At 50.4% G+C, this 532,151-nt stretch overlaps 5 protein-coding genes, 1 long non-coding RNA gene, 3 other non-coding genes and 1 pseudogene across 25 annotated transcripts; 3 read left to right on the top strand and 7 right to left on the bottom strand.

The window, feature by feature from the left end:
• Nucleotides 1-20,326: 20,326 nt before the first annotated feature.
• Nucleotides 20,327-20,710, bottom strand: LOC614244 (V-type proton ATPase subunit F; annotated as a pseudogene).
• Nucleotides 20,711-24,726: 4,016 nt separating this feature from the next.
• Nucleotides 24,727-43,529, top strand: DEGS2 (delta 4-desaturase, sphingolipid 2). Its single transcript, NM_001076251.2, is given in 3 exon segments — nt 24,727-24,872; nt 40,528-41,270; nt 43,085-43,529. Coding segments are annotated over 3 exon segments (972 nt in total). The 5' UTR covers nt 24,727-24,790; the 3' UTR covers nt 43,232-43,529.
• Nucleotides 43,530-45,116: 1,587 nt separating this feature from the next.
• On the bottom strand, nt 45,117-193,154 carry EVL (Enah/Vasp-like). Of its 10 annotated transcripts, none has more exons than NM_001192084.1 (14): nt 107,831-108,010; nt 95,746-95,914; nt 84,002-84,179; nt 62,583-62,646; nt 59,901-59,965; nt 58,567-58,796; nt 57,805-57,926; nt 55,461-55,521; nt 52,768-52,834; nt 51,182-51,248; nt 51,024-51,086; nt 47,063-47,129; nt 46,671-46,728; nt 45,117-45,583 (listed from the first exon to the last, which is right to left on the bottom strand). In NM_001192084.1, exons 1-14 carry the CDS (start codon nt 107,839-107,841, stop codon nt 45,546-45,548), a joined length of 1,260 nt encoding a protein of 419 aa, NP_001179013.1. In that variant the 5' UTR covers nt 107,842-108,010; the 3' UTR covers nt 45,117-45,545. The 10 variants fall into 10 exon arrangements, with proteins under 10 accessions (NP_001179013.1, XP_005222214.1, XP_024837419.1 ...); XM_005222157.1 differs by lacking the exon at nt 107,831-108,010 and adding an exon at nt 153,221-153,440 and having other exon boundaries at nt 45,121-45,583; XM_024981651.2 differs by lacking the exon at nt 107,831-108,010 and adding an exon at nt 118,455-118,506 and having other exon boundaries at nt 45,121-45,583.
• MIR342 (microRNA mir-342) lies at nt 77,043-77,136 on the bottom strand. The gene has a single exon (NR_030973.1). It is a non-coding gene; the product is annotated as a microRNA mir-342 (primary transcript).
• Nucleotides 131,031-131,192, bottom strand: LOC112443341 (U1 spliceosomal RNA). Its single transcript, XR_003031679.2, has one exon. It is a non-coding gene; the product is annotated as a U1 spliceosomal RNA (small nuclear RNA).
• Nucleotides 167,181-167,253, top strand: TRNAG-CCC (transfer RNA glycine (anticodon CCC)). The gene has a single exon. It is a non-coding gene; the product is annotated as a tRNA-Gly (tRNA).
• A 33,132-nt stretch (nt 193,155-226,286) lies between the features above and the next one.
• Nucleotides 226,287-431,025, bottom strand: EML1 (EMAP like 1). 7 transcript variants are annotated; one of them, XM_024982155.2, is made up of 23 exons: nt 427,694-427,844; nt 313,592-313,774; nt 294,887-295,022; nt 280,680-280,814; nt 263,951-263,979; nt 262,980-263,036; nt 260,461-260,590; nt 255,085-255,234; nt 254,051-254,120; nt 250,524-250,637; nt 249,607-249,702; nt 248,009-248,143; nt 247,237-247,336; nt 245,364-245,518; nt 243,040-243,165; nt 242,438-242,569; nt 238,949-239,016; nt 236,319-236,407; nt 231,768-231,865; nt 231,569-231,656; nt 229,929-230,024; nt 228,379-228,509; nt 226,287-227,873 (listed from the first exon to the last, which is right to left on the bottom strand). In XM_024982155.2, exons 1-23 carry the CDS (start codon nt 427,719-427,721, stop codon nt 227,748-227,750), a joined length of 2,472 nt encoding a protein of 823 aa, XP_024837923.1. In that variant the 5' UTR covers nt 427,722-427,844; the 3' UTR covers nt 226,287-227,747. The 7 variants fall into 7 exon arrangements, with proteins under 7 accessions (XP_024837923.1, XP_024837921.1, XP_024837922.1 ...); XM_024982153.2 differs by lacking the exon at nt 427,694-427,844 and adding an exon at nt 366,428-366,561; XM_024982154.2 differs by lacking the exon at nt 427,694-427,844 and adding an exon at nt 366,428-366,561 and having other exon boundaries at nt 250,524-250,634.
• LOC112443168 (uncharacterized) lies at nt 366,764-368,131 on the top strand. Its single transcript, XR_003031472.2, has 2 exons — nt 366,764-367,510; nt 367,731-368,131. It is a non-coding gene; the product is annotated as an uncharacterized lncRNA (long non-coding RNA).
• Nucleotides 431,026-437,300: 6,275 nt separating the features above from the next.
• On the bottom strand, nt 437,301-466,111 carry CYP46A1 (cytochrome P450 family 46 subfamily A member 1). 2 transcript variants are annotated; one of them, NM_001076810.1, is made up of 15 exons: nt 465,619-465,838; nt 458,796-458,876; nt 457,992-458,073; nt 455,004-455,077; nt 454,467-454,553; nt 450,349-450,487; nt 449,498-449,608; nt 447,269-447,419; nt 447,081-447,143; nt 445,832-445,904; nt 442,006-442,090; nt 441,238-441,348; nt 438,981-439,069; nt 438,242-438,308; nt 437,305-438,061 (listed from the first exon to the last, which is right to left on the bottom strand). In NM_001076810.1, exons 1-15 carry the CDS (start codon nt 465,738-465,740, stop codon nt 437,891-437,893), a joined length of 1,506 nt encoding a protein of 501 aa, NP_001070278.1. In that variant the 5' UTR covers nt 465,741-465,838; the 3' UTR covers nt 437,305-437,890. The 2 variants fall into 2 exon arrangements, with proteins under 2 accessions (XP_059734963.1, NP_001070278.1); XM_059878980.1 differs by lacking the exon at nt 447,081-447,143 and having other exon boundaries at nt 437,301-438,061; nt 465,619-466,111.
• Nucleotides 466,112-472,079: 5,968 nt separating this feature from the next.
• Nucleotides 472,080-502,608, bottom strand: HHIPL1 (HHIP like 1). Its single transcript, XM_002696835.4, has 9 exons — nt 502,284-502,608; nt 494,972-495,618; nt 491,563-491,706; nt 485,507-485,835; nt 484,935-485,061; nt 481,880-482,025; nt 478,649-478,730; nt 475,027-475,109; nt 472,080-473,487 (listed from the first exon to the last, which is right to left on the bottom strand). Exons 1-9 carry the CDS (start codon nt 502,563-502,565, stop codon nt 472,967-472,969), a joined length of 2,361 nt encoding a protein of 786 aa, XP_002696881.1. The 5' UTR covers nt 502,566-502,608; the 3' UTR covers nt 472,080-472,966.
• Between the last annotated feature and the right edge of the window lie 29,543 nt (nt 502,609-532,151).

The raw sequence follows: 532,151 nt of genomic DNA, 5'->3' as shown, positions 1-532,151 counted from the left end.
TTTCACTCAACATTATTATGTTATCCATATGTTATTATGGGGCTTCCCTGGTAAAGAATTTGCCTGCAATACAGGAGGCCCAGGTTCAATCCCTGGGTCAGGAAGATCCCCTGGAGAAGGGAATGGCAACCCACTTCAGTATTCTTGCCTGAAGAATCCCATGGACAGAGGAGCCTGGCGGGCTACAGTCCATGAGGTTCCAAAGAGTTGGACACGACTGAGCGACTCACACTTTCACACTTGTGTTATTGTACTAATAACAATAACAACAACAGGTGGACTTCCCTGGTGGTGCAGCGGCTAGAGGACTCTAGAGCTCCCAATTCAGGGGGCCCAGGTCCGCTCCCTGGTCGGGGACCTAGAGCTCACAGGCCACAACTAAGACTCAGAGCAGCCAAAAAATATATTTTTTTAAACAACAACAACAATAAGGATTGTACCCCCGTCCCTGGGGCCTGGCACATGGTATGTGATTAGTTAATAGTGAGTCTTGGTTGAGGGAACTTGACCCATTCTGGTTGTTTTTTTTTTGTAGGAGAATGTGACCTGACTCAACTCCATTGTTGGCAGCTGCTCTGAAAGTGGAAATCAGGACAGCAGAGAACGTCAGGGAGTTCATTTCACTGGTCGCTGGTGTCTGCAGTTCGGCTTGGCTGTTTATAAATGCCCCTGGCAGCATCCTTGGCTCACCCCAGAAGGGTGCCTTCTGTTGCCTCTTGGAGTCCCGGGGTCCTGCCCCACCACACCCACTCCCAGGTCACCGACGTGTCTGCTCCTTGCCTGGGCTGGGTGTCCAGGACTCCGCTCTCCTCCCCTGCAGTCTGGGGTAGATACTCAGGAGGTAAGACATGCCAAGATGCCCCTGTGCTTGGCCTTTTTTTTTTTAATAATAATAATTTTATTCATTTATTTATGGCCATGCCGGGTCTCCATGCTGCGTGGGCTCTTCTCTGGTTGCGGCGAGCGGGAGCTCCTTTCTCGTTGTAGTGTGTGGGCTTCTCGTTGCGGTGGCCTCTTTTTGTTGTGGAGTGCTGGCTCTAGGCTGTGCGGGCTTCAGTAACTGAGGCGTGTGGGCTTGGTCATTGTGACTCACAGGCTCAGTTGCCCCTCAGCATGTGGGATCTTCCCAGACCAGGGATCGAACCCGTGTCTCCTGCATTGGCAAGTGGATTCTTTACCACTGAGCCACTAGGGCAGCCCTGAGCTTCGTTTTGATGTGGGGAAACATTCCCCCGTTGTACTCCAGAGCCCCCATGTGGAAATCTCTGGCTGGTGTCTCAGTCCCTGGGCTCCTAGGGGGTGGGTTCTCGGTGGTCCTGAAGTCCCTCCTGAAGTCCCTCTTTTTCCCAAGATCCCTTCCACAGATGGGAGACTGAGGCTCCAAGTGCAGGCCGAGTCTTCATACAGGGAGTGGATGAGAAATGCACTCAGCCAGCACCTATTAGGCAACTGCTGTATACCCCATGTAGGCACTGAGGACCCAGAGATAAGCTGACCTGTCCAGGCCAAGGAGATCCCAGCTCCAGGGAGGGGTCTAGGGAAGCTTCACCAAAGGATTAGCCTTAGACAGGTCAAGGGGACTTTGACCAGGTCTAAGTGAGGGTATTCCAGGCAGAGGGAACCGCCAGAGCAAAGGCTTTGCATTGGAGCATCCAGGGCCTGCCGTGGGCGGCGGCTGGATGGGAGAGGCAGTCTGCTAGCGAGCCCTGGAGACACCTTTCGGAGCAGGTGCAGGACGTGGGCTCTGGGCCTTCAGTCCACCCTCGACGAGACCCTGTGCTGACCCCTGAGTAAATCTCTCCCTGTGGCGGAGAGATGAACAGAGCGAGGGTCAGCGAATCTGTGAATGGGGATTGAAACCCGCAGTCCATGCCAGGGAGGCAGGGAGGGCTGAGTGAGCCAGGGCCCTAGGCCCAGGGGTGAGGAACTCAGCACGAGGATTAGTCTTGGTTCTATTGGTCATGCTTGCGGCTTTCACCTCCTCAAGCAGGCCGTTCCTGCACTCCACTGGTGACGGGGCAAGCTCAGCTTCCCTGGCAGGGCCAACTGGAGGCTTGACCACCTCCCCTGATCCAGTCATCGACGGGCTTGCCAGGTGCGCTTGTCTCCTTCAAGGTCTCAGGTGCCGCCCCCTTTGCTCTTTGCTGAAGTACAGGTGTCCCTGTTTCAGCCCCTATGGAGTTAGCCCCAGAAGCAGGGGCCCAAGAAGAAATGCTGATGGGAAATTCACTCTTAAATGGATTCCTGTTGTGATTCAGTCGCTAAATTGGACCCGACTCTTTGGGACCTCATGGACTGCAGCACGCCAGGGTTCCCTGTCCTTCACTGTCTCCTGGAGTTTGCTCAAACTCATGGCCATTCTTTTCCCCTTCTCTGCCTGCCCATCTGTCCTCATCTGGGAGAGGGGGACCAGAGGCCCCTCCCTGGGCCATGCTCAGGGCTCTCAGCTCTCCAGGCCCCAGTCAAGGAGATGGGGAGAGGGGCCCCCAAAGCAAATTTTCTCTCTTCCTGCAGTACCCTCCTCCCCCCACCCCTTCCCCCTACCCCTCTATCCCTTCCCCTACTCCCCAGCTATGCACAGGACCAGGGATTCTGCCCTCTGGAGCCTTCTTACCTCTGGCTGCTTGCTTGTGGGAAGGTAGGATGGGGGGCCCTCCCCTCAGGGAAGCCTCCAGGTGAGGACCCGGCGAGGAAAGGGCAAAGGTTCAAGGCAGAGGCTGGGCTGGGTTGCCTCTGTCCAGGGGCAAAAGGCCAGGGTCCATGATGACCCAGCAAGAGCAGGGGAGGCTGGCTGCCTTTCCGACCAGCAGGGGGCGCAGGCGGGCCTTGGGGGTGAAGAAGGGTGAGCCTCAGCCCGGGCTTTAAAACATTCAAATAGATGACAATGGGAAAAAATGCAAAACCTCAAGGTTGAGGATTATGTTATATAGCATGGGAGATAACTCAGTGCCTCTCAATTATATTATATAATTATATATAATATATTATATATAATAAATGTATTATGTATATAATGAATATAAATAATATATATAATTATGCATTATAGCCTCAGATAGCCCCAAGGAACTGTTCCAAAGGGGTAAGGGAGAAGCCAGGCTATATAGGAGTTTTTAAAATAAAATAAATAAAAATGAAATTTTTAAAATGTGAAATTTTTATTTTCAGATTTTATTTGTGAAAATAAAAATGTAGTCGAACATCAAAAGATTACTGCTAGTAACAAAAACCAGGCCTCTCAAGTTAATGATTTTAGTGCCTTTCTGTGTATAGGAAGGTGCAGCAGTCTGGGCTCAATGAAATTATTCCTTCGATATGCATCTTAACTATCTCAGGCCAGTATCCAGTTTTTCTCTATCTTGAATCCCCTCAAGGCGCATTGTATGGGCGGCTGCTGGGGCTGATCGCTAAACGGTGGGCAACATCCCTTGTCAGGGGCTTCTCAGTTAGCACTAGTTGGAAAGAATCTACCTGAAAATGGAGGAGACTTAAGAGACATGGATTCAATCCCTGGGTCGGGAAGATCCCCTGGAAGAGGATATGGCCATCCACTCCAGGAGAATCCCATGAATAGAAAGAGCCAGACATGACTGAGCACAGAGATTGTTTGCTGAAAAGGCCGGCAACATTTTGCCCATATAGATTTTTTCTGATGTATTTTTATTTCAGTTGTATTGAGATATAACTGACATACAGTATTGTATAATGATTTGACTTACATCATGAAATAAACATCTATCCTCTCATAAAGATACAAAATTAAGGAGATAGAAAAAAATCTTTCCCTTGTGATGAGAATTCTTAGGATTTATTCTTCACAACTTTCATATATAACACGTTATTGTTTAGTCACTAAGCTGTGTCCAATTCTGCGATCCCATGGATTGTAGCCCACCAGGCTCCTCTGTCCATGGGATTTTCCAGGCAAGAATACTGGGATGGGTTGCCATTTCCTTCTCCAAGGCATATAGACATTTTTTATTGTTTCACTTGATCTGTGTTTGTAAAACTCGGGGCATAAGCATTAAAATAACAATCCTGGAACCACAGCCCCTCCTCCTGGAAGTGATCCCGGCCCTCCCCTCTTGGAAAACATTCTTCCAGCCCTTCTCCAGAGCATTCGCTTATGCAAGGACACACACACACACACACACACACACACACACACACACACACACACACACACACACACACACACACACACACCCCCAGCAAGATACCAGGCTCCCAGATGCACTCAGAGACACATATTCACCCGGACACGCAGGGACACGCCGACACGGGAACTCTTGCAGCACATAGGGAAGTTGATCAGAATACTCTCCAGTGTGGGTGTATTTAGGCAGACACATTTCTAGAGAGGAATCTAAATACGTTTTATTTTTACAGGTTTTGCATAAGAAACCTCGCCTCCTTTTCCGATCCTCTTCCTGCCACGCCAACAACAGGCATTTCACGTTTCCAGCCCATCTTCCACGCTGCGGGTGAGGCCAGCTGCTAGGTGCAAGTGGGCCACGTCTAAAGTCTTCACAGCTGATGACACACTGCCGGGGCTGTTTGGGTGGTGGTGATGGGGTGCCCTGGGTGTGGGCATGGGGTTCGGATTCAGGAGGATGCCCTGAAAGTGAGGGCAATGTCGGAGGTCAATGGCTGGCCTGTAGCCCTTGACCTTCTTTAGGGACATGTCTGAGGCCTTGGGGACTCTTTGGATTTGTGTGGGCCACAAACATTGATTGGCCTCTGAAAATCCAACCACGTTGAGCTGCAGATAGACCCTGGAGAAACCCCTAAGGAACAGTGCTCTCCCACACTCGGGGTTTTGGGTCTACCTGTACGCATGAGGGCCCAGCCACTTGCCTCCAATTTCACCGTTACCCCCACTCTATTGAATGCTAGAGAGTTCTCTTCAAAGCCACTCTACCCCAATGGGGGTGGTTCTAGCCTCAGCAGAGCCCGAGGGGGCCTGACTGGTTGACACTGATTTCTGCAGTCTGTGGATGGGTGTGTTGTCATGGGGAAGCATCGTGACACCCAGCTCCAGGCCCAGCTCGGAGGGTGTTCCTGTTGGGTGGTGCTGGCAGTGGAGGTGAAACCGCATGACTCAGATGGAGTTTGCACCCAGCCAAAACCCAGATAGGGACTTGAGCCCACTGTCCTTTAATTAAAATTGCATACCTGGTCTCAGGACTTAATGAAGCCCAGGTTCTTTATGTTTCGTCGCGGAAAGATTTCAGTGCGAGACAAAGTGATGAGTGGATTTAGAGAGAGACACATTCCGTAGACAGAATGCGATCTGTCTCAAAAGCAAGGTGGGCCTTGGGAGAAACACAAGCCACAGAGTGTGGGCCATCTCAGAAGGCAAGAGGCCCCAGAAAATGGGGTGGTTAGTTTTTTATAAGCTGGATAATTAGTGGGAGGCTTCCCAGGTGGCTCAGTGGTAAAGAATCCACCTATCAATGCAGGAGACCCGGGTTCAATCCCTGGATCGGGAAGACCCCCTGGAGAGGGAAATGGCAACCCACTCCAGTATCCCTGTCTAGAAAATCTCATGGACAGAGGAGCCTGGTGGGCTGCAGTCCATGGGGTCTCAAGAGTCGGACACGACTTAGTGACTCAACAACAGCAACGAGTGGGAGGTTTATTCCACCTCTCTTGGTAAAGGGGCAGAGGTTTTTAGGAATTGGGCCACTGCTCAGTTTTTGGCCTTTTATGGCCGGCCTCTGGACCGTCATGGCGCCCCTGGCCATGCCGTGTAGATAAGAGTCACAATAAGCATATAAAGAGGCTCAAGGTCCTCTGGAAGTTGAATCTTCCACCATCTTGGACCCAGTTGGTTCTAACCAGTTTATGTCGGGTCATCAAGGGCTCTGTCTTTGTTTCAGAGGCTGTGCCCTGCCCTCTTCTCTCCTGTTTCAAAGGCATTCACAGGCCTCAGGCCCTGAACAAGATCTGAGCTTCAGAAGGCATCTCTGCAGGCTGCCAGCTCCGAGAGCAGGTGAGCCCCGCAGAGAAACCCGAACAGGACGTACAGACAGGTGTGGATGGAGATGGGAGAGGACTGAGTCTGCAGTGTGTCTGCCCTGGGCTGCCCCTGCGCCTGGCTGCCAACCTGTCACACCCGGGCCTGGGCTGGGGATCCGGCCCTGGAGACCAAGAACCTTCCAGAGCTTCGATTAGAAGCCTCAGCCCCGTGGAGCATGCACAAGCCGTACAGGCGTGGGTCAGAGCTCGTGTCTCTGCTGCACCGAGCCTCTGTTTCCTCAGCTGTCCCGTGGTGGCGAGGTGTTTATTATCAGCTCGGGGGACGCATCGCCGTGGTCTGGGGCAGAGTCTGACTTCTGGTTCGGAGTTGACTCAGGCCCAAGGGGCTGGCACTCCCTCCCAAGTCCCAAGCATCCATCCACCCTGATAGGGCTCCTCTGTCTGTGGTTGAAACCCTCCCCCTGTTGAATCAGGGCAGACGTCTCCAATGGGTTTTATTTTTATCCTTCAGCCGCATGTGTCTGAAACCACCGAATCAGAAAGGTGTCATAAATGAAATCTCTACAGGAGTCCTTGGAGCCTGGCTCCCTGCCCAGAATGCCAAGGGCCCCAGGAGGAGGCTTCTGCCAGTCACATGAGCAGCTTGGCTCTCCCAGCTGACGGGTGCTTCTCCCGGAGGGTCTAAGATGTGCCAGGTGAAGTCTTGGGTGCTTCCCACACAGGCTCCCACCTATAGCCAAGTGGAGTAGCTATCCCCACTTTACAGATGGGGAAACTGAGGCTGGGAGGTGAGGCTTGTCCCAGGTCACCCGGCAGGTGAGAGGCAGAGCTGCCACCCCAGCTGGGTCTGCCTGTGTCCAGAGGCTGTGCTGCCCCTTGTGCAGAGCGGGAAAGACAGAGGTCCCAGAGGTCACTGTTGCTGAGTCTTACTGCTTGCAGCAGGACAGGCCAATAAATGGGGAGACGAACTGTTGGGGCAGAGAACAGCAATTTTTTTGGACAGCCAGCACACCGAGAAGGTGGTGGATTAGTGTCCCAGAGAACCATCTTCCCTGAGCTAGAGTTCAGGCTTCTTTTCCTTTTTTATTTTCTGGCTGTGTTGGGTCTTAGGTGAGGCATATGGGATCCTCGTTGAGTCCTGCAGATCTTTCATTGAGACGCAGGAACTCTGTAGTTCAGGCACAAGGGCTCATTTGTTCCGCGTCACATGCAATCTTAGTTCTCTGACCAGGGATCGAACCCATGTCCCCTGCATTGCAAGGTGGATTCTTAACCACTGGACCACCAGGAAGGTCCCTTCAGGCTTCTCTCATACTGAAACGGGAGGGGTAAAGTCCTGGTTTCCGCCAGACGCTGGAGGGGATACGTTAACTTTCTTCCTTCCCGCAGCCATTCACTGGTGGGCCTGGTCAGGACGTTTCCTGTGAGCTGAGCAAAAGTTTTTTAGCTTAACTCACATTACCTGGGAAGCAGGGTTCCCAGAGATGGGCCGTGGTGTATCATTTAAGCTGATAGGCATCATCCCTTTTGTGGTTAACTTGTGCATGCGTGCGTGCTAAGTCAGTTTAATCGTGCCCGACTCTTTGTGACCCCATGGACTGTAACCCACCAGGCTCCTCTGTCCATGGGATTTTCCCGGCAAGAATATTGGGGTGGGTTGCTAATTCCTCCTCCAGGGGATCTTCCTGACCCAGGGATAGAAACTGCATCTCTTATATTTCCTGCCTTGGCAGGCGGGTTCTTGACCTCTAGCACCACCTGAGAAGCCCCAATTAACTTGTAATCGAATACAAAGGTCTTTTCTACTCTATCGTGACCACTGCTGCGGGGGGTGGGTGCAAGAGAGGTGAGCCTCCAGCTCAGGCTCACAGATCTAGCAGCTTCTGGAGGAGGTGACGCTTGGACTTGGCGTGAGGGGTTTGGAGAGAGATGGGGAAGGCACGTGAGGTGAGAGACGGGGGACACGGGGTGGGGGGTGGCATTGGGGGGTGGCCGGAGGAGGGGCTCAGACTTAGCTGTGTGGGCAGAGCTGGCCTGGTCTGAGCCCGCTGGTTGGGCGGGGGGGTGCCCCGAGGTGGGAGAGGCCCGAAAGGGTGGGCACGGCAGCCGTTCCAGGACTTCCTCTGCACAGCGTTGCTGAGCAGTGTGTGGCCAGGCTGACTCGTGTTCTTTTGCAGTATCTCTTCTATCTCTTCTTGGATGCTTTTGGCATTTTTCTCTTCGTCGTGAGTGTTCAGAAATTTCTTGATGGTGATGTCTGGCTTTTCTGTTGTAACTATTTCCTCTTTTGTTCACTTTTTAATTCAAATGTGACATATATTAAATGCAAACGTTTTCGGAGTACGGCTCCAGGAATTTTCACATTCGTCTACACCTGTGTAACCCCCACCTGGTCCAAATGCTGACCACGATTTCCGGCCTCCATTGGGCTCCCTGGCACCCCCAAAGGAAGCCGCTATTCTGACCACCAACCCCACTGATTGGTTCTGCCTATTCTCTTTTTTAAATTTATGATTTTATTCATTCATTTTTGGCTGTGCTGGGTCTTTGCTGGGCGCACAGGCTTTTCTCTAGTTGCGGCGAATGGGGGCTGCTCGTCATTGTGGAGTGTGAGCTCCTCGTTTCGGGGGCTCCTCTTGTTGGGGAGCACGGGCTCGAGGGCCCTCAGGCTCAATGGTTCTGGCGCATGGGCCTATGCCCTACAGCATACGGCATCTTCCCAGATCAGGGATCACACCCGTGTCTGCTTCATTCGCAGGTGGATTCTTAACCACTGAGCCACCTGGGAAGCTTGGTTTTGCCTACTGAACGTCACGTCAGTGGAAACATACAGTCTGTATGCTTTTGTGTATTTTGTTCTAAATAAACTTTAAAAATTGTAGAACAATTTTAGATTTACAGTTACTGGGAGGAGAGCCCAGATCTCCTGTAGTCATGCTCGTTAATGTGGTAGATTCGTTACGATTAGTGATCACACAGCGAAACTTAATTACTAACTGGAATGCGTACCTTATGCAGATTTCCTCTGTTTTTCCCTGATGTCATTTTTTTTTTTTTTTTTTTTAATTTATTTGGCTGCACTGGGTCTGAGTTACAACAGGTAAACTCTCAGTTGCTGCATCTGGGATCTAGTTCCCTGACCAGGGATGGAAACGGACCCCCTGCATTGGGAGCCTGGAGTCTTAGCCACTGGGCCACCAGGGAAGTCCCCCGATGTCATTTTTTCTGTTCCAGAATTCCTTCCAGGACACCACATTATGTTCAGCTGTCGTGTGTCTTCAGGATCCTCTTGGCCATGACAGTTTCTTAGACTTTGCTTGTTTCTGATGGTCTCGGCAATTTTTTTAAAAAATGTGGACCATGTTTAAAGTCTTTATGGAAATTGTCACAATATTGTTTCAGTTTTATGTTTGATTTTTGGCTGTGGGGATGTGAGATCTTACCTCTCCAACCAGAGATTGAACCTGCCCCTCTGCATCGGAAGGCGAAGCCTTAACTACTGGATCACACGGGCCAGTCCCCTCGGCACTTTTAAGTAAAGTCAGGCATTTTGTATTAATATCACATTTCTCAGCTGGGGTTTATCCGACATTTTTCTCATGATTAGACTCGAGTTATAGGTTTGGGAGCAAGACCGCAGAGGTGAAATGTCATTTCCTCACATCAAGGGCACATGCAAGCAGCGAGGTCCATCGCTGCTGATTTGACCTCGATCGCCTGGCCGGGGTGTGTCTGTCGGGCATCTCCTCCTGAAGTGACTCTTCCCCTCCCCTCCCTCGCTGTCCTCTTTGGAAGGAAGTCATGGTACAGCCCACACTTGAGGAGTGCAGGGTTGTCCCTGAGGGTGGGGCATCCTCAAGGAATTCTAAACTCCTTGGAATTCTTCCGCATGGGAGATTTGTCTCTTCTCCATTTAGTTACTTCCTTAATCATTTATTCATAGCAATATGGATGCATGGGTATTTATTTAATGCCGTGGGCTACAATCCAATGCCGTTTTGTTTTTCTTTCTTCTTCTGAAATATAGTTGATTTACAGCATTTGTTAGTGTCTGGTGTATAGCACAGTGAAAAAGAACATATATATATTCTTTTTAAGATTCTCTTCCATAATAGTTTATTACAGGATATTGGATATAGTGCCCGGTGCTATACAGTAGGACTTGTTCTTTGTTTTATGTATAGTAGTTTGTATCCGCTAATCCCAAACTTCTAACTTCTCTCTCCCTCACTCCCTTCCTGCTTTGGTAGCCGTAAGTTTATTTTCTCTGGGTCTGTTTGTAAACAAGTCCGTTTATATCGTATTTCAGACCCTACGTATAAGCGGTATCATACGTAATTTGTCTTTCTCTGCTTCACTTAGTAGATAATCTCTGGGTCCATCCACGTTGCTGCAAATGGCATGATTCTTTTTCTATTTTGTGACAGAGTAATGTTCCGTTGTACATATTAATGTATACCACATCTTTATGCATTCATCTGTCAATGGACAGTTAGGGTGCCCCCATGTCCTGGCAACTGTAAACAGTGATGCTGTGAATACTGGAGTGCAATTAGAATTTTCATCTTTTCTGGATCTATGCCCCAGAGTGGGATTGCTGGGTCATATAGTAACTCCAAGTTGTTTTTTTTTTTAACTCCAAGTTTAATTATTTAAGGAGCTTCCATACCGTTTTCCACAGCGGCTGCACCAATTTACATTCCCACTAACAATGTGGGGGGCTTCCCTTTCCTCCGCACCCTCTCCGGCATTTGTTATTTGTGGGCTTTCTGATGATGGCTGTTCTGAACAGTGTGAGGTGATACCTCATTGTAGTTTTGATTTGCATTTCTCTAATGGTCAATGCTACTTTATTTTATTACTCAAATTCTCTACACTTGGCCATTGGGAACTCCTGCAAGTGGCTCCTGGGTCTCTGTCATGCCCCGTCACTGTGCTGTGTGTGTATGGGTGTGTGTGTTGAGCCCTTCCTTACTTTCTGTAACTTCAGGGTGATCTTGGTTCATTTTGTATAGTTCTTACCCTAGTCTTGCTGCTGCTGCTGCTGCTAAGTCACTTCAGTCATGTCTGACTCTGTGTGACCCCAGAGACAGCAGGCCACCAGGCTCCCCCATCCCTGGGATTCTCCAGGCAAGAACACTGGAGTGGGTTGCCATTTCCTTCTCCAGTGCATGAAAGTGAGAAGTGAAAGTGAAGCCGCTCAGTCGTGTCCAACTCTTAGTGACCCCATGGACTGCAGCCTACCAGGCTCCTCCGTCCATGGGACTTTCCAGGCAAGAGCACTGGAGTGGGGTGCCATTGCCTTCTCTGCACCCTAATCTTACCATCTGCCTTTTCTCCAAAGAGCACCAATTCTTTTACTGGAGAAGGATATTAGAAATCAAAATCAACTGTGATCATAGTTACTGCTGTGTTCTTGTTAATACTAGGTGTTCTCAGCTAACAAAGCAAGGCGATCTATTTGTGTCTATGTTAAGCTAAACGTAAGTTTAGACTGATTGAAATCAGTTACTGCATGGAATGTTACAGCCTCTTGCCCTTGTTTATCTCAACCTCCCACTCCAACAGCAAGAAACCTGGCTCTCACCCTCGGCCACCTATTTTCTTAATTGTTCAATTCCAGGATACCTCTAGAGTGGTTCTAGAATTGTTAACACCTGTCCCCATGGGAAACTATCAACTGGACCACAGTGCCTTTTGTTTAATCTTATTTTTGGCTGCACTGGGTCTCATTACGGCATTCGGGGTCTTCGTTGTGGTTTGCAAGGTCTTTCCTTGTGGTCTGGGGGCTTCTCTGTAGTTGTGGTGCAGGCTCAGTCACTGTGGTTTGTGGGCTGAGTGGTCCCGAGAAGTGTGGGGTCCTGGTATCCGACCTGGGATCGAACCCTCCTCCTCCACAGCCTTGTCTACCCAATGAAACTAGGCCATGCCGTGTGGGGCCACCCAGGATGGACGGGTCATGGTGGAGAGGTCTGACAGAATGGGGTCCACTGAAGAAGGGAATGGCAAACCACTTCAGTATTCTTGCCTTGAGAACCCCATCAACAGTATGAAAAGGCAAAAAGATAGGACACTCAAAGATGACATGAGTCTGGGTAGGCTCTGGGAGTTGGTGATGGACAGGGAAGCCTGGCGGGCTGCAGTCCATGGGGTCGCAGAGTCGGACACGACTGAGCGACTGAACTAAACTGTATGAACGTACCAGCTTCTGTTGCCCCACATCCTTGCCCAGTTTATTATCTCCAGGAACGGGCTTCCCAGGTGGCGCTAGTGGTAAAGCACTCATCTGCTAATGAGGAGATGCGAGAGATGCTGGTTCAATCCCTAGGTCAGGAAGATCCCCTGGAGGAGGGCGTGACAACCCACTCCAGTATTCATGCCTGGAGAATTCCATGGACAGAGGAGCCTGGCGGGCTACAGTCCATGGGGTTGCAAAGAGTCGGACACGACTGAAGCAACTCAGCACAGGAACTGGCTATCATGGCAGGGGTAGTCTCTTCAATGTCAACAGGGCCCCAAGATGTCAGAGCATCAGAAGTATGGAAAACAAATAGCTGTGAATAATACAACCTGCCCTGTGATGTTGTGATGCCATTTTAAGGTCTCCTTGGGGGTGATGATAGAGGAGGCTTTTAGAGTAGGGCATACATTTCCCTAAACAGCATGGAAAATATTTTATTGTGAGAATAGGAAGGAAAGGACACAGGTAGCAAGTATTAGGTGTCCTGAAACCGTGTAATCCTGACTGGGACTTGAACATGGTCTTTTAACTGAGGTCATACCCCTGGCCTTAGTACTTAATGAAGTTCAGCTTCTTGATGTCTCATCGCAGAAAGAATCCAGTGAAAGACAAAGTGATAGGTGAGAAGTGGATTTATGCAGAGAGAAACACACTCCACAGACAGAGTGTGGGCCATCTCAGAAGGTGAGAACAGTCCTGGGGGATGGGGTTAGTTTTTAATAGGGGTGGGTAATTCCCTGGGCTAATGAGTGGAGGGAATATTCCGGCTACTTTGGGGAACGGGAGGGGATAGCATGGGCTTCCCAGGTGGCGCCAGCGGGAAAGAACCCGCCTGCCAATGCAGGAGACATAAGAGACTTGGGTTCCATCCCTGGGTCGGGAACATCTCCTGGAGGGGGGCCTGGCAACCTACTCCAGTATTCTTGCCTGGAGATTCCCATGGACAGAGGAGCCTGGTGGGCTGCAGTCCGTGGGGTCACAAAGAGTCGGACACGACTTGGCAACTGAACAACAATAACACCCAATAAAACAGATCTGAAATTCCCAGCATCTCTAACGATATCTCCGTGGAATTCTAGAGTGTGTTAAAAATACGAGAGGTGCGTATGTTTTGCCGCTGTTGTCTGTTTTTTAACAATACAATCTCAGTGTTTGGGGGGCAGTCACGTTACTAGGGGCATGAGCTGACGGGAGATAAAGTCTCTGTGAAGGAGGTGAGCGGGACTGGTGTGTGTGATCAAGAGGAAGAGGCAGTTGTCATGGTCCTGCTCGGCAGCTGGAGGGCTTCTCTCTTGCAGGGAGAAGCCCGTTCTGACTCTATGCTGGAACTCTTTCTTTCTTTCTTTTTTAATATTTATGTATTTATTTGGCTGGATCTCTTTGCAGTCCAAGGGACTCTCAAGAGTCTTCTCCAACACCATAGTTCAGAAGCATCAATTCTTCGGCACTCAGCTTTCTTTATGGTCCAACTCTCATATTCTCGTACAAGACTACTGGAAAAACCATAACTTTCACTAGACAGACCTTTGTTGGCCAAGTAATGTCTCTGCTTTTTAATATGCTGTCTAGGTTGGTCATAGCTTTTCTTCCAAGGAGCAAGTGTCTTTTGATTTCATGGCTGCAGTCACCATCTGCAGTGATTTTGGAGCTGCCTCTTGAGAAACCTGTATGCAGTTCAGGAAGCAACAGTTAGAACTGGACATGGAACAACATACTTGTTCCAAACAGGAAAAGGAGTACATCAAGGCTGTATATTGTCACCCTGCTTATTTAACTTATATGCAGAGTACATCATGAGAAACGCTGGGCTGGAAGAAGCACAAGCTTTAATAATTCTTCTCATTAATTTAAATTTTTGTCAAACAAAGTTCAGTTTAAAAGGCTGTTAGGAATGTTTTATATGCACCATAAATAAAAGGTAATTTAATTTGAGCTCATTTATCATAATAATGAGCTGACACTTGTCCATGACTTGCTTAAGTACATGAGATATCAGATATGCAGATGACACCACCCTTAGGGCAGAAAGTGAGGAAGAACGAAAGAGCTTCTTGATCAAAGTGAAAGAGGAGAGTGAAAAGTTGGCTTAAAGCTCAACATTCAGAAAACTAAGATCATGGCATCCGGTCCCATCACTTCATAGCAAATACATGGGGAAACAGTGGAAACAGTGGCTGACTTTATTTTTCTGGGCTCCAAAAGCACTGCAGATGGTGACTGCAGCTATGAAATTAAAAGACGCTTGCTCCTTGGAAGAAAAGCTATGACCAACCTAGACAGCATATTGAAAAGCAGAGACATTACTTTGTCAACAAAGGTCCGTTTGGTCAAGGTTATGGTTTTTCCAGTGGTCATGTATGGATGTGAGAGTTGGACTCCAAAGAAAGCTGAGCACCGAAGAATTGATGCTTTTGACCTGTGGTGTTGGATAAGACTCTTGAGAGTCCCTTGGACTACAAGGAGATCCAACCAGTCCGTGCTAAAGGAGATCAATCCTGGATGTTCATTGGAAGGACTGAGGTTGAAGCTGAAACTCCAATACTTTGGCCACCTGATGCGAAGAGCTGACTCATTGGAAAAGACCCTGATGCTGGGAAAGATTGAGGGCAGGAGGAGAAGGAGACGACAGAGGATAAGATGGTTGGATGGCATCACCAACTCAATGGACATGAGTTTGGGTGGACTCCGGGAGTTGGTGATGGACAGGGAGGCTTGGCGTGCTGCAGTTCATGGGGTCGCAAAGAGTTGGATACAAGTGAGCGACTGAACTGAACTGAAAAAATAAAGTCTGCTCTAACTTGCATTGGGTCATATTAAGTATTTTAATTGAAGGTCTGTGGGTTCCCATTTTATAAAATCAGTTTGTAGATACAAAAGACTTATTTTAATTTTATTTTATTATTCATAATGTTAGAGCATCTTTGCCCAATATGGGATATTTTAGAGCAAAGAGTACTATGACCATGGGAAGTTTACATAAGGCTAGTGTTAAAGTGAATTATGTCTATCTCCTCTCTATTTTATATTCAGTTTCTTCCCTAAGATTATAGGGGTCACAGTGCTCAAAGTTGGTGGGATCCCCAGGTATGACAATCTTTTGAGCCCCAGTAGTAAGTCCATGAAGTTTTCTCAGGGGGTGATGTTATTAATAGTGAAAGGTTGTTGTTGAATCAAGTGAATACACTGGGATTCTTGGCCCCCGGAGCAGAAGAATTCAATCCGGGGCCAGAGACGAGGCTTGATCACTCAGAGCTTTTGTGAAATAAAGTTTTATTCAAGTATAAAGGAGATAAGAGAAAGCTTCTGACATAGGCATCATAAGGGGGTAGAAAGAGTACCCGCCTGCTAGTGTTAACTATGAGGTTATATAATCCAAATGTCTGGAGGTTGTAAAGACCTCATCAGACCTACTCCCATAATTTACATTTTAAGATAACACTGTCCTCAGGCAAGATACATCCTTGTAAAGACCAGGTCTACTCCCATAATTAACATTTTAAGGTAACAGAAGGTTGAATCCAAAGACTGTCCTTAGGCAAGATACATTATTATTATATAATCCTAAGGAATGTGGAGAAAGAAAAAAAGTTTGTCCTTCCTCCTTGAGAATTCCAGACCCCTCTCTCCTTGGGGACCCCTAGACTCCTTATCAACCTGCCTAGGAAATGACTCTCTCAATAGCAAGTACTAAAGCTAATTCAGAACCTGGGGCTTCTCTGGTAGCTCAGCTGGTAAAGAATCTGCCTGCAATATACAGGAGACCCAGGTTCAATTCCTGGGTCAGGAAGATCTGCTAGAGAAGGGATAGGCTACCCACTCCAGTATTCTTGGGCTTCCATGGTGGCTCAGACAGTAAAGAATCTGCCTGAAATGCGGAACACCTGAGTTCGATCCCTGGGTTGGGAAGATCCCCTGGAGAAGGGAATGGCTACCCACTCCAGTAACTTAGAACATATATAATAGAATCATGCATGCATGCTCAGTCCTTAAGTCATGTCCGACTCTTTGTGACCCTGTGGGCTATAGCCCGCCAGTCTCCTCTGTCCATGGGATTTCCCAGGCAAGAACACTGGATTATAGCAGCACAAAAGCTAACTGGTGTGTTTTAAATCTTTTTGTTAGATAAATTCTGTGGTGTTTTTGTTAGTATAGTTATATATATATTATATAGTGTTATATATATATAGTATATATTATATATATATTATAGTATAGTTATATATATATATAGTTATATATATATATAAATAAATATATAATTTATTGCTTTCTAAATTTTGTACCTCCAGTTGGGTGAAACTATGACTTTTAATTTAAGTATATATGTAAAAATTATTATATATTTTATAAATTATTAAAATATTTAATATATATACTTTATGAAAAATTATTATATATTTTATAGATATGTATAAAATATATAATTTATGTATTCACCTTTTGCTTTCTCCCCCTGTATCTAGGGCTTTGGTTTTTCTTCCTTTTTTTCCCCTCTTCTCTACCACTCCTCCTTTTCTTTTCTTTGAGGCTTTTATTCTGGTTCATTCTGTGATTTTTAGTTTCTGGTTTGGGCTGATAGGAATAAGGAGGGGCAGGAACAAGGGCCCAGTGGTCACCCTCAAGGCTGCAGCCCCTGCTTGGGATGGTTCTTTGGGGATCCCCTCCCCTTCCTCCCATATCTCCACCAGTGTGGTCCCTCCGATTCTGCTGGGTCAGGGGGAAATTGCAGCAAGGCAAACCACACAGCCACGGCCCTTCCCCAAGGCCCTGCAGGGTGTCATGGTCCCTGGGGTGGGTGCGCTGGCAGGGTGATTCTGAAGAGGCCTCCCCTGCTCTGAGGGCCAGGCTGAAAGGCAGGGGACCCTCCAGGGCAGCTTGGTTTGCCCACACGCATCAGGGCTGCCAGGTTGGGGCCCCGGCCACAGCACTTCGAGGGAAGTCACATCTCTGTATTTTAGGCCACAGCACTTGGGGGCCTTTGGAAACTTAGCTGGTTAATCATGAAAAAGGGGGACCCCGGGGAACGTCCTCTGGCCTCTGGGCAAGTAAGGGTTCAGACTCAGAACAGCAGCGACACCGACGCAAGTTTGCCAGCAGGTGGCGCCACGCTCCCGGGCAGCCCCTGCCGTCTGGTGGGACCAGTGAGTCCGCCAAGAGCACCTCCTTCCATCGGAGGCCCAACCACCCCGCTTCAAAATGTAGGTTTTATCGTCATTCAGGTTCGGTGAAGCCAGCAGATCAGGGAGCCACTGCCCTGAATGAGACAGTCCGTCCTGCATAGCTTGCAAGAGCGGGGACGGGCCACCAGGGCAAGTTCGAGAGCAGAGGGTGTGAGCGCGAAGCAGGGCAGGAGCCTTTATTGTGGTTTCCAGGAAGGAACGGGTGAGGCGTGGTCAGCATGCTTAGGGTTAGTTAGTTTGAATAATTTTTAAAAAATATTTTTGTTTCTTTTTGGCTGCGCTGGGTCTTCCTTGCCACACGCCTGCTCTCATAGGAGGGGCTATGCTTCCCTGTGGTGTGAAGGCTTCTCATGGCGGTGACTTCTCTTGTTGCTGAGCACGGGCTCCAGGCGGGCTCGCTTCAGCAGTCGCGGCTTGTGGGCTTTGGAGCACAGGCTCAGCAGCTGTGGCTCCGGGGCTTGGTTGATCCAAGGCATGTGGGATCTTCCCAGACCAGGGCTCGAATCTGTTTCCCCTGCATTGGCAGGATTCTCATTGGCTGTACCACCAGGGAAGTCCACTTTGAAGAACTTCTAAGCTACTTTAAATTTTATTTTTAATATATATTTTGGCTGTGCCATGCAGCATGTGAGATCTTACTTCCCCAACCACGAACTGAATCTGTGCATTGGAAGCCTGGAGTCTAGACCATCGGACCGCCAGGGGAAGTCCTCGTTTGAAGAGTTTCATTCAGGTTGTATGTCGAGTTGTCTGGTATCTGGCCTTGGGGTGATCCGGGCAGGGGAACACTGGCCCTGAGGACAGAGCAGGCAGGCCCCCACATAGGTGAGTTTGCCCTGTAAGAAGGGGGCTTCCCTGGTGGCTCAGATTGTAGTCTGCCTGCAATGCGGGAGACCCGGGTTAGATCCCTGGGTTGGGAAGATCCCCTGGAGGAGGAAATGGCAACCCACCCCAGTATTCTTGCTGGGAGAATCCCATGGACAGAGGAGCCTGGCAGGCCACAGTCCATGGGTCGCAAAGAGTCAACCACGACTGAGCGACCAACACTGGACTGGCCCTATAGGAAAGGCATGCTCCCGGGCTAGGCTTTCACCATCTTTAGGAACTGGCCAGCCCTGGAGGGTGGTCTCTTCAGGGTCAGCAATACCCCAGGATGTCAAGACATCAGAAATACAGAAAATCGGGACTCCCATGGTGGAACAGTGGATAAGGACCCACCTGCTAATGTAGGGGACACAGGCTCGATCCCTGGTCTGGGAAGATTTCACATGCCTCGGAGCAATGAAGCTGCTGCACTGCAGTGAACCCGCCCATGAGCTGAAATTGTTGAATCCACGCTTAGAGCCTGTGCTTTGCAACAAGAACTGCCACTGCCATGAGACGCCTGGACACTGCCATGAAGAGTAGCCCCCGCCCGCTGTGATCGGAGAATAATCCGCGCAGCCACAAAGACCCAGTGCAACCAAAACATAATAAGTAAATCAAATATAAAATAAAATAAAAAGCATTATAAAAAAAGAAATACAAAAAACGCAAAAGCTCAGACGAGACACACATTGCTGTAAGTTTCGGTGCTCTTGTTTGATCTCGTCACACCTTCCAGCAGGTGAATTGGCCCTGAGACCTCTGTCTGTTCTCCTGTGGTTGGAGGCTGGGGTTGCCTGCAGGACTGGGCTCCTGCCACTAAAGCTGCTATGAACATCCCTGCACACATCTTTGGTGAATGTCATTTCCGTTTCTTTGCACGATGTCCCCAGGAGTGAAAGCCCCCCCATCATGATGGAGGTTGAGCTTCGGTAGATTTTGTGGCAGAGTTTGCCAGACAGGCTGAACCAAGCTTTCCTCTTGTCGACGGCCTCTTCAGTCTGAAACTTATGTCTTTCCTTTGTTCTGGGGAAATTTATGACAAGTTTGATGTGACTCATTCCTTCTCTCATTTAACAAATTGTTATTAAGGTCATCCCCTATGCTAGAAACTCTTTAGGGCATTAGGGGTGAAGAGTTGCACCACAGGGAGCAAGACGCTGTGGAGGAGGGAGCAGATAATAAGCAAATTTGCACATGATGTGGATGTCAGGCTGGCAGAATCGCCCATACATACAATTGCATTACCATTTCAGTGGGAGATTATTTCTTCGAAGAAGAAAAGCAGGGGAAGGGTAAATGTCGCCTCTCCGTCATTCTCTCTCTCCTTCTAGAAATCTCATTAGGAGGATGTTGGGTTTCTATTCCTGCTCTTCAGTTCTCTTCTACCTGCCTTCGTTTCAACAGAGGTTTCCCTCCCCACAGGTGGCTGTGCTGTTTGGCATGTGAGATTTCAGTTCCCCAGCCAGGGCTGGGACTCTGCAGTAGACACAGAGATTCTTAACCACTGGCCTGTGGGGGAAGTCCTGAGATTGGTTGCTGCTTGTTTCTTTCTTTTTAAAGAAAAAATGTGCACTTACCCATCTCTTGTGTGTTTATTTATTTTAACAGGTTGGAATAGACCTTTATGTTTCCTGGGAGACATTACTCTCTTTCCTCAATCCAGCTCTCTTCCCCCACCTGGCTCTGTTTTCCCATGTGTGAAGTTCCTCCCATTCTTGGGGTGAAAAGTGCAAGTGTTAGTCGCTCAGTCGTGTTGACTCTTTGTGACCCTATTGTAGCCCAGTCTTTTCTGTCCATGGAATTCTCCAGGCAAGAATACTTGAGTGGGTAGTCATTCCCTTCTCTAGGGGATCTTCCTGCCCCAGGAATCCAGCCTGGGTCTCCCGCACTGCAGGCAGATTCCTTACCATCTGAGCCACCAAGAAAGCCCCTGGTTGCCCTTTTTTCATGGAGTGATTTCCCTCGGGTGTTGGCTGGCTCTGAGTCACGGGCTGATAGACTGCTGGCTTTGGGGAGGGCTGGGAGGTGCAGTGTGGAATGCATTCTGGCCTGTTTTCTTTTCTTTTTTTTTTTAAATATTGCCCCTGGCCCTGCGCAGGATGGAGTCCTTGGCAGCATCATACGGGTGCTCCTTGGACGGGATCTCCAGTACAGCCGGAATGGAGCGCTGGTGGGCGTCAAGGGCGTGCCGCACCATCTCTGCAATGTACTGGTTGATAAGGATGATGCCGATGTCATCCCGGTTTAGAAACTGCCGGAAAGTGTCTTCGATCTCATTGATGGTAGTATCCTTCTCCACCACCAGGAAATTAGGGTGGCGGTTCTTGTTAAGCTCCCCTATGCCGCCCAGCAGGAAGCCAGTCACAGTGTCCTCGTCTCTGATCACCGCAATTAGCTTCCCCCTCCCCGCCATCCTCACAGACCACCCGAGATCCTCAGCGACTGCCGGGTGTCACCCTGGCCTGTTTTCTGCAAACATGGGGCGGCGGAGGACTTCTGCTGGGACAGCAAGCACTGTGTTAAGACTTATGGGCCTAGGTGCTTTCTGCTCCTCACAGGCAGCTGAAGACGCCGAGCACCCTGACCAAGAGCCTCTGGTCAGGGTCCCTCCTGGGGGTCAGTGAGCCCCTCTACTGGGGCTGGCGCCCAGCTTAGAGGAAGTGGGGGCTGAAGGAGGTGCAGGAGTCATGGAAGAGTGGCTGGCCTTGTTGGCTTTCTTTACCACCTGCAAAAGTCTCTGTTTTCCAAAGCTGTTAGGGATTTAATAACAACAATTACATATATATGCATACACATATATATGCATATGTATGTGTGTATCTGTATATGTAGGTATGTATAGGTATATGTGTATATGTATATTTTATACACTTCATTTTTATTTTAATTAATTAATTATTATTATTATTATTTGCCACACTTTGTGGCATGCAGTCTCTTAGTTCCCCGATCAGGGGCTGAACCTGTTTTCCCTGCAGAGGAAGAGAGGAGTCCTAACCACTGGACACCAGCGAGGTCCCTACACTTCATTTTTAAATAAACTTAACATCCGGTTTGCTGCTGCTAAGTCGCTTCAGTCGTGTCCGACTCTGTGCAGCCCACCAGGCTCCCCCGCCCATGGGGTTCTCCAGGCAAGAACACTGGAGTGGGTTGCCATTTCCTTCTCCAATGCATGAAAGTGAACAGTGAAAGTGAAGTCGCTCAGTCATATCCAACTCTTAGCGACCCCATGGACTGCAGCCTACCAGGCTCCTCTGTCCATGGGATTTTCCAGGCAAGAGTACTGGAGTGGGGTGCCATTGCCTTCTCCGAACATCTGGTTTAGATTTACAGAAAACCTGTGAAGATAGTATTGATGGTTCCATAGCCTCTACACCCACTTCTCTTTATAAGATATTAATATAATCTAATGTATAATAAAAATGAACATTTTTAATGTTAGTACATTGTCATCAACTGAAGTCCATACTTTATTCAGATTCCTTTAGTTTTTACCTAATTCCCATCAGGATCCCACGTAGGACACCACATTGCAAGCAGATATGCAGTTTCTTTCATTTCCAGGAACTGAGATGTGGTGAGCAGGCTAGGGTACGTGTTCTGAGTGCATTCACCGTCTTGAAGCTGAGTCTCTGTGGTCCAAGCTGACCTCGGGGAACTGGAGATTACTCAGGAATGGAAAAACCTTGTTTAAAATTCAACATTCAAAAAATAAAGGTCATGTCATTCGGTCCCATCATTTCATCACAAAGAGATGGGGAAAAAGTAGAAAGAGTGGTAGATTTTATATTTTTGGGCTCCAAAATCACTGCAGACTGTGACTGCAGCCAGCCACGAAATTAAAAGATGCTTGCTCCTTGGCAAAAAAGCTATACACACCTAGACAGCGTATTAAAAAGCAGAGACATCCCTTTGCCAACAAAGATCCATATAGTCAAAGCTATGGTTTTTCCAGTAGTCATGTAGGGATGTAAGAGTTGGACCATAAATAAGGCTGAGTGATGAAGAACTGATGCTTTTGTGGTGTTGGAGAAGACTCTAGAGAGTCTCTTGAACAGCAAGGAGATCAAACCAGTCAATCCTAATGGAAATCAACCCTGAATATTCATTGGAAGGACTGATGCTGAAGCTGAAGCTCTAATCCTTTGACCACCTGATGCAGAGAGCTGACTCATTTGAAAAGACCCTGACGCTGGGAAAGACTGAAGCCAGGAGGAGAAGGGGATGACAGAGGATGAGATGGTTGGATGGCATCACTGACTCAACAGACATGAGTTTGAACAAGATGGTGAAGGACAGGCAACCCTGGCGTGCTGCAGCCCATGGGATCACAGAGCTGGACATGACTTAGCAACTGAACAAGAACAAGACTGAAAGTCATGAACTTTTATTACGCTGCCAGGTCTCTCTCCAGTCTGTCCTTTGACTTGTCCCCTTTTCGGCCTCAATTTTCTCATCTGTAAAATGAAGCCTTTGGGCAAGTGGCAACTGGACAGGCGGAGTCCTGGGGTCCATCTGTGAGTGGTTTTCTGATCTCTGTCCTGGGCAGAGGGAGCTGGCAGGCATGGTGGTGCCCAGAGGGCAGAGCTGGGACCCAGATCTCACTGGTTGTAACATGGGGCTGACATTCCGACTTTGGGCTTTTAAAGTCGAAGATCAGGGGCGTGTCCCAGCTTTCCTGCTTATTCTGAAAAGTGAAAGAAAGTAAAAGTGTTCATTGCTCACTGGTGTCCGAGTCTTTGCGATCCCTATGAACTGCAGCCCACCAGGCTACTCTGTCCATGGAATTGTCCACACAAGAACCCTGGAGTGTGTTGCCATTCCCTTCTCCAGGGGATCTTCCCCACCCAGCGGTTGAACCTAGTCTCCTGCATTGCACGAAGATTCTTTACTGTCTGAGTCATCAGGGAAGCTTATTCTAAGGCTCTCCTTATCTCTGAACCTCGGTTTACCCATCGGTAAAGTGGCCGCTGTTGGGATGACTGCTATGGCTCCCTCTGGCTGTGAGCAGAGCAGGTTGCCCTGGGAGATGCTGAGCTCTCCGCTCCCAGAGGCGTGCAAGCCAAGAAGATGACACTGTTGGGTGGCGCAGGGGGTGGTGGTGACCCAGGGCTCTAAGCATGTCCCTTTTGGACAGGGAAGCCAGCTTGCGCACTGGCCCATTTTCCGACCCTGGACTCTGGGGCAGGTGTCCGGCTGCCGCGGTGTGCCCACATAGCTGCTTCCCGTGCCATCTCAGGCTAGGACTGCCTCTGGCCCTAGGCTGAGGGTGGTCTGCCAGATATACTCCACCCCTGGCCTCAGACTCACAGGAGACCGGGGCGATGCTCGCCATCGTTTCCTCCTGCTTGGTGGTGCCTCTGACTTCCAGGTCAGTCTGCTTCCCCAGGCAGCTCCTGCAAGTCGGGCTCCAGTACACAGGGCACACCACGCAAAGTCCCAAAGGAGCAAGAGGAGGACGGGGGGATCCCTGGGAAGGAGGAAAATGAGTCCTGTGCCCCGACTCCCCCCAAACCAGACTCTCCATTCTGACAAGGTTTAGGTTCTTCCAAGTCCCAGCCTTTGCATCTTCCATTGGCTCTACCGCCAATGCCCTTGGCCTTCTTTAGCTGTTGAACTCCTACTCACCCTTTGAGACTTAATACAAAAACCCCTGGACTGTGCCCTGGCTGTACCAGGACCTACCTGTGTCCGGCACGTATCATCTTGAGTTGTAACCGGCCTCGTCGGTGCCCCTGTTCCTGTCCCTGGCTTTCCCTGAAGGTGGGGATGGGGCTGACTCATCTCCCTGAAGCTGCAGACGCCTCATCACCTGCCCTCTTCCTAATTGCGTGAAAGGAGTGGGTAGGGGCAGGGTGGATCGGTGTGACGAACCTTTCCAGAGCTCCTTCTGTGTTTGTTTGCTTTGGCTGCAAGGCGGGGCATGCGGGCTTGCGGGCTTGCCTCCACGTCTTCTGCAGTGGAACCGCGGAGTCAACCCCTGGACCGCCAGGGAAGCCTCCCCTTCTTTTCACTTGCACAACGCAGCCGTCTAATCCCTACCCTCCAACCCCTGCCCTGGGCCGGGGGACGGGGCGGGGGGACGCTCCTCACCGGCGGGTCCGTCGGGACAGGGGCGGCGGGAGCGCAAGTGGCTCTGGGCCGCTGAGAGAACAGGCGCCCAGCCGCGATGGAGCCTCCGGGAAGCCGGGGACACGGGCGTCCCCGTACACCCCGGGGTCCAGGGACTCCCCCGGGGTCACATTGACAGCCCATTTTCCAACCCGAGGCAACTGAGGCGCCCAGAGGCCCCGGGACTCACCTCCGCCCAGCCCGAGACCCCGCCCCCGAGGGCCTGCCCCTCCTGCTGGCCCAGGCGCTCCACGCCCCGCTCGAGGCCCCGCCCCTCCTGCTGGCCCAGGCGCTCCTGGCCCCGCCCCCGCGCCCTGAACTGGTCCTCGCGCGGCGCAGGACGACAGGTGCCTCGGAGCCGAGCCCTGCGCAGCAGCTGGGCGCTCAGAGCCGCGCTCCCAGCCCCACCATGGGCAACAGGGCGGGCCGCAGCGACTTCGAGTGGGTCTACACGGACCAGCCTCACACGCAGCGGCGCAAGGAGATGCTCGGTGAGCGCGGGCCCCAAGTAGGGACAGCCCTGGGGCAGTGTGGTGTCCCAGGTCAGCCCGAGCCCGGGGAGGCGTCGCTCCTGCGCGGCCCGGATGCCCAGCAGGCCTTCTGAATCAGAGGTCGGGGGCTCCACTCCCCGTACGGCAGCCTCCGCGGCCCAGGGTCCCCAGCTCTGGTCTGAGACTCCCTTCGCGTCTCTGCCTCTGTCCCGAGATCGGGGACCCGAGGACCTGAGCCCAGATCCGTGCGTCGGGGGAGCGCGTCTCGGCTACTCCATCCCGGCTGTGGGACGGGAGCCCCTCCCGGGACTCGAGGCGCACAGGTCAGTCCCAGGGACTGTCTTTGTGAGGGATGCGCCGCCCCCGCCCGCGAAGGCAGCTCCGTGGCCACCTGTCGTCCACCGCACCCTGGGCTCCCCTGTGCGCCGAGCGCCAGGTCCCGGCGGCCCCGCCCGAGAGGCCCCAAGCCCAGCCCCCAAACCGGGCTTTAAGGCAGAATGAACTCCTCGAAGGAAGCAAAGCTGAACGAGAGACAACTTATTTAAAAACAGCAAACAAAGGCTTACCAGAGTCTGTCCTTTATTTTGTAGCCCAATGTCCGGTGGCCCCTCTCTGTTATGTAGTGTCCTGGAAAGTCATTTTCACTTACATGGTCACCCATCCTGTGGACTCGCCCACCTGCGGGCTCCATCAGTCTCTCAGAAGGACCCAGAATGTACGGTTCCTTTACCCACGATAAGGGGTTCAGGGACTCGCACCTGCAGAGCAGCTCCTGCCCGGTGCCACCAAGTCGCCTCTGCAGCCGGATCGGCTTCCAGCTGAACACGGTCCCTCTCCCTAAAGTCGGCCACCATTCCACACCCTCACCCACAGCTGCAGTTGGCAAAAGTCTTTAATCTTTGCAAAACAGGTGACAAAACAACAGTATTTCATTATGACTTTAATATTTGATTTGATGACTGCTTTCAATGTCTAATTGGTCATTTAAATTTGTGTTTTGCTTTCTCTTGGGTTGGTGTTTTGCTTGTTGGGCTGTTAGAGCTCTTTGTATCGAGGTTTTTAACCCTTAGTCTTATACAATACATTGCAAATCTTCTTCCCTTTATAATCACAGGAGCTTTTTTTTTTTAAATGCATTTGAATAGATTGGATTGTTTCTTTAGAATTTTCTCTTTTGTGTCTTCCTGCTCCACCCCAAGACTAGGGAAGTATCTTCCTATTCCTTTTAAACCTTTCAGACACCGGATGCACTGAGTGGTTAATGCAGGGCTGTGCCCTGCTGTTGCTGGGGTTCCAGGGCCTGGAGACCCCTGGGTGGGTCTGTGGGTCTGTGGTTTTCTCCTATGAGGTGAGCGATAACCCTGCACTGTGTGTGGCCCCAGCATCGTCTGCTGCACTTGCGAACTTCCTGCAGGTGGCGCAGAGGGTCCTGCAGGGTTGTGTCTCCTTCCCCTCCCTGGGCTGTCCCCGCCGTCCCCCCCTTCCCCTTACAGGACTCACTGCACACCTGGCCCCAGGTGGAGAAGGCTGGGGGATGTAGCCTGGCCCACAGAGGTGCCTGGAGGGATGCAGACACTCTGGACTGTAGCCTTACTTCCCCAGTCTGCATAATGGGCACAGTCATCCTATCTGGCAGAGTGGGTATGAGGATAAAAGGAGATGTTGAGTGAGAAGGTGCTCCAGCATGGTACCCAGCACGCCAGGACGTGGAGAAGGATTCCTCTCCGAAGAGAGAAGCCACGGGCCCTGGAACCAATCCAGGAAGCATCCTGGACAGGATGACTGGGAACCCTGGAAGACCTAGAGAAGAGGGCGGCGACTTGGGCCAGGGCGGGGACAGCACAAGCTCTCAAGGGCTGACTCTCCAGGGCTCTTTGCAAATTCCCACTCTGCACTGGATGCTGCGGGTTCCTCCCCACACAGCCAGTTTTGAGCTAACGAACTTGGAATGTGTCTTCCTCCCTCCCTCCCAGGCATTGCAATTGTTGTTCCTCCACCCCGGAGTCCTTCCTGCCTGCCCTACTCGCTGGAGCTCAGCTCTCCCTCCTGCAGGAACAGCCCCCTCCCGGCCTGGGTTGAGGGAGAGTGCTCCAGTGGGATTCCCCTTCCAGCCCTTCAGGTCTTTTATCTCTTGGAGGCAGGTTTCCAGACCTAGAAGATTTGTTGACCTTGATTGTGAGCCAGGACCACACCCACTCATCAGCTTTGTGACCCTGGGCGAGTCAATAAGCTGTTGAAGAAACTGAGGTCTGATTGAGTTAAACGGGTTAATTGTAGTGCTTTGTTTGTGGAGGGCTTCCCTGGTGGCTCAGAGGGTAAAGTGTCTGCCTGCAATGCGGGAACCCTGGTTCGATCCCTGGGTTGGGAAGATCCCCTGGAGAAGGCAGTGGCAACCCACTCTGGTACTCTTGCCTGGAAAATCTCATGGATGGAGAAGCCTGTAGGCTAGAGTCTATGGTAGGCCCCAGTCTATGGGGTCCCAAAGAGTCGGACACGACTGAGCGACTTCAGCCACTTCAGTCTGTCTGACTCTTTACAACCCCATGGACTGTAGCCCGCCAGGCACCTCGGTCCATGGGATTCTCCAGGCAAGAATACTGGGATGAGTTACCATGCCCTTCTCCAGGGGATCTTCCCAACTCAGACGTCTCTTATATCTACTTGCATTGGCAGGCGGGTTCTTTACCACCAGGGAAGCTCAATCCTGGAGTCAGAACCCAGGAAGTCCTTGCCTATAGAGCCAGCTGCAGTGCTCTTTGTGCAGGACCAAAGTCCACCTCCAGATCCTGCCTGGATGAAGGAGACATGCCTCCCAGGCCAGGGCTGAGGTTCCCTGAGCTGCGAGGGCAGGAGCAGAGAGCCAGTGGGGCTGTGTCCTGTCGGAGATCAGAGCCCAAGCCAGGCACACCCAGAGGAGTAAGAGGCAGCGTTTGAATTTGTCTTTTCCAAAACAAATAGCTTTGTGATTTTTTGTTTGTTTTTGTGTTTTATTTATGAAAGGGCACACAAAAAATAATCCAAGTAAAACAAGGAAGTAAGGCTCTGGCAATTGTTGGCTTATTTGCTTAGGAAAAGCCTTTGCTGGGGCTCTCTCAGTGGCAAGTGGTTAAGCCCAGAACTGAACTGGCTGACAAGCTCAAGGGAATTCATGGAGACCACAAGAGAGGAGGGCAGGCTGGCCACAGGGCCGTTCTCTCTGCCCCTGATCCTGCTTGACCCGCCTTCTCCACGTCCGCCAGGTGGGCTGCAGCCTGCATCCACCCGGCTCTGAGATCCCACAGAGGGAACAGGCGCCTCCTCCCCTTCTGCCCTGAGCAGTGCGTCCTCCCCTTGAGCCAGCTCACCTCTGGCCAGAGCTGTGAGTCCTCTAATTAGCCAGTGGGCAGGGGCTGTGATGATGGGCAAGCCACACAGCATCACATTGTGAGGGCAGAGGGAAGGGATGCTGTGCTCCGGCCAAGTTGGCTGGGGAGGGAGGGGCGCTTGGGTCCACGGCCACACAGACAGTAAGTGATCCCCAGGGCCCTATTTGACCTGACTGTGTCCTTCCTGGCTCGAGTCCTCCAAGGCAGCGGTCCCCAACCTTTTCAGTACCAGGGAACTAGTTTCATGAAAGACAGTTTTTCGCTGGACCTGGGATGGGGTGGGGTTTGGGGATGATTCACGAGCACGACATTTCTTGTGCACTTCACTGCTATTATTATTACATCAGCTCCACCCCAGATCATCAGGCATTAGATCCTAGAGGTTGGGGACCCCTGCTCCAAGGGTTTCCCTTCCTAAAAATCTCATCTCTGCTCTGTGTCGACACCCCAGTACTCTGGTACTCTTTCTCCCTCGCTCCTGCTCTCTGACCACTCAGTGGAATATAGCTAGCCCTCCATCTGCCCATTTCACGGCTTTTGCAAACGCTGTTTGCTCTGCTTGAATTCTTTTTCCTACTCCACCTACTTCTAGGATTCCTTCAAGTCTCAGACTAAATGTCCCTTTCTCAGAAACAGTGCGTGATAGTACATGTGCACATACACATTTTGTTTGGAAATAAACAATCAGTTAGCTCTCTGGGGGAAACAAGAGTCCCTGATTTGCAGATTGGCACTTGTCAGTGTTTGTAACTATTTCCATCGTGGCCAATTTCAAGCTGCCAACAGGCATCGCTGCCCACGTTGCTGGGGAGATAGGAGCATACTTGGGGGGTGACAGCGTCAGGCTGGACTGGTGGTCTACACCACAGTCTACCCAACCCTTGCTCCCCAGCATCTCTAGTTGCTCGTGCCAGGACTATCCGGGGGCTTTATCCTCTTTCCAGCAGTGCCCAGGTGGCGCTGTGGTAAAGAATCCACCTGCCAATGCAGGAGACATAAGACACACGGGTTCGGTCCCTAGGTTGGGAAGATCCCCTGGGGGAGAGCTTGGCAACCCACTCCAGTGTCCTTGCCTGGAGAATCCCATGGACAGAGGAGCCTGGCGGGCTACAGTCCATAGAGTCTCAAAGAGTCAGACACGACTGAAGGGACTTAGCACACAGCAGTGCCAGGGAGCACGGGGCACACAGCTTAATCCTTGCCACTGGGGAGCAGGAAGCCCTGTCTTTTCACTTAGGACATTTTTTTCATTCTTTTCTCTCCTCCTCCCCACTTTTTAAAATTTAATCTTACAGACATTTACATCTTTTTTGCATTTTTTTTAATGCAGGGCGGGACCCTGGGAGGTTAGTCGCCCTGCCCAAGGTCTCCTGGCCAGCCGGGGTTGGGCTTAGGACAAGTCTCTAACCTGGGGACACGGCCCACACCTCTGTCCCACCCTCTTCTCCACCCGGGACCTGAGAAAAGCCTGTCCCCCGTCCAGTCCCTGCACATGACTCGTGGGCAGGCTCTGGCTCACGTGGCCCCTCCCTCTCGTTCTTTCCGACCTCTGTACTGATGTGTGTGCCGCGCCCTCCTGCCTGGCCTGCTTCTAACCCACATTCTTTAATTTGTACCCACTTTTATGAGGCATGACTTACATGCCATAAAATTCGCTCATTATAAAGACACAGTCCAGCGATTTTTAGTGAGGTTACACAACCGAGTTTAGAGCGCTCCCCTCACCCCAGAGGGCCCAGGACCACTTGCAGTCACTATCCTGGACCCACATCCCGATTCTGTCCTGCGAGTTCCCGCCTGAGGGTCACAGGGCCTGGTGTGCGTCATCTCCCGGCACATCCTCGTGGGGACACACCGTGCCCCCTCTCCCGCCTCGGGGTCTGGGGCCTGGCTCGTCCCCGGAGCTTTGGCAAATATTTGTCGATGAATCAGGAGCAGGTTCAGCGGGAGGCAGGTGAGGGGGTGGGGTCGTGACTCCTGGAGGTGCTCTGGGCCCTTTCCCCCTCCCCCCCCCAACCCCCAGTGCCTCCCACACTGACCAGACAGGCCTAGCTTTGCCTTGTGGCTCGGAAACTGAAACCCAGGTGGGAGAGACAGGGCTGGGGGTGGGGGGACAGCTCAGCAGGGCTGTAGAGAAGCCGTGCAGGAGGGAGGGGTGGAGAGGGCTGGGGCGCCTTTGTCGGAGAAGCCGTTGGAAGCAGGGCTGCTTGGCTGTGTGTGTGTGTGGAGGTGGGCAGGGAAGGCACTGCACCCGGAGCAGCGTGTGGGGGTGCAGCAGGGAACTGACAGATGTCAGGGAATGTTGGAGACTAGGGAGTACCTGGTGGGGAAGGGACCCCTCCACCCCGAGCTAGTGGGATCGTCGTGGCACTTGACCTCCCTGGGGGAAGCGGTCAGAGAAGGGACCTCATGGCTGGCCAGTCGGCAGGGCCGAGGTGGGGGCCTGGGGACCACCCTAGGTGCCCACCCCCGGTGCCCGCAGAGGGTAAGGACCCAGCAGCCTTCCCTGCCCGCTGCCACCTGGCACAGCAGAGTTCGTCAGGAAAGCTTCTGGGAACAGCCAGGTGGGCATCCATGGGAGACTGCTCTGTGGGGTTGCAGTGGCCCCGGGCCCAGCCCGGGTCCTCCCTTCCCACAGGCTGCTCCTCTGCTGGGCCCTCAGGGCCTTGTGAACGAGTCCGCCATGTGTGTGAATGTATGTAAGGCATGGAGATTCCCGCCACCGGCTCCTCGACACCTCAGGGCCTGCGGCCTCCTCCCTGTTCCTCAGGGAAGACCCCCACCCCTGGGTGCTTATAGCCCAGGACTGTCAGAGCAGGCGCCTTAGGGACGGAGAGCGAGGAAGCTGGCCCAGAGAGGGACAGGGGCTTGCCCCAGGGCACACAGCAGCTGGACTGAATCAGGCTGCAGTGTGGCTCTCCTGAATGCGGACTCAGGGTTTATCTCTGGGCACTTGGCCCTGATGACTGCAGCCCAGCTTCAGGAAACAGGTCCTCTGGGACTGAAGGATCCTTGGGGACAACGAAGGAGTCAGAGAAAATCAGGTGTGGTGGAACCTCTGTGTGCCCATCTCTAAGATGGGGGCCTGGTGCCCTCCTAGGTGGACTGGTGAGGCCCCAGTGAGTGTGTCAGACGCCGAGCACATTTCACCTGCTGAGGTCCGGTTCCACACCCAGGCCCCGGCTTGCATCCAGCAGGCCCAAAGTCGAGGGTCCTGAGGGCAAGTGTCGCTCTGTCGGCCTTGCCTTGCCTTGCCCGGACCCTTCCCTGGGCCCCCAGCCCTCCTCCTGTGTCGTGCCTGGACAGTGTGACTTCCAGCAGTGACTGCTGTTCATGGCCCGCCGCCTCGGGCCCCACCTGAGTTGCTGCTGGAAAGCCATTGCATGGGTCTGGTTCCAGGTGGCAGTCCTCGCCTGGCTCCAGGCTGCCCAACTGGACCAGAGAACCCTGAGGCACGTGTGTCCTTCGCCAGCTTCTGCGATGCTCTGCGCTGGAGGCCTGGGTGGGCAGCCCTCTCCCCTGCCGTCAGCTGAGATTGCCCGGGGCGGGGGTGTGGGCAAAGCCTGGTCAGGCTGGGCCAGGGCTCTGCTTTGGGGGCTGCCGGGCTCTTGTCCTCCTCCTCGGGCTTCACCCCTCTCCTGGGACCCGGAGAAGATGGAGCCAGTGGCTCTCCCCTCCCCAGCCGCACCCCTGAGCCCTGGAAGAGGCACCCCTCGGTCAGGCCAGCGACCCCACCCCACACCTCCATCCCCTCTTTCTGCTGTCACCCTGCCCCCTTTCCCCCATCTCGACCCCCCAGCCAGCCGTCTCCCCCCTTGCCCTCACTCGGCCTCACCTTCTCACCTGGGGCCCCTGGGGGCCTTGCTAAGTCCAGCAGGCACCTGTCCTGCCTTCCTTTCTCTGACCCTCTTTGACCCCCGCAGTGGGACACCCCAAGCCCACAGCTACAGCTATCCAGAATCTGACTGTGCCCTGTGACCTCGTTAGGCCTGCGTGGCTGGAGGTCCCCGGAACATCTTCTCGGGGAGGACCCCAAGCCTCCCAAGCTCCCCTGGGGCCCGGAAGCCCTGGCATTGAACAGGTTCAGTGTTTGCCATTCCACCTGTCCAGCAGGTGGTAGATGGAGAGTGAACCAGTTTGACCCGCTCACCAGCGCTGCGTGGGTTGGACCAGAGTTGCTGCAGTTCAGTCGCTCAGTCGTGTCCGACTCTGTGACCCCGTGGACTGCACACTCCAGGTTTCCCTGTCCTGACCAGCTCCCGGAGCTTGCTCCAACTCATGTCCATCGAGTCGGTGATGCCATCCAACCATCTCATCCTCTGTCGTCCCCTTTCCTCCTCCCACCTTCAATCTCTCCCAGCATCAGGGTCTTTTCCAATGAGTCAGTTCTTAGCATCAGGTGACCAAAGTATTGGAGCTTCAGCTTCAACATCAGTCCTTCTAGTGAATATTCAGGATTGATTTCCTTTAGGACAGACTTATTGGATGTCCTTGCTGTCCAAGGGATTCTCCAGAGCGGCCCCACTTAGATGGTGCCTTTCTGGGGTCTTTACTGAAGGCTGAGTCTGTTCAGTGAGGCCTCCCAGCTGTGCCACCTCTGGCATCTGCTGCCCACCTGCCCCCAGCTGCTCTGCTGTCTGAACTCTCACAGGGTCTTGCCTGGGCCCCCCTTGGGCTGTAGCACTTGCTCTGCCCATCCCCCCACTGTCCCAGCTTGCTGGGGCGCCTCGCCCGTCTCTCTGGCCTGGACGGGGCTCTGGGCCGTGGGGAGGTGATCTGGAGCTTGGCCCCTTCTCAGATTGCCCTGAGCTGCCCAGCGTCTAGCTTGTGCATCGATCCTCTTCCCGTTGCTCCCAGCAGGTCAGCCAGGCCCAGTGGCATAGTGGTCTGGGAGTCTGGGGCCTGTTCTCACAGGTTAAAGCACGTCTGGGGCCAGATCGGCTTCCACCATCAGCCCATGGCCCCAAGAGTCAGAAACGGGACGTTTTTACTCTCAGGTCAGGAAACTGTGTTTAATAACAACAGTAGTAACAGCTCCTAGGGCTCTGAGCCATCATCCCGGGCTCGCCACAGTTTGGATGCGGGGGAGCGGGGGGAGCAGGCATCACCCCAATTTCCCGGATGCGGAGACCTAGGCCGGGGCAGTGTGCAGCCAGGACTTAGTTGGCCAGGGTCGGGGCCTGGGGACCGGGCACTCCTGCCCGTGTTGGGGCCACGGCCAAGCTGAGGGAAGCTGGGTCCTTGGGGAACTGTAAGGAAAGCAAGAAGTGGGTGCCAGGCCAGGCAGGGGGGACCCCCAGGGCGCTCCCCTTTGTTCCACTCACGCAGGACTTACTGGCCTTGTTCGACAGACGGGGCACTGGGGACTCGCCATTCAAGGTCACAGCCCTGGCCTCTGAGCAGCGCAGGACTGGCCTGTTCCTGGGCCTGGATCCCTGAGCTGGGGTTCTGGTCCCTGCTGGCCCAGAACTTGCCAGGCTGTGGTCACCTGGAACAGGTATGGCCTGCCCTGCGGGCCTGGCCTCCTTCCAAGGGGAACGGGGCAGCGGGGGTGGGGGCAGGCCCTGTAGAGGCTGGTGGCCCCTGGCCACCTGAGTCAGCTCCCAGGTGTGTCCGGGCAGGTAAGGGCCCAGTCCCTGATTGCTCAAGGAGGGAGGCTGGTGCCCAGAGACCCGGCCCTGCTGGTCGGGAGACTGGTGGAGCCCGGCGGGGCCTGTGGCCCCAGTCTGACATCCAGGTACGCAAAGGCTGGGGACCTTGCATTTGATGAAATGCAAGCCCGGGCTGTGGGTGAGAGCTTCCCCACTGCTGCGGTTGCAGGCGCATCCTTCTGGCCCCGGCTGTCATGCAGACACCTCTTCCTCCCCTGTTCCACCCCGCCGTGGCCGCTGGACCCCCTCCCCAGGGGGTCCCTCTCAGCCCCCCACCGGAGGCACCCATCTTCCTGGGGAACACTGAGGCCCACCCTCTGACATGTCCCTGCTCACCCTGACCCCTTCTCAGGGCCGGAACGAGCTGGAACGAGGCCTGCCCCCTGCACCCCCTCCCGAGTGGGTCCCACACGCCAGCCCCCACCCTCCGGCTGGGTCCTTGGTTTTCCTGGCCCTTCCCGGCAGGGTGATGCTGGGTTCACGCCATGCTGGCTGGTCTGCCTTGGCCAAGGCAGGCGGGCCGTGTGGCCCTCGATGGACGGGGCAAGCATGAGTGGCCACTGTGCCCAGCGCCAGGCTGGGCAGAGGTGGAGCCTGAGGCCATGTGGGCTGCTGGAGCCCTGGGCTTTCCTCATCCGCCGTCCCACTGCTGCGAGTCTCCTAGGCCTGCAGACACCACACTTGTGCCCTCACGGTCCTAGAGGTCCGATGCCTGACCCGGGTGTCATGGGGCTGCAGTTTCCTCCGGGGGCGCTGGCGGGGGAATCTGTACCCTGGCCTTTAGAGCTCCTGGAGCCGCCTGCTTCCCTTGGCTCGCGGCCCTTCCTCGTGGCCCTTCCGTCGTCACAGCCAGTGAGGGAGGTGGAGACTTTGTGCATCCTCGAACCTCCTCTCCTGCCGGCTTCCCCGCTGTCCTCAGCCTGGGGTGATGCTACCGCTGGGATAACCCAGAAGCTCCTTGCTGTTGTGAGGTCTGCAGACCAGCACCCTGGGTGCCGTGGAAATAGGGAGTAGGAGGTGGGCATCTTTGGGGGTGCTGTTCTCTGCCCCCCCAACAGTTGCCAGTCTCTCCCTCCACCTTGGGAGCTGGTTTCAGGCGGCAGGGCCTTGCTCTCCTGTCCCTGCCTCTTCTTCTGCCCGCTTGGGGCAGTGGGCATCACATGGGGGCCTCTGGCCTTCCTGGGGAAGCCAAGTGGCCTCCCACAACAGGGGGATGACCCACGTGGCTGCTGCTGGGCCACGTGGGCAGGCCTGGGAGGAAGCACCCACTGGCCTAATCCCACCACCCCCAACCCCAGCATCCCCATCTGCGGGGAGCAGCCTGGTTGCCTGTTAAACCTGCTGGGTCTCCATGTGTTGGCCGCTTGTCACAAAGCACAGATTAATCTGGGTGCCTGCTCCCAGCCAGTCAGCCCGAGGCTCCGTATCTTATCTCTCCATCCTCCCAGTGGCCTGTTGATGGTTCAGAAAGGAACCCTTGGAGCTGAGGTAACCTGCTTGGAGCTGGCATTTTTATTTTTTTACTTTTTTTCTATTATGGGAAGCTCTAACATAGAATCTGTCATTCTAACCATGCGAGCTGTGCTCAGTTGCTCAGTCGCGTCCGACTCTTTGTGACCCCATGGACTGTAGCCCGCCAGGCTCCTCTGTCCGTGGGGGTTCTCCAGGCAAGAACACTGCAGTGGGTAGTCCATCCCTTCTCCAGGGGATCTTCCTGATCCAGGAATGGAACCGGGGCCTCCTGCATCGCAGGCGGATTCTTTACCAGGACACTACATGCCTTCCGGTCACTGCCCCGCCCCCCGCCCCCAGCCCCGGCAGCCTCTGCTTTCTGCTCTGTGAACTTGCCTGTTCTGGGTACTTCACGTAAGGGGAACCATGCAGTCTGTGGCCTTTGGCTGCTCTCACCCTGCGTAATGCCTTCAAGGTTCATCCTATTTTAAGTTGCCTGGGTCAGTCCTTTATTCCTGTTTTTGGAGGAAGAGGTGCTGGTAGTTTATTCGGGAGTCAATTCCCAGGAGCAGGATTAAGGATGCTGACCTTGTGAAGTGGGGAAGTCAGAAAGTCAATATAAGGAATTTTTGTTTTCCCGTAGCCCCCAACTTTACTATTTGAATATTTGCAACTCTGACTCTATACATAAGTTTTAATTTCTTACAAAACTCTACATTCCATATTGCTAGGTCACTTTGCTGTCCATCTCACATCACATTTTCATCAAGAGGTATTTCCCCAAATGACAACCGGCCTGACTGTGTGCTTGCTGTTGTTGTTTTCAGTTGCTAAGTTGTGTCTGACTCTTTCAACCCCATGGACGGTAGACTTCCAGGCTCCTCTGTCCATGGGATCTCCCAGGCAAGAATACTGGAGTGGGTTGCCATTTCCTTCTCCATGTAAGGATTTTTTAAATTGAAGTATAACTGACCTATAACATTATATTTATATTACCTTCAGGTATACAACATAATGATTAAAAAAATTTTTTTAATGGAAATACAGTCGATTTATAATGTTTCACATATACAGTAAAATGGTTCAGTTATATAATATACATGCATATAAATATATATATAATTTTTTTACATTCTCTTCCATTATAGATTATTACAAGATATTGAGGATAGTTCCCTATGCTTCACAGTAGGTCCTTGTTGATTATCTATGTTATATATAGTAATGTGGATATTTTAATCCTAAATACCTAATTTATCCCTCCCCCCAACACAATGATTTCATGTATTTCAAAATGACTCCCATAAGTCTGGTTAACATCTGTCATCTTACAGTGTTACAATTTTTTATCTTGATGAGTTGATGAGTTCTTGGATGACAAATTCCCCTTTTTTTTTTCCAGTTTTGAGATGTAATTCCCAGATAACTTAAGTTTAAAGTGTACAGCATAATGGTTTGATATGTGTATATGCTGCAAAACGATTACCGTAGTAAGTTTAGTTGGCATGGGATGACGAATTCTTGGTGAGAACTTTCAAGACCTGCTTTTGTAGCTGTGATCACCATCCTGGGTATTACGTCCCTATGTCCTGCTTGTTTTCTAACTGGAAGTTTCGTTCCTCCCTGAGGCCGAATAATATTCTATTGTGTGGCTGGACCTCATTTTTGTTTATCTGCTTATCAGTTAATGGACACTTGGGTTGTTCCTACTTTCTGGCTGTTGTGAATAGCTCTCTGAACATGGGTGTGCGTGTTATCTATTGTGTCCCTGAATTTAAATTCTTTAGGAGTGGAACTGCGTGGTCTTATGGTTAATTCCATTTTTAACTTTACGAGGAACCTTCCGATTGCTCTCCGCAGCGGCTGCACCATTCTGCATTCCCACTGGCAACATACAGACAAGGGTTGCTGTTTCTCCGCAGCCGTGTCGGCACCTGTTATTTTCTGGTTTGCTGAGCGGCTCGGAGTCGGGACCGCACTGTGGTGCTGGCGGCACCCTGGTGACTGACGATCGAGCATCTTCTCACGTACTTAGAGGACCAGGTGCGCGTCTTTGGAGAAACATCTATTCAAGTTCCTTTGCCCATTTTTCATTGGGCTGTTTGTCTTTTTGTTTGGGGGTTGAATGAGATCTTTATACATTCTGGTTATTAGACCCTCTTTCCAGAGCTGGAATTTGAACCTGTTATGAACGCTGCTCCCTTCCAACCCCACCTGGGGATGCTGTGGTCCTTGGGGGCCCATTAAGCAGGGCTGAGATTTATCATCCATCCTGGGCTTGCTTGTGCTTTCCCAAGTTCAGGTTTGACACTGTGCTGTGACCACCATTCTCTTGGACCTGATTAGGTGGTGTCCTTTGCAGATTCAGGGAGAGCTCTCTGGATCAAAGGACCCAGGCAGTTGTGCGAGGTTTGGAAGCTTGGCAGTGGCCCCAGCGGTAGAGGGAAGGAGCCGGAATAAGAACAGGGGGTGGGGCAGGAGGGCTTCCCTGGGGTTCAGTGGTAAAAAAGTAAGTGAAGGTCACTCAGTAGTGTCCAACTCTGTGAGTCCATGGACTGTAGCCTTCCAGGCTCCTCTGTCCATGGGATTCTCTGGGCCAGAATACTGGAGTGGGTAGCTGTTCCCTTCTCCAGGGGATCTTCTCAACCCAGGGATCGAACCCAGGTCTCTCACACTGCAGGTGGATTCTCTTAGCATATGAGCCACCAGGGAAGCCCAAGAACACTGGAGTGGGTACCCTATCCCTTCTCCAGGGGATCTTCCTGACCCAGTGATCAAACCAGGATCTCCTGCATTGCAGGCGGATTCTTTACCAGCTGAGCTATCGGGGAAGCCCCAGTGGTAAAGAATCTGCCTGCCAATACAAGAGATATGAGTTCAGTCCCTGGTCCCAGAAGATGGTACATGCCATGGAGCAACTAAGCCCGTGCACGACAACCATTGCACCTGTGCTCTAGAGCGCGCAGACCACAACTACGGAGCCCACACTCCCTAGAGCCCGTGCTCTGCAAAGAGAAGCCGCCACAACGAGAAGCCTGGTACCATGACCAGAGGGTAGCCCCTGCTTGATGCAATTAGAGAAAAGCCCTTGTAGCAACGAAGACCCAGCACAGCCCAAAATAAAGAAGTAAAATTGTATATTAAAAAAATAACAGGGGGCAGGGGTATGATATTCAGAGCCCACCCTGGCCCCCAGCTGGCTGTCTTGAGGCCGAGTGTAGCGCGATGCTCACTTGCTTGGAGCCCAAACCACTGCAGCTGCCAGACGAGGTGACAGCTCGGTGGGAGTGTTGCTGCGTAGGCAGCGGGGCTCTAAGTGCTGCCGGGGGCTTCTGTGGGCTTCCTGGGCAGAGGTTCCAGGACGTGGGGACCCCCACAGCGACAACTGGCATCTCTAGCCGACGCGAGCTGGCCCGCCATCAGGAGCCAGGACCAGTCTGGGGGACACACACCTCGCAAGGCACATCCGGCCCGTGCGTGTCCCTCTGAGACTCAGAGGCCCAGGGAGGGTGGCACCACGGCTACCCAGCGAGATCAGGGCCAACCTTGAGATGGGCTTGTGGTGCCACTGCGGCTTCGGTGGGGGGACTTGGAGCGAGCTTCCCCCCTGACTGGACAGAATTCCTTGGCTCTTGTGTGTTTCGCCTTGCATACCCCCAGGGACAGGCAGCTCACCACCTCTAAAACAGTTGATTCCATTGCTGAGTGGCTCTGACAGGAAGTTCTCTGTGGGGAGGAAGGAGAAGCTGTTACCTGCTTCCCATTCTGAGCGCAAAAGGGAAGCGACTTCCTGGGTCACTCAGAGGGACGAGCAGGCCAAGATCTGACGCTGGCCTGGTCAATTCGAGTCAGGGCCCGGCCTCTGCTGCAGCCCTGGAGAACCTCTTCCCAGGCCAGCCTGAGGCTGCCCAGCTGCTGGCTGGCAGGAGGGGTGGACATGGGCACACTGGAGTCAGGCACTGATGGTCCTGAGGGCGCCTGAACCCTCACTGGCCTCAGTCCCCACCCGTGTGCCCGGGCACTGGCCCCACCTGAGGAACCCAGGGACAGAGCGGACCTGGGGTGGGCACGTGACTGTCCCCTTGAGCGCGCGTCGCCCCTGCCCTGTCCCTCCCGGCCTCTGGACACAGCACCAGCCAGCTCGGCAACCTTGCGCCTGGCCCTGCCTACCCCCTCCAGCCAAGCAGAGGTTTCCAGCAGGTGCTGCCCTCTAGACCAGGGGCCCCGACTCACCCTTTTCTCTCCCAGCTGCTCCTGAAGGCCCTCTTCTGCTTGGGCAACTCCCACTGTCATTGTGTTTTCCCTTTTCTGTTAAACGAAATACAGAAAAGTACAAACGATGTGATAACAAACACCCCACCCCCACCCCAATAAGCATATCCAACGTTTTATCATATTTCCTTCAGATCCTGTTTAAAAGAACTGAAACACAGACAAAGCCAGAGCCCTCCACATTCCCCTCCCCCAGCTCCGCTGCCCCCTCCCAGGGCCCAGACAGTCTGCTGGTGGCCCCCCCCTTGAAGACCCAATCAGGCACAGCACCGCGTGGGTATCGAACAGGCAGCTCCTGGCAGCTGCTTTGATTTCGGGCATCAGAAAATCTGTGATCCAGGCTGACACCTGAGGCTGGTGACCAAGACCCGCCACTCTGGGAAGTCTCCCCAGAGCCCCTCTGGGTGGGGGGGGGGGTGGAGGAGAGTCTGCAGGTGCACAGAGTTTGCAGGACTCTCTGGGTCACTGCCTGGGGGCTTGATGGTGGAGGGGAAAGGCTGGAGGGAGGGAAGAGAGCAGGAAAAATGGGAGGAAGAGAGGAAGGGGAAAAAAAAAAAGAGGAAGGGGGAGGGGGAGAGGAGGGGGAAGGGCGAGGAAGAAGGGGGAAGGGGAGGAGGGAGAGCGGAAGGAAGGGGAGGAGGGAAAGTGGAAGGAGGGGGAGGGGAGGCCAGCAGGGGCGGGGGCGGGGGCGGGGGCGGGGGCGGGGGGGGGAGGGAGGGAAAGCAGGGGGAGGGGGAGGGCCGGTGGGGAGAGGGGAAGGAGTGGGGGAGGGGAGGGTCGGGGGTGGGGGGAGGGTCGGGTCGGGGCGGGAGGGGAAGCAGGGGGAGGGGAAGGGCCGGCGAGGGAGGGGAAGCACGGATTTGGGATCCAGGCGGCCAGTGCCCACCTCACCTTCTCCCCCGCCCTTCCCTGCAGCCAAGTACCCGGCCATCAAGGCCCTGATGCGGCCGGACCCCTACCTCAAGTGGACGGTAACGGCAATGGTGCTGGCGCAGCTGCTGGCCTGCTGGCTGGCGCAGGGGCTGGCGTGGCGCTGGCTCTTCTTCTGGGCCTACGCCTTCGGGGGCTGCGTGAACCACTCCCTGACGCTGGCCATCCACGACATCTCGCACAACACCGCCTTCGGCACGGGCCGCCCTTCCCGCAACCGCTGGTTTGCCATCTTCGCCAACCTGCCCGTGGGCTTGCCCTACGCCGCCAGCTTCAAGAAGTACCACGTGGACCACCACCGCTACCTGGGTGGCGACGGGCTGGACGTGGACGTGCCCACGTACTTCGAGGGCCGGCTCTTCTGCACGCCGGCCCGCAAGCTGCTCTGGCTGGCCCTGCAGCCATTCTTCTACACTCTGCGGCCGCTCTGCGTGCACCCCAAGGCCATGACCCGCATGGAGCTGTGCAACACCCTGGTGCAGCTGGCGGCCGACGCTACCATCTATGCCCTCTGGGGGCTCAAGCCCATGGTCTACCTGCTGGCCAGCTCCCTGCTGGGTCTGGGCCTGCACCCCATCTCGGGCCACTTTGTGGCTGAGCACTACATGTTCCTCAAGGGCCACGAGACCTACTCCTACTACGGGCCCCTCAACTGGATCACCTTCAATGTGGGCTACCACATGGAACATCATGACTTCCCCAGCATCCCCAGCTGCAACCTGCCCCTGGTAGGCGGGGTCAGGCCGCTGCCGGGATGTGTTGGGGGGTGAGGCGTGGGGGGGTGAGGCGGGGAGGCTGGGGAGGGCTTTGGGCTGCACTGTGGCCTCTTTTTCTCTCCTGCTGACCACCGGGTGGCCACGTTCTCCCTTGTGGTCCCCAGGGCAGGAGGAAAGGCCACGAGGCACATGGAGTGCCTGACTGGAGAACAAGGAGGTGAATTCAGGGTGGGCAGGGGCTCGAGGGGCATGTTACAGTTCAGGCCTCTTGGTTTAATGAGAGCCTGTTTGAGCACAGCGGTGACGGTCACGGGCGGGCTGTGTGTCTTGGGCCCACCCGCTGGCCCTCTCTGTGCCTCAGAGGGTGCGGCAGTAGCACTGGTGTGGGTGAAGCAACCGCCTTTTGACCCTGTCCCTCCTTGTTCTTGTCCCTGCCCTGTGACCCTCCAGGGCCCCCTCATGGCACAGAGGACAGAGAGCCTTGCCCTTTGTGACCCAAGGGGTCTGGCCTGAGCTGTCTCAGAGTGAAGCCTCCAGCCTGGGCTGGTGCCTGCGTCCTGGGAGACCTGGGGTTGGAGAATGTCTAAAGGAGCAAGAGGGGGCAGGCGGGGGGGCCTTCCGCTCTGCTGCTGGCTGGTTAGAGCAGAGGTGCGGTGCCCAGGGAGGCTGGAGGTTGCTGTGTTGGGAATAGTGAGTGTGCGGAGTCTGTGTGTGTGTGTGTCCCTGTGTGTTCACGTGGTTAGGTGTGCCTGTATGTACATGCATGTCTGGGTGTGCCTGTTCACCCACCCACGTGTGTCTGAGTGTGTGTGAGCACTGGTCTGGGTGTGCAGGTGTCCGTACCGTGCCCACCCAGTGACTCCTGCACAGCACCGAGGTCCTGCTCTGCTGAGCACTGTCTCATGGGTGCCTCACCACAAGCCCATGTGACATTTCAAGGTCATCATGCCCATTTCATAGATGAGAAGGCAGAGGCTCAGGTTGGGGGGTGGTTCCCTGCTCCCAGGAAGCAGCAGAGCCAGACCCTTGACCCAAGATGCTAACAGGAGCATCTGGTGTCAGCTGTGACCCTTTACTCCTCCCAAGCAAAGTCAAAGGCTCCCAGCTCCCACCTTTCGGGTCCCCTCATCCCCCTCATCCCCCCTCCCGCCCCATCTTTGGCTCTAAAGCAGGTCCTGCGCACCTGGCGAGTCCTCGGCCGCCTCGGGGGCGGGGGCGGGGAAGGGGAGGCCTTTCCCGAGGTCGGCGAGCAGGGGACGTGCTGGTGTGGATGTAGCTGCTGAGGCTGGAGCACTTCCTGGAGGAGGCGGGCTGAGGGTGTCAGGTGCAGAGGGGGGCAGGGAGCTGGAGTGGGAAACAACAGGTACTGAGGCCAGAGCGGAAGGTGATGGGGTGAGGGCGTGGTGGGAGCCGAGGTCAGAGGAGAGTCTGCAGGTTCACGAGGGCATCTTGTGCCGGCACGGAGGCGCGGGGACAGACCGTGGTTCAGCAGGACTCAGAACTCCGGCCCACCCCAGGGCTCCTGGATCGGAGACTTGGGGTGTGGGCCCCCGGGAAGGAGGGGAGTGTGCATTTTAATTCCTCACCCTACTTGGGGCCGGGGGGGAGGGGCAGGGGGGTGGGAGTGTGAGGAGCTCAGCGCCTCCTGCTGCCAATGGCCCCTCCGCCTTCGGGCAGCGCCTGCGGCCTCCTGCTTGGCTCAGCTGGAGGACACGGGAAGCCTCATCGGGCGGACAGGGCGTGCGCGTGCTTATGTAGTCTGCGTGCTCGCACGTTTCTGCGTGCGTGCGCGCGCGGCCTCTGACCCGCTCGTCCCTCCCCTGCAGGTACGGAAGATCGCGCCCGAGTACTACGACCACCTGCCCCAGCATCACTCGTGGGTGAAGGTGCTCTGGGATTTTGTGTTCGACGACTCCCTGGGGCCCTTTGCGCGGGTGAAGCGGGTGTGCAAGCTGGCGGAGAACCGCCTGTGAGCCCCACAGCCGGCCGGTGCCCTGGGGCCCGTGTGCCCCGCTGGATGCAGGGCTGGCTGTCACCGTCCCACGGCCTAGTGTCCAGAACTGGTTCGGCTGTATTTGGTTCCCGCGCCCTGAGCCACTGCTCACTGGTGGCAGCGGGCACGGATGGCGGCTCCGGTTGTACATGGACCGGTGACCTCAGGCCGGCCCTCCCTTTCAGGGCTGGGCCTGACCCTGCCCTGGGCACTCTACGCTTAAGGAGCAGTCCTCCGGCGTCCCCATGGCCTAAATTAAATCCAGCGTTGGTTTTCAAGTCCCCAGAGCCTGCTTCCCCTGATTGGGCCTGGCTCCCTGCAAGCAGGGCCTGCCCTGTGCCCCCTCGTGGGGACCACACTGAGGCAGCATTCTGGCTGGCCCCAGGCATGGGCAGAGGTCCATGCGGCCCTCGGCCCATGGCCCATGCTCTTGCCTTAGCCCGCCCCCTGCCCTGGTCTGCCTCACCCCTGCTCCAGCTTGAGCCCACACCCTCACCAGCTCAGATGTGAAGATGGAGAAGGTACCACGGGCCGGGGAGATGGCGGGTGGACAGGTGGCCGGACCAAGGGGTGACAGCCCAAGTGAAGGGCAGCTCTGATGGTGTCTCCAGGACGTGGGGCACAGCCTGTCCTGGCTAAGCCAAGGGCTGATGGCACAGGTGAGGGGGAGGCCTCAGCAGCCCCTGGCCCAGGGAGGGCTGTGTTGGGATGGGGGTCTGGGTCTCCCAGAGGCAGGCAGGCAGCAGGAGGGTGCTTGGGTGAGAGAAACACAGCACCCCTTGGAGACGTGAGGCTGTAGAAGCCGAGGACCACCCTGGGGGCAGGTGTGGGGCTGGGAGTGGCCGAGTGGTCTGACCACTGGGATGGCCCAGGAGACCCCTGCGCTAGATGCTAGAGGGCAGTGTTGCTGGGCAGGGAGCTCCGAGAGCCCAGCTGAGCCCTCCCGGTTGCCAGGCGCTTATCTGACCCTGCCCAGAGCTGAAGGTGGGCCCAGGGCTGTCAACCGTCCTAGGAGGAGGCAGCCCAGCAACTGGGAACACCCCGTGGACACCTGCCAGCCCTCCTCCCCACGGCCCCAGGATTCCTGGACTGTGGAAGGTGGGAGGAGCTGCACAGAGTACCTCTTGGAACTGTGGGTTGAAGCTGCTCCCCTCCTGACACGCAGAGCAGGCTTCCTCTGTCTCTCAGTTGCTGGGAGCATGCACTGAGATGGACTATGTCTAGCCTGGCCAGCAAGTGGTCCTGTTGTCCTGAGCCAGACTGGGGGGTGATGGTGGGGGCTCCTCCCATGGCCCTCAGAGTATGGCTGGGCCAGGGCCTGGGCACACTGCTGTCCTGGAGGCCGGGGGATGGTCACAGGATTTCAAAGCTTTCCTACTAGCTGGGGCCACTCTGGGCGAAGGGGCAGCAGTGGCCAGCGCTGAGGGCCAGACCCTTTGTGGTTCAGCCCTGCATGGTCTGAGATGTGCCTCTGATGGGCACAGGGGCTGCAGGAGACTGGGGGCAGGGCAGAGGCCACACCTGCTTGCCTTGCCTTCCAGTCTGGCTGAGCCCGAGTCACAGGGCCCCATCTGTGAGGTGGGGGTGGGGGTTTGAGCAGGTGCACCCTCCTGGCCCCTTTGATGCTCCTGCACGGGCCCCATACAGGGCCCACCTCCCTGGAGGAGGCTGGCCAGGGGCAGCCCCAGGACTCCTGCTGGAAGTGCCTGAGCTGGCAGCTCACATACCATCCTTCCTTGCCTCACTCCCAAGGCCCCCGCCTTGACCCCCCTACTCCGGGCACCACTCTGCAGACCCTCCCCCAAGAAGAGGCCTCCTCAGCCAGGCGCGACCAGGAGCTGGCGCTGAGTGAACAAGCCAGAGCCGGGGTGTGGACAGTAAGCGTTTATTACCAAGTGGACACAGACGGCTTGGTGTGTGGACAGACCCTCGCCGCCGGGATGCGGGGCGGAGCCGTGTGGAAGCGGCCGCCGCTCCCGAGGGCACCTAGGAGAAAACTTGAGACCTTCTAACAAGGCGCGTGACTTGGGGTGTCTTCTCTATGAACCCAAAGAAACGTACACTTAAATAGATAGAAAATACAAAAAAGGCGGCAGGCCTGGCGTTGTCAGGTCGGATCTAAAAAATCCAGGAACTGAACCTTTCTCCTCATTTTAATATTTATCACCGGTTAAGACTTAAACGAAGCGTGTCCTGGCTTCGGTGCGGGCTGAGTGCCGGAGGCCTGGGCGCCGGGCTCCGTGGGGTCCCCGCCGTCAGCTGGCCCAGGTCATGGCGGCATCGGGGGTTCTGGCCTACGAGGTGCTGATCCCGCTCAGCTCCTGCCTGATGGCTGAGGGACAGGACGGGAGAGGGCTCAGTCCCTCAGCTGCCCACTCGCGGGGCTGTGCCCACCGCTACAAGCAGGTGGAGACCAAGGTGCCCCCAGCCCGCCCTGACCCCTCTGGCCCATGGCCTCCTGAGGCAGGGGCGCCCAGCAATAAAGTGGGGTTAACAGTTGGCCTCTGTGTCTCTTTTTGTTGGCTCCCGCTGTCTCCCCTCTTCATTCATTAACTCCTTATCTGCCCATCCCAGCCTGGTAGGGGACTGGACGAACAGGAAGTTGAGCGCTCTCTGTTGGATCAAGGACAGGGCGTGGCTGATCACCCAGCCCTGGGCAGGAGTCCCAGTCTGCTGGCTCCCAGACCCCGCCTCCCTGCTCTGTGGGCTTAGCCAGCCTGGCCCACACCTTTCCTTTTCCTCTGGCTCCAGATCTGAGCCGGCTGTTTCAAAGGCTCCGGTGGGGAGTGGACAGATGGATGTGATTCACTGGGACGAGGCCCTGCCCTCTGGAGCTGCACGCCTGCTCCCCAGGTCAGCAGTGCCTAGTGGGCTGTGGACTCGGTCAGGCCCTTAGGCAGTTCTGTGTCTTCTGGGGCCCTCTAGCCTCTGGGAAGGCAACAGTTGCCCCCTGTAGCCCCAAACTCGGGGATCGGAAGCAGCAGAATAAAGAGAGTGATCTAAATCCACAGGATACTAAGATAAATAACGGATGGTTCAAAGCTGCTCTGGACTAGCGAACGCACCCTTCCCACCACTGGCTCATCCAGGAGGGAGCCTGGGGGGTGGGGTCAGACGGAGGTGCAGACCGTGAACACGTGCTCACACTTGGACAAGTTCCTTAATCTGTCTGGGCCGCCTCAGTCTGCCCAACCAGAGAACTGGGAGGCTGGTGTGGGCTGTGGGGAGGAAGAACAAAACCCCTCAACACAAACCCTCAGCCTCTCGGCCCAGGATGGCCTCACTGGCTGGGCCCTCCTGACCCCTGGCTTGCAGCCCTGGGCACAGGCACCCCTGCCCTCCCCAAGGACCCTTGGCGTGAGCCTGGCTGGGTGCTGCCCCGTGGCGGGGGTCAGGGTGGGGGGCGCCCTGCCACTCACCGTCGATGATCTCCTCCTTCACTTTGTGAAGCTCCCGGACCACCTCCTCGAGGATCTCCTGTTGGGAGCAGGGCCTCAGGGTGAAGCTGGCAATGGTCACGGGCAGGGGAGGCCGGGCTCCCTTCAGAGCCATGTCCCTCTGTGTTCTCAGCTGCCCTCCCACTGGGGAAGGGTGTGTGTGAGGGGGGATGGGACATCCTGCGATGCCTCAGAAATACTTGGGCAAAGCCAGGGCGGACCCACCCAGAGGCAGGCTGGGAGGGCCCAGAGCCCCTTCCTGGTGAAGACGGGGCAGGGGCATTGAGGCTGCATGTGGCTCCCCGCCCCCGTCCTCCTCACCCGCTGTCACCCCCGGCCCGGCTCCTTCAGACTCTCCAGACAGACCCGCCCACCTGTTTCATCCGGTCCAAGTCTAAGGCATCCAGGGCCACGTCGTTGACACTCCCTGCCGGCTTCATCCTGGGGAGAGGGCACCGGGGGGCTGAGCTCGAGAGGCACGTGGGCGCCCCAGTGCTTGCCCACTGAGGGCCTGCTCCGCCCTCTTCAAATGCTGCTGCTTTGGTGCTTCAGAAGGACTCTCACGCCCCGTCTCCACCTTGAGAGGGCCTCTTGGGTACCGTGACCATGTTTCCGAACCCAAGCATCAGGACCTGGGGTCTCCCGACTTGACGGTGCTCACACGGAAGCGCCCACGCGTGGACGGCATTCTGAGCCACACGCTCCCTCCCCTGGGAAAAGGATGCTGATAAGCTGGTTCTCAGAGTAAGGGCTCTGATCCTGGCTAGACCACAGCCTGGGGAAACCAGTGATGCTGGCATGAAACAGGAGACAACTGCTCAGCCCAGAGTAACCTACGTCTGACACGAACCAGCGGCCCTGGTGTTGGCAACCGGCTCTGCATCAGGTTTTGCTCTTCTCAGGCAGAGGGTTTGGTTCTGGGGACTGTCCTTCTCTGACATTTCTGAACTAAGCTTAGCTGGCTTGAAATTTAATGTTTCCTGCACACAAATCCTCCCTGGCAAGTCTCAACAGGGGCTTCTCTGGTGGTTCGGTGGTTAGGACTTGGTGTTTTCACTGCCAGGGCCCAGGTTCGATCCCTGGTTGGGGAACTAAGATCCCACAAGCAGCACAGCATGGTTAAAAAAAAAAGAAGAAAATCTTGGCAAATGCTTTCACCTGGCCTTTCAAAGGAGAATCACGGTGCCGAGGGAGCACTTTCTGGATTCAATCTCTCTCCCCATGTGGAGAGAGAGGCAGGGTCAGGGAAATGTGGCCAGAGCCGCCTACAGGGATCATGGACCCGACAGCCGGCAGACACACACTGACTGGGGGGAGTGGACATGTGACAGCGGACACACACGTGACAGCCGGCGGACACACACGTGACAGCCGGCGGACACACACGTGACAGCCGGCAGGCACACACTGACTGGGGAGTGGACACGTGACAGCCGGCAGGCACACACCGGGGGAACTGGCACGACCACCAGGCGTCACTGTACTGATTGGTCAGGCTGGGGTCCTCCGCAGCGGAGGAGAACCAGCAGGACGCTGAAGCGCCGGTGCGCTGTGACGGAGGACAGCGTGGAGTGGCCTCCACGTGGGCCAGCGATCCCCCTTCTGGGGACACAGCCGAAGGGAACGAGCTCGCTGCTCCCAGCAGACAGCCGCACCCCACGTCCGCTGTGGCGCTGTTCACAACTGCCACGACATGGAGACCACCTGAGCGCCCACGGACTGCTGAGTGGATGGAGATGATGTCCTATCTGTATCTACGTGGGTGTGTGTGCACACACGTGTACATGTATAGGTACACGTCACACACATTTATATAATGAAGTATTCCACGACGAGAAAGAAGGAAGTCCTGCCGTTTGTGACAACATGGACATGGCGCTGAGTAAGCAAGCCAGAGAGAGACAAATGCTGCATGATCTCACTTATACGTAAAATCCAGAAAAGCCCGTATTTAAAATGGGTGAACAACAGGGTCCTCCTGTGCAGCACAGGGACCTCTGCTCAGGGCCATGTGGCAGCCTGGATGAGAGGGGAGTCTGAGGGAGAGCGCAGGGAGCTCTGCTCAGGGCACTGGCAGCCTGGGTGAGAGGGGAGTCTGGGGAGAAGGGACACAAGCGTAGGTATGGCTGAGTCCCTTCACTGTGCAGCTGAAACTCTCACAACGTTTCTTGTTCATCGGCTATACTTCAATACAAAATAAAAAAATCTCGAAAAGCCAAACTCATGGAAACAGAGACTGGCCTGGTGGCTGCCAGGGGTGAGGCAGTCGAGGGGCGCACAGCTGCAGTAACGAGGCAGACAGGCCGTGGGGGTGAACGGATGGCACGGTGGCTGCGGCTGGCGGTGCTGTGTTGCGGACTTGGGAGGAGCGCAGCAAGGTCTGCAAGTTCTCACCGCATACACAGAGGTATGACTGTGCGAGGTCACGGACATTTTAACCTGCCTGCCCGCGGTAATCATTTACAGCATCTAACACATGAAGTCATCGTGCTGTGTACCTTGAACTCACACAACGTTAGATGTCAATTATATCTCAGGAAAGCTGGATTAAAAAACCACTGAATGCCATGTAAATAAAATTTTAGTGGTCCAGTGCACATACCTGGATTAAAAAATAAAAAAACAAGGTGCTCCTGCACGTTTCTGGATGAATTCAGTAAAGAGGCCAAATGTGGTCCTGACTGAGTATGTAATTTTGGATCCTGGTAGGGAAAGAGGTCCCCTTCCCTGATGTAGGTTCAAGTCCTTGTTTCAAGAGCAATTTTCCAGGGCACCTGGACAAACCACGTCACCTCTCTGGGCCTTGGTCCTCCCCTCTGAACAGCCCCCCACCACCCCGACAGTGACCCCAACATCTCTGCGGGCCCTACAGCGGCTGCCCCCAGGGCACCATCTGTGAGTCTAGGAAGCGCTCTGGCTTGGAGCTGCAGAACTTGCTATCCCAGTGGGAACGCGTTGGACAGTGTTCTCGCCCTGAAAGGGATGCCTGGCTGCTCGAAACTTGGCAGCCTGTTCTTGCTCCACCAGCAGGAAGCAGCCACCTCCGCCAAGGGCTGCAGGCTGGCCCTGCCCGCCTCACCTCCCGGGCCCTGCTCTGGCTCCCGCCTGATGGGTTCACCTCCTGCCTCCAGCCAGGCGAGCGGGCCAGAGAGGCACTGCATCATGGCGCCCTGGCCCAGGGCGCACAGAACGCAGCCTGTACGTGGACAAACCCAGGCTTTCCCCCTCAGTGTGCCTTCCTCCGCCCTCCCCACGCCCTATGCTTGTCAGCCATGCTGCTCTGCTTTCTGTTCTCTGAACTCGCCAGGCTGGTGGCAGGCTTGGGGCCTTAGCATTCACCGCTCTTTCAGCTTGCAAGTCTGCCCCCATACTCTCTGCAGGGCGGGGTCCCCTCATCTGTGTCTGCTCAAACACCGCCTCTGAGAAGCCCCCTCGCTGAAGCCCCTCTGTGCCTGGCACTGCCGACCACGGGACCCTCAGAGTCTTCCTCCGAGCACCTGTGGGAATGCATGGTTGTCTTGTCTATGGGTCTTTGCACACGGAGACAAGTTCCGTGCAGGCAGGGACCTCAGGCCTGGCCGAGAAGCTGGCTGACTCGGGCCCCACATGAGCCCTGGCCGACACTGGGACGGCCCTCCCTGAGCACCTGTGTCTGTCTTCACCACTCCCGCAGGGCTGGCCAGAGCTGTCTCTTGGCTGACTCGGCCAGACCAGGACCAAGCGCCACCTGCTCTGGGCTGTTCCCTCCTATTTGTGACGGACGTTGGAGACACCCCTTAGTGCGGGCTCTAGAAGCCTGCACATTCAGGCGACACTCGGCCCGTGGTTACGATCTGATTGCCTGAGGTTTTTTTGAGCGACCTCTGTTGCAAACAACCCATCCCGTTATCATGTCAGCTTTTGATTTGGGAAACGTGGCCAGTATCTCCCTGGAAAGATGCAGAGGAAGCAGAGGAGGGCGGTGCGGGGCCAGCCCCGGGACAGCAGGCCGCGGGGCGCAGCGAGGGCTGGTGAGGGGGACTTGCTGCATGCGGCTGCCATCCATGCTTGACCGCCCTGCGGTGGGTGAGCAGACCTCCACAGGGGGTGGAGTGAGCGGAGGAGGCTGCAGACGCCCCCTGGCTAGCTGGGCGTCCCGGCTGGTGAGCCCAGAGCTGGGACTGCACCTCCACAGCCCCCCACCAACGAGGGTGAGGAGGAGCTGGCCTGCCCTGTCCCTCACGACGCACAGCCCGCCCTCTCCCAGAGACAGCTGTTAGACCACAACGAGGCAGGGGCTGGGGTGTTAGTCACGGGAGGGGACAGAGGAGGTCCCAGAGACAGGAGGTTCGGTACCTAGAGTGAGGCTGCGACTGCAGGGGGCTCTTAGCTTCGGGGCTCTTGGCCACAGATGGGGTTCTATGCAGTGGGCAGAATGAAGCAGAGGTGAGTTGGCGCCGAGGCCTGCCTGGGCCTCCACCCCAGGGGCAGTGCGGGCTTCTGGGGCGGCTCACCTGGACAGCGAGGAGGACACGGGCTTCTCCGCTGAGCCGCTCCGCTCCCAGGGCTTCCGGCTGGCCTCTGTCGGTGCACGGCACGGACGAAGCGCCTCAGGGCTGGGAGTGCGCCCATGGCCCCACGCCCCGCAGCATCCTAGGCAGATGGCCCCGCCCCAGCTCCCGTGGCCCAGGTGGCCCTCGCAGGCCTGGCACCTGCGTCTCCCCAACTCAGGATGGGAGCCCCTGCTCCCACGACTCGGTTGACCTGGTTTCAAGTCCTCTCCCCATGGCTAGGGCTTTCCTTGGAATGTGCGCCGGCTGGGCAGGGAAGCTCTGAACCAGGACCTCCAGAAGCAGCCTGCCCCCAGCAGTGGGCCGGGCGGGTACAGGAAGCCCCTTGCCTGCACTCTCAGCGCAGCCCACGCCTGCCTTTGGGAGCCAGTGTCCCCGCTGTCCCTGGGCTCCGTGGCTTTCCCCACACACTGCTGCTAGCTCTTTCCCAACCTGGCCTTGGAAGTTGATTTGTCTTTCCTTTTTCAAGTGCTCTTTAATTGCATTTCACTTTACTACAAGAGGTCCACTGAAGTGAATGAGTTCCCTGACTTGGCAGGATGAGCAGAGAGGCAGAAGGGAAAGCTCCCTGGGGCAGCAGGGGCCAGCCACTCTGAGCTGAGCCTGGAGGCCACGGGCACACCTTCACTGAGCCTGCAGGGTGGACCTGGGAGCAGGACCACACCCGAGCTTCGGCACGTGGCCCTGGGCGCACCGCTTACACGCACTGAGCTTCTAACTGCGAACTCACAGCCCCTCTACTGGGATGTGACACTCACCAAGAATTGTGGCACTGCCTGAGGAGAGGCCACGGAACCCAGCCTCACAGGGAGGCCGATGAGCCAGCAGAGGGGCAGGACGTGAGGCCCAGGTGGCCGCAGAGCCGTGCCCCAGCGAGCTGCCAACAGCGGGCATGAGCCTCTCGCCACTGGCTGGGGTGGGGCGGCCTATTTTCTCTCTGTCCCCCCACCCCCACCACACGCTCGGGAGCACAGGCCTGGCTCAGAGCAGACCCTGAGACGTTTGTTGAATGACTGAGGGGCCAAATGCAGCGGCCTCTCTCCACCACAGAGCCTGAAGGCGTTCTTCTGACCACACCGCTCCAGAGCTTGCACCAGGATAGGTTCGCGGCGTCTGCTTTGCAGGCCTCATCTGGCTGACTGCTCAGTGAGCAAGGCTCCCTGGTGTTTTGCAAGGAGCACGACTGCGGCATTTACATGCTCCTCTTCAGAGCAGGGCCCAAGGCCAGGAAGCTGAGCCTCCGGGCCCATCTCCCCCACCCCTCCTAGGTGTGGGCAGACCCGCTGGGGAAACAGCTGGACAGGGCGCTCTCTCCCCCAGAGTGTCCTGCACGTGCTCAGGATCCGACTACAGGCGGCTGCTGACGGGGGCCGGAGGGGCTTCCGTGCAAGATGGCAGGGCGCCCCGCCAGCACAGCCTCTCTGCTCATCCGCCCATGGGGGAGGCCATGGGGGTCAGATTGTCTTTCTGTGAGAGCCCCTCCCACTCTAAGACCCCACACCTGGTGCAGGCAGGGTGGGGCCCCTTACCTGACGAGTTGGGGAGCTGCTGGCTGGCTGCTCGGGTCCCTGGAGATGGAGAGTTGCTGGGCTCTTCCTGAAACGGAAGAGAAAGGCTCTGCTGTCGATCTGGTTAGGAAGGCCGGCTGGGTGGGGACCTTCAGGCCAGGTCATCTAGGAGACCGCAGTTTTCCAAATTATCCAGTGAACGAGTGTTACTTCTACAGTGAGACAATCATTGTGCTTCACTAGTGAAAACCCCAGGTGGTGCAGGGAGGTGGTCCACCGCACAGCAGTTGGGGAAGAAGGCTGCAGGGAGACACAGCGGACGAGTCAGGACGACTACTCACCCCTGGCCTCCACACTGAGCACTGACCTCGCGACCATCAGGAACCCCCGTATTTGTGGGGTGCATGAAGAGAATTCTCGGAGTCGCTGATTCAGGGGCAAAAGAATGTGCTAGGCTGTGGGTCTCCAGAGGAAGACCCCCAGGAAGACCCTAGGAAGATCTCCCAGGCCTCTCGCTGTGAGAGAGTGGAGTTAATGAAATTATGGAAATCAACACATGTGCCTGGGGACCAGGACCCAAAGGAAACATGCCAGAGTGGGAGACATTATGGGTGAAATTACAGTAACTGGACAATAAATCAGAAAAAAATTTTAACATTATCCTATTATTTCAAAAGTAACTAATAAGACTGCTCCCTATATAAAGCAAAGTTTGGCCTCAGTTGCAAGCCGGGAAGAGGCCCCCCGGCCCCTGCCGCCTCGCAGCCTGTGCTCTTCATGGCTGGGACACATTCTCAGAGCCCCGCAGCCAGCAAGGGGCAGTAGCCCCGCAGCCAGCAAGGGGCAGTAGCCCTGCCCAAGCCACCTGACTCCACATTCGGGGGTGTGGGGTTCTCCCAAACGTGGAGGGCTCCACATTTCCTTCTTGAAACCTTGGACACCTTCAGTGAAGATCTGGAAAACATTGAAAAGTATAGAAACGAAAAAGCCAGGGACTCCCCTGGAGGTCCAGTGGTAAAGACTGACTGCTTTCACTGCTGAGGGCCCAGGTTCGGTCCCTGGTTGGGGAACTAAGATCCATGTGTAGTACAGCCAAAAAAAAAAGAAACAAGAAAAGCCAGCTGCCGGTGTCCCTGGCCACATGGCACTCGCTCTGGGTGTGGGACTGTCCCGGCCCTGGAAGAGGCTGCTCCCATGTGGGCGGGGCCTCCTGACCACACGCGACCAAAGCAGCAGCCTGGAGGCCTACAGAGAAAGGGGAGTCAGAGGAGGAAAACTCTACCCTTGGGGTCAAAGATTTCTCCTGGAACCCTGGGATTTGAAACCTACTCTTTTCCTAGTGGCTCAGACAGTGAAGGATCTACCTACAATGCCAGAGACCTAGGTTCGGTTCCTGGCTTGGGAAGATCTCCTGGAGAAGGGAATGGCAACTCACTCCACTATTCCTGCCTGGAGAATCCCACGGACAGAGGAACCTGGTGGGCTACAGTCCATGGGGTTGCAAAGAGTCGGATACGACTGAGCACTTCCACTCCTTTTCTTCCTAGAGCCCAGGGAGCTGGGGCTGGCGGTGCTGGCTGGAATCCACCAGTCTTTGGAGGCCTGTGACTACCCCTGAGCTCCTGGCCACACAGGCCTCTGCACTTGGAGACATTCAAGCGGAGTCAGCTGGATGGACTCCATACTTGGTGCAAGGCACGCGGACAGTGGAATATGCACGCGTGGTCCTCGCAGGGCTCACAATCTGGCAGCAAGGCGCGAGTAAACGAGATAAATATGTGTGCTGAGAGTGGAGCAGAAGCACAGCGGGGAGAGGCGCCCAGGGACCAAGCTGCAGGGAGCCTTACCTAGTCTGGGGTCTGGGAGACCATTTCTCAGGGAACAATGCTAATGCAAAGATACGCAGACTGGGGAGGAGTCGGCTGTGGGGGCCGAGGGGGCTGCGTGTGCCTAAGTTGGGGGTGAGGAGGTGGGAAGGCCGCTGGCAGGGCTGGAGCCCTGGGCCTCGCCTGGCGAGCCTCGTCCAGTGGCACGGCAGTGAGCATGCCCTGGCACTGGGTGGCCATGTTTCTTTTGTCTCCCCCTGCCACTGAGATGCGACCTGTATGCTGTCTGCGGTCAAGGTCGAAACCTAGTGGTTTCAGCAGGAACCTGCTTGTACAGGGAAAGCTTAGCACACAGGACAAAAGCCTTAGCCGCGCTAGGTGGAGGCAGGCATGTGGAGTTCTGGGTGGACAGATGGGACTCAAGGATCCTGATCCGTCCGGACAAGCGCCTGAGGCTCGGGGTCCTTTGCCAAGCTCATCCGAGGCTTTGCTGGAATCGATGGACTCGAGTGACGTCTTTTAGGAGTAGAAACAAATAGGAACAGCCCTGGTCTTGAAGCAGACACCCCCTACCGTGACTGTACCCAAGTCTGTCGAGGAGGAGACTTGTCCGTGTGTCTGAGCTTCCCAGGCTCCAGGCCCCCTTGTCATGACACTCCTGGCTGGATCCTGCTTCTCTGCCTCCCACCTGCCTCCCCCACGAGGCTGCCAGACGCTCAATGAGTGCCGACCTGCTCCGTGGTGCAGGGGGATGGACAGGAGTCCCCCGCCCTCCTATAATCGCCCAGTAAAGGATCCATGACGTGACTGTCCAACCCTGGGCACCGTGGGGCCTGGTGTGCCCACGTGGCACGGGAAGCTGGGCAGGCCGGGGGTGGGCGCACTTACTGTTTGGCTTTCGTCTTCCTTCTTGTCCGCCGGCTTGTCTGTCTGGGAGGCTGCTTTTCTCCTAACACAGAAGGGAGAAAACACACCATCAGCCCCAGAGGTTTCCACACTGACTGGACACCTCTTCTGTGCGGACACAGCTTGGTCCTCAGAGGCCCCTTGCTGGGGTCTAACCCGTTTCATGTGAAGGAGGTAACTTGTCCAGGCAGCTATCTGGGGTGATGCCTGAGTGAGTGTCCAGGCCTTCTGTGCTGGTCCCAGGACCCTGGATGCCAAACTGGTCTGGCAGGGGGTGTGGGGACACTTGCATCTCTGTCTACAGCACCTGAGGGGCAGAAGGTTGGTCCACACCCCGTCCCGGTCAGAAGAGCTGGGTGACAGCTATGGCCCCAGAACACCCAGGCCTGACCGCGAGAGGTGAGAGAGCCCCCAACTCCACAGGTCACTCTGCAGACATCCCATCTGCGGGCCACCTGTGGGAGGAGGAAGCCTGCCTATCTCTCTGAAGTCCCTTGCCTCGGAGCTCAGCAGCCACACCCTGCCAACCCAGACGCCGCAAAGAGCTGCTCAGGAAGGAAAGGCTCTGACAGACGCCTCTGGTGAGGACAGCACCCCCCAGGGATGAGCCCCTGCTCAGACACCCTGAAAACTACCTGCTCTCTGCTGGCCACACTGGGCACCGACATCTGGCTAATTCTCATTCCACACGCAGCAGCCTCTCCGAAGCTGCCAGAACACAGTGCTCAAGGGCTCACAGTGAGCTGCCCATCAAAGGGGAAACTGGCCTGATGGGTGACGGCCACCAGCGGGCTGTCCCTGTTGAGGGACCAGCCCATGCTGCAGCCTCCGCAGTCACATGGGGGCCCCTTCTTCATCGGCTTATCCCGGGAAGGACGGGTCCTCCCAGAAAGCCAGGAATCGTCCCCGACATCTTCCTCCCTACAGCGTGCCTGCTCAGTCCTGCCTCTGCATTTGTTTCTGGGCTGGCTGTCTGGTCTTTATTTCCAATGCTGGGTGCAAGCACCCCGGCTCCTCCCTGGCCTGCCACTGTGCCCGTGACACTGTGCCTGCTCAGAGCCAGGTTGTCTTCCAAGAAAACACAGCAGACCAGGCCCCTCCAGTCCCGTGGAGATTTCCTGTGCCGACCACCTGTGGGCAAGATGCCCCCGCCTGGGAAAGGGTGTGGGACAGCCCTTGGAGGGAGGAGGCAGCAATTCTGCCAGGACCTTCATTCAAAGAAACAGCCCACAAGGGCATCTCCTCATTGGCTCCACTCGACACCCAGCGCTGAGCGGGGCTGCATGGGGCAGCATGACAGCTCCTTGCCGGTCGTGTGGGGTGTGTGTTCACAGCGGGCCCGGCTCTGCCACCAGCCATCTGGCGTCTCCCTGGCTCCTGGCACACTGGCCTTTTCCTGTTCTCAGAAAGTTCCTCTCTGTTTGGTCTAAACCATCAAGGCCAAGCTGTTACTGTGAATGCACTGGTGTTGCACTTGGGGTGACTGTGCATATATCGTTTTTAAAGAAAAACTATTTTTAACGTGAGGCTCCCCTGGAACGGAATCCAACCTGCCTGCATGACGAGACTTGCTCCCCAGTCCTGCGGTGCCTGGGTGAGCCAGGCACGGGGCCCCGTCAGCGTACGCCTGCTGCTACCCCACGTCCACAAGCACAGCCCGCGCTCTGTGACGCCCCCAGAGGGAGCTGACTATCGTTCCGCCTGCTTGGGATCCAGCTGGGGACCAACCAAGTGCAGACGGGAGTGGAGGCCTGGGCCCCAGAGCCGGCCAGGGGCGGGGGCGCTGCTGCTCCTCCCTGGGCCACCCGGGCACTCCTCCCGGGGTCCCTGTAACCCCCTCACAGGACAGGCCCTGTCATTACCCATTCCCCAGGAGGAATCGTTTTCTTTTTCCCTAAGAATTTATCTCTGAAATTACCTTCAAATTTTTCTCTGCTCAGGACGAGGCTGGGACATGGCAGATACTCTGAGACAAACACTTGTTAGACTGAAATGAGGAAGGCTTTAGACTTGAGTGGACTCCTTTTGGCTCGATGTCTCAGACTGACCCCGGAGAAGGGAAAGCCTGAGTGACAGTCCCCCTGCTCGGCTGAAGCCCGGGGCCAGTGGCTGCTGGTGGGGAGGGTGGTGCTGTCCCCCCCTGCTCGGCTGAAGCCGGGCCAGTGGCTGCTGGTGGGGAGGGTGGTGCTGTCCCCCCTGCTCGGCTGAAGCCGGGCCAGTGGCTGCTGGTGGGCAGGGTGGTGCTGTCCACCTCCCGCAGCCCTGGACCAGGCCCTGGGCGCAGGAGCCCCTGACAAGCGGTGAGCTGGTCAGTCGACACACTCACCTCTTGGCCAGCAGCTTGTTCATCTCTTCCATGAGGCCTCCACCGCCACCCCCACTGCTGGCCCGGTTGGCATCAGACTTCGAGGGCCCGCTGGGACTGGAGCCTCCAGACGCATCTTCTGGCTAAGGGGAGACAGTGCTTCAGGCCGGTGACTTAAGGGAAAAGGGTCTGGGTGTGACGGCAGAGCTGGAAGGGGCCAGGCCAGGCTCTCTGGTCCCATCTCCCCAGTCCCACCCCCTGGAGACAATCCAGGGGGCGCCGTCGACTGGAGGTCACTGTTCGCAGATACGCCCCAGGTCCACTGGCTCCTGGTCAGCGGCCTTGACGAGGCCGGTATGACCTGAGGGGCAAGGGGGCACAACTCTGTATCAGAGGTGCCCTTTAGCCCACAAACACACACACGGCCTTCTTCCAGAAGCTCCTCCTGCCAGGACACTGGGGAAGGCTTGGGAGGACCAGCTGAGCCTGAGGAAGCTGACGAATGTAAACTCAGGAGACCCAGGGCCTGAGTCCAAGCTGCAGCTGGTGACCTGCGTGCTGTGGACAAGTCATTCACAAGCCCGACCCTCGGTTTCCTCATCTAGGAGGGCGGCAGCTCCTGCCTCACCCCGTGCCACCCCAATTCTCTTGGGAACCAGGGAACTGGGACTGAGGTGGCAGGAGGCGCCGTCTGGTTGGGGAAGGCGGTGCTGCTCCCCCTGGCAGGAAGGGCCCCCCAGCCTCGTCCTCCTCCACCCACCCCCTGGGGCCCACGATGCTCACCCGCTGGACCCGTCTCAGCTTGGCTCCAGCCAGGGCGGCAGCCAGGCCAGACACGGAGCTCTCGTCGTGGCTGGTGCCCTGGGCTCCTCCGGCCGGCAGTGGGGGTGGGGGCGGGGGGGTGGCCCCTGTGGGTGGCGGTGGGACAGGGGGTGGGGGTGGGGGTGGAGGGCCGCTACACGAGAGGGGGGCGCTGGCTGCAGAGGAGGGGTGCCCCGGCGGGAGGCTGGGTCCTAAAACACAGCAGTGGGCTCAGTGAGTACCCAGGCCCAGATGGAGCCTCCTGGGGAGCTCTTCTGCGGACGAGGAACAGCTCAGGGTCACCTCTTCCAAGAAGCCCCTCAGGAGGCGCCTGCTGCTGCCCCAGTGCCCCCGACACCTGGGGCCTGGCTCGACCCAGTGTCGCATGAGAAGCCCCTCAGGAGGCGCCTGCTGCTGCCCCAGCCCCCCAACACCTGGGGCCTGGCTGAACCCAATGGCACATGTTGGCTTTGCACCCCCGAGCTCCACCGACTTCCTGCTGCTCAGCGGTGGTCTTCCAGGGGAGGAAGCCCTCTGGTGCCCAAATGGTATCTCTTTTTCCTCCTCTGCTCCTTCTCGGTACTCAGCACCCTCCCAGGCACTGGCAGCTATTAGCCCCCGAGATGCAATGGGGACTGACCCCCTTGGCCTCGGGGGACGGCTGCAGGGCCGACAGGGGCACATGTCCAGGAGCGGCGCCGTGGGCTGTGCAGTCCCGTCCCTGCCCCTCGTCCACCACCTGAGTCTCTGCTGCCTGCCGGGCCCTGCGCAGGGCGCTGGGGACCAGTGGCCGCGGGCTGCATGCTCTCAGAGCTCACGGCCTGGTGGGGAGCAGTGAGCCAATCACACGGACGACTGCACATCTGTCACTGCGGAGGGTGACAGGTGCCACAAGAGCAGGCACACAGTGCTACCCTGACCTGTGGGGAGGGGCTCCAGCTGGCCAAAAGCCACGGAAACCTTCCTTAGGGAAGGACAACCACGCCGGGACAGGAGTGAAGTCTGGTGAAGGGGCACGGGTGCGAGGGAGGCGGCGGCCCCGAGAAAACGAGCTGCAGGAGGGGTGCTCACAGGGTGGTGGGCCTGCAGGGACCGGGCCTGCGTGCCTGGAGGCCGGGCAGGGAGCCGGGTAGGCCAGCGTGAAGGGGAAGAGCTGACACAGCAACAGGGTCAGTTCCGAGTCAGAAACATGGAGTGAGGCTGGCGCCCTCTGGGGCGCCCTCTGGGGCCCGTGCGCTCAGCAGTGGGCCGCCGACTGCCCAGCATGTCCCAGGCGGAGGGAAGGGACGGCCCTGGCAGGGGCAGGATGCTCTCACCTGTGGCCGAGGCTCTTCTCTCGAGAGACTCCTGGCGCTGTTGGTGCTGCTGCTCCATCACTTGTCTGAGAAGCAACCACAGCGGAGAACAAGTCCGTGTCAGAGCCTGGGCTGCAGAGTCAGGCTTCCCGGTGCCCCGGGGCTCGGCAGCGAGCCCACCTCGTCCCACCCTGGGCTCCGGCTGCCAGGCCTGCAGTCCCTGCTTACACAGGCTGAGCTGTGACCGGTCCAGATCCCCACCCAGGGCAGCACCGGCAGCCCGTGGACACTGACACCTTGGCAGGGAGCCCCTCACGAGGCTGAAGTGACCATCTGGCCGAGTGACCAAGCTTCCCCCAGGCTGGATGAGCTTGCCTGGTGTCTGGAGGCCTCAGCAGACACGACCTCAGGGCCACTCACGCCCACTGCATCTGGCTTAGCTCCCTAAGCCCATGGGAGGCTGTGTGGCCGTGCCGAGTGACCTCGGCAGGGACAACCTCCTGGCTCCTCGCAGGAGGGGCCCCGGGCTGCTCTTCAAGGCTGGTTGAGTGAAGACACAGGCCCACGAGCACGTGCACAGAACCTGGGGCTGCAACGCCAGTGCGGGAGGGGCTCAGGAGTCACGGGGACTGTGGGTGGCAGTGAGGCTTCAACTGCCAACGCTGAAGGCCCGTCTTGGGGCGTGGGGCCCAGGGCTGCTCTGAGGGCTACTCTGCTCCTGGGCAGGAGGCGGGAGGGCGCCCGCAGAGAGAGAGGCTGCGGCCGTGCCTCTGCAACACCAGTTCCCAGCGCGCTGGCATGGGGCTGGCTGCTGCGGGTGTGCTTGGTGGGGACTAGGCACACGGGGCTGCCAGGGCGTGCACCTTGGAGGAAGGAGAAGCAACACGCAGGGCTCGCTGTGCGGCCACTGAGCAGCAGAGCGCTTTCTGGTCCCCACTCTGAGAGTCACGGGGGAGCTTTCTCCCTTTCCTGGGCCTAGATGCCTCTCCATAAATAAGAACACATGTCATGGGTTCTTGGAAGGACTGTGCTCGATATCTAAAATATCCCGGAAAAGGCCCTTCTGACACTAAAGATGTTTGAAAAGCTCCCAGCAGCATCTGCGTTAAGCTTCTCCATCCAAACTGCTGAAATATCACCCCCAACTCCAGCCTCTCCAGCAGGACCCACGTGCCCAGAAGCCCTCCACGAGAGGAATTGGTCTTCTGTGGACACAGGCTGCTGGCAGTGAGAAGACAGGATGGCTCTGTGCTGGGCTCACTGCATCCCTCGTGGGCAACACGCAACCTCTCCCAGCCTCCCTCCGTCCCGACCAGCAGGTCCCTGCTCTGGAGTCTGATGCCTGCGGTTCTGATCTCCAGGGGTTACTCGGCCTGGGGACACCGACTGCAGACAAAAGTGAACCGCCCTCTGCAGCCGGTGGCCCTGGACGCTGGACTTGGCGGTGGAGATTCTCCAGCTCTGAGAGCCTAACTGCAGGGTCTGTATGGGAACCCCGTCCCTCTCAAGGACGGCCTGGGAGCTGGCAGAGGGCTGAGCCGGGGCCAGTCCTGGTTCTGCTCCTAACTTCTGCTTCCTTTCTCTTCTCCTACCTTCAGTGGCTCATGTGAGAAACAGCACGGGTAACGATAACCCGAGGGCTAATGTGAGCGTTAAAATGAGACAAAGTGTGCAAAAGCCCTAGTTAGCTACATAGCATTCTTCTAAGAAGCTAGGAATGAACAAACAGAAGCCTCTGTGACCCACGTCTAGGAAGCATACACCCGTTTTTCCCTTGCTAACACTGCCACCTCCCAACAGGAGACTGAGGCCCAGGGTCACAAAGTCCACCATGGGGGCCGAAGGCACTCAGGGCAGGGGACAGGCTCCAGGTGAGGAACCTGAGAGCCTCAGCCAGGGGAGAGACTCCCAGCCCTGACCTCAGGCTCTGCCTGAGCCTGGCCACAGGCTGGCAGTCAGGTCCTCTTCTGCTCCCCCGGAGAGGATATGGCCCAAGCCTGCCTCCCAGCACGGCTCCACAGAGCCGGGATGCCAGGCCCTCAGAGATGCAGAGCCCCTGCCCAGCAGGGTGGGCTAACAGCCTGGCCCTGCTCTCTGGCACAGGGACTGGGGAGGCGGCGGCTCCTCAGCCACCGTGAGGTCTCCTGAAACTTCAGGACAACAGTGCTGACCGAGACACTCAAGACGCGCCCTGGAGGGGCGGGGAGTGGGTCACCCTACCCCATGGGAGCAGCCTCCTCCACAGGCTGGCCCCATGAGGATAAGGACACAGCCCGGCCTGGCCACCCAAGGGCGGCTGCAGCCCAGAGCGCCCTTGTGGCCTCTGTCTGCTTTAACCCCTACTGGGGGGGCCGTGCGGGGCACCCATCAAGGCCTCCGACAAGAGACCAGGGCTCACAAGGCCTCCAGACAGACACGAGACGGGGCCTAAGACGGGCTCAGTCAGACTGGCCTGGCGGGTCACGTGCGGGTCCCTGGACGATGACCTAACACACCTGGGAGGGTGTTTAGTAAGCGGATGGGCCGGGACTCCGCCAGGCTGACGGTGAGGCTTCGGAGTCAGCGGTGCCCCGCTGTGGAACCACACGCTCACGTTGTCGCTGGCCAAGTGGCGACGAACGCCTCCCCCTCCTCTCTGGCCAGGCCTGTGCTCCCGCCCCCGCCCGGGTGTGCCCTCCACGCCGGCTCTGCCGGGGGACTTACCTTCTCTGGACGTCCATCTCGTCGGGAGAGGGGCCATTCTGCACCTGACGCTGGCTGGAGGGGCCTGCAGGGAAGAGAAGCACAAAGGCCTGTGGGTTAACGGGGGAGAGGACCCCTGGGGGCTGCCCCGCCTCTGCCCCCGGTCCCCCAGGAGACGGTTTCATGCTGGCTCTCAGCCTCGCGACGCCCCGGCCCACCCCATCCTCTCATCAGCCCTCTGTCCCTTTTCTTGTGGGTCTTCGTGTGGAGCCACTTACAGGGTTCAAGCTCATCCCTTCTCATGGTGATCCCTCTCTCCTTCCCCTTGAATGGCGCCTGTGGCTGCCACTTCTTCAGCTGCCACCCTGCCCTCAATCCCCTAACCTCGAGCTACAGTCCCCCCACTTCCCACGAAGCCGTTCTAACTTGGAATTGCCAACCCAGTGGGTCCATTTTATTCCGACTTGTGAGCAGGGGTGCGACATTCCAGCAGGAAGAGTCAGGGTGGGGATTTCAGCCCGTACCCCTCCCCACAGCGGGATGCCCTCCTGCCTGCACCCAGGAGCCCGGAGGTGTGGTGAGGGCAGGTGACGGGGGCCGCAGAGGATGAGTGAGCAGCCGTGGAGCCTTCCGGGCCACGTTCTTGCCCTTGACCCTGAAGGCAGGGCCCCGGCAAGGGCTGCCGCGCGTGCCTAGTGTTCAGACAGGGACTGCTTCTGTGTTTCATTTACAAGAAAATCAGGCTCTGGCTCCAATCTGAGAAAAACCGATTGTTCATTCTCTTGGCCGGCTCAGGTGTCACCTCAGGTGTCACCGGGGAACCGCAGGCAGTCAGGGCGGCGGGGGAGGGACCAGGGCAAGCTGGCCTCACGCCTCGCGGCTGAGCTGGGCAAGGGGCGTCATCTCCAACCTAGGGTGAGGGGCCAGCAACGCTCAAGAGCAAGACAAAATCCACGATGGGCAGAAGGCCCGTCCCGCAGGGTGCGCCAAGCAGCTGGGAGGTTAGCCGTGTGTGCCCTGGAGCGGGGCACGGCAGGACACAGGGTAACAGAATCTCCAAGCTGAAACAGGTCACCTGCTGCCCCGCACCGGAGCCCCTGGTGCCTCCAGGCCGCCCTCCTGGCGACGGAGGCCTGACCTCCCAAGGGAGCGGGTTCCTTCCAACAAGGAGGTCCCAACCCAACCTACCCACGCCCACGAAGGCCTCATTTCCACTTCTAGGGGTGATGACACGGGCGGAAGCTTGTTCTGTGTTCCTACACTTGACAGCCCATTCTGTGCTGGAAGCCTGCTTCCATACTCGGCAATGCCCAGCCCTAGGCCCTGCCGTGGGCTGCGGTCAAGTTTTCTGTGAGCCTTGTCTACCACTTCCTGGTTCCTGTGTGGATGCTTTGGCTGCGAAAGAGGAGGGTCCAGGTGGAGGGCAGTGGGCCAGCTGCCTGATGGCAGGAGGCCCGCCCAGCACTACAGGAACATTCCTCCCTGGGAGACCCTGCCTTGCTGGGCACCCACGGCTGCACCCAATTGGGCAAGAGAGAAGACGCCTGCGGGCTCTTTACAGAGGTGACTGCTGCTGCTGCTAAGTCGCTTCAGTCGTGTCCGACTCTGTGCAACCCCACAGGTGGAAGCCCACCAGGCTTCCCCGTCCCTGGGATTCTCCAGGCAAGCACACTGGAGTGGGTTGCCATTTCCTTCTCCAACAGAGGTGACCACATACACGTATGTACCTGGTGGCACACGGGAGAAATGAGAGAAACGCTAGTTTTCTCTCTCTGTCTTTAAACACCCTTTTCCTGCTCCATCTATTCAACACACAATAATTCTGCTCCTTTTAAAAACTGGTTTGTCAATATGTTCAGTATAGGTGTTGGGAGAATTTTTAAAGATCAATAAAAAAAATCCCAATTAAAAAAAAAATCTACGGTAGAAGGGAGGTCTTTTTCTCTCCTATTCCATGAGGCCCAGGCCTGAGGGCTCCTCCCCTCCTTGTTCTCAGGAAACCAGAGCCAGAATATAAGAACAGTGCTTTACCATGGCGTCAAAGACACTTTTCTTAATTTAATTTACATTTACTTTAATTCTCACAATCCCAGCAGACAGGTCCCAGGAAGACTTGTAACAGGTGTGGGAATGGCCCAGAAAAGGTTAAGTGACACAGCTGTCAGCAGCAGAGCCTGGCCCAGACTACCCGAGAAATGCCACTTCCTTTCTTAAATTCAGCTGGAGTGTGTGTCTACTGAGACTGGCCTGAAGGATGAGGCGTGCAGGGGGCAGCCTGGCCGGAAGAGCCCTGGGTGAGGGGTGCAGCCCTCGGACAGCACCCGGGCTCTGCCTGGCGTCCACGTGGCGGGCAGTACTGCCCACTCAGCCCGGTGTTTGGGGATCAGGCCTGAAACCCGGACTCCTGCAGAGTTCCGGCCTCAGCTCCCGGGCCTGGATCTTCCCTCTCCTGGGGCTGAGCCCGTGCTCTGGAGCCCCTGCCTGGCTGGGGCCGGCTGCGCCACGCCAGGATCCTGGCTGGCAGCGAGCTGCCGTGGACGTTCGGGGCGTGCACCCCTCGCCCTGCCTGCTGGCCTGGCCTGCCTCCTGATGCCCTCAGCCGGCCGGCCCGGTCCTCCTCTGGTAGGGCGGGCTGAGCGGAGCCCCGCGGCTCTCATGGTGACACGGCTGGGCCTTTCGACACTACGGAGCAGGGAGCGATGACTCTGGTTGTGTAAGGCCTTCGTTCCTCTTGACCGCAGGACACGTAGGTCGGTTTTGAGCTGCGAGGGTCCTTCGCGTTAGGACGTGCAGGCCCTCCGTCTCAGGGCAAGGGGTCTGTCCAGGGTCACATGGGGCGCGTCTCCGTCCTGAGGGTCCATTCCACTTGCTGGCCATGTGCCCCGTGGCAGAGGCACGAGGATGGGGAGGAGGCGCTGCCCTCCAGAAGGGCTAGGGCCCTTGGGACATTCGGGCAGAGCCTGTCCACAGTGCTTCCTGCTTTGGCATCTCAGGGTGGGAGTGCTGGGCAGCTGTCACCACTCCCGTCTGTCCAGTGTCCCGTGTCATTTCCTGGTGGTGCGATTAGAAGCCAAGGTGGAGGCCCGGGTGAGCCTCCCCTGCCCCGGAGCCGTCTTGGGCCAGCTGTGCCCCTGCCTCTGGGATCCAGGTGGGGACACTCCCCCGCCAGCCCGCCTCCTCAGATCCCAACGGGGCCCACCCGCCTCTCCCTCCCCGCGCGGCTGCCTCAGCATCTCTCCCGGACCCTTGCCACTGTCAACCGAGGGGCCCTCAGCCTCTACCCTCTTCCCTTTCTCCACATTCATCTTCCACACCAACACTGGAAGACACAAGCCTGACCCTTACGGGGTCCAGTTCAAGCCCATCCCCACGGCCACTTCTCCTGGAGAGCGGCCCCTGCGCCCAGTAGGCCTGTGGTACCTGCTCACTAAGGCCACCACCTGCTGTGCGCCCCCTCCCCGACTCTGCGGGCCCCTCATCACCCCCGGACACCTCCCTCACTGCCAAGTCTTCAAGGCCCAGCTCCGCAGCTGCCTCCTCCAGGAAGCCCACCGAGATCCGCCTGCCCCCCACCGCTTGATACCAAGGGCCTGTCTTACAACACTGCTTTCTAACTGATACCACCCTGACCGGACGGCGGGTCTCCTCTCCCTCCGAGACCCTGAGCTTCCTGAGGGCAGGGCCCGCGCTTCTCACTTGGCGCTCAAGGCCGGCTCACGTCAGGTGCTTGGCGTGCTTTACTGAACTGAGTTGGGAAGGTCTGGGGGAACGAGTGCTCGCCAAGCCCAGAGGAGAAAAGCCCAGGGGAAGGAACAGGGCTGAGCTTCTCAGATGAAAGTAAGACCAACCGAGAGATGAGCCGCAGGAACACAGGGCTCCCCACAGCCGTGCCTGCTCAGAGAGGAGGCTGACCGAGGTGCGGGGCCCAGGCTCACCGCCCCTCCGGGAGTGGGTGCTGGCGGCTCTGAGGGGTGGGGGGACCTGCCCCAGGCCACGGGGCTCAGGGAGCTGGCCAAGTCTGGGAGCTCCAGATGGCCCTCGCCCTTCTCTCTCACTTCAAACAAGTTTTGCAAAGTCATAATCAAGAGCCTGACTCGCACTACAGACACGTGAGAGGAAAATGTGACGGGGGCCAGGGACCCAGCGTCGGGAGAGGCAGGGGCCTGTTTCTGGCGTCCTGTGGGTCCCGCCCACGGCAGCAGGGCTCACACCCTGATGAGCCAAGGCGGTGGCGGCTGCAGCTGAGGGAGCCCCCGTCTGCACACAGAGAGGGGCTGGCTTGGCCTGAGTCCTGAGGACACAGAGGGAAGCAGCAGACTTCGGCCTGAGGTCCGTGTTCCAGCTTCAGGTGAAGGCGCGTCAGACGCCCATTCCTACAAGCTGCTGACCCGAAAGGAGGTCCTATCACCCTTGGGGTCACGAGGTGCGGGAACACGGAAGAGAAACAGAGCCAGAGGGGCGGGGGAGGTTGGCCAGTCTCAGGCCACCAGCCCACCTGAGAAGCATCCACAAGGGGAGTGGAGGCCCCAGAGGGGTGGGAGGTGATGGCCCTAAGGCGAGTGGTGTGAGTGACTGAGGGCCCTGCGGCAGGCCGGACTGAAGGGGAGGGCGGGGCCGGAGGTCTGAGATCAGAGGTAGACCTGGGGCAGGCCATGGCCCTCAGCCCCTCACCTGTGAGCAGGGTGAGTGACCCCCGCCCTCCACAGGGAGCAGGGCAGCTGGCGGGTGGGGTGAGAGCGCCTGGTGTGGCGTCCCTGGCCTCCATCTGTGGCTGAGACTCCAGGGTGAGGTGCAACCGCCCCCGGGGACGCTGCCCTGGTTCAGCAGAAAGGCATAGGGGGAGCAGACGGCTGAAAAGCTGGTTGCACAGGATCAGGCTTCCAGGAGAAGGAACAAAAGGGCCAACCCCGCAGTCCACCCCAGCCTTGCTGAGGGGGCAGGGGACAGGCAGGGCAGAGGTCACGCTCCAGGGTGCAGGGGGTACAGCCCGGGCCCCTTGTCCCCGAGGACACGGAGACATGACCCGGGCCCGCATGTGCAGGACCCGGGCGCACAGCTGTCAAACTTCACCTCCGGGAACATAACTGTCCTGTTCTCCTCGTTCCCAGCACTTACTGCAGTCCTTGGCACTCGGTCGACACTCGACAAATATTTATTGAATAAATGAAAGATTGGGCCCCAGGCAATCTGTCTTATGATCAACAACTACCGAGACCAAGCAGGTGGCTCCTTCTAGAGCCCTCCCTCCGGCTAGAAAATGGTCCCCGGCCAAGCTGGGGACGCGCCTCTCACGAGGCAAACACGCGACCAGGGGGCCTGTGGTCACCAGCAGCGGAGGCACTGGGCATGCACGGGTGGGTGGGACACGGGGAGAGAGGATTTGGGTTTATGCAGCAGCCGCCAGGCTGTGTGCCAGGGTGCTGAGCCAGACACCCAGGTGCCACTCACGTCACCTCAGCTCATCCCTGGAGCCAGGCACGGTTCTGCATCCCACCCTAAGCAAGCCGAAAGGAGAAGACGCCAGGACTGCCCTCCGTCCATGGGGCCTTCAGCGCCCACAGACATCCATCACCTCCCAGGAAAGGAGGGTGGGGGACCAGACGGGAGGAGAGGGCAGAGCGTCCTGAAGAGGGTGGGAGGCGCTGAGCAGAGAAACAGTCTGGGCGGGAGCATGAGTGGGCCGAGAGGCAGGGTGGTAGCCGGGCAGGGCGGAGGGGCCTGCTCTGGCCTGGCGCCCTGGCCGCCCTTCTCAGCAGGCGCCCGCCCTGTGCAGCCTCTCAGCGCCAGTGTCCTCGGGGAGGGAGGCGGCGGGTTGGCCTGCCTGCTGCCATCCTCCCGACCACGCGCAGGTGCCCTGCACACACAGTACTTGGGCGAGGTGTGTGCAAACCAGTCTTCTTGACCTAGCAGGCAGATCTGGACCCCAGGCTCTCAGGTGTGCAGACCCTGAAGAGATCGAGGGAGGAGAAGCCCCAGAGGCGGCCCCGGGTCCCCTCTCCCAGCGAGCGCTGCTCCCGGCAATCCTGGTCGGGACCAGACACTGGTCTGGATGGTGGACAGACCATCCTCTGCTCCCCCTGCAGCCCCCCTTGGCCCCACTCCTGTTTTCCAGCCCCTCCCCATTCCCAGCTGGCCTCTCTGGACCGTTTCAGATTGTACAATCCCCTCCAGAGCAAACCTGGAGCCAGGAGACCCAGCTTCCTGCCAGAGTGCAGTGCTGACTAGTTAAGCCTCTGGCCTTCCAGGATTCTATAGGCGAGAAGGATGGGACCGAGGATCACCCCGCTCTCGGTTGCTACAATTGCAAAGAACAGGATGTTTACAGAGACCATCCTGGGGCTGTGAGATCCTCTCCCTCCTCTTGAACGTCTATGTACCAGCAGGCCGCAGCACCTTGTAATGAAGAGTCCCCATGGGGGGGCAAGCACTCGGCTGTGACTCCACTCCGAGTCTGGCTGGGCAGGGCAGGGCAGGGCAGGCCTCACGGCTCCTGTCCCAGGTACTGTACTTCTGGTTGCCCCGCCAAGGTGGGCGGACGAGCCGAGGTAGCGCTGATATGCCTCCTCCTGAGAAGAGTCGTCCTCCAGCGACCCGTTAACATGCATGGGGCCCCAAGACACCCACCCAGCCACTGGGGACACAGGGAGGGGCTAGGTTTCCAGGCGGCCTCTACAGGCAATCTCCTGGGCCTCCGGAGAGGATGGAACCCGAGACCCCAGCAGCGCCAGGAACCACGGACCCAGCACCTGCTCAGTGGTGCTGATGGAATTCCTGGCCAGCGAGCGACAGCCACCTGGCCCGCGCTGGGCAGAGACCCAAGCCCCCCCAGACTCCCCACCTCTCTGCAGGCTCATTCTCCTGTCTCCTGAGGCGCCTCTGTCCTGCACGGGCCCAAAGCCAATGAGTTCTGAGATGGGGTGCAGCCTTCCCCTCTGGTGTCGAGGCTCCTCCTGCCAAGCAAGGAGGAGTCCTCGTGGGAACGAGGCCTGTGATCTGGGCTGGCCATGGTCTTCAGAGCCACCCTGCCAAGGCCCCACAGGACCTGGTCTCAGAGCTGGGACCAGCGCCCAGGACAAATGTCAGCAGCCCAGGGCTCTGTCCACACCAGCCCTGCTTAGACCGACAAACAGACAGACAGCTGCCTTGTCCCCTCTGTGCTCAGGAAGCCTGTGGGGTGGGAGGCTTGCCCCACTTCCCGAGCTTGGCTCAACAGCAGACAAATCCTGACTGCCGCCACCCTGCCAGTCTGCTTCTTGCTTAAAGTCAATCTTGTGTACTTTTCAGCCCAGTCCTTACCAGTGAAATTAGGCTAAGAGTCAGCTGATACGTGGGGCAGCTGGCTTTGTTTTCCTCAGGTCACAGAGCCAGACGATTTATCACTGCATTGATAAATTGATGGTTTATCACAGACGATAATAACCCTGCCTCTGGGTCGTTTTCCACTACAAGCCTCTAGCATGCCCTCAACCCTGGGCCCACCAGTTACGGCTCGACCCCAGGGCGACCGGCGGTTAAAGCTGTGTCTAAGCGGCCAGCGTCGAAACGACCTGAAGACCCAGAGGTCAGCATGGGCAGATGCTCAGGCTGCAGCTCAGAGAAGGGCAGGCTGCCCAGGACCACAAGGCGAGCAGCGGCCCCCAGCCTCACAACTAAGCGCCAGCCAGTACCCCACCCCCCTCCCCGGAGGGGACAGACCCCTTCACTCTGACGGTGACGGCAGGAGGCCCAGGTGCCACCCGGGGTGCCAGAGAGGAATGCCCCCCCTCCTGGCGTAGAAGGGCCCTGAGGTGGGGCAAAGGGAGAGACCTGCTTGAGAACACATCTGAACTGGGACAAATGGAGCTGGAACCCAGGCCTCCCAGCTTCCAGGCCAGGACGCCGCCAACCAGCCTGCTCAGTCCCACTCAGCCCGGTGCTTGGGATAATTACTGCCCAAGTAAGACATTTTCCCCCTCCTTTGCTTAATAAGCTCCATTCAGGACTTAAACAGACCTCGAAAAGAATCTCAAACAGGATAAGGTGCAATAAAATTGGTCAGGTTTATCATGCAAAGGACCTCTGTGCCATTTCCGTGATTAAGCTGCTCAACTATCCAGGGTGGAGCCTCCCAGACCTGTGTCACAGATCAGGGGGAAACTGAGGCTTGGAAATGGTGAGTGACTTCCCAAGGCCACAGGCGCCCTACGCGGATGGGGCTGCTGGGACAGGAGCCCACGCTGACCACCACGGAGTCCGCTACCTACCATGGCGGCCCACCCCTCCTGCAAGGCCTTAGCCAGAACAGCACCTCAACCCTGCAGCCGTCGGTGAAGGGACTTGGCCCCAGGACCCAGGGCTCTGCCCCTGCCCCCACCCCCACCCGAGCACCTGGGAGTGAAGCGGGAGGGCCGGGGAGGGGCTCCCGTCACCTACAGTTCACTCTGCAAAGGACGGTGCAGTGGCAGCGAACGGCAGGAGCAGAAGCAGTGGAAGGCCCACTCCCTGCTGGCCATCGCGGCCCCGGGAGCCGCCTGGGGGCGCACCGCTTGCCTCCTGCCCACTCACCTCTCCTCCTTCCGCCGCCGGCCTGGGCTCTGGGAAACCGATACGCCAGCAGCCGTCTAATGGGCTTCACTGTGTCAATCTTTAATGAGGCTTCTCAGCCAACCTATCAGAACCCTCCTGTCCACCTGATTCCAGAAAGCTCAGGGGCCTGGGGGGGAGGGGCCCGACCCCTGGTGACACCATGTGTCTTCCAGAAGCCTCTCCTGTCTCCTGGGGGGCTGTGGGGAAGGACCGGGTGGGTGCGGATCCAGAGGGACCAGGTGACTGACCGAAGGACGAGCCCTGGGCACCACTTAGCCCAGGCGCCCACTGCTTCTGCCGCTCACCACTCCACCCAGGCGCCCCTCGCGGTCGCTCCCCTCGGGTCCCAGCCAGCCTGCCTGTCCTGTCTTCTGTTCCGGCCCAACCAGCAGCCTGGCCTCTCCCACTGCCCGGACCCCTTTCTGGGCACCTATGGCACAGGGGCTGTTCCTTCCACCATGAAGGCTCCTTTGCCCTCCCAGGCTGACAGAGGTCCGGGGGCCTCCAAGCCCCAGCTAAGAGGTCTCTGTCTCCATGCCACCTCCCCCGGCTCCTTGGCTGGCAGGAGGGTTGCTTCCTCCCCTCTCTTGGTCTCAGACTCTTTCCTTGAGTTTCCACATGAAACAGCAGAAAGCATAGCCCTTCTCTGATGGTCCCTGCACAGGAAGCACCGCTTCCGCAGGTCCTGTGGGAAATGCTTCCTTTGGGATGTGAGCGAAGCCTCCTACAGGCTAACCTGCCTCCCCAGCCTCCTCTCTCCCCACTGGTGAGTGACCTGTGCAGCTCAGGCACCACCTCCCTTACCAGCTTCCCTCATGGATAAAACCGCAGATATGTATGAATCTGTGAGGTACCACGCTAGACTTCGAAGGAATCTCGGATCCCCCAGACTTGCTGCCTAGGAGGGGCTTAAGGCTGGCACCTCCCCAGCCCCATCCGTTTCCTCCCTGACCCGGAGCTCATGCAGCCTCGCCTTTCAAACCTTTCCCTGGATGATGAACACATGGATTCTACTGGGCTTGGGGCCTGGGGTGGCAGGTCATCTTCCCTCTTTGGGACTTAATCTTCCCATCTGAAGGGATGAGCCAGAGGAGGTGTCAAGGGGCTGGGAGCAGTACCCCACTTCTCAAAGCACTTACCACATGCCTGGCACTGTTCTGAGAGCATGGGCCTGAAGCTACCTGGAGCTAAATTTGAGTCCTGGCTCTGCCACTCTGATGCTGGGCATGCTCCTGAAGGGCTCGCCAGGTGGCGCAGTGGTAAAGAATCTGCCTGCCAATGCAGGAGTCAGGGATTCAATCCCTGATTGGGGAAGAATCCCTGGAGGAGGAAAAGGCAACCCACTCCAGTTATTCTTCACTGGAGAATCCCATGGACAGAGGAGCCAGGCAGGATACAGTCCGTGGGGTCGCACAGAGCCAGACACGACTGAGCAACCAAGCATGACACTGCACAGCGCTGAAGCTCTTTGACTCCGGTTTTTGGTCTGAAGCGCCCGAGAGCATCACTTGTCTTGGGCTGTGGATCTTCTACGCAGCCTAGAATCTGACACTGAGCAACTCAGCCCTGCCAGTGCCCCCTCCTCTTAGGTAATCCTGAGCAACCGTCATTTCACGTCTGTATTAAATTCTCATAACACATCCCAGGAGCAGAATCATCATTACGTCATCAGGCCAGGGACGTCCAGAGATTAGAAGCTTGCCTGCGGCAAGTGAGTGACACAGTCAGAACCAGAACCAAAACCACCCGCCCAGCGGCTTTCGAGCCTGTGCCGTGCCCATCTGCACCCCGTCTCTTCCTTCTTCAACAAGGATTTATTCTAAGTTTTCTGCTCCCATGGAGAGAAGATATTTCTAGAGGAGATCAGGTAAGACTATCCTGCCAGTTATCCGCAGTCTGGCTAACCTTCAGCCGTGCCTGAGTCCCTGAGGTCACAAGGCAGGGCCGCTCCTGCACTCTGCTGCAGAGGCCAGGCCACGCTGCACACCCGACCTGGAGTGCAGAGGCCCCGTGCCCTGGGCAGACCCTTCCACTGCTCGGTGGCACTGAGATACATGCAGAAACAAGAGGGCACGTATCACCCTCTGGAACATCAGTTTTACTGGAGGGGAAGTAATTCCCAACATGCAAAGAGGAACAGCTATGTAAAATGGGATTGGGTTTTACAACATACGGGCCAGGACTGGAAGGACCCAGACTGCAGGTCTCCTGCAGCTCCACCGTGCACTAGCCCAGGACAGGGGATCCTGACCGCACCCAAGGCCCTGTGACCCGCTCTCCTAACCTCTGCTGTAGATCACCTGCGTTCCCCAGATGTGCCTGTCTTTCCCACCTCTCTCTGGCGGTTCCTCTGCCTGTGGTGTGGCCCGTTTCCACCTCTGCCCCACTGGCCTGCCACCCTGAGGCCTGCTCAGAGCCTTCTTGAAGCCCTGCCTACGAGGCCCCAGGCCGCTTTTTTAGGACAGTTGGTAGGTGTCTGAGTGCGCCCCTGCTGGAGGGCGAGCACTTTGAGCAGAGACATACGCCGCGTTTAAGCCTCCGCATCGCTGCGTGTACTTCCCCCAAACACCGGACAGGCTCTTATCACCACCCTACACAATGGGTCAGGACACAGTTGGGAGGCCCCAACTCACCCACCTCAGCGGTGGCTGAGCTGGATTCCTTCAGCAACACCTGTCTGTGCTGTGTTCCTCTGAAGCTGGGAGACAGACAGGGTGCTATCCATGGACAGGGAGTGACCCAGGCCGGTTGGCCGGGCAAACCATTGCTAAGTCTACTTAGGAGCCGCGGGCTGCAGCCACTGCTGCGTAGTAGCTGGAGAGGCAGCGCTGAAGGCCCTCAGGTCGCAGCAGGCAGCTGGGAACCCGCAAGGACCCTCCCTCTAAGCCCTGGCAAGAGGCAGGCTCCAGGGCAGGGTATCAGGATGCAATTTTTCACCTCTGAAGATACCTGATGCCAAGAGCTGACTCACTGGAAAAGATCCTGATAATGGGAAAGATTGAGGGCAGGAGGAGAAGTGGGCGACAAAGGATGAGACAGTTGGATGGCATCACTGACTCAATGGACACAAGTTTGAACAAACTCCGGGAAATGGTGGAGGACAAGGAAGCCTGGTGTGTTGCAGTCCATGCAGTCACAGAGTTGGATGCAACTGAACGACTGAACTGACCGACTTTCGTAAACCTCACCGATAGATCCCCCACACCCACCAGGATGGGAACTGCTCTTGTGAGCTCAGTGCAGAGAGGTTTCAAGCCTCTGCTAGGCAGCTTCTCTCAACTGCCCTCTCCTCCACTGGTAAACTTCTCTCCATCCTTTAAGCTCTAGAAAGGTCCCCACGGGCTGGGCCTCTCCTCACTCTGTCCCAGCACTGGCCATGCTGTGCCTTCTAGTCCCTCTTCCCCGCCTGACTGAGCTCTGTAGTCCCCTCTGGGCACTGGTGCACGGCCCGGAACGGAACAGGCCAGGTACATGCCTGGTCCTTCCTCCGTCACAAAAACGGCACCGGGGAGGCAGCCCTGGACATGGACAGTTGCCCTGGACCCAGGTTCTCGAGAGGAGAGACAGGCAACATGTAACAGGCAGACCACAGCAGGAAAGAGCTGATGGGCCAGCTGTGGCGGTGCCGCCTCCCCGTGACGGGGTGTCGTGAGCAGAGGCACCAGGGAAGGAGCCACGGCTACTCGCAGGAAGAGCGGTCCGGGCGGAGGGGCCACAGGGTAAAGAAGCACGTGGCACAGTCGGGGTGGAGGCCAGAAGGCCCCTGCGATCGGAAGTAGGTCCGTGGGAGAGGGAATGGGGCGGAAACGCTTGAGCAAGGCAGCCAGGGCCAGTGAGGCCCAGGCAGGCCTCAGTCAGGGTTTGGATTTGATGCTGGGTAAGACTGTAAGTCCCTGGAGAGTCCTGAGCAAGGCTGACCCGGCCTGACCGAGATGTGCAAAGATCAATCTGCTTGTGGGTGGAGAACAGATGTATCTCGGCTAAGCGCAGAAACAGGTAAATCAAGTAGGTGTCTGCCGTGAGAACCCAGTTGTCTGCTGAACGAATAAATCATGAATGAAGGCAGGCAGCTGACAAGCGGGCGGGGGCGGGGCCTCAAGTGCTCACACCCTGTCCACTCTAGGAGCCACAGGTTGCACCCAAGTTCTGCACTTGGGTTCTTGAGTCCCTAGGATGGTCACTTACGAAAATATCTGAGCTGGCTCTTATCTAATGTGAGCTAAAGTTGGCAGAACGCTGACCTGTGAAATCATCATTCTTTAGGGAATTAAGTATGCCAGGTGAGAAAAAGGAAAATGGATGCTATCTAGTTTTTGACTTATACCAGGAGATGTAAGTATCTGGCTATAAAGATGGGCCAGGTTAAATGTCCATAATAACCCACGGGGACGTCCCTCGTGGTCCAGAGGGTCAAGAATCCGCCTTCCAATGCAGGAGACATGGATCTGACCCCTGGTCCAGGAACTAAGATCCCACATGCTACAGGGCAACTAAGCCTGTGCGCTGCAACCAGAGAGGCCGCGTGCTGCCAAGGAGACTCCACACGCTGCAACCACGGCCCAGTGCGGCCAAGTACACGTTAAAAACCAGTCTACAGTCAAGCTGGGCTATGGCTCAGAAACACGGAGGCTGCCAGCTCACTGGGGTCTCTGTCACTCACGAGGGTGGCCTCAGGCGAATCACTGCTGTGAACCTTCAACCTTCAGGCAGGGACAAGGATTCCTAAGATGTCCCTGACAGCCTCTAGAGGCTGCCGTGGGGACCCAGTGAGACGGGGTGGGCCGGCCCTGGGGTGCCCGGCCTCTTCCTGTCCTAGCGAGGGCTGAGACCCAGGAGGAAGTCTTGGGACAGGGTTGCTCCAGGAACAAGCATGACAATTTGTATTCTTAGGCTGCTTCACAGCTCACAAACCACATTCCGTCTATGCCACAATTCAAGTCTTACAGAAACTCTGCAGGCGGTTTTACATCTACTTTGAAAATGAGGAAACCGAGTCTCGGGGTGATGAGACGGTTTGCTCAAGTTTTCACAGGCTCTTTGTGTGACAGGGCTTGGGGCATGGGACTGGCACTCCGTCCCCTGCCTCCGGAGTCTGTGTCACACGTCAGTCACCTGTGTGGACCACAGGCTGCTTACCACACCTCAACTCAACAAGTACTAGGTGGGCGGGCACCTGTGAGGCAGCCTCTGTAAAAGACCCTTTTCGAGCCCTAACTGGGCTTGTGGTGCCCAGGCCAGATCTACGGAAAACGAAAAGCCCCAAAGAAACCCCTCCAATAGTGTTAGGGAGACAACCCCGGGGCTGGTGGAAGGGGTCCTCCTCCTCCAGGGTGGGAGCTGTGCACAGACAGGAATTCCTAACAGGAAGGTGATGGTGGTAGCAGGCTGCCAGTGGGGGCTCAGACGTGAGCGGCCCACGAGGGCTATGAAGTCCTACCTGGAGCAGAGGGAGACCCCGGGGTCAGACAGAGCCTCTCCTCGGACCCTTGAGTGGACTCACCACCCCAGTCCAAGCTGCCCTGCCCGCCCTGTATGTCCCAAGGGATCGCTAAAGACGTTGATACATTGGTTAGGTAACTTTTCAACTATTAAAAAAAGAATGAAGAGTGACTTTAAATTGTTACAGTCATTTTCAAGTGACAAGAAACTTGCACAAACAACACCTCATGCCTTTGTCATAACAGCCCTGTGAGGTGGGTGTGGGAAACCCATTGTACAGATGGACAAACTGAGTCTCAGGAAGGCCCAGTGACTTGCCCGAGGGTTACCTGCAGCACAAGCAGTGCTGGAACCCAGCCCCATCTGACTCTGTGCCACGTCCGATGTGCACACACAGGCCACGGCAGCTGGAGTTCGGTGAGGACATGGCTGCCGGCTGGGAAGATGCCTCTGCTGCCCGTCTGCGTGGTGCAAGGCGGGCCGAGGAGATGGGTGCGATTTCTGTGTGAGACAGTTTCATTTGCCGTGTCCTCAACCACAGATAGCACCCCTCGCCTCGCACCCGCTTCCACAGGCTGCTGGTCCAGCGATGGCGTCTTGGTCAGCAGAGGATGGCGTGGCGGCAGGAGGGGCCCGTGGGGCACAGACAGGCAGGCAGACAGACAGGCGCCACAAGCTCACCCTCCCCCGGACACCTGGGACCCGTCGGCCCTGCTTCAGGGCACCTGCCCTTGATGGGCTCACAGTCTAGATGAACCAATCTCGGGCTCAAACCAAGTGCACGGAATGCAGGTCAACAATGCAGGTCAACAAGTGGGAGACGGCCCCGGGCAGGGAGGGAGGGGAGGGAAAGTGAGAGAACACACGTGAGCCTGGGGGTCTCTGGACCAGCAAGACCCTGCGTGTGCTCACCTAACCTGGTGGGTACAGCCAGAGCCTTTCAGCTAAGACGGTGGGCTGGGTTTGAGGGTCAGAGACAAACAGGACACGGCAGGGAGCACTACCTATCACGACGGAGCGCGGGGGAGGACAGGGAGCCCTGCCATGTCCAGGCTGGAAACAGCTCTGTCGGCAGAGCAAGGTTCCCTGAGGGCGGGTGGGGCTGGACGTGTGGGGACAGGAAGGGACACCAGGCGGGGATCTGGGGAAGGCGCCCTGATGAGTCACTGGGGGTGCGGGCGGTAGGGCGCCCCGGGGGCTGGTGCGCGGGAAGTGGCCGCCAGGGGGCAGGCAGGAGTGGGCATGGGGAGCCGCCAGGAGCAGAGCTGCCAGGAGGGAGTGGGTGTCCCCAGCGATCCTTGGGGTGGGGTGGGGATAGAAAGTGCCCACGGCTTCCGCAGGAAGAAGACAGCTCAGTATTTCTTTTACTTTAGATAATTTTCAGAAGAAAAGAGGTTTACAAAAAGCAGGATCCAGCCCCACTCCAGGAAGCTAAGAGGTGGGACACAGGAGGAAAGGGCTCTGGGCCTCACTCTTCAGGAGAGGCCCCGGCCTGGGCGCCTGCCCACTGGGAGTGACGCCACGCTGGGCATCGGTTAAGGACACGGACATTGGAAAGACTAGGAGAATGTCCATCACCAGCTTGAAAGGTACCAGTGATGTCACCGTGGAATAAACCAGGTAAGAAAAGGCTGCAGCGCTAGATTCTGAGAGACGTGCCAGCGTGGAGTGCACCACGCCCCCAGGGTTTCTCCTCTTTTTCTGCAGAGCCCCAAGAGATACAGTGGAGCTGTTCTGGCTGTGTCAGGTGAGGGCCGGATGTGCCTGGTGAGCCCCGGAACTCCACAACATACCCCGTTTGAGAGTCCCTGTGCTCAACCCTGAACTGGAAACAGAGCTGCCTCTAACAGGCAAGCTCCTGCCCCCCAACAGCAGCAGCCACCAACCCCACGAGGCACCCCTGCGTCTCAGCCTGTGCCAAGGCCCTCAGGATGCTCCTCTCTCACCCTGAGCCGGGGGGTGCCAAGGTGCCACCTCCTGCTCGAGACAGGCCAGTCTTCACAACTCCTGCCACGCGTACCGCGCTTTGCTGCGCACCCATGTGTGGGCTTCTCTGGTGGCTCAGAGGTCTGCCTGCAATGCGGGAGACCTGGGTTTGATCCCCGGGTCGGGAAGATCCCCTGGAGAAGAAAATGGCAACCCACTCCATTACTCTTGCTTGGAAAATCCCATGGATGGAAAAGCCTGGTAGGCTACAGTCCATGGGGTCGCAAAGAGTCGCAGACAACTGAGCAACTTCACTTCTCAGGATCCCGTCTAAGATCAGCCTGGCCACCCATTTTACAGGCGGAGAAGCTAAGGCTGGGGGAGTCCTAACTGAGGTTTGATGGCCTATCTGTGGGGGGAGCTGATCCTGACCTCTCCCCTGGGAACACAGCTCCAAGTGTGGAATTTTGTGTGTGCTCGTTGGTATTTTCTATTTTTCAGTAATAAACAAGGACTATGGGTGAGGAATGAGCCTATCTCCCGGAGGTGCCAGGTCCTCTGGGAGGTAGAGAGGGACATTCCACCATTCCAGTTTCTTCTCTGGGCTTTCCCTGCTCTGAGCATTGGCCACGGGGACACGTCTGTAAGGAGTGAACTGGCATGCACTCTGTCCAGACAGTGCACCTAAAACCTAAACCAGGAGCGCGAGAAGGACTTGCAGAGATCTTGACCAAGTCTGTATCCCTAGTTTCAGAGATGGGGAGACCGGGGGCCCCAAAAAGTGGCCTGTTTACAGTCAGAAGCAGGTTCACATGGACGCACGCAGAAGCAGTTGTCTTTATCAGGGCTGTAACCCTAACCCTAAACTGATGTCTGCACAGAGAACGAACTGAGGAAGGGAGGGAAGCCCAGGCGGGTCTGGAGGCAAAGTACAGCCCATAAACACGGCTCCCCTGGCTGATAACAGGCAGCTTTAACCAGACGCTGGTGGGCGCCCACGGAGGGTGGCAGCGAAGGAAGCCAGGTAAGGGTACTGGCAGCGCGGAGTTGGGACAATGAAGACCCCCGACACCGAGACCCACGACCGTGGTCCTTTGTCTGTTGTGGCGGTAACGTGCCACGAGCCATGCCGACCACCCTGCTCAAGCCCTTGTGGTCCCCAAAGGGAGACGACTGCCCAGAGCTGTGGGGTCAGGCTGGGCCCACAGCTGGCTGACCCTCCTCTCTGACCTCCTGAGGCAGTGCAGAGCTGTAGAAAAAACCCTGGATTTCAAACCAGGGGCCCTAAATACGAGTCTCAGTTCCACCAGAGGGCTGCGGCAGACATGTTTCCCTTTAGCCCCCACTCGCCATCTGGGTAAACGTGTGTCACAGAAGCTGGCCTGACACCTGCAGGAAAAAAAAGCAGGGCATTCGGGAGCACCTCCTTGGCCAGCGAAGGCCCACCCCCAGGCTGCCCAGTTAGTGGGAGTCTTTGCTCAAGAAGCAGCTGGAAGGGGCACGTGGGAGAAGATTCTGGTTAAAACACACACACACACACACACACACACACACACGCACACACGCACACACACACACACGTGTCCTGGGCTGTGAGAAGGTGCAGATGTTCTTACTACCATAATCATTATCTCTGCCATCCGCCCAATCACAAGGAGCCCTGCTCTGAACCCCCCTCAGCACACCCGCCACTTGGTACCCAGAAACCCAGAAACACTGAGCCCGCTCACGCACAGGGCTGCGCCTCACGCACAAGGGCACGCAGGCGCCACTCATGCTCATGCGTAGCAGTGCCCTCACGCACAAAGGTGGGGGTGGGAGATGCGGCTGGACCCTGCAGCTCAGAGAGTCCACGGTCTATGAGCCCGGGCCCCGGATGCCCGGCTCAGAATAGGACATGCCAGTGAGGACTGGAAGGGGCAGAGGTGGTTGATTACCAGACGCCCGGCCCTGCGCTGGGCAACTGAATCCTCTCCTTCACCCATTTAAGTGGGACTTCTGACCCCATTTTACAAACAAGGATGCTGAAACCTAAAGACAAGCAAATTCAGCGAGACCGCAGGTGGAAAGAAGAACCAGTATTACTCACACTCTTCTCACACACGAGGCACTGCACGCTAAGTGCTCTATAAACACTCGCACTGAATCTCCATCCCAGGGCCACAGGCGGCAGAGCGGAGACTCGATACAAGACTCTGGTGCCTCCAGGCACACACTCTTCTCACCACGGCTGAGCCCTGAGCCCTGTGGGGGTCGGGCTCTGGTCTGTAGAGGTGAGAACCTGCGGTAACCACCCAGTCGGCTCCACACCCGCACACAGGACCAGCCGCGGATCACGCAGACCCAGAGATGTACTCATGGAACAGCAGCCGCGTGTCAGCGGACACCCAGTTCAGAGCTGTGCTGTTCAAGGGTCCGCTGCACTGCGAACGGCTCCCACCAAGGACGGCGGGACAGCACTTTCCAATGCAGGGCATGTGATAGAAACGTCGCAATTATCTGCAGCGGGAGGCCAGTGGCAGGTGGTGGGGAGGCTGCCCGGGTCCTGCCCAGGCTCCAGGGGCTGCACGACTGGGCAAGGAGACACAGCCACACCCCGGAGCGTGCTCCACAGGGACAGGGCTGGCCGTGGACACACATGGGCCAGGGGGCGGGTGCCTCAGACGTGAGGTCAAGGACAAGAATCAGACGCCGACATCCGCGTTGTACGACCCACTTACGTGAAGCTCAAACACAGGTAAAGGTGCTCGGCTGTCACAGAAGCTGAAGCCCTGGCTGGGCTGGAGGGGTGTGGCCTCTGTCGGGGTCCCACAGACGCCTTTGTACAAGCTCACGGAGCTCACGCTTCAGGCGTCTGTAAGGTACAGCAGGCCACACACACGGGAAGGAAACGCTCTGTCCGCAGGGGCCCAGCTCTTGGCCTCCAAAGGCCAGTGAGCCAGGAGGGACGACTACTCACGAGCAGAGTCTCAGGCCAGGCCCCCGTCAACGTGAGCACATACCCACCCACCCCGACAAGGACCGCGTTCCACCCAGAGGGGATCGGGGTTCCAAGGTGACTTACTACCTGGCAAGAGTTATTTTTTATACTGATCACAGATCTCTATCTGAAAATGAGGCTCGGATTAGCTGATTTCTTTGTGATTCTGCTGTGAAGTTAATAAAGTCAATAGTAGTTGCTTTGAGCCAGCCATCTGATTAAATGAAAACCTTTTCCCCACCTTAATGTATCTATATATATAGAGATAAAATAAAGCTAAACTCTCTCATCCTGGGGCAAGTGAGGCCGCTCAGATTGGAAACCTTAAACTCAGCTCACTCTACCTTGAGGCTCAAGGCTCTCGGGTGGAAAAAAGATGGTTTAATCAATGTTTATTTGGGACCTCCAATGTTTCAGGCACCGCACTCGTCACTCAGTACCGCTGTGGTCCCTCACCATGCAGCCCCCATTCTCAGCAGAGGATCCACAAACCTTGCAGTCTTTGCATAGTGGGAAAGAACTCTACCAGTGCTGGTTCTGCGTATGACCTGCAGGAAGCATACTCTAAACACACTCATTATTTACAAATTCTCCGAGGGTTTAAGTTAGGGCCCAAAGCTTGGATCTATAAGGCACAACAGTTATTTAAAAGGCATCTCCCTGCAGCTTCTAAGTACCATGGCTCCCCATTTCCTGCCTTAACTCTGGCAGCAGCAATGACAGTAATAATACTCACGAATAGTAATACTGGGAGATTAACACGTCAGGCGGCCCACTAACATCTATATTTGAGTTCATTTAAACATAGAATCAGGCTTCCCAGGTGGCTCAGTGGGTAAAGAATCTGCCTGCAATGCAGCAGATGCCAGAGATGAGGGTTCAATCCCTGAGTTGGGAAGATCCCCTGGAGGAGGAAATGGCAACCCACTCCAGTTTTCTTGCCTGGAGAATGCCATGGACAGAGGAGCCTGGCGGGCTACAGTCCCTGGGGTCGCAGAGTCGGACACGACTGAAGCGACTGAGCACACACACACATAAAAACAGCTCCTCATCACCCGTCTTACAGAAAAGAAACCCAGACACAGAAAAACAAAGCGACGTGTGCTGGACTCAAGGCTAGCAGGGCGCCCCGGGCCCAGCCCCACACTGCCATGCCCACCGACACTGAGTCCTCCAGCCAAGCGCAGGATGTTGCTGGCCTCTAAGACGCCGACTCCCCGGAGGGCCCTGTCCTCCCGCGGAAGCTGACGCTGCAGACCGCCCAGAAGAGCCACATGTGTTTCTGCGTCTCTGCTTTGCCCACCCTGCAGACGCTCCTGTTGGCCCCTCTCTCCGCCCCCACCCCGCTGTCTACACCCCGAGTCTCCCAGGTTGGCTGAAGCCTCTCCTTGTGCAACCCCTGCCACCTTCCAACTTCACATCCAGCCTCCTTCCTTTGGCACCTCGGGCCCCAGAGACACTGCACGCTCTCCTCCACGCACAGGCTGGGCTTTCAGGCCCAGGAGCCTTTATATCTGCCGTTCCCTCTGCCTAGGATGCCCACTCCCTCATCTCGTTAGCTCCCTGACTGTCAAAACTCCAGCTCAAATGTCACCACCGCTCGAAGTCCAGCTGGATAGTCCCTTCTTTTCCTTTCCATGCTCCTGAAGCCCCTGCCCTGCTCACACCTTATTAACGCCCCTATCGCAACATATTATCTCTAGCGGTTCACAGGTCCATCCTTCTTCTCTTGGATACCAAATGCCGTGAGTCAACAGGCTCCATCGATTCACTTCTGACCTGTTTTGCCCCAGACAGTTTCCAACACACAGCAAGTGTTCAGTAACACTATGTTAAGCTTAGGAATGACTGAATCCAAGAATACAGTTTTGCTTGTTCCCTCCAAACTCTGCCAAATGCGTGCTGAGGATGTGGAAAGCAGGCGACAAAGGTGCCCACCTGGACGCCCAGTTTCGGGCACACAGTACAGCCAGCGCCCGCTCCAAGGTGCCCACCTGGACGCCCGGTTTCGGGCACACAGTACAGCCAGCGCCCGCTCCAAGGTGCCCACCTGGACGCCCGGTTTCGGGCACACAGTACAGCCAACGCCCGCTCCAAGGTGCCCACCTGGACGCCCGGTTTCGGGCACACAGTACAGCCAACGCCCGCTCCAAGGTGCCACACCTGGACGCCCGGTTTCGGGCACACAGTACAGCCAGCGCCCGCTCCAAGGAGCCACACCTGGACGCCCGGTTTCGGGCACACAGTACAGCCAGCGCCCGCTCCAAGGTGCCCACCTGGACGCCCGGTTTCGGGCACACAGTACAGCCAGCGCCCGCTCCAAGGGCAGGGGCGATGCCGAGGCCTCTCTTCTCGTTCAAACTGTTAATAGCGCTTCGTATCTAGAGTTAGGCAGCAGTTTTCTCTGCAAATCCACCAGACGTCAGCTCAGCACAGCTGCAGTCGAGGACACCCCGGAAGCCAGAGCCGTGGGAGCGCGGAGGGAGGGGAGGGAGGGTCTGGGCGCCAGGCCAGACAAAGCCCCACTTACCGCCTTCCTGGGAATTCATGATGTTCAGGGCAAACAGCATGGCGTTGGAGAACGTGGTCGCCTCTTCCTTACTTGCAAAGTTTAAACCGTAGACCTGGCGGGCATCTCGCCACTGGTGGAAGGTTGGCGTTGCCTGATTGTACTTCAGCCCTTTCACGATTGAATAATTGATCACAACCTGAAAAGGAAAAGAGAGAGAAATACATGTAAATAAATAAAAGGTAAGTGAGCTGGAGAGAGCTGCTGTAGGGCAAGGACACCGTGTCCCTGGGGCTACCAGGGGACAGGGGGACGTGGATGCGTCAGAAGAAGGGGTAGCTTGGCCAGGCAGCTCTTCAACACGAGCAGCAGAACAGCGAGGGTCTGAAAACCAGTTATTTCATTTAACTGATAAAGCTGTGTGGTCACAGCCTGAGCTGGGAGTTGGCTTCCGGGGTCCTGGCCCTGTCACCCCAGGCAGCACCCCGGGGCTCAGTTTCTCCAACTGTGAAACAGGGATAGTCATCCTGGCTCGACCTACCTAATGGGGTTACTGCAGAGGTCACGCTGTAACACATATCTCATCAAGACTTCTAGATATAAAGATTCTTAAGGGCGAGTCTTTCCTAATTCGTATTTATGCTCCTGTAGCTCTCTGCATAGTCTAGAATGCGTTAACCAAAGGGTTGTTAAAGGACGACTCCTCACTCTTTCCCATGTGGCTGTTCAGCTTCCTCAGCACCGTTTATTGAACAGGATGCCCTTTCCCCGCTGTACGTTCTTGACTCCTTTTGTCATAAACTAATAAACCATATCTGTGTGGGTTTATGACCGGGTTCTCTATTCTGCTCCACTGATTTCTGCTTTTATGACAATCTCATGCTGTTTAAATTACTACAGTTTTGTAATATAGTTTGAAATGAGGGCGTGTGATGCCTCCAGCTTTGTTGTTCTTTCTCAAGATCGCTTTCGCCATGGGGGTCTTTTGTGGTTCTGTACAAACTGTAGTATTATCCTGCTGCTGCTGCTGCTAAGTCACTTCCGTCATGTTTGACTCTGTGCGACCCCATAAACGGCAGCCCACGAGGCTCCCCCATCCCTGGGATTCTCCAGGCAAGAACACTGGAGTGGGTTGCCATTTCCTTCTCCAATGCATGAAAGTGAAAAGTGAAGGTGAAGTCACTCAGTCGTGTCCGACTCTTAGCGACCCCATGGACTACAGCCCACCAGGCCCTCCGTCCATGGGATTTTCCAGGCAAGAGTACTGGAGTGGGTCCTATGGAAAATGCCATTGGAATTCTGATAAGGATTGCACTTTTCTTTGGTGAGTCTGGCTAAAGGCTTGTCAGTTTTGTTTATCTTTTCAAAGAACCAGTTCTTAGTCTCACTGCTCTTCTCTGTTGTCTTTTTAGTCTCTATTTCTGCTCTAATCATCGTCGCTTCCTTCATTCTACAAACTTTGGGCTTGTTTTGGTCATCTTTTCCCAGTGCCCTGCATGTACTTAGGCTGTTTGAGACTTTCCTTGCTTCTTGAGGCAGGCCTTTCTGCTATGAGCTTAGCAGTACCGTTGAGAACTGCTTCTGCTGCATCTCACAAGTTCTGTTAGGTTATACTCCCATTTCTGCTTGTGTCCAGGCATTTACAAGTCTCTCTCTTGATCTGTCCTTCAATCCACTTCAGCAGCATGTTGTTTAATCTCCATATTCTTGTGATCTGAAACCATAAAGCTCCTAGAAGAGAATCTAAGTGACAAGCTCCTTGACACAGGTCTTGGTGGTGATTTTTTTGAAACTGATACAAAAACAAGAGCAACAAAAGCAAAGCAAAACAAGCGGGACTATATCAAACTAAAAAGCTACACGCAAAGGACGCCACCAACAGAATGAGAAGGCAATCTGCTGAGTGGGACCAAGTGACTGCAAATCATGTATCTGATAAGGGACCAATACGGCTAACAGATACATAAAAAGATGGTAAACATTGGCAGTGATCAGGGAGACACAAACCAAACCCCAAGGGGTCATCATCCCACACACGTCAGAAAACATTGGCAGTGATCAGGGAGACACAAACCAAACCCCAAGGGGTCATCATCCCACACACGTCAGAATGGCTATTACCTAAAAGAGAAGAAACGAAGTGTTGGCGAAGATGTGGAGAAAAAGGAACCCTTGTGCACTGTTGGTAGGAATGCGAATTGGTATAGCCACTATTAGAAAACAGTACAGAGGTTCCTCAAAAAGCTAAAAATAGAACTATCACATGATCCTGCAATTTCGCTTTTGGGTATTTACCCCAAGAAAACGAAAATACTATTTTCACCTGGGAAATGCCATGGACAGAGGAGCCCGGCGGCTACAATCCATGGAGTCACAGGAGTCAGACACGACTTAGTGACCAAACCGCCACCACCAAGTCCAACACACACACGCCCCGCGTTCACAGGAGCAGCATTTAAAAATGGCCAAGATACGGAATAATCCAAGCGTCCACTGACGTATGGATAGATACGGAAACTGTGGTATACTGTGTACACGATGAAATATTATTTAGCCATGAAAAGAATGAAACCTCGCCATTTATGACAACATGGATGGATCTCAAGGGCATTACGCTAAGGAAAAGAAGTCAGACAGAGAAAGACAAATACCATACGCTCTATCTCGTATGTTCTCATGGATACAGAGAACAGATGGATGGTTGCCAGAGGAGGGCGGTAGGAAATGGGGGGGAAATTATGCACATGAAGCCGCTTAACACAGCTGCTACCACACAGCAATTTGCCAGCAAGTGTTAACTGAGAAATATTCAGTCCTTAGAGACGGAAACATGCAAGTGGCATCTGGATGAGGCTGGACAGCCTGCTGTCGGAGATCCCGCCTTAGGAGGGTACGAGATGGGTGCTCAGCTCTCCTCTGCCTTTCAGGCTCCAGGGTTTTGTGATCTGAAATTGGAGGCAGCTCAGTCTACTGTTGCTCAGTCGTGCCCAGCTCTTTGCAGAGTTCTCCAGGCCAGAACACCAGAGTGGGTAGCCTTTCCCTTCTCCAGGGGATCTTCCCAACCCAGGGATCGAACCCAGGTCTCCCGAATTGCAGGTGGATTCTTTACCTGCTAAGCCACAAGGGAAGCCTGCCTCTGGTCAGGAAGGTGAGCTCAGGAAGATTCCGAGATCTGAAGGGACACCCTGCACGCTGCTGGGCTGCTAAGACGAGAGCTCAGGTTTACTGCCCCACCCTGCTGCGCTGCTGGGTAAAGCAAGGCCAGAGCACACTGGGCAACACCGTTTTCCTCCAAGCCTAAGCCATGTGGAAGGCAGGCTGGGTTGTTCTACAGCGAAGAAAGAGAGTGAGCAAAAGAGAGAGGGTGCAAGAGAAGCACATGTACTAAATTAGCTACGGAAACACAACTGTTTCATAACTTACTTGTTACACACTGACAGCGCAGTGTGGGCCAACATCTATACCAGGTTCCTGGGGTGGTTCTCTCTCTGGGTTCAGCTTTAGATCATCAGAAAAAGGGCTGGAGGTTTTGTGGTTACACGCGTGATAAGAAGCACAGTGACTTGTGGTTAACATGGCTCTTCAGAGGGCACAACAGTCGCAGTGCAGTGGCCAGCATGAGGGAGATAAGACCCTCTCCTTTCCACCCAGAAAGCCTATGTTCAAGTGGCTTTGGTGCTGCACCGTTAGTGGACACAGAGGGCCACGTTCTAAATGGAAGGAGGTCTGGAAACCACGTCGTATCAAGAATGGCTGTGGGATACTGAAGCAGATAAAAAATGAGACTCTTCAGGCACCCAAGAAGGGGACGTAGGGAAGTGAGATTTAGAACCTATGGTTTGAAATCTCTGGTTGGCTGTGTTCTTGGAGGGGAACTTAGTGGCATTGGGAACTGGGGGTGGTGGATGCCTATCTGGAATACAGGAACAGTGTGGCCAAAAGTACTGGCTTAAGGAACTCAGAGACCAGACAGAATATCTAATTCACTTCAGTTCAGTCGCTCAATCGTGTCTGACTCTTTGCGACCCCACGAATCGCAGTACGCCAGGCCTCCCTGTCCATCACCAACTCCCGGAGTCCACCTAAACCCATGTCCCTTGAGTTGGTGATGCCATCCAACCATCTCATCCTGTCGTCCCCTTCTCCTCTTGCCTTCAATCTTTCCCAGCATCAGGGTCTTTTCAAATGAGTCAGCTCTCCGCATCAGGTGGCCAAAGTATTGGAGTTTCAGCTTCAGCATCAGTTCTTCCAATGAACACCCAGGACTGATCTCCTTTCGGATGGATTGGTTGATCTCCTTGCAGTCCAAGGGGCTTTCAAGAGGCTTCTCCAACACCACAGTTCAAAAGCATCAGTTCTTCAGTGCTCACCTTTCTTTATAGTCCAACCCTCACACCCATACATGACTACTGGAAAAACCATAGCCTTGACTAGATGGACCTTTGTTGACAAAGTAATGTCTCTGCTTCTTAATATGCTGTCTAGGTTGGTCATAACTTGCAAGGAGCAAGTGTCTTTTAATTTCATGGCTGCAATCACCATCTGCAGTGATTTTGGAGCCCAGAAAATTAAAGTCAGCCACTGTTTCCTCATCTATTTGCCATGAAGTGATGGGACTGGATGCCACGATCTTAGTTTTTTGAATGTTGAGCTTTAAGCCAACTTTTTCACTCTTCTTTCACTTTCATCAATAGGCTCTTTAGTTCTTCTTCACTTTCTGCCATAAGGGTGGTGTCATCTGCATGTCTGAGATTATTGGTATTTCTCCTGGCAATCTTGATTCCAGCTTGTATTTAATTCAATCCTCCCTTTTTACAGGCAGGAAAACTGAGGCCCAGGGAGAATAAGTGACTTGTCCGAATTACATGGTACATAACAGGAGAACTGAATTTAGAAGCCAAGCTTGTAACCTAGGACTGTGCTGCTTCTGATTGCCAGCATCATGAGTTGAAATCTTTCTTCCTATAATTCCTTCTTTGGTCTTAGCTCTAACCTCCTAAAGCCTTAGGAACCAATGCTCTATCTTTAGAGACTTTCAATATTAGACTGGGAGAGAGTGATAAAGCCATTCTAGAAGTTCTAAGGGTTCTCTGAGGCATATGGCTGGCCTCTCCTCTGCAGCTCTTGGGTGGCCAACTCTGTCCCATCTATTCCTGGAAGTAAAGTGAAGTGATAGTCACTCAATCGTGACCGGCTCTTTGCGACCCAGGACCATAGCCTGCCAGCCTCCTCTGTCTATGGAAGTCTCCGGGCAAGAATACTAGAGAAGGTAGCCATTCTCTTCTCCAGGGATGTTCTCAAGTCAGGGATCGAATCCGGGTCTCCTGTATTGCAGGCAGATCCTTCACCGTCTAAGACACAAGGGAGGCCCTTACACCTAGAGCATAGAGTCTAAAGGCTGCTCACCTAGTTACGTATCTGCTAGCCAAACACAGCCCACAGGGGGTTGTTTTGAATACAACTACCATAGTAGGTACAATTACTAGGCAGCGGGTTTTGAGTCAGATGGCTCAGGATTAAAATGCTGGCTTTATTACTTTGCAGTTGAATAACCTTGGAAAAGTTACTGACATTACCTTCTTCATATATAAAATGAAAATATTATAAATTATGCTGGACTGAATATCCTTGTGGATATATCAGTGTGAACATTCCTATAAGCAGAACTTCTGGATCAATGGACATGGTCATTGAAACATCTGGTATTTTCTATTTGAAAACATCTATTCTGAAACATCCCAACTGCCTTCTAAGAAAGGAGAGTCCACGCAATGTGTTTTGGACATACGTGTGATGACACACAGCCGACACGGCACTTGACCGTCTGCCGCGAGCTGGTCAGTGTTCACTAACTGACGGACAGGTCTCGGGGCTGACGCTTAGAACGCTCTGTGCCTAGAGTGGCTCCATCCCTTTGTTTACCTGCTTACAGCACGCACGTTACTGCAAGGCCACTTAGGGGTGTGGATCAGCTTCATTTCACACACTCCTCCCCAGAGATGCCCACACTTCTGAGTGCCACCATCAGCTACTTTCTCCTGTTCTGGAACGACACAGAAGTGGATTCATACAGCACACACTTTTTCTCGATGGTCTTTCATTCCATGTGGTATCTATGAAATTCACCTGTGTCACCGCATCAGTAAGAATTCAGGTTTTTTTTGACTGCTAATAACATTCTCTTTTTTGATATACCATAAATAACTTATCCATTTTCCTGTTGATGGACTTGCCCATCATTTCCAGCTGTTGGCTATTAGGAGTAAAACTGCTGTGAGTATTTTCACATAGGTCTTTTAGTGCACACAGGTGCTCATTTCTCTTGGGTATGTTACCCAAGAGTAGGTTATAGGGTAGCTGTATATTGAGTTTTGCTAGGATTTGGAAAACCGTTCTTCAAAGAGGCAGTACTGACTGACACCTCCGCCAGCACGAATGGGAACTCCAGCTGCCCTGCATCCTCAGCACAGGTGGCACCCGTTCAGCTTCAGCCTTTACACTTCAGTCTGCGTGGTGTGTGTAAGTACTCGGCGGTTTTCACTCGCGTCTCCCTGATGAACAGTGACACAGAGCAACTCCCATGGGCTCGTCTGCCGTGTCTTGTTTCCACTGTTGTTTTTTTCCTTTTGTGAAACTCTTGTTTAAGTCTTTTTGCTCATTTTTAAGAGGCTGTCTGCCTTTTTCATTTTCGGTTGTAGGAGTTCTGTATATATTCTTCATTAGTCCTTTGTCACATTCATACACACACACACATACCCCTTCTCCTAGTCTGCCCTCTTTTAATGGTGCCTTTTAATAAAGAAAACTCCTTAACTTTAAAGAAGTCCAAATTCATTTTTTTTTTCTTTTACAGTTAATGTTTTTTGTGTCCTGTTCCAGGTTATAAAGATGCTTTCCTGTATTTTCCCCTCAATATGATGAAGATATTTTCATGAATCTTCTTGTAGATACTTTACTGATTCACTTTTCATATTTAGGTTGACCTCGAATTAATTTGGGGGTGTAGCATGAGATGGGGTAAAGTTTTCTTTTTTTTTTTTATTGATATCTGATTGTTCTGGTGTCATCCATTGAAAAGACCATCTTTAGCCCACGAAGTACAATGGTACCTTTGTCATAAATCATGTGACCATATACATGGAGGTCTACCTAGACTCTTCAAAAAACAACAAAAATATTTTGCTTTTTCTCTATTGTGTATCTGCTTTCTATTTCATTAAATTTTAGGTTTTAATTTTTCCTTCTATTTTTGCTGGTTTGTTTTTTTTCCCCTAGCTTCTTGAGATAGAAGCTTGGGTCACTGACTTTTCATTCTTTTTCCAAAATTCGAATTTCTAACTATGCTGCTGCTGCTAAGTCGCTTCAGTCATGTCCGACTCTGTGCAACCCCAGAGACGGCAGCCCATAACGCTCCCCCGTCCCTGGGATTCTCAAGGCAAGAACACTGGAGTGGGTTGCCATTTCCTTCTCCAGTGCATGAAAGTGAAAAGTGAAAGTGAAGCCGCTCAGTCGTGTCTGACTCTTAGCGACCCCATGGACTGCAGCCTACCAGGCTCCTCTGTCCATGGGATTTTCCAGGCAAGAGTACTGGAGCGGGGTGCCATTGCCTTCTCTGATTTCTAACTATACATTTCCCTATATGCTTTTCATCCCACAAATTTTGCTACATTGCAGTTTCACTATTGTTCTGTCCAAAATACTTGGCAATTTATATTGTGAATTCTTTTTTCTTTTGGTATCATGGATTATTTAATAGTATACTGTTTAGTTCCTCTGTGATCAAAGAAAACCTCTGTATGATTTTAATCCTATTACACGTGTTGAGATTGGCGTTGTGGCCTAGAATGTAGTCTATTTTGGTTAATGCTCAATGTGCACTTGAAGAGACTGTATATTCTACTGGGACTGCTTACAGTTTCCATAAATGTAAATTAGGTCAAGTTGGTCAATCACGCTCTTCAAATTTTCTATGTCTCTTATTCAGTTTCTTGCAGGTGTCATCAGAATCGCCAACATGGCTTTTGGATTCTTCTATTTCTTCCTTTAGAACTGCCCATTTTTGCTTTATATATTTTGAAGACATATTAGAGCCTACAGATTTAAGATTGTTATATTTTTTTCAATTGATGCTTTTTATCATTAAATAGGCCCTTTATCTTCAGCAACACTTCCTGCCTTGAAGCCTATGCGTGTGATATTAATACAGTCACACCGTTTTCCTTGGTCAGTGTCTGTAAGGTTTGTGTTGTTTCTCTCTGTTACGTTTCAACCTGTGTCCTTACATGCTTTATTTTAAAACGAATTCTCCAAGCTTTGGCAGGACTAATCTAGACAAGTACTGAAGGTTAAACTTATTTTAAAAGGTCACTTTGTGTGTGTGTGTCAGAGTCCACAATTACATTTGCACATGTTTTATTTTGAGGAGTGCAGCAACAAGTGGGAGTGATTTCCTGTCCTCTTCAAGGAAGGCCTTGCAACTCCAAATACTGTCTAACGTGTTTCTGAGGCCTCTGAGCAAGAACAGTCAAGAGTCCTTTACAGAGAAAGAAGCTGATGGTGGGCAACAGTCTTCCTAACCCATGAGCTCATCTGGGTCTGAAACCTGCAGGGTCTACTGGCTGGCCAAGGCCTCACGTGAGGTCTCACACATCCAAACCTCTACTCAGAGACAGGATGTCCTTCCCAGGACGCTTACCAAATGGCCAGCTGGCTCGTGGGCTCACAAAGCAACACAGTCGTCCATAGGATCCTCGTAAAACAGTTCTTTCTTTTATGGAGTTTAAATCTTCTTGATTGTAGTATCCATGCAGTATTCCTAGTTCTGTTCTCCGGGCTTCACAGAAAAAGTAAGATTTCCCTTCCACATGGAGAAGGAGCCCTTCAGAGATCTGAAAACTGTGCTCATGCCCCTTCACTTTTTCTCTCCAAGTATGTATCTCTTGCTGCTTCTTCAAATGCTCCACATATTAGAGCTGCTTTCAGACTTCTCACCGCTTTGGGTGCTGTCCTCATTACAGACGCCATGTGGCACTCAGATCTGGTCCTGATGTTCATGGTGAAGTAACACCAGTTCATGGTGGAGCAGAGCAGGACTATAAGCTCCCTCCGTCCGCACCTCTACTTCTATTAACGTAGCCTGAGAACTACATTTGGTAGTTAACACTTCCAGTGGACACAATGAAATATCATCCTTAACCAAGTATCTTTTGATTTCTTCCCCTCAATTCGAGATTCAGGTTAGACCGTGGCTAAGGATACTGTCTCACCAGTCCTTTTCCCCACACACAGTCACCTGGTTTTACATCCACCTATTTTAGAAAAACGGGGACGAGAACTCTTACAGCTTTATCCTTTTGGTGTTATTGGGGGAATGAAATAATAGACATGAAGAGTGCTCCATGAGCCATAAAGCGCATTAAACATATAAGATATCCCTATCTGGGTATAAGACCAGGAATCTCTGTTTCTCTTAAGATGCTTGACCTTGTAATCCATATTGGCTGGAAAACAGACCTGAGGAAAATAAACTTTTTCTCCTGTGTCCATAAAGGTTATTACAGACCAGGTCCCCTGCCACTCTCTCTAATGCCTTGGTTTATTGAGACCCTCTTTTGAGTTTCTGACTAACATGCTCCAGCCACCGAGGCAGAGTTGCAACCATGTTCCAGGAGCCTATTTGTTGAATGTGTAATTCCAAGTGGAAGGCTGTGTTGGTAACTCCTCTGTCAGGCCGAGAAGATTGCTAAGGCAACTGAGTCTCTCTGAATTTCCCTGGGAGATCGCTGCCTGCCTGCCCCCACCCCCAGATGCAGGAAAGGCCTCCTCCCAAATGAGCCCCAATATGTGCTTTCCTCTGAAGGAGGCTGAGGCTCCTGAGAACAAGGTTTATGCTGGTTTCAGGGAATCTGGTTCTCCAGTCCCAAGCCCTTCCCACACACCATGGTACCTTCCTAGTGTGCCCTGCAGGGCAACCAAGAGGCATGAAGGGAATGGAAAACTTGTCCTAATAAAAGCAACAACCACTTAGGGAACACCCACTGTGATTCAGGAACTGCACGAGGTTATGGGCTGTATATCGAAAGTGAGCACCAGAGTGGAACTGCCTTGTGGGCCCCCACCCATAGGTGTTATGGAAACATGTGACATGCTTTGGTTGTCACTGCAGTTGGGGCTGAAGGTGTCCTATGTCCCTGCACCGTATGGTGTGGTGTGCCTCTAAAAGGCAGGGCAAGAATCAATCAACTTGAAGAACAGGGAAACAGCTTCTAGGAGCTTCCTAGAATAACCTTCCTGCCAGTAAGGCTCAACCCCAAGGGAAAGAGATTGATCTGGAGGTGGCCAGGGCTCCAGGTCAGACAGACTCCCTCGGACCAGGGGTTCTGAAGTGAGGCTCCGCTCTTCGGCCACAAGAATCTGAAATTCAATCGGACTGTTCTGGCCAAAGCAGAAACCCATTCAACAGGCAACACACTTTAAAAATAGAGTCTTGGTTTCTGTTCTCTTTTCTATTTGCGAACATGATGATTCTTGCAGAGATAGCAGCTAACCTGCTGCTCAGCTCAGCCAAGGACTGACCGACACGGGCTGCCAGAAGATGCTATTTAAGGCAGAGGTTTTCATAAATGCTAAACTACAGATCTGTTCATTTTGCTGCTGAAAATGTCCTGTCAATCTCCAAGAAGAGAGCAGAAGCCCTGACCAAAGTCACTGTGGTGAAGCCACACGAGCCCTTTGTCTGTCTGTACTTCAGTCCATGTCACGTCAGACCATTCTGTCGAGTTGTATTACACAACTACCCCAGCACAGGTGGACTCACCTTGTATTTATTTGCACAGGTACTTACCAGATACATTCACAAACTCTCTCATCTGATCTGCCCAGCATGCACTACTAAGGAGATAAATGATCCCAGAATCTTCAAATCATCTTGAAGATTTAAGTACCTTCTTGCCTTTCAAAGTAAGACTCAGGGGGTTGGTGGACCAAAACTCTTCACAGTCGTAGTATTGGTTTGGCCAAAAAGTTCATTTGGGTTTTTCCCTAACATCTTTCTGTAAGATGTTACAGAAAAATCCGAACAAATTTTTTGGCCAAGCCAATATTTATAGGTACGCAGGCAGAAAATGTTGTTGTTTTATTGGCTACAACCCTGACTATGCACTGGAAGGACTGATGTTGAAGCTGAAGATCCAATACTGTGGCCCCATGATGCGAAGAGCTGACTCATTGGAAAAGACCCTGATGCTGGGAAAGATTGAAGGCAAAAGGAGAAGAGGGTGGCAGAGGATAAGATGGTTGGATGGCATCACCAACTCAATGGACATGAATTTGCACAAACTCTGGGAGATAGTGGAGGACAGAGGACCCTGGCAGGCTGCAGTCCATGGGGTCGCAAAGAGTCGGACATGACTTAGCAACTGAACAATAACAAGGCAGAGAATAATACTAACACATTTGTCCATTTTTAAAACTGTTTCCCATCTATCGTTTTGTTTCTATTCTGATGTGATACAACACGATGAGGGAGGCACAGTGTGGACTACTGTCTCTACAAGACAGATGTAAAAAGTGAAGCTCACAAGACAGTGTGCTCAGGGTCTTACACCCTGGAGTACGAAAATACGCAGTCAGGACTTTGAACCCGGACCTCTCAATCGTGACATGCTGTTTTGACCGCTCTCCACCATGTCATGTGTGTGCGTACGTGTGGGTGTGTGCGTGTGTGGCGCAGGCTCGTGGGCATGGCCTGTCCCTCCAGCACTTACCTGCTGATCCTGAAGCTTGACTCCGACGACTCTGAAGGTGTTGCTGGCAGTGTTGTGGTAGATGTTGATCCGGCTGAAGCCCTGCTGGCCAGGCTTGATTGGCACCCATTTCTTACTGGTGTCATCGTAGACCATCACGGAAGCCCGGGCTTGGCAGATACTCTGTTCACTGCAGAGCAAGAAAGAACGTTAAGCATTGGCCTCAGCCACAAGGGATGGATGCTGGCTTCGTCCTTTTCTGAAACGGAGGCCAGCTGCCACTTGACACAGAGGAACTCCCTGGTCGCCAGAGCGTCCAACTCCCACGGAAGGGCTCCTGGGTGAGGTGATGGGTTCTGAGTCTTCACAGACCAGGGAGTGGAGAGGAGCTCCTGGGTCAACGTTTCCACGGAGGTATGTGGAAGAGACTCACAGCTCTGCCTTCAGGGGAAAAGTGATTGAATGGAGAAAGGCATTTCAGCCATGACGCGCTGTCTACAACATTCCAGGCACAGTGTTAGATAAGAAAACACACTAAAGCACCTAAGCTTCACAACTTAGGAAGCAGCCACTTCTCCCCATTCTGTAGATGAGAAAAAGCATGGCTTGCAGACTTGGAAAGATTTATACAAATTCACACAGGTATTGGGTGATTTTATCTGGGGTCTCCAACCAGTTCTGTCTGCCTCTAGAGTACACAACATCGATAACATTCTTCACCACAGCCGGCAAAATGCTCAACTGGTGATGTTACGAGAGTGTAGCTTCACACGAGCTATGCAGATAGTAACATGACTAGGTGAGTGTCTAAAGAACAGAGTGATGGAAATCAAAACAAGCAGATGGCTGCACCCTGTTCACTGGAGACATTTCCAAGCAACTTCCCCTGCTCAGAATATGACAGAAAACCAGGGAAAAAGCGAAAGAAGCGCCTGGAGAGAGAAGACAGCCATCAGGGAAGTCAGCGCCCTACCACGCCTGCCACCAGTTCGGGGCCAGCCTCCCCGGGCCTGCCACCTCTTCACCTTCCTCACCTTGAACATCCACGCTATCAGTCTCTAGTCTGTTAGAAGGCCTAGATCAGAAGGTGAGACCTGGCTGTACAGGAAGGCACACCAGCAGCGGTGGGGAGCGGCTGCTAGTGGGAAGGGAGGCTGGTGGAACGCAACTCATGAATCCGGAGTGGAAAGTGAAGCCCAGCAGGTCAGGGCTGGTGTCTGAGGAAGTGAAAGTGTGTGCGGCGGCCACGGTCATGAGGAGACTGAGCAGGCAGGACACAGTCAGTCCCGTCACCATATTTAAGGGGCAGGGAAACCGAGCACTCGAGGAGGTTCCTTCGCCCCCCTCCCAGTGGTCACCAGGAGGCAAACTTGTGGTTTTATGCGACTGGCCCTCAGCGACCTGGAACAGCCTCAGCTTGGTCTCAGCAGTTGGTGCCTGAGCATCCCCGGGACCCGCTCCCCTAAGACTCCTAGAAGGTGGAGGACCACGTGCAGACTACGATTATGTTAACAGTAATCCGGGCAGGTGCACAGACACCCATGCGTACATGCTGCCTCACCGCACGTTTCACGAGTCTCTCCGTGTGCTCCACAGCAGTCTAGCCAAGGACTTCGCATCCAGACCCCCAGCCCCAAATACCTCCTCCTCGCCATCTCGATCGCGCTGCTGCACCCTCAGCTCTGCCCTGGGGAGCGGGAGTCGGGTCCACCTGACGCCAGCTGCCCCAGCCCGTGTCGAGGGCTGTCTGTGCTCATGCGTGTTGGGAGTGTATGACATGGGTTTTACTCTGCGATCGTGCTATACTTTTTTTTTTCCATGATTCATTATTCATTCAACAAACAAATAAGGGGAAGTCAGTGATGAACCAAACAGGCAGGGGTTTTCCCAGAAGACGGCCATCTCATATTGGCAGGGAGAAGCAAGCAAAACAAAGGGATAACCAGGGACTTCTCTGGGTGCCCAGTGGCGAATACTCTGTCTGCGCTTCCAATGCAGGGGGCCCAGGTCTGATCCCTGGTCAGGGAACTAGATCCCACATGCTACAACTAAGACCCAGCACAGCCAAATACACACCTAAAAATAATTTTTTTTTTTTTTTTAAAGAAAGCCAAACACAGCACTATGCTCTGCCTTCTCTGAGTTCTGGAGCCTGAAACTGTGTCTCTTTTAGGAGAATATTAACAAGTTATTCTTGCCTGGAGAATCCCAGGGACAGAGGAGTCTAGTGGGCTGCCATCTATGGGGTCACAGAGTCAGACACAACTGAAGCGACTTAGCAGCAGCAAGCTGCTGCTCCCCTGGCTGAGCTGTTGGGGCCCTGTCCTCAAGAAGTCTGCTAGGAATCAGAGTGAACTGTACACAGAATCAGCAGACCTTGGTCCAGGTCAAGTCAGAGTCCCCCTGATGTAAACTAACTACTAGCCAGGGTTGGGGCTAAGTGTGCCACTCACTGCTGCAGCTGCGCTCAGGCTCATGGGGAAGGGAGTGAGCAGGTGCGCGCGGATGCCGGCTCAGGAGCTGGGAGGGACCCTGAGACGCAGCACGGGGTTAGCAAGGCACAGGTGCGATCAAGTCAGGGGATCTGAGCCGAGGCCCCAGCTGCGGCACTCACTGGCATGGGACGCAAAAGCCCCGAGACGCCCCTGGGGGAGCAACGAGGAAGGACGCATGTGGGAAGACCCTGTGCGATGGCCTGGAGGAGCGCCCTTCAGTTCACCTGCAAAGAGCCTGGCTCCACCAGGGGTCCCAGCTGCTGCCCCGGACACCCACTACGTCTGCACAGAGGCCATGTTCTCTGCCAACGACTAAATGGTGACAAGGCGACCTGGTCCGTGGTGGGGGCGGGGGATCGTCCCCAGGGGAAACCTCCTCCTCAGCCTGGCCCGAATCCAAGATGCTTCCTCCTCAGTTCTTCCTGGCCCCTCTCCCCCTGCAGACCTGTCTCGTGGCCTGAGGCTCTGTGGGCCTCTCTGCTCCCTCCATCCTTCACTGACCTCTGGTAACTAACCTTCCTCAGGGTCTTGGGGCCTGCCTCTTAGAAGACCCAAAGAGACACAGCCTGCATGGTGCAGGCTCCCCGTGGGCAGGAACACGTAGGTCTCGTTCTCTGCAGTCTCAGGACCCTGGCACGGAGCAGGGCCTGATGACCAGCCCCTGTGAAGAGAGCTGTGGAGAGGACCCCACTCTCTCCCGCACAACACGACCCATCTTCTAAAGCAGCCCTAGCGCCCACCGAGCCTCTGATGGAGTTGTCAGCTACAGGGACTCCCTGCTCTATAAACCAGCCCGTTTTGCTGCAGAGCAGCTTGAGTTGTCCTTGTCCTGAGGGACAGTCCACTCCACACCCTCCAGAGGTGCAAAGGTGTTCCAACAGTTCTGTCTGAACCAGTGGACAAGTTGAATGAACGTCTTGGCTCTGGTATCCATTGTTCACATGACAAAGCCACCCCACTCTACTCTAGGGAGTCCTCCTGGTCACATGCTCTCTCGGGGTCTGGGTCTCACTATTGCATGACCCTCTTGTCTTCATCTGACAAGCACAGATGCCAGTGAGGAGTCAAGACACATTCAGCGATGCAGAGCTGCCCTCAGCGACCTCAGAGCTACTCAGGAAGGACGACGAATGATCACACACCTTCTCGGCCTGGAGGGCTTGGGGGAGCTGGGGAGACTTTCTGAAGAAACTGCAGTGTGGGTTTAAAGATGCAGAGCTGTCAGCCCCAGGCAGGTTCAGGAAGGGGATGTGGGATTCTAGGCGGGGAAGGCCAGCAGAGGTGGGGGTGATGGCGGGGCAAGGATGGTGTGCTGCATGTGGAGCCAACTCTGCAGCCCCACACACACCTCTGGGGCTGCTCAGTGGAGATGATAAGGCATGGATCCACCGGTGTGCTTGCTCCTCGGAGATGCTGAAACATCAAGCACTATTTTTAAAGTTGTAATTATAGTCACAGGCTCCTCCCCCCCCACTTTTTTTTTTAGAACTTCAGGTTCAAAATTAACTTGTAGCTTTAAAAAAAAAAAAAAAAAAAATCCCTCTTTTTGGATTTCCCTGGCCGTCTAGTGGTTAAGACTCTGCATTTCCAATGCAGGGGCGCAGGTTCAATCTCTGGTCAGGGAACTAAGATCCCACATGCTGCACGGCATGGCCAAATATCCCTAATTTCCCCCCATTTGACCAGTGTTTATCTGTCTCTGCTTATTTTATTACCATTAACAAAACCTAAATGCAAGGAAGTACTTCTTTACTTAAGATACACCTTATTATCCCATTGGGATTTTTGTTTTGTTTTATAGGAGTCAGCATTTTATTTATTATTTTTATTGAGATACAACTGCCATATAACATCATACTAGCTTTAGGAGTACGAAATGTTTCACTATTTGTTTATATTGCAAAATGACCACCACAGTAAGTCCTGCTATTATCCATCACCATATCTAGTTATACATTTTTTTCTTAATAACTCTTGATTACTACTCAGCCTACACACTGTCTCCGAGCACCATACATTCACTGTCTTTTAACAGCTCCACTTGTGAATATGAACCTCTGTGCTACACACACATTTCCCAGGCACCAGACACTTCACTTGCCCAAATCAGTTTTTTTGAGGAAAGTTAATTTGGTAGATGGGGCCTCCCTGGTGGCGCTGTGGTAAAGCATAGCTTCCACGTGCACCAGTCGGTGGACCCCTGCCCCACCACTCCCTGCTTGACCGGGAATGAGCCCTCTGGACCCCGAGTGGGCTGGCAGCGACACCCTATCCCAGCCACACTCTTTCCTGTGCAGTCAACATGGAATCCTTTCCACTCTACAGACACCTTTCAGGGCCTTTCCAGGCATTTACTACAACAATTTGAAGGACAGAGGATGATGTCTTAAAGTTAGGGTGTGTGTTGCGGCCGACTCTGTGATCCCATGGACTGTATCCCGCCAGACTCCTCTGTCCACTGGATTTTCCGGGCAAGAATACTGGAGTGGGTTGCCACTTCCTCTTCCAGGGGGTCTTTCTGATCCAAGGATCGAACCTGTGTCTCCTGGGTCTCCTGCACTGGCAGGTGGATTCTTTACCACTGCACCAACAAGGAAGCCCTAAAATTCGAGTAAAATGATGCAAACCAAGAAGGGAACAGACAGCAGTAAGGCCAACCATAAGAGGCTTGCTGGAAAGCCAAGCCCAGGGTTGAGCCTGACACAGTCCAGCACTTGGACCTGGAAGAACCGGCCCCGCGGCACTGGGTTCATCTCTGCCTCTCAGCAGGGCTCTCACCCGTCCGTCCTGCTTCTCAGCGCCTGTGTTAAGCGCCCGTCTGCCCCACTAGATGACGAGCCCCTTGGCGGGGGGCTTTCCCCTTTTAAAGGGGTCCCTTGTGTGCTGCACACTGTTCTAACTGTGCACGAGTGCACTCATGGTCGTGTGCCCGTGGGAACACTCCGCCTACAACCCTACTCTGTGTATTCTCAGAGAGGCAGTGAGTAACTGCCAAACAGAAGCATCTGTCGCAGATTACCATCAGTGCTGTGGGTCTCACTGCGGCCTGGGATCTCGAGTCAGGAAACCGCAAGGCTGAGGAGGGCCTGCTGCAGAGTGAGGCTCCCTGGAGGCCGGTGGGGGAGAGATCCGCTGCTCTGGGAAGGCGCGCGCTGCCCCCCGGGTCCCCTAAGGAGCGCACTCGGGTCCGGTCACGCCTCACCCTCCCTGCCGGCCCTGCTTAGCCCGACCCAGCGGGTCCGCTCCTTCCAGATGGAACATGTCCTCACACTGTCCCGAGGCTGACCATGTTGTCCCAGTAGGACTGACAACCCGGCTTTGCCGGGGACTGAGGGGCTTCCTGGGAGGTGGGGCAGGATGCTCAGCGCTAAGACCAGGACAGTCCCAGGCACAGCGGGGGAAGTGGTTAGACAACCAGGAGGGCCCTCTCCCTCTCCCCTGAAAACACGCTGAGCCTGAGCCTGGCTGCTGTAAGCCGATAGGAGCTGGCACCCACTCCCGACTCCCAGCTGCTACCTCCAGCTCTCGTTTTCTCTTCCATCAAGCTGAGAAATATGATACCTGGGAAGACAGACCTGCACAACAGTGGCAGGTACAGCAGGTGGTGTGAAGAAAGGTCACCCAGAGGCTATTCAGTGGGGCTGCGGCATCGCCCTCTCAGGAGGCGACACGGGAGGGCACGTGGGCACAGCAGGGCTCAGAGGCCCAGCGTGGGGGACGCCCTTGCAGCACGGCCCGAGCCTCTGGCGGGTGAGCCTCCACCCGGGGGCTTGGGTCACAGGCAGGACCCGACGGCCCGCATGCTGCCAGGATGCTCAGGGTGACTCTCCAGGCTACCCCAGGTCTCGCCTCATGCCGACGTGCCGTCTGCTTAAGCCAGCACCTCCCTCATCCGGGACCATCTCTCTTCCCTACACATGGTTTGCATCCCACCATTTCAGCTCAGGTCCGTGCTACTGCCTCCAGAAATCCCTATCCCACTCACTGCCACTGTCCTGAAGGTCTGTCGATTTTCTGTTTTCCACAAGGCAGGTTTTTTGTGTTTTAAAAATATCGTTCATCTCTGGAGCCCCAGTGACTGGGACCTAGTGACTGCTCAATAATAATCTTTGCATAAATGCTTGCTTTTGGGTGTGCCTAGTTTTGCCAGTTATCATATTTCTCAGCCTCTCTAGGGATTCTTTGGTGGAGGTGAGGGGTAGGGACTGGGTCACTACTGCTTTCTCTTCCTGCATCAATCTCACAAATAAACCAAGAGAACACCCCTTTTTCTGAGTACTGACTATGCGTCAAATATATGCCCACACCTGGTATTAGAAACTGGATGTCTGAACAGAGCCATGGTCTGCGTCCTGAAGGGGAGGTGCATGGCCCACCGCGCTCCAGGAGTGCAGAGGGGGGCGGGGTGAACAGGAAGAACACAACATCCAGGTGGGAGTGGGTAGCCGTTCTATCGCACCACAGCAGGAAGCACACTCAGCTGCCTTATGTCTGAGACACAAACTTGATGACAGGAGCAGATGCCAGATCTTCCCAGTGGGAAGGGACATATCCCTTGGTAACAAGTAAATCCCCTCTAGGGCAACCTTTTTTCTCTTAATGGGAACGGACCTGAAACAGATTTGATGTTTTGTTCTAAACTTAAAATGTTCATTCTGAAACAGTCGATGACTCTGAGAAGCAGGCGTGGGCTCCCGTGGTGCCGCCACCCGTCTCGGCCCAGGAACTGCAGTGTCACCTCGGAAAGCTGCTGAGCTCAAGAGGCCCCTGCACCCCAGTGTCCTCCCCTCGGCCAGTGGGAGCCGCCAGGCTAGATTCTTGCTTGCTTTTTGTAGTTCAGTCATATAACCATTTTACAGAAGTGGTCCTCAAACGTATTTCGGTCTCACGGCCCCTTTACACCCATATAAATATTTGAAGATGCTAGCTAATTATTACAGAAATGCAAATCAAAACTACAGTGAGGTATCACCTCACACCGGTCAGAATGGCCATCATTAAAAAGTCTATAAACAAATGCTGGAGAGGGTGTGGAGAAAACAGAACCCTCCTACACTGCTGATGGGAACATAAATTGGTGCAGCCACTATGGAGAACAGTATGGAAATTTCTCAAAAAACTAAAAACAAAGTTGCTATATGACCCAGCAATCCCACTCCTGGGCAGACATCCGGAAAAAACTATAATTAAAAAAGATACATGCACCCCTCTGTTCAGAGCAGCACTACTCACAATAGCCAAGACATGGAAACACCCTGCATATCCACCAACAGAGGAGTGGATAAAGAAGATGCGGTACATACATATGGCGGAGTATTACTGAGCCATACAAAAGAAGAAATCATGTCATCTACAGCAACATAGATGAACCTAGCGGAGAAGGCACTGGCGACCCACTCCAGTGCTCTTGCCTGGAAAATCCCATGGGCGGAGGAGCCTGGTAGGCTGCAGTCCATGGGGTCGCTAAGAGTCGGACACGACTGAGCGACTTCACTTTCACTTTTCACTTTCAAGCACTGTAGAAGGAAATGGCAACCCACTCCAGTGTTCTTGCCTGGAGAATCCCATGGACGGGGGAGCCTGGTGGGCTGCCGTCTACGGGGTCGCACAGAGTCAGACACGACTGAAGCGACTTAGCAGCAACAGCAGATGCACCGAGAGATGATCATGAGAGACAAATACCGTACAATACCACTTATATGCGGAATCTAAACTATGACACAAGCGCACTTATCCAGGACGTGGAAACAGACTCACGGACACAGAACAGACTTGGGCTTGCCAGTGGGGGCCGGGGGGGGAGGACTGTGGTCTGGGATGAGCAGAGGAAAACTCCTGTAGAATGGACAGACAAGGCCCTGCTGCGTAGCACAGGGAGCCGTACTCAGTATCCCGTGATGAACCACAATGGAAAAGAAGATGAAAAAGAAGGTATATACACGTGTAATCACTTTTCTGTGTAGCAGAAATTAACACAACGTTGTGAATCAACTGCACTTCAATAAAGTAAGTTTTAAAAAATTACTGAGGGAGCCAGAAAGCTTCCGTTTATGGAGATTAAGTCTATCTATATTTATCGTATCTGAAATTAAAACTAAGAATTTTAAAAAATGCAAGCACACATTTCCTTGGCTGTCCCAGTGACAATGTCAACACATGTCATAGAGCCTCTGGAAAATTCCACTGTGCACTCATGAGACGAGACTGAAAAGGAGAATAATGTTTCAGTATTATTACAAATAAGTTTTGACTCAGAGCCCTAAGAGGGTAGGTCTTCTGAGCACATTTCAGGAACTGCTGCACCACAGGAATGAAAACACTAATCAGGCATCACTGAGCAAGACGCAGAATCTCAAATGGCGACTACGGCCCCGTTTTGTGAGTGTGCCGATTAAAGAAAGGCTTTGGTAAATGAAGAATAAATTCAGTGTCAAGCCCAAACGTCCTTTCTTCCATCCAAGCTGGTCGGGAGGGCCAGACTGCCAGGTCATGTGCGGTCAAGACTGCCAGCTTCTCCTCACTCCGACGCCAGTGTCCCAGATGCCTGGACAGCTGGCCCCGCTTCTCTGGGAAGCCTGGTGGAATCCGGAACAAACACTCAGACCAACTGTTGAGAGTCTGACACCCTCAGCCTGAGCCCGTCTCAAGCCTTCCCACTCTTCCTCTCGAGGCCACCCAGCTGACAGGCCAGGGAGACACAAGGGCGGCTCCAACCTCACACACTTTCCAATTCCAATGTACACCTGTGTCCCCGAGTCTGTGCGGAAGGGGAGCAGGGGTCAACACGGCTCGGGGGCCTCTGAGGGGATCTGGCCGGGCCAAGGACCAGGCAGTACATGCATCTCCGAGGGTAAGCTTAAAGCCTGGCAACGAGACCAGGCTGAGCCCAGCTGACCCCCTGATCACCGGCTCAGGTTCACACCTGAGTGAGTGTGCGTCATCCCCGGGGCACATGGGCAGGCGGAGACCCTGTGCCCGAACAGCTCTAGGCTGGGAGGGGAGGGGGCGAAGGAAGGATGACTGACAGACAGAAACGTGGGCACTATAGGAGGGCTGAGGAGGCCTCCTGCCTCCGTGGTATTAACAGTGGGAAACTGGAGACTACACAGAGTAACAGAGACTAGTAGCCTTGATTCAAACTGTAATTCTGGGCAAGTTCCTTTGACAAGTTACAGATGAGCTTAGCTTTTGAAAACACAAGAGAGCTGACTTTGGACCCCAGCTCTCCCAATAGTGTGCCCTGGAGCTGGTAAGCTGACTCTGCTGACCCCTGTCCTTACCAGCGAGATGGAACAGCAGCGGAAACCACAGAGGAGGTTAAATGCAACATACATCAGATCACACAGTGAGCACAGCGCCTGGTAGAGAACTGGAGACCAGGCACTGCTGTTACTTTCTCTTTTAAGGGTTCAGCTGTCAAAGTCTAGACCAGCTCTCAGGCACTTCCTGCCTCAGGACACCCAGGGAACACAACACACTCCCATGAGATGCTCTGATCAGAACACGACAGCAAAGTTTCAAGACGCTCTTCAGTGACCGGGCTCCACAGCCCTGCTGCACGAACAGCCCCGCTGACACCCTGAGGGCCGGCGGCCTCTCGGGGCAGGGCGGGGAGGGGGCGCCAGAAAACCTGGCCTGCGGTTTGGCTGGACCACTCACTCACTCACGGAGTTCTGCCCTGACTCTGGGCCTCAGTTTCCCCATCCGTGCACCTCAGAGCTGGACTAAATCAGTAGTTTTCAGATTTCAAGGTATTATCACCAGCAACAACTTTTTTTCCCCCTTAAAGAAACATGGAGGAATACTTAAAAAAAGATAAAAGAGGGTGAATCTAGTTGAAGAAGAGGCTGAAGTGCCTGAAGCTCCGCTACCCTGGGTGACCTACCACAGGTGGAGGGTCTCGAGTTGCTTTGAAGATGGAGACTTACAAGACTGCTACGGTTTTAAAGGTTTTAAGAATGGCTCTGCTTCCTCCTCGTTTCCTTCTGATACTGTTTTCTGCCATCAGCAGCAGATAGGATGGAATACACTGAGCTTCCCACAGTGTAGCTTTCGGCTGATGATGACTTTGGTCCCTGCCCTCTGTGGACACTGACGTGCCTTTAAAGAAGCAAGTCTTGTTTGCCACAGCTCTACCCACAAATCCCGCAAAGCTCAGGGGAATGACTAAAACGATATAAAACTGGCTGCAGGGACTTCCCTGATGGTCCAGTGTAAGACTGCACTCTCAACGCAGGGGGCCTGGGTTCAATCCCTCGTCAGGGAACTAGATTCTACATGGCTCAACTAAAGATTCCACATGCTGCAACGAAGACCGTAGATCCTGAATGCTGCAGCTAAGACCCAGTGCAGCCAACTAAAGAAATGTTAGAGGAAAGGAAAACCGGCTGCAAAGGAGCAGGAGAGGCCAACTGCGCCCCTGGGCTTTGTGAGCCGCTGGGCCTGGAGGAAGGGGCTCTGGCAGCCTGGCTGAGGCCCTGCCAGGGTAGGGTGGGGTATGCTGTGATGGCCAAAGCCCTCCTGCTGACCAGGATCACTGGAGGGGCCCCTTTACTGTACTGTCCCCGTCATAACTCCCCGAAGGCCGCCTGCAGAGAGCCCGCTCGGTGTCCCGGGAGAACCTCCCGACACGGCTGTGCTGTGCTGGGTAGGCTCTCCCTCCTGGGCCTCCTCAACCAGCTGCGCGGCCCTGAGCAAAGCTCCAAGGCTGGTCAGAGGCCAGGCCTCCTTGCCCCCTGAACAGCAGTGATAACCCTTCCCGAGCTGACCACCCGACGTGGTTGAAAGAATCAAACAAGAACACTGGTGAAACAGCAGCCTGGGAACTGAGAAGAAATGTTTAAAGGGGAAGGAGTATAATTTATGCTGAGACGTCAGGCTGCCATGAGTCGATGAAGTTCAGTGCCCCAAATCCCAGAGGATAAAGCTCTGTCTCACGATCCAGTCCTTCATGGGGTCGCAGGGCAGGGGAGAATCACATCTGAGTCCCAATCTCAACTTCGGAAAGAGTAGCTCACAACTACCAGGGCAGGACACGGACTGGCTGGTGCCCACACACGTGCCAAACCACCGCAGCCCAAGCCATCCGCTGCCTATACTCAGCCCCGAGTCTCAGGAAGAAGGTCGGGGCTCCGCTGTGTCAGCCCATGTGGTCTCTATCTGTACAAAAGGCACCCCAGTCCCTCCCTCTGTGCCCAGGATTCAGAGAAGACCCCGGAGCGTTCTCAGGCCATTCTAGAGAGAAGAGCACCTCTGAGCCAAACCCCAGACCCCAAGATAGCTCAGAGCCCCCACCAACAGCGCCAGGCATCTGACTTCTGAGGAAGTGCTTCTGCCACACACACACACACACACACACACTCACACACACAGCGCCACTAACGACAACAGGCATCCAGAGACACAGGCTGGTGCGGCGGACAGACCAGCGGGCGGCTCCATCAAACCGTAACCGTCTGGTGGCCGTGAGCCCTCCTGCCCTCTGGCCTCGGTCTCCCTATCAGTGCAGCCGGGGGACCTGGGGAGGCTTCCACGGTCCCTCAGGCTGTTCACCACTGTGGCTGCAGGTCTGCTTCCGAGGTCCCTCTGTCCCCTGTGGTCCCCGTACTCACACAGAGGCCATGGCTGCAAGTCTGCAGGACAGGGAGCCCGAGGAGGTGAGTCCCAAGTTCCCGCCAGGCCAGCTGACCTGAGCGCACAGACTCTGGGAAGGCAGTGACTCGAGTTTTAGACTCTACTTGAAACCAAACAGGAAAAGGAAGCTGAACCAGAGACAAAGGGGAAACAAGCCCCAGTTGAGAACTGAAACCTAGGTAGAAAACAGAGACAGAGCTTGCTGCACAGAGCCCCCCAGTGTGGGCGGCCCGTGCGCCAGGCTGCAGCCTCGCGCTCCGGCACTTTCTGCACGGCGCGGCATGGAGAAGGCCAAGCCCCAGGCTCCCCACCTGTCGCGACTCGGGGCCCAGCACCAATGGCTCCCTAGATGCCTTCAGAAAGGCACCTGGCCCATCCTCCAGTGTGCACACACGCCATGATGGCATTACAGCTGGGGAAGGCCTCACGGCTTACGCTCGAATAAACTCCGTGCTTCTGTTAGGGAGACACTTCTCATGAATGGTGACATTTCTGTCATCGGTGGCCTGAAAAGAAAATATCTGAGGGGTGATGGAAGCGTGGCCTTGTCACCGGCTCATTAAAGGAACCTGGGCTTGTTTCCTCTGCTGTAAAATGGGGTTAATCATCCTCAGTCCGCCTATCTCCACTGGGTTCTCAGGAAGATCCACTCCCGAGCTTTCATTCAGAACTGACTGAGGACCCAAGTGTCATGCACTGTGTCAGAAACTGGAGACAAAACACCGCCGAGAACGGCAGCTCTTGTCCTTGAAGGGCTTTTACTGTTTAGAAAGGCAGCGACTGGCAGGTCAGCAAATCGACACGTTGAGATGTTATTACCGACAGAGCAGAGAACAGCTGTTCCGAGTACGGCGCAAAAGAAAGGGTGCTTCTAACTGGAGAGCTGAAAGCACACTCAGTGAGAGCCGAGTGTTGAAAATGCAGTTTCAAAGATACGCATCTCCCTTTAAAAACAGCTTTAGGTTGCAAACCACAAACTTTGACATACTGTGGGTTTTTTTCTCTTAGTTCAAAATATTTTCTGTTTTACCCTGTGACTCTTTTATCTACAGATTATTGAGAAATACTTTAATTTCCAAATGTTTGGCGTTATCCTACTTCTGTTATTATTTATTTCTAATTTAATGCTACTGTGGTCAAAGAACATACACAGGACTCTTTCTTCATTTTTCCTGTATGACTTTAATCCCTTTAAATTTACGGAGACTTGTTCAACAGCCCAGGAGGCAGTTGGTCTTGGTGACTGTACTACATGCACAAGAAAAGAAGGTGTGTTCTGACATTGGGCGCAGGGGTCTAAAAGCGTCCGGTAAGTCAAGGTGCTTAATAGTTTGGTTCAGATCTTATGTCCTTACTGGCTTGTTGTCACCGCTGACTTATTTCTATCTAACTTTTGTTATCAACTGCTGACACAAGAGTGTTAAAATCTTCAACCATGATTGGGGGTTTGTCTATTTCTGTCAAATTGTTTTCCTCCATGTATTTTGTTAGGCACATGTATTTTTAAGGCTATTCTATCTTCTGGATGAATGGCCCTTTTGATCAGTATAAAATGCCCCTCTTTATTGCTGCTAACACTGTCTTTAAGGTTACTGTATCTGATATTAAAGCAACCATTCAAACTTCCTTATGCTGTTTGCCTGGTATATCTTTTCCTGTCCTTATTGATTTTCTCCTGCTGCTAAAACAAGTTACCACAAACGTATGCCTTGTAACAGCACACATTTATTACCTTAGTTTTATAAGATAATAGTAGGCCAGCGATCTGACACTGATCTCATGGCCTCACTGGGCTTGACCAAGGTGTTAGAAAGTTCAACAGGTTCTTCTGGAGGCTCAAAAGGAGAATAATTTCCTGGCCTTTTTACAGCTTCCAGAGGCTACCTGCATTCCTTGGCTAATGCTAGACACATACATTATGAAATAATCACCACAATCAAGCTAATGAGCATATCCATCTCTACCTTTTAATTGGAGTATTTAGTCCATTTACATTTATTGATATGTTTGGGTGGAAGCCTATCATTTTGCTATTTTTTCTGTTTATCTCATTTGTCTTTGGTTTCCCTGTTACTCCTTTCCTGCACTCTTTTGGGTAAACTAAATACTCTTTAAAACTCCATTTTAACTTTTCTATACTGTTGATTTTTTAGCTATTCTTCTTTACATTATTTTTTAGAGGTCTTTCTAGGGATTTAAATACACATTCTTAACTTTACACAGTATACTTAGAATTAATATTACACTAATGTAAAATATAAGAACTTTACGAGTGCATAAATCCACTCCCATCTTTAATGGTATAGTTCAGTCACTCAGTTGTGTCTGACTCTTTGTGACCCCATGAACTGCAGCCCGCCAGGCCTCCCTGTCCATCACCAACTCCTGGAGTCCACCCAAACCCATGTCCATTGAGTCGGTGATGCCATCCAACCATCTCAGTACAATGTCATATGTGCATGTCTACTTTTTAATTACGAAAAAGCCTTTTATAGTTACCCACATATATATTTATCCTTTATAGCATTTTTCATCCCTTCCTAAACACCTGAGTTGCCTGGCATCATTTTTCTTCAGACTGAGGAACTGCCATTAGCATTTCTTGTACATCAGGGATGCTGGCAATACAATCTCTTACTCTTCTTTTATTGGAATATCTTTGTTTTGCTTAACATACTCAAAGGCTTTTTTTTCCTGAATAGAGAATGTTGAGATTTTTTTTTTCTATCAGCACCTTAAAACTGTTGTTCTACTATCTGCTGGCATCCACAGCGTCTGACAGAAGTCAGCCATCATTCACATCATCATCCTCTCTATGTAATCTTTCTTCTGGCCACTTTTAATATTTTCTCTTTTTCTTTGGTTTCCCGCAGTTGTGACGATGATAGCCTTAGGTGTGGTTCTCTTTATATTTATCCTGCTAGGGGTTTACTGGAATTCTTGGATGTTTAAGTTCAGGCTTTTCACCAAACATGGGACATTTTTTATAATTATTTCTTTAAACAATTTTTTCCTGTCTTATCATTCCCTTTTCCCTCCAGAATTCTGATTATACGTATGTAGACCTCTTGTTATTATCTCACAAGTCACCAAGGCTGTTAATTTTTTTCAGTACTATTTTCCTATTTTTCAGATTAGATGATTCCTATTGGTTAGTTTCGGAGAAGGCGATGGCACCCCACTCCAGTACTTTTGCCTAGAAAATCCCATGGACGGAGGAGCCTGGTAGGCTGCAGTCCATGGGATGGCTAGAGTCGGACGACTGAGCGACTTCACTTTCACTTTTCACTTTCATGCATTGGAGAAGGAAATGGCAACCCACTCCAGTGTTCTTGCCTGGAGAATCCCAGGGACGGGAGGCCTGGTGGGCTGCCGTCTACGGGGTCGCACAGAGTTGGACACGACTGAAGCGACACAGCAGCACTGGTTAGTTTCCAAGTCCACCAACACTTCCTGGTGCCGTCTCTGATCCACCTGTAATCTAATCCAGTGAATTTTCTGGCTGGGCCATGCAGCTTGCAGAGTCTCAGTCCCTTAACTAGGGACTGAATCCATGCCCCCTGCTGTGGGAGCATGAAGTCCTAACAAATGGACCACCAGGGAATTCCCTCATCCAGTGTATTTTAAAACTTTATTTCTAGGACTATAATTTCCATTTGGCAAATTTTTAATAATTTCCATTTCTCTGTCTCTGTTTGCTCTTTTTATCCATTATTCCCTTTAAGTCTTTGAACATTTTTATACCAGCAACTTTGAAGTATGTGTCTGCTAGTTCCAACTTCAGAGCCACCTGTCTACTGATTTTTCCCCTTAAGTATAGGTCGTATCTTCTGACTGTATGTCCATGAATTTATACATCTGACATTGTTATGATACACTCAGAGTCTGGATTATGGTGTCTTCCTTTAAAGGTATTGAGTTTGTCCTGGCTGTTAGGTAAATTATTGGCACGTCTTTTTAGTGCTATCAAGCTTGGATTAATTCTTTCTCAAGTTCTAGTTCCATTTTGAATTTAGTCCTAGGGTATGTCCCTTTCTCAAGGGCATACATAGTCCTTATTCCTAAAGCGCAGCTGTTCTGAGGTCTCACCTGAATGCCTAGGTGCTCAGTGAGGTCTCTTCATTTGGGTTGACAGGCATCTCCAGCATCTCCCAGCACTGCCTGACCTTGGGCATCAGTCAGCTCTCAACCCTGCAGAAGGCTATCTGCCCTGGGTGTCATAGAGAGTCTCACTCTACTCATTCATAGCAGCCCTCAGCCAACAACCCGAAGTGAATCCCTACACAAAACTCAACCTGGCTTCTGCTTCCGTATTTCCTTGCCCTTGCAATGTCCAGTTGTTTCAGAAGCTTGGCATTCCAGTATCTGACTGCTGAGCTCACTAAGACCAACTTTTAGCTTGGGTTCCACCATTCTGTGCCAGGACCAGAAGGAAACTCCAGGTAGAAAGCTAGACCAATGGTGGGGCTTATCACCGGGGCTTCTACACTCACAGAATTGTGCTGCCTGTTCAGTGCCTGAAAACTGTTAAGAATTTAATATTTTGTATGAGTTTCAATATCCTTCTATATTCAGGAATCTTGAATGTTTTGTTCAGTTTCATAGTTGTGTCTGTTAAGATGACAAGTCTGTAACAATTACTCTGTCACAGCCAGAAGCAGAAGTTCATTATGATTATTAAAGTATCAAAGGGCATTATTTTTCATTTCCTGAGCATTTCCTAAAGTCTGAGTTTAAATATCATTATTGTGGGAATGTGCCTTTTACTTTCATCCTTCATCATTTTGTCTGTTCTCCAAACACGTTTCTATTCTTCTTTTGGCTTCAATAAATAGGTAACAGCTAAGAGTGAATTTTCAGTTCCGTTCAGTTCAGTCGCTCAGTCGTGTCCGATTCTTTGCGACCCCATGAATTGCAGCACGCCAGGCCTCCCTGTCCATCACCAACTCCCGGAGTTCACTGAGACTCACGTCCATCGAGTCAGTGATGCCATCCAGCCATCTCATCCTCTGTCGTTCCCTTCTCCTCCTGCCCCCAATCCCTCCCAGCATCAGTCTTTTCCAATGAGTCAGCTCTTTGCATGAGGTGGCCAAAGTACTGGAGTTTCAGTTTTAGCATCATTCCTTCCAAAGAAATCCCAGGGCTGATCTCCTTCAGAATGGACTGGTTGGATCTCCTTGCAGTCCAAGGGACTCTCAAGAGTCTTCTCCAACACCACAGTTCAAAAGCATCAATTCTTCAGCACTCAGCCTTCTTCACAGTCCAACTCTCACATCCATACATGACCACTGGAAAAACCATAGCCTTGACTAGATGGACCTTTATTGGCAAAGTAATGTCTCTGCTTTTCAATATGCTATCTAGGTTGGTCATAACTTTCCCTCCAAGGAGTAAGAGTAAATTTTGGGGGGCATTAAAAAAAAAAACCCTCTACTATCTGGCTTTAATACAGCACTTGAGTGGAAGAATTCTGAGATGGAGCAAGAAATGTGGAAAGATCTATGGCCAGAGCATTTTGAGATATGGAGTCTAGCCCATGCTTCATTACTGGCATGCTATATGTCTTTGGGCATTCACTTCCTCCACGTCTGACCTAGCTGCCTCATGTTCAGTGAAATGACTGGTTATATTAATAGCTATGGGTTGCAGGTGCAGCACCAGTTTCTAAGTCAACTGTGTCAGGGAAATAGAAAATGTTGGAAAAATAGGATAGTGCCTGTTGACACTTGAAGAGCAACTTAGTGAGACAGTTAAAAAATGTCCTGTTTAAGGTAGCACCTTATAATGTGTTACTACAAATTGAGTTCAGCACCTAGTAACGCTGTTCTGAATATACTAGGTACAGGGTAGATGCTGACTGCATGAATAAATGTATGAATAAAGAAATGAAGCTGAGGGGCACCAAATCTCACATAGGATATTAAATGCTAAGGCATTGGGCTCTTGATCATGCTCAATAAATGACAACTATACTGACCTGAACCAAAAGAGGTATTTTCCATGTGTCTAGATCCCAAAAGGAAGCAGAATGGTTGAAAACAAATTAGGGAGCTATACTAAAAGATAGCTTACTTAGGCGGAGAAGGCAATGGCACCCAACTCCAGTGCTCTTGCCTGGAGAATCCCATGGATGGAGGAGCCTGGTAGGCTACAGTCCATGGGGTCGCGAAGAGTCGGACACGACTGAGCGACTTCACTTTCACTTTTCACTTTCATGCATTGGAGAAGGAAATGGCAACCCACTCCAGTGTTCTTGCCTGGAGAATCCCAGGGACAGGGAAGCCTGGTGGGCTGCCATCTATGGGGTCACACAGAGTCGGACACGACTGATGTGACGCAGCAGCAGCAGCAGCAGCAGCTTACTTATGAAATGTAGTTAAGATCTAGTCGCTGTGTGGCTTAAGTCATCTGTTGATTTTAAGTTTCCTTTTCTCTAAACAGACTAATCTCTCTTCTACTTAGTCTTGGGATATTTGAGCCTAAAAGTGTCTTTGTTTAAGAAATACAGGAAAAAAAATTATGCTTATATAATACTGGCTTTTCATGAGAATTTGTGTTAAAAAGAAGGCAGAGTGTTCTGAGTAGAAGGTCCTTGTGTCCTAGGAGTAGAGAAAAAGAGGACAGAGAAATGACTACACAGAATTAGTGACCATCACTGGTGCCCTTCTCCTTCATTTCTTTATTCATATATTTATTCATGAACTCAACACCTACCCTGCACCGACTATACCCCGAACAGCGTTACTAGATGCTGAACTCAATTCGCAGTAATACATTATAGGGTGCTTCCTTAAACAGAATTTTATAACTGTCTCACTGAATTACTGTTCAAGTGTCGAGAGCAATTAGCAAGGTTCATGACCAACTGCAGCCAGACTTCTGTCCTCTAAGACCCAATTTACATACTGCCTCTTCAAGGAGGCACTTAGTGCCCCCCACGCCCCCAGAGAAAGCCATTCCTGCTGCTGTGTTTCTTCAGCACTTAACAACATTATCAGTTTAGTTGTCATAGATGATTTCCTTTAGGTAGGAGCTACCATGTTTTATTCATCCTTTATAACCACCTGTGCCCAGCGTAATTCTTGGTACATAGTGGGTATTCAGAACTGTCCTGCTGCAGAGACTGGGATTAAAAAGATACGAATTATTGGTGGTACGGAGAGGATGTAGATACGGTCTTGCTTTTCAAACCTAAGCATTTGGAAAGGGAAGAGATGGGCTTTGTCTATATTACTATGGTGATCTGCCCAAGGAACTTCCATCTCGTCGAAGTGAAAGCAGTAGTCGCTCAGTTGTGTTTTGACCCTTTGCGACCCCACAGACTGCACCTCTGTCCATGGAAGTCTCCAGGCAAGAATATTGGAGTGGGTTGCCATTCCTTTCTACAGAGGGTCTTCCTGACCTAGGGATCAAACTTGGGTCTCTGCATTGCAGCAGATTCTTTACTTTCTGAGCCACCAGGGGAGCTTATCTCTACTAAGCTCCTGGCCAAACTCATCTGCAGCACAAATCCAAACAGGACTAACGGGGCAACTGAACGTTCTGAGAAAACAATAAACTCACAGGGAGAACTGTAGTATCTCTAAGAAGTGTAAGTACTACAAAACAAAGATGTAAAAGAAAGGCTTCATTTAAACGACGAAAAGTGTGACATACACTAAAAAATACATATTTCCTCTTTGTCCCCGTCTCTGGCTCTGAGGTCTCCAAACTCAAGGAGTTTCCAAAGTATAAGAGCAACGGAAGCATTCCTTGTTATAATACTTGGTCTTTTAGTCTTCACTTCCTGAAACAGCTTTGTGTGATAAAAGTGAACCGTGTCTTTTGTTATGGATAACAAGCACCTTTCAACCACCCCTGGTTTATGTTAATGAAGTGACTTCTGGAAAGCCCCTAAGGGAACCCTCTTAGGTTGAAACTTACAATCCACAGCCTCTGCTTCCAAGAAGGTTGAGTTCAGTAATCACTGGCTACGGATGTACTCAATCATGCCTATTTAACGGAGCCTCCATAAAATCCCCAAAGGGCAGGGTCTGGAGAGCTTCCAGGTTGGTGAAGAGAACGCATCCAGAGCTGGTAGGGCAGGACAACCTCAACACGAGGACAGAAGCCCCTGTGCTCAGGACCATTCTGGACTCTGCCTTTTAGATCTTTACATCTGACTTCACCTGTATCCTTTCATCTCCTTTGTAATAAACTGGTTTCCTGAGTTCTACAAGCTCTTCCAGCAAATAAATTGAACCCCACAAAGCGGGTATGGGAGCCTCCCGTTAATAGCCAGTTGGTGGGAAGCCCAGGTAATAACCTGGATTTGTGATTGATATCTGAAGCGGAGGTGGGGGTGGGTTGGGTGGTGACAGCCTTGTGGGACAGAGCCCTTAACCTACGGGATCTGACGCTACCTCCAGATGCTTGTAGGACACCCAATTAGTGTCGCGGAAATGCTTCACGTGTGAAAACCTCACACATCTGGTGTCAGAAGTGAAGCAATGGTGGTCTACAAGTAACAACTGTTGGGCAGGGTGTGGAATAAAGGGAACCTCCTACACCTGATGGAAATTCAAACTGGTGCAGCCACCATGGAGGACAGCATGGAGCTTCCTTAGAAAATTAGAGTTACCATATGACATGTGATCCAGCAATCCCACTCCTGGGCATGTACCTGGACAAAACTCTAATTTGAAAAAACACATGCACCTCAATGTTCATAGCACCACCATTTACAGTAGGCAAGACACGGAAGCAACCTAAGTGTTCATCAACAGATGAACAGATAAAGAAGATGTGGCCCATTTATACAACGGAATACTACTTGGTCATAAAAAAGAATGAATTAATGTCATTTGCAGCAACATGGACGGACCTAGAGATTATCATACTATGTGAAGTAAGTCAGACAGAGAAAGACAAATATCGTGTGAAATCACTTACATGTGGAACCTAAAACATGACACAAAGGAACTTATTTAGGAAACAGACTGACAGACATCGAAAATAAACTTACGGCTAACAACAGGGAAAGGGGGGGTACATTAGGAGTCTGGGATTAACAGATATATACTAGAGTGCATAAAACAGATAAACAGTAAGGGCCTATATAGCACAGGGAACTATATACTCTGTACCTTGTAATAAATTATAATGGAAAAGAATCTGAAAAAAAAAAAAAAAAACACACACACATACATATTTATATATGTATATATATAGAACTGAATCACTTTGCTTTATACCAGAAACTAACACGGAATTGTAAATCATCTATACTTAATAAAAATAAATAAAAATTTAAGAAGTGAAGCAGTGTTGTAGTAGAGTAGTGTGACAGTAAATGAAGCACGTAGAAGCTTTTCTTAGGGACAAACTACACCATGGGAAACACTTTGAAAATTTAACAAGCATAGTAAAAATCATTGGAGATATAAGGGAAGATACAATTATAAGGTGGGAATAAGCTATGAGAAAGAAGAACCAAGCAATTTTTTAGTGTAAAAATATAACTGCTGAAATAAAGAACTCAATGGGCAGCCTCAGCGGAAGAACTGACAAGAGATGAAAAACACAAAATCAGGTCACACAACTGACCCAGGCTCCCCTGGCGGCTTAGACGGTAAAGAATCCGCCTGCAGGGTGGGAGCCCCGGGCTGGGAAGACCCCTAGAGAAGCAAATGGCGGCCTGCTCCAGGATTCTCGCCTGGAGAATCCCATGGACAGAACAGCCTGGCAGGCTACAGTGCAGGGGGTCGCAAGAGGCAGACACAACTGAGCGACTCACACCCAACACAAGACACATCAGGAAGGAAAAACAAGGAAAGGAGAAAAATACCAATTCCTGTGAGAAGGAAAGAAAAAGAGATGAAACATCTGGAGAAACAATGACAGGATTTTTCAGAATCCAAGAAAGAAAGACCTAATAGCTTAGACTGAAAAGGCTCACAGGGTGACAAACAGAATTGATAAATAAAACACGTAAGTGTGCATGTCCATGTACCCAGATTATAATATTTACAAACATCAAAGAGAAAATTCTAAAAAGTTTTCCAAGTGTAAAATCAGATCACCAATAGAAAAATGAAAGTCAGGCCAGACTTCTACATCCTAGCTGCAATAAGACAATAGAATGTTATCTTCAGAATTCTAGAGGGAAAACCTTCAATACCTGCATTTCATACCAAACTAAACTATTTAAATATGAGGGGGAAATGCATTTTCAGGTATATAAGATCTTAGTTTACTAGGTACAGATCTTACTCTGAAGAACTTTTACTATATTCAAGCACAAAAGAACATTTATGAAGGAAGAAATAACTAGTTTCAAAAAGAGGGAGCATGTAATTTAACACTGTTCAGCTATAAAAAGGAGGTAGGTACCGACACATGCTGCAGCCTGGGTGAGCCTTGAGATCACTGTGCTAAGTGAAGGAAGCCAGATATGAAGGCCACACACTGTGTGATTCCATTTATACACGAAATGGAGAATTCACAGAAAGACAGGACACAGATTTCCACCGTCACAGTGGTGGTAATTTGTGTCTGGATCTTAATCTATAAAGGTGACTGAGTGACAACACTGCCATCGAAAGAAAAGCTTAAGTTACTCACAGTTCCCCCTGAAACAAAAGGTCTGGTACTGCAGAGGCTCCAGAGCTGGTCTGCAGGCAGGAAGGAGCGAGCGGAAGGCTAGGGGCTGCAGCCTTTCTCGGAATTTCCGTGGGGAAAGCAGAGCAGGGTAAACAGACTAGGATTGGCTGGTTTGAATGATTCCAGCAGGCTGTGGGGCCCGGAGAAGATTTAGGGCAGGAAGAAACACTGGCTTGGTATGTGAGTCAGACAGAGGAGGTTGAGAGTATGGACTGCAGACTGGCTGGTGTGTATACGAAAAGTGAACGCACTAACAAATTTACTGTCTACAGGAATTAGTCAGCCCTGGGAAGGGCAGTCTCTCCTCAACCAGCAAGAGCCCCCAAGATGGCAAAACATTAAAAAAAAAAAAACCATTAAAAATATAATGAATATGGGGGATGGAGGGAGGTATGGGAAGAGATGACTTAATGAGTATGGCGCTTCCTTTTGAAGTGATATACAAAGGTTTCGAAACTACAGAGTAATGATGGCTGCACAGTGTTGTAAAAAATATCACTGAACTGCAAACTGCAAAATGATTAAAACGGTTGTTTAAAGTGGTTAGAAAAATGGGTGGGGGGGCAAAAATCTGATACAGTTTCTTTCAGCCGGAGGTTTAATGATGTTTGAGTAAGCAATGATAATCAGAAACCATTTTTTAAGGGAGTATATTTATAATTCTGAACAAAAATTCCTTGTGTGTGTGGGAGCGGGTTACTCTACAAGGAAGAGAAAGGTCAGAGAACACTGAAGACCCAGGGAAGCCACAGACCCTGACCAGACTTCAAAGAATCATAATGAAAAAGAAGAGTGAGCACGGGTCACAGTAAGCTAGGAGTAGCAACCAGGAGAATAGAAAGAAAATCTGTAGTTTTCAACTCAATTTAAGAAAATTCAGTATGTATATTAGAATGGGGGTGGAGGTGGGAGGGAAAAAAAAAAAACAAGGAAAAGACAGTGTTACAAATAGAAAATACAGACTAAGAAGAAATATGTGTATTATTCTAGTCCCCCAGTTTTTCTGCTTATGTACCCTCTAGAAATATTTAGAAAAATTATATACCCTGTTGCATATTTTTAAGGCGACATCTATAATTTTTTATGGGAAACATGGTGAGCCAGGGACGAAAGAGCAGATAAAACCAAGGAGGGTGCGGGAACATAGGGACAGAGAGACCAGACCCTTATCACCCCTCCCGCCCCCATGCTGTAACTGTTAATGGAACAGTATAACCCGTTTCCCCTCCCGCCCCAGAGGGAGAAGGCATCTGCCCTACTCTTCCCCTACCCAGTATACATGCCTCATTCAACCAGCAAACAACCAGCAAGACCCCTATCCCACTCCTTGTACCCTGGCTATAAAAGTGGACTAAGGACCCCTGTTCAACGTTGGTTCTCCCTTGAGCTGGCCCGCTGTTCTAACAGCGTCTCCCACTCTAATAAACTTTATTTCCCTCTCATTCTGTCTCACATCTGGAAATTCTCTTCCAACCCGCACTGGGACCACGACAGGAAGTTCAGATGATTGCAAAGGATTTAATACTTAGAAACATCATACATGGTATGCGTGCATTAAATATGCTTAGTATTTATAAATGCAATTTAAGTTCTTTCAGTTTATGAAAAAGGTCTGCCCTAAAATTTCACTGGCAGAGCCTGTCTGCTCTATCAAACTGTCCGGCCACATCAGTTTCACTTTCTACTCAGAAAAAACTTGACTAATTTTCCAACTCTAACATGCTTATCCACACCACAGCGAGAGAATTCTTATTTTTAGAACAGACAACTAGACAGGTAGAGGCCCAGCACTCTGCACAAAACTGGCAGCCTGGATGAAACAAGAGCTGTCCCCTTCGCTATTTCCTACAGATGCTGTCTTTACTTGGCTCGAAGGAGGCCCCTTCAGGAACAACGCATTCTCAAATTACTCCTCTGTTTGGTCCACCGAAGGTTACTGTATCCTGCAGCAACCGATCTTCATAAGATTTGGGAAGGGCAAGCGAGATGCCTGCCTCTCTCCATGCAGTGAGAAAAGTGGAACCTCGATGGGTCACGTGAGGAAGGGAAGTCAGCACACCCCAGACACACGGAACCGGGAGCTCCGGAAACTGATCCCCTTCAGGCTGCCTCTGCCGGTGCAGCCCTGGGGAGGCCCGACACCCCCCACCCCAGGAATGACCGTGCCCCACTCTGAAAGCGGCTGCCCTAACAGTCATGACCTACTGTAAAGGGGTTGGAATCACTGGTCAACAGACACGGAATACAACACATTGGAATGGACAAAAAAAAAAAAAAGGAACCAGAGTTATCCAGTCAACATAAGCCAGTTAAAACAAAAGGATACTTCAAGACTGAAAATAAATGGAAAGCTATAAGGCAAATAAAAATAAAAAGAACACTTGATAGCATTTTTAATATCAAACAACTTAAGGAGAAAAAACATGATGAGGGATCCAGAAAAATATTAAACATGAAAAAATAATCATGAGCACAAACGTATGTAGTTTCAACCATGTAATGAAAAAATAATGGGGAGAAATAATTAAATAAACCATCCCAGGGAAATTTTAGAAATATATGATTTACTAGATCTCTCTAAAACAAAGTAAAAAAAAGTAGGAGGCATTAGTTCTCCACTCAGATATTCCTTGCTTTAAAGTTCTATTTATTTCAAGTTAGAAAACTCAAAACCATAGAAAGATACCGAAGATAAATTAAGGCCCTGCCCCTCTCCTCTCCTCTGGTCCACTCTCCCCAGAATGTCTGTATGGAGTCAGTTCAGTTCAGTTGCTCAGTCGTGTCCAACTCTTTGCGATCCCATGGACCACAGCATGCCAGGCCTCCCTGTCCATCACCAACTTCCAGAGCCTACTCAAACTCATGTCCACTGAGTCAGTGATGCCATCCAACCATCTCATCCTCTGTTGTCCCCTTCTCCTCCTGCCCTCAATCTTGTCCAGCATCAGGGTCTTTTCCAATGAGTCAGTTCTTCACATCAGGTGGCCAAAGGATTGGTGTTTCAGCTTCATCAGTCCTTCCAATGAATATTCAGGACTGATTTCCTTTAGGATGGACTGGTTGGATCCCCTTGCAATCCAAGGGACTCTCAAGAGTCTTCTCCAACACCACAGTTCAAAAGCATCAATTCTTCTGCACTCAGCTTTCTTTATAGTCCAACTCTCACATCTATACATGACTACTGGAAAAACCATAGCCTTGACTAGACGGACCTTTGTTGGCAAAGTAATGTCTCTGTTTTTTAATATTTTGGAGCCCCCAAAAATAAAGTCAGTCACTGTTTCCACTGTTTCCCCATCTATTTGTTATGAAGTGATGGGACCAGATGCCATGATCTTAGTTTTCTGAATGTTGAGCTTTAAGCCAACTTTTTCACTTTCATCAAGAGGCTTTTTCATTCTTCTTCACTTTCTGCCATAAGGGTGGTGTCATCTGCGTATCTGAGATTATTGATACTTCTCCCGGAAATCTTGATTCCAGCTTGTGCTTCTTCCAGCCCAGCATTTCTCATGACGTACTCTGCATATAAGCTAAACAAGCAGGGTGACAATATACAGCTTTGATGTACTCCTTTTCCTGTTTGGAACCAGTCTGTTGTTCCATGTCCAGTTCCAACTATTGCTTCCTGACCTGCATACAGGTTTCTCAAGAGGCAGGTCAGGTGGTCTGTTATTCCCGTTTCTTTCAGAATTTTCCACAGTGTATTGTGATCCACACAGTCAAAGGCTTTGGCATAGTCAATAAAGCAGAAATACATGTTTTTCTGGAACTCTCTTGCTTTTTCCATGATCCAGAAGATGTTGGCAATTTGATCTCTGGTTCCTCTGCCTTTTCTAAAACCAGCTTGAACATCTGGAAGTTCACGGTTCACGTACTATTGAAGCCTTGTTTGGAGAATTTTGAGCATGATTTTACTAGCGTGTGAGATGAGTGCAATTGTGCAGTAGTTTGAGCATTCTTTGGCATTGCCTTTCTTTGGGATTGGAATGAAAATTGACCTTTTCCAGTCCTGTGACCACTGCTGAGTTTTCCAAATTTGCTGACATATTGAATGCAGCACTTTCACAGCATCATCTTTTAGGACTGGAAATAGCTCAACTGGAATTCCATCACCTCACAAATCTCACTTATCACAGTGATGCCTCCACTACACCTCTGTCCCCTTGGGGGGAGGCACTAGAGGAAGCGCTGCTTCTTGGATGGACTTGTGTAATTCATCATCTGCAAGAGTGACACAGGGACAACGTGCGGGCACCCTGAAAATGTCAGGCCAGGAGAGAGAAGCCCGTCAAAAGAACCACACGCTACAAGATTCCATTTACTGAAATGCCCAGTGTAGGCAGATCCACAGAGACAGAAGTAGCTTGGTGGTTGCTGGGGGAAGGGACTGGGGGGAAATGGGAAAGGACGGCTAAGCGGTACAGAATTTCCCCTTCGGTGACAAAAATGGTCCAAAATTCACTGTGGTAACAGAGGCAAAACAGAATATATTAAAGTGTACTGAACACTACACTTTAACTGGATGAATTTAATGGTATGTAAATTATGTCTGAATAAAGTTATGATTTAAAAAACACCCCCAATATAGCAACTGCAATGCTTCCAAATGGGTTGGTTATGAATTGGTGGGACTTGGAGGCTGTTGAGGAAAATCACCTCACCATTCTGGCTCACATCAGAAATAATCCCAGTAGAAAGGACCTCAAGGAGGGTGACAACTCTCAAGTGATGTCAGCCTTCTAGAGAACGAAGTGAAAATAGAAGGAAACGGGATTTCTGACTAAAAAGGCCTTCCCGGAATCTAGCTGTTGCAGTGTACGTGCTCTGTGACTTCAAGGCAATGCCCATGAACTTGAACTGTGCTCAGGCTTTAAGGGAAGTCTAGGAACTTGGCCCAAGAACAATTAACTTCTCAAGCTCTAAGTTGAGTATCTGAATGTTTCCAAGCCTTCTGCCTCCTTTCAGTGACGTGCAACGGCTTTAATAAGCATTTGAAGATAACAGGACACATTAGCTAGTTAACTATTAATCATAACTATAACTCCAAAGGGGCAGGACACTGAGGAACCATTTTTCATCATTCCAACTACTGGTACTTTTTGTTTGTTCCTCAGAACTTCTGTTTTGCTTTGGTTTTGATTTTTACTTCATTTGGAATGAGTTTAATGCCTGTCTGGATATGAGTAACCATCACCACAACCAGACTGAGCTCCTGTACCCCCAAAACTCCCTCCACTACCCCTTCGGGCTCACACCTCCCCCTGCCACTTTCTCCCACTGACCTGTTCTCCATCGCCACCGTTTCCTTTCATAGAATGTTATACTAATGCAGTCTCTATATGCTTAACTTCATAAGAAGCTGCCAATGGCACTGTCTTCCAGAGTAGCTGTTCCATTTCTATTCCCACCAGCAACGCCAGAGAGCCGTACCCGAGCCCGCGCTTGGCACCGTCAGGGTTTTCTTTATTTCAGCCGTTTCAGTAAACGTGTTGCCATACTTCGCTGGAATTGTAACTTGCGTTTCTCTGATGACTGAGGATGTTGTGTCTCTCCATGTGCTTGTCTGCCTTCTGTACATCCTCTCTGGTGAAATGTCCATTCAGTATTTTGCCTGCTTTTTAAACCCAGGCTGTTCTATCACTGCTAAGCTTTGAGAGTTTCTCCACACGTTCTGCAGACGAGGCCTTGGGGTGTGCGATCATTTTCCCAAGGCTGTCTTGTGCCTTTTCATTGCTCCCCACAGTGTCTTTTCACAGAGTTAACAGGTTTTAATTTTGAGGAAACCAAAATTATTTTAATTTGACTAAGTCCAATTCATCTTTTTTCTTTTATGGATGGTTGCTTTGGGTCAAACCCTTTGCCTGACCCTAGGTCATGAAGGTTGTCTCCGGTTTTCTCCCAGAATTTTTATAGTTTCGTATTTTACACTTGGGTTTAGCATCCATTTTGAGGTAACTTTTGTCCAATGCGTAGGAGTTAGGTCAAAGTTCATTTTTGGGGGCATATTCACATCTAATTGTTCCAACTTGAACATCTGCTGAAAAGACATTGGTTTGTTCATTGAACTGCCTTTGCACCTTTGCCAAACATCAGTTGTCTAACATCTCCCTAAGTCATCTTGAAAAATCACGAGGTACCTTACTGGTATCGTACACACATCTCATTATTGGAACACAGAATTTGAATCAGGAGCACTGAATGGGTATTTGACTCAGTTATTTAGTGATACAGGCCGTGAGGTATGTAACCAGGCCCTGTCAGGCTGGAGCACAGAAGGAATGATGGGATCAGGTTTTGGTATCACAATATGAGAGGTACTGGCCCCTGGAAACATTCTGGGAGGGTGACTAAGCCAGTGAGGCAAGCCGCCATTAGAACACATAAGGCCTGGCTGAGAGACGAAGGGAAGCGAGAGCACGCGCTCTGGGCCTATGAAATGGAGCTCACTGGAGAGGCAGAATGCTGCTTTGATGGGATCCCAAGGGAGGTAATCAGGGCCGGTGGCTGCAAGCAGGGAATGTGCTCGATGCTGGAGTCGGAGATGGACAAGCTATGCTTCCTGCTTTAGAGTGGGAAAACTGTTTGGGTTTGACACAGGCCATCCGGTCAGTTTTAAGTGTAAGGGCCATCTGTTTTATAGGAGGCTGGATGGAATGATTTGTTTGAGTTTGATTCTGTGTGACTGCCAAAGCTGGCCCAACGGACTGTTTTGAACAGATGACTTGTTTCTGTCTTTGGGTTTAATGGCCTCGTGAAGAGGCTCAGGTCACGTGAAAGAGATCTGCCCACGGTCTCAAAACAGTGGTTGCAAAACTGAATTTGGAAACCAAGCCTCCTGATGCTTAGTCCAGGACTTCTTTTTACTGTTTGTCAAAATTTTTAGTCAACACTGTGTTCGCTGAAGACTCGCTGGGAAAGATTAGAGGGCAGGAGGAGAAGAGGATGAGCTGTCTGGATGGCATCACGGACTCAAAGGGCATGAGTCTGAGCAAATCCCGGGAAACGGTGAAGGACAGGCTTGCTGCGGTCCACAGGGCAGCAAAGAGCCAGGCACGACTGTGACTGAAGAGCAACAACAAATCACCCAGTGCCTCCTTTCTGTACAGTGTCTCCTGGGTTCTTCTGACCCTTTGCATTTTCAGTCTTGCAGGCTCACTGTCTCAGAAGCCTTTAAAGAGAATGGAATCCTACACCTGAAATTTCAACATTTTTGTTTTCAATGACAAGATGGAGGGAAAATATTGCATCACATCAGACAGGTCTCTTCTCAAGATTTTAGTTCTGCTCTGAGCTGCTTCTGGGTGACCTACTGCTCTAATTAGGCTGGAAGTCAACTTGGCTTTCATGGGATTCAGGATAATGGCTGGAGGAAAAAGTTGTCAAGACTGCTTATCATCATCAGGGCTCACAGTGGCCTCACAGCATTCCAGGAATTCATCGATTCACTCCATGATGCATTCTGCCGGTTAACCATAAACACAGACTCACAGGGGGAACAAAAATCACGGACTGATTTAGTCTTAATTAATATACTGGGGACAGAACAAAGCAGACACATAGTAACACTGGAACTTATTGCCAGTCCCCTCCCCAAGCTCCCCAGGCAGGGGCGCAGTGCAGGAGGAAGTCACCGAGGACCCAGGCTGGCTGTCCCATCTCCTCCTTCCTCACGTGTGCTCAGCCACAGGAGGAGAGAGAAGCAACCCCAGCCCGTTCTGGCTGAGAGAGTTCTGGCGAGGATCAAAGCAGATGATGGGTGGGGAAGAGTGAAACACCAGGCAGGTGATGTGAAATGAAACACACGCCTGCACTCAGGACGGTCAAACGCAACATGTTGCTGGCTGCAAGGACACTGCTGGGAGAGCACGGGGTGACCTGAGTGCGCAGGAGAGCGCTGCTCCCAGGCAGGGCAGTTAGGAGCAGCGACTGTGCACGTTCAGCCTGAACAGGGGATTAAGGCAGCAGAAGACCGTGCTAGAGTTTAGAAAATATCTCACTCTATTTCATATGATGCTCAAGAGAATGTGCAAAGTGGGTCCTGGTTTTATGATTACCCTTACTCTTAAAAATCAGTGAGGCTTCCCTGGTGGCTCAGCGGTAAAGAATCCGCCTGCCAATGGAGGAGACATGGGTTCAATCCCTGGGTCAGGAAGATCCCCTAGAGAAGTAAATGGTAACGCACTCCAGTATTCTTGCCTGGAAAATGCTATGGACAGAGGAGCCTGGTTGTCAGAGAGTTGGACAGGACTTAGCAACTGAACAACAACACTATAAAGCAGAGGCTCCCGACCAGGGAGGTTACTGGTATGCAGCAGGTGAGACCGACCACGCTGTAAACAGCCTGCAATACACAGGGCAGCCCCCACAACAAAGGATCACCTGGGCCCAAATGTCAACTGTGCCAATGTGGAGCAGGCCTGCTGAAAAGGAGACAGGCCCACAGAGAAGCAGCAGCTTATTTAAAAAGCCACAGCGAGTTAGTGGAAAGGCTGGAACCTGAACGCAGGTCTCCTGGCACCTCAGACAGGTGTCCCAGGTCATACAGCCTGCACCGCTCTACACCTGGGCAGCAGAGGAAACGAGCCTGAAGGACAGGGGCCGGGGCAGGAGCTTGGCTGATGCTGGAGACCTGGAGTCAGAGCAGCACCAACAGGGAGAGGGGGAGGAGAGAGACTAGGGGAAAGAGAAAAGCAGAGGAGGAGGCAGGCAGTGGAGGTCTATTTCTGACTCCTAGCTAGAACAGCCTTTAACATTTCTACAGCGATCTGCATTTAAAGAGGCTGGTTTCACACTCTCAGTCATCACAACAGTCTCATCAGTGCGGTAGGTCGGTGGTGGAAGAGGCCAAGATAAAAACATATTTTCTGAAGCTCAGAAGGATGAAACGCTTTACCCAGCATTCCCGAGCTTGCAGAGCAGGGCAGGCCTCGGTCAGCACCCTCTCGGGCAGCTGACAGGCACCTCGCCCCAGCCTGATGCAGCCCACAAAGGGGGCGCGGAGAGGGGGGAGGTCCCTCTGAAAGGGCTGCGCTGTGAGGGCAAGCACGCAGGCCCCCGGTGGTGGAGGCGGAGGCCCTGATTGGAGGCTGGCTGCCTAACTGCAGGGCGCCCCCGCCTCTCTGCGCATCGCTGCCTGTCCTCACGGTGAGAGAACCACCAGCTCACCTTGAGGAGCCCTCCCTGCTCTGCAAACCAAGTCCAGTCTATTTTTAAATTCTCTATTCCACAGAAGCCAATGATGCTGCTTCTGAGGGTAGCCAATGAAAACTGTTACTAGGGAGGCAGCTGCTATAGCTGAGCTCCTTAGCCTCTGCTGACAGGAGATAGAATTACTTTGTTAATGAGCTAATTTTTCAAAAAAAAAAAAACTGTCTTCTTAAAAAATATCTTTGTTCAAAAAGCCTGGCTGCTGTTTCAGGCAGTTCTGCTGCTGACGGCTTAGCTCCCACTAACGTTTCTCCTGTGACCGATGCCCTCACCGGGCTTCAGGGACGCACGGGGTAGGTGTGGTGGACAGGGGACACACAGGCTACAGCTGCCGGGCTCCAGGTCTCAGGGAAACGCGTCACCTTCCAGGACTGTCATCTAAGCTTTAAAATGAGGGGTGGGATGAGCAGGTCCCCTGAGCACACTCGGCACTGAGGCTCACACCATGTTGAGTCTGGTCTGAGTCAGCTTCTTTGTTTCCACTCTGCTTGTGAAGATTAAATAAAACAATGAATGGGGAAAAACTCCTGAAAAACAGGACATGTCACTGTCAGAGAAGCTTGTCAGAGGGGTGTGGAGCTCTAGAAATACAGGGAAGGCCATTTATCCGGGTGCCAGTTTATTTGTTCACAGGGGTCTCCAGCAGTAGCTCTCAACTAAGGAATGCAGCTCATTCAGTGCAATGGGAAAAATTCGAGACAAAGTTCCACCGCAAGTAATTACGATGAAGTAGCAACATTTGCAAGAATTACCTTTTCCCCATCACCAAGCCAAATCAAAGTCACACCACAACATCATGTTTGCTACTTTACATTACAGTGTGATCTTTCTGGCAGAGTGGTGGAATCACATTCCATACAACCCTGGGTGGGCACTTCCTAGTTTGGGGGACTCTTCAACTTCCACTGAATTGCACTTCAATTTCATCAGTCTAAATCCAGCTAATTACAGAGTTCATGATTTAAAAATTTAAAAAACCAAAAAAACCCCTATTGACAGGGTAACAGGCAGGAAGGCCAGGGGTCTCCAAATGGAGGAAATAGCCTGCAAGTGTCAGACATTTTTATCTCTCTTAAGTGGCAGTAGGAAACAAACTAGCAATATTTTTTCCTTCTCTATACAAATTTAAAGGGAGGTTTCTCTTAAAATACTGTGTTGCCATAATGACACCTGGTTTGGCCTGAAGTTAGCTATTCTTGAGCCTAGAGATAACCAATGCCTTTTTCTTATGGAAATGTTCGTCTTAAGCTATGCTAATGTACTATGCCTTTACCCCAAACTCTGTCTCCAAGTCGGTTCCGCCTCTTGGCCCAGAACCTACTTGACAAACCAGTATGGATATTGTTCCCCTAATCTATGTAAATGAAACTATTTGTATGGTGATCTGTTCTTCTTCAAGATTCAAGTTAATCATTTTATGGCCCAGGATAAACCATTTGGCGCCAAGACTATCCCAAAATGCATCTTATGGGTGAGGGGCCTGGTGCCATTCTGAATTTTAAGACATTCCTTTCTTTCATTAACAGACTGCTAGTGACTATGTAACATCCAGCTGAAGACTAGCAGGCGGGTACTCTTTCTGCCCCCTTCTGATGCCTATGTCAGAAGCCTTCTCTATCTCCTTTATACTTTAATAAAACTTTATTACACAAAACCTCTGAGTGATCAAGCCTCGTCTCTGGCCCCGGATTGAATTCTTCTCCTCCGGGGGCCAAGAATCCCGGTGTATTCGCGTGATTCAACAACAACCTTTCACTATCATCTTGGCCTGCCATCTGTGAACTAATGTATCTGTGTTTGCACACGCTGCTACCACCTGACACTTCAGTGGAGTGTCTTCGAAGTCGCTGCCTTGAAGTCATATATGCGACAGTGACTAGATCTAGCTGCTCTAGCCGTCAGGCCTTCAGGGGATCATCAACTCCACATCCCCAGGAGATCATCAACTCTTCACAAAGCCTTTGAGCTCTAAAATTTTAATAATCTCGATTTCCCACCAATACCAGCCTCTTTTTCAACTTTGAGTTCATAGCCAGGAAATGATTACTCAAGGTCCTGCCCAAACTGATTGACAACAGACAGACCTACCTGTGAACCCGCAAGGGAAAAGACAGGGCAGACACCACCTCGCTCCATCCAGCTGTGTCCACTGCAGCGCTGTGTCCTCTGGGAAACCACCCCCTAACTGAGTCACTGGGTGGGACGCTGCTTTGGTCGTCTCTGCAGCCCCAGGCCCCAGTGCAGGACCAGACACGGGCAGTTGCTTAAATGGAAGACTACTGGATGAAGAAGTACAGTCTGTGACCGTGAAATGGCCTGACCCTGGGACCACAAGACGCAGACCAGCGCGAGCTCTGTCCTTGAGCAGCAGAGGGACCCCAGGCAGATCTCTTCACCTCTCTGCTGCTGCTGCTGCTGCTGCTAAGTCGCTTCAGTCGTGTCCGACTCTTTGCGACCCCGTAGACGGCAGCCCACCAGGCTCCGCCGTTCCTGGGATTCTCCAGGCAAGAACACTGGAGTGGGTTTCCACTTCCTTCTCCAATGCATAAAAATGAAAAGTGAAAGTGAAGTTGCTCAGTCGTGTCCGACTCTTCGTGACCCCATGGACCGCAGCCTACCAGGCTCCTCCGTCCATGGGATTTTCCAGGCAAGAGTACTGGAGTGGGGTGCCATTGCCTTCACCTCTCTACCCCTGGCCTATTTCATCACCTGTAAGATGATCTAATAAGGTGACTGATTCTGATGCTGCCTGGGACTGATGAGGCGACAGCAGACCTAGAAGCCACAGGTATCCTGCAAAGCAAGGACAAAAGCAGTGGGCTGTTTCATACATGTATATAAAGAAACCTTTTCTAGCCTGGCCTTTGGGATAAGAACTGTCACCCAGAACTTTTCCTAGATGCTCCCTGCCCTGTAAACAAGAAGGATGCCATGCTAATCTCACGTGCTAGCAGCCTCCATAAAATCCTAAACTCAAGAGACACTGCCCTTGGGGCACAGAAGAAAGAGCCCAGGAGGCACGTGACTTGGGCAGCTGGTCCTGAGTCTCCCATCCATCCCCCATTGGCCTCGGACAAGCGAGTCCCCTCTCTGCCTCAGTGTCCTGACAAGAAGAGATCCCCTCAAAGCTTCCTCGTCTGGCTCCTGCCCCTCAGTGGTCCCCCACTTTCCCATAGCCCTTTCACAGGCGGCTCTAACTTCATCAACCCCATGCAGGAGGCTCACCACCCTCGGATGGGGTGGTATCAACACACCAGCTGGAACGAGCTCCTCTGTCATCGTCTCTGTGCCCAGATTTTCTTTGAACAGTTTCTGCTTTTTATTCCCCCTTAGGGGAAAGCACGAATGCAGTCCCCACGACCACAAATTATGCTGTCATGTCGCCCACATTTGGGGAAATCGCAGGGGTCAGCACATCCAGAGTGCAATGGAAAGCCTCGCCCTGGGAAAACCACCTTCGTGATCATGGAATCTCCCCTGCCAGGTAAGTAAGAGTTTCTACTTTAATAAAGGCTCCTATAACTTATTTGGCAGGCAACCTAGAAATCCTTTCCAATTCCTCATCGAATTATTTGCCAAGAACTGATAGCCCAGATCAAACCCCGGGAGTTCTCACCTGGACTAACTTGGCTTCCTAAGAGGCTTCCCTGTCTCCAGATATAGCACCTTCAAACCCACCTCTCACAGTTCCAAGAATAACCGGGTAAAACGCAAATCTGATGACATCAGGTGCTCACATAAAGCCCTCTGAAGAGGACGGCTCTCCTGCGGGAAGTGGTATAAAGCCCTCCCAAGCCTCAGCACTGGGGAGCTTATTCCTGGCACGTGCCCCGGCCGGTCTCGTCCCGTTGGTCCATCCCTGTCCCCACCCCACGCCCCCAGCACGTGGGAGGACCACTGTCAGGCCCTGTCTCTGCCGGAGCCTTTTCAGCATACGCCCAGCAGCACGTGCACGTCAGGTCCCCCAACCCCAGGTCTGCAGCTCGGATCCCACGACAAGGTCTGTTTCTGGGTCTGCCACTGTGGGCTCCGCGAGGGGAGTCACCAGGTTTGACTTTATCTTCCCGGCAGCCTGGGAGTGCTCAGCCCGTGTTTATTTTCCTATGGCTTTGTATGAAGCTTTCTCAACAGCTTTTTCTTTCTTTCTTTTTAAATAGAAAGTGCATCCTCTTTTTTTTTTAAATATTTATTTGAGGCACACAGGATCTTCAATCTTCCTCCTGGGCATCTGTGACCTAGTTCCCAGACTAGGGATTGAACCCAGACCCCCTGCATTGACAGCACGGAGTCTTACCACTGGAGCCCTAGGGAAGTCTTTGGACAGTTCTAACATGGGATTCCGGATAGAGGGGTTGCTGCTGCATGTGTGTGTTTAAGCAAAACCTCTGTGTTTAAGAAAAGTCACGAGTCATGAAGAATTAAAAGACTTTAAATTAGCAAGCTCTGTCTGGGGGCTGCAGGTGCCAGCTCTGCATCTCTTCTCTGCCTGCCCTGTGCACGGTCCAGTGTGCTGTGAGCTCCCCAACCCTCCCCTCCCTCACAAATGGGGGCGCGCCACATGTCTCGCTCGACGCTGGAGGTGTGCAGCCTGGCTCCTGGATCCATATTCCCCTGAAACTGCACACCACGTTGTGGCTTAAGCACGTTGGACTTTCTCAGCGACGCTGTTAATAATTTCCATTAGTTTTTCAAAAGGGCTCCAAGTCACCAGAAAGAGCATTCCCACTCCCCCAGCAGAAAGCACAGGGGCTGCCTCGAGCTAGGGGCTGCTGCTGAAGCCCTGTCACGGGGTGTTCCTGCTCAGGGACCACTGCCCACAGACATGGGGGTTAAAGGGGGCAGAGTCTCCACGGTGCTCTCATCAGGAACAGAGAAACCAGGAGTAATTCACGGAGCGTTTGGAAACCTCCAAAAGCAGTGAAACCCAATACAGAGCAAGGAAACTGCACAAATCTGGAGATTCTATTTGGCTCAGCAATTTCGAGTCCATTTGCTAAATGCAATAATGTAACAGAGGTCTGAGTTCCTCCTCAGTTCAGGGGGACTCAGGAGCTGCAGGGTCCAAAGCCATGCCTTGAGGCACATGTGACCAGGAGCAGCAGAAATGGGGCAGGTCTGAGGAGTGATACTAGTGTAAAAGACACACCAGACTTCAAAGACTTAGGACCAAAAGTCGTCTAATAATAGCTCATCACTAATTTATATGTTGATTACGTGTTGAAATTATAGTATTTTAGATACAGTACTTTAGATAAGATTGCTGAAATTAATTTTATCTGTTCCTTTTACTTAACAGGGCGATTAAGTATTTAAAACACTGCACATGGCTCTGACTTGCAGCTTGGGTTCTGTTTCTGTCGGTCAGGGCTGCTCTAGAGGACACGGCACCACTATTCACTAATCTCTGATTCAATTCACTCTGTCAGTGCTTAAGTAATTGATTCCCGCCTTAGAAATGTCCTACTCTCTGCAAATCAAAAGCAAAACTTTCAGAGAGAGTTTTCTAAGACAGGCATTCGCATTTTCACAAAAATAAAAAACTGTTCGCCAAAGAGTATCTGGAAAAATACACTCACTTAGACAAATTGATCCATCGGGTCCAAATCCATGGTGCAAGCCACTTGGTGATATATTATAGAAAATGTCATATCCGGGGTATACGTCTAATAATCGTCTCTCTCTAAAGACTTTTCCTGAGCACCTACTGCATACTGGACTCTTCACATCTGTTATCATTCTTTCCATTTTAGATACGAGTGAACTGGAGCTAGGAGCGGCTCAAGGCCACTGGCAGGTGGCAAGTCGCCCGGGAGCCAGGCCACGGTACACGGCGTGCTCCACTCCCCCTCCTCTCCCCACACTGTAATGAAGGCACAGACATCACGCCTCTGGTTAGGGAAGCTGTCCTGCGAGGCAGACGTGGGAGGCTATCCATCACCGCATTGAAGGAGGGCATTCAAAGCCGTGTGAAGGACTTGCCCACATCTCACGGCTTGCTGGAGCACAGTCTCACACCCAGGCGTTCTTGTAGCTTTTAAATGTATCCTCTCCATGCTGCCACACACCACTTCCTCCTTTAATTAATACTGTGTTCCTGAAGGTCTTAGAATTAAAGGGGACATCAGAAGGTAGACTATTATTGCCAATAATAGTCACATTCATATTCAAAGACAAAACATACATGACTGTACATTATATATTCCTATATTATGAATGTAGTAACGACACCATGACTTTTTAGTGTGAGACTTCACACATTCGTCAGCTCTTCCATGCTCACCATGCCATGCTAATTTGAAAGAGGGAGAACCTGAGGCACAAGACAGTTGAGTGACTTTGACGAACGGAGCTACTCGTGGACCAAATCAGAATTACACGTGAGGACAACAGAGTTAACCGGGGAAGCCTTTCCTCTTGGTCTCTAACTCCAGCGAAGGTCTGACTGACTGATGTATAAACTTCGAGGTAGGTAGGAAAATGTCAAAGCAAAAAGAGCGGGAAGATACATAGAAACGGTTAACTTCTCGTGAGGGAAGTGCGTTTACCGTGTGTGGGCATCCGGTCTGGCTTTGCTCTGCCCTGTCTGGGCCTCGGGTCCTCAGCTTTCCCGGGGCTGCACTTCCCCTCCTTACAGGGCAGGGGGAGAAAGGCAACAGAACAGGAGTCGTCAGATGAGAGTCCTAGACCCAGCTCTGCTGAGAGCTACCCTGGCAATCATGCCCAAGTTCAGACCCTTTCCCGCTCTGTTTCCTCATCTGTAAGAGGGAGGTAATTCCTAACTTGCTGAGTGTGGTGTTAATTAAATAACGTATTATAAATAGAGCTCTTGGCACTTAGTAGCGGAATTTACAGAAGCTGTCCCATCTGTATCCTATGGTCTAGCTCTGAATGATAAACGAAGATATAATAACTATAAATTGCCCAAGACACAGAGGGTGTTCAGTAAATATTACTTCCCTTTCCCGCTGAAGTGCCTCAAGGGACCCCAGTGAAAATTAAAAGTACTTAAATACTGGGTCCAAAAATGTGGCTCCTAGCGCAATGAGCCAGAGAAGAGCTCAAGAGCTTTTTCAGTTCTAAAGATGCCTTTTCTTCTTCTGAAAGTACCCCCCAGGCCCTTCACAGACTGTCTTCAGACGAGATCCTGAGTCGCCTGAGCATCCTATTCTCTGTTTTAAATGTGTCTGCATCAGTCAGCTTGGGCGGCGGTAATGAAATACCACACACTGGGTGTCCAGCAGTCGCAACTCCCTTCCTTATAGGAGGAGGAGGCCGAAGTCCAGATAGAGGTATGGACAGGCGGCTTCCTTGAGAGGCCTCTCCCCTGGCCTGTGGATGACGCCCCTCCCTGCACTTCACACAGCCTTCCCCTCTGCAGGTCTCCTGGAGACTCTGCTCTTCTTAAAGGAACAGTCCCAGTGGACGAAGCCTCCAGCCTTATGACCAGTTTGACCTTCAGTACCTCCTTAAAGGCCCCATCTCCAAATACAGTCACACTGGGGCTGAGAGCTTCGACCCACAAATATAGGGGGACACAATTCAGTCCACAAGTGTCCCAGACCACAATCCTCTGTTGGAAGCCTAATGGATACAATCCAGTGGACGTGCTCTGACAGTTGTGAAGATTACCGGGGCACTCATCTCCTCTGGAGGTAAAAACGGTACAGGTTTTACTCTGTTTTTATTTATCTTGCATGGTTTTGAATTATTTGGGATTCTTTAGGTTGTAAGTGACAGACACTAACGGGGAAAAATGGAATAAGTTCATACAGTGCAAAAAAGATAAGGCTCTTGGCTAAGTCTGGATTGAGCAGGACGGCACACGGGACACCCAGGCTCGACGACGCCAGGCGAGTTCCGTTTCTTTGGCCTCTGCTGAACCCTACCACCCTCTCTGGCTTCATTTTCAGACGGTCTTTACCCACATGGTGGGAAAGAGGGCTATAATGACTTGAGGCTTTCTTGATCCCGACATGACGGCACCTTTCCTAACAGCTCTAGCCCAGCAGGGGTTCCACAGAGGACTCAGTCACCCTGCACCTGAGCCAGTCACCACGGCAGGGGCTGGGTCGTGGCCAGCCCACACAGACTGCATGACCGGGCCAGGTGACCAGGGGCGGGCTGCTGCTTCCCCTCTACCTAACCCACCTCTCCAGAAACGGCTGTGCGCACAACACAGCCTCTCTCGAGGAGTAACAGCGCTATTCCAGGGAACAAACAGGTGTGCTAAAACATAATTTGGTTGTCTCTCTCTTTAAAAATCTCCTGGGACTTCCCTGGTGGTGCAGTTGATGGGAACCCACTTGCCAAGGGAGGGGCCATGGGTTTGATCCCCGGTCCGGAAAAATTCTACAAGCTGCAGAGCAACTAAGCCCATGAGCCACAACTACTGAGCCTGTGCTCCAGAGCCCATGCTCTGCGACAGGGAAGCAACTGCAGTGAGAAGGCCATGGGCTGCAAAGAAGAGCAGCCCCTGCCGGCCGCAACTAGATAGCCTGTGCACAGCATCAAAGACCCAGAACGGCCAAAAATAAACAAACAAAAATACCCAGACTCTCAATATTTGTGCCACATCTGACCTACTGAAATACCCTTAAGCTCATCTCTGTCTCTCTGGCCGGGTGCTGAAACACAACTCCCCTTCATGGACCACAGACCTGTTGCGGCAAAGGGGCTTGCGCAACTCAAAGAAGTGACGAGCCACGTCGTGCAGGGCCACTCAAAACAGATGGGTCCTAGCGGAGAGCTCTGACAGAATGTGGTCCACTGGAGGAGGGGATGGCAAACCACTCCAGTATTCTTGCCTCGAGAACCCCGTGAACAGTATGAAAAGGCAAAAAGATATGACACCAGAAGATGAGGCCCCCAGGTCAGAAAGTATCCAATATGTTACTGGGGAAGAGCAGAGAAATAGCTCCAGAAAGAATGAAAAGGCTGGGCCAAAAGTGGAAACGACGCTCAGCTGTAGATGTGTCTGGGGGTGCAAGTAAAGCCCAATGCTGTAAAGAACAACACTGCCTAGGAACCTGGAATGTGAGGTCCATGAATCAAGGGAAATTGGAAGTGCTCAAGCAGGAGATGGCAAGAGTGAACATTGACATCTTAGGAATCAGTGAACTAAATGGACAGCAACGGGCAAATTTAATTCAGATGAACATTATACCTACTACTGTGGGCAAGAATCCCTTAGAAGAAACGGAGTAGCCCTCATAGTCAACAAAATGCAGTACTTGGGTGCAATCTCAAAAATGACTGAATGATCTCGGTTCATTTCCAAGGCAAACCATTCAACATCACAGTAATCCAAGTCTATGCCACAACCACTAATGTCAAAGAAGCTGAAACTGAATGGTTCTGTGAAAACCTACAAGACCTTGTAGAACTAACATCAAAAAAAGATGTCCTTTTTGGACTTCCCTGGTGGTCCAGGGGCTAAGATTCCGTGCTCCCAATGCAGGGGGCCCAGGTTCAACCCCCGGTCAGGGAATTAGATCCCACATGCTGCAACTTTCTTTGGCACTGCCTTTCTTTGGGACTGGAATGAAAACCGATCTTTTCCAGTCTTGTGGCCACTGCTGAGTTTTCCAAATTTGCTGGCATACTGAGTGCAGCACTTTCACAGCATCCTGTTTCAGGACCTGGAACAGCTCAACTGGAATTCCATCACCTTCACTAGCTTTGTTCATAGTGATGCTTTCTTAGGCCCACTTGACTTCACATTCCAGGATGTCTGGCTCTAGGTCAGTGATCACACCATCGTGATTATCTGGGTCGTGAAGATCTTTTTTGTACAGTTCTTCTGTGTATTCTTGCCATCTCTTCTTAATATCTTCTGCTTCTGTTAAGTCCATACCATTTCTGTCCTTTATCGAGCTCCTCTTTGCATGAAATGTTCCTTTGGTATCTCTGATTTTCTTGAAGAGATCTCTAGTCTTTCCCATTCTGTTGTTTTCTTCTATTTCTTTGCATTGATCACTGAAGAAGGCTTTCTTATCTCTTCTTGCTATTCTTTGGAACTCTGCATTCAGATGTTTATATCTTTCCTTTTCTCCTTTGCTTTTCTCTTCTCTTCTTTTCACAGCTATTTGTAAGGCCTCCTCAGACAGCCATTTTGCTTTTTTGCATTTCTTTTCCATGGGGATGGTCTTGATCCCTGTCTCCTGTACAATGTCACGAACCTCATTCCATAGTTCATCAGGCACTCTATCTATCAGATCTAGGCCCTTAAATCTATTTCTCACTTTCACTGTATAATCATAAGGGATTTGATTTAGGACATACCTGAAAGGTCTACTGGTTTTCCCTACTTTCTTCAATTTAAGTCTGAATTTGGCAATAAGGAGTTCATGGTCTGAGCCACAGTCAGCTCCTGGTCTTGTTTTTGTTGATTGTATAGAGCTTCTCCATCTTTGGCTGCAAAGAATATAATCAATCTGATTTTGGTGTTAACCATCTGGTGATGTCCATGTGTAGAGTCTTCTCTTGTGTTGTTGGAAGAGGGTGTTTGTTATGACCAGTGCATTTTCTTGGCAAAACTCTATTAGTCTTTGCCCTGCTTCATTCCGTATTCCAAGGCCAAATTTGCCTGTTACTCCAGGTGTTTCTTGAACTTCCTACTTTTGCATTCCAGTCCCCTATAATGAAAAGGACATCTTTTTTGGGTGTGAGTTCTAAAAGGTCTTGTAGGTCTTCATAGAACCGTTCAATCAGCTTCTTCAGCGTTACTGGTTGGGGCATAGACTTGGATTACTGTGATATTGAATGGTTTGCCTTGGAAACGAACAGAGATCATTCTGTCGTTTTTGAGATTGCATCCAAGTACTGCATTTTGGACTCTTTTGTTGACCATGATGGCTACTCCATTTCTTCTGAGGGATTCCTGCCCGCAGTAGTAGATATAATGGTCATCTGAGTTAAATTCACCCATTCCAGTCCATTTCAGTTCGCTGATTCCTAGAATGTCAACATTCACTCTTGCCATCTCTTGTTTGACCACTTCCAATTTGCCTTGATTCATGGACCTGACATTCCAGGTTCCTATGCAATATTGCTCTTTATAGCATCGGACCTTGCTTCTATCACCAGTCACATCCACAGCTGGGTATTGTTTTTGCTTTGGCTCCATCCCTTCATTTTCTTTCTGGAGTTATTTCTCCACTGATCTCCAGTAGCATATTGGGCACCTACTGACCTGGGGAGTTTCTCTTTCAGTATCCTATCATTTTGCTTTTTCATACTGTTCATGGGGTTCTCAAGGCAAGAATACTGAAGTGGTTTGCCATTCCCTTCTCCAGTGGACACGTGCAGCACTTCCAGGCTTCAGCAATATGTGAACCGTGAACTTCCTGATGTTCAAGCTGGTTTTAAAAAAGGCAGAGGAACCAGAGATCAAATTGCCAACATCCACTGGATCATGGAAAAAGCAAGAGAGTTCCAGAAAAACACCTATTTCTGCTTTATTGACTATGCCAAAGCCTTTGACTGTGTGGATCACAGTAAACTGTGGAAAATTCTGAAAGAGATGGGAATACCAGACCACCTGATCTGCCTCTTGAGAAATTTGTATGCAGGTCAGGAAGCAACAGTTAGAACTGGACATGGAACAACAGACTGGTTCCAAATAGGAAAGGGAGTACATCAAGGCTGTATATTGTCACCCTGTTTATTTAACTTATATGCAGAGTACATCATGAGAAACTCTGGGCTGGAAGAAACATAAGCTGGAATCAAGATTTCCGGGAGAAATATCAATAACCTCAGATATGCAGATGACACCACCCTTATGGCAGAAAGTGAAAAGGAACTATAAAGCCTCTTGATGAAGGTGAAAGTGGAGAGTGAAAAAGTTGGCTTAAAGCTCAACATTCAGAAAACCAAGATCATGGCATCTGTCCCATCACTTCATGGGAAATAGATGGGGCAACAGTGGAGACAGTGTCAGACTTGATTTTTCTGGGCTCCAAAATCACTACAGATGGTGACTGCAGCCATGAAATTAAAAGATGCTTACTCCTTGGAAGGAAAGTTATGACCAACCTAGATAGCATATTCAAAAGCAGAGACATTACTTTGCCAACAAAGGTCCGTCTAGTCAAGGCTATGGTTTTTCCTGTGGTCATGTATGGATGTGAGAGTTGGACTGTGAAGAAGGCTGAGCGCCGAAGAATTGATGCTTTTGAACTGTGGTGTTGGAGAAGACTCTTGAGAGTCCCTTGGACTGCAAGGAGATCCAACCAGTCCATTCTGAAGGAGATCAGCCCTGGGATTTCTTTGGAAGGAGTGATGCTAAAGCTGAAACTCCAGTACTTTGGCCACCTCATGTGAAGAGCTGACTCATCTGACAAGACTCTGATGCTGGGAGGGATTGGGGGAAAGAGGAGAAGGGGACGACAGAGGATGAGATGGCTGGATGGCATCACCGACTCAATGGACATGAGTCTCAGTGAACTCTGGGAGTTGGTGATGGACAGGGAGGCCTGGCATGCTGCGATTCATGGGGTCGCAAAGAGTCGGACACGACTGAACAACTGATCTGATCTGCTGCAACTAAGATCCAGCGTAGCCAAATTTTTTAAAAAGTAAATATTAAAAAAAAAAAAAATCCTTCTCATCACAGGGGATTGGAATGCAAAAGCACAAAGTCAAGAGAGCCTGGCATGCTGCAGTCCATGGGGTGGCAAAGAGTTGGATACAACGTAGTGATTGAATAACAACAACAGAAAACACAAGTGACTTATCTGAAGTTGGTAAGATGCTCTGACATGTCAGCGCTCCCCCACCAGCACTGGTATGCAGAAATGCAGCGAGTTTCTTCTCCTGACAGCTAGGCTTTATCACGGAAACATCAAGAGTAATTACATCGAGAGGGTGTTGTATTAGAAATTCCTTAAAAAAGAAACCACAGATGGGCACATCTGAGAATCAGCAGTGCTATTAAAGAAGAAGAAGAAAAAAAGCCACCACATGCACACTGTTGAATGAAATTTACCATTTTGGAACTGTCCAAAAATTTCTAGCTGCCAGGAACATATCAGAAAAACACAAAATAAACTGCCTTAGCAGTCCAAATTGGAATACAACAAAGTGAGTGAGTCTTGATTTTCCATTAAATTCCAAAAACAGAAAACCTAGGAAAAATACAATTTACGGGGACGTCCCTGTTGGTCCAGTGGTTAGGAATCTGCCTTGTAATGCAGGGGACATGGGTTTGACCCCTGGTCTGGCAACTCAGATCCCACATGTGGCATCAATCAAGCCGACACGCCACAATGACTGAGCCCACACGCCACAACTAGAGTCCATGAGCCACAACTAAAGATCCTATGTGCTTCGATACCCAATGCAGCCAGATAAATAAATATTTTTAAAACACACAAAACACAATTGAGAAAGAAAATTCAAGAAACAAAGTCTCATTGTAAAACATTTCTCAGTTGTAACATACCAGCTACAGAACCCTGAGACCTAAAGACAAAATCCACTCATTCATCCAACAACTGTTAACTGTTCTTCAAATAGCTGGTAGATGCCATGTTGGGTACTAGAGTGGAAATGAACTTGGTAAACACCAATTGAAAAAAGTATGAATTTTACTGTTAACAAAGCATTTCTGCATATACAATCACACTTTTCCTCACAATAATATTTTACAGATAAGGCAAGTGAGACCCAAAAAGAATAAAAAATGATTTGCCCCAAATTACAATACATAGCCGTAAGAGCAGAAGCCTGAACTCATACCTAAATGAGACTTCAAATCTCAGGCCTTATTATCTTCTTCCATTTATGTATTTTCCCCTGAATATTCTCTTCTCCTGGCATTCTGCAGTCCATGGGTTTGCAAAGAGTAGGACATGACTTAGTGACTGAACAACAACTCTCTTTCCTCCCTCTTCTAATTCCGAGGCTCAGATTCTCCTTCCCATACAGCAGTATTTTTCCAGAGTTTAAACTAAAAATTAAGTGTTAGGCGCTACTGGTGGGGAACCTGCCTGACAGTGCGGGAGATGCAGAAATACTCGGGTTCAATCCCTGGGGCGGGGGAAGATTCCCTTGGAGGAGGAAATGGCAACCCACTCCAGTACTCCTGCCTGGAGAATGCTATGAACGGAGGAGCCTGGTGGGCTACAGTCCGTGGGGTCGCAAAGAGTCAGACATGACAGAAGCGACTTAGCATGCATGCAAATGTTAGGCAGCAAAAATCCCTTCATCAAACATACATGGGAAACTCAGGGGCAAAATTCACACATGTAATAGCTGCCTCTGCAGGACTTACCAGAGCTTCATGCTACTCTGCGGGTTGGGGGTGGGGGGTGGGGTTGTGCAATTTTTCTGACCAACTGACCACAGAACTCTCTTCAGCCACAAAGCCCCTCCTATGACTAAGACAGTAAAGGCACAGGTCCCAGAGCCAGACGGCGCGGGTTCGAGCGCCAGCTCGTGTGGAGCTGGACAGACACGACAAGGCCAGCAGCTGCCTCTTCGGACTCCGATGAGGAAAGTGCTGCACATGTTCACGCGAATGCAGCTCTCAGCAGGTCTCACTGATCACAGTCAGGGCTCAGCAGTGCAATACAGTCACTTACCAGGGAAGCATTACATAAAGCACAAAGAGCCAGAACACCTCACAGACTCTGTTTTACAAAATTAGGGTCAGAATGATAAAAACAAGCACTGACTTTTTAGTTAGAAGACACAGGTCAGATTTTCAGCTTTACCGATTAAGCAGATGTGTGAGAAAGGGATCTAACCTCTCTGAAACTTAGGTGCCCCTTACATAAAATAGTAGAAATAATGCCGAGCTTCGAGGATTGCTGGGAAAATTAGAGATGATAACAAAAGTGCCTGGGATATAGTGGGTACAATTGCACATGTGTTATCTTGTTTGTATTTGAATCCTGAAGAATCAGAATATTTTCATTAAAATATATAAGGACTCTTTAAATTTCACACGCATTTTTACTAGCTCAAACCCTTTTAACTCCCTACAGATTTGAACATCTACCACCTGGTCCCTTTCAGGCCTTTCTCCTGATCTTCTGCCCGGGCACAACAGGGCCTGCTCCCCAGATTCAGGACCTCTCTCGAAATTCCAATCTCGGCTTCATGCTCAGAAGTGAAAAGACGTCAAAAAGGCAGCAAATTGGCCTTTTTCCTGCCATTTCCCCTTCTTGGCCTATAACAATGACTGGCATATGGCAGGAGGTTCGAAATAAGTAATAAAAATGAGTAAATAAAAAGTGCTGAGAAGCTGGGCTGCATCCACTCTGCTCAAGTGTGACAGATGGAATGAAGAGGATACTGTTCTGCCTTCAAGTATCCTTACCAAGTCAGGAAGATAAGAATGAGAAGCACAAGCTATTAGATTGGGTGCTCGACACCCTGAGTGCTGCATGGGAGTTTAGTGAAAAAGGGAAAGTTCATTTGGGCCACAGTGGTCAGAAAAGGCTCTAAAGGAAGTGTGTGCAGTGCTGGGTTTGGAAGGGTTTCATAGGAAGAAGACAATGGTTCTGACAGGGGCACAGTAAAGGCACAGAGTGGGTGATTAAACAGCTAATCCCACTAGGGAACCCTAATTAAAGAAAGAGGTACGGGAGACCCCGTGTTAATGATCACTCAAGAAAGCAAGTTTGCTCACCCGTCAAAGCAAGCAGGCTTGCTCAGCAACAAAACCATGCAACAGAATATTGAGATGTGCCCTGAGCAGGAAATAACTAACGGAATGAGACACACCTCCTTCCCCGGGAGGGGTGAGGAAGTTAATGATTCCTGGGATATGCTCCTCGGCACACAGGAAAAAGAAAAAATATAGGGAAAGGGTGACATTACACCGAAACCTGAGGCGGGTGCCACCCTCCGGTGTGTGCGACTCTCACTTGGCTCACGTCCGTACGCCACTGCAGTCCAGTCTGGCCATCTGGGGACAAGAACATTCCCCGCCCGACAAGGAGGAGGAGCTGGCGGTAGAAGTGTGAGGTCTACCCAAGAGGCAGGGAGAAGGTGGTCCTCACCCCCTCCCCACTTTTCCTGTGACGATAAACCCGTGGCTCACTAAGTTCTGGGCAGTGCTCCCTGGCCCACCTGCTTCTCTCTCACACAAGTGTCCTCCACTCACTAATAAACCCTTCCTTACCTGTCACTCTGCCTCTTGTCGAATTCTCGCTGTGCAGAGCCAGAAGAACCTACAACACTCTCCTAAGTCCCGAAACACGCTCTGCAGTTTCAGTTCAGAGACAGGGAAGCAGAGCAGAACATGCAGATCTGTGACTAAACCCGTTTAAGGAGCAGAGGGAAGACTCCTGGGAGTCAAGGGTTAAGGGAGAGCACGCAATCAGGCCACAGAGGGCTGCAGCTGCAGAAGGAACTGGACTGGCTGTGGACGGAGTTCTCAGTAAAGGACTGGCCCCCAAACACCAGGCCGTGTTCCTTGGAACGCCCACCGTTCTGTGAGGCAAAGCTGTGTTCACATTTTTCTGCCAGGGCAGAGTGAGCTTCATTCACAACAGGGACCTGATTATCGTAATACCCCAAACAAGGGCAGGAAAACAGTTTTATCAAGAGCAGCACAGCGGATCTTCCTCTGTCCACTTCAGGACTCTACTGCGCTCACTCCTCAGTAAGTTGGTGGATAAGGAAAACACAGTCTTCACTCTGGCTCCAAGGTTCATTTGACTGTGAAAGCATCCTCTCTCTAGGAAAAAGGATTTCACCTCTGAGCCCAAACACGCCTTTAAAGCGTACAGTCTGCTTGGTGTCCTGTATATCCAACCACACAGTTTTACCTGTCTCTCCCTTCTCCAGAGGATCTTCCCCACCCAGAGATCGAACCTGCAGGGTCTCCTGCGTTGCAGGCAGGTTCTTTACTGTCTGAGCCACCGGCCCCACTGGTGGAGCTTCTGAAGAGCGGGAGCGGGCCCTGGAGGGACATCCACCTTCCGCTCCAGGTTCTCTTTCCTTCGAGCCTGTGCTCCAGGTGCTCTTGGAGCTGGAAGAGCTCCCAGTTTTCAGTTTCCTCGTGGGCCTCCACAGGTAAACATGGGCTGTCTCTGCTCTCTTCCAGCCCCTGTGCTGATGAAGATGGAGGCTGGGCTAGTCTAAGAGACACACGGCAGGATCAACCCTAGCATCTGCCAGGCCCTGAACTGACAGACTGGAGTGAAAACACCTCCTCTCACCTCTAATTGGGTCTGGGATGACCTCCTGACAGCCACATGACCAGTCACCAAACCCCACACAGCCCACAAACCAGCAGGAGGTCAGTTCCAACTCAGGGTTGTGTCTATGAGTCACGCACACTCAAGACATGTGGTTCAATCTGCAGCCAGAGGCGCCAGGTGAACTTGAAAGCACATGTTAACAGCACCTGTAATTATCCAGAGCTCCTGATTTCCCCAAGCTCCTGCATGGCCGTAATCTTGTTTTTTTATGAACCATTTCTATTTTCCAGGTGGACAAACTACATCCCAGTGAAGTTAAATGGCGTATCTAAGGTAACAAGTGTCACCAAAACGTAGGATCTGCAGGTTCCCGAGGTTCGGGTTCTCCCCGAACTCAGCTAGGGTTGAGGAGCAATGGTGGGCTCGTGCGTGAGCTCCACTTCTGAGCACCTGGACTTACCGGGTGTGAGGAGCGACCTGGGCTCCGTGTTTCAGTTTCGGTGGGCTCTCCCAGGAAGGGACTATTACGAAGGACCCCCAAGTTGAGGTCTCCAGTGGCTCCTGATGCCCGATAGAACTACCCTGGGATGGACCCCACCACATCTACAACTGCCCCTCCACCGAGTCCCCACCCGTTAACTCCCTCTGCCCTCCCCCAGAAGGGAGCTCACACCCTGAACCTGTCCGTGTCAGCTCAGCAGCCAGCCACTGCGCGTGTCAGTCTCGGGGGATGCATCAACGTGACTGGAGGAACGCAGATCCGGAGTCCCGGGCTGGGGCTGAGTCGGCGGCACTGGGGCAGCACTGACGCTGGCCGTGGGGTGTGGCTGCGCTGCCCTCGGTCGGGGAGCACGCAGGCCCAGTATGTCAACTGCAGGGAACGCAATTAAGTCTCTCAGCCCGGTGAATCCGTGCGTCAACCAAGCCCAGACCCAGGCTCCTAGCTGATGAGTCACATCACGGTCGGTTCACTGTGTCATAAACATTTTGGCAGCAAACAGGATTATCATCCAAGGACTGACTGCTGGCACTCTGAGTCTGAATGCCAAGGAGATGGGGTCATGAGAGAAGCTCCTCGTCCTCAGAGGGCTCAGGCCTCTTTCCTGGCTCCTACGTGATTTCTCATCCAGGATGAGGGTCTGAATTAAATGCTCTGCTGCTTAAAGTAAATTAAAGGAATGAATTTATTGAATATCTACTAAGTGCCAGCGTGCGTGTGTGCTAAGTCGCTTCAGCCATGTCTGCCTCTTTGTGACCCCGTGGACTGTAGCCTGCCAGGCTCCTCTGTCCATGGGATTCTCCAGGCAAGAATACTGGAGTGGGTTGCCATGCCCTCCTCCAGGAGATCTTCCCAACCCAGAGGCTGAACCCGAGTCTCTTACGTCTCCTGCACTGGCAGGCGGGTTCTTTACCACTAGTGCCACCCTGGAAGCCCACTAAGTGCCAGGAACCCTGCCAAATGCTTTATGTAAATGATCTTGTTTAATCAGCACAGTCACTCTAGGAGGTAGGTAATCCCCCATCTTACAGACTGGCAAACTAAAGCAAGAACTGAAGTAACCTGCGCAAAGTAACAAGCCGGCAATGCAAAACGCGTGGCCTCCCACAGGTAAGACACGAACTCCCTAAAGGTGAGAAAGGTTTACCTCGGCAAAGCAGTGACCCAGGGCACTTCTCAGGGCAGAGAGAAGTGACCATCACGAGAAAAAGACAACCAGACTGGGTTACTCTGAAAAGAATGAGCAAAAGCCCTCTCCTCAGGTTTCATCAGCCACCATCGGGCTAAGACCACACCGCCCCCGCTCCCAGGGTACAGCTCCTGCACGGCTGCCAGCAGTCCCTCCTTTCTTTCCACCACCTCCCCTCAAATCTGAAGCTGTTCTAAGACGTGCTCCGAGAGACGCCTCCCCCTGCAAGTCTCCCTAGTGTTCACCACGGCAAAACCTCGCCTCGTCCTCCTCCTGAACCACAGTGCCCTATCTGGAACCGTCTGGAATCGCTTCTGGTTTTCCCCGGGTTCGTTTTGTCTTTGGCTACCCTCACCCCATGCTTTTGGTGTTGGTTAAGCACCTCCCCAGGACTCAGAATGACACAGATTTGCATCTTCTACTCAATAACCTCAGATACACAGATGACACCACCCTTATGGGAGGAAGCAAAGAGGAACTGAAGAGCCTCTTGATGAAGGTCAAAGAGGAGAGTGAAAAAAACTCCCTCAAAACTCAACATTCAAAAAATTAAGATCGTGGCATCCGATCCCATCACTTCATGGCAAATAGATGGGAAAACAATGGAAACAGTGAGAGACTTTATTTTCTTGGGCTTCAAAATCATTGCAGATGGTGACTGCAGCCGTGAAATCAGAAGACGCTTGCTCCTTGGAAGAAAAGCTATGACCAATCTAGATAGTATATTAAAAAGCAGAGCCATTACCTTACCAACAAAGGTCCGTCTAGTCAAAGTTACAGTTTTTCCAGTAATCATGTATGGATGTGAGAGCTGACCATAAAGAAGGCTGAGCATCAAAGAATTGATGCTTTTGAACTGTGGTGTTGGAGAAGACTCTTGGGAGTCCCTTGGACAGCAAGGAGATCAAACCAGTCCATCCTAAAGGAAATCAGTCCTGAATACTCTGGAAGGACTGATGTGGAAGCTCCAATATTTGACCACCTGATGTGAAGAGCCGATTCATTAGACTAGACCCTGATGCTGGGAAAGATTGAAGGTGGGAGGAAAAGGGGACAACAGAGGATGAGGTGGTTGGATGGCATCACTGACTCAATGGACATGAGTTTGAGCAAGCCATGGGAGAGAGTGAAGGACAGGAAAGCCTGGTGTGCTGTGGTCCATGGGGTCACAAAAAGTCGGACACGACTGAGTGACTCAACAACAACAACTGATGCTCAGCAAGTGGTTTGTTGGGTGAACGGTTATCCTAACAGGAAAAAGGCCCTCCTGCCTCCAACAAGGCACCACACAGGTCTCTGAACCTAAACAGCTGGAGACTCTTTTGCAATCATCCTAAGTAACTAGAGCAAGAGTCACACAGACCCAAGCTGGTCTCCTGTTCTAGGGCTCCTTCCTCTGGGTAATGAGTGCAGCTGAATCTTTCTTCTAATTCAGTTTTATTTTGTTGTTTTCCATATAAGAGACCACAATGCTAAGCAAAGAGAAATGGGGGATGGAAACAGTTTAATAAAGCAGCACCTTAACCAGGTAACTTTCAAATACAAGCATTTATCACAGCGTTTTATAATTTACACACTGCTTTCCAGTATGTTATCCTCAAAACAGCCCTCTTCCTCTGTGTGAGGTAACTAAGAGATGAGATGGAGTGACTTCTGCAAGGTCTGGGCTTTTACATCCACACTGTATGGACTGGACTGGAGTCTGGTTCCACAACACCGCTTCTCTTTGAGTGAAACTCAGCAGCTGTGACATTTATTTAACAATGGAGGATAGGCCAGCATTTTTACATATATCTGTGTTGCCATCCTACAGCTAAATTATTTGTCTCCCAAAATAACTTTTGCTTGTGGCTGGTCAGACCAGCAGCAGGTGAAACTGTCAAGTCACTGAGACTTGTCTCTTCTCATCTCTGCTGCTCTACTTTCCCCTCCCTCTGCCCTCACTGTCCACCCACATCCTCCACCCATGTGCCCCCACCGCCCCCTACCAGGGCCTGAGTGCTAGGAAGCCCTGGGGAGTAGGACAGCCCCCCTCCCCCAGTTAGAGACCATGACTTAATTCAGTTAAAGTTACTCTAATACAAGTACTGGGGCTTCCCGGGTGGCTCAGTGGTAAAGAATCCGCCTGCCAATGCAGGAGACACAGGTTCGACCCCTGGATTGGGAAGATCCCCTGGAGGAAGAAATGGCAACCCGCTCCAGTATTCTCACCTGGAGAATCCCCATGGACAGAGGAGCCTGGCGGGCGACAGTCCATGGGGTCGTAAAGAGTCAGACATGAACAGCACCTGAGCACACACAAGCCTGATTCACACGAGAGCTGAGTCTAGGTTAACAGCTGGTGGTGCTGTCAGAGGATTAAGATATGCCTCCTGGCCTCAAAGGGTGCAGACTTCAGTAGGGGAGAGAGATGGGACAGGAACTGTCACACAATTACACTGCAGTAAGTACCACACAGACAGGTAAGGAGGAGTGAGGAGCCGAGGAGCTGGAGGTCGGGTGGAGGGTCAGTCGGTCCTGCCCTACAAGCGGCCCTCTGCTCCTCTTCTGTTCCCCACCCTCCCCACACCTGGGGAGGTGAGCCGAGTGCCTGGCGCCACCGCGGGCTCCGGGCCCAGAGGAGAGACTCAGAAAGGCTGTGCTGGCTGGGAGACACAAGGTGAAGTCACAGGATGGCGTTCTCGGCACAGGGTATCTGAGAAAGGAGGACTGAAGTGAAACTGACCAGACCCCCACAGCTGGGTGACTTCAGGTGACCTCTCGGAGCTTCTGTTCTCATTTCCTTCACTCACTCAGCAAACACTGTTTCTGGGTTGGAGGTATGTGTTTTGGGACTGTCCATGTCTCCATAAAATGATACTCGGGTTCAAACTACGAGGGGCAAAGCAGCTAGTGGTGTCTGGTGCACAGTAGGTATGAAATGATCTTGTTTCTCCACTTCCCCATCGCCTGCCCAGCATCAACTCAATGGACCTGAGTTGGAACCAACTCCAGTAGATAGTGAAGGACTGGGAAGCCTGGTGTGCTGCAGTCCGTGGGCTTGCAGAGCTGGGCACAACTCAGTGACTGAACACCGACAACGGTGTGAACGTCGCTGTACCTAAATACCTGTTTCCTCAAGAGATCACAGGGCCTGGAAGACGAGAGGCACTGAGCTGGCTTGGGCTCTGGACACTGGGCCGTCTCTTGGTTCGTGAGCTTCAGTGGTATCAGGGTGTCCCTGATACCACTCGTTGTAATTCATTTCAGTATTCCAGTGAAAGGGCAAGAAAAGTTGTGACACTTCCTAAGACTAGATATAAATTTGAATTATCAAAGAACGAGTCTGAGTTTGAATCCCATCCTTCCATAATAATGTTTTATTTAAAAATAAAACACAACAGACCCAAAATAGTAACTTCCCATTTTTCCATGACTGACACATTCCAACTGTGGATTACACATCCTGGAGCTAGCACTGGGAATAAACCACAACAAGGAGCAGGGATTCTGAGAAGCGGGAGCTTCTGATTTGGGTTCCATTCTCATTTGGGGGACCATGAGTCTGAAAGTCACATTTCAGACTCTTTCTTCTGGGGTTGGTAAGGGCAGGCGGTCCCTGCTTAGGATCTAGGGGTGGAAGGAAACCAGACCGTGTTCTACAAAGCCATCTCCAGAGGGGCTCAGAGGACAGTCTCTGTGGGGTGTGGGGACAGGTAAATGTTGACTTAAACTATTACTTCAGTACATGTCTCACCTACGAAGTTTTTTTTTTTTTAAAAGCAAAAACTCAAATGCAGTGTGTCTCCTAGCATAGCCAGGTAGAGCGGCTGGCCCAGTGTGAGGACAACATGGTCTTGCAGTCAGGGAAAGGCAGGGAAAGCCCCTAAGCAGTGGGGAAATGCTGGCCCAGCCTCACGTCTCCATGTCCCTGTAGCCCTCCAGGCTTGCAGCCCGGCCCCGGGGAGTCCTGACCATTGTCGCCACGGTCTAGAGTGAGGTCATCGCAGGGATTCCTTATGAAACAAGGTCGGAGTTCTCTGGCGCTCCATCAGTGGGGGTGTGCTGAGGATACTTCTCATTTTTCTCAGGAGGTCAGATGCCTGCTTTTCGACATGCTCTTCTGAACCGGTACCAGCAGGCACTCAGCGGGCATTCCAGGCTGGCACCGAGCTAGCCAGAGGGCTTGCTTGCTTTTTCATCTGTCTTAAGTCCTCCTGAAAATGACTGTGTTCACCACTCACTAAGGCCTTACTGTTTCTCCAGCAGTTTTAGGCCCTAAGAAATCAAGTTAAAAGCAGCATGGACTGCCAACAGACTGGATTAGAACTCACAGTCCAGTGGGGAGACGGGGCACATAAACACGTCTGTCAACCAGACTTCCTGTTCAAACGAACGTGGCCTTGGCGCTCTCTGTGGAGGGCTGTGTCTGCAGATAACCTGACGGCGTCCCCCACAGTCCTCTCCTCCTTTTACCCTTACGTAACAGTCCACGGCAGCGCCAGCGTCACGAACCAAGCTTCATGGGTGCTCAGCCCAGTGTTCCTTTCCACTGTTCTCAGGCCTCCCCAGGAGGGGGGCAGCTGAGATCGCATGGCCCGAGTGTGACCTCCCCATGAGTGCTCCCAACCCCACCCCGCCCCACCCACCTGCCTGTACCTGATCTGCTGTTTCTGATTCCAGCTGTACCTTCGACTTCCCATCTCAAGGACAGTCTGTCCGCTTTCCCTAAGCCAATGGTTCTCAAAGTCTGGTCTCCAGAAAACCTAAGAACTTATTGGACACACATAAGCCCTCAGGCCCCACCCTAGACCTACTAGATCTAAAATGCTGGGGATGGGTTTTTGTGAGCCCTCTGGGTGAATCTACCGTGTGCTATAGCTCGAGAACCAAGCTGACCTAAACCAAAAAGCTAAGTGAGCTCCTCTTGAGCCCCGAGCCCCACCACAATGCCCTGAACCTCACACAAGTCCCCTGACTACAAAAGAAAGCCATCTGTCTGGCCCCATGCAGCTGTCACAAAATGCAATCATGCTCAGCAAAACTCTTCAGGGCTGGCTGAAGCCAAAGCTTGAAGCCTCCCTCTTCTGCTCCATCTCCCACTCCTCAGCTCGGCAGAGCGGTGCCCTTGAACCGGAGCCCTCCCAGCTCGTCAGACCCGCTCCAGGACCAGGGGCCACCACAGTGGGGGTGGGTCTCCCTACCCCTGTTCTCACTCCAGAAGGCAAGCAAAGGCTCCACGTCTACTCAAGGCCAAAGCCAAGGCTTACTCCGTCTAGAACAAGCGCTAGCCGTAAAACAGGAACCTCACCCTTGTACTACTTTCCACAATTTATGATGCTCTTGCTAATTCTCACGAGGATCAAGAAACCTGGACTAGAACCTGTGACTCCTGACTCATTCCCAATGACCTGTCCACTCTTACCTGCCAGGCATTAAATAAATTCCTGTTGGTCACCTGACAGAGCTGCCACGAGCAGTGAGCTCTGGTCATGGTGTCACTTCATGATATCAGAGCAGGTTGCCCCATGGAAACCTGCACAAACCTGTCCATTAGGAATGATGAAGAGGCGCGCTCTCCAACAAAGGGTAACTTCCTGGAGGCAAAGCCCCAAGTTTACAGGAAGGGCGGGAGCAACCTCTGCAGCCCCGCTTTCCCTTATAGACAGCTGAAGAATCTCTCATCTTCTCCCTCAATTTTGATGACAAGGTCTCCAGTTTCCTCTTACAAGCAACGAGAGGTGGTGATTCTATTCTTATTTTAATGCCCACTGCAGCTACATCTGGAGGGAACAAAAACCGCCTGTAAGGTTGCCACACAGTCACTCCTTTGCCTGTCAATATGGTATTTATGTTCAGTTCTAAATACACGGAAATTCCATCTGAGAAATGAGAAGCTGTCAGAGGTTAGATACAAACACGCTGTCCTCCACATGCTCTGAAGAGGTGGAGACCCACAGCAAAAGGAGCCGGGAACCCCCCTCATCCCACCTCCTTTAGCCTCATTTCTGAGAAACTCTCTTTTCTGGAGCCCTCTCCCCACATTCATACTGGGGACAGATTCCCAAGGGAGAGATGAGGGAATAAGATTCACAAAAGACTCTAATTTGGAGCATTCATAATTACAGCAGCTGAAAAGCTTACCAAAGCAAAGAAGGAGCCTGTTCACAAAACACCATGAGGGCGCTTGCCAGAAAACTGCCCAGCTGCAACGAGACCACCGTCCACAATGAGCAAAATCAGAGCCGAGACCAAATCATGAGCCAGCAGACACACTTCCAGGGTTTCCACCTTCACCGCTGCAATCAGTGCTTTTTTAAAGAGCAGTAAGGCTCCAGGAGTTTGACAAAGGAAGAAAAACAAAAGGCAGCAAGAGGCTCCATCTGGATAAGCAGTTCCTAGTCAGTATTCAGAACTCCACACCAGCACCAGCACAGCTCAGATGAGGCGCAAGGTGGGGTCCTCGCCACCTTCACACACCATCAAACCGATTACCACGCTGCCTGGGTGCCTGCAGTCGACACCCCAGACCGGCACCACCTCGGCGCGCCCACCCCCACGACCGGGAGAAACCCTGCCGTGGAAAAGAACCCTTCTTTTATGAGGACCAGCCGGAGCCTGAGCTGTCATTACACAGCAAAAACCTAGAGAGGACAAAAACCCAGCGGCAGGCTGATGGAGGAAACCCAGGACATACCTGAATTCTTCAAGTGCAAACATGACCTAGTCGGAGACAATTTCCTCAGACTGTCTGGGGGCCTTTCTGGTTTGGAGGACCACCATTTAGTCAGTCAGATGGTGCAAAGGTGCAGGAAAAAGAGGCGGGGTCTGCACACCCCCCAGTATTCTGAAGTGAAAGGCTTTCTGCAGACAGGGGCCTGCAGCCTCCAGCTCCGCCAGCTGCTGACGAGCGGCAGCTAACAGGGGAGGCAGCTAAGGACCATGTGATCATTCCAGCAAGGCTGATTAATGCAGTGAGCGCGGAGGCTCCAGGCTGGGAGCTGGATTAGCCGTGAGAAACAAGTGGAACCCCGGGCAGGCCTGGGATCCTGCGGGAATCACAGAACACGCACGCCCCCACCAAACCGTATGGGGCCGGGGCGGGGGCCAGGGAGCAAGAGCTGCAAGGAATGAGAGTGTGCCCTGCTCCCCTGAGCTCAGCCCGCTCACCTCGCCCGCCCGTGGCCACTGCTGTGCTCGGGTTCAGATGTGAGGACCACCGTGGGAAGCGCACGTAGTGGAGATGGATCCTGGGCTACATTTTACTGAAAACTCTTCAGGACTCTGTATTCCACCCTTCCACTATGAAATGTTCTTTTAGCACAAACACAGAGGCCGCTCTGGAATCCCAGGAGTCATGGTTTCCGGCCAGAGCTCTGCCACGAGCATCACCTGTAGGGCAGCCGCAAAGCGTGACCTCATTTATCTCAGTCTTTGTTTGCTGAGTATTTATTTCAGTATTTGTTTCCACACATAATATGGACCAGGCTTCAATTCCTTGAAGTACAAAAGCTGCTGTAACAGTTTCAGAACAGAAGTTAAGAAAAAGGAAACGAGATGTCAGCCAAAGAAAGAGGAATGTTTACTGGAGGGCAGGGCCCGAGCTGCTGAGACCCGGCACGTGAGCTGAGGCTGTGTTCTGAAACTTGCCATTAAGGAGACTTGTCAACATTTGCAGATCTTTATAAAACAAGGAAGACAGATCTCAAAAGAAAACTTGTGAGCCACTCTTAATGGTTTTTCTCTCCCTCACACCACAAACAGAATCAGGCACCAACTCTCTTTCTGCTCAGGGTCTGACCTCCCCACTCTCAGCCCCGCTGCTTCAGCTCTCAGCCTCAGCATTTCCCACTCCCCCTCTCCTGTTAGTAACTGGTCTTCCTCCGTCTGTCCCTTTTCTAACAATCTGCCAGAGCCAGTTTTCTTAGTCTGACTTTGTGGTTCTTGTTCGGTCACTCAGTTGCGTCTGACTCTTTGTGACCCCTTAGACTGCAGCATGCCAGGCTTCCCTGTCCACCACTACTTCCTGGAGTTGGCTCAAATTCATGTCCACTGAGTCAGTGATGCTGTCGAACCTTCTCATCCTCTGCTGCCCCCTTCTTTTGTCTTCAGTCTTTCCCAGCACCAGGGTCTTTTCAAATTAGTCGGCTCTTCACATAAGGCCAAAGTACTGGAGCTTCAGCTTCAGTCCTTTCAACGAATATTCAGGATTGATTTTCTTTAGGATTGACTGGTTTGATCTCCTTGCAATTCAGGGGACTCTCAAGAGTCTTCTCCAGCACCACAGTTCAAAAGCATCTGTTCTCTGGTGCTCAGCCTTCTTTACGGTTCAGCTCTCACTATGCATGACTACTAGGAAAACAATAGCTTTGACTACACAGACTTTTGCTGATAAAGTGATGCCTCTGCTTTTTAAAATGCTATATAGGTTTGTCATAGCTTTCCTTCCAAGGAGCAAGTGTCTTTTAATTTCATGGCTGCAGTCACCATCTGCAGTGATTTAAGTCCAAGAGACTTAAATCTATCACTATTTCCATTTCCCCATGTATTTCCCATAAAGTGATGGGACCAGATACCATGATCTCAAGTTTTCTGAATGTTGAGTTTTAGGGCAGCTTTTTCACTCTCCTCTCTCACCTTCATCAAGAGGCTTTTTAGTTGCTCTTCACTTTGTGCCATTAGAGTGGTATCGCCTGCATATCTGAGGTTGTTGATATTTCTCCCAGCAATCTTGATTCCACCTTGTGATTCATCCAGCCCAGCATTTCACATGATGTACTCTGCATATAAGTTAAATAAGCAGAGTGACAATATACAGCCTTGTCATACTCTTTCCCAATTTGGAAACACTCAGTTGTTCCACGTCCAGTTCTAACTATTGTTTCTTGACCTGCATACAGGTTTCTCAGGAGATAGGTAAGGTTGTCTGGTAGTTCCGTCTCATTAAGAATTTTTCACAGTTTGTTGTGATTCATACAGTCAAAGGCTTTAGTGTGGTCAATGAAGAAGATGTTTTTCTGGAATCCCCTTGTTTTCTCTATGATCAGTGAATGCTGACAACTTGATCTCTGGTTCCTCTGCCTTTTGTAAATCCAGCTTGTGTATCTCGAAGTTCCCTGTGTTCACATACTGCTGAAGCCCGGCTTGAAGGATTTTGAGCATTACTTTAGTTGCATGGGACATGAGTGCAACTGTCAAATAGTCTGAACATTCTCTGGCATCGCCCTTCTTTGGGCCTGGAATGAAAATTGACCTTTTTAGTATGGTATCTAGGTTGGTCTTGGCTTTGCTTCCAAGGAGCAAGCGCCTTTTAATTTCATGGCTAGAGTCACCATCTGCAGTGATTTTGGAGCCCCCAAAAATAAAGTCTCTCACTGTTTCCACTGTTGCCCATCTATTTGCCATGAAGTGATGGGACCAGATGCCATGATCTTAGTTTTCTGAATGTTGAGTTTCAAGCCAGCTTTCTCACTCTCTTCTTTCACTTTCATCATGGTGAAAAATCTCCAAAACCTAGCACCCAGTGTATACGAGACAATTTTATGTGAGTCCTCAATTTACTAATAAGAGAACAGAGGCCACGATGGTTAAGTAACTTGCCCATGATCATATGGCTACCAAGTGCAGAGCAATGAGCTTGGCCAAGGTAGGTTTAATGCCAATGTTTTCAACCCTTGTGCCCGCCTGGGGTTCCAACACCAAAGAGCCAAGCGCCTCAGGCCACCTCCAGAAGAGGATGTGTTTCGCTGACTGGCAGGCAGCCTGTGGTCCTAAGACCAGGCTGGGACGTGGCACCCTTCCGGCCAGCCCTGGCGAATCCCCAGATTCTACAGCCAGACGGGAGACCGCTGAGGGCTGACAGAGGGGTTTGGCTGCCCCAGGAGGAAGGCTGAGAACCTGAGGTGACAGGCCTTGGGACCAGACCGGGAAGGAGTCTGCCTCAAAGGCTGGGCACCTCCCCCGACCACTTGACAACCGGTGACCCCAAGGATCAGGAACAGGGACTCCCAAGTGCTCCACTGCCCTCCAGAGGGCACTTCTGAGAGGGCACGCCGCCCAGAACGAGGTATCCTAGGCCACCCGCCAACGACTCAAGGCTCGGACAAAGCATGCCCCTGCTCTGGGACTTCCGCTCCCTCTGCAGCCTTTGTTTTGCTGTATCATGTAACTGGGACATGGAACTGATATGAACACACAACGGATAAAAACAGAAGAGCCCCAGACTCCCTGCTACCTGGCTTGGCCCTCCCTCCACCAGGACCAGCCCCGACTCTGCCTGGAAACACTGGGCCTAAGAGACCCGGGAGTCCCATCCGTGCTGGACTTTGGGGGGCATTGTCAAGCTCACCCTCGACACTCTGAACTCCCTTCCTCTTTCCAGGCTCACCCTAAGGACAAAGCCTCCTGACCCGGCCTGGCTGTCCCAGAACAGCGCTGACCTGCTGCACTTACTGGCCGTGCCAGCCGCCTGAGGCGTCCCCAGAGAAACTGACGCGTAGATAACAGGCTAAAAACACAGTCGTTAAGAGGAGGTGTCCCAGGCCTCCAACAATCTTGGAAAGCTACGTGAGCAGGATGTCTGAAACCCGTGTCAGTGGCGTCCGCATGCTCAGAGTGCCCGCAGCCTGTCTCTCCACGTGAAACGGCCCAGTTCCCAAGAAGGGAACTCACGATGTACTCGCTGGCACTGAATCCTCATCCCAGCTCCTGTACAGACAAGCTGGGGTTTCAGGCCCGGAGGCCCCGTGAGCCTGGGACCTCACACGGGTGTTTCCTTTCCCGCTTGTCTTAGGATGTGAGGTTTCAGGTTTACGGAGACATGACGAATGTGCAGCAACATAAACAGGGCATCTGAACAGAGGCTAGCATCCCTGCGGTGTCAGCAGGAACGCTCTGACACCCTCGGGCCTGCTCACCTGCTGCTGAGCTCCCCACATACCAAGCAGGAGGGGACGTACAGGGAACTCAGCTACGGGCAAAACTGAAAATCCAACTCCGGTCTCAAGGCCTGGCCGCACGTGCTCCTCTGAGCAGGGGGCTGTGAGCGTAACAAGCTCTATGGCCTTTCCGGTCTCCCCCTCCCGGCTCCCTAAGACTCCCCTCCCCATTCCTCATCTCCCGGCCATCTGACCCCTTCCTGCAGTCACCCTAGCACCTTCCAGTTGAGCCCTATAACCCTTCCTCACTGTCTGCAGGATGGAGTCAGCACCCAGCCCCATCTGCCTCCCCCACCCACCTCATCAACCCGGGACCCTGATGCAGGAGGTCTCCCCACCTCTGCCCCACAGAGGTTATGGACAGTGGGGTTCCGAGCCCAGCTCTATGACTACCTGCCTGGGGAGCCTTGGGAAGACAGGACTCTTCCCCACCTGAGCCTCAGTCCCGACCCGAGGATGGGGATGACGCTGGTGGCATGACTGCGCATTCCCCTCCTGACCACAGCCAGCCTGGAGGAAGCTCAAAACTGCAATTCCTATGACAACCAAGAGCTATGTTCTAAAAATCTCACATACCATCTAGTGCTCAGGAAGAACCTCTGTCCTTCCCATGTCTTAGGTCTTTGACCAGGTGAGAGCCCCTGGGGACAGGGGGGAAGGGGGCTGGCAAGAAGAGAGACCAGAGGAGTCTGGCACCTCACCACCTCCATCAGGAACATGTGGACAATGCAGGTGAAAGGACACGCTTGCTGTGCGAACACAACTTCAAGAGAAACTTGTCACAATCTGGAGTCACCAGCTCTGAACTCTCTTATTCTGAGCTGGTGGGGAGCCCACAGGCAGTGACCCTGTTTTCAGTCCTTTCTAAGTCTTCACAAGGCAGAACACATTCCTAGCCACAGAGCAGGTCTTTGGTCAGAAATGTTTTGAATGCACTTTTGTTCCAGTTGAATTAACCTTTCAAAAAAATTAAAAACAAACAGAACCCCCACTTTCTTGAACCAATAGGAAATGTATGAGTCCCACACTCTGAACTAATTCCTCCTCCCCAAATCACGTCAGTCACCTGAATTCCTACAGTGACACTTAACTTTAAAACAAAAGCTTTAAATAAAACCATCCTTTACCTCCATTTCAAGAATTCTATTTAAATTTCTTAAAAAAAAAAAAGGCATTCTACCATTAAGCAAACACAATCACAATCCATTTTCACCTGCCACTGCTCACGAGCAGCTCACCGGTAATCTCTTCTGCACTCCCGTCTTCATCAACCTCTGGCCCAATCAGCACTCTCTGAGCACCTGAACCAGGCCACTGAAAACTGTCCTTGCATCCCCTCCACAACTTTCTCAGGGAAAAGCTAAAGCCCCTAGCTACACACTCTAATGAAGAAAACCAGACGATAAATGAGTAAGAGAAAGACGATAAAACAGGGTTAAGTACCAGAGTGACGAAGGGCTGCTGAACTTAGAAGAGGTGACAGGAAAGGCCCCTCTCAGGGAGCGCGAGAGTTACGCTGAGATCCAAGGGACTAGCGGGGACAGTGGTGAAAATACCAGGGACGATCAGCGTCAGCAGACAACACAGCCGGCACAGAGGCCCAAGGCGGGAGGAGACTGGCTTGGTTTCCACCCCTTTCCCCAGTGTGGCTGGACCAGGAAGGAAGGGAGTAGAGGGAGATGGAGACAGAGGGGAAGCAGGGCTTTATGACAGGGAAGCTGCTGGAGAGCTTTAGACAATGGCCTAACAGGAGCTGATTGTCGTTTTTAGGGGGCAGTGGGAGAGGCTTCCCAGGCAGCTCAATGGTAAAGAATCAGCCAGCTCAAGTAGGAGATGCAGAGTCGATCTCTGTATCGGGAAGATCCCCTGGAGAAGGAAATGGCAACCCACTCCAGTATTCTTGCCTGGAGAATCCCATGGACAGAGGAGCCTGGCAGACTTCAGTCGACACTCACAGAGTCGACATGACTGAGCAAAGGAGCATGAGGAAGTGGGAGAAGCTGCAGGCCCCGTGCAAGCAAGAGAGAGCGGGGACGGGCATCGGACCAAAGAGAAGAATGGGTGGGTGTGGAGCACGTTTGAGAGTCTTTTTAGAGTTTGAGTAAGCTCCAGCAGTTGGTGATGGACAGGGAAGCCTGGCGTGCTGCAGTCCATGGGGTCGCAAAGAGTCGGACACGACTCAGTGACTGAACTGAACTTAGAGTCTTTAAAATTTTTTTTTTATTTACGTAACTTTTGGCCGTGCTTGGTCTTTGCTGCTTTGCTCGGGCTTTCTTTAGTGGTGGCGACTGGGGACGACGCTTCGTGCGGTATACAGGCTTCTCACCGTGGTGGCTTCTCTTACTGTGGCACAGGCTCTGGGTGCGTGGGCTTCAGGAGTTGCAGAGCTCGGGCTCAGGAGTGGTGGTGCAAGGGCCTCGCTGCATGTGGAATCTTCCCGGACCAGGGATCGAACTCACGGCCCCTGCACTGGCAGGCAGATTCTTACCCACTGTGCCACCAGGCAATTCCTAAGAGTCTTTTTCACAACTCAGTTGTTTCATGTTATTTTGTGAATTACTAATGAAGCAAAGACTGAAAATATTTCAACAGAAATACTAAGACACCACCAGGACCATGAACCAAAGGAAGAGAGGAGGCCTGGTCTAGTCTTTACCGCAGGGCCTGGCACAGAGAGTTAGTCAATAAATATCTGTTGAATTAATAAATCAGCAACTGGCAGATTTAGAGAAGATTTCATAAAAAAAGACAGAATTGGGTCAAGTCAGCAGTCCTCTTTCCGGTGCAAGCGTCAAATCAAAGGGCAGATTATTCTTTTGAATGAATAAGTGCAGCTGGGCCAATGTCACCCAGATAGGCAGAAATTTGCCAAGAGAGTCTTACCAGGAATAGAGGGAGATCAAGATATACATGCGTGTAAAACAAATGTCCCCATTCAATCAGGAAGTGTCTCCTGGATACCTGCTGTGTGTCCAGCACTGCTCAATCCCTGAGTAGAGGGGCGGGGGTGGCAGGGCAGTGAGGGAAGATTCAGACACATTTCGGGTCTCTCCAACAGTCAGGAACAGGGCACACAGACTCCAAAACTACAGCCTCAGAGTCGTACCTGTGAATCCATATGAAAGCAGTCTGGAGCCAGGGTTCAGGTCTTTTCCCTACTTCAGTTCACTGTTCTTACCAGAATCCTCTTGAATCTGGGTTCCGTCATGTAGCTGCTGATGAGCGTGGAGTGGGAAGGGCTGGGCTGCGGTCCCAGCGCCACTCCTCAGCAGCCAAGCGGCCGTGACTTTACTGGACTCTCAACGTGCTCACCTGTAAAGTGGGGCAGCTGTTCCTGCCCCGCTCCCTCACAAGGAAACAGAGAAGATCAGATCCAACAGTCGGTGTGCCAGTGTTCTATAACTGTGCGTGCTATACAAATCAGTAACGGTGCTGGTCTTCACAACAAAAGAAATGATTCTCTCTGCTCTGTGTCATCTGAGATCTTGATAAAGCAGGAGTTTAAAGTATTCATCCAGGGCAGAGAGTTAGAGGATCCATAAATGCAATGTACTATCTGGGTGACCAAGAGAATTTAGATGAACACCGGTGTTCAGGGCTGAAAGGACCCGGAACCCCACTCCTGGGTAAGCTACCTGAGATGCTTATCTCCTCCACATGCATTCACTTCTATCAAAGTATAATTTTCAAAATGCTGAAAAGGGAACTCTCATGCCAATATATAGTATGTATGTATCAAGTAAGTCCTTCATGAGGGAAAAAGCAGGATGGCAAAGCTGGTTCAAATGCAACAAAAGAAACACAAATGAACTTGGTGGAGAAGAAAGAATGCTGTAATAATCTTGCCAAGTTGATACAAACCTGGCTAATGTCCTACAGAGCAATTAAACTATAACCTTTGAGGTTATCTTTCCTACTGAACAGAAATCATTAAGAGCTCTACTGGATAATAAAATTCACTTTTCACTTCTCGATTTTTTTACAAGTTAAAATCTAACTTGACAAAAGTCAGATACTCTTTAGATCGGCTTACCAGATAACGCTCTCGAGTGACCTTGGAAAGGCACACGATAATCACTTTGCCTTTTCTCCAAATTTTAGGTAATTTTCCTAAAGTATCTCTACAATGTCTAAACCTAGCTTATCATCCATTCCAATGGACTGGTTGCAATGGATAAGAAGCTGTTCTTTCCTATCTGATCCATTTTTGCTTCTGCCTCATTTACATCCTCTTAGTTTGAAAAAAAAAAAAATAATAACAACAATAATCCTTCAAAAAATTGAAGTCAGTTCTAAATTATTGCTTAGTCTTCCTAGGTCAAATGATTCTGAAATTTGGGGGCCTTGTTTTCTAGAAGCTCCAGTCTTCAGTGCTTCTCTGAATTCTCTCCTCTACCGCCTTGTGGGTCCTCTTTAAAGACAAAAAGGGAAAAGTGATTCATCGGAGCTGATTCAGAGCCCCCTCCCCCAGGCTCTGGCTATTCTGAGGCAGTTACCATAATTAACTCTAATTTCCTAACTTCGCAAACCCACCCCTAGCACTCCTTTCTTTCCAGTATAACAGTGCTTGGAAGTCACTAACCAACCCCACTCCAGAGAGGCACATATAACCCAACCCACATGAACTGGCACAATAATATGAAGTCAAAAAAAAAAAAAAAAGAATCAGGGAATGTCTTGTTCATATCTGTATTTTCCACAGAGACTAGGGAATTAGCATGAATAAACAAACAGATTAATTAATTAACTGTTCTGAAGAACTGAAAGAATGAATGGATTCCAAAGGCTTTGGCATGTTAAGTGAGTGTCTCTAAGAGCCTAAGTGAGGAAGGGCATCTCTGGGGACTGGTCTAGTGGGAACCTTCAGAAATGGAGATGTTCCTAGTGCCTTCCGGCTGGCTTACAGACAGACAGGGTGGCGTATAAACAGTGTGTATCCCCCAGTTCTAGAGGCTGGAAGTCCGAGAGCAGAGGGCCAGTGTGGTCAGGCGAGGGCCCTCTTCCAGCTCATGCACATTTCACTGTGCTTGGTCCTCACAGAGTGGACAGAACCAGGGGGCTCTGTGAGGTCCCTCACAAGGGCACGGACCCCACTTCTGAGAGCTCCACCCTGAGGCCCCACCTCCCTGACACCCTCACATAATGTGAATCTTGGAAAGAAAGTGGAAGTGTTAGTCACTCAGTCGTGTCTGACTCTTTGTGACCCCATGGACTGTAGGTCACCAGGCTCCTCTGTCCATGGGATTCTCCAGGCAAGGATACTGGAGTGGGTTGCCATTTCCTTCTCCAGGGGATCTTCCCAATCCAGAGATCGAACACATTTCTCCCACACCGCAGGCAGACTCTATCCACTGAGCCACCAGGGAAGCCCTGGTGAATCTTGAGGGGGAACACAAATATTCACGTCACAGCAGAGACCCAACGAGTGAACACCAGGGATTTCCCGCACCTTCTGGCAAGGCAGGGACGAAGATATTCTGCCTGGAAGCAGGGAAGCAACATAGAGGGGTAAACGCATATATGTAAAATACCACCACACAGGTCTGAAGGGACCCATGCCGGCAGTTGTCTCTCTGGTGTGAACACCTAAGGCCTGGGGCTGGGCTCCAACCCTGGCCATGCGAATCCGTCCTAATCTACAAGGATGAAAAAGGAAAACCTTCATTTAACAAACATTCTGATGGCGGCGATGATGACAATGAAATCGCATGAATACGCCTGAGAGACTTGTCACTTGAAAAGTCCTGCTTTAGATAAATGTATTTTTTTCCCTCTAAAAGCCAGTCTTTCTTTCTCATGTATTATTTCTGATAAGCTTTCTCTACTTCTGATTTCCCGCTCTCATGTACAGGGTGGTATTTTCCCTCATCCAAAATAGCACTGCTTCTTAGTTTCCAAAGAGCTTCACTGGCATTGCTCTTGCAGCTCTTACAAAACACTCAGCATAAACCCTGCTGTTTCAATTAACAGGTGTGCGGACAAACTGGTGGCGGGCGTCCCGTGGACTGCTAACGCTGAGCTAGGACTTGTTAGGCCGCTTACTGACTTTGGAACTGCAGTTCTTTGTAAAAGATGTGTTCTTGCTAACACGAAAAAAATGAGCACTGCATCATTTTCTAAGCCTCACTCCCAAACCATTCATCTCTCTCATGATACTACCTTCCATGGACCCCACAGTAAATAACGAATAAAAGAAAGAAAATAGAGGGCAAAAAGAACACAGGCATTACATGAACCAAATCTCAACAGCCACTGTATGCCATGAGTAGAACACAGATTTTGAAGGATTTCATAGTTCTCACTGATGAGATAAACGGTCTAAGAAAAATGTCAGTCCGATCCTCTCACTTTGACCACAAGAGAAAAACACAGCACCCCATCTAGGGTCGGGCTTCCCTGGTGGCTCAGATGGTAAAGAATCTGCCTGCCAAGGCACGAGACCCAGGTTCGATCCCTGGGTCGGGAAGATCCAATGGCTACCCACTCCAGTATTCTTGCCTAGAGAATTCCATGGACAGAGGAGCCTGGCAGGCTACAGTCCATGGGGTCACAAAGAGTCGGACATGACCGAGAAACCAACACTTTCCCTTTTCTGTCTAGGGTCACCTGACTACTGTCAGAACTGGAATAAGAACTGAAGTCTCCTGATTTCCACTTAAGTGCTTTTCCTTTACATCAGTGGCTCTCAAAAGCGGGGTCCTTGGCCAGCAGGGTCAGCATCACCTGGGAACTTGTCAAAAAGGAAAACCCTCAGCCCTCTCCCCAGACTAAATAAGTCAGAGTCTCTGGGAGGATGGAACCCAGCAAGCTGCATTTTTAACAAGCTCTCCAGGGGAGTCTGATGCATGGTCAGGTTGCAGAACCACTGAGCGCTCTAACACTAGTGATTCTCACCAGGAGGGTGGCGGGGGGCATTCTGTCCTCCTCCTCTAAAGAACAAGTTAGAACCCAAAGGGATGAAGATGTGGATTCCTTTATTACTTAAAATAGCAAAAAACTGGGAATAAACTAAGCATCCTCAACAAGGGACTTGTCAAACAAAGTACAGTATACACAAAGAGAGAGATTGACATTAACTGCCGAGACATTACTACTGTTGAGTAAAAATACTACAGAGGATTATTACAAATTGTTAATCACTGTTGTACGATAAACACCTCCTCAAGTCAAACAATAAAGCAAGTTATAGAAAGGCCTGCAGTGTATTCTCCCTTATGCACCACCATGTAAGGCACACCACGGAGATACTGGGTGTTCAGCTCCAGATCACCGTGGTAAAGAGAATATCCGAATAAAGTGAATCACCCAAATTCTTTGGTTTCTCAGTGTACATAAGAGTCACATTTACATTATAGCCTATGAAGTGTACAGTAGCACTGTTTTAAGAAAATGTACTTACTTTAGCTTAGAAATACTTTATGACTTAAAAAAACGCTAGCCATCATCTGAGACTTCAGAGAGTTGTTGTAGAACAAAGATCGCTGATCACATAACAAGTACAGTAATGATAAATAAAACTGTGAGATGTTGTGAGAATTACCAAAACGTGGCACAGAGACATGAAGGGAGCAAAGGCTGCTGGGAAAGTGGCGCCAACACCACAAACCTACCATGTGTTAAAAAAAAGAAAAGTAGTTATCTGCAAATTGCAGTAACACAAGGTCGGCTTGTCCGTCACATACGACCCAGCACAGGACTCACAGCCTGGCCTTCAGACGCAGAGCTCCGCACCACGGGGCGGGTTGCCGCACTACTGTCGACGCCAGCCCCCTTCTGAGAAGTGGGGAGACACCGTCACCCCACGGGGCTTAGGTGAAAATCCACACGGTACACGTGACGCTGCTAGGAAGCAGCTCTTAGGCAGAGCTGCTCTGTTACTGTTGCACTTCTTTCTGCATATATGGGCCTAGAGAAATGTTTGGAAGTGTGTTGGCCAAAATGCTAACAACTGTTTATCTCCAGGAGACTGACATGCCCTGGTCATCTGCACTTCATTTTTCTGTGTACCTTCCTATATCGCTGAATTTTTACAATGAATAGGTATGGTTTTTATAAAAACAACAACACTATTTTATATATATCCTCAGTTCAGTTGCTTCATCGTGTCAGCCTCTTTTGAGATCCCGTGGACTGCAGCACGACAGGCCTCCCTGTCCATCACCAACTCCCAGAGTTGACTCAAACTCATGTCCGTTGAGTTGGTGATGCCATCCAACCACCTCATCGTCTGTCATCCCCTTCTCCTCCTTCCTTCAATCTTTCCCAGCATCAGGGTCTTTTCGAATGAGTCAGTTCTTTGTATCAGGTGGCCAAAATATTTGAGCTTCAGCATTAAGAAATTTGTATGCAGGTCAGGAAGCAACAGTTAGAACTGGACATGGAACAACAGACTGGTTCCAAATAGGAAAAGGAGTTTGTCAAGGCTGTATATTGTCACCCTGTTTGTTTAACTTATATGCAGAGTACATCATGAGAAACGCTAGACTGGAAGAAACACAACCTGGAATCAAGATTGCCGGGAGAAATATCAATAACCTCAGATATGCAGATGACACCACCCTTATGGCAGAAAGTGAAGAGGAACTCAAAAGCCTCTTGATGAAAGTGAAAGTGGAGAGTGAAAAAGTTGGCTTAAAGCTCAGCATTCAGAAAACAAAGATCATGGTATCTGGTCCCATCACTTCATGGGAAATAGATGGGGAAACAGTGGAAACAGTGTCAGACTTTATTTTTCTGGGCTCCAAAATCACTGCAGATGGTGACTGCAGCCATGAAATTAAAAGATGCTTACTCCTTGGAAGGAAGGTTATGACCAACCTAGATAGCATGTTCAAAAGCAGAGACGTTACTTTGCCAACAAAGGTTCGTCTAGTCAAGGCTATGGTTTTTCCTGTGGTCATGTATGGATGTGAGAGTTGGACTGTGAAGAAGGCTGAGCACCGAAGAATTGATGCTTTTGAACTGTGGTGTTGGAGAAGACTCTTGAGAGTCCCTTGGACTGCAAGGAGATCCAACCAGTCCATTCTGAAGGAGATCAGCCCTGGGATTTCTTTGGAAGGAATGATGCTAAAGCTGAAACTCCAGTACTTTGGCCACCTCATGAGAAGAGTTGATTCATTGGAAAAGACCCTGATGCTGGGAGGGATTGGGGGCAGGAGGAGAAGGGGACGACAGAGGATGAGATGGCTGGATGGCATCACTGACTCGATGGATGTGAGTCTGAGTGAACTCCGGGAGTTGGTGATGGACAGGGAGGCCTGGCGTGCTGCGATTCATGGGGTTGCAAAGAGTCGGACACGACTGAGCAACTGATCTGATCTGATCTGATGAATATTTAGGACTGATTTCATTTAGGATGGACTGGTTGGATATCCTTGCAGTCCAAGGGACTCTCAAGAGTCTTCTCCAACACCACCGTTCAAAAGCATCAATTCTTTGGCGCTCAGCTTTCTTTATGATCCAACTCTCACATCCATACATGACTCCTGGAAAAACCATAGCCTCATACAGACAATGCGACTCTAACTGATTTCATGAGACAGGCAATCTCAAATGAGAGCAAGCTGTGGAGCCTGAGACTAGGCCTGAAACACTCCCAGGTACAGAATAAACACCTGTTGAGTGAACTAAGGAACAGATGAATTGAGGGGCAAGAGAGTGCAGCAGTGCTGAGTTTTGGAGCCAAACAACAGCTGAATTTAAATACCAGTTCTGGGGACTTCCCTGGTGGTCCAGTGGCTAAGACTCCACACTCCCAATATGGGGGGCCTGGGTTCAATCCCTAGTCAGGGAACTAGATTCCCACATGCTGCAACTAGGAGTTCAAAGCTGCAAATAAGACTCAGCACAGCTAAACAAAGGGCTTCCCTTGTGGCTCAGCAGGTAAAGAATCCACCTGCAATGCAGGAGACCTGGGTTTGATCTCTGGGTTGGGAAGATCCTCTGGAGAAAGGAAAGGCTACCCACTCTAGTATTCTGGCCTGGAGAATTCCATGGACTGTATAGACCATGGGGTCACAAAGAGTTGGACACGACTGAGCAACTTTCACTTTCACAGCTAAATAAATACTTAAAAAAAAAAAAAAAAAATCCAGATTTTCAAATACCAGTTCTGTCACTTCTTAGTTGTTAAGCTTGAACAACTTATTTTAGCCCCTTTGACCCTCAGTTTCTTCATCTATATAACGGGATTATACCAACTCAAGACTATATGTGGATTAAACAGTGAAGGACAGGGAAGCCTGGCATGCAGCAGTTCATGGAGTCGCAAACAGTCGGGCACGGCTTAGCAACTGAACAAGTGAGACGGTGAACGGGAAAGCAGTCTGCATTTAGCAGAAGTTCAATAAAAACGAGCTCATCTCTCCCCGAGTGCCAGGTCTGCTGATGACAAACTGCGTGACACTGGACAGGCTGTCTCTCTGAGTCTGTTTTTATAGCTAGAAAGTGAGTATAATGTTTACTTACCCTGTGGGATGTTGTGATTATTATGTAAAACTTTTCTGTACAGTGTAAGACACTATAAAAGGAAAGACTTATTACTGTGATTATTATGGGAGTTTTTTGGGTCAATTTATTTTACAGCCTCTTGGCTCCAATAAACTTAATTCAAGTAGCCTTTAAAACCTGAGAACCGGGTGGATTTTATTAATTAGTACTAATTTACTGACCTTCATGAGCTTTCCTAGAATACCCTAATCCCTATCTATCTGAAAATAAAGTCTACCTTGATCTGACTGGAATCACTGCCTCTCAAGAAACCCTGGTCTAGGTCAGACTGTACAGCACAGAACCGAGGAGCCGCCCTCAGCGCTGGGTGCTTGCAGTTCTGGTCTCCTGATGGTAACCATGGGAACCCTTACTTCTTCCCACTGTTTAAGAGGAAGGACTAAGCTATCCTGGGTGCCTCCAGCTGAAACCCTTACCTCACAGACACACTCAGTCTCTGGCTGGGAAGCACCTCAGTGACTGTCGACGTTCACAGAACCCATCAGGGTGGCCAAAGAAGCCCCTGCCCTGGTGAGCAAGGTGGGGCTATCGTCCTGACTGTACGGAGGGCGAAGCCACAGACCCGTGGAGTTAGGAGGTTTGCCGTGACCAGAGTCGAGCCTTATCCTGCCAGCCCTGCTTGCTAACAGAAAGGGACCTCACATGGTACTTCCATTTGGGAAAGGTGCAGACGGAGGGAGAAGAAAGCACGCCTTCAGTCCTGCTTCATCAGGGGCCAGGCCAGAGGCTGACCCCGGGAGCAGCATCTGCAGATTCCTTCACTCTTCCTATGGATCACCTCACGCTGACTTACGCTGCCCTAACTGTGGATGTCCAACACCCTGAATAGTTCTGTTCTGGGTCAGAAAGCTCCACAGAACCACAGAAACCACACCGTATTGGGCCTGGGACATCATTTAGTTCGATCCTCTCCATTCACAGATAGATCAGTGGTGATGATGAGGCTCAGAGGAGGGGAATGATTCACCAAGACCACCAGTGAGCACGGGCAGAACCCAGATCTCCTCTGTCCATCCTCAGCCTGTCTCCATGACAACCCTACTTCATCCCTGCTCCCTATACCCTCCCTGTCCTAAGCCTTTCTATCCTCTCCCAGAATCCAGGTCAGTGGACACTGAGAATACACCATACGCCCAACTGTGGCAGTAAACCCCCAGTCTCCAGACCATGACTATTACATGTAAGGGATGAGCCTACGCGCTGATTAATATGTGCAGGACGCCATCACCCTGCCCTTTAGGCAAGAACAGCAACCAATACAAGAAACTGAACCGCCTTTTCCTTCTGCTTCTGAGTTGAAATTACTCAAAGAAAAGCCAATCTGTTATACGTTAACCATACCAGACATGCTGACAGAGCCACATTTGGGTAAACAATTATGTGTACAACCAATTTTTAAAATGAATGTTTAAAAAACACGGGGACTATTCGAGTACTAACTGAAGGCGAGGGTCACAGGTTAAACAGTGTCTGGAGCTCCAGCACTGTCGGTTCTGAGCTGTACCGTGCTGGGACGCTCAAACCTGGGGCCTGCTGGGGCCCGTGCTGTCTACCACGCGGGCAGCTCACTGGTCTCTTTGTGCCCCAGGCTCCTCAGCATGAAAAGAGAATGTGGGAGCACCTCAGCTACCTTCTGTGAGAACCATAAAGAGATGATGTGTGTTCAGTGTTGGAACAGGGAGGGCATGTGAAAAGTACTCATTAATACGAGCTACTGCTATCCTTTACTATTATTCCTATTTTTAACACTTTACTTATTTGGCTGCAGTGGGTCATAGCTATGGCCCACAGGGTTTTCATCACAGCACGGGGCTCTCTAGCTGTGGCGCACGGACTTAGCTGCCCACTGGCATGCGGAATCTTAGTTCCCTGACTAGGGATCAAACCTGAGCCCTGCACTGGAGGGCAGATTCTTAACCACTGGACCGCTGGGGAAGTCCCTGCTACCCTTATTATTAGTAAGTACATAAATGGTGAAGCAGAGTTCAGGTCTTTCTAAGCTGCACTTTTACACTTAATCGTATTTCCACAATCTATAAAATACGATTAGATGACTGCCCCGAGAGAGCTGACTTCAAAAGAGAGAGTAATAGAGGAAACTTTTAATCTTAAGAAAGGTTTCTGAACTTTGCTGACATCCTAGGACATGCCAGACGACACTTCCTCCACAGTTAAAGCATCTATTCAGTCGTCGTTCTTATGCAATTTTCACGGTTAGGCACTCTTTAACAGTTATCTCTTACTTTCCCAAGCAAATAACCAACCCTGGTGGATGGGAGAAAGGGTAAGAAGCGAGGCCACCCCGCCCCGCACCCCCACCCCCCCCACCCCGATTCTTTACACACCCTCACGCCTCTACTACCCGTCACCAGTAGCTGAGATGGGAGCCGCCATGGCAAGGACACTGTTTCCAAAACGCTTGGCGAGTGAAGCTGAAAGGAGCAGAGGCAGAAAAGAAAAAAGCAAATGGTCTCCCTCGGCACCACAACCGTGAGAAGCAGACGCCTGCTGTTCAAGCCACCAAAAAAAAAAGAAATAAAAAGGAGGAATTTATTTTATGTTGTAGCAAATCATGGAAGAGTACACAAATGACCTGCAACAAAGGCGCAATGGCAACTCAACGGGGAGAGGGCAGTCTCTCCAACAGACGGTGCAAAACAATGCAGAATCTGTATAAAAAATGAACAGAGACCTTACTTCCTACAGCACTTAAGAATTACCGCATCGATCCTTAAGTGGGTCACAGATGTAGTGTAAGAGTTAAAACTATAAACCTCAAGAGGAAAACACAGGAGAAAATCTCCCTGATCTTGACTTGGGCAGAGAAGGATTCACAGAAGAAAGTGTTGGTGGGCTGGACTTCATCTAAATCAAAGACGTGCTTCAAGACACCACCAAGAAGATGAAAGGGCAAGCTACAGATGGGGGTAAATCACAGAGCTGATAAATGGCTTATGTTCAGAATGAGTAACCAGAGGAGATTTCTGGCTTATATCCAGAAATCTCAAAACTCAACAATGAGAGACAACCATAATATAAATGGAGAAGAACCTAAATATCCAACAATGAGGACTGGTTAGATAATCTAGATACCTCCAGTCAACAAAAGACTAGCAAACTGTTAGAAGGTAAACTCTTCTGAAAGAAACAACGTGGACCAACAGGAGAGGTGGGTAAATGGACAGAGAGTGACAAAGCTTATGCGGTGGGATGGTGGCGGGATATATGCATTTACCAGGTAGCTCGATTTTTTGACGTCTGAAAATTTTCATAATAAAATGTTGAAAAAAGCTAAGCACTAGAATATTTCACAAGTATGCCGTTAAACAGGATGCACTGGTACATAAAAAAGACTACAAAGCTGTATGCACAGAACAAATCCACAAGATATACATCTTTTTTTAACGTGTGGTCAGAAGAAAAGGCCCCAGAGCAGAAAGTCGACAGTGACCGCCTGGGCGATGTGATGAGGCTGCTTTTCCTCTTATTTTTGCTGACCCATTGCCTTTAAATTTTCTACTATGATCAACTATTTTTGTGATTTAAAAACAGAGGTGCCTTAATAGTAGTGAAGTAAGAAATACTTTCAGACAAGAATTTACTTGTCACAAACTCGGTGACAGAAAATGCTCCCCTCTAAAAAAAGCTTGAAGAGTCTTGAGCTTATGCAACATACTTTCGGTGAACAATTCTTTCAGCCTGCTACTGCCTCCTCACTGGACTTTGTGCCAGATTCTGAAACTCACAGCAATCAGGGCTGCACACCCGGAAACATACCTATCAGAATTCTGCGCCCGTCTCACCACAGCCACGTCGCACCTGGAGTCAACAATGCGTGAGAACCACAGACGGACTGGAGCCTGTTCTACACAGCTCCAGAGAGCAGGGTGTTTCACCCGGGGCAAAGTCAAGGAAATGACCACCACAGTCTAATAACTTGGGTGCTGTGATGGATGATGTAGGACTTGGATCAATTAGCACACATTTTTCAGAGAAGCAAATACACACTGAATATAAGAAGAAGGGAGAGACACCTAGGGCTGGGTTACTAACCTAATAACCCAGGGAACACCTAACCACCAAAATTATAAGAGCAGACGCTGGGTGAATTCCTGTCACATATAATGGCTATGATCACACTCATTCACTCAGGAAATATTTACTGAGCGAAGATTCATTCATTTAGTGAGTGCTTATGATGCAATAATGGAAATTCCATGATCTGTGCTGTCCACACGGTGCCACGTGTGCTGGCTGACCACTTGAAACTGGCATCACAACTAGGAAGACTGTCATATACAAAGAACATGTGAGGCTAGGTTTCTTATAAACATGGAAAACAGAGGAAACCAATCTGAAGAGGCAGAGAGAGCCTAGTTCATCCAAGACTTTATAAACTATGCTAAGAAGTTATAACTTTATCCAGAAAGACAGAGAAATATTCTGAAGAAACTTAGGAAGAGAATATTAACTCAGAGTTGAGTATTGACAATTTAACAAAATACCGAGGAGACAATTAAAGAGGTAAAGAAGGAAAGTGGAATGTGACTACGGCACTTTACTGATAACCTATTTATGTCAGTATCACAGCTCCGGAGAAAGGGCAACAGACAAAAGATAGTTTAGGGAAGAAGAAATGATGATGACGCATCCGCCTGGATCTGGGGAGAGGGAATGAATGACTTCATCAAGCCTCCAGGTTTCAGTTCGGGCCACAGCTCACTGAGAATGAGGATTCGGGAAGAAAAGTCTGGGAAGGAGAGCAGTGCATTCAGTTTTTTTTTTTTTTTTTTTAGCAGATTTATTTAGAAAGAGATTTTCATTCCATAGAAGTAACCCATTTAAGTACACAATTCAGCGACTGTTTAGTATACTTACAAAGCAGTGTGACCATCCCTGCAATCTAATTTTACACTGTTTTTATCACCCCCCAAACAAAAACCTCACACCCACCAGCAGCCACCCCCCATTCTCACCCCTTAACCTCAGCACCTACTAACCTACTTCCTGTCCCTACAAACTTGCCTCTTCTGGACATTTCATATAAACGGAATCACACAGTATGTGGTCTTCTGTAACGGGCTTCTTTCTCACAGCATAATATTCTCAAGGTTCCCCCATGTTTTATCAGGATGGGCACCTCGTTCCTTTTTTATTGCTGAATAATATCCCACTGTACCACATTTTATTGATCCATTCATAAGGACGTAGACATTTGGGTCCTTTTCACTGTTTGGCTACTACAAATAAAGCTCCTATGAACACTCATGTACAGTTTTGTATGGAGGTACATTTCATTTCTCTTGGGTATATGCCTCAACGTGGAAACGCTGAGACATAAGGAAACTCTACGCTTAACATTCTGAAGATCGACCAGACTGTTTCCCAAAGCAACTGTACATTCTCCCAGGCGATGTTTGAGGTTTCCAATATGAGATTTATCTACAGAGTCACTTACCCAATGTGTGAAGATTAATTACCCACATCCTCATCAACATTTGTTATTAGCTGTCCTTTTATAAAAAAAAAAAAAATTCATTTTTGGCTGTGCTGGGTCTTCGCGGTTGTCAGCAGGCTTTCTCTAGATGCAGACAGCGGGGGCTACCCTTCACTGAGGGGCCCGAGCTCCTCACTGCAGTGGCTTCTCTTCTTGCTGAGCACGGGCTCTAGAACAATGGCTCAGCAGTTGCGGCTTACGGGTTTAGTTGCTCTGAGGCATGCAGAATCTTCCCAGACCAGGGATCGAACCTGCGTCCCTGCATTGGCAGGCAGACTCTCTACCCCTGGGCCACTGCGGAAGCCCTCATCCGTCCTTCTGAGTCCAGTGAGAGGCCAGAGGTACCTCACTGTGGTCTGGTTTGTCCGTCCTCATATCTAATGATGCTGAGCACCTGTTCGTGTATCTATTGGCCATGTGTATCTCTTCTCTGGAGAAGTGTCCATTTGAATCATTTGCCCCCTTTTAAGGTGGGTTGTCTTTTTATTACTGAGGTGGAAGACTTCGTTGTGTATTTTAGATGTAAATCCTTCATCAGGTACTTTCTCTCATTCTGTGAGTTGTCTTCTCACTTTCTTAACAGTATGATTTGCAGCACATGTTTTTAGTTTAGATGAAATCCAATTTATTTTTTTTTCTTTTATGACTTGTGTTTTGGTGTTACATCTAAAAAAACATTGCCAAATTCAAGATTTACTCTTATATTTTCTCCTGTAAGAAAGTTTTAGCAGGCTTCCCTGGTGGTCCAGTGGTTAAGAATCTGCCTTGCAATGCAAGGGACGCTGGTCCGGGAAGATCCCACATGCCAAGGGGCAACCGAGTCCATGTGCCTCAACCAAGGAGCCTACATTTTGGAGCACCCAGGCTGCAGTGACTCTGGGGAAGCCCCCGCGACGAGAGGCCCCAGCACCGCAACTAGAGTGGAAAGAGCCCTCCCGCAGCAACGGGGACCCAGCACGGCCAAAAATACAGATAAGTAAAGAAAGACATATTTATTAAAAAAAAAAAAAAAAGGGTTAGCTTCAACATTTAAGTTCATAATCTAAAAGTTAACTTTTGTATATGGAAGTAGGGGATTCAACTTCTGTATGTTGATAATCAGGTGTCCCAGCATCTGTTGAAAAGGGTGTTTTCCCCCTTGAATTTTCTTGGCATCTTTGCCAAATACCAACTGCTCATAAAGACAGTAATGGTGAGTCTAAGTTTAGGCTCACTGACTGTGAGGTACCTGTGCTCTAGCTTCTTGGCGATAAGCTACATGAGTGGATAATCATGTCTTCTACCCACAGCCCAGCAATCAGCACAGCTGCTACTGCTGCTAAGTCACTTCAGTCGTGTCCGACTCTGGGAGACCCCATAGATGGCAACCCACCAGGTTCCCCCATCCCTGGAATTCTCCAGGCAAGAACACTGGAGTGGGTTGCCATTTCCTTCTCCAATGCATGAAAGTGAAAAGTGAAAGTGAAGTCGCTCAGTCGTGTCCGACCCTCAGCGACCCCATGGACTGCAGCTCCTCCGTCCATGGGATTTTCCAGGCAAGAGTACTGGAGTGGGGTGCCACTACCTTCTCCGAATCAGCACAGGGGACTCGATAAAACTCAGAGAGATTCTGTCCGCCTGTGCGGTCCCAGTGATGCGGCCTGCCTCACCCACAGGTGCGGACACTCTCTCCAGGTGGTTCTCTTTCTAGGGCTGCTCTTCTAGCCGGGACTCTGTCCTCAGTGTCCTGTTTACACTTACACAGTGACACAAATCCAGGAGGGCATTTTCCTTCTTCCTAGGATAGGAAGTCCCTAAAGATGCTCAGTCAGAAATCTCAGTACAAGAATGGGTACATTTGATTTTCAACTGTTTACAGGCACAGAGGCTCCAAGTGTGGTGTTTCTGTTTTGTATAAAGGGTTTCAATTGAGTGCCAGGCCCAACATTTTTCTGTGTTCAGGCTAATGTTAGAGAACTTAAATTTTTAAATGCTAATAATGTCCCTTGTGGCTCAGCTGGTAAAGAATCCGCCTGCAATTCGGGAGACCTGGGTTCGACCTCTGGATTGGGAAGATCCCCTGGAGAGGGGAAAGGCTACCCCCTCCAGTATTCCGGCCTGGAGAATCCCATGGATGGTCCATGGGGTCTCAAAGAGTCTGTCACAACTGAGGGACTTCCACTAATGACGTCAGTGGGTCAGAGCTCAGTGAAAGGGAAGTCCTCAAAAGGACCACTAATTAGAGATAAATTATGAGTAACTTGAAGAACTGAGGACATTAAACTAAATTAACGAAAGACGTCCTGAGAACATTGTCTTCAAGTGATAATAAATCCGTGCAAAGAACTGCAAAAGGGAAGAACCAACACAGAAGATGAAAGACCCCAGTCAAGCCCATTACAAATGCAATGGATAAATAAATAAATAAACACTGTGTGGACCAGACCTGTTTTCTGGCACTTTCACCTCAGATGCCCCATCCCCCCCACTTCTTGGCTACACAGTAACACCCAAGGCCCAGCTCTCACTGCCTGATCCCTAGTACCTTTCAAGTACTCAAAATTTACCTTTGAAGTAAATTTTTAAGCAGATATGCCACACGAAAATAGATAAAGAGTAGTTCTGTATTTATAAGAGAAGTCTATACTTAAAAAACAACAACTCACATTTACTACAGTACTAAATTAAAAATTCTAAAGTATTTTTAAAGTAGTCACATTTAGGGAATTGCCTGACTGTCCAATGGTTAGAACTTGGCACCATACCTGATTGCTGGGGGCCCAGGTTCGATCCTTGGTTGGGAAACCTAAGATACCACAGCTGTGTGGTGTGGCCAAGAAAAGGGTATTCACATTTACTGAAATTATGTTTTTATGAAGTGTTTAACATCAGCTCTACCATGTACAGTAACATCCGTGTGTGTTCACATTGCCTAAGCCAAGCTCAACAATGTACATGTCTCTCAAAGATAAAAACAAGAGTCAAAATACTGACCTCCAGGGGCTCTTCTAGTTCTAAGATCTGAATGCCTATGACCATTATTCTAATTTCTCTCCTGTCCTTACCTCAAAGCTACATAGTAGGGGATTAAGCAAAGATGATTCAGTTCAGTTCAGTCGCTCAGTCGTGTCCGACTCTTTGCAACCCCATGAATCGCAGCACGCCAGGCCTCCCTGTCCATCACCAACTCCCGGAGTTCACTGAGACTCATGTTTATTGAGTCAGTGATGCCATCCAGCCATCTCATCTTCTGTCGTCCCCTTCTCCTCCTGCCCCCAATCCCTCCCAGCATCAGAGTCTTTTCCAATGAATCAACTCTTCACATGAGGTGGCCACAGTACTGGAGTTTCAGCTTTAGCATCATTCCTTCCAAAGAAATCCCAGGGCTGATCTCCTTCAGAATGGACTGGTTGGATCTCCTTGCAGTCCAAGGGACTCTCAAGAGTCTTCTCCAACACCACAGTTCAAAAGCATCAATTCTTCGGTGCTCAGCCTTCTTCACAGTCCAACTCTCCCATACATACATGACCACAGGAAAAACCATAGCCTTGACTAGACGGACCTTTGCTGGCAAACTAATGTCTCAACCATGCAAATATGCCCAAGGACAACTGGCAGCCACACACAGCCACACTTGTTCACACTGGCCCTCCACTGAAAACCAAAAACACTCTTGTCCAGGAGTCTGAGTTAGCCTCTAAGCTGAGATGACCATGGTGAACAAGAAAAGGTGAAACACAACTTATCTCCTTAGATATACTAATCATATTTCTTTTAAAATCCAAGTCTGATTATTTCATTATGTCTATTCCTATTGTCTGTTTTCTGTTCGTTTTGGGTTAAGTGTTCTCGTATATCTGATAATTCTTGATTGAATGCCAGTCATTGCATATGAGAAGTGCATAGATAATTCCAGGCTCCTAGAGGATTTGCTTTTGTTTCTGACACGCAGGTATGACAGAGGCACAAACCACTCCAGATCACCTTAATCTAGTTAGGTACAGAGATGAGACAAAGCAGTGCACTCCAGCTCCTGAGACGGCCAGTCTGTGTTCAGTTCACTCTTGTCCCTAAGAAGAGCCCTTAGGAAAACTGGGGTGTACAAGGGCTTCTCCTTCTCAGCAAGGGTGTGCACCAACTTCAAAAAAATTTCCCGACCCATGAATCTGCCTAAAGCTCTAATTATCTTCTCAGTTGACAATTTCAGCGCTGACAACTGCTTCAAGAAAAGAAATGGTGCCAAATGTAGGGTTACCTGACATCTCTACCTACACCGTGGCTCTGAAAATTCCTTCTGCCTCGTGGTTCTCCTATGCCCTCAAACTGACAATTCTTTCTCAACTTTTCACCTTGTCTTGTTCTTAGTTCATCTTAGGCCCAAGTGATCTGACAGAACACTGCCAGAAGTAGAATCCCCAATCCAGTACAAAAGCCTTGCTCAAAACTGAACCAGACTGCAACTTTCTAACATAAAATACACATCATCTAATTCGAGTCTTCTCTAGTTGACTTTTACAACTTCTGCAGTTCTGAAATGTGAGTTTTTCCCAGGGAACTAACTGAATCAGGCGATGAAGCAATCTGGAGTGTGAGAAAACAGAACTGGCATTGCTGTTGACTAAGAGAAAACCATAAAGCCCTAATTAAAACAAAGCATCAATCAAAACTAATTTCATCATGCCCTGTAATCTAAAATCTAACAGGCCTCATGGCTGGAACGGGAGGCATGGAGCTCCCTTCAAAAGATGACACAGCTGGAACCTGGGCGCTGTAAACCCCTAGACCTGGAGCCCAACACACAACAGACGCCCGGGAAGGCCAGTTCCCCGGCCCTTGCTCCTCCTCCCCGCCCCTCCCTGATCCCCACCAAGAGGTGGGCGGACACTGAACACAGGCTGAAATTTCAGCACAGTCCAATTCTCTCACTACAAAGTCTAAGGTTCATTCTCAAGTTTCTGGTGTACTGAACAGGAGGAACTGGGGTTGAGGTCATAAAAATGAACTCATGAATCAAGACAGCAAATGCTCTTGTCTACTTTGGCCTGTAACTAAAGAGGAAACCATGGGTGAAGAAGAGTGAAAAAATAAGAAATCTGAGCTTCATGTCCCTGGCTCAGGTGGTAAAGTATCTGCCTGCAATGCGGGAGACCTGGGTTCAAGCCCTGGGTTGGGAAGATCCCCTGGAGGAGAGCATGGCAACCCACTCCAGTACTCTTGCCTGGAGAATCCACATGGACAGAGGAGCCTGGTGGGCTACAGTCCATGGGGTTGCAAAGAGCCGGACACGACTGAGCAACTAGGCCACAATATATGTGGCCTAGGCAAGGCCTCTAGAGTCTGAGAAACGGGCTATTTCTCATCTGAGAATAGGGGGCTCATGTGCCAGTCAACAAACATTTCCTGAGCACGTACTACCTTTCAGAGAAACCAGACCCAGTCTTGATCTCAGGACTAGATCAGCAGTTCTCAACTCTGGCTGCATACTTAACTAGAGATTTTAAATAAACTGCAACCCACTCAAGTGTTCTTGCCTAGAGAATCCAGGGACGGGGGAGCCTGGTGGGCTGCCGTCTATGGGGTCACACGGAGTCGGACATGACTAAAGTGACTTAGCATCAACAACAACAAAACACTTTATTTCGGATTAATGGACTCTCTAAGGCAGGGCCCTAGCACTGGAAGAGGGGTGGGGAAGAAGGCCTTTTCAACTGTTTCTGATGCCCAGTGAGGGTTAAAAATCACTGGACTTACAGAATTTCTAAGTTTCTGAATCTAATTTTCTATGGTTTGACAAATGAATATTTTTTTTACAGGTAAAAGGCTCCAAAATAAACCAGCTTCATTCATACTTTGGTGAGAGGGTGACTGAGGTTAAGGGCGCCTTGACTGTGCTGAAAATCCTATCCTGAGGGGTCACATTGACTGTTGAGTGTCCTCCAGCCTCACAGATGCCTCCTCGGATGCATATTCAAAAGCCAAACATCACGTTATAAGCGAGAACTTGTCCCAAGGGGCATTCAGATGCCTGAATCATGCCATTCTGGATTTGTTCCTTTGGGTTAAAGCACAATTTGGCCACGATTTTTGTCACATCTGTTTAACGTGAGTGCTACTAATTGATCATTTTCTTTAAAATCAACTCGCTAAAGCAGTAAGAGAGGATTAGCCCTCCTAAATATTAAAACACACGATAGAGCCTCTTTAATCAAATGAGATATTGGCACACAAATAAATACAGACCAGTGGAACCTAAGATTGAGGGCAGGAGAAGAAGGGGACGACAGAGTATGAGATGGTTGGATGGCATCACCGACTCAATGGACATGGGCTTGGGTGGACTCTGAGAGTTGGTGATGGACAGGGAGGCCTGGAGTGCTGCGGTTCATGGGATCGCAAAGAGTTGGACACGACTGAGCGACTGAACTGAACTGAACTGGAACATAACAGAAACTCCAGAAATGGGTCAAATTAATTAAATATGACAAAGGACAGAATCTAAAAACACTGGGAGAAAATGGAATTTTTAATAAGTCGTACAGAGATAACTGAAAAACGAGATGGAAAAGGCTAAAATTGGATCTAGCTCTCAAACCTATATATTCAATTCCAAGTGGATCAAAGATTTAAAAGTTTGAAAAGAAAAGAGAAACGATACAGGAAGTAGGGAAAAAAAAATAGGTGAATTCAACCTGGGGATGTACAAAACTCTCTAGCTATGACTGAAAATCAAGAGGCAGTAAAGCAAAAAAAATTGAAAAAAGAAATACCCACAAAGTCACATGCATTAAGCACCTCGTCTGCATCATTTCAGCTCCTCCCGCCTTAACTATTTTTATTCCAGCCATTCCTGAGGCAACTAGTTTTGTCCAGGCTCTGACCTGTGTCCAGTGCCTGCCTGGGGGTTGAAGGGGGGTTTGTTGTGGCCCCAGAGAGCTGCCACGTGTGCCCTCTCGGGACCCACTGAGAGCACCAGCAGGGGCAATATATGCCATGTGGGGCAGTCCTCTGCCAAATGAAGACAGGACCTAATGGATATATCACCCTTCCTTCCCCCAAATATCGATCCTACACTCTCCTCCAAACACACATGAGCCTTCATCTTGGGTAGTTTTCCAGAGAACCCAGTTAAAATACCACTAATCTGATGCAGTGATTTTTTTCTAATAAACATAAACATTTAATTATTAAAATTTAAAAAGCATTCAGCAGAAGGATCTTAATTCCCTACTCTTTAAGCATGGGCTACGCAACAGTACTGGGCTTCCCTGGTGGCTCAGTGGTAAAGAGTTGAGGAGATGCAGGTTCAATCGCTGGGTCAGGAAGATCCCCCGGAATAGGAAGTGGCAACCCACTCCAGTATTCTTGTCTGGGAAATCCCATGGACAGAGGAGCCTGGCAGGCTACGGTCCATGGGGTTGCAAAGGAGTCAGACACGACTGAGCGACTGAACAACGACAACATGAACAAGGACTGTTTTGAAAAGACGACACATGAAAAGGGGATGAAAGAATAACTTTACAAGGATGAAACCTGACAAACGCCGCTTCAGCCAGGTGATCAAGGTCAACGTCCACAGCGACAAAGCACGCTGCAGGCACGCACCCTCCGTAATGTGCAACGCAATGTCGCTTTCTCCATGAGCTTCCTGCCCCAAACTAACAACCCCAGGCTAACCACGAGCGAAACATGAAACAAATTCCAACAGAAGGGCGTCCTGCAACATATCTAAGTAGCAACATATCTCAAAACAGCCAAGATCATCAAAAAACAGAGACAATCTGGAAAAGTATCACAACCGAGGAGCCTATGGAGATTTAAGACCTAAATGTAATGTGGTATTCGGGATCAGAACATGGAACAGAAAAAGGACATTAGGTCAAACAAACAACTGTGGACTCCAGCTATTAATACTGTTATCAATAGTAGTTCACTAAATACAACCAATGGGCCATGCAAGATGCTAACAGTGGAAACGGTACCAGTGGAGATATGTGTATGGGAACTCTCCGTACTCTCTGCTTAATTTTTCCATAAATCTAAAGTGGCTTTAACACGTAAATTCTATTAATAAAAAGAGAAAAAGGCTTATGAAAAGCATTCCTCCGTCCCCAGCAATGGGGCCTGGGGTCTGCATTTTGGAAGGACACATGGTGATTCCTCAGAGAAGGCAATGGCACCCCACTCCAGTACTCTTGCCTGGAAAATCCCATGGACGGAGGAGCCTGGTAGGCTGCAGTCCATGGGATGGCTAGAGTCGGACACGACTGAGGGACTTCACTTTCACTTTTCACTTTCATGCATTGGAAAAGGAAATGGCAACCCACTCCAGTGTTCTTGCCTGGAGAATCCCAGGGACGGGGGAGCCTGGTGGGTTGCCGTCTATGGGGCCACACAGAGTCGGACACGACTGAAGCGACAGCAGCAGTAGCAGCAGCAGCATGGCGATTCCTACGCACATTAAAGTCTGAGAAACACCAGGGACACCTGTAAGTTACAGCGCACAGCGTCCTTACAAAGAACAAAAGAGGAAAGCAGAAGCCAGCCACACGTCGATGAACAGATCCTGTCCCCCGGCAGTGGTACGGAAGCACGGGATGACAGCGCCGTCACCCCAGGAACTCGTCAGGCACGCCAGCATCGCACAATTGGGAGCGGCCTGGAATGTTGTGCTTGGAAGGGCCCGTGAAGAGGCGGAATGAATGTCGTGATTTATTGCCCATTTGGGGTGCAAGTGGCAGCGTCGATTTTCGTAAAGCATCCACCAAGCACCAGGCACAGCGCTAGGCTCTCGGGACCCAACAGAGATCGAAGTAGGTGTAACTCTCAATGAGGCTTAGGCCGAAAAAGGTAAGTACAATAATTATGAATACAAAGAGTAACAGCAGAGGAAATATGGAATCCCACAGAGCAAACAAGAAAGGGCCCTCCTCCCTGAGGAAGTGACATTTCAACTAAGATTTGAAGGCTAGGCACTAAGCAAGCTGAAGAGGAAAAGGAAGCAGCTGACCTCAGGTTAACTCGTGAGCTGGTCCATCAGACCTCTGCTTACGTAAGGATCCTTTGAGAGAGAATGGAAACTAGATGACAGAGACAGACACAGCTCCACAGCGAGCCCAGGACGGAGCACGGCGCCCAGAGAGTGTGTGAGGTGCTGGAAGCTTTACAGAGCACGCCCAGGACAAACATGTGACAAGGGGAAGAACTGGAGAAGGAAAGAGGCTCGCCAAAGCGGTTCCTGTAAGGGACGGTGTCCATCTCCTCTAAGACACTCGGGACGCGCGTCCCATCGGCTCCCACTGTGCTTTCTGCTACCACGTCCGTCAATTTCACAGTCAACTGCTCAACTGCAGTGCCTATCTCTGCATCTAAGTTTCTTAGTACAATTATCTTCTCTACCCCAAAATAACATGCCTGTTTTGTCTTTATTTCAGTAGTTATATTTTGTGTCTTTTATAGAGAATGTCCCTGAATCATTTTTAGAAGCTGAAGTATCAATAGCAACTGTGGTTTCTAATGCAAAAAATTATCACCTATGGTAGATAAGTTAGGCAGCAATCTGACAAAAGGGAAGAATATCTGAAATCAGAAAACTGTCCCAGATCATCCAGGGTTTACCTTGCTCACAGACATAACAAGGTGAGCTGGGGGAGGTAAACAGCTAACTTTTATTGAACAGCATACACTGAGAACTTTTTATGTATTCTTGTTTGAGCCTTGCAAACCTAAGAAGGAAGCAAACGTAAGAGGCCTTGCAAACATAAGAAGGATTATCCTCATTTATATTTGAGAAAACTGGAGGGTCATAAAGGTTAAGCAATTTGCACCAAGGAGAAGGAAATGGCAACCCACTCCAGTGTTCTTGCCTGGAGAATCCCAGGGACGGGGGAGCCTGGTGGGCTGCCGTCTATGGGGTCACACAGAGTCGGACACGACTAAAGCGACTTAGCAGCAGCAGCAGCAGTCAGCTGGTAAAGATTGGTTCTGGGGCAGAATCCAGGTCTATTAGACTCTAAAACCCAGGCTGCTTAGAATAGGAGGGACAAAAGGTGGCCTAAATCAATATGAAAAAAAAGTTCATTCACATTCCTACTTTAAGTCCAAACCCAAGAACAGACATCTTTCACACAGCCTTAAAGACAAAGACAGACAGTCCATCTTCATACACAGTTGCTTCAGGGGACTCGGGACCAGGGCTCCCCCCATTGGCAAACAGGTGCAACCACACCATTTATTTCTCATTCCTTTTCTAATCCTCAAACTTTTTGGGAAAGGAACCTCCAAGTTAAGACCAGGAATATAAAGTTCCTTTCATGAACATTATCTTTCTCTTTTTCCTGCTTAAAATTTACATTCTGATAATATATATCAAAAGACATTGGTGCCAGTAATACTATTTTGCTACCTTATTTTAAGAAAATAATTAGAGATGCAGCCATTTTACATGTTTTCAAAGAACATTAATAACAAAGGGGAAATGCATACATGTCGAATGCAAAAATGCTCAATACAAATACACAGTAAATTATCAATTTTGTGAAAATGTCACTCTCACATATGGAAAAGATAAAGGAACTATACCCCGTGTTTAACGGGTTATCCTTCCTTCAACAGTAGGATCAATGCTGATTTTGTCTTCTTTATACTATGTTTTCAAATTCTCCACATTCAATATAATTGCATTTAAAAAATATATTTCTTTATTTGGCTGTGCCGGGTCTTAGCTGCATGTGGCATATGGGATCTAGTTCCTGATCAGAGATTGAATCCGGGCGCCCTGCATTGTGAATGCAGTATCTCAGCCACTACACCGCCAGGGAAGTCCCACTTAAACCAGAAAAAATGAGAACTGCTGCTAGAAGTCATTTCTGTAAGGTCTTCTCCATTCAGGATGGGAAGGGAAACAGCTGTTCACTGAGGGGACCACTGTCCTCCCCACTTCGCCCAGCCGCAAGCTAGAGGCCCTCTTCTTTAAGCTGTTACTGCACTACCCTAGCACTTGTGATCTTCACTCAACAACGAACAGTCATCAAGCTTACAGTCTACTGCAAGATTCAAGCTTGGTAGACGACAGATTCCCTTTAAAGGGAAAAAAATCTTGTGAAACAATGCTGGTTTATTTTCATGTAGCTTATTCAGGTGCAACTTAAAAAACTAAGTTGAAAATTTCTTATATTTATGTGACTAGATATAAACAAAACTGCCAAACCAGCAAAATTCAAAATGACATTACTTCCAATAAAAAGATGACATTGCTTATATTGAAAATCATCACTCAGGTACTTCCCTGGCAGTCCAGTGGTTAAGACTCCGAATTTCCACTGCAGGGGGTGCGAGTTCAATTCCTGATACGGGAAGTAAGATCTCACATACTGCACAGCCAAAATGTAAATACTAAAAAAAAAAAATCACCCCCAGATAAATATGGTAATGACACAGATAGGATGTCTAAAAATAAGCAGATAGGACGAGAGAGAAGAGCCAAAGACACACACACAGCAGCGCCACAGCTCCACAGCTGGTCTCCCTGGACGACTCCCACAGACACCTGGAGGTGTGCTGTCTGTTCCGCAGCAACAAGCTCGGAGGTGTGCTTGGACTCCAGTGTGTTAGCCAGTGCGAACTCACTGTGACACGAAGACCATGTTTGTGCCTGGGTTGCTCACACTGTGCCCTATAATCGCACTGCGTTCTGCAGAACTCCAAACGGATACAGTGCCCTTGGCCCAGGGGAGACAGTTCCCTACCAGACCTGTGAGATGCGAGCCTGACCAACACACACACACACACACACACACACACACACACACACACACACACACGGCTGGCCCTGGTGATGAGAGGCTGACCATGCCTTACACACACACACACACACACACGGCTGGCCCTGGTGATAAGAGGCTGACCATGCCTTACACACACACACACACACACACACACATACACACAGAGCTGGCCCTGGCAGGGACACACACACACACACACACACACAGCTGGCCCTGCTGATGAGAGGCTGACCTTGCCTTACACAAACACACACACACGGCTGGCCCTGGCAGGGAGAGACACACACACACCTGGCCCTGGTGATGAGAGGCTGACCGTGCCTTACACACACACACACACACACACACACACGGCTGGCCCTGGCAGGGACAGGGACACACACACACACACACTCACACACACACACCTGGCCCTGGTGATCAGAGGCTGACCATGCCTTACACACACACACACACACACACACACATGGCTGGCCCTGGCAGGGAGACACACACACACACCTGGCCCTGGTGATGAGAGGCTGACCGTGCCTTACACACACACACACACACACACACACACACACACACACACACACACACACGGCTGGCCCTGCTGATGAGAGGCTGACCATGCCTCAAACACACACACACACACACACACACACACACACGGCTGGCCCTGCTGATGAGAGGCTGACCATGCCTCAAACACACACACACACACACACACACACACATACACACGGCTGGCCTTGGTGATGAGAGGCTGACCATGCCTTACACACACATACACACACACACACCTGGTGATGGGAGGTTGACCCATGCCTCTCTCTCTCTCTCTCTCTCTCTCTCTCACACACACACACACACACACACACACACACACACACACACACACACACACACACGGCTGGCCCTGGCGGGGGCAGGTAACCTTTCTGAGCACTGAAGGTAATGGTCCTTCAGATGTTCACACACACACACACACACACAGCTGGCCCTGGCGGGGGCAGGCAACCTACATACACACACATGGCTGGCCCTGGCAGACACATACACACACTCACACGGCTGGCACTGGTGGACATGCAGGCGTGCACACACACACACACAGCCGGCCCTGGTGATGGGAGGCTGACAGTGCCTTACATACACACATACACGGCTGGCCCTGGTAATGGGAGGCTGACCATGCCTTACACACACATACACACCTAGTGATGGGAGGCTGACCCATGCCTTACACACACACACACACACACAAACACACACACACGCACGCAGGCAAACTTTCTGAGCACCGAGGGTAAAGCTCCTTCAGAAGTTACCACGCACCCTGGAGCGGATTTTGGGATCCACATGTTTGTACTGCTGCTCAACATTCCTGGTATCTCTGCCACATACCTACTGACATAATCAAATATCTGATCAGCAATTCTGAAGAACAAATGTAGTTTGAATCTTTACCTCATATTCCAGACAATTTGAAGGATGCAATTTCTTCAAATTTTATATATAAAACAGAAAACAAAACTTACCAAACTTCTAGACAAATGCTATCTTAAATGTAAGAAAAATTCCAAATAAAAACTTAATAACATAAATCTTAAACTTCTATATATCAGATCTTTAAAAGATAAAAGGCAGGTAGGGAAAATGTTCACAGAAGAGAATCTTCCCAAGAGATAAATAATTAAAGTATATAAACAGAAATATTTTGAATACTGTATATGTGGGTGTCTTGTTTTTAAGTAGAAAAAGGATTCAGAAAGGGGTCTAAGCGTCTATAAATCTTTTAGGGATGGGGACTGTTTGGGGGAGGGGGTTTGGTTCCTTCTTCCCATCTAACCCCGTACCAATGAGAGGGCCTCCAAAGATGATTTCTGAATAAGGATATGAGAATACATAAGGTCTGCTAGAAAAAAAGAAATAAGAATTCAGGCAACAGTCTAGAAAATTAAGAAAAACTCAATGTACTAAGTCACTTCAGTCGTGTCTGACTCTCTGCGACCCTACAGACCGTAGCCTGACAGGCTCCTCTGTCCATGGAATTCTCCAGGTAAGAATACTAGAGTGGGTTGCCATGCCCTCCTCCAGGGATTTTCCCAACCCAAGGATCAAACCCTCGTCTCTTACATCTTCTGCACTGACAGGTGGGTTTCTAACACCAGTGTCACCTGGGAAGCCAAGAAAGACTCAGACACAGCCTAATTATCCAAGTCATCTGACTGAACAGAACTTTTTACCACAGTATGTGGACATGTCCCTCAGGTGTTCAGTTTATTTGTTAGAACGCATCTCCAGCCCTATGCCTTTCTAAGACACTCCTGGACAGGGTCAGTTCAGAGGTTTCATTTCTGACCCTTTTCAATCTATGCACTCCCATGAGATTATCTAGCAAGAAAAATATGACATTTTCATTTAAAAAATGTCAGCACTGAACAACAGGATTTTCACAGATGAGCCATACCACTTATAAATATCTAAATTAAACGAGGTGACAACAAAGGTAACGCAAAGACCCCCTCGACTCATTTAGGACCATTTGCAAAAGCCCAGTGTTTGAGGTGCATGAAAACACACACATATGGATGTTTAACTACAAACAGTCTGCAACAGAGAACCATGTCAAACTGTTAGCAGCATTCTAAAAGAAAAAATCCATAAAGAGAAAGGGGAACTGGATGACTCGTTTTGGAAAAAGTATTCAAAAACTTTCATTCCTATTTCCATGACTTGTCATCTGATCCCCCAAAATGGGATCTGAGAACTCTATTATAGATCAAAGCTGTGGTACATATACACAATGGAGTATTACTCAGCCATTAAAAAGAATACATTTGAATCAGTTCTAATGAGGTGGATGAGACTGGAGCCTATTTTACAGAGTGAAGTAAGCCAGAAAGAAAAACACCAATACAGTATACTAACGCATATATATGGACTTTAGAAAGATGGTAACAATAACCCTGTATGCGAGACAGCAAGACACAGATGTATAGAACAGTCTTTTGGACTCTGTGGGAGAGGGAGAGGGTGGGATGATTTGGGAGAATGGCATTGAAACATGTATAATATTATATAAGAAATGAATCGCCAGTCCAGGTTCGATGCAGGATACAGGATGCTTGGGGCTGGTGCACTGGGATGACCCAGAGGGATGGTACTGGGAGGGAGGTGGGAGGGGGTTCAGGATGCAGAACACGTGTACACCCATGGCGGATTCATGTTGATGTATGGCAAAACCAATACAATATTGTAGAGTAATTAGCCTCCAATTAAAATAAATAAATTTATATTAAAAAAATGTTCTAGTCAAGTGGATTTATCAAACAAACAATGAAGGAAATCAAAACAGAAAAAAGAAATGAATGTTAAAAGGGAGAAACAGCAACTGCTTCCTTTGCTTTACAGTAATGATCTGCCATTTTTTCCAATTAATTACTTGCTAAAAGGAAATAAAGATTTATTCTTAAAGCTACCTTGATCCTAAGCGCATTTCACAAACTGAAATGCTCTAATATAGTTATAACACAAGAAAATATGTGGTGTTATTCTCCACAGCTTCTGTAACCCGATAGCTTAAGTCTCCTCCAAAACTGAATGCTGACTCAAGCTGTCCCTAATATCAGGGACTTTTTGCATATATGCTAAGTTTCTTCAGTCACGTCTGACTCTGCGACTCCGTGGACTGCAGCCCACTAGGTTCCTCTGCAGAGAAGGCAATGGCACCCCACTCCAGTACTCTTGCCTGGAAAATCCCATGGACGGAGGAGCCTGGTAGGCTGCAGTCCATGGGGTTGCTGTGAGTCGGACACGACTGAGCGACTTCACTTTCACTCTTCACTTTCATGCATTGGAGAAGGAAATGGCAACCCACTCCAGTGTTCTTGCCTGTTGAATCCCAGGGACGGGGGAGCCTAGTGGGCTTCCGGCTATGCGGTCACACAGAGTTGGACACAACTTAAGCGACTTTGCTGCAGCAGCAGCAGCAGCAGCAGCAGGCTCCTCTGTCCATTCGATTTTCCAGGCAAGAGTACTGAAGTGGGTTGCCATTTCCTCCTCCAGGGATCCTCCCGCTCCAGGGACTGATTTTGAGTCTTAGGTCTCCTGCATTGGCAGGCGGGTCCTTTACTACCAGCACCACCACATCAGGGACTATTACTTCCAGTAAACATGAACTGAGTAAATCAGAACAATCCTCCAGCTGGAAAGAACTAGAAAAGCAGGGGGAAAATAGAGTAAAAGTCTGCCTGGAGGCTTGAAGGAAGAAGGGACATCAGATGCTCAGGGAGATGAGATCAGTACTTGGGGCTACTTTTCCCTGGGGGTGTTTGCCAGCTCTAGGGGGAATCCTAAAAGCATGGCGTTGGGCTGGCGGATAACGGGGCTAGAGAAGAGATGAACACTGGCACTAAAGGCCAACAGAACAGGTAGAAACATCCTGATCCTTGAGACTGCACCCAAGAGACTCCAGGTTATACGTGCCCCATTTGTCTGGCAAAAGCAAGTGTGAATTATCTCTGGAAGAGAAAAACATCATCTTGGGCAAATGACTTTCTACAAACAATTTTGCAAATCTAATGTCCAGCAGAATTAAAACAAATTAAAAAGCAAAAACAATTAGACACATAAGGAGATGAGACAATATGAATGAAAAACAAGGAAAACAGATATTGGAAATGACTTACAAATACTGCCACAATGGGACACACTTCAGGCATTAAATATACCGTGTTCAAGGAGCTGAAAGACAATACTGATAATGTTGGCAGATAGCTGGAAACTATACAAAGAAACTATAAAAAGAAAGCCAAATCGAAATTAAAGAACCAAAAACCACAGAATAACTGAAATTAAAAACTCAAGTGATAGGAAAGAGAACAGAGGGGAGATCCAGAATGAAGGAAAAAGAGACAGAAACCACAGAAGGAAGGTTAAGAGACACAGAAGATAGAGTGAAATAGCCTAACGAGCATAACTGTAGTGCTAGAAGGAAAGGGGAGAGGGAATGGGAGAGAAGCAATATATGCAGTCCTGATGGCACAAGACTTCCAAAATTAATGAAAGACATGAACCCAAAGATTCAAAAAGCCCTAAGTTATGTTCATCTTTTTTAAAAAAAAATCCATACAGCACAGAAAATACTGCTGAAAACCAAAGACAGAGAACATTTCAAAAGCAGCCAGATGAACTTCCCGGGTGGTCCAGTGGCTAAGACTCCAGCTCCCAATGCAGGGTGCCCACGTTTGGTCCCTGGTCACAGAACTGGATCCCACATGCCCCAACTAAGAGTTCTGCATGCTGCGATGAAGATCGAAGATCCCGAGTGCCTAAGACCCAGTAAAGCCAAATAAATAAATCTTTTTTAAAATAAGTAAGTTTTTAAAAAATTTAAATGGAGAAAAACATTACTTTCGAAGAACGACAGACAAATGATGTCTCAACAGAAAACAATCGATGTTAGAAACCATGAGCTATCTTTAAAGTGCTAAAAGAAAATAATGGTAAACCAAGAATTTTGCTACTACTGAAAAACCCTTCTAAAATGGAGGAAACTGTTCTAAAATTAGACTGTGGCAATGGTTTCCTAAGTCTGTGAAAATACTGCATGTGTGTGTGTGTATGAAAATACTAAAAATCACCCAACTGTATACTTTAAATGGGTATATTTTAGGATATGGGAATGATATCTCAAGAAATCTTTTTCAATGAAGAATAAATAAGGAAATCTGTGAACGCTAAGAATTTGTCACCAGCAGACTTGCACTAAAGAAATTCTAAAGGGAATTCCTCAGATGAAAAGAAATGATTCCAAATGGAAGACTGGAAGATGACGAAGGTGGCACAGCAACGCGATGGGGAAAAGATGATGTTTTTTAATAAACAGTGCTGAATAAATGGTTCTGGTAAAAATGGAAAATTTGACCCCCTTTTCACAAGCTACACAAAAGTCACTTCCAAGTGGACTGTGGATCTTACTTTGAAAGGCAGGGCAATAAAATGTTATAGTAAGCTATCTTCTTGACTTTGACAGAGAACTCCCACAAATTAGGAAGAAAAAGATGTGTAAACCCCAAAGACTTCTGAACAGGTACTTCATAAAAGAAGATATCAAATAAACATAAAAAGATGTTCAGCTTCATCAGTCTGCAAGAAACCATAATCCAAAACCACAATGGGATACCTCACCAGGCTGCCCGCACAATCACCAGGATGGCTAAAATTCAAGACTGGCAATACCAAGTGCTGGCAAGGAAGCAGAGCACAAGAAGTCTCATACACTTGCTGGAAGGAGTGTAAACTGGTACAGGCACTTCAGAAATCTGGTGTTACCTCTTAAAGTTGGAAGATACAGGTATCTTTTGACCTATAAGTTCTACTGCTCAGACGGTCAAGAATCTGCCTATGATGCAGGAGACCCAGGTTCGATCCTTGGGTTGTGAAGATCCCCTGGAGAAGGGAATGGCAACCCATTCCAGTACACTTGCCTGGAAAATCCCAAAGACAGAGGAGTCTGGCGGGCTATAGTCCATAGAATCGCAAAGAGTCGGACACGACTGAGCGGCTAACGTTTTAGAAACAAACGTCCTCAAATAGCGGAATGGTTAAGATGTAGTATCTTCATATAATGGAATACGACAGATTAATAAAAATGAACAAGTTAGGAGGTAATGGATGAATTTCAGAAACATCTTGAGTGAAAGAAGCCGGACACACAAAGAATATATATTGCATAAGTATTTCATTTATATAAAGATCACAAAACTGGCAAAAATGAAAGACACTATAGTGTTTACGGGATGTATGTTTGGAAGGTACAATTACCCAGACAAAAGGCAAGGAAGTTGATTATCCGCAAAAGTCAGGATTGGGTGACCTCTGGAGAGAGAGAATTTCGAGTTCCTGGGGCTGGCAATGTTTTTTCTCGAACTGATAACCATCAACCCCCCCTGGCTGGGTAATGAACCACGGAATGGTACGTTGCGGGTCTTGCACTTTAGTGGCGTGCAAGAAGAAAGGAAATGGGGACTAGAAAAAGGGAGCAGAGGCAGGCGAGCAGCTCCAGGTGGAAGGACACGACCCCTTAACGTGCGAGCTCGGGGCGGCGGCACAGGGCGGCCGAGACCGAGGGCACGAAGTCCGGGGGAGGGCGGCCAGAGTTGGGGGGCTGCTTGGGGCCGGGCGCGGCCACACACGTCCGCGGGGTCGCCTCCCTACCCGGCCCCCAGCCCCCCGCGAGTGCCTCCCGCGAGCTGCACAGGCGGGCGCCGCCCTCGCCGACTCCCCCAGACCCTCCCAGCGTCCCCGAAGCCCCCCCACCCCCGGTGCTCCTGAGGCCCTCCCTGCGTTCCGCACGCCGCCCGCCCGGCCTCCCCAAGCGCCCGCCAGACTCACCTCATTGTCGCTGCCGGGGCGGGCGGGCGCGCGGGCCGGGGGGCGCGGCGCGGGGCGCGGGGCGTTAGCGGGGCAGCCGGCCCTGGGCGCGGCGGCTCCGCGTCTCGCTGGGCTGCGGGGGGCAGCGGGGGCACATCTTCTCCGGGCGGGCGTCCGGGCCGCTAGCTGCGGGGACGGGCTGAGGCGGCGGCGCCTGACAGCCGGGCCCCGGCCCCTGCCATCTTGGCGGGCGCGTGCCCGGGCCGCCGTGTGCGCGCGCCGCCGGGGGTTGGGGGGAAGGGAGAAGAGGGGAAGGGGCGAGCGTCGTCCGGGTCCCGCCGGCCGGGGAGGAGCGCGCGCGCCCGCCCGAGACTCGGGGCGCAGTCCCCGGGCGGGCGCGGGCGTCTGCGACGCCGTTGACGGAGAGGCGGGCAGGCGCGCGCGCGCGCGCGAACTTAGCCCAGGAGTCGAGACGGAGGGGAAAGCGCGCGCGGCGGCCCAAGCTCCACACAAAAGGCGCGGGGCCCCAGAGCCCTCGCCTCCGGCAGAGCGGAGCCCGGGGCTGCGAGGGGGGGGGCGGGGCCTAGGGGACGGGACTTGGGGCGAGGCCGACCGGGAGGGGCGGGGCTTCGAAGGAACGGTGCCTTCGAGCGGCGAGAAGGAGCTCAGTAGGGACCTGACCGGGACGGGCGGATGTGGCGGGGGCGGGGCTTAGAAGAACGCGCGATCCTTGAGGGGCGGGGCCGAGGAGGAGGGCCGGGGCGGGCTTAGGGGGCGGGGCTGGGGGGAAGGCCTGGCCGCGAGGGGCGGGGCCTGGTTGCGAGGGGCGGGGCTTCGAAGGAAGGGTGCCTTTGAGCGGCGAGAAGGAGCTCGGCAGGGGCCTGCCCGGGACGGATGGATGTGGCGAGGGCGGGGCTTAGAAGTATGCGCCAGCCTTGAGAGGCGGGGCCGAGGAGGAAGGCCCGGCGCCTCCCCCAACCACAGAGGCAGAGTAGAGCTTCGGCGTCCTTGGCCTTGGAGGGAGAATTCCATCTTCCCCCCGCCCTGCGGTGGGCTCCGCCTTCTCGGAGCAGTGAGGCACCTGGATTCTCGGGGCGTCGACTGACCTCTTGTCTTTGTAAATACAGAGTCAAGGCTGGGACGAGGAGTCTTAGCTTGGAGGCAGTATCAACAACAGCTGAAGGATCTCTCAATCCATAAAGCCCCACCTGGCGCCCCCAAACCAAACACTTGTGAACAATCACAGCGGCTGCGCTAGGTTGTCCAGCTTTTCTCTGATTGCTAAATCCCCAGTCCTTCCTGAAGGTTAGCCATTCTCGTTGCTGGAAGTACTAAACCCTCCGAGTCTGACTTTCCGCATCTAATTAGACGCCGTGCGTTGCGCTTTCGCACTATCACCAGTAATGCTCCCATTCTCCTCTATCACAGCAACAATGAAATTTGTCTTCTAAAAAATTGCATCCGAGCAAGGGCACGTGAAACGTTTAGCGGTGTCTGGCATGCATTAAGAGGGCAGCAAAGGGGTCGCTATTTACTCCTGGCCAGCAGTGAGAAGTGGCTTTGTGAACCGAGTTGTTTTGCCCAAGATACAGGAAGTAGTGGCACCAGTTCTCAAGCCAAGGTTTTTCTGATTCAGAATCCCAATGCCCGTCCATCCTCATCTGCTTCGGTGATCATCCTTCTCACACAATGCAGACTGATTCCCCTCCCTCAGCATTCACCTGTCCTCAGACTTCTTTAACCCTTGGCCGTCACATCTCCACTTTCCTTCCCCGATTTGTTTGAGCCGATGTCTTCAGACTCAAAGCGCACCTTGGTCCTCCACAGTTCTGTCTGAGCCCCAGAGATTTTCAGCCCTTCCTAACCTTATTTGTCTCTCTCTTCCTGGGGCCAAGACTGGCTATAGAAGAGTCTTATTAGACCCTAAAAATTCCTAAATGGACAAGCCCCAGGTCCCCTGGAGATGTCCCAGTGTGCTCTGCAGAGGCAGGGTCATCCCTGTTCCTGCATAGCCAAGTTTTGTAAGAAGAGCCTCCCAGGACATTGACCTGTTTGTTCTCAGCCTGGTTTACTGAAGCGTGTGGCCCACTCTGACCTCTAGATTGAGCACTTTCCCTCATGCCTTGGAGCCTGCAGCTGGAGGAAGATTTGCTGGGAGACATTGATGGCAGATACATAGTGCTGCAATCCAAGGGGTCACAAAGAGTCTAACATGACTGAGCAACTGAACTGACTGACTGATGGCAGATTTCCTATAGAACATTAGTACCAAAGGTGAGGGATACATGCCTTTGCCAACCTTTCCTATTAACTACCAATCTCCTGGAGCAATAAAGACATTCAAGTTCCTTTAAGGTGCATCAGAGAATATGGATGCTAGAGAAGACCTGCAAATCTTCCTCTCAGTAAAGTGTTGGGGGCACAGAACACTGAGAAGGTGGCCCAACATCACTTACTAATCTGTGAATTCACTAGTTTATGCAGTCATCTGTGTCAGGCTCCTGGGGAAGTTTCTTTCTTTTCTATGATGTTTGTTACAGGGCTTCTTGAACTGCAGGAAGGGCTCAGTAGACAAGTAGGGACCCCTTGAGCCCTAAGCCGGGCCCAACAACCCCCTGAATGGGCATTGGTGTTTTTTGTTTTTGGCTGTGCCAGGTCTTGGTTGTCGCACAAGGGATTTTCGATCTTCACTGTGGCATGTGGGATCTAGTTCTCTGATCAGGGACCGAACCCATGCCTACTGCATTGGGAACTCGGAGCGTTAGCCACCAGACCACCAGGGAAGTCCCGTGGGCATTGGTCTTTGTCTAACCAGCTGAAGGATGCTTGGGAAGCCAGAGCGCCCCATTTTACCTGAGAGCTCAGACCTCTCTGAGCCTCTTTCTTATGGTAACACTATCTTGTAGACACTCCTGAGAAGCAGCACAAAGTTAGCTTCCAGAAAGATCTTTCCTGCCCTCCTCCAGCCCCTCACTCTCACAGCTCCTCCTCCTTTGCCTTTGTCCAGACACCTGAAACCATTGTCTATTAGCATCTTTCCCATTTACTGAACGTAAAAGTGCAGGAACTCATGTTTTCCGTTCTTCTGATAAAAAGAACGTATTTTTTTGGACCTGTGGCCTCCGAATGAAGTGTATCTGGAGGTCACCAGTTTTTAAATTGGAAAAGACTGCTCAGCAAAGTCAGTGACTTCATAGTAGGGTTCTGGCGGGACACGTGGCCAGGCTGACTACCCGAGGGTCAGTTCCCAGGCACTCCTAGAGTGGGTTTCTCATTCATGGGGGAGGCAGGGAAGGTGGGGTTCCTGCGGTCTGATGAGTCCAGGTCAGTCAGAGTCACCAATACATAACAGAGCTAAAAATCCTAAAAATGTATATTTACCCAACCTCCTTGTCCAGAGGGTAGAGCTGACGCCCTGAGAGGCGCATGGGTAAGTGGGTGAGGACAAAAACATAACTGCAGTCTCCAAGGCCCAGCACTGCCCATGTTACCCCGTGCTCCCGCCCGTGCTACCCCGTGCTCCTGCCCTGTGTCTAGGAGTTTTTCCAGCCTGGAGTCACTAATAAGGAACCAGCCCTGTGGATCATCTTCTCCATTACTTGGGATTGCCAAAACAAACCTTACTCATCACAAATAATCAAAAGAAACACAGTTGCTTTTGATGATTCACCAATGAGACCATGTCTAGGTTACTTTAATGAGCCTAAGTAAATTACTAATTCGTCTCAGACACTGAAGTGAAGGCGAAGTGGTCTCAGGGGATTTGGGATCAGCCGTGACATGGCAGCTGTTTTTTGAAAATCCTCATTCATGCCATTAGTCTCCTTGACCGATTCAGTTATAACCAACAGTTGTTTTCCTTAAATATAACACAAGTTGCTTGCATCCAGTCATTCATTCAATGTCTATTATATTGAGCATCTACATTGTGTCTGCCTCCTCTCAGGCCCAGCCCATGGACTCAGTCTACCTGGCAAATTATCTTCAACTCCAGACATGTGTCTCCCCTCCCAGGACCCTTGGCACCCCTCCCACAGGGCTGTGGACACCATTCTCCAGATGGCATTAGGGCTGTGGGCCCTGGCCCATCACAGCCTTGTCATCCCATAGTGGGGTCGTCTTTTTGCTGGCTCTCCCACTGGACTGTGAACTTCATAAGGGCAGCAGGCACATCCTGCATGCTTGTTCCTCTTTGTGTCCCATGCTTGTTACAGCACAGAACAAATGTGTTATCCTCATCCAAACAGTGCTTGTCGGTGGGGGGTGGCGGGGTGGGGGGATAAGTCTGAAGGTATCTCATTTTGGAAACCAAAGCTCCTCTCTATTCAGGTCCCATCTGTGGGAAACATAAATCGCTCCTGGCCCATCTTGCCTTCCACACACTGAGGTTGGCCTGGGGCTCACAGCTAGAGCTTCTCTTTGACTCCATCTCTCAGGCTTCTCAGCTCAGAAAGCACCTCTCCTGGAGATGATGTTTCACTCATTTTGAAGGCTCAGGACAGGGTGACTCTTGGGAAGAAGGGCCTTTGGTGGTCATCCTAGGGATGATTCCAGCTTCCCGCTTGGGTAACTCAAAAACCTGGGCCAGGGACTTCTGAGTGGTCCAGTGGTTAAGAATTTGCCTTCCAGCAGAGGGTGCGGGTTCGATCCCTGGTCAGGGACCTAAGATCCCACATGGCTCATGGCCAGAAAGTCAAAACAGAAAACAGAAGCAATATTGTAACAGGTTCAATAGAGACTTTAAAGACAGTCCATAGTAAAAATAAATAAATAAATAAATAAAGTCTTTTAAAACTCCTGGACCAGTGGTAAAAAACCTGCCTGCCAATGCAGGAGATGTAAGAGATGCAGGTTCCATCCCTGGGTCAGGAGGATCCCCTGAAGAAGGAAATGGCAACCTACTCCAGCATTCTTGCCTGGAAAATCCCATAGACAGAGGAGCCTGGCAGGCTACAGTCCACAGGGTCACAAAGAGACAGACATGACTGAAGCAACTTATCGTGCAATCTAGCAGAAGCTTGAGCAGATGTGTGCATGTTGTGGGGCTGAGGGGATCTTGGGTACTCATCCAGCAGAGGGCAACTTCTTAATGCCTGTTTGCACTGGGAGAGGAGCATCCAGGACCAAAGCTGGAGCAGGCATGCCTTTCTGAAGGAGCCTGGAGCCAAGTCCTGCTATCCCGGGCTCCCTGAGTATTCCCATTTAACAGGACTTTAATTCTCCCACTCCTTTCTTTTTTCTTTTAAAATCTTTATTGAATTTGTTACAATATTGCTTCTGTTTTTTGGCAGCAAGTCTTGTGGAAATCTTGGCTCCCCAGCCAGGGATCAAACCCACACCTCTGCTGCTGGAAGGTAAAATCTTAACCATTGGACCACTAGGCAAGTCACCCCACTTCATTAAATTAAGAAGACTAAGCCAGGTGCAGACCAGCCTAGCCTGCAGTCCTGGAGAGAGTGCTCATCCCTGGGGAGCCTATGCCTTTTCCCAGGAGCCTCTAGACCTTTGGGAGCCCAACCTCCACAGCCATCCCAGCCTAGCCATCAGGTCCCAGTGTGGGGCAGCTGTTCACATAGCCTGGAAAAGGAACTTCCTGGTTACTGCTCCCAGTTGGCTGTTTCACATCTGCCTTGGACATCCTGACAGCCAACCCTCTGCGGGGAGCACATTTCTACAAGGCTGGCAGTTCTGGGCCTCAGAATCCATGAGTAGACACTCTAGGGGGCTCAGGAAGTTTAAAGACTGCCATTCCCCTACACAACACTCTACCATGCTGAGCAGTCAGAGGTGATGTGTCTAAAGAAGGGAGGATAGAGAAGCTATTGGGAAAGTCAGGAAGATTTTGCACAGGAACAATCTGAGAACAAAAAAATCTTTCCTGGGAATTAAAAAAACTATTTCAAAATTAAAAAAAATTAATTGGAGGTAGCAAAAACCAGAGGGGTTTCCCAGGTAGCACAGTGGTAAAGAATCTGCCTGTCAATCCAGGAGACTCTAGAGACTTGAGTTTAATCCCTGGGTCAGGAAGGTCCTCTGGAAAATGAAATGGCAAGCCACTCCAGCATTCTTGCTTGGAGAATCCCATGGACAGAGGAGCCTGGCGGGTTACAGTCCACGGGGCAAAGAGTCAGACATGACTGAGCTACTGAGCAACAACAACAAACAGAAAAGACACTGATCTAGAACTTGGCTGGCACACTTTTCTGCAAGGGCCAGATAGTAAATATTTTTGGCTTTTTTGCAGACCATTTGGTTTTCGTCATAGCTATTTCTCTCGGCCATCACAGCCTGAAGGCAGCCATCAAGAATCCCTGGCCCAGTGGAAGTGACTGTGTTCCAGTAAACCTGAAACTGACTGGTGTCATTTCTGGGGGGCTCCAAAGAGCTTGGTACCATAGTCCTTTATGTCTCAGTGCAGAAAAGAATTCAGGGAAAGCAAAGGAATAGACAAGAAGTGATTTATTAGAATAGGATGCTTGTGAGGCTTACAAGTGTCAGTGAAGGAGGGGGTTGCACCCTGAGAACTTAACTAGTGAGAAATGGAGTATTCCTGCCATATCAGTAAACAAGGATGTCAGTGAAAATGTTATTCACTCAATTGTGCCCTACTCTTTGTGACCCCATGGACTGGAGCCCGCCCGGCTCCTCTGTCCAAGGGATTCTCCAGGCAAGAATACTGGAGTGGGTAGCCATTTCCTTCTCCAGGGGATCCTCCCAACCCAGGGATTGAACCTGGGTCTCCTGCATTGCAGGCAGATTCTGAGCCACCATTTCTTCCAAGGATGTCAGAGTCATCAGCTATTTTGACCCTCCAAAGGTGAATTTCTGGGGCCTGAGGACACCCAGGAAGGAAAACAATACCTGCAATCTTGCAGCCTCTGGACTACAGCCACTCCCTAAGGTGAGCACTGAGGAACTCAGGATGTGAAAAAACACAGGATACTGGCTGCAGATGGCCAAGATGCATATGAAAGGGATGATTTCAGTGAGCCCACCCAAACTCTTGCAACTTCCCATACATAGAAAAATGCTAAATTTCTTAATTTAGGATTTTTGTGGTTCATTTGCTAAGTCACGTCTGACTCTGCGACCCCATGGATTGCAGCACACCAGGTTCAATTGCTAAATCCTGTCTGGCTCTTTGCGACCCCATGGGTTGCAGCACACCAGGTTCAATTGCTAAGTCCTGTCTGGCTCTTTGCAACCCCATGGGTTGCAGCACACCAGGTTTCCCTGTCCTACACTATGTCCCAGAGTTTGCTCAAACTGACATCCATTGAGTGAGTGATGCCATCCATCTTGCATGCTAAGTTGCTTACTCAGGTCCAACTCTTTGTGGCCCCAAGGACTGTAGCCCGCCAGGCTCCTCTGTCCGTGGGATTCTCCAGGCAAGAATATGGGAGTGGGTTGCCAATTCCTTCTCCAGGCTATCTTCCCAAACCAGGGATTGAACCAGCATCTCTTAGGTCTCCTGCATTGGCAGACAGGTTCTTTACCACTAGCGCTACCTGGGAAGCCCTGCTATCCATTTGGTTTGCTTTAATTCACAAAATTACTTTTGAGGTTCAGACTACCTTCCCTTTGTTGCAAAACTTCTATATAACCTGGCTCTTCCCCTTGCCTCCTCAGAGCAATTCTCTTGGGGTTACTTGAGATGCTGTCTTCCGGTCTTGAAGTCCTAAAAATTCCCACCAAATAAAACTGTCAGCTTTTAGGTTGTGACTATTTTTTTTTTTTTAGTCGACACTGGGCTACAGTTTTATAATCAAAGGAAAAGTGGGGAGGGGGGGAATGTCTTTGTCTCTCTTGAGTAGGGGTCATGCTTCTGTCATCAGTTCCTCCCCCAGGGTGGGCAAGGGAGTTTTCCTGTCCCTACGTGTCAAGCTAGGTTCACAGACCGTTGACTTTTATGTGTGCGCAGAGCATGTCCTAGTCGTCATTAACTTCCTGAGCTCCCTGGGCAGGACGGAGCTCATTCCACCATTGTTTTATTGTTTGGGGGCACATCTCATGCTTCTGTTACATGGTTTTGTTGCTAAGCAAACCAGCTTGGTTTTGTGGTTAAGCAAACCTGCTTTCTTGAGTGATCATTAACTTACAGGATCTTCCTTTTTTTTTTTCTTCCATTTACAACCTCCTAGTGGGATTAACTGTTTATGCACCTACTTTATCCCTTTACTCTGTCCCTATCAACACTTTACAAAAAACAGGTGGCAGGCAGGAGTGGCAGGAGGGATTGGGCCTGAAACCCAAGGACCTAAAAGACCAGATGAAAAAATTACTTGGAGAAGCAGAGCAAAAAATAGTAAGAAATAGAAATGATCATCGACAAGATAAAACACAAAAATGATGGATTCAAGAGATCTAAATTCTGAAAAAATAGGAGTTCCAAATGGGATGGAAGGAGGAGAAGCCATAATTGAGGACAAAATTGAGTTTTTAAGTTAAAAGAGCTAGTCAGAAGACTGGAGACTTTCCCCTAAGATCAACCAAGGCCATGTTATTGACTTTCACTTCTGCTTTTCAAGATTGTACTGGAGGTAATTAAGCAAGAAATAAAAGGCATTCGATTGGAAAGAAAGAAGTAAAACGATCTCTATTTGCAGATGACATAATCCCATGTTTAGGAAATCCTAAGTAATCCACTGGAACTGTTAAAACTAATACATGAGCTCACTACAAATCCCATGTTTAGGAAATCCTAAGTAATCCACTGGAAAACTGTTAAAACGAATACACGAGCTCACTACACTTACAGGATGTTATTGTTGTTCAGTCACTAAGCCATGTCTGACTCTTTTGTGACCCCCTGGACTGAAGCCCACCAGGATCCTCTGTCCATGGGATTTCCCAGGCAAGAATACGTGAGTGGGCTGCCATTTCCCTCTCTGGGGATCTTCCTGACCTTGGGATGGATCCACATCTCCTGCATTGGCAGGCAGATTCTTTACCACTGAGCCATTAGGGAAGCTCCCAGTTACAGGATACAAGTGCAGTATTCAAAACATCAATTGTATTTCTATAAACTTACTATGAACAATGCGAAAATGAAATTAAGAAAACTTCTTTTTATAATAACATAAAAAAGAATAAAATATGACTTAGGAATGAATTTGACAAAAGAAGTGTTAAGACATACACTGAAAACTGAAAATATCACTGGAAGAAATTTAAAAAGATTCAAATAAATGGGAAAACATCGATTCATGGATTGGAAGACTTGGTATTGTTACAAAGGCGAGAGTCTGCAGACTGACTGCAGAGTTGATCCAATTCCTGTCAAAATCTCTTCTTTCAGAAATTAGCGAGCTGATCTTAAAATTCATTTGGAAATGCAAAGGACCCAGAACAGCCAAAACAATCTTGAAAAAGAACAAAGCTGTAGGAAATATATTTCCTGACTTCAAAATTTATTTAAAAGTTTTGGTAATTGAAACAATGTGGTACTGGCATGGATATATGTATCTATGGAACTGAATTGAGAATCCAGACATAAACCCTTGTTCGGGGAGCAAGCTCCGTCCCTGGCAAAGGTCATGAGGAAGGAGGCTTGGCATACACAAAGGCGGGATCAAGCCTCAGGAGTCTCCCTGGAAATTCTCGAGCAATCTACCCCCAAAACCAGAGTCTGCCTACTTTCTGCTTTGTGCTTTCAGCTACACCTCTGACTTTACGGGGGGCTGTCCCCCACTACCTCTCTCTGAAAAAAGAGTTAGCTTACAGCTCCAGTTAATAATTCTTGGGTGTGACAGTGTTTCAACCTACAAACTTCTTTGGAAGTCCTCTAGCCTGCCTGAATAGGTTTTTTCCGGCAACATGTGATTGCTCAGAGCCTCCCAACTGTGAGAGGCAGGAGATGTTCTAAACTGTGTAAACACAGATTCTTTTGAATAGTTAAAAGATTGATTAGAAATTGTATTGGTGAAGGGATTTTCACTTGTTGGGCCAATGTTTGCTGCTAAGTTTCCATATCCCTTACCTGCTGTGTCCCTGGCAGTGTATTGATTAATATAATTGGTGTAAGTAGTAGCTTTAATGTTTGTAACCTGGGACCCTTGAGTTAATTCTTTTTCTTGTTATAGCCCACCACACCTTTGCTCTGTAGGAATGCAACTTTATCTAATGCTTTTGGAGGGTGGCTCCTGACCAATCACCTTTAGAGAAAAATAAGTTTTCTGAAGAAAAGGTCTTAAAATGTTAACAGGCCTCCGGGCCAGAAGATGATGCAAATCACCTAAGCTTTTGCATATGATAAGTTTGCAGGAAGAAAGCCTGGCTTGCTGCCTGACTCTACCCCTTCCCCCATTATCCTCTATGCATAACTTAAGGTATAAAAACTACTTTGGAAAATAAAGTACGGGCCTTGTTCACCGAAACTTGGTCTCACCATGTCGTTCTTTCCTTTAACTTCCAGCTGAGTCTCCATCTGGAGCGAGGAACCCACCACGCTTACTAATTATGCCTGGGCTTCTAAGACCCACTCGAGAAGGTGTCTAGGGTGAGGCACCTTCCGCTATTCGAGAGGGTGCCTGCGGCCTACGTAAGTGGTGCAAACTTCTTGTCTTGAAGTTTTATTGGTCTCCCGCGTAAACCAAGCTACTCAGCCTCTTTTCTCCACTGAATTTTCCTACTGAGCTATCCTCATTCTATTACTCTTTATATCCTTAACATTTAATTAAGCAATTGTTTCCTGATCTTCGCCTACGCCGTCTCTCCTTCGAATACCCTGGATCAGCCGGGGCTGGTCCCCGGCAGGTGGCGCCCGAACAGGGACTTATGTTCAATTGATTGTTCACAAGGGCTCCAAGATAACTCAGTGAAGGAAAAAACAGTCTTTAATAAATGGTGCTGGAACAACTAGACATCCACACACGAATGAATGAAGTTTGGACTCTTTACATCACACACAGAAATACCTTAAAACAAATCATAGTCCTAAACATAGGAACGAAAACTATAAGACCCTTAGAAGAAACATGGGTGAATCTTCACTACTTCTGGTTATCAGGTAAGAGATAGACAAGCTCCAGGCTGGACATTTACAATCAGCCACCATTCTGTTTGCACTTCCTGAGACAAGAGATAGGGGGGCTTCAGTTGAGGAATTTACAGTCAGCATCCTGTTTGCTCTATGAAATGGAAGCAATGACAGAAACAGGGTAAATAGCCAGTCTTTGTCTCTTGTAAACATCTCAAGTAAATAACCACGGCAGGACAAAGAGGGGTACTGTCTGAGTAAAGGATTAAGGGATCTCCACTTCCCTCTTTTTAGGATAAGGGAGACACTATACACGTGCAGAAAGGCTCTTTGGTGTCAAAAGTCAGAGGGTAATTCCAGGCCATAATGAGTCTTGCTCCTCCCAGAAGCCTCCACTTAAAGACCCATCTTGGCTAAGGGGTGTGTGCACACTTCAAAGGAGGGTCCTGATACAAATTAACTGGGGTGGGGGCGGGGGTGGGTACAAAGCAAGATGATTGGTCTGAAGGAAGACAAAGACGCGGAAAACTGCCCCTTTATAAAGGATTTAAACTTCTCAAAGGCTCAATGCTCTCTCCAAGCTCGCCCATGCGCCTTTCCACATGTAATTTTCTTTTCAGTAAACTTGTTAGTCTACTCTTTACCTTCTGCCTCCTCGCCTGAATTCATTCTTGACTAGGCAGGCAAGGAGTGGGGACTCTAGGGCAGACTGCTGGCTCCTGTGGTCCAGTGGTTAGGACTCCTGGTCTGAGAAACTAAGACCTTGCTTCTAGCTGCCACTGGCTGCTGCTTGCTGCAAGCTGCCGTTAACGTCTACGCATGTCAGAAATCAGTTAGGCAAAGGTTCCCTAGACATGATTCCAAAGGCACAAACAACCGAAGAAAAAATAGGTAAATTTAACTTCATCAACATTAAAAATGTTTGTTGCAAGTGATACCATTAGAGTGAAAAAACACCACAGAGAATGGAGGAAAATATTTGCTGACATACGTGTGAAAAGAGCCTTGTATCCAGAATACATCACGAACTCGTACAACTCAATAATAAAAATATAAATAAGCCAATTAAAAAGTGAGCAGTGGATCTGAAAATCTATCTCTCCATAGAAGATACAGAAATGGCCAAAAAGAACACGAAAAATGCTCAACCTCATTAGCTATCAGAGAAACGCAAATCAAAACTGCAGTGAGACACCACTTTATATCCACTGGGGTGGCTATAAATTTAAATTTTTAATTAAAAAATGTGAATAAGTTATGTTGAAGAGGCAGAGAATTTGGAACTCTCATAATTTGGATGGAATTATAAAATGCTGCAGTGAAAGTGAAAGTCGCTCAACTGTGTGCGACTTTTTGTGACCCCATGGTCTATACAGTCCATGGAATTCTCTAGGCCAGAATACTGGAGTGGGTAGCCATTCCCTTCTTCAAGGGATCTTCCCAACCTAGGGATCGAACCCTGGTCTCCCGAGTTGCAGGCAGATTCTTTATGAGCTGAGTCACAAACACTTTGGAAAACAGATTGGCAGTTCTTCAAACTGTTCAAAAGAGTTATAACATAATCCAGTAATATATATGCCCAAGTGAAATGAAAATGTATGTCCACGCAGAAACTTGTACACAAACGTTAATAAAAGTATTATTCATAATAACCCCAAAGTGGAAACAACACAAATTTTCATCACTTGATGAGTGGACAAACAAAATAAGGTCCAGCTATACAAGGGAATATCGGGAGAAGGCGATGGCACCCACTCCAGTGCTCTTGCCTGGAGAATCCCAGGGACGGAGGAGCCTGGTGGGCTGCAGTCCATGAGGTCGCTAAGAGTTGGACACGACTGAGCGACTTCACTTTCACTTTTCACTTTCATGCATTGGAGAAGGCAATGGCACCCACTCCAGTGCTCTTGCCTGGAAAATCCCATGGACGGAGGAGCCTGGTGGGCTGCAGTCCATGGGGTCGCTAAGAGTCGGACACGACTGAGCGACTTCACTTTCACTTTTCACTTTCATGCATTGGAGAAGGAAATGACAACCCACTCCAGTGTTCTTGCCTGGAGAATCCCAGGGACAGGGGAGCCTGGTGGGCTGCCGTCTATGGGGTCGCACAGAGTCGGACACGACTGAAGTGACTTAGCAGTAGCATACAGCGGAATATTAGTTGGCAATAAAAAGGAATGAAGTAATGATGCTTCCCAGGTGGTGCTAGAGGTGAGGAATCCACCTACAAATGCAGGAGACACAAGAGACGCAGGTTTGACCCCTGGGTCAGGAAGATCCCCTGGAGGAGGTAATGGCAACCCACTCCAGTATTCTTGCCTGGAGAATCCTATGGACAGAGGAGCCTGGAAGGCTACAGTCTATGGTGTTGCAAAGAGCTGGTCATGACTGAGTGACTGAACACGCACACGCAATGACTCATGCCACAACTCTGACGACACTTGAAAAAGGCCAAGTGAGAGAAACGAGTCACAGCGAGCACCGCATATGGTATGATTCCCCTTAAAGGAAATGTCTGGAAAAGGTAAACCCAAAGACCTGAAGTACTTAAATGGTTGCCAATAACAGGGAAGAAACAGGGAATCACTATCTGTTATGGACTGTATTCCCTCAAAATTCACTTGCTGAAACCATTTGCCTGGTAGATACCCCAGAATGTATTTAGGGATAGGACTTTTAAAGAGGTATAATTAAGTTAGAATTGTTAGAGCAGGCAGGTAGCTAGGTCTGAGCAGAAATGGGGCCAGGGCCCAGGTAGCAGGAAATCATGCATCTTGTTAACCGCGGGGGTCCGTGGGCGGACAAAGTAAAGCAGGAACCTCCAGCCTGACAGTAAAGCACACGTTTTGGGTGATAAGGGTCCGGGTAGCAGACAAAGAAAGGTGAGGAAAGGTGGGAATCTTCTGCTTCCGCAGGTAACCTTCTACTCATTATGCTCTCATTATAATACAAAATTAGCTGTGCAGGTAAGAAACACTCATCATGCATCAGTACCACGACCCTTGGAATCTCAGCTAAATAAGGACAAAAATCCCTTCTCCCCTCAGGAAATTGGAGCTGGGAATACAATCCCTAAAGCCCTCCTTCCCCAGTGAATACTCCAACCCTCATACGTCCCTCATAACTGGTTCCAGTACTCTTGCCTGGAAAATCCCACGGGTGGAAGAGCCTGGTAGGCTACAGTCCATGAGGTCACTAAGAGTCGGACACGACTGAGCGACTTCACCTTATGTTACCTTACCTTACCATAACCAGTTTTCCAGAGACCCAGGGCAGCAGCTCCTCAACTGTCTACCTGTTTTCCCTCTGAGACCGTATCTTTACTTAAATAAACTCTCACTATACTTTCTTAACCTCCTTGCTTCATCTCCCAATTCTTTTCGACAAAGCAAGAACCTTAAATTCACTGAAGAAAAAATGAGGCCATTAGTATGGGCCATAATCTAATCTGAGCTTCTCAGATGGCTCAGTGGTAAAGAATCTGCCTTCGATGCAGGAGATGCAGGAGATGACGGTTCCATCCCTGGGTTGGGAAGATCCCCTGGAGGAGGACATGGCAACCCACTCCAGGATTCTTGCCTGGAAAATCCCACGGACAGAGGAGCCTGGCAGGCTACAGTCCATAGTGTCGCAAAGAGTCAGACACACGAGTATGCATGCGTGTTGCCTGATGTGGTAATCTAATCTGACTGGTGTCCTTATAAAAAGAAGAGATTAGGACACATAGAGACACCTGGAATGGAAGAAAGACTCTTCGAGGACACTTTGAGAAGGCAGCCATCTGCAAGCTCCAGGAAGAAGCCTCAGAAGAAACCCAACCTGCTGGCACCTGGCTCTTGGACGTCCAGCCCCCAGAACAGTGAGGAAGTAAATGTGTGTGGTCTATTCCCTGTCTGTGATATCTTGTTATGGCAGCCCCAGTAAACGATTACACTGCCAATGGGCGTGGGATTTCTTGTGGTATGAAGAAAATGTTGTGAAATTATATACTGATGGTTGCACAACTCTGAATATACTAAAAGCCATTGACAGGCATTCCTTAAATGGGTGGATGTTAAGGAATATGAGTGATATCTCAATAAAACTGTTTGAAAAGAGAGAGCTCACCAATCATCTGGGAGGACTGGTGGAGAAAGACAGCCACCCCGTCACAAGCTGGGAGTAAAGGCCCTTTTTTCCTCTCCCACATGGATCATATCCTTGGACAGGATGGGAGCTTAGGCCTGCACTTCTCTTTTTTCAGAGAGCTGTAAACTTCTAGTTTCTTTCTTTCTTTTCTTTTTAAATTTTTATTTACTTGGCTGCACCAGGTCTTAGTTCCAGCCTTGGGGATCCAGTTCCCTGACCAGGGATCTGTCAACTACAAATTGGGACTTTCCAAGAGCATTTGCTGTGAAAGTGTGGCACTCAATATGCCAGCAAATTTGGAAAACTCAGTAGTGGCCACAGGACTGGAAAAGGTCAGTTTTCATCCCAATCCCTAAGAAAGACAATGCCAAAGAATGCTCAAACTACCACACAATTGCACTCATTTCACATGCTAGCAAAATAATGCTCAAAATTCTCCAAGCCAGGCTTCAACAGTACGTGAACCATAACCTTCCAGATGTTCAAGCTAGATTTAGAAAAGGCAGAGGAACCAGAGATCAAATTGCCAACATCTATTGGATCATCGAAAAAGCAAGGGAGTTCCAGAAAAACATCTATTTCTGCTTTATTGACTACGCCAAAGCCTTTGGCTGTGTGGATCACAACAAACTGTGGAAAACTATTAAAGAGGTGGGAATACCAGACCACCTGACCTGCCTCCTGAGAAATCTGTATGCAGGTCAGGAAGCAACAGTTAGAACTGGACATGGAACAACACACTGGTTCCAGATAGGAAAAGGAGTATGTCAAAGCTGTATGTGTCACCCTACTTATCTAACTTATATGCAGAGTACATCATGAGAAACGCTGGACTGGAAGAAACACAAGCTGGAATCAAGATTGACAGGAGAAATATCAATAACCTCAGATATGCAGATGACACCATCCTCATGGCAGAAACTGAAGAAGAACTAAAAAGCTTCTTGATGAAAGTGAGAGAGGAGAATGAAAAAGTTGGCTTAAAACTCAACATTCAGAAAACTAAGATCATGGCATCTGGTCCCATCACTTCATAACAAATAGATAGGAAAACAGTGGAAACAGTGACAGACTTTATTTTTGGGGGCTTCCAAAATCACTGCAGATGGTGATTGCAGCCATGAAATTAAAAGACGCTTACTCCTTGGAAGAAAAATTATGGCCTACCTAGACAGCATATTAAAAAGCACAGACATTATTTTGCTGACAAAGGTCCATCTAGTCAAAGCTATGGTTTTTCCAGTGGTCATGTATGGATGTGAGAGTTGGACTATAAAGAAAGCTGAGCGCTGAAGAATTGATGCTTTTGAACTGTGGTGTTGGTGAAGACTCTTGAGAGTCCCTTGGACTGCAAGGAGATCCAACCAGTCCATCCTAAAGGAAAACAGTCCTGAATATTCATTGGAAGGACTGATGCTGAAGCTGAAACTCTAATAGTTTGGCCACCTGATGTGAAGAATTGATTCATTTGAAAAGACCCTGATGATGGGAAAGATTGGAGGTGGGAGAAGGGGACGACAGAGGATGAGATGGTTGGATGGCATCGCTGACTGAATGGACATGAGTTTGAGTGAACTCCGGGAGTTGGTGATGGACAGGGAAGCCTGATGTGCTGCAGTCCATGGGGTCGCAAAGAGTTGGACACGACTGAGTGACTGAACTGAACTGAACTGAAGAGCACGTGCCAGCTACTGAACAGCAACAGCAAGGCTTTTACCATCTGCCTCTGCAGAGACTGAACCCTGTGCTGCTGTGGCTGCTGACCGTCAACACCCGCTGAGGGGAATTCAAGGTGGAGAATGAGGCACTGCGTACTCCAGGGAAACCGGTGGAACAGGTCTGTAGATAGTGAGATATTTTCCAAAACTGATTTCATGATCCCCAATCCCTTCATCTCTTCATATCTAGAAAATCACTAAAATTCCTTCATGGTGACATCAGCTCCCTGTGACTAGCAGGAAACCTTTCATAAAGTAAGTGCTTGATTGCACTGAATTCCCCCTTTTCTGAAATCACATATATTGACATTCCTCCCACTACCTCTTTGGAGCAGTGTCTCAGAGCTATCTGAGGTGCTGTCTCCAGGGCTGTAGTTCTCATTTTGCCCCAAAGAAAATTCAACTCGCAGTTCTCACATTGTACATCTTTTCTATCAGCGAATCGAACCAGAGCCCCCTGCACTGGGAGCTTGGAGTCTTAGCCACTGGACCACCAGGGAAGTCTCTGTAAACTTCTAATTTCAAACACAGGTAAGAAGATAAGTAACCTGTATACTAGTTTCCTATTGCTGCTATGCAAATTACCCCAAATTTGCAGGCTTAAAGCAATGCGTGTGTGTTCTCTTACTGTTCTGGAGGTCAGAAGTCTCGCACGGCCTCCCTGGGCTAGAATCACACAGGGCTCCTTCCAGAGTTCCCAGGAGAGAATCTGTCCTTGTCTTTTCCCGCTTCCATAGGACGCCCACACTCTTTGGCTCATGTCGCCTTAGGAAGGACCCAGCAACCAAGGGCAGGTCTTCCTCACGGGGCATCACGCTGACCTTGCTCTGCAGTCACACCTCCCTCGCCTCCTTTCCCTCCTTCCCTCTCTCATAATCAGGGGCCCTTGTGAATATACTGGGCCCCCAATTGCATGAATAATCCATGAAACTCACCCTTTTTCAAGGTCAGCTGATCAGCAATGTCAATCCTCCCTACAGCCTTCATTTCCCTTTGCCTTAGAACCTACATGTTCGTGGGTTCCTGGGGTCAGGACTGGACATTTGAGGGTGGGGTGGAGGGTGTGTTTTGCACAGAAGAAATCTGCCTTTCCTCTCAGGAAGCTGAAAGACTCCTGGAATTATCCTTGTGCTCCTTGGAGTTGAGAAATTTCACCACAGTATAGTGAAACCTTGCTGCTGCTAAGTCTCGTCAGTCGTGTCCGACTCTGTGCGACCCCATAGATGGCAGCCCACCAGGCTCCCCCGTCCCTGGGATTCTCCAGGCAAGAACACTGGAGTGGGTTGCCATTTCCTTCTCCAATGCATGAAAGTGAAAAGTGAAAGTGAAGTCGCTCAGTCGTGTCCGACTCTTAGCGACCCCATGGACTGTAGCCTACCAGGCTCCTCCATCCATGGGATTTTCCAGGCAAGAGTACTGGAGTGGAGTGCCAATGCCTTCTCCGACAGTGAAACCCTAAATGACCATAAAAATATGATAAAAATTTAGCTTGGAAATGTAAAGATATTCTTCTGGATAACTTTTAGCTGAAAGAAGAGATTAGTATTAAAACTACAAATTAATAAGAAATTAATGAAAATGAGAAAACATCCTAGAAACACTTATGGGCTACAACAATAGCAAATCTTGAATGTTTTTTTTATCATATAACAAGAAAAATGTGTAAATGAACGAAGTATTCAACTTAAAACACAAGAAAATAAATTTAAAAAGTTATAAGAAGGGACTCATTTAGGGTAAAAGCTGAAAAGAATGAGCTAGAAAACAAAAACCACTGAAAAATGAAACTAAAATCTGCTTCTTCCAGAAGAAAGAAAAGGGAAAACCCATAAAACCCCAGAAATTAAAGAGGAGAAAATAAAAGTACACTAGGAATGAGAAAGGACTTATAATCACATGTGGTAAATGAGAATAAAATAATTACATGAAGATACTATTGCGATTTGAATTCAATAAATTTGGAGATCTACGTGAAGCGGATGGTTTTTAAAAAAAAAAACAACAACAACAATGGAAAGGCTGCTACTATGAGAACTTCAATTGGACTGAACCCTAAAACCAACTTGATAGCAGGGGTGGCTGGATGGTGAGCACTGGGGGAGGCCAGCCGCCTGCAGGACCTCCTTGGAGAAGCATCAGACACCATGCCTGTGAGTGGCCGACTGGCTCCTGGCAGACAGCAGATGGACAGTCAGCCCCAGACAGGGCTGCCACCACTTACCATGTATGGCCCTGGGCAGGCCCCTGCCCTCACTGGGCCTGGGTGTCCCCCAGAGTTGGATCCTGGAGTATAGACTTAGAAGACCCATGTGGAGGTGGGAGGGTGGGGGTGCTGTTTTGGGGAGTGGGGAGGCGGAAGGGGGAATGGTCTCAGGATTAGAGGGTTTGTGGTCACCTCCACCCCCTTGACTGCACCAGTCACAGAAGCAGCCTTCTCAGCCATATTACAGGGTGGATTTTCCTGTAAGGTTTTATCTGTGGGAAGCTATTGCTGAAACAATTGTTGGACATCAGATGATTTCTCAACCCCCAGAGCGCTGTCAGCTCTGATCTTTTCATAGCACTCACCTACCAAAGTTCATGGGTTTGCTTCGATAACTTTCTGGTCTCTTAGAATTTTAAAGATGTTTATAAGTTCCTCCATGGTGATGGGGGCTTCTATGGTGGCTCAGGGGTAAAGGATCTGCCTGTCAATGCAGAAGATATAGGTTTGATCCCTGAGTCAGGAAGATCTACTGGAGAAGGAAATGGCAACCCATTCCAGCATTCTTGCCTGGGAAACCCCATGGACAGAGAGGAGCATGGCAGGCTACAGTCCATGAGGTTGCAAGTTATCAGACAGGATTTAGCAGCTAAACAACAACAGCAAGAAATGGAGATGGTTGTGTGTTCCTTCTTTCACAGAACTGCTGCTTAATTTGGAACATGATTTAAATGTGCTTTCCTCAAATGACCCAGAACTGGGCTAGCATGCGGAGCTGATGGGCTGGTGAGGCGGGTACACTGTCTCCATCCACACCCACCCGCCTTTCTCCTCTGAGAAGGACGAGCTTCAGAGCCTTTCTGAAATAATTTTGTGAAATAGCTTTGTGTGGCTTCCGCCAGGAAGACACTTGGAAAAGGAGAGAGGATTCATTTGCTAAAAAAGAAAAAGCCTCCCAGATTGTAACCATCATTTTGCAATTCATCTTTGCAAAACCTACCAGGGGACATAAAGATGTTCCTGCCCTCTAATTCAGCAATTCCACTTCCTGGACATTTGCCTTGAAGTAAATGTAAAAGGAAAACCCAGCAGATGAGGCTGTTCTCTGCAGTGTGGTTTGTGACAGTAAAACCCTGGAAGCAGGAGAAGATTCAGGGTTAAGGGCAAAGGTTTAGGAATTGAATGCAAGTCCAAATGCTCACCTGCCCATTCATTCGTGTATTCCCCCTAACACTTACTGATACTCTGTCCACACACAGGACTGCGCCAAATGCTGGAGAAGGAAGAATGAACGGATGCACACTGTTTGTGTCTCAGGCTGAAGGGCTACAGGCAAGAAGACTAAGTAAACCCACACTTACAATTCAATGTGATAAGGGAAGTACAATGTGGAGAAGAACACATGAGAGAGGCCAGACATCAGACCAGGCACTCAGGGAAGGCTTCCTGAAGGAGGTGGCTTTTTGGTTGCATTATGAAAGTCATGGTGGTTGGCCAGGAAAAATGGGAGGAAGAGTGTGGGGACAGACCACCTATAAAGACTAGTGAAGCCTGGGTGGTGACAGGGAGAATGCTGGGGTGTGGGGACAGGGAGCGAAAGCAGTTAGAGGTGGTGTTGGAGAGGAGCCCAGAACCCCCTGAGTAGTTCTGTGAACAACATGAAGGAGAGTTTCCCTGAGAGCTGCTGAAGGGGTTCAAGCAAGAGAGTTAGGTATTCAGAAAGCTCACTCTGACTGCCATGTGGAGAAAGGCCAGTGTGCTGCAGCTGGGCCAGCACAGAGGCAGCACAGATGAGAGCCTGCGGGGGTGCAGCTGATGGCTCCTTCAGTCCTGGAGACGCAGAATGGCTGAGTGTGGACTCTGAAGCTTTGTGGTTCAAATCCCAACTTACGCACTGTTCAGCTCTAGAAAGTCAACTAACCCCTCTGAGGGGTGGAGGGATTTCCCTGGTGGTCCAGTTGTTAAGACTTCACCTTCCGATGTAGGGCGTATGGGTTCAACCCCTGGTCGGGAGCTGAGATCCCACATGCCTCCTGGCCAAAACACAGAAACGGTGTTGTAACAAATCCCATAATGTCTTTAAAAATCGTCCATATCAAAAAGCCTTTAAAAAGAAAACCCAAAAGAGGAGTGGAGGTGGATGCCCACTGCTGGCTTGGGCAGGTGGGAGGATGCAGCACTGAGTGTGGGGAGAGAAGGGGATGAATTGATGTGGGACAGGAAATCGAGGTGCTGGTAGGCTCGATGGACATCCAGGTATGAGACTAAGGAAGTTGACTCAAGGATGGTTACTCGGAGAGTTATTGGAGCCAAAGAGGTGACTGAGACCCCGGGAGCCGAGGAGACAGCCAGGGTAGGGGGGGAGCGGGAATTGAAGAGGGCAGAACACCCAGAATTGAGGAACAGACCAGGTAGGTGGTCCTCCAATGGGAAAGGGTGAAGCCTGCTTCACTGCTGATGGAAGAAGCCTTCAGAGAGTGTCTTGTAGACAAATGCCCTCTATAAATGTGGTCTTTATTATTTTTTCTTATTATCATCATTGCCATCGTTGGGGTGACAGTGGTAAGGACAGAGTAAAGGGACAAAGCAGGTGATTAAACAGTTAATCCCACTTGGGGACTGTAAGTAGAAAAAATATGGGAGAACCTGAAAGTTAATGATTGCTTGAGGAAGCAGATTTGCTTAACCACAAAACCAAGCAGTCCTGCTTAGTAACAAAACTATGCGGCAGAAGCAGGGGACGTGCCCCCAAAACAGTAAAACAAGGGAGGCCTGAGACCCGCATCCTGCCCAGAAAGCTCAGTAAGTTAATGACCCCTAGGCCGTGCTCTCTGCACACATAAAAAACAATAGTTGATGGAAAGGGGACACTTCAAAGTAAAGACTCTCAGTGTACTGAGACCTAAAATAACATTTCGATGGCCATGACACTACATGCTTGGCAATGCGGGGACAAGAAAACTCCTCTGCCCAGCCTGAAGGAGGAGCTGATGACGGAAGCTTGACTGCCACTCAAGAATGAGGGAAAAAGTGGTCTTTTTCCCCTCCCCACTTTTCCTTCAGTTAATGAATCAGTAGCCCAGTAAGTTCCCAGGCTGTGGCAGTCTTGCCCACCTGCTTGTAAGCTTCACCCGCGTCCGGTTCTAATGAACCATTTCTTGTCTTTGACCTTGCCTCTCACCGAGTTCTTTCTGCACCGAGACATAAAGGACTATGACCAGAGCTCTTTGTAGCAACCAAAATGACACCTAGTGGTTTCAAGAGGATTTGAACTAAGAGTGATATCAGAGAAGCCTGTTTATATGCAGCAGATCAGAGTTATTTATAAGGAAGTTATAATGACAGGGGCTAATGCTTATAAAGTTACATGTAAAAAGCAATATAAAGCGTTGTCTATGCAATATGCTAACTACAGAAACACATCCCAAAATGTACTCCTAAGGAAAAAAAATGCAGGAAGGAAATGCACTGAGATATACCAGTGCTGTTTCTGGGTGGGAGGGATACAGCAGGGCTTCCTTCTGAGTCTGCTATGAAGAGTATGCATTAGTTTCATCATGACAAAGGACAATCAACTTTACGCTATAAAAAGAAACAAACTCAGGTGGCTTCATGTAGTGGGGGTGGTGCTGCTATCCCTGCCAGGGGACCGTGGGCAGATCCCTGTTGCCCCAGAGCTCTGGTCTATAGAAAGACAGGGCTGAACAAAATAGCATCCTCCCTACCGTCTGCCCTGGAGACTGCCTTGAAGACACGTCCCAGGAAGGAAAGGCAGTGACTGTGGTCAGATAGTCCTGGGGGACTTTGTGCACTTGGAGGGTCTCCCCAGCATGGCCTCGAGCCTCAGGTTCTCATCCCGCCACTCTACTCTCTGCTCAAAGGCCACATTCCTGAGCGCCCTGGCTCCATCTCTGTGGGCCTGTCCTGACTGTGGCCAGCTGTCTGGCTCCACAAGACCAAGAACTGTGCTATTCTCTCTTTTTTTTTATAATTGTATGATCATATTTGTTTGTGAAATCCAAACACAAAATAAACTAAAAAAAAAAAAAAATCATGCATCATGCTTGTGGTTACCAAAGGAAGAGAATTGGCAGGAGGAAATACAGTGTTCGGGTAGGCGAAAAGTACAAACGTCCAGGTATAAGATGGGGATGCTCAGTTGCTAAGTTGTGTCTGATTCTTTGTGACGCCATGGACTGCAGCCCACCAGGCTCCTCTGTCCATGGAATTCTCCAGGCAAAAATACTGGAGTGGGTAGCTATCCCCTTCTCCAGGGAAGATCTGTGGTATCCTTTGGTATCTGTGTTCCTACTATAGTGCCTGGCTCACAGATGGGATGGTACTTACTGGATGGTTGGATGGATAAATGGATACAATAGTCCCTTCGGACAATACACATCAATGTATTAATATTAAAACTCTCAGAAGACCTACACTAAAAGCCTGCTCAAACCTGTTAAATTCATTGACTCCCAAACCAGGATTCATTAACACCCCGTAAATCAGTGTTCCACGGAACACACTTGGGGAAATACTCCCCCAAGTTGCCCCTTCTGAGCTTCCCTGCAGCCCAACTGTTAAATAAACAGCCCTGCCATTGCGGTTGGCCGGAGTACCTCGGGGGAGGTAAGGGTGCCCTAGCTTTGTGGCTTCCCCCATGCTGGACTCCAGAGCCCCCCCTCTGCTGTCCTGAGCCTGCCGGGTCCTCCCCTCCTCTGCTTCCAGCCGATGTCTGAGCCCACGAGCTGCCTCAGCCTGGAAAGGAGACGCACAGGAGTGATCGCGCCAGAACCAGGAAAAAGCCTTCCCCTCAGCGTCTGAGTTTCTGAAGGTGGTTGCACACCGGTTCAGTGCTAAGGATGACTGAAGGTGAGGATGGTGTAACCTCAGGCGCTCCGGAGGCAAGAAACACAGGGACGCTGTCTGGTTTCTGCCACAGTTAGTTTCAAACCCAGACGATGAGCTGATGCTGTGGTTTTGAACCACCATCACTTCTGCTACCTGCCACTTCTGTGCGAATCAGAGTAAAACAGACCACACGAGAAGAGAGTGCTATGCAGTGCGCTGGGCGTGTACGGCGGGTGGGCACCTGCTGGATCGTGACTCTCACAGCCTCTTCTCCTTGTCGGTCATCGTGGCTGTAGGGGTCCTGTGGTTACCTAAGGGATATAGAGGCCCATTTGGGGAAGTGGATCTCAGAAATGCCACAGACTGTGTCACAGCAGGGAGTCCAGCAATTTCCTAGCTCAGGCCTGGTAAGGAGGGAGAAACTACCCCTTGAAGTTATAAGCGGAAATATTCTAAGCAAATTCGTTCCCAGTGTCTGCCATTTTGCCCCTTGCATCGCTATGGCAACTTGACTATTAAAAGGCTTGTTCTCGCCCAAAGGCTTGTTCCATTGCACCCTAGCATCTCTAGTTACAGATTCTGAGCATCAGCAACGCTGGCTGCTGTAGACGGAAGCAGGACAGAGTCTAAAGGAAGTGGCTGGGAACACGCGAAAGCAGAAAAGCCCCTGTGCGCTGTGTCCCTGCCGGTCAGCATATGGCCTTGAAGCCCTTCCTAGCAGAAATGTGGGATAGAGGAAGGGATGGAGAACCACGTGGCCTCTGAGTTCCCCCCCTTTTTTTTCCGGCTGTGCTAGGTCTTCATTGCTGCGCACAGGCTTTGTCTAGTTGGGGTGTGTGGGGCTCTCCTTGCGGTGGCTTCTCTTGATGCGGAGCGTGGACTCTAGGACATGCAGACTTTAGTAGTTCAGGCTTTAGTCGTTGTGGCTCATGGGCTTAGCTGCTTACGGCATGTGCGATCTTCCTGGATCAGGGATTGAACCTGTATCCATTGCATTGGCAGGTAGATTCTTTTTTTTTTTTTTAATATTTACTTATTTATTCAGCTGCATCGGGTCTCAGTTGCAGCACGTGGGATCTTCGTTGCATTCAGCAAGATCTCTCGTTGTGGCTCATGGACTCCTGTTGTGGCACAACGCTTAGCTGCTCCACAGCGTGTGGGATATTTTCTCTTTTTTTTTGGCCACGTCATGGGGCACGTGGAACTTCCCCGACCAGGGATTGAACCCAAGTCTCCTGCATCGGAAGCACAGTGTCTTAACCACTGGACCACCAAGGAAGTCCCAGGTAGAGTCTTAACCTCTGGACCACCAGAGAAGTCTGGAGTTTCCTTTCTTTTTGGCGACTTTAAGCTCCTGGGTGATGAACCTTCTCCCACAGCATTTCCCCAGATGGACTATTCATGGCCAATAATCAGTGTGTTGGGAGCACAGGAACCCAACGCTCACATTTGGGAACTGCTGATGTAAACATATTTGATGAGTTTCCTGATGCCTTGTGTCCCGGTAGACCACACACTGTACTTAGCACATGGTGTTTCTCAACTTATCCGGAAACCTTCTCTTGCTACTCCTTGAATGGGGCTCTGCGGAGCACAGGCCTGAGAACTGGGAGTTCAGTCTTGGCTCTGCCACCAGCTCACAGAGTGCCGTGGCATGCACCTCTATCTTTCTGGCCCTCGGGCTCTTCCTTTTGGAAGATGGGCAGGGTTGTGCCCAAAGGAAGAGGAATGATGGGAACTCGGCTGCCCTGCTGGTATGGCCACCAAGGAGTAAGGCTGGGTGAGATCCAGTGAAGCTGAGCAGGTGTGAGCCTGTGTGTGTGCACCTGTACACGTGTGTCTGGGTGCCTGCAGGCCAGCGGAGTCCTGGGGGAGGAGCCGAGACCCCGTGGACCTGCGTTCGGAAGGAGCTGCTGGGCCAGGGGCACAGTTGACAAAGGAGGTCCCTGAGAGAACTCTCAGCCTCCCATATCCACATGAAGGGTATGCGAGAGTCAGAAATTCCAATTCTTATAAGGTATTTGTAAGGAGAATTTCTTTGGGGGAAAGTTGAGATGATTCCAATCCCCTTTCTCCCAAGAGGGAGGGGTAGGCATGGTTTCTAATGAGAGCTCGGGTGTGTCCCCTGGAGTTTGCAGACTTAGTGGCTGAAAAATCTAAAGGCGACAGGGTAGTACCCAGCAGACGCTGGAGGAAGCCGTGTGGCGAGGGCATAACTACCCATCTATAGGTGTCAGGGTATCAGGAGCAGGACCATAGTGAGACAGGGTTGGGTCATCTTAGGTCCTATCCACAGGGCTGTCTGCAGGGCGGTGGACTTCCAGAGAGAGGACAGGAGGTGGGCTTCCCTGCGCTCAGGGCTACGGGAGAGAGCAGCTGCCAACAGAACACCTTTCCCCAGGTCAAGGGGCTCTCTCCAGGGGTGAGAGGACATGGGCAATGAAGGACTCCCCAAGAACCTCTGAAAGCTCCTGGGAAGGGTCAGCCAAGACACCTGCCCACAGAGTGAGAACCAGCATTGTGGGATAAGAATTTCCTTTCTTGTGGAAGGATATCCCATGTTCTCAGATTGGAAGAATTAAGATTGCTAAAATGGCCGTACTATCAAAAGCCATCTACAGATTTAACATCAGTTCAGTTCAGTCACTCAGTCGTGTCTGACCTTTTGCAACCCCATGGACTGCCTCATGTCAGGCCACCCTGCCCATCACCAACTCCCAGAGCCTACGCAAACTCACGTCCATCGCATGGGTGATGCCGTCCAACCATCTCATCCTCTGTCGTCCCCTTCTCTCCCCTTCAGTCTTTTCCAGCATCAGGGTCTTTTCCAATGAGTCAGTTCTTCACATCAGGTGGCCAAAGGATTGGAGTTTCAGCTTCAGCCTCAGTCCTTCCAATGAATATTCAGGCTTGATCTCCTTTAGGATTGACTGGTTGAATCTCCTTGCAATCCAAGGGACTCTCAAGGGTCTTCTCCAACACCACAGTTCAAAAGCATCAATTCTTCAGCGCTCAGCTTTCTTTATAGTCCAACTCTCACATCCATACATGACCACTGGAAAAACCATAGCTTTGACTAGATAGACCTTTCACAGATTTAATGTGATTCCTATCAAATCATGCATGTATTTTTCACAGAATTGAACAAATAATCCTAAAATTTACATGGAGCCACAAAGGCCCCATAATTGCCAAAGCAATCTTAAGGCAAAAGAACAAAGCTGTGGCATAACCCTCTCAGACTTCAGACAGTACTAGAAAGCTATGGTAATTGAAACAGGCTTCTCTGGTGGTCCAGTGGTTAGGAATCTGCCTTGCAATGCAGGGGACACCAGCTCAATCCCTGGTCCAGGAAGATCCTGCATGCTGGGGGGTAACTGAGTCTGAGAGCCACAACTACTGAACCCACCCTCCCTAGAGCCCGTGATCCGCGACAGAGGCTGTGGGGGTGCTGTTGCGGTGAGAAGCCCTTGAACTGCAACCCTTGAACTGCGACTAGAGAGTGGCCCCCTCTCACTGAAACTGGGGAGAGTCCACGCTGAGCAGTGAAGACCCAGCACAGTGAAAAAAACTTTTTTAAATAGTAAAAAAAATAAATACTGTGGTATGAGCACAAAAACAGACATAAAAGTCAATGGAATGAAATAGAGAGACTAGAAATAAACCCACACACTTATGGTCAATTAATCTTCAACAAAGGAGGCAAGAATATTCAATGGAGGAAAGAGATTTTCCAGCAATGAAGTTAAAACACTTCCTTATATCACGCACACAAAATAAGCTCAAAATGGCTTAAGTACTTAAATATAAGACACGATACCATAAAACTCCTAGAAAAGAGCACAGGCAAAACATTCTTTGACATAAATCATCACAATGAAAAAAATAAATAAATCATCACAATGTTTTCTTAGGTCAGTCTACCAAAGTAATAAAAGGAAAATAAACAAATGGGACCTAATCAAACTCGTAAGTTTTTGCACATCAAAGGAAACCATCAACAAAATGAAAAGACAACCTACAGACTGGGAGAAAATATTTGCAAATGATGCAACTGACCAGGGCTTAATTTCCAAGATATACAAACAGTTCATATGACTCAATATTAAAAAAAAAAAACACAACACAATAAAAAAATGAGCAGAACGCCTAAATAAACATTTCTCCAAAAAAGACATACAGATGGCCAACAGACATATGAAAAGATGCTCAACATTGCTAATTATTAGAGAAATGCAAATCAAGATTACAATGAGGTATCTTACACTGGTCAGAATGGCCATCATCAAAAAAAAAAACAACTATGAACAATAAATGCTGGAGAGGGTGTGGAGAAACGGGAACCCTCACCCTAGTATTCTTGCCTGAAGAATCCCATGGACAGAGGAGCCTGGCAGGCTACAGTCCATGGGGTCGCAAGAGTCAGACACGACTGAGCGACTAAACCGCCACCACCTACACTGTTGGTGGGAGTGTAAACTGGCGCAACCACTACGGTGAACAGTATGGATGTTCCTTAGAAAACTAAAAATATAGTTACATATGGTTCAGCAATCTTGTTCCTGGACATGTATCTAGAAAAGATGAAAATTCTAATTGGAAAAGACATATGTGCCCCAGTGTTCATAGTGGCACTATCTAATAGCCAAGACTAGACAACAAGACGCAGAAGCAACCTCAGTGTCCATGAACGGATAAGACGTGTTGTGTACACAACGGAATACTGTGGCGTGTGCATGCTCAGTTGTGTCTGACTCTTTGTGACTCCATGGACTGTAGCCTGCCAGGCTCCTCTGTCCATGGAATTTTCCAGGCAAGAAATACTGGAGTGGGTTGCCATTTCTTTCTCCACGGGATACTCCTGACCCAGGGATGGAACCTGTGTCTCTTTTTTTTTGAATCTGCACCTCTTGCATCTCCTGCATTGGCAGGAGGATTCTTCACCACTTGCACCACCTGGGAAATCAATGGAACATTACTCAGCCATAGAAGAATGAAGTAATGCCGTTTGCAACAACATAGGCGGGTCTAGGCATCATCATATTAAGTGCAGTAAGTCAGAGAAAGACGTGCATGATATCACTCATTTGTGGAATCTAAGAAAAGGGATACAAATGAACTCACAAAACAGAAACAGATTCACCGACATAGAAAATAATCCTATGGTTACCACAAGGGAAGGGGGGTGGGGAAGGGATAAATTAGGAGTCTGGGATTAGCAGATACGAACCACTACATATAAAACAGATAGACAACAAGGTTCTGCTGTACAGCACAGGGAACTATATTCAATATCATGAAATAACTTGTAACGGAACAGAATCTGCGTGTGTGTATATATATATATATATATATATTATATAATTGAATCATTTTTCTGTATACCTGAAACTAACACAACAGTGTAAATAAATAGTACTTCAAAAAAAAAAAAAGAATTTCCTTTCTCTTTCCCCACACTCCTAGCCTAAGGAGGTCGGACAGGAACTGGTGAGCTGGGGAAGACAAAGGTGAGCTCTGCTTTCTGCCACCAAGTGGCGTAGCTCTAGCCGGTGGGATAGGGCTGGGAGGGTTTACACTTAAATCTCTTTTCAAGTTTTTTTTTTTTAAGTTTTGTTGGTTGCCTTTTCAGGGAGAAATGGTGGCTCAGACAGTAAAGTGTCTATCTGCAGTGCGGGAGACCTGGGTTCAATCCCTGGGTTGGGAAGATCCTCTGGAGAAGGGAATGGTTACCTTTTCAGCCTTCATCTTATAGGTGTTATGCACCTACTTTGGTTTGAAGCAGAAATAACCAAATTTGTTGTTAACTTCCCCACAATTTTGTGCTCAGGCAAAATCCATGTCCACGAGCTCACCCCTCCCTTAGGCTTCCCCAGAACACAGTGCCCATCTGATGGAAGGTAGGCAGCAGGAAGTCTGTATGCCACCCCACTCTTCCCCATCCCCATGGCCCGGCCCCAGCGTGGTCTGAGCTCAAGTCCCATTTTTATTGAAATATTTAGAAGAGCATGGAGGAGACACATTGAAATAGCTGGGACCCCGGGGTGGGAGGCGGCGGTGGATTGAACCCCTGCCAGGAAGGCTCACCTTGAGCAGGGCTGGTTTCTCAGTCTCCTCATTGGTTCTGGTCCTGACTGCCAGCCGAAGAGAGAAAGATCCAGGCTGGGTGACCCAGGAAGGAGGCATCGTGAGGGAGTCTGGGACAGGGATGGAGGAGGGGACAGCTGAGCATTCCTCCCAGGGGTGGAGGGAGTGGGAGGGGAGGTGGGGCAAAGGGGCTGAGAGACTCAGGGTCAGAGAAGGGTCAGAGAAGGATCAGGAACTAAGCCCATGTGCAGGCTTGAGTCCCTACCCACACTTTCGGGGGAGGGGGCATGCAAGGTCGCTGTATGCCCCAGGTATACATATGGCTCTCTCGCACCCCCAGTGCTTGGCATTGAGACCTGGGGCTGGTCTGACACCTGGAGAAATCTGCATATGGACTAGGTATTAGACACTGGTGAGGTGTCGCTATTAAGTCTGTCCTCTGTGATGAGGTCTTGGTGGTTACACAGAGTGTCCTCATCAGAAAAGCAACCTGAAGGATTTCTGGGTGAAATGACATGGTGGCTTGGGCTTACTTTCGTTCATTTATTTTTGGCTGCACTGGGTCTCAGTTGCTGCATGCAGGCTTTCTCTAATCGGGGGCAGCAGAGGCTCCTCTCCAGTTGTGGTGCCCGGGCTCCTCATGGCAGTGGCTTCTCTTGTTGCAGGACATGGTCTCTAGAGCCCGGGCTCAGTAGTTGTGAGGCACAGGCTAAGTTGTCCTGCGGCGTATGGGATCTCCCCCAACCAGGGATCGAACATGTGTTCCCTGCATTGCAAGGAGGACTCTTAATCACTGGAGCACAAGGGAAGCCTCTTGGATTTATTTTTAGTGTACTCCAGTCCCCCCACCCCATCCACAATCAGGGCTGCGGCTGCTGCTGCTGCTAAGTCACTTCAGTCGTGTCCAACTCTGTGCGACCCCAGAGATGGCAGCCCACCAGGCTCCCCCGTCCCTGGGATTCTCCAGGCAAGAACCTGGAGTAGGTTGCCATTTCCTTCTCCAATGAATGAAAGTGAAAAGTGAAGGTGAAGTCACTCAGTCGTGTCCTACTCTTAGCAACCCCATGGACTGCAGCCTACCAGGCTCCTCCGTCCATGGGATTTTCCAGGCAAGAGTACTGGAGTGGGGTGCCATTGACAATCAGGGCAGATAGTAGAAATGAGGCTTTCAGGATATCAATCATTTTTGAAGCTGGGTGAGAGGTTCTCTTTACTTCTGTGCATGTTTGAAATTTTCTATTAAAAAAATTGAAAACTAGTATGAAGACCCATTGGGAAAGACCCTGATCCCGGGACAGATTGTGGGACCAGCAGAGGATGAGATGATTGTTGGATGGCATTGTTGACTCAATGGACATGAGTCTGAGCAAGCTCAGGGAGATAGTTAAAGGACAGGAAAGCATGGAGTGCTGCAGATTATGGGGTTGCAAAGAGTCGGACAGGACTTAGCAACTGAATAACAATGAAGAGTAGCCTGGATCAGTTTCTGCCTTCCAAGAGGTACAGACTTCTCTGCTCACTTTCACCAAAAAGCTGCCTCCCGGATTCTGCACTGGACGGACTCCCTCTGAAGAAGCCAGGGGGTCTCCACCAATTATTTCTTCTGTGTGCTCTTCTGCATCAAAGACCAGATGATGGTGTGTTAGTCAGCCAGTCATGTCCAACTCTTTGCAACTCCATGGACTGTAGCTCGCCAGCCTCCTCAGTCCATGGAATTTTCCAGGCAAGAAAATACTGGAGTGGGTTGCCATTTCCTTCTCCAGGGGATTTTCTCAATCCAGGGACTGAACTCGAGTCTCCTGCATTGCAGGCAGATTCTTCTGTCTGAGCCACCTGGGTAGCCTGTTTCCAAATCACAGGAAAAACGACCAATAGGGCAAACGCACAACCTCTGGAAGCGCAAGTAAAACGTAAAACGGGTGGTGGGGGGAGGCATGAGAAGACTCCTGAGGGGGCTTGCCGGTGAACCACAGACCGCCCCTCCCCCCTGCTGTCAGGGTGCACTCACCCAGTGGGAACCACAGATGCCAGGATCTGCTGAACTTCCCCCCCACCGGCTCCAGCTGGCCCTGGAGGACCCCCACCCCACGCTTTCACCTCTGACCTCGTGCCCTCTCTCCTCCACCTGCCGAAGCTCTCCCAGCGTGTTTGGATCCCCCGCCAGCAGCACTCTGCACACAGATGCTGGAAAGCTGTTTGCTCAACAAGCAAAGAGCCCACAGCGGCTCCAGAGTGAGCACCGAGAGTCAAGCCACCCAGCCACTGAGCCGTCCGTACTGCTCAGTGCCGATCTGGTTTCTGCCGCACCCAAGCCCTCTGCTGGTTTTTCTCCTTCCTCTCGGATCGCTTGTGTTTTACCCGCCCTCAAAGTCATCCGAGCCCCGAGCCCCGCTGGCTGGGTCAAAGGACCCCCCCACCCCCACTCCTTGCCCTGGTTGCCCAGCATCTGCAGATTCAGCCACATCCAGATTCAGCCATTGCCGGCCTCCCGCAGAGAGCATCACTCAGAGTGCCATCTCCAGCCAGAGTTGCGTTCTGCACCTGCCAGCCGAACGCCTGCCCACACTACACTTGGATGTCTCGGAAGGTTCCTGACTTCACCCTAACTGCCCCAGGGCCCCCCATCATCCTCTTTCAAGCTCGCAGTGCTCCCCATCTTAGTCGACGGCACTAACATCTGCCCAGAGGACAGTCAGGGGCCTGGGCCTCATCCACTGTCCCCACCCCATCCATCACCAGGCCCCCTGCCGATGTCACCCCAGAAACCTCTCTTGACAATCCATTCACCTCCCCCATGTTCACTGCCTGCACCCCAGTCCACGGCACCATCACTTCCCTAAGTTGGAGTCTCCGCCCCTCACCTGTCAGTCTCTGCAGTCGGACTGAGAGCTGATGTGGCCACAGGCCACTGGGAGGAACACATCTGGCTTTGCTCCTGGGGTCTCCTGTTCCAGCAGAATCCTGGGGTCCTAGGCCTTGTCTGCCTGAGAGGTGGTGAGTGGTGGTACATGACTACTGCTCAGTATGTTAATGAATACCTGCAAGGCTAATACTGGGCATTATGTTGGGCATTTTGTTTAAAATGCAGGCAAGTAAGAAGGTGGCAATAATGGTCTAGATACATAACTTTTCCATTACTGAGCTTCGAAAACAGTGGACACATATCGAAATACAAGGAGATCTTAGAACTTTTAAGTCAATAATGGGTTCCTTTCCCTTCTCTGATCTGGTTATTCCTCAATTATTAATTAAAAAATCATTATTTTTGCCAGTATTTACATAACCAAGTTAAATAACAACTGGATATGACAATTAAGCTGAATTCTTTTCATTTTTTATTTTTGGCTGCATTGGGTCTTTGTTGCTGTGAGCGTGCTTTCTCAGTGGAGGGCTACTCTTCATTGAGGAGCTAGGACTCCTCACTGTGGTGGCTTCCCTTGTTGCAGAGCATGGGCTCTCGAGCATGTTGGATCAGCAATCGTGGTTCACAGGCTTAGTCACCCTGAGGCGTGTGGGATCTCCCCAGACCAGGGTTTGAACACGTGCCCCCTGCATGGGCAGGCGGATTCTTAACCACTGGACTGCTAGGGAAAGTCCTAAACTGAATTCTTGGGAGTTATCTAATCTGATGAAAGCTGACACACCACATACAAACTATAGTTTTATTTGCAAGTGACCCAGGTGAGAAAAAAAAAAAATCTGGATATGAAACAGAATATAGTGTGAATCATATCTAATTTTAAATATTTTAATTTATATACTTTCATGATTATAGGTTCAATAAGAAATTCACTTTTCAGATTTTATTTCATTATAGAATATATTTGATAAGGATACATACAAACAGAATCATCTTTAATACATATTGTTTACTGGTGCCCGGCACTTCCGCAGCAGGCTGGAGATGTAATAAAAAATGCTTCCCAACGTTCAGCTTCATCGGCCACTCTAAACAACCGGTGCTGTAGAGTTGACGGTTCAATTCACGTACTCGCCTAGAACAAGTAGAAGTCTTAATGTTCGCCTTTAAGTCTGTTTATTACTCTTCTGTTTTAAAATCTGAGATACATTCCCCAATGTAAACAATCGATTTCAATCTGTCACACAATCGAAATGGATAAGGCCTTCTTGAGAACGTAAGCCACCTATTGCGTTACCCATCGGAGCGCAGTCTTAGTTCATAGTGGAACAGGCCGTCCATGCACAGAAGACAGGAAGAGCAGCTGCCTTCAGAACCTGGTGGAGCCTTCCAGACTTCTCCCGGCCACGGGTGTATGGTACGCTAGAGAGAGACCTTTGTGACTTGGTCTACTTGGTCTTAAAATACAAATATACAATGTCCATAAGCATTAAAATAGTAAAGCCTAGCCTGACATATTTATCATGAATTGCTAAAATCCTATACAATACCATATCATGCCAATTAATATACAGAGGAAGGTGGCCAACTGTCTCCACCACTCACCCGGGCCTGTGAATGGGGGACAGAGGGGATGAGACTGGTGTAGCGTTAAGCGGCTGACTGCATGTGGTTAGGCAGACAGTCCAGGGACTCCGAAAGGCCTGGGTACCCTGCTGCAATAGTTAAGTTAATCTGAGGCAGAATTTGCTTGACACGAGAAGAACCTGACCCCTTTTCTCACCAGCCTCCCAGAGGGACGACTGAACGAAACCTTAGAAAATGTCAACCAAATAAAGTCTTATTTGCATTTCCTGATTCAGTTGTGCAGATCAGTTATCCATTTGCTTCTCTCCATCAATTTATCCCTTTAGGACCAATTAATCAACAGTGATCACGATTCAGTACCTCGTTATCATAAATATTTGACTCAGCAAGCTCGATGGCGAGACACTAAAGCCTATATACAATCTTTGAAAAAGGCATTCTGTGACTGTTTTTGAAGAGTTCATAGAAAAGTTATGAAGGATACGCCAGTCACTTCTCAATGTCACTGTAATGTAAACCGTGGCATCTTTTTTATATTAAATGTTTCATATATCGTACAATGAAAGAGAGACCTGAACGGCTGACCCGCTGTGACGCTCACCGATCCGCTAAGCTAAGGTAACCGGTAAAGGGCATGGTTTTCCTGAGGTTTGTGAGGACGTTGCAAACAAAGCAGAAATCACAGTGACCGAGCGAGATGCGAGTCTGTGCCCCCCGGCCGTTCTGTGTCCCCCGGTGCTTGCCGGGACTACACAACCCGCCACTGCATGATGCTTGTGTCTTTGCCGCCGGTGGAGATGAGGTGGCTGTCGTCGCAGAGGAAATCGACGTTGGTGACGTGACTGCTGTGCCCACTGTACACGTGGCTGGGAGCCTGGGAGGAAAGACATGGAGGGCAGTGAACGCTAAGCCCGGGAGAAGGGTCAGAAGTGCTGGAGTACCTGCACATCGAGAGGCCTATCTTGTGGGGGGGACGGATGTGGGCAAGGAGAAGTTCAGCCCCAGAGGCTGCTGTGCCAGGCACCCCAAAGGAGCGGGAACTGGTTGCAGGGGTGGGGGGTGGAGGGGAGGGGTCTCCTGGAAGGAGAGGTCAGGTCTGGGGAGGACGAGGAGGAGTGGTCCAGGCATTGGCTCAGCTCAGCAGGGTTAGAGCAGAGGGAGCCGTGGTGGAGGGCAGAAGGGTGAGGCCCAGGAAGTGCAGAGAGGGAGGAGCCAGAACCACGCTGCGGACAGGGCTCTCTGTGGAGGGCAGTTGGCTGATGTCGCTGCTGCCTGGTTTGTGCCCGGTGCTGTCACCCATGATGTCTTTCTATTCAACTACCAGCGGCCCGGTGGGGGGAGTGTGCCCTGTCGGGGGCGATCAGAGAAGGAGACTCTACCCGGAACTGTGAGCAGGGGTATGAAAACAGGTGCACTTTGCCAAAGTCGTCGCCGGTCGACAGGAGTTTTTTCTCTCGGGCCCGAGAGGCGGCGTTGATGTCGGTTCCGTCCGAGCCTTCTGGCCACACTCCTAAAACAAAGACCCCAAACAGAGCACTGGAAACACGAGGGCCATGCTGCGTGGGGACTGGCCACTGAATTCCCATGAGAATAAAAATGTCCCGGATTTAGAAACCAGGTCCAAGGAACGCTTTGTCTTGGCTCCCAGCCTCGGTGATCATTTCCCTGCAGGCCACCCCTGGAAATACCCATGGCAAAGCCTGTTCTGCTGAATTAGAGCTGCAGTAATAGTCCTCCTGGGCTTCCACCTCTCTGGGGCCCCTTCTTGATGCTACAGCAGAAAGTGGGACAGAATCCCTGGTTCTGGACGCAGTGCCTTTCCTTTATCCCCAAAGCATCTGATGGGAAGCTGACTAGTCCTTAGCCTGCAGTTTCGTAACTTTTCTTTTTTGGGGGCAACTCTTTACATATGAGAGTAAGTTCTGAGACTGCCTGTGCCTTTCAGGTGTTCCTTGGTGTCAGCCCTTCATGGCTGCTGCCTGCCTGGTGGCACTGGGCAGGTGGGGTGTGGCCTGGGGTCTCCTGATCATGGCTCCAGAAAACCCTATTCGTCCCAGTAACTTTGGATATGAGAGACTAGCACACACATGGCTTTCTCAATAGGAAGTCTGGAGTAAACCCAGGGCATTCTAACCTTTAACACCAAAAGATGGTGAAACGCCAGCTATAAGGGAACTTGTGGAATGCTGACCGACTTACTGACTTATGGTCATACATAAAGAATCTCTAGGTACTGCCTTTTCTTTTTAATTAGACTAAACCGTGGCAATTTGTTTTAGATCATTTATGAATATTTAATTTAAACTCCTAAAACTTTGAAGGAGGTAAAAAAATTAGTTTAAGGGTCAAAAAAACACAATCACTCTAACAAGTGACAAATAAATCGATTGGGTGCCATCTGGTTCACTGGGCTTCCCAGGTGGCGCTGGTGGTAAAGAACCCACCTGCCAGTGCAGGAGACATAAGACCCGCAGGCTGGATCCCTGGGTTGGGAAGATCCTCTGGAGAAGGCCATGGCAACCCACTCCAGTACTCTTTTCCTGGAGAATCCCCACGGACAGAGGAGCCTGGCGGACTACAGTCCATGGGGCCACAGAGAGTCAGACATGACTGAGCAGACTGAGCACACACGTACATCTGGCTCGTTGATCTCAGAAGTCTGACACAAGCTCGTATACAAGGATTCTACAGAATTCTCTCAGGACCCATCGTGTACAAGAGCAAAGGGTTCTGGTTCTTCTTGCCTGGCCATAGCTGGACAAGCCTGGCCCTTCCCTAGGGCAGCAGGGAGCGTGTCCTGAGTCCCGTGGGGTCCATGCAGCAGCAGAGCAGTTTGAAGCCAACCAAGAAAGTGCCTCACTATGGGAAAGTCATTCTCAAAGTAGACACACCTTACGTTGGAACAGAACGAAAGGTGCAGAAACCTTACCGAAGACGTGGAACCCCAGCGTGCAGGTGTACGTGGCCCACTCGATGTCTCTCGTGGTCTCCACGCTCACGACCTGCTTACAGGCAGAAGGAACCCCTGGAAGGGCAGACGCAGGTCTGGTGACATCTGGGCCAGAGCCCCCCTCCTCCCCAGGCAAGGCTGGGCCCCCAGAGCCAGGCCTCATCGGCTACAGAGCCCTCTGGGAGAGGGACACCGTCCGCCTCCCAGTCCCCTGGGGACCGTGCTCACAGCCTAAGCCCCGAGGCCTCGGAGGGGACCCCTCTTTCATTTCTTCCATTTCTGCTCGTCTCCTTCTCTGGGTCTGTTCCCCTGTCTGGCTTCTTTTCTTTGATAACCTCTGGTTCTGAGACCTCCGTATGCTCACTGTCCCCCTGGACACAACTCTGCCCCCTTCTGTCAGGCTCCCCAGACTTCTTCCAACACACACTTGGGCACAGGCGTGCACCTGTGCACACACACACGCACACACACACACAATTCTTTCAGCTCCGAGTTATGAAAGCTGACGGAAACTGGTCATAACAAGTACCTGTGACCTCACAGGTGATTTGTGTGTTCCTCAACTAAACTCTCGCTGGAGGAGTTGACCAGTGAGACCATGTCTCATACTATGACCAACTCTCATAGACCATGTCTGAGAAGATTCTAGACTCACAGCCCATCCCTGGAAACCATCCCCTGCTTCTGCCCTGCATCAGGCAGGGCCACCTGCCCCGCCTAAGGGAGACCCCTTTCCTCCTCTCTCTTAACAGGGGGGTGCCCACCTCCCCACCCACTGGCTCTTGATGTCTACGCCCTTTTATCTGAGCCGACATGTCCTTGTCTCTGAAACAGGAAGAGCTGGAACGTGCTGTGGGCCACATGAGAGCGTGTGGGTGAAGCGCACTGCACTTCTCAGTGCCTGCCGGGGGGGCGGAGACCGGACCCCCCTTGGCCCTGGGGCCCCCGTGCTCAGCACATGGCAGGTGCCTGACGGATGGAGGGGGCACCAGTGCACGGAACGCAGCCTGCACCGCCCATCACCCACGCGTGGCCTGGCCCTGCCTGGGCTCTGACTTGGCCAGGAGGAGCGGAGGGCACTGCCCATCACCCACACGTGGCCTGGCCCTGCCTGGGCTCTGACTTGGCCAGGAGGAGCGGAGGGCACCGCCCATCACCCACGCGTGGCCTGGCCCTGCCTGGGCTCTGACTTGGCCGGGAGGGGCGAGGGCACCGCCCATCACCCACACGTGGCCTGGGCCTGCCTGGGCTCTGACTTGGCCGGGAGGGGCGGAGGGAGAAGGAGCAGGGGCCCCGGGGGCTGCTGTCCAGTCAGCAGGGCAGACCTCATGGTGTCAGCTGGGAAGGGTGACACCTTCACAGGGCTCTGGCCTCTCGCTGGCACAGCTCTTACCCCTCTTTCTGCCTCTCCCTGCAGGGCCGGGCCTTCCCCTCTTTGGGGACCAACCCCCAAGTATCTCAGTGCCAAGCAGGGGGTTGTCCAGCCTGTCTCCTCTGCTGAGCAGAGGAGGAATTGAGGCCGAGAAACATGGGCAGGCAGTGGGTTTCTGCAGGAGGCCTCATCTGGAGTCAGAGTGGAGCTCCAGGAGATCTGCGCCCAGGCCTGGGGAGCCACTCACAGTAGAGGATTTCGTAGTCTCCGGAATTTGACACGAGGAACTGTGAGTTGACAGACCAGTCCAGGTGGGTGATGAAACTGGAATGACCCTGGGAGAGGGAAAACTGGGTGAACCTCACTCGCCTCGCAGATTCCCACCCACGCTGACCGGACGTGTTGAATGACTGCGGAGACCCACAAGGAGTGGCCCGCGTGCTCACCGAGCACTTGCCGACCCGCGTGTACTTCCTCCCGTTGTCACTGACTCCATATATGTAGATGCAGTTGTCGTGGGAGCCTATGGCTAAGAAATTCCCATCTGCAAAGACACGCAAGGTTACGCTTCATTCGTTAAGAATAACCGTTTTATCAATGGCAAAGGATAATGCTCGCGGCCATCACAGATGTAGAAAAAATAGCCACGAATTATTTCAAAGAGACAATATTGCTTTTGAATGAATCTGATACCCCTAGTGATGGTAATTTAGTCTTAGCCAAGTATTTCCAAGGACTGAAATCACTTTTTCCGAGAGTGTCCACGGAGCTGAATGTCCCATGGATCACACAGACAGTACTTCCTGAAGCACAGGCATAAATGATGAGGCTTAGAAACAGCATCCTACCTGGTTCTTTAGTCACTCAGTCGTGTCCGACTCTTTGCGACCCCATGGACTGTAGCCTGCCAGGCTCCTCTGTCTATGAGATTTCTCAGGCACAAACTCTGGAGTGGGTTGCCATTTCCTTCTCCAGGGGATCTTCGTGGACCAGGGATCAAACCTGCATCCCCTGCACTGCAGGCAAATTCTTTATCACTGAGCCACCTGGGAAGCCGCTTACGGCAACCATTTGCCACGAGCATTTCCAGCACACATGTTGTCAGAAAGACTCAGGAACCAACCTGAAGTGGCCAATAATGGACAAATTGTTTCACCTATCATAACCATCATAGATTGAAACATCCCAAATACACCTAAGTTCATAATGACACCGAAGCTACCACCACTAACAACAACTGATCATTGTTAAAGTGAACAGAGGACAAACTCATTATCCTGAAACTGGTAAATAAAGTGAAAGAAATCAAGTGTCTATCTTGACTTCCTATGTGAACTCTGCCATATATCTTGGTCATACTAACAAAATAGTATCTTGTTTAGGTAACAAAAACATATTAATATTATGGATGAAGAGAAGTCACTCTTCATAGACGTATTATATCTGACAAATGAAGAAAGGCTAAAATAGGAAAACCAATCACCAGCCTCTGTTTAGGGATTGAGTGTTGTGCAGCGATGGCTCTAAAAGCACAGAAAGCAAGACGAGCAGACTCAATGAGTTTTGGGTAGGAGGGAGAGACCGGGATGCACTGAGCTGGAAGAGGGTCTGCATTCCGAATGACTACAGGAAATACAGGGACAGAGGGACGTGTGGGGAGGGGGGGACGTGTGAGGACAGGGGGACGAGTGAAGCAACACCACAGAGATGCACTCAGCAACACCCAGGGTGTGGAAATTGCTCCAGGAAAAACGAGCTTCTTCAACACATAAACTGCAAGCGAGGATGGCGTGTGTGTCAAAGAGAGAGACAGAGAGACAGACAGACAGGGAGGGAGGGAGCACGTATGGATTAAAAAGACTTACAAGTACAAAAGGGGCTTCCCTGGTGGCTCAGACGGTAAAGAATCCGCCTGAAATGCAGGAGACCCGGGTTCGATCCCTGGGCTGGGAAGATCCCCTGGAGGAGGGCATGGCAACCCACTCCAGTGTTCTTGCCTGGAGAATCCCATGGACAGAGAAGCTTGGTGGGCTACAGTCCTTGGGGTCGCAAAGAGTCGGACACAACTGAGCAACTAACATGAGTACAAAATGGACATATGATGACTTCCCTGAGGTCCAGTGGTTCGACTCCATGCTTTCACTGCCAAGAACTTGGGTTCATTATCTGGCCAGGGAGCTAAGACCCCCTGAGCTGCTTGGCATAGCCAAAAAAAAAAAAAAAAAAAAAAAAACCCCAGCCAAAATTGACATATGATCAGTATTCTTAGCATTATTCATAACAGCCTGAACACAGAAACAATCCCATATTCCCTGTTAAATGGACAAAGCAAACATGCTCTACCCATAAAACGGGATACTATCTAGGTGCTAAAAGGGAATAAACTACTGACACATATACAGTAGCATGAATAATCTCACAAGTATTATTCTAAGTAAAAGAAGCCAGATGCAACAGGCTATGTGCTGTAGGACTCCATTGATAGGAAATGCCCAGAAAAGACAATTTATAGACACAGAACAGCAAATCCATGGTTGCCTACGGCTGGGGCTGGGAGTGGAGATGAGTTACTAATGGGCAGGAAAGGAACTTTTGGAGATGATGGAAAGGTTCTAAAACTGGATGGTGGTGATGGCTACACTGCTCTACAGATTTACTAAGAATCACTGATTGTACATTCATAAATGGTAAACTATTGTATGTAAATTCTACTTCAATAAAGCTGTTAAAAAGTTTTCATCTTTTTTAGATTTCTCTCTCTCCATATATATATAGTTCTCTCTCCACATAAAGATATCAGTTCAGTTCAGTTCAGTCGCTCAGTTGTGTCCAACTCTTTGTGACCCCATGAATCGCAGCACGCCAGGCCTCCCTATCCATCACCAACTCCCGGAGTTCACTGAGACTCACGTCCATCGAGTCAGTGATGCCATCCAGCCATCTCATCCTCTATCGTCCCCTTCTGCTCCTGCCCCCAATCCCTCCCAGCATCAGGGTCTTTTCCAATGAGTCAACTCTTCGCATGAGGTGGCCAAAGTACTGGAGTTTCAGCTTTAGCATCGTTCCTTCCAAAGAACACCCAGGGCTGATCTCCTTCAGTATGGACTGGTTGGATCTCCTTGCAGTCCAAGGGACTCTCAAGAGTCTTCTCCAATACCACAGTTCAAAAGCATCAATTCTTCGGCACTCAGCTTTCTTCACAGTCCAACTCTCACATCCATACATGACCACTGGAAAAACCATAGCCTTGACTAGACAGACCTTTGTTGGCAAAGTAATGTCTCTGCTTTTGAATATGCTATCTAGGTTGGTCATAACTTTCCTTCCAAGGAGTAAGCGTCTTTTAATTTCATGACGGCAGTCACCATCTGCAGTGATTTTAGAGCCCCAAAAATAAAGTCTGACCCTGTTTCCACTGTTTCCCCACCTATTTCCCCTGAAGTGATGGGACCAGATGCCATGATCTTAGTTTTCTGAATGTTGAGCTTTAAGCCAACGTTTTCACTCTCCACTTTTACTTTCATCAAGAGGCTTTTGAGTTCCTCTTCACTTTCAGCAAATTTGGAAAACTCAGCAGCGGCCACAGGACTGGAAAAGGTCAGTTTTCACTCCAATCCCAAAGAAAGGCAATGCCAAAGAATGCTCAAACTACCGTACAATTGCATTCATCTCACACGCTAGTAAAGTAATGCTCAAAATTCTCCAAGCCAGGCTTCAGCAATATGTGAACCGTGAACTTCCAGATGTTCAAGCTGGTTTTAGAAAAGGCAGAGGAACAAGAGATCAAATTGCCAACATCCTCTGGATCATCGAAAAAGCAAGAAAGTTCCAGAAAAACATCTATTTCTGCTTTATTGACTCTGCCAAAGCCTTTGACTGTGTGGATCACAATAAACTGTGGAAAATTCTGAAAGAGATGGGAATACCAGACCCCCTGACCTGCCTCTTGAGAAACCTATATGCAGATCAGGAAGCAACAGTTAGAACTGGACATGGAACAATAGACTGGTTCCAAATAGGAAAAGGAGTTTGTCAAGGCTGTATATTGTCACCCTGCTTATTTAACTTCTATGCAGAGTACATCATGAGAAACGCTGGGCTGGAAGCAGCACAAGCTGGAATCAAGATTGCCGGGAGAAATATCAATAACCTCAGATATAAAGATATATATATATATATTTGACTCCACCATGCGTCTTGTGGGATCTCACTCCTCTGACCAGGCACAGGGAGCACAGGGTCCTGACCACTGCCTCACCAGGGAAGTCCCCAGATCCTTCTATACATTAACAGTAACAGACGAAAGGATAAGACCTCTGGGACCGGGCTTCAAACAACACGGGAGGGCCCAGCGAGTGGAGCTACAGGTGAACAAATGGGTAAACGCTGAAGCTGGGGAACAGGTACACGAACTCACCACGCTCTTCTAATTTTGTCCATGCTTGAAATTTTCCATAATAAAGAGTTAAGAAAAAACAAACACCCAAGCAATGTGCTCCAAAAGCACCTGTCAAGAAGGCCTGAGTGGGGACTTCCCTGGCAGTCCAGTAGTTGGCAGTCTGCCTGCCAATGTGGGGACCTGGGTTCAATCCCTGGTCAGGGAACTAAGATCCCACACACCATGGGGGTAACTAAGCCTGTGCACTCTGGAGCCCGTGTGCCGTAACTAGAGAGAAGTCTATGTGCCTCAGTGAAAGATCCTGATTACCGCAGCTGGACCTGATGCAACCAAATAAATAAATACTAAAAAAAAAGGCACAGGTACATGAGAAGCTGTTATAATGTTAACACAAGTTCTTCTTGACACACGGAAACAGATAAAACCACACAAGCATAGTGCTCCAAAGGAGGGAGGGGGAGAGCCCCCAGGTGCCACAATTACGTACAGATGTACTGTAAATTTCACTCTGGAGGGGGCCTGTGAATGTCTTTCTTTAGAGACATCTATGCAGGGCTTTGTCTCTGGGAGTTTTACAGTGAACCGTCTGTGTCCTAACCTGGTGAGTAACGCATCACGGAGAGCTGTTCGTTTCCATCCGTGTGGACGGTGACCAAGTCTTTTGTTTCTGTGTCGAACACAAACCACCTGTGTAAACATGAGAAAAAGTACAAACCAGTTGCTTAGTGAGAATGTGAAGTCAGACTATGACAGTCACAGCCAGGCTATTAAAAACGATTAAGAGCTTAAAAATGCTCTGTATGTGCTTAACAAGAATGCTTAGCCCCAGCTTTCATGTAAAGAAAATTGCCTGCATGTGAACATTTCCGAAAGAAAGGAGCAGCTGACTGGCTATCACGGGAAAGAATTTAGCTACTGACATCATGGCAGGGCTCCTTAATGTTTGAGTTTTGTCATTTACATATGAAAACAGAGAAAACCCTGGGCAGGGAAGATGGACCAGCATCTAACCCCAGGCCTGTGGCCAGAGCAAGTGGCAAGGGGGCCACTGCACGAGCTTACCGAGAGATCTGGCCCGGGCCAGGCAGAAAGGGTCCAGCAAGCTGGGGCCGGGACAACCTCCGGGCTGACGCAAGCAGAGCTGGGTCAGCCTCTGACCTTCTGCGAAGCTGGTGTGCAACCAGCAGGCGAAAGAAAGGACCCGGAGGATGGCAGAAGGGTGAGTAGAGGACTGGTCTTCGAATTTAGCTTCTCTGGGCTCAGTTTCCTCAACTGTAAAATGCAGGTAAGGGCCCAGAATAGCTCTGCAGGCTCAGGATCCGATCAGTCAAATTATAACTGGACTTGGAAGTGCTCTGAATCCTCTAATTAGGACACGGTGCTCGGTCAGGGTGTGAAATGGTGCACATTGAACTCTCCTGCCCGTACGTTCTCAGGTGGTGGCAGCAGTGTTTTCAGGGGTGAAAAGGATCAAGGGCACCCTGCTGCTGCCATTGCAAACTTTGATGCCATCCATTCATCAGCGTGCCCACTGAGCCAGCATCGCTATCCACTCGGGGCCCTAATCAGTACCACTCAATGGGTCTGGTTGGCCCCTGACACCTGGATTTGGCTTCTCAGCTTTGCTTCCTTGTGACTTTGTGTGTTAGTGTTAGTCACTCAGTTGTGTTCGATTCTGCAACACCATTAACTGTAGCCCTCCAGGCTCCTGTCTGTGGGATTTTCCAGGCAAGAATATGGGAGTGGGTTGCTATTTTCTTCTCCACATTTATCTTTAATGTGCTATTTAACCTGAACACAGGTCAGAATATAAGCAGCAGAGAGACTGTAGGGACTAGCTATGCCTCTGAACACCGTGTTAAGCTTCCCCATTGAGAGCTAAGCCCGGGACCAGGACTAGAGGTGGGGGAAGCATGAACGGAGGGGAGGGATGCGGAGATGCGTGTCCCTCTCTCTTCCACCCACAGGACACTGTCTGTGATTTTGACCGCCTGGCTGGCCTCGTCCCATGCTCTGTCCTGCCACAGAGTCAGCGTGCAGCTGATGACAATAACTGGCTGGTGGCCATTCATCACAGCCTGCTTGAGTCAGAAGCTTCAGCGGTCTCTGAGAGAGGTCAGAGGTGTGTGCGTGTGTGTGCATGTATGCGTGCATGCATGGGTGTGTGGCTTTGCAGAATTCATGAAGAATTCTGTTGGATAGGTGCTCAACTCTCAAGATGTTGCCACCTATGACTTATGAGTGGTTACTCTTTCTTTATACACATGCTACAGTCTAACAACATAATCTAAGTGGTATGCTCTCTTTTGAAACATGTACAATGTTCACTGTACAATATTATGTACAAGTATACAATATAGTGATTCACAATTTGTAAAGCTTCTACCTCATTTATCATCATTATAAACTATTGACTGTGCTCCCCGTGCCGTATAACACAACCCTGTAGCTGACTTTGTACTGAGCAGTTCCTACTCTTACTCCAAGCCCTCTTTGGCCCTGCCCACTTTCCTGTCCATGAGTGGCACACTTTGGAGAGCAGGGAAGCACTAACAGTATACGAATCAAGCTACAGTAAGTGTAGACAGTATGACAATCAATATAAAGCACAATCAAATCTTATAAAACGGTGACAGTAATAACCACCAAAGCTGCCCGCCAGGCAACCCCAGGAGCCGCTTCATAGTCTGTCTCACTTAATCATCAGTGTTTGGCAAGGCACATATATTGCCACCTTTCACAGAGGAAGAAACAAACTCAGAGAGGTCATGCAACTGGCTCAAAGACACACTGCAGCTAGGTGGCAAAGCTGGGACTCAGGCACAGACCTGCCGCCCGGCGTATCGGAGGCCCTTGGCAAGTGAGGGTTAGCTGAGTCAAACACGAGGCTCAGGGACTGGGCAGTTTCTAAAATTTTGCAAGGCAGCAGGAAAAAGCATCATAAAACCCTCAGTGCTTTGACATCAAGGAGCCCCACAACCATCTGTGTGTGGAGGTGGGGCCTCCTCTGGGAGCGGGGACCACAGCCAACTTTAGGTTTTCCCAAGGTCCGAAATGGGAAGGCCCACTGTCCAAGGTTTCACTTCCGAGTTCTGACGTTAATTCCTAGTCGGTCATCAGGTGTTGAGCGAGGCAGCGAAGGGCTACCCTGACCGGTCGCTGGGGAAACACAGACAAGCCTCTTTCCCGTGAACCCTGAAAGCACAGGCTACACCGACACGCACTTACCTCCCAGTCAGTGTTCCGACTGCAACCACAGACCCTGAAGGATGAAAACCAGAAGACTGAGCTGGATCCTAAAATGTTGTAAAGGAAGTGTAAATTGATGGCCAGACACAGCGCGATTACATAAACACACACAAGCACAGCTCTAATCCCTTAGGGCTACATGGCCCATTAAAAAAAAAAAACAACTCTTTTTTTTTCTTCAGAGAGGAAAACACTTCCTTACTTTAATGAAGGTCATGTCTCAAAAATAACACAATTTTGTCTTTTTATAATTTTTCTTTCTGCATCTCGTGCCATGAGGTATCTCAGTTCCCTGACCAGGGATTGAACCCACGTCCCTTGTAGTGGAAGCGTGGAGTCCCACCCACTGGACTACCAGGGAAGTCTCTCTCATTCTATCTTCAAAGTAGAAAGTGAAAGTTGCTCAGTCATGTCCGACTCTTTGCGACCCCATGGACTATATAGTCCATGAAATTCTCCAGGCCACAATACTGGAGTGAGTAGCCATTTCCCTTCTCCAGGGGATCTTCCCAACCCAGGGACTGAACCCAGGTCTCCTGCATTGCAGCTGGATTCTTTACCAGCTAAGCCACCAGGGAAGCCCAAGAACACTGGAGTAGGTAGCCTATCCCTTCTCCAGTGGATCTCCCTGACCCAGGAAGTGAACCAGGGTCTCCTGCAGTGCAGGCGGTTTCTTTACCACCTGAGCTGTGAGGGAAGCCCATTCTATCTTATATCCTTTCATATCTACAGTAACCAGATGACAGAACAAAGACATGCTCTTCCTCCAAGTCTTGGAAGTCCCTTTGGTTGACCTCCATGCTGAATGGGAAGCTTTGCCCCATCTGTCTGGAAATATGACCCCCGCACCCAAGGCCATCAGGTCAGGACCGGATGAGCGCCTCCCAGGACACCTGGCCGTCCTAGAGCGATCTCCAGATGAGCGAGGCACACGCCAGACTTGGCGCTGGGGAGACACGCGTGTGTTCATTACTAACAAGGTGGAGCAAGGCTGACGGGAGAGATAGAGCACAACGGAGGGGAGCACTAGGTGACGTCAGACGGGGAGCTGGGCTGCGGCGTCCTGGCTGCAGGCCCTCGACTCGGGCCTTCCGACACAGGAAGAACTGCCCCTGGTGGAGGCGGACGTGGACACGCCAGTATCTGTTTGGATGAGGTCTTAAGGGGACAAGAATACGATCAAGGACATAGAAGCAACACAGTCTGGAGCAGAGTGCTGGAGAAGACTTGAGAGCCCCTTCGACTGCAAGGAGATCAAACCAGTCAATCTTAAAGGAAATTAGTGCTGAATAGTCATTGGAAGGACTGATGCTAAAGCTGAGGCTCCAATCCTTTGGCCACCTGATGGGAAGAGCCGACTCATTGGTAAAGACCCTGATGCTGTGTAAGATTGAGGGTAGGAGGAGAAGGGGGTGATAGAGGATGAGATAGTTGGATGGCATCACCGGCTCAATGGACATGCATTTCAGCAAACTCAGGGAGATCCTGAAGGACAGGGAAGCCTAGCAAGGTGCGGTCCATGGGGTCGCAAAGAACTGGACGAGACTTGGCAACTGAACAACAACATCAAGGGAGAGTCACTGGTTTTTCGAAGCAGGACCTACAGGGGAGGGAACGGGAAGTCACGCGGATGATGCTAGCAATGTGGGCTGCGTGGCCAGGTCAAGGGTCAGATCACCAGGAAAAACACAGTGAGAGGGACTCTTTCCTTTCACTGAAAAGAGTGATGTGACTGAATCTGTGTTTTAGGTGACTCGGTAGGAGTACTTAGGATGAATTGAAATGAAAAGAGATTAATCACAGGAAGACCAAGAAAGCAGTAACCCTGGATGTGGAAATGGAGGCACTGAGATGCCACCGGAGAAACTGGGAAAAAAAGAGAGAAAGAGAGACAGGAAGGAGACTGCAGGGACTGATTATATTGTGTGCTGAGTCACTTCAGTCCTGTCCAACTTCTTGTGACCCCAAGGACTACAGCCCACCAGGCTCCTCTGTCTATAGGATTCTCCAGGCAAGAATACCGGAGTGGGTTGCCAATCCCCTCTCCAGGGGATCTTCCTGACCCAGGGATCGAACCCACATCTCTTATATCTCCTGCGCTGGCAGGTGGGGTTCTTTACCACTAGCACCACCGGGGAAGCCAGATTACATTCCTGCGGTGCTTTTCCAAAGTGGGAGCTGTGATGAGCTCGGGGCCTCCAGACAGAAATCATGTGCACTGGAGGCTTTACTGTGCAGCTCATTTGAGGCTCATAACATTCTGAGAGGAAGATACTTGAGTGTGTCTGCCCAGTCACACGGTCAGTGCGCAGAGGAGCTGGGGCTTAAGATCTTCTTGGTGTTCGGTTTAGCACCCGTGCTGTGATGCCAGGCTGGGTGGGTTGACGGTCTGGCGCTGGAGTAGCTGGCAAGGCTTTCAGCCAGGCTGCCGTGTGGACCGAGGCCGCAGGGAAGGTCACTCTCCCAGACCACTGTTGAGGATTCCTGGTTGCCAGCTGTGCAGCAACCCCTCTGGTGCCAGAGTCACCTCCCCACGGCCCATCATCCCAGTGCTCAACATCCCCAGGGACCAGTCACCTCCATTCACTTGCAGATTTTCTCCAAAAGTGAAGGGCTGAAGCATGGACCCAGCACATGGAGACGTGCCGGCAACTCCACGGGTGTCGAGAGGACTCGTGGCGGGGTCTGCAGAGGGGCTGCCCCTCACCCAGGCTGTTATGTGTCATGAACGGTGCAAGCAACACGGGAGGTGCTTTGAATCACTACAGATGCAGCAGAAGACCCTGGCGTCAGGTGTGAACCGAGTGGGGTGTAAACACTGATCTTGCCAAGCCATCTGACTTCTCGAAGCTCCAACCTCCTAATCACTAAAATCAAGGTTAAAAACTTCACCTTGCAGGGCTGCTGTCAGGATGAGCAGTAACACATGTGCAATGCTCAGTATGCAAACAGTATGTCGTGCTCAATAAACGCCAACACCGCAGCGTGGCAGGTAGGGAGAGGATCCTTCAGCACTCTGATGTATGATCGGAGTTCCTTTTGCAAACTCAGAGACGTGCTGACTTTAAATTTGACCTGTACCATCAAACTCAAAGTGCAGAGAAAAACTGGATGCTGTTAGAATAGCTAATCCATTCCCATCAAAAAGGTGTTCTGTAAATAGAATACAGGCTCCTAACAAGGGCTCCTCAGCTTTTCAGCCGGAAGAGACTGCACTCAGGAGACCCAACAACCAATCAGAAAGGCGTACGTGCTGTCTGAAAAAGCACTGGTAAACTTCAGAAATACATGAATGAGACCCCTTGGGGTGGTGGTTAAAGCAATGCAATTTGAAGGCGATATATTAAGTGACACTTTCTTTGGGACGAATTTATATCACCACCAATCTCATGCAAAAAATAAATAAATAAACCGATGTGTTGCAGATGCATTTTTATAAGAAAGACGGACTAGGACACGCAGGCCTACCTCTATGACTTTGTCCCAGACGGGCCGGTGACCCACGGCGTCCCACAGGGTGGCGTGCCTGTCGTGCCCACAGGTCAGGAACTGAGGTTTGGAGGCATGGACGGCCAGTCCCCAGAGCTCATCAGTGTGACCCTGCAAAGAACCGAGACAGACGGACGCCCCTGAAACATCACCACCAGCACGCGGGGGCCCTACAGAACACCACGGCTCACCGCAGGCTCTGGAACTGTGTCCATCTGTTTCTCTTCCTCCCACTGAAGCTGAGGAAGGGGATGTTAATATAAAACACAGAAGAATCGCCTCTTTGTAACGCTGTCTTATGAAAGTGAAAGTGTTAGTTGCTCCCTCGTATCTGACTCTCTGTGACCTCATGAACTGTATAGTCTGCCAGGCTCCTCTGTCCATGGGATTCTCCAGGCAAGAATACTGGAGTGGGTTACCATTCCCTTCCCCAGGGGATCCTCCCAACCCAGGGATTGAACCTGCGTCTCGTGCATTGCAGGCAGATTCTTGGCCATCTGAGCCACCAGGGAGGCCCTGTCTTATATTGTACTATTACACAGCATGAAGGTGTTTGATGGACTTGTTGAGCTGACGCCTACCTGAGTGATGGGTGTGAAGTCCCCCGACAGTGTGCCCTGCAGAACAAAGTTTCTGGTCGTGCCTATCAATATCACATCGCCTTTTCCTTCGGCCACTGTCCGTATGGGGCCAAACTGTTCTGGAATCTGCATGGAAAAGATTTCAGGTGTCATTAAATTACTAGTTCCAGCATTCAAAACACTTGTTTACTTATGATAACAGCTTCTATCATAACGACACACACACACACGCGTAACAAGGAGACAAAGTACTTGAGTGAATGATCCAAACCCCAAATCTTACGTTTAAACTCCATACCTTTTATATGCCTTGAAAGAATGAGCAAGAGTAAGGTTGTAAAAAAAAAAAAAATAGAGGAACAGCTGGGTGTTCTGTGTGACCTAGATGGGTGGGATGGGGGTGGAGGGGTGGCAGGGAGGCCCAAGAGGAAGGGGACATAGGTACAGGTGAAGCTGATTCACTTGTTATACAGCAGAAAACAACAGCACTGTTAAGCAATTATACTCCAACTGGAAAAAAAAAAACCCTACAATGAGGCACCTTTTTTCTGGACAAAATAAAGAAATAAAAAAGACTACTGGGTACTTTACTCTTTACTTGTTAAGACTTCTGATAGCAGAAGCAGGTAAAATTTAGGGAGGAAGGAATATGTAACATGCTGTAATAAGTAAGAGTTCTTAAAAATTTATTGTAACTTGCAATGATAAATCCTTTGGCAACTTTATTTAGTTTTGAAATCCACTGCTCACGCTGGTACACGTGTGATTAAGTGTTAATAAAAACGATTTCAAAATACACCATTCAAGAACAATTTGCTATGATAAAATAATTAGAGGTTCTTGTACTTTTTCAAAGGAACAAAAATCACAGCACTGTGGTTCTGGGATGTTAAAGAGTGGCCTGTTCTCATACAAACTTTTTACGAGTGGGTTAGCATAGATCTGAGAAAAGATGATAACAATCCATGCTGATAATGAATTACAGATACTTAAAAATGGTGAGTGTCTTCCATAATACTAGATGAGGCTTTGGACTGTTTCTTAGGATTGCAATGCTGCTTAGGTTCAAAAAAATGCTGGTCAAATATTATTATAGAAAATGCTACCACAATTAAAGTCTCCATGAAAAGAAAGTGATTTCCAAAACTCAGATGAAGGCCTTGCTTTATGAAGAGCGGTAATCAGCAAAACAAAATTCTCACACTGTCAGAGCAAGTGTGATGCTGTTCTCTGCTGTCATTGTGCTGTGGGCATCTGAATTAGAAAGCTATGGTTTTTCCAGTAGTCATGTGCAGATGTGAGAGTTGGACCATAAGAAAGGCTGAGAGCCGAAGAATTGATGCTTTTGAACTGTGCTGGAGGAGACTCTTGCGAGTCCCTTGGACTGCAAGGAGATCCAACCAGTCCATCCTAGAGGTGATCAGCCCTGGATATCCACTGAAGGACTGATGCTGAAGCTGAAGCTCCAGTACTTTGGCCGCCTGATACCAAGAGCTGACTCACTGGAAAAGACCCTGATGCTGGGAAAGACTGAGGGCAGGAGGAGAAGGATGTGACGGAGGATAAGATGGTTGGATGGCGTCATCAACTCAATGGACATGAATTTGAGCAATCTGGGAGATCGTGAAGGACAGAGGAGCCTGCATGCTGCAGTCCATGGGGTTGCAAAGAGTTGGACACGACTTAGCAACTAAGCAACAATAAAGTTCTACACGGTGTCCACACTATGCTGGAGGGGAAGGTCCTCAACCTTCAGATTGATGCCAACCTTGGTTTCTGTCTGCTCATAATTTCCCAGGGCCTGGGAAAGAAAATTTAGACAGTGTGTAGAAGGAATATTGAATTTCTTGCCTCTGCCTCCTATTGGAGTCCAGGGTTGCTAATTAGGTAATAAGGAGGTGAGAGAAATGCCAAAAGAAGTCAAAGCTCTAGAGACAGTGCTGGTGTTCAGTCACGTTCAAAGCAGGTACTCAGTAAATATTAGTTCCAAGAGACGGTGTCTCCAGAGCAACATGCTGGCAATTACAGGGAAAAGACAATAAATATTTTAAGGATTAATCAAAATGTGGATAATATTCCCTCGTAAGATTGGTTCTATGATAATACTCTAGACATGAAATGTGACCACCTCACCGTTTATAAACTGAATTCCATTTTAGTAAACTGCCTTCATGATTTTATATAAAATGTTACCCCATTTAGTAAAATTTTCTCAGTACAGTTTTCAAAACGGTAAGCAAAAGATTTCAAACTCATAAGGAAACTGGTTGACATAATAGTTTAAGGTTTAAAAAGAGTGTCAGCAGTGTGACATGCTGTCTCACCTCGGTTTTATGAAGCTTCTGGTAATTTCCATCCCAAGAAATGAGCTTGCGGTCCTTCCCTCCTCCCGACACAAGCGTGCCGTCCCTTAACATACAAAGTGCGAAAATACCGCCCTCGTGGGCCCCTTGAACCACGTAGCTTATTCGATTCGTACCTAAACACAACGAGAAAACCATGCTTAGGACATTGTCCAAGGCCTCACCTCTGCCCATCTCATTTTTTGTTTTAAAATGAGATTATCAGAACATCAATGCAGTGTGAATCTATAAAGGATTCAATTTCTACATGTTCTCAGAGCACTAGATAAACAAGACAAACGCAGAGAAGGGAATGGCTACCCGCTCCAGCGTTCCTGCCGGAGAACCCACGGACAGAGGACCCCGGCGGGCTGCAGTCCATGGGGTCGCAAAGAGCCGGACACGACTGAGCGGCTAACACAGACAAACACGAACTGGGTTACTTTCTAATCAAAGAACACAGGGCAAGGGGGAGGGGGATGAACAGGGAGCCTGGAGTCAGCAGATGTAAACGATCACGTGTAGGATGGATACACGACAAGGTCCTATGTAGAGGGGCTGGGAGCTGCATTCAATATCCTCTGACAAACCACACTGGAAAAGAATATGAAAAAGAATACACAGGGCTTCCCTGGTGGCTCAGTGCTGAAGAACTCTATAAAGAATTCGCCTGTCAATGCAGGGGACGTGGGCTTGATCCCTGGTCCAGGAAGATCCCACAAGCCTCAGAGCAACTAAGCCCATGCACCACAACCTCTGAAGCCCGGGTGCCTAGAGCCTGTGCTCTGCAACAAGAGCAGCCACTGCAACGAGAAGCCCACGTACCCCAGCGAACAGTAGCTCCCGCTCGCCCCAACTAGAGAATAAAGACCCAGCACAGTCAAAAAAATAATAAAAAAGAGGACATATATACATATATGTACAACTGAATCTCCTTGCTATATAGCAGAAATTAACACAGCATTGTAAATCAACCATACTTCATTAAAATAAATTAAAAAACAATAAAGGAAAACATGCCAAGATGAAGCATATAGTGTGCTAGGAGGGCTGAGAGATGAGCTGGGGGTCCCTGGACAAGTGGCCTGATTGCTCTGCCTCAGTTTCCTCCTGGGGGTCATGGGGCTGCTGCTTTTCCACGGCACCGCTTTCAGGGTGCAGTGAACCCGTGTGTGTACAGAGCCCGTGGCACTCAGAGTGGCAGCAGTACTACCAAGGTCACAGAGTTAGCCCGACATTACCGCGGTGGCTCCGCTTCTGCCCTCACCCCACAGCCCAAACACTGAGACCCTGGAGTACAGAGATGGTGCATTGTCTCTGTTTTCCTGGCACATGGTAAACACTCATAAATGCTCACTGAACTCGACTCAACGTGCTTCTGAGTAAGGAGTCCTTCCTATCACGCTGTTTGCCCACTGATGCCCACCTGACTCATCTGTATGCCCAGTGCCCAGCACATGGCTTCGGACTCACAATGAATACTCAGTCAATGTCTGCCAAGTGCTGGGTGGACCAGAGAAGTTAAACGCTGTAGAGCTAAATAGTCTTCGATGATTTTCATCATTACAAGCTGTTATTAGATCTCCCCATAAAGTGATTAAGTCTATTACAACATCTTGGGCTTAAAGAACCTTTTAAAACAACAGAAGCCAACAGCTTACTAGTCTCATTTTCCTCTGTCCTGGTTTTTTGATTCCAAGTTACACACACACACACACACACGTATGTAGGTACCTATGTACCTTGGAATCAAATAGTAAACTTGGAAATGATATTAACCGGCAATTCTTATGGGATTTGGCTTCTTCCTTAGAACATTACCCACAAGAGGCTGCTTGAGGAGCGTCGCTGTTACCTTTTCCCCATACCAGGATGTTGCCACTTGAATCTCCGGTGATGGTGTCACCGTTTTCAGAAAAAGTCACACAGAGGACGAACTTTGGCTTTTCTTGCTTCTGCAGAATGTTAAAAAAGAATATATATATATGTAAAATCAAGACATCCTTCTGTTTTTAAGAACATCGAGAATCATGGGCACCCCGAGCTGGATGGTGTCGGCTGTGGCTACCACACTGTGTGCCTTTCCTTCTCATCCACCGTTACACAAATTACACCCTGAGATTATCCGGTCCAAAGTATCCGGTACTTACACGGCTGCAGGCAGTTAGAGCAGGGGAGGCTGTGGAGTGGCTAAGGCGGATAAAGCAGTCCTCCAACTCAGCCTCTGGGCCTGCAGGGCATCAGGTGCCATATTGGTGCTCTCGTGAGGCCTCAGATGCTGGGCTAAACGGCACCAAGGTTGCCCATCACCCTCAGCAGGCTTGCACTGCAGTCTCCTGGGCACCTTCTTCATTGCTCTGTACAATCAGCAGGCCACAGTGAGGGCCATGGCCCTCTGGCACCCTGGCTCTTCTCCCTGTGTTAGTCCTTCCTTATCAGCATCACCAATGTTATCCATGAGGGGCTCCCCAACTCTGTCAGGGATCTCCAGGAATAGTCTTTATCATGACACCCCCACTTTGGCCAATTAAATTCTAAGGCTGTGATGCCTCAGAGCTTCCTTAAATGCCAGGGGATCACAAGCACCACTGGTGAAAAATAAAATGAGAGATGCAATTTCACCTTACCTCAAACAATCCTTGCTTCTTAATAAGGGAGCTTCCTTCTAGCGTCCAGAAGTAGAGGTGGGACTTTCCACAGGTTACGATTATATTGGTGTCGGTGGGGTGGAAATCCGCGGCAAATACAGCTTCGTTCGAACACTTTGCACAAAACAGGAGAATCAGATGTCTCAGATCTCTTGAGACTTAAGGAAATAAACTCTGAACCACAAATAAGTAACTCATCAGGGTGAGCACCAAGACTCTTGATACTTCGCCCCTTGAATTCATCTTCCCTAGTCACTAAACTTACGTCTGTGTGCGCCGACACCTCTCCCTGTCTGTTTCCCCCAGAGCCCTGCGGACAGGACCACAGAGTCTCCTTCTGCATGGGGACTCTCAGGACCTGGCATGGAGCAGGCACACAGCCATGCTCTGGCTGAAGGAGAGGCTGGGACTTAAGAACTGCAAGTCTCATCCTCATCGAGTGACGGGAAGGGCCCCGGAGCCTGGATTTTATTCAGCTCCACCACTCCTGGCCCACTTGGGCTGCCCTGTTTGCCTGGTTCTGATCCCCAGGACTCTGCTGGTAGCTTGGTGGCCGAGCCTAGAGTCCAGAGGGGGAGCTGGTTCTTTGGCTATCAATTTACCACCCTCATCCTGTTATCAGTTTTCATGACTGGCACCCTGTTGCCATGAATCTGACCCTGACTGCTCCTTCTGCTTGATAATTCAGTTACAGATTCCTGAGCCTAGACAATAACTTGCTGTGATTACTTCCAACCTAGTAACACAGCAGGAACCGAAATACTTGAGCAAAACATAGAAGGCACAGCTATAGCATAAAAACAGGTATGCTCATGCCTTGTTAGAATACCGTCTGCATCCCACACACACAAGAGAGAAGGCTACATAAGCCAGGTAATCCACTGAGGCTCTTAATGTCAGGTAGCTCAGGCAACCCAATGGTAGTCCTATGGTTAGGTCAGTAAGGTGATCTAAGGCTAATGGATGCCAGGGTGAGAAATCTGAAGTCATTTCTACAAAAATAGACCCAATCACGGTTTTACCAGGAGGAAAGCATGAGAGAGCTTAAGGAAACTTCACTGACATATTGGGAAGTTCAACGGGCCCCCCTGCAGGAAAAGCCCCACTGGGAGGACCAAGATCTTGCTCCCCGTTCCTGAGTCCACTCAGCTCTGGACAAGCTTCCCTGATCCCCAGATCCCTGCCTGGCCCTCCGCCTGGGCAGCGGGCACATCTCACTTGTCACCACCCCTCCCAGTACTTCCTTAACATGTGCGTGAAAAGGGGACCTCGGTATTTGTGGATGATGGAAAGAACATGAGCAAGTAAGTGAGGGAGAAAGTGACCACCGGAGTGATGGGGCGAATTAAAAGGGTGGTGGCTGTAAAGGGAGGTGGGCGCGAAACCCTTACAGACGCTGTGAAGAGAAGCAGGAAGCCCGCCAGGCCTTGGGAATAAGGGGAGAGGGGCGGGGCCCGAGGGCTTCTCGAGAAGGGGTCCCGCTGGGGGCTGCAGCAGGGACAGAGCCCACATCTCAGGGGAGACGGCTCCACATGGGAAATGGACAAGGCGGCCCCGCAGCAGGCGTGCTCACAGACCTTGACGTCCGCCAGCCTCTCTTCCTTCTGCCAGTCCCACACGGACAGCACGTGGTCGTTGGAGTCGTCCACCGCACAGAGGTTGCTGCCTCCATTCTAGGAAAAAAGGAGGTATTCACAGGAAGACTACACTCGAGAATAAAGCAGACTGAGCGTGATTAAAAAGGAACATAATTTTAATTTTTTAATCACGAGTCTGCTACATCTTTATTAAAGTGTATTTACCCATCACTGTTGAGATCTGCTTAGGACTTGGGCAGACAGATGGTGGGGACAGGGGAATGTGGGGGTTACCAGGCACAGGAGCAGGAGGGAGAGCTCTGGGGCGGACTTCAGTACCGCTTCCGTTAGACCTAGCCTCCCAGGGGCTGCAGAGCTCTCGCACTGGAGGAGACAAGTGTCTGCAGCTCCGGGGCACAGGGCACAGGGCGTGGGGCTGGTTATCGTAAGGTTGTATGAGGGGACAGGTGCTGGGGGTGAGGCGCAAGGCATACTGATGTGAACACGTATGTGTTTCTAACTGGCTGAACTAGTGCTTCAAAGGGCGGTTCATCCTGAGGAAGCCTGGGGACCACGAGGCCCCTCCAGCCCCTGCTTATGGCCAGGCAGTGGGTGGGGATGGCACAGACAGGCAGGGGAAATCAAGGCCAGGGGAGGCAAGACTGCTCTGTGAGCCTGAGACAGTGTGGCCGAAGGGCCTCTTCTCATCACCATGGAAATGTCTGACTGGGAGCGTGCGGGACTAGGCATGTGCTCCCTCTGACTGAGGGGGCCTGGCAAGCGGGAGGTTTCAGAGTTCAGATCTGGGCACACATCTGGGCAGGTTCGGGCGTGTTAACCTCTCCCTCTTCAACCTTGAGCTGAGTCTCACCTCCCTGTGTGGACAAAGCTGCAAGACCCACAGGGTTCACACTTACAGATTTTGAGAATGCGATACAGGTGACGGCTCGGTCGAAAAACCCGATTCCGACGACATGCAGCGTATTCAGCGTCACGGAATCCCAGATGCGCACGTGTGGGGGTAACTGCTGCTTCGGAAGAAAATGCTGGGTCACTCATCATGCCGGGTCTGCAAATTTACCTTTGTATTGACGCTACTTCTACTTTGTCAAAAGCCTTTTTTAAAAAATGCTATTTCCCCCCAGTTCTTTGTTTTATCCTTTTATTTTGTGAGGCTTTATTTCAAATCAGTTTTGATATTTACATGTAAAATATTAAAGTTTTTTTTTTTGGCTACACCACACAGCCTGAGGGATCTTAGTTCCCTGACCAGGGATTGAACCCATGCTCCCTGCACTGGAAGTGCAGTCTTAACCATGGGGCCACCAAGGAAGTCCCAAAACAAAAGTGTTTTTTTTTTTTCTTTTTAATGCACTTAAGACTCTGTGTTTTTACAATAAATAAAATATTCCCAATATCTCATAATAAATTGTGGAAAATTCTGAAAGAGATGGGAATACCAGACCACCTGACCTGGCTCTTGAGAAATCTATATGCAGGTCAGGAAGCAACAGTTAGAACTGGACATGGAACAACAGACTGGTTCCAAATAGGAAAAGGAGTACGTCAAGGCTGTGTATTGTCACCCTGCTTATTACTTATCTGCAGAGTACATCATGAGAAACGCTGGGCTGGAAGAAGCACAAGCTGGAATCAAGATTGCCGGGAGAAATATCAATAACCTCAGATATGCAGATGACACCACCCTTATGGCAGAAAGTGAAGAGGAACTAAAGAGCCTCTTGATGAAAGTGAAAGAGGAGAGTGAAAAAGTTGTCTTAAAGCTCAACATTCAGAAAACTAAGATCACGGCATCCAGTCCCATCACTTCATGGCTAATAGATGGGAAACAGTGGAAACAGTAGCTGACTTTATTTTTTTGGGCTCCAAAATCACTGCAGATGGTGACTGCAGCCATGAAATTAAAAGACGCTTACTCCTCGGAAGGAAAGTTATGACCAACCTAGACAGCACATTAAAAAGCAGACATTACTTTGTCAACAAAGGTCCGTCTAGTCAAGAATAGATGGTTTGTTTAGTCTAACCAACAAGACTAGATCGTTTTTCCAGTAGTCATGTATGGATGTGAGAGTTGGACTGTGAAGAAAGTTGAGTGCCAGAGAATTGATGCTTTTGAACTGTGGTGTTGGAGAAGACTCTTGAGAGTCCCTTGGACTGCAAGAAGATCCAACCAGTCCATCCTAAAGGAAATCAGTCCTGGGTGTTCATTGGCAGGACTGATGTTGAAGCTGAAACTCCAATATTTTGGCCACCTGATGTGAAGAGCTGACTCATTTGAAAAGACCCTGATGTTGGGAAAGATCGAAGGCAGGAGGAGAAGGGGATGAGAGGATGAGATGGCTGGATGGCATCACCTACTCAATGGACATGAGTTTGGGTAAACTCCAGGAGTTGGTGATGGACAGGGAGGCCTGGCATGCAGAGGTTCATGGGGTCACAAAGAGTCGGACACAACTGAGCGACTGAACTGAACTGAACTAAATATCTTTCGAAGGTCATGGCTCCTGTGGCCAATTTAGCTGTAGGTGAGGTCTACCAAGTTTTAGGGGCTTCTCTGGTGGCTCAGATGGTAAAGAATCTGCCTGCAATGCAGGAGACCTGGATTTGATCCCTGGGTTGGGAAGATCCCCTGGAGAAGGGAATGGCAACCCACTCCAGTATTCTTGCCCGGAGAATTCCATGGACAGAGGAGGCTGGCAGGCTACAGTCCATGGGGCCGCAGAGTCAGACACAAATGAGCAACTAATACCAAGTTTCAAACTTTGAACAGTCAATTCTTGATAACTGTCCCACAGGAACTGATATTCCCATTTGTATATCTAAAGCATCTAAGTTTTAAAACTGAAACATGACAAAGAAAATGGAGTCTCATGTAAGGGTTATTCTTTTGAAGTTTGTCTTGCCACTAAGGGGTAAGCATGTTTAAATTCATCATCATGACTACCACCTGTGGTATTAAGAACTTCACATTCTTGGGCCCCACAGGAGATTGATAATATACAAATACAAGCTTAGAATGGTTATGATTAGTTCAAAACTTTCTCAGCTGTGCTAATTTTTCTCTTCCTTGATAGAAGAAAGCATCACAGAACCACCAGCAGATTTATCAAGAAAAGGACCAGCTTTGTACACAACGGACGGGGGGACTGGGCTCTAGTCTGGATTTGTCTCTAAGTAGCTGGATGTTTGCAGTCACTTGGCCTCTCTGGACTTCTCCACTTGTAAATGGAAAGAACAGCTCAGCTATTCAGAGGGCTCTAAGGCTCTGATACCATTTCAAGGCCAGAAACTGAAATACACAGTTCATCCACTAGAGGGAGGAACAAATGATTTACTAGTGATCTCGAATAACTTCTAAAGGTCATTTAACATTTAAAAAAAAAAAAAAAAGAAGACTCTGTTCCCTGTGTGCTTACAGAATAGCAGTCTGATTCCCATTGTTCCTATTACCTCCTTTCAAGTGTAGGATTTTAATGGAAAATAGCATAAATATTTAAAATTTGATGTTATTAAAATACTTTCTGAAAAATGGTAGCACTCAGGATAAAAATGGAAATACTTAACGTAATTAGTTTCAGATTATACATTGTGCATTGATAGACTATACAAAAGTAGACATCAGAAAAGTTACTAGATGTTTTGGATAAAACAACAATGGCCACAGATTGTGGTAAATAAGTGGAAGCCAGTTTTGAATTGCTGTGTTTGCCAAATTCCACTAGCTCCTTCTCTGATACCTTAAAATACAAACTGAAGTCTTTGCTTACAAAATTTTGCAAAAATCCTTCCAGCAGCCCTTGCAGATGACACATAGACACACACTCCATGGATTAAAGTCATGATAACAAGGGATTCATTCACTGAAGAGGCAAAATGCCCCATAGTCAAACGATTATTTTTCATGATTTTAACTCAACATGTTAATGTTTATCACGTGAGTAAATAATATTGGAAGAATTAATGACTTCTTAGGCAAGAGCGATGCTATTTAAAAATTAGCTGAAATTAACGTGAGCTCAAGGGTTTTTTTTTTAAGGTCAGTGTAAGAATTTTCATTTGCAATAAAAATTCAAATTAAAGGATTAAATTCAAATTTGAGCTTCCCAGGTGGTGGTGCTAGTGGTAAAGAGCCCATCTGCCAATGCAGGAGATGTGAGAGACACGGGTTCCATCTCCAGGTTGGGAAGATCTCCTGGAGGAGGGAATGGCCACCCACTCCAGGATTCTTGCCTGGAGAATCACACGGATAGAGGATCCTGGTGGGCTCCAGTCCATGGGGTTGCACAGAGTTGGACACGACGGAAGCAGATGAGCATGCACGCTCACAGACATTATATCCAACAGCTTATTCATCAGCAAAATATTGTCAAAAAAATCATTTTGTGTTACCAGTTCATTACAAAAACATGAAAAGATTACTCACTTTTCCATCCTTGGACGTGCCTGCGACTTGTCCTGTGGCTATTGTGACCCTATCGGGGTGAACTGCAAGGCTAAAAAGAGATCTTCATAAAACATCTGTTCTTACGAAAGTCCAAACTCAAGTTTTCATAGTTTCATTTACCTATATTAACAATGTGTCTATGTTGATTAAACGTTCAGACTGCAAAAAAAAAACAAAAAAAAAAACCACAAAACCCCAAACAAACCAAACAAAGAAAACAGAAAACGTCTACTCTTTTAAAGGTAAGCTTCACTTTTCCCTTGATCAAATACACTCTGGTCAAAAATTTAAATGTGAGAAATATACAGTGTCCAATTTCTTACACACTCTTGATAAATTCTCTGGGCTTCCAAAGACCTTAGACCATTGGTACATATTTCATTTCATCTTCATTTCTTTATCTATAGGGAATTACCAAACTCAAGGGAAATGCATCCCCTGATTGGGAAATACCACTTCGATCTCAGAACTGCTTAATTAGTGTACAGTCTTTATTAAGAAGTCATTTTGAGTCCATCAAACAGCAAAGACATCATCTTTTTTTTCAGCAGGATTTTTATAACTGATCAGGGACTTAGGACAAATAGAAATAACATAAACCCATCTATGTATCCACCCATCTTTCTAAGATATATAAAATCATTACCAAAGGTATAAATGAATTATAGGAAAAGCAGACCCAGCCAGAAACAAGAGGCAAAACATTTTTATTAAAAACTGCACACCCAAATTAGAAGCCATTAGCACGAGAAGACCTCCAGATAGGGGTCTGTTGGAGCTATCTGTTTACATAACACGGCTGTTTAAGACAATGTGTCATGAGAAGAGAAAACCAAAGAACGGGTCTTAGAGCGCCAGGGAGCCAGAATACAGCCTAGAGCACAAACAAGAGCTGTTCTCAAAGACCCCATTTTCTCAGCTCCCTCTGCTTCTCTGTAGTTCTATCCATCACGGAACCCTTTCTGCCAATGCCCTTTGCACAGGCGTCACAGGCATCGGTTTTGAGGACTCACCACTTCACGTCGTCATTGTGGCCCGCGTAATGCCTCTGAAGCTGCTCCTCCACGTTGTACAGCACGACCACCGACGCGATGAAATAGACGGTCTCGCCCGTCGGGAGCAAGTACAGGTTATTACGGCAGTCTCGACCCCTGTACCCGTAGCTTCGTGCGTGTCAAGATAAAACTTGCCTTCTTTTAGGAGCTAACAAAACATCAGCTTTCTTCAGCTGGGACAGGCACTAAATTTCTATGTGACTGTTACCATCAATTTCACTAATTTAAAGAAGACTAAATTTGAAATACTCCGTGCCAAATATTCAATACATCGGACCCCCCTCAATAGGCAGGCAATAAAGTTGCAAAAGGTAATTGATGTAGTGGAAATTGCTGATATTTTTTTTAACAATACAAAGGTGTGGGTTTTTTTGAAAGTATGTATTATAATGACCTGGTAGCTCAGCTGGTAAAGAATCCGCCTGCAATAAGGGAGACCCCGGTTCGATTTCTGGGCCGGGAAGATCTGCTGGAGAAGGGATAGGCCACCCACCCCAGTATTTTTGGGCTTCCCTGGTGGCTCTGATAGTAAAGAATCTGCCTGCAATGCGGGAGACCTGGGTTCCATTCAGCTTGATGAAACATGGTGATTTGCTGTTCTACTGCTAACAGGAACTGGATCAGACGCTTGTGTAATAACTAGGAAGTGAACTCTTCGATTTGGCCCATCAGTCACGGATCCAGGAAATCAGTGGCCAGGGCCTACACCACTTCGTTGAGCTGCTGTAATCTTATGTGGATACGTTTCCCTCAAACCTAGGCTGGGTTTAAATTTTTCCCAAGCTGGTCTCCTGAAAGGCCGGTGACCATAACCTTCTGTTAGAGGTACTATCCTGACTCTAGAATCAAAGTCACCTGAAGGGTGACTTGACACTAATTTCCCGAGAATGCTGGGGTACTCTGTTCATTTTTTTTTCTCTTTCCTTTCTGCTGCCTCTCTTGCATACCGTTTATTCTAGTTACCTCACTACTTGCTGAGATCTGCTGAACCATGGCCACAGTCTAGAATGCGTCCACTTGCTGTCTTGAATCTAACTTTTAAAGCCAAGGGCTTGCTTCTGGGACTGGAATTGAAAGGCAGAACAGGGCCACTGAATCTTGTCATCTTTGAACTCTCCACGTTATCGTCATCCTGAGACACACACCTGCTACAGGGGACCTGAAACTGCCGTCACGCTGGTGCTGAGGGAGAGAGGCTCAGCCTGGCTCTAGAACCATGGCTGGAAGATTACTTGAATCCTACTACGGTCAGTGGCTGTTGTAGCTTGTTTGGAAAACAAAACACATCTGACAGCGTTGTGTGCGTGCAGGCGTGCTCAGTTGCGTCTGACTCTTTGCAACCACGTGGACTGTAGCCCACCAGGCTCCTCTGCCTGTGGAATTTTCCAGGCAACAATACTGGAGAGGGTTGCCATTTCCTACTCCAGTGGGTCATCCTGACCCAGAGACCCAAGTCTCTGGCGTCTCCTGCACTGGCAGGTAGATTCTTTACCACTCAGTTCAGTTCAGTTCAGTCGCTCAGTCGTGTCCGACTCTTTGCAACCCCATGAATCGCAGCACGCCAGGCCTCCTTGTCCATCACCAACTCCCGGAGTTTACCCAAACTCACGTCCATCGAGTCGGTGATGCCATCCAGCCATCACATTCTCTGTAGTTCCCTCCTCCTGCCCCCAATCCCTCCCAGGGTCTTTTCAAATGAGTCAACTCTTCGCATCAGGTGGCCAAAGTATTGGAGTTTCAGCTTCAGCATCGGTCCTTCCAATGAATATTCAAGACTGATTTCCTTTAGGCTGGACTGACTGGATCTCCTTGCAGTCCAAGGGACTCTCAAGAGTCTTTTCCAACACCACAGTTTAAAAGCATCAATTCTTCGGCACTCAGCTTTCTTCACAGTCCAACTCTCACATCCATACATGACCACTGGAAAAACCATAGCCTTGACTAGACGGACCTTTGTTGGCAAAGTAATGTCTCTGCTTTGAATATGCTATCCAGGTTGGTCATAACTTTCCTTCCAAGGAGTAAGCGTCTTTTAATTTCATGGCTGCAGTCACCATCTGTAGTGATTTTGGAGCCCAGAAAAATAAAGTCTGACACTGTTTCCACTGTTTCCCCATCTATTTCCCCTGAAGTGATGGACCAGATGCCATGATCTTAGTTTTCTGAATGTTGAGCTTTAAGACAACTTTTTCACTTTCATCAAGAGGCTTTTTAGTTCCTCTTCACTTTCTGCCATAAGGGTGGTGTCATCTGCATATCTGAGGTTATTGATATTTCTCCCGGCAATCTTGATTCCAGCTTGTGCTTCTTCCAGCCCAGCGTTTCTCATGATGTACTCTGCATAGAAGTAAAGCAGGGTGACAATATACAGCCTTGATGTACTCCTTTTCCTATTTGGAACCAGTCTGTTGTTCCATGTCCAGTTCTAACTGTTGCTTCCTGACCTGCATATAGGTTTCTCAAGAGGCAGGTCAGGTGGTCTGGTATTTCCATCTCTTTCAGAATTTTCCACAGTTTATTGTGATCCACACAGTCAAAGGCTTTGGCATAGTCAATAAAGCAGAAATAGGTATTTTTCTGGAACTCTCTTGCTTTTTTGATGATCCAGCAGATGTTGCCAATTTGATCTCTGGTTTCTCTGCCTTTTCTAAAAACCAGCTTGAACATCTGGAAGTTCACGGTTCATATATTGCTGAAGCCTGGCTTGGAGAATTTTGAGCATTACTTTACTAGCATGTGAAATGAGTGCAATTGTGCGGTAGTTTGAGCATTCTTTGGCATTGCCTTTCTTTGGGATTGGAATGAAAACTGACCTTTTCGAGTCCTGTGGCCACTGCTGAGTTTTCCAAATTTGCTGGCATGTTGAGTGCAGCACTTTCACAGCATCGTATTTCAGGATTTGAAATAGCTCAACTGGAATTCCATCACCTCCACTAGCTTTGTTCGTAGTGATGCTTTCTAAGGCCCACTTGACTTCACATTCCAGGATGTCTGGCTCTAGGTCAGTGATCACACCATTGTGATTATCTGGGTCATGAAGATCTTTTTTGTACAGTTCTTCTGTGTATTCTTGCCATCTCTTCTTAATATCTTCTGCTTCTGTTAGGTCCATACCATTTCAGTCCTTTATTGAGCCCATCTTTGCATAAAATGTTCCCTTGGTATCTCTAATTTTCTTAAAGAGATCTCTAGTCTTTCCCATTCTGTTGTTTTCCTCTATTTGCATTGATCGCTGAGGAAGGCTTTCTTATCTCTTCTTGCTATTCTTTGGAACTCTGCATTCAGATGCTTATATCTTTCCTTTTCTCCTTTGCTTCTCGCTTCTCTTCTTTTCACAGCTATTTGTAAGGCCTCTTCAGACAGCCATTTTGCTTTTTTGCATTTCTTTTCCATGGGGATGGTCTTTACCACTAGCACCACCTGGAAAACCCTCTATGTTAAGTGGCTATATTGTTTCAAATATTAAGCAGTATGAGGTTATAAATTCTATTCTAAGAGAAAAAAAGTTGAGTTTTGGCATTCCTTATATTTTAAAGTATTTAAAAAGAAAATTTTCAGATACTGGTTAATGACTTTCATGTCTAAGTTATAAACCAATTATGAGTTTACTGCTTATTGTAAATGGGCACCTATGTATTTCACTTAAAACATTTTTTTTTACATTATAAAAAATACATGTAAAAGGTGTGAACAGTATACATGCATATATGAGGTCACCTGGTTGTCTAGTGTTAGCTCTCTGGGCTCTCGCCGCCATGTAAAGTGAAAGTATTAGTCGCTCACTTGTGTCCGACTGCGACCCCATGGACTGCAGCCTGCCAGGCTCCTCTGTCCATGGAATTCTCTGGCAAAGAATATTGGAGTGAGTTGCCATTCCCTTCTCCAGGGGATCTTCCTGACTCAGGGATGGAACCCAGGTCTTCTGCATTGCCGGCAGATTCTTTACCATCTGACCCACCAGGGAGGCTCATGTATCTATATATCAATAAAAGGTAACAAATTTAGGTCCTCCTTGTCCTAACCATCCACAGCTCCTCAGGGATAATAACCTGTTAAGATTTTAACATATATGGTTCTAAAGCTTGAAAACTATTTCAGAGCAAAACATCACTTGAACTTGGATGTGAAAAACCACATTTGCTGCAAATTCCACTGTTTCCCACCTTTTAAAATATGAGTTGGGAGTAGGTTGAACAACTGGGTCTTGAATGATGTGTTTCAGATTTGATTTAACCAATTCAAACAAGCAGTGACTTAAAGAAGAACGGGGTCACTTTTCATGCGCCAATACAGACAGCAAAATAGCTGCAGGCGGACACTTAGTGACATCTGAATCTGGAAATATAAAAAAATAGTTTGAGAAATTTAGGTACAGAAATAATTGCAAAAAACTTCCAAGGAATATGATCTTATAATTTCAAATAGTAATTCTTCTAAGTGAAATAACAATAGCTTCAGTTTAAACCAACTCCAAGTAATTTGTTGTCAGGGTTTGGCATTAAACTGGTATTCAATAAACAGCTGTTTGAGGGTGAAGAAAGGATTTTGCTCTTTGTCTTAAAGTCTGGATGGACTGGAAGGTGGACTCTGTGGGTTTCTAAAGTAAAACAAAATAGTAAAATTAAAAAAAAAAAAACCCCAAAACAACACTTCACCCTCTTTCACAGGCTCTGTTTCTTGATTTCTTGTCTTTTATTCCCTCCTTGGTAGTTCATTCACTATCCCAAGCCTCATATTATGAAGATTCTAGCAGCTTTATTTCAAGAACGCTAGTCATATGGCTGACTCAGATTTCTGTGGCCTAGATCTTATGAGAGCTTTTCCTTTTCCCAGTGGTATTATATTGATGCTCTGTGTCCGTTTAACTTAAGCCATCCGTTGTACTGTATTCCTTTCATTTAGTACTGAGTCCATACTCATGTTCAATTAGTCACTGTTTTTTAAGGTTTGGTTTTTTTTTTTTTTTGCTTTTTTAAATTGATGTATCATTGATTTACAATGTTCAGATCCCACCCTGTGGCACGTGGGATCTTAGTTCCTCAATCACGGATTGAACCCATACCCCCTGCATCGGAAGGCAAAGTCTTAACCACCGGCCTACCAGGAAGGTCCCTAGTCACTGCTAACTTGAAGTTAAGATTCCCAAGCTTGGCCAAAGCCCGACTTGGTTGAGGGGCAATGCTAGCCCTTCCTTCCAGGGAGTCCCTCTTTCTTTCTTTGGGTTTAAAAACTTTTTGCCATCATGGTTTAGTTTTATGGGTTTCTACCACTGAATTTCAATAAAAGCACTCATCAACTGATGACTTCAGGGCAGACTTAATGAATAAAGGATACACCCATTCCAGCTTCAGTCTCTTGGTTGGCAGTTCTACTTTTGCTTCCAAATTGTAAGAATCCACTTGATCTTTGGGCATGTACATGGTAACAGGGCGTCCACGAAGAAACATTTTTACATATCCTTCTTCTATGAAGAGAACAAAGACGTCAGTAAGACACCTTGGTGCCCAGGGTACCTGAAAAAAAGTTATATTTTCTCCATCCTTCCAATGCAAAAGTAGAAACGTTGCCCTTTATGTCATTTCTGATTAAAATCCTAGGGAAAACTAACTAAAACACAAACAGTTTGAAATAAAAATGTTCACCTTGTTTGCCTTTGACATTCTGCTTACTTAAGTAATGTGAGAAATTATAATAGGCAGAAAAGAATTAGACTCCAACAATTATTCTCCATGAGAGATTTTAGTGCCTATAGGTTCTTTATCATCAGGAGGGGGAAAATGCCACCCCAAAAAATTACAACTAACACAAGAAATCCACTTAAATTTTTTTTTTATTGAGTTCAATGGATATACAATTGCAGTATCAAAATTCATAAAATATCTTTCAATATTTAAATCGGTTTGTTATAGTGCAATGTAAAAAATGTGTCTTTATGTATCTTTCACATTGGATAATTCAAGTGCAAAGGCCACAAAACCGGCAGAAGTACATGCTGGGATGCATGCAAAAAGGAAAATGCTCAAAGAAAAGCTAGAAACAGAAAAGAAAAGGACAAAAGACCCATTAGAGGGAGAAGCTGGGGAATAAACCTTTCTAGAACAAACATTTTTATAACAAAATCACTTCTGAATCTTTAATAAATTACAGGGATGAAAGTAAAATCCAGTAATACACCAACAAAGGGCCACTCCTGACTTTAAACAAAGACAAACAATCTAGGGTTTTCTGGCTAGTTTTCAAGATATAATAAGGCCAAAGAACATGTCTTGTGAGCTCCTGATGAATTCTGTTTGGATTCAGAACTCACTGCATTCTGATGCTTCACTGCAGATCAAAGGACTGGGCCCCTTAATGGCATTTAAATCGGGCAGTTGGGGCTGTACCATAACTCAACAGAAAAATTATGCCCAGAGAGGAAACTGCTAAGGAAGTCATAAAATGATTATAACGTTGTAAGTACCACATTCGCAAATTAGTCTTGTAAGCCTTATTCCTGAGGATTTTCAGACAAAGCCACATGCGATATTGCCTAAAAACTGAGAGGCCGTTGCACTTTTACGGTGTGTGCAATCCAGGTCTTAAATGCATGCATGTGACACACTCTTCACTCTGCATATTAAATCTGACTTTTAAGTAAAAACCAACATGTGTTCACTCCTGCCCAGTATGCCAGCTGCTGTGTTCTGTGGCGCTCCTGTGAGAGTGCTCCTCACTAGGCTCCATCCTCCCCAGTTCCACTGGGAGGAGCCCATTGGAGGCCCCCAGGGCTGCAGGCTTTTGTACGGCCCCCACCCCCTACCCTGGTCATCTTAGCTACCAAACCCATCAAGGCCCACACTGGATTCGGGATCCTTCTCCTACTCTCCTACTTGCTGGACCCAACGCTCTAACTGCCCTGTCCCCTCTTCCTGTATACGACATCACTGGCCACAACTGCCCCCCACCCCCGGGGTCCTTCTCTCTCTGTCTCTGCCACCTACACACCCACCCGCTCTGTGCATCTACCCACGCTCGCCTCACCTGCCCCCTTCCCTTCATTCATCCCTCAACCACATCTCAGCTCTTCAGACGGTGTGGCCATCAAAACTGAAGACCCAAAAGGCACTCAGTAGATCAATAGAAGGGGGACAAAGAGGGGCGGGTGTGGTGGCTTAAATGACAAGTGATTCCATGAATTCCCTTTGTAAGAGGGGAACCATGGAATGCAGATTTAGAATAAAGGGAATATAATGTCACCCTGCAGCACACACCAAACATCCATATAGATGGAATATCTACTTGAGTATATCGTTATGTACTGGAAAAGTCCTTATGACAGGTTGACTTAATGGGCAGATCTACGTCACTGGACCGAGAAGAAAAGCTCTGGAGTTAGCCTTGGCACTGTTCTGGACAGCTAAGTCAGACATTCTACATCTTAAAAAAAAAAAAAAAAAAACAACGCAGCGAGGGAAAGCAATCTTTGCTTGCTTGTTCTTTTTTTCAGGCATGTTAGGATAACAGCACACAACCCCCAAACCCAGAGGTGCCACAGGGAGCGGCCAGCAGCAGTGCAGGTTCCAGAAAACGGGGCATCCAGGGCTCGCCCTATAGCTCTCTTAACATTTATACAGATTTTAAAAAGAGTTCTTGTCATCAGCCAATCATCACCGAAGGTCTAGTTTTTAGCTCCTCATTCAGACCCGCCCGAGTAAATGCTCAGGACTGCTTTGAAGCCCAGTAAACCCATGTGGTTTGCATCACAAAGCATTTTCATACAAGGAGGGTAGCTGGTGGCCTGTATGAAAAGAGTTTCTGCAGCCTGGGGAGCAGCTTTGCTCAGAGAGCTATGAGGCTTCAGAAATGCCGCCTACCTTTGCAGTGCGTCACCCGGCGTTTCCCTTGGGATTTCGGAGACAGAGACAGAAGTGCTGGGTAAAGAGATGAGGGGGCACTGCGAGAGTGACTGGCCTGCCTGCAGGGGGCGCTCTTGAGCCCCCAGGCCCAGAGGCTCCCCCGCCCCCATCGCTAGAAAAACCTGGACACATTTCAGGGGTTCTGACAAGTGCACACCAGACCTACTCTGCAGGCTGAGGGCGATTACATTTTCAGTGAGTAACTTCATGCTTCCTGAAAATGAAATGAATATTGAGGCACATGCGCTTAAATAGGAAAGTCTGACTCTCGTGTTTCGATGCTGAACTTAAGGGGGGGAAAGAAACTTGGAAAATTAAATGAATTTATTTAGCCCATTGCACAAAATCTTGTCAAAGATTTTGCATTTTTAAGTATGCTTTCAAATAAGCTTACTATTCTAAAAATAGCAGCTCCCTTATTATAACACGTGTTAGAAAAGATACATGGAAAGATATATATGGACTATTAGTTGGCAGTTTAGGAAATCACAGGCAGAAAAAGAAAGTCGCATTTAGATAAAGTTGTAACTGGATACATCAGAGACTTTCCCTTTCAAGAGAAAGGCAAATGCTGGTGATGGGAGAGCCCCCATTAGCAAGGAAGGGGGGAGAAAGGCAATAGGGTGTTTTAACCGAGAAATTTCATGTAACGGCATGTCACTTTTTCTCCTTATGGATGTCTCTTGAATCCGTTTTAAATGGGGGCAAATGAAGGGTTTAGTCTTGATGACCCTTTTCTGGGTGGTCTCTGAGTGATGTGAGTCGCCAGACCCCCAGGTACAGGCTGATAGTGAGCACTCAGCCCCCAGGCCCTCCACACAGACCCCCGTGTCCCGCCATCCCAGCTGCCCCTGAACAACCACTTCTTACTGCCCCTCAAGTACCGCGGTGAGTAAGGGGCGCCCACACTGACATTCAACCAGCCTTACCTGCGCTGAAGACCGGCTCCTTGGGTTTGCTGTGGAGACAAAACCAAAATAGGTTTTATTTCTTTCTAAATTTATGTTTAATTGGAGGAAAATGGCTTTTATAGCATTGTGTTGGTTTCTGCCATACAACAATGCAAATCAGCTTACGATATGCACCCTTTTTAAAGCCTTTATTGAATCTGTTACAATATTGCTTCTGTTTTATGCTTTGGTTTCCCCTGCCTGGAGGCATCTGGGATCTTAGCTCTCTGACCAGGGGTTGAACCCACATCCCCTCACTGGAAGGCAAAGTCTAAACCGCCAGACCACCAGGGAAGTCCCCCAAAACAGTTCTTAAAGGGAAGCATGGGCTGGTGGTTAGTCTCAGTCACAGAAGACCCCTCACCCACTAGCCACACTAGTTCATCACACAGATGCCGAGTGAAGAACATATGTTAAAAAGAAACACAAAGCCATGTAACCGCAAAGAGGAACAGCGTCAACAAAAATGCTTAAAACCAAGTGCCAGGGATGACAATCCCAACTTTATCACCAAAGCTGTACTTTTTATGAGAGCAAAGAAAGGTTTGGAGAAGGAAAACGCATGGTTAACCAAGACGGGCACAGCCCTGCCTAAATGCGTAGAAAGGTTTGTTTTTCTTCCCCACGTGCTTCTGGCAGATTATTTGAAGAACTGACTTAAAACTAGCAAACTCCTGTCTCAGGGGCTTTGGCGAGAGAACTTAAGCACCAGGCTCCCGAAAGGGGAGGAACTAAAGAACCTCTTGATGAGGTGAAAGAGCCAGCTTAAAACTAAATGTTAAAAAACTAAGATCACGCCATCAGGCCCTGTTACTTTATGGCAAACAGGAGGAGAAAAGGTGGAAGTAGTGACAGATTTCCTCTTCTTGGGCTCAAAAATCACTGCGGATGGTGACTGAGGCCATGAAATCAGAGGACAACTGCTTCTTGGCAGGAAAGCTATGACAAACCTAGATGTGCTGAAAAGCAGAGACACTACTCTGCCGCCAAAGGTCCGTACGGTCAAGCCTGTGGTTTTCCCAGTGGTCACGCACCGTTGTGAGAGCTGGACTATAAAGAAGGCAGAATGCCAAAGAATTGATGCCTTCGAACTGTGGTGCTGGCAAAGACGCCTGAAAGACCCTTGGACAGTGTGGAGATCAAACCAGTCACTCTTAAGGGAAATCAACCCTGAATACTCGCTGGAAGAACTGATGCTGAATCTGAAGCTTCAGTATTTTGGTCATCTGATGCAAACAGCCAACTCACTGGAAAAGTCCCTGATGCTGGCAGAGATTGAGGGCAGAAGGAGAAGAGGGCATCAGAGGATGAGATGGCTGGATGGCACCACCGATGCAATGGACACGGACTTGGGCAAACTTTGGGAGATGGTGAGGGACGGGGAGGTCTGGCGTGCTGCACTCCATGAGGTCGCAAAGAGTCAGACACAACTGGGTGACTGAACAACTCCCAGGAGGATGGCTCTTGGGGGGAAGATGAGGGGGCGGAGGAAAGGAGGGAAGAATAAGGACTATTGGGGTGTGGCCACATCCTGGGACATGGGGGGACCCCACTGTCTCAACCAGGCTGAGACCCCATGACTGCACTTGGGAAGCCAGATGCCCACCCTGTCCAAGGGCACACCACGGACGGGCTGAGGTCACACCGAGGGGTGAGCTTCCCACAAGACGGCCTGCCCGGGGAGCCCCCACCAAATGCAGGAGGGCACAGTCCTCCCGGTGACAACCAGACAGCTGCCCGTGGGAAGACTGCCACCTCATGCCAGACAGGGGAGGGGACCCCCAAGGACGGCAGGAAGTGAATCCTGTTCAAACACAGAGCCAGCCCTTGAACTCAAGTCTTCGAGACTCCAACGCCCACGCCGTCTTCCACGGTACCCACCGCTCGCTCCTGCCCCCCGCTTCCCAGAATACCTCCCACTTTAACATACAGAACAAGACACAGTAAATAAATGAAACCCACCCCCAAAATTTTGGGATTCCCTTGTAGCTCAGTTGGTAAAGAATCTGCCTGCAATGCAGGAGACTCGGGTTTGATTCCTGCGTTGGGAAGATCCCCTGGAGGAGGAAATGGCAACCCACTCCAGTATTCTTACCTGGGAAATCAAATGGACAGAGGAGCCTGGTGGGCTATAGTCCATGGGATCGCAAAGAGTAAGACACGACTGAAGCGACTAAACCACATCCACCCGGGGGGGCTGGGAGGACCACGGTCCTGCAGAGGCGCCTGCATTTTCCGAGTCCGCATAATGAAAGATGCAAACCAGGGCAGATGACACCCTCATGCCACTTTTCTCCTCTATTTTTAACTCGGGATACGCTGAGAAACACTGCCAGCAAAAACTGCCCTTAATCCCATGATGCAACAGATGACAGCATTTATTAACGGCCTTGATTTTCAGTTGATATTATGCCATATATATGGGAAACTCTTTGCTGATGCTTTGAAAGGGGTTTAGTGTGTCTCAAGGAGGTGGATCTGCTATGGGGCAAGATTTCTGAACATGAACCACGGGTCACCGAAACAGTACTCTGTGGGTCCAGCACACCTTTAACACACAGCCTGCCTTCTACTGGCCCTGAAGGCCCCAAACAACCTCTACGGACTCTGATGTTTTTCTGATCCCATCTCTCTCTCCTCTCAGTCATGGAGTTCCAGATGCTCTGTCCTTGCTGTCCTGTGACTGGGTCAGCACCTCCCAAGCTAGGCGTGGACCCCAGCTTCCCGTCCCCTGGACACCGCCCCCGCCCCCACCCCAGGGACAGCACACGGCAGGGCCTGTGCTCAGATCCGCCCCGTCTGCTCCTCACACCCTGCCCATGCATGTGTGCTAAGTCGCTTCAGTCATGTCTTGACTCTTTGTGACCCCATGGACTGTAGCCCGTCAGGCTCCTCTGTCCACAGGATTCTCCAGGCAAGAATACCGGGGTGGGTTGCCATTTCCTCCTCCAGGGGATCTTCCCCACCCAGGGATTGAACCTGGGTCTCTTCCATCTCCTGCGTTGGCAGGCGGGTTCTTTACCATGACCACCACCTGGGAAGCCCAGATTTATCTTCATTATTGTGTGTCTCCCCATCAGGAGGGAAGCCCAGAAGGGCAGGGATTGCTGTTCACAGCTGTGACCCAGGGCCTGTAACAGCCTTCAGCTGCTGACTGGAAGCTGGTAGGGTCTGGAGCCCTCCCTGCCTCTGACTTGGCTGGCCCTGTGGATCTGCATCTGGCCGGGTGGGCTGGGGGCGGGGGCGTGTCTCAGCGGCCCTGGCCCCTGCTGCCCCCCACCACTCCCCAAAGTAGTTGGTGCTGCCTGGTGCCTGATGCTTCCTGCCATCCTCCCAGCTGATGCTCAGCCTTCACCACGCCCCGCCCCCCCAGGGCCCCTCTCAGGGTCCTCGTCCCTCCTTCAGGGCAGCTGAACAGCACTTGGTTCCCATGAAAGGCCCAGTGTAGAGCATCCTTCAGCAACTACCGTGCCTGGGCTCTGAGAGGGGGGCTTCAGGACTCTGTCCTACTCCCTGGCTGTGTGGGAAGAATGTGTGTGTGTGTGCGTGTGCGTGAGCACGGGTGCACGAAGGTTCACCTTGAGCCTGGGGCTCCGGAGAGTCCGCCCACGCCAGTCCACACCACCATGCCGGTCCACACCCGGCCTCGCAGGATTCTAGAAGCCTTCAGCTCCTTTCCTCCTCTTCCTCCCATTTCTCCTCTTCCTGCAGCTCTGCAAAGATTTCAGCAGTGGTCCCAGTCCCTCCTAAGAGGGGCCTGTCACTTTGGGGGTTGGAGTTCATTGAATCACTTAGTGACCATGGCTCTATGGTGGGCTTACCTGGCTTGTTCTTGTTATTGGAGGGAGTGACACTCCTCTGATTTTTTTTTTAAGTGGAAGAACAAGTCTTAACTCCAAATTTTACATCTTATTAGATTCAAGGCAGGGCAAGGACACAAGAGGAAAAGCTAAAACAGATCACTACAAAGCGCATCCGCCAGTGAGGGAAGCTAGGCAGAGAATTAGAAGACAGGAAAGCTATTTTTTTTTTCCATCATGACTTTGATCACGGAAGTAGAAAGATGCCGAGTCTGTGAGACAGATATAAGCAACCCAGAACCTTCCCAAGAGATAGAAAAGAGCAATTACGGATTATGTTTCTCTTAGAGAACATTCATAGGGGAATATGAACTCCAAATGTAGGGAGGCTAGTGGAATTCTGATGCTGAAGCACCATAAGAAGATGGAAAAAAGATCTCTGTTAAAAGATCAGAAAAAGGCAGCCTGAGTGTTATCAGCTGGAGGTCACTGAGAACTATCAGGTACTGAAGTGCTCATAGTTCTTCAAATCCTGCTCTAAACGATGGGCTACCCTTTGGGTACCAGGCGTCCCTGGTGGCTCAGATGGTAAAAAATCTGCCTGCAATGCAAGAGACCCTGGCTGGATCCCTAGGAAGATCTCCTGGAGGAGGAAATGGCAGCCCTCTCCAGTATTCTTCCCTGGAGAATTCCATGGACAGAGGAGCCTGGCAGGATACAGTTCATAAGATCACAAAGAGTTGGACACGACTGAGTGACTCATACAAAGTATATTTAGGAAACATACTATTGCTATGTTTCATTATTTTAGAAAGTTAAATTTCTATAGAAAAATATACTATTAATATATTTACTTTACAATCCATGATCCCTGCCAACGCACCACCCTCCTGAAAGGCAAGAGGCCAGGGAAAGGGCCTATTCCAATCACGAGTGCCTGTCTTATGAATGCAAAGCTATAAAGGATAATGAATCTTCCCAACCGCGGACAGAAGGGAAAACCCACAGAACAGATGACGACAGTGATCCGAAGTTAAAGACGCTGTCGCCCCAGTCAACATCAGCTCACGGGAGCCGGGCGCCCATCACCTATCCGATCCTGAACTCAGCATCAGTAGAGCTGAGAGTGAGCTCCTCGGTAGAACTTCAGACCCAGCATGCTGGAAACAGGCCCGTGCTGTGAACCCACTTAGACGAAGAGACGACCGCCTCTCAAGGTGTTGTGTGGTCTGTCTCTGGTCACCCACTCCGCAGTGTGAACTCCAGGGAAAACTGAAGTGGGTGACTTCACACAGCCTCTGCAGCTAGGGCCTGGTCCCCAGGGGTGGCGTGGGGGGCGGGGAGGGAAGCAGAGTGAGGCTCCCTTCATGCCCATCCAAGTCCGGAGTCAGCACTGATGGAGGTGCAGGACGGAAGCGCGCCCACAGGGGCGGAAGGATCTCCATCCCGGCAGGCAGACCCTCATCTCTAGGCTGGTCCGGCATTAGCGGCCGGGGCCAGTGTCTCCTAAAGGAACAGTGGTGCCCTCCGGTGCGGTTGTTTTTTTTGGCAGGAAGGCGATCTGCTGAAAAAGCTTGGCTTGGCTGTACTCTCCCTAGGGCGGGACGGTTCAGGAGACTCTCTGAATGACTCCTCCTCATATAAGCAGTACCGGGGGGTCAAGGGGGGGAGGTGAGGTCATCTGGAGCCTTCCCCAGACCAGTAGCTGGATCTGAAGGCAGCGAGAGGAAGCCAGACAGTGGGCACAAAGAAAAGCTCCCACCGGAAGCTGCGAGTTCACACCCATGAAGTGGCTATAACCGCCCAGGACCAAGTCACGTGGCACAAAATCCCCGTAAATATTCAGTGTGGACTTTGGGCGCCAGGGCTGTCACAAGGGGCTACTTCCCCCTTCATCTGCCATAATTCAGATGCCGTACTGCAGGCTGGGTGTGTGTCAGGGGAAGAGAGTCCTGCCAAGAATTCGTTCAGACTCGGATGCAATGAATATTCCCAAACTCTAGCCCTGTGGTGGAATCTGCACTTAGCGTGTTTGTGAAGGTGAAAGTGTTAGTCGCTCAGTCGTGTCCGACTCTTTGCGACCCCATGACTGTTGCCGCCAGGCTCCTCTGTCCATGGAATTCTCTAGGCAAGTATACTGGAGTGGGCTGCCATTTCCTTCTCCAGGGGATCTTCCCCACTCAGGGACTGAAGCCAGGTCTCCTGCATTGGCAGGCGAATTCTTTACCATCTGAGCCACCAGGGAAGCCCTAGCATTTTCGTATCTGTTACTAATTTACCCCAAAGTCCTGAGAGCAGGTCTCTGCCACATCGGTGGCCTGTGTAACAGGGCACTCTGGGAGACGGGGATTCGGGAGGACTGAAACGGGCCAGATGCTTCTGAGAAGACATGCTTGCTTCATTAAATGATTAAGAAGGCCTGGTCGAGGAAGACACTGTTCCAAAGTTAAACTTTTTTTTCTCCTGAGACTTACTCATCTATAAAAATGGTACCTCCCAGAACACAGTACCATGACTCCTGAAAATGATTTCACTTGATGGAATATAATCCCTGTTGGAAGTCAAAATACTCTGCTACGTAAATGATGATTCTTTTATAACCTGCCCTAAGTAAGCAGCTTTTAACTATAATACAAGTAGGGTCATTCAGGAACTATAGATTTAAAATATTTAGAAGTCACTATTGGGGTCAAAAACTACTGATTCATAGACATCTCCAACCAATACTTTAGTTTAACACAGCAGAAGGGGCAGAGATTTTGAAGTCAGCTGGATTTGTGTTTTATTTGGGCAAATCACTTCACCTCCACAAACACTAGATTCTTTCATCTATAAAACAGGACCAAAAGCACTGTGAGGCACAGGGTATCTTCAGGATCAAATATAACATGTAACAAAATACTTAACATGTGATTATTAATTAATATCTTCCCTCTTTCTCCTAATTTCACTGACAATAACCTACATGTATTTTTTGAGCTCCTCACCTAACAGCCTCAAAACTGAAACAAAATAAAGAATATCAGTGCTTATATATTTTAACATTTGTTAAAAAGTAAATGACCCCTTGGCTTAAAGACTGAAACAATCTTTTCATTAAAAAAAAAAGATTCATTTAAGTCACCTCATTTCCAGTGTAAACGTTTTAGAATCCAAATGTAGTGTTAAAATCACCCACCAATAGGTGGTGCTATTTGCATAGTTCTTAAATGATCACAGTTTTAACAAGTATATGGGAAACATTTTTTCATTCATTCAATGAATGCTTGTTGAGCACTTACTGTGTGCCAGACAGACCTATGCAAAGTGCTAGGAATACAAAGAATAAAAAAAAAAATGACCCAGCTCTTTAATGCCCTCCTGAAGCTTAAAGGTGTAGCGGGTGGGGGGAGGGTGGTGACGCCCCTGGCAGGTGGGGAGGGAGTTACACAGTTAATGTGTGTGTTAGTCACTGAGTCGTGTCTGACTCTTTGCCACCCCAAGGACTGTGGCCTGCCAGGCTCCTGTACCCATGGGATTTCCCAGGCAAGAATACTAGAGTGAGCTATCATATCCTTCGCCAGGGGATCTTCCTCACCCAGGTATCAAACCCACGTCTCCCGCACTGTAGGCGGATTCTTTACCATCTGAGCCACCAGGGAAGCCCATAAGGTTAATGGGCAGGAACAAAGCAATCTGGAGGGTGGCTAACTCAGACCGGGGCTCTCAGGCAGGCTTCCCAGAGACGGGCATCCCGAGTTGGGTCTTGCAGGATTGGCTGGAGATCTCCTCTCCCTGTCAGGCCTCCAGACACATACATACGTCACTGAGGACAAGGGGAGCCTCTATGTACTAAGTGTTAGAAGCTGTCACTCACCGAGCTGTGCATTTGTTTGATTTTGGGCTTTTTGATTTTATAATACAATAAAAAGATTTTTCTTACTTAGATTTGTGTTACTTTAATGAAGACGGAGTTTGAGCATCTTTTCCTTAATTAATTGGCTATTTGTACTTCTTTCTCGGTGAACTGCCTCTGCTCACACCTTTTACCTACATTCCTGTTGAGTTGACTGTCCTTTGCCTCCCTGGTGTGGGCAGCGACCTTTGGAAATGGAGGACATTGACCCTTTTCAGCTGCGGGTGTCAACTGTGTCTGTTGAGAGCACGAGTCTTCGTGGGCTGCTCCTTTCCACTTCCCGCCATGCCTCATGCTGTGTCCCGCATACAGCAGGGGCTCAGTGAGTCAAGCGGTGCTGGGAAAGTGACTGAATAAGGTGGCAGAATTTCTGTGAGGTCTCTAACGGAAGTTGGAGAATTCTGGAATGTCCTGAAGAAGAGAGGCACTCAGGACTGAGGACGGGGGTGAGCAAAGCTGTGCAAACATCAGCCCAAACACTAGAATGGAGAAGGCAAATAACAGTGGTGCCTATCACCTATGGAGTCCCAGGGTTGGCAAGCCCCATGCCGAGGATGCTACCGACGGACACTATCTTGTTTAACCCTCACAGCAGCCCTGGGCTGTGTAGGGGCTAGTTTTCACTGGTGCTGAGAGGAACCTCAGTGAGATTAAGTAACTAGTTCACAGTCCCAGAACAAAAGTGGCAGAGCTGGGATTAAAACGGATATGGCCATGACGCTCCTTAAGCCTAAATTCTTCCTGTTATATTGGCTGGGGTAAAAAAGATACATTCAACAAATACTTATTGGGTACCTACTGTTCATACTGTTCACTGCAAGGAGATCCAACCAGTCCATTCTGAAGGAGATCAGCCCTGGGTGTTCTTTGGAAGGAATGATCTTAAAGCTGAAACTCCAGTACTTTGGCCACCTCATGTGAAGAGTTGACTCATTGGAAAAGACTCTGATGCTGGGAGGGATTGGGGGCAGGAGGAAAAGGGGATGACAGAGGATGAGATGGCTGGATGGCATCACCAACTCGATGGACGTGGGTTTGGGTGAACTCCGGGAGTCAGTGATGGACAGGGAGGTCTGGCGTGCTGCGATTAATGGGGTCACAAAGAGTCGGACACGATTGAGCGACTGAACTGAACTGTACCTACAAGGGCTTCTCAGGTGGCGTTAGTGGTAAAGACTCCTCCTGCCCATGCAGAAGACGTAAGTGATGTGGGCTTGATCCCTGGGTTGAGAAGATCCCCTGGAGAAGGAAATGGCACTCCACACCAGTATTCATGCCTGGAAAATTCCATGGGCAGAGGAGCCTGGTGAGCTACAGTCCACGGGGCCACAAAGAGTCAGACACAACTAAGAGGCCGAGCACCTACTGTATGCCAGGCGTTGTTCCAGAGGTTGGGCTGGTCTGACTGGACTAGAAAAGTCTTCCTGATTCCCAAATGCCCAATTAAAGTGCGTTCATCTAGGTAAATGATGGTCCTCATCTGAGAAAATGTTGTAATAGTATATTTCCTGACACAAAGGCATGCTTACACAGCAAATGAAAAAGAGGGTTACAAAATGTGTGCAGAAGAATATAATTTATGTAAAAATTATACACACACAACACCCTAGAAATAACGTCTGGATGGAAACACAATAAAATGGGAGCTGCGAATCCTCTGACTGCCATGATTATAGAGGGTTTTCCTTTCCTCTTTTTGTATATTTGGATACCCCCAAACACAGGTTACCTTGTGTAATAGTAAATTACTTCACAAGGGAAAATAAATCCTGCTGGGGGAAGTGGGAGCCAGTGTTGGCAGATGTGGATATCAGGGCACAAGAGAGGGTGAGCAGCCAGTGGATGAAGGACTTGAACCCAGGCCGAACATTAAGATTTAGATCCCACCATCAGTGATGCTCAAGGAAAACCAAAGCAAGGCTGAGCCTTAAGGACCTCTGACAGACTTCATTTTCTTGGGCTCCAAAATCAGTGAGGACAGTGACTGCAGCCGTGAAATTAAAAGATGCTTGTTCACTGGAAGAAAAGCTATGACAAACCTAGACAGTGATTGAAAAAGCAGAGACATCACTTTGCTGACGAACATCCACACAGTCAAAGCGATGGCTTTTCCAGTAGTTGTATATGGATGTGAGAGTTGGACCATAAGGAAAGTTGAGTGCCGAGGAATTGATGCTTTAGAACTGTGGTGTTGGAGAAGACTCTTGAGAGTCCCTTGAACAGCAAGGAGATCAAACCAGTCAATCCTAAAGGTAATCAACCCTGAATATTCATTGGAAGGACTGACGCTGAAGTTGAAGCTCCAATACTTTGGCCACCTGATGCGAAGAGCCGACTCACTGGAGAGTACCATGATGCTGGGAAAGATTGAGGGCAGGAGGAGAAGGGGTGACAGAGGATGAGATGGTGGGACGGCAGCACCGACTCCATGGACATGAGCTGGAGCAAAGTCTGGAAGGTGGTGAAGGACGGGGAAGCCTGGTGTGCTGCAGTCCATGGGGTCACAAAGAGCTGGACACGACTGAGCGACTGAACAACAACAAGGACCTCCAGGTGTCATCCAGAAAGACTGTCTCCGCTAGTATGGAGAGAAGGGGACCCTCCTACACTGTCAGTGGGAAGGTAAACTGTGGAGCCACTATGGAGAACAGCACGCTAATTGTTGCTGCTAAGTCACTTCAGTCCTGTCCCACTCTGTGCGACCCCATAGATGGCAGCCCACCAGGCTCCCCTGTCCCTGGATTCTCCAGGCAAGAACACTGGAGTGGGTTGCCATTTCCTTCTCCATATGCATGAAAGTGAAAAGTGAAAGTGAAGTTGCTCAGTTGTGTCCGCCCCTCAGCGACCCCATGGACTGCAGCCTTCCAGGCTCCTCCATCCATGGGATTTTCCAGGCAAGAGTAGTGGAGTGGGCATGGAGGTTCCTTAAAAAACTAAAGGAGAGGTATTATATGACCCAGCAGTCCCACTCCTGGGCATCTATTTGGACAGAAGTATAATTCAAAAGGATAACGCACCCCCATATCCACAGCAGCACTACTCACAGCAGCCAAGACATGGGAGCAACGTAAATGTCCAACAGCAGGTGAACGGATAACGAAGGCGTGTCCGTGCACGTGTATATACACAATGGAATACTGCTCAGTCATGAAAAAGAAAGAAATCATGACACGTGCAGCAATATGGACGGACCTAGAGATGATCATAGTAAGTGAAGTCAGACAAAGACAAATGATATCACTTATATGTGGACTCTAAAATATGATACAAATTGAACTTATCCATAAAAAGAAACAGACTCCCAGACACAAAGAACAGACTTGTGGCTGCCAAGGGGAAGAGGGCAGGGGAGGGATAGACTGGGAGTTTGCAATTAGCAGATACAAACTATTAAATCTAGAATGGATAACCAACAAGGACCTACTGTACAGCACAGGGAATCATATTCGATAGTAACAAATCTTATAATAAACCACAATGGAAAAGAATACACACAGTATTGTACTCATATATTTGTTGTTGTTCCTTCACTAAGTCGTGTCTGCCCCTTTGTGACCCCACAGACTGCAGCATGCCAGGCTCCTCTATCCTCCACTACCTCCAGGAGTTTGCTCAAATTAATGTCCATTGAGTCAGTGATGCCGTCTCACCTTCTGCCGCCCCCTTGTTCTTTTGCCTTCAGCCTTTCCCAGCATCAGGGTCTTTTCCAATGAGTTGGCTCTTCCCATCAGGTGGCCAAAGTAATGGAGCTTCAGCTTCACCAACAGTCCTTCCAAAGAACATTCAGGATTGATTTCCTTTAGGATTGACTGTTTTGACTTCCTTGCTGTCCAAGGGACTCTTAAGAGTCTTCTCCAACACCACAGTTTGCAAGCGTCAATTCTTCAGCAGTCAGCTTTCTTTATGGTCCAACTCTCACATCCATGCATTACTACTGGAAAAACCATATAGCTTTGACTATACAGATGTTTGGCGGCAAAGTGATGTCTCTGCTTTTTAAAACATTAGCTTTCCTTCCAAGGAACAAGCACCTTTTAATTTCATGGCTGCAGGACTGTGCACAGTGATTTTGGAGCCCAAGAAAATAACATCTGTCACTGTTTCCACTTTTTCTATTTGCCATGAAGTGATGGAACTGATGCCACGATCTTACTTTTTTTTTAAATGTTGAGTTTCAAGCCAGCTTTTTCACTTTCCTCTTTCACTCTCATCTAGAGGCTCTTTAGTTCGTCTTCATTTTCTGCCATTAGAGTGGGCATCGTCTACGTATATATACGTAACTGAATTACTTCGCTGTGCAGCGGAAACTAACACAACATTGTAAATCAATTATCCTTCAGTAAAAAGAAAAAAGCCTTCCTCATTGGAGGCTGAAGTTTCAAGAAGGATGGAGCTGAGTGTCCCGCTCGCGGTTCTGGACCTTGCAGCCTGGATAAAGCAGCCAGCTGCACAACACTAAAGGCTGTCCAAGGGCAAGTCAGCACGTGGTGGGCGTCTTCACAGTTTTGAAGCTTTTTTCATATTTGTTGACTCCAAAGATGGGCAGTTTGTGTGTTACAACAAGGTTTCCAGCAGATGGCTGTAACATTTCTCACTTGAACAAAATCAGCTCACACTGCAACAACTTTTTGATGGAAACCAAGTGTCTTGCTTACAAAGTTGATATACCTTATTCCCTTCAAAATGACAATGGGGGAACCAGTTGGATAATTGAAACATTTTATCAATCCAGCAACATTAACTGTACATTCTAAATAGTAGCTGTTTTTCTGTCTGATATGAAACACTTAAACAAACAAAACCCCTTTCTTGGATTAGGCTACCGGCTACATTAGATAGTACAGGTTGTTTATCAGAGTGTTACTATCAAGCCCCTATTTAAATTTAATAAGTACCTCATTATGACACAAATCACTATATAAATAATTGTTAATATTCACAATATACCATCAATAATACATGAGGTAAATATTACATTGCTGAATATTGCTTTTGTTCTTATGAAAATTGTGTCAGTGCAAAGATTAATAAGTGCTGTTAAAATTCTGTGGCTCACTGCAAGGAAAATATTTTAAAATGTTAACTATTCTAAGATAAAAGTCTAAAGCGTCACAAGAGAGACTGTTGACTCCTGTGACCATTTCCAAAGGAAATGAGATACATGAGCAAGAAGACTGAGACCACCAGGAAGAACATAAAACATGATGATTATTCAATAAATTAATGTATCTTAGAAAATGTAAATGTTTAGGACCTCAAAACACTATTACTTTATGTTTGACAGTAAGATCTATACAATTGATAGGAAATGGCTTTATATTTGTTGTGATTATTATTACAGAGACACAAGAATGCTGAAAGGAGCCTCTCTCTCATTTTCACCAAGTGCCAGGTGTGCTAAGACAGCTTTGCATATGCTGTGTGGTAGCTGCGAGCTTTACAGCAAATGGTTTGGGGCCGATACAAGTTCAAGCGCTACCTGGTGTGAATGACTTGCTTCTTCTCTGAATCAGGACAGACCCAAAGTCACAGCTCTAAGGTCACCCTCACTCACTCATGTTCTGATGAGCTTTCCCGGGGGTCTCAGCGCTTGAACACCAGTTCATTCTGATGTGACATTAACAACCGTGAGAATGTATGGTCAGTCCTCTGTGTCTGCATCCAAGGGATCAAACACAAGCATAAGAATCCATGGTTGGCTGAATCTGTGGATGCAGAACCACAAACTGAAGGACTTGAGTGTCCATGGATTTGGGGATGGGCATGGGGGTGGGGTCCTGGAACCAACAGCCCTTGGACATCCTGGGGCGACTGTATAATACTTTATGTCTCCCCAGCCAATTAGAATTTGCCAAAATCCAGGTTGTACTCATAAGAGTGTCCAGTGGATGTAAGTTAGTATGTGTTAGACCGAATAAAGACTAACAACTTCGGACATCATCCACCACCTTCATCTTACAATCGGGGAAAATCAAGTTCAGAATTTTGGAAAGCCTCACGAACTATATTTTCCCCTAACAGGCCATGATTTACAACAGCTGCCATTGCTGAGTGCCAAGTGCTGTGCTGGGTGTTTCTTACCAGTTAGCTCTCTGACAAGATTCAAGGGCATTAAGATATAAAATCCTTCATTCACAGAGGGGTAAAAGCTGAGGCTCAGAGAAGTGAAGTGGCCACGTTTGTTTACAAACCCAGATCTTTCTTCTACTCCAGAACCTGTGTCCTTTCCATTACATCTTGCTAGGCATAGTAACCTCACATGGACAATGGGTTACAAGGTAAGACCATGGACAGATATTTGTGTGTGATATGGAAGAGGTCGTGCTGTCTTAGATTACTGAGGACCATAATGTTTAAAAGCGGAATTGCACCTTTCCATCCCTTTCTTTGCCTGCTTTAAGCCCTGGAGACTGGGCATTGATCTATAAAACTCCAGCTCTGGTTTGGTACAAGTTCCAGGTCAAGAGAGGGGCTCTTGATGGGGAATGGAACGGAAGGATGAAGGGAAGTGGACAGGCAGTGACGGATGCAGCGGCTTGACCTTCACCTCTATTGCTTCTAGCTGCTTCTTCCTTCTGTCTGAGTTACCGCTGCCATCATTTCCATGGGTCCCTAAAGGCATCTGCCAGTACCAGCAATGACCCACAGAAGGCAGGAACTTTCTCTCTGAAACTCCTTAGGTGCAACTCAACCAGTTCAGCACTACACGTGGTGTTGCTGTTGTTGAGTTGCTAAATTGTGTCTGACTCTTTGTGACCCCCTGGACTATAGCACACCTGTCCTTCACTATCTCCCAGAGTTTGCTCAGATTCATGTCCATTCAGTTGGTGAGGCTATCTAACCGTCTCATCCTCTGCTGTCCCCTTCTCCTCCAGCCCTCAATCTTTCCCAGCATCAGGGTCTTTTGCAATGAGTTGGCCCTTTGAATCAGGTGGCCAACATATTGGAGCTTCAGTTTGAACATCAGTCCTTCCAATGAATATTTAGGGTTGACTTCCTTTAGGATTAACTGGTTGGATCTCCTTGCAGTCCAAGTGACTTTCAAGAGTCCAGCACTACGTGGGTCTCAACTATTCTTGGGATCTAATGAGACAAGGAACTTATGTTTAAATGGCCATGTTCAGTTGCCTGAATTATTTTTAGAAAATGATTAGTAAATTTTCCCAGTCCTTCATTTCTAAATCAAAATTTCCTGGCATTAAAAAAAAAAAACACACACTTTGTAAATATCTTTCATGGAAATATTTACCCAGCACACTGAGCTAAGACATAGGACTTAAAAGATACAACAGATCTGGAGTTTGCACAATGCAGATTCTTTCTGGAAATTCTTAATACAAATCAGATGTGCAGAGAAGGAGCCAAGTTTTTAAGAACTGCCTAGAGCTCGACATCTCAGGTCAACTTCCGAGCTTACCCTAAATTCAGAGAAGCCTAAAGGCCACCCTGCATCTCCCACTTACTCATGCTCTGCTGCTGCTGTAACCACTTGGTCTTATTTCCAAGGTATTATCACCCAATTAGCATAATCTTCTGATAAGAAGTCCTAATAGTCTAAATTAGACAACAGCCCCATGTCAGTGGTTTTGAGATTATTAATTGGCTGTGGATTTGACCTGCCAGAGACATGAGAGGTGCTTGCAATCTCTTTATACAAAGCATGTCTTTTAGGAATAAAACCAAAAAAGAGCTTAAGCTTCTTTTACAGGACTGAATCAGAGTGGACTTACAAACTTGGAACTTTTACAGCCTGTGGGTTGGAGTCCACCGCTTTATGACTAAGCCTTCTCCTTACATGAACATTTGGAAAAAAAACAAAAAACAAAACATGGTTAGCCTGTGAAGCTGAAATTCGTTCCTAAGCTTTGCTCAACAGAGAATAAAATTTAAAGCACGATGTTTAAAAAGAAAGAATAAAGTATATTGAGTAGATATATACAGAGAAACTGTCCTCATATACACAATACATTCTTAGACGTAAAACAAGCTGTTAAAATGCCCCAAATTAGCTCTCACTAATAAAATGTTGCTGCTGCTAAGTCGTGTCCAACTCTGTGCGACCCCATAGATGGCAGCCCATCAGGCTCCCCCATCCCTGGGATTCTCCAGGCAAGAACACTGGAGTGGGTTGCCATTTCCTTCTCCAATGCATGGAAGTGAAGAGTGAAAGTGAAGTTGCTCAGTTGTGTCCAACTCTTCGAGACCCCATGAACTGCAGCCTACCAGGCTCCTCCATCCATGGGATTTTCCAGGCAAGAGTACTGGAGTGGGGTGCCATTGAGTTTAACAGGGAGTTATCATAATCCATTATAAACCAACCTCAAAGAAAAAGACTCATGAAACCAGAAAGAAAGTGGTTCCTATTTCTGGTGTTAGCTCGATATTAAAAATAATTTCTGACAAATCATGCAATTACAACTTTTTACCCAGTCTGTCGTAGAAAATGTTGTTGACAAACTTAAGCCACTAAAGTTAACTTTAAAATGGCAGCTGAGTGGATCTTTCCTGGTGGTCCAGTGGTTAAGAATCCACCTTCCAATGCAGGGGACACAGGTTTAATGCCACTAGGCAGCTAAGCCTGTATGCTGCGACGACTGAGCCCTTGTGCTCTAGAGACTGTGTTCCACAACTAGAGAAAGCCCGTGCACAGCAACGAAGACCCAATGCAGCCAAAAAAAAAGGGGGGAGCTGAGAGTTTTAGAAATATAAACTGTCCCACGCATTATCAATTCAGAAGCTTCCCAAATTCCATGGAGTTGGTACTAAGCAAGTTCTCAAGAATGCCTCCTGCATGCATAGGGAGTTGAAGTCACAGTTCTCCACCTGGCTGGTAGCTGGGGTGAGCTGTGACCAGGAGCTGTCTGCCGAGCCCACAGTGACGTCCGGAGAAGGCGCACGAGCCACGAGGGCTCCTTGCTTATGTGCACATTAGGGGGGCCTTCGGATTCACCGCTGGGGAAGAGAGGTCACACAACATCGGAACGGCAGGCACGGGCGGGAAGACGCCCCTTACCTTTCACTGTTCTTTTTGCCACTAGAAGAACTGCTGGTGGATCCTGTGCGGTTCCGGTTCCCTTTGGAATCCCCATAGCTTTCCCTTCGACCGCCAGGAGACACCCGTTCAGATGAGCTGGTCCTCTTGACGGTACTGAAAGTGCGAAGGAAAGACAGTGAAATGACAGAGAACTCCTTCCCGGAGTGGTTTTGTCCTAGTGCTGAATGTGAAAACATATACACAGAACATCCTATTTCCATGTGGATATTTAAAAGTTAGACTGGTTCTAAATTCCTTACTACAGAGATCAAAAATTTTTTCAGAATGTCACTTGAGATCTATGCTTCTTGCCTTTGTAACAGTTAGTGAAGTTCAAGGTCATCAGGGAAGGTGAAAGGTAGCAACTCCAACAACACCATGAGTATTAGTATCATGAATATTCATGAGTACCATGAATACCACGGCCTTATCGGGAGGTGACCCTTGTGTAGGCTTCAGTCTAGACCAGTGGTGCTCAGCCAGGGGCGACTCTGCCCCCCAGGGACACTTTGGCTTGTCACAACTGGGGAGCAGGGAGAGCTGCTACATCTAATGGGTGGACGCCAGGGATCTGATGGGTGTAGCAGCAGCCACTGCTACAGCTAAGTCACTTCGGTCGTGTCTGACCCTGAGACCCCATGGACTGCAGCCTGCCAGGCTCCTCTGTCTATGGGATTTTCCACGCAAGAATACTAACCCACTTAGAGCGAGTTGCCGTGCCCTCCTCCAGCAGATCGTCCTGACCCAGGGACTGAACCCACGTCCCTTGCATTGGCAGATGGGTCCTTTACCACTAGTGCCACCTGGGAAGCCCCAAATACCCTTCTAAAGCCCAGGAGAGCACTATGACAAAGCTGGTCCAGACCCAAAGGTCAGCAGTGCTGCTACTGGAGAGCTCTGGTCTAAAGGCACACGTGGGGCAAACGCAACCCACTCTCTGTGGGGTGCCTCGTTTCGAGGGGTCCCACGCAAGTGCTTGCTTCCTTCTGTATAACCAGAGGGCCTAGAGTAGTTGGAAGACTGCTGTGGGATGTCTAGGGAAGACTTTCTGAAGACTGTGAATTTCTGGGAGAGAGAAAATGAGTGCCTTGGATATGCTGCAGTTACATAATAGGCAGGAGCCCGTCCTAGGAAAAGGGGTACCCCTGCACAGTAACCCACAGGGGTGAGGGGTCAGTTAGCCAGGGCAGGGGCTGTAGCTTGGTGGTCTGCTCTTGGAGCCTGGAAGCATGCTACAGACAACCTGTAAAGTTTGTTTTTTTTTTAAAATCTTCATCATCAGGTCATATGTCTCCTGAAATCTCATCTCATTTATCATTCTTATATTCTGTGCAGAGTCTAGTAGAGAAGCTTGATAAATATTTATTAAATGAAAGGAGAAATAAATAAAACAATACATGGGAGTGTCACACTGACAAAGGAGCACAGGGAGATGCCATCATATAGCACCTGCTCCATGAGAATAAAAAAGAAGGGTGAATGGAGGAGCTGCCCCCTGGCAGGACTGTGTGTGGGGGGGTCTGGTGTGGATGCAGAGAGTTGAGGTGCAGGTGGGCAAGACCGTAAGTCTGCAACCCAGGACGGGGCTCAGGACGCCAACGTCAGTGGGGTTACTGAACCACAGACGCAGAGGGCATCTCCACACCGGGAAGGAGAGGAGATGGAAATGAGGAGAACCTTTGCCTCCTGGAAAAGAGAAATGAGGTGGACAAGGTGGGCTGAAGAACTGCCCTGGGAATCTCAGGAGGCAGAGAAACCTGGAGAGACCAGAGAAGCAAGAACCCAGGGAGGACGGTTAAAGTGCTGGGGCTGTGGGTGGAGGAGGGGACCTTGATGATGGAGCCTCAGAGGCTCCAGTGAGCACGGAGCCAGGAGAGGGTGCATGGGACCCAAAGTTCCATCAGGAGGAGACAGGAGCCCAGGAGCCCGAGACAGCAAGGCTACTACCGCTGGGCTGGACATGCCTTCCTTTCTCACAATGAAATAGCACCAAACGGGCAAGAGCTTTGCACATGGGATGCCCCCAGTCTTCCCTTCATTCCCTTTTCCTGCTCATCTCTGCCTTCCTTCCAACCCATTTCAGTCCTTCTTCCTCTGTCATGTCCAACCAGTCAGTAAAGAAGCTCTTAGCATGTTTTTTTTAAAACTGTAGGGTGTATTGGTTTTTGAAAAAAACATCTCGTTCTCTGAGTGAGCAAACATAAATAAGATGAGCATGATCACAATGAGTGGAAGACACTTTCTGCGTAGGCTCTTCAGTCACTGAGGAAACTCTGAATTGACAGCACCGGGATCTCACAGCTGGGATCCACACGGGTGTGCCTTAAGAGCAAAATGTGAATTTTTAGAACACTCAATTTGAGGACAAGGAAATTACAGCTCTTGGGAGAGCATTACATTTCTGAAATTTAGGATTGAAGTCTACAAGTTACAGAAGGCTTTGTGCTAAAGTTCAAGATCTTCCAGTGATGATAAACACCAAGCTCAGTTCATGTCTCGAGACTGTTCTCTGTCGAGCATCTGACATGAGGCTCTCAGGCACCCCGCCCTGGCAGCTGGCAGCCTCCAGCATCACCTCTGTGGCGTCCTTGTGGGAGTTCAGGGCAAGTTCATGGCAATTTGAAAGCTTGTATAAAGCACCCTTAAAGAGCTGAAACACCATGACTGCTAATCAATGATAGCAAACGTTAGCCGATTTGCTAATAATTAGCACTCAACCTAGCTCCTGGAAGAGTGAAGAGGGGCGATCTTGAGTGAAGAGAGCGAGGACAGTGATGCAGCCGTGGGCAGCAACAGTTCACATCTATGAAGAGTTTTGCATTTCATACGCATCGTTGAATTTAAACCTCGAATCCCCAGTGAATGTATCATCATTCCTATTCTACAGACTTTATTTTCCTGGGCTCCATGGTCACTGCAGACAGTGACTGCAGCCATGAAATTAAAAGATGCCTGCTCCTTGGAAGAAAAGCTACAACACACCTAGACAGCATATTAAAAAGCAGAGACATCACTTTGCCACCAAACATCCGTACAGTCAAAGCTATGGTTTTTTCAGTTGTCATGTATGGATGTGAGAGCTGGACTTTAAAAAAGGGTGAATGCCGAAGAACTGATGCTTTGAACTGTGGCGTTGGAGAACATTCTTGAGAGTACCTTGGACTACAAGGATATCAGACGAGTCAATCCTAAAGGAAATCAAACCTGAATATTCATTGGAAGGACTGATGCTGAAGTTGAAGCTCCAAAGCTTTGGCCACCTGATGCAAAGAGCTGGCTTACTGGAAAGACCCTGATGCTGGGAAAGACTGAAGGCAGGAGGAGAAGAGGGCAACAGAGGATGACATGGTTGGATGGCATCATTGACTCAATGGATATGAGTCTGAGCAGACTCTGGGAGACAGTGAAGGACAGGGAAGCCTGGTGTGTTGCAGTTCTTGGAGCTGCAAAGAGTCCGATGTGACCGAGCCGCTGCACAACAACAACAACGACAGATGGGGGGATGGCTTCAGGGTATAAAGTCAAACGGCTGAGGTCACGACCCCTGGCTCTCTGCTGAATCTCTCAGTTAACAACACCTAGGGAAGAAGTAGTAACAGCTACGTGATTTAAGACTTGAGCAATGGCAGGCATCAGGTAAGACCCTCTAAGCGACTACACCTGCAGCAGGTGAAACGGGCAGGCGGCATCAGGAAGGTTACACTGGAAGTCTAAGTGCCCCTCACCTGGCCGTGGATCTGTTCAGTGTGTAAGCACTGAGAAGGCTCACAGACCTGTTTAATCTATGTATGAGAGGCGTGCAGAATAAACGTGAGTGTAGTAATAAAAGCATGGAAAATTATTTTTGTAAACTTCAATAAATTACAGAATACACTGCACATTAAAACAGGAAAGCATTTCGGTCTGCATATATAGACTTGGATATAACCCATCACAACCCTTTCAAGATATTTGTTATTTGCACATTTGCATTAACATGTTAATCTTTTTTTTTGTTTAATCTACTATTGTTGTATACTCAAGAAGAACAAGAAATTTCCTTTTGAGAGCCAAGGGCTCTTATGAATTAAAGAGGACTTACTAGGACTCAAAGCCAAGGACAGAAAATAGAGCTTGAAGACAAGACACTTGCAGGAACAAGGGCGGTCAGAAGGAGTTAATACTGTATACACTCTGTGAGGAGCCTCCTGCAATAACCAGCAGGGAGTAACCAAAGAAGTTATGTTCCCTCAGGACAGCAAGGGTAAAATCATGCTCTTTATTTTCAAAGTGGTAGAAGTCCTAGCTTGGGAGAGAATGTATAATCACACATTTTTTAGTGCTTAAGGCAAATACGTCTGGTGTAGAAATGCACTAATAATACCACCATTTCTTCTTTTCCCTTCTGCTCTCGGCCCCCACTCCCAAATTCCATACTTTCTAAGTTCTGAAAACGTAATAGTTCTTTACACTACACCGCAGTTGCATTCAATGGCTTTTGCCAACTTAAACTAAATTTCAGATGTAAAACTGTATCTCTGCAAATGGAGAGCAGAGGAAAAGTGGCCATGTTTCTTCTCAAGCTTAGATACTAACTCTAAGTGTAATAAGCTACCATGACTGATGTCTTTCTTTCATTATGTGATCTGGAACCAAGAATTGGCTTTCCAAAATCTTGGGGAAAAGATCCCAAATTTTTACAATTGAAAAAAAATATGAATCTTAAGGGGAAGCTTGTACGCGTGACCAGAGATTTTCTAATGAGGTCATCTGTCATGACAGCTGGAGTGATTAACACTAGATTAGAAGAATTATCTACTTGACAAATGCAGGCAGGAAATGGCAACCACTCCAGTATTCTTGTCTGGAGAATCCCTTTGACAGAGGAGCCTGGTGGGCTACAGTCCATGGGGTCATAAAGAGTTGGACATGACTGAGCACATGCTCGACAAATACTTACTTGGAATCAACTTATACTGGGCGCTGTGCTGAGCACTGGCAAGTCAGCAGGGACCAGAACTAACCTGGCTTTTGTCCTGCAAGGGTGAGGGAACTGTGACAGACTGAAGTCACACACTTCAATAATTAAGAAAGGCTAAAGACATTGCAACAACAAAAAGGTATTTTCTAAGAAGCCTGGTGGTCTTAGAGAATTTGACACATGAAAATAAGTTGGTTTTTTTTTTTTTTCTATCATATGAAGTCAACTACCTGAGCCTAGGGGGCTTCCCTGGAGGCTCAGATGGTAAAGAATCCACCTGCAATGCAGGAGACCTGAGTTCGATGCCTGGGTTGGGAAGATCCCCTGGAGAAGGGAATGGCTACCCACTCCAGTATTCTTGTCTGTAAGATTCCATGGACAGAGGAGGCCAGAGGGCTACAGTCCATGGGGTCACAAAGAGTCAGACAAGACTGGGCGACTAACATTTCACAACCTGAGCCCAGACCGGGGAACTGCATCCTTTCTGATAAGAGGGTAGGTGCCAATTCATCTTCCTCTGTTCAACAGCATAATACTCCCATCTCTAGTCTTGTTGGAGAGATCAGACTCAGAATATGAATTTAACACATACATCTCAGTGGATCTCAATGATAAATATATTAGAAAAACGAAACAACAACCCAAAGCAGATTTAAATCCTTAAGCACCTGGTGCTGACTTCGGGGCTTTCACAAACACTGTCTTGCTAATGAGTGCAGCTATTTTTCCAAAGGACTGTCAGCTGTTTGTTTGGAAACCATGGATATTTACCATACTATCTTCCAATTGGAGCGGAGCATTTTAAAAATAATGCTCTCTTTTTGCACCAGTTTTGTTCTTTTGATCTCTCTTCTCACAGCTCTGCGCTATTGTAAAGCTCTACTTAGGGGTGGAAAGAATGAGTGATTGTCTCCGTTTTGAGCCAGTGGGAATGTTGTTCTATTGTCAGCTTCAGCATCCCCACTGAGCAAGGTACGACCTACAACGTCTTCCCGGATTCTCTGCCTTTTCTTCTTTGACTAATGGAAACAAAGCTTTTCCCAAGGATTCCAAATCAAGCCCCCAATCGAAGTCTTAATTGGCAACACAAAGCACAACCCCTGGGTGCTGGACAATTTCCAAAGGGGATTTTGTTCTTCAGTACTAGGCTGAAAAAACCCGAGAAAAGAAAACAAACATATACCCATCCAGACGCCGCAGACGCCCCAGTTCGTTTAATTTAGAACTCTGATTACAGAAAAATTCTAACACGATTGTACATGTATTTTAAATGTCTTGGAGGTTGTTTTACTCCTAACAGTCAGAATGCCCAGCTTGCTTCTGTTTTCAAAACTCTCTCTCCTCAGGAGAGATCTATAGGAACTTTATCACAGAGTAACTGTTAACAGGCCACTGTTTGGGTTTCCAACTTCCAGATGGATGAGAATTCAGATCCACGGAAGCCCATATAAAGCAAAGAAACAAAGTAAGTGAATCACTACGCCTTATGCTGAAAACCAAGAGTTTCAGACAATCTAGAAAACCACGTATTTCTAGTTGACCGCTAAACAACAGCTTATCAAATGACTATGACTGATCATTTTGTCACAGAAAAAGAAAAGTCTACAGAGGACTAAGAATATTTATAGGAGGAAGCTTATTGTCTAAATGCTGATATACAGGGTTTTCCCAGTGGTCCAGGGGTTAAGACCTCAGCGTCCAGTGCAGCGGTGCAGATCCGGTCCCCGTGCCGGGAACTAAGATCCCACATGTCTCATGGCCAAAATGCCAGAACATAAACAACACAAGCAATGTTGTAACAAGTTCAATAAAGATTTAAAATTGGCTGATATACAAAAAAACTTTCCAAAGTGCTAATGCATACACATATATGAAGTATGCATGCTTAATTGGCTCAGTCGTTGCTCAGCGATCCTTTGGATGGTAGCCCATCAGGCTCCTCTGTCCATGGGATTTCCCAGGTAAGAATACTGGAGCAAGTAGCCATTTCCTTCTCCAGGGGATCTTCCCGATCCAGGAATCGAACCCGAGTCTCCTGTGTCTCCTGCAGTGCTGGTGGATTCTTTACCCGCTGAGCCACTGGGGCAGCCCGTATCAAATGTGATGGTTACTAATTATCCTCCCTTCCTTCTTTCCTTGCAAGATAATATTGCTGAGGACGAGCCCTGTCCATGAGCTCCTTCATACCTGGAGGAGCAGAGGACCCAGGGCTCTCTCACAGCACAGGCCTGGGTCCTGACCTGGGGGTTCAGGGCTTGCAGCCCCTTATCAATGGGCAGGTCTGTCTCTCAGAGACGCAAGCTGCCGGCATCTCTGCTCAGCCACCCTCACCCCTGCCTGCTGCTCCTGTCAGCACTCTCGGGGCTTCTCAGAACATCACTGTTTCTAACGAGCATCATCTACACAAGGGTACACAAGAGGGATGGTTTCCAAAGAGTAATTATATGGAGCACTTTTTTTTATAAGGAGATGCAAGCGCTGACCTGGAAATCTTTGCAAGAACCAGCCCATCACAGTGAAAGGAGTGTGAGCTCTGGCGCCAGACAGACCTGGGTTTGAGCCCATGTTCTCTCCACTCACTTGATCCCAGACCAGTTACTTCACTTCTCTGAGCCTCAGTTTACCTATTGGTAAAACAGGGATAATAATATGTCCCTTGGAAGGCTGTTTTGAGGATTAGTGATAATGGCATTAAAAGCTTGGTGCTTTGTAGGCTTTTATTATATTATCATCAAAAATGATTTCTGCCATCATCACTGATTTAAAGAGGGGCTGAAACACCACTGTGCCTCCTTGTCTCTGTGGAAAAGTAGACAGCATATTAAAAAGGAGAGACATCACTTTGCTGACTTTGACCATAGTCAAAGCTATAGCTTTTCTAGTAGTCATGTATGGATGTGAGAGGTGGACCATAAAGAAGGCTGAGCACAAAGAATTGATGCTATCAAACTGTGGTGCTGGAGAAGACTCTTGAGCATCCCTTGGACTGCAAGGGGATAGCACCAGTCAATCCTAAAGGAAATCAACTCTGAATATTCATTGGAAGGACTCATCCTGAAGCTGAAGCTCTAATACTCTGGCCACCTGATGTGAAGAGCCAACTCACTGAAAAACACCTTGATGCTGGGAAAGATTAAGGGCAAGAGGAGAACAGGGTGACAGAGGATGAGATAGTGGGATGGTATTACTGACTCAATGGACATGAGTTTGAGCAAGTTCTGGAAGACAGTGGAAGACAGAGAAGCCTGATGTGCTGCAGTCCATGGGGTTTCAAAGAGTTGGACATGACTGAGTGACTGAACAAAAACAAATCAATTAGATTCTGCAGCAGAGTACTAGTTACTTTGGATCAAACGCAGAGGCTTCTACAAAAACAAAGTGCAAGAATACTTGACATAAGCTCTCATGAAATGAACTGAAAGCTAGAAATTCTATCTGCATTTCAAATTTTACTTTTATCATGTTTTGCTCTGAAAATTTTTTTATTTTACTTAAACTCCAAATACATAAAGAGATCTCAATTATAAAAGTGAATCTTCAAGAATGAAGACAAAGAATCTCATTTTTCATTAACTATTTGCTACCTTAAAAAGTCAACCTTGAAATTAAACAACCCACTCTTAAACAGCTAATGAGTTAAAGAAAAAATCACAAGAGAATTTAGAAAATATCTGGAAACAAATGAAAACAAACAAAAAAGGTTCCAAAACGCGTGGGATGCAGAGAGCAGTACTAACAGAGAAGTTTATAGCTATGAAAACACAGATCTCAAATCAACAAATTAACTTTATTTCTACTTCTCAAGGAAGTAGGAAAAAACAACAATAAATAAAACCAAAAGTTAACAGAGGGAGAGTAAAAATAAAGATTATAGCGGAGATGAACAAAATAGAGAAAAGAAAAACAATAGAAAAAAAATCAAGAAACCAAGAGTTGATTTTTTTTAAAAGACCAATAAAAGCGCTAACTCCTCCATTAAACTAGAAAAAAAAGAGAAGACTGCGATAACTAAAACTCGAAACAAAAGAGAATATTACAACTGATGTCACAGACATAAAAAGGATTATGAGACTACTACAAATAAGCAATGCCTTTGAGCCTCGGTGCTGGAGAAGACTCTTAAGAGTCCCTTGGACAGCAAGGAGATCCAACTAGTCAATCCTAAAGGAAATCAACCCTGAATATTCACTGGAAGGACTGATGCTGAAGCTGAAGCTCCAATACTTTGGCCAATACTTTCTGCTGATGTGAAGAGCTGACTCGTTGGAAAAGACCCTGATGCTGGGAAAGACTGAAAGCAGGAGGAGAGGAAGGCGGCAGCAAATGAGACAGGGGGATGGTATCACCAGTGCAACGCACATGAGTGTGAGCAAACTCCAGGAGGCAGTGAAGGACAGGGAATCCTGGTGTGCCGCAGTTCACGGGGTCAACAGAGCAGAACCTGAATGAGCGAGCGAGCAACAACTACTGAACTGAATTTATCAGCACATTCAAAGGATTACACACCATGAGCAAGTGGGTTTTCCACCTGGAATGCAAGGACCGTTCGATATAAGAAAATTAATACAATACACCCCATTAACAGAAGGAGACAAAAATCACACCATCATCTCAACTGGTGCAGAAAAAGCACTCGACAAAATTGAACACCCTTCATAATAAACACACTTAACCAAATAGGAAGAGGAGAAAACCACCTCAACATAGTAGAAGTCAAAAAGTAACACCCTTCATAATAAACACACTCAACCAAATAGGAAGAGGAGAGAACCACCTCAACATAGTAGAAGTCAAAAAGTAACACCCTTCATAATAAACACACTCAACCAAATAGGAAGAGGAGAAAACCGCCTCAACATAGTAGAAGTCAAAAAGTAACACCCTTCATAATAAACACACTCAACCAAATAGGAAGAGGAGAAAACCGCCTCAACATAGTAGAAGTCAAAAAGTAACACCCTTCATAATAAACACACTCAACCAAATAGGAAGAGGAGAGAACCGCCTCAACATAGTAGAAGTCAAAAAGTAACACCCTTCATAATAAACACACTCAACCAAATAGGAAGAGGAGAGAACCGCCTCAACATAGTAGAAGTCAAAAAGTAACACCCTTCATAATAAACACACTCAACCAAATAGGAAGAGGAGAAAACCGCCTCAACATAGTAGAAGTCAAAAAGTAACACCCTTCATAATAAACACACTCAACCAAATAGGAAGAGGAGAAAACCGCCTCAACATAGTAGAAGTCAAAAAGTAACACCCTTCATAATAAACACACTCAACCAAATAGGAAGAGGAGAGAACCACCTCAACATAGTAGAAGTCAAAAAGTAACACCCTTCATAATAAACACACTCAACCAAATAGGAAGAGGAGAAAACCGCCTCAACATAGTAGAAGTCAAAAAGTAAAAATGAAAAGCCCACAATGAGCATCATACTCAATGGTGAAAGACTGAAAGCCTTTCCTCTAACGTCAGGAATAAGGTAAGGATACTCCCTCTCGCCACTACTATTGAACGTAGTACTGGGAGTTCAAGCCAGAGCAATTAGATGTGAAAAAGAAGTAAAAGGCAGCCAAAGTTGGAAAAAAGAAAGTAAAATCATCTCTCTTTGCAGATGACATGATTTTATATGTAGAAAACCCTAAAGATTCCACAAAAAACTGTTACGACAGATAAACAATTTCACTAAAGTTACTGAATACAAAAAACAAAACACAAAAATCAGTTCCATTTCTATCCACTAACAATGACCAATCTAAAAAGGAAATTAACAACCCCATTTATGATAGCATCGAAAAGGACAAAGTACTTAGGAATAAACTTAACCAAGAAGTTGAAAGACTTATAGACAGAAAACTATTAAACAATGCTGAAAAAAATCAAAGAAGATACAAAGAAATGGTAAGTCATCCTCTGTGGAATTGGAGGACTTAATATGTTAAAATGTCCATACTACCCAAAATGATTTATAGATTCAATGCAATCCCTATCAAAATACCAATGGCATCGTTTGTAGAAAAAAATTCTAAAATTCATATGAAATCCCAAGGGATCCAAATAGCCAAAACAATCTTGAAAAAGGAGAACAAAACTGGAGGACTCACATTTCCTGATTTCAAAACGTACTACAAAGTAACAGTGATCAAGACAGCGTGGTACTGGAATAAAGATAGATGTTGTCATTGCTTTAGTTGCTAAATCGTGTCAGACTCATCTGTGACCCCAATGGATTGTAGACCGCCAAGCTCCTCAAATGTAAAATGGTGCAATCATTAAGGAAAACATTATGACGTTTCTCAAGAAGTTAAAGATTGAATTATTAAGTTGGTGCAGACATAATTGCAGTCTCAGACTGTGGATTTTACATCATTACAAGTAGGCTCAATCATGTCTTTATTAAACAAAATAGGAACCAGTGCAATCAGTGCATTTTTGCCAATGAGAAATGAGTTCGTTTATTCCTGCCATGTAAAAATCCATGCTTTGGGGTTTGAGGAACTCTTGGAAAGCGTTTTCTGCCTCCTGCTGGCTGTGGAAGTGTTTTCCCTGCAAAAAGTTGTTGAAATGCTTGAAGAAGTGGTAATCAGTTGGCAAGAGGTCAGGTGAATATGGCAGACGAGGCAAAGCTTTGTAGAGCATTTTGTTCAACTTTTGAAGCACTGGTCGAGTAACGTGCGGTTGGGCACTGTCGTGGAAAAGAATCGGCCCATTCTTTGGACCGATGCCGGCTGCAGCCACTGCAGTTTTCAGTGTGTCTCGTGGATTTGCTGAGCACAGTTCTCAGATGCAATGCTTTCACCAGGACTCAGAAAGCTGTAGTGGATCAGACGCGCAGCAGACCACCTAACAGTGGCTGTGGCATTTTTTTGGTGCAGGTTTGGTTTTGGGAAGTGTTTGGAGTTTCTTCTCGGTTCAGCCACCGAGCTAGTCATTGCCCGTTGTTGTATAAAGTCTACTTTTCATTGCATGTCACAATCTGAGAAATGGTCTGCTGTTGTGAGAAGAGAAGACAACATTGCAAAATGATTTTTTTGCCTTTTGGAAGCTCACGAGGCACTCACTTATCAAGCTTTTTCACCTTTCCAATTTGCCAAATGACTGGAGAATGGTCGACTTTGAGTTCTTGGGCAACTTCTCGTGTAGTTTTAAAAGGATCAGCTTAGATGATCCTCTCAACTGGTTACTGTCAGCTGCCGACGGCCAGTCACTGAGCCCTCATCCTCAAGGCTCTCGTCTCCTCTGCAAAGCTTCCTGAAGCCCCGTTGCGCCGTTCAGTTCCCGGGCCAGATACAGTGTTGATGCTGTGAGTTGTCTCCACTACTCTGTGACCCATTTTGAACTCGAATAAGAAAACTGCTTGAATTTGCTTTTTGTCTAATATCATTTCCCTAGTCTAAAATAAATATAAAATAAATATCAAGTAGTAAGTCATTAGCAAAAAACATAAAGCAAGAAATGCTCATTAAAATAATATATAACACAACCACATTTATTTAAGAACGTATTCCAATATCAAATGGCCAAGTTCAGCAATGCAAATCTGCAATTACTTTTGTACCAACCTAACACCAAATGATTTAACAATCCACTTTGGGGTATATTCCCCCAAAGATTTCGAAGCAGGATCTCAAAGAGATATTTGTACACCTACATTCACTGCAGCATTATTACAATAGGCAAGAGGTGGAAGCAACCCAAATGTCCATCAACATGAATGGATGAAGAAAAGGTGGTATATATATGCACAAAGAATGTTACGCAGCCTTAAAAAAGAAGGAAATCTTGTTACAAGCTACAATGTGAATGAACTTTGAGCATATTATGTCAAGTCAGCCACAAAAGGATGGATACTGTGTGATCCCACTCAGACGGAACATCTGATGTTGTCAAAATCATAGAAACAGAAAGGAAAAGCGTGATCACCAAGGGTTCTGGGGAGGACTTACTGTTTAAGAGGTATAGTTTCAGTTTTGCAACATGAAAAAGTTCTGGAGATCTGCAGTAAAACAACGAGAATATACTTGACACTACTGACCTGTACACTAAAAATAGCTAAGGTGCTAAGTTTAATGTGATGTGTTTTTTGTTGTGGGTTTTTTTTTTCCACAATGAAAAAAAAAAAAGGAGGAAATGGTTACAGATGACAACCTGAAACTTAAAAAAAAGTCAGAATTGTCAGCCTTACAACATCTAGATGAATAAAAGACAGTCTACATCTACTGCTGCTGGTTAGGATCCAGAAGGTCATTTCATGTTGATTATAAATAAATGATTCAAGTAAGTAATAAAAAGGTATGAAATGAGGCCAAGAATTTCATTTTAAAGTTCAAAAAGCCCTGCAAAATCAATTTTCTCAAAATTCACAAACAATAAGTACACAGAGCTCTATCTGATGAAACACCGTGCAACTCTGCTCAACGAAACGAGTCTCTGCAGAAACACCCTGTATCTAGAAGATACGATGGGGTTGCTGTATTTTCATTCTGAGTCACAATGCAGCCTCAGATCCACTCTCATCAACCCACGGGGTACCCCAGCGCAGGGCAGGGCACACTGAATCCCCAGCACCTATACAGCAGGTAGCATTTTAATAACGCTGCAAGTTCTTAGAAGCTCATGAGGCCGCATTGCAGAAGAATTTCTTTACCACTTTCCGTGCCAGATGACCAACAGGTGTTTTGTTTTTTAGAGCATAAAAATTTGGAAAAGTAGGCTGGCATATAAAATCTACAATTTTAATATGACAATTGTGAAATTGTGAAAAAATTAAGAGCGACCTACGCGCTATCTGACAAACATCAACAGCTGAAACTCCACTGTTAAATGCCATCCAAATTTTACTGACAAAAATTTAAGCTCGGTACAGCAGTCTGAATTTTGCTGTATTCCAAACCCTTGAGACCTGAGAACGGCGTATTCATTTTTTTGTATAGGTCATACTCCCACTTTTTTTTTTTTTAATTTAAAGTGAAGTTTAAGCAGAAACACAAAATGGTACACTGTGGCTTTAGTGAATGTAAAATCAGAGTCTGTGATTATATCTAAAAAAAAAGCAGAATAATAAATCAACACGGGTTCTGTTTTGGCAACACACCAAATATTGCGCTTTCACAAGCTTTAACTCAAAGGAGAAATATTCAAGTGTCATACAAAAGACTAATGCTGATTTCAGCATCCGAGTTGCCGCAGCTTTCATCGAAGGCGCCTCTTGCCTACCTCTTGGCTGCGGCAGGCACAGCGGGTTCTCTCCGGGCCCCCGGGGGCGCTGGCAGGGAGCCACTGGGTTTCTTTGGTACCACAGTGCCGTTGTTGACCGTGGTTCTTAAAGGCAAGGTCTGCACCAGTGGTCTTGCTGGAAGACAAGCAGAAAAGGCAATTAGGACCTTTCCCTTTTCAAGGGAACTTTATGGGACTTAAGGTAACGTAGAAAGAGAAAGGACATCCGTTTCAAAATGCTAGCAGAGTCGACAAAGGTAAAGACAACTCTGAAACAACAAACCCAGCCACTCAGAAGGGACCACTCAGGAGGGACCTACGTGTAACCTGTACAACCGCAAAACTTCTAGATGAAAACACAGGAGAAAAATCTGTGTGACCCTGAGTTTGCTGATGAGTTTTCAGATATAACACCAAAAGCACATCCATGAGAGAAGAAAAATTAAAAGCTTAGGCCTCATTAAAATGAAAAAAAAAAAACAAAAAAACCCAAAACTTTAGCTGAATGACATCATTAAGAGAATGAAAAGACAATTCCTAGACCGGGGGAAAATATTTTCAAGTCACATATCTGATGAAGGACGTGTATACAGAATAGGAAAAGAACTCTTAAAATTCAACAGAAAGAAAATGAAAAGCCCAATTAAAAAAATGGGCAAAAGATCTGAACAGACACCTCACCAAAGAATATATACAGATGGCAAATAAGCATATGAAAAGATGCTCAATATCTTTTGTCATTAGGGAAATGCAAATGAAGACAATAATGAGATAGGTCTATTCCACCTATCAGGAGGGCCAAAGTCCAGAACACAGACCACGTACCAACTGCTGGCCAGGAGGCAGAGCAACAGGAACTCTTCTTCGGAGCCGGTGGGAATGCAAAATGGGGCAGCCCACTTTGGAAGACAGTCTGGCAGTTTCTTACCAAACTAAGGCTTATAAACTTTACCACTGTGGTTGTTGCTTAGTTGTTAAGTCGTGTCTGACCCTTTTGCCACCCCATGGGCTGTAGCCCACCTGGCTCCTCTGTCCATGAGACTTCCCAGGCAAGAATACTGGAGTGGGTTTGCCATTTCCTTCTCCAGGGGATCTTTCTGACCCAGGGATCGAACCCTTGTCTCCTGCACTGGCAGACAGATTCTTTGCCACTGAGCCACCTGGGAAACCCCAAATTTTACCATAGGATCCAATAATTGTTCTGGACACTAAGTATTTGCCCAACTGATTTGAAAACTTACGCCTACACAAAACCTGCATTTAATATTTGTTGCTGTTCAGTTGATAAGTCGCGTCCAACTCTTTGCGATCCCATGGACTGCAGCATGCCAGGCTTCCCTGTCCTTCACTATCTCCTGGAGTTTGCTCAAACTCATGTCCATCGAGTCGGTGATGCCATAAAGCTGTCAAAACTGGAAGTAACCAAGAGGTCCTTCAGTGGGTGAGGGGTAAACAAACTACAGTCCATGCAGGCAACGCAATAGGATTCAGTGATAACAGGAATGAACCAATCCACGCAACCGTGGATGAATCTTAAATCCAAATTGCTGAGTGAAAGGAGCCAGTCTGAGAGGCTATACACTTTATAAAAAGTTAAACTATAGAGACAGAAAGTGGGTCAGAGGTTGCCAGAGACTGGAAATGGTATGACCAGGTGAAGCACAGAGGTTCTTGGGGGTGGCAAGGCTATTTTGTGTGATATTGTAATGGTGGACAAATGACACTACACAGCTGTCAAAACCCACAGATCCTTTTATTATTTTATTAAGAGTGAGCCCTAATATATGCAAATAACGTTCAGTTAGGAGATTGAGGAACCCCATGACGGAATGCAGATTGTGACAAAAGAATCTAACCAACCGCGTTAGAAATACACAATACGACCACATGGAAGCGGGTGGAGAGGAAAGGGGCCAACAGAGGAATTCTGGAAATGAGTAGAGACTGGAAGACTACAAAAGGCATTGCACATAAGTACCGTATTCTAATAATGGCTGGCAAACTTGCTTCCCACGGGGCCATGGGTTAATAGCTCTGAAACCACAGTGTGTGAGCACGAGAACTGAACAACTGGTGGATGCACCAGCGGATGGTAGGAACCGGCTTCTGGCCACTGGAGAGGAAGATGACAGACCAGCAAGGGGGGAGGACTAGAACGAACCAGGAGGAACGGAGCGGAGGAGGAGGCAGCAGCGTGAACGCACGTCTAGCTTAACAAAGACAGAGACACACAGGTCCGTAATAACAGGGGAGCCTGCACAGACATCTATTTCCTAGCTCTGCCTGCTGAGAGACCCGGGGCCCACGCCTTGGTTTCTGATCCCACTCTACAACAAAAGGAACCAGGGACCCTTGGGGAAAAGCCCGAAACTAGGGCTGGGACAGGGAACATCCAATATGAGCCTGGAGCATCTTATGGCACCAGAAGGTAAGGAAGTGCTCACAAAACTCACACTGATGGGGGGTGGGGCATGGCAAAGGGACACAGGAGCCAATGGGAAGAGCCAAAGCTGGCACACTCTGCGCCACAGGATAAATAACGTAGTACTGGATTATACCCCAAACTATCCAATAAATATCCACAGGTTCACACTGATACAAACACGTGATGGAATAAGCACACGAGGAGGACACGCCCCCAAGCAGGAAAGTTCCAAATAATTTATGTGGATACTTTATCCTTTGGGTAGTAGAGCATACTCTCTGCCCCGTAAGTGTGGCCTGTGCACGCTGGCTTCCTCCTAAACCACGCAGTGTGGAGGTGTGACAAGGGGGAGAAGCCCGACAAACACACCTCAGCCAGGTAATCGAGGTGAAGGTCAACAGCGGCAAGTCATGCAGACAGGATGCACCCTTGGCAGATGTGATGAGAGCACCACTGTGTCTCTGCGGTCTTTCTCCCTAAACCCGCCCTGAGTCTAATCAGGAAAAAGGCAAACCCAAATTGAAGGACAGTACTCTGCACAACTGTCAAGGTTAAACAAGAACGAGGAAAATCTGAGAAACTGTCAGTCCAGGGGAGCCTAAGAAGCCGCTATGACTAAATATAATCCCAGATGGGATCCCGAGACCAAAACAGGACATAAGGGGTAAACTAAGGAAATCTGGATAAAGTTTGCCCTTGATTGATAATAATGTATCAATACCGTTCCATCAGTTGTGACAAACATTCTAATGTAAAATATTAACAATAGGTGAAACTGCGTGCAGGGGGATTCAGAAACTCTGCTCTGTTTGCAACTTTTATGTAAATCTAAAACTATTCTAAAATTAAACGTTTATTTTAAGGTACTAGCAGAATTTATTTTGTTCATCCCCAAGTTAAATCTGCCTCAGAGTAGGCCCTTAAAAATACTATCAATGACAAGACTGCCGAGAGTGCCAACATTTCCATACACGGAACCTTTTCAGTCTGGAAAGCGGAGGGCAGCCCACCTTCTTTTTTTTAATTGTGAAAGAGGGTTTAAAGAGCGCAGTCAGACCCCTCCGCCCATAGCAGGACGCCCTTCTCCACCCCCTCCAAGCTCTCTCTCTCTCTCCTCATTCTCTGAGTACCTGCTCCAGCCAGGGGCCCTAGCCCAGTGCTTGGAGTGAATATTCCTCAAGGAAAACACCACAGCTCCAAAACAGAGATGCTAAATCTTCCCTCACACACACAGTCTGCTCCCACGCTGATGTCCACTTTCTGCCAGGACAGAACCTTCTCCAGAAGAAATGCCATCCATGCCTCTTCTCCACCTCCTCTCTCTACTTCACCTACCATTTCAGTCTCCATTTTGTCGGTCTTTTTAAAAAATATACGTACTACTGTGCTGGTGGTGTCTTCCCTGAGATTCACGTTCACCCAGAACCTCAGAACGTGACCTTATTAGGAAATAGGATCTTTGAGGCCCTGCTGCTGCTGCTGCTGCTGCTTAATCTCTCAGTTGCTTCTGATTCTTTTGTGACTCCGTGGACTGAAGCCCGCCAGGCTCCTCTGTCCATGGGATTCTCCAGGCAAGCATACTGGAGTGGGTTGCCATTTCCTATTCCAGGGGATCTTCCCAACCCAGGGATCAAACCCACATCTCCTGCACATCTCCTGCATTGCACATAGATTCTTTACCACCACTAGTACCACCTGGGAAACCCCAATATAATTGGTTAAAGTGAGGTCACACTGGGTTTGGGTGGGCCCTAAATCCAATGACTCATGTCCTTATTAGAAGCCCATGTGTATATACGTACACTCAATGGAATATTACTCAGCCATAAAAAAGAATGAAATCATGCCATTTGCAGCACCAGGGACGGACCTGGAGATGATCATACTAAGTGAAGTAAGTCAGACAGAGAAAGACAAGTGTCATGTGATACCACTTAGATGAGGGATCTAAAACATGAGACAGATGAACTTATCTACAAAGCAGAGACAGGCCTACAGACATTGAGAGCAGACTCGTGGTTGCCAACGGGTGGGGAGGAGGGATGCAATGGGAGCTTGGGGTGAGCAGATGCGAACCATTATGTATAGAATGGATCAGCAACAAGGTCCTACTGCGTAGCACAGGAAACTATACTCGATATCCCGTGACAAACCACAATGAAATATCTATATATATGAAAAAGAAAGTATGTACACAGAACTGGATCACTTTGCCGTACAGCAGAGATTACGACAACACTGTAAATCAGCTATAGCTCAATAAGATCAATTAGGGGGAAAACAAAGAAGCCCATGTGAAGGTGCATAAGGAGGGGCTCACCACATGAGACGGAGGCAGAGACTGCAGTGACGCACCCTCTAGCCGAGGATGGCCAGCAGCCACAGAAGGCGGGAACCGTGCATGGACCAGGCTCCCCCTCGGAGCTTCCAGGAGGAACAACTCTGCCAGCACCCTAAGGTCAGCCCAGCGATACTCACTTCAGACATCTGGTCCCCAGAACTGTCAGGGAATCCATTTCTGTCCGTAGTCATTCGCTGCAGAGGCCCAAGGGGGTGACTACAGCACACGGATCAGTGCCGGGCGCCTGCCATTCATTCCACTGTCACCATCGCTCTGCAGAGGCTCCCTCAGCGCAACCCCTAAAGCCGAGGGCTGGTCTCCCACTGTATTCGGAGGCTCTGTCCCAGCAAATCTCCTTTAAAACCCCTTGTCCTAATCCTAACATCCCTCATGGAGGGTCTCTAACAGCTCCTCCCAGCCCGCTGCACCACGTGACAGGTCATCAGTTCAGTTCAGGTCAGTCGCTCAGTCATGTCCGACTCTTTGCGACCCCATGAATCACAGCACGCCAGGCCTCCCTGTCCATCACCAACTCCCGGAGTTCACTCAGACTCACGGCCATCGAGTCAGTGATGCCATCCAGCCATCTCATCCTCTGGCATCCCCTTCTCCTCTTGCCCCAAATCCCTCCCAGCATCAGAGTCTTTTCCAATGAGTCAACTCTTTGCATGAGGTGGCCAAAGTACTGGAGTTTCAGCTTTAGCATCATTCCTTCCAAAGAAATCCCAGGGCTGATCTCCTTCAGAATGGACTGGTTGGATCTCCTTGCAGTCCATGGGACTCTCAAGAGTCTTCTCCAACACCACAGTTCAAAAGCATCGATTCTTTGCTGCTCAGCTTTCTTCACAGTCCAATTCTCAGATCCATACATGACTACTGGAAAAACCATAGCCTTGGCTAGATGGACCTTTGTTGGTAAAATAATGTCTCTGCATCAGAATCAACCAAAATGCAAAAGCTGAAACCATTATGGCAGCTCCGAGTGCCAGACATCAGACAGAGTAGTAACAACTTAAAACGCGATATCTCATCCAGTGGGGACAACACGTGTGGTCCGGCTCCACTGCACCACCCAGGCCTGGAGGAGGGAGGAGAGGACACTGTCCCCAGACCCCCAGGCCCATGCGCCTCCAGGCCACTCTCCATCATTTTACTCTTTTATAATCTCAGGGATCAGAGCTCACTCTTCACCAGATTTTTTTCTTTCTTTCTTTTTTAAACTATGAAAGTATGACCATACATTTACAGGAGACTTGGAATACAGAACAAAGTTATATACAGTTTCATTATGAAACTGAAAGTGAAAGTCGCTCAGTTGTGTCCAACTCTTTGCAACCCATGGACTATACAGTCCATGGAATTCTCCAGGCCAGAAAACTGGGGTGGGTAGCCTTTCCCTTCTCCAGGGGATCTTCTCAACCCAGGAATCGAACCCAGGTCTCCTGTGTTGCAGGCAGATTCTTTACCAGCTGAACCACAAGGGAAGCCCAAGAACACTGGAGTGGGTAGCCCGTCCTTTTTCCAGCAGATCTTCCTGACCCAGGAATCGAACTGGGGTCTCCTGCATTGCAGGCGAGTTCTTTACCAACTGAGCTATTAGGGAAGCCCATAGCTCCGCTACATATTACAATTATTTTTTTAAGTAGATATGTCAAAATTTTTAGCTGGGGTTTCAGTATCAAATTCTCAAAAATTAATGGGATGAATACACAGAAAAGTAGAAGGATATAGTAGACTTGATGTGAAAACTGGACCATAAAGAGGGCTGGGCACTGAAGAACTGATGTCTTCAAGCTGTGGTATTGGAGAAGACTCTTGAGAGTCCCTTGGACAGCAGGGAGATCAAACCATTCAAGCCTAAAGGAAATCCATCCTGAATATTCATTGGAAGGACTGAAGCTGAAACTCCACTTGATGTGAAGAGCTGACTCACTGGAAAAGACCCTGATGCTGGGAAAGATTGAGGGCAGAAGGAGAAGGGGACAACTGAGGATGAAATGGTTGGATGGTGTCACTGACTCAATGAACATGAGTTTGTGCAAACTCCAGGAGATAGTAAAGGTCAGGGAAGCCTGGCGTGCTGTGGTCCATGGGGTCACAAAGAGTCCGACATGACTGAGCGACTGAACAACCGCAGGAGACCTGAAAATCACCATGAACCAATTCAACATGATTAAGATTTACACAATTTTCACACAACAGTAAAATACAAATTCTATTCAAGTTCCTGCAGACTATAAACTAGGAGACACTAGAACATATCCAGGAACGTAAAACACGGTGCAAAAATCTCTTGGTCTAAAGGTACTGAAATCATACAGTCTGTTCTCTTATCACTGTCCCCACTGGATCTTCTTTTTCCCACCAGGTGCCCAGGCTCGTCACTATCTGGTCCCCTCCCTCTACCCACAACAAGCAAACCCACCTCACTCCCACCACCTAGCTTGTTTCTGTGAAGCAGAATCCCATGGAGTTAAAATGCAGCTCGCTGGGCCCTATTCAAGGTCTACGGCGGGGCCTGTGACCCTGCATTTCTAACCAGTCTCCAGGCTGGTGCTGCTGCTGCTGCTCTGGGGAATGCACTCTGAGCATCACTGGTCTGTGCCAACCTCCAGCTGGGGAGGGCCTCTCCTCGCCAGCCCGGCCTTCCCTGGAGGCCCTGGCTCTACAGCATACCAGTCTCTGTCATGCAGTTTAGTGCTTGATTACGGGCTGCTGTTTCAAGTGGGCTAGTCTCATTTATACCCGGTTAGAGAGGGTGAGACATTCGTGCTGGGAGGGGGCGCCATTTAGATCCCTCTCCCTGTGCTTGGGAAGTGGGGCTGGACTCCACACCGAGCCCCATCACGTGCCCATGGGACCACGGGCTGGCAGGTAACTGGACCCTAAGAGCAGAGATGGTGCTGGGGGAGGAGCAGCTACACCCAGGGGGCGGGGCCACAGCCCACCCGGGACCCACCTGGAAGGAGTCAGGGGTACAGCCTCTGACCTCACTCTCCCTCCCTGCAGACCCCACTGGGGATATTGCTGCTCAAACCTCACTGGAGCCGAGGGCGAGAGGCTGAAAGGTATGGTCCATACAGCCCCGCCCCTGGGGGCAGAGAGCTGGCTACAGGACGTGGCAGGGCTGATGGATGATGGCTGGCCCCCTGCTCCTCTCCCGCATCTAAGCCAGGACCTGCCTCCCACACGCTTACGTGCCTGCCAAGCCAGGCTGGGTGCCCCCGGGGCCCCCACGGCCCCTGCTTTGTGCCCCCTTCACGCTGTCTAGTCCCGTCCACCCCATCACCGGCAGGCTCCACGAAGGCAGCATCTGCTACGGTGTTGACGCGGAAGGTGTTCCACGTACATCTGTTGATCAGACTGCACTAAACTTCAAGAGCAAAGATCCCGCTTCCAAGAAAAGGACTTGCATGGCCATTTCAGACTCTTTTTTTGGCTGTGACACAAGGCATGCGGGATCCCTAGTTCCCTGACCAAGGATTGAACATACACCCCCTGCAGTGGAAGTGCAGCATTTCAACCACTAGACTGCCAAGGAAATCCCCTCTGAGTCACTGTTTTTAATTTTTCCTTGAGTCTTAATTTCAAAATTCAGTCCCATAATAATTGAGTACTGTTCTTCTCCCCCAAAAGGAGATGAGATTTTTTAAAGCCCATAAAAAGAACATCAATTGCACGCAGCAGGCCTTCTCAGAGGGCATAATAAACCTCACACATTAAACTATAATAGAGTAGCATCAAAAGCAAACAGAATCGTTAAAGCTGTAATGAGAAATCATAAAAGAAAAACAGCGGCTATGGAGAGGAAAGGGGCTTCCCTGGTGGCTCAGATGGTAAAGAATCTGCCTGCAATGCAGGAGACTGGGTTTGATCTCTGGGTTGGGAAGATCCCCTGGAGAAGGAAATGGCAACCCACTCTGGTATTCTGGCCAGGAGAATTTCATGGACAGAGATCCCTGATGGGTTACAGTCCAAAGGGTCGTAAAGAGTCAGACATGACTAAGCGACCTCCCTGGTGGCTCAGACGGTAAAGCGTCTGTCTAGAATGTGGGAGACCCGGGTTCAATCCCTGGGTTGGAAAGATCCCCTGGAGAAGGAAATGGCAATCCACTCCAGTACTATTGCCTGGAAAATCCCATGGACAGAGGAGCCTGGTAGGCTACAGTCCATGGGGTTGCAAAGAGTCGGACATGACTGAGCGACTTCACTTATCACTTTTGTGTGCAGAGGAGGGGAAAAGAAGGAAGGAGAAGAAATGGTGGTCACTGCTGGAGTGACAAGAGGCCGCAAAGAGTCCCCACTCTGACAAGATCCAGTCACTCACTGCTACACCTCTGTCGATACTGTGCTTGGCCTGTGTCACCACTGACTTCTTGAATAGCATCACAACTACACCAATATGTTTGCTAAATACCTACTTTGCACAGAACATCATATGAGATTTCCTTCATGTCTCCATATCTAAACATGATTAGCCACTCAAGGAAAAAAATGTTGCTGCCATAAAGAAAAGTTTTGAAGAAAAGCGTATTTCCCAATGTCCAATCTGAACAGGTACCAGCCTGGATCATGAGAATGGCAGGACACAAGAGCAGCTATAATGAGTCATTTTCAGACAAGCGATCTTGAAAACTGCAGAAGAGAAACAGCACCAGGGAAGGAAGATTCAAACACAATTTCCAGCTCATCGGGTGCTAAGATAAATGGATCGCTGGCTTCGACATGACACTGAGATATGAGACATTCTTCTGGTTTAGGAAAGCTTTTTAAAAAATATTATTTCCAGGGGGTGCAGTGGTAAAGCATCCACCTGCCAATGCACGAGACGCAAGAGACCTAGGTTTGATCTCTGGGTTGGAAAGATCCCCTGGAGTAGGAAATGACAACGCACTCCAGTATTCTGGCCTGGGAAATCCCATGGACAGAGGAGCCTGGTGGGCTGCAGCCCACGGGACTGTAAGGAGTCAGACGTGACTGAGCACGTACACACACATACATTTAACTGTTTTTAGGGGCAAAACATAGACAAACAGTCCCTGGGCTGCACTCAGATGATGAAATGCTCTAGTCTGGATACCAGGGTGCAACCTAGTATCCTGAATGCTGTATGAGAAGAACTAAATGTAGGATTTCAGTTACGATCAAAGCTGCCCGAGGCGGATGAAGGTCCGTGAGTGTCCTCTCTGTATCCTGCACACACACAGGCAGGGGGTGAGGAAGACCCCAGACAGTTCTCATCGCCCAAACAGTCACTCTTTTACTGGTGCCCAGATTGGGTGGAGGGAGGACAGGACAGAAGGAGATCAGGTCTGGGAGACGGGGGCCAGGGCGTGAGGTCCAGAGTGTCCCAAATTGGCAGTGTGACCACAGGCAAGACCCCCTGGAACCTGCTTCCCTAGTCCATATGGTAAAGACTTCATAAATGCTTGAAGGGTAGCTCTTCCTGCTCTGAAATCTAGGACCCTGATTCCTAGATTAGAGTGAGAAGAGTGTTCAGGAAAGAAACACCCGAGTTTCTGTGACTTTACCACGCTGTGTAAGTTCTCTTAGACCCACTAACCCACTGGAAGGGAAGGAGAGGAGCCAGCAGGCTGAAGTGGACAGGCCTTGCAGGGAGCAGAGGCAGCCACATACGGAGTGTTTATGACCTGTCTGCGTGCGTACTATTTCACATAAACTCCCCACAAACTACCCTTGAGTCAACTTCCCTACAAAATGACTCCACACTGTGGGAACTGAAAATCTCTAACAAAGGTATTCAGAATCTCAGGTCTAAAGCATTCACAAGTATGCTTGAAATGAAAAAGTTTTCATCATTCGAAATGGGAGGATTGGAATACCCAGACTTTTATGAAATACTATTTTTGACAATATATTTTTAAAACTATAGCTGATATAAACACAGACATTCAAGTATAGGTAGTCAAATCTACTAACGTTTGTTATTATGATATTGTTATAATCTTATGATCAAGATACCCTTTTAACTGTTGTTGTTATTAAGTGCAACATTTGATAAGTAAAATATTCCATTAGGTTTTAAAATAAATTTAATTATGAAAAGCATGACCATGTATGTGATTATATGTAGAAATTCAAAGTTTAACATAACTGACCATTATGAACCCAGAATTCCTAACTATCTACTTCAAAATTGAAAAGATGTCCATATTTGGAATCAGAAAAGGTGACGTGCTTTTGCTAAATTATAAGACAAAGTAGATAATTACTCATGTGCTGGGTAAGAGCCTTATCACTAATTCCAAGCAATATTACAGATGCATTTATCCTTGGATCCAGCAATCCCACTTCCAGGAACCGATCCTAAAGATATACTGGAGAAATAAAAATGCTGTATGCACAAGGCCTGTTTGTAAAACAGGGATGGCACATGCCCATTTCTTTCTACTTTTATATGCATTTGAACGTATTCATAATACAAAGTTTAAAAACAATCTTTCTCAGTCTCTGAAATATATCTACTGAATATATCTACCAAGTGCTCAGTCGCTCAGCCGTATCCAACTCTTTGCAGTCCATGGACTGTAGCCCATCAGGCTCCTCTGTCTATGGGATTCTCCAGGCAAGAATACTGGAATGGGCTGCCATTTCCTCCTCCATATCTATCAAGTCTTTTCTACAAATCACTAACAAACGTCTATTTAAACTGGCAAAGGCAATTACAGAGGAAAATGGAAGAAACTATAGCATGTTCTGTCTAAAAGAAAGCACAAGTTATTTTCTGTAATTAACTAATTTGCAAGGAGAAAGATAAGGAAAAAGCACAGTAGATGTGAGAGAGGGAAAAATTGCTAATTTTGGCTAACCAGGTTAAAGAACTAAGTTAAATATGCATTGATTTCATTCACTGCAAAGAACTTAAAATTTTTTAATTTGTTAGTTACACCTCTCTAATAAAATTTATAGTGAAAAGACTATAATACAAGATTTTACATAATTATATGCTGAATATGATTTATTGTATTTGGGATACTTTGCAAATTAAATTAAACCTTGAAAAAAGAACTCTCATTTCAAGTCACATAGTTATTCATTTAAATATTTGGTTTGATTTGAATAAGGCTAATTTAAATAATACTGCTAAGAGGCGTGTACATCCAAGCCACACAGATGACTAAAAGAACATAAGTGGAGCCAGGCCTACAGGGGTCAAATTCCAGATTTTCCCAAACCAGACGGACAATTTGTGCGGGGCAAATTATCCAGTGTCCTAGAGGCTGCCTTCTCATCTGTAAAACGGGAACAATAATACCCACCTCAAAGGGCTGTGGAGAAGTGACATTAATTAATATATCCAAAATACCTACTGCAAAGGCCAACACCTATCCAATTAATAAATGGCAGTCTCAGGTATGATAGTGAAAATCAGTGTTAAGTGTTAATATCGCAGAAGCTACTTAAGGATGACTTGCAGTTTGCTTTCAACAGTACTTGCAAAGACTAAATTCTGAGACGAGGTTTCGATGTCCCAGATTAACACAACTGTCTTGCTTGTCAGCGCCTCCAGCAGATGGTTTCTGCTTATAGTGATTTACTCTCTGATCTGTTGATTAATGGGACTATTAATATAAAGAACAGAAAAGTCTGAAGAAGGTATATTCAGGTTTTTAAAAAGTTAAGCTGTCAAACGACAATCTGAACTGCCAAGCAAAATTTAAAATGAGAAATAAGAACTCTTGTTGGTTAATGTATAAAAAAGCAGACAATCCTCTCATACAAGGGACAACTAGATTTCAACCTACATTTTACATTAAAATCCCATAACACTTCCCTAGAACTGAAATGGAAGTTAGTCGTGCATGTCAACAATGGATCTGTTATGAATTTAACTCCAAAGCACATCGCTTGTCTTTTTGAGAACACACGTGAGCAAGCTCAGCCTCCAGACATTTGCTCTGAGCCCTGTTGCTGACCTTGTGCAGTGAAGATCACCTTCGGTGGTAAGAAAGGAGTCATTTTTAAAGCATAAATTCCTTCTGCTTATTAAGGAATGTACACCCAAGAACATTTAATATAAAAGTATAAAAAGGAAAAAAAATCATCACCCCATCACTCAGGAAAAAAAAAAAAAGATAACTCTTGGTACACTTCACTCTTCTTTGCATAGATTTTGTCTGTTTAGTTGGAAAATACAACGTATCCAGTTTGATATCCTGATTCTGCCTTTTAATATAATACACAAACATCTCCCATGCTGTTACCTAAAACAGAAGCATCTTTGAAGATTACAAAGCTTTCCCTCACATGAGGTGCCACAGTTTTCTGGTCATATCCTAGTGGTTACTTTTGCTTTTGTATTTTCTATATAATTTTTCTCCAATACCTGTAATTCTGTAAGGAATTCCCTTATTCACATGCATTTTTTCTGTATCTACACTCAGAATAGCAATACAATGGTGTCTGTTCACTGCATTCTGTCCCCCTAGTCCAACCACAATATTGAAAAAACTTTCATATTAGCAAGAATTTTAAGAATATTGGCCTCCAGAAACTATTTGCTTTTCTTCTCCCCACTTTCTGATAACCCAAGCTCAGCATAATTAAAACATCCCAAATCTTCCCAGTCCCTTGGACAGCAAGGAGACCGAACCCATCAATCCTAAAGGAAATCAATCCTGAATATTCATCAGAAGGACTGATGTTGAAGCTGAAGCTCCAATACTTTGGTCACCTGATGCAAAGAGCTGATCATTGGAAAAGACCCTGATGCTGGGAAAGATTGAAGGCAGGAGGAGAAGGGGCGACAGAGGATGAGATGGTTGGATGGCATCACCGACTCCATGGACATGAGTCTGAACAAGCTCTGGGAGATAGTGAAGGACAGGGAAGCCCGGCGTCCATGGGGCCACAAAGAGTCAGACACACCTTAGCAAATACACAACAACAACAAATCTTCCTATCTGAAAGTTTTATTTATTTACTTGACTGCATTGGGTCTGAGTTGCGGCATTTAGGATCCTCCTCGTGTCCTGTGGGATCCTGGCTACAGCGTGCGGATATCTAGTTGTGGTGCGTGGGCTCTGAAGTGCCAGCTCAGTAATGAGGTACAGTCTTAGTTGCTCTGTAGTATGTGGGATATTAGTTCCCTGACCAGGATTTGAACCCATGTCCCTTGCATTGGAAGGCGGATTCTTAACCACTGGACCATCAGGGAAGTCCCTCTGAAAGGTAACCCCACCTGAACAAAGCTGAGGTTCCCTACAGTTGAGATGCATGATGGGAACAAGTGCTTCCTGTGTCTTATTTATTTATTTTAATGACATAAGGAAAGGAGGACAGCAATTCTGAGACTAGGGTTAAGAAGAGATGTTAAATTAGCACAAAACACCAGTCCTGGGGATAAGGGAAGGTCACCAAGGCAAAGCAGAGCCTGAGACGCAGCTCTCTCTGTAAGCTGTCTGTCCAGGGTTGGCTGCAAACTTTTCTCTCTCAGGAGGCCCTGAACTTGATCCGTTAGTGAGTTACTTTCACGAGACTGCAGTTCTCATTCGGGTATGAATTAAGTCACATGAAGAATGATAAAGGAAGTCAAAGCTTAGACGTCAGGATACACTTTCTTCAAGTAAGTGAAGTACTGTCATGAAAAGGGCTTCTCAGGTGGCTCCGTGGTAAAGAATCCGCCTGCCTATGCAGGAGATGCAAGAGACCAGGGTTCGATCCCTGAGTCGGGAAGATCTCCTGGAGGAAGAAATGGAAATCCACTCCAGTATTCTTGCCTGGAGAAGTCCATGGACAGAGGAGACTGGTGGGCTACTACAGTCCATGGGGTCGCAAAGAGTCAGACATGACTGAGCGCATGCACGCATGCACGCACACACACACACACACACACTGTCATGAAAAGGATGAGTATTTATCCACGGTCTCCCTGGCAATACTGAGGCCAGTGAGTGGACACTGCAGTCTGACATTTTAGAATGGCTGATGGACGGTCACGGCTCTCACCATGCCCTTCTTTTGAGCTGAGCCACACCAAGGCTCCCTGTCTGACCAGGCGGCCTGTTTCTCTGCGGCCCTGTCATCCCTGTCACTGGGCAAACAGCTCAACATTGTGCACCGGAAGCTCAAGACACTGAGCCCTAAGCTTCTGGCAACTCACCTTGCAGGGGAAATCGTTTAGTATTTAAAAAATCTGAACACCATGTGCCCAGTCTGTATGAGGGCAGCAAACCCAAAGAACAGCATGTGATAGTAATAATGTGGCCTTCGAAGACCCAAAGGAGGTTTGTCTCAAAGCTGCCTTGTCTAAGTATCCCCTAACTAAGCCACAGCTCTGGAGTACCAGCTCCAGGTAGGGGGGCACACGGAGTGCCAACACAGCAAGCTCTGAAAGAGAAGCAGCAACTTGGAGCTTCCGATGGGATCACTTCTGCTCCTCCCCTCCTCTCCCACTGGGAAGCGGGAACACCACAGCCCCCTGCATTCAGGCCATGCCACTCACCAGCTCTCTTATGACCTTTTTTCTATTTCTTGGTGTGACTTTATCATGCTTTGGTTTATTTTCTTTTTTGAAAAGAATGCTATAAAGAAACATCCAATCTAAGTATGAAAAAAAAAAAGTTAGAAGTTTCCAAAACTCAAACTTTACTCTTTATCAAGAAAAGAAAACTCCTGGGCAGGCCCCTTTATTTTCCCCCCCTCCTTTTCTAAAAATAGAAGTTTTAGAAGCCTGAAGTTGTATACAAAGCAACGACTTCAAACGTACCCTTTAGGATACAGTAGTCATCAGATTTATTTTTGGAAAGCTGCATAGGTCAAGAATACCTGGAATAACCTGGTTTCTATTTAAAATACCTTAATCGCTTTGTAACTTAGGAGAAAAAGATTATTTAAAGGGATTATTCACAATGTAGGCATCTCCCAATATGTGTATCTCACATGGAGCTGGTGATAATTACCCTGAAGGACAGGGAAAAGAGATTGCTTTCCACAGACATGTGAAAATGTATCCGGGCTGGAGAAGAAACGAACAGATGCAACATCAAGATAGTACCCTCTCCCGACTCCAAGGAAAAGATGGTAACTGTGAAATGATTTGCTAAATCCCAACAAAATAAGAAAGGTAATTTTAAAGGGACATTTACATGCTGCAGACTTAAAACGGCTTAACCAAAGGAATTTGACAGCCAAGATGAATTCCGTTTTCAAGAGTTAGCCATGAGGAAAAGCGGTTCTGGCCAAAGATGAGTAATGCATATTGGCTGAAATCACATGCCAGGGTTCTAACTAGCAGGAGAGAAGCTTTTACGAGGCATTTTATTTCTACAACTGTAAGAAGAGGGTCACTACAGAGTTACTTAACACACAAATATTGCTTTCTATTTTGTTCCCAGGCACCACTGGGGAATGAAATGGTGATTTAAATGTGCCAGAAATCCACTATTTATAGGTATAGAATTCTGTCATAGGCAATGTTCTACTAGAAAAAAGAAAAAGGGATTAAAAAAAAAAAAAAAAACAACAGAAGGTTTTGCCTTACTAGGAGCTTATGAGCAAAGAAGGAGGGGAAGTTAGTAATAAGCTTCGGGTTCTAAGCATATCAGGGAGGGGCCTGCCTCCTCTCAGCCCCTGATCAAAAGTGTTTGCTGTGCTGAACTGGACGACATTGTAAACTGAGGGCAGAGAGAGAGATTAGAGTCACTGAGAGTATCCAGGTGGCACAGCCTCCACAGGAGCCAAGGAATCGTGTGCGGTTTCGGTTTTGGTTTTGGTTTTACAAGCTCTATCTCAGAGTCTTAGAAAACTGTTTACCGGTCCACTGCGGACATTTCTTCCTTGATTCAACTGGCATTTACTGATCACCTACAACTGTGCACACCTGGGCTACAATTCACCAATGTCGGCTACAGCTCACCAACGTCAGCAACAAGTCACCAACATCAGCAACAAGTCACCAACGTCAGCGACAAGTCACCAATGTCAGCTACTAGTCACTAATGTCTACTGCAACTCACCAACATCGGCTACAACTCACCAACGTCGGCTACAACTCACCAACGTCGGCTACAACTCACCAAAGTCGGCTACATGTCACCAACGTCGGCTACATGTCACCAACGTCGGCTACAACTCACCAACATCGGCTACAACTCACCAACGTTGGCTACAACGTCGGCTACAACTCACCAATGTCCAGGCAAAAGATACCGTCATGCTTTGTGGGATGATTTCAACAATCCTACGATTGCTTCACTGTTGTTCTAAGCTTGGTTTCTCTGTCAACATTAAGAGAGCAACGTATCTCCTGGAGCAAGAATCTGCCATGAACGACCATGTGATCCTACAATCCCATCCCTGGGCATATGTCCAGAGAAAACCATAATTCAAAAAGATACACACACCCCAGTGTCCAGATCAGCACTGTGTACAATAGCCAAGACAGTGAAGCAACCTAAATGTTCATCAACAGAGGAGTGGATAAAGAAGATGCGGCACATTATATACAATGGAGTATTACTCAGTCATAAAAAAGAATGAAATCATGCCACTTGCAGCAACGTGGATGAACCTAGAGATGAGCATACTAAGTGAAGTAAGTCAGATGGAGAAAGACAAACACCACAGGCTATCACTTGTATGTGGAATCCAAAAACAAATACAAATGAACTTATTTACAAAACAGAAATAGACGCATAGACATAGAAAACAAACTTATGATTCCTAAAGGGGAAAGGAGGGAGAGGGATAAATTAGGCGGTTGGGATTAACATATACAACTTATTGTTGTCATTCAGTCGCTAAGTCGTGTCCGACTCTTTGTGACCCCATGGACTGCAGCACACCAGGCTCCTCTGTCCTCCACTATCTCCTGCAGTTTGCTCAAATTCATTTCCGTTGAGCTGGTGATGCTACCTAACCATCTCATCTGTATATAAAATAACCAACAAGGACCTGCTGTACATACAGTCAGAGAACTATACTCAGTATTTTGTGACAACCTATAAAGGCTTCCCAGGCGATACACCCGTAAAGAATCTGCCTGCCAAGGCAGGAGACCAGGTTCTATCCCTGGGTCGGGAGGATCACCTGGAGAGGGAAATAATAGCAACCTGCTCCAGTATCTGTGCCTGGAAAATTCCATAGACAGAGGAGCCTGGCGGGCTACAGTCCATGGGGTCGCAGAGAGTCGGGTGCAACTGAAGCAACTTAGCATGCGTGTGTATGTATGACTGAAGTACTCCACTGTACACCTTTAGCACGCGTGTGCATATATGACTGAAGTACTCTGCTGTACACCTTTAGCACGCGTGTGCATGTATGACTGAAGTACTCTGCTGTACACCTTTAGCACGCGTGTGCATGTATGACTGAAGTACTCTGCTGTACACCTTTAGCACGCGTGTGTATGTATGACTGAAGTACTCTGCTGTACACCTTTAGCACGCGTGTGCGTGTATGACTGAAGTACTCTGCTGTACACCTTTAGCACGCGTGTGTATGTATGACTGAAGTATTCTGCTGTACACCTTTAGCACACGTGTGTATGTATGACTGAAGTACTCTGCTGTACACCTTTAGCACGCATGTGCATGTATGACTGAAGTACTCTGCTGTACACCTTTAGCACGCGTGTGCGTGTATGACTGAAGTACTCTGCTGTACACCTTTAGCACGCGTGTGTATGTATGACTGAAGTATTCTGCTGTACACCTTTAGCACACGTGTGTATGTATGACTGAAGTACTCTGCTGTACACCTTTAGCACGCGTGTACGTGTATGACTGAAGTACTCTGCTGTACACCTTTAGCACGCGTGTGCATGTATGACTGAAGTACTCTGCTGTACACCCAGGACCAACACAACACGGTAAATTAACTTTGCTTTGGCTTTTTAGAAAAGAACACTTAAAATGAGAAGAAACCAAATGCACCGCTGCCGAGCCCACAGCCGCCCCCGTGCGTCTCCAGCGCCCACCTTTGGTAGGCCCTTTCCTGCTGAGCACGGCCTGCTGCTCCTCGGTGACGCTCAGCCTCCGAACCACATCGGCCAGAGCCGACTTGAGCAGCTGGATGTCGTCCTCCTGCAGCTGGACTCGCTGCTCCAGGGAGGCGATGCGGTCTGTCACCTCCATGCTGCTGGCAGCAGAAGCGCTGTCATCTAGACGGAAGAAACAAGGAACAAGTGAGTCTCAACTGCTGCCCAGAGAAATCAGACCAGAGACACACACCAGCACATTGCCATCACACAATAATAGTTAAAAACTAGAGACCATGGCTTCCCCGGTGGCTCAGTCGGTAAAGAATCTGCCTGCAGTGCAGGAGACCCACCGGAGTGAAGGAGACCTGGGTTCAATCCCTGGGTCAGGAAGATCCCGTGGAGGAGGAAATGGCAACCCACTCCAGTATTCTTGCCTGGGAAATCCCATGGACAGAGGAGCCTGGTGGGCTACAGTCCGTGGGGTCACAAAGAGTCAGACACGACTGAGCGACTAAGCCACCCCCACCAGAGACCACGGCAGACTTGTGTGAAATCTTTTCTTACAAGGAACTACAGTGCTTCATTCTGCTACTGTCTTTTCATTCTCTAGATCTGTGCTTTTCGTTTTTTTAAACTGTGGTTTTAATTGCCATGATATTTTTCTAGAGCTGGGCCATTTTCTTTGCATGATATTAGAGAACTCTAGAAGTAGAGTGGGTATTAGCATATGTCTAGTACAACTTCCCACAGGTGGTAGAAATCTGCTGCCCAGTCTCTGGCTTTTGTTCCAACGATGCTACTGACAGGTCCGTGCGATGACTACCCACCAGTCAAGACTTTAAAGGATCGGCTCATCTGACAAAGAGGCTTCCCAGGTGACTCAGTGGTAAAGAATCTGCCTGCCAGGAAATGCAGGTTTGAACCCTGGTTTGGGAAGATCCCCTGGAGAGGGAAATGAAAACTCACTCCAGTATTCTTGCTTGGGAAATCCCATGGACAGAGGAGCCTGGCAGGCTGCAGTCCGTGGGGTCACAAAAAGTCAGACAACACAACTTAGCAACTAAACAACAACAAACCTGACAAAGCAATAGTTCAGTTCAGTCGCTCAGTCATGTCTGACTCTCTGTGACCTCATGGACTGCACAGGCTTCCCTGTCCATCACCAACTTCTGGAGCTTGCTCAAACTCATGTCTACAGAGTTGGTGATGCCATCCAACCATCTCATCCTCTGTCGCCCCCTTCTCCTCCTGCCTTCAATCTTTCCCAGCATCAGGGTCTTTTCCAATGATCGGCTCTCCACATCAGGTGGTCAAAGTATTGGAGCTTCAGCTTCAGCATCAGTCCTTCCAATGAATATTCAGGACTGATTTCCTTCACGATGGACTGGTTGGATCTCCTTGCAGTCTAAGGGACTCTCAAGAGTCTTCTCCAACACCACAGTTTAAAAGCATCAATTCTTCAGTGCTCAGCTTTCTTTACAGTCCAGCTCTCACATCCATACATAACCACTAGAAAAACCATAGCTTTGACCAGATGGGACATCTGTCGGCAAAGTAATATCTCTGCTTTTTAACACGCTGTCTAGATTGGTCATAGCTTTTCTTCCAAGGAGCAAGCAACTTTTAATTTTATGGCTGCAGTCACCATCTGCAGTGATTTTGGAGCCCAAGAAAATAAAGTCTGTCAGTGTTTCCACTGTTTCCCCATCTATTTGCCATGAAGTGATGGGACTGGATGCCATGATCTTAACTTTTTGATCGTTGAGTTTTAAGCCAGCTTTTTCACTCTCCTCTTTCACTTTCATCAAGAGGCTCTTCACTTTCTGCCATAAGGGTGGTGTCATCTGCATATTGGAGGTTACTGATATTTCTCCCACCTATCTTAATTCCAGCTTGTGCTTCATTAAGCCCAGCATTTTGCATGATATGCTCTGCATATAAATTAAATAAGCAGGGTGACAATATACAGCCTTGACAACTCATCATAGTTCTGTCTAGAATCACTAACTCATAATTTCTTAGCAAGGTTCATCAGGGCCCTCCATGGTCCTCTTGGCCTCTCCAACTCATCTTACACCCTTCTTCCCTTCTCTCTCTGAGTTCCTGTCAAACTATCCTTTCTCTCTTACTTTAAGGATTTGTATCTGCTGTTGCCTTTGCCTGAAGCATTTCCATGACCAATTTCTGTTCTTTCAGTCTCAATTCAAATGGGAGTTTTTCAGAGAATCTGGCTAATAACCTTTCCTAAAGTTGTTCTTTTCAATCACACTCACCTTGTTTCTTTTCTTTTCTTTCTGGACATGCCATGCCCTGGTGACTCAGCTGGTAAAGAATCCAAGACCTGGGTTTGATCCCTGGGTTGGGAAGGTCCCCTGGAGAAGGGAAAGACTACCCACTCCAGTATTCTGGCCTAGAGAATTTCATGGACGGAGAAGGCAATGGCACCCCACTCCAGTACTCTTGCCTGGAAAATCATACGGATGGAGGAGCCTGGTAAGCTGCAGTCCAGGGGGTCGCTAAGAGTCGGACACGACTGAGCGACTTAGCAGCAGCATAGTCCATGGGGGTTGCAAAGAGTCAGACACGACTGATCGACTTTCACTTTCACTTTATGTAGAGAGGAGCCTGGTGAGCTTCAGTCCATAGGGGCACAAAGAATGGGATTCGAATGAAATGACTTAGCACACATGCATGCAGTTTGCAGATGCTAGTTCCCCGATCAGGGATCAAACCTGCAGCGGAAGTGTGCAGTCTGTATCACCGGACCGCCAAGGAAGTCACATCCATCTTATTTCTTTCTTTCATAGCATCACCATGAACTAATTATATAATCACCTTGCTTGTTTGCTTACTGTTTATGTCTCCTAACTAACATGTAAGCATCATCAATCTCTTCTGCTTCTGGGTATGACGACTTCTCTTGGATACCCTGCAGAAAGGCATTGTTAAGCCTGCAAATCATACAAACAACAGAAGAAGTACTGGAGCGTGGACACAAGCACACAGACTACAGTGGGAGTTTGCACTCGCTTGGTGGAGGGAAGATGGGGAACTATTAAAAAAAAAAAAAAAAAACTCCCTTTTTCATGATTTTTAGCCCTGGGCTAAGCAGTAAACTCACAGGTGGGTGAGGACACACGTGGAAAAACCTGCAGTCTTTTTGTCCCTAAAAAATAAAAAAACGAAGTCTGAAAACTGTGAACACTGTAGAGAGTGGAGAAATCCCGAAATGAAAAAAGCTAGAGGTGGGCAGGTCCCCAAACTCTGTCTCTTCATTTCTGACTGAATATCATGATATAAAATAGCACTGAAAAACTCATTAGACAATAGCGTTTGATTAATAACATGTTTTCTGAGCCATAAAATAATCTGCTTATGGAAAGTGAAAGTGAAATTTGCTCAGTTGTGTCCAACTCTTTTGCAATCCCACGGACTATACAGTCCATGGAATGAATTCTCCAGGCCAGAATACTGGAGTGGGTAGCCTTTCCCTTGTCCAGGGGATCTTCCCAACCCAGGGATTGAACCCAGGTCTCTCGCATTACAGACAGATTCTTAACCAGTTGAGCCACAAGGGAAGCCCAAGAATACTGAAGTGGGTAGCCTATCCCTTCTCCAGGGGATCTTCGTGACCCAGGAATCGAACTGGGCCTCCTGCATTGCAGGCAGATTCTTTACCAATTGAGCTATCAGGGAAGCCCCCAATCTGCTTATAGAATCATATTTGTTGAGTTGTCCAAGTGGACAGCAGCTTTGAGCAGGGTGCCACATCCATCGGCGGGGCCTGAACACACAGAACGTGCTGGCCAGCAAGCCCTGGACGGGACTCAGTCAGCCTCTGTCGTTCAACCTCATGTCTCATAATCAACATCACATAATCCAGCATGTAAGTCAGGCAGCTATCTGCTGCTCTATATTATCAACATTTATGATGCAAAACAGCATTCCAGTGGCCTGTTTGTACATGCGTGCATGCCAAGTCGCTTCAGTCGTGTCCAACTCTGTGTGACCCTATGGACTTCAGCCCGCCAGGCTCCTCTGTCCATGGGATTCTTCAGGCCAGAACACTGGAGTGGGTAGATGTTCCCGTCTCCGGGTGATCTTCCCAACTTGGGGATCAAACTCCGGTCTCCGGCACTGCAGGTGGATTCTTTACCCTCTGAGCCACCAGGGAAGCCCAAGAACCTCCGTATCTGCCTTCAAACACAAGTGATTAAAAGCTTAAACATCTGATCTGCTGAAGAGGCCCTCCACTTGTGAGACTGGCTGCAGCTCTCCCCAGGCCACATAACCGCAGTGCTTATCAGATGCTGCCGGCACCGCTGCTTTCGCCGCCGTGGAACGTCTTCTGCTTCCGAGAGGAGTGACCCTAGAGATCAAACTCAGGCTTCTGGCAGCAGCGGCAGCTGCCTGGAGTTCTTAACCTTGTGCACAGAAAAGGCCAGTGTTGTTACCATGCCATTCAGCTGGGGCCAAGCTGATTAGCATAATGAGCTACAAAACCCCAAGCTCGGTTTAACCAACACAAACCATTTCCAACCTCTGTGCATGGCACAGCACAGGATGGGCGAGTGCATCTGAATTCCATCAAAGAAAACCTCATGAGATTGGGAATCCGGCCCACATGAAACCTTCACAGGTTATTTATTTAAGTAATTTTCATTCGAAGGCCTCTGAAGTTCGCCTACAGAGGTCATTAAGATGGTGTTAACAAGAGGGCAGCTTGATCGGTTTTCAAAGTTTTCGCATTCTTTCAAGCATCACTGCACTTTGGGGTGTGTTAGGGGAAGCTTGGGAAAAGATGATACTCTCTGTATTATCACCTCTTGAGTTTTTAACTAGAACTGGCTGTGGCACTGCTCATTTCCTCAGGAAGACCTGGGGATCTATTTACACAGGGCGGGCAGGCTGTCCCTTTATCTCAGTATCGGTAACGATCCCTCAGATGGCGATGATGCTGTGTGCGAGGGGGTGGACAGGATTTAACGTGAGGCAGGACCGGCCCCACAGTGGGGCGAGCACCTCAGGGCAGATGTCTCAGCGGGCCAGCTGCTCTAGAAGACACTGTGCATCCTCTGCCAGCCACAGACCTTCCTGGGGCTGCAAGTCCAGCCTCCTGGCATTCTGTCAAGGTCTGAACACATTTCAGAAGACTGGTTCTTGGAAAAGATAATGATCAGGGTTACCTGCACTGGACTGTCTGGGTCTTGGGGCTTCTGAGAGGACACTGACCTGGGAGTCAAACTCAGCAGGGCTCAGCTCCTGGGTCTGGCACTTACGAACCGTGTGAGCTTGGCCAACGACTTGACCCCTCCAGGAATAACACCATAACCTGTCTTCTGAAGTTCTTGTGAGGTCAGAGGTTAATGTATACGAAACATCAAATAGGATGATGGCAATGGGTGCTCAACACAAATGGTAGTTTAGTATTTTCTTACTTGTTCATATCGCTTTATGGTTTTTAACTTTTTATTTTGTATCGGGGGATAGCCGATTAACAGTGTTGTGATAGTTTCAGGTAAACAGCGAAGGAACTCAGTCATACATATACACGCATCCATTCTCCCCCAGACTCCCCTCCCGTCCAGGCTGCCACATAACACTGAGCAGAGTTCCATGCGCTACACAGTAGGTCCTTGATGGCTATCCATTTAAAATACAGCAGTGTGTACAGGTCCATCCCAAATTCCGTAGGTAGTCTAGGATTTCTATAGTTCATTGCTGCTAATATTGTTTATCACAGCAAACAGCTAACAGTGAAAACAGTGAAATCAACTTTAATAAGTTATTGAACACATCCTGCAAGTATGCGCAGTGTCTGCCCCATGAGATAGGCGGAGACTAAAGTAAAAAGTACCATTTCTGGCTCTGCAGCACCTTGATCAAGATGAGGAAATGTGACATAAGCTGAAGATGAAGAACAGTTTCATAACAGTCCTCTGCCATGACAGTAGGGCTTCCCTGTTGGCTCAGATGGTAAAGAATCTGCCTGCAATGCAGGAGACCCAGGTTTGATTCCTGGGTCAGGAACATCCCCTGGAGAAGGAAATGGCAACCCACTTCAGTATTCTTGCCTGGGGAATTCCATGGACAGAGGAGCCTGGCGGGCTACTGTCCATAGGGTTGCAAAGAGTCGGACACAGTGAAGCAACTTAGCGTGCATGCAGGTGCTGTCATGGGAAAGTGTTAGTCACTCAGTCGTGTTTGACTCTTTGCAACCCCATGGACTGTAGCCCGCCAGGCTCCTCTGTCCATGGGATTCTCCAGGCAAGAATACTGGAGTGGGTTGCCATGTCCTACTCCATGGGATCTTCCCAACCCAAGGATCAAACCTGCGTCTCTCACGTCTTCTGCATTGGCAGGCAGGTTCTTTACCATCTGACCCACCAGGGAAGCCTTGACAGTACCTGACTAGTGGCCAAAACACGTACCAAGCATTCCATCCAGGGCTCCATCTGGACTTGCTTCTTACGAGAACCTAGCCAAACGCCAGCTTCTTTCTGAGTTTCAAGTGACGTCAATAGGCCTGGTAGGTCCTATAGCACGCCTGGTTCCGTAGGTAAAAAGGTGGCCTTGAGCTGTGCCGTTTACCTGGTCTTCATGCTGCTATTTGTGGCTATGACTTTCGAGCTTAATTACTGTTTACAGTAAAAAGTGGCACAAAAAGATCTTCAGGTAACTTATGTGTTTTATTTTATTAAAAAGGCAAGGAAAGTACACTTTTTTCTTCATTCATATAATTATCTCATTACCTAGAGATAAAAACAGACTCTTGACTCTCAATATCCTGGTGATATGAAGGTGCTGCTGTTATCTGAATGATGTTCCAGGAGGTCAACGTGGGGCTATTCAATTTAGAAGGTGAACTGAGAATCTGTCACCTTTATTTTGAGGTGGCCTCTCTTTTCCTTAATTATTTAAAACATTAAGGATAGCACCAAACAGTAATAGCTACCTTCACTTCCCACCCACCATGTGCCAAACCCTGGGTCTTATGGTGCATTATCTCCAACCCACACGACTTCTTCTTTTCCTTTTTTTTTTTTGGCCAGGCCCTGCTGCATGTGGAATCTTAGTTCCCATACCAGGGATCAAACCCATGTACCCTGCATTAGAAGACTTGAGTCTTAACCACTGGACTACCAGGGAAGTCCTCATACAACTGGCTCCATCTGGGGGTCATGCCTGTTTCAGAGATGAGATTGAAGAAGTTAGGCTTTTCACCCACATCATCTAAGTCATGCAGTGAACGCAGCAAGGCAAGGGCGAGCCTTTACACGGGACTCTGGAGTCCCTCCAATTGACAAGTACTCATTCCAGTAGGACGTGTGTGGTACTAAGCATAAAATAAATGTATAATTTTTGCATCATTTTACCTTTCCAAAATATTAGACAAATGCTATTTAGAAAAAGTCTTATAGGGTTCCAGTATTTTAGGAACCAATCACAAAAGCATTAAGGACTAACGATGTCTCAATAATCTGCAGGTAGACATCTCACGTAAAAGCTGGCTTTCTGTATCATGCACTGCTTGCAGAAACGTTATACCACGACAGCATTCACTAACAAAAGAAATACGGGACCAGGCAGTGCAGACACGCAGCATGTGCTCCGTTACTCTCAGGTCTGGATTTCAGCCCTTCTGTCAGATCTGCGGTCCTGGACACCACCCCTGGCTGAAGGGTTCCAGCTTTATTTCACTTCTAAGACTCTGGCTTCCCCTTTGATCATCTGGGTAGGTCAGGAACTGAGTCTTGTTCATCCCGGGGCTGGACCTGCCACTTGAGCTCTGGCTCTGAAATTCATCACATCATAGAAAATGACAAGAGCTGACCCTATCCCATTAGTAAACCTGTTTCAAATGACGTTGAGCTCATGTTTGTATACTTGATTGTAAAAGTATTCTATAGCCCCTGACTGATATAAAATACTATATATATAAATCAGTCGCTGCCATTGTGACTGATTAAAGGAGCTTCAGCAGAGTCTCTTGAATCTGGAAGGAAATCGTATCAAGATCTTTTATGAGTCTTGCGTTGTGAAACAGTGGTGCTGAACACCTGAAAAAACACATAGGATCACCCTGAGAAGCGATACGTGCCTCATTTGAATTTAGATGACACAGAGCTTAAAGCTAACAAACCTCCCATTAAATTCAACAAGATGTTACTAAGCATCTTCTGGGCCAGACACTGTGACCTTCCTAACCTTAGGGCTCCCTACCTAGCAGAACAGAGACTGGTCAACAAATAAGTATCCCAGAAAAACGGACACAGACCAGAGAGCAATTAAACTGTCCCCACCCCATCTCCATCACGCACTGGGCAAAAAGCCGGCTGGAGATGTAACACAGGGACTAGACAAACCTAGAGCAAAACACAGGTGGAGCGCAGAGTAGGGTTCCGGGGGAGCTGCTGGGTTTCAATTAATGCGTGACAGATGAAACAGAAGGGAAAGAATAAGAACAGTCACTTATGGAAAGACCAGCCTTGAAATTCTCTGGTTGTGTATTTAGGAAATGTGTTGATTACTTTATCTTGAAATATGCTCTAATTTCATTTTGCCTAACGATAGTTACCAAGCCAGCAAAGACTTCCCACAGAGCCCTGAGATTTCTTGAAACCCTTAGAATGCTTATTTAACACTTAACACTTTAATGTTCATTTCTAATACTATACACACTTCCACATGCACACACACACACACATGTAGACACACACCTGCATGCACACACACCCTTAACTTTGCAGAAGAAATTCTGTCTTGTTTCTGTTAGAAATTTAAAGACCTAGATATCGTAAAATGGTTAATACCTTTTCCATCCATTTTACATTTTTTTTAAACCCTGAATTTTCCAGATTTAATAAATATCTTTGACAGCCTAGTACATGTCAAGCCTGATTTTCACTTCAGAGAACATGACTTTAATGAGCACAGTTCATGTAAAAGCAACACAAACCTGCAGGGGGTGAATTCTACAAGGGAGGAAAAGTATTTTCAAGACATCCTTTGAGCAAACATCTTGAAGTCTCCCAGGACTAAGGACCAGGATTACTAAACCTCAGTGCCCCCAAGAGCATAAGCAAGCAATGACATTAAAATCAAGAAATTAATATAGTAATTCTAAGATCTTTGACTCTAGTGTGGTCATAAAGGAATTCTTATCACATGGGGAAAAGTGAGGTTTCCGGTAAGAGACATCCCCACTGTACAGTTTTAAAACAAACAAGAGATGCTCCCAACAATGTGTGAAGTGATTGGCCCTAAAACTTGAGCTTTGCTCTGAAGTTCAGAAGCACCACACTAAGGCAGGAATGGCATGTCCAGTCTTTGGGACAGCTGGGATGAGGGAGTGGGGCAAGGGGAGGAGGGGGAAGAGAGGGGAGGAGAGGGAAAAGAGGGGAGGGGAGGGAAGAGAGGAGCAGGGGGAAGAGAGGGGAGGGGGGGAAGAGAGGGGAAGGAGGGGGGGTGGGAGAGGAGAGGAGGGGAGGAGAGAGAAGCCAAGAGGAGGGAGAAGAAAAAAGACGAAAGCTTTGTAACAAAGCTCCTAGCAAGTCATGCAGGATCCCCAAATCCTTACCATAAAAGGCAAGATTAAAATTTTGGAGGTGGGGAAGGGGAGAGCAGACAGAATAACAAGCACAAGAGTGGGACTTGATAGAGATCTAAAAGCAGAGCCTACGTTTCTATTCCACGTGGAGGCGAGTGCAGCATGCACTCATTTTATTTGTTGTACACCACTCCATCCGAGGTCCTCACTTCCTAAACGGACTTAACAAAAAATATCTAAAAAGGTAGCTTTAACAAGTCTTTATTTGATACAATGGATTTAAAACCTTTCAGTAAAAGAAATAAAATGAAAGCTATTCTCGTTATTTTTTCTATTAATTTCCATTAGTATAAAAATGTTTTGATTTAAAGTTCTCTACAGGTACATTACCCATAACACTGACTGTCTTCTAAAGTGAACTGTTTTGATTAGTTTTAGATAATATTCCCCTGCACGAAAGCCTATGCTTTTATTAATTGAGATGAAGGTCAGAAAAGCACATTTAAATGGCCTGAAATACACCACGGGGGCTAAAGCCAGACCACTGGTTCTTCAAGATACAACTTTTTAAAACATCCTGGAAACCAGTGCTCTGTCTTCAGGATGATAAGCCAGACATGCCTGGTTCATGGATGACCTTACAAGGGAAAATACCTAGGTTCTCATTGTACAGATTACCTTTTAGGTTCCTATCAAAAAAGTGGAGCTACAACACTCTAAGGTTAGACTCTAAAAGGATGTTTGAACTCTAACCTCTCCCAACCACATTCTTTTCTGTAATTACCATTACTGTAAAATTTTTTCTTCCCCCTTTTTTATTGACATTGTGTAACTACATTTTTTTTTTCAAGGTGTCATCAACTTCTGCTTCGAGCCAAGATGGAGCAACAGGGACCAGATTTGCCATCCCACCTAAAACAGCTAAAAAGAACAGACAAGATTTATTATACTGTGGTTTGTCAAGACACGACATCAGACAGTGAGGGCAGTGACTGCTCAGAGAGGACAAGCAGAGGTGAGCCCTATGACTGCCCCAGGGCACAGCCAGAAGAGTTCCCAGGAAGCGATACCAGGGGGGGCCAGGTGGAGCCTGGGGGGTCTCCTTTGGTGGGGGAGACAGTGCTGGAAGTCCAGAAAAGCCAAGATGATGAGAGTTCAGAGGGCAGAATACCAAAGTGGAGAGACCCACAAAGAGAGGACACTCCAGGGATGTGCAGAGAATGCCTGCAAAGTCTTTGGCTGAGAAGCCGTCAGCACTAATATGTGAGGAGATTATCCGGGTCTTGGGCAGGAGCCACCCAATAAGAATAAAGACAGCCACTCCAGAGCTCACACAGGGCCGCTAACAGTTCCTGTCAGGCTGAGCTAGGGTGGAAAACCACAAAATCCACAGGGTACTGGGTAGAGAACACAGAGGATTTTACCCTAGACTAAATGCTACTCTGCTTCCCCCTAATGAAGCTGAAGGGCAAGACTTGAAAGAATCAAACTGTTTCCAAGTAACTTAACCACATCCCAGAACAAGGCTCAAAAAATTTATGGGAATATAAAATATCCATCTCTCAACAAGGTAAAATTCATGTCTGGCATCAAATAAAAAACCACCAGGCATTCAAAGAAGCAGGAAAATATGACCCATAAGAAGGAAAAGAACCAACTGACAGAACTAACCCAGAAAAGATAGAATTACGAGGCAAGGAAATTAAAGCTATCGTAACTGCATTGCCTACGTTCCAGAAGCTACAAGAAAGAAATGAATGTGTTAGGAAGATGCATGGAAGACATATATTAATATATAAAATAAGGAAAACTTCTAGAGATGAAAACCATATCACACTAGATGAGAGTAACTGAAAGGATGAATGGACGTGAAGAAACAGCAATAGAAACTACCCAAGATGGAATTCAGAGGAAAAAACAGACTCAAAAGAGGGAGGAAGAGATAGAGAAAAGATGAGCGAGAATGAAGCATCAGAAGAGTCATAAGGAAACTTCAAGTGTCCTAATATCTACATAGCTCAAGTCCCTGAGGAGATGAAACCAGTCAGTCCTAAAGGAAAACAACCCTGGAAGGGACTGGAAGGACTGTGGCTGAGGCTGAAGCTCCAATACTCTGGCCACCTGATGCAAAGAGTTGACTCACTGGGAAAGACCCTGAAGATGGGAAAGACTGAAGGCAAAACTCGATTCTGCTGCTTGATCCAACCATCCACTCTCAGGTATTCACCCAAGAGAAAACAAAAACATGGGCGCATACAAAGACTGGAAATAGCCCAAACGTCCACCAACAAATGAATACCTAAACAAACTGCGGTATGTCCATACAACGGATATACTAGTCGGGAATAAAAGTATACTAACATGTAACTAATAAAGTACATTAACAAGTAACTAATAAAATTCATTAACAAGCAACAACACAGAGGAATGTCAAAACAATTATGCTGAGTAAAAAAACCAGAAAATAGAGTACATGCAGTATGATTCCATTTATATCAAACCACACAAGATGCAAACCAATCTATAACGACAGAATATCAGTGGTTGAAGAGGTGGGTGAGGCAGAACGATGATGGAGGGCCGCAAAGAAACTCCAGGGCTTGATGGCTATCTTCATTATCTTGATTGTGGTTATGATTTCCTGGATACACGCATATGTCAAAACTTATCAAATTGCTCATTTAAGTATGTTTAGATTACTGTATGTCAATGATACTTCCAGAAAGCTTTTTTTTTTTTTAAGGGGAGAAAAGCAGTAGCAGGAAAAACAAGAAAGAAAAAAAAAAGTATGTACATTTTAATGATTCCAGAAAATCCAGTGTTACAAGGTACCAAAAATCCTTTGTGGAATGAGGCAAAATACGAAAGATTAGAAAATATTTGGCTTGGATAAAGAAACAAAAAGGATAAATTGAACTGTTTCTGGACCTAAAGCTTATAACAGACGTTTTCTTAATGGACTTAAAAAAAAGAAAAATAGTTTTGATCAAGTTCAGTGCTATATATTCAGAAGTCACAGCAAAACGACATTTCCCCCACCTCCCATCCCCCAATTTAACTCAGAATAGCTTTTAAAATTCTCTTGAAGTTCCTCATTCCAAATTCCATAAAAGAGACAAATTCCCTGGCTCACAGCTGCTGGTTGCCTGAAGCGAGCGGTGCCTCGGAGCCCAGGGCTCAGGTCCAAGACCCTGAAGACGCACTTCCATGGTACCTGTCCCTGAGGGTTGCAGTCTCCCCCCGACCTGGTTCTCTTTCCACTGAGAGTTCAGAGAGTGAGACTGAGATTAAACAACCAACAGAACCATTCGGTGAAAACACTCAGATCTATCCACAAAGACATTTCGCCTCTGCACATTCAAAACCCTGCTTCCAGCCCCCACCAAAACGCACTGGCAAATACTTCGTGGAGCACAAATCCATCACATGTCACTGTCAAAGGGCATTCAAATAACACAATGGACAATCTAGTTCTCTCATCTTTTTAACATATTTGAAAAGGATATTGGTGCATTTGAGTTGTGGCAGCTTCCCAAAGTGAAATTCTGCAGCCTGATTCTTTATTCAAGTACCGTGTGACGTTTAATCTGAAAGATGAACTCTAGAAAAGATGAGGGGGCGGTGAGCCAAGAGAGTGGGAGAGGGAGGAGATGACTGAAATAACCTTGTCAGTCCAGAACCCCTGGAGAATAACATTCCTAGAAAGTTGAGCATTAGGAGGGGTCATCCTTTTAAGGAGCACAATTTTTTTAAAAAGTTTCAACCATTTTGTGTAATAACAGAATGATAAAAATGGTCAAAGGACTTGAGTAGACATTTGTCCAAAGAAAATATACAGATGGCCACTAAGCACATGAAAAAATGTTCGACATCATTAGTCATTAGGGAACTGTAAATCAAAACCACAATGAGCCAGCCCTTCATCTCATACACCAGGAGGGGTAAGATCAACAAAATTGAAAATGACAAGTGCTGGCAAGGACGTGGAGGAACTGAACCTTGTGCACGGCTGGTAGGAAAGTATTAATAAACTGGCACAGCCTCTGTGGGACACAGTGCGGCAGTTTCTCAAGAAGGTGAACACAGAATTATCAATTACCATTCCACCCCTAAGGTGGTGGCTGCTGTTCAGTCGCTAAGTCACATCTGACTCTTTGTGACCCCAGAGACTGCAGCGCTCCAGACTCCCCTGTTCTTCACCATCTCCCAGAGTTTGCTCTGACTCACGTCCATTGAATCGGTGATGCCATCCAACCATCTCATCCTCTGTCACGCCCTCCTCCTCAATCTCCAGGGTATACACCACAGATATCTGAAGACAGGGATGTCTAAAGGGTATCTGTGCACTCACGTCATAGGAGCCTTAGTCACAACAGCCGAAAGTTAAGAGACGGGGAATGAATAGAGAAAACGCGGTCTTTCCACAAATGGAATACTACTCAGGTAAAAAAGAAATGAAGTTGTGATACATGCTACAACATGGACGGAACTTGAAAACGCTATGCCAAGTGAAATCATCAGTTATAAAAAGCCAAATACTGTATGATCCCACTTATATGAAGGGCTTCCCTGGTGGCTCAGATGGTACAGAAGGCACCTGCAATGCAGGAGACTCGGGCTTGATCTTTGGGTTGGGAAGATCCTCTGGAGGAGGAAATGGCAACCCACTCCAGTATTCGTCCCTGAATAATCCCCTAGACAGAAGAGGACGGAATGTCTAGAATAAGCAAGTTCACAGAGGCAGAAAGCAGATTAGAGATCACCAGGACATGGGGCTGGGGTGGGGGGGAATTGGGAGTTATTGGCTAAAGGGGACTGTTTTGTCTGGTGTGATGAACACATTTTGGAAATAGATGCTGGTGACGGTTGTACAACGATGTGACTCTAATTAATGTCACTGAATTTGTGCACTTAAAAATGGTTAAAATCTCAAATTTTGTTATATGTATTTTACCACAATAAAAAATGTACCCCCCGAACTTCAACCATTTTGAATGACTGGCAATGACCCGTCCATCCTTTAGGTCACCTGCTCACCAGGCAGCGGAGGCTGCAGGCTGGACAGGAGCACAGGTGACGTGCAGTGGGAGAGAAAAAGCGTGACGGGCCCTCAGACCACCCCAGAGGTGACTGTGGGTGCTGAGTTTTAAAGGCGTAAAGGAGCCAAACAGAAAAAAGGGCAGCCCAGGACGCGCCGTGTATGTCTGTGTAAGAACAGCTAAGGGAGGGCTCCCAACAAGGGCGCACACACGCACCTGGTATCTTAAAATAAAGAAAAGCAAGGGTGTGAGGAAAAGGGAAGCTTTGTGCATGGTTGGTGGGAATGTAAATTGGTGCAGCTACTATGGAAAACAGTACGGAGGGTCCTCAAAACACAGAAGACAGAACTACCCTACGACCCTGCAATTCCACTCCTGAAAATGTATCTGGAAAACACGAAAACACTGATTTGAAAAGATACAGGTGCCCCCATGTTCGGAGCAGCACTATCTAACTGCCGGGACGTGGAGGCGACCTACGTGCCCGTCAGCACGTGGCCGGGTAAGGGTGGTGTGGTTAACACACATCCGCAGGGAACACCACTCAGCCGTGAAAAGAACGAAGCTCTGCCATTTGCAGCCAACAAGAACGGACTTGGAGGGCGTTACACTAAGTGAAATATGTCAGACGGAGAGACAAACACTGCATGATATCACTTACCTGTGGGATCCAAAAAAAATACAACAAACCAGTGAATCAAACAAAAGAGGAGGAGACTCAAGATGCAGGGAACAAACCAGAGGCTACCAGTGTGGAGAGGGGAGAGGTGAAGGGACTTACATAACGAAACCTACTCCCTTACAATGCTGGAGGCTGGAAGCCCAAGACGAAGGCGTTGCAGGGCCGGGTTCTCCTGAGGCCTCACTCTCCATCTTGCAGACGACTGTCTTCTCTGTGCGTCCCCATGAACATCTGTGTCCTCGTCTCCTCTCCTTACACGGACACCAAGCAGGCTGCATCAGGGTCCACCCTAGTGACTGTTAGGGCTTCCCAAGTGGCACCAGTGTCAAGAGCCCTCCTGCCACTGCAGGAGACACAGAGACAGGGGTCTGATCCCTGGGAGGGGAAGATCCCCTGGAGAAGGAAATGGCAACCTGCTCCAGTATTCTCGCCTGGGAAAACCCACAGACAGAGGAGCCTGGTGGGCTACAGTCCATGGGGCTGCAAAGATGCGATTGAGCGCATACGTGCGCGCACGCACACACACACGACCTCATCTTAACCTCATTAACTCTATCAAGACTCTGTCTCCAAATAAGATCACGTTCTGAGGTTCTAGGTGGTAAGGGCTTCAACAGATGAATCTGGGAGTAGACACGATTCGGCCCATAACAGAGTGTTTGCAGCACCCACGCCTTCTAGGTCCACATGCTCTACAAGGATATTGACACAGTGCTAGGACCTACCAGGTACGGCTGCTCTGCCAGGGATCTGCCGGCCGCTAAATGGCTCTCTGTGGACTGTGACCGCCTTCATCACTGTGGTATTTATTCTGCACCTAGTGTGTGTATAATGCCTGGCTCTGAATGAATGAGAAAATAAATGGATGAATTTACTGACACTCTAGCTCACTCAAATCCGTATCTGGAACCACTCTGAATAGTCTTCTCTGCTGTTCTGACCCACAATCGGGTTCTGTCCCCCATCAATACAAAAGTCTGTTTGTAGAACATTCCTGGTCACAACAAAGTTCTAAACGCACTCTGTTCCTGACTCATTTTCTCTCTTTGGCTTTGACGAGACTTCAGCTTTCTTCCTCTAAAATGGAATCACATCTGAAATGTTCAGAGTATCATGTGCGCTTTGCCCTAAGACATCAACCAAGAAGCAGGGTAATACTGAAATCAGACACCACCACTGTCTTACAGAGTGACACCGTCAGTGAGCAAAGCAGAGCGCCATTCACGGTGGGAAAGGAACCAGGGTTCATTTTCACAAGACTGATGGGAGCCACGGAGGGCTGTGGCACGTGGCTCAGTGTAACGATGCTCCGGATGGTAGTCCCCTGGTGGAGGGAGTGGTTGGGACTGGAATGCAAGCCCCTCCTTGACAGGTGCTCAGCTCGTCCACAGAACTTTGTTTTTAGTACTTATTAATGAACAGTATGAAAAGGCAAAATGATAGGATACTGAAAGAGAAACTCCCCACGTCAGTAGGTGCCCAATATGCTACTGGAGATCAGTGGAGAAATAACTCCAGAAAGAATGAAGGGATGGAGCCAAAGCAAAAACAGTACCCAGCTGTGGATGTGACTAGTGATAGAAGCAAGGTCCGATGCTGTAAAGAGCAATAATGCATAGGAACCTGGAATGTCAGGTCCATGAATCAAGGCAAATTGGAAGTGGTCAAACAAGAGATGGCGAGAGTGAATGTTGACATTCTAGGAATCAGCGAACTCAAATGGACTGGAATGGGTGAATTTAACTCAGATGACCATTATATCTACTACTGCAGGCAGGAATCCCTCAGAAGAAATAGACTAGCCATCATGGTCAACAAAAGAGTCCGAAATGCAGTACTTGGATGCAATCTCAAAAATGACAGAATGATCTCTGTTCGTTTCCAAGGCAAACCATTCAATATCACAGTAATCCAAGTCTATGCCCCAACCAGTAATGCTGAAGAAGCTGAAGTTGAACAGTTCTATGAAGACCTACAAGAGCTTTTAGAACTAACACCCAATAAAAGATGTCCTTTTCATTATAGGGGACTGGAATGCAAAAGTAGGAAGTCAAGAAACACCTGGAGTAACAGGCAAATTTGATCTTGGAATATGGAATGAAGCAGGACAAAGACTAAGAGCGTTTTGCCAAGAAAATGCACTGGTCACAGCAAACACCCTCTTCCAACAACACAAGAGAAGACACTATACATGGACATCACCAGATGGTCAACACCGAAATCAGATTGATTATATTCTTTGCAGCCAAAGATGGAGAAGCTCTATACAGTCAGCAAAAACAAGACCAGGAGCTGACTGTGGCTCAGACCATGAACTCCTTATTGCCAAATTCAGACTTAAATTGAAGAAAGTAGGGAAAACCAGTAGACCATTCAGGTATGACCTAAATCAAATCCCTTATGATTATACAGTGGAAGTGAGAAATAGATTTAAGGGCCTAGGTCTGATAGATAGAGTGCCTGATGAACTACGGAATGAGGTTCGTGACATTGTACAGGAGACAGGGATCAAGACCATCCCCATGGAAAAGAAATGCAAAAAAGCAAAATGGCTGTCTGGGGAGGCCTTACAAATAGCTGTGAAAAGAAGAGAAGCAAAAAGCAAAGGAGAAAAGGAAAGATATAAGCATCTGAATGCAGAGTTCCAAAGAATAGCAAGAAGAGATAAGAAAGCCTTCCTCAGCGATCAATGCAAAGAAAGAGAGGAAAACAACAGAATGGGAAAGACTAGAGATCTCTTCAAGAAAATTAGAGATACCAAGGGAACATTTCATGCAAAGATGGGCTTGATAAAGGACAGAAATGGTATGGACTTAACAGAAGCAGAAGATATTAAGAAGAGATGGCAAGAATACACAGAAGAACTGTACAAAAAAGATCTTCACGACCCAGATAATCACGATGGTGTGATCACTCACCTAGAGCCAGACATCCTGGAAATGTGAAGTCAAGTGGGCCTTAGAAAGCATCACTACGAACAAAGCTAGTGGAGGTGATGGAATTCCAGTTGAGCTATTCCAAATCCTGAAAGATGATGCTGTGAAAGTGCTGCACTCAATATGCCAGCAAATTTGGAAAACTCAGCAGTGGCCACAGGACTGGAAAAGGTCAGTTTTCATTCCAATCCCAAAGAAAGGCAATGCCAAAGAATGCTCAAACTTCCGCACAACTGCACTCATCTCACACGCTAGTAAAGTAATGCTCAAAATTCTCCAAGCCAGGCTTCAGCAATATGTGAACCGTGAACTTCCAGATGTTCAAGCTGGTTTTAGAAAAGGCAGAAGAACCAGAGATCAAATTGCCAACATCTGCTGGATCATGGAAAAAGCAAGAGAGTTCCAGAAAAACATCTATTTCTGCTTTATTGACTATGCCAAAGCCTTTGACTGTGTGGATCACAATAAACTGTGGAAAATTCTTCAAGAGATGAGAATACCAGACCACCTGACCTGCCTCTTGAGAAATTTGTATGCAGGTCAGGAAGCAACAGTTAGAACTGGACATGGAACAACAGACTGGTTCCAAATAGGAAAAGGAGTTCATCAAGGCTGTATATTGTCACCCTGCTTATTTAACTTGTATGCAGAGTACATCATGAGATACGCTGGACTGGAAGAAACACAAGCTGGAATCAAGACTGCCGGGAGAAATATCAATAACCTTAGATATGCAGATGACACCACCCTTATGGCAGAAAGTGAAGAGGAACTCAAAAGCCTCTTGATGAAGGTGAAAGTGGAGAGTGAAAAAGTAGGCTTAAAGCTCAACATTCAGAAAACTAAGATCATGGCATCTGGTCCCATCACTTCATGGGAAATAGATGGGGAAACAGTGGAGACAGTGTCAGACTTTATTTTTCTGGGCTCCAAAATCACTACAGATGGTGACTGCAGCCATGAAATTAAAAGACGCTTACTCCTTGGAAGGAAAGTTATGACCAACCTAGATAGCATATTCAAAAGCAGAGACATTACTTTGCCAACAAAGGTTCGTCTAGTCAAAGCTATGGTTTTTCCTGTGGTCATGTATGGATGTGAGAGTTGGACTGTGAAGAAGGCTGAGCGCCAAAGAATTGATGCTTTTGAACTGTGGTGTTGGAGAAGACTCTTGAGAGTCCCTTGGACTGCAAGGAGATCCAACCAGTCCATTCTGAAGGAGATCAGCCCTGGGATTTCTTTGGAAGGAATGATGCTAAAGCTGAAACTCCAGTACTTTGGCCACCTCATGAGAAGAGTTGACTCATTGGAAAAGACTCTGATGCTGGGAGGGATTGGGGGCAGGAGGAGAAGGGGATGCCAGAGGATGAGATGGCTGGATGGCATCACTGACTCGATGGCCGTGAGTCTGAGTGAACTCCGGGAGTTGGTGATGGACAGGGAGGCTTGGCGTGCTGCAATTCATGGGGTCGCAAAGAGTCGGACACGACTGAGCAACTGATCTGATCTGATCTGATCTGAATGTATTTATGCATTAGGCTGTGCAGGGTCTTAGCCATGGCACATGGGGTCTTCTTTGCAAGATGCTGGATCCTTTTTGTTGTTGTCACGGACAGACTCTCTAGTTGTGGCACACAGGCTCTGGAACACACTGGCTCAGTAGTTATGGTGTGTGGGCATAGCTGCCCTGTGGTATGTGGGATCTTATTTCCCCAACCCACGATGGAACCCACGTTCCCTGCACTGCAAGATGGATTCCCAACTACTGGAGCACCAGGGAAGTCTCCAGCCACAGAATTTAACTGTATCCCTTTCCTGTTCAAAATCAGTGCATGGAAACATACTTAAAATGCTACAAAGTTTCCAGATGCAAATGGTCACCCCTCACAAGAATGAACACTCAGGATAAGCCAATTGCTATATGTACGCTTGTGCACTAAGGCTTTTCTGCTGCTGTAGGTAGGGATCTACACTTGCTTAGGGTAAAGCTGAGAAGGGAAAGTGTCAGTCGCTCAGTCGTTGTCTGATTCTTTGCGACCCCATGGACTGTAGCCTGCCAGGCTCCTCTGTCCACGGGATTTTCCAGGCAAGAATATTGGAATGGGATGCCGTTTCTTCCTCCAGGGGGAATCTTCCTGACCCAGGGATCAAACCCAGATCTCCTGCATTGCAGGCTGAGTCTTTACCATCTGAGCCACCAGGGAACCCCAAAGTTGAGATGTAAGACTCAAGTCTTCATGTCTGTGAATCAAGATAGCTAACATCTAAAACAATTTTTTTTAAACATGAAAGAACCTTCCTTTCCCCTATTTTCTCTCCACAGCTTGACCGTTCACTATAGTAGAATTCTGGGAACTGGTAAGGGGAAATCCATGGCATCCACGTACATGGCCAGGGGCTGTCACTGCTGAAGCTGGTGATTGAGTCAGTGAACTTGGGAAAAGCTCCCGGGATGCTCCAGGCATTGCTCTGGTGCTCAGGCAACAGTCCCATCCCTCGAGAGCATGGAGGCTCACGTGGAAAACCTCAGAGTCCATAGGCTACGGTGAGTGCTGGATCAGCTATGACCATGTGGTCCTGATGGACAGGAGGTGTGGTAGGCAGGGCAGAGACTGCAGTCGGACATTCAGTTCTGCCTCTTTCCAGCTTGGAGATACTGGGCAACTGTTGATCTCTCCGAGCCTGCATCTCCTTATTATAAAGTATTATACATACTCTAAGTGTTAGACAGGAGACTGAAATTGGAAATAAGGCACAGGGAAGTCCTTGGCTCCTAACCACATTACTCAGCTATGCTGTTTCAGTTGAGCAACCAGGCAGAACTTCCTGGAGGAAATGGTACTTGACCTGGAGCGATACTAAGTGATCCCTGGACAACTCATTCCACGTCATCTCAGTCGCTGGTTCATTTACTTCAGAGGACTTACACACTCTAGGAAGCGACCTTGTTCACTCTTGCTTGCTTGCCCACTGTCCCTGTCCCACTAGGATGGAAGGGCCTCCTGGGGTTTGCTTTCTTCACTGCTCTTTTCCCAGAGCCTAGAAGCGGGCTTGGCAAGCTGGAGGCATGCAATAATAAACGTGTTGGAAGATTAAGTAAACCAACCCTCCTCCAATGCTGTGTCCACGGCCTTTCCAACACGCTGTTTCATCTGTCTCCACAACGAACAGGCCATTGGGATTGATGTTATTTGGACACTTAGCCCAATTTTTAAAAAAAGATTTATTTTTGTTTTATTTTTGGCTGTACTGGGTCTTTGCTGCTGCACATGGGCTTTGTCTGGTTGCGGTGAGCTGGGGGCCCCTCTCTTGGGTGCGGTGTGAGGGCTTCGCGCTGTGGTGGTTTCTCTTTTGTGGAGAACCGGCTCCAGGCACCTGGACTTCAGTAGTTGTAGCTCCCAGGCTCTAGATCATGAGCTCAATAGCTGTGGTGCACGGACTCAGATGCCCTGTGGCAAGTGATATCTTCCTAGACCAGGTATCAAAGCGGTGTCCCTTGCATTTCAAGGTGGATTCTTAACCACTGACTACCAGGGAAGTCTCTAACCCAGTTTTCCAGATAATAGAAATTCAGCCTCAGAGAGGATGGACCACCTGTGGGCCCAAGGTCTCCTTTCAGTTCTCATGAAGCCAGGCCCTGGCACCCTCTGCCATGCCAACTCCGGTGCCAACTCCACCAGAAGGGGCCCCGGGTCTGACCGGGACATGGCTCTGCCAGGCCAGGGCAAGAGCATCGCCCAGGGCAGCTGACAAGGCCCACGTACAGGGCAATGCTGCTGGAGCTGGGAGCCAGCACCAGCCTAAGAAAGGAAGCTATTCTGCCGGCAGTAGGGTCTCCGAAGTGGCAATTTTGTACAAAGAAATGGAGTCAGTGTAAAAAGATGCTGGTTACACATCTTAGGGCGGCCTCCCTAGCAGCCCCTGGAGCTGACGGGCATGGCAGGACAGTGAGTCTTGGGGATGGGGGATGTGTGTGTGTGTTTGTGTGTGTGTGTGTGTGGTGGTGGGGTGGGGGGGGCTTGGTCCTCTTCCCGGAGGAGACGGCTGCTGGACGGCCGGCCGTCGGCGTGCAGGGACCCAGTTTGTCGAGGCCCTGGCGCTTATGTGAATCCAGAAAACACAGATGGGTTGGACTGGTGACAGCCAGCATGTCTGGTGGGGCACAGCAGGCCAAGAAGAGGGAGTGCTAAAATATGAAAAGCTCGAGAGAGGTTCCGGCAGCCTGAAACGGGGACCGAAGGAGTGGAAATAAAGACACAGTTGGCAAGAGGAGATGGGCGAGGTGTGCACCAGCAGGTCTGCTCCGAGGGGGCGTCCTCGACCACCGACCCGTGCGGGCAAGTGCAATGGCCTTTCATGTGGGATACGTGACGACAGAAGGAACATAATGGCATCTTAGAACCAAGGTGTTCGCCACAATCACCTGGGTCTGGGAGACGCGGCCAAGAGGCTGAGAAAGGACCTGGGGTGGGGGATGGGGTGGGAAAATGGAGTCCATGTGAATAAAGGAAAGTGAAGGGAGAGAGGGACGGGATGCGGGGCGGGTCTCTGCTTCCCTCACCCCTCACCCCTCACCCCTCACTCTGAGGGGTCCGCCCCCTCAGAGCATGGGTGGGAACAGTGATGACCTGTAACCCTGAGTGAATTATCATTCCAGTGATATCTGGGCGAGAGCTGTGGAAATGTTAATGTACCTTATAAATATAAGGGATTATCACTAGTGTTATTCAAACAATTGAATTGTTAAATGATTATTCATCGACCATCGTGGTTCCCTACACACACACACACACACACACACACTCACTCACATACATTCTCATATATATAGCTCCTGCATTTGATATTCAAAAACGCCATTCGTGACAGTGCCATGGTCTATAAAGGTAGAATTTTTTTTTTTTTTCAAAAGATCCTTAGAATGACAAGTAGTCCTAACCATCCTGGAAACAGACATCGTCTGCCCTCCGGTTAGATGCCGGAGCTTCTATTTGCAATCGTGTGCAACCACCTCGCAGGCTGCAAAATGCCTTTGTTCAGAAAAGAGCAATCCCATCTCTCGTTTCTGCACACCAGGCTGTCTGTCTGCTTCTATCACTCGGTGTTCCACAGCGACGCGCCCTCGCTGAAGCTGTGCTCCTACCTGCCTTCCTGATGTACTGCCCTCCTAACAGGCAGTGCACTTTCTAGTGTTCCAGCCACAGGTATGCTTGCTGTTAATGCTCTGCGGTTAGCCACAGAGATGCTTTACAGAGCTGACACATGAGCAGACAAACGCACTGTAGATCCTAATCTAAATGCTTGTTGGATCTGCTCCTGTTCCACGGCATTGCTCGCTGCCACGTGGTGTAGAACCCCTAGACTTGAGAGAGATGAGTGCCCCCTTCCTAGGGGCAGAGGGCAGCCAGGGTAACAAACAGAGCCCTTTAAGGAGCCGGGATAGGGGTGTGTTACATCAAATAAGCCCTTTAACTCTCCCTTCACTTCTCTCATCTGTACCATAGGGGTCATGATCTGATTTCACAAGGTCACCAAGCTGAGAGGCTTGGATTTAAAGAGCTCTATATGAAAGCAGGAATAATTTTAATAAGTTAGTGCAAGGATCTGTTCTTGGAGTAGGAAATAGCAACCAGCTCCATATTCTTGCCTGGAAAATCCCACAGACAGAGGAGCTTGACGGACTGTAGTCCATGGGGTCACAAAGAGTCAGACAGGACTGAGCCACTGAGCCTAAGAATCTCTTCTACAATAACCATGTAAATTACCAGCCTCTGCTTTCACTTGCAAATGAAGTCAGAGGAGACTACCTTTTTTTTTTTTTGGCCACCAGGCCTGTTGGATCTTCCCTAATCAAGCATCGAACCTGGACTCCCTGCAGTGGAAGCTCAGAGCCTTAACCACTGGACCACCAGGCAAGTCCCAGAGCAGGCTACTATCTAAAGCAGGGGATTCCTAGGTCAGGAAGCGTATAGGCTTTTTAAAAATCTCAGCCAGTATCTCCTGCTGGGCCTCTGCAGGCCTTCCCCCCACATGGCTGCCTCCCCCCAGGCTTTTCCTCATTTCCTTGCAATCACTGCACTCCGGCTCACTTTAGAGCAACTGACTAACGGAGCTGAACTTAAAGTAAACGCAGCTTTGGTTCTGAACCTGCTCCTGGATCCTTACCTGAGGTCAGGACAAGGTAGGAACTGGCTTGCTCACAGGAAATGCAGTGGGTTAAGGGAAAAATAATGCCTCTGTGTCCTCGGTCTGATGTTTTCTCTATTGTCTGAATTAGACATAGGACTTTTCTAAGAACTTGCTTCATACCAAGGGCTTCCCGGGTGGCTTAGTGGTAAAGAATCCACCTACCAATGCAGGAGACTCGGGTTAAATTCCTGGGCCAAGATGATCTCCCTGGAGAAGGAAATGGCCACTTCAGGATTCTTGCCTGGAAAATTCCATGAACAGAAGAGCCTGGTGGGCTACAGTCCACAAGGTCGCAAAGAGTCGGACACAGCTGAGCACACACGCGTGGCATGCGGCTTCACACCAAAACCCTGATGCAGAAAGCAGACGGGAGGTGCCGGGAGGGCAAGACTCTCCCTCTTCATCCTCGACGAGCCTCTCCCTACGAGCTGCCAAGTGCTGGGCCTCAGACAGCTGATAGCGAGAGCTGAGGTGCGAAGCTGCCTTCTGAAGGTCTCCTCCACACCAGGCCATGTGGCCCAGCCTGGGTTTCTCAGGACCCATCAACACTCATTACCAGCAAGAGCAACACATCATACAATCCATTTTCAGCAAACACAAAACTAAGAATATATTGGAAAAAAAATACCACCCCTCAGCCAAAAAAAGCACACTTTGATAGATGGTTGTTGTTTGGTCGCTAAGGCGTGTCTGACTCTTCAGCAACACCATGGACTATAGTCCATCAGGCTCCTCTGTCTATGGGACTCTCCAGACAAGAATACTGGAGTGGGTTGCCATTTCCTCCTCCAGGGGATCCTCCCAACCCAGGATCAAACCCGAATCTCCTACATTTGCAGGTGGATTCTTCACCACTGAGAAGCCTGGGAAGGCCCACAGTGAATATATAGCAGGGCTAAAAAGCTTTAAATACAAACATTTAAAGATAGATCAACTTTCACGATCACCTAGCTGGCTGATAAAACTCTAAAACCCTTTCTGGCAAGCTGCCTGCTTATGAGCTGGTACCATCTTCCACATGGACGCCCAGTCTTTCCACCCTAACCCCTCCTGGATCCTGAGTGATGCAGGAGTCCCTTTCACAGATAGTCTAGGGCATAAGCAAATTGTCTGAGTGTCCCAAGAATTAGAAGACATTTTCACTGGTTATTTTTTATTTGATCTTGATTTTTAAAGTGCAGAAACATATTGGAAAAGATGTTAAAATGTAAAGAGAAAGAAATCATCAGCACCTCGCACCCCAAGCGAGGTCGGTCAGCCCGGTGCCAAGCCAGGGGTTCGGGACCCACCTGGGTGTTACCAGGGATGCTGAAGGAGGGGAAGCCCAAGCTGTCAGTCCAGACTCTCCCATCTCCCCACCCACGTCTGCTTCACACCTGCTCCATGGCGGAAACCACGAGGAAAAGTGCCTGACACTATTCAGTTCTGAAATGAGAATGAAATCCCCTGCTTCCCTCTTCCTGCCACAGCAGTCCAAACCTCACATGACAGATGGCACTTCCGGCGTTACTGTTCCCATCTCTGGCCATCCGACAGACTGGAAATCGTACCTTCTAAAATCACCGTATACCTTTATTGCCATAAAGGAGGAAGAGTAAAATTTCTGCAAACTGTAAAAACCATGGATGGGAGGAAAAGGCACTCATTTTTTTTTAATTTATATTACGGTTGGGCTAGGTCCACATTGCTGCTCGCGGGCAGTCTCTAGTTGTAGTGGGCAGGGGCTACTCTCTCGCTGCAGTGCACGAAGTCACCCTATTTAAAAAAAAAAATGAATGGGTGGGTAAGGAATATAAACCGTAATTGGTATTTCCACCCTTCTTTCCAGATTTCCAGTCTGGTTAAGTTCAAGAACAAAAATATGTATTGCAGTGGCCATACTGCTCATAAAGCATTTGTGTTTAGTATGAAACATTTAAAAGCATGCTCAGATTGTAACTAAACTAATTGAAGAGTTATGACTTCAAATCTTTACTTCTTCTGCACGTGGCAGGGACCAGGAAGACCCGGCTCCGGCTGTCAAGCCTGCTGACCTTCTGTGGCTTCTCTCCTGACTTGGGCCCTGCTCCTCCTGAGTGACCTCACCAGCTCTCCCGGCTGCAGCCCTGACCTCCACTGTCAGCTCCTCAACCAACATCTCTGACCAAAGCCGTCTCGAGCTCCCGATCTAACTGCATCCGCCCTCAGACATCTTCACCTGAAGACATGGGCATGTGCAAACGTGTAAACACACACGTGCGTGCACAGGAACGTGACACACGAAGCTAGACTGGCCGTCTGGCCTGGAAACCCTCCCCTGCTCCCTCACCTCTATGGACGCAGCGCCGTGCAGCCTCTTGTTGATATACAAATCTCGGGGCTTCCTAGGCTGCTTCCATATTTCTTACCCTCAACATCAAATCAGTCCTCAAACTCTGCTGACTCTGAAGTACCCAAATATTCAGAACATTAAACAGTCTGAGTGTCTTCAGATCTTGTCTCCGAGGTGTGAAGGTACCATCCTCCATGTGTATACCCAGTCCTTCCATCATAACCCCTCCTGGATCCTGAGTGATGGGGGAGTCCCTTTCACAGACAGTCTGGTCATAAGCCAATTGTCTATCACACCCTGGTCCGGCCCTGGTCATGTGCTCTCTGGACTCCAGCCAGCCGCCATGGGCTCACCTGTCAACAGTCTCACCTGCTCCCTTCCCACCCCTCTCAACACGGCAGAGTGATCTAAAATACAAACTGGGCCATCTCTCTGCTTAAATCCGCTGTCTTCAGGACAAAGCACTCAGCACCCGGGATCTGCCCTCTGTAACATCTTCAGCCCACGTGACGCCCCCACTCGTGTGCTCCAGTCTGAGCTGGACCACTGTTGTTGTTTACTCACCAAGTCGTGTCTGAGTCTCTGTGACCCCGTGGACTGTAGCCCGCCAGGCTCCTCTGTCCGTGGGATTTCCCAGGCAAGAATACTGGAGTGGGTTGCCATTTCCTTCTCCAGGGGATCTTCCCAACCCAGGGAACCCACGCCTCCTGCATTGGCAGGCAGGGTTTTTTTTTGTTTTTGTTTTTGTTTTTTTTTTTACCATTGAGCCACTGGGGAAACTCAGCTGGGCTCCTTGGAGTTTCTCAAATACTTCAAACTCTCTCCTGCTTCCACGCCTTTTCCCAAGCCACTCAGTCTTCGTGGGACTCTCCTCCTTGTCTTCTAACCTGGCTTACTTCTGCTTCTCCTCTCGAAGCTCATCAGCTCAGGGCTATTTTCTCCAAGACACACCTCTCACCAGCACCTCTAGGAGAGCAAGCTGGGCTGGTTGACCCTCCCACATATTTCCCGAGCATCCGCTTGCCTGACCGACCTCTCACCAGCACCGCTAGGAGAGCAAGCTGGGCTGGGTGACCCTCCCACATATTTCCCGAGCATCTGCTTGCCTGACCATTATCACTGCACTTATGAAGATATTTTGAAGCCATCTGTTCGCCTGACCCCCTTCTCCACTAGACTGTGAGCTTCTTGAAGACAGGGATGGGCCATTCACACAGGGCATCTTCGGCCCCCAGAAAAATACTAGGCACAAAGCCGGTCCCCCAGGAAGGCACCCAATGAAGAGCTGTTTCTAACATGGATGGCAGCTGTTCTAAAAGTACAGAAAGACGCCTGAGTGTCCCTGAGAGCCGCTCAGGGCCTCCATGAGGTCTAGACTATCCTCACAGTAATACCCAGATGTTACCTGCCTTTGTCACGGCCTGGCATGTGTGCTGAGCGTGCAGAAGGGAGGCAGGCAAGAATGCTGTGCCTTAGCCCTTAGCTGTGCCTTGCTGCCACTGAGTGTGGAAAGCTGGGCTCACGGAAGAATGTCTTCAATGAAGCTGCACAATCAGTTCAGTTCAGTCGCTCAGTCGTGTCAAACTCTTTGTGACCCCATGGTCTGTAGCACGCCAGGCCTCCCTGTCCATCACCAACTCCCAGAGTTTACTCAAACTCATGTCCACTGAGTCGGTGATGCCATCCAACCATCTCATCCTCTGCCGTCCCCTTTTCTCCTCCCACCTTAAATCTTTTCCAGCATCAGGGTCTTTTCCAATGAGCCAGTTCTTTGCATCAGGTGGCCAAAGTATTGGAGTTTCAGCTTCAGTATCAGTCCTTTCAATGAATATTCAGGGCTGATTTCCTTTAGGATGGACTGGTTGGATCTCCAATAGCCTAACATTATTGTTAAAGCATACCCTGGAGAACACGCCTCTTTCCTCTGTGTGAGGAGTAGAAAGCATGGGGCCCCTCAGCTGCCCAAGGCTGTCTCAGGGCTGAGCATGGGCAGCCCCGTGAGCTCTGACTCCGGGAGCATCATTTTCACCTGTGCGACAGACTGTATTATTCAGACAGGATGCTCTGCAACCATTCTCCCAAAAGTGAATGAAGTGAGCCTGTCCCATCAAGAAAAACAATTAATAGTGTTTGCTGCCAATGATAAAAATCTGAGCTCTTAAGGAAAAAAACCCAGAACATTGGAAAACTTGTATCAGCCTCCGTGAGCTGGAAAGCCTCCTAATACTTTTCCGCTACTTGGTGGCGATATTAACCCATGTGATTCTTCTAAATTGTATAATGAAATGTGTCAACATTTAGAAGATCTGTGTAACAGAGTCAATATTTTTTGAGTGACCAAAGCGTGACATCAGAAAATCACGTGGGGTCCAAGGAGATGTTCAAAAGCCAGATGGACCAAAATGTTTGAGACCCTCTAACCTCCAGACTCAAACTGAAGGACTCAGAGGAGAGAGACACAAAGGCCCACACGTCTCCATCGAATCTGCATCTCCTCCCGCCCCAGGAATCGGCCGTGTGCCCTAGCAGTTAGAGATAATGTCCTGTACTAGCATCCGACAATGTGATGTTGCAGCTTGAGCTTTTCTCACTTCAAAGGAAATGTGCACCTTTCGAAGGCGGGGAAAACTGAGATGTGATGTGGATTGGAAGGAGGCCCGTGGACCAGGAGCCGCAAGAACTGTGCTCCAGCTGTCAACCAGGGGCCCGGGGTGCCACCGGATGAGCTAAGCAAACCATCCAACCTCCAAGATGGCAGTGCCTTTACCTGCTGCGGGAGGAGCCCTTGTGTGCCTGCAGGGCACGTGCATCGAGGGGAGACCTGCCGCTGAGCTCCTGGACCACAGGTGTCCCCAGGCCAGGCGTCAGGTGTCACCCGGCAGCATCTGGTATCAGTACTAATCCTCCAAAAGGCAGGGGTGTCGCAAGTCAAGGGTTACAGTTGGGAGAGGGAAGGGCAGGGGCACCACAGGGCGGGACCGTGGGCCCCAACATCTTTGGCACCAGGGACCGGTTTTGTGGAAGATGTTTCCATGGATGGTGGTGGGGGGAGGTTCAGGGTGATTCAAGCACATTATTATTGTGCACTTTACTGCTATTATTATTGCATCAGCTCCATCCAGGCATTAGATCCTGGAGGTTGGGGACCCCTGGGGTAGGGGATTAAAAGGTACAAACTACCAGGTATAAAATAAGCTACAAGGATATATGGTGTAGGGGAACATAGCTAATTTCTTTTAACATAACTATAAATGGAATATAACCTTTAAAGATTATGACTCACTATATGGTACACCTGTAACTTATATACTATTGTACAGTAACTATACTTCAATTAAAAATTTTTTTTTAAAGTCAGTGGGGTGACATGGTATTGAGAAATGAAGTGGAAAAGGCTGGAACGAGGGAAAAGTTAAAAGAGCGCTTAAACATCTGTGCTCTGAAGTCAGCAGGCATCTCTGGAAGGACCAGCCGCACAGGAATCCCCACATTCTTCATCCTGCCAGATTCCTATCTTCTATGAGCCACCTTTCACCTCTAAGCAAACACAACACGCTTACAAGCGTCTCCACCACAGAAGCCGCACCAGAGTCACCAACATGGTTTACCTTTTAAATCACAAAGAAGGGACTTTCCTGGCAGGCTCGAGCCCTGATCTGGGAAAATTCCACCTGCTGCAGGGCAACTGGGGCTTCAGGTGGCACCAGCGGTAGAGAACCTGCCTGCCAATGCAGGAGATTTAGGAGACAAGGGTTCGATCCCTGGGTCGGAGAGATGCCCTGGAGGAGGGCAAGGCAACCCAGTCCAGCATTCTTACCTGGAGAATCCCACGGACACAGGAGCCTGGTGGGTTACAGTCCATGGGGTCGCAAAGAGTTGGACACGACTGAAGCAACTTTGCACGCGTGCACACATGTGCCACAACTACAGAGCCCGAGCTCTAGAGCCCAGGAGCCACAGCTACTGAGCCCACGAGCTACAACTACCGAAACCCTTGCACCGAGAGCCTGAGGTCTACAATGGAAGAACCACCAGGAGAAGCCCGCATACCAGACAGAGTGGCCCCTACTCGCTGCAACCAGAGAAAGCACTCCACCTGCCCCCCCAGGCAGCAACAAAGACCCAGCACAGCCAAAAAAATCACAAAGACGAGGAAGAGCCATCAGAGACACCCTGAAGATCCTCTTCATGCAAACCCAACGAAAAGCAACTCTCCCAGCTCCAGTTCTGCTGCCCCATCAAATCCTCCTCCCCACTACCGAGTGCATTCACAGAGCTGCTGCTGCCTGGCTATCGAAATTAAATATCTGTTCCTCCCCATTTAAAGACAAACAAGAAGAAGCCACTGTTTGTAGGGAAAAAAAACCACGTCATTTCAGATTTTGCCTAAAATAAATCAAAGCTGTATCTCTCTGTCTGGTTTTGGTACCGGGTAAACGGTGGCCTCATAAAAGGAGTTTGGAAGTTTTCCTTCCTCTGCAATTTTTTGGAACCGTTTCAGAAAGATAGGTGTTAACGCTTCTCTAAATGCTTGATAAAATTCACCTGTGAAGCCCGCAGGTCCTGGACTTTTGTTTGTTGGGAGGTTTTTAATGAGTTTCAATTTCAATGCTTGGGATTGGTTTGTTCACATAAAATAAACCAGCGTTACTTCTCAGACAACAAGAAGGGGATGTATCATTACCTTATTAGAAGGTATGTTTTTCAAACAAAGTCTCACAGACCTCAGTTTAAGCAGCAGAGGAAATGCGAGCTCACAGGTATCAAAGTGACAGGCAATGCTCAAACCATGAAACGTGGGTTGTACAGGAATCAAACAGAACAGAGTTTGAATATTGGTTCTGCCCCTCCTGAGCCTTCCGATCTCAAGCAAGTGACTCTGCCTCTCTGAGGCTCAGCTATGTCACCTCTAAACATCCCAAGCCACTCCATGACAAGTGGACACCCCTCTGCTATATGGGGTCACCCAACCTGCCCACCACCAGACAGCTCTGAAGAGTAAGGCGCATACAGGCCTGGCACAGGGTGTGGCACAAAGTCACTCACTCAGTGGGGCTCCCCAGGCGGCTCAGTGGTAAAGAATCTCTACTCACCAATGAAGGAGACTTGGGTTCAATCCCTGTGTTGGGAAGATCCCCTGGAGAAGGAAATGGCAACCTACTCCAGTATTGTTGCCTGGAGAATCCCATGAACAGAGAAACCTGGTGGGCTACAGTCCAGGAGGTGGCAAAGAGTTGAACCCAACTGAGTAGACTGAGCATGCACAGACACACTCACTCAGGAACTGTCTTTGCTAGAATGACGACCACCAAGACACCTTCATGACTGCTGCCTTGCACCAGACCTGCAGCTGTGGCCTGGGAAAGTGGGAAAGGGCAGTGTCTTGGCTCTGAGATAACTGGTCCATGGGGTTTGGATTCACTGAGGATGGGGGTGGGGGAGGGAAGGTGGATGGGAGGCTCTGAATTCTGTAAAATAGTGTTAACACGGTCCCTTATATAATCTATTATTTTTTTTAAGATTTTTTTGATGTGGACCATTTTAAAGTCTTTATTGAATTTGTTACAATATTGCTTCTGCTTTGTGTTTTGGTGTTTTGGCCACGAGGCATGTGTGAGCTTAGCTCCCGGACCAGGGATCAAACTGACATTCTGGAAGGTGAAATGCTAACCACGGGCCCACCAAGGAAGTCCCAATTTATTCTTTCTTTTATAGTTTTATGATCTATTAATTTAAAAAAATACTTGATGATAAAATTGGCTCATCTGACCTTCTTTTTTGAACTCTTTTTTTTTTTTTAAAGATGAACTTTCACCCTGAATCCTTTTAGGTCTTTTCCGTCTCCAGGTTTCCATGACAACAGCAGCTCGACATCATCAGTGTTTGGGGGAAAAAAACAGCATCAACTCTTAGAAGTGGTGATAACAGAAAAATAATCTACCAGATTATTTTCTCTATAAACAACAACAAAATCGTATAAATGTATAAGCTAGGGTATTTGAATTTCCACCTTGAAGTTTAGAAAAAGAACAAAAGGTAAGCTTCTATTCGGTTTGTTTCCCCTTAAATCAAAAGCCAGTATTTCTCTTGCAGGAGACTGACATTTGCTGTCCCTGGTTGAGAAAGACAAAATTGACAAGGTTGGAACTGCAAAGCATACAAGACGGGTTTGCTCGGCATAACAAGGTTAATCATCTTCCCTTCAGAAAGGTAACTAACGAAGATTCCTGGGCCAAAATGGGGTACATTTTTTTTTCCCAAGGGCGGCAACTAATTTATTCAGCCTTAAGGGGCAAGATGCGGAGCTGACAGAGTGTGGAAAGGAGTTTTTGGCAGAGCAAATTAGAGATCCTTTGGCTTATGGCCCCTCTGCCTCCTCTGCTTGTTAGCCATGGATCAGAAGAGAGAATTATTACACTTAGAGACACTTTGTCCCGTTCACTTGCTGTAAAAACCATATAAGAATGTTTAGCTTAAAGAAAAGCAAATTGTAACAAAGCAGTTGGTAACTGAGATGCCAGTCACTGGGGAATGCCGAACAAACTATTCAGGAGGCTCTATTCAAAGGTTTATATTATTTCCTTGACCCCTGAAACATTCCGCAACCCTGCTGAGAGGCCTGTGTCCTCCTCCCACCCCCTCCCACCTCAAACCAGCCCTAAATCTTGACTCTGGGAGGCTCGCTGGTATGGAGGAAACCTCTGCGCCAGACGCATTATAGTGGCCATTGTAAAGGCAGGGAGCAGAGGGCGGGAGGAAAGGTCACCCAGAGGTGCCGGGCAGGGCAGACGTTCCCACGGGCACCTGAGTGCTGGAGGGTTCCTGCAAAGGCTACGTGGGCTGCAGACCAACCTGCCAGCCTCACACTTAGTGCTTCCAGTCCCAGTGTAGTCAAGAAGAATCCTCATCTGGATGTCACCTGAAATCTGCACTATTCAATTCAGCTTAGAAAGGACTCCTTGACTGACTTCTTCTCAGTTCATACCCAGCAGTTTTCGTGTCCTAAGGACACAGTCCCGTCAAAGCCCCCGGGCACACCTGACTGAGGAGGCCAGCCTGCCACACCTGCCAAGGTGACATGCACTATGTCAGCCTTCCCAAGCCACCCCCATGACCAGTGTACACCCCTCCAAGGTGACACGCACAATGTCAGCCGCCCCAAGCCACCCCCATGACCAGTGTACACCCCTTTGCTCTATAACTCCTGTTGCTGTTTACTTGTGTCTGAATCCTTGTGACCCCCATGGACGGCAGCCCACCAGACTCTTCTGCCCACGGGATGCTCCAGGGAAGAATACTGGAGTGGGTTGCCACTTTCCTTCTCCAGGGGGTCTTCCTGACCATGGGATCGAACCTGTGTCTCCTGCCTTGCAGGTGGATTCTTTACCACTGAGCCAGTAGGGAACAACTATTTATGGTTCGCACGTGAGCAGGGCAACACACACTCTCAAAGACAACAGAGGCTCTGCCCTTGAGGATGTCAAGAAGCAGAGTATGGAAAGGAGAGGAGGTGAGCCCCAGAAAGCCTGGGAGGGAACCCCACGGGGAGGACAGGCACATCTGGATGCGGGGATGGAGAAGAACTGGGAAATACTGCACAGCGTGGTGGGGCACTCTGAAGTTCCCAAGGTGCGGTCTCCTAGGGTGTTTGACTTGCCGGGATCAGGAAGCCCACTTTAGGGCAGGGAAAACTGAGGTTAAATGATTGGTCCCAGGAATCCGAAAAGGAGCCACCCACTCCACTCGGCTTGGGTTTTGAGGCGCTGAGTCCTAGAAGGGAGGAAAGTGTTTGAATCAACACATGATTTGAGGGCAGCAGAGAAGGAAACACCTGGGGCCGTGCTCTGCAGACTGACAGCTGTGAGTCCTGGTCAGGGGACTTAACCCCCAGCTCCTCAGCTGTGAAAGAGGCCAAGCCTGGCCATGCAGGGGGACCGGTGGTGCGGGGCTGGGCTGGGCAGAGAACGACAACACATGGTAAGCTGCAGATATTCAGCAGATGTGGAATAGCCCTGTCCAGCTTCACAGGCCAAGAGCCAGGCCTTGTTACTGGGAGACACAGATTCCTGCAGAAGGAAGGGAAGGAGGCAGGAAGGTGGGTGGATCTAGACACGTCGGTAGACCCTCCCTGAGCTTCGCTTTTGCAGGACAAACCTCGGCACATCTGGCTGCCTGGCCCTGTGGGCAGCTGCGACGGACGACTGTGCCACGGGGCCCTCATGGCACCCCCAGGGCACCACCCACCTACCAGCCAGGCTCTCCCATGAATGGTAGTCCAGCGCCAGGCCAGCATCCACGGAAACGGTCCTCAGCAGGCCCTGCCCTGGGCATGCACCAGCCTGTCATTGGGTCCAACTGGTCCACAGACCCTTTCCCAGTCCCCTGGGGCTTGACGGGCTTCTCATCCAGGTACTGACTCAGAACAAAAGCCAGCAGTGCATTACCCGCTGTACTACCCAATACCCCAGAAGGGTCTGGGGCAGCACCAGTCATCACGCTTGAAAACGGCTCTACAGAAGAGAAGAACTTTCATATGAAAAGAGAGGGCTAGAAACCCTTAAAAGCCACATGTTTCAATACAGGGGAGGTTTTTCCATGCCCCCACCCCCATAACCCTCCACCAAATGATGTCTGATCAGGCCAAGTCTAAGCAAAAATTGAGTTACCAAAAGACATATGGTGCTCAGAGCCTTCTGGGTTTTGAAATCACAGATAAAGGGTTACGGGCTGATTTAGAAGCTAGTTCTCCCTCGGGCCACTGGATCTTAAGGCATCTGAGATAAACACACAAGAGGGAAACCACACAGACACGGCAGAGCCCAGCCTGGGTTCCCCCGTACCTGTCAGAACACTGGATGTGACTTTTGGGCATGTCCCCACCCACGTTTTCAGCCAGAATGGAAAGCCCACACAAGTGAGAGGCACTGCTGTGAAGCCAGCGGTCTCCCCACTCTTTACGACGACGGGGGGTGGAGAAAAGGAATCAGAAACAAAAAAAGCCAGGCACTCTACCCAAGATGTGGCCTCCAAAAGAGCAGGATCAACATTTGGCAAAGATGATAATTAAGCAGATCAGGAAATCTGCAGGTTTAAGAAGAGGCTACGGAATCCAGTAAAGAATCCTGTAATGGCTTACGCCGCATCTGGAATGCTGGGTGTCAGGTTTCTAAAAGCGAGGGGTATCTATACAGAATTTCCCAAGGTCCAGGAAAACCACCACCACCACAACAAACTGTACAGAACAGAAGGTACAACTATCTATATCATATTTTTACAAATAAAGTCCTCTGATCAAGGTTCATTACCAACCAGATCAATGCAGATACTTACACATAGTAGGGGAGCCTAGGATTTGTCAGGAGGCTGGATTTGGGGTCTGTCACTTCCTGAACCAAGTGGTCTTGAGGAAGTAACTTAACACCCATCAGTCACCTGATGGAGCTCATTGTCTGTTACGTCAATGTGACAGGAGAGTATTTATCTAACTCTCCTCTGAGTTTGGTTGTGAGAAATAGATCCAAAGGTACTTTAAAAACTATAAAATACTAGAGTGGAGGGTTTTAGGCAGTTTTACGCTGGAGTTACGTTTTATGGTCAGTAAATGAGATGAAACAGCATGTATTAAATTACTCTTGAAAAATCCCTTCTTGAGAAGTCTACAGTGTTCCACGCTACGCTTCTGCATAAACTATAGTGTCTCTCAATGAATCCTTTCAATATGGGAACAAATCACAGCAGCTGGCCTGTGTTTAGAGGCCATGTCAACCCCCAAAAGGTAAATAAACAGAATAAAATTGTGTGTATATACATACATATACATCATTTTTTTTTACCAAGTGTGTACACAAATATGTATAAATCCATGAATGCCGAAAGCTCACACACTGACTCCACTCTGTGATAACTAAGAGGCTTTGCTACATGCAACTGTGAGTTGCGTCACTTCTGTAAACAATAACGGCATGTTTCTGGGAATACTGAAAAGCTTTTCAGTATCAGGAAGTTCTCCCTTTGCCTTTCGTGATAATTTAAAGATAGCCAGGCCCCTTGTCTAATTTTAGGGTTTGGTTTTTCATTCAACAAGCATTTACTAGACACACATACGACCCAGGCTTTGTGCAGAGCAACGGAAGGAAGCAAAAAGACAATACAGGCCTCCGCCCTCAAGGAACGTGCCAGCCGGTGGGTGGGAACAAAGGCCGTGCAGATAACCAGAAGGTGGACTAGAAGGAACCAAACAGCATTTGGAGGGGTATGTGCTGGAATTCGGAAATGCAGAAGTGACCCTGGATAGATCACGGAAGATTTCAGCCAGGAGATGGTGTGTAGGCTGGGTCCCCAGGATAAACTACTTCCATATGGAAACACAAGGGGATAAGGATGGATAAAGCAAGACTACAGAGCCATGGAGACTCCTGGCATGCCGGAAAAGCGACACACACAGTAGACAGAGGGATGACTCTAGCACTGAGGGGGTGCCAACATGGCATCGGGAACCAGGCTAGACCAACACAGCTGCAACCATCAAGACGACACAAAGGTAACACATTCATAAATCTCTACATCTCAATTCTAGACAACACTGCTGGAACTCTTGCGATTGCCCTCTGACCCTTCCCTGTCCTCTGTGCTGGGAGCCTAACCTTGGCAGGGGTGGGGGATGCAACACAGCCCCCTGATCCCCTCTGGGTTTGCCCAGTGGGACAGACAGCAGCAGATGGGCGGAAGGGAGGAAAGTGAGGTCAGGGTGTTTATTTTTCATCACTGGCAGAATCGAGATTCGAACCCAAACCTGTCTGTCTCCAAAGCCCATGTTGAACCTCGGGGATGTAACCTGGTGACAGACCTCAGGAGGCCTTGAGAGAAACGCACAGCATCTTTTGTACTAATTCTCAAGAGTCAGTGACTCATTTTGGACACATGCAGCCTACGCTTGCTCATCTTTTTAAACAGTCTTGCGAGTGTGATGCTCCACTCAGACATTCACGTCAGTAGATGGTGCCAAATGTGCAACAGCCATCTTTAAAAAAAAAGCACAAAAACTCAGAGATATTCCAAGACTCTGGGCCAGATCCTTTCCTAGACCCTGGGTCTCACACCTGCTGTTTCCTTTCTTAGGTTCTTAGCTAGTTGAGAGAGAATGCATGCTATTGGTGATCAGAAGGCGTATGTCATGGAATTTCTCTAGCAAACATATGCCCTTCATCATCTTTCTAAACTGCCCTAAAATTTTTTCCACCACCACCTCCCCCATTCCTAAGAGAGCTTAGACACTTGTCACCATTCTCTGCTTGTCAGAGCGGCCTTTGTCGCTGGTGGGTCGTGTACAGGACAGTGTGAAGTCTGAGCCCTGTTTCCCAGGACTCTGCACCACCCTCCTGGAGCCTGGTCTCACCCTGACACCAGGGCGGGGAGGGGAAGAGCAGACATTTTATTAAAGGGATTCCAGAGACAAGATGTTTAGACTTTGCCCGGGACAGGCTGAACAGAGCTGCTGGCAACTCACGTGGGTGCGTTCCAGTGACGCCCAGCAGGGGCTCTGACTGCCTCGAACTCTGAGGTAATTACCCCTCTCCCCTCGCACCCAGCTTTGAACCCTTAGTCAGACATTGTTCGGTTTGGGATTCTGTAACTCGTGAAACTGGAGTTTTACAAAAGGTTCTGCAAGGGGTATAAGCCGGTTACAAAAGGACAAATACTGTAGGATTTCACTTATATGAGGTCCCTAGAGTAATCAAATTCTTAGAGACAGAAAGTGAATGGAGGGTGCCAGGGCCCCAGGGAGGGAAGAATGGGATTCATTGTTGAATGGGGACAAAGTTTCAGTTTTGCAAGATGAAAAGCGTTCTGTGGCCTGATGCTCGTGATGGCGGCACACCATGAGAATGGACTTCGTGCTGAACTGTACACTTGAAAATGGCTAACACGGGTCAGTGTCACGTTAAGTGCAAGAGTCAGACCCGACTTAGCGACTAAACCACCACCACTGCCACAACTAAAAACTGAAACAGGCTTCTAAAAAGGGCAAGGGAGCGATGAATGAGATGAGGCTGCTGGAGGGAAAAACAGAAAGAACCAGAACTACCGACATGAGGAAAGGGATTTGGGCATACCTGGTTCATGTTGAGGTCTGACAGAAAACAACAAAATTCCATAAAGCAATTATCCTTCAATTAAAAAATAAATAGATTTTTTAAAAAGGAGTGAACAGTTTCATTAACGCTTTACTATAGGAGAGGGGACAACGCACAGAGCACGCTAAACCTCTGTAAGTGAGCAGTTACCAGGCCGAGATGATCGCTTCCTAGTTCTACTCTGAGATGACTCACTCTTCGGCCCAGCACTCAGGAACTGAGGGCCCTGATGGGACTCCCTCCGGGACCTGCCGGTCTGGAGGGAAATCAGGGTTCGCAGGGCACGGGGACACAGGCGCCAGGCTTGGGGCCCCAGGAGAGCCTCGCCTAGATGCATTTTTGTTTTAAGACTTTATGAAACTCGTTACAGTACTGCTCCAGGTTTATGTTTTGTTTTTTTCTGGCCATGAGGCATGTGGGATCTTAGCTTCCCAACCAGGGATCAAGCCCGCACCTCCTGCACTGGAAGGTGAGGTCCTTTTTTTAAACTGGAGGAAAACTGCTTTCCAGTGCTGTGCTGGTTTCTGCTGTACAACAGCACGAATCAGCCATAAGTGTACATAGATCCCCTCCTCGCAGGCCTCCCTCCCTTCTCCTTCCCACCCCTCTAGGTCACCACAGAGTGCCAGGCTGGGTTCCCTGTTACATATCATATAACGACTTCTCACCAGCTATGTACCCACACACACGGCAGGCCAGGCTGGGTCCCCTGTTACGCATCATATAACGACTTCTCACCAGCCTGTACCCACACACACGGCAGGCCAGGCTGGGCTCCCTGTTACGCATCATGTAACGACTTCTCACCAGCTTGCACCCACACACACGGCAGTGCAGACAAGTCAGTGCCGCTTTCTCCACATGTCCCACTGGCTGCGCCCCACCGTCCACAAGTCCTTCCTTTACCTCTATGTCTCCATTCCTTCCCTGCAAACAGGTTCATCAATAAGCTTTCCCTAGATTCCATATATACGCATTACTATACGATATTTGTTTTCTCTTCCTTCAGTTCAGTTGCTCAGTCGTGTCCGACTCTTTGTGACCCCGTGAATCGCAGCACTCAGCCATAATAAAGAACGAATTTCAGTCAGTTCTAGTGAGATGGATGAAGCCAGAGCCTGTTATAGAGAGAGAAGGGGAAGTCCTCACCACCAGGCCACCAGGGAGGTCCCACTGCCGAAATTCAGGACACACGAAGGAGGTAGGGGAGGTGTGGGGCAGGGTTCCTGCAGGGAAGCCAGGGGCACAGCGTGTGGGAACAAGTGTCAACCAGCCAGGCTCCTTCAGACACCACCCAGGGGGTGGCATCTTAGGGCACCTGGGAGGGGAGGCCGCCTCGGGTCAGGAGAGCAGGCTGGAGGCCGTTCCCGGACGCTATCCCGCATCCTCGGGGCAACGGGCAGCTCCCTGGGGACTTTGGGTAACTCAGAGAGAAGTGAGACTCCTGCTCTACAAAGCGCGGCAGGCCTGCGATTTGAAGGGAAACGTGGATGAAGACAAGGAAACGTGTCCGGAGACCCCCTTGGCAAGCCGGTGAAAGGACCTCAGATCCAACTAGTAACAAGTGCGTGGCTTCTTCCAGAAGCAAGGGGCCAACGAAAACCATCTACATCCCTTCGTGTCTGTGACCAGTCCCGTCTTTGGATCCATCACTCACTCATCAAACATAACTGAGCACGTCATAGGCTATGGACCAGGGAGCCAAATGCCTGGGTTCAAATCCCAGCTCTGAACAGGACAAGCCAGGTGGCCTTGAGCAGGTTTCTCAAATTTGGGGGGCTCTGTTACCTCACCAGTCACAATGGAGATGAACACGGAAGCCACCTCAAAGGGGTGGTTGTTACTGTTCAGTCATGTCTGACTCTGCGACCCCATGGACTGCAGCACGCCAGGCTTGCCTGTCCTTCACCATCTCCTGGAGTTTGCTCAAACTCGTCCATTGAGTCAGTGATGCCATCCAAACACCTCATTCAGTGAAGGTTAAACAAGGGGACAACGGTACGTGCTCAGACCATGTGACATGTGACATCTGACGTTGCCCGGTGAGACCTCCAGCACTGTCTACACACACACACACACACACACACACACACACACACACACACACACACACACACACACACACACACACACACACACACACACACACACACACACACACACACACACACACACACACACAGAGTGCCTGGCCCTGGGCAGGGAAAGATGGATGGGACACAGCCCCTACCTAGGAGAAGCACAAGCTCTGGCTGGGAAATAACAACTCTGTGTTGTCAGAGCTGTAATTAAGTACAAGATGCAGTCTGAACACACATTTTTATATAATTAAATTATATCAACTCAATAGAAGGCTGTTTTCTCGGCAGGCAAAGAAATGACACACAGAGCCAGATTTCAGTCTTTGAGAGCGGTGGAGTGCAGGCAAGCCTGCTTAATTACTTTCTAAAGGACAAATTTGGTGAAGCCATGCTCACTGATCATTATCTTTATTATGTGGCTCGTGCAGTCCCGGGGGAGTAGTCTCCGTGTTTCACACACGGGATGGTTCAGCATGACAAGGGACTTCATGCTACATGAAGTATCCTTACTCAGTTCTGTTCCTAAGGATTTTCAACTGTTGGCGACACCATAAGCGGGGCTACTATGCACAGGCATGCGATAGATGACACTCCTAACTCTACCAGCGCGTCCCTGGTGCCTCAATGGTTAAAAACCCGCCTGCCAACGCAGGAGACTCAGGTTCAATCTCTGGAGTGCAAAGATCCCCTGGAGAAGGAAATGGCAACCCACTCCAGTATTCCTGCCTGGAGAATCCCATGGACAGAGGAGCCTGGTGGGCTATAGGCCACGGAGTCACAAGAGTCAGACAGGACTTAGCAACTAAACAATGACAACAACAACTCTAAGCAACTGCTCGACTGGAACATATTTGTCTAAGAATGGTAAAAATTCTTGTTACACAAAATAATTTGGGGGGGGGCTGATTTGACAGTTCAATCCTTTTTTATGGCTAAAAATGTTGATATTGCCAAGAACTACTTCACTGGGTCAATTCCTCTGGCTGAATATAATTTGTGTTAAGCCTATGAAACCACCTCGTGTTGTTGTTCAGTCAACTGAGTCGTGTCTGACTCTTTTGCGACTCCATGGACTGTAGCCCACCAGGCTCCTCTGTCTGTGGGATTTTCCAGGCAAGAACACTGGAATGGGTTGCCATGCCTTCCTCATTATATATATACACACACACACACACACACACACACACACACACACACACACACACATTATTTCAAGGATATGTAGAAGTGGCACCTACTTAACCTTGATTTAGCATATGCGTTACAGGTGAGGTGTTTTGACCAGTGCGTGTATATTTCACAAGCCCACAACAGCCATCAGGACACCCACCAGGTGCAGGCTCTGCTGAGGAGCAAAAAAATACAAACACGACCACCGGCAGCCTCTGCCTGGAAAAGGGTGACAGTCTAACGGGAGATCTGAAAATAAATCACCGTGACAGGCCTCTGGGATCATGGTGATGACAGAGGTTTAGTGGCCACCAAGAAAGGACCCCCTCACCAGACTCAGGAGCCGGTGGTGGTGGCTGGGGAAGCACCTGGGAGTTGAGACACGCAGCCGCCTCTTGGGGCCTTGTGTGCCAGAAAGGTGGGGAGACCCTGAAGACTTTCCAACAGGAGGGAGTTTCCTGGCTCAGATCGATCTTTCAGAAGGAGTATTCTAACTCCACCTTAAGTGAGCTCACCTTCGCCATGCATTCTGGTGCCATCTATACACTGCAAGTGTGAAGTGTCAAAGTGTTACCCGCTCAGTCATGTCCAACTCTGTGCAACCCCATGGACGGGTAGCCCGCCAGGCTCCTCCATCCATGGGATTCTCCAGGCAAGAATACTGGAGTGGGTTGCCATTTCCTTCTCCAAGGGATCTTCCCGACCCAGGGATCAAACCCACGTCTCCTGCATCACAAAGGTTCTGTACTACCTGAGCCACCAGGGAAGCCCCAATCTACATACTGATGGCTCTCAAACATCTCCTCTCCAGGACAGACATCTTCTGGCTCCGGTTTCTGCCTCCCACGAGCCAGTCAGCCCCTCGGCTTTAGGTCCCACAAGCCCCAGCTGAACCGTTGTCTGCCTGTCCGCCCTTCCAGCTCCTTCTAGCTTGGCCTGTGGTACTCACTTGGGCGGACATGTCAGGGGCCCGGGAGGCATCCTCAGTTCCTCCTCCTCCTGCCTGTAAAGGCCAAAGCCCAGGTGCGGCCAGCCCCCAAGCAGCCCTCTGGTGGGAATTGCCACCATTCTCCCCGGGTTCATGGGGAGCCCCCCTCTCGCCCTCAGCAGCACCCCCAGCCCCTCCTCTGCACTGCGGGGAGAGGCAGTCTCCAAAACTCCCTGAAAATCTGACCATGTCACTCTATCGCCTCAAAATTCTCCACCACATTCTCTCTGCTCCCCAGAAATAAGACCAAACTCCTAATGTGGCCCAAAGGCCCCACAGGACACTCCCCGCCTCACTTCAACTCTGTCCCATTTCTCTTTCTCTCAGGGGAAGACTTTCAGTTTCCAAAAAGGTCCTTTCCCGCCCAGGGCTTCACACCCAGTCTAGAATGTTCTTTCCTGCCCTCTCCCCGCCCCTGTGGGTGAATGGCTTCCACTCCCCAGGGAAAAGCTCACGCAGGCCTTTCTGGGTCCCATGCCCGGCCCCTCTCCTGAGCCTGCTTCTCAGCACCATCTATGTCCAGGGTCGTTAAACAACTGACCGAGAACACGATGCTGAGCGTCCAGCTCCTGAAGGGCAACGTGCGCTTCCTTTTAAAAGCCAGGGCCACGTGGACCCCTCGTGTGGCTGGAACCCTTAGACCTGCGTAGTGAGGAGCTCGGTGGGTACTCAAGCACGTGTTGAGTAAGAAAAAGGAGCTGAGACCGGAGGCGGAAAGGCTAGTTTGGGGCCGCTGCCCTTACAACACACCCCAGATGAGCACTGACCGGGGTCTGAGTAAAGTGGGGGCAGGAACGATGAGATCCGTGGGAGAGGAGAACTCTCCCGTGGAGATGGGAGGCCGGGGGAAAGACGCACGCAGGACACTGCCGAGGGAAAACTGATGCTTCTAGGGAGGACATGTTTTCAACATTTTTCATTGTCCTCGGCACATTGTAGGGACGCACTCGAAACTGCCTCCATCTGCCAAGTGAACTTAAAGGCCTCTCTCTCCATGAATACTCGTCTGATCGTCTCTATCCTCATTATCCTTAACTGTGAGCTGCCCATTGTCCGCGAAAGGTTCTTTGTGGGAATAATTTGCAGTCCAGGACAATGATGCCTTCCCCTCCAGAGGGCACAGAATGAAGGATACAGCCAGTGCTGGACCCCACCGCAAGGACGTGCCACAACTGAGACACCACCCCGAAAGCCTGGCTCCTCTGTTCTCCCTGCTCTGCAGGCAGCCAAGGTCTCCTGTGGAACTCCCCACCTGGGGCAGGCTCTGGGCTCAGCGATCCCAGCTTCTTGCATCATCCAAGGCTAATGGTCAAATCTGCGCCTTCACAGAGAGGATAGTTTATTAAAGACAGCGAGTTTAAATCTTTTCCAGAAAGCTGGCAGGATAAATATGCTACTGCATTTTAAGACACAACTAAGTACTCTTGTAAAAATGTAGCTTTCCCCACAAATAGTATTTTCCAATAAAGATAGGGCTTGAAAGGAAACAAAACTGAAAGTATGTCTACCTAATTCTTGATTGGAAAATAAATACTTTAAAGAATGAAAATCTTCTAAAGAGCTATTTATTTACAGGAAACCAAAGAGGGTACGTACCAGCTCCGGGTGGCATATAAGATAGCCCCCGTCCCACACGACATTGAAACAAACATGCAGCTGTCAGCAGAATATTAAACTTACATATCAAACATCTAGTGAGAAAAACATGACGCTTTGGTGGGGAGAGTATATTGATAATACTTACATGCCATTTACAATTTGCAGCATACTTTTAAAAAAGTTTTCCATGTGTCTGGTGGCATTTAAAACATTTTGCTAATCCTAGAAATCCTCAATTAATAAGCTAGGATTTTAAAGATGAATAATTACAGTTTTCCTGAAAGAGACTTTTGTAAGTGGCACAAAATACCATTGGTTTTAAGTCCTTAGAGAAGCTGTTTTTGCTACTAAAAGCAAAGCTTTAATGTTCAATTTTCAATGCTACCGTAATTAAGTTTTTCACGCTTCTAGTTTTATAGCTCGAACAGACTTTGACAGTAGAAACAAAGATGTTATTTCTTTTTTATCCACTCTCCACTCAACTAAAATGTTTATTTTTTAAGAGACTATATGAAAAAGCTTATATTGTCTCAGAAATTAACAAGAACTGACTGATAGTTACTTTTAAGCCTGGTTTGGTGAACTTTCCATCAGAATGCCTGGGTTTGTTTATAATGTCATAAATGCTTGTGGTTTGGCTATAAAATAGATTCCCTGCCAGAATATCAAGTATACCAATTAAAAATTCTCACTTAGTATGGGTGCTTACTTGGCATTTTCCTGTAAAAACTATTTTCTTTGGATTTTGCTAACAGACAAAATCTAACTCAGTCCTCAGCCACCACAGAAGAATACATGAGGTTTGAAAAGACTTCATTTTGTTCAGTTCAGAGTGATTTCTTCACACGAGTTCCTTGACCTTGTTTCAAACCCAACTATTTGCCAACATGAAAATTCTATCAGAATCAGAGTTAACAAAATCAAAGATGCCAAAATATTTCTAAGATTTTAAATAAAGTATTCTTAACTCCCTCAATATAAATGCTTAGAAATAAAAACAAGTTTTCATTTCATAACTAGAAAAATAAATGGCAGTAGCTGTGGCCATGAAATTAAAAGACGCTTAAAGCACTCCTCGGAAGAAAAGCTATGACCAACCTGCTGCTGCCGCTAAGTCGTTTCAGTCGTGTCCGATTCTGTGCGACCCCAAAGACGGCAGCCCATCAGGCTCCCCTGTCCCCAGGATTCTCCAGGCAAGAACACTGGAGTGGGTTGCCATTTCCTTCTCCAACGCATGAAAGTGAAAGTGAAAGTAAAGTCCCTCAGTCGTGTCTGACTCTTAGCGACCCCATGGATTGCAGCCCACCAGGCTCCCCCGTCCCTGGGATTCTCCAGGCAAGAACACTGGAGTGGGTCGCCATTTCCTTCGAGGAGGAGGGTTCAGGATGGGGAACACGTGTATACCTGTGGCGGATCATGTTGATATATGGCAAAACCAATACAATACTGTAAAGTTAAAAAAAAGAAAATAAAAAAAGAAAGTGAAAAGGGAAAGTGAAGTCACTCAGTCGTGTCTGATTCTTCACAACCCCATGGACTGCAGCCCACCAGGCTCCTCCATCCATGAGATTCTCCAGGCAAGAGTACTGGAGTGGGTAGACAGCATATTAAAATGCAGAGATATCACTTTGCCAACAAAAGTCTGCAGAGTCAAAGCTATGGTTTTTCCAGCAGTCATGTATGGATGTGAGAGCTGGAACATAAAGAAGGCTGAGTGCTGAAGAATTGATGCTTTTCAATTGTGGTGTTGGAGATGACTGTTGAGAGTGCCCTGGACTACAAGGACATCAAACCAGTTAATCCTAAGGGAAATCAGTCCTGAATATTCATTGGCAGGACTGATGCTGAAGCTGAAGCTCCAACACTTTGGCCACATGCTGCAAAGAGCTGACTCACTGGAAAAAAACTCTGATGCTAAGAAAGACTGAGAGCAGAAGAAGGGGATGACAGAAGATGAGATGGTTGGATGGCATCACTGACTCAGTGGACATGAATCTGAGCAAACTCTGGGAGATCGTGAAGGACAGGGAAACCTGGTGTGCTGCAGTCCCTGGGGTCACAAAGAGTCAGACTCAACTTAGCAAGTGAACAATGACAACGAAGTTCAAAAGATTACTGCAGTGGCTTCAGAATGTCACTGGGAGCAGGAGGGAGCAGGAAGGAGCAGGAGGGAGCAGGGACTTGACATGCTGTGGTTATTAACAAGTAGCACCTGCAGGGGAAGTCCAGTTACATCAGAAGTGGGAGCTGAGCCATGTATAGGCTGTAGAAAGGAACATGGGAAGATCTCTCACAGCACCTTTCCAGGCAAGACAGAAAAAAAAGCTATCAGCCAGAATCATAACCTTTAAGGCAATGACCAACTTCCATGTTGTTATAACACTGAAATATTTTATAAGTGTTGGGAGTATTTACAGCATTACGATACAGATTACAATTATGCTGTATTGCAGGAAATTACCCCTAAAATAAAAAAGGAAATTCCCCCTTAAAAAGAAAAGGGGAAAGTATGGGGAAAATAGGGGGTTAGCCACAATACATGTAAAACAGACAAGAATTTTAGGTGAAAACCAATAAAAGGTAACAAGGTGAAATGGCAAGCAAAAGAACTAATATGGTCTTGGGCTACATTATTAGAAGTATAGACTTTAGAACAAGGGAGGTGAAGTATCCAGCTCTACTCTGCTCTATTTAAAAACCGCGCTTGGAATACGCATATATTCAGCTGTGTCAAATTTAAAGAGGCATGTAAGTGAGTGAGTGAAAGTTGCTCAGTTGTGTCCGACTCTCTGCGACCCCTGGACTATACAGTCCATGGAATTCTCCAGGCCAGAATACTGGAGTGGGTAGCCTTTCCCTTCTCCAGGGGATCTTCCCAACCCAGGGATCGAACCCAGGTCTCCAGCATTGCAGGCGGATTCTTTACCAGCTGAGCCACAAGGGAAGCCCAGAGAGGCATACAGACAAAAGAAAAGAAGTATGGACTGGGCAACCAGGATAATGAAGGGTCTAAAACTGTGTCTTGTGAGGATTTCTTTTTTTAAAGGTAATGTTTAGCTGGAATCAGACCTGAGAAGGAGCTATCATGACTGTCTTCAAACATGGGATGACCTAGTACATAGAGAAGAGATTAAACCTATTTCCTATGGACCCAAGGAGCAGAACTTGGGCCAAATTTTGACTGCTTTTAGCAACTGACGGTCTGAATCACACAAAGAAGGAATGGACTGCATGCAGAGATAGTGAGTTTCCCGTTCTTTGGAACTGCTCAACCATGGGTTGAATAACCTCTGGAACAGAGATCTCAAGCCCTGGAGGGCTGGGTGAATGGAATCAGGGGATGACAGGACAGGCAAGGAGGACCAGAGACACTACCCTCTCCCCGAGTTCAGCGGGGGATGCTCCCCGTGGTTTATCTGCCTGACATTTGGGTTCCTGGGTGAGCTGTACTTTGACGAAACATTCAGAGGCTTAAGAAAGTAAATCATGAGATGAGATCACCCTTAAGTCCCCTGAAACTCTGAAATTCTTGTAACCTACAGCAACTAAGCCAACGTGTACACTGACTTCTTTTGAAGAACTGTGATTGATGGAAGAATCCAAAGTGACTCACAGAAATGAAATACCAACAGTATGTTCTTCCCACCCACTTCCTTCCCTCTTTCATCCAGTTTCTTGACTCCCCAGTCTCATACCAACAAGGTATAATAAAAAGAGCTTGATGTTTCAGTTCAGTTCAGTCGCTCAATCCATGTCCAACTCTTTGCGACCCCATGGATTGCACAGGCATCCCCTGTCCATCACCAACTCCCAGAGCTTGCTAAAACTCATGTCCATTGAGTCGGTGATGCCATCCAACCATCTCATCCTCTGTTGTCCCCTTCTCCTCCCACCTTCAATCTTTCCCAGCATCAGAGTTTTCCAAGGAGTCAGTTCTTCGCATCAGGTGGCCAAAGTATTGGAGTTTCAGCTTCAACATCAGTCCTTCCAGTGAATATTCAGGACTGATTTCCTTTAGGATGGACTGCTTGATGTTTAGATTTCAAAAAATTCAGACTAGTTCCTCAAAAATGTTAAACCAGAGCTACCATACGCCTCAGCAATTCTATTCCTAGGTAAGTGTGAAAGTGCGTTAGTCACTCAGTCACGTGCAGCTCTTTTCGACCCCATGGACTCGAGCCTGCCAGGCTTCTCTGTTCATGGAACTCTCCAGGGAAGAATACTCAAGTTGGTTGCCATACCCATTTCCAGAGAATCTTCCCGACCCAGGGATTGAACCTGGGTCTCATGCACTGAAGGCAGATTCTTTACCATCTGAGCCACCAGGGAAGCCCTACTTCTAGGCATCAACCAAACAGAAATGAAAACATATGTTTACACAAAAACCTGGATATGAATGTTCCTAATAGTATTATTGATGGCAGTCAAAAAGTAGAAACAACCCAAATGCCTATCTACTGGTGAACAGAGACATAAAGCAGGGTTCTTCCTATGGTCATGTATGGCTGTGAGAGTTGGACTGTGAAGAAGGCTGAGCGCCAAAGTATTGATGCTTTTGAACTGTGGTATTGGAGAAGACTCTTGAGAGTCCCTTGGACTGCAAGGAGATCCAACCAGTCCATTCTGAAGGAGATCAGCCCTGGGATTTCTTTGGAAGGAATGATGCTAAAGCTGAAACTCCAGTACTTTGGCCACCTCGTGCGAAGAGTCGACTCATTGGAAAAGACTTTGATGCTGGGAGGGATTGGGGGCAAGAGGAGAAGGGGATGACAGAGGATGAGATGGCTGGATGGCATCACTGACTTGATGGACGTGAGTCCGGGTGAACTCCGGGAGTTGGTAATGGACAGGCAGGCCTGGCGTGCTTCGATTCATGGGGTCGCAAAGAGTCGGAGACGACTGAGCGACTGAACTGAACTGAACCCATATAACAGAATATTATTTGGCCATAAAAAGAATGAAGTACTGACACATGCTACAACATGGGTGAACCTTAAATCATTGTGCTAAGTGAAAACAGCCAGATAAAAGGCCACACGTATGATTCCATTTATACTGAATATTCAGAATCCAGAGGGACAGAAAGATAGGTTGGTGTTGCCAAAGGGCCAGGGCAGTGGGGAATACAACCTAGTGGGTGCTGGGGTTTCTTGGGTGGTGATGAAAATGTTCTAAAATTAGACAATGTTGATGCACGCACAATTCTGTGAATATACTAAAAGCCACTTAACTGTATACTTTAAAAAGACAGAATTTTTATAGAATGTGAATTATCTCTCTCAATAGCTGTTATTAAAACAAACCAAAAGAATTCATACCGGTATCCAAGCCTTACTAGTTGTGTGGCCTTATAAAGTTAGAAAAATCTCTTTGAGCCTCAGTTTCCTCCTATGCAAAAGGAAGGGTTTGAAGAAAAAATGGAGTAAAAGGTGGCAAGTATTTCCCAAACAGGAAATTGGCTTATAAATGACGGCTTTAGTCCACTTTCCAACTATGGTCGTTTTTTCTTAGGCGGACAGAAGGTTGTGATTTCTAGCTCACTTTACAGAGTCCTAAACAGTTTCGGAGAGAAAAACACTGCACACAATTCCTACTGAAGTGAGACAGCCAGTATCTAAAAGGAGCATGGATAGTCTTTTCATGAGGCTAGATACCGCCTATGTTGACATTTAATATCCATTACAAATTAAGTACGAGAGACAGTAAGGGAAAAAATACAGGGGAAACTAGAGACTTCACTCATCAGAACAACGTTTTCTCTTCCTTCCTTTTCACGTTTATTACTAACTTCTATCTTGATCGCACCAGGAAGACGTTACCTGTGGCAGTCATCCAAACAGCAAGTATGGGAGGTATTTTCTGAAGCTAACAAACAGCTATGACTTTTTGGTTCCCGTCACTGTCGAAAGCATGCAGTCTGCTCAACATGTGAACACGGATGGGTTCATCTCTGCGTGGTGTAGTCCTGCCATTGTCATGGAAATCTCTAATTCAAAAAGAACTTTTTTTCACTGTAGCCAATAAAATACCCAAATGTTTAATTTAATGCTTGGTGAAATGGTGCTCCTGTGATCCACTGCTTTCATTGAATCATCATAGTCATTAATTGGGTTGTACTCATTTATATTTTCACTTAGCAAAGGCCTCTTAAAATGAATAATTTCTCATCCAAACATCTGGTGCCTAAAACATCACCAGTGTGACACTCACTTCTACCTCAGAGACCATTCTTGCTTTAAACTTTATTCATAAGGTAACCGAAAAAAAAAAAAAAAGCACAGAGCTAAGAGCTTTGTAAAGAAAAGTAATTTAACTGTTACGATTCAGTTGTATTTTGAATTGCTCTTATTGCTTGTTTCTAAGCTATTTTAAAGTCATTGTTTTCCTATGGGGACATGGGTAGGGAATGGATGGATGGCAAGTTTGGGATTAGCAGACGTAAACTATTATATACAGGGTGGATAAACAACAAAAGTTCTACTGTGTAGCACAGGGAATCATATTCAGTATCTTCAGAAAAACCATAAAGAAAAAGAATATAAAAAAAGAATAGATATATGTGTATAGCTGAGCCATTTTGCTGTACAGCAGAATTTAACACATTGTAAATCAACTATGCTTCAATAATAAAGTCATTTTTCTTTAAACTGTTAGCTATACAATATAAAATCTGGTTTTTACTTTCTTCTAGACACTTACCAGTAAAATTCCTTACCAATATTTCTGACACACAATAAGAAAAGGCAGAAATCCAGAATGTTCATGAATAGATGCCCAACTTTATGACTGAACTGCTATTTAGAAGCAACATGACCAGCCCCTAAACAACTGCTCAAATATCTACTTAATGTTGTGGAGGATAAAACCGTTTCCATGACTCTCAACTACATATAAGAAATTCCAATGGCCAGAAGGGCACCAAATACATTCTATCCTCCTTCAGCTCTGAAACTCTTGTTAAATTTGGAGAGCAAAAACTTTCATCCTTTCTGCTGAAGAGGCCATTACAAGTTAATGAAGGCTCGCATGTGATTAACATGAAAATTACAAGCTGCCAAAACTATAAGACTATATACTCTCCCATGAAAAAGATGATAAATTTCGCCAGAGGTTAAAGGATGAATCAACCCGGTGATCTTAATTGCCAAGGCTAATACCTCCTATTTGCAAACAGGTGTCGAATAACTAGAGATATTGGCCTAAATCACAAATACAACTGCAAAATAAATTGCTCAAGCCGTCAAAGCGTCTAGAATTCCAAATGATTCCACCTGTACTAGAGGCACATTCTAGAAAATACACGATTTTTTTTTCTTTAACAAGTTTCTGAGATCCTCTAATAAAGCAATAAATCCAACATATAAAAATTGTATGGTTAACTTTTGTGCGTGAATGGTTCTGATAAACCATGCAGTCTGCTGTGACTATCTTTTTCAACCCTACTAGTGAAACTAACATCTTTGAAACGTTAAGATTTTATATAATTTTTAAAGATGCCATATTGATAGCTATTACTATTTCCTCCCTGTAAACAAACAAACAAACAAAAAACCCCAAAAGTATCACCCCGTAAACAGTCGAAACACTTTGAAGCCCGGTTCACTCTGCCTGTCCATTTAAACAGCTCTAGATTGCATGAAAGTGTTGATGGTTTCATCAAAGTAGAACGGAATGGATCTGAGTCCATGCGCAGCAACCACTGCGCACATCATCGAAGGAGCGTTTTGTTATTAAGTGATGTGTTTTCCGAGTTCTTCTTCCAGACATTTCCAAACAGATGTGAGTTTGGAAGCAGAAAGCAACACGTCCCCGCGGAGCCCCGGGACGCCCGGGCCTCCCCACGCGCTGCCCGGCCGGTGCGCCCGCGCGGGTCTCTCCGGGACCGGCCGCTCCCTGAGCGCACTGGCCGGAGCCCGGAGCGGGAGCCGGGAGCCGGGAGCAGCGAGCCGCGCCGGGGCGGGGGCGGGGGCGGGGGAGCAGCGAGGCCCGGGCGGCCCGGGGGCTCGGCAGCCCAGCACAATGCGCCCGCGGCGGCGGGAACCGCGCGCCCCTCCGCAGCAACTTTGCGCGGCCTCCCCGGCCGCCCCGGCCTCGCCCCTCGGCCCGCTCCGCGCCGCGGCCCCCCGGCCCGCCCCGGCCGCCGCCCCTCCTCACCGTTGCAGAACTGGAGCAGCGAGGACGTGTCGTACAGGCTGCTGTAGCTCGAGAAGCCGTCCTCCATGCTGAGGCCGCCGGGCAGCGCCCGCTCCCCCGGCCCGGCCACGCCGCCGCCCGATCACCCCCACACTGAGCCGCGCCGAGCCGCGGCCGGCGCTGGCGCTGGGGCCGGCCCTGCCGTGGCGGCGGCCGCCGCCGGTTACCATGGCAACCCCGGGCCCGCCGCCGCGGCCGCGCGAGCCGGGCGCCCGCTCCGCCCGCCAGGGGGCGGCCTCGGCGGGGGGACGTGGCCGGGCGGGGCCGGGGCGGGGCTGGGGCGCTGGGGAGCCGAGGGCGGTGCGCGGCCGGGGCGGGGGGTGCCGCGGCCGGGCCCCGCCTCCCGGCGCGGCCGCCGGCTCCGGGGTTGGGCAGGGGGCGCGCTGGGACAAAGGCGAAGCGGCGGCGGTGGGGGCGCGGGAGGGGGCGCGCGGGGAGCTGGGGAGTCGCACCCCACCCCACCCCCGGCCCCGGCCGGGGCAACCCCTCCTGCGGCCCCGGCGCCCGCGCTCCCCGCAGGCGGCTCCAGGACCAAACATGGACAACTCGCGGGCCCATCTCGGCCGGGTGTCCACGTCGGAGCAGCTCCACTTTTGGCCACGTCCTGCCAGGCGCGCCCCTCTCTCCGCGCGTTCTTCCGCCGCGGCCAGGCCCTGCCTCGAGTGAGAATCGGCGCCGGGCTGGTGACTCGGCTCCAACCGGTGCGGCTTCCCACGTCCAAAAGGAGCCCTCCAGATGTCAGGCTGGAAAGGTCGGGGTCTTTAAGGCGAGCTAAAACATCTCCCGGGGTCCCTCCCACCCCTGATCAGCCCCTGGGGTGGCGGGGAGATTTGTCACATGATACACTTGTTAACTTGTTACAGGACCCATGGAAATCTCTACTTACTCTATCTCAGAGAGACAGGGAGTCGGGACAAAGTACCACAGAAAGAAAGAAACGCACAAATCCACGGGGTTGTAATGTTTCCAGTTCCTGCGCATATGTGCCAGTCACTGACCGTGGACTGAAGTGAAGATGCTCGCACGTGACAAGTGAGAGAGAGTGTGAGTTTGACAATCCTCTGACTTAGTCCGGGAGTTGGCGATGGACAGGGAGGCCTGGCGTGCTGCGATTCATGGGGTCGCAAAGAGTCGGACACGACTGAGAGACTGAACTGGACTGAACTGAACTGACTTTGTCCAGACGGTGTAACATTTTTGCTCCTGGTTACACAGTAGCTACAATTCACTTACGTGTTCAATTCTTACTGGTTTCCGGTTGTAGGTATTAGCTCCTGTGCTGTGCTTGATCTCTCAATCGTGTCCGACTCTTTGCGACCCCACGGACTGTACGCCCCCAGACTCTTCTGTCCATGGGCTTCTCCAGGCAAGAATACTGGAGTGGGCTGTCATGCCCTCCTTCAGGGGAATCTTCCCAACTCAGGGATTGAACCCAGCTCTTGCGCATTGCAGGCGGATTCTTTACTCTCTGAGACTCCAGAGAAGCTCAAGGTTGAACACAAGTAGGTGAAATGAGAACTGAGTAAAAAGTTACTATTAGGAAAACCTGGGGGCCTGGCTGGGGTTCAGAGGTGGATGGGGACCTCTCTTTGCAAAAGCAGAGGGCAGGGGCAGGGATGGGACCCTGCTGCTCTGTGCCTGGCACATAGGTTAGCAGGACTGGCATTAGATGCTGTGGACGGACGGGAAAGGCTGAGCCCCATCCTGGTCAAGGAGACCAGGAACAGAAGCCCACAGGGATTGTTAAGAGGAAAAGTACACTGGGATGGGGATGGAATGGGGTGGGGTGGTGGCATGACCCTCAAGGGCCACAGGTGCTGTGGGTTTAACTGTGACCTGGGGTTGGAAGGACAGGGTTAATGACTGTGGAGGAAGCAAGCAGCAGGGGCTGCTGATAGGCCCTAGGGCTGACCTGCTGTGAGCGGACAGTCTGTATTCAGACAGTGGGGAAATGAGAGTGGCCTGAGCTAAGAGAGAGCCAGCAGAGCGGCCTGAGCCAGACCCGGCAGGAGACAGAGGGAGGCAGGAGGCTTGCACGCCAGCAGGTGGCTGACACCAGCAGTGTTGGAGATGAGCCTGAGTGCTGAAGCTGCAACTCCAATACTTTGGCCACCTGATGCAAAGAGCTGACTCATTGGAAAAGACCCTGATACTGGGAAAGATTGAAGGCAGGAGGAGAAGGGGACGACAGAGGATGAGATGGCTGGATGGCATCACTGACTCGATGGACATGAGTGTGAGCAACCCTGGGAGTTGGTGATGGACAGGGAGGCCTGGCCTGCTGCAGTCCGTGGGGTCACAAAGAGTTGGACACGACTGAGCGACTGAACTGAACTGAACTGAGTGTGAATCAGACCACAAGGGCCAGGGCCTGGAGCTAGAGCACCCCAGGGTGTCTGCAGCTCTCTGGAAAGGAGCACTCAGGGCCCGGACAGTCAGAGGGAAGAAAGAAGCTGAGGGATGGGCCGGAGGGAACCTGCTCTAGGACGATGCAGCTGGAGAGGCAGGAAGGCCAAGCACGGGAGGACAGCAGACCTCCCACTAGAAATGCCCTGTAGCAACTGGGGATGCAGACCAGCTGGCCAGTGAAAGAATGAGAAGTGGGAATTGTCTGCAAAGAGGCTGTGGCAGGAATACTCTAAAGGAGAGGATGGAGGGTGGGAAGGGAGCTGGACAGAGCCTGGGAAAGGGAGGAGAGAAGGAAATTCCGAAGGAGCTGAGAGCCAGGACATCAGCTTAGTGGGCTGTCTCATTAAGCAAAGAGCACAGAAAGTTGCACAGAGGGGGGCCTTTCCACAAGGTTCTCTGCTGGACAAGTCAAGGGGGATGAGCCCAGGCAAAGGGCTTCGATCTGAGGGTAGAGGGTCCCCAGGTGACTTGGAGCATCTTGGTGAAGCAGTGGGGACCGGAGCCGAGCTGCTAGACATCAAAAGGAGAGCACATAGAGACTCCCCTGGTGGCTCAGTGATACAGACTCCACATATCCACTGCAGGGGGCATGGCTTTGATCCCTGGTTGAGGAATGGAGATCCTGCAAGGTACACAGTACAGTCAAAAAATAAAAGGGCTAAAATTTAAAGAGAGAAAAGATGATCAATATTGCCTTTAAATTTCCACTTCAGACAATGCGAAATATGTAAATTCTTTTGATCAGTGTAAATCATTAAGAATGCTCAAAAAAAGAAAAGGAGAATGCTCGTAGATGCACGTTTCAGAACTTTGACAGAGAAAAGAAATAGAGGCCAAATACAGAGGGCAGAGGTGGCAGAAGAGTTACATGAAGCCTCTACCCCGACCCAGTAAGGCCGGACCCTATGCATCCCAAAGGCAGGTGCTGGGGCTTTTTTTGAATTTATTTTTTAACTGGAGGAAAATTGCTTGACAATTGTGTTGGCTTCTGCCATACAGCAATGCAAATCAGTCATAACTTTATATATTGCCTCCCTCCTGGAGAGGGGCTTTTGAAGGCTGGGGCTTTTGAAGGCTGGAACTTAACACAGGTGCACATTTGAACTTGGCGCTTCTGTTTTCTCTTTTCCCATCTTTCTCCCCTTCCAGTCTGACCTTTATACTTTTGCTTCTCCACTTTGAGATTTTATACTTTCGGATACTTTGGATAATTAGTGTTTAGAAACTAATGTGTGGCATTCTCTGGAAAGGAAGGGATAATCATGAATAAATAATTAAAAGATGATTCTCTTTAAGATGGTTAGCATTCCTGATTTATAATGTGAAAGATATGATATCCGGTGGCCCCAAAGCAGAAAGGTTGGGGAGTAAAGAAAATTCAGAAGTGGAACAGGGGAAAAATTGAGCTGGAGATTTTCTTAGAGGATTTTACTTCCGATGGAACAAAATGACAAATAACAAGAACACAGCCCACTGCTCTGAGATGATGAAGATCATTATTACCCTCTTAACCTAGAGTATTCAACTGCTATGGTTTTCCCCTCAATGGTAAAAGCTTACTGTAACAAAAGCAAATTTTAGTATAATCACAAGGACATGCATGTTCAGTCAACTAAGTATAATCTACACAGCATTTTTTAAAGATCTGTGGAGGAAAAAAAAAAGAGAAAGTTCAAGAAAAAAATCTCTGAAAACTTAATTAATAATGTGAGATTTTGCGCCCAAACATCTTAACAGACTGTTATTCCACATCATTTTGAGATAATTTATGGCCCGAGTCCAAAACATATTGTTGTTGTAATAAATGATGTATGCTATCTAGGACAATATAACCATAGCATTCCATGACATTAATAGCAGCATTGGTACAACATGTGAAAAAAGAAAGAAAAATGGGAGCTCTGTAGCCTTTATTCATGGAAAAGTAATAAAGAAAAATTACCCCAAAATGGAGAGCCTGTGCATCTATACTTTAATTCATCATTCCTCCAAAAATAGTTGTACAGTTCTAGACACCATGCTTGGGGTTGGGGATATAGCACCAAAAAACACAGTGCGTTCTAAACTGCAAGTGTTATGAAGTTAAAGTCACATCAGCACTTTGAAACAGAATTAACTATAATTAAAATAAAAGAAAAGAGAAGCAGAAAATTCCATTCTGGGTGTATACCCAAAGAAATTGAAAGCAGGGTCTCAAACAGATGTCTGTACACCCGTGTTTACAGAAGCATCATTCACAACGGCCAAAACGGGGAAGCACCCCATTGTCCATGGATCAAGGAAGAGATAAAATGTGGTCTATCCATACAATGGAATATGATGTACTCGAGAAAGAAAGGAAACTCTGACACATGCTACCACACAGATGAATCTCAAGGACACTATGCTGAGTCAAATAAGCCAGTCACAAAAAGACAAACGCTGGATGATTCTACTTACATGAGGTCCCTGCATGTGTGAGTGCTAAGTCGCTTCAGTTGTGTCTGACTCTTTGTGACCCTATGACCTGCAGCCTGCCAGGCTCCTCTGTGCATGGGATTCTCCAGGCAAAAATCCTAGAGTGGGTTGCCATGCGCCCCTCCAGGGGACCTTCCTGACCCAGGGATCAAACCCACATCTCCTGTGTCTACTGCATTGGCAGGCAGGTTCTTTATCACTAACACCATCTGGGAAGCCCTATATGAGGTCTCCTGCTGCTGCTGCTGCTGCTGCTAAGTCGCTTCAGTCGTGTCCGACTCTCTGCAACCCATAGACGGCAGCCCACCAGGCTTCCCCGTCCCTGGGATTCTCCAGGCAAGAACCCTGGAGTGGGTTGCCATTTCCTTCTCCAATGCATGAAAGTGAAAAGTGAAAGTGAAGTCGCTCAGTCGTGTCCGACTCTAGTGACCCCATGGACTGCAGCCTACCAGGCTCCTCCGTCCATGGGATTTTCTAGGCAAAAGTACAGGAGTGGGGTGCCATTGTCCCCAGAGGAGTCAAATTCATGGAGCCCGAAAGTATCAATAGAATGGTGTGCAGGGGACTGGGGGAGGGGAGTTGGTGTTTAATGGAAACAGAGTTTCCATTTGAGATAATGACAAAGTTCAGGAGATGGCTGGTGGTGATGGCTGTCCAACAGGGCGAATGTACTTAATGCCACCAGACTGTGGACTTCAAAATGCTTAAAACGGCAAATTTTATGTTGTGTATATTTTACTATGAGAAAAAAAAATAAACAAAATGGGAAATATCAGGGTGCCCTGAACATAGTGATAACAAGCGTTTTCCCCTCAAGCGTTGATCTTTACCTGAACTGTCTGTGTGCTGAGCTGGGAGGTAAAGGGTATCTCTCCCTGTGGGTGACATAGAATACTCATACAAATAAATACGTTAGTGCAAAATGTGGTGAATGTGATGAAACAAACCAGAAGGAGGGGTTTCGCATGACTCTGGAGGGTCTGAACTAGACTAAGGAGTGAACGGAGACACAGCAACAGTGGGCAGAGAGCCAGTGGGTGCTGCCTCAGGCAAGTAAGGCTCCTCTGGGGAGCTGGACAGGAGTTGGGGCGGCCTGTACACACAGGGCTTTGGGTTTTAGTCTAAGAGCAAAGAGAAGTTGCCTTTTAGTTAGTGGTTTGGGTTGAATTGTGCCCTTCATCCCCTTTCTGAGCCAAGTCCCTGTTGGTTCAGATGGTAAAGTGTCTGCCTGCAATATGGGAGACCCAGGTTCAGTCCCTGGGCTGGGAAGATCCCCTGGAGAAGGCAATGGCAACCCACTCCAGTACCCTTGCCTGGAAAATCCCATGGGCAGAGGAGCCTGACAGGCTACAGTCCACGGGGTCACAAAGAGTCGGACACGACTGAACGACTTCACTTCCACTTTCCCCCTTCATATGTTGAAATACTAACTGCTGGTGCTTCAGAACGTGACCTTTTTCGGAGACATGGTCCTTACAGAGGCAATCGAGTTAAAACGAGCTCAGGTGGGCCCTGATCCAATAGGACTGGTGTCCTTGTAAGAAGAGGAAGTTAGGACACAGATGCACACACAGGAAAGATGGGGTGAAGCAGACGCAGGGAGGAGACGGCTGTCTCCAAGCTAAGGAGAGAGGCTTGGAGTCCATCCTTCCTTCCCAGCCCTGCCCACACCTTGACTTTGGTCTTCTGGCCTCCGGAAGTGTGAAACCGTGAACTTCTGTTTCTTAAGCCTCCTGGGTATTCCAAAGATTCAGAAAGCCATTCACCACTGATACTAAATTATAACAGATAAATATACTTTCTCATAATAAGACTGTTACTCCATAAAATGAGAGCTAATCACAGATTCCTAACATCGATAAAGAATATTAAACTCCGTGGTCCCCAACCTGCCTGCTGACACTGCAGTACTTTTCTGCAACATCCCTGACAAATGGCCGCTCGGGCCATTTCAGAGTTTACGAGCTTGAATTATTAAAAAGGTGGTTGGCTATTTTTATTCCAAACCATCTTTTCCAAAGTGTCCTGCATCGATCCCACTTCTGCCCCGTCCATTTCATTTCCCCTTGTCCTGAGGCTTCTGTCTGTGCTAACACCGTGTGGCCAGGTTTCCTCACTTCTGCTTACTCCAGGGTTAACTTGCCCAAAGAGGGGTTAGCGATGTCGTTTCATTCTCTGATGCCTGCCCCATGAAGCACACACGTCCCCGCGTGGACTTCCAGTCTGTCGGTGCTCCTGCCGCAAATGCTGTCTTTGGCATCTGACACGAGGCTGCCGCACCATGCACTGGGCAGCCTCTACCCCTGACTCTCACTCATGCCCTGCACTTGAGTGCTCTGGACTTCTGCCCACGCTGTTCCCTAGTCCCTGCCTGCCTGCTGGCAGAGAAGCTGCCCCATCTGGGAGGCCATCGTGGGCCTGCTACACCCCCACCACGTCTCCTGGAACCTGATTGCATCCCTTACGTCAATCCACCTTGTCTTTGAGGAACTTGGGAGTGTGTGTGTGTGTGTGTGTGTGTGTGTGTGTGCATGCGTGTGCGTTCACGTCTCCCAGGAGATTACATGCCTCTGATGCCCATCATGCTTGACACAAGACAAAACGTACTTGGCAGTCGTAAATGTTGAGCGAATGAATGAAGGAATCAATGAACCCTCGAGACAAAATCAGTTTTCTGTTACACACGCTAGACTTGCACATGCTTTGAAGGGAGCGCTCATCTACTCCAGGGTCAAGTTCTCCATTTCTTCCCTGTCCACCATGTGACAGTTTCTAGACCCCTTGTGCGTGTAGATATCCACACCACCTAACTGGACTCCCTTCTCCTGAATCCTTGTACCCAGACCTGGGTACAGTAACCTCAGAGGACTGACCCGAGTGGCCTTTCCCTTATATAACTTGGATATTATGATTCTATTGACACAACTGAAGTTTGTATTGATTTGCTTATTTTTTTTAGCCAGGCTATATGCTGTTGGTTCATATTGAACTTCTGTTCAATATAAACCTATCAGTTCAGTTCAGTCGCTCAGTCGTGTCCGACTCTGCCAGTCTTCGTCAAATGGAATTACTGTTGGGTCTTCTCCAACCTTTACTGAGTTAATTGACATTTTTAAATCTAAAGACGAGATTTATCTTTACCCCTGTAAAATGTCATTTTATTGGTTTCAAGCCATCCTTTTAACCAACCAAAATCTTTTAAACTCTTCTATCTGGCATCTAACACATCAGCATTGGGACAGCAGTGAACGTGCATGGCAAACACATTAAAGTCTCCTTCATCTTCATAATCGATAAACGCATTAGCAGCGCATGGCAGGGGCAGGGCTGGCAGGAGTGAAGCTCTTATGTCAGCCACATCTCACCAGGTGTATCTCCACCGATCTGTTTATTATAAATATTCTGAATGTGTTTGTCCAACCAAATATCGTCACCTAAATATTTGTTCACCCAGCCTATTTTCCCCCATATCATCCTCGGGATTTTGGGAAGGCTCTTTACCGATGCTTTGCACATCCAGCCTGGTAACCCTATGAAAAGAGGGAATGGGTTTGGTTTGCCTCTTCGCAATAACATTTCCTTCCAAGTGAGTTCACACCAGCTTCTCAAAAATCTGTTAAAATTATTGCTCGGAACCCATATTAATATAAAATTTATCATCTCTGTTTTCAAGAACCCAACTTATTCTGCTTTGGGGAAAATCATGACATTTTTCCCTTCCCAGTTTTCTGTGACTCCCATCTGGCCAAATCTGAGACCTTTTGTGGAGACCTGGAGAGGGGATTAGCAGTCACTAAACTTCCCCACCCTCTATCTCTCACCTATCTTGGACCCTTGACAATTTCTCCTAAGGGACTTAAAAAAAAAAACTTTTCCCAGTTTTCAAATTACTCTCCTTATTGGAGAAAAAGAAACCTGCAAAGTCCAAGGTGTGCAGACTGGATTCCAGAGTCCTTCAAGGCCCCCATTCCTCAGTCAATTCATTCTTTAAAAATATATAGAAAAGAAGAAAGGGAAAGTCGCTTAGTCATGTCCGACTCTTTGTGACCCCATGGACTATACAGTCCTTGGAATTCTCCAGGCCAGAATACTGGAGTGGGTAGCCTTTCCCTTCTCCAGGGGATCTTCCCAACCTAGGGATCGAATCTGAGTCTCCTGCATTGCAGGCAGATTCTTTACCAGCTGAGCCACAAGGGAAGCCCAAGAATAATGTGTATTTATTTTGGCCACACTTTACTACCTGTGAGATCTTAGTTCCCTTACCAGAGATCAAACGCAGGCCTTCAGCAGTGGAAACGTGGAGTCCTAACCACTGGATGACCAGGGAAGTCCTTCATTCTGCTTTTCATTCCCCAAACACCCTGCAGGGGTTGGCCCCTGGGCTTCACTTGCGTGGCCTCCTGGAAATGTCCTTCCGCTCAGCCTCTGAGCTCGTACACTGCCCCCCACCCCTCTGTCCGGCCGGAGTCCCTGCCTCCTCCATTGCTAACGGCTGTCAGGACCTTTCATCTGGGCTAAACCAGCCTCCTTTTTGAAGTTCTATAGAAACTGGGCACCCTGGGGACAGGGCTACGGCTCTTCACTCTGCTTTTATGCCTCCTCCTCCAGCAACAATGGCACCCCACTCCAGTCCTCTTGCCTGGAAAATCCCATGGACGGAGGAGCCTGATGGGCTGCAGTCCATGGGGTCGCTAAGGGTCAGATATGACTGAGCGACTTCACTTTCACACATTGGAGAAGGAAATGGCAACCCACTCCAGTGTTCTTGCCTGGAGAGTCCCAGGGACGGGGGAGCCTGGTGGGCTGCCATCTATGGGGTCGCACAGAGTCGGACACGACTGACGTGACTTAGCAGCAGCAGCAGCAGCCTCCAGCAACCAACACGAGTTTTCCTAGTTCTCTCCCCGGCTTCAGCCCTGGCTGGAAGCCTTACAAAGGCACGGTCTCCGTAGCCCGTGAACCCAGCTCCCTGACCACCTATGCACAGACTGTCCCAGACAGACTGGTGAGTGAGTGGTGCCCGACAGACCGCGCTGTGTAAAAACACACAGGCTCGTCAGCGTCGTCATCCTGTCACAGAACTGTTGCCGCAAAGCCATGAACTTCTGAGCCTTTCACAGATAATGGCTCACCATCCAAACGGATATGAAAACTCCTTGTTATCTCAGAAACCTAGGGGGGTTTTCCCTCAGCAGGTTATTTACTCCAAAATGTTCTTAATGATTTACATTGATCAGAAGAATGTACGTATTTTGAAGTCTCTGAAGTGGAAAATGAAAAGCAATGTTGGTTGGTTTTTCTCTTTTAAAAATTGTAGTGCTCTTATTTTAATTATTTATCAGAGTACAGTTGCCGTACTGTATTGAGGAAGTTTCTGTTGCACAGTGAGGTGAATTAGCTCTATGTATATAAATGTGCCCTCCCTCTTGGACCGCCTTCCAACCCCCTGCCTTTTTTTTTTTGGCCTAGCCACACGGCGTGCAGTATCTTATTAGCTCCCCACCCGGGGACTGAACACAGGCGCCTGGCAGTGGAAGCACAGAGTCCCATCCATTGGACCCCCAAGACCCTTCCGGTTTTCTCTTTTTCTAAATGACATTCCATTTGGGAAACTCAGTGTTCAAATCGTCTCTTATCTATACAGTAATGCAAGTACCACTGTGGATGGCAGACGAAATTTCCTTTGAGGCATCTCCACTGAACAATGTCATTTTCAGGAATTTTTTCATTTGCTCCATCATGCTGCCTGTGAGGTTTCATGGCAGTTCTTGGCATAGAGCTGATTAATCACAGAGTAAATAGTCTAATGTTGGAATATTAGAATCACTCATTTCAGGGTGCTGGGGCAGCCGGGTTTATGCTTACGTCCTGGGTCTTCGTCAATAGTCAGTCCCCCTTTGACTCTGAATTATTTTAGTTGGGATGGCAGATTATATTGCCATCCTAGCTAACACGGAAAGATGTAGACTCTATCCATTTAATGCACTGAAAAAAATTAGGAGGTTCGTACAGTTATATTTACTATGCCATCCTAAGCTGCCTCACAGCGTCAAAACTGCAAGAATTAAAGAGAACTTGCCAGAAATCTGAATTATTTATTAGGAAAGTCAAGTAAAAGGCCCTCTTCTGAGGTTTGCCCGGTGTCTTCTCATCACCCCCATTATGGCCTTTTTCATCCTGGTGGCCGAGATACATAATGTTTATTTGCAATTAACAAAGAGTCCTGGAATCCTTGCTAATTTATTTGCCTATGGTCTGCAGACTCTAATTATCCCACTGATTAAGGCAATGGTTTAAAGGGTCTTCTGAGCAGAGATCACTGGTAAGACGTTGTTCCATCACCCCCAGTTATGGGCTTGCTCATTGCACTCATTTTTTAAAAAAGAATGAAGTGTGAGTTGACTTACAGTGTTGTGCTTCTGGTGTACAGCAAAGTGACTCAGTATATGTGTGTGTGTGTGTGTGTGTGTGTGTGTGTGTGTATTTATCGTTTAGTTGTTAAGTCGTGTCCAACTCTTGTGATCCCATAGACTATAGCCCGCCAGGTTCCTCTATCCATGGAATTGTCCAGGCAAGAATACTGGAGTGAGTAGCCACTCCCTTCTCCAGGGAATCTTCCCGAGCCAGGAATCAAACTCGAGTCTCCTGCCTTGGCAGGCATATGTTCTTTAGCCTCGAGCCACCTGCGAAGCCCTATGGTTTATTACAAGATATTTAATATCGTCCCCTGTGTGTTCTGATCACAGGTGTTTGCCTGGTGCTGACTCTTGGCTCACTCATTTGCACATGCTGAGTGCCTGCTCTGTGCCAGGAACAGGGGGCCCAAAGGAGACTAGAGCAATGCCTGTCTCCTGAGGGCCTCGTGGTCCGGGAGGGGAGGAAACACACAGGAACACACAGGTGGGGACCAGGCACGCAGGAGCCCACTGGGGGAGAGAGCCAGTGCTGTCCATGCATCAGTGACTGTCCACGCCACAGGCCTGTGGGGAGGTGGCAGTGCCTCAGTGTTATCTGCAGGGGAATCCCGCGTGAGCAGAAGGGCAGGTGAGAGCCAGGCTTTGAATCTGGCCTTGTCATGCCCCAAACCTTACTCTGCAGCTCTGAACTACCACCTCTGCAGCTGAGGATGGGCTAAGAGAGCCTGGGGGAAGGAGGGAAGATTTACCTAAGAATAAAAACTGATGACCTGGTTGGGGACAGGAAGGAACACCTCAAGATAGGATGGGGCCACGGACCTCATCCCGTGCGGAGCAGTCCCTGGATTCATGTACCAACAGGACATGTTCAGAAAGTGTTCGCTGCTTGGGCTGGGGATGAGGGAAGGCACAAGGGTTACTGAACCCCCCTCCGGGGGCCAGGGCATGTGGAGAAGGAATCCCGGGTTGGGGCTGGTGGATGGGATTAGAGCTCTAGCTTTGACGGATCTGAGAGCTGAAATAATTGGAGAGGGAGACGGCGAGTCATCTAGGTTAAGGGGCTAGAAACGCACACCCAGTGTGTCTGAGAAGTGATGAACCATCTAGCTCTGTTCAAGTCAAGGATGGGACGAGGAGGTCGGGCAGGAGGGGTCAGGCATTGCGGAGGGCCTGGGACCCCCTGCTAAAGGGTTGGACTTGGCCCATGAACAATGGGGAGTCCCTTGGAAGCCTCACAATGAGGCTGTGCTTCAGGACGATGGACAGAGTAGTGCATGTGAACGGAACCAGAAATCGCAAGAACAGACTAGCGGCTGCGGGCATAGCTCTAGGGGAGATGGTGAGAGTCGGTACGGCCAGCACCCGCCTCCCAGGTGGGTGGCGAATTGGCTGGTTGGACCAGGTTACAGACACAGAAGATACCCAGGGAGGGTCTCAGTCTGAGGGGATGGAGTGGAGGGCGGAGTGGGATGTTGAGAAGAGGGGTGAGTGCCCATTTCCTTCTTCAGCAGATCTTCCCGTCCCAGGGATCAAATCCACGTCTCCTGCCTTCGCAGGCAGATTCTTTACTGCTGAGCCACGAGGGAAGACTGCATGTACTACCAGGTTATGGACACAGGAGAACAAGGGAGGGTCTCACTCCGAGAGGATGGAGTGGAGGGTGGAGGGGGAGGTCCAGAAGAGGGCTGAGTGCAGGGAGAAGACCATGACCTTGGCAACGAGGGTGGGTTTGGGGATGCAGAGGCTGGAAGGGTGAGCAGTGGCAAGGCCTCAAGACCAGCAGTGACCAGGAAACAGTCAGTCAGACTGGGAAAGGAGCAAAGAGCTGGAAACCCTGCCCCATGGGGCAGCATGGTCAGGAGGGGCCTTCTCAGGACGGGAGGAGCCAGCGTGGATGACAGGAAGGACGGGGCAGAGGAGGGGTGACGTGAAAGAGAAGGTCGCTCAGTCGTGTCCGACTCTTTGCAATCCCAGGACTATACAGTCCATGGAATTCTCCAGGCCAGAATACTGCAGTGGGTAGCCTTTCCCTTCTCCAGGGGATCGTCCCTACCCAGGAATTGAACCGGGGTCTCCCTCATTGCAGGCAGATTCTTTACCAGCTGAGCCACAAGGGAAGCCCAAGAATACTGGAGTGGGTAGCCTATCTCTTGTCCAGGGGATCTTCCAACCCTAGGGATCGAACCCAGGTCTCCCACATTGCAGGCGGACTGGGGCTTCTCTGATAACTCAGCTGGTAAAGAATCCACCTACAATTGGGCTTCCCTGGTGGCTCACCTGGTAAAGAGGAAGGGGAGTTGGTGACAATTCAAGGAGAAGGAAGATGGCGGCTGGAACAGACTTCCAAAGGAAACTGTCTATGGGGAGGAGAGGTTGGGGGGAGGGGTGGTCACCTGGGAAAGAAGGAGGGATTGCACGTCTTCTGGGAAGAGGGTCAGAGGATGACAGGGGCAAGATGCCGCAGAAAATGCGAGGTTTCATTCATTTGTCAACAAATCTTTGTTGGCAACATGATCATCCTGGTAAGGATGTCCTAACAGTGACTTTGCAGGGAAAAACAGCAGAGCACACGAGCCAGTCTCCATGGTTTGCTGCCAACCACATGCCCACGGAGCAGAGGACAGAAGAGGACACACCCTCAGGCCAGCTTCGCAGGCTGGGAAACAAGCAGAGCAGAAGTACGATTTTGTCTGCTCCAAACAAGCTGAAACTGAAGCCAGCAGGCTGGGGGCCACCAAGGAGCACCCCGCGTCCCCCAAGAGAGCCCCCAAAGATTCAGGAACCGATAGCACCACTATGGAAGTGGAGACACAGGAGAGGCTGAAATTAGGAGGGTTGACCGAAAGTCTGCAGAAGCAGCTCTGGACTGAATTGTGTTCTCCTAGATTCCTATGCGAAAGCCCCAACCTGCAAGCAACTGCATTTGGGGTTAGGGCTTCTGTGTGCTCAGTCGTGTCTGACTCAACAACACCATGGACTGGACTATGGCCCTCCAGGCTCCTCTGTCCCTGGGATTTTGATTCTCTCAGCAACAATATTGGAGTGGGTAGCCATTCAGATATTCTTCTCCAGGGGATCTTCCCAACCCAGGGACTGAACCCTAGTCTCCGATATTGCAAGCAAATTTCCACTGAGCTACCTGGGAAGTCGGTTAGGGCTTCTAGGAGGTAATTAAGATTCCATCCGTACTAAGTTGCTTCAGTCCTGTCCGACTCTTTGCAACCCCGTGGACTGTAGCCCACCGGGCTCCTCTGTCCATGGGATTTCCCAGGCAAACACACTGGAGTGGGTTGCCATTTCCTCCTCCAAGGGGTATTCCTGATTCAGGGATTGAACCCACGTCTCCTGTATCTCCTGCATTGGCAAGAAGGTTCTTTACCACTGGTGCCACCTAGGAAGCCCCAAGGGGACGCTGTGGCTGCATGGGCTGGAATTAAACGAGGTCATAAGGGTGGGGCTAATCTGATAGGATTGGTGGCTTTCTCCCTCCCCCAGGTCACAGACTTCCACGCTCCAAGACTGCAAGAGACAAGTGTCTGATGTTTAAGCCCCAGTGTGTCATATTTTGCCATGGCAGCCTGCAGCGACTAATACAGCAACAGATCCCTCCCCAATCTCCTTCCTTTCCCTGTAGAAGACTGGAGATTTAATCTCGGAAACCAGTGAATGACGGGGTTTTCCCCACAAATGGATAACCAGAAGGGAAGATTCTGAAGATGAAGAACACATGATGGCCTAAGGCTGAACGGTAAGACCTCCCCCAGCCCCTTCCCACCCTCAGCTCCTGCATCCTGGCAGCCCACTGTCTGCTGTCCAGGCCAGAGTGTGGAAGACCCTTCTTTAGGGACCATGACAACCTCCTGGGGAAAGACCTGGAGGGAGAGAAGGGTCAGGAGTCACAGTTGTTGACAAGTCCTCCCATGGACAAATCTCATCTGTGGACTCAGCTTCCTGCAGCTTTTGAATGTTCATCTCTAACATTTGAATGGGGAACCAAGAATCTCTAAACAGCTAAGAAAATGTACAAGGAAGAAAGGGCAGGGGAATAAGAGGAAAGGGACAATGCAGAGAATAGAAGGAAATAAAATAATCACCAGCGTCCTCAAAGGTTGAAGTGACTGCAGCCATAAAACAAGGACAAGAGGCTAAAGTTAGATGATAAGAATGGGTATTGGGAAATTTAAAATATGGTAGAAATAAAATCTCCACAGAAGAGTCTAAAACAGGATTAAGGACTTCCCTGATGGCTCAGTGGTAAAGAATCTGCCTGCCAATGCAGGGGACATGGGTTCGGTTCCTGGTCCGGGAAGATCCACGTGTCATGAAGCAAAGCAGCTTGTGAGCTGCAGCTACTGAAGCCCGTGTGCCTGGAGCCTACGCTCCACAACGAGAGAAGCCACGGCAATGAGAAGCCCGTGGACTGCAACAAAGAGCAGTCCCCACTCGCTGCAACCAGAGAAAAGCCATGCAGCAAGGAAGACCCAGTGCAGTCATAAATAAACACATTAACTAATTTAATTTAATGGAGCATGATATATGCAGGCTTCCGTGATGGCTCAGACAGTAACAAATCTGCCTACAATGGAGCAGAGCCAAGTTTGATCCCTGGGTTGGGAAGATCCCCTGGAGAAGGAAATGGCAACCCACTCCAGTATCTTTGTCTGAAAAATCCCATGGACAGAGGAGCTTGGGAGGCTACAGTCCAAAGGGTCGCAAGTCAGATATGACTGAGCAACTAACATACACAAGATATACACACTACTATATACAGAGAGAGAACCAAGAAGGACCTACTGTATAGCACAGGGAACTATACTCAATATTTTCTAACAATCTGTAAGGGAAAAAAAATCTGAAAAATAATATATAAATACATATACACAAATATAACCTAATCACTGTGCTGTATACCTGAAAGTAATATGACATTATAAATCACTTATATGTCAGTGAAAAGAAATAAATAACAATAAAACACAAATCTACCTGAAAAATAGAATAAAAAGACAAAGCAATATAGAATATAGGAGAAAAGTTCAACAGTCATATCGGGAAGTACAGTGTCTGACTAATAGGAGTTTCAGAAAGCACCAGTGAAGAAAATGGAGGGAAATCCTCAAATAAATAACTCAAGAAAAACTCCCAGGACAAAGGGACATGAATCCCTGCACTGAAAGAGCAAGCTATGTTCTCAGTGCGATGAAGAGAGAACCAAGCAGGAAAATTTCTCTCTCTATTTTAGAACGCTGGAGATAAAGGGAACATTCAAAAAGCTCCCAGAGAGAAACAACAGGTCTTGGACAAAAGGGTTAAGAATTAGAATGAAACTGGATTTCTCAACAGCAATAAGAGGAGCTGGAAAACAATGTACTTAGTCACTCAGTCATGTCCGACTCTGAGACCCCATGGACTGCAGCCTGCCACCTGTCCATGGGGATTCTCCAGGCAAGAATACTGGAGTGGGGAGCCAATCTCCTCCAGGGTATCTTTCCAACCCTGGATCAAACCCAGGGCTCCTGCCTTACAGGCAGATTCTTTACAGACAGCCACCAGGGAAGCCCCAAGAATACTGGAGTGGGTAACCTATCCCTTCTCCAGGGGATCTTCCTGGAGACCCAGGAATCTAACCAGGGTCTCCTGCATTGCAGGCAGATTCTTTACCACTTGAGCTACCAGGGAAACCCAGAAAACAATAAGGAAATATAAGAAAGTAAATTTTAGGGGAAACTTGATTTCAACCTATAATTTCAAACCACTCAACCAAGCATGTGAGTAGAATAAAGGTATTCTCAGCCATACAAGTTCTCAAAAACTTAGGTACCGTGTGTCCCGTTCCTCAGGAAGCTACTGAAGGGTGTGCGCCACCAAAATGAGGGCGTCGCAAAGAATGAAGAGCTCATGAGCTCCAGGACACAAGGAACCCAGGAAAGAGGTAAAAGGAACCTCCACGAAAACAGGTTGAGAGATCCTAAGACATCACTTGTGCTGTCGACAGTAATAATTGTGCTACTGGGCAGCCAGTCAGATTGCAGCCAGGAGACAAAGGCTCTGCAGAAAGGCTGCCAAGAAGATGAAACTGGGAGCTATCGAAAGGAGATTCACACTTAAGCCAGAGTACTTGGGATGACTTAGTGACAGGCACAAGGAAAACAGAAGACTCACTCCAGGACAACCAAAAATTGTAGAGGAAAGTAAATTCAATCAAATGGTGTACGGCTTAACCATGAATAGTGTTCCACAGTCCTAATAATATAACACATAACAATTAAATTAAAAATGATGACATAGCTGTATTGGAAAGATGGGGAGGAGTATGTGTGGGTGTACAGTGAGTGATGGAAAAGAGAAGTAGGTCTTCATCTTCCGTGGTGGGAAGTAAATAGATAACAAATTCCTGAAATCCCCGAACCTGGAAAAATCAGGAAGCCTCTGTATACCCGTGTTATTTCAAGAAAGATAAATACATTCCAAAAGGAATGGATGAAATATTTGGGAGGGACAGTTGATTCTGGAAAGTGGGAATGGCACAGGGAATAAGGGAAGGTAACTGCTATTTTTTTTTATTAAGCCGTGTAGACCTGCTTGATTTTTAAAAATCTGTGCATCATGACTTTAATAAATTTAAATTAAGTTTAAAATTATATGTATATCTTAAAGCAAATTCTTGAGCTTCAATTTATTTATCTGTTCCTTTTTCCCCACACAAAATAGTCTTTTTATTTTTAGTTATCTTTTATCAAGGCCTTCATTTATTCATTCAATCAAACAAATGTATATTGGGTCTTTTTTTTTTGCTATTCAGAAACACAATTTATTCCTTGGCTTTGGAACATTTTTGACATTTAACCCAATAGGGTAAAACTGTCTCTTGCTGATTTGCTCTTCAGTTCATTTGTTCGTTGGTTCATTCATTCATTCACTCTACAGACATTTCCTGTGGGCCTTCTTCGGGAGGTCAGGTGCCGTGCCAGATAAAGACAAGGTCTCAATTTCTGCCCTTAAAGGCCCTTCTCTTTTTATAAGAAACACTTCAAAGAGGTTAGAGATTTATGGGCCTTTGCAGTTTGTTTTGCATATATGATGGGTTTCTGAAGAACTCTAAATTCTACATTTGTAAATCACTTGAAATCTTGGGCGAATGTATGGCTGGAGCTTGCTATTTAAATCTTTCGGGGGAAAAAAATCCTGCATAATATACGTGTAAACTCGTATTTTCATATATTGGCCAGTCTGGTGGGAAATAGATGTGGCAGCAGGAAAGGTAATTTGAGAACGAATTTATGGGTGATGTTATTGCCGTTTGGCAAGAAGGGAATTCATTTATGACCGATATTACTAATGACAACAAATGAGAATTCATCTCTATTCCATACACTGAGCCGTGGTCCTTAATTGCATCATTATGTGCATCCTATTAAAAACTAACCATACCCCATAAATGGGATGCTAACATGTTCAGCTTTACATCATTGAGATTCTGCATGGATTAAGTTCATAAGTTTTTCATCGTCTCCTCTATAACAGATATGCTTGCTGCCTTTCAGCGTCATTGATGGGAGCAGAGAGGAACACCTCTTCTATACATTTAATAAAGGAACAGCTGTGTTACCTGCTAAGATTTTATTTTTGCCTGTAGGACATTTTATTGCACCAAATTAGAGAAGCAGTAAAACATTCTTAAAAGATAGCCATCGTTTGGAAAAACCATCTGTTTTAGTTGGAAGAGTATACACAGAAACCATACCATGAAAATTTGCTGCTGAAAATGCTCTTTCTCCCAAATGTTACTTTTGTGCTATGACTATTTATAATGTCCTGGATGAATCTCCAAAATGTTTTATTCAAAGTCCCTGTTGCTCTCCCAAGACTGCCATTATGTGGGAAAGAGAAGAGGGTTAATGAGTTCCACTCGAGTGTTAGGCATGCCTTTCAAATTGGAACAAAAATCATCCCAGAGTAATGAAGACATCTTTTCCACCTGGTGGTCAGACTGCCCGCTGAAGTGCAGTTCTGATCCTGTTACTGCTCAGCTCAGAGGTCCCCTGTGACCCCCCACTGCCTGCTGAGTGAAGAGCCAGGGGCCAGGCCAGCCTTCCCTGTGCGGGATCTCGCACATGTGTCCAGGCCTCACATCACTAGCCTGTGAAATGGACCTATTCTCTAGATACCAAGCTGCTCAGTCCCATCCCAGCCTCTGTGCTGTCCCTTCTCTTTGTTCCCTGCTAGGGACTGGACTGTGTCTTCCGGCATTTCCAGGTCATAGCTCTAATCCCCCCTGGTGACTTATTTGGGGACAGAGCCTGAGAAGAGGTAATGAAAGTTCAACGGGGTCATCAGGCCCTCCTCTGATAGGGTCTGTGTCCTTCTAGAAAGAGAAGCCTTCGTGGGACTTGCCTGGTGTCCCTGGTGGTTGGGGCTTCACCTCCCAATGTGGGGGAGGCGGGTTTGATGCCTGGTCAGGGACCCAGGAGCCCACATGGCTTGCGGCTGAAAAACATAAAACAGAAACAGTCCCCTCGGCACCTAGTACTGTCCGGGGGACCCTAGCCCCTCCAGACCTTGCCTCCTCTTCCCAGGGGGCTGTGCACTCCCGGAGGACAGACTCACTCCCTCTGGAATCTCTGGATTTAGAAAATAGGTTTAACATGAAAACACAGGTTCCTGTAACTTTTCAAGAAGGCTCTGGTGCTCTGCCTCCGTGTCTCGGGCCATGTGCCAGCAAACTGCGTTCCTAATTATCCAACAGTATTAAATGCAAAGTGTGTGTCAGTATGAAGAGGAGAACCACCTCTTTTTTGGTATCTTGTAACCAGAAAACCTCTTTAGGATCACTGGACTAGTTTCCATTTTAAGCTAATTAGTAAATTGCATTTTTGGCTCTTTGGCTAGGTTAAATTTAGCTCATCTTTTCCCTTCAAGTCAAGCTGTCAGTGGGATCTTTGCAATTAAAATTTTCACTCTCAACTTTCTTTCCCATTCGGTGGGAGGAGGTTGGCAATGCACCCCGTCTTCCCGTCCTTCTTCCCTTCAGCTTCTCCCCAACCTGGGCCATCTCATGCATGCAGCCAGATGGCTACCCACTCCTCCACTTGCTGGCCGCCCGTGAACAGGGCTGACATCCCTAGGTCATCCCCACCAGCAGGCAGGGCACATGCCTGGGGCTGCAGACCAGCCTCAGTCATGCATCAGACCCCAAAGCGTTATTAAAAATACACGGTAACCGGCAGATAGTTAGTGGGAAAGCTGTCATAAAGCACAGGAAGATCAGTTCGTGCACTGTGATGACCTAGAGGGGTGGCGAAGAGGGTGGCTGGGAAGGAGGTCCGAGAGATGGGACACGTGTATACATATAGCTAATACATCTCACGGCACAGCAGAAACCAACACAGCATTGTAAAGCAAGGACACCCCCAATAAAAGCATATGCCTCCCCCTAAGACCACGAGCAGGAGCCTGGAGGCCCCCCAGTATGCAGGGCAGGAGCCCCTTTGCTGCTGGACATGGGCAGCTGAGGGGTCCCAGGGGAGGAGGCTGGGGGCAGGAGGAAGGGATGCCATAAGCAGAGGATGAGGGCTGGGACTATGCTGCAGAAATATCTGAATCTTCCAACAAATGCCAAGGCCTATCCAGGGTGTGCCCACTGATGCTGGGCCCTGCCCAGCCCCAAGGATGCCCGAGGAGGTCATGGCAAGGGGCCCGGTGAGTTCATGTAGATGTCACAAGCCCACCCCACACGGCCGTCTCTGAGACCCCCGCTAGAATTCTACTCTCTCATCTCCAGGCCCTCAGCTCTTGGCCTGGAACTCCACTTCCCTCCCTCCCACCCCATCAGCCCTAGAACCCCACAGAGGGCTCTTCCACAGCTGCCCCCCTACCCAGGTGCATTTCAGAAGCCCCGTGCCCCAGCCTCTCAGCAGAATGGCCTGAGAGTCGGAGTGCGGGGAGCTCTCACCCAGCCTCCGTTGGGCAGAAGATAGACACCAGGCCAGTTCCTCCCAGGGCGAGCAGCTGCTGCCCCTCCTCCAGTGGAGACAGGGCTTCACGGCCCAGCCTTATGAGCGCAGGGCTCGCATCTGACTCCTCTCGTGGTCATTAAGGAAGATGGGCTGGCGATTTCCAAGAAGAGAGGAGGAGGGCTCCATTATGCGGGCACTAATGCCTCTCGGGTCTCCTGCGCTGCTCCGGGGAGCAGGCGGGGTGCGTGCAGGGGCCCGGCTGGTTCCTCTTCCCATCCACCCTCTGTTCTCTGCGCATCTGGGTGATGGCAAGTAGGGCGGAGGAAGCCCCCCCAGGGGACCGGCTACGGTGAGTGAAATGAGCTCTGTGGCCTGGGGAGTCTATGGAGCAGAGAAGGAATCGGGGAACAAGCGCCTGCATCTTTGCAGTCAGAGCCACTTGGAATTAGCGGAGAAGTACCTATGCCAAACTGCAAAGCGTTTGTTCCCTCCCAGGTGTGGGACCCTGGGTGAATGCCCAACCCTGTCTGGCCGACACAGGAGGGAGGTGGGTTCCAGAACGGGCCTCCCGTGGTCCCGGCTAGATCTAGAGCTCTCAAGCACCTATCCTTGGAATGATGTGGAAGGTATGGAGTGAGGTTTCCACAGCAGGAAGGGAATTTAATTTCAAGACTTTGCCTTATTCTGTGATTGTCCAGCTGACATTTTTCTAACCTTTAGTTTATGATGGCTAGAGTAGATGTCACTATTTTTAAATTTCCTTATTCAGCAAGATGGCCAGAGATGTATGAAGTCTGTGAGTCACGTTTAGCAGGAGTTCTGGGTCCTAAAGGACTCACACTGCAGGCTTTGGTCACAATAGCCCTGGTGGGGTGTGCAGGGGGAGGAGACACAAGTGTCCCCCCTTATCTGTGGGGACAGCATCATGAGCACCCTGCTCATAGTATGCTCAGGACACAGAGCTTCTAAACCTCGGGCAGGAGACTGAGACGCTCTTGTGTTTTATTTGCTCGATGAGCTCTTACAGTAGGAGCCCCTGCTCCTGTCCGTCAGGCGTCAGGGCAGAGCGGGTCAGACGGGATCATGACCCCCTTGTGGGTCACAAGATCAATTTAGTGGAGGACTGAGAGCAGCCTTTTTTAAATGAGAGACTGTGAAGCAGAACAGAAATTATCAGAGTAAATCATCTGTAGGAATGTAGTAGGTAAATATTAATCCATGAAACTTATGTTTCAAATATACATATTCAAATATTTTAAAACACGTATACAGATATTCTGCTTCTGTGTGGAGGAGTAAATTGCTCACACACCAAGCATCCTACGGACAACGCGTACGAATCCACAAAGTGTGGACAATATAACAGAAACTACAGAGCCCCAGAGGGTAAACATAAGCAGAAAGGTCTTGGGGCAGTGTCAAAACTCAGAAGAACCAACCCACAAGAGTTACGCTTCCCGTTTTTGTGGCTTTGCCCTGAGGGCGTCTACCACATTTGTGGTGGGCGCGCAAGGCAACTACATTCCAGTGGGAGGCCTACTGTCCTCGTGGACATGGGAGCTGGGAGAAGGAGACATAGCCAGCCCGAGTCCCTGGAGAGCTGGCAGGAGCCCCATGATGCAGAGAGCTGGAGAAGTAGGAACCCAGAGTTCGTGTGTAGACCCCTGCCCGAGTCTCTGGCGGATCCCCAGGCCACACGTGCGCATGGCAGACTAAAAGCAGTCTCAGCTGAGAACGGAGCCCACCCCCCACTACAAATGTCATAGAGAGCAAAGTTTGGGCCTGGCCAAATTAATTCCCTACTGACACAAAAACATCAGCTTTCTTCAAAACAATATCACAGAATCCAGTTTCCACAACACAACATTCACACTGTCCACGACACGATCCAAAATTATCCTTCATATGAAGGCTCATTTTCAAGAATAAAGTCAGTCAATAGATACCGACCCTGAAATGAGCCAGATACTATAATTGTTAGACAAGAACTTCAAGCAGCTATGACAATAGTGAGGTAAAATACATCTTAATAAAAAATATTTGACATCCGAACCCTAACCCTATCACTTTCTCTCAGTCAAGACGTATAATATATAAAAATGAACCACTTGGTAGCATTATTCATGATAGCCAAAAGTAGAAACTATCCAAATGTCTATCAACTGATGAGGAAACAAGATGCGGTCTAACCAAACAGTGGAATAGTATTCTGCCATGAAAAGGAACGAAGTGCTGATACATGCTACAACATGGACGGACCTTGAAAGCATGAAGAGAAAGACGTCATTCATACAGACCACACAGCGTGACTCCATTAGTAGGAAATTTCCAGAACAGGAAAACCTATAAAGACAGAAATTAGATCAGATATTGCCAGGAGCTGAGAAGGGGAAATGGGGACTAAATGCTAGTGGGCATTGGATTTACTTGGGAGTAAAGCCATGGTTTGGGAATTATATGCTGGTGATGATCGCACAGCTTTGTGAATGTACAAAAAACCCACTGAATTATATATGCTCAAAATCCTTCAAGTGAGGCTTCAACAGTACATGAACCCAGAACTTCCAGATGTACAAGCTGGATTTAGAAAAGGCAGAGGAACCAGAGATCAAACTGCCAATATCCACTGGATCATAGAAAAAGCAAGGGAAATCCAGAAAACATCTACTACTGCTTCATTACGCTAAAGCCTTTGACTGTGTGGATCACAACAAACTGGAAAATTCTTAAAGAGGTGGGAATACCAGACCATCTTGCCTGCTTCCTGAGAAACCTGTATGCAGGTCAGGAGGTAATAGTTAGAACCAGACATGGAACAAAGCACTGCTTCCAAACGGAAACAAGTACATCAAGGCTGTATGTTGTCACCCTGCTTATTTAACTTATATGCAAAGTCCTGGGCTAGATGAAACCCAAGCTGGAGTCAAGATTGCCGGGAGAAATATCAATAACCTAAGATATGCAGATGACACCACCCTTATGGCAGAAAGCGAAGAAGAACTAAAGAGACTCTTGATGAAGGTGAAAGAGGAGAGTGAAAAAGCTGACTTAAAACTCAACATTCAAAAAATGAAGATCATGGCATCCGGTCCCATCACTTCATGGCAAATGGATGGGCAAACAATGGAAACAGTGACAGACTTTATTTTCTAGGGCTCCAGAATCACTGCAGACTGTGACCACAGACTTGAAATTAAAAGATGCTTGCTTCTTGAAAGAAAAGCTATGACAAACTTAGCGTATTAAAAAGCAGAAACTCACTTTGCTGACAAAGGTCTGTATAGTCAAAGCCATGGTTTATCCAGTAGTCAGGTACAGATGTGAGAGTTGGACCATAAAGAAGGCTGAGCACCAAAGAGTTGATGCTTTTGAACTGTGGGGCTGGAGAAGTCTTGGGAATCCCTTGGACAGCAAAGATATCAAACCAGTCAATCCTCAAGGAAATCAACCCTGAATTTCACTGGAAGGACTGATGCTGAAGCTGAAGCTCCAATACTTTGACCATCTGATGTGAAGAGCTGATTGGAAAAGACCCTGATGACAGGAAAGATTGAGGGCAGAAGGAGAAGGAGGTGACAGAGGATGAGATGGTTGGATGGCATCATTGACTCAATGGACATGAGTTTGAGCAAACTGGGAGACAGTGAAGGACAGGGAAGGCTGGCATGCTGCAGTCCATGGGGTCACAGAGTCAGACATGACTTGCTGATTGAACAATAACAACTATTTGGCACATACACAGTTATTATTGTCTGAATCATAGACCCTTAAAATTCAACATCTAGTAGATGAAACATACACAGATCATGATACTAACAATGGAAATTGCTATGAGGAAGACTAGGAAAGGGAGAGAATTAATGTTTGCTGAATATCCACTATGTGCCAGGCCCTGTGCTCAACATACTACCCAGTTACATAATTCTTGTTACTTGGCCAGGTCTATTATCATCCCATTTTACAGATGGGGAAGCTGAGGCCCAGGGAGGTAAAATTCCTGGGTTAGTGTCAGAACTGGAATTTGAACCAGCCCTGATGCCTACAAAATGACCATAGGAGGACAGAGAAGGTAATTCCTTTACTTTTGAGGAAAGCGGAGAAGAACGTACAGGAACGTTTAGGTGCTGTTGGAACAGGTAGGACAAGAGAGGTGAGGAGGAGGGAAAGCTTGTATGTGATATTGATGGATATCAGGTGCCTGGAACTTGGAGGAGACAAGAAGGACTGGTGAGAAATGGGGCTGGAGGCATCTACAGGGGCTACATCAAACTAAGCCCCCATTTCCATTCCCAAGTAAAGGGAGAAAGGGAGGCAGTAACCAAATAAAGAGGACTTGGGGATCTCACTCATCTCCCCCTCCTTGGCTGGCTGCATGTAGGAGACACAGCCTGGGAGGAAGCTTCCCCACACTTAAACTGAGGGTCCCCAGTGTAACACCCTGAGAATAGCTGAGCTTTAAGAGCAGAGACGTCTAGAGGAAATCAGACACTTGTCCAAATGCCGATGCACATATTCCCTGGTCCAGAATGACGTCTTAAAGGATGGGGATGTGAACATGTAAACAGTTAGCCTCCCCTTCAGTATCTGGGAGGCCCCCAAAATGAATGAAATCAGATGGATCACATAAACTAAGGAAGCCGGGACTGTCTGCATGAGATGCATGTCCAGGGCAGAAAGGGACTCCCACAGATGAGAAGGCACTTGGGTCCTTGCCCACTGCCAGGGAGGCCAAGGTTATTGAAGTTCAGGGCTAGCACTGCCTACTGAGGGTGACTCTGTGGAACTCCTGGCTCTGACTTCCACAGGGGCCGCCATAGCAGGAACCCTGAGGCCTGGGCCATGCCCTTTGGGTCAATGCTTTTCTTGGCATCTCAAGGATGAACTCTGCCTGCAGGAAGACCTCAGCCTGGGTCAAGTGTCCCCCGAGGTGACCAGGATGCCATCTGCAGAGCAGGCCTTGCTGCCTGCGTGCTGAAACACCCTCCAGCCCCCAAGTGCCCAGCAAAATCCCTGCTGGCCTGACTCGCCAGAAGAGATGATTAATGCTGCTCACTTTCCGGCTTCTCAGGCAAGTATTAACAGCTGGTAAACGGAGGTCCAGAGGCTGGCTGAGAAAGGAGGACCAAAGGGTCCCTTTTCAGTCGATCCTAAAGGAAATCAACCCTGAATATTCACTGGAAGGACTGATGCTGAAGCTGAAACTCCAATACTTTTGGCCACCTGTTGCGAAGAGCTGACTGATTGGAAAAGACTCTGATGCTGGGAAAGATTGAAGGTGGGAGGATGAGGGGATGACAGAGGATGAGATGGTTGGATGGCATCACCGACTCAATGGACATGGGTTTGAGCAAGCTCCAGGAGACAGTGAAGGACAGGAAGCCTGGCATGCGGCAGTCCATGGGGTCACAAAGAGTCAGACACAATTCAGTGACTGACTGAACAACGACGAGAAAGTGATCTCCCCGTGTCGCTGGAGGGCTCTGCTGTTCCTGGCTCCTGGCTGTCTTGAATCCACATCAGAACCACTAACCAAGGCCGATTCGGGTCACCCTGGAACCCTGAACTGATGACAAAAAAGACACATCTGCACTGAGGGTTCTGCCCAGTGGATTTCTAAGTCTTCCCTCCTTGACCAGCAGTTCTGGTGCCTCTGAGCAGGGCTCCTCTTTGTGCCCACGAACTGAGTGCTACGGTGTATGTGGTCATTCCTGGCGTGGGGCCCATCCACCCTCTCCCCTCCTCCTCCCTTTTCTGTGCTCCAGCCGTGTGGAGAGTTCCTGAGGCTGCATCAGGGTCTTCTCTGCCTTTCTGCCTTTGCCCACGACCTTCCAGGTTTCTTCTGAAATCCCTTCCTCCGGGGTAGCTCAGTCAGCTCCATAGCCCCCCACCTTCCCAGCTCAGACTCAACCCCCACCCCCGGCTCACACAGCTGCTCCGTGAGACGCTCTGAGCCCCCACCTCGCCACGCAAATCCTTCCTTTCTCTGGGTCCCCTCTGCCAACAGTACATCCTCCTGAGAAGTTCACGTCACATGTGCCGTTATAACGAGCGTGATCCCTCAACTCTAAGACACTTTTTTTTTCTGTTTCTGAAATAACTGACTCTTACGTCCAATGCACACCTTCTCCCCTTTCCCCACCCCCGAAGAAGGTGCTGTGAAATCACAGGCTGGTCTGAGAATCGGGGTGATTCAGCGCCCCAACCCCCGAATCACCTCTGTGCCCCCACAGCCTGGTGCAGCGAACTTGGCAAGCATTTGCTGGATCCAAATTTGAATTCAACTCAAGCATTTCTTGAGGCCTACACTAAGTGAAGTCATGTGTGCTGCAAAGTAGAGTCCAGGATAAAAAGTTCCTCCCTCTAGGAGGTCATAGGTGGGTGTATGTGTCTGCATGTGTGTGTGTGTGTGTGTGTGTGTGAGAGAGAGAGAGAGAGAGAGAGAGAGTGGAGGGGGGTGGTTGGGGAGAATGTATAAAATGTCATCCACATTAACACAGGATATAACCACCTGCCATAGAACCTTGATGTGGACTAAACTTGAGGTTTTGTATTTGTTTTTGGTTCTTGTTTGTTTGTTTTTTGAATAAAATTTTACAATTTGTGTCCTTACAATAAAGTCACTTCGGTCGTGTCCGACTCTTTGCTACCCCATGGACTGCAGCCAGCCAGGCTCCTCTGTCCGTGGGAGTCTCCAGGCAGGAACACTGGAGTGGGTTGCCGTGCCCTCCTCCAGGGCATCTTCCCCACCCAGGGATTGAACCCAGGTCTCCTGCATTGCAGGCAGCTTCTTTACCACTAGCTCCACTTGGGAAGCCCCATTAATGTCTTGAATTTTGTCAATCAGTTCTTCTGAGAATCTTAATTCCTCCTCACCATTTCATTTTGTGGGGAGAGGAACCAAGTGAAGAGTACTGCCCAAGGTCAATGGCTGGAAAGTGCCAGAACCAAGACCAGTGGCCCAGCTGTTCTCATTCCCTGATCCCCGCTCTCTCTTGCCTAAACTGCCTCATGGGACCTCTAACTCTTGTCTTTAAAATATAAACATGAAGCCCACTCTCCAGCAGAAGTCTAATCTCTGTTCTGTGACATTAGAAGTCCTGAAGTTTTTCTTTATGCCTTCTTCTCACACAGTCGCCATGGTGATGGGAAAATATTATTCGGTGAAGGAATTATGGGAATATGAATCAGCAGAACCAGCAAAAGGGCCTTTGGAAAACCGTGACTCCCAGTGGACAGGCCGTATTTTCAAAGTAAACACTCCAGAATGATGGATTGCACGTCGCTTCCTATAGAAACCCGAAGGCCAGCCTCACTCCGTTACTGATAGCCCTGCTGTCTCCAGGCAAACACTGGTCCCCTCTCCTTTTTACAAGAAGAGCCCTGGCCATTTGTTAGCATGTTTGCTGCCTGGCAACACGGGGTTGTGGATATCTGCTGGCGTCATTAAATTTTAAACATTTTTCCTTGCCAAGTGGAACAAATTATTGATGTTGATTTGGGTGGATATTGAACACTGTCCAACAGAATTTCAATGGCGAAGAGGTCAAGCCTGGTTTTTAAGTCTAAAATGATGGCCAAACATTAAATATTATTTGAATGTAATGACTGGCTTATCCTGCTCTTGATAAGCTTCCCTAAAATTTGTAGTAAATCTATGTGTGATTAAAAAAAAAACATCGATTGAGTACCTCAAAAAAATTAAACATAGAATGACCACATGACCCAGCAATTCCACTTGTGGCTGTACACTCAAAACAACAGAAAGCAAGTACTCGAACAGATAGATATTGTACAACCATGTTCATAGCAGCGCTGTTCACAATAGCCAGAGGGTGGAAACCAGCCAGGTGTCTGCTGACAGATGAATGGATAAACAAAATACGGTACCGCATGAGACGGAATATTATTCAGCCTTAAAAAAGGAAGGAAATTCTGATACATGCTACAACACAGATGAAACTCACGGACATCATGCTAAGTGACAGGCACAAAAAGACCAACACTATGTGATTCCACCCACAGGAAGATCTTAGAGGAATCAAATTCACAGACCCAGGAATCCCCATACTGGGCATATACCCTGAGAAAGCCATAACTGAAAAAGACACGTGTGCCCCAAGGTCATAACGAGACTATTAGAGTATCGCTCTTTACTCTCCTTTCTCCGCACCTTAGTGGGTATGATGGTTCAATTTCCGTGTCAGCTTGATGGGACTAAGGGTACCCAGATCACTGGCAAAGCATTATTTCTGAGTGTGTCCGTGAGGGTATTTCCAGAACAGCATTCGAGTAAAGGAGCTGGCCTTGGGAGGGATAGGTTAGGAGTTCGGGGGGCACGTAGACACACTACTGTATGTGGAACATAGACAAGAAGAACCGGGACTTTCCTTGGACCGGTGGCTAAGACTCTGCTCCCAATGCAGGGGCCCGAGCTAGACCCCCGGTCAGCGAACTACATCCCACATGTTGCAGCTACAGAGCCTGAAAGCTGAAAGGAAAATCTTTGGTGCTGCAACTAAGATAAAATAAAAAATATAAAAAACAAACAAAACAAGGACCTACCTCTAGCACAGGAAACTATAATAAATATCTTGTAATAACCCATCATGAAACAGAATCTCAAAAAGATTAGACACACACATATGTGTGTGTGTAACTGAACTACTTTGCTGTACAACTCAGATGAACACAACAGTATAAATCAACTATATTTCAATAAAATAATAAAAGTTGGCCTTCCCTAGTGCAGATGGGCACCTCCCAATTCACGGAGGGCCTGAATAGAACAAAAAGTGGAGGAAGGACCATTCATTCTCTTCTCTTGACCTGGGACACCCAGCTTCTCTGTCCGTGGACATCAGAGCTCTTGACTCGGGCTGGGACTCACGCCTCTGGGCTGACTGGTCTCAGGCCTTCAGGCCGGGACTGAATGATGGGCCCAACTCTCCTGGTTCTGAAGCTCACAGATGGCAGATCACGGGACCCCTTGACTCTGTAACCAGCTGAGCCCATCCCTATAAGAAATCTCCTGTTTCCCTCTCTATAACGCTATCGATTTCTCTGGAGAACCCTGACTAACCCCTGGGCTCTCCTCAGCCAGCTGCCGGCCGTCTCCTCTTGGAGGAAGCGTCTAAGGCCCTCAGCTGACCCGTGATGTTGGCACAATGTGCAGGGAAGCCCTGCCCTCCAGGGAGAGCCTCCAGGGTCAACAGCCTCTTGCAGCCAAAGGCAAATTTGTGTGAAGGGCAGGCAGCAATGTCTTGGGTCCCTGGTGTCCCCCACTGCTCTAAGCAGCCCTCACATCACTCTCCACGCTCATGTGTGCTGTACAGCTGTGCTGAAGCCCCCAGCGGCTAAGCAGTGTGAATGCGTGTGTGCATGCTAAGCCGCTTCAGTTGTGTCCAGCTCTGCAACCCCATGGACTGTAGCCCACCAGGCTCCTCTGGGATTCTCCAGCCAAGAATACTGGAGTGGCTTGCCATGCCCTCCTCCAGGGGATCTTCCCAAACCAGGGATCGAACCCACATCCCCTTCCTCTCCTGTATTGCTAGGTGGGCTCTTTGCCACTAGCGCCACCTGGAAGCCCAAGGAATGTGAATGAAAGTGGAAGTGAAAGTCGCTCAGTCGTGTCCAACTCTTTGCAACCCCATGGACTACACAGTCTATAGAATTCTCCGGGCCAGAATACTGGAGTGGGTAGCCTTTCCCTTGTCCAGGGGGTCTTCCCAACCCAGGGATCGAACCCAGGTTTCCCACATTGCAGGTGGATTCCTTACCAGCTGAGACGCAAGGGAAGCGCAAGAATACTGAAATGGGTAGCCTATCCCTTCTCCAGGGGATCTTCCCAACCCAGGAATCGAACCAGGGTCTCCTGCATTGCAGGTGGATTCTTGACCAACTGAGCTATCAGGGAAGCCCCAGTAAAAGCTAAAATCAGTTGAAATGTCTGTGCAGCTTAGTGGAGAATCAGGAGAGAAACCCCAGCCTGAGGGTCGTGTGGAGGACACCTGCTCCGCCCCCTGGGCCCGCAGTGGCCACAGGAGCTGTTCCCAGCACGTCCCTGAGGTGTGGGGTGCGGCATGGCCTTGGTGCTTTCCCAGGACAACACGGGGGACCCGGCTGTGTGTGTGCCTGGGGTCTGCCTCCTTCAGCCTCTGAGACCCATCCGGGTGTCCACCTTTCTTTGCTTTTTATGGCTCAAGAGCGGTCTGCCGCAGGAAAGCCCTGACTGTGGGTCAGTTTTATTGTGGATGGACATCTGGGCAGCTTCCAGTTTGAAGTCATCATAAAAGTGCTTGCTGGGACGTCCCTCGTGGCCCAGTGGTTAAGAATCTGCCTTCCAGGGCAGGGGACTCAGATTCAATTCCCGGTGAGGGAACTAAGATCCCGAAGGCTGCGGAGCAACCAAGGCTATGCACTGCTGCTGTGTGTGCTGGAGCCTCTGCGCTGCAGTTAGAGAAGCCCCCCGAGCCCTGCAAGAAGACCCAGTGCAGTCAAAAATAAGTAAAAATTTTAAAAAGAAAATAAAAAATAAATAAAATAAGGGTGCTGCCATGAACATTCTTGTCTTACAGTGAATACGTGTATTTATGTCTCTCTTCACACACACACACACACACACACCCCTGCTTACATACATGTACACATATCATGCATACATACCCAGAAGGGAATTCAGCTTGAGCAGATAATCTCAGTCCTTCAAAATGCCTCCAACAGGCTACACTCTACCAGCACCAGGCCTGAGCTCCAGCGGCTCCAGAGCTTTGCCAGTATTTGCATTTCCTCTCAATGTCTAAAACAAGCAAAGCTCATCTAGAGTGAGAAGTCTGACTGCGTTTGCCTCTGAGGGGCAGTGACTGGAGGGGGTGCCAGGGGTATTCGGGGGCTGTAATGCTCTGTCTCTTGATCGGGAATCAGGTACTGGTTACATGGGTGTGTTTTCACTGTGTTAAGCTGTGTTTCCACAATCTGTGCACTTTTCTGTATGCAGTGATCAGTGTCAATTTAAAAGTTCGTTGTTGTTGTTCAGGCATTCAGTTGCGTCCGACCCTTTGTGACCCCACGGACTGCAGCACTCCAGGCTTCCCTGTTCTTCACCATCTCCTGGAACTTGCTCTAACTCATGTCCATTGAGTCAGTGATGCCATCCAACCATCTCATCCTCTGTCATCCCCTTCTCCTCCTGCCTTCAATCTTTCCCAGCATCAGGGTCTTTTCTAATGAATCGGCTCTTCACATGAGGTGGCCAAAATATTGGAGCTTCAGCTTCAGTATTAATCCTTCCAATGAATATTCAGGATTGATTTCCTTTGGAATTGACTGGTTTGATCTCCTTGCAGTGCAAGGGATTCTCAAGAGATTCTCCAACACCACAGCTCAAAAGCATCAATTCTTTTGTGCTCAACCTTCTTTATGGTTCAATTCTCACATCCATATGTGATTACTGGAAAAACCATAGCTTTGACTATACAGAGCATTGTTGGCAAAGTAATGTCTCTGCTTTTTAATATACTGTCCAGGTTGGTCATAGCTTTTCTTCCAAGGAGCAAGCATCTTTTAATTTCATGGCTGCAGTCACCATCTGCAGTGATTTTGGAGCCCAAAAAAATAGTCTCTCACTGTTTCCACTGTTTCCCTAACTGTTTGCCATGAAGTGATGGAACCAGATGCCATAATCTTCATTTTTTGAATGTTGAGTTTTAAGCCAGTTTTTTCACTTTCCTCTTTCACATTCATCAAGAGGCTCTTTAGTTCCTCTTCGCTTTCTTCCATAAGGGTGGTATAATTTGTGTATCTGAGGTTATTGATATTTCTCCTGGCAATCTTGTTTCCAGCTTATGCTTCATCCAGCCCAGCATTTCACATGATGTACTCTGCATGTAAGTTAAATACGCAGAGTGAGAATTTACAGCCTTGATGTACTCCTTTTCCAATTTGGAATCAGTCCGTTGTTCCATGTCTGGTTCTAACTGTTGCTTCTTGACCAGCATACAGGTTTCTCATGAGGCAGGTAAGGTGGTCTGATATTCCCATCTCCTGAAGAATTTTCCACAGTTTGTTGTGATCCACACAGTCAAAGGCTTTAGAGTATTCAATGAAGCAGAAGTACATGTTTTTCTGGAATTCTTTTGCTTTTTATATGATCTGACAGATGTTAGCAATTTGATCTCTGGTTCCTCTGCCTTTTCTAAATCCAGCTTGAACATCTGAAAGTTCTTGATTCACATACTGTTGAAGCCTAGCTTGGAGAATTTTGAGCATTACTTTACTAGCGTGTGAGATGAGTACAATTGTGTGGTAGTTTGAGCATTCTTTGGCATTGCCCTTCTTTGGGATTGGAATGATAACTGAGCTTTCCAGTCTTGTGGCCACTGTTGAGTTCTTCAAATTTGCTGGCATATTGAGTGCAGCACTTTAACAGCACCATCTTTTAGGATTTGAAATAGCTCAGCTGGAATTCCATCACCACTACTAGCTTTGTTCATAGTGATGCTTCCTAAGGCCCACCTGACTTCACATTCCAGGATGTCTGGCTCCAGGTGAGTGATCACAGCATCATGGTTATCTGGGTCATTAAGATGTTTTTGTTTAGTTCTGTGTATTCTCGCCACCTCTTCTTAATACCTTCTGCTTCTGTTAGATCCATTCTGTTTCTGTCCTTTATTGTGCCTATCTTTGCATGAAATGTTCCCTTGGAATCTCTGATTTTCTTGAAGAGATCTCTAGACTTTCCCATTCTATTATTTTCCTCTATTTCTTTGCATTGTTCACTTAGGAAGGCTTTCTTATCTCTCCTTGCTATTCTTTGCAACTCTGCATTCAGATAGGTATATCTTTCCCTTTCTCCTTTGCCTGTTGCTTCTCTTATTTCTCAGCTATTTGTAAGACCTCCTCAAACAACCATTTTGCTTTTTGCATTTCTTTTTTGCGGGGATGGTTTTGATCACCACCTCCTCTACAATGTTATGAACCTCTGTCCATAGTTCTCAGGCACTCTGTCTATCAGATCTAATCCCTTGAAGCTGTTTGTCACTTCCACTGTGTAATCATTAGGGACTTGATTTCAGTTATACCTGAACGGCCTAGTGGTTTTCCCTATTTTCTTCAATTTAAGTCTGAATTTTGCAATAAGGATTTTGCAATCTGCCATCTTGATTACATACATAATAATACAAAGTTTATGGAAAAAAGTAAACTTAAAAATTATCTGGGGCACAGGGGTCATTATTGTCCCTCTTTTAGAGATGAAGATGCTGAAGATCAAGGTCATGACCTGGTGCTGAGTTCACCGTCACAGTCAGTGTACATGAAGCCCCTTTCCCGACCCATCCCCACATCTGTCCGGTCAGCGCCTCATCTCTACCTCATGTTTCTCTAGTTGGTCACCAGTTTCCATTCACACTACTCTTCAGGGTGGATTTTATCGCCCTCAAATTTCGTGCTAAGTCTGCCCTCGATTCTAACCCAGGTGCGATCACTGTGAATACTCATTCTGTGATCTCCCAGGCCGCCTCCCGGCCCTGGGCTCAGTATTGTCCACGGATTTGATAAGCTTGCCTTCCACGTGTCCTTCCAGACCCTCCTACAAACGCTAGGGATCTTACTCTATCTGGGGAGGGACGCCAGGTCCCACACATCCAGTGAGAACTCTGGCCAGAGTGCCGTGGGCTCAGCGTCCCACGCTGGTCAATGTCTGACACCCACCCCGTGTCTCTGTCAGCCTGCCTTCTCCCAAATTATACGCCAGCGTGCTATCTGGTAAGCAGTCCTCCAGTGACAAATATTGACCCAGCACCTCCTATGGGAAGGCCCTGTGCAGGCAACGGTAGGGATAGAGAGCTGGACTGAATTTGGCTTCTAGGGAACTCACAGGAGCAAAGTGATTGACTTTGAACTCTGGAGCCAGACACAGTGTTAGTTGTTCAGTCGTGTCCTGGGTTGCAGGCAGATTCTTTAGCAGCTGAGCCATCAAGGAAGCCCCAAGCCTGCACTCAAATCCTGCCCCTCAAAAGTTGGGTGACTCTGCCTAAGTTACTCAGCCTCTCTGAGCCTCAGTTTCCTCATCTGTTAGTAATAGAGCCTCCAAGGGGTGTGATGAGGATTAAGTGGGTTAGCGATTGCAGAGCTCTTCCAGGAGAAAAAGTCCTCATGAGCTTTGTCTGGCATCGCTTGTGATTCCTCGTGTCTCCTTTTCCTGCTCACCCCAGGCTCAAGCCTTGGTCGTTTCTGTGGCCCTCAGGCAGCGAAGAGTGAGACCCACACCCAAGGCCCCTGGGTTAGATGTGTTTGAATCCCAGCTCTGTACTTACTGGCTGAGCAAGAGACTGTCTGCACAGCCTGCTCCACACGGGGACCAACGGCCCAGGACTGGTGCTTGCTCGGTGAGGCCAAGGTTCGCATGGGCGGCTGTCAGTGTGCATTTGGGAGCTGAGTGGGCGTGGATCCCGTCTTCAAGGTCTTTACCAGGGGGCCGGGGAGAGAAGCCCGCTTCGTGCTGCAGGGGGCTAGCAGGAGTGAAGGAGGGACAGTGGATAGATGGTCGTCCACTAGCAACACAACGTAAGGAGTAAATTGACGAAAGGCTCCAAGTAATTTCCTCTGAACAGTGAGGTTTAAAATCCTGCACTGTAATGCCCGACATAATGGACTGATTGCACACATAACGTTCTGCAGTCATTAGAAGCAGTGACTGTGGACACAGCATAGCAAAGTGGGAAACTCTGCAAGGTGCTGAGGGGAAGGGCCTGGAGACGCCGTTCCAGGGGCCGCTTGACTGGCAGCCCTGCTCAGAGTGGGAGGGCCACGTGGCAGGTGGCGCTGGGCTTCCAAATAAAGGGACTAGAGTGGATTTCATTTTCTTCTTTTTTTTTTTTTCTTCATTTAATGAATTTTCTCTGTAGAGGCTTTATTTCTTTTCTTTTTTTTAAGTTTATTTTTAATTAGAGGATAATTGTTTCACAATGTTGTGTTGGTTTCTGCCGTACAACGGGGTGAATCAGCCATAAGTCTACATATATCCCCTCCTTCCTGAACCTTCCCGCCCCCACCACCACCCCATCCCACCCCTCTAGGTTGTCACGGAGCACCGGCTTGAGCTCCCTGTGTTATACACAGCTTCCCATAAGCTCTCTATTTTGCACATGGTAATGTATGTTTCAAGGCAGCTCTCTCAGTCCGTCCCATCCTCCCCTTCCCCACTGTGCCCACGAGCCGATTCTCCATGTCTGTGTCCTATTCCTGCCCTTCGCATAGGTTCGTTGGTACTTGGTTTCATTCCTTATACACATTTGGAAGGTGACTTTTTGAAAAACTGGAGTGGTTTAAGCCCAGCCCCTTAGCTTCTGGTCCATGAACGATGACAGTGCTTTTGAAGGATTGGCCCTGGCCCTGCAGCCCCCGAAGACGGCTGAGGCCCAGCTGGCCTGGAAGCAGTGACCGAGTGTGTGTGGGCATTCTCCAGACCTGCAGTGCCCACTCCCAGCTGCGGCCCAGGACAGGCCCTTCCCTCTCTGTCCAAGGCCTGGATTGTACGATGTGCTCCAGGTTCCTGCCCAGGCCGCTGGGAGGCTCAAATGAATGAAAGGTGAAGTGGTCACACATGGTGGCCATGCTGTAGGATAGGGGCTGGCAGTCACAGAATGATCGCTCAGAGGAGAAACCTCCTGGCCCAGACATGCAAGGCCAGCAGAGCTGCAGTTGACGAGGAGCCGCTGAACCATCTGAGAACCATGCGCTCGGTGAGGGCAGGAAGTGGGCACATCTGGCAGCAGCTGGGCAGGAGGAGGGAAGGTCTCCTAGGGAGAAGCAACCCCCAGCCAAGCAGGCCCGGCGGAGCACACCTCAAACCCCAACCCTGACAGCGTGTGTGCCCATCGTGTGCACCGCATTGCCTTGGGAGGCTGAGATGGGCTCTGAGGGTGACGGCCTGCACTGGGGGAAGCAGAGCTCCTTTCCCCGTTCCTCCTGCTGGGGAAACCTGGGCCCACCCTGAGTCCTCGCCCAGTGCTTGTTGCATGAAGCTGGTTCCACCTGCCCTGAGCTCGCTCTGACCTGGAGGAGCGTGAATGCTTTAAATGACAGGTAAATTACACATCCGGGCATCAGCTTCTCAGCTGCTGGGGCCCCGGAAAAGTCCAAGTTCAAAATCCAAGATGGACGGGCCTGAAGCGAGTCTCCCAGGTGAGCGCAGGCCTGCTCTGACCCCAACGGCCCCTCTAGACCTGCCAACCTTGCCATCAGAGAAGCAATAGGCAGGACTCCAGACTCTGTGAAAATCAAGGAGTTGTGTTTTGACGGAGCTAGAAGAGGCCTTCTGCAAGCTCATTGTGATGGGGAGGGAGGGAGGCGGAATCTGTGCTTTACAAGAAGTCCTCAGGACTAAGGCAGGACTGAGCCAGTCCCGGCCTCCTTGGCCTCCCTAGGAAACCTCCGTATCAAATGCATAATTTATGAGGACGAGCCTATGCATATTCATGAGCTCGCTGCCTTCCAAGGCCAGTGGCTGCCTGTGAAAAATCCTCCCGTAATGAATTATTGCATGAAAGAGCTGTGGAAGCCGAGGCCAGGCCCCCAGTCCTCAAAATTACTACAGTCACTAAAGCTTGCTTTGAAGAAAATGCTTCCAACTGTGCCTGCCTTTGGTCAAATGAGGGGAGGGGGCCGTCCCAAGAGGCGCTGGTGGTAAAGAACCCTCTTGCCAATGCAGGAGATGTAAGAGATGCGGGTTCGATCTCTGTGTTGGGAAGATCCCTGGAGGAGGGTACGGCAACACACTCCAGTATTCTTGCCAGGAGAATCCCACGGACAGAGGAGTCTGACGGGCTGCAGTCCATAAGGTGACACAGAGTTGGACCCGACTGAAGAGACTTAGCTCGCACGCGCGACCTTAATGAATTGCCCCTTCTGTGCCACAGTTCAGGAAGGACAAACAAGAAGTTTGCAACCACATGCTCTCTGTCCCTCTGCAGCAGAGAACATCCACAGCCTAAACCAATGCACAAACGAAGGGGGCGGGGTGCAGAGAAGGGAGGCTCCACCACAGGGAACGCCTAAGCCCCCAGACTGCATACAGCAGGGTGCACCAGCAGCATTTCAGGGAACCTGAGGCAGGTCTCCATCCCCAGAGCAGCTCCGCATACCCAGCAGATGGGACCCGAGACCACGCCCTCCCAAGCCTCTGACTTGCCAGAGCCTGAAATGCCCTCTGGCCAGTTACCATCCTTTCCGGGGCCTCCGTCCTTCCCATCTGTTGACTGCAGAGGCTAATCCCTCCTTCCATTGACTCTGAAACACACTTTTCACATGTGAGCACCTTGGAGACAGAAGCGTGCCCTGCCATCAACGTCTTGGCTGGGGTCAGCGTTTGAATGGCAGTGTTTCCTCTTTCTTAGTGGTCTGGAAGACACAGTGTGTGTTATCATCAGTAGCGCTAGTGGTAAAGAACCCACCTGCCAGTGCAGGAGACGCAAGAGATGCGGGTTCAACCCCCAGGCGCAATGATCCCTGGAGAAGGAAATGACAATCCACTCCAGTATTCTTGCCTGGAGAATCCCACAGACAGAGGAGCCTGGAGAGCTACAGTCTACAGGGCCGAAAAGAGGCAGACACGACTGAAGCGACCTAGCATGCACACAGTTAGTGCATCCTAGGCACTGACGGCGCTGATTTCTGTCCTAAAGGAAATCAGTCCTGGGTGCTCATTGGAAGGACTGACGTTGAAGCTGAAACTCCAATCCTTTGGTCACCTGATGCGAAGAACTGACTCATTTGAAAAGACCCTGATGCTGGGAAAGGTTGAAGGCAGGAGGAGAAGGGGACGACAGAGGATGATATGGTTGGATGGCATCACCGACTCAATGGACATGAGTTTGAGTAAACTCAGGAAGTTGGTGATGGACAGGGAGGCCTGGTGTGCTGCAGTCCGTGGGGTCGCAAAGAGTCAGACACGACTGAGCGGCTGAACTGAACTGAACTGAACTGAGGCGCTGATGAAATATGGCAGTAAGCTACCATTTACTAAGTACCTACTGTATGCCAAGCACCAGGCCCATCACTGAGCACAGGGGCTGGCACATAGTAGGTGCTCAATAAACATGAGTTTCCACCCCTTCTCAGTCCTAGGAAGACAGGGCAGCCCTGCTCTTTGCAATTTGTCTGGTTGAAAATCTGTTCGTGAAACTCCTGTAAGTTCACACTGTATTCAGGGAGCTTCGCGGCCTTTGAAGCTTTAATTAAGCACCAGTTGAATTTAGATTTGGGGTGGGAGAGTTGAAAAGTTTTCCCAAACTAGTCACGACCCAAATAGAATGTTACTCACGAACCCTAAGACAGTGATTCATTTTGTATTCTGGCTGGCATTTCTTGCTTACAAGCAACTCACATGTGACTCAACTTTGATTTTGCTATTAAACATTAACCAGCACACTTCCTCATCCCAATAAAAGTCATTTTGGAAACCTCCCTGCAGCTGAGCATGTGCACCCACAAGTGTATATTCTTGTGTTAAGTTCACCCCAGAGGGCCCCGGGGTGTACCACATAGAGCCTGATGGGCCGGCTTTGTTGACACATGACCCAGGGCCCTGTGCTCGCTTTAATCTTCTGCTTGAAATTCTTAATAATGTTTGAACAGGGACACACGCATTAATTCTGCGCCAGGCCCGGCGAATTGGGTAACCAGCCTGGGTGTACATGTGCATGTCTGCATGTCTGTGTGGGCGTGAGTCCATACAGATGGGGTGCAGGCCTGTGTGAGGACGTGTACAGTTGGGGGCCTGGGAAAGTGGACACGAGGTGGCCACCGCATGCCAGAGGGGGCCGGAGAGCATGGCCCACAGCCCATGTGGAAGCTTCAAATGCAGATTCCAGGGCCCTGAGCGTGGCTCAGGAATGCAGGACTTCATCGAGGCCCTCCCTCGAGGTGACTACAGACAGTTTGAGAACCACCAGCCGTAGGTCTGAGGCACTGAGAGTCAAGGCCCTGACCCAGCGGCATTCTTTAAGGATGTGTTTAGAACCTCCTGTAGCTCAAAACCATCTCACCGTCCACTTCATCATCTGAGTTCAGGTTCCCAAAGGATCAGCAGCCCACAAAGAATGCCAAGGAGCCTGGAGGACGCTCACCGCGGGGAACTCCGTCCAGAGCCTCCCTCAGCGTCCTGGGCTCCAAGCCAGGCGGTGACTCATGCCCGAGCAGGACAGAGTGGCCTTGACCACCAGCCCACCCCACCCACGCCCCTGCGTCGGCAGGGTGGGGCCACAGCTGCCCCTGCTGTGACTTGGATTTATCAGCGTGGGTCCTGGAGTCGGCCCTGTTCGTCAGTGCCTGTCCTTGCCCATGTTCCTGGCCTGACCCCTCCACACACTTAGACTCCCCCTAAAGCACAGGTGATTGGCATTGGCCAATGGAAGCTCATGCCGTCAGAGATGCCACCTTGAGAAGCCCAGGGAAGGTCCTCATTGTACCCACCTGGGGCCCAGCTGGCACCTGGTGACCCCACCAGAATAACTCCATGCCCAGGCTCCAACTCACTGAAAACCATCCCAGGTCAAGACGCTGCCCGCTTGCTGAGCTCGTCAAGGCTGGGAGAGGGGCTGCGGGGTAGCAGGCTGCTGCTGCCCCGGGCACCCCCGTGAGCTCGCCAAGCTGCAGTTCCTTCCCCTGTGAAACAGCACATCCCTGGGCCGGCCTGGACTCTGGGCCTGGTTCCTGCCCCACCTCTCTCAGGCCACACCTTCTCCAGGCAGTCCCTGCACCTCTCAGAACCGCAGAAGCATCTTAGTTTCCCATCCCTGTCCCATGGGGGTGAGGGATGGAGTTCCCCTGGTGCAGGTCCTCAAGCTTTGAGGGGGGGAACAGGAGGGGCCCTCCGTTTCCCAGGAGGGAAGTGGCCCCAAGATGGGGAGGAGGCTGACCCAGCCCACACCCCCAGCCTGAAGCCGTGACGGAACATTTTCCGTTGCCCCCGCCCCATTAAATGCTTTCTTCCATAGTCGCCACTGCCAAACACCTACGGTGTGCCAGGCACTCAGCAGGTTTGCTTCTGGAGCCTCTGAGATGATCATAGAGGTAGGCAGGGATACCACAGACGAGGCAATGAGGGCTCAGAGAGGTTAGGCGTCTTGCCTGAGGACACACAGCTTATGAGACCCGAGATTGAAAACCCGGGCCTTTGCAGTGACGCCTGGCTTCTCCAAGCAGCGTCAGCCCAGCCCCGAGCTCCCCTGGGCCTCTGGGGCTCCCACACCACCCGAAGCTGCGTAGCTCCCATGGGTCCTCCCTCGGCTCCCTGACACAGCCCAGGTGGCGGGGAGCCCAGGCCAGCTCTTCTATTATTCACACCTCGCTCTGTTTGCCAGCAGGGACCTGGCCCAGAGGTCCCCGCTTTGCCAGGAAAGATAAGGCGTGGACACCTGACTCTTCCTCCTCTGCGCTCCGTCTCCATTTCCCCGAAGAACACGACAGCCTGTTGTTCCTGGCTGAGCGCAGGAGGCAGGACCTCCCTCTCCTGAAAGGCAGACCAGCCGTCAGCAGGATTACAGGGCTAGAGTTACGGCTTTTCCTGGGGGCCACCTGTTCTCTCCTGTAACCCTGCATCGGCACAAGGGGAGGGTGCCTGCCCACCATGGGGGCTCAAGCGGGGCTGCCTTGGCTGCCAGGAACCTGGCTTCACTCGAAGCCCATGAAGCCCATGCAGCTCTTTTCAAGGTCGGTGCTTCGAGTCCCGTATTAGAGGTGAAGAACCCGAGTCTTGCTCAGACCACACAGCTGGTGGATGGTTTTGCTGGGGCTCCCTGCCCCATGCTGGGTGCCAGGCTGACTCATTTTGTCCTCCAAACAAGACTTGGAAGAAATGAACTCATGTATGAGTGAGCCTTGTCCACCCACACTTCTGGGTCTAACTTGATACTTGCATCAAGCAGAAATTGGCAAGAGAATAAAAATTCCAGGCCACCAATGGGAGCCCCTGAGGGTCAGCCTGCAGCTGGCCTGGGAGTGAATCAGAGCCCCGGCCAGGGGTCTGTTGGAGCTCCTGGCTCAATGGACGCCTGCGGTCTCTAAGTGTCATGAGTATCACCAGCGGGGGAGCAGGAGTGGAGAGGTGGCCTTCCAGGCTAGGAGATGGGTCCCTCCCAGCTCCGAGAGACCCCATCAAACTGATGACACTGCTACCCATGCCAAATCAAGGTGATGTCACAAGAAGTGGCTTCGTATTGGGACAAATTATTATCTTCAGAAGATCAACAGGCACTCCAGGGACACCTGGACGTGAACAGAACATGGCAATGTCTTGTGTTTCCCAACCCAAGTGGTGAGAGTCTTTAATATCACCCACTGTAGCTCCACCTGTTTTACACATCAGAAAACTGAGGACCAGAGAGGGGAAGGGATTTATCCATGAGCCCCCAGGACTGAGGAAGGTCTCAAATGAGGGGGGCATTGGTTGGAAAGCTCTCCGGCTATGCATCCCAGCAGCCCTGAAGTTGAACCCTCATGCCTCCCTGGACTAGCCGTGTGATGATCCACATCCTCTGAGCCTCAGTTTTCTTGTCCATAAAATGGAAGTGAGAATAACACCTAGCTAGCAGGGTTGTAAGGCTGGCTTAATAGCTCAGTGGTTAAGAACCCATCTGCCAATGCAGGAGTCTCGTGGGTTCAATCCCTGGGTCAGGAAGATCCCCTGGAAAAGGAAATGGCTACCTACTCCAGTATTCTTGCCTGGAGAATCCCAAGGACAGAGGAACCTGGCGGGCTACCTTCCCTGGGGTCGCGAGAGTCGGACACGACTTAGCGACTACACAACAACCACAGCGTTGCAGAGAAAAGATAACAGAGGTAAAGGCCTCGCAGACAGCTGTTGCCCCTAAATGCTTCATAAGCAAGGGCTGCTGGAGGGACAAGGAGCATCAGCAGAATCAGAGAAATAACAGGGCAGTTTGTTGGCGGAAAACAACAAAATTCTGTAAGGCAACATCCTTCAGTTAGAAAAAAAGAAAAGACAGTTTGTTGAGCTGTGCCAGGTGCTGGGCATAAAGAGGACTCGCACATAACCGCTGCCCTCAAGATGAGAAGCATGGAGCGATGGAGGCACCCAGAGGAGGCCCCTCCTGCCGGAGAAGGAGCGGGTGGGAGGGAAGAAGGGCGCGCCTGGGAATGATAAGGCATTCCAGGAAGAGGGACCAGCCCGGGTCAGGACCGGGAGGAGAGAAAGGGCGTGGCATGTGTGGCGAGTTCCATCTGCTTGGCGGCACTTGGGATGCAAGGGGGTGGGGTGCTGGCAGTCCTGGGCAGGGAGCCCCGGGGGGCCGGCAGTGTCAGGCCACTAGCGAGGGTCAGTGTGTGCCTGGCCAAACGGCTCAGACTCAACTCCAACGGGGAATTCTCCCCGAAGGGGTTCACTTGCTGATGGGGCCCTAGCCCCCTGGGCTGAGACAACAGGTGGCTCCTTGGAAAGGGCAGGGAGGGGTGGGGCGATAGCATGGGGGACAAGGACTCACCAGGCAGGACCCCCCCACCCCCAGCACAGGCGGGGCTCACTGTGCCGCCTTCCTGGCCTCCTCTTCACGGTCATCCCAAGATGAGCCCTGAGTTACAGATGGGGAAACTGAGGCTCGGCCAGGGCCGGCACCGGGCAGGGAGTCACAGCGGGGCTACCTCCCACCCAGGCCTTGCTCTTCTCCACAATGCTGCCCTTCAGCTTCCTGGAGTATTTCTTCCATTATTCTTACTGAACTGTATGGGTTTATTTCCTAATTCAAGCTTCACTACTTTAAAAAAACTGCTGTTTCAAAATGTGCATTTTTTAGTCAACGATCTCTCTTGGTAAATGTCACATTGCTCTTGAAAACATGTGGGTTATTTTCAAATATCTTTTGATATTCATTTCTAACATAATTCGGCAGAGATGCGAGAACAGACTCTGTATGACTTCCATACTTTTAGACCATGAAATTTTTTGCACCTTGTTTTATGTCCCTGGATATGTCCCTGTGTCTCCTGGCTTTACAGTCTATGGGAACTTGAATACAATTTGTGTCCTACTGTTGTGTGAAGATTATATAAATCTTCATTATGTTGAATTGGTTCGTGGTGCTTTTCAGTTCGGCTATATCCTTCTACTTTTCTGTATATTCATTCTACTAATTTTTGAGTGTTTGATATTGAAACTCCAACTAAAATCTTAATTTATCTATTTAAAAAAAGAGCTGTAGTATATAGTAGGGCTATATGTAACTTTGTTTTGTATTTTGGAAGTCTCCTGTAAATGTGTTATCACACTTTTAAAAAATAAAAAAGTGTGCACTTTTAATACAAATTTTAAAAGGTAGCAGCTGATTCTTCCTGGAGTCAGCCCCCCTGCGCATCACCTCCCACCAGCCCCATTTTCACAGAGTCATAAACCACTTTCTTAAAGGGGGCCCAAGGGGGGATAATTGCCCTTGACAAACTGTGGTTCATCAGCCAAAAGGGTTTGGGCTCTGGAGGCCCAGAGAGACAGCAAGGAATCGCTAGACCCTGAAGCAGGCACTGTTCCCCTGGGACAATGCCCCCTTCCCAGCCTGGACCGACGGGACCAGGACCCTCTCTGCTGTTGCAAGCCTGACCTTTGAGACCCTCACCCTCAGCCTCTCAGGCTCCAAGCACAGGGCTCAGGGATGTGCTGGGGGCACACCTAGACCAGCTGGGTCCTCAGTCCTGTGAGTCTGGGAGGTGCAGGGTGGTCATCAAAGGAGATATTCCTGGGGGGTACTCTGGTTGTTGATAAGGAGCCCTACTGGGGTTCTGTGTGTGTGTGTGTTAGTCAGTCAGTCGTGTCCGACTCTTTACTACCCTATGGACTGTAGCCCACCAGGCTCCTCTGTCCATGGAATTCTCCAGGCGAGAATACTGGAGTGGGCTGCCATTCCCTTCTCCAGGAGGGGATCTTCCCAACCCAGGGATCAAACCCGGGTCTCCGGCACTGCAGGAAGCTTCTTTACCATCTGAGCCACCCGGGTAGCCCCTACGTGGGCTTGAAGAATTACCCGCTGTTGATCTAAAATTCACATTGAAGGGGACACGTGAGTTCTATCCGGTAGCCCCGGTGTTGGTCACAGGAGTCACAAGGGAGTGCCTGCAGATGAACGCACCGTGTGCGTGTCACTGGGGAGTCCAGGGACAAGGACTTGGAACTCGGAGTGTCTTTCTGGGCACAGAAGCAGAAATGCGTCTCCCGGGGCTTGCTGCCTGTGCTGTCTCCAGGCAGAGGGCTTGGAGCTCCCAGAGCGTTTGAGCTAAGAGCCAGCCGATGGCATTTTAAACCTCAGCCACTTACTGGCTCCATCAGGAGTGCCTCAGGAGCGGCTCCATCTGGGACACGGTGATTAACGACTCCAGCCTAGGCTGGCAGAAGGCCTTGGCTTTGACACCTCTCATCTTCTGATGCTCGGAATCACTGGAAATTAACATCTCCACCTGCTGCCCCTTGCTTGTAAAACCCGAGTGAGGTCCCGCCACTCCTCTGCTCTCAACCCTTCCGCGGCTCCCATCTCACTGAGGGTCGAAGCCAAGGACCCCCCTTGGACTGCAAAAAGGTCCTCCACCACCTTCCTGTCCCGCCCCCCAGGCTCATCTCCCCCCATGTCCTTTTCACTCTGCACAAAGCGCCCGCGCTGGTGTTCTTTGTAAAGATCAGGCATCCCCACCCCGGGGCCTTTGCCCCTGCGGTTTCTTCTGCCGGAAACTCCCTTCCTTCGGATATTTCTAGGTTCACCCTTCAAGGCCCCCAGGTTCTTCTCAATTGTCACCTTCTTAGAAAGACCTTCCTGACCTCACTCTCTGCAGTGAGAGAGTGCTCTCTCTCTGGCCTGAGTCACTGCCCTCCAGCTTTATCACCCTGGTCACCACTGTACATCCTTCAGCTGTCTATTTTGTTCGTTGTCTGTACACAGCAGTGTCAGTCCTGGGAGGGCAGGGACCACACATGCTTTACAGCTGATCAACCAATGTTTGTCGAATGACTGCTTGACCAAATGCTGCTGCCGCCTCTGCTTCTGTGCCGGGTCACCCAGGACCTTCCATACAGCAGGCCTTGATTCAAGGACTCACTTTGTAATAGGAAGACCCACATGTGAGGCTATCTCCAGCATCCTAGGGCCTCATCCCCAAGCCTGGATGGTAATGCTTTCTTGACCCCCCACTAGCCCTCTGATCTGGAGGACCCTTCTCTCTCTTACCACCTCCCACTTGTCCCTTAAGACTCAGCTCAGGATCACCTCCTCCAGGAAGTCTTCCCTGACTATCCCTCACAACTTGGAGTCACAGCAGGTGGCTCTCTGGGCTCTCACAGTCCTTCTCAGTTGTCTCCCTGCCCAGCTATGACAGACAGCCCTCTGTGTCCCAGGACCCAACAGTGGCCTGACTGACCACTGGTGCCCAGGACACGACTGGCAGCTAAGTAAACAATGGCTTACATAATTTCTTTTTCTTTTCTTTTAAAATTCTTCTTCATAGAGCCTGGGGTTTCACTGGAAGCTCTTTACAGACACTGGCTCCAGATTGGTTCATTTCACAGGCAGGGAAACTGAGGCCCAGAAGATGGAAGGCATGGGAACTAACTCCTGTCCAGCATGTTCTCTGAACCAATCACCAGTGGCTCAGCAGGGGGTCTCCTCCCCTGCCCGCTCCCCCAGCTGCTATGGGACTTTCAGTGGCTGTGGTTTTGGGCCTCACGGCCTGCACCGAGGCCAGAGCTTGCTGGAATGCTCAGCCCAGACTGAGTCCGTCTGGAGAGAAAAGACTTGGAGCTTTCACAGGAGTCCCGAAACTTCCCTTTCCATCAAAGAGAAAACCTGAAGCACAACGAGAGGGGAGGGCGGGGAGCAGAGGAGCAGGAGGGAGGGAAAAAGGCCGGAGGCTTCAGGCAAGGAGGATGCCGGCTAGCTCTCCCTTGGGATAAAGCCACCTGGGGTCATCTAAGACCCTCGGGCCATTTCCCTGGCTCCCCAGCCAGAGCTCCAGGAGGCTACAAGTTTCTCTGAGGAATCCTATACTGGTGCTTGTAGTGGGCTGAAGACAAGTGGACCTCAAAGATATCAGGCCCCAATCCCTGGACCCTTTGAATACTATATATGAAAAGGGCTTCCCTGGTGGCTCAGATGGGAAAGCATCTCCCTGCAATGCAGGAGACCCAGGTTTGATCCCTGGGTCGGGAAGACCCCCTGGAGAAGGGAATGGCAATCCACTCCAGTATCCTTGCCTGGGAAATCCCATAGATGGAGGAGCCTGGCAAGCTACAGTCCATGGGGTCACAAAGAGTCAGACACAATGACTCTTGTGTGTGTGAGCAACTAACACACACACACACACACACACACACACATATGGAAAAAGGGTCTTTGCAGCTGTGATTAAATGAAGGATCTCAAGACGGGGAGGTTATCCCAGATCACAGGGGGGCCCTAACGCCACCACAGGCGTACTTATAAGAGGGAAGCAGGCAGCGCTTTGATGCACAGAGTAGGCAACGTGGCTGCAGAGGCAGAGATGGAAATGATGGGGCCATGAGTCCAGGCTGGGTGGGTTCACGTCCCAACCTGAGTTACCTGGTTTCAACCTGACTCCCTGGGGCTGGGGTGCAAAAGCCAGGCCCTCTTGTCTCAGACTTCATGGTGCAGCATGTACCCCAGAGCTTTCACAGGACCAGGCTACATGGAAGGTCCTGAGTGACCTGACACAGAAGGAGAGGCGGCAGCAACATTTGATCAGTCAGTCATTCAACAAACATTTACTGATTAGGCACAGTGGAGGCGTGGTCACAGCCTGCACTGGAGTGGCAGACAACGAATAAAAGAAAGCCAGATGTGTTTCTCTCCAAAGTCTGCCGTGGAGTTGACAGTGTGTATGAATTACTACTGCTTATTTTATTAAACTATTAATAAAATAATAGTTATTAAATAACTATTATAATTAATAGCTAATAATAATAGTTATAATAGTTACTAAACTATTAATAAAATAGTGACCCTACCCCGTTTCTCTCCCTCCTTACTGCCTTCGCCTAAGAGCCTCTCGCAATAAGCCATGTGCACGGGCTAGAAGCTCTGCTTCTGTCTGATAGAATCCCCCACTCTGCCCTTGACCACGCGTACTGCTGCATTCACACTTAGCAGCCACCCTATAAGGCAGTGATCCCCAACCTTTTTGGCACCAGGGCTCAGATTCGTGGAAGACAATTTTTCCACAAACCAAGGAGATCAAACTAGTCAACTCTAAAGGTAATCAACCCTGAATAGTCATTGGAAGGACTGATACTGAAGCTGAAGCTCCAATACTTTGGCCACCTGATGCAAAGAGCCGACTCATTGGAAAAGACCTTGATGCAGGGAAAGATTGAAGGTGGGAGGAGAAGGGGGAGACAGAGGATGAGATGGTGGGATGGCACCACTGACTCAATGGACATGAGTTTGAGCAAACTCCGGGGGATGGTGAAGGACAGGGAAGCCTGGTGTGCTGCAGTCCACGGGGTTGCAAAGAGTTGGACACGACCTAGTGACTGAACAACCACCAAGCGGGGTGGGGGTGGTTTGGGGATGATTTAAGCACATTGCATTCATTGCGCATTTTATTTCCATTATTATTACATCAGCTTCACCTCAGATCATCAGGCGTTAGATCCCAGAGGTCGGGGACCCCTGCCATAATGTATCATCAGCCTTGTTTTGCACATGAGGAGACAAAGGTCCGGGGAGATTATATGACTTTTAAAGACCGCACAGCACCAGGTGGCAGAGCTCACGTGCCAGGGCCAGCCTGATTCCCTGTCCCTGCCTCCCACCTGTGCCCCACGTGACTGTAGACCCAGTAGAAGGACCAGGAAACACCTGGGACCCCTGCCAGCTGCAGCATCCACCCCAGCCCCGGGGCCTGGGGTCCCCCTGGGATATGACCCGCCCTGCCCAGACTGTCGACTCAATTGAACATTCCAGGGTGGGCTCCAGTAGAGAATTTGATTGTTCCCTCCGGGGCAGCCTAATGAGCTTGCTGTCCAGAGGTGCATTTGTTTTCCACCCATGACGATCTGACTGCCTTCCCTCACCTCCGGCCCGGCTCCTGGCTCAGGTTTCCGCTACACAATCGGCCTGACCATCGGCACCTCCGCCAGGCCCCAGGCTCCCGCCCAACCTCGTGGGAGGACGCTCCTGGCCCAGCTCCAGGGTTCTCTATTGACAGACGCAAGCGTGCAAGTCCAGGAAGGGCAACGTCACAGCCCCAGTGAGCAGCCAAGGGGAAGAGGCCAAATAACTCACGATAAGAAAAACCACAGGTGCCCCCCCCCCCCAGAAACCCAGATGACGGCCCAGCTTGTCCTCCCTGTGCGTGTGGTCTGGACACCTGCCTCGTCTGCATTTCACCAGGCTGCAGAGGTGCGGCCGGGTTGCTTGGGCTGCCCAGCTGAGCAGAGGTTCAAAGCTGGTCAGGAAATCATCCAGGGTTGGGGCAGGGCCAGTCAGCACCTTCTCTGTTAATGTTTGTCCCTTTCGTTTGGCGCTTGCAGAAACTTCTGGATTTCCACCTTTCTCCCGATCCCTCCTCCACACCAGCCCTCAGAGGTAGGGCTCGGAGCTCAGTCTGCAGCTTCAAGCAATGTTTGCCGGCAGCTTCTCTGCACCAGGACCCTGGAATTATCTCACTGAATCCTCACCACAGCCTGGGAGGCAGGTCCTTCTGTCATTATGCCCATTTTACAGATGAGGAAACTGAGGCATAATGTCTGAGAGCCGAGAGGTGATGGCCAAGAAGCATGGGAAAAGATGCTCAGCGCCATTAGTCACTAGGGACAAGAAACCAAAACCACCATGAGGGACTTCCCTGGTGGTCTGGTGGTTAAGAATCTGCCTTACAAGGCAGGGGAAGCAGGTTCAAACCCTGGTCGGGGAACTAAGCTCCTACCTGCCACAGGACAACTAAGCCTGTGTGCTGCAAGTGAAACCTGACACAGACAAATATAAATACATAAAATAAAATATTTTTAAAAAATACCCATAGTGAGGCACCATTTCACACCCACTGGGACGGCTGGAATCAGAAAGATCACAACAGGGCTTCCCTGGCGGCTCAGTGGTAAAGAATCCACCTGCCAGGGCAGGAGACGTGGGTCTGATCCAGGAAGATCCCACACACCTCAGGGCAACTAAGCCCATGCGCCACAACTACCGGGTCTGTGCTGGACAGCCCAGGAGCTGTAGCAACTGAAGCCCGCATGCCCTGGAGCCTGTGCTCTGCAACGAGAAGCCCACGCGACTACAGAGTAGCCGCTGCTCAGCGCAGTGAGAGCCTGCTCAGCAGCGAAGACCCAGCACGGCCAACGATAAATAAAAAGAAACGTTAGAAAAATAATAAAAGAAGCAGGAGTGATGAAATCTCTTTGAAAAGATCATAACAAGTTCCAGAAGGATGTGGGGCTATCAGGACCCTCATACGCTGCTGGTGGGCATGTACACAGTGCAACCACTTTGCAGTCAAATGCTGCACCACTGATGCACCCGCTGGGGCAGCCTCTTTGGAAAATACTCTGGTCTTTTTTTTTTTTTTCAAAAAGTCAAATGCGGTTCTGGGAATCCCACTTCCAGCTGTGTAACAACCCAGGAGAGATAAAGACCCATGTCCACGTAGAAACTCGTGCACGACCATTCACAGCAGCATTATCTATAATAGCCAAAAAGGAGAGGCAAGCTAAATGCTCATCCACTTAAGAATGGACGAGTAAAGCGAGGTTTAGAACTGCACAGTGGGACACTATTTGCCCACAAAAGGGAGTAAAGCACCGACACACAGCCAAACATGAACGAGCCCAAAAGCGTGACGCTGAGAGAGCAGCTGATCACAGAAGGACATGTATCGCACGATCCCCCTTACGTGAAATGTCCAGAATCGGCAAATCGATAGAACCGGAAAGTAGAGTAGTGGTTGCCAGGGGCTGGGGGTTGACTGCTAATGCCTTAGAGATTTCTTGGATTATTATTTAGTAGTTAAGTCGTGTCTGACTCTTTTCTATCCCATGGACCATAGCCCACCAGGCTCCTCTGTCCATGGGGTTTCTCAGGCAAGAATACTGGAGTGGGTTACCATTTCCTTCTCCAGGGGATCTTCCTGACCCCTGGAGGGGTCGAACCCGCATCTCCTGCATTGGCAGGTGGGTTCTTTATCCCTGACCCATCAGGGAAGCCCAGGGGTTTCTTTGTCATCAGGAGGTGATAAAAATGTTCTAAAATTGACTGTGGAGATGGTTATAAAATTCAGGTCAAATGGGTGAGTTGTATGGTATGTAAATTACATCTCAATAAGGCTGTTAGCAAAAAATTTTTAAAGTGATGGCCCAGGACTCTCCACAGAGCCTGCAGCTCTGAAAGTCACTGGTTCTACCCTCCGGCCACCCTATGAGACTCAGAGGGGCCTGAGCTCAACTTCCCTGGGGGACTCACCCCCCAGCCAATCCCACAGTCTCAAGGCAGGCTTGGGTGCCTGGACCCCCGCGTGCTCTGAGCAATGACATGGTCTCCTGCTCTTCTGGGCGAAGGCCGCCCCCAGACCCCACAAGACAGAGAAATCTGGCTGTGTCCACTCCTCCCCTGGGTGTGCCCTGGTGGATGTTGATCAAAGGTGAGTGGGGCTCCTCCCAGGCACCCAGGACTGGAACAGTCTCTTGATGGCTCAGCTACAAGTCCTGGTGGAACCTATTTATAGCACTTTGCCTCCTGGGTTGGAGTCACGGCTGAGGCTCCTCCTCTCTCAACAAGTTTCCAGATGGAAAGAAAAGGGAAGGAATGCATGGGGGCTGCGGGATGGGCGTGCTGCAAAAGCCCTGTGTCTGCCTCCCACAGCGCTGAGTGCTGGATTTCCTCCTGGCCACTGGACAGCGCTCCCAGACATCAGGAAGGTGCACCAGCTAGGCAGGCTTCCAACTTCCGGGTTGGAACTCAGTGGCAGTCCCTCACCCAGCGGTGTCCAGGCCTGTGAGAGGGGCTCAGTGTCCCTCGCAGAGCTGTGATGGGGTAGCAAGTGCAAGTGGGAGGGAGCCACCCAGAGCAGGACACACAGCCGATGCTCAGTAAACCAGGGCCCGTGGTCTTTGGTGCTTCTCTCTGGGAGGAACTGGGAAGGCTGGGATGGCCAAGGGGTGTGGCCACAGTCCAGGCCCTGTTCCAGCCTCAGCCACACTTCTTGGGCATGAAGGTGCCCAGAGCACCCACCAGCAGCAGTTTGGGGATGCAGTGTAGCCCTGGCCATGGAGGATGTGGCTGAGCCCACCCTGGTCCAGGCGCAGAGCCAAGGGCCGCGCTTGGCTCACTCACCAAGTGAGCGGGGAACTGCTCCAGAGAGATGCTGAGCCATTCAAGGCCCCTTGAGCATCCTAAGATTCTGCTACAGGAAAGACTATCTCATGGGACACTCCTGGGCCTAGATTCTCATGGAAACCTCTCTAGCAAGAGCAAAGGACTTGCTGGAGGTCACTGAGCACTTTAGTATCAGGACCGAGCTCAGGTCCAGGTGTTCAGTCTTCAACTCCAGTGCTCTCCCCGGCAGACCCTTGCCTTCCAAAGAAATTCAGAGGGAATCTCATCTGCTGTCTTGTCTCCTGATAAAAGCCCTTCTCCCAGGCCTGCTCCCTGATCTACTGGCCTTCTTTGGAAAGGACTGAAAGCCTCCAGGCCCCCTTCAGGCTGCAAGGCTGCTCAGTGCGAAAGAGGAGCCCTGGATGGGGCCAGCACACTTGCATCCTGGCTCTGTCTCCGCCACTGTGTGCTCTGGGGCAAGTCATTCAATGTCTCTAAACCTCAGTTTGCTCATCTGTAAAATGGAACAACAGTGTTTACCACATAGGGTTATAAGGAGAATCATGCAGAATTAGGTATGTGAAAGGACTTAGGAGAAGGGGAGGCAGCATTTATGTAGTGCCTACTATACACATTCTCCTCTACTGCTCTCATAACTTGAGCCTAGTAGCACTGTGGAGAAGGAAACTGAAGTGGGTTGTCGAAGGCAAGTCTGTGGGAGGAGACCCAATTCTCCACTCCCACCACAACACCTGGCGGGACACATGAATCGGGGTCCACTCAGACTGCGAGCTCACCCCTCCAGCGAGAAGTGGCAGGAAGGGTGTTTTCAGCAAACGCACCAGTGCTTTGACATGTTTTTCCACCTGAAATAGATGCAACAGGATTCCTAGAAATGTGTTTAAACCTGGTAGAGAGTACTCTAAACAGCTTGGCTTAGACATTGAAATATGGGGCCCAGAACTGCAAGAGCGTCCGCACCCCAACACGGAGTCCAACAAACTCAAACTCTAGTTTTAAGTCTTGGATTTGGGTGACATCATCAACTTCTGGAAAAGGGCTCGGACCAACTCCAGTCTCTGCAAACATTATTTTTAAACCAGGTCTGATCTCATCATGCATGTGTTGTTCCTTGCCACAGGCCTCTGTTAGGCTGCATGTTTTTATTTAAATTTGCTTAGTTGTATACTCGGAGAAGGCAATGGCACCCCACTCCAGCACTCTTGCCTGGAAAATCCCATGGACGGAGGAGCCTGGTAGGCTGCAGTCCATGGGGTGGCTGAGAGTTGGGCATGACTGAGTGACTTCACTTTCACTTTTCACTTTCATGCATTGGAGAAGGAAATGGCAACCCACTCCAGTGTTCTTGCCTGGAGAATCCCAGGGACGGGGGAGCCTGGTGGGCTGCCGTCTATGGGGTCACACAGAGTCGGACACGACTGAAGCGACTTAGCAGCAGCAGTTGTATACTATTAAAGGGCTTCCCCCGGTGGCTCAGTGGTAAAGAACCCACCTGCCAATGCAGGAGATGCAAGATCAATCCCTAGGTCAGGAAGACCCCCTGGAGAAGCAAATGGCAACCCACTGCAGTATTCTTGCCTGGAGAATCCCATGGACAGAGGAGCCTGGCGGGCTACAGTCCATGGGGTCGCAAAGAGTAGGACACGATTTAGTGAGTAAACAGCAACGACATACTAAAGTCTGGTGGGGAAGCTTGTAACTAAACCGACGATGCTGAATTATTTGGTGATGTCGCAGAATCAAGGAAACAGGGTCTGACTGAGAAGGATGAAGTACAGACTCACAATTTTTGTTTTCCAATATATTTCCATAACCATTTCCTTCTAAAATCACATCCTATGTTTTTATCCGATGGTCTCAGTGATTAAACTGGCTCATGGATATCCATCCCAGCTCCCTCTTTTGTGCCTGAGGGAATAATAAATCAAGAGAGTTTTTGGCAACAAGCAGCTAAACATTTCTCTTGCTTCTGCTTTTCCTCGCTGATGCTGCGACCAGATCTTTCAGAAATTTATTTTTGGACTTTTAAAGGCAAGTTCAGATCTGAGGGAGAGAACGTGTTTTGAGAAATCTTGCCTCTGGTTTTGAGATCTGCTCATCAGAAACACATACGTTTCAGAGGCTAATTGACCATCGTGCATAAGATATGCTCTGAGCATTTCATAATTAAAATAGGCTATTTTTTAAAAAGTCATTTGGGGGTGGTGGGAGGGAGGCTCAAGAGGGAGAGGATTTATGTATACATGTCGCTGGTTCGTGTTGTTGTACAGCAGAAACTGACACAATAGTATAAAGCAATTCTTGTTGCTCAGTCTCTAAGTCGTGTCTGACTCTTTTGAGGTCCCCTGGACTGTAGCCCACCAGGCTCCTCTGTCCATGGGATTCTCCTGGCAAGAATACTAGAGTGGGGTGCCATTTCCTTCTCCAGGGGATCTTCCTGACCCAGGGATCGAACCCGCATCTCCTGCGTGGCAGCTAGATGCTTTTACTACTAGGCCACCTGAATGTGTAAAGCAATTATATGCCAGTTTTTAAAAACTAAATTTAAAAAGAGAGAGGGAAACTTTTTTTAAAGTCAGTTGGGAAAAAAAGTTAATAGGGTGCAGATACTACTAATCCATTCCGTAAGGGAGCTCTGTACCCGCCCTCTTGCCATTAGGTGTGGCCATAGGACTTGCTTTAGCCAATGAAATGCCAGTAGAGATCATATTGACCACTTCTAGGTGGGCGCGTTTAACTGCCAGTGTGAAGCCTCCGCCCCTTGCTTTATCTGCCTTATGATGGGAAAACTGGGTCCCTGTGGAGGCATCACACCTGCCAAGCCAACACGTAGGTGACCTGCCCTGGAGAGTCACCCAGACCTGCAGTAAACTTTGCATGAGTGAGGAAAACATCTGTGTTGCTTTAAGCCACTGCGATTTGTGTTTTCCATAGTATACAAGCCTGTCGGAGTGATAGAGTCAGTACAAACCAAAAGCGGCTGTCTTGACCAATGCAAAACTGGAAATCAGTAGATACAGAAACTGGTGACTGAGATGGGCCAAAGATGTGTTATTATTTGTACCTTCCTGCGTGCTAAGTCGCAGAGTCAGACACGACTGAAGCGACTAAGTATGCACGAAGGTATGGATAATAACAGATATCTTTGGCCCATCTCAGCTACCAGTTTCTGTACTTTATTTTCCCTGCATAGTTTCAAAAAAAACAAAAAACAGACAAATGGTTGCAGACACCAACAGCTTTGGGTCATTTAAAAAATATAATTGAAACTATTTAAAATCTATCTTGCTATCTCAAGGATGCTCATTTAGAATGGACCCAATACTTTTAAAGAGCAGAAGTGGCTATTTTATTTCCAGGAGGAATTCCTAACGGCTTCTAAGCTATATTTCTTGTCATGAGTGTAAAAGCTCCCGGGGGTGCTTCAAGAGGCTGGAATGGGGACAGCAGCCACGTGGATTTATTCATTTGCTCTTCAGAGATTCTCGGGCAGGGGTGAGGGCTGACACAGAGGTGGCAGGGCTCCTGAGTCCTGCTTGATGTCCCAACACAGGACACACGTGAGAGCTGTGTGCTCACCTGTAGGATTCTATGGGGATAAAGGCAGACCAAAACAAACCCTGAGACCAGAAAGGGAAGGAGGCTTGTCTCAGGTCACACGCGATGAGCCCACAACACATCTCCTACCACCCAAGTTTCTATGAGCGGGACAGTGGCGTCCAGGTTGGCACCGGTCAAGCTGTTTCAACAAGAGGAAGAGATGGTGGGGTGGGGTGGGGCACTCCAGGGGTGCGGGGTCCCTGGGGCTGCAGATTCCGGGGAAGGGTCCTTGGAGGAGGCAGGACCCCACCAGCCTGGACAGCGGGCCTGCTCCGAGCAGCAGGAGGGAAGGTGGGAAGCCTGCACGCAGGTGCCAAGGGGCCTGTGTTGGGGAATCGAGTCCTGGCTCATCACTCCCTAGCCAGTGACCCTGAGCCAGTCTTTCTTTCTCTTGGGGCTCAGTTTGCCCCTCCACGACATGGGGATCCATGGGTGGGAAGCGTGGACAGGGAGTCTGGTGTGAACCGTGACGCTGGGAACCGAGGAGGGTGGTAACGGGGCATCGTCTGGAAGGTCCTCATTTGCCCCTGACCCCAGCCTCCTGCGCCAGATCAGATGCTCCTCGGGTTAAACCCCTCCTGCCGTCGCCAGCACAGCACCCGGACTACCAAGGGCCGTGGGTTACAGACTCATTCCTGGGGTCAGGAGGCTGCTGCCCATGCCTCCCCTGGCCCCGGTTTACAGGAGTTTGACCGTGACATCTCATCTAACCCCCACATCACCCCTCGAGGTCATGGCGTCACCTCCACTTACAGATGAGCCGACTGACGGTCAGAGAGGAGAATGACCCGCCTGTGTCCAGGGAGCAGGTCTGCCTGACCCTGGAAATCATCCTCTAGGGACTCCAACAGGATGTGCAAACCAACCTCTGGAGCTTTGGCAGGTCACCCCACCCCACCTCCAGGCCCCTGACCCACCTAGCGGGAGAGGCAGCATCCAGCCTCAACATTCCCCCCACCTTCTCCCCCCAGCACTTTTCAGATCCTTCCATTCTCCCCCCAGTGGGCCTCACCCCATCTGCTCAGGACCTACGTCACCAGCATCCTCCTGGGCCTCCTGGCCTCTGGAGTCTCTCCTGACCCTGCACCCCTACACGGAAGCAATCCAGGCGCCTCCCCGATTCAAGACCTTGCTGGCTCCCTGTTGGCCATAAAAACAGAGCCCAGTGACCTGTCTGGGGTCGGGGGCAGCCCTCACTGACAGGAGGGGAGCCAGGTAGAGAGATGCTGAGGCCTGGGGCCAAGCTCACCTCTCCTGGGAGAAGACCCTTCCTCTCCAAGAGCGGGGCTTGAATAGTAAAAGCATTTTGCTTTTATCTCCTCATGGAGATGCTCAGCACAGACCCGGGCCCTGAGGCTGGTCAGTAACCACAGAGGAGAGCAGAAAGCAGCCCATTACTCAGAGGGAGGTGGGGGCTCCCTGCACCCTGGCAGGGGGCCCGCCATGATGACCGGGAGAAGGAAGCTCGGGCATGTTGTCTCCGGGCTCTGGGATGCCAGGAGCTGAGTGAGAAACGGGGTGGCCACCCCGACATCAGCCACCACCTGCCCTAGAAAAACCACTTCCCACTGTGCAAACAGTGTGATGCAGACCCCAGGGCTGGGGGCTGGGGTGGGTGGGCAGTGGGATTGATGGAAGGTTTTACAGGAGGAGGAAAGAGGTCACTTTACTGGCTGAGTGCTTCCTCGGGTTAGGGGTGTCTGTCCTCGCCACACCCGCCAGGGCAGGACAAATGTCCACCTGTCACTGAGGCTCAGAGAGGTTAACTGCTTTGCCCAAAGCCACAGAGCCAGGGAATGGCAGAGCAGGGATTCAAGCCCTGGGCTCTGATGGACCTACATTCGGGTGCTCTGCTCCGAATCCAGTGGCCTGTTCTTGGGTGCTTGGAATTATAAAGCTGCTTTGCTGGAAACTTTCCCAAACATGGGAGGATCGGACGGCACAGGGGCTGGACTCTCTTCCTGTGGAGCTCCAGAGCTGAGAGGTCAGAGGTACCGCAAGGTCAGCGGCAGGGAAAGCCAAGCAGCAGACCCAGGATGTGAGGAGCCCCTCTACCCAGGCCCGTGATGGCACCTACATACACCGTCTCCAGTGAGGGACGTGGCAAGGACCCACTGTACGGATGAGGAAGCTGGGCCTCAGGGCGGAAGTGACCCATCCAGCACTCTGTGTCGCCAAGGGGCAGAGCCAAGTCTGGAAGCCAGGCGACTTTAGGGGAAGCACCTTCCCTGGACCCGGTGACAGACGCAGTTCTCGGAGCAGGCGAGCTCCTGCTATAAATATGATGCTGACTCCCGGTAAGCTTAGCCTCCAGGCTCCCCTGCCCAGGCTCAGGGCCATAAATCCTGGAGCAGGCCACCTGCCACTGTGCTCTTCGGCTGGGGAATCGTCCTGACAACCCTAGCAGGGTACCACGATTTTTTGACAGGCTCCGAATCATTGGAGGCAATGTTGGGCTAGCAGTCTCCCAGATGAGAAGGGCCATTGCTCAGAGGAGAGCCGAAAAGTCCTGCAAGATGGCCAGCCTCCCCACCTCCAGGGGAGCAGGGGGCGGTTTCCTAGAAAAGGCATCCGACCTGATATCTGCACAGACAGGGGCTAGGAAGCTGGGTTTGAAGCCCAGCTCTACCACTGACCAGCTGGGTAACTTTGGACGAGTCTGTTTGTCTCTCTGAGCTTTGGTTTCCTTAGTTATATAGTGAAGTCCATGCCACCGATCTCCAGGGATTAAACAGACGGCGTGTCCACAACGGCTGGGACACAAGACACAGCAGACAGCCTGGTCCCTTTGCTTCCTTGTTTGGGTCACAGCTCATTTACTGGTTGAATAATAAAAACAGCAGCTGACAATAAGCCTGGCATGATTCTCAGTGTGCTGCATGCTCTTGGTCACTTAATTCTCCCTGGAACTTAAAGCGCTGATATCCTACTATTGTCCCCATTTAACAGATGAGGGAACTAAGGTTCCGCACCCTTGAGTAATCCGCCCAAGGTCACACAGGTTGTAGGCGCAGAGCTGAGAACTTTTCCTGCTGTCCACACGGGCACAGAGACTGGTTACTGAGAACAGGTGGAAATATTTCACATCAGCCTGCCTGGCCTAATCACTGCTGCACAGAAGGAATCCGAGAAAGACTGGAATTGCAGATGACACAGCCCAAGAGATTCCATTCCCACCCCGACCCCTACCTCCGCCATAAGCAAGCATGCATCCCTGCACCCAGGAGCTGTCTTTACTCCTGCCAACATGGAGTGATCACAACCCAGCACATCAGACAGCAAAGACGGTCACACAGCATCCTAAAGGCGGGAAGCCAGGAGTCGCCGGCCCAGCCAGGGTGGGCAGGGCAAGGATGCTGCCCGCCAGCCTCCAATCCAGCGGACCTTCTCCCAACCCTGACAGGGAAGGCAGTCTGCCTCCAGGCTCCAGGCCACACACACACACATGCTCAGTACCCATTCCATTGCCCTGATGGGTTAATATTGTCCTGGGCTTCCTGAAATACCCATCCCCACAGCAGGGTGGTTTTACAAGCTGCTAAAAGCAGGGCCATGTCCCCGGCGGAGGGAGAGAGCTATTCCGGGTTGGTGTCAGGTGTGGGTAGAGCCAGCCAGAAAAGGGCCTGTCTGCACCCCCTGTACCGCCCCCACCCCCGCCCCATGCTGGCTCCTTTACAACCACGGCGGACAATTCCTGGCAGTCAGCTCCACTGGCGCCCAGCAGAAGAGGGTGAGGTCAGGCCAGCTTTGTCGGTATCCCCCTCCCCAAACACACACACACCCTGTTCCACGCTTGACTCGGCCAGGCCCAGGCAGGGAACTGTCCGGCAGATACCGTGCAGAGTGGGGTCTCACGCTGTTGCCCCCAGCTCACCCGAGGCCCTCTCTCCATCACAGTCTGACGTGCCCAGATTCTCCATGGTGGGTAAGGAATCCGTGGGCCACAGTCATGGCTATGGCAACGAGGCGCGGCTGGAGGGGGCCCGGCGGGGCTGCCCAGACCCGAGGGCTTCTAGCGCCAGCCTGGGACCCCCCACTTGCCGTTCCCACAAAGACACCGCTAAGCGCTCGCCGCACACCTGCAGACACTTGCATGCATCCTCGGTGTCAATCTCCACAACCACCTGGGGTTCGTTTTCACCGCCTCCTTCCTCACCTGGAGCCACTGAGGTTCCAGGCCATTCAGCCACTTGCCCAAGGTCAGCCAACTTGGAAGTGAAGGAATGGGAATCGGAACTTGGGCAGCCTGACCCCAGAGTCCCCAAAATGTTCTCTGAATTAAGCCGTCTCCAGCCACCCCCCCAACCCCACCAACCCCACCCCAGGTAGGTTCAGGGTAACGTCCACTTCAGAGGTCGTCTTCAGCTGGACGGAACCAGGGGCCACCAGCCAGGGACACGGGCAGCCAGCCCCCACTGTAGCCCCTTGCCTCGGGCAAGCCAGAGGGCAGAAACAGCTTCCTGCTCTCGCCCCACCGTGTCTGACCACCCCTCCACCTGCCTGGGTCCCTGGCCATTTCCAACCTAGAGGGTTTGGGCACCCCTGGGTGGAGGGGGTCTGCCTTGTGTAGGCAGATCAGAAGCTCAGAACTTCCTGGTCTCAGACCTCTGGGAGGTCTAATGGAAGCTGTGCGCTCCCCTGTCCCCCATCACCAAGTAAATGTTTATACACACACTCATTTGCACGTGGTTCCAGGAGCCCGCACCCTGCGCCCACCCAGGGTGCAACGGCAGCCAGGGCCCCTATGCCGCGGGTGGGTCAGCTCCGCAGCCCAGATGACAGTCGGGAGGGTCCGCGGCAGAAACAGCTTCCTGCTCTCGCCCCACGGGGAAGCCGGGGCTGCAGCACTACCGAGCTTTGAGAGTCACGCACCTCCCGCCATACGCACAGCCACCACCCCCCCCCGCCCCAGGCATCGGGCTCGAGGAAGGGGGTCCAGCCCCGCAGCTGCCTGCAGCCTGCTGTGGGGTGGGGTGGGCCGCGTCCTCGGTGACCAGTGGCCTTGGCTCTGCAACCGGAGCCGCGGTGGGTAAATATAGCGCTGCCACTCACCGGCTGAGGGGCCCTCGCCGTCCGACATGGTGTGGGAGATGGGCAGGCAGCCGGCCACAGCCCGCAGGGACGCTCGGGGACCTCAGCGGCTGTCGCCCACCTGGTGGGGCTCCCGGCTGCGTCCAGTCCCCAGGCGGCGTCCCGCCCCAGCAGGCCCAGCCACCACCACTACCCCCCCACCTCCGCCCCATGCTGGGCCGGGCAGATAAGGAGCTCCAGGGCCAGGAGCCTGCGGGATTGGTGGATAAATCTGGGCACTGCCCTCCCCTGCCCCCAGCCTCTCCGGCAGACTCAGAACGTTGCCGGAGAGACCGCTGCACCCCTGGGCACTCAGTCAGGCTGCAAGACCCCTCTCTGCCAGCCTGGGACCCCAGAGTGCCTGCAAGCTCTCTCCTGGGGACTGGTCCCACGCCCCCAACAGTGAGGGGCACTTAGGGTCCTTGGAGAAGGATGAGAGTGAGTGATGCCACCCGGAGCTGCCACACTTGTCCCCTCTCTCAGCTCTCCCGGGCAGCCACCCCTATTGTCTCCATGTCACAGAGGGCATGACCCATCCAAGGTTCCTCGGCAGGTTAGGGGTGTGACCGGAGCGGGGCTCTGGAGCCAGCTGGCTCCAAGGTGGCCAGAGGGTGTGTGTCTTGCCTTTGTCTGGGAGATGAGAGCCGTGAACACAGGGGCCCTACTGTTCTAACTGCTCCACATGGGCTGGGGGATGGAAAAGGACCCCCAAGGGCAGCCATGTAACTCTGTCTGACACAGAGGGTGCTCAGGAGATACTGGTTGAATGAACATACCACAGCAAGCCCTTAGTTTGCACTTGCTCTGTGCTTGCCTTAAGAGCCAACCCACTTCTGCTCCTGGGTCCTCCACAAGGACCAGAGACCAGGGCAATGAGGCAGGTGGAGGGCTCTGGGCTGAGTTCCTAGGGTTGGGTGCCTGTGGCTGCCCACCCCCACCCACCACCCAGGCGCGAGGTCAGCACAGAGGGAGTGGAGTGACTGAAAGGGAAGGCTGGTCAGAGAAATCTGACTCCAGTCAGAGAAATCCTGAAGGGCTTCCTGGAAGAGCTGGCATTTGAGTTCCATATTTGACGGATATTACTACTAAGTCGCTTCAGTCGTGTCCGACTCTGTGCGACCCCAGAGATGGCAGCCCACCAGGCTCCCCTATCCCTGGGATTCTCCAGGCAAGAATACTGGAGTGGGTTGCCATTTCCTTCTCCAATGCATGAAAGTGAAAAGTGAAAGGAAGTCGCTCAGTCGTATCCGACTCTTAGCGACCCCATGGACTGCAGCCCACCAAGCTCCTGCGTCCATGGGATTTTCCAGGCAAGAGTGCTGGAGTGGGGTGCCATTGCCTTCTCCATATTTGATGGATTAGAAAGCTTTTTTCAGGGGATAAAAGGACATTCCAGGGAGACCAGTAGGTGTGAAAGTAAGAGGCAGGAAAGCTCAACTGGGGAGTGACACGGGGCCCTGAAGGTGTAGGGACCCCAAGGAGAGAAGAAGGTTGGTCCAGGTGGAAGGGGGGCATCCAGGGCTGGGGAAGCTAGGGGAGGCTTCCCGGAGGAGGGGGCAGATTTTCGTGCCTCAGAAAATGAGGGGCAGGGGTGGAATGGCATCCCAAGGCATCCAGCAGCTCTTCCATTGGCAGTGAGACCTTTCCCAGCCCGGAGACTGGGGGTGGGGGGGTTGAGGGTGTGGGGTGTGAAGGCAGGAGGGGCCCCCTTTCCAGAGATGGGGGGGAGGGCTTAGAGTCACACCAGCTGTCAGAGTGAACAGCAAAGACATTCACTCCCTGGGAGGTGGGTCTAGGCCTCTTGGCCTTTGCCTGTACTATCCCCTTGCTCAGGAATTCCCTGTCTTCTTCTCTAGTCTCCTCCTCTGGGAAGCCCTGTCTGATTGCCCCTAAAGGCTGGTCAGGGGCCCCTACATTCTGCTCTGCAAACTCTGACCTCACTGTGGTCACTGCCTGGTCCTGCCTGTTTCTACCTCTTGGTTGGCTCTTGCTCCTCTGAAAGGTGATGAGCTCACTGTTAGTGGAGGTGTGTAAGCAGGGCTAGACAGCCACTGGCTGGGGACACAGTGCAGAGTTCAGCATCAGGTAGACTTAGATTAAATGTCTCTGGAGTCCTTCTAGGGTAACTTGTCCTGGTCTCCGTGGACCTCTCCCTGTTTTAGCCCTGAAAATCTTCATGCGTCCTGCAAAACTTCTGTCCCAGGCAAACCAGTACTGTTGGTCATCCTGGGTCCCTCCTAAACAAGATTTTCATTTAAATGAAAAAAAAAAAAAGACAAAACAAGACTATCTGTCTCTGAAGCCCTAAACCGACCCCCATCCCCGCCCCAACCTCCTCCTTCCTTCCCACCATCTAGATGTTATCCTAAGACTGGGATTCTGGAGATAAAAGTGAACACCCAGCTGCCCTGTGCCTTGGGAGGATGTGCAGGGAAGAAAAGAGGCAGGTCAGCAAGGACAGGAAGCTTCCCTGGGCGCCCCTACCTGCAGGGCCGGGGGGAGTCTTGCCTGCTGGGTCTGGAGGACTAACAAGATACTGCAGCAGTCTATGTCCCCAGGGAGGGCCTGGGACAGGCTGGGACCATGTGCCCAGGCCTCCACCCTGCTTTCCCCTGGAGCTGCAGCGGGACGACACGAGTGGGATCAGACTGGCCTCGCTGTGTGGCCTTGGGCCAGTCGTGGTCCCTCTCTGTGCCTCCAATGCCACATCGGTGGAGCATTTACCAGCACCTCCTGTACCCAGCCCCAGGCCAGGCTTGGGGGCAGGGACCCCACAGATTCCCTGCCATCAGACATGCCCAGTCCCAGGGAGGGAGCCATGGCTCGCAGGCTGGGCTGCTGATGGCTCCTTTGTGTGTGTCCTGCAGTGCATGTGCAGGGCCCCCTAGAGGGTGCCCCCCGAGACTGCCAGAGGCCAGGCCAGGTGCCATGGGCTCGCCTAGCACTGGACAAGCCACCGGGTTACAGAAAGAGCCCCACCAAGGCCCCTAGCATCCTCGGCAGAGGCCTCTCCTCGCCCACTGCCACGTGGGCCGAAGCACCAGGGCTGGGGGCACGTGACGTCAGAGGGGCCGGGCTCCCATGCCAGCTTCCCCTGCCCTCCTCGGTGGCTGGGATGAGCTGACCCCCACCTCGGTGTCTCACCTGGAAGCGGGAGGGGCCTTCGGTGAGGACCGGCACCAAGGCCGAGACGCCCTGGAGGACGCTCCACCTCCCACTCTGCAGCCGTCTGTCTGTCTGTCTGCTCCTGAGTCCCACCCAAACCAGCCGCCTGGGGTCCACCAGGCTGGAGCCGGCTCCCTGTGCGCAGGCCACTTCCTCTTCCTGTCCCGGCCCCAAGTCCCTTCCTGTTTTCTTTAGTGTGGGAATGTGTCCTGGGGAAAAAACAACTTGATTCCTCAGCTCTGGAGGTCACTGCCGCAGCCACGGGCCCACTGCATGCGTGTCTGTGAACACGCGTGCAGCAGTGGTGTGGTGCACACCTGTGTGCATGGGAGTGTGCGTATGTGTGTGTACATTCCTGCGTGCATAGAGGTGGGGCCATGTGCGCACGTGTGTGCACGGTGTGTACTCTTGAACCTCCACCCTCTGTCTCCTCGGTCATCAGCGTCCCTGTCGTCGGACAGCATCCAGGCTGGCGTGGTCTCGGCTCCTGAATGTCTGATGCCGCTTCAGTCACCCACGGGCACTTGTGCTGGGGCCTGAGTGGGACATGGGCACAGCCTCCTGGGGGGCTCACGGGCACGTGGGGGGCAGTGGGGTGAGGGAGGGGCCAGGGAGGAGCAGGCAGGCACCTAGACAGGGAGCCGACACCTGGGCAGGAAGAAGGTCAGCTTCAGAGTGGAGGTCAGCCCTGGCCCAGAGCTTGGGGCACGCAGGGAACAGACGAGGCGTGACAGGGCGAGGGGCAGGCGGGCTGCCCTGCGGCCTTGGCAGTTGGCTGCAGTTGAGGTGCTGGAAGGGAACAGAGGGTTGAGGGGGTAGCCCTGAGCTGGGGTCCCTCCCGAGCCCTCCCCTACACTGTGTGGTCTCAGGGGGAAGCCACGCCCCCTTCCCAGGGAAGGGCGACCACCAGCCTCGCAGTGACCTCGCCTGGGGACCGCGAGCCTTGCACCTCCCCACACCCCCACACCTGCTCCCCCACCAGCCCCCCGAGTTCCCACTGTTCGGCCAAACTGCACCGGCGCTGGGAGCGAGGGGACCCGGGAGGGTGAGAGGGTCAGGGCTGGCCTGATCAGAGGCAGGAGGGCATCGGAGCATGGCGGGGTCAAGGCGGAGGTCCAGCTTCCCGTGGGTCCCGGCTGGGTCTCAGGGGTCCAGGAACCTCCCTCCTGCTGGAGACCTGTCTCCCTGGGCCTTGGGACCCCCTGTAAATAGAGGCAGGAAGGTTTCAAACAAGGAGCCTCACCTGGGGCGTTGGTGGCCATGACTTGAAGAAGGGCAGAGGATGTGCGCATTGGGTGGACCCCCCCACCCCCACCCTGTGTGCGGCCCTGGGCAGGCCACCTAACCTGTCGGGGTTAGGATGGGGTGTGCAATGCCCAGTAAGTGCCGAACACCAGCGGGTATTGTAATACCTCCCGGGTCTGCCCACCACCTTAGCTTAAAACAGGTCACAGCAGACGCACCCAGATGCACGCAGCCCGAGACATGCAGATATGGACGCTGAGACACACACACTCACCTCACCTGTGAGAGACAGAGATACACAGAGATGGGGAGACCCTAGACACACAGAGATACATAAGAGACACGAAGTGAAGCTGTTAATCGCTCAGTCATGCCCGACTTTGCGACCACATAGACTGTAGCCCGCCACGTTCCTCTGTCCAAGGAATTCTCCAGGCAAGAATACTGGTGTGGGTTGCCATTCCCTTCTCCCAGGGATCTTCCTGACCCAGAGATTGAACTCAGGTCTCTTGCATTGCAGGCAGATTTTTTACCATCTGAGCCACCAGAGAAGCCCATGAATGGACATATAGGCATGCAGCTTGCGCATGCGCTCACACACACACACTCCAGTGTGGTCCTGGGAGCTGATTTCCCGCACCCAAGGCCCTCTTAAGCTGATGACCACCTGGGTGGCCTTGGGTGAGCCTCCCGTCTCCAGGCTTCTGGCCAGGAAAGAAGCCTGAGGGACCCGTTAGCTGCTCTGGGGGTCCCCAGGGTGTGAGGGCGTGTGTGAGTTCCCTGGGGCAATCCCCTTCCCCTGGGTGGGAGCCAAGGAGCTGCCATCACTTAGGGGGCTGGGGGGCGCGGCTGGTGGGGAGGGGCTGGCCTCCTCCTCAGGCTGTTGGGCTCACAGCAGGGGTGAGGCCCCCCAGGAACAGTGAGGCCCCACCATTGGGACCTTGTCTGTAGAAAGGGGCCCAGGGTCACTGTACAGCTGGGCCTGGGGCTGGCTAAGCAGCAGGGGCTCGATGGGTGAGCCAACCCCATCATCCCAGACTCCTCCTCAGCCAGGATCCCAGGGCCGCCTGGAGGCCCTGCCCCTGGGCTGGGGGAGGCAGGAGACTGCCCCTGATCATCGCCGCCCTTGTCATCCCCCAATCCTGGACCAGCAGAGCTGGGCCCAAGGACAGGGAGTGGGGAGAAGAGATGAGCCTTTGCCCCTGCCCGCCTGGCATTGACTCTGGGGCCCTCCACACCCCACCTGGGAGGCCGGGATTCTGAATGAAAGGCCCTGGACCACCCCCACCCCCACCACCTCCTGCCCGGCCTCTCCACCCTGAGGCCCATGGAGCCTCCTCCCAGGCAGGCCTGGGACCCAGGAATGGCAGACGGGGTCTGCCTGCCCCCTGAGCCAGCCAAGAGCGGGAGGCTCAGGCCTCCACTGGTCCCTGTCCTCCGCAGAGACCTCAGGGCCCCCACCCTGGGGGTGACCACTCTGCATGACTGGCCGGGTCCAGCTCCCCAGCCAAGGCTGCCTAAGCTGGGCAAGACCAGGAAGGTAACCATGGTTTCCTTCGGAGAGAAGTGAGGGAGAACCACGTTCTGGGAGAAATGAGCGTTTTTAAAGCTCCAGACCATCCGTCCCTACGGTTTCCCTGATTCAGAGAAATGACCCTCCTGGGTAAGTCTCCTGTCGCCTGCCAGAAATACCCCCAGTGTCTGTCTCTCCCCCGGCCAGACTTATTTTTGGACATCCAGCCAGAGATGTCCGAGACTGTCTGGAGCCCAGGGTAAGGTCTGGGCAGATACGCATTTAGGGGGTCGAGACCCTCCTTGGGGTCAGACACTGGTCAGGAAGCCCCCTGAAGACGCAGGATTCTCGCCTCAGAGGAGAGCAAGCATCCGTGCAGCGGAGTGCGACACAGGACCGTGCGACGCAGAACCAAGCCCCGGCTTGAGTCCCCTCTGGCCCCTGCCCTGAGGCCACCTGCAGGCGGCCAGCCCCTCTCGTGATCGCCCACACTGTTTGTGGGGTCCCACCGCCTGGACCTCCCTGACCCTGGACCAGGGTAGAGGACAGCAGGCCTGCTTGGCCGAGACCACCAGGAACCCCACCCAGTGCCTTCCCGGCTGGGCAGCTTGCTGTGGTCCTCTGGCCACCCACGTGGGCTTCCACCAAGGCCCTGCCCGGCAACTCCACGCCAGCACCCACCCGGCCCAGCGTTCAGACAAAAAACACCTACCACCGGGCTGCAGCTGGGCGGAGCCACACCTGCAGACAAGGCTCCCGAGGCCACTTCCCCCTTGGCCTGGCCAGAGACACCCCGGGGGTCCCTCCCCGCCCCCCCCGCCCCCCCCCCGCCCCCCGCAAGTCTCCAGACCCTTGGGGGTGGGGAGGGCACACGGAGATGACGTCCAGGGAGCATAAAATGCAGTCGGGGTGTTGCAGCAGCTCAGCACTGGGGAATCAGGGGCGCTCGGGTGAGTGGGCAGGCTGGAAGCGTCCTGAGCGTGAGCGTGTAGACCCATCGCACCTTGTCCAGGTTGACAGAGAGGCGGCGAGCTGGGAAAGGACCGTCGCTGCCCGCTGTCCTGCGGGAAGGAACAGCAGGGCAGGGAGGGGACCAGAGCCACCTGGTGCGGCGGCAGCAAACAGCTTGACCCCGGACTCAGCTTCACGCGTTTCTCTCCCCCACCTTCCCCACCCCCGGACCCTTTTTGGGTGAGTCCAGACGGCCCAGTTCGTCCCACCGCGGGCCTGCCAGCATCGCCCCCGCCAGACCCAGGCCTCCCCACAGGAGAGGGAAGATGGAGGCACCGAATGATCGCCGCACTCCCACGCGTGGCAGCACCCCGGCCGCCCCACCAGCCCGACCTTCTCCCGTCTCAGTGGCCCCGGTTCTGAAATGGGGACCGCGATGCCCGCCTCCCCACCGCCATCCCAGGGTCACTGGAGGCCCCAGACCACCCGCGCCTGACCGGGGACGGGATGGGGTGAGGGGGGGCGGGGTTGGCCAGCGTCGCACCCTCTCGCCCTGACCCCTCCTTCGGGAGGCTGGGCTTGCTGGCGTCGCCTCTAGTGCCTCGCCCTTCGGACCTCCGGACCCTCGGAGCGGCGGAGAGGCATCGTCCACACGGCCGGGGGCCGGACGCGGATCCGAGCGCTGCGCCGGGGCGCCACCATGCGTCCCTTCTGGGAACTGCACTGAGGGAACAGCAGTCAAGATGCCGCCGCGGTTGGGTGTGCAGCCATGGCCCACTGTGGAAGACTCTGTGCGGGGCACCATCCTCGGAGGACGCTCTTAACTCTCCCACCAACCTTAGGATGTGGGTAATATTATCTGTCCTCCCTTATGATAGGGAGACTGGGGGCCAAGCCCCATAACCAGTGACAGATGGGGTAGCATTTGACCCCAGGAGGTCCGGCTGCAGGACCTTGGTCTTAATCGTGTCCATCTTGCCTGGGCTCCAGGGGCTGGTACCAGCCCTGCGCACCCTGGGGACTCCTGTGAAGTGAAAGTCGCTCAGTTGTGTCCGACTCTTTGTGACCCCATGGACTATACAGTCCATGGAATTCTCCAGACCAGAATACTGGAGTGGGTAGCCTTTCCCTTCTCCAGGGGATCTTCCCAACCCAGGGACCAAACCCAGGTCTCCCTCATTGCAGGCGGATTCTTTACCAGCTGAGCCTCGAGGGAAGGTTGGATCTCCTGATGGGGGGCACTTAAAAAGAAAAGTTTCTGGTCTCCACCCCATAGGCTGGTCCAGCTGACACAGAAGGTTCTGGCCTTCCCCCTGACCCCCACCCCAAAGCAGGTAGCTGGAAACTGAGGGGGTAGTGTGTAGCTTGATAAGGGCCCAACTTAGAGCTCGGGTCTGGCAGGGGGCTGGGAGAGCATAGGACCCTCACTCAGCAAGGAATCTGCAGCTACAGCCGCACCCGGAGGTCCAACGCCATGCCCAGAGGCGCAGGTGCAGCCGCTCTTACTGTAGGTTCCCATGTCCAGCGGCTCTCTCCCAGTGCAGAGCACCCACCTGTGCCGGGCAGGTCACTGCCGCCCCCGAGCCTCAGTTTTCTCATCTGCTAAATGGGAAGATCCCTGGGAGCCATTATTCAAGACTGCAGCAAGGGTTGAGGAGCAGACGTACAGCAAGGACACCCCAAATCCACACCCTCCCGGGTATAGTGACGGGTGGGGGGGCGGGGAATCTGTCTGGGACACATACCCCAGGCAGGGGGCCCGGGACAGTTTCTTTCTTTCTTTTTTTAATTAGTTAACTTATTTCTGGTGTTTTAGTTTGTGGGGTTCTTCACTGCTGTGTGTGGGCTTTTTCTAGTTGAGGAGAGTGGGGACTACTCTCTAGAGGCAGCACACAGTCAGAGGCTTCTGACTGCGGGGCTTCTCTCGTTGCAAAGCACAGGCTCTAGACGACAGGCTCAGTAGTTGTGGTGCCCGGGCTTAGCTGCTCCGCAGCATGCGGAATCATCCCAGACCAGGGATCGAACCTGTGTCCCCTGCACTGGCAGGCGGATTCTTATCCACTCTACCACCAGGGAAGTCCGGGGGCAGCTTCTTTTTCCTAGACAAACTCCCAAGTGCTGAAGGAGAAAATGGGGGTGGCCCTTTCCTTGGACAGGCCCAGAGGACACGGTGGGGCCAGGTTTTCCTGCCCCTTGGCCACCCCTTGGCCCTGAGCAGGAAGGGGAAATTTCTTTACCTGTCCACTGCCATGAGGGTTGCAGTCTCACTGCCTGGGCCCCAGAGGTCGGGAGGGGCAGCCCTGTGCCAAGAGATGCAGAGGGTGCAGTGGGCATTCCTGCTTAGCTGCACCAGGCTGCCCCCAAGAGAGGTCCTGGGGGTTCCAGCCTGTCGGAGGCCCTCTGGGGTGTCCATGGCCTTGTTGGGAGTAAACTAGACCACAAAGGCCCCGGGGCCCCCGAACCCCTCAATTCAAGCTCTCAACACTGCCCACAGTCCCAACTTCACCCCCGGAGCACAGTCTTCCACACAACGGAACGGGCTTCTACTAAAACCGCCTGGGAAACTGGGCGGTCTTCTCCCGATGTGGCATCGTCTGGGCGTCTCCGGGGGCAGCTTCCAGAGGTATGTCAGCCCTCAGAGAGATCAGTCTCAACATGGCCCCCATTTTACAGATGAGAAAATGGAGGCCAGAGCGCCCTGGCCCAGTCTGGCCATTCATTTTTGCAGTCAACACATATTTATTTATTGAGCATCGACTGTGCCAGGCCCTGGGTGGGCACAGGGGGCTCAGAGATGAATCACACGCCAGGCCCTGCCCTCGAGGCACTCGGAGCCTGGCAGGGCAGTCGGTCACGTCAAAGGACACTCATGATACAGTGTGGTCAGTGTGGTGTTAGAGGTAGCACAGGTGATGGGGGCGGGGGAGCACAGAGGAGGGGCCCCTGGCCCAGCCGGGGGATGGCAGGAGGGCTTCCTGGAAGAGGTGACACCTGAAGAGGGCTTTAGGGAGTAAGCAAGAGTTAGGGTGTCTGGCAGAGGGAGTGGTCTGTGCAAAGAGGCAGGGGCGGGGGGAGGGGGGAGGGGAGAGAGACAACAGCACATCTGGGTGGCAGCTGGGGGTTAGGTAGGGGCTGGTGGGGGTGGTGGCGGGGTTAGCAGGGAGGAGGAGCTCCGAGGGGGTGAAGCAGGCAGTGGAGGGCCGAGGGCCCGCTGGGAGCCAGCATGGAGGGTGCTCCTGGGGATGGGGGTGGGGGAGCAGGGTGCCCAGAGCCCTGGCCAAGAAGTGTGGTCCTGCCTGGGCCCCTCAGCAGGGCGGGGGCGGGGGCGCCGGCTGCCAGCCCCGGGGCTGCAGCGTGCACAGCACAGGGTCCAGCGGCTTGAGCGTGGCCTGCTCCTGCAGCCCGAATCGCTGCCCGGGCACCAGCCGGAACTCCAGCCTCTGCAGCAGCTTGGCCATGACCACCTTCACCTCCATCTGTGCACGCAGGGGGCGGGGAGGGTGAGTCAGCGGCGTGGATGAGGGAGCGAGGCGCCATGGCTGCCTGGGCCCCCAACCCCGGGGACCCTGGAGCAGCAGGGGGCTCTGAAGTGCTTCCCAGACCAGACGTCACCCCGCGGTCACCTCTGGGTCGAAACCCTGCAGCTGGCCTCCTACCTGAGCAAACTGCTGCCCGATGCAGGAGCGGGGTCCCAGGGAGAAGGGGAAGTAGGTGAACTTGGGCCTGCGAACAGGAGGGAGGTGTCAGGAGGCCACAGTCGTGACAAGGCCACCCCTGTGATGACGGCTTTGGGCCGGGGCTGCTTTTGACCACGCTAAAGACATCACCGCTGACTCTGTTGAGCTCTGGATCAGTGTTTTCTCATTTCATCCTCCACTGAGCCTTCCAGAAGGAGCTGTGATTGGTCCCATTTCACAGATGGAGGAATTGAGGCTCAGAGAGGCAAAGCCACTCCCCCAAGTCCTACGTCACTCGGTCCACTTACTCAGCCGGTCACATGTCTGGCTCCGGGAAGTCTGGGTCTGGACTCAGGCCCCATCAGAGCTGTGGTACTTAAAAGCGGTCACTCTCGAGAGAGCTGTTGGTATTCCCATTTCTCAGATAGGATCATCCAGGCTGGGGAAGGCTCGGCCACTTGCCCAAATCACAGGGCTTTCCAGTATAAGGGCCTGGTTATAAGCACACGCTTTAAAACCAGTCTGAGTCCTTGCTGGCTGTGCCTCCTTGGGCAAGTTACCTAACCTCTGAGCTGTGATTTCCTCCCTCTAAATGGGGGCAGAGTGCGGCTCCCAGCTCCCTCGCAGTGATCAGTGGTCACGGCAGCTCAGACCAGAGGCCGCTGGGGCCGTCCTCCCACCAGGCCCCCACTCGCCCACAGCTTGAAGACAGACTTACTTGGGTGCTTTGGGGCCGAAGCGATCCGGGTTGAAAGTCAGAGGGTCCTCAAAGTATGTGTCCATCCGCCCCATGACGTAGGTGCTGAACTGCCGGGCAGAGGGTCCGCTTGTCTCTGGGTCCAAGGGTAGGTCCCCTCGCACCTCCCCCACCTGCTGCAGTCACCCAGTGGGGAGACTCGGAGCAGAGTACCCCCTCCTCCACTCCCCACCACCCCATCCACCTCCCGACCCGCCCATCTGGACCAGGGTGGGGTTCCGCTGGCCCCTGAAAAGTGTCTAAGAGGAAGAAAGAGGGCAGCCCAATGTGTCGCCAACCAGCTGGGCACGCTACATCATCCCACGCTTGGCTTTACCCTGTGCGGGGAGCCACAATTATCCCTATTTTACAGATGAGGAAACTGAGGCTCAGAGGTTCATGACATGCCTGAAGTCACCTGGCAAGTAAGTGGCCAAAACGAGATGCGAGCTCAGGTCTGCGGCAAGGCCATCCTTCTGAGAGCTGTTATTAATCAAATTTGTCTTCAACACAAGACTCGCTTCAGTGGAGTGGGGGTCGGGATGCCACCGACCCCCAGCAGTCTTTCACCTGCACACCTGGTGCCTCCTGACTGGGGCTGTTGCTCTGTGCCCCGGCCCTGGGCCCTGGGTACTGGCCTCTGCACAAAGTGTCTCTCCCAAGTCTTCACTGCTCTTCTCTGTGTGGGGTCCAGGGCAGCCAGAGCTGGAGTGGGAGTGTAAGACGGGGAGGGGTCTGGGGGCAGCAAAAGGTGCCTACTATGTGCCAGGGAGTTTTGCCAGGCAGAGGATGTACATTATCCTATTGACTCGGGTATCAGCATCCCCATGTTGCCAGGATGGTACTGAGGCCTGGAAGTTCAGCGTCTTGCCTGAGATGACTCAGCCAGCAGGAGCAGGGCTGGGGTTGGAGCCCGGGTCTGCCCACTCAGGGTCACGGGGTTCAGGTTGGACACGGGGGTTGAGAGTCAGCCCCGGGTCCTTGCCCTGCCAGATGTAAGGGCATTCTGAAGATAGATGGTCATTGCAGTAGCTGGTAGTTTTTTAAAAAGCGCAGATAAACAGGATAAAGAAGCATGCATGGCTGAAACTTTGGTGTGTGCAGGGGAGACTGTGGCCGGGCCCTGGGGCTGGGGGAGCTGCTCAACAGGTGGGACACATCATTCTTCTTTGTGAAAATAAAACTGGGTCCTATTTGGGCTGAACCGTGTGCCCGTAAAATTCATATGCTGAAGTTAACTTCAGAATGTGACTGTATTTAGAGATAAGCTCTTTAAAGAGGTAATTAAGTGAAAATGAGGTCACTGGGGCCCTTAATCCAATATGGTGCTTCCCAGGTAAAGAACCCGCCTCCCAGTGCAGGAGACCTAAGAGACCTGGGTTTGATCCCTGGGTCAGGAAGATCCCCTGGAGAAGGAAATGGCAACCCACTCCAGTATTCTTCCCTGGAGAATCCCATGGACAGAGGGCTCTGGCGGGCTATGGTCCCTGGGGTCACAAAGGGTCAGAGACAAGTGAAACAACTCAGCACAGCACTGAGCAATCCAGAATGACCGATGCCATGTTACAGGGCAGTGAAGACGGACAGCACACGTGGAAATCTACACAATCTTAATGGACATTGTGCTGAGTCAGAAAGCAAGTCCGAGAGCATACTATTGTGTGGGTACACACACACACACACACACATGAAGGTGAGCAGGTGTCAAGCAAAGAATTCGGGAGAGTGACAGCTTCTGGGGGGAACCCGGAGAGCCGTGTATACACAGCTGGTTACGTTCTAGTTTTTTGGCGGGGAGGGGTAGTGAGTTTATGGAGGTCATTGTGCATGAATGGAGCCTGAACGAATGAATGAGGAAACAGCCAGAGAAACAAAGGCGACCAGGGGGAGAAAAGTCAGCCTTAGTGGGAGGAGGAGCTGTGGGCAGAAAAGGAACTGGGGCAAGTTGGGGCCAGCTCAGGAACTGGGCACATACCCGTATCTGCCCCTTGCTAGCTGTGTGACCTCAGGAAAGTAACCCGACCTCTCTGAGCCTCAGCAGCCTCAGCTGTAAATGAGGCCTCTCCTTGTAAAAACATCCCCTGTAATCTCACGCTGGACAGTGGCGGGAGAGAAAGCACATCACAGGGTTACGGTTAGACCCAAGTGAGAAGGCACAGGGTGGCCAGGGAGGAGCCCCTGACCTCAGAGGACACCCCGAGCCGGCCGCTCGGGGGTGCGCAGGCAGGGCCCCACGCACCAGGAGCGGCGTGTTGCCGGGGACTCGGACCCCGTCAATTAAGGTCTCCTCCTCCAGCAGACGGAAGGTGCCCCACGCAGGCGGGTACAGCCTCAGCGACTCTTTGAGGACCTGCAGACACCGCATGGGCAGATAATGAGAGACAGATGTCAGGAAAACCCCCACAGAAAGTGCCACAAGCATGTCCCAGACCCTTCTCTGCTCCCATCCATGGCGCTGGGCGTGTGCCCACAGCCAGACTGGGTCCCCAGCCCCTGTAAGGTTAGCCTCATCTCCATGTCCAACCCCTCATGGGACAGAAGGGGAAACTGAGGCCCGGGGAGGGGGTTGAGCAAAGCCACCAGGCCAGGAGCCAGGCCTCCCCCTGAACCAGGGCCCCCACCATTCCGAGGACCCAGGGCAGCTGGAGGAAGGCCTCCCCCTGTGCTATGTCAGGGACTGGATGGGACTCTGCTGGCCGAGACTGGCCCCCTGGTGGAAAGTCTAGGACTTTTGGAACCCAGACTCCTTGGGAAACCCAAACACAGCACCTTTGACTAATGGGTTGATTTCCATATTGGGATCACCTGGGAAGCCCTAGCCACGCCCCCAGTGGCTTAATATCCTTGGTCTGCAGCAGCCTGGACACAGGGAGGTTCTTTAATCTCCCAGGGGATTTTCAGGTGCCAGGATACTGGAGAATCCCTGTCCTACAGGGTCCAGGGAGGCAGCAGGCCTGGTCAGTGAATCACCCACCTCTGCCCGGGAGCTTCTCTCCCACCCCCACACCTGAGACAGGTACTGCAGTCTCCCCAGGTCCTCGCAGTCAAGGTGCCTCTTGGACCCAATGACCTCGTCCACCTCGGCCTGCAGCCTGTCGGTCAGACAAAGACAAGTTCGTCTCCAAGGGGAGAGGTCTCCACCTAAGTGTTAAGAGGGGGCATGGCAGGAAGCGTGACAAGAGAGGCCTGGGGCCCCCTCCGCTGCACACACTGCCCCCCGGGCCCTGTTCTTGGAGGAACCGCCACATCCAAACCCAGAGGTCCAAGTAGTTGGGAACTACGTTTCCGGCCCTCAAAACATTCACCCATCATTGTGCGCTGCTTGGAATCGGCTGCAGGAGGCAAACCACCTCAGAACAGGGGCTTTGCACAAAGATGCCTATTGCATAAATGGAGATTAAATTCCATATCTTTGTTTGGGAGACTTAATATTATATTGACGCCCATTCTCTCAGGATTATAAATTCTTTATAATGAGAATTATTCTCAGAATCCCATTCTCTCAAATATATAAATTTGATACCATCCTTATGAAATGCAAGCTGAATTTTCTTTACACCTTGAAAAAAAAAAAAAGCACAAAGAGGCCTATTTTAGCTAAGCTCAAAGCAGCTGGAAATGGCAGAGTGAACGATACAGGTACCAGCCTTGGGATGCACACTGTAGAGCCTGTTATACAGAGGGAAGTAAGTCAGAAGGAGAAAAACAACTATCAAATATTAGCACATACACATGGAGTCTAGAACGAAGGTACTGATGAACCTATTTGCAGGGCAGCAACAGAGATGCAGACATAGAGAACGACTTGTACACACAGTCGGGGAGGAGAGGGCCGGACGAATAGAGAGGGTAGCGTTGAAACATACACGTTATTGTGTGCAAAACGTACAGCCAGTGGGAATTTGCCGTACCATGCAGGGAGCTCAAACCCAGTGCTCTGTGACTACCTAGAGGGGGTGGGGTGGGGTGGCAGGTGGGAGAGAGGTTCAGGAAGGAGGGGACATATGTATTCCTACGACTGATTCACGTTGATGTATGGCAGAAACGTACACAGTATTGTAAAGCAATTGTCCCCCAATTAAAAATAAATACATTTTTAAACAATATGTCCCAGTGAAAGTGGACCTGGACCCCTTCCTACCCATGCCGGAGGCAGAAAATAACAGGGGTTGTGACGATTTGGAGAAACCAGAACCCTTGTACACCGTTGATGAGAATGTAAAATCGCGCAGCTGCTATGGAAAATGGTACGGAGGCTGCTCAAAAAATTAAACACAGAATTACCATGTGATGGTGATCCCAGCTCTTGGTGCTTGGTGCTTAATACCCAAAGCAACTGGAAGTCGGGTCTCAAATAGATATTTGCACACCGATGTCTGTAGCAACACTATTCACAATAGCCCAAAGCTGGAAGCAACCCAAGTGTCCACTGATGGATGAATGGACAGACAAGAGGTGGTCCATCCATATGATGGAGTATCACTCAGACTTAAGGGGAAGGGCATCCTGCCGCATGCTGCCACATGGCTGAACCTCAGGGACGTTATGCTGAGTGAAAGCCAAGCAAGAAGGACAAATGCTGTATGATTCCACTTGTAGGAGGTACCTGGAGGAGTCAGACTTACAGAGACAGGAAATAGAATGGTGGTGGCCAGGGGCTGGAGGGAGGGAGGCAGGGAGTGGGGAGGTAGTCCTTAATGGGGACGGTTTCTGTTTGGGATGCTGGAATGTTCTGGGGATGGATGGTGGGGATGGCTGCCTGACTGTGAATGTACTTAATGCCATTGGACTACACACTTGAAAATAGTTTAAATGGTAAACTTTATTATATATGTGATATAATATATATGATACACACAGACACACACACATAGCCACAATATTTAAAAAAGAATGAGAGGGGAGGGGGTTTGGGGGAGAATGGATACATGTATATGTATGACTGAGCACCTTCACTGTTCACCTGAAACTCCCACATCGTTAATCAGCTACAGCCCAATACAAAATAAAAAAGTTTAAGAAAAAAAGAATGAATGGACTTGGGAAGAGGCTGCAGAAATGTGGAGCAATGTCGTGATAGTACACACGGTGAAATTCAGGAATTAACCATGAACTGTGGCTGGGCGGATGGGGGCACCACAAGTGGATTTACTGTTGTTGATTTTTTTGCCCATGCCATGCAGCATGTGGGATCTTAGTGCCCCAACCAGGGATCGACCCCACACCCCCTGCACTGGAGTGTGGAGTCTTAACACTGGAATGCTAGGGAAGTCCCTGGATTTATCGTAATAATTAAACTTTTCTGTTTATTCCAAATTTTTAATAAGTACTATTATGTATTTTCATTTTATTTATTTTTATAATTATATTTTTATTATGTATTTTTAAACACCAGTAAGCTACAGTTGACCCTTGCACAACACAGGAGCTGGAGCACCGACCCTCCGCATAGTCAAAAATCTGAGTGTAAGTTTGGACAATTGGTCCTCCATGTCCGTGGCTCCACATCTCTGGACTCAGCCCACTGGGGACCGCCTGGTGCTGGGGCCAGTACTTAGTGGAAGAAATCCACATGTAAGGGGGCCCCACAGTTCAAACCCTGTTGTTTGAACTGGGATTCAAACAGAGCTTTTTCAGGCTAGAATACTGGAGTGGGTTGCCATTTCCTTTTCCAGGGGCTCTTCCCTACCCAGGGATGGAACCCGTGCTTCCTGCATCTCCTCCTTCAGCAGGTGGATCCTTTACCACTAGCACCACCCTGGAAGCCCTATGTGTTATTTTAGACTCCCAGGCAATCGTTAGGTCTGCCCTTTCTGCTGGGCATGACAACCGTTGCCCTAACGGGCCCTTTCCCACATCCCCAGAGCTCCCAGCCCCCAGCCTGTCCTTGGCGTTTGGCTCAGCCCATCTGGGCCCCAGTCCTTGAGGGACACTGTCTGTATTTAAGGAAACCAACGGCCCGCTCAAATGCCACCTCCCCAGGGAGGCACGCCTCTGTCTCGCCAGCGGAAGACGAGCGCTCCCTCAGCCCTTGGCTTGGAATTCGGCTCAGTCCTCAGTGCCAGCCCCTGGCCAGGCCCTGCACACTTCTCAGGAGGGACACAGCCAGGGCCCTGCCCTCCTGGAGCTTCCGGTGTCACGACTGAAATAGACTCAAAGCAGACGGTCCGAGAGAAGGTGCATGTCTGAGCTGGGGGCAGGCTAGGTGCGGAACAGAGTGGCTGCTTTTGGGGTCAGAAAGGTTTTAGGAGGGGGAAGGGAGTTGGGGGAAGGGGAAGGTAGGCAGGGGGGAGGGGGAGGAGGGAGGAAGGAGAAAGAGAGGGGGAAGGAGGAGAGGGGGAAGAGGGGGAGGGGAGGGGAGGGGAGATGGGGAGGGGAGGGGAGGGGAGATGGGGAGGGGAGGGGAGGGGAGGAGAGATGGGGGAGGGGAAGAGGGGGAGGGGAGGGGAGAAGAGATGGGGAGGGGAGATGGGGGAAGGAGGGGAGGGGAGGGGAGGGGAGATGGGGGAAGGAGGGGAGAGGGAGGGGAGGGAGGTGGGAGAGGGGAAGAGGGGGAGGGGAGGGGAGGAGAGATGGGGAGGGGGAAAGGGAAGGAGGGGAGGGGGAGAGGGAAGGAGGGGAAGGGGGTTCTCCAGGAGAAAAGCAGGAAGAGGAGCTTCTAGACGTAGGAACAGCATGTGCAAAGACGCTGGGTTGAAGGGGAGCAGGACTCACTGAACGGGGCCGGGGGCTCAGCCATGGGAGGTAGGAGCAGGTGGCCCTCTGGGAACCAGAGGTCAGACAGCCCCCTTCACCAACCTCAAGGGGACCCCCCCAACCTCCCCTCTCCATACCTCGCTAAGATCTCGGGCTGGCGCGACAGCTCCATCACCGTGAATGCCAGGTGATTGGCGGAAGTCTCGTGACCTGCAGGGAAGGAGGAGAGTGGCAGCCCCACGTGGCCTACAGGGCTGCGGTTGGCCCAGCCCACCGGGCCTCTGAGACCCCGAGCCCCTAGAGGCACTTCAAGGCCTCACTGCTCCCCCTTGGCTGAGCCAGACCTACAGATATGGAGACAGCTGTCCACCTCCGCACCTGGTGCACCCAGTGCAGTCAGAGGACCAGCCTTTGCCCCCGTGCATGCAGCTCTCACACCCTGGAAGACCTTTCCTCCAACCCTCCGTGGGCCTCACCTGGCCTGGAGGGATATTTGTCCCCATTTTGCAGAAGAGCAAGCTGAGGCTGACAGGAATAGGTCTCTCTTGGGTCACACAGCAGGAGGGGCAGAGCTGGGACTCAAGTACAGCAAGGCTTTTGGGGCCAAGGCTCGTGACCTGCCTAAGCTGTGGGCACCAGGTCCTGAGGTCTGGAGAGGGTACATCTCCTGTCTGGGCACCATGGAGAGCTTCTAACTGGGACCTGATGAGTCTGGGCAATCCCTGAGGGCTTCTCTGAGGAAGAGATGCTTGCGGGATCGCTGAAGGGTGAGGAGGAGTTTTCAGGTGAAGAACAATGCTCAAGAAGTATTTGATGAGTAAACGAATCAACGTGCTTAGCGTGTCTTCTGGTGCTAATCTACCGAAGGCCTCGCCACAAATTCTGAGTAAGGCAGAGCCTTGCATTCACATGGCTAAGCTCTCCTGAACCCCCAAAGGGAGCTTCACAAAACTTCACAATTGCCAGCTCCTTAACCAGGTGGGTTAAGCAGTTAACCAGGTGGCTGATGCAAGCACCTGACTCATTGGGAAAGCCCCTGATGCTGGGAAAGATTGAGGGCAGGAGAAGAAGGGGGCGACAGAGGTTGAGATGGTTGGATGGCATCACTGATTCAATGGACATGAACTTGGGCAAACTCCAGGAGATGGTGAGGGAGGCCTGGCGGGCCACAGCCCATGGGTTCGCAAAGAGCTGGACACAACTTAGCGGCTGAACAACAACCAGGTGGGGGAGCCACCAAGAGAGCCTCCTGGGCCTCCCCTCACCCCAGCCCCCCAGAGTGGGACTCTGCTCAGCCTGTCTAAGGCCACCTCCAAGTCAGGTAGTCCATGGTCCCCAGTGTTCCTGCAAAGCTCGGAACCCTTGGTGGCCGCTGAAGCTACAGACCAGCGATGAAGAAGGTGACGAAGTTGTCCAGCAGGATCTCGTCGTCCTGAGCCCCCTCTTCAGCTGAAAGACAAGGCGCTTCTCAGGGCCCTGGGAGCCTGGTCCCCTGTCCCCTGTGATGGGTCACCCTGGCAGGGGAGGGGCACCCCCGCCGCGCCCCACTCCCAGGCCCTGCGGAGCCCCGGCACCTTTGAGGATCTGCGTGAGGATGTCGGCCGGCACGTCCTCCCCCCTCTGCAGGGCCTCGCGGCGCCGCTGGACCCACTCCTTGCCGACCTGGCGCAGGAAGCGGACGCTCTCCCGGGTCTCGCGAAGCTGCTTCCACTTCCCCGGCATAAACTGCAGGAGAGTTCCCGCTCCCTGTCAGTGCGCCCCACCCCCCACTCCCCTGCCCCTCCCCAGCTCCAAAACGACTTCAGAGATCCACAGCAGGCTCGGAAGTCAGAAGAACCTGGGAACATTCTAGAAAAGATCAAGTAGCTAGGAGATTTCATCAAGACGGTGGGCTAAGCCCAAGCACTGGCTTCCCCTTCCTGCTCTGAATCCCTAGAAATGTTGGGAAAGATGCCTTAAAATATCCAGGGACCCCTGGGGACACAGACATAGAAAACAGATTTATGGACAGATGGGGAGTTGGGGGAGGGGCGGTGGTGCTGGGGGTGGGGTGGGGGGAGGAAGAAGATGATGGGATGTATGGAGAGAGTAACCTGGAAACACACCTTGTCATATGTGAAATAGATAGCCAATGGGAATTTGCTGTATGACCCAGGGAACTCAAAGCAGGGATCTGAAACAATCTCAGGGGTGGGAAGGGGAGGGAGGTGGGAGGGAGTTTCAAAAGGGAGGAGGCATGTGTATACCTATGGCTCATTCATGTTGACGTTATGTGTATACCTACGGCTGATTCATGTTGATGTTTGGCAGAAACCTACACAATACTGTAAAGCCTTGTCCTTTAATTAAAAATAAATTAATTATTTTTAAAAAAATCCACGGAGCACTGGGAAATAGGAAAGGATTCCTGAGGGAAACTTCCCTGGTGATCCAGTGATTAAGACTCCATGCTTCTTCTGCTGCAGGGGGTGTGGGCGCGATCTCTGGTCAGTAAACTATTAACAAGGTCCCATATGTCGTGGGTGGTATAGCCAAAAATAAATTATATATATATATATATATATATGTATCTATCTATCTATCTATCTATATATATATTTTTAAAGATTCCTGAAGGATGGATACAGTTAGGATTGCACTGAAGGCGGAAAGTGGACAGAAGCCAGAGGGAAGTGGAGTGGAATTAACTGCTGAACAGATGCAGTGGCATCAGGGGATTCTAAGCACAGAGTCTGAAGTCCCAGGGAACAGGAGGGCATCTGTCTGGGAATCAGCTCAAGTGCTGTAGCTGAGTGCGACCCTATGCGGTCTTCCCAGAGCAGAACCCAACCCCTCCTGCCCCCTGCCATCCTCCACCTGCCTCTTGTCTATAGGAAAACTTTAGCCTCCCAGGTCTTCCCCAAGTTCCAAAGGGTAAATTTAATCAGAGAAGTGAGAAAATGCAGAAAGAAAGGAAAACAGCCAAGGAGGACAAAATAAAAATAGTTTAGCCATTAAATGAAGTCAAGGACATTTAGTTCCTTCTCAAGGGCTATAGATAATATTCGGAGCCATATCTTTTGTTGTTTTGCAGATACTTCCTCCAGTGGAGGAAGTTAACAGTATGCTGCCCATAAGCACGTAGACCCCAGACCAGACAGAACCAGAAGTTTGATAATGTTGCTTCCTGATTACCTCACCACCAGCCAATCAGAAGAATATCCACGAAAAGATCTCACACCCCACAACTCCTCTCCCTCACTCTGTCTTTTAAAATCTTTCCCTGAAAGCCTTAGGGGAGTTCAGGCTTTTTAGGCACTAGCACTCCTTGCTTGGTGCCCTGCAATAAACACTGCACTTTCCTTTACCACAACCCAGTATCAATAAGATGGGCTTTACTGTGTGCAGGCAAGCAGACTCAAATTTGGTTCAGTAACAGTACCACCTTTCCCCCTTCCTCTTCCTTCATGCCTGGAACGAGGAAGTGATAGCTGGAGCTGCAGCAGCCATCTTATTACAATGAGGTGGTATGCTAAAGACACTGGAGCAGAAAGAGAAAAATCCAGGAACATCTGACACTGTGAAGTCATCATTGCCATCCTGGGTTACCTGCTTCACGATCATTTCACATAAGAAAAAGACTTACTCCTAATTTTCTTAAACTATTTAGATTTTCTGCCTTTACTTTAGGGGATACATGCAAATCCTGACTGATTCAGAAGTCACTTCAGACATATCAGAACTCAAAATCCATTCTGGAAAAAAAAATCACTGGAGGAGTTGCTCCAGCAAATGAGGACAAGACAAGCCATGATGCCTGGTACCTTCGCCAGAGTGTTCCGGGATGCGCTGATGCCCTCCAGGATCAGTTTCACTTTCCGAGACAGAGGCTTCTGGGCACCCAGCAGCATGCTGGTCTCCATCCCAAAAGCTGCCTGGGGGAGACAGAAGGGTGAGGTCACACATGGGGGATGTAAGGATTGAAGACCCAGGGCAAGCACTGACTGCATTGTGTCATCCACTCCTTACAACCTATGACAATCCTGACCCTGTGGGATGTGATAGGATTAAGTGGCACATAATAGCCACTCAAGGAACCTAGGCTTCTTTCCTTGACAAGATGCGTTCCCCCTGAAATGCAGCCTCCCTTGGATGTTTATTCTAAATCCAAACTCCCAGTGAATTTTTGAATGGTGATAACGCCTCACTCACTATGCCTGCACTCCATGTTTTACCTGGGTTTGAAGTTATCTGGGTCCCTGCTGAGATGGTGTGGGGGATTTGCGGGGGAGGGGGGGGGGTGAAAAGCCAAACCATACTCCATGGCAGGAGGAGGGATTGGGGGAGGAGGGTTGCCAAGGGGGAGGTGGGCTTGGGCTGAGAGTCAGGCAGACTTGAGATCCAGTCCTGGTCCTGCCACTGACCAGCCAAGAGCCAATCCCTGCATTTCTTCATGTCCATTTCTAGAGAATGAGTTAGTAGCTCCAATCTCACTACCGGTTGCTTTGAATATCCAAGGAAATAAAGGAGATGACCCTCCCAGCCCAGAGAAGGGGTGGCTGATACGTGGAGGAACAGGAGGGAGGGGAAGGAAGCAAGGAAGGGAAAAGGGAGGGAAGAAGAGCCCATTGCTGGTGTGGCCTGCCCCATGCCCTCCCTGCCATCCGCCCATCACCTTGGCCAGGATGTCCATGGTGGCACAGGTCAGCATGTCCTGCATGGACACAGGGGTCTGACCATCCGCTTGGGCTTCCAGGATCTCCACCAGCTGTTCCGCTTTCTCATTGAACGTTCCCATCAAGCCAACCAAGGAGCTGGGGAAACAGCATAGTCATCAGCAGCCACTGGGACCAGCCCAGACCTGCAGATATCCTTTGTCCCCTCTCTGAAGGGAGACAGTGTGCAGAGTGGTGATGGGGGCCTCCCCCAGCCTTTCTGATCTCCCCACAAGACCCAGCTCACAGGTTGGGGTTGCAATAATCAAACTAAGCCTTTGGGTTCCCAATCCCCTTCCACTCAAGATGGCTCATGTCCCTTTATGCTTCTTTTAACGATTCCACACGCACCCTTTCTGGCACTGGGCCCTTCAACTCTGACTCCAAGGAGACGTGGCAACGTAGAAACTCCAGAGCACAGTGGGGAGGAAGGCAAGAAAGGCCTCTGGGGCCTCCAAGAGTCCAGGAGGTTTCCCCTCTGACTTCTCTGCTCACACTGCCCACTCTCCTTACCTGCCCTACCCAGGCCACCATCTTCAGCCTTTAATCATCTCATTTCACTCTCTGTCCTTGAGCAATCAAGGTGCCCAACAGAAATGAGTCTTCAGACCCAGAGCTCTCAACCCACAGTGCCCCTGCCCCAGGATAGCTACCTGACTTGTCTGCCTGACAAACTGTTTAGAAAGAGGTATGGAAAGATATACTCCAGATTCGCAAAAGTGGTATCCCTGAGGGATTGGAAATAGGGAAGATTGCTCCTTTGTACATTACATATTTCTGAATTTTTACAAAGAGAAAGTGCTGCTTTTGAAATTAAAAGTAATTTTTAATGTTAGCAATCTGGGTAGAGGGCATAAGAATGTTTTCTCTCCTATTCTTATTCTTGAAACTTATCTAGAAATTTGAAATTATTTCCAAATAAGAGGTTTTTAAAACCAGTAAAAAGAGAAAATTGTGGGGGAGAGAGAGAGAGAAAAAAAAAAGAGCGACTTTTTTAGTTAGGAAAGACTATTAGTTCTTCGTTTCCAATCGGCCAGCTCTACTCCGGTTTCCAGCTCTAGCTCAGGTCCTGGCATCCTTGTAGTTACTACTGCCCCCGTCCCATGACAGCTGCATATCTTATTCTCTGTGGTCCAGGACTTTATTGAAAGCACTACTCTGATCTCATCCTTGCCCACCTAAAAGGCTCTGAAGCACCCTGTTTCTCTCAAGAGGGAGGGGAAAACCCTCACCTGGGCCCAGGAGGCTGTCTGCTCTTATTCATTCCCACCTGCTTTCCATCTCCTCCAAAGCACAGTGCCCCTTCCCGTCTCAGGGCCTTTGCACATGCTGTCCCCTCTGCCTGAGCTCTCTCCCCTCCCATCCTCAGCCCCTACATTCCACTAGCACCTCAACATCCGCCTTCTCTCCAGGTGGACACCCAAATGCCACATCCTCAGGAAAATGTCTCCTAAGCCTGCGTGTTGGTGGTGGTGGTTTAGTCACTCAGCTGTGTCCAACTCTTTGTGACCCCATGGGCTGTAGCCCACCAGGCTCCTCTGTCCATAGGATTTCCCAGGCAAGAATACTGGAGTGGGTTGCCCTTCCCTTTTCCAGGGAATCTTCTCAACCCAGGGATCGAATCCAGGTCTCCTGCATTGCAGGTGGATTCTTTACTGACTGAGCCACCAGGGAAGCCCTCAATATATGCCTCCCAAAGTACTCTTGACTTTTTTTCTCACAACACTTATGTGGTTTGCAAGTATATATTAATTTGCAAGATTCCTTGTAGTTGTCTTTTTCTTTAAAAAAAAAAAAAAGTCATATTCTAATTGACTATTTGGGTCCCCTGGACAGTTGTCACACCAGTACTGAATCCCTTACAGCTCCTGCACGTACAAAATATCAGACAGGAACGTTAGCTGTACAGTAAAGCCCCAACCCCTTGTTTATGACGGAATGACTGGGACCAAGGCCTTTCAGCAAAATTAATACCTGAAAAAGCAGAAACTGGCAGTTTACTCTCACAATTTTATTAAAGGTATATAATGATATTCTCTGTGTACAATGGCTGGAGATGAAACTCACCAGTGGTTCTTGCTTTTTTACCCCCAGTAGTGAATTCAGATTCATTCATACAACTTTGTGAATTTTGTGTTTCCAATAAAATGTAACTTAGACAACTACCTTATTGTGAAAATAAGAAATAAAAATAGTGGTGATGGCCGCACTACAACGTGAATACACTTAATGCCACTGAACTGTGCACCTAAACATGGACAAGATGGTAATGTGTCTTATGTGTATCTTACCACAATTTTAAACATTTAAATAAAAATATCTGTAAAAGCACTTAATAAAATGTAAAGTGCGGTTCAAGCATGAGGTTCAGTGTGCCAGAGAGAGTCCACCAAGACAATGATGTCATGAGCACTGTGAGCAGTCATGTGATTAGAATCCATGTCCTCCGATGACCTCAAAGTGTCCTGAGGGCAGGACTCTGTCACCTTGGCTGGCCTTCATAACCCTGGCGCTCAGCACAAGCATCTATTCAATAAATGCCTCCTCCTAGTCTATTCCTTTTATCATTCCTGGCAACTTTCCAGTCAAACCAACACCATTCCAGGCACTCGTTCACTTTATGGACGTTCCTGGAGGGCTTGTGAAGGGCCGGGTGCCAGGCTGGGTGCAGGGGCCCAGTGACACGGTGCATCTTCTGCCTTTAAGGACCTGACATCTAGTGAGGGAGGCACACTGGAAGAGAAGCATTGCAGCGGGTGTGATAGGAGCCATGATGGAGACATGACCTCAGTCTTAGGGGTCAGGAAACACTTCCCCAAAGCAGTGACATCTTAGCTGGGTATCAAACGAGGCACAGGAATTCCCTGGGGTGACACAGAGGGCAGGGGGATGGCAGCAACAAAGGCAGAGATGCCAGAGAGAACCCAGCAGTTCCAGAAAGCTGGAGGAGAGAGGGTGCAAAGGTTGGCGGGGTCTCAGGAGCAGATTGAGGGCAATGAAGTCTGACCCTCATCTTTCAGATCATAGGGAGCCACTGAAGGCTTCAGGACAGGGGAGAGGTATGGTTAGATCTGAGTCAGCAGGATCGCCCCAGAGTGGTGAGGTAGATGCATCAGAGGAGGGAGACAGGAGGCACGGAGGCCAGGGAGGAGGCTGGGATAAAACTCTAAGTGAAAAGGTTAATGTGGTCATCACACAGATTACATACTAAATAGAAGCTCTTAAGCAACGGAGCAGTTAACATCTCCAGCAAAGGGACAGATGAATACAAGCTTCCCGATACGACATCCTGAGGAGGACACAACATCACTCCTGGGCCATTCCTGCCCAAAAGGCACAACCTGAGGGTTATGGAGCAAGAAACAGCAGACAAACAAGGTTGCAGGAAATTCTACAAAATTGGCCAGTAATCTCAAGGTCAAGAAATTCAGAGAAAGACTAAGAACTGTTCTAGAACAAAGGAGGCTAAAGAGATACGGTAACTAAATATAACACATGAACCTGGACTAGACCCTAGACAAGGAAAAAATAGCTGTCATTACACAAATGACAAAATTTGAATATGGATTATTCAACATTCTGTAACAGCCTATATGGGAAAAGAATCTAAAAAAGAGTCGATACGTGTGTATGTATAACCGATCCACTTTAATACAACGTCAATCAAATATATTCCAATAAAAAATTTAAAAACACAAAAGTAAAGAAAGTTACCCTCAAATGAAAACAACAATGAAAAAAACAATAAATGAAGAAGTCCAGATGAGGAGAGACAAGATCTGAACTAGGGGAATGGCTGGTGGGCAGGGACCCCCACACCTCCAGGCACTGAGGTCATTCAGCTCCTGACGTTCACAAACCACATGGGGGCCTCTCTACTCCCGCCCCCCACCCCCGGGCCTGCCTGTCTCTCTCTCTCTCTCTGATCAGTAATGCTGTGTCCTTCCCTCCCTTCAGCCCAAGTGAGGCCCCTTTAAATGAAGATGCACCTTTTCCAAGCCCACCAGGCTGGGAGCCCAGCACCACCTCTGAGCAGCCAGCCAGGACACCGCTGGGGCCCATCTGCAGCTATGCTCACCTCCGGCTGAAGGCCAGGTCCATGATCCTCCGCTGTTTGTGCCAGCGCTCATAGTCACATTCGGACACCAAGCCTTGGCCAAACAGCCTGCAAGAGAGACGGACGCTTGATGTGAGAAACGGGGTGAAGAAATGAGAACTGACCGCCTGACGGGGTCAGCTCGCCGTCCATTCAGGGTAATGAGAATATACTGGAAGCAGACAGTGGTGACAGTTAGGCACGCGGAGAACGTACCAAATCCAGTGTGGTTAAGACAGTAGGTTTTATGTGATGTGAATTCACCATAACAAATACATAAGAAATGGGGTGACCGTGTGTCCCAACCTCAGTGACCCCCCTGTTCCCACCTGGAGGGGAAAGGAGGACAGGGAAGCTGCTGATGACAAGAGCGGTGCCCACCACGGATGCCCCTGTTGTGTGCCTGGCAGCCGGGGTATTGGGACTGAACGCTACATCCGACATTCTGGACCCCGCAGGCCCTCCACTAGCAGCCAGAGGCTCTCCCAGACTGCCCCCCGGGACCCCCTCGAATCCTACCTCTCGCCAAACACAGTCTGGATCGCGTGGTACATCTTGGAGTCCTTGTTGTACTTGGTTGACATCAGGAACTTCTAAATATCCCCAAAAAAGCAACATGAGTTTGTGCCCCCACGAGAGGCTGCAGAGGACTCAGCAGTTTTCTGGGCTCTTGTGAAGCACACCTCCAAAAAGTCACCCTGAGCTGAGTGCCAACAACAGTGGGAACACCCGTACGTGTGATCTCACCTACTTCCTCTAGAAGTCCTGTCTTTCCGGGATGAGGAAAGCGGGGCACAGAGGGGTGAAGGGGTTTTTTTTTCCTGTGGTCACACAGCTGGGGAATGATGTTGGGGCGGGGGCTTCCTCATTCCAATGCCCACGCTCAGCAGCCCACACCACACCACCTTGTACAGTGGCTGAAACCAGAAAAGGCATGGGTTGCTTTGGAACCAGAATAGGAAAGGGGGGGAAACCTGGTGGGAGGGCTTCTAGGACACAGGAGAGGCACTCAGCAAAGATTCAGTGTTAGTGCCAACCCAACCGTGGAAGTCAAGGAAGGCTTCCTGGAAGAAGGGCCCATTTCCTCACCAAGAGCAGGATGGTGGCAACAGTAACGTTAGCAAACAGCTTTTGAGGCAGCACCGCCCAGGGTTTGACAGCTCAGGCTGTGGACTCTGCTGGCTTAAATTTGAATCTGGGCTCAAATATCTTTCCTCTACCGCTTGCTAACTCTGTGACCCTAGGTGAGTTACTCACCGCCTCTGCCCCTGTTTCCTTATTTCGCAAGATGGGAATCAGGAGAGTGCCTGCCTGGTAGGGCTGCTGTGAGAGTGAGTTAGCTCCACATGAAGAGTGTGGAGAATGGCGCCTGGACACAGCAGGTGCTCTGCAAGCGCCAGAACACAACGGCATCCTGCTGTTGATTTAATGCCCAATCATCCCTAAGACGTGGCTGGCATTTCTATGCTCTTCTTACATCTACATGAAAAACTGGCCCAAGGTCACAGACATGGTAAATGGTGGGCACAGGATTTGAATTCAGGCAATTTGATGAAGTCCAGCACTCTTTAAAGGAGTAAAACTAACATGATTGGGGGAAAAAAAAAACAAACCTCTTGCTAGTCTGTTCAAGAAGATAAAACTGAAATTGCTATTCTCAGGAACAAAAGAGAACAACACCACAGAGCTAGTATACATGATAAAGATAATAAAAAAATATGGCAGACAACTTTATACCAGTAATTTCAACAATTTAGAAGAACTATGTAAATTCCCTGAATGACTCAAAACTCAAGAAAATATAAAAAATCCAAATGGCCATATATCAATCTTAAAAATTGTATAATTTAAAGAAAACACTTCCCTTAAACAAAATGACAGGCCTAGATGGCTTCACTGGTAAGTTCTAGCAAACATTCAAGGAAGAAATAACACTACACCTATATTAAAGTGAAGTTAAAGTGAAGTCGCTCAGTTGCGTCCAGCCCTTTGTGGGGCCCATGGATTGTAGCCTACCAGGCTCCTCTGTCCATGGGATTTTCCAGGCAAGAATACTGGAGTGAGTTGCCATTTCCTTCTCCAACACCTATATAAACTCTTTCAAAAAACAGAGGAAAGCAAACATCTCCCAACTCATTTTATGAGGCCTATCAACCTGATTCCAAAGTCAGGGATCAAGAATAAATATAGAAACAAAAGTTCTTAACAAAAAATGTGTAAATTGTGTCCATGTAACCAGGAACAAATTGTATCATGCCCAGGAATGCAAGGTTGGTTTAACACTTGAATGCTAGTCAATGTAACTCATCATATTAATATATATCTTTCAATTTCTTTTCTCATTGAACATCATGAAGGTCTTGTGTATGGCTTTTGGTAGCATGCTTTTAAAAGTCTTAAACTGTGTCTGAATTTGCATATTAATATATATCTTTCAATTTCTTTTCTCATTGAACATCATGAAGGTCTTGTGTATGGCTTTTGGTAGCATGCTTTTAAAAGTCTTAAACTGTGTCTGAATTTGCAATGAGGGTTTTTTTTTAAAAAAAAAAAAAGGACTTCTAACATTCTGTTAGAGACATCATGGTCATTCCACTTGTCTCGTGATCTAGGCACAAAGTTGTATCTTATCCCTCTTAATCACCACAGCCACTCTCGAAGCAGAGCACCGCACCCACAAGTCAGCTTGGTACCCGCTAGGGGAATAACAGCACCGTCATTTACTGAGCGCTTGCTGAGCACCAAGCATGGGCTGGACAGCTCACATACATTATTACATTATTTCAGCTCCATTCTTATAACCATCTGCGAGAGCAGCAGCATCTCTATTTGACAGACAAGGAAACGATGGCCCAGAATGATAAAGTACATTGTCCGCAGTTCCATAGCCAGTTGGCGGCAGAGCCCAGTTCTGCCAACTTCCAAGTAGACTATCTGATGGCCATTCTTAGTACCAACACGGCAGACACGGTCCTGCACATACTACAGGCCAACTAATGCTGTCTGTTTTCGTTTCCTCGCTTCCAAGATGAGGACCAGAAAGAGTCCTTACCAATTAAATGGGTTCATGATTGTAAAGTACACAGAAGTGCATGCTGAAGCAAAATTTGACCCTTTATTTATTCCTTCATTTGTTAAATAAATGGATCAACATTTCGTTCTCATCAGAGCCTTAAAAGAGAGGGGTGATAGCCCCAGCTCGCAGAGGAAGGAACTGCTAAGAGAGGTGGACTAACTAGACGTATATGTACCAGTTCCCAACCCAGGAGAGTCTAACAATAACTCACTGTCCGCATCAAACAGCTCTGCTTTTAAGAGTCCCCCCTCCCACCGCTACCAACAGAAGTGGGTGGTTAGAGAGGAGGATGCTGTTCCCTTTGGGATCCCTGGGGAACCAGCCCAGATCCATGTGACTCAGAAATGTCTCTCCCACAGTCCCCGGGGAGCGTTTCATGCCCCCAACCAGGGGAGGGGTGGGCTGTCCTTTGAAACCACGCCGTTTCCTACCTTGACCGACTCGGGGCTCGTGACGATGACTGAGGTTTTGTGGAAGACATTGACCCGCACCACAGGCCCGTACTTCTTAGCCCTGGAAACCAAAGTGATGCGAAGGAGGCTGTCAACTACCAGAGATGTGAACATCAACAGATCAACTCGGGCTCAGCTGGAGAAACAGGGTGCCCCATCCCAGGGGTGGGGGGCACTCAAGGTTCTGGAGCCTAGGTTCTGCCTTGGTGTCGACTCTGCTGAATTGCATCCCCCTCTGGCCTCAGTTTCCATATCCATGAAAACAGGGTTTCTACTCTTCTTTGCCCCAAAAGATTGTGCTGGGATTCAAGCAATATCATGGCTTTGAGAAATGTAAAATCCCACCCCAAACACCAATGACTGTTACACAGTCACACACCCACCCAATTTACAGATGAAGAAACTGAAGCTCAGAGAGCTTCTGATGGTTGGTCTAAAGCCATGCAAAGTTGGCTAAAGGCAGAACTTGTCTTCTTCTTCGTTTTCTTTTTTTTGGCCATACCACATAGCACATGGGATTTTAGTTCCCCAACTAGGGATAGAACCCATGCCCCCTTCACTGGAAGCACAGACTCTTAACCACTGGACCACTGGGACTTCCCAGAGCTTGCCTTCTGAACCTGCCTTGTATGAACCTGCCTCTCTACCTAGAAGAGGAACTACTGGGGGTGAGAATGGCCTGGACCGGGGAGGGGAGTGTGTGCTGGACTGGGGGTGGGGGGAAGCTGGCCCATGAGCAGTGGGGGCTGGGGTAGGAGCAGCAAATACCAAGTTAGGACCCACCAATCCAAAAACACGTCTTGGAGCACGCGGCCACAAACCTCATCCTTTTTCCAAAAGTAGGGGAGGTGCCCTAGAAGGAAACTAGAAGAAATGGGAAACATTAAGGTCTCTGGAAGTCACCATCAAAGAGCGCTCCCTTCCCCACAGGACCCTATGGAGTCGGTGTTATCAGGCCCACTTCACAGATGGGAGGACTGAGGCACGGAGAGGTACAGCCCCGGCTCAGGGTCACCAGGCAGGATGCAAATCCCAGTCTGACTGGCCCCAGAAGTTTTCTTAGAAAGATGTAGAAGAATAAAACCATCTCCCTGGTGCAGGAGGTGGTTGCTGGCATGAGGAATAATATTTTGGCCACCTGATGCAAAGAACCAAGTCACTGGATAAGACCCTGATGCTGGGAAAGACTGAAGGTAAAAGGAGAAGAGGGCGGCAGGGGATGAGATGGTTGGATAGCATCACTGACTCAATGCACATGAATCTGAGCAAACTCTGGGAGATAATGAAGGACAGAGAAGCCTGGCATGCTGTAGTCCATGGGGTCTCAAAGAGTCAGACACGACTGAACAACTGAACCACTGTGGGGAATAACCTGAGACATTCACTGAACATTTATTAAATGCCGGGCACCATGCTGAGCCTGACTCCATCTGAACTCCTCACACCTTCTGGAAGCAGGTCTATTACTAACCCAGTTAACAGGCAGGGTGACTGAGCCTCAGAAAAGGAAGTCACCTGGCCCTAGGCACATGGCTGGTACCTGGGTGCCCTGCAGCCCTTCTCATTAGGGCATATTTTGGGCATCCTAGCTCAGCAGTGTGATAAACAGATTGTAAACAAGCCTGTTTGGTGTTGCTTTAGGCACATTTCAAGGTACTGGTGATTTCCTGTCTCCTGTTTAACTTTATTCCTGCCAAGCTCACTTACTATAGCTTCCAGAATGGGTGACAATAAAACTGCAGTTGGGGTTTTCTGGGTCATGGAACTCACCTTCTTCTGGTGGGGGAGACAGAATGAATAAACAAGTAAGTAAACAGGAAGTCAGGTGGGAGAAAAATCAGAGTTGGGGGAAATAAAGAGAGCTGGGGATGGATGTAGGAGGGTTATTTTAAACAGGCAACATCACTTTAAGAAGGTGACATGTGAGCTGCAAGGAGTGAGGAACTCAGCCACACAGGTACCTGGGGGAAGAGCATGTCAGGCAAAGGGAATAGTAGGTGCAAAGGCCCTGAGGCAGGAGCATGCTTGCCGAGTTCAAGGAACAGTGAGGAGGTGGTGTGGCTGGAGCAGAATGCTTGAGGGAAAGTGGTACAGGATGGGATTGCCAAGGATGGGGTTCAGATCGTGTGTGGCTCTGTGGACTGTCATCCAAACTTTTGCTTCGACCTTGTTGAGGTGGAGGCCACAGGAGGGTTTTGAGCAGAACCAGAGACGGGATCTGGCTTGGGTGTTAAACGAACCGTCCTCACTGCTACAAGGCGGAGAGTAAGCAGGGCAGGCAGAGGTGGAGGCAGGGGCACCAGCGAGGGGCTGTAAGTGGAGATGAGATGTCAGACGCTGAATGCATGGAGGTGGGTGGAGCCAAGGGGACCTGCTGACGGACTGGACCTGGGGCGTGAGACAGGGGTCAGGGATGACCCTGGGGCTTTTGGCCTGGCCCACTGGGAGGCTGGCTGGAGCTGCCATTCACCAAGGTGAGGAGGCCTGAGACAGGGGAGCTGCTGGCCGCAGCAAACACTGCATGCCCGCCCCCGGCCCTTGTCCTTGCAGGTGGGGCTTCCGAAGGCCAGCACCCGAGACCCTGCTCTGTGCTCTCTTGGCTCTGCCTGCGGGAGGGGCAGGCTGGAAATCCCAGCCCAACAGCCCCTAGACCAGCCCTCCATTAGTGATCCCCTCTCCCTCCACCTCCAGGCAGGGACCACTGGGTCCCAGAGTTCCCCAGGGGGGTTGCCTCTCAGTTGCCCCCAGAGGTAACTTGCTTTATTAGGCTTCTGACCTTCTCTCTCCAGCCCCACCAGGATCACCTTCCCCGGACTGCTTACACGTCAATTCTCGTCTCAGGATGGGCATCTGGCAACCAGCCTGAGACAAGCGGATGACACTGGGAGCCAGCGTTGGAGCTGCTAGGTGTGCGCTGCCCATCTCACGTGGAAGGGAAGCAGGCAGGCAGTCCCCTGAGACTGCAGTTGAGCGAAGAGCTCCTGGCTAGAGATATCAGTGTGAGTCCTCAGCAAAGAAGTGGGGCTTACAGATGGGTAGGCCACAAGCGGTGGGTGCAGACAGAGAAAAGGCCCCAAGAGTGAGCCGCTGTTGGGGGGACAGGTAGGAAGGGGACAACCAGCCAGGGAGACTGGGCAGGAGTTGCCAGGTGGGGAGGCCAGAGACAGAGCGGGGAAACCTGTGAAGATAAACTCCAAGAGGTAGGAAGGGACAGGCCCTCTCCCGGGCTGCTGAGGGGCCAGGCAAGATCGGCACCAAGCACTAACCAAGCTGCCCAGCTCCATGGAGGTCTCTGGGGCCTTGACCAAAACCCATTGGTGGAGAGGTGGGGGATTCTAGAGAGAAGGGGAGGAGCAAACAGGGGGCCCAAAACAGGCAGGCTTTGGAGGGGGTGTTGCCGCGGGGGTGCAAAGCCAGGATGGAGGGGGGGTGGCAGCTGGAGGGAATGAGGAGGAAGAGGTTTGTTTTACAGCCTATTGTATAAAAATAGGAATGATGCAGAAGAGAAAGAAGAGCGAGGAGAGAAGAGAGGGGTCAATGCAGCGGTTGCTGAACGGTGGAGGAGGAGGGCGTCCTTGGCCAGGAGCATGGAGGTCCCAGCGAAGAAGGTGCAGGGAAGGGGGCCGCTGTGACGGCAGAACCCTGGAAGGAAGTTCGGTCAGGCTGCTCATTTGCTCAGGGAAGTAGGAGGCGAGAATAAAGGCTAAGTGTGTGCTGGCTGGTGGAGAGAGATGCAGGGCTGTAGGACTTCATGCCAGTGGCTGGGCGGAAGGGAGTTCAGCGGGCCGCCGAACCCACTCGGGGTGAGTGGGTTTGAACTTATACCATGCCACCTGCAGCAAAATGGACTGTGGACATCACACATGACTGGCTTCATTTCAGAATAATCCAGCATTCCTGGACACTCCCCAAAGTTGCATGTTTGGGGAGAATGCTTTCAGCTTTGAGTTCCCTGAGTGAGAACAGAGTCTAGACCCTCCTCACATCCCCAGACCTGTCTGAGAGTCTCTATCCTAAGCAGCAGAGTCCAAAGCCACCTGGGCAGGAAGACGAGCGACACCTCAAGAAGGTAAAAGGCATGGAGTGGTGCGGGGTCCCCACGGCCAGGCAAGAAAGGCGTCTAAGGCCCGTTTCTCCTTGTTCCTACAGGGGGCGCTGGGGAGGCGAAGACGGAGCGCTGAGACGAGGCGTTAGAAACAAGCCGGTGAGGATGAAGGAAAGAGGTGAGGAAAGCCGGTGAGGATGAAGGAAAGAGGTGAGGGAGACTCCTGGCACCGGGAGGGGCAGAAAGAAGCCCACCTGGTGTGCCTCTGGTAGCAGACGGCATATGGCAGAGCAGCCCAGAGAGGGAGGGAGGGGCGGGCAAAAATGCCCCTCCCCTGCCTGGTGCCCAGCAAGCCTAGTTTCTGATAATCCCGTGATGGGCACCGTGGGAATCTGAGGTTTCCAGTGGGCAGAGAAAGTGTGGGACAGTTACTGGGGCAGAAGTTATCTGGAGGGCCCACTGTGAAGCCACCCAGAGGGGTGCAGGGGGCCCATGAAATGGTTCAGGGGTGGGCCACCCACTGGAAGTGAGGGTGAGGGGCCATGAATTTGCCTCGTGCCAGAGGGATGGGGGTGGGGTGAGTGCTCAGCTGGGCACCCCAAGTCCACTGGATCCACCCCCCACAACAGAGCCAGCCATGGGTCTCCACCTTTGCGGGGAACCCTCCAGCAACTGTCAGACCGCCCCCACGCCTGGGCACCTTGGAAACTAGGAGAGGGCAGAGAGAACCAATGCTGCCCAGGAGTTTTGAAAAAAAAAATTACAAAATAAAACCTGAGAGAGAGACTTTTCACTGTCAAGTTTACAGTCATCCACATTGGGGTGGGGGGCGGGTGGGAGGGTGCAGGGCTGATAAGGAAGTTCAGAGTAGTGGCAATACAGAAGCTACAGTGTCTGTGTGGGATCTGAAGATGAGGTCCGTGTTTCCAGATGTCACATGGATTGTTGCAGTAGGGTGTTGTTTGTAATGAGCACACAGAAGTGGGGCAGTCAGGGAGGGCGTCATGGAGCAGGGGCAACCTGGTGACTCCTGAGAATAAAGCGGATGAAGAGTGGGGCTGGGAGAGCACAGCCGCTGCCTCTTGCAGGGAAGAGGGTTCCCTGCCTGCAGGCTGGCAGAGCCCCAGAGCACAAGGGGTGAATGCCACTACTGGAAACTCAGTACACACGTAGATTTCTTGTCAACAGTGATGTTGCCAGTCACGGCTTAGGGACCCAAACTTTGAATGCCAAAGCATCTGATTTGTACTAAAAAGAGGTTCCAGAACTTTCCTTTAGTGCAGTTTTGTATTTGACCAGCAACCGATTTTTAATCCAAAGCCTTTTGCACATGCACTGTTCAGTTGACCTCATTAGAATAAAGACCCCAACCCACATTATATTCACATCATATAAAGACCCTAACTCCTCCACCCACCCACCCGCATCCCTGTAGGTCACATGTCAGTTCTGCAGTGTAAGATCTCGGGGAGAATCCAGGCATAAAAGGGAAAGAAACACGCACGCACGCTACTACATGGATGACCCTGGAAAGCATTCTGCTAAGCTAAAGAAGCCAGACACAAAGGTCACACACTGTATGAGTCCATTTATATGAAATGTCCAAAACAGGCAGATCTATGGAGACAGAAGGCAAATGAGTGGTTGTCAGTGAGTTCTGGGGGCTGAGGAGTGACAGCTAACAGGGATGGGGTTTCTTTCTGTGATGATGAAAATGTCTGGAGCTGGAGTGGTGGTTGCATAACTGTCACTATACTAAGAAGCACTGCATTGTACACTTTAAAGGGGGTACATGTTACACATACCTAATTTTATTTTTTTAAATGCAGTTTCAAAAAATTGATGGGGGGAGAGTAGCAGAAAGGGGCTTGATTTAAGTTCTGTCTTCTCAAGACACAGAGACTGGCTCAGGCCTGCAGTGTTTGAAGCACTTGGGTTTACAAGAAGGTCGAGTCAGGAGGAGGCCTATCTGAATGAGTGCAAAATTCACAGTTCCAAGCTTTTGATGGCTGATTTGAAAACTTGAAAGGGTAACAGTGTACCTAACCAAACTGGCAAGAGACTTTTACCATCCACCTTGAATCAGAGTTTATCCAGGGTCTACTGCACATGGACCAGGTGCTGCTGAGCTAGGTGTCAGGGACACAGCAGTGAACAAGACAGACACAGGCCCATGGGAGGGACAGACACTTTAGAGGTTGCACCATTTGGGTGACTTTATAAAATGATCATAATATATTTGGGTGTGGGAGCAGGTAGGGCCTCCCTGAACAGTTGGCATTTAAACCAAGCCTAGAAGGCTGGGGAAGAACCATCTAGAAGGAGGGGAAGACACAGCTGTGAAGTAAGGGAAAAGGCTGGGAGAGGGGACCTGGGAGGACAGAGGCGCCAGGGGGAACGGTTGCCTCCCTATGTCCCCAGTCACAGAGATTCTTCCTGAACCCACCAAACAGGGCTCAGGCTTCTCGTGGCAGGGCATCCGGCTTGCACTGGAGGTGGGTGCCTCCCAGAATGTTGGTGTCCTGAGGTTTTACAAAGGGTGTTCTAATACCATGGTTTATTTATTCAGTCAACAATATTTATTGAGCATCCGCAAAGCGCCAGGCGCTGGGGATACACATGTGAACACACAGGATCCCTGCCCTCCCAGGGCTCACATTCTAAAGGGGGGAGACAGTCAACAGGTGACCAGCCAACAGGTGAAAAGGAGGTAAGGTCGGGCGTGAGGGCCCCATTGAGGAGTTTGGAGCTAGGAGGTGGGCTTGGGGAACAGGAGGACCCTGGAGGAGGGATGCAGCTGGGGTGGGTGGGTGCAGAAAGACTGGGGACAGCAGTGAGCAAGCAAGGGGAGAGAAGAGTGGAGAGCAGGTTCTGAGAGCTCAGCAGGGACCTTGCTGGCTACAGAATGGACTTGATTTAGATTTAGTTCTAAAGTGATGGTAAGCTTCTGGAGCAAAGAAACAACACGTTTGATTTGAGCTTTGGAAAGGTAAGCTTCTGGTGGGGAGGGGGAAGGGAACGTGAATGGGGGTGAGAGTGGAGGATGGAATGGAAGTGCTAAGGAGAAGACAAAAAGGAGATACCAGGACAGAAATAGGGGAGAAAAAAAAGAGGGGGTAATGTGACAGAGTACAGTGTACCCCAATCCAGGTTGAGTGACCTCATCCAAGTCCCAAAGTTAAGAGCGCCCACTTTAAGAGCCAGGCTGACCCGGGTTTAAATCTAGGCTTACCAACTGTGTGACCTTGGGCAGGTGACTTTGCCTCTGCGCGCCTCAGTCTCCTCGTCTGAACGATGGGGTAATAGCGCCTACCTAACAGGGTTGTCGCTACCATCACGTTGTCGGGGCCCAGCAGAGCGCGGTGGGCGCCGAGCAGCTGCTGCGGCTGTGAGTAATTTGTTACTAAGAATAGTTAGCGCCCCTCTCCTGGCCGCCGTTTCCAAGCGGCCGCGCGCGGTGGCAAGGTTGGACCCCCAGCCCGGATGCCAGCTTGGACGCGGGTCCCCGATCCCCCCATTCCAGCGCCCCATCCAGGCCCCCGCCCCCACCCCCCCGCTCACCTGGGCCGCGGCGGCCCGGGGATGTGCTCGTAGCGGCTGCGAGCGCGGTGCACGAAGGTGCAGCAGAGGCCGAAGACGACCAGGACGGCGCTGCCAAGCAGCATCAGCAGCCCGGGGCTCATGGCTCCCGGGCCGGCCTGGCCGGGGTCGGGGTCGGGGCCGGGCATGGAGGGGGGCGGGAGGCCGCGAGCCGACTCAGCTGTCAGAGCCGCGCGCCGCCTCGGCCCCAGGCCCGGCGCGACCCAGCACCGCCCCCACCCGCTCGGCTCCACCCCCGCCAGTTCCGACCCCTCCCAGGGCGTTTGGTCCCCGCCAACCACGTCTCCGCCTCCGGCTCCATCTCTCGGGGCCGGCCCCAGATTTGCCCCGCCCACGCTTAAGCTCCGCCCCAACAGCAATAGTGCCCCGCCCAGTTCCTAGACCACGCCCAGAGCACGTGATCTCCACCAATCAAAACTAGGCTTCTGGCTCAGACCCCTTCAGCCCCGCCCTCTCCCCGCCTCCCAGGCTCCGCCCATACCCCTCAAGCTCCACCCCAACAGCAGCTCCGCCCAGAACGCGTTGTCCCTGGCAACCTTAATTCCTCCTCTCTTACTGCCCTGGCGGCGGCGCTAAATCCTGCTGTCTTGTCCACCCTCCTTGGCGAATAATGGCCTTTTCACGCGCGCAGTCCCAGGCCCCTTCTTTTCTCCCTAAACCTTCCTGGAAACCCCATCCCAGCCTCCAAATTTCTGTATTACACCGACTGTTCCCAGACTTCTCTCTGGAAGCCCCAACCTCCAAAACGGGTGTCCCCTTCACGGGGCAGGTGAAAAGGACCCTGGGCACAAAGGGAGGCCTGTGTCTGCGAGCGAAGAGCACACGGCTGGACCCAAGGCTGCCACCCAGACCAAGGGGAAGCCCCAGTGGGGGACTGCGGGTGCAATGTCCCAGGCGTTGATCCAGGTCCGAAGGAGCTAGAGTTGGAGTGGTTGAAAATCTGCGTGCGAAAAGTCCCAGGCAAGCGGAAAACGGGAAGTGTGCCCAGGGTGGCCAAAGGGTATCTTTGAACTAATAACCAAGACCTCCTTCCCTTTTATAACCTGTTTCTTCTTACCCGTCCAGGTATGATCCAAGAAGAGCCCAGCTCTTCCGTCTGGGGCTTTTTAGCTCCCAATTTTTATACTCAGGAGTGACCCAGGATAAAAGGAGTAGATGGAAAGGGCCAGGTGTGCCTCCCCACCCCCCACCCCCACCCCCGTTCTCATCCAGATAGAGATCCTCCAGTCCAGGGCGGAGGCGTCCAAAGAGTTTACATGTTGCTGGGTTTCTGAGAAAAGGACACTCCCCGGCCCCACTTGTGGGCCAGAATCCTGAGAGATTTGGGAAAAATAGAGAAAGCCTGTATAGCTCCTTCCCAGGTACAGCTGGGGACAGGCCCCATCACGGGCATGAGTGTTCACGGTGTGTGGGATACAGGGTGCCAGAGAGAGCCAAGGTTTAAGAGCTGGGTCAAGCACAGAGGAGACCCCCCACCCCCACTGCAAGCTGGACGTCCATCCCAGCTCAGACTGCACCAGCCTCTCCCTAGGGCTGGGAGATGCTGCATGTGGTAGCGAGAAGCAGCCACAGGCACGCACTGGCCGGCCCTGTGGAACAGGGGAGAGGCAGGCAGGGAGAGCAGACAAATCCTTCTAGATTGCGAAACTTCCAGGGGTCGGGGCCATTTGAAGGTAGGACGCCAGACAATTGTTCCTTGAGGGCAGTGTGTGTGCTCGGTTGTGTGTGACTCTTTTCGACCCCCTGGACTACAGTCCACCAGACTTCCCTGTCCATGGAATTTTCCAGACAAGAATATTGGAGCAGGTTGCCATTTCCTTCTCCAAGGGATCTTTGAAACGCAGGGATTGAACCCATGTCTCTTTCATCTCCTGCAGTGGCAGGCAGATTCTTTACCACTAGCGCCAACTGGGAAGCCAGGGTCAGATCTTAACCTGCTCTGGCCACAGTGCACGGCGGCCATGGAACAGCCTCAGGGTACATTTGTGAGTGCGAGCCTGTCCAACTAAGGAAGGAAGAGAAGTGGGTGCATAGGTCAACACCAGTGACCTCTGGCTCTGTCCTTTCACCATCTCCTCTGATCCTCCCAGCTCTCCTGGGAGCAGGAGAGAGTGTTGGGACCAAACACTGAGGCTCAGGTGGGAGGCCCTTTGCCTGGGAGTCCCCAGCAGAGGGCACCGCCTGGAAGCACGTGGCCAACCACCCGCCCTTCTCTGGAAAGGTCTGGACAAATGCTACCCACTGTGGTGGACACTGGCCATGTGGCTTCCATACCGGAAGTGGTTTCCCAGCAGGAATCACTGAGGGAGGTGCAGGCAGAAGAAATGGCTCTGAAGTGGCTGCTTCCACTTGAGTGGTCTGGCAGGGCACAGGTCCAGCGGTAGCCCAGGGAACAAGAAAGCAGGCTCCTTGGCTCAAAGTCCACTTCCTCTCTGAACTGGGACCCAGTTACACAGCCACCCTGGAGATCACCTGGTTAGGGATGGCTGACCGTGAGAGAAATGTACAACCTAAAAGCTGGGAGTTACGTTTGATTTGGGGACATTACTGAGGACTAAAGCCTGAGATTACCTCTCAGATAGCCCTGAGGAACTGTTCCAAAGAAGTAAGGGAGGAGAAAGATATATTCCCTGGTGGCTCAGCCGGTAAAGAATCCACCTGCAATGTGGGAGACCCAGGTTCGATCCCTGGGTTGGGAAGATGCCCTGGAGGAGGGCATGGCAACCCACTCCAGTATTCCTGCCTGGAGAATCTCCATGAACAGAGGAGCCTGGTGGACTACAGTCCATGGGGTCACAGAGTCAAACATGACTGAGTGACTAAGCACTACTACTATAGATAGATATATAATGTCTCCTATGTTGGCAGGAAGGTTCTTTAACACTAGCGCCACCTGGGAAACCCCGTAAATATAGAGGTGAGCTCAGTCCCTGGGTTGAGACGATCCTCTGGAGAAGGAAATGGCTACCCACTCCAGTATTCTTGCCTGCGAAATCCATGGACAGAGGAGCCTGGCAGGCTACAGTCCACGGAGTCGGACATGACTTGGCAAAAACAACCACTACCACCATATATTAATACATATGAGTTTTTGCAAAAATAAAAAACATGTAGTCGAACATCAAAAGATGACTGCTAACCATAAAAAACAGACACCTCAAGTTAATGATTTTAGTGCTGGACACGCAAGAGTCTGGGCTCACTGAAGTTATTCCTCAGATAGGCATCCTGAGCAACCTTGCCCATGAACTTGGGCAAACTCTAGGAGATAGTGAGGAACGGGGATCCTGGCAGGCTGCAGCCCATGGGACTGCAAAGAGTCAAACACAACTTAGCGACTGAACAGCAACAAACGCATCTTAACTATATAAGGCCAGTGTCCAGTTTTTCTCCAGCTTGAAAATCCCTCATGGCACACCGTAGGGGTGGCTGCAGTGGCTGAAGGCTTGATGGCGGGCAACATTCCTTGTTTACCTGGAATGGTAGGCAACATTTTTTTCTTCCAAGTGTCAGGGGTACCACATGGAGTAAATGTGAGGATTAAATGATCCTGCACACCTGAGGCTAGTCCTCAGCAGGGCATGAGCGGACGGATGCTCCCACAGGAAGATGTGGGTTCTCCATGTGAGCTGAAGGGGCTCATCTTCCCCCCATGTTAAGGATATGCCGCTGGATCATTCTCACGCTGGTCTCTCCACGTGGCATACCCCTCCCCACCCTGTCTTGTGCAGCTGACTAGTAGGTGTGAACACCACCAACCTACTACTGAGTTTTCCATCGAGAAAGCAACATGGAACAGCCTGGGCATGTCTGTAAAGATTGTCTCATTTTTTTTCTTCCAACAATGACTTCCTAAGGTCACACAGTCAAGGCTGTGACTAGAGAGTATCTAGTATCTCGGGCATTGTCTCCAAGCCGAGCATTTGCAAAGTGGAAACACAGAAATGCCTTACAGAGCTGGAAATGGCCCCGTATCTCGGTGGCCTTCAGCCACTGACTCTAGCTGTCCAGCACCTGGGGGCAATGGGCACTTCCTCATCAGAGGAGAAAGGTGGTCACCAGGGCCCTGCCCGGAGGGGCTTGCTGGAGGGATGCAGGTAAACAGGGAATGAATGAGGCCAACCGGGGACCTGGAGTACTGTTACCTTAGGCTGACACCCAGGATGCAGTCTTCGGCTCTGGGCCACACCTGGGACATCCCTGCAGCGGTGACTCCGAGGGCTCCAGACTGAGCTGTGTGACGCTGGGCGGAGGCAGGCCCTCTCTGGGAAGGTTCTGAGAGATCACTCTAGCTGCTGACTAGAGCCCAGCTTAGAGGGGATGAGGGAAGAGGCCTCTAGAGAGTAGGGGGAGCATTGGCCCAGACCCACCTCCATCCCCAGAGACCTTGGAAGACTCAGAGGTCAGGAGCCAAGTCCCTGGGGGACAGGGTCACTTGTGATTGCTCCCTCCACTTGCTGAGGCTGGCGGCAGAATAAGAGGAGCACTGGACGGGGAGTCCATGCCCAACTCTGCCCCTCCCTGGGGCCGTGTCCCCAACTACACATGACCAGGCCCAAAGCCTGGTTTCTAACATTGGCTATGTGACATTGGGCAAGTAACTCAGGCCCCGGGGCCTCAGCTTCCACATCTGTAAAATGGGTGGGAAGGTGACCACAGCACCTTCCTCCTAGGGTTAATAAAAGGACTGAAGAGTGACTAATATGTAAAACCTTTAGGACAGCACCTGGCACAGTAAGTGTTCAGCCAATGTCAGCTACCTGCCCTTGTTACTACTAACGAAAGAGCAACGAGTCTGTGAGCCTCCTTCTCAGGAGTCAGGCTGCAGCCTCAGCCTCATTCAGAGCCTGAGCGGGTGATGGGTCTTCAGGTTGGGGAGGAGGAGCACTCTGCCTGGAGGACTGACGGCCAAGGCCAGCACTGCCCAGAGGAGCGATGGGGCCTGGGACCTCTCCCGCTTACCCTCACAAACAGGAGCGTCACTCAGGGCCTAGCAGGGGGCTGGGCCACTCCAGCTCACCACGTGCGGGAAGTGCCAGGGCCACAGATGGTGGCACAGGCTGTGGGTGCTGAGGTCAGTGAGAGGTGCCCACCTCCCAGGCCCCGCCTTATAGGCTCATGTCCTCCAGGCTGTGAACTTAGAGGGGAGCTCTGTGGGGTGGGGAGGGTCAGGGAAGAGCATGGAGGAACCCCTGGATGAGGAGGCAGAGGCTGCTGCAACCCATCCCCTGGCTTCAGGCCAGAGGGACCAACAGGTCTGGCCTCTCGCCGGGCAGGGCCATGGAGCTGCCTTCTCTGAGGGTCCTGGGGGCCACCCTGCCTCCCCTGGACTCCAGTCTTAGGTCAGCCCCATCTGAACAAAGGCCTCGGACACTCAGCCTCCCAGGGTCACTCCCCCAGCTGCCCAGTGAGGAGTTCGGCTTGGATGGTCCCCATGGGCCACCTGCTTGCCCGTGGAGACCCACAGGGGTCTCCATCAGTTACTTCCTGGAGAGCCTGGCAGCCCGCAGTAGGGGGCAGGGGGACCCTGGGCCAAGCTGAGACTTTCTGTGGGTATAGCCAGGGGCTTCAGTGGTTCAGGTGCTGGCAGGTATTAGGGCTAATCAGCTCATGTTCAAATCTGGCCTCCCTCTCCCTGGCAGGGTGATATCTCAACTAAGATATTGAAGTTCTGTGACCCTCAGTTTCCCCATCTGTAAATGGGGAGGACGAGGGCTGTTTTGAGGATTGAATGGGTTCAGGCGTGCTGCATGTTCTTATGAAGAAGCCACACCCCGTGGGGGGTTAATTGTGGTTTCCAGGTGGGGCTCAACAGGGTTAGACGAGCCACAGGGGTTTGGGGGCCTCGCCATCCCCACTTAGGGCAGAGGTAGGGGAGTTGGAGAGGGTGGTGGTGGTTGTGGTTCAGTCGCTAAGTTGTGTCCGACTGTTGCGACCCCATGGGCTGTGTCGCTTGCCAGGCTCCTCTGGCCATGGGATTCTCCGGGCCAGAACCCTTAAAGCTTTTCTCTGCAGCCTCATACGCCACAATGAGCTTCATCGAGCAGCTGGGAGACCCTGACAGGCTTCTGCCTGCACCATTTTTTCTGCCAAGCACGCCACCCAGTGCCAGCTGCACTCTCAGGACAACACCCAGGTTGGGTTGGGATGCCCCATCTGGAGCCCTCTCAGCAACCCCCTCCCGGACATGGGCCATATCCGTCGTCACTGCCCAGTGACCACCCTTCTGCTTCTCCTCCCTGGCCCCCATCAGAGGCTGAACCCAGCCACACTGATACCCCTGGACAGGCCTAGCATGAGCCCAGGCTGGGGCCATCCGTGGGCAAAGGAACTTCCAGCTGTGAGCAGGAGGGCAACTGCAGGCCGGGGGCCCCTTCTCCCACCCCACCCCCAGCTTCCAGTCAGAGAAAAGAGGCGGGAAGGAGGGTTTGTAAACAGTCACGCTGTTGGCACAGCCCTGGGTGACAGAGCATCAGTAGTCTCGCTGGGTCCATAGCCTGGCCAGCCCCTGGAGTAGGGCCGGAGGAAGCAGAAGGTTCCCTGGGATTTCACTGAGGGGCTGGGGTGGGGGGATGGAGATGAGACAGGTGGCCCTGGCACAGGCTTGAAAGTGGAGAGACCTGAAGCCTCACCAGCAACCGTGATGCCTGGACTGGCTGGGCCCGGGAGGTTTCTCCCTGAAGTCACCTAGTGCCCCCTGCCTGCCCTCCCCAGGGCAGCCTGACTCTCACCGCCCACGGGTCGCCCTGGACCCACCCATCTGATGACCTCCCTTGTCCCCACTAGACGCCTCCAGGTTCTCCTCCACAACTCTGACTGCCAGGCCACCAGTCCACATCCTTTGGGTAGCATTTCTCAGGCCATGGTCCAGCTGATTGGCGAGCCTTCCACTCCCCGGCCCCTCCCTCCATCCACGGCAGACCTCTGTTAATGCAGCCAGTGGTCAGGTCCACCCTTGAAAGGCAGCTGCCCTCGGTGCTCAGGCTGTGCTCCTGGCCCGCTGCTTGAGATGCTTGGAGGTAAGAACACCTCTACCCAGAACCACGGCGCCCACAGGGACCACACCTGTGCCCACAGGGACCACCCCCACCCCCACCACACACTCTGCCGCTTCCGGGTAGACGCAGGGGCAGAAACACAGAACACGTGCGCACAGCACACGCCTCCCACGCATCCAGGGGACAGCGTTGCAGATGGGTCGCCCCAGGCACCCGCCCCACGTTCCGCTCCACCCTCGGACCCCGGCGCACGCACCAGGCGCGCACCCTGGGTGGAGGGGCCTCCCCGGCTCCGGCCGGACGGTGCTCGCCTACAGATCGGGGTCCTCGCGGCTGCACACGACGCCGGCATCCTCCTGGTGGCCGCAGTTGTGCGAGCCCAGGCCGGCGTGCGCGCACTCCAGCAGGTTGCGCTCGCTTCCCGTGCAGCGCACGTCGTCCAGCAGGATGGGCAGCGTGCGCCCCTCGCCGAATTCCGCGCGCTTGGCCGCCCGCGCAGCGTACAGAAAGCCCAGCTGGCGGCACACGACGGCCGCCGCCTTGGTGTCCCAGGCGTCGTCGCACACGGTGCCCCAGCGTCCCCCCGCGAACACCTCCACGCGCCCGCGGCCCGGGCTGAGGCCCGCCGGCCGCACCAGACGCACTGCGCCGTTCGAGGGCTCGGGGTCGGCTGTGCCGAGCCGTCCCCGCCGCCGCCCGCTACCCCGACGGCGCCCGGGCCGCGAGGTGGGCCGTGGGGGCCGTGGGGTGGGCGCCGGCGGAGCGGCTGTGGGGCGGCTGCGGCGGGGAGCCTTGGTGGGCCGTGGGGTGCTCTCCGTCCTCCGGATGAACTCTGCACAGAGGAAGAGCCTGCGGTCAGAGGGACCCCGGCCGCCCCAGCCCACCCTAGTCCTCCACCCCGGAAGGCAGCCCAGGGAAAGATGTCCTGGCTCTGCCCTCTGCTCAGACCCTGAGAATGAGGTCCCCAACAGTGCTTCTGGGGTCACCCTGACCCCACAGATGCCAACCTGGAGCTGGGCTAGGCGCTTCTCGGGTCATTCTGCAAAGCCCTGCTGCTGCCTTCACTGCCCAGGCCGCCCTTCCCCCACCTCTGGAGCGCACCTTCCTCTTCACCCAGGCTCAAGCCTCATCAGCTCCAGGCCCTTCCCTGCGCGCCCCTACCTGCTCCAGCTCCTCCCGGCTCTGGGTCCCGGAGGCGCCCCGCACAACTTCTCCCATGGGGCCTGGGACACTAAATGACTTCTCTGTCTGCCCCAGCTGGGACAGGGCCTGGTCTGACTTCTGTAGCCTTGGCATCCAGCACAGAGCCGGGACCTTACAGAAGAGCAGAAGCTATTGCAAGAGTGAGTGGGAAAGGGCCAAGGTTTGAAATCAACTGCAGCTAGAATTACCTCCCACCCCCGAACACCCAACTCACCCCTTCCCCCAAATCCTTCTCCGGGCGGTGGGGCACCCCTTCTTCAGGGCCAGGTACCCCCACCGCCCTGCTGCCTAGTCCCCCTCTTCCTGCCCCCCCACCCCCAACTCCAGTCTGCCAGCTGGAGACCTGCTGGGCACACTCAGCCCACTAAAGTATTTCCTTTGGCCCACAGGGTGGTTTTTAAAACTGTGAACTAGTTGCCAAAATTTTCCAAATCAGGAGATTGTACAATAACAACCCAAGAAGGCAGGGACCATATCTGCTTGCTCAGCGTTAAAGCCCCAGATTGAAGCACATACATGTGCTGGATGGATGCAAGCATGCATATCCTGCTTATCTCAAGAACTGGAAGATCTGACAACACAGGGTCTGTCTCTGTTCCCACCTAGCTTGAGCCCAGAGGAACAGCCCCTCCTCGGGCGGGGCATACCCTCTTCAGAGGGCCCCAGATCCCACAGGCGGTCACTGTGGCCTTGCCTGGCCCCTCCGGAGGATTGGCACCCCTTCCCTCCCCACGAAGCTTGTCAAAAACAGAACCAGCTTATAGCAGAGCTGGTCCAAATGTCCCATCCCCTAGGTGCCCTTGTGCTGAGAATAACTCTTTCCACGCTCGCTCACATATAGATCTGCCTCCTTTCTCTGCCCCTCCCTAGAACTCTGAGTGAACCTTGCCTGGGACCCACTATCTCTCCCTTCGTCACATGGGTTCTGACGCCTGCAGCCCCTTGGAGCCGCCTACCGTGGCCTGGGACTGACACACACCAGGGGGAGGGAGTTTCAGGAGTTCCATGCCCTCCGAGTATCTGCTGTGCACCGGGCACAGTGCTGGGCACAGTGAGGGAGCCGAGGAAGGGCATCCAGACCCAGCCAGGAGCATGCACATCTTGGGGGGGGGTGGGGAAGTGTGGGCTGTGGAAACCCCCTCTGTGTCTACCGCTGGCAGGCACTTACTTTCTTTGGGCACGAAGTGGATGAGGCGGCTCCTGACCTTCACCCGGGAGGGCTGGATCTGACACTTGCCCGGTGGTGCCCGTCTGCCGACACACAGGACATCATGAGTCACCCCACCCCCTTGGGAGCTCACCCTGAGTGTGTCCCTCTGGGATCACCCACCCCCTGCAGCCATGGGTGAAGGGGAAGGGCTGGTGTGCGTTCAGGCGTGGGCCGGTGTAGACAGTAACAAGGGTGGCCATTCATGGAGCAGCACCCAGGTGGCTCAGTGGCAAAGAATCCGCCTGCAGTGCAGGAGACCTGGGTTCGATCCCTGGGTTGGGAAGATCCCCTGGAGAAGGGAGAGGCTACCCACTCCAGTATTCTGGCCTAGAGAATTCCATGGGCTGTATAGTCCATGGGGTCGCAAAGAGTCAGACAGGACTGAGTGACTTTCACTTTCACTTTCACCCAGGTGGCTCAGTGGTAAAGAATCTGCCTGCCACTGCAGGAGACTCCAGAGACAGAGGTTCGATCCCTGGGTTGGGAAGATCCCCTGGAGAAGGAAATGGCAACCCACTCCAGTGTTCTTGACTGGAGAAGCTCTGGACGGAGGAGCCTGGCGGGCTACGAGAGTTGGACCCAACAGCACACTCCTGCTGCACACGCCTCCCAGACCCCAAGAGCCTGACCCCAGGACAGGAACATCCCTGAACAGCCTGCCGAACAACCACTCAGGCCTCTGCCTGAAGTGCACGAGGGCCCCGGCGGCCACTGCTAACTCAGGGCATGAAGCGTGCTTGGGATGAGATCAAGTGTCCCACTCCCCCTCCCCAGCAGCCGGGTCTAACTCCTATACCTGCCACTGCAGGCCCATCCCTGCATCTTTCCCTGGCCCCTGTCCCCCACGGTCTTTGAGGAGGGTCTCTCCCTGCCCCTCTGGTTCTGAGATTTCTGGTGATACAGAATCAAAGGGAAAGGTTAAGTCGATCTGAAGAATAAAGCGGGGAGAGAGAGAGAGAGCCTCGGGGCTGGCAGCAGAGCTGAGGGAACTGGGGGGGCCTTGGAGTGCCAGGTTGGAGAGCGCCGGGAGAAAAAAGAGCCTGAGAAGGGTTGCCAGGGCTCTGAATTGGGTCTCCTTGGACATCTTGGAGGGGCACAAGGAAGGAATGGAATCCCATTTTAATGAGCTTCTGGCCGTTGATCTGTGAGTCTTTGAATGGGACCGACCCTATTCTGGGACCAGCCCACGTGGGTCCAAGACTTCAATGGGTTCCAGGAGCACGAGGGGAAAGCCCAAGGGCTGAAGCAGCCACGTGACCCCGGGTGGCTTTCAAACAGCCCCCGCAGAAGGGAGAAAGCGAGGGGGGACGTGGGCTGTTCCCCTCCTCCCACCGAGGCTGAAACACAGCCCGGTTCACATCCTTCTCCAAGCTGCAGAAAGGGTGGTTTTTCCGGCTACTCTGAGCTCCAGATAATAGCCACACGCGTCAGACCGACCCAGCTGGGTTTTGTTCCTTAAGGAAATTACGTAAAAATTTTTTTGTTTTGCCAAAGGGTAGGAGATGCACCCAGTAAAATCCCACAGTGGCTATGTTTGGGCAGAGGACCCCCACCCTACCCTCTCCGCTTCCCATTTCTTCATTTTCCAAATGTTCTGGAATGCGGTCCCTCTGCCATATGTTGTGGGTGCAAAAACTGAATGTGGATTCCAAAAGAGAAAAGTGCAAGGGATGAGAAGGGTCAGAGAGGGTGCGGGAAAGGGGAGTCTAGCGTCTTGCCTGCTCCTCTGACCCATGAGACCTTGAGCAGAGATCCCTAAGCCTCAGGTCCCTCTGTTGTAAGAGGGTCGTGAGTCCAGAGAGCTGCAAGGGATGTGGAGTCGATCCCTAGGTTGGGAAGATCCCCTGGAGGAGGGAATAGCTACCCTTCCCAGGTGGCGCTAGTGGTAAAGAAACCTCCTGCCAATGCAGGAGATGCAAGAGACGCAGATTTGGTCCCTGGGTCAGGAAGACCCCGTGGAGGAGGTAATGGCAACCCGCTCCAGTATTCTTGCCTGAAAAATCCCATGGACAGAGGAGCCTGACAGGCTACAGTCCTTGGGGTCACAAAGACTCGGACATGACTGAAAAGACTGATCTTGCATGCATGAGCCCAGAGGGATGCTGCACAGACTAAAGGAGTTGGTGGGTTTCAGGCAGTATCTGGAATGAACTAGGTGATATTTCCTTAGAGAAGCATTTTTCCCCTCCAAATTGGAAATAACCTAAATGTCCAAGGGATGGATAAGGCAGTCACGGCACAGTGACTCAACAGAAAATTATGCAGCCATCAAAAACGAGCCTTCTGAGGGTGATGTTGCAAAGTGGAAATGTTTATGCAAAATAAGGACAGACCTACGAAGAAAAATGCAAAGTCTGCATGTGTTCCTCCACAACGCCAGCAATCCAAACGCGGCCAGGACCTCAGAGGAGGGAAAGAAGCAAGCACTTATGTTTTTCTTGATAGTTATGTCAATAATGAAGAGCTCTGTGCTTTCAGCAAAACAGTGTGGTAAACGAGGAATGTCTGAGAGAGGGTCACAGACCAGAGAAAGCTAACGAGACACAGTAACTAAATACCACGTGGAATTCTGGATGGAATCCCAAAGCAAAGGAGGGAAAAACCAGAGGAATCCTTTTTTTTTTTTTAAGTATGGAGGTACCTGACTTTTTAAAAAGTGTGGCATTTAGTGAATAGTAAAGTACCAGTATCGGTTCATTAACTGTGATAGTATTAGTTGCTCAGATGTGTCTGAGTCTTCGGACCCCATCGATTGTAACCCACCAGGGTGCCCTGTCCATGGAATTCTCCAGGCAAGAATACTGGAGTGGGTTGCCATTCCCTTCTCTAGGAGATCTTCCTGACCAGGGAATCGAACCTGGTTCTCCTGCATTGCAGGAAGATTCTTTTCCATCTGAGCCACAGGGGAAGCCCTTAATCATGACAAATGTACCATAATAATCGGGAATACTGAATGGTGGCTATGTGGCAAACTGTGCTATCATGGCAACTTATTTGTAAAACAAAAACTGTTTTAAAAATTTTTTAAGAGTTTTTTAAAATGTGATGGTGGGGCCCATGGTTATCAGCCCCCACTGGTATCATCTTTCTAAGGATGGAAGCGTGCGTGCTAAATTGCTTCAGTTGTGTCTGATTGTTTGCAGCCCCAGGGACTGTACCCGCCAGGCTCCTCTGTCCATGGGATTTTTCAGGCAAGAATACTGGAGTGGGTTTCCATGTGCTCCTCCAGGGGATCTTCCTGACCCAGGGATCGAACCTGCATCTCTGGCGTCTCCTGCGTTGGCAGGTGGTTTTTCCTTTTTTTTTTTTTTAACCAATAGCGCCACCTATGAATACAGCAGGACTTCGAGGCTGGCAGATAGGTTCTGAATCTTAGATCTGCCCTTACCAGCAGTATGAGCTTAGCTAGTCACTTCCCCTCTCTGGGCCTCAGTTTTCTCTTCAGAAAAATGGGGGTGTTAATCATACCCACCTTAGGACGAGGTAGAGAGGGGAAGTGCGGTAACGGAGGGGAGTGCTCCTGGCAGACAGAAGGGGCTCAGGCCCTCTGGGGCGGGGTGGGCGGGAGGCGGGTACTCACCTGGAAGGGTCGATCATCTTGTAGACCACCCCATGTGCCACAGTGGCACTTGGCATGCCCGTTGACATGAAGTACAGCTCCCCTGGAACAAGACGCAAGGCAAAGGGTGAGACTGCTGCCTGGAACACCATCCGGGCCAGCCCCACGCCCCCACCTCAGGCTCTGGGACGCACCCCAACCTGTGAGCCAGGAGGGGAGATGCTCCGGGTCAGTGTACTTCTCCAGTCCCCAGAACAGGGAAAGGAGGCTGAGAAAGGCGTCCAAACGCACCCTGGGGTCTCTGCAGCACAGCTTCCTGGGGTGCTGGCCACTCTGCCTGCACCCACCCTGGCTCTGACCTCTGCTCGTGCCTCCTTCCTGGTGACCCCAGGGACCCTACCCCTGGTTCCTGCCTGGTCTCATGCCCAGCACACACACCTCTGAGCACCAGTAGGGGTCCACAGCCCAGCTCCCCACTGACTGCTTACTGGTGACCAGCTTCCGCATTCCTCCACAGGCCTGCCTCGTAGGGCTGTTGTGAGGATAACAAGAGCGTGGGGCACCTGCTCCATCAGTATGAACTATTACTGCCGTTGTTGTTATTGTCATGGGCACCCAGGGTCCAGGTCCCGCCTGGCCCTTGGGGGCAGGGCGCCCCTTCTCTCCACGGAGCAGCAGGCACCTCCCAGGCTGGTAGCAGGGGCAGAAGAGCACAAGCCTGGGGAGTCTCCAGTGTGAATCCCGGCCCCAGCACTTGGCCCCCCGTGAGCTCCCACGGCTCTGGGACAGCCCCCCTCAGCTTCAGTTTGTAGAAGTGGAATCACGAGCACCTGGACCATGGATGCTCTCAGGGGAATTGAGTTCTCTGCTCTCTCCTCACCCATATCCCGCCCCCTGGCCCTTGCTGCCACAGGTACAAATGTCCAGGAAGTAGGTTTCATTATTCTCTATGTACAGATGAGACAATAGAGGCTCAGAGAGGTCAAGTGACTTGCCCAAAGTCACACAGCCGGTGAATGGTTAAGCAGGCCCTGAACTCAGAAACACCTGCTGCCTCCAAGCCCACGCTGATGTAGGAGACGTGGTAGCTGGGAGGCCTAGACACAGCCACACGTGGCTCAGTGTGATGGTTCAGCTGTGCTAATACCTCCCATCCCATAGGAGGCAGCGAAGAGCTCTCCCAAGGATGGGGGCAGGGGTGGATTCCCCAAAGAGAGGCTGGGACAGGCAGTGAGATGGGAGCTTGGAGGAAAGCATGACCCTGGTGACTGGTGCAGTCATGGAGGGCTACATGATGGTGGTGTCTGATAATCAAGACCCAGGAAACCTGGAGAATTCTTGAAGGGGAAGACTCTTGAGAGGTGACCTGTGTAACTAGGGTAGAGCCAGCTGTCAGGGGAACTGGGGGCTGGGGAGAGCAGGATGCTGGGCTGTCAATGCCCTCTGACTCCTCGCTCCAGGAGCCCCAGCCCTACCTTGGTGGGGGTGGTGGGGTGCTGGGCTGTCAATGCCCTCTGACTCCTCGCTCCAGGAGCCCCAGCCCTACCTTGGTGGGGGTGGTGGGGTGGAATAGGCCCACAAGGTGCATGCACCCTGTAGGAGGGAGCAGGGTCCCAGCAAGCCGGTCCCTGCTGGAGAGTCCACAGGCACAGCCGTGAACTTGAGCCATCACTTCCGGTCTCTGGGCCCCTTTCTGGAGAGAGGACTTGGGAGCGGCCTGGCTCCTCCCTGGCTGGGCAGCCCTCCTTGAACCTACACTCCAGGCCCTGAAGGAACTTGGGGTCCCCGCACGTGCCGCCCCCTTGACCTCGATGCACTTCTCCATCGACTGCCTTTGCCTGACAGAGCTCCAGCTTGACACCCTGCTCTGGGAGGCCTCGGGGGGCCAGGCTGTGTCCAGTGCCCCACCCCCTCATCCCAAGACCAGGCAGGAGAGCCAGCCTCATTCCCCCATCCGTACAGTGACAGCACTGGACGGGCGCAGCCTAAGGCCCCATCCAGCCTTAATCTGTAGGAAGCCATGACCCCCCAACCCCATGCGCAGCCAGGGATCCCTGACGGCACTGCTAAGCTCTGCCCAGGGCCCACGCCGTCCTCCTGGTCTCTGCAGTGTGGACTGTCCCTGGAGGACACTGGGCCAGCAGAGGTCCTTGTTGTGCAATTTACAAGCGTCAGAAGATCAAGCCGAGAGGCGGAGGCTGCAGGGAGCTGGGGCAGTTTGCAGGCCTCAGCTCCCCGGGTCTCTGTACCTTCAGAGGCCGCCTGCCTGCCTCACCAGCAGGCTGTCCCTCGGCCTGTCTGTCTTTGAGGGGCCTCCTCCTGGCCCTCGGTGTCACTCAGAAGGGCCCCCTGGGCCTGCCTCTGGGTCTGAGCTCTGTGTGGGGTGCACCAGGAAAGGGCACCCCCCCTTCCAAAACATGTTAACCCCCTACTGACCAAAAGAAAAGGCTTTCAAGGGCCCAGTGGGCTTGGGGGGGTGGCAGTGGGGGCTGGGGCTGCCCTGTGAAAACTTAGATTCTGACGAGTGTCGGTTCAACAAAGGTTTCCCAGACTCAGGCCTGGGGGCTCTGGGCACTGGGCCCTGTGGGGGGACACCTCTCGAAAGGCCCTCGGGAGGGTGTTGCCTAGTAACCTGGCCAAGCATCCACCGGGCCCCACTGGGGGCCCCTCGGCTTTTGTCCAGGGACAATCCGGGGCCAAGGACAAAGGCGGGATCCAGCCCCCAGGGTCCTTCTTCCTCTCCCCTCCCCCTCTGCTCCTGGCATTGAAAACACAAGCGCCTGAACAGGGGACCCACTAACAGGCAAGAAAGCAGTGCCCACCACTCTCCGAGGACAATGCAGCTTCATTCATAGGCCCCAGTGCATTTGCCATCAGGAATCCAGGGTGCTGGGGGTCCCCAGGGAGGCACTCTCCCGCCACTTGCCTGCCTTTCCACCATCACACCCGTTCCTGGCCCCATAACCTCCCTGGACTCTTACCTGTGGGGTCATGTGATCCCTCCCAGTAACTCTGCCCATGGTGGGAGTGGGGAACCACTGCTCCCATTTTCCAGATGAGGAAATGGAAGCTCAGACAGGTGAGAACTGACACCCAGGCAAGGCTCAAGACCTCTGAACATGTCACCCTCCAGCCTGGAGGTGACTCAGTCCTGAGATGCCATCCGGGGAATCCCAGGCCAGAAGGACCCAGGGGTGGGGAGTCAGTGCCAGGCAGGGGCAGCCCGGATGGAGGGGCCTCAGCAGCGCTCACCAGCCTCGTCCTCGCCGAAGGAGATGATGTGTGGGTAGTAGTTGTTGATGAGGCCTGGGAACGCGCAGGTCTGGCCACGGCCCATGCAGATCTCGCTGTACCGCCACTGGCCTGTCTCTGGGTTCTCCCGGAGGGACATCAGACGCCTGCAAAGGAGGATGGGCTGAGGGGTCCTGCCTGGCAGGGTGCCTGGGGGAAGCCCACCCACCAACCCACCCATCCACTCATCTGTTAGCCATGCAACCAGGACTGCACATAATATGCAGGGTCCAGTGCAAAATGAGCGTGCAAGGACCCTTGTTCAAAATGTACTAAAAGTTTCAAGACAGTGATGGGAGATCGTTAAACTGAGCGTGGGCCCTTCTGAGCACGTCTGTGCAAGTGCACAGACCGCACGTCCGGGAAGCCTGCCCTGCATGCAGTCTTTACTGAGCACCAGCTGTTGGGTCAGCCGAAAAGTTAGTCTGGGTGTTTCTGTTAGATGTACGGAAAAGCCCGAGCAAACTGTTTGGCCAACCCAGTACATAGCAGGAGAAGCATGGTGCTCAGTCACTCAGCCGTGTCCAACTCTGATCCCACGGACTGTGGCCCGCCAGGCTCCTCTGTCCATGGGATTCTCCAGGCAAGAACACTGGAGTGGGTTGTCATGCCCTCCTCCGTGGGATCTTCCCAATCCAGGGATCCAACCCAGGTCTCCCACACTGCAGGCAGATTCTTTACCACCTGAGCCATCAGGGAAGCCCAGGAGAAGCACATGGGTGAACAAGACCAACTTGGTTTCAGCCTCCTTGGTTCAGTTCCAACCACTGACCAGCAGGAGGCAGTCAGGAGCCAACTTCCAGTTCAGAAGCCTCCGAGGCTGCATAGATTTGGGAGCTGCCTCCACTTGGGAGCATGAAATGGAGAATCTGTTTTTTTTTTGTTTTTGATGCGGACCACTTTTAAAGTAGTCATTGGATTTGTTGTGATATTGCTTCTGTTGTTTATGTTTTGGTGTTTCGGGGCCGCAAGGCACATGAGATCTCAGCTCCCCACCAGCGATGAATCCATGGCCCCTGCAGTGGAAGGCAAAGTCTTCACCACTGGACTACCAGGGGATTCCCAAAGTGGAGAATTTGGCATCTTCAGAATATGCTGATTTTGTCCCTACCCCTTTCTACATTTGTTAGTCGCCTACGGATACTTTCAGGCCCTGCTTGGTTGCCCCACCTCCTAGAAGCCCTCCTGACTGCTCCTGTGCTGGGCTTCCCCAGACAGCATGGGCTCTCTGAGGCCAGACTCGAGTGGACCAAGTGAGACTCACACCTGACTTGGGTGTGAGGTGTTCTTCAACTTTGTTGCTCTAGCCCTGGCATAAAGCCTGACCCAGCAGAGGAGCTTGGGAAGTGCCAGCAAAATTCACTGAATTTCTATGTTCAGGTGACTTGGACATTCCTGGGGTGGGGGTAGGAGGGTAGCAGAAGAGTAAAAGGAGAATCAGGGTAAAAAGAGAGGTTTCATCTAGACCCATTTTCCAGATGGGATAACTGAGTCCAGAGGGAGACTCTCCAAGCTGGGAGAAGGACACAGCAACCAGAGGCCCAGATCAAGGTTCTCTGTCAGCTCCAGCTATAGACAAATAGCCACAAACCCACCCTAGTTCAGCAGCCTGCAAGAGGTAAGAATTCTGCCAGCCTCAGGCTTCTTTACTTCCTCTCTGAACAGAGACCCTGTTCAACTGCCCTTACGTGGAGAGGCTAGGGTGCGAATAATTAAGAACTGGTGATCCAGTGGTTAGGGTTCCACACTTCCACTACAGGAGACCTGGTTTTGATCCCTGGTTGGGGAAATAAGATTCTTCAAGCTGCATGGGAGTGAGAGGGGAGTGTCTTGCTCAGTCGTGTCCTCAGACCTCATGGACTGTAGCCCGCCAGGCTCCTCTGTCCATGGGATTCTCCAGGAAAGAGTACTGGAGTGGGTTGCCATTTCCTTCTCCAGGGGATCTTCCCAACCCAGGGACTGAACCCAGGTCTCCTGCATTGCAGGCAGACACTTTATCCTCTGAGCCACCAGGGAAGCCCTCAAGCTGCATGGTGCAACCAAAAAAAAGAAAATTCATTTCACAGGAGGCTGGGAAGGTCCTGAGATCACCAACAGATCCTTCCATTTTATTAATAAAACAAAACAACAACCAGTCAACCAGAAATTGGGCATGTTCTAGATTCTAAGTGCTGTAATATGTATGAAAGTGAAAAGTGAAAGTGAAATCGCTCAGTCATGTCCGACTCTTTGAGACCCCATGAACTTCAGCCCACCAGGCTCCTTCATCCATGGGATTTTCCAGGCAAGAATACTGGAGTGGGTTGCCATTTCCTTCTCCAGAGGATCTTCCTGACCTAGGGATCGAACCCAGGTCTCCCACATTGTAGGCAGACGCTTTACTGTCTGAGCTACCGGGGAACTTCCCCAAATGTATATGAACAGGACCCAAATAAGCTTAAGTAAGCAGGTACTATTATCATTTTGCAAATGAGGAAATTAAAGCTCAGAGAGGTGAAGCAGCTGGCTCAAGGTCACACAGCTAATAAGCATACCAGGCTTTGGACACGGGTCATCTCAGCTATATTTTAAAACATCACGCCAGGTGTGTGGCTTCCCTGGGTCTCTCTGGGCCTCAGTTTCCCCCTCTGTACAATGGGAGAAACAGGTGGTCATGAGGCTCTGTAAGCTCCCCAGGGGAAAGAGTCTGACCCACGTCAGACTTGGGAAGTATGGTCTTGAACCCTCTCTGAAACCTGTTTGGGATGTGATTTATCCCACCCCCCTTTCTCCCCAACACACCCACCCCTCTCTGGGGGCTCAGTGGGTGGAGGCAGCAAGGCTTCATGGGGCCCAGTGGGCTGACCTCAGCTGGATCCCCAGGTCCCCTCCCTCCAGCAAGGTGACCTCTCTGGCCAGGTGGCACAATGACATGTCCTGGCTTCTAGGAGACAGAGCGGTCAAAGGTGCTGTTCGGGTTCCCCGACCTTTCACCTCTGCGGTCCCTGACCCTCAGAACTGCTGTCGGGTCACTTACCCGCTCATGAAGTCTCCAAAAACGTAGAGGCCGTTCAGGTTGGGGTACTCGCAGCCCCGGTACACGTAGCCCCCAGTCACCGACTTGCCCAGTTTGTGCGGGTAGGCGAAAATCGGCAGCACGTCATCTGCAGAGTGGGGAGACGCTGGGTGAGCCTGCGGGGGTCCCCGGAGGCTCCGCGGGTGGTCCTGAGTCCTGCGGGGCCAAGGGGTGGGAGGTCCCTAGGAGGGCCCGAGAGGGGGCCCCAGAGAGTCAACGAGAAAGGGTAATGCTTAAAGTTTATAAGGTACGGAGAGGGCAAGGATTTGCCAGGCAGGAAGTGATTTGGGGCGGGCGGCAGGGGAGCCATTCCGGAGGGTGGGCGCTGGCTGGCTACAGACGGAGGCACTGGCGCGCATCCCGATGGGGGTGGGGCGGGTTGTACCAGGATCGGGGGTCCCCGGTGGCGCGGGTGGTAGGTGAGGTTAGGGGGCCACCGAGGGAGGCGTGGGCGCACAGCCGTGGAGTGAGGGGTGGCAGATCTGGGGAGAGGGGTCCCCGGGGGCTCAGGGCGGGGTGGCGGGGGCGGTCACCGAGGGAGGCGTTGGCGCACAGCTTGCGGTCATAGCACTGGTAGCCCTCGCGGGCGCGCCAGCCATAGTTGCGGCCGCGCTCTACCAGATCCACCTCCTCGAACTTGTTCTGGCCCACGTCGCCGCAGAAGAGGCGCCCGCGGCCCGCGCCCGTCGCCGGGTCGCCGCGGTCGAAGGAGCAGCGCCACATGTTGCGCACCCCGAAGGCGTAGACCTCCGGCCGCGCGGCGGGGTCGCCCACGAATGGGTTGTCGGGCGGGATGCGGTAGAGCGGGCCGCGCTCGTTGCGGTCCACGTCGATGCGCAGCACCTTGCCGAGCAGCGCCGATCTGCGGGAGAAAGCACCGACTGGGGCGGGGCTGGGGCTGGGGGTAGGGGGCCTGGAGCCCAGGGCCGCCCCAGGTGCAAGGCAAGCGTTGGCTCTGGGGCCAGAGACTCCAAGTTCACGTCCTCAGCAGCCATGCACCGGCTGGGTAACCCCAATCATTCAATTCGACATTATCAGACACCTTACCATGTGCCCGGCTCCATCCTAAGCATTTGACTTACATACCATCGGTTGCTTTGTTTCATCCTCACAGCAAATCTTTTAGATTGTGTCATTGTTTAGTCAACAAATCATGTCCAGCTCATCCAACTCTCTGGACTGTAGCCCACCAGGCTCCTCTGTCCATTGGATTCTCCAGGCAAGAATACTGGAGTGGGTTGCCATTTCCTTCTCCAGGGGATCTTCCCAACCCAGGGATTGAACCTATATCTCCTGCATTGGCAGGCGGGTTCTTTACCCACTGAGCCACCAGGGAAGCCCCAGTCTTCTAGGTAAGTGGGTGCTGTTGTGATCGCCATTTATTTCACAGTCGAGGCAGCTGAGCTCAGAGAGGCCACAGAGCATCCCTGGTTGCCTCACCCCTCATAAACCGGAGAGCTGAGATCCAGCCTAAGTAGCCTGGCTACAGAAACCCAAGCTCGTCACCGCACTTTCTGGCCTCCCCAGGCCTTGGGGTTCTCTGCTGTAATATTAGATGGTCCCTCTCTTTCTTTGCAGAACTGTGCTACAGGGTGAAAAGGATATAGAAAAATAACGCCTGTTTATAGCTTACTTGCAGCACAGTATGAAAAGGCAAAATGATAGGATACTGAAAGAGAAACTCCCCAGGTCAGTAGGTGCCCAATATGCTACTGGAGATCAGTGGAGAAATAACTCCAGAAAGAATGAAGGGATGGAGCCAAAGCAAAAACAATACCCAGCTGTGGATGTGACTGGTGATAGAAGCAAGGTCTGATGCTGTAAAGAGCAATATTGCATAGGAACCTGGAATGTCAGGTCCATGAATCAAGGCAAATTGGAAGTGGTCAAACAAGAGATGGCAAGAGTGAATGTTGATATTCTAGGAATCAGCGAACTGAAATGGACTGGAATGGGTGAATTTAACTCAGATGACCATTATATCTACTACTGCCGGCAGGAATCCCTCAGAAGAAATGGAGTGGCCATCATGGTCAAAAAAAGAGTCCGAAATGCAGTACTTGGATGCAATCTCAAGAACGACAGAATGATCTCTGTTCGTTTCCAAGGCAAACCATTCAGTATCACAGTAATCCAAGTCTATGCCCCAACCAGTAACGCTGAAGAAGCTGAAGCTGAACGGTTCTATGAAGACCTACAAGACCTTTTAGAACTAACACCCAAAAAAGATGTCCTTTTCATTATAGGGGACTGGAACGCAAAAGTAGGAAGTCAAGAAACACCTGGAGTAACAGGCAAATTTGGCCTTGGAATATGGAATGAAGCAGGACAAAGACTAATAGAGTTTTGCCAAGAAAATGCACTGGTCATAGCAAACACCCTCTTCCAACAACACAAGAGAAGACTCTATACATGGACATCACCAGATGGTCAACACTGAAATCAGATTGATTATACTCTTTGCAGCCAAAGATGGAGAAGCTCTATACAGTCAGCAAAAACAAGACCAGGAACTGACTGTGGCTCAGACCATGAACTCCTTATTGCCAAATTAAGACTTAAATTGAAGAAAGTAGGGAAAACCAGTAGACCATTCAGGTATGACCTAAATCAAATCCCTTATGATTATACAGTGGAAGAGAGAAATAGATTTAAGGGCCTAGGTCTGATAGATAGAGTGCCTGATGAACTATGGAATGAGGTTCGTGACATTGTACAGGAGACAGGGATCAAGACCATCCCCATGGAAAAGAAATGCAAAAAAGCAAAATGGCTGTCTGGGGAGGCCTTACAAATAGCTGTGAAAAGAAGAGAAGCAAAAAGCAAAGGAGAAAAGGAAAGATATAAGCATCTGAATGCAGAGTTCCAAAGAATAGCAAGAAGAGATAAGAAAGCCTTCTTCAGCGATCAATGCAAAGAAATAGTGGAAAACAACAGAATGGGAAAGACTAGAGATCTCTTCAAGAAAATTAGAGATACCAAGGGAACATTTCATGCAAAGATGGGCTTGATAAAGGACAGAAATGGTATGGATCTAACAGAAGCAGAAGATATTAAGAAGAGATGGCAAGAATACACAGAAGAACTGTACAAAAAAGATCTTCACGACCCAGATAATCACGATGGTGTGATCACTCACCTAGAGCCAGACATCCTGGAAATGTGAAGTCAAGTGGGCCTTAGAAAGCATCACTACGAACAAAGCTAGTGGAGGTGATGGAATTCCAGTTGAGCTATTCCAAATCCTGAAAGATGATGCTGTGAAAGTGCTGCACTCAATATGCCAGCAAATTTGGAAAACTCAGCAGTGGCCACAGGACTCGAAAAGGTCAGTTTTCATTCCAATCCCAAAGAAAGGCAATGCCAAAGAATGCTCAAACTACCGCACAATTGCACTCATCTCACACGCTAGTAAAGTAATGCTCAAAATTCTCCAAGCCAGGCTTCAGCAATATGTGAACCGTGAACTTCCTGATGTTCAAGCTGGTTTTAGAAAAGGCAGAGGAACCAGAGATCAAATTGCCAACATCCACTGGATCATGGAAAAAGCAAGAGAGTTCCAGAAAAACATCTATTTCTGCTTTATTGACTCTGCCAAAGCCTTTGACTGTGTGGATCACAATAAACTGTGGAAAATTCTGAAAGAGATGGGAATACCAGACCACCTGATCTGCCTCTTGAGAAATTTGTATGCAGATCAGGAAGCAACAGTTAGAATTGGACATAGAACAACATTCTGGTTCCAAAATATGAAAAGGAGTTCGTCAAGGCTGTATATTGTCACCCTGTTTATTTAACTTATATGCAGAGTACATCATGAGAAACGCTGGACTGGAAGAAACACAAACTGGAATCAAGATTGCCAGGAGAAATATCAATAACCTCAGATATGCAGATGACACCACCTTTACGGCAGAAAGTGAAGAGGAACTAAAAAGCCTCTTGATGAAAGTGAAAGTGGAAAGTGAAAAAGTTGGCTTAAAACTCAACATTCAGAAAATGAAGATCATGGCATCCGGTCCCACCACTTCATGGGAAATAGATGGGGAAACAGTGGAAACAGTGTCAGACTTTATTTTTCTGGGCTCCAAAATCACTACAGATGGTGACTGCAGCCATGAAATTAAAAGACACTTACTCCTTGGAAGGAAAGTTATGACCAACCTAGATAGCATATTCAAAAGCAGGGACATCACTTTGCCAACAAAGGTTCGTCTAGTCAAGGCTATGGTTTTTCCTGTGGTCATGTATGGATGTGAGAGTTGGACTGTGAAGAAGGCTGAGCGCCGAAGAATTGATGCTTTTGAACTGTGGCATTGGAGAACACTTTTGAGAGTCCCTTGGACTGCAAGGAGATCCAACCAGTCCATTCTGAAGGAGATCAGCCCTAGGATTTCTTTGGAAGGAATGATGCTAAAGCTGAAACTCCAGTACTTTGGCCACCTCATGCGAAGAGTTGACTCATTGGAAAAGACTCTGATGCTGGGAGGGATTGGGGGCAGGAGGAGAAGGGGATGACAGAGGATGAGATGGCTGGATGGCATCACTGATTCGATGGACATGAGTGTCAGTGAACTCCAGGAGTTGGTGATGGACAGGGACGTCTGGCATGCTGTGATTCATGGGGTCGAGAAGAGTCAGACATGACTGAGCGACTGTTCTGATCTGATCTGCAGCACCTAGCACAGCAACAGGTATGCAGTAGGCGCTCATTAAGTGTTTGGTGAGTGAATGAATGAATAACTGCAATCAAAGTCAAGTGCACCATTTAAGAGTACCAGGGAGGGCAGGGAGACAGGAGAGAACGCGGCAGATGTTAGCAGGAAACAGGAGGTGGGGTTCTTGCCTCCTCTCTCGCACGCGCCCAGGGCCATCGCAGCAGGTCAGGGGTCACCCCACACTCCACGCACACCATCCTGAACCCAGGCTCTGAGCGGCGAACAACTTGCCAGTCTCCCAGGCAGCTCTGGACAGGAAGTGAGGTCCCTTCAGGGTGCCCGGCCACATCGGCTTCTGGGGCCTGGGAGTGAGACCTCAGCACGTTGCCTCCAGAGCCATACCGAATAGGGCGCAGCTGCAGCCCGGACCTCCACGCAGCCACTGGGGTGAGCAGCTTCTGGGTCTCATTCATCGCAGGACAAAAGTGACACACGATGGAATCTGCGACATGCTTAAAGATGTGCAGAGGGGAACACACCCTCTTCATCTGTGGCTTTTTTACAGTATTAATTTATTTCTTTGGCTGTGCCGGGTCTTAGTTGAGGCATGTGGGATCTTTAGTTTGGGCATGGGAACTCCTGGTTGTGGCATGTGGGATCTAATTCCTTGACCAAGGATTGAACTGCACTGGGAGCAGAGTCTTAACCGCAGGACCACCAGGGAAGTCCCTTCTTCTGTGAGTTTTTGATGCACTTACTCACTGCAAGGTTTTCCCCCAGCATTTGGGTGTACTCCCTTTGGGCTGCTTTTTAAGGCAGGACTGGCTGGTCTGCCCATTTGATCCAACTGTGTACCCCACATTCTCACAGAGCATCAGCACCCAAGCATTTCTGTCATCATTAAAGACACCACCCAAGTGTCCTCTTTCATGATGATAAAACGCTCCCACCACCCCAGTAGCTGCCCCACAGTTAATCCCCTATTGTGGACTTCCAGGTTCTGCTCCAGTGAGCTCCTCTCACACTCTCCAGCCTGCTCTGCACCAAGCTTCGGATTACTCCCCAGGGCCCACACACCACGCTCCAGGCTTTGATATGTAAGTGGGCAAAACTCATAGCAACAAAATAATGTTTTAAGTCTTGTCCAATTATCCACAAATCCTTAATTTCTATTTTCTCAACTTCATCTCTAAATACATCCCAAACATGAGAAAACTGCGATGATTCTTACGCTGTCACATATGAAAGCACAAGTCACAAATTGGGAACACTTTAATTACTATAATCAACATCATATGCGCTATTTTTACTCTCTGGGCTGAGGAAGGTTTTGTGATTTGGACTGAGGATGGAGGAGGCTGCCCTGAGACTCCTGGGTATCCTCATCTATACACTTGAGACTGTGTATGTTTGTGTGCGTGTGTGTGTGTGTGTATGTGTGTGTGTAAGGAAGGGAATGGTGGCAGGCCATCTTCTCAAGCCCAGAAGTGAGGAACTGAGAGCAAGACTCTGCTTCAGTTTCGGGGTCATCTCGGGTGACCCTTGGGGTAGAAAAGCCACATGCCCATCCATACAGCCCTGCTCCAGCCAGCTCACACTCCCCATTTGGTCTGGGAAGCATCCTTTTCCTTCCTCTGGCTCCAGCAGGGCTGGGCGGACTTCAGAGAAAAATCTCATCTTCCCAGAGGCTCTGTGATGCCGCCTTTCAGGTACCCATCACCTTTATTCCTCATAACAAGCCTGCCCATGGAGATGATCATTATTCCTTTCTAACTGATAAGAGAAAGGCACTGGGTTCCCCAGCTGGCTAGCTGCAGGCTGAGCTGGGGCCCAAAGCCATTTCTATTGCCCTAGTCTCCTGGCTGAGGAAGTCATTCCCCCTTCAGAAGAGTACATAAACCAGCCCACCCACCAACCAAATCAGAACATACTTGTTTTGGGCGTTTCCAAATTTCCCAAAGGGGTCTCCAGCCATCCCGCCATCTCCGGTAAAGATGTAGAGGTACCCATCATCCCCGAAGAGCAGCTGGCCTCCATTATGGTTCGAGGCTGGTTCTTCGATTTCCAGGATTATCCTAAAAGAAGATAAGCCACCCCCCACAAAAACAAACAAAAATGTCAGCCATAAACACAAAACAAAACCACAGCAATAAAGCCTCCTCTCTCTTACATGCCATTTCGTAGTTGGAAAGACTTTCCATATCCTTTATAGGAGGTGGTTTTTATAAGGATCTGGCAGGCTAGGAAGGGATCATTCACATCAGTGTGCCAATGAGATCCAAGAGGCTCAGAGAGGTTGAGCAACTTGCCCAAGATCACACAGCCCATAGACGGCAGAGCTGGGACAGGAACTCAGGACTTCTGGTTCTGGTCTAGTGCTTTTTCAACTACTCCCCCACAACTAGCCCCTGCCTGTTATGATCAAGTGAAACCGTTGACCCAATCACTAGCACGACTGGTTTCTTCATCATCATAGCTACCCGCGCACCAGCCACTTAAGCTGAGCACTTGTGACAGCCTCTCATTTGTTATGGCTGTAACTTCTAGGGAGGCGGGCTGGAGGGTGTGGACTGTGCTCAGCTCCACACTCACTCCTCAGTGACCTCCTTTACTGCCAGGGTGGGAACCTTCCACCACACTGCCAGTCAGCTAGCTCCCAGTTAGGGCGTGCCAGGAGAGGGTGGCAGGCAAGGGGAAGGGAGGAGCCACATGTCCCTGGTCTCTGGCACTGCCTCCGGAAGCAATGGTTGCAGGAAGGGCGACAGCGGCTGGTCAGTGTGGACTCCTGGCTTTCTGCCCAGACATCTGGGTACCAGGAGCGGCAAACCCCAGCAGCACCAAGACCTTTGTGCCTTTTGTTCCCCTCGCTTCTCACAAGAACTCATCTCTAGGGAGCTTGACCCTCTCCTTTTCCTTCTCCAGCCCTCCCAATACCTTTGTAGCCAACTCCCTGTATTAAATTCCCTTTGACCAAAATGCTTAGGCTAGTTTAGGTTTTCCAGGATTGGCGACTGACTGGCCAATCCTTTATTAATGCAGATAAGAAACCCGAGGTACAGAAATGTCAGGTACCTTGAACCCAGGACTTTCAACCTTCAGAACCAAGACCAGAAGCCTTTCTATTGTGAGATCAACATACATGACATGGGGAGCCACACACAATCCCCAAACCAGGTACCCCCCGCAAAGGACAGCTCAGGCTGTTGGACATCCAGCCCTGAGAAAAGAGACTGACAGCTGACTCAGGCAAGGATGCCCATTTATTCCTGGATCTGCCCTGAGCCAGCCATGCCTACTTCTTCCCCTGTAAGAGTCAGGTTCTAGGCTGGTACTGTGAGATCCCCAGAGGGACCCTTGCTGAACCCCAATTCTGAAGTATGTTCATCTGTATATCTTGTGTTCCACCTTCAGTCTTCATCAGGAATCCATTTTTTAAAGTCATCACTGAAGACACATTCATCCTGTCTCTCTGTCTCCCCTCTGTGAGAGTCACATGACAAACATGGCCTCTCTTGGAGAATCAGTTGTGTGGCCTCATATAAGATAACGAGAATTATGCTTTCTCTTTTTGCCCTGGTTGCCAGGAAGCTCACAGGCAAAATCTATTAATACATTAGATTCTCACATTAGTCAGTTTGATTCCTTCTTTTTGTACTTTCAATGTCAAGAGTTTATAATTTTATCGAATGCATGATGTCCTGTTATTTGCTTATTTGTCCTCAGATCAGCCCTGGTCCTCCTCTTACCCGCTCTCTACTTCAGAAGGCCAGCTCCTGCAAACTACATTTCCCATGCTCCTCCGCTAACTGGCCTCCAGCTAGGTTCGGCCAAGGAAAGCATTGGCAGGACTCTGGAGTTGTGGGGGAGAAAGTGAAAGTGTTAGTCGCTCAGTCATGTCTGACTCTTTGAGACTCCACGGACTGTAGCTGGCCAGGTTCCTGTTCATGGAATTCTCCAGGCAAGAATAGTGGAGTGGGGTGCCATTCCCTTCTCCAGCAGATCTTCCCAACCCAGGGATGGGAACCCTGGTCTCCTGAATTGCAGGCAGATACTTTACCAGCTCCTACAAACTACATTTCCCATGCTCCTCAGCTGACTGGCCTGCAGCTAGGTTCAGCCAAGGAAAGCATTGTCAGGAGATGAGATTGGGGGGGGTGGGGGGGAGGGAGATTCAGGGTTTTTCTCCCTCCCTCTCTCTCTCTCTGCTTCAGGCAGTGTCTTGGCAGTAGCTGCACCTCTTCCCTGGCTCCAGCTGCCCCCACCCAGACCCACCATGGTTCCAGCTTCTACCCAGCGGCCCCAGCTCAGGGGCTCCAGGAACCCTGCCTCTCACAGTCCAAGAGGTGAAGTTAGCTCCCTTCAGTGCTGAACTCGGGGTTGCCTCCCTTCTTCCCCCCCCCCGCCCCCCCATTTCTCATTCATCATTTCCAACACCTGAGCAACTAATTCCCAGTATCAAATTCTGCCTATTTGAATTACCTGGCACAGGACTTATTTTCCTATTGGAGACAGATTATGTATGCCCTTCACACCAGGCTAGGTCAAAAATTGTTCCTTGCTCAGTCCTGTCTGACTCTGCAACCCGGTGGACTGCAGCCCCCCCAGGCTCCTTTTGTCCATGGAATTCTTCCAGGCAAGAATACTTCTCCAGGGGATCTTCCCTGACCCAGGCATCAAACCAGGGTCTCCTGCATGGCAGGATGGCAGATTCTTTGTCTGAGCCGCCAGGGAAGCCCTGTCACACCTGTTTTCAAAACAGTTGGAGCATAACTAATACCCAAAAAGCAGGCTGGGTATTGGGAGGAGAAGAAGCCTGGAGGCAAAGGACGGATAAACATGCAGTTGGGAGGGTGGGAAGGAGCAATTTGCCTGGGGGTGGAGTGTGGAGGTGACAAGGAGGAGGTGGGGGCCAGCCAGGTGAGAATGGTCCCTTGGGGCCAGAGCTGGGCGGGTGGGAGCAGTGGGTTGGAAGGGTTCCTGGGAAGGAAGCAGACAGATTCGAGTTCCAGCTCTGACATTTCCTAGCTGTGTGACCTAGCAGTCCCTTCACCTCTCTGAGCCGCCACTTCCTCATCTGTAAAATGGGGCTGTATGAGAACCAAGTGAAATGAACCGTCTAAAGTACCTGATCCAGGAGCTGGACTCAAGTCCCCGTGATGTCTGTTTGGCAACTGCCTCTCCCTTGAACTCCTAGGGGACTCAGCCCCCTTACTGGGTGTGACGGTCAAAATATTTCACACCCCTCGGGGCGCAGCGCAGATCCAATGGACCATTGCCTGTGCACAGCCTTGCCAGATCTCAGCCCGCCCCCTCCCGGCCTGGGCTCCCGGGGGGAACCACCTCTCAGAGTCGTGGTCCACAGCGTTGACGTCATCCTCCGAGACCCTGAACTCGCTGATGCGGATCCACTCGTCAAAGCCGACACCCACCGAGTAGTAGACGTAGAGCTTGCCGTTGTGCCGGAAGCTGGGGTGGAAGGCCAGGCCCAGGAAGCCCCGCTCGTCGCCCTCCCAGGGCGAGGTGAGCACGGCGCGGCTGATGTTCAGGAAGGGCTTCTCCAGCCGCGAGCGGTCGGGCAGGTAGACCCACACCAGCCCCAGCTGCTCGGCCACGAAGAAGCGGTGGGTGCCGTCCCGGGCGTGGACCATGGCTACCGGGTTGCGCAGCCCGTTGGCCACCTCCTCCAGGCACAGCTGCAGGCAGCCCTCGGCGTCGGCCACCACGCGGCCCAGGTTGGAGTTGAGGTTCTCGTTGACCAGCAGGCGCGGGAAGCAGTAGTCGGTGTCGTCCAGGGACAGCGAGCGGCAGAGCTTGGCGCGGTTGCCCTCCAGCGCCCAGAGCTCGCGGTCCGGAGACAGATGCCGGAAGAGGCCCCGGCACGTCTGCCACATGTCCAGACAGTAGTCCTCGCAGAGCCCGGGCACCGTCCGCAGGGGCGTGGACGGGTCCTCCGCGTCATAGAGGTGGGCCACGTAGGGCGAGCATTCCTGCAGAGACAGGCACGCGCAGGGATGCTCTGGGCGGGGCTTACCAGCCGTGTGACCGCGGGTGGTTCACCCCATCTCCTAGAGCCTCAGTCTGCTGATCTGTAAAATGGGAAGACGCCGTCTGTCCGTTCCACCCACATACAGCCCCAGGGGCCCTGCATCTCCTCACCTTCCTCCTTTCTCTTGCCTTGATGCTTCTGTTAGAATAACCACACTATGACTACTCCTGCTACTAACAACATCAGGAGCTACTCTTAAGCACCTACTGTCTGCCAGAAAGGATCTGAGGCATTTTAATATTTTTTTCTTTTATTTATTTTAAAAATAATATTTATGTATTTGGCTGCCCCAGGTCTTAGTTTCGGCCCTCGAGATCTTCAGCTGTAGTATGTGACAGGGCTTCCCTGGTGGCTCAGATGGTAAAGAATCTGCCTTAATGCAGGAGACCAGGGTTTGATCCCTGGGTCAGGAAGATCCCCTGGAGAAGGAAATGGCTACCCACTCCAGTACTATTGCCTGGAGAATTCCATGGACAGAAGAGCCTGGCGGGTTACAGACCATGGGGTCCCAAAGAGTTGGACACAACTGAGTGACTAACACATGTGAACTTTTGCAGCATGTGGGATCCAGTTCCCTGACCAGGGATCGAACCCGTGGCCTTCTGCGTTGGGAGTGCAGAGACTTAGCTACTGGGCCACCAGGGAAGTTCCACTTTCTCTCTTAATATGCTGCCTCCGCCCTATACCTCCATGATTCACTCCACTTTTTTTTTTAGATCCCTACTCAAGGGCACCTCCAGGAAGGTCTTCACTGACCACCCATCCATCACCCCCATTTCCTCCTGACCTCTGTTTTGGCTTAAAACAGAAAACAACAAAAAAACAAACACTGTAACGTTCCCTGATAATATAATAAAAATCAGTGGGTTTACTCGGTTATTGTCTGCCTTCCGCGGAACCTAATTCCACAAGGGCAGGAATTTTACATGCGTTGGCCCCTGTCGTATCCCAGAGCCCGAGATGGTGTCTGGCATACAGGAGGCCCACGGTGAATACCTAGACACCATGCTGGACACTGACTCACCCTGACCAGCCCTGCGTGGGGATAAGTGCTCCTCCCTCCATCGTTTAATCCCCACAAGAGCCCACGACGGGGGCTCCCTCCTGCACACGGGGAGAACGAGGTGTGGGTCCCCCAGTGGCACTCAGCACCATTCGGTGAGCATGGAGGATGTGGGTTTGGTCTCAGGTGGACCCCATCCCCCCAGCACCGGGGAGGTGACGCGTGTACACATGCGAGTACCTTGATTACACTCCTCCCCCACTTCCTCTGTCCCCCTGGCCACCAGGACCCGCTTCCCTCCTTCCCTCTGACCTTGGGTTAGGCCCCTCCAGGCGGGGCCCTGAGCCTGTCTCCTGCGGCCAGACCAGATTCTCTGTGAGATGAATCAGACCCTCTCCTCCCCTGCTCCCCCTCCCCTCCAGGACTTCTTCAGACCCTCCTGACCTCACTGGCCCCTTTTCCGGCTCTGCTGGGCTGTGACTCCATGAGACAAAACCCAACAGCTATGGCTCCCTCCTCCACCACCCCCTGGGGGCTTCCCCACTGACGAGACACTTGGGATCCCACTCAGCGCCCGCCTGGGCAGGATCTGGAAGGCGGGGGCCTGATGTGGCAAACCTTGGGCCCCTGGGAGAAGGAAGCTGATGGATAAATTGTTCTGTCTTCCTCTGGGCTCACCACCACAGCCCCCCCACACCCCTGCCCGGGGCCAGTCCTGATCTGCCGTCTATACAGTTTCTTGGACCCATGGTCTCGCCAGCTCAAGCATCAGTCACATTTGGCAGCAGCCAACTTGCAACTGCATCCTTGATGGCTCTCTCTCTGCCCCTGGTCACTCCTGCTGGCAGGGTCCACTCACCCTAAGAAGGGAAAAAACCCATGCACTCTGGCCCAGGTTCTGCTTTCTGAGAACCTATGTGGAGACAACCAATGTGACCAGGCCTCTCCCAGCTTCAAGATCCAGAACCCACCATCTGAGAGCTGAAAGCCCCCTCCCAACCCCCCGCCCCCCAGAGCAAAGGTCTCAGCACCCCAGGCTCTCTAAGGACTTCCCTCAGCTAGAGCCTCTGACTGAGCCCCCAACCCCCATCCCCCACCCCCACCATGAGCTCACCAGGCTAGGGCCTGTGGGTCTGACTCAGCCCCCGGCCCCCGGAGGCCTCCAGGGATGCTTGTCCCCCAGTAGGGGAGGCACAGACAGGCCCACACTGCCCATTCCCAGGCAGGGCCCTGCTGGGCTCCTACCTGAGGCCCCCAGGGGCCATGGGTGGCAGGCTGCCCTCTTGGCTGGGTTCTCAGGCTCCTGGCCAGAGGCCACACCCTCCTTTTACACGATTGTGGCTTTTGGTCACACCGTTGGCCGGTCCTCCTGGCCTGTCTCCTGCTACCGTGGGGCTGAGGGCCACTTGGTGACGTGCTTGTGGTCTGGTGAGCACCGTCCTGGGCCCAGACAGGGAGGCCGTGTTCCATGTGTTCCAGACGGCCCAGCCCTGGCCTCTGTGCTGTGGCCCCTCTCTCACGCTTCCCCTGGAGGCCCCGTGAGTCCCGCCAGCAGCTGTGGGTGGATCAGAGAGGGTCTGTGCGCACACACAGCTCATTTCTGCTTTTCGAGGTAGGGTCATGGTGATTCCTACTAGATATGAGAAGCTGAGGCTCCAAGAAGGCCACATGCCAAGAAGTCGCCAAGCCACGGCTCAGACCCAGGTCTCATGACACCCAGACCAGGGCTCTTTTCAGATCACTCACCGGAATTTCATTCAACAAGTGTTTACTGCGTTCAGACTCCGAGCCAGGCACTGTCCTTGGCTCCAGAGACAGTGGGCAGCAAAACAGATTTCTGCAAGCCAATCAGATCCCAACCCATGGGACTTCTCTGGTGGCTAAGACTCCACACTCCCAATGCAGGGGGCCCAGGTTCCATCCCTGGTCAGGAAACTATATCCCACATGCGACAGCTGAGTTCTCACGCCACAACTAAAACTCCTGTGTGCCACAGCTAAGACCTGGCACGGCCAAATAAATAGCAAAAAAAAAAAAACAAAACCCCAGCAACTAGCCTCACAGTGGTCAGTTGGGGGAGGCAGCAGAAAACCCATGGAAAGCCAGCCCAGTATCACATTGCTTAGCTGTCTGTGCCTTTCAGCACAGGGACAACCAGCCTGCCCACGTTACTGCCCAAGGCTGCCTCTGTGCGGTCGCTGACACTCATGACCCACGGCCCAGAGTCCCGAAGGCTTCTATGTCCTTCATCTACTCTTTAGGAAGACTGAGTCTTTTTTTTTTTTTTGATTGTGCCATGTAGGTAGTTCCTTGACCAGGGATCAAACTCTCAGCAGTGAAATCACAGAGCGCTAACCACTGGACCACCAGGGAATTCCCCAGGAAGACTGAGTCTTTGCACACAATATTCACTTGTAGGACATTCCCTCCTTGCCCAGTTCGGCATCTTGCCCAGTTCGGCATCTCCTATGCATGCCTCAAAGCCCGACTCAATAGCCTTCTCTTACACCTCTGTTCCCTGACTCCCCTGGCCCTTGTGGATGCTCCTACAGTTCTCTGCCCACGTCTCAGACCAACATTCACCTAAATGCAATTCTGTAGCTTGCAGCGTGAGCTCTGTTTCTGCTGCACCTCCCCATTGTTCAGGTGGTCTGCTTGACTAGAACTGAGTTATCTCTGTGTGTCTGTCCACCCACTAGGCTGTAGGACCCTTCAGGGCAGGGATTCCAGGGCCCAGCACATGGTGAGGCTTCAAGAAGACAGGTGATACGGCAAAGTGATTAAGAGAGGGGTTCTGGAGTCAGAGCACACAGGAGACTGAATCGACCATTCCCTGAGTGGCCTTGGCCAAGTTCCTTAACCTATCTGTGCCTACGTCCCCATCTATAAAGGGGAAGAAATTCCCAAGAGAAATAAACTGAAGCATAGCATTATTGGGATAAATACACTGAAGCGATACATGTGTTTTCTGAGTAAGTGCTCAAACAAGTTGGACTATCAAGAGGCAACTCAGTGTTCCCTCCTCCAGGAAGGCTTCCTTGACTTTTTCAGGGCAAGCTCTGCCTCCATGGTGACCCTTGGGGAGAGCCTTTGGCCCATTCTGATAAGTGTCTCTGTGTCTCCTGAATTGAACAAGGAGACTTTTGAGAACTGGGTTTGTGACTAGCCAACTGCCGCTAGGCCCAGCACCTAGCACAGGGCCAACTCCTGACAGGCTCCGAAGCACTGTCTGCCCAGTGGCTGCACCTGCAGAGCATGTTGTGCACAGACTTCTATCAGAAACCAGGCTTTGATAACTTGGGGCACTTAGAGGCCATCGCAGTCACGTGGAGGTTTGTTGCATGGACTGGCTCTCATCAACCTGGGACCTGAGCTACCACATGTCACAAGCTCTCTCTTCTCCTTCCTATGACATCAGATGGACCAGGGCAAAGCCTCAGGAAAGGGTCTGAAGGGGCCAGGAGGGACTACTGCCATCTGGCTAGGTAGCCATCACAGGCATCTGGAGGAGTCGTGGGTGTCAGATGGGCGCATGTTCTGGGGGGACTGTGGGCGCAGGCATGTTTCATGGTCTCTTTTGCTATCAGGAGTCCAGGCAGATGTGAGTGCCTGAATTCCATCACTGACTGGAACTTGTAAACAAGGCACCTCGGCCCCCTCCCCTGGTGGAAGTCAGGAGGTGCTGAGTCCAGACTCGGCCTTGGCTTGCTGGGAACACTGTCCCCGGTCCAGCGCTCTCCCTCCCTCCCGAGGCCCTCCAGGGAAACCATGATCCAGCCTCTGCTGCACTCTCCAAGCTCGCTCCAGACATGAGGTCACTCCCGAGACGCCTGGGGTGAGATGCTAGCAGCCATCTTACCACAGCTTGCTCAAGGCCAGGCCATGCTGGGACGGTTCCCAAGGACAGAGGGGAGCCTCCTGCCAGGGGGAGGGTAGCGGGGCTGGCCCTTCCCTTCTTCCTCCGAAGACCTGCCTACCTTCAGTGCCCCGCTGAGCCTGGCACATAGTAAATGCTCAATTAAAACAAAAAGGCAAAAAATACGGAATAGACGCATGAACTCTTCTACGTGACTGACATGGGAAGACTACAGGATCTGATCCTCCGGGGCCCCCAGATTGGTGAGGGAGGTGGACGTTTGACTGCACCATTCTCGCTCCCCTGAGATGCACAGCGTGGGGGCTCAGGGGAGTCCACCAAAAGAGAGAGCCCTCGCAGCCCCTCTTATTTCTTGCTCAGACGATGGCTCACTCACATGGGCAATGAGTGTGGCCCAAGTGTCACCACGGCCACTTCCGGGTTGTATGATCACCAGGCCAGTCCCTGCCTCTCTGGGCTTCCCTGAATCAGCCTCTGGGCCCCACTCCGTCCCCGCTTGGGGCTGGGCGGCCACTGGGGACCAAGGAGGCCTAGAGAAATCCAGGCAGAATGGCTCCCTGAGCTCTGAGTGTGTGTCATTCAGTCTTCTCGGCAAGCGGGGGGTAGGAGGGCGGGGAAGCTTAGGCCTCCCCCAATGTAAACATGATGCAACTGAAGTGGAGGGATGACCTGTCCGGAATTGTGAGGCCAGGAAGTGGCAGAGCCAGGGTCAGGCCCTAGTACGTCTGAATCCAAGCCAGCCCCGGTTGGCCCCACCCCTCCCACCAGCACCTGCCCCCAATGGCAGAAGGCTGGGACTCTCCACCCACGGGTCCTCTCACTTTCCCGGGACTGGGCCTGGGCCCGCCTTCGGACTTCTCAGTCTTGACCCAATACCCTCCAGGGGGTGGGGTCATCAGGCTCTCTGGAGTCAGGAAAATGAACAACCGAGGCACAATCTGGTGTGAGGAGAAGCCGGGGTTTAGCTCTCAGAGGAGGGACAGGGGCCAAGAGGCTTCACCACAGGGATGTCTTGGGTGGTCTCCGAGGATGAGCGAGCCTACGCTGGGTGGGAGAACCATCCCAGGGAGAGGGCACAGCACGAACCTAGGGGGTCTGGAACCGCCTGGCACATCTCACCTCTGGGGTCACGCACGGTAGGAGCCCCAGTGGGTGTCAGGGTCCCGCAGTCTGGAGGGGCCCTCAGAGCACTCCTTCAGGTTCGGGGGAAAGGCCCTCATTGAGAGCAGGGTCCCCCAAACCCCTCGACAAACCCAAGCCCAGCGCGCCAATCATGCCCTCTGCAGGGGTCAGTGGGCGCCCCCCTCCCCCCAGGGGCAACACAATGGAGCTCAGCAGGACAAAAGCTTCCCATCCTGGAGCTTGGACAAGGGAAGGGCCCTTCGGGGCCGGGGCACTGAGGGCATCTTTAGGCGGTGCCAAGGCAGAAGAGCCCCCCAGACTCGGAGGGAGCAATGATTTCATCAGGAGGAGAAACCGAGACCCAGAGAAAACCTAAGTCACAAAGTTAGTGATGGCAAAGCCCACAGACATCCCAGGATGCCCGACTCCCCGCCCCCTGCCAAATGACTCCCGCCCGGAGGCTTCTGGTTCCGAAGCCCTATGCCCAGTCTCGATCCTTCTCGCCCAGTAGGGTTGCCACCGCCGCCACCCTCGCATCTGGGACCGAGGCCCCGCGCGCGCGCCCTCCCGCCGCGCGCCCCGCACGGCCAGCGCGCCAGCTCACCTGGCACAGCAGATCGAGCGCGTAGCCGGCGCACTCGGCCCACATCGCGGCGTCCACGCGCGCCGCCACGGCCCCGAAGCGCCGGGCCAGCGCCGCGTCCTGCTCGGGAGTGCAGCAGCCGAAGGCCGAGTACTGCGAGCAGAAGCGCAGCGGCTGCGGCGGCCGGAAGGGCGGCCTGAAGTCCAGGCACTGCGGGTGCGCCGCGGCCCCGAGCGCCCGAAGCACCAGCAGCGCCAGCAGCGTCCCGGCCCCGGCCCCGGCCCCGGCCCGCCGGCCCGCCATGCCGCCGCCCCGCTCCGCCCCGGCCCGGCCGGCGGAGGAAGAGGCGGAGGGAGGCACCCCCGGCCCAGTGCGGCCCGCGAGTAGCCGCCGGCCGCGCCCTGAGCGCCCGCCTCCCGCCCCGCCGGCAGCCTCCCGGGACGCCCGCCCCGCAGAGCCTCGGGTTGGGAGACCTGGAGACCTCCTGTGCTAGGAGGTCACCTCTGGCCCGGGACTGAGCGCAGAGGGGCGCGGTGCACAACTCGGCGCAACCTCCAGGATCCGGAGTCTGGCGGTGACCTGGCCTCCTGGGGCCGGGTGCGGACTGTGTTTCCCGTTTTCATCTGGGATGCAGCTGTCTCCCCCCGGGGTTTTCAGCCCAGGAGGTGCGGGAGACTCTGACTGGGCCAGGGGAGGGACACCATGGGGCCCGTGGTGGAAATTCTCACAAAATCACTTAAAATGGGAGCACAGTCATGTAAAAAGGTGGTGGCGCTGGCCTGGGACTCACAAGGTGGGGAGGGAGGTTGGGGCCGCCTCGAGTCCACCGTGGACGCCCACTCCAGGCTTCTTCGCCTTCTCTGCTCCTGGGCAGCAGCCTCCAGACAGCCTGGCACTGTAGGGCCTCCTCCCTCCGGCTCCTGCCTGGGTGAACCTCCAGCTGTCTACCCTCCAGCTTCTGCTGGGCATCACCACCCCGATGACGGAACCAGCATCACCACCCGGGTGTCGGAATGGGCAGCCGCAGCAGACGTTTCTCTCCCCCATCCCCATCAGCTCCACTCCACAGAGCCCTAGAGGTTTTTCAGAAAGGCAAATACCATGGGGGTCCTTGCCCTGCTGAGCAGGCCTGAGGCCTCTCAGAGCCCAGAGACGGGATGTGAAAACTCTCTTGAGCAAGCCAGCCCCCCTGAAATGCTGCTTCTGAGGCCCAGAGATTCTGATGGCCCCCCTGTAGAACTCTAATGCAAGAAATTCTGGAATTACTCTTTGAGCTACCCTGGTATACAACACGTAGGGCAGGATGGAGTTCACCTGCGGCTCCCACTGCCCAGACAGGACCCTGCTACACACACACACACACACACACACACACACACACACACACACACACACTGCCCCCCACTGCCAGAATTTCAGAGCAAGAAATCCCCCCAGGGCATACTCTTCCAGGTGGGTCTTAGCACTTGCTTCTCCCAAGAATGCTCTTCTCCGTCTTCTCAGCCTGGCAAACTCCTACTCAGCCTTCATGGCCCCAACTCACACACCCATTCTGGGCAGGTCTCTTTGGGCTGCCCTGGGGGACAGGATCTGTATCTTTGTGCCAGCCCTCGTGGCAGGACTGAGCGTGAACTTGACTCTGCAGGACTCTAAGCTCCCTGAGGTCTGTGCTTTAGGCCTGGACACGTACCATGTGTGAGCCAGGGTGTCCACAGCACATCAAACATCTCTAAGCACTTAAAATGTGGCGGGGGTGGACTTCCCTGGTAGTCCAGTGGTTAAGACTCCCCATTTCCACTGCAGTGGGGGCACAGGTTCAATCCCTGGTCAGGGAGCTAAGATCCACGTACCTCATGTCATAGCCAAATAAATTAAATAAAAACAAAATCTCTACCATGACCAACATGCTCTATAAAAAAAAAAACACAATAAAATGGAGAATTTAATGTAGAGAATTGATGCCCAAGAAGCTGTACAGGAAACAGTGAGGCAGCCTGGAGACTAGCAGGAAGATTCTACAAGTACCTGACTGGAGGAACAGCGGGGAGCATCACTACAACCAAGGGGCTAGGTCACCTGGCCAGAGCTGGGTGGCCAGCGGGCATGTCTGGTGGAACTGGAGACAGTCCCCGTTAGAGACTCTGTTTCAGAGGGAAAGAAATCCTCCGGCTTCTCCCTTCCTCTGGCCTTCTGGCTCTTCTCACTGGCCTACCTTGCAGGGGAGGCTGGGGCTGCAGCCTGGGAAGTGCTGGGGCCCTTCTACAGGCCATGGGGGCAAGGGCAGGGCCAGACGGGAGCTGCGGAGGGCTTGTACAGTGGCCCCTTCCTCCCAGCCTGGAGCCACCCAGGGCAACGGTCCCTGTCTCAGACTGAGTGGCTTGTAAGCAGCAGAGATTTATTTCTCACAGTTCCAGAGGCTGGAAGTTCAAGATTAGGCTGACAGCACAATTGGGTTCTGGTGCTGGCTCTCTTCTGCATTGCAGGCATCTATTTTCTTGTTGTGTCTTCATGTGGCAGAGAGAGAGAGAGAGAGGAAGCTTGTGTCTTTTTCCAAGGGCACTAATCCGGCTCATGGGGGCTCCACTCACATGACTTAATGACCTCCCAAAGGCATCACCTCCTAATACCATTGTCTTAGGGATTAGGATTTATGTTTGGAGGAGCATGAACATTCAAATAAGATTTTTTTTAATGTATTATTTAATTACTTTATATATTTTTGGCTCTCCTGGGTCTTCGTTGCCTCAGGGGCTTTTCTCTAGTTGCATGAGCAGGGGCTACACTCTAGTTGGGGTGTGTGGGCTTCTCATTGCGCTGGCTTCTCTGGTGGTGGGGCACTGGCTCTGGGCACTCAGGCTTCAGTAGCTGTGGCTCCCGGGCTCTCGAGCACTGGCTCAGGAGTTGTGACGCACAGGCTTAGCTGCCCAGCGGTATGTGGGATTTTCCCAGATCAGGGATTGAAACCACGTCTCCTGCATTGGCAGGCGGATTCTTTACCACTGAGTCCCCAGGGGAGTCCTGCAGGGATGAAAACATTCAGATCATAATAACAGCACATCAACACAGGCTCCTGGAATGTGTGTGAGGGGCTGGGAGTGCGGGGGTGGGGGGACACGGAGCCTGGGCCATAGCCTTGAGCTGCGGGGACAGCCTCACCAGGGCCCAATGTCATTGCCACAGGAGTTTCTGGAGATGGCCAGGCAGACACCTTCCCCCCTAACATACACGTCTGGACACCGCCAGCCACTCAGGCAGAGTCTGAGGCCATGGCGTCCTGCTGAGCCCCCATCCCCACGTGGGTGGAACAACTTTTAGAGATGTGTTTGTTAGTTCATTTGAAAAATGTTCATTAAGCAGCTACAGGGCACTTGGCTCAAGGCCCCTGTCCCCACCTGGCTGTTTTCGGGGCATGCTGGGCTGTCTGACCTCGGAGAAGGCCTGCTGTCTGGGGTCCCGAGGAGGGGGGCCTGGGGGCCGGGACTCCTCTGACTGCTGCCCCTATCATGGGGGCACGCTTGCCAGGGTCCCCAGCACTCTTTCCAGGTAGCGGCAGTGTGGACACAGTGTTTGTGCTGAGGTCCGCTGTGCAGACGAGGAAACACGGGCCGCAGCACACAGCAGGCGGGCGTTGGGGAGCCAGGGTCTGCGGTTCCTCTCCGCGCGCCAGAGCTTGCAAGTTCTCACTCCTGTCTCACCAGTAAGACAAAGGGCTGGGCTTCTCCGCCGGTCTAGTGGTTAAGAATCCAACTGCCAATTCAGGGCACAAGGGTTCGATCCCTGGCCCAGGAAGATCCCACATGCCACGGAGCACCCGAACCCGGGCACCATGACTCCTGAGCCTGTGCTCTATAGACGGTGCTGGGTAACAAGAGAAGCCACTGCAATGAGAAGCCTGCACAGCAATGGCAGCAAGAGTAGCCCCAGTCGATGCACTTGGAGAAAGCCCGCAGGCAGCAACAATGGCCCAGAATAGCCATAAATAAATAAATCTTTTTAAAAAAAGAAAGAAAGGAAAAGGATGAACAGACTGAAAATTGGATCGGTGACTTTTCCTGGACCCATCTGAGAACTGAGGTTTGAGGGTCAACCGCCACTTCTAAATTTGAAGAGACAAGCAAGTCCAGAGTCCCAGGGGTGATCGGATCACTTGGGGCAGAAGGTACTGGATCCAGAACCTGTCGGATGGCTTCAGAGGTCATGTTGATGAACTGCAGGAGGCTTAGTCCATGGGGTCGCTAAGAGTCAGACACGACTGAGCGACTTCACTTTCACCTTTCACTTTCATGCATTGGAGAAGGAAATGGCAACCCACTCCAGTGTTCTTGCCTGGAGAATCCTGGGGACGGGGGAGCCTGGTGGGCTGCCGTCTATGGGGTCGCACAGAGTCGGACACGACTGAAGCGACTTAGCAGCAGCAGCAGCAGTAGTGCCAAGTAGCATGAGGCTGAGGAACTCCTGTGGGGCCCCGTGGTCACAGTCTAAAGGAAGAGGGACTTTATCACCAGGGAACCTCACCAAAGACTCCCACAGCTCTTGCAGGGGGAAGGGAGAGCCTGTGGTCCCCTCCCTACCCATCGCGAAATACTCTCACAACCGTCTCAGTAACAAAACCCACTCTCCAGGATTAAGAACCCTACCAGAGGCACGTCCCTGGTGGTGCAGTGGTTAAGAATCCACCTTACAATGTAGGGGCTGTGGGTTCGATCCCTGGTCAGGAAACTAAGATCCACGTGCCTTGGAGTCCACACAACTCAGCTAGAAAGGCTGCGTGCCACAGTGAAGGAACCCGCAGGACACAACGGAGGTCCCAGGGGCCGCAGCTAAGGCCTGACGCGCCCAAATAAATAAATAACTTAAAAAAAAAAAAGAATACTAATCAGCATAGGCATGTCAAAAAGAGAGAGAGGCTTTCCCAGAGCCCCATCCACATCGCCTCCCAACACCCCTCGCAAGGCGTCTCCCCTACTCCAGCCCTCTCTAACCTAACCTCTAACCTGCCTGTCTTACCTAAGGGGACAAGCTAAGAACACTAGTGAATGTCACAGCCCCTGAGGGCTGAGCCGGTGGCCTCAGACTAGATGGCCTGAACTTTCACCAATGCCGTCTGGGGCCAGGGATATTCAGGGGATTGGGGACACTGCCTGGGCAGCAGGAACAAAGCTGGTCCTTTGAGCCGATGTGCCCTCGAGCTCCACGTGAGGGAAACAGCGGCGGAAGCCAGGCCTGTGGCTAAGGAAACCTCCGGACTTTCCTCCCCAAACAGTGGCTTCTTGGGTACTTTCAGCCGTTGCTCCCGGGCCCAAAGGCTGCCTTCTTGCCCTTCCGGGTCTCGCCTGGAATGAGACAGACACGCAGTTCTTCCGTCGACACCCTTGATGACCCTGTGGACGACCTTCCCCACCCTCAGCCCGGAATTCCCTACCTCTTGAGTTGGGGATGGGGAGAAGGTGAGGCCAGGCCACTGCTGGCCACTCCGGGTCCCAGCCCAGTGGGCCTGAGGATTGTCTGAGGTCGCAGGAGCATTGCCCACATTTCCAGGAGCCCCGAGGGCACTGTCGGCTGCCAGAACCGGACACACAGACCAGAGGAACACCCAAAGCCTACTCTAGCCAGACTGGGTCAGTGTGGGCTGCCAGCCATGCACCAGCTCCTGCGGAGCAGACGCCCGCTAATTACACAGCCATTAGTTCCTTCTCCAGAGTGACGGGAAAGGCCCCTGACCCGCCTGTCTGTGCAGGGGGCCACTTGCCCTTCCTGTCTCCAGTGGGCAGCCCAAATCGGCTAATCCTTTCTCCCCAGGACCCAGGCCACTCAGCCACAGCAGGAGATTGCGCTAGGCATCCTAGCATGGGAGAATGTGGGAGCTGGGGGCTGGGCTGGTCCCTGCTCAGTCACCCTGGCACCTGGACTACCTGCGTGATGTGGATCACAGCTGGGCAAAGGGCCTGGGGCCAGCAGAGGCTTTTGTAAACACCTCACACCTATGAGAAATCATACAGCGTGGGAGAAAGAACGCCCAAGGACACACCACCAGACTTTACCCACATTAATATTTGACCACATTTGCTTCAGACGTCTCAAGTGTGATTTCAAAACAAGAGGAACTGTGAGGGACAGTGTGAGAGGCCAGGAGGGTTAGTAATCCAGAGCGTGGGCTCTGCCACTTACTGTGACCTTGGACAGGCTGCTTAACCCTTCTGTACTTCAGTTTACTCATCTGTAAAATGGGCTGGCAGGTGAGGCCTGGCACATAGCATGTGCTTGATACACACCTGGCTGGCTCCCACCTTCTGCACCTCACATTGACCTCACGGCCTTTTCCTCTGCTCCTGGGGGAAGTCTTTCCTGAAGGCGGTGCATGCAGGTACCACAGAGAACTCAGAACATCATCTAACACCTCCAACTTTGAACAACTGAACTGTGCTCTGCACTTTCACTCTGACTGGCTTCTGTCCCCTCACCCGGTTGGAGATTCGACCGTGTGGATATGGGAGCTTACTCACTGAACTGCTGTCCAGGCCACATCGCATGCTTAGGGCTACTTTCTGTCCGCCTTGCCAGTCACCAAAAGGCAGCTCAGCCTGTCCCTGGACACCTGCTGGCCTGCTGATCTGCTGGTCTCTTTTCAAAATGTCAGGTCCCGGGGGCTCAGGAAGCCACCTTCAGGGCCTCAGTGAAGTGTTCTGACACTGAGCCTGGGGTTCAAACCCCAGTCCCCCCATTTCCTGACCGCACTGTGATTCCTTCAGCACCCTGTGCCTGAGGGTCTCCATCTGCATGTGACCAGGACTTCAGTGGCGACAGCTGGTGCAGGCAGGCGGTGGGAGAAGGTCTCAGGGGCTGGAAGACACCAGCAAGCATGCCTCTGAGTTCACACCTGACCCCCAGAGACTCAGGGTACCTGGGGAGACCTGAGGATCCTGCGGGCACAGGGTAGGGGTGGGGGCAGCCCCCTGATTCACGTGGCCCCCGGGACCTGAAGACGGGGACCTGGTGGCAGACAGCTCACGTGTGTGCATTTGTACTGGTGTGAGGTCAAAGAGGCATCACAAAGCTGCGTCACGCCCAGTTTCTTCTGTTTATTTTTTTTTCTTCTTTTGAAGTTTAAAATCAAACACAGATGTTTTAAAAAGAGGCCAGCTGATTGGCAAGCACCTCACAGCAACCTTCTAGGATGGACATTATTATTAACCCCATTTTACAGATGAGGAAACTGAGGCTCAGGACATTGATACTGCAAGACCAATCAGATACACCCATCAAACACTGCAATACAAGGGCATATCTGTAAACACGGGATGGGAGGAAGTGGGACAAGAGGATGCAACAAGAATTTATGGGTGCCGTGAATGGATGTTGTTGTTACAAACAGCTGCCAACCCTGTGTGTGGTGGTCAAGTCCTATATTGGCTGCAGTCTTATACCCAATGGCCTCAGAATCCCATCTATTGCTCGGCTTGCAGAAACTGGTCTCTGAGCTTGTTAGGGGCTGAAACCAGGACCCAAGGCTCCAGGGGATGCTCAGCCAGTACTGGAATCCTACTGATAACCAAAGGTCATCCCAGGAGAGGGAGTTTAAACCAGAGAGATATGGTTCAGCCCATAGAAAGAGAGTCTTTCCAGGTTGGGAGTTGATTCATTAAGGAGTAAGCTCCCCATTGCTGTAGGCATACAAGTAATTGTCGAGCAGCTTCCTATCAGTGCTTTTGTGACACGGGGGAAATCTGGTTACGTTCATGTTCCTTTCTGTCCCTGAGTCTCTGAATACTTAGAGCTTTCATGTATTTTTAAGTACAGGCAATATTTCTACAGGGTTCAAAAACCAGAAAGCACAAAATTAAACCAGTGAGGAAGGTTCCTCTCCCACCTGCGCCCAGGCCTCAGCTCCCCTCCTGGAAGCGCAGGGTGATGCTGGGTTCGGGGCCACCCTCCAGAGCACACTCGCTCTTCATTTTTCAATAAGTACATGTTTACGCTGTTTTTATTTCTGTTCTGTCTCCTGCTTGTTTCTCTAACAATGGGTTTTTGGTGGCAGCCTAATGACTTGGGACAGTCCCCTCAAGATGTCCACATGTGTAAGATGGGGGTAAGGTCCACCTCACAGGACTGTTGGGAGATGACCTTTCCCCAGTGACACCCAGCAAAGAACCTGACGTGCGTGTGGTCTGGTTCTCCCAAGAAAGGTCCTATATCAGGGGGAGTCTGGGTGAGCTTACCCAAGCCCGTGCGGCTGCAGCAACTCCTCAGGCCACCAGGGGGCCCCATGGAGCTGCCCAGTCCTTCTGGTGGCCACATCATGTCCCGAGGGGACCCACAGCCCAGCGGAGACTCCGCAGAGGCAGGCAGGCAAACGTGCTCTGGGACTCAGCATCCTGAACTTCCAGGAGCACTGCCTCTTCCTCATCCTGCCACCGTCCTTGTCCAGGAATGCAAGGGCAAGACGCAGAGGCCACCTGTGACCCCCGTTACCTCTCCCAAAAAGAAATGGACAACAGATTTTAAGCCATCTTTTTGGGTGTTGTTTTCATTCAGAAAAGACAGAGAGCGAGATGTTGCCCCACACACAGCCACGGCCCGCCTGCCCCACCTCCATCGGATCCCCTTAGCCCCCGGGCCCCTGGCTTCTGGCCACTGGGGCTCCCTTCTGCCTTAGCAACGCTCCCCGAGAACCCTGGCCCCTGTGGGACCTCCTCGCCTTCACGCTGCCTATCGACTGACGTGAAAGGGCGAAAGTCTCAGTCGCTCAGTCGTGTCCAGCTCTTTGCGACCCCATGGACTGTAGCCCGCCAGGCTCCCCTGTCCATGGAATTTTCCAGACAAGAATACTGGAGTGGGTAGCCATTCCCTTCTCCAGGGGATCTCGCCGACCCAGGGATGGAGCCCAGGTCTTCAGCATCTCAGGCAGACTCTTTACCGTCTGACTGCCAGGGAAGTCCGTTTTCTGCAGGCACCTAAAAATCCACCCTGCCCTCCACTTTGCTTGTGCTGGTGTCTCCCTCTGGGTGCCCTAGGCTTTCTCAAGGCTGTGCCAGAAAGCCAGCCCTCTGTACAGGCTCCAGGCCAAGCACCCACCCCATGGGGAGCCCGCGGGGCCAGCTGTGGGCTGACACTGGCACTGGACTCCCTGTCCTGAGGCTGCAGATGTGGTCTCTGCGCTCAGACCTGGGCAGCTGGGTGGGCTGTGTCCCAGAGGCTGGAGTTAGGTCTTCAGATTTCTACCCCTTTCCCCTTGGTCCCAGGGACAGGACAGAGCAGAAGATGGAGCTGGAATCCTGGCTGGAAACGGGGAGCAGGAACCTGTTAGGCAGGCTTCTCCAGGGCCTCTCAGCTCCAAGGGAACCAGAGGGGCCTGAGGGGCTCAAACACATGGTCCTGGACCCCGGAGCAGCAAGCCCTCTGGCTTCCCCAGCCCAGAGCCGATGCCCGCTGGGGCAACGGGGCTGTCCCAGCCATCCGTGGGAGCCACCACGCCACAAGGACTCATCACCATCAAGTCTGTCTCTTCTCCCGCATCAGGGCAGCCCCTTCTCCACTGTCCCCGCCTGCAGGGATAATGGTGCAAACGTCTATGGAGCATGGGCACGGGCCAGGCATGGTTCCAGCTTTCAGTCTCACAATGACCCTGAGCTTTGCCCTGTTGTGCAGATGGGGAAACAGAGCAGCGGGTGAAGCCACTTGTTTGTATAGTCAAAGCTATGATTTTCCCAGGAGTCGGGCACAAACGTGAGGACCGTAAAGGAAGCTGAGCGCTTTTGATGCTTTTGAATATTGGTGCTGAAGAAGACTCTTGAGAGTCCCTTGGACTGCAAGGAGATCACACCAGTCAATCCTAAAGGAAATCAACCCTGAATAGTCATTGGAGGGACTGATACTGGGGCTGAAGCTCCCATACTTTGGCCACCTGATGCGAAGAGCCGACTCATTGGAAAAGACCCCGGTGCCGGGAAAGATTGAAGGCAGGAGGAGAAGGGGATGACGGAGGATGAGATGGTTGGATGGCATCACCGACTCGATGGACCTGAGTTTGAGCAAGCTCCAGGAGATAGTGAAGGACAGGGAAGCCTGGCGTGCTGCAGTCCATGGGGTCTCAAAGAGTCGGACACAACTGAGCGACTGAACAACAGCAGCCATGTACTAACCAGCGGGACATGCTGCCTTTTGGAGCAGGGCTACTTAGCTCGCCCGGGGAGACCATGCTTTATCAAAACAGCAAGCACCTCTGGTTGAATTTTCAGTGTTCCCATCCGTGAAGCTCTGCTGTCTCCATCACCAAGTGCTTCCAGGAGCAGATGGGCAATGAGTGGCTGCCGGAGTCCAGGATCTGCCGGAGGGTGCGCGAGGCCCCATGCTGTTGACCCAGCCTGCAGACTTGGGCCGCACGGTAGAGCCTCTCATCTTCAGTGTGGTCCTGGGGCAACTGGGACAGGACCCTGCTGAGTTCTGGACACCAGCCAGGCACCTGGCCCCAGTGACACGCCACCCAGACCTGTCTGCCGAGGGCACTGCCCTCCATAGCAGTAATTACAGCTATTATGAATATTCTATTGTAATGATGATAATAACCTTGGAAGCAGTTTTGGCGTCATGGCCAAGAGGCCAGACTCTGTGTCAGGCAGACAGACACACCTTCGCCTCAAGACCTTTGGCCAGTGATACGCCCTCCCTGACCTCAGTTTTCTCCTCTGCAAAAAGGGATGAGGTTGTCGAGGGGTGTCAGTTCTTGTGGGCTGCCCCCCGGTGTGGGGCTGCTGAGGGTGGAGTCCTGGCCAGGCTGGTGGGGACCGAGCTGTGGCCACAGGAAAGGAGGCCCTGGGACGCTGCCACGTGGGGAAGCCTGAGCCCACCGGGCTCCCATGGGACCATCAATTCAAGTTCCCTGGGCTGCAGCACCTGCCTGTTGGGGGCAGACCTCTCGGCTGGCAGTTCTAGCACTTCAACCTTAAGGCAGTTCTCACTAAGTCAGGGACTGAGTATTTCTCCAGACTCCCCTCTGCTAAGGAGACGCGAATGAGACGGGCTGCCCATTTTAGGGGCTTCCTTGGTGGCTCAGCTGTAAAGAATCTGCCTGCAATGCTGGAGATGCAGGTTTGACCCCTGGGTTAGGAAGATCCCCTGGAGAAGGTCATGGCAACCCAGTCCAGTATTCTTGCCTGGAGAATCCCCATGGACAGAGGAGCCTGGAGGGCTACAGTCCATACAGTCGCAAAGAGCTGGACATGACTGAAGCGACTTAGCACACACACCCATTTTAGAGATAGGAAGACTGAGGCACAGGGAAGCTAGGGGCTTGCTTTGGGCCATAGAAGGGGGCCCAAGGCCAGTGTGGGATTCTGAATCTGGCCCCCTCTGCATAGTGAACTAGGCTCCTAGGGTTAAGAAAAGGGGGCCCTGTTCATGGTTGCGTGAACTGGGTAGGAAGGGAGTCAGGTGGCTGACACAGGCCAGCAGTCCTGTGAACAACTTGCACTTATAGGCTGGCTGCTCCAGCTGCCACCTGCCCTATCTCCTCGGGTTCCAGGATGGAGACATGGGGGGAGGAGAAGGCAGGTCCCACTTCTGCATCCATCAGAGTCAGAGAAGGGGCAGTGTGTCCCCGGGGGGAGCCAGGGCTGTACATGCTTTATCTTGCGTCAATTGATAAGAAAACCAGACTTGTCCCAGATTGAGCCCTTGTTGAGACCCTGTGTCTCCACCTTCCCATGTCTCCTGTCTCCACCATAGCCCTGCGGGGCAGGCGTTATTGCTATCCCACCCACAGATGAGATGAAGTGATGGTTCTGGCCACACAGCGGGTGGGAGGCAGGGCTGCGCTGGAACCCAGGTCCGGGAGCCCTGGGACTCTAGAACCGTCTCATCTCACATTCCAGGGAGCCACCTGCCAAGAAGGAGGAGCAACTGGGTGTTGTGAGCAGAGCAAGGTGGAGAGTCAGCTCTGGGCTCCAATTCCTGGCTCCACCAAGCCCTTGGCAGCCCCCTGGCCCTTCTGAGAGCCCAGCCCCTCTCCTGCAGTCCTGGGTAACTCCCCCCTTCTTGCTCACGTGCTGAGTGCTCAACACCAGTAAGTTTCCAGCTTCCTTTCCCTTGATAGTAAAGCACATAGTAGGTACTCTATAAAAGTAACTTTCCATCTTCCACTCTCCTGATGATAAAGCCAAGTGTTCTCTCCCAGACAAAATATTTACATTCTAGGAGAAACGCTTGCCTTAAGAAGGAACGTGAGGGATGGTGGAATTCGAGGCGGCAGCGGGTCGTGTCAGGCCAGGAGGCAGCTAGGGAAGACTCTTCGCGTTTCTCAGATCACAGAGAGCAGCAGCCCTGGGGAGGCTGGTGCCGCCCGGGGAATGCCAGGGTCCTGCCCTTCTTCCCTGCCAAGTGGGGTTCTCATCATCTGAAACGCACCACTTCGAAAAACCACCCAAGCGCTCCAGGCTGAGCTCGTTTCACAATCTTGAGCTAATAGAGAAGGACTTCCCTGGACTCATACATACTTTTGAGATGTGTGGTTCTCAGGCCAGCCTTAAAGGGAAACAGGCATTCAAAGACATGCAGAATAAGGCTTTTCCAACACCATTCACCCTTATTAAATCACACAGAAACACACACACATGCTCATCATTAAAATGATAAAAGCCTGTGCTGACAACTCTGTAGGAAACAGCACACCCAGGAAGGCTAGAATGTTTTCCCCCAGCTCTGCTGCCTACAGAACTCAGGAGTCCCCCTGCAGTGTATGAACCTCCTCTGCCATAAAGACGTCCTCGCTTCCCGTCAGTCATGGCTCCTCATGGCAGTTCCCATAGCAAGACTCTGTCCCCTTCTCTACTGAACTTGAGGACAGGGATCGTGGCTCCTGGCTCATTCATTCACCCAGTGAGTGCAGAGAGTCCGCCCCAGCCCAGCATTTTGCGCACGGGGGTCTGTGATCCTCACTGACCCTTGACCTGGAGAGCATCCTTATTGGAGAAGTGAGGAAAGCAAGGCTCAGAGAGGTTCAACCATTGGTCTAAACCCAGCTGGCTCTGAGCCTGGGCCCTTTCAGCAGCACAGAACTGCCTCTGCCGGGGTCTGGTCCTGCCTGGACTCTGAGAACCCTGAGATCCCAGGGTGTAAGTGAGGGGCCAGGAGACAGGGCCACAGCACTGGGCATGCGGTGGCGGGGGGCATGAACGGGGAATCCAAGGGCCTGTGGGAGCCTGATGGGCTGGGAGTGGGCGTGGAGAAGGACTTTACAAACCCGTGTCCAGGCAGTGTGGGAGTCAGCCAGGTGAGGAAGAGGGACAGGGCATCCGAGGCACGGGGAACCCTGTGTCCCAAGGGTGGAGGTGTCCTTTCGGTGGAATGGAGGATGCAGGCTGGAGAGGAGGGCAGCCGAAACTCCCCGGACGCAGTGACCTGGGGGCAAAGCGTGCCTGTAAATCGGTGGGTCTGATGTGAGAGGGTCTCTAAAGGTGGGCCACAGGACTCTGCCTTCTGCTCGGCTCGTTTCAATCAAGCATCTGCATGAGCCCCAGGAGGCTTGCTTCTCAGACGTGCCAGTGGCAACACCCCCGTGAGAACACAGCATTTGCAGGAACCTCAGCAGGTGAAATGGGGGACTGAGACCAACAGAATAGAAGTGAACAAGGAGAGCCGGAGTAACCTGCCTCATGCGCCGAAGCTCGAATGCACAGACTGTTCCCCCAAACTGTCTTTTAAATGAGCATCCCTTGAGGCTGCGATGGAAGACCTGTTTTCCTGGGGCCGCCCACAGAAGGTTCTGTATCAACTTTTTGTGGTCAGCGGGCCCCCTGGGTGAATGCCCCTGTATTGTCCAGGAGGACCTTCTCCAGGGGATCTTCCCAACTCAGGAATCGAACCTGGAACTCTCATTGCAGGCAGATTCTATGCTTCTAATAGGAGCAGGGGGAGTCGACCCTGTGAGGCCAGCCTCTTAGTGCCCAGACTGTCTCTCAGAGCCTGGCACCAGTGGGTTCCCCCTCCCTATTATGTGTCCTGAGCCCGGGAGAATCCTTCAGAGCAGGCAGCTGGTGGCCGTGCCTGTAAGGCCCCCTCCCCCACAACAACAGCTAGAGTTGGCCAAACCCACATAAGCCCCCAGTCCTACCCAGGAACAGCTGTCACGCTGCCCCGAGACCAAAGAGAACCACGGCTAGCTGAACGTCAGCTCTGGGGCAGGGCAATGGGGGTAACACCCTTCCTGCGGGAGTGGATGCACGGCCACTCCTTGTGCCTGTGAAGAAATGTGGACAATGGCCGGGAAAACTCGTCAAGGGGAGACTCAGGAGGCCAGGCGGCCTGGCACACTGCAGGTGCTCAGTAAGCACGATGAGTCGTGGATGAGTCTTCAGGTTGTCAGGCAAGCCAGTTGAGCTGCTCTGCCTCAGTTTATGCAGCTGTAAAGTGGGTGTAATGTCCACAGCCAAGTAAATATTGGGCAAACAGTAGCACAGGGTGGGCACGCAGCCCGGGAATACCCTTCTCCCCACCGGTATAACCTGCAGGCCTCTGAGAGATGATCATGCTGCTTTAGATTGTCCACCTCCAGGGTCAGAGAGCTCACTTCTGGAGTCTGAAACAGAGCAGACATCGCTTGCCTTCAGAGGATTCTTAATAGGGAGGGGGAACCCACTAGTGCCAGGCTCTGAGAGACGGTCTGGGCACTAAGAGGCTGGCCTCACGGGGTCGACTCCCCCTGCTCCTATTAGAAGCACAGAATCTGCCTGCAATGAGAGATCCAGGTTCGATTCCTGGGTTGGGAAGATCCGCTGGAGAAGGAATTGGCAATCCACTCCAGTGTTCTTGCCCGGAGAATCCCATGCACACAGGAACCTGGCGGCTACAGTCCATGGGGTCGAAAAGAGCCAGACACCACTGGGAGGCTAACACTTTCAGTGGGAGCAGGGCCTGAGTGTCCCATAGATGGGCCCTGGAGGGGTGGCCCCCACCTCAGGGGGGTCAGAGAGGCCAGAGGCCCTTTGTTGCCTGAAAAGACGAGGAACCATCAGCTCACTGGGTCTCAGGCCTTCTCTCTGGCCCTTCCCCAAAAGCTGCTGACAGATGTGGATGGCTTTCTGCTTCCTGTGACCTCCACGGAGAAAATCCATCACCTGCTGGCGGAGCCATCCCAGCCGGCCCTGGAAAGATGGTACTGAGTCACCTGGGCCCTCATGGCTCTGGCAGCCATGAACGCGTCAAGCCGGTCATTAGCTCTTACAGGAAGGACCTGACCTGTCATTTTCCTCCGGAAGTGCCGAGGGCGACTTGCCGGCCGCCCCTCCCTGAAGCCAGAGAAAGGCCGGATCCTCCTCCTGGGGCTAGCCTGGATTAGGGATGGGGACCAGGGGCGGGAGAACATCCATCCTTCCGCTCAGGAATCCCACTGCTGGGAACTCGTCCCGAGGAAACAATCGGACAGGAAAACCAAGCTGTGCACAAACACGGCCCCGCGGGAAGTATTTATAATAGTTCAGCCCCGGAAATCACCCTCGTGTCCTGGGGTGGAGGGGCAGCCAAGCACCCCGGCTGCCTAAATAGCACACGGTGGTGAAATTAGGTGAATGGGGCGGCGGTGGCCTAAATAGCACACGGTGGTGAAATTAGGTGAATGGGGCGGCGGCGGTGGCGCCTGGCAGCCGCGGATGAATCACCCTGCGGTTCCCGACGCCCCCAGCCCCACCCCCACCCCCGAATAGGTCAAACAGACCTACTCCAGGCTGCACCCAGAGGCGGTGGATTGGAATCTCCTGGGAAAAAGTTCTGACTGACAAGGGTCTGCGTGATTCCTATCACCAGGCTGGCTGAGAAACCCTGCTTACGGCTAAGATTGCGACTTCAGCCATGCATTGATTTAAACCTTGTTAAATCTTAGTTTTTGCATCTGTGAAATGGGCATAGCCCCAGGCCTGTCCCTGGGATGCTGGGAAGGTTGGTGAGATTCTGGACAGGATGACTCACAGGACGCGGGGCTCTGGGAGCTGCTGTCTCCACTTTCACAGGCTGTGGCTCCCCCTTCCTCTCCCCAGCTCTGTCCCATCACCACTGGGAAAGTTACACCGGTGCATTTTATTAAAAAGCAGAGACATCAGTTTGCAGACAAAGGTTCATATAGTCAGAGCTATGGTTCTTCCAATAGTTATGTACGGATGTGAGTGAGAGCTGGACCATAAAGACGGCTGAGGAGCGCCAAAGAATTTCTGCTTTTGAATTGTGGTACTCGAGAAGACTCTTGAGAGTCCCTTGGAAAGCAAGAGATCAAACCAACCACTCCTAAAGGAAATCAACCCTGAATATTCATTAGAAGGACTGATGCTGAAGCTCCAATACTTTGGCCACTTGATGCGAAGAGCCAATCATGGGAAAAGACCCTGATTCTGGGAAAGACTGAGGGCAGGAGGAGAAGGAGGTGACAGAGGATGAGATGGTTGGATGGCATCACTGACTCAGTGGACATGAGTTTGAGCCAAGTCCCAAGTCCTTGCATGTCCCCTGCGCAAGGACAGGGGAGCCTGGCGTGCTGCAGTCAGTGGGGTTGCAGAGAGTCGGACACGACTTAGTGACTGAACAACATGCAGCAGCACCTGCACCCAGCTCACACAGGCTGGTTTGAGGACATCCAGTGCCAAGACGGGCGGGGAGGCTGGTGGGATGTTTCTGCGGGGGTCTTCTCCATGCTCCCCCTACTGGGCCAGGCTTGGTTTCAGCCTGTGGAGGGGAGGATGGAGGCTCTAGGCAGAGCGCGGCAGCCCCGTGCACCTGGTGCAGCAGACTCCAGGTTGGGGAGAATGCCACCCCTTCCCATTCCGTTCCTGCCTGGGTCCCTGAGAGCCAGGGGGTGTCTGAGCCCTTGCTCTGTCACGCAGGTCCCAGTGTTTGAAGGATGATCCTGAGCGAAGCAGCTGGGCTGAGTTCCCCAGAATCTTAAAGAGAGAAGGAAAGCCCGGGCAAAGGCCTGGGGCTGTTAGTTGTTCTGCTGAGGGGACTGGGCTAAGGGACATTCGGAGGCTGGTTGTACACATGGGTCTGGAGCTTTGGGTCCGCATGGGCTGGAGAGGTGTGAGACTACAGAGGGAATTACAGAGTTGTGTTGGTGTGCTCCTCCTGCGACCAGGAAGATCTGGGTGCAGAGTGCAGGGAGAGTGCGGTGTCCCACTCCTGGGATGGGTGAGCCTCTTTCTTAGTAATTTTCAGGATCTCCCATCTTCTCTGGAGGGACTGGGCTAGGTTGGTGGTCTGGAGCCATTGTGTGTGTTCAAGGGGCACTTTGGAACCTTAGAGTCTGGGGCTGCAAACCCAAAGAGATCTGACAGCAGCAAGCTTAGGACTTCCCCACTGGTCCAGTGGCTAAGACTCCACGCTCCCAACGCAGGGGGCCGGGGTTCCATCCCTGGTCAGGGGACTAGATCCCAGATGCCAAATGAAACTAAGACCCGGAGCAGCCAAATAAATAAAAATAAATATCTGTGTTAAATGAACATTTACAAAAAGAAAATAAAAAACAAAAACAGCAAACTCATCAGCAATGAGCATGACTCGGAGCCTGCCTCAGGAGCATGGAGACCTCCGGACCCCCCACGCCGTCAGCTGGACCTTCTGCATGGAGGCGCCTCTCCACTGCCCCCCCAACCCTGCCCCAGCTCCCACACAGCCCCGGGACACCGCATCTAGGCGCAGCCCCAGCTGCTGCCAGCCCTTCCTCTTGGGCAACTGGAGGTACACTCTCAACAGGGCACCCCCACCTGCTGGACAAAACGCTCCTTCCAACAAACCCTGGGAGTGTGGTTTGTGAATACATATAAAGAAAAGTAAATTGTACAGTCAAGTGAAGGGTTTGCAGCCTCCTGGCTGGGTGCCCTCAGGTCGAGAGAGGTGACTCCAGCTCTGAAATTCCAGCCTGACTGCCTCTCACAGGCTCTTTTTTTTTTTTTTTTGGCCTACTGGGTCTTTGTCGCTGAGCACCGGCTTTCTCTGGCTGTGGCAAGCGGAGGCCACACTTCACTGTGGTGCTGAGCTTCTCACTGCAGTGTCTTGTTGCAGACAAGGCTTCTTCTCTTGTTACAGAGCACAGGCTCAGTAGTTGCGGTGCCTGGGCTTAGCTGCCCTGGGGCATGTGACATCTTCCTGGACCAGGGACCAAACCCATGTCCCCTGCGCTGGCAGGTGGGTTCTTAACCACTGGACCATTGGTGAGGTCCATGCCTCTCCCTGGCTCTTGAATGTGTCCTCCACCAACCGGCCATGGCAGGGACCCGTTTCAACCCCCTAAATACACACTGAATCTCAGCTTCTGCGGGCATACATGGACATGATAATTCCTGTTCACCTTGCAGGCTTTGCAGGGAGGATGGGAGGAGCATGCTCCCCTGAGAATGCTTCATAAACTGGAAATGGCCTTGAAGAATGTGAGGGTGGATTGGGCTGGGCGGGCCTGCAGCCGTGGAGGCTCTGGGGCCTGCACTGCTGAGCATCAGGTCCAGGGGTTATGTCTTGGGGAGCATCTCTGGTCCTTTTCTCTTGTTTCACATGTCCTGGCCCAGAGGTAGGTTTTATTATTTAGATTAATTATATATTTATTGTTTATATATAATAAATTCTATATATTTTTATATAAATTATACACTATAGCATAATATAAATATTTTATATAAATTATAATATAAACTTTATATTGTTTATATAAATTATATATATAGTTACATCTATTATTTATACTGTAAACCAAACAATGCATGCACTTCGGTTAAAAACAAACCCAGTAACAGTAAAAGGTTCAGAAGGAAGTATTTCCCTGGCCTTTCCTCCCCTCCCCCACCCCCCCGGAACAATCTGTTTCTGCATTTAGTCGTTCCTTCCGGTTTGATCTCTGCATTCCTCGGTAAGGTGTTTTCGTCCGTGGCTCTTTCTTGATTTCTCGGTTCTAGACTTTTCTAGAATTCCTTCCGGCCATGACGGATAAGCCTTCAACTCTCTTAAATCCTCCCATTCTCAAATCTCCGTCAGCTTCTCCTTGAGGGCTCGACCCAGTGCTTAGGTGACCAGTGGTCCAGAGTTTCATTATGATTCTATAAACGTTGCCTACGAAAGTCAAGGAATGGTTTCTTTTTTGGTGGAGTTTGTTTATCTATGCCCTGGAGTTAATGCGTTTAAAAAAACCCACAAACTTGTAAGACGTCTCTTTTTCAATCTGCTTGGCTCTAACCTAGTGGCAGGATGGTCAAATGGTCAGGCATTTGGAGATCTCACTCGCTCCTCCCACCTGGGCTCTTCCAGGCTGAGCCCTACCCGCTCTGCTCAGGGGCCTGAGCCGGCCCCTCCCCCTTCTCCTCCCCTCCCCCGTCCCCTCTCTCCCCTCCAAGGACTGGCCCCCCTGGGGAGCCATCCTGCCCCCTCTCAGCTCCTAGGGGAGCGTGTGCTTCAAAAGCTTCCTGAGAGGTGCACGGCAGTTCATTTTTTCCTCTTTTTGGTGACCTTGCATTTCTGACAATGTTTATATTCCAGTCACATATTTGGCTGATGCTCTCTGTGGGCATAGAATCCAGGCAGGAAATCCTTTTCCCTTAGACTTTTAAGGCGACTGATGACTCTTGTGATCTTCTAGCCTCCAGGGTTTCTAATAAGAAGTCCAATGCCAGCTTGTTAAAAATGTATTAATTTAAATACACGTGCACAGTTTCAAAAATCAAATACAAGCATAAAGCCTAAGAAAAACAAAAAAACGCTGCCTCATGGCTCCACCCCGATCCTGATCCTGCATCCCAGAGGCAACTGCTTTCGATTCTTCTTTTGTCCACGTTTGAAAACAACACACTTACAGGGCTCTTCTTTGACTTCCCAGTTTAGGTATTATCACTGCCTTTCTCTTAGGGACCGGGAAGGTTTACTCCACTGATAAGCCACCCCCACACATGCCACCCCTTCTTCTCCCATCCTCCTAGTAAAACTGTACCACAATTTTCTTTGGTTAAATCAATGTTTACATATGATACTATTTAAACACTATGGTCAACAGAGCCACAGTACATCCTATGACTGTATTTCCTTCCTTGCAGGACTTCTGGGTTTCCCTGGGGATTGTTAGTTGCCTCCTTGTTTTGACTTGCTTGGTTTTCTTTATGCTATCACTCAGGCTCTCTGACAGAGCTCTAATGTTCTTCTCTAGGTAGCCGAGGCCCCAGGCAATGCATGAGTTGTGTTCTCTTTCTTGGCCAGCTCTTCCTGGCGCCCCTTCCCACCCCGTTCCCATGTGCACTGACTGCTTCTAGTCCTGAAGCCCTCGCTGTCCGACTTCCCTATGTCATCACCTTTGTTCTGGTGCTATGTCGTGTCCGACTCTCTGCGACCCCGTGAACTGCAGCACGTCAGGCTTCTTTGTCCTTCACGATATATACCATCACTTTGGAATTCCCCACTTCCTGAATTTTGGATCTTCTTGTGTCTTTGTTTAGTTCCTAATTTTTAGAGAAAGAATGCGTGGGAGATACTTTTTTAAAAATCTGGGGACTTTTGGGACTTTCTTGAAGGCGCAGTGGATAAGAACCTGCCTGCCGATGCAGGGGACACAGGTCCGATCCCTGGTGGGGGAAGATTCCACATGCCTCAGAGCAACTAAGCCTGTGCACCACAAATACTGAGCCTGCCTGCTGCTAGTACTGAAGCCCGAGCGCCTAGAGCCTGTGTGCCATGACAAGAGAAGCCACCACAATGAGGAGCCAGGGCATTGCAGCAAAGAGTGGCCCCGCTCACAGCACCTAGAGAAAGCCCACGCACAGCAATGGAGACCCAGTGCAGCCAAAATAAATAAATTTTAAAAATCTGAACATGTCAAACTTCACCCTCATACTTGATAGGCCAGACACCGAAATCATTTTCCTTCAGAATCTTGAACGTGCTGCTCCAAGATCTCTAGCTTTTGGAGTTACTGTTGAGAACATCAGGGCTTCTGATTCCTGATACTTCATGTGTGATCTCTCTCTTTCTCTCCCATTCTCTCTCTGTTTCTGGAGATTTTTAGGATCTCCTCCAGCCTAATCTAAGCGAACTCTAGAGTGAACGCCAGAATCCCTCAGCCCCTTCCTTAACCTCAGCAGTGTATCTGAAGATTCTCTGGGGTATTTGGAGAACCTAGAGAAAAATCTCTAAATCTAGACACTTGGAGAAAGGAGTGCCCCCAGAAATGGGGGTGACTTCTTGGGTAGCCTGGTGCCAATGAACCAGGAGTTCATCTAACCCAGTCCTTCTCAGCCCTGCCTGATAGACCCCCCTCTTCCAGATGGAATGGGTCTGGGGTGGGGCCTGGGCATCTGCGTTTTACCAGCTTATGAGGGGCTTCCCAGGTGGCGCTAGTGGTAAAGAATTTGCCTGCCAATGCAGGAGACGTAGGAGACGCAGTTTTGATCCCTGGGCCGGGAAAATTCCGTGGAGGAGGGCCTGGCAACCCACTCCAGTATTCTTGCCTAGAGAATTCCAGGGATAGAAGAGCCTGGTGGGCTACAGTCCTTGGGGTCGCAGAGTTGGATATGACTGAAGCGACTTAGCACGCACACAGGTGAGCCTAAGCAGTCGGTGCCCAGAGCTGACAACCACTGATCTGACCCACTGGCCTTGTTCAGAGTTAGCGACTTCCTTGTGTGCTACTTATACTTAGTCACTCAGACGTGTCTGATTCTTTTCGATGGCTCAGCGGGTAAAGAATCGGGAAGATCCCCTGGGGCAGGAAATAGCTGCTTCCTTAGTGTTACTTAAAGTGTGGCCTCTCTGAGCAATGGTATCAAATCAAATCCTGCAGAGAGAATTTTGGGTGAAGTAGAAAAGGGAGAAGGCAATGGCACCCCACTCCAGTACTCTTGCCTTGAAAATCCCATGGACGGAGGAGCCTGGTAGGCTGCAGTCCATGGGGTCGCTGAGAGTCGGGCATGACTGAGAGACTTCACTTTCACTTTTCACTTTCATGCATTGGAGAAGGAAATGGCAACCCACTCCAGTATTTTTGCCTGGAGAATCCCAGGGACAGAGGAGCCTAGTGGGCTGCCCTCTATGCGGTCGCACAGAGTCGGACATGACTGAAGCGACTTAGCACCGGCAGCAGCAGAAAAGGGTAGCTTTATTGCTTTGGCAGGCAAAGGGAGACACACCGGCTTCTGCCTTGAAAAACTGTGTGTCTCCATTGCAAAGAAGCTGATGAGGGTTTTTATAACAGAGTCAAGTGTGTGGGGTCACTGACTTGGGTGTGAGCAGGATGGTCTGATTCTTGATGAGCTTCTCTCATCACGTTCATCTGGCCTCAGAGGGTTTCCTGGCTGCTCCTCCCTTGCTTAGCAACTGTTCAAACCCACACTTTGGAACCAGAGACGGTCATGACAGCTCGAGACTTGCCAATAAGAAATGGGGACAGAAAGGCCTGGGAGCCCCACAGGGTCTTGCTCAGCTTCATTAGGACCCTGACTCATTTACAGGGGCTCTGACAGTTTGGAATGCTAAGATGTGACTCTCCACTGCAAAGTTGGGTCCTGGAATTGGGTCTTGGTGGAGCTGAGCCTGTGCTGGAAAGAAGGATCAGCCCTTGTCCTAGAGTCTCAGAATCTCTGGCTGGGCTCTGGGGGATTCCCAAGCCTTTCCCTAGCAAACCAGCACCCCACCTGTCTCACTGTGTGGCTCAGGGTTTGAGTCTTCCCTTTCTCGTGCATTTAAGTGTCTCTCCATCCCAGCAGGAGGAGGGAATGATTCCATTTTCTCGTAAGATCCAGAGCCTCAGGGACAGGCAGGACCCCCCAGGTGTAGTATCAGGTTAGAGACCCAGATTCTAATTCCAGGGCTTTCCTACTTAGCCAGCTCCCTCCTGTATCATTCATTCATTCCACAAACACTCTTAGTTCCCAGCTCTCTGCTGGGAGGACACTGGGGAATGTCCTCTTGTTCGGTGCTGCTGTTGCTCAGTCTCTCAGTCGTGTCCAGCTCTTTGCGACCCCATGGACTGCAACATGCCAGGCTTCCCTGTGCTTCACTATCTCCTGGAGCTTGCTCAAACTCATGTCCACTGAGTCGGTGATGCCATCCAACCATCTCATCCTCTGTCACCCCCTTCTCCTTCTGCCCTCCATGTTTCCCAGCATCAGTGTCTTTCATAATGATCAGCTCTTCGCATCAGGTGGCCAAAGTATTGGAACTTCAGTCACAGGCCTTCTAATGAATATTCAAGGATGATTTCCTTAAGGATTGACTGGTTTGATCTCCTTGCTGGCCAGGGACTCTCAAGAGTCTTCTCCAGCACCACAGTTCAAACGGCGGTAGACAAAGAGGTGGACCCAACTGATGGTTTGGTTGGTAAAGTTACGCATGTCACAGCTTCTGCCCAACTGCGGGCTTGCCTGGGGACTGGAGGCGGTGGGGGGCAACTTTACTATAGCCCAGCTTCGCCCAGATCAGGTCACAGGAGGAATTACTGTTACTGCTGTTGTTGCATCAAACAGGAGGGAGCAGGCTGGAGAGAGTGGGAAAGGCTGGTCTTGGAACTGGTAGGAGCCACATTAACAATTAAGGTCTTCACCGACTTCATTTCCACCATCAGAGCATGAAATATTCAGCAGCGGAGGAGGCTGGTCTCCGATCTCCACAGAGGGCAGGGCCGGAAGGGCAGCTGCCCAGGCCTGGCGGGCAGGGCATCTAGAGGCTGAGGTGGGGCCTGGGGGTGGGAGTGGGGGGTCTCTGGGGGCGTGGCCCAGAGGTATCTCAGGCAGATGGTGCAGCCACAGACCCCAACGAACACAGCTGGGAGGGTCCCAGAGAAGGACGGACTTTGTCCTGGAGGAGGGTACAGCTGTAGGCGGGCAGATGGAAACCCCATCACAGGTGGGACTGCTCGCCTGGGCTTCCCCCTTCCTAGCGCAGTGATGAGGGTCACAGAGAAGCGCCGCTGGCCTCAGAGACCACGCGTCTGGGGTCTGGAACTGATCACCTGGAGTAAATCCTGTGTATCTGACAAGTTAGCATGAGTCATGTCTCACTGGTATCTCTGCACATTTGAAAGTGTCAATTTCGATAAACATTTCAAAGAAGTCACAGTGGGCAAACCTGCTCTACTGTTTCTTCCTCCCGCCCCCCAATATACTGGGCACCTCCAGTATGAAATTTAGCCAGGGTTTCTCTTGTGCTCTGAGAGCCACGAGGGTACAGACCCAAGAGAAGCTCGTGTTTGTGAGCATGAGGACACAGACGGCAGCACTGCTGTTACAGCAGAAAACTAGAAACAAAGGTCCTTCAGCGGGAGAAGAGAAGTCAAGGTAATGTGTTCCTGCGACGGGAATTAGACGGCGGAGTTCTCAGCTGGGGAGGTTTCGCTCTCAGCGGCCATTTGGCAAGGTCTGGAGACATTTTTGTTCTTGTTTTTTAATGTTTATTTTATTCTGGAGTATAGTTGATTTGCAATGTTGTGTTGGTTTCAGTTGTACAGCAAAGTGGTTCGGTTATATTTATCTATTCTATTTCATTTAGGTCAGTATGGAATACTGACTAGAGTTTCCTGTGCTATACAGTATATTTCTTTTATATATAGTTCCCTGGGTTGGGAAGATCCTCTGGAGGAGGGCATGGTAACCCACTCCAGTATTCTTGCCTGGAGAATCCTATGGGTGGAGGAACCTGGTGGGCTATAGTCCATAGGGTCTCAAAGAGTCAGACACCATTGAAGTGTATCTGTTAATTCCAAACTCCTAATTTATCCCTCCCCGGCACCTCCTGCCTCTGGTAACCATGAATTTGTTTTCTGAGTGTCTGTTTCTATTTTATAAATGAGTTCATTTGTATCACTTTTTTAGGTTGGAGACATTTTTGGTTTTCACAGTAACAGGGGCAGGGGTGTCACTTCCATCTAATGGGTCGAGGCCAGAGAAGCTGGTAAACATCTTACACTGTGGAAGACAGCCCCTCCCCGCCCCTACAACAAAGACTTCTCCAGTTCAAACTGCCAACGGTGCTGAGGCTGGGAAACCTCGCTCTACAGCCAGCGGTGCAAATAAATGAACCCTAGCGACATATTTCAACACAATAATGCATGACTTAAAAGCTTGCTGCCAGAGAACACATGAAGTATAATACCATTTGAATAAAGTTCAAAAGCATTCAAGATTAAGCAGTATATTACAAGGGGGAAATATAGCACTATGAGATACAGGAACAAGCAATGCAACATTTAGGATCGTGCTCACTCTGGGGTCAGGTGGGCTGGCCAGGTGACCTGGGAGGGGTTTCAGGGGCCAGTGACATCGGTGATTCCTTAAGCTGGGCAGTAGGGTTCCAGGCACCTGCATTGCAGTTTGGTGCGGTAGGAAATCACTCGTAATGAGAAGACTAGTGTTTTGAAGTGCACGGAGCTGGGAGCCCATCCTTCAAACAGCTCTCCTCTCTAGGTTTCCCCGAGGGTTCCTCCCCTCCCCCTCCCCTCCACCTTCCCCTCCCCACTCCACCAGTGCTTTGCTCCTGGGGGCAATGTCAGCAGCTGCAGGGGAAGGAGGGTATTTCATTGGTTCCAGAGGGGAAGGGAGAGGCAGGGAGGGATCCCCCACAACTGAATTGATCCCTAAAGGCAACTTTCTGCCACCTCCACCCTGGCCTCTGGCCAGCCTGGCTTTGCAGTCTTCTGACTGTGTCTCAGCCTCAGCTGACTCTCTCTGATCCATTCTTCCCCTCACAGCTCCAGTCACTTGCTCTTTATCAAACAAAACCTTCCAGGTCTCTCTTCTGCTCTGTACTCTCCTGTGGCTCCCACTGCCCTTAGGTTGAGTGCGTGCCTGTGCTCAGTTGCTTCAGTCGTGTCAACTCTGTGTGACGCCAGGACTGTAGCCCACCGGGCTCCTCTGTCCGTGGGATTCTCCAGATAAGAATACTGGAGTGGGCAGCCATTTCCTTCTGCAGGGGATCTTCTCGATGCAGGGATCGAACCCCTGTGTCTTACATCTCCTGCTCTGGCAGGCGGGGCAGCCATTTCCTTCTGCAGGGGATCTTCTCGATGCAGGGATCGAACCCCTGTGTCTTACATCTCCTGCTCTGGCAGGCGGGGCAGCCATTTCCTTCTGCAGGGGATCTTCTCGATGCAGGGATCGAACCCCTGTGTCTTACATCTCCTGCTCTGGCAGGCGGGGCAGCCATTTCCTTCTGCAGGGGATCTTCTCGATGCAGGGATCGAACCCCTGTGTCTTACATCTCCTGCTCTGGCAGGCGGGGCAGCCATTTCCTTCTGCAGGGGATCTTCTCGATGCAGGGATCGAACCCCTGTGTCTTACATCTCCTGCTTTGGCGGCGGGTTCTTTCCACTAACACCCTTAGGTCAACGTTGAGGCTTTTGCCTGTGACATCGGTGGTTGTGGAAGCTGTGCAGTGCATCACCGACTTCCTGATCTCCAGCACCCAGGGGCCTGGCAGCTGGGTAAGGATGTGAGTGAGTGAGCCCACCCTCCCCCTAGACCTTCCAGTGCTGTGCTCCAGGAGCTGATATCCCAGTAAACTTGCCTGCTAGTGGCCCAGAATCACTGCAGTTTCCCCACTTAAAAATGTGAGAATTGAGACCCTTCATCACTAAACCTGATATTCTGTGCTGCACCCATCCCAGAAGGAAGTCGGTGGCAGCCCATGGCCATAGCTGGCATCCTTTGTAGCCCTGTTTGCCAGGGGCAAGCACTAGACTTCTTGGACAGCCCTTGTTTCAATGTACCTCAGGGTTTGCATCTGGAAAATGGGTGCAAATGTCCTTGTGGGAAGATTCTCCTGATCCAGAGGGTGGGGAGAATGAACAGGGAGGAGAGGCACATTTCTCTAAGCTTTGACACTAGCCCTGTGAAGGAAGGCTCAGAGGAGAAAACTGGCTCAGAGAGGGTAAGAGACTGGCCTAAGGTCACCCAGCAGGTGGGTGAGAGAAGAGCTGTGAGACAGAGCTAACAACACACAGTGATTGATCTGTCAGCAGGGAGAGCTGGGAAGCTCTACCCATACCCAGTGGTCCCTCCAGAGGCGCAGGGAGTCTCTCTGGCTTGGGGACAATGGGGAAGGTGGAAGCAGGAGGAAGCGGGTGATGGGCGTGGTGCGGGCAAAGAGCAGGCCTCCCCGTCATTGAACCAGAGTCACAGTGAAAAGGGTGTTGCCGAGCAGTGGCGTGCAGGAGGCTGCAGTCTATGGACTCAGAAGGTCGTGGGTTTGAACCTCAGCTCATTCACTTGCTTGCCTTGTGACCTGGGACAAGTGACCTAGCCTGTGAGCCTTGGTTTGCCCCTCTGTAAAACGGGGATTGAGGACTGCATTGAGGACTCGGTGGGGCAGTCCCTGTGAAGCCTTGCCCAGGGCTGGGTAGATACATAGCAAGTGCTCCGCAAACACTGCCCTTTATTGGTACCGATTCCAGTTGCTTCTCCCTCGGCCCTGATTTCACTGCGGCCTCTCAGCTGTGCATGGTGACTTCCCCGGCTCAGGAGTGCAGGGTGGGATCAGAGAAGAAGCCCCAGAGCCCGGCCCCGGACCTGTCAGCTGCCATCGCCTCGCTGACCTGCAGAAATCCTCAGCCACCACACAAACCTCCACTGGCCACACCAGAGTCCTTGGACATCCACCACCCTCTGAACACTGCCCATACGTGTGCACTCAGTGATCTGAGCTTTGTGGAGACAAACAACACAGCCAATAGGAATCCAAGTTAAATCCTCCAAGGTGTTAATGATGTTGTCATTCTGATCATTACGTGAGGGCTGGTTTAGGACCCCCAGCACCCACTGGGTGTGTGGTAAGAGGTGATGGTTATTATTATTGCTGCTGCTGCTCTTAGCCGTCAGAGCCCCAGGAAGGGGCCACACTTCCCCTGGAACTATCCCCTGCTGTTCTCTGCCTCTTTCTACCCCTCACCACTGCTCACCTCTGGGCCTTGGCTTTGCTGCTGCCTCCACCTGGATTATCTTAACCCTCTCCTTCCCCATCTACAGTCTGATAAACTCTTACTCTTTAAGATTCCCCTCGGGTAGGGGTGGGGGTGGGGGTCACCGCCTCCGTGGCCTCAGGATGCTCCTACAATGACGTGTTCTGCTCCTCTCTTCTGTGGTACTTACCACACTGCGTTTGCAATGCATATCTGATTGTACACATACATATGCATTTATGCATAAACAATTAATTATGTTTGTGTGTTTAGGAAATCAATGAATGAAAGTGACCTTAGGCAAGTCATTTCCCTGCTGGGGCTCAGTTTCTTCATCATCAAATGTGGGATTCAGACTCAACTGAACATGCATTTACTCAGCAAACAGCAAAGAGTGGCTGCTGGGAGGTCTATGCTCAGGGCCCAGCCACAGAGGGATAAGAACCCCCTTTCCCTCCCAGTGTGGAGACAATTTACTTACCCTAGTGTGCTCTTACCATTTTCCAGGTTCACAGACCGTGTGATCGGGAATCATTTTGTCTACTAAGTGCACTGGCTGTCACCCTAGCTGGCTCTCCAAAGCATTTGTGTGGCTTTAAATGGACACACACAGCCCTGGAGATTCAGAAGAAAAAAAAAAATTGAGGGAGTGGTGAGGAGTGGTGGTGGTGCATCTTTATTTTTTTCCAAGACCCATAGCTCCTTTCCTCACTACCCTTTCCTAAACATCAATCTATACGGAGAGAGGGGCGGAAGGGTGAGGAAGGGAGCGGTGAATCTGTACTAGCCTGCGACACCACACCCCCACCTCTTTCCCACATATGGGCCAGAAAAAGAAAAGAAAGTGTTAGTCAGTCAGTCCTGTCCAACTCTGTGCGGCCCCATGGACTCTAGCCCACACAGGCGTCTCTGTCCGGGGGATTTCCCAGGCAAGAATATTGGAGTAAGGTTTGCCATTTTCTTCTCCAGGGGTCTTCCTGACCCAGGGATCAAACCCAGGTCTCCTACACTATAGGCAGCTTCTTTACTGTCTGAGCCATCAGAGGGAAGCTCTTAAAAGGCAAATCGGGTTATGTTGTGTCCTGCTAATGCCCCCCCACAGCTTTCCCAGCTGCCTTAGAATCACGGATGATCTGGCCTCTCTGACCTCATCTCTCACACCTCTTCCTTGAATAGGCCACTAAAAGCCAACCCTAGGGCCTCTGCACTAGCTGTTCCCTTTACCTGGAGTGCCCTCCCCCTTATCTTTGTCCTCCGTCACTCAGGCAGCAGCTTAGACCGCACCTCCTCAGAGGTCCTCCCTGACTACGGGATCTAAAGTAACTGATAATCACTTTCTGCGACAGCAGCTGGTCTTAATCCCCTGCACAGCACTTATTACAGCCTCACAGTTCTCCAGTTTGTGGATTTTCTTCTCGCCCCTCCTCCCCGCAGAGTGCAAAGACCCCCACAGCGGGCAGTGGCCGCCGGTCCCCTAGAGAATCCCCCAGTGGTCCAGAAGAAGCCTGGCTTAGAGGAGGCGCTGTACACGGTTGTCCAATGAATGGCTGGGTCTCTGTAAGCCGGGACAGCCGCTGCCGCGCGAGCGCGCGCGCCGGGCCGGGGCGCTCTCTGTCGAGGGCGCGGGTTTTATCTCCAAGCGGGTCCCGGGGGGAGGGACGCCCCTCTCCGCCCGCTTGGCAGCAGACTCGCCGTAAATGCACTTCAGGGATGCGAGGATAACGAGATGGATTCGCACAAGCTGGTGGGGGGAGACCCGGTTGCCAGGCGAGGCAGCCGGTGGGGAGAGTTTTTTTTTTTTTGCCGTGGAATGGGCGCCCCCGCCCCGAGTTAAGACCCCAGTGAGAGACCTTCCCCTCCCCAGTGGTCTCCACGTCGCGAGTCACAGATTCCCTCCCGCATTCCGGGACGAGCGGTCGGGTTGGCGGGGGAACGGTGCGTGTTCCTCAAGCCCTCGCCCTCTCGGGGCAGGGAGGAGGGTACGGGACCTCGATCCGGGACGG

The sequence above is a fragment of the Bos taurus genome, chromosome 21 (genome assembly GCF_002263795.3).
Source record: "Bos taurus isolate L1 Dominette 01449 registration number 42190680 breed Hereford chromosome 21, ARS-UCD2.0, whole genome shotgun sequence".
Taxonomy (NCBI): domain Eukaryota; kingdom Metazoa; phylum Chordata; class Mammalia; order Artiodactyla; family Bovidae; genus Bos; species Bos taurus.
This window is presented reverse-complemented; position numbering and strand designations above follow the sequence as displayed.

Bases quoted from the DNA above. Each gene is read 5' to 3' on its own strand.
- CYP46A1 (NM_001076810.1), bottom strand. From the start codon at position 465,740: ATGAGCCCCGGGCTGCTGATGCTGCTTGGCAGCGCCGTCCTGGTCGTC. The intron at 447,420-449,497 runs GTACCAGGCATC...ACTCTCCTGCAG, and splicing joins CCCGGAACACTCTGGCGAAG to TTTATGCCGGGGAAGTGGAA. The intron at 445,905-447,080 runs GTCTGTAGCTTC...CCTTCCCTGCAG, and splicing joins CGTCACCTTCTTCATCGCTG to GTCACGAGACTTCCGCCAAT.
- EML1 (XM_024982153.2), bottom strand. From the start codon at position 366,494: ATGGAGGACGGCTTCTCGAGCTACAGCAGCCTGTACGACACGTCCTCG. The intron at 280,815-294,886 runs GTAGGCAAGAGG...TCGCACTTTCAG, and splicing joins GTGCCTGCCGCAGCCAAGAG to TACCGTCAAGAGGACCAGCT. The intron at 255,235-260,460 runs GTATCCTTTATT...ACACGCACGAAG, and splicing joins AGACTGAAGCTGGAATGGGT to CTACGGGTACAGGGGTCGAG.
- HHIPL1 (XM_002696835.4), bottom strand. From the start codon at position 502,565: ATGGCGGGCCGGCGGGCCGGGGCCGGGGCCGGGGCCGGGACGCTGCTG. The intron at 495,619-502,283 runs GTGAGCTGGCGC...CTGTCTCTGCAG, and splicing joins CGCTCGATCTGCTGTGCCAG to GAATGCTCGCCCTACGTGGC. The intron at 485,062-485,506 runs GTGACCGCCCCC...CCCACTCTGCAG, and splicing joins GTGCGCCAACGCCTCCCTCG to ATGACGTGCTGCCGATTTTC.
- EVL (XM_015459318.3), bottom strand. From the start codon at position 153,243: ATGTTTGCACTTGAAGAATTCAG. The intron at 59,966-62,582 runs GTAAGTCCCCCG...GTTGCTTCTCAG, and splicing joins GAGATGGACGTCCAGAGAAG to ACAAGTGATGGAGCAGCAGC. The intron at 47,130-51,023 runs GTACCGAACCTC...CCCTCTCCCCAG, and splicing joins CAGTCGCAGCCTCACTCTAG to GATGAAGCCGGCAGGGAGTG.